Genomic DNA, 576,716 nt, shown 5'->3' with positions numbered 1-576,716 from the left:
TTACAACTACCAGGTCTGCATATAATTTTATACGAATAGTGTCAAGACAATGGTAAAGATGGCCTATGACTTAAGCTTTATTGAATGAATAATCAAAAACATGGCGAAATGTATGCCTGATTGATACATCATACTCAAACTATTGAATACACTATTTAAATTTAAATGAAAATGAAATTTGTCAAGTTTTCATAAATTTGGTGTAAATGTCTTATGTTTAACATAATCGGTATACAAAAAATTACCCAATTGTGTTTCCGTGAGAATTAATACGACAGCTTCGATGATATTTTATGATTTATTAAAAGTACAAAAGATTTCCAAATTGTAACGATGTAATGTTAAGCTAGACAAGGGAATGCTCTGAGACCTGTAACCAAAGCGCTTGGCCGCTTTTATAGTACTAGGGTTATAATATTAACACCACTTAGAAGTATGTATTAAGTAAGATTTACATCATAATGTATGTTTAACTCGGTGGATTTTAATCCGCTTAATTCAATGGTATCCTTGTTTGTAGACCAAGGCCGCCAAAATTTTCAGAAATGTGTACTTACAGTTTTAATTTTTAACATTAGCTATTATAGAATAGCATTAGAAAATGAGTTACGCATGCAATTTCTGAAGAAAAATGAAATATCTGAGACACATTGTGAGGTACTGATAGGAAAATTTCTCTTTTTTCTGATGCCTTTTTGCAAAGTGCAGCTAATCAGGTCATCTTTCTGTCCGCTTCAAAAACGCTCCAACCGTGAAGAATAGTATTATCTCGGGAACCATGGTCATAGAGCGACGTTTTTTTTAAATTGGGGTAGCTTATTAAAATAATAACATTCAACACAATTTCAGCTTTTCAAAAATTAGTGCCAAATATTTGTTTAATAATTAATGTTTTTTAAGGTGGCTCATCACACATGTACTATCTAATTGCGTGACATGAGACCATCAGACCTACAAACATCCAGTCATAACTCTGCCATAGTACAAGTTAGCTGTGTCCTTTCATGTATAATCACCTTTTCGACAGCCAATGCCAAAATATTACCTGGTACACCCAAATTTTTTCGATATCATTGAGAAGCTTATGATTTCTACTTTCAATTTCTCATTTTATACAAAGAGTTAAGGTATATTTTGGAAAATATCGTAACATTTTCAATCAATATTGTATGGCCTTTCATAAGACTCTAAGTTAAACATGAATTTTTAAGAGATTTGTTAAAAAAATTTCCTGGCAACACAGCTTTAAATTTTTAGAGGTGATTCGGTTCATAGTTAAGTATAATTTCTCCAAGTTTAGTTGATACCTAAGGTATTTCGATTCCATAATAAGCCACCCTTAATTAACGCAGGCATAATTTTTTTCATAGGTTGTGGAGAAAGTACCTCTGTGAATTTTGACATGTGATTTTTCACTGCTTAATGCTCCTCGTGAAAAAAGTGGGTGACCTTCTCGTAGCAAAATTTTTAATCCCCTTTCGGTATGACGTGAGACGACCACTGAGAAGAAGGGCGTCGTAGCTACTCGTACTTCTCAGGGCTGATATTCTTGGCTTGTATTTGTAGTAAAAAATTCTCTGACAGCACCAGGCCGGATAGTTGAACGGCCACAAGACTCTGAAGTGTTGGAGCAGGTTGTGCTCTAGGAGGCGCGTCTCCTGGTATTCCACTGGAGACGTTATCGTTTAGAACATTTTTTTATTGGTGGTACTCGTCCATCCTAGTGGTTCAGGGTGAAATTAGACATAGGTTGCTTGCCCGTTGGAGCAGAGTGTCAGGGGTAGCTGGGATAACCAGCTGCATGACCAACGACTCTATTTTTGATGTACTGCTGGTAGACGCCAATGGTAATTGTTGAGACCCTTGGGCGTATTATAACTACACTTATTTAATTCTATTGCTGGTAGCCTAGATTTAACGTATACGCCACCCAGCGGATCTTACTGAACTAACATAAAAAGCTAGCGTATTTTTGCAAAACTTTGAGCTTATTAATTACTATGGTTAATAATTTTTTCAAGATAAAAACGATACTAAACCATCTAGGAAGTGTCAATAATCAGTATGCAAAATTTCAGCTTAAGTATCGATTAAGTAGTTTTCGCGGTTAGCGATTATAACGATTTTAGGGACTTTGCTTTAAAGTGGAATCGAATTAAGTTTTCGGCAATGGAAATTCAGACTAGCTCGAAAAAAATATGTAGTAGAGAACTAAAGAATACCAATCGATTGTAATAAAATTGAACAAAAAATATTTTCCGCTAAGCGATGGATACAATTGTACACACATGTAGCGAAATTGTACAGCAAACGTTCTAACCTCTTTGTACAAATACAAATTTTTCTTTGTAATTTAACTATAATAAGAAAGAAAATAAAGCAATTTTCAGCATTAATTAGCAAAAAAATGCAAAAGTATCGTTCTTCAAAAATTGCTAAAATTAGTGAAGACAATGAAAGATCTTTTAACGGTGATATTTTTCGGAGCAATAACAGCTGTATATAATAAAGTGATGTGTTTACTTTTATATTGTTAAATCTTAGTAAAAATAATTGTGAAGAACTTTACGAGAGAAAACCAATACAAAAAATCTTAACTATTTAACAAAGAAATTTCTGATGTAACAAATTTATTATACTTGTCTGTTTTGCCATTTATTCATCCATTTTATTAGTAAAATTAATTATTTTTTTTTATGAATTGATGTTTTCTTCTCGTACTTCCCAAAAACTCCTGCAAATCGCATAAAAAAATCATTGAACACACACGACTATCATGTATACATTAGGCAAATTAGGATGCCAAGCTAAGGTCAAGCTCTTCCCCCGTAACATCACACCATCTAACCCAATGCATGTGTCACACTAAGATCAACGTAGATTAGCTAGGGTGCCAATGCAGGACCGAGCTACTGGCAAGTTTCGATATCTGATTAGGATGTTTGCTTCGTTTTCATCAAATTTTTGTCAAAATGTGCTACCCTACATTACTATATCTCATAAACTATGAAGCTAGGCCTTCTGAAATTTGGAACAGTGATTTCTAATACAGTCAGCTTCGATATGTTAGTTTTTTACAAAAATCTATAAAAAATCAAATGTGTTGTATAAGAAAACGTATCTTTGACAGCAAGCATGGGATGGCATTTCCAGAAGAGCCCGTAATAACAGAAAGCCTGTCTTTAACAGAAAAACTTTGAGATATGTTTCTCGAAAACAATGAAACTAGTCCCTCTGAAATTTCAATATTATGTGTAGTAATAAAGTGCCTCATAATTTTTTAAAGAAATGCTGTCAAATAATTTATCATGATAACCCCCAAGGGGGTTAGAGCGAAAAACAAATTTTTTACGACAGTCTCCAAAAAATTATAATGTGTTTGTTTTCATTACGTTAACAACATATTAAAATTCCAAGAATCATAGCATCACAGTTTTTGAGAAAAAAATAGCAAACTTAGGATTTTATTCACAGGCGTTTATGCATACGTTGTTGGGAAACTTACATTTTCACTAATAATTTTATCACAAATCTTTTAAAAAACTAGTATGTTTTTGTAAATAACAATTAGAATAACATATCAAAATTTCAAGAAGCCTGATGTCGCGGTTTAAAAAACAATTAAATTAAAAGTTTGAACAAAATACTATTGGTATATCTATACAGCATGATATGTAACGGTGGCATTTCCCGAGAACCGCGTGTAGAGCGATTTTTTCTGACGCGAACCCCGTTGGAATTAATTTTTTAGGGCAAATAGCTTTTAAATGGGAGCCGATTAAAAATACGTTCCAAACTACCCCTAAATGGGGTTGGGAAGCTATAGCGCGCCCGCATAAACTCGCGACGTTGCCACATTGTTATTGGAGCTTAGTCGGTAAGCAGTGAGAACTATATCCATGTGCGCACGCAAGAGCGTCAGCTACTGCTGGTAACTTGAAGGTTGAATGTAAAAATTTTTACCTTAAGGTAAATATTGTCTGCTCCTTATGTTGTCAGTTGTTTATCCATCACGCGCTTACTGTCTTTCTCACTCTCATGTTGGACAAAAGCATCTTTAAATTTTATACTTAAGTAATGTTACCTCGAATGAAAGTAAAATACCATATCAGTAGGAATTTGTCCACTCTACACGATAGTATTTTTGCAAAAATAGTCGAGCTCTTTGTCAAAAATATTGTTGTTAGGTATGTCTTGCTTACGTTCCCGGGTATGTCGTCTGTACACGATTTAGAACGAGTCCATTAATAAATTGCAATAATCAAGTACCCGGGAAGTACCCGGCAAATGCGCGGGAAGTACCCGAGAAGTACCCGAGGAAGTGCCCGGGAAGTACCCGGGAAGTGCCCAGGAAGTACCCGACAAGTGCCTCGGAAGTACCCGCCAAGTACCCGGGAAGTGCCCGTGAAGTACCCGCCAAGTGCCCGGGACGTGCCCGGGAAGTACAGTGCCCGCCAAGTGCCCGGGAAGTACCCGGGAAGTACCCGAGGAAGTGCCCGGGAAGTACCCACCAAGTGCCCGGGAAGTACCCGCCAAGTACCCAGGAAGTACCCGAGGAAGTACCCGCCAAGTGCCCAGGAAGTACCCGAGGAAGTACCCGCCAAGTGCCCGGGAAGTACCCGAGGAAGTACCCGCCAAGTGCCCGGGAAGTACCCGCCAAGTACCTGGGAAGAGCACGGGAAGTACCCGAGGAAGTGCCCGGGAAGTACCCAAGGAAGTGCCCGCCAAGTACCCGGGAAGTACCCGACTGTATTGTACTAGGCGGGGACTTCCGGGGCACTTGGCGGGTACTTCCCGGGCACTTGGCGGGGACTTGGCGGGCACTTTCTCGGGCACTTCCTAGGTACTTGGCGGGCACTTGGCGGGTACTTCCCGGGCACTTCCTCGGGTAGTTGGTGGGTACTTCCCGCGCACTTGCCGGGTACTTCCCGGGTACTTGATTATTGCAATTTATTAATGGACTCGTTCTAAATCGTGTACAGACGACATACCCGGGAACGTAAGCAAGACATACCTAACAACAATATTTTTGACAAAGAGCTCGACTATTTTTGCAAAAATACTATCGTGTAGAGTGGACAAATTCCTACTGATATGGTATTTTACTTTCATTCGAGGTAACATTACTTAAGTACAAAATTTAAAGATGCTTTTGTCCAACATGAGAGTGAGAAAGACAGTAAGCGCGTGATGGATAAACAACTGACAACATAAGGAGCAGACAATATTTACCTTAAGGTAAAAATTTTTACATTCAACCTTCAAGTTACCAGCAGTAGCTGACGCTCTTGCGTGCGCACATGGATATAGTTCTCACTGCTTACCGACTAAGCTCCAATAACAATGTGGCAACGTCGCGAGTTTATGCGGGCGCGCTATAGCTTTCCAACCCCATTTAGGGGTAGTTTGGAACGTATTTTCAATCGGCTCCCATTTAAAAGCTATTTGCCCTAAAAAATTAATTCCAACGGGGTTCGCGTCAGAAAAAATCGCTCTACACGCGGTTCTCGGGAAATGCCACCGTTACATATCATGCTGTATACAGCAGGTAAGAAACAAAATATTACGCATACATTTAACTTTGAAGTATTAATTTTTTATTTTCCCACTTATTAGTAATCTTCTACTGTACAATATCAAATAACTCGTACAATTCATTAAGAATAATGTTAAAATTCATTAATTTTCAATCCAAACTAACTTGAGGTTGACTGTGCTACTCTAACCCCCTTTTAATACATCCACTCTCGGTGGCGGTCATGGCTCAGTGGTTAGCGTAAATTCTCGCGAATTCTTAATTGATGTAATAATCCAGCAACATTTATTCATCTAATATACTAGAATAACTGGCCCCTTGTGTGAACGAGAATCTTCGGAGCTTCTTCCGTTACAGAAGATCTTCAATTGGTAACAGCACGGTGGGATGTTGTATGGGATACTGACTCAGACGGTCAAGTGGGTTAATTCAGAAAAATTAGCACAGATATACGCCGGACACGTCCATCAAAAAATCAGAAAGAAATTTGCGTTACCTCTAATGGCCGATAAGAACTACGTTTCCTGGTCAGTAAATATTGGTGATGCTACTTTGTCTAGGAACAATATCGATGTGAGAAGAAAACTCCAAAGCAGTCCAACAGAAAAAAAAGATGCATAGAGAACAAATCCGTTGATGGACGCCAAGACGTATATGAGAAGACAATATGGAGTTGTCAAATACAGAAATACCCAGCAGGTAATGTAGTAAGCAGAGTCATCGGGGACAATGACATATCAACCTAGGGAGTTTAGCATACCAGCACACAAATGACGAAACAGTAGTGCAATCATTACAGCCACTCTCAGTAGTGGTCGTGGCTCAGCGGTAGCATAAAGTCTCATCAATCCTTTGTTAATCCAATCGAGCTCCTGCTCCACTTTTTTGGTGGAGCTACTCACTATAATCGTTCGATAACTTCAATTCACTTGATATACCAGAATAACCTGCTTCCCATCCGTAGGAGATTTTCTAAAGCTTTGTCAATTACAATAAATATTTGCCCCTTGAAAATAGCTTTTAACAAAACTAAAATGTTAGGTAAGTTTGATGTATTGAGTTTATATTTAGTAAGGAATTCCCAAACCTTTATACAACCTGGCAATAAATAGTATTCTTTCTAATGAATCTGTAGCCTTAAAAAATTCTGAAAACAAAATATAAAAACGATAAATTTTTTTTTTTAGTGCAGCATACATTTTGTATGACATTTGTAGTGTAATAATGTTTAGTACCTGTACTTTAAAAAAATCAAACTAAGTAATATTGACTTCTGCCCTAACATTTTTATACACTTTTGACATAGCAAGGCATGAATGTGTTTGATGTGAGATTAGCATAAAATACCAGTGAAAAGTGAATATTACTTAGTTTCATTTTGTTAAAGTACTAGTACTAAACAGTATTACACTACGAATGTCATACAAAATGTATGCTGCACCAAAAAAAAAACTTTACCGTTTTTATAATTTAATTTCAGAACTTTTCAGGGCTACAGATTCATTAAGGACGTTCATCACACACAGGGTTTTCTGTACAATCTTCCTGAAATTTCAACAGGATGCTCGTAATGATGTGAGAAATTCACATGTAAAATATGAGATCGTTTCTTAACACCGTTTTTTAATTATTGAATGTTGAGAAAACTTCAATTTAACACGTAACCTCATGGAGGAGTCACATAAAAATGGAATTTATAAAAAAATGGTATGTAAAATTTTTCAAATTTTTTTTTGCATGACGCAATCCCATAATACTTGTATTATTCTCAATTTTCAGAGAGATCGACAAGTTACTTTTGCAATTAAACAAAAAAAATAGTGTCAGACGTCTATATACAAGTATATACAAATGCAATCGAAACAGTTGCAGGCGCTGCCGTGTGCTCGCTCCCCCCTCACTGTACTCTCTACATTTTCTCTCTAACTGTGATGAAAGTCCTTAAGAAGAATACTATTTATTGCCAGTGTGTATAAAGTTTCAGAAACTTCTTACAAAATATGAACTCAATACATCAATCTTACCTAATATTTTAGTTTTGTTAAAAGCTATTTTTAAGGGAATATCATACCGTTTTAGGATATTATCATTTTTAAATGTTTAATTTAAAAAACTTAATAACATCAAATATCGTTTATATTAGAAAATACTGGATAGAAGGGAAGTTTGTACAACATAGCTACATTGATCTATAACGGTCCCACTAAAGTTATACTTAAATTTGCTCATTTAAAGATGTTTTGAATGTATAAATGAGTGCAGAGGTTATTTTTACAAATAGTTTATAAATTCACCAAATGAAATAAATTGTCTTAAAAAATACAACTTCAGGTTCTTTATCTAAAATGCTTTTTTGTATTTCTTTTTTTTATTAAACTACTTTATTATATAATTCTCAGCAATTTTTCTTCAAGCCAACTACATAAATTCAATTACTCCTTTCAACAAAATTTTGAGATAAAATACATAGTAAATATACGCATCAAAAATCCTAAATTTGTCATTTATTCAACTAGCTTTTATCATTGCATTTTTTTTATCTATTAATGAAATCCAAATATTCCAAATTTAATACCTAAGGATTTCTCACAATAAAAAATTATTTATTACGAAAATCGTAAAAGTAATGTATAAGTTACTAAAACAGTTGTTTTTATGAAATGATTTCCTATTTTACTACTGCTTCAAAAATTGATTATCAATGTATGATTATTCACTACTCAAATCACTGAGTTAAATAAGGCTTAGGTTTACATGCAGCTTGTTATTCAGGGAACTCCAGGAAATAGTTAGAGTTTCTTATCTAATTGATCAGATTATTTTGATACTGTTACAGATGTGTTACACGATTTATTTTACATAACCAAAAAAAGTATACTAAAAATAAGATAAAATTTATTGCTGGTGATTAGTTTATTTATTACGAATTTTTATTTAGATACTGAAATTAATGTGCTTACGTTTAAGGCATACGAAACCCAGAGTAAAGACAATTGAATATTAAAGTATTCTAAATATCTAAATTTTTATTTATATTTAAAATTTGCCACCGAGTAAGTATCCTACCTTAACACCATTACATCTTGTATGTCGTTGTTTGAATGTCTGGGTACATTTTACATGCTTATAAGTGCACATGCTTATACATACACATTTGACTTCAAATTGCCACATATATTTTAGTATTTGTATTATTAATCATTTAGCGGACGATTTTACTGTAAGAGTCATATCCACCTGTGAGGCATCGTTGTTTCTTACTATTAACTGTATATCTGTATGCTACGGAAAAATGCTACATACCAGTAGACTATTAATATGATATCTTAGTGATTAGCTCATATTAATAACACAACCTAGTTACGCGGGAGGAAGTGACGGAGTGGAGTCTCAAACCCGAACCCTCAAGGCAGGAAACAAGCGCTCTACCATCTTAGCCATTATGAGAGCTCCCAATGCTGCACGATATCTTCTGTGAAATTAGGAAGTACATACAGCCAATATTACACTGTTAGCAGCTCTGCTTGAATTCAAGAACACGCCTATTCCAAGATACACAGAAAAAATTTGGTTTGCAGCTAACTTAACGATAAGATCATTTCTCGGAGCCTGAGCCTGAAAAAATCTTGTTTTGAGCATTTAGAGATACACATGTTTCATTTTCATTATCTAACGATTTTTTGACCCATATTTTTCGGTGAAGCTGTGAAGTAGGATTAAAGAGACTGAATAAAACCAAAATACACCAGGCACACCGGCAAAAATACTTATTTTCGGTATTTGAAAATTCGAGTATGCCAATTTGAAGTAAGTAGTAACGTGGTCCCCGAGGGTTCGTCTGCTTTCTCAAACTTACCTTGTCACGCTCCCACGTAACTTGATTAAAAAAAAGCGGTTCCGAGAGTAAGTGTTGATCGAATATTATACGTGGTGCAACGACAAAAAATTCTGCCTACAGGCTTTGAAGAGATGTATCCATTTAAGTAAGTGTACTAAAATTAAAAAACTTTAAATATAGAGTGTTGAATTTACATTCATAAATGTAAATGAAGAATTGCTTTGCAAATTTTTCACGGAAAAATTATTTTGCTACGGAATTTCGTGCATATTTATTTTATAAACATTTCAATACAATCATACATAAGTTGACTGTACACACATTTACTCACATCTACATACGTACGACGACATAATTCTTGCATCAAAATGTTTATCTCAACATACATTTTTATTTATACGACCTTTATTAGAATGATTTGTTTACTGTAAATTATCTAAGACATTATTCATTCACTTTAAATTATTTTATTTTGACGAGTGATTTCTCACATATCTCTACTCTTCCTCACATATAAGTACATTATTACTGTCTTGGGTCAGAGTTTACACAATTCAAAATTATTGACATTGCTCTAGTACTACAATATATATGCTGTAAGTAGTTCTAAAAGTAACAGTTCTGAAGACAATGAAATTCATTGAAGCACACTTTAAACACTCTAAATAAGACTAGTTAATGTTTGGAGATTGTTATCTCTAAAATTACGTAAGAAACTTAGAATGCAGGAGTTTTTCAATATAATCTAAGTTTTTATTATCAGTGCATATATATATGTACCATCAAATATTAAAAAACTTGGGAGGAGGGTACGTTACAAGACTTCTACACTAGGTAGAGCTTATCACATCACGCCCTTAATTAATACAATCTCTAACTACACATCAAATAACGGAAAAAGTCAGTACTTTGGGATTTGCTCATTGAGTAGCATGGAAGCAGATAGGTACTCGTAAGTTAAAAAAATAGGTAAAGTATCGGTGACCGTGTTACCATTAACTTGAGATTTACATATTAAAATTTCAAAATAGAAGCGTTCGAATTTTCAAAAAGAAATGCTGGCTTATTATTTATGAATGTGGTCTAATCATTAAGTTTGCTACAAGTCAAATTTTTTAAGTATGCTATAGATAGGTGTATTCTCAAAATGAAGTAGTGCTGCCATCACTGTGTAACATTGGCTACAGATATTTCCAGGCCCACACTGTTGACCACAGAGAGAACATGAGAGCTCTCAGTAGCTAAATAGCAAAGCAATTGCTTTCCATCTGGAGGATTCAGGTTCAAGATCCCACTTAACCACTTTCAAGGGTACATCTATAGTATATTCCGTTTATCCAACTTACTTTGATAATATAATGCTTATCATGCCATGATGACAGTAAAAAGTATTGATATCCTGGAGGAGGATATTGGGTAGACCCTCTGGTAGGAAAATCTCCTCGTAAGTAAAGGTAATTCTACTGTTAGGCAGTGACAGTGTACTTATATTACAAAATGATTATTCTTCACACTTCTCGAAATGAGAAACTACTTATTAAAGAAATTTTTGTTGGAAAGCAATGCACTTTAATTGGTCAAATAATGAGCTGTAAAAAATGAAAAAAAATAATGATGCTGAAAAGTACCGTTTGCTCCTAACGTCATAAAGTTGCTGTTGGCCTTGAAGGGCTGTTAATTTGTACTTTCTCACGTTATAATAAACGCAAAGATCTATTTGTTGAATTTGCAAAGATTAAACATTGACAAAAAAATATAATCAAGAATCTTTTTTTCCTAATTTCACATCTCAATAACCAGAGAAACAAAGTCTTGGAGCTTCATCTCTCAATTTTTTATTACCACAATGAATACAAATACATTTTATTCCAACTATTTAAAACTCTATAAGATTTAAATGATATTACTGTCAGGATTCTAATGAAAAGCTTATCACTCACTCAATGAATTCTTCATTCATCGACTTTAACGCTGCGTTGCTAGTTCGATCTCGATAAAAGTTCTACGTCAGTTTTTTGACACCTAAAATTTTATACGCAGAGACCATTTAATGTTTTTCTTCCAACTCACACTCTTGTGACTATAGTCATGGTTAGAACTTTTGTTAGCCTTTCGTGCTGTTTTTTTGATAACTTTGTTAGGTTTTAATATATTAGTTTGCAAGATAGTTCAATGTTCGATGACTCTAAAAAAGACCAGTGAGCTAACCTCTTTCTTGACTAAGGTTTCTAGCCAACGTGACTGCCTGTATACCTCGAAGTCATCTTTTTTGGCCTGCTCTTTTAGAACCAGATTTATCAAGAGGAAAACTACAACGTCTAAAGCGTTGGAGCTAGTTGTAGAGCTCCTTCCCAACGTTTCCAAGTGTTATGCTCGAGACATTGATGTCTTTAGGTTTTCTTTCTGGCAAAGCTCAGTCGTTTTTGTGATTAAAGGTGGTATAATTGGTTTGTGATGCTTGCCTGTTGGAGACTGTTTCGTTTGCTCAAGTTTATTTTTCCTTTATAGCTTCGCTGATTATGCAGGGTTGTTGGTAGTTGGGATATCCAGCCTCGCGGTATAAAACTCTGCTCGTGACGTCTGCCAGTGAATGACTGACTTAGTTCAATAGTTACAGGCTTTGAGCCTTTTAGTGGACGAATCGTTGCCAGAAATGATAGTAAAAGTGTATTTGTTGGCAAGGTAGTGGTTTAACATTGTATGACCCTAAAAAAAATCGATATGATTGATGGTTAGTTAGGGAACGTAAGTACTTATGATGGTCTTAAAAAGGGCCAGTGGTGGTACTTTTAGCCATTCCTTATTATTACTGTCGATAATGGACAGCCAGCTGCAGGTAGCTTGACTCTCACCCTCAGAATCTCTGCATACGGATACCATGTTAGAGTGAGGTACACCACTGGCCGAAGAATATCTCATTTTCGGGCCATCCCCCGGGTAACCAACCGTTTACCGTAAATTGGGGTAGTGGGCCTGGATAATATCTTATCTGTGGGTATATCGTTGGGACTAAGTCCTAAGGAGGAGGCCGCTGTGACTGCTTGAACTCCTCAAAGTCAGAGTTATTTTTTCTGCCTTGCTGTTAAGGCAAAATCTTCCCTGGTAGCACCAAGTCGATTTGAAGAACGGCCACGAAACCCCGAATTATTAGAACAGATTGTGATCTGGCCAAACGTCTCTTGGTATTCGCTCCGTGCATCAGGTTGGAGGGGATAAAAAAAACCACTGCAGCGCTGTAGGTGAGCAAAGTTGGCGAACCCGTACCCCCATGAATCGTACAGTAAGCGTTGTCTTATATGAGAAAAGATATTATTTCATTTAAAGTAATTAGTTGAGAAATCGAAGGAGGAAAAAAAATGTTATTTAGCCAAACCGGGTCTACAATACTGATAAATAATTTTGCTAGGCACTTCAAATCACCCGAAATTTTAAATAATGGGTTATTAAATATCATCTGTCATATAGTACACAACACACATACTTATCTGTAATGTTGTATACGTGAGAGCAAGAACTCCATGCAGTCGACATAGGCTGCCGCTAGCTGTATAATCTGAATCAGTGTTTACGTTTACAAAGTAACGAAATGCGTACGAGACAGTGCTGCGTTGTTAATTGCAACAAGAAAGAAAAGCAGGGGGTGGTGCTGTATAAATTCCCAAGTAGACCCCATGAAACAAAACAGAAGGAGCTGTGGATTAGGGCAGTTAGGAGAAAAAAGTTCGTACCTAACCTACGGAATTTTTTTTATTATTATTATTGCTAATTTTTTAGCTTTGTTCAGCGTTTCATTATTAAAAACAATGTTGCAACTTATACTTTTAAAGCCTGTTTGGATAATCATATCCATTTTTTAGGGTGCTGATGTTTACGCGATAGCAGTATGTACGTCTTATTCAATAAATAATACTTTCTCCTATAAGAGACAGTGTTACGATTTAATCATACGGGGGTACGGTATTGCACGATTCTGACACCGAGGGCGGCGCTGCGTGTCATGCACGGAGCGAATAACGTCAGAGAAATTGGCGTTTAGAACGCTTTTCATTCGTGGCACTCGTTAATCTTGGTGGTTTGAAATAGAATTCGACGTAAGTGGCTTATCAATTGAACAAGAGTGTCATTGATAGCCAGGATACCCAGCTGCACGACTCACAACTCTATTCTTTATGCACTGCCGGTGAACAACCATAGTATTCGGCAATTTTCTCGGAGATATTATAAAAAGATCCACTTAATTATGTTGCAGGTAACTTCAACTTTACTTCTAGGCTACCTTGCGGATCCTCCTAAACTAAAGTAAAAATCCATCGTATTTTTTCAAAACTTTAAGCTTATTCACTGCTATTGTAATTTGTTATTTAAGATAAAAACTGTACAAAAATCATATAGGAAGTGTCAAGAATCAGTGTGCAAAATTTTAGCTTAATTGGTAGAGTAATTTTCATGGTTAGTGATGACAACGGTTTTTGGGAGTCTGCTTTATATATCAGTAAGATAAGGTACTTGGAATATATGCTTAAAATTTCGTTACAATTGCTATGGTAGTTTTTGAATCTTGCAATTCCCAACAAATGATTTTAAAATTAATCGTGGCCATGGTAGCATAGTGACTTAGGCTGCAATTCTTGTAGTTCGGAAGCTTGGTAACACATGCTCACGAGTTCAAGACGGAGCCATTTATCACTTAGCTTGCACCTCTGAAAAACTTATTTCTAAAGTATGTACTCTTAACTGTGATCCGATGTTTTGGAAACCTTGTCAAATAAAGATCTCTTTATTGCTGCGCAAGTGACTGATATCACAGTAATATCCATTTCGTGGTTGCAGACGTCTACCTGAGGCCTGCATGGTTAAAGAAAAGTTATTAAACACTAGTTAAAAATTGATTTTATTTATTTTCAAAACAACAACCTTAAATTTTACATTATGACAGAGAGACAGTCTTTTCATTACTCTATCACAAGAGTCAATACGACGCAAGACTCAAACATATAGTCGCAAATAATAACATAAATTAAAATGCTATCACAGCAACAATAATAAACAATCACTGATAATAATAATAGGCTTAAATCAGGTACAAACCTTATCTGACAACTATATCTACTTGACTTAGACAGAGACGCCGTGGATTATGGAACTCTAAGGTTGAAATGATTTCTTAATTTATAGCATCGAACTCCAGGATTTGTTCTGTAATAATACGGATAAATGAACATAGCGTGTGACGAAAGGTTATGAGTATTAATGTACACACTATTGATTACCTCGTTACACTTGACCACGCGATCACCCTGTCGAAAGCGACCGGTCAACAATCAAGACGTTTATGCCACTCGGTGGCCTCTGTAAATTGTAGCATGGTGGCTTCTTAGAAGCACGTAACCAGATGCGTAAGGCGTGTGTAATTGTGTTTGGCGTGTGGTGATGATGCACCTCTCGGAGGTGATGGCCCGTCGTTGAGCCTCTCGAAATGTGAAATGTCGTTCGATTTTGTGGGGCAGCCTTTAAACAGCTGACACACCATGAGCGCAAATTAGGCAATGTCTGAACGAAAGACTCGATTTAGCGAGTGATAATAAGAGACAGTGTGGAATCGTAGCAACTTCTTACCAAGCTTGATCGACATCTGAAATCCGCCCTCGTGCTAATGATTCACCTTCTACTAAAACACCAGCCTTCCGTTCTCAATTCTTTTCTTCCTTGTTCTGTGCCACCTTTTGTACTAGCCACCTGACTACTACTGTTCGCGCCCGTTTGCGAGCCAACAACCTAGCCTTCACTCACGAGTACACACACACTTACGCATATACGTACCCATACATTGACACGAGCCCGTCCACATTCGTGTTTACAACGCAACAATATCTGAGTATATAAAGAGATTTTTTTTTTTTTAAATAGATTGAATGGCTTATTGAGAAACATTATTTAAGTTATTAATTTTGTTGAATCGAAGTAGTAATTGAAATAAAAAGTTAGTTTACGTTGTGACAATTATCTAGAGCTACAAACTATTCTATTTGTTTGTACTATTAAATTCAGTTGTTACTTTTAGAATTAGTGGTATCTAAAATTAAAAAATTGTTGATACAATTATTAACTTGAAGAATGTATTCGAACAATAGATAGCAAGAAAATTAATTTTTCTGACTTTTGACATGGCAGGATTGTAGGAAAATTATTTTGTTCGGTTGTACGCCAAAATTGAATAACAAAATAGAAAATATTCGTAAATATAAATGAACTCAAATAACAAAATAATTAAAGCGTGCGAGGCACGACTTATATACCTCGTAAAAAAAAAGTTAACAAAAAAAAAAAAAAAAAATTTCATTTAATGCCAGAGCTACAAATTTGACCTAACATTAGTTTTAATTTTTTTTCATTTAGTCTGGAACTAAATCACTCTGAAGGACAATTCCTCAGAAAAATCAGCCGCGAAACAGCCAAGGTTTCATACAAACTTTTTCCGATGAAAATTTTTTTTTTTTAATCTGCATTCACCAGTAATCAAACCCACGACTCCTAGAACCTAGAACGGTGTTGTATCAGTACGAATCGCGCTTACCACTGAGCTAACATCACTCTCTAATGTCACGCTACTTGTCAAGTGAGAAATCACGTAAAATATCGTGTGGTTTATCATACGATGAATCGCATAATTTTCGTAAGCAGGGATAAGTTTATATGCTTTGTCTAAGACTATATAGGGCTGAATGACCCAATTCGTGTGCATTAAAATTTTGCACTTGAATTAAAATATGCGATTAAAACGATGAACTTTTTCCTGTTCTTTTACAAATTTTTTTAAAAGTTGTTTTACTCTGGATATCACTTGATAGCGTTACTGCGCACGGTTATAAAATCAGCACTAGTTAATGCCCCCCCTCCCCCTAATACTATGTGGGTATCTGCCGTAAGATTCTCATGTAAAAGCCTAGGCCCAACTACTAACCACCCATTACTGCGAACGACTACAAAGTTGTGTATGTTAGATTTGTTAAAAGTCATTTAGTTAAATCATTATGAATGTCATAACGTAAATCATGACTCTGGATTAAACGTTTTTTATGTCTGAACGTGTTACAATGTCTGGAGCACACGAATTTTTGAGTCTGTTTTACTTATTTTGTACTACCATTAAGTGCATAGTAATTGGGTCACTTACCCCTAGCCTAGATGGTGAAGCGTGAAAATCGTTAAAAATAAATTCATCTTCTGTAGACGAGATTATTAATAAAATCGTTTGTTTGTTTTAGGGTGTAGTTGATCATTTTAAGGGTGCTCAAATTTGTGTGACACTAGACTTTACTATTAACAATTAGTGAAAAAAGCCTTTCTTTCTGTTACATTAAATATCTCGTTTCCTGCTCTAATCAATGATCAAGGGACCTCTATCAAGGGATGTTACGAAGATTTTAATTTTTTGAAAATAAACTATTTTTAATTTATTACTTATCCAACTTTTTACTTTATTTTACTTTACTTGATTCATTATCGACTTTACTATTTTTTAAACAATTAACAAACACTAAAACTAATTCTTATTATCAAAGAAATATTGAAGACTATAAAAGTAACACAAAAAGATTTTGAAATGTTCCACAAATGTTTAATTTAATTTAAAAAATCGTTTGAATTTAAATTAATCATTACAGAAAAACAGAATGTTGAAAACAAGCGGTCTTGTACTTCCGTTAAGTATAATACTCATCAAGTAATAAATGCATGTGATTCTATTGTATAAATCTATCAACTTATCATGCCGTGATAATATACATTTTACGAATACTAAAGTTTACGTTACTTCACTAGGAATAGTCAAAAATTTTACTGACAAGATTTTTTTCACGGTTAGCTAAATAATTTTATTTGACTCATACTTTTAAGGCCATAAAATTTGTATATACTATTATAATTCTAACATTCAACTACAGACAGTCATGCACCTGCGTGTGCATGTATATGTATTCGTACATATATATGTATTTCTTCATCAAGCTTTAAGTAAAGCAGTTTTTTTAAAAGACTTCGTTACTTTTACAAAACATATTGCTTTAACCTTTAAGAAGTAAAGAGAGCGTTCTATAAAGTGTACAAATTTTTTTTATCAAATTCGTACAAAATAGTAAAATTGAAGATGTGCACCTACACGAAACTTACTTTTATTAGTTGATTGATCACAATTTAACTTGAAAACAATAAATAATGTATAAATGAATGGTAAAAACATGAGCTTTTAAAAAAATGTATGTTAGTCTCATAAAAATAACAATAAAGTTAAATGTAATCAAGACTATTTGTAAACGCTTAGTGTACTTACTTTAACCATTCGTCTGGAAGGCTTTATTTACTTACAGTAAATAAGTAATATTCGCAGCCTATTAAGAGTTCAAAGAAAAGAAAATGATTGTACACCTTAAATTTTTTAGCTTTAACAGGTTTGTAACTTAGTAAGTAAACTTTTGTTAAGCTGCTTTTTTTTGAAAAAATTATCAGAACAAATATCTATTATTAATTGAAATCACTTGGCCTATGATTAACTGGTCTCTTAAGTATAAGAAAACTTCAAAATTTGAGTTATATGCTTGGCTGTAGTAAAAACTAACCGTTCTCCTCATTCTCAGAATGACTATTCTTGGGAACTAATACAAATAAAACTTGATGGTGGTAAATGTCCAGTTTCAGTGGCTGATACAATACCTGCGTACCAATGCAAACGGTACGACAGGATAGTTGACCACTGTAACTATTGTAATACCTACAAGGCTAAGGATTCAATGCATAGTCAAAGGTAAAATAGAAGGTGACCTGATATTTAAAAATTTTCACGTTTTTTTTCTCAGTGTAAAACATTTTTTAATCTCGAAATTGAAGTTCTTCTGAAATCAATACAACTGATGATTGAGAATGATAAGTGATAAAAATTTCTTACAAATTCATGATTAGTTATAGTTACATAATCGATGTACTGCATATTTAAATAACATTAAAGTAAAGTGTTCTCGAATACTTATATGCTCACTAAGCTTTATTAAACTTGAGTGGAATTTTCTATGTACAAATATACACTGTAAAGAATATATTTTTAAGTGTTATGTACAAAAATGATAAAATGAGAGAAAAATAGCTTTTAAATAGGTTCCTATGTTAAAGACAGATTTAAAAGTAACTAATTTAACAGAATCAAGACACTTATTAAGAATCTTCAGATGATGATGAATTAGGCATCAATGTGTTTGAGTACAATTTTTATAATTGAATGTCAGCATAAAATTACCGTGAGAAGACTCAGTACAATAGTGCGGTATCAAGGAGCCATGGAGGGGGAAGAGTTAGTTTAACGTTAATTTAATTATAAAAAATCATTTTTATAAGACACTTGTAATTATGTACATTTTCAAAACAACAGACAAACCGTAATTAATATGGTGACACAGTGTGTTTACTGCGGGTCAATGCAGATACACTTATTTACGTTTTTAATCTTTCGGCTAATAAACTCACTTGATCATCTGTACGTTATAATTTTGGATATTAGTCTATAAGTTTAGCCAATCTGTCACCCATCGCAGTCGTAATTGTACAATACCGTTTGACGTAGTTGGTTCAAAAATCGACCTATTACAAACTGTGGAATACTTTAGATATCATTCCTTCATATCACTATATGCATATCTGTTTAAAATTTTACAACTATTGCCTATGCCATTTTTAAAATATAAAGCTCCAACTTTTAACATTCCAACATAGGAAGTAATAGCTAACCCCATACAAAAATGACTTCACCAGAAAAATCACTTGACCGATATTTTTGTAAAATAAACATTTAAAGGATGAAACCGTAACAATTACAACAACAAACAAGTTTGTAAGCTTACCATAGTGTTTTAGAGTAAATTCAAAATAAAATTAAGATACACCGTCACGAATGGTTATATCAACTATAAAAAAAGTAAAGCAAAACAACAACAGCACATGCAGAGAAAACATATATACTACGGTTCAGGGAGTACTGTCGAATATTGACTGACCTACAAGATTTTAATAAAATCAAACATATTAGATTATGAGTGCCCAAAAATAATCTAGTTCAATTTTTGTAGACCAAGAGGGTGCGTCCAAAGATATAATGAGCATTTTACTACTTATCAGTTTAACATGCAATGTTACGGAAGATGGCAGTTTATTTTGTACTCAAAAAAACTGACCAACAAGATATTGATAAACACTTTTTTAAGAAGATGCTGGAAACATAAATGAGATTTTGGTTACTTCAAAGTATTTATATAGTGTTCGTGAGATCTTTAATAAGCGATTGAATGAATAAAATTAAGAAGTTAAGCACAGGTATTACATCTATATATACAATACAAATGGATATACTAGCGCATTGCCATTGAGATAAAATATGTCTTTAATTGGTGTGGTATCGACAGTACTATCTTATTGTCTGGTAATCTATCACCTTGATTAAAAATTAAAAGCTTAGATTTGACTGAAAGATAGCTAAGTTATTAAACGGCAGAAATTTTTTAATTTATCTAAAACAACAAATTTTATAACTATAATACTTTTATAATATATATAACTTTGATAAAACTATCAAAATGTGTGGGAATACCAAAGTAGTAAGATAAAAAATAAGTTTTTTTTAAGTAGCTACGTATTAAATTAGCTACAGCCTTTCTTCTCCAAATTTCTTTTGAAATTATATCTTAATATCGCATTCTTTTTGAGACTTCATTCATTTTATTTCTGTCGAATATTACTTATGCAATCTTACAATTCGAGGTGGGCCCCGTGGCTAAGATTTTAGTTCCAGTTATTGGCCATTACCGCTTGATGCTTTTTTAAATAATAGAATGGTGCTAAATTTTAGCGCTATTCCTTTGAACACGTGAAATGGTTAAGGTTTTAATTTCAACTTTAGCCACTTCATTCACTTTTGTACGAGTTCTTCGGCGCTAGTAGTCACTTCTCGGCTCGAATCAATAATTAATCAACAATTTTTCTAAATAGACATACTTTGTTAATTTTTTTTGGATTGGAACATCAAACAATATGTCGTGGAAATTTTTTAGATTTTGAAATCCTTACAGGAAAATAATTAAAAAAAATTAAAATATCTCTTGAATTACAAAAAATTTGTTTTACAGTATCAAAATATATTTTACGTACTATTCAATGGAAATAATTCATTTAAGTTATAAAACGTAACATTTCTTCAAAAGTTATTTACAAAGATTAAAGAAATTTATTAATACTGCCTTAATTTCAAAAAATCATTTGTCAATATTGTTTATTGAATTAAATTAAGCACTCATTCAAAATTATAGATCATACTATTAAATATGAAAGTTTGTAGGAATTATTAGGTATGGAAAATTTGCGTTGAATCGTAAAATATCAGTAACTGATGCTCGACTACTCTAAAAAAATTGTATTAAAAAAGTATTACAACTGTGATAAAAATTACTATTTTTTTTAAAAATGTTGAGACATACTTGCCATGTTATAAATATTACTATGCTACGTAGTAAAACCAGAATATATGAAAATTTTGCAATTAAAAATAGTAATTTTTACTTTGTTATATATTTACATCCATATTTACATCCATATTATTTATGCCCAAAGAATATGTAACTAACTTACAGAAGATAAGGATATCGTTTTTATTTATATAGATATTTTTTTCCTTAAGACTATAGACATACAAGCATTTTTAAAAAACTTTTAATTTTGAAAAGATCTGCTCTAACCGAGAATCAAAACTCCGTCTTTCGTCATTCAAGTCAGGCTCCGTAGCTACCAGTGGTGGGTAAATACAGTAAATGTGTATTTATTACATGACATGTCATAAGTGTAATTAATGTAATAATTAGTAATGAATGTAATTAATGTAAGAATGCAGACGACTGATGTCTGAAATGCATTAGATGCTTTAATAAGACAATTGAAGACAAATATTATATGACACAAATAAATACTAAGCTTATTTAAAAATTAACAAGAAATTTACTTCAAACTTTGGACACATAAAAAAATTAAGTTAAGTTATTTCGAAACCAAATATAGTTTGTTTATACATCCAGATACCAATTTGTTATGTATTTTAATTGTTTCTGTTAAATAAATGTTAAAATTAAAGATTCTCTGATTAATTACTGATAAAATTAGTTACAATTTGAACAAAAATAAATGCTTAGGATAAACTTTATTTAGTTAGCAGATTTTATGTAAAAAATAATGAATGAATAAAATTAGTAATGCATTTTTAAATTACACAAATAAAATTTATTCGTCAAGTTTTTCTGTCAATTCATACATTTCCTCCAAAACTGGATCGTACAGACGCATTTCGTAGTACAAAGATACTAGCTTTGATGATCTTTCTGGCGTTAAACGGTTTCTTTTCACGGAATGAACATAAGCCCATTCTGAGAACAGTCTCTCCAATTGACCAGTGGAAGTACATAAATTATTGAGTTTTAAAGATAGAAGAGCCAAATTTGGATAATATATACTTGCTGATCTCCAAAAAACGTAGCACGAAAAATTTTTTTGGGGTAAACCCTCCAAAAAATTTTCCTTGTTTCTGTACTCCTCAAGTTTGCGCAGTCCTTCTTCGTTTAAATTTTAATTTCAAAATTCATTAACTAAATTGATGTACTCGACGTCATTTCTAAACCGTCTTCCCTGATACTCTGGGTGCAGAAAGTTTGCTGCCAAACCATAATTATTAATAGCCTTTTTTACTCTTTCTTGAATTATTCGTTGTTGATCATCGTTATCAGCTGGAGTCTCTAATTTAAGCCAAAGCTCAGTTGCAGTCGCTATATTGCAGTCAGATTTTTCGCAAGTATTTATTAGTTCACATATTGGATCAAGTATTAAAATATAATCCATTAGTTGCATTTCAAAAGTTGGATTGAACAATAACTCTTCAGATTCTTGTGATATGCTGGTAGGATTTTGATTTGCAACTTCACGCATTACTTCCAAATTTCTGAGACATCGTCGAAATGCGTCCCTATGACTACACCATCTAGTCTCGCCAATAAAAACCATACGATTCCCTCTGGCTGCTACAATTTGACTCTCCAAGTTAGGAGATTTAAACTCTTTTAGAAGTTTATTTACTTTTTTAGAGAGTGAATCGTTAATCAGAGATTTACAAAATAAATTAGCACTATGGCTATTGCAAGTTACGTGCCAAATATTAACTAATTTACCCATACGTATTATATTTGATGCATTGTCTGTTATTACTGCATATATGGTCAAATTATATTACTCTTGAGCAATATTTATGCACTCGTTTACAACTTCACTTAGCGCCTGCCTAGTTTCACTTAAATTTCCAAAATTCCAAGACGTTAAATAAATATATCTTTTATTCCATAGACGTAGCATTGCTACAACATTTTTTGTGTTTGATGCTGAATTTTTCCATCCATCTAAAAATAGTACAGCTTCTTTGGGCTCAATGTTAAGAACAGTTTCTTAAAATTCAGTAAATCTGATGTTGAGAATAGAATTTGATAAAGTTTTCCTCGTCAGTGTTTGGTATAAAGGGTTGAGTGCATGGACAAATCTCTTGAAATAAATTGATTCCACGATTCTAAATGGAATGTTACACCCAAAAAACAAATCAGCGAGTAATTTATCCAATTCTTGAAAATCTATAATTTGATATTGAACGAGATGCAATACATAAATTAAATAATGAACTTTGCTTTGTACTTATTTTAAAGATAACCTACGAAAAAAAACTTACCAGCCATAATTCTGATTCCCGTGCTATTATGTACGAAAAATTTTTTACAATAAAATCATAACAATAATTAAAAACATGGAATCTATGCTTTACTACAAGAAATAATTTTTGAAGGTTAATTAATTACCAGCCAATTAAAGAACAATGATAAGATTTTATTTACCTATCGAAGAAGATTAAATGTCACGTGCATGATTAAAGCTTTTTTACTTTATTGGTGTGATTGGTTAATAGATATATTACTCGCATTAAGTACATTTGGCACGTTTTTATAGAAATGAATGGCATGAAACTATAGAAATAGTTAAAATAAAATGAGATTTTAACAGATACATTATATAGAGTGACATTAATTAATTACTTTGTCTTTTTAAAATTAATGTCTAGATAAAAACTATTTCATTAAAGTTAATGTAAAATAACAAATTTACTTAATGTATTTTTTTGTTATTTTGAAATATTTATATTTTTATTGAAACGATTTTTTATTTAAATGATGAAATATGAAGTTTAATTTAAAAACCTTATGTAATATTCGATTGAATTGTTATATGATAAAACGCACTTAAAATAGTATTTTTGAAGAAAATTATTATTTGTTTTAAGCTTAGTACAAATATTTGTATTATACAGATTACATGTCGTTGTCAAAATTAACAAATTTTAAATTCGTAATCTATAAACATTTACTTAATTATACGTGAGATCATTATTTTTTAATCACAGGATACAATTATCTTTATTTAATAGTAAAGTTACACATAGTCTTGAATTTTTTAAACAATTTAATATAAATACTTATTTTGAAATTACATACACCAATATAAAGAATTTTTCATGATTCTGAACTAGTTCAAACAAAAACGGCAAAAAGTAATAAATAATTATTGATAAACATTAACTATTTAAATTAAGTAAATAATACAATTCACTAGCTTTTTCTTGTTCCGAAGTAATTGAATTATTCTGGAACTCTTCAACATCAATTATACAACAAAAAGCTGGAATTTTAAAAATTTTTAAAGCAAGCTCAGCTAACTCTGGGTGTCTTGTTTTACAGGACCGCCAAAATAATATAGGTGAATTCAATTTACACGTGCTGAACACTCCAACGTTGTCAAAGAAATCAAAGTGACTTCTCATTCCTTCATCACGAAAATGTGAGACATTAAAATCAATAATTTTTTGCATCAACTCGTTGTTTTCTTTAATTATTTCACCTCTATACAATGGGTGTAAATTATTTGCTAACAATGTTATGGCATCACTTAGCTGGTCTATTTCATCTTTAACACAACAAATTACTGCGTTGTCAGTTGTAGTTTTTAGAAGCAGCAGCCAATCTTGTAATTCGCAGGCTCTTGTGTAGCTTATATTATCTTTTTTACGCATTTTTTCAACGATAAAGTCTAATATTTTTATTTGAAGACATAGCTTAGACTCAATATGTCAATTATATAAAAAATCCATAGTTGTTTCACTTAGCTCGTTATTAATAGAGCTTAAAGTTTGCCGAATAGGTTTTAACTTTTTTGTATAAATTGAAACGTTTCTAAATAACCTAAATAGTCATTTTTATCGCAGTTGATTAGTTTTTTAGCCCCGCAATCAAGAAATGTTTTTCCATTTTCAAGCTAAAAATAACGGAAATCAAACTTTTTATTTGACTTTTTAAATTCAAATCGAAAGTTTTTTTATGAAACGATTGGAGTCTTAAGGACATACATTGAAAATCCCAAACATCTTCTATATAAAATACAAAATTTCTATCAAAAACAACAGCATACACTGATGTTTCAAATTTTACTTTCGATTCAGCAATTGAATCTTTAATAAAATTTTCAGTATCGTATGAAGAATTTGAAATTTTAATGAATAATCTATTCTCGGCTTGATTAAAAGTATAACTGATTAAACGACTTTCTCTATTACTAATAAAAATAACGCCTGATGATTTCAGCTCTACTCCTTTCAAGCATTTCTCATGAACACTAGGTATTAAGGGGGCTCTTTCACGAAAGTTCCCAAACAGAGATATATTATTTCTTGTAAATAAAAGTCTACTGAATTTAATGGTGGTCTAAATTATATTTCGAATGGGTCAAAATTTTGAGAAATCCGAGCTCAAAGTTGTAACTATTAGCACGTGCTCCTATGGGGCAGCGTGAAAAACAATTTGTTTTCGTTTATAATAAACCTAAATTAAATGTCCCAGCAGACTGAATATATACGTTTTGTAGATGAAGTCTTCCTCTGTAATATGCTGTATTGAAAATTGTGGATAAAGGACCATTTTAGCGAGATATTTGTGATGGAAACAAATAAATAGTGTCCGGGAGGTCAGTAGCAGACGTAATTGTTCACGACATATATATACCATATACCTATATATTACATCACTATACTACACCAACACAGGTGGTCTGGTCTGGTGGTGTACCCTCGTATGCACTAGACTGGTCAAAACAATAATTAATTTTTCGTACAAAGTTAAACCACACACATAAATATCATTTTTCCCACTTCATACGTTATTAAAAATATCATAATGATTTTCAGACAAATTTGTTTATTGAAAACAAAACTTTATTTTTTGTTTGTCTTTGACCTCAGCAGTAGTCGTAGGAGCCCCCTTAAATCCTGCAGCTCGGTATTTGTTGGTAAACAATAAGATGGGCGTAACATTTTGAATAAATCTTGAAAGAGCGTAGAATTGAAACAGTTTAAATTCATTTTGTTGGCTAACATAACTTTTAGTAGAGTTTCATCAATTTTGACTTTTGTATTCTCATCCATTTCATCCAAATAAGACGTAATGCTTTGATTTTTTTTGAAATTTTTGTTTTTGTAGTACTTATCAGATTGGTTGTCTTCTAAAAATAATTTTCCATTTTATAATTCAAGATTATATATGTGTATACGTTACAATATGTATATATTATTTAAGACACCGTTACCAATAAAAGCGGCGACTTATTTCTATTGATCCTCATTTGTTCATTGTTTAATGGTATTTTCAAGCTTACATGACTATCATTCTGACTGTACTGTAAACTATCAGTAGCCTTGCGCTTACTAATTATGCTTTCATCGATATCATTAACAGTGCTTGAGGAAATCATGCTCAAATTGTTTTGTTTATTTAAATCCAAAACATTATTAGTTTTAACTTTACAAGATTTTCTAAAAAATATATAAGATTTTAAAAATGTTAGTGGATAACTAAAATAATTTTAGTATAATCGAAATTCATATTACCTATGTGTCTCTAGTCTTTGGGTGGCTGTATTACTTAATTCACAATTATATACAGTGCAAAGAGCAATAAACACTCCTTTTTCATTTTGTTTACGTTTAAATTGCAACTATTCATACGAATCATGCGTCTTACTACCTCGACCCATATTTATACAGAAACCACTTTCACTGATAATATAAATTATTCAGTAAATAATACAATAAACTCTCAATCACAGCTTATCTTGTTATGCACGAGGGTATAATACAAAGTTTAAGGTTATCATTGCTTCCAAATTCTCAAATTTGTAAAAAAAAATAGCTCTGAGAATTAATTACATTCATTACACGCCGTGTTATGAATACACATTATCTTACATACATTAATTACATGTGATAAATGTATTAATTACACGGTGTAAGATACATACCCACCACTGGTAGCTACTAGACTACAGTGTGCTAAGTTTACATTAGCATCGATAGAGAACATGTGGAAACGTGTACTGTTTATGATACACGTAATAAAGTTAAAAATCATAGGGTTTACTGTTGACCACGAATAATTAGTTGATTCAAAATTACTTTTTGACACGCCGTGCGCGGAGACCTCGATTATAAGCCTTTTGTTGTGGCTCTAAGGACCGCGATTTACACACACGACTCACAACTCGTGCTGCGCACTCGTGCGAGTGGGTGTGCACGTCGAGATCTTTGCAGAGCCATATTAGATGGCTCATAATATATCTCGTTCCCCGCGCACGATGTGTCGAAAAGTTGTATACACCACACGTGTGAGAGGTTGGGTGATTGACACGCGTGCGTCAATCGTCTTCCTCGAGCACTAGTATCGTAATGTACTATTTACATATTAATTTTTAACCCTTATAAATTAAAAAATGTGTGTCTCATAATATTGACATTAGTATAATCTCAAATTTGAAACTCAATAGGGGTGATAGGTGATCCACCATCTCACCCAATCGATGACAACGTTGTATAAAATTACTTTCGAACATAGTAATTCTTGGTGTACTGAATAGCAATGTAGTGGAATTAGAAATTCTACTATGTCAAATAGCAAATTCTACTATCAAGTGTGGGACATTTTTAAATGGTAACAATAAAATTTACTGTGTTGTATATTAAAAATTATCCCATCCCGATTTTTACCATGTTAGACGTAGTAATTTTTATTATGCTGTGTAAAAATTTTTGTAGGGCTGCTATACATAATAATAATTATTTAAAATAAAATAAAAATTACTATTAATGTAATAATTCACGTATTTAGGTAAGAATGTCTCAGCATTCCTAAAAATAACGTACTTTTTAGTATAGTTATAATACTTCTTTAACTCTACTTTCCTCAGTGTATTGAAAAATAATAAATACATTTTCATTTTGCGTCTTTGCAAATTTATTTTCTGTAAGAAGGTATTTTTAACAAAACAGCTCCTTATCAATGTATTTTTTAACATTGTAAAGTTGTTGTATATGTTTCTTAAGTTAAATTTTGAGCTAATCCCACGATCAAATTCTTGACATAACAACATTTAGTTGACCATGACGAAAATTATCTCTTTATGAATCAATAACTTTTTTGAGAAACATTTGACCTTCAGATTTTTAAATCGTTTTTGCAAAAGCTAATTGAACAGGAAATTGCCTTCTTTTAAATACAAAAGGATACTCGTTTTCACTACACAACAAACTGTGATTTAAAAATACGTCTTTGAAACGCCCCTGCAGAGCTGTACTTCCCTTTGAAAGAAGAATAAAAACGATTCTATTAAAGTAACTATTAATTTTTATAACCTATGGTACATTAGAACTTGTAGTCAAACTACTGTCAAAATCAAGGAAAAATTAGCTCACTAATTTTTAGGATGTTTGTATTCGATAAAGTGTAAAGATCGTTCCTAAATCCTTATAAGAAGGTGATTTTTATCTTAAAGTTTCTAAGCATATTTTCAAAATTCTTTTACAACTAAACAACTGATTCTGCTGTCATCATTATCTACAATAATACGATAATGTATTCTTCTTCCTTACAAAATAGTATTCATCATTTATTAGGTTGTATTCAGTGTCTATTTCCATTGACTTATCACTTTCAAAGAAATTTTTTATGCAAATATGATTTTCTTAATGCGGTTTACTTTCTTAATTAGGTGGTATATTTTCTCAAGATTTTGAACGGAAAATTGTCTTTTCTTTAAAGCCATAAGTAGCAGTTTTCTTAGTCTTTGGAGGTTACATAGTCACAAGATAATAACTAAATAATTTCTACAAGTTCATGTTAGTACCCTCAACGTGCTATTTTAAAATATTATTAATATCTATATATATATATAGATATCAAACACGGGATGAATAATGAATTCATGTTTGTATATCGACCAACTTCTTTATATTCATACGTCTTGATGTTATCGTTATTTTTTTGAAAACCAATATAACATTTATTTTTTACCTATCTGCCCTTCTTCTTGACAAACGTCGAATTTTTATGGCTTGTTTTTTTCTTGCCCACGAACACTAATACATGTTGTCCAACATGTTGGATGTTCCGTAACCGTATTTTGATTTGTGCCATGCCAAATTTAGGTTTAATGTGGTTGTAACACAGCAATTTATTTCTACGTGTATGTAAGGAAAAGCAAAGCAAAATATCACTTTATTACAAAAACACCACCAACCTACTTTTCGATTAGTTTTTTTTGCACCTTTTATGATGAGTGTATATAATAGATCCATGCGATATAATAGATCTATGCTCTTTTAGAGAGACGATAAAGAACAACAAAAAAGATCTCTATTTTCACCAAGTTTTACTATTTCAAAGAGGTTGACGTATCTTACTAATATACAAAACAAAGTCGCAAAAACCATTGTAATCGCTAACCACGAGAGCTACTCAACCGATCTTGCTGAAATTTTGCATACTGATTCTTAATACTTCCTAGATGGTTTAAGTATAGTTTTTATCTTAGTCGTAAACTGGCAGCACATGAAGCATAGAGCTTGGAATCGTGCTGCTGAGTATCCCGGCTACCTACAACACTATTCTCTAATAGATAAGCGACTTGCGTTTAACTCCATCACAGACCACGAAGATAAATGAGTGCCACCAATAAATAGTTCAGACCGCGAATGTCTCCGGCGTTATTTCAGGAGACATCAAGCTACAGTACAATCTGCTCTAGCAATTTGGGATTTAAAAGTCATTCTTTCAATCGACCTGGCACAACCAGAGCAGATTGAGGTACATCAGCAAGCCAGGAAAAACAACCCTTAAGGAATTTGGGCAGCCACAACGGCCTCCTATAGTTCTCAGTATTTCGTCCCAACGGCATACCCATAGAGGAAGTATTCTCCAGGTCCACTTTCCCGACTAACGATGAGTGGTTAGTTATCTCGGGAATGACCCAAAGACGAGATATTCTTCGGCCAGTGGCGTACCTCCCTTCAGTACGATCTGCGTACTGGTTCTTTTTAGAGCCATCATAAGTATTAACGTTCCATACTTAACCATCAATCTCATTGGATTTTTTAAGGGCCGCCTGAGGTTAAACTACCTTGCCAACAAATACATTCTTACTACCGTTTCCGGCTACAATTCGTCGACTAAAAGACTATATAAAGCCAGCCATTATTAAACCAAGTCAGTCATTTACTGGCAGACGTCACGAGCGGAGTTGTTCATCGCAAGGCTGGGAACCTTGGCGACCACCATTCTATATTACCCTCTCGGCTCTAAGCATTCAATCAGGAATCCCTGATCCTCTCCAAGGTCTGCACTGAGCGAACCTAACAGTGAAGCTATGAAGGAAAAATATACCTGTGCAAATGGGACAATCTGCAACAGGCAAGTATCACGAATCAATCTTTCCACCTTAGATCACTAACGTGTCCAGCGTAACACCAGGAGACGTTGAGAGAGAGCTCCTCGAATAGCTGTAGCGCTTCTGACGTTGTAGGTTTCCTTCTAATTAGTCTGGTACTATAACAGCAGGCTAGAGAAGATCATCCGGAGGTTTCTAGGCAGTCACATTTGCTGAGACCTTCAGTCAAGAAACAGTTTACTTAAGACGCTGACTATCAGACTTTAAGGCCATTGGACGTCGAACTACATTGCCAAAAATCATATTAGAACTTAAGAAAGTTGACAAAAAATAGCTGTTAAGACTCAAAAAAATCTTAACTATGCCAAAAGTCGCAAAAGGGCGAACTAGAAGAAAAACTTCAAATTCATCTAATGAATACAATTTTAGGCATAAAGAAAAGGACGCTGAACATTTATCAAGATTAAAGCAGCATAAAAATCAAGAAATAAAGAATTTTTGAAGTGGGAGATAAGCTTTTTACTATAACCCTCACAGTAACCTCTTAAATCTTTCAGATTTTTAAATAGGTGGAATATGTATTTGGCTTTTTGTGGCGATAAAAAATCTAAATATTAAACTGTAGGATTTCGTTGCTCTGGTAACAAAGTTGTGAGATAAAAGAAAAAAAATTTTTAATTTAAAAATAGTCTTTTTCGTAGATCATACGGGAGACTGCAAATCAACGGCCCTTTAGGGCCAACGATTATTTTATGGAATAAGGAACGTACGGTTTCTCTGACGGTACTTTTCAGCATAATTATATTTTTTTTACTGTTTACAGCTTATTATTTGACCAAATAAATTGTATGGATTCCAAACAAGCATGTTTTTAATTAGAAGATTTTTGTTCTGAGAAGTGTCAGGAATCGATGTAAAATTTTTTACAGAAAACATTTCACATTACATGTCAACATACTGTGGTGTTCCATTTGGTGAGTCTCAGGCGAAGCCAAGACGGGGGGCCGTATTTTTACTTGATACTGTAAATAACGTTGCATCTATACCTTAAAAACAAAACAAAAATTACAAGCAATATTATAGCTTTGATATAAACTATTAACTAAGTGATGTTGTTTAACCTATATTAACAAACATTTCTGTTTCTGGAGAAAACAGAGAACTTTTTCTCTAGTGATTAATATGTTTTTAAATAGAGTTTTGAGAGAACGCTTAAAAAATTCAATGCTTAGTTACATATTACTCAATTTTGTTTAAGAGTATCTTTTGTTAATTTATTGTATTAATACTATAAATATTAGCAAATCAGTGGATCAACATTATCACTAACCTTCTCTGTATGTACGTTTAACAATAATTTTTCATTACTTCTAACCCTAAGTTTTTCTAAAGAAATTAGTGGACTAGAAGGAGAATTCCAATTAGTAGAATAAAAATTAAAACTTAGCGATAAATCCATCAATTTTAGTGTATCTTGTTATTTCATAATACACTATTACTGAACCTTTTATTTAACATTAAAAGAGTTGAATTTTAGGACTCTCGATGACTTTATGGATAAAAATTTTGGAAGATTTTACTACAATCAAATACTCACAACCACAAAATATATTAATAGATGGCAGTTTAATAAATAAAATGTAAATAATACGATTAATTTACACATAAGGAATTGAAATAAGAAATAAATAAGGGAAAAGCATTAGAAATAGATTGATAAGAAGCTGTGTAAAGTACTACGTAAAATAACGTACAAAGATATTTTTACTCTGTACGACCAATGACATCGTGATATCAGTATTTAAAGTTAATAGCTATTTTCATACTTTCTAAAGTCTTTTTTTTTTTTTTTTTTTTATTTTCGATACATTTTTTACTTAATTTTCAGTACACATATGAACGTATGTACAATACAGTATTAATTGTAAGATGATTACTGCCACCATCAGTTTAAATGTATAAATCTGATTAAAAAATCTGATCAAAACTACTTTTGTATCCACTGAATTGAGTATTAATATTTGACTGTCTATATTTGGTACTGGTCACTTGCTTGATATAATTGAAAATAAATTGATAATTTGTAATAGCATTAAATCAATACACAAATATTTGAGGTCCTGAGAATTTTGTTTTTGATTTGAAAATTTATGCTGAAACAGTGACAAGTTTTAGGATAGAGAAAACAAATTATGCAAAACAGAATTTTGTTTGAAAACACTTTTAAAGATAATTAAAAATTTTCATCAATGACAGAAAACTTTCTGCAACTTAACAATAACAAATAAAAGCTTTAATTTTAGCTTTTTTTAATACGGAAGCTTTTTTTACATGGAATTTATGATAGCGTACAGTGATTTGAAGCAGATTGTTGAAACTTGTTATTATACTTTAAAAACTCAGCATAATCAGTGATTGATGGTCAAGAAGTACATTTTTTCACTAATCGCATTCCAAATCTACAATTACACTCTAGCTGATATTTATCAATGTGGCTTGCTAGTGATCTGGCTACATTTGAACTAGACTGCGATTGTAGTGGCGATACGTAGTGGCTGGAAAGAAAACTAAATTGATTTTCCAATGTGCAGAGTACTTAAACTTTGGTAATAAAAACCTATTACTATACAAGACATTAGCTTCGTTTAATCATCATCAAATTTATTTATTATTTGAAAGATGTATTGCTGAAAAGCATAACACAGACAGCCATAGAGTAATAAAAACTAGAGATGAGTTTATTATCAACGTAACCCATAAAAAAATCAGATTAACAATAAAACATAAAATAAACTTAGACATTATAGAAATATTATAGCTAACTCCAAGCTTAAATTTTTTAATGAATTATTTCATTTCAATTCCAAGCATTTAAAACTTAGTAAATGATTGAATATACTGGAATTTTTCACCTGTTTATTGTTATATGGCTTAATTTCATCTTATACATTTAATACATAACTTAAAAATTTCACACTTTTTTATACATTATCTCAATCAGATCTCTGTGAGTTATGGTATACATGATTAAAACTTTTTTTGGTGTACTAAAATCCTAAATTTTGTCATTGCTTTTGAATAGTTTTACATACAATTACTCGTTTTAGTTTTTGTACCACATTTTCAGTATTATTAGTTTCTTTATTTAACTTTTTAACTATTTGTTCATACAAAATTTAATCTGTATTTATAATTTTTCCTTTGAATCATAATTTTTTTTTTTATTTCTGTTTTTTTTTCAGTCTATATCCCTGTGTTACTGACCTAATACATCAGGACAAATCCTTCTCTTTTTAAGGCACTTCTGGTTATAGCATCTCTTCGGTAATAAGAACTGTACCTCATTGCTAATCATTTGATTTTCGATCATATTCCTTTATTCTAGATTGGTATTTGTTTAAAAGTCTGCCTATTTCTTCGTTTGTATTATGATTTTACCTTTGTGTTTCTACATTATTTTCTTCTAGTCTTTACTTTCATGAAGATCTTGATTACCCATTTTTTATAAACCATACATGTTTGTACACAAGACTATGTTTATGTATTAAATGATTCATGTTTACTTGACATTTCAAGGAAATTTTAGGAGGGGAGTCCGAAATAACGATAGTTCATTCAAGTTTGTCGTAAAACTATGAATGCTTATTCCAGCGACGTATATTTCGACGACAGCGATAGCTCAGGACAACGGCTGTTCATTATTTCATTATATTTAGTTCATTACACGTCACTGGAAAAAGCATTCACAGTTTTACTACAAAATTAAAGTTTGGACTATCGTTACTTCCAATCCCCCCCCTTTTAGTAAGGTTTTATCTCAAAAATCACAATTCATGAAATTTCTTAGAGGTCATTGAAGATTTCTAATATGTCTGTTGCATCTACATTAGAAATACTCTTAGATATGAATGAATCTCATAGTGATTTGATCAATAATGATGTACTGTACTGTTAAAATTAATACTGTGGAGGACTGTACAGTAAGTATCGGAAACTGACTTGCTGCTTTTTCTGTCGTTTCATTTTCAAGCTATTTTCTGCTTGTTTATGAATCCTCCCAAAAATTTACTTTAAAATTAATTTTTTGTCTGTTTTTTAAGAAAAGCTAGTGTATAAGTAACTCCAAGGCTTCTACAGCATATTGGAAATTCTTGTTACCTTCATGTAGCTTTTATGATACTTAAGGGGGCTCCTACGACTACTGCTGAGGTCAAAGACAAACAAAAAATAAAGTTTTGTTTTTCACTAAACAAATGTGTCTGAAAATCATTATAATATTTTTAATAACGTTTGAAGTGGGAAAAATGATATTTATGTGTGTAGTTTAATTTTGTACGAAAAATTAATTATTGTTTTGACCAGTCTAGTGCATACGAGGGTGTACCACCAGACCAGACCACCTGTGTTGGTGTAGTATAGCGATGTAATATATAGGTATATGGTATATATATGTCGTGAACAATTACGTCTGCTACTGACCTCCCGGACACTATTTATTTGTTTCCATCACAAATATCTCGCTAAAATGGTCCTTTATCCACAATTTTTAATACAGCACATTACAGAGGAAGACTTCATCTACAAAACGTATATATTCAGTCTGCTGGGACATTTAATTTAGGTTAATTATAAACGAAAACAAATTGTTTTTTACGCTGCCCCATAGGAACACGTGCTAATAGTTACAACTTTGAGCTCGGATTTCTCAAAATTTTGACCCATTCGAAATATAATTTAGACCACCATTAAATTCAAAGGACTTTTATTTACAAGAAATAATATATCTCTGTTTGGGGACTTTCGTGAAGGAGCCCCCTTAAATATTCACCATCAATATATTTATTACATTCATCACGAATATGCTAACATGTATTTTCTTTCTCCAACTTATGAGATGCTCTATTGTCTTTTTTCTGTACCGATTAAAAAATGTTTTTTATATTTTGTATGAATGCGCATGACATTTACACATGCACATGACATTTACATAGCACTTGTGTTCAATTAAGAAGAACTTACTATACGGTACAATCATTGGGTTATACATCACAATGTATGCCTTCAAATATCTTATTCTGCACGTATTATTATCACAGACATTATTTTTTACGATGAAAAAGAACAAATGATAACTAAGAAAAATTGGATACAAGTTTTTATTTCGAAAATAACATTTATCATTAAAAACAACGTACACTAAGAGAGAAAAATTATAAAAATTACTGTGCTAGAATAATATTCAAGGTCTGATCGGTAGTCAAAAGACTTTTTACTATTTGAAAAGTTATTTTTAATGTTTGGAACAGTAATTTTTATAAGTAATTTTTACTATTTGTACAATAGAAATTACTGCCCAAAATGGTAAAAATGAGGTTGGCCACAGTAAATAGTCCCTAGATGGGAAGATGACACCAAATTACAATTCTAGCACAGTTACTTTTATTACATTTTTCTCTCAGTGTATGAAGTTATACTTCTATGAAATTATATAGACAATAATATAACTATAAATATAAATGACTAGCAGCCCCCCGTCTCGGCTTCGCCCGAGACTTACTAAATAAAACACCATAGTGTGTTGACATATTGTAATGTGAAACATTTTTAGTTAGAAAATTTTACACATATTTCCGATACATCTTAGAACAAAAATCTTCTTATTAAAAACACATTTTTTCGGAATCCAAATAGTTTATTTGGTCAAATAATGTGTAAAAATTCAAAAAAATAATAATGCTGAAAAGTACCGTGCGTTCTTTATGCCATAAAATAATCAATGGCTATAAGAAGTTGTTGATTTACAGTTTCTTCTGTGTACTTCACGAAAAGGGCTATTTTTTAAAGCTGTTAAGATTTTAAACCCCCAAAAAATTTATAGTAAAAAAAAATTTTTTTTCTCATATCTCACAATTTTATTACCAGAGCAACAAAGTCCTGAACCTTAAACCCTACAATTTTATTGCCACAAAAACACAAATACATTTTCTACTCATTAAAAAATCTGAAGTAGGATCTTAAAAGATTTCAGAGATTGCTGTGAGGGTACAATGAAAAGCTGATCTCTCACGTAAAGGATTCTTAACTTGTCGATTTTGACGCTGCTGTTTTAATCTCGATACATTTTCTGCGCCAGTTTCTTGACGCCTCAAATTGTATTTATTAGATACATTTGAAGTTTTCTTTCCAATATACCCTTTTGCGACTATTGGCATGCTTACGACTTTTATGACCCCTAAAGGCTATTTTCAGTCAACTTTGTTAATTTTAATACATTTGTTGGCTAAGTAGTTCGACGTCCGATGTCCCTAAAAAAGACCAGTGAGCTTCTTAAGTTAACTCTTTCTTGACTGCAGTTAACAGCAATTGTGACTGCCTGGATACCTCAGGGTAATCTTCTCTGGCCTGCTGTTGAAAACCCAGACTGATTGGGAGAAAAATTACAAAGTCCGAAGCTTTGGGGCTAGTTGTAGTGCTCTTTCCCAACGTCTCCCGGTTCAACGTCGAAGACGTTGGTGTCTAAAGCACCTTTTTTATTTGCAGATTTAGTTGTTTTGGTGATCTTAGACGGGGAGATTGGTTAGTGATACTTGTCCAGTGGAGGCTGTCCGGTTGGCTCAAGTTTTTTATTCTTTATAGCTGTTATAGGTTTGCCCAGCGCAGACCTTGGAGAGGATCAGTGGTTTCCGGTTGAATGCTAGAGTCGTCGGTCACCGGGTTTTCCAGCCTTGCGAAGAACAACTCTGCAGGTGACGTCTGCCAGTAAATAGCTGACTTGGTTTAATAGTGCCCGTCTTTAGTTAATATAGTCTTTTAGTCGACGAATCGCTTTCGGAAATGGTAATAAAAATGTATTTGTTGGCAAGGTAGTTTACACTTAGGTGGACCCTAAAAAGAACCGATGATATTGATGGTTAAGTAGGGAACGTAAATACTTATAATGGCCCTAAAAAGCGCCAGTGGTGAAACTTCCAAGCTATTCTTTATTATTATTCCTGATGATGAAGAGCTGGCTACGGGTTGCTTGATTCTTATTCTGAAAGTTTCGATGTACGGAGACTGTAATGGAGGGAGGTACGCCGCTGACCAAAGAATATCTCGTCTCGGGTCGTTCCCCGGATAACCAACCGCTCATCGTTAGACGGAAGCATGTGGGTAAGTGCGTTGGGGACGCGACGATTAAGAAGGTAGCCGTTGTTGCTGCCCGGGCCCCTCAGAGCTGTTTTCCCTTGCTTATATTTGTAGCCACAAAATTTCTATCTGCACCAGATGGGATGGTGGGACTGTCAAACAACTATGAGGAGTTGGTGCAGATTGTGCTCTGGCTTGAAATGTCTCCGAGTATTGTGGCTAAGACGGCATCGGTTGGAATTTTTTTTTTTTTTTTTTGATCGCACTCGTCGAGATTTAGGGTGAAGGGACACCTAGGTCCCTTCCCTTTTAGAGAAGAGTGGCGTCCGTAACCAGGATACCCAGTTGCGGGACAATCACCAGCATTCTCTGTACAGCTTGTTGAGCTGCCGAAGCTCGACTATACCACTATCGATACGCTCCGGCCTATTATAACAACACTTATTTAATTATGTTGCAGGTAGCTTCGATTTTATGTCGACGCCACCTAGCGGATTTTACTGAACTAAAGTGAAAAGCTGGCGTATTTTTGCAAAACTTTGAGCTCATTTATTGCTATTGTTATTAAATTTTTTACGATAAAAACTATACTAAAACCATCTAGGAAGTATTATGAATCAGTGTGCAAAATTTCAACCAAATCGGTTCAGTAGTTTTCGCGGTTAGCGATTACAACGGTTTTAGCGCTTTTGCTTTATATATTAGTAAGAAAGGTAAATGTACTGATGCTTGGCCGTCGAAAAATTGGTCTCAAAGACTAGCCACAATCACAATTTTACAATTCGCACGAATTTCTGCAGCTGTAAAAAATATTTTTATAAAAATTCACGCTTAAAAATTACATTAATTTCATTATTAATAGTTATCTTGATAATACTTTCCCTACTGAAAATATTTAGGTGACTTTTTATGTTATTTGTCAGGTGATATGTCAGGTGAAAAGTCATGTCAATTTACCATACAGAAGTGTCATGTTGAATTGTCATGTGGACTTTTATAAGCTAGATTTTCGGCGATTCGAAAATAAAAAAGTAAAACTTGTACTACTAACTGCTTAAAAACTTTAACTGATTAGACACTTGGGACAGAATTTACGTCCTTATGAAGTACATCTGAAACTAATGTTTATTGTATCATTTCGTGAATAACATTTACCGCCTTAAATACTTAATTGATAATTATCTTTCTGTAAATGTACATTTTACACTGTTTCGTGTCTCTTAATACGTTCGTCAACAGTAAATTTGGTAATTGATTTTACAACTACTTTTCGTTCACGGATTTTACTTAAACTTTACATATACTATTTATTCCAAAGAAAAATAGTCTATTTATGAAAGTGTAATAAATTTGTTGTAATTACTACAACAAAGATGTGGAATACCTGTTACTCTTTAATACTTTAATGTGCGTATCGAATACAAGCAAAAAAAATAATTTTTCACTCATTTGTACAGTACTCAGATAAATTATATAAATTCCTGCAACGTAAGCTTATACATAATATAAGGATTTTTTGAAAACTATTAGATTTAAACAAAAATTTGGAAAATGTTATCTATCTAGAATTGGAGATTGCATTATTTTAAAGACATTTCTGCTGGTATTCGATATGCATATTAAAGTATTAAAGAGAAAAAGGTAATCTACATCTTTGTTGTAGCAGTTCAAACAAATTTATAACATTTTTAACAGTAGACTTTTTTCTCTTAGAACGTAAAGTATCTGTAAAGATAAAGAAATGTTAAAATAAACTTTAGTTTCAGATGTACCTCATAAGCACGTAAATTCTATCCCGAGTGTCTAATCCACTCTGGGCAAGTGGTAAAGACACTCGACTACCAATGATCCAGACCAGATTCAAATCCCTTTAATAGAGCTAAGGGATGCTTTTTTTTTACTATTTATATAAGCTATTCTTACAGCTTTTAAGCAGTTAGAAGTAAAAGTTATATTTTTTATTTTTCAATTGCCGAAGATCTAGCTTATAAAAATCCACATGACAATTCTACATGACACTTCTATATGATAAATTGGCATGACTTTTTACCTGACAATTCACCTAACAAATAACATGAAAAGTCGCCTAAATATTTTCAGTCGGAATTAACAAGGAAATTAGAAAAAAGTGTTTTTATAATTTGATTCTGGTCGGCTGGCCAGGCTTTGAGACATCTGTCAACGTAACCTCACTTCTAGTGTGTCCTAATAACTGGCCAATGTTAATTGCGTACAATTCATACGATTGGCCAGTTATTGGGACTTGAAGTTTCGGCCTCAGGGACAAGTTTTTTCTACAGTGGCCAAGAATTGGGACATTCCATCATGTCAAATAATAAATAAAAGCTTTTTTTCTGTGTATGCAAAAAATCATTTCTTTTTGGTGCAGCTTAAAATAGTGTTATAACTATGAAATAAAATTAGGACTTTAAATTTTACTTTTTTTTTATATTTATGGAGTACTTTCGAAATTGATCCACTAAGATAGCCAACGTTTGGTACATTTACCTTACCTTCTATAAAACAATACTATGTACAAAGGTGGTGCAATTATTGTTAGGATTAGTATATTTATGTTGATTGGGTGTGGTTTCAACAAATTTTTTAATATTTAGTAAATGAACGATTATAAGCAAACAGTTATGGTACAATACAATTGTATGTCTTCGATTGTAATGCCATATTTGAGGGAGATGTGACTACTACAGCGCCGAAGTGCCTGTACAATTAAATGAAGTGGCCAAAGTTGATACTAAAACCTATCCCCCGCATCAATCTCGAAGTGAGACATGAATATATATAGATATAGACATACGTATGAATAAACATGTACGTCAATTGATGAATAATTACCTATTCAGTCAGTTTTTTCTGTGTTAATATTAACGAATTGTACGTTTGGTCACGGAACAACTGGAATAAAAAAATTGAAATAAGAAATATATATTGTTTTACGAGTTTCTTAATGTTATTATGCTTTATATTTTAAAAGCTTTTAGAATTCGCAGACAGACATGGCGGCGCGATGAAAGCGTTCATGATTGGTCAATCAAAATGGATGCGCAACACCACACCTTGTATTTTTACATCATGGAAATAACCGTAATTTGACCGTAAAAGCGACTGTAAAAGTGTAATACTGCGGCATTCACTACACTTTTTACGGTAGTTTAGGGGTAATTTTTATTCTAGTAAGATTTGCCTTGAACAGACTATAATTTTTACCGAGACGCAATTGTAATTTTTATTTAGCTGGCAAGGTAAAGCTAGGGTCACGTGGTACAGAGGAGAAGCTAGGACAGAGCAGACGTCTGCTGCAGTTGCTTAACCTACAAATTGTCACTTTTTATGTTGGTATTTAAAAGCAGTGTTAATAATTAAAAATTTGAGAAAAACTTTACAGCACGTTCGTACCATTCATTTATGTGTTAAGCTGTTGTAATGAAAATGTTTTAATGAAAATATTTCTCTTAAATTTCTATAAATGACTAATTGATACTGAGATTAAAATGCACTAGTGAAATGTCTTATTTATTAATAGAAATTGCTTTTCTTTTCATATTAAATGTTTACGCTGTAATTGTTCGATAAAAAGTATAGTGACTGTCGCAGTGTCACACTTTTACAGTTGCTCTAACGGTAACATTTAATTTTTTCTCCATGTATGAATTTAACGATGGAATCAATGATGCTAAGAGATATTCAAAAGAATTTTATGGTTTTTTATACATAAAAAAACCAGGTGTCGATCTTGGGACCCCCAGCAGAAGTGAAACTTCCAACTAGTGAGTTATTGTGCTTGGTATTTTCGAAATCGTACAGTGTTAGGTATACTTTTTATAAATTTTGTGATTTAAACAGTATGCATTAAAAAAAAAACCTGACAAATAAATCACTTTCATTTTTTAAATTTATTTTATATGTAGTCACGCTGTCATAATTACATTTGTTAGAGGCTGACGGCGAGAAATGTGAATTCGAAACGTAAACGCGCCGTGGTCCTTCAATTTACTTTATCATTATATGATTTTTACTTGGGAATAAATGTCATAAAATAATATAAATTCAAATTTTGCGGTTGACGATTGAAGCCAAGGCGTGCATACCTTGACATCCTTTTAGTATCAATTGCCATTACAAAAAAAAAAAAAAAAAAAAAAAGTAACGTACGCTTAACGTGTTTCTCAAATGATAATATTTTTAATACAACTTTTTATCGTAGAGTCCTATTTTATTTATACTTATTACATACAATTAAATTTTTAATAACAAAAGCTATGCTCTTTTTAGGTATTTCCGAACTCACGTCCTTAATACACATATTTTTAAATAAAAATGAAATTAAAAAATACCTTAAAATGCCTTAATTCCAAAGCCATTGGACTTGTTACAAACGAAATAATATTTTTTTATTCTAGATTACAACATATATATTTTTCCAAGAGCTGCTTTGAATTTTTTATTTTTATAGTTATTTGTGATTATCTCTATTGATTTTTTTCCCATTTATTACATGTAGTTTTATTTACGGTGACAAAAGCTATGCTTTTACCAGGTATTTTGAAACTCGTGTTTTTATGTTCATATTTTTATTCCCAAAAATTTAATTAAAAAACACCCTGTGAATTCCTGAATTCTGTATCCACAGCTTTCTTAACGCATTAAAAAATAGTAAAGGAAAAAATGTAAATATATTTATTTCTTTTTTACTACATTTCCTAACTTCATAATTAAATTTATTATTTACAAACTTTGTGACATTTAATTACACTAATTTATGCACCTGCGTAATCTGTGAGTGAGGAGGAATCGAATCGTATAGGTAGAATTAAATTTTAGTCCAAAATAGTACTTAAAACGAAGGTTTTTATATTTTAGCGCCACAAATTTCTTTTTTAACTTTTAATTTTGCAAATATTTCGCAAACTATTGATCTGCAAATGATAATTCAGGTGGAGAATAAATCCGCAAGTAAGGAGGAATCGTTCAAGCTCCGAGTGGTTGCAAAATAATAATATTTAATATTTACAGGTGCCAGCCTCACAAGTCTTCTATACAGAGAGAGTTTCTACGTGCATGCACAGATACAAACACACGCTCCGGCTTTCTGCTATATAATATATTGGCTTATAAATAAGTATATACCTATATCTGTAGGCGTGTGCGCTTGCTCTTTCTCTCTCCCCGTCACATATTTACTCTGATGCGCATGCACGTTACTCCTGTTCCCCGCTCCCCACTCTCCCCTCACCACGAAGAACCGGATGGACACGTTTGTGTTGCATCAGCCAGTTTTACTCACCACTAGATTTCCAATACGCGGCTATAGAAGTTTCGCTTCAAAAATGATAAAGAATTACTATAACTAACTGGCGTGTCTATCCTAGTATTTCAGTTGCTTTTGACAAGAGTTGATATCTTATTTCGAGAGAAAGTTAAAAGACAAATTTATAATGACCTCTAGTTCTTTTTATTCATGATGAAAATGAAAAATGAAGTGACGTTTTCTGCTCTTGCTATGTTATTTGACATGCACATAAAAACAGCATCAACAGGTTGAGCGGCGTTGGCTCAGTGGTAAGATTGCTTATTACTGATACAACACTGTTCCAGGGGTCGTGGGTTCGATTCTCGATGAATGCAGATTTTTTCAAAAACTGTTTTCATCGGGAATAGTTCCTATGTAACCCCTGCTGTTTCGGAGCGGGTTTTTCCGAGGAATTTTTCTTCAGAGTAATTCCAGGATTTTTTCCTTGCCCCACAGGTCTTCAAGCCTCGGTGAATGCGAAACAGCGTTAGGGCTATTGGTAAAGATTAGTGGATCCAGTGCCAGGCCTGAGCCAGACACAGATCGACGGCCTTACCGGTGAGAAGTGGTTCCTGAAACATTGGGCTTCTCCGGGGATGCTAATTAGCCTGGATCCGATGCTTCGGCAGAGAGCACCGGCTTAACCGGCGAGGAGTGGACGTCCTGAAGTACGGAGTCCTCTCCGGGGAAAGGCTACATAGTGGTGAGTGGACCCGATCCATCGTTGGTGCAGAGAGTGTCAGCTTAACTGGCAAGGTGTTTCACCGGAGATACTCGCACTGTGCTCATGGATTAGGTATAACATCACTAAAAAGGGTTGGAAAATGGGTGCGGCAATACACCTCCACACATAGGTGGTGAGTAGGTGGCCCCAGCGACTTTGGCCTAAGAGCTGTCACGGTAACCCAGTAAAAAAAAAGCATCAACATACTGTATTTCGTTATATTTTAAAGTACCTTGTAATAAAGTGTTAGAAAATATTTAAAAAAACCAATATTTTAAATCTGAAGAAGAGGACCAGACGTTTTCAGTAGCAAAAGTCAAAGTTCATGTACGGAAAATCATGCAAATGACCAGAACGAACAAAATAGTCTATAAATTCACCATTAAAATGTTACATCACGTTCATAATATTCCTTATCTTTAATAAAGACATATTAAAAGATGTCATAGATGACATGTCAAGGAAGTCACAAAAGACGTCTTCAAAGATGTCTCAGATAACATCACCAAAGACGTAGCGAACAACGTAAGGTAAATGTCCCTATTCGTGGAATACGTCCCTATTCATGGAATATGAAAATTTACGTATTTGTCATACAACTTACTTGATAAAAAAATTGTGGTAGTTGTATATTTTACGTATCTTTCTGAACTCACAAGACAAATTTTATTTTACAAACAATAAATGACTAATTTTAAAGATAATTCCGTAAATAGGGACAAAGTAGTACGTAACCTATCTTTTAAACTGTACGTATTATGGCACCAAACTTCACCAAGGAATTTATATACTTCTAGTAAAAAAATAAACGATATAATTATTTTTATTAAATAAAATAGTGTCATGCTAGTGATAAAGCTTCCATTGTCTTAAAATATTATACTGAATTTACGTTTTTTTAAAAGTTTTATAAATAGAGACATAATATGAAACAATAGGTACAACGTTTCATAATTATGTACATTTTGGTCTTATAATCTTTTTATAAAATAAAGTATTTTAACAATGGAGAACCGTATTTAAAAATTATAATAATAATGGTAAATTTATAGTGCACCAGCTAATACCAGAATTTCTACTGTTAAAGCTCACAGTTAAGAAAAAAAAATCAAAGAGCAAACATGATGAAATTCATGGTCATAAAAGGGACATTTACCTTAGCTATCGATGTCTCTGGTAGGTTGTTATTTTACAGAGAATGGTTTGAAAGTATTTATTAGACTTAAAGTGTTATCATTGAGATGGTTACACCATAACATGGGAATTAAAATGGTGTTTGGATTCAGAAAATTTTCATTTCTTAATATTCTTACCAACACACTTCATTTGCATATCCTGAAATAAACGTTACAGTCGTTTAATAAAAACTCATACATCAAAAGTTGACACTAAGTATCCACTATGTTCGCACCAACCTCAGCGCTGCAGGTGGCCAAAAGACGAAGCGCTATAGGCAGGATAAACACAACTGATCGCTTTGTAGAATGCATTGTGATCGTAGTATTTTTATTATTTGTATCACAAGTAATTAATATTAGGCAATAATGAATCCAGAAAATTGTTATGTAGGATTTGATAAAATAGTAAAATATATTGCCAATGGTGTTAGGCCGTATGAAGAAGGTCAGCGTGTGTATAAAGCAGGGCATATAATTTACTGCGTTATCAGTTAAAAAGCTCCTGAAACTAACCTAAAGGCACAGCTTTGTACATTTGTTTTGTGACGTTTTTGAGCTGTCCTCACTGTTGCTTGGTGTCAGTACACGATAATACTTCGAACATATTCGATGGAGCTGTAGGTACAAGAAAAAAATTTACTATCCTAATTGTATCAATGAAATGTAATATAAATAAATGTATTTATTTACATTTACTTGTAAAGATGAATCAACACAGCCACACAGTGCTTACATTTCCCTAAAGTGCATGAGCACTTACACCAAATGACCTAGCATTTCTTTACTTTAACTTGTTATTCGTGTGGAGTAAGTATCGTGAAGTGCAGATGTTTGTAGCATAACGCAAAAAACTTAATCAAATTATCAGGAGCTTCTTTACTGATACTGCAGTAAATTATATGCCCTGCTTTATACACTCGCTGACCTTCTTCATACGGCCTAACTACATCGCCAATATATTTCACTATTTCATCGAATCCTACTTAACAATTTTCTGGATCCATTACTGCGCACTGTTAATTACTTGTGATACAAATAATGATAACAATACTACTATCACAATGCATTCTACACAGCGATCAGTTGTGTTTATCCTGCCAATAGCGCTTCGTCTTTTGGCCACCTGCGGCGCTGAGGTTAGTGCAAACATAGCGGATAATATTGGTGAGATGACAGTTAATACAAATTTTTATAGTATAATTAAATATTTTCGTGGCATCGTTAAAAGTAGGTTCATTAAAGCAGCTAAAAAAACACTTGACTTTTAGAAATTTAACAATGCGATCATTCTTAATAGCAAGTCCGTCAGAACTTATACATAGCCGTAGTTGTGGAGGTACAACAATAAATAATTCAACGAATTCCACGTTCTGACTACAGCTCTTTGCATATTCAGAAATAGTAACTTTTTCAGAATATAGACTATATTCAATAGATTGCACGTTTAGTTTGTTCGTGGATTTCAGAAAATCGTTGGTCAGTTCTAGTGCTAATGTCTTAATGGCTTTTAATTTCCTCAGATTCTAAACTGACACTGATCGTTTCAAATCTCTTTCCGATTTCTTGCCAAACATCAGTTGCGCATTGGTAGGCTTTCCACACTCCAGTTAGAGTGATGTTTTTGATAGATTTTTGTTAGTATTGCTGTAATGTAATGTATCAGAGCACTTATATGCTTACATTTTTTAACTGCAGGTGTTAAATTAGTGCATGATGCAACAGTTACTAATCTATCATGATCTAACTGTACAATTAACGTATTATTAAAAAATGTATTAGTTACATATAGCTCAATTTTAGAAAGAAAAATAGTACCACCAGTCTAATTTTGTATGAATGCTCAGTTATATTTGTGATTATAATAACACTGCCCCTGAATGATCGATGATTCTTTATTTACGTAATCTACTATCTTTTGTACTCGTTGAACGTGTAATTCTTCTAACAATTTTCCTTCACTTTTCTTTTGTGGCTCAAATCGACTACAGGCTCGATGGAAGCAAAACTAGTTGTCTTATATCGACTTCCGTATTCAATAAATCTGATATCTACAAATAGCAGTAAGCAAACTAGAAAAAATTTGATAAAAAGGAAGTCTAGTCATATATTTATCACTATTACAAATATCTTTTTAAACGTGGGATATTTTCACGTTTAGTTTATTATTTTTGGGCAATGTTTTTTATCAGCAGTTTATTTACTTGCAAAGTTTTAAAGTAAAGAACATTTGACAGTTTTTGGCTGCGAATTGTGCATAGCACACTTCCAATTCAGCGCATACAGCAAACAGTCACCCAGGCAAACTCACCAAGTTATTTCAGAAAATTTTTGCCTGATAAATAAAATCTTTGATAGTAGTTGATTGATTTCCGTCGTTCGATTCTGTTTGCATGGAATCAGTGTTACACTTCTTATATTTTCTTTGATCTCTTAGTGAGGACACCTTTTATATAAAATAGTTTTTATTAGTTTTCACAAAGTAATAATGTTCCATGATGTAAATATATATACCAAATGAAATCGTATTAGAAATGATATATAGATGTAAATGGCCTCTCATGACATCACGATGTATTTTTATAAAAATTGCATGATACCTGAACTGAAAAAAAGCATGAGTACGATACCGAAATATTGGAATTAAATTATCGAAATAAGATCATGCTCCAAATGCATTTTTTACGCTTTATAATATATTAGTTTAGAAAACTCGTTAAACTCTTTTCTACTCAAATAAAATACACTAGGTAACTACCGCCGACAACGACATCAGTTGTCAAAATGCCTTAATAGGGGGGTGAGAAAAGCTAAACAGGTATGTGATAAGCATGAACGAAGAGTTACTTTGTTTTCAAATTTTATGTGATTATGGGATGCTGAAGGGGGTATAAATGTTGGTGATGGTTGAATTTAGTATCCGAGTAGTAAAAGCAAGTTTGTTTTTACAAAACAATTAATCTACGAAGCTGAAATCTTATCAAATAAACTGACTGTACGGAATTAATTTAAGCATATAAGAGCAAAAGAAAGGTCAGGTCTGCTCGTCTCTTTCTCTTGCTCTCACGTGCTTAAATAGATCCTCACAGCCCATAAAATTCTGACTTCCTAGAAAAACTGTCTTCTTAAAATGCTCTCGTTTTGAATTTCTCGATGACTTATTTCACTATCATTTCTACATCTTGCAACGTTCTATAACTACGTAAAACTCATTAACAAAATTGCTCTATTTACATGGTTATCAAATACCTATTCAGCTTCTCTCATTTCTCTATTGAAAAATACATCCATGAGATCGCACGGGCGTTTCACACCATAGGTACTGACCTAGCGTATCGTCTTAAATAATCGAAAAACTCACATAGTACTTCAAGAATATTAAGTCACAAGCTTACTACTTTCATCCAACTACTGTACCAATGATGCATATTCTTAATTAACAAATAAAATAATATGTCAATCAGATCAATCCATGTACAGACTCTATCGCAATAAACAGTATAACTATCCACAAAATATTTTTAACTATAGCTTAACTACGGATAAAGTTCACATTTATCAAACTTTAGCCAGATATCAGTAACGAGATGATTCTGAACTTAAGTTTTTGCTTAACAAATTTTTAATTAGGTTTAGCAAATATTTATTTTTACTTTATAGTACAAATTTCTACAGTTTTTCTTGATTCTTGTATTAATAAATGATAATTTAATAGTTATTAACAAAACGTTTCTAAACTTATTGTTGATGGCATTCACAAGTTAATTGAGTATAGAATGCTTTCCAAAACTAATCAGACGAGTAGACTTGACTGTGGTGACCTCAGTCACCCAGAATCAACATACAACACAAGCTCGAACATAACACAAGCACGTTGAACCACTCAGCTGATTGTAAGAAAAGGTTTACATTTCTTACAAATATATATACATATATATATATATAATTTACTAAAAATATTAAAGTGACTTGTCATATTATTTGTTATGTGACATGTAAGGTCACAAGTCGTGCTAATTTACCATATAGAAGTGTCATGTAGAATTGTCATGTGAAAGTGTCATGTGGATTTTTATAAGCTAGATTTTCGGTGATTCAACAATGAAAAAGTAAAACTTGTACTTCTAACTGCTTAAAAGCTGTGAGAATAGCTAATATAAATAGTAAAAAAAAGCATCCCTTAGCTCCAGTAAAGGGATTTGAACCTGGTCCGAATCATTGGTAGTTGAGTGTCTTTACCACTTGGCCAGAATGGATTAGACACTTGGGACAGAATTTATGTCCTTATCAGGTACATCTAAAACTAATATTTATTTTATGATTTTATGAATAACATTTACCGACATCGTTACCTAATTGATTATTAACTTTTTGTAAATGTACATTTTACATTGTTTCGTGTCTCTTAATACGTTCGTCAACGGTAAATCTAGTAATTGATTTTACAACTACTTTTCGTTCACAGATTTTACTTAAACTTTATAAATACTTCACTTTCCAAGAGAAAAGAGTCAATTTTTAAAAATGTTGTAAATTTGTTTTAACTGCTACAAAAAAGTTGTGTATTGCCTTTTCCTCTTTAATACTCTAATCTGCGTATAGAATACCAACTGAAATATCTTTAACATAATGCTTTTTACAATTTCCAATTCTAGTTGAAATAAAAATTTCCAAATTTTTGTTTGAATCTAATAGTTTTCGAAAAATCCTTATTTTATCTACAAGCTTACGTTGCAGGAATTTATATAATTTATCTGAGTATTGTACAAATGAGTTAAAAATTTTTTTTTTTCTTGTATTCGATACGCACATTGAAGTATTAAAGAGAAACAGGTATTCCACATCTTTGTTGTAGCAATTACAACAAATTTATAACACTTTTATAAATAGACTATTTTCCTTTGGAACAAATAGTATATGTAAAGTTGAAGTAAATCCGTGAACGAAAAGTAGTTGTAAAATCAATTACCAAATTTACTGTTGACGAATGTATAAAAAGATACGAAACAATGTAAAATGTACATTTACAAAAAGTTAATTATCAATTAGGTAACTAAGGTGGTAAATGATATTCACGAAATCATAAAATAAACATTAGTTTTAGATGTACGTAATAAGGACGTAAATTCTGTCCCCAAGTGTCTAATCCATTCTGGCCAAGTGGTAAAGACACTCGACTACCAATAATCTGACCAGGTTTTAATCCCTTTACTAGATGCTTTTTTTTACTCTTTATATTTGCTATTCTAACAACTTTTAAGCAGTAAGAAGTACTAGTTTTAATTTTTCATTTTTGAATCGCCGAAAATCTAGCTTATAAAAATCCACATGATACTTTCACATGGCAATTCTACATGATACTTCTACGAGATGTGATCAAAAAGTAAGGTGACTTTTTGAACTGCGCGTGCTCTTTACACTCTAAGTTAAAAGTTTTTTTTTTTTATGTTGATATACTAGTCACCATCATATGTTCATAGTTTTGACTATGTAGCATGTGTTGTTTTTATGTGAGAGACTTAAAGGTTAGACTCGTGTTTGCGTACTCGGCGATTTTTTTTTGTTAAAAATAATGGGGGAAAGAGTTTGTATTAAATTTTGTATAAAAAATAGTATTAAGTGCTCAAAAACTCTTGGAATAATGACAGTGGCTTACGGTGAATCAACTATGAGCAAAAAAATGTTTTTAAGTGGTATAAGTTATTCCAAGAGGGCCGAGAAAATGTTAATGATGAACCTCGCTCTGGGCGACCCAGCACGTCAAACACCGACGAAAATGTTCAGAAAGTGAAAGAAATGGTGCTAAAAGATCGTCGAATCACGATTAGAGAAATAGCTGATGATCTTGACATATCGTTTGGCTCATGCCAATCAATTTTGACGGATGTTTTGGGTATGAGACGTGTATCCGCGAACACCACGATAATGTACCTGCGCACAAGTCGTTATTAGTTAGTAGTTTTTTTGGCCAAAAACAGTACTTCCATCATGCCTCAGCTACCATATTCACCAGACTTGGCCCCCAGCGACTTTTTCCTCTTCCCAAAATTGAAAAAGCCCATGAAAGGACGAAGATTTGCCACGATTGAGGAGATTAAGGCTACATCGCTGGAGGAGCTCAAAACAATACCCAAAATAGCATTTCAGAAGTGTTTTGACGACTGGAAAAAGCGTTGGCACAAGTTCATTGTATCTGAGGGGGATTATTTTGAAGGGGAAAACATAGTTTTGGATGAATAAATAAATATTTTTTCATAAAAATGAAAAGTCACCTTACTTTTTGATCACACCTCGTATACGGTAAATTGGCACGACGTTTGACCTGATATGTCACCTGACAAATAACATGACAAGTCACCTGAATCTTTTTAGTAGGGTAATTCATTTTTGTGGACAGAATTTTTTTTTTAATTCACTGTTATAAGGATTTAAGTCTTCTAAAAGCTGTTTTACTCAAATTTATTTTAAATTATACTATTCAAAAATTATTTTAATATTATTTTGTTGTTCGAAATCCTTTCCTTGATAATTTAAAGATTTAAAAATCGAATGAAAAAAATAACTTCACACATATATACCAAGCATTTCATGAATGTATTTATAGTAAGAAAAGCAGTAAATTTTAAATAAGCAATAAAAAAATGGATTGGCACAAAGCGTTTTAAGTACAGCAAAACTTTTTAATAAATGGGTCAAAACTTGTAAATTAGGACATCTGAATTTCATATCCAAATAATTTAATGCCATCAACTACAATCGAAGGATTTCCCCGTATCACGTGTAAAGCCAGTGATACTTACGTATGGGTATGTGTATACTCCCATGTATACGTCCATAAACTTTCATACATAAAAAAAAACTTTTTTATTTTAATATGTTACTTTATAGATTAATTGCGTACATGTTAGGCGCTTATATTAAATGTGTGTCACAAATAAATAAAAGTTATTCTAACCCAAAATAGGCTACTACAATAATAAAAATAAAAGTTAAAAAAATTACAAATTAAAAAAAAAATAATAAATAAATTTACAAAAAAAAATTAAATTAAAATTAGAAACAAGTTATCCAAAAAAAATTTAATTTTATTCGGTGGTAATGAAAACTTTAAAATAAAGAAAATTTACCAACGAAGATAATCAAGCCCTGATTGATCAAAGTCAGTCTAAAAATTCACAAGATGACAACTTCCATACATAAACACGTATACACCCACACTTACACACAAAAATATTGCTTGTTTTTGATCTTGAGAAGTCCTCCTATAACTCTTTGGTAAACGTTTGTGGCAGTCTTTATGACTTATCTCGTAAAAAATTGCATGGTACATACAAATACATACGTGTGTATTTTGGTATATTATATAGTTGTTTGTGTAGGACATTCTACATAACCTCCTACAGACCCCTACTAACCCCCATAAAATAAGGTGAATTCCGTTTTTTTTCTCCGTCATTTCAACTAAGAATATTTTTTATCCAGGTCCCCCAACACCTCCACAGCCCCCCTATGGAAACCACACTATTTTCGTAGAATTTTACTGAAACCCTGCTAATCTTCACAGATCCCCACACACTTGCACACGCACGCGCTCACACGTTTAGACATATGCACACCACGTATACGTTTTCGCAATAGCTCTAATAAGTTGTTTCTATTGCTAACAGTCTATTACGGAGCTCCGTAACGTACCATAGAACTGCGCCCTTACACTAATTAAGAGAAGAAAAAAGATAATAGATTATATTGATAAGATTGTACACGATTAACCTAAAATAATCGCGTTACAGTTAAGAATACGATTGTTATACGAGTGGGATATGAGTACGGTTCATTCAAACGCAACCAGTTTTGAAAATACTAAAATTGAAAACCATGTGGATTTGACAAACTAGTTTAGTGTAGATGAATAAACTTTTACGAAAATAAAAAAAATGTAATCCACGTACATTCCATAAGCAATAGGTTTAAGTAAATTTTACATTTAAAATTACTCTCACCGCTTAAGTACGTCGGAACACATTTGTGATCATAGTAATCTCAAATGTATTAGGATCTTAGCTCTGGTAGTACATACAACCGTGGAGAATGTAAAAATCTGGGAAAGGAGGCTGTCATCAACTCGTCAATGCATAGTATTAGGTTCGTTTAAACATTTATTATAAAAAATAGGTATTGAATTATATTAAGGAAGTTCATTACAGTAAGAGGAGAAATATAGAGAGTTCAGTGAGGGGAGAGTGAGCATGTGGCAGCGCTGGAAACTGTTTTGCATGCCTTTGTCAATTCATCAAAATATAAGCTAAACAAGATTTTAAATCACATATACTGAAATAAGTTATCATTTGTATACCCAATGGTTTATCACTCAGTTTTCTCTTAGGATATCTGGGTTAGACCACAACACTTCAAAAAGTCATGAGTATGATAAACATATTTTGATTCAGACTTGTTGTAAGCAACTTTTGTACTACTAAAAATTAAAGAAAATTTGAACTAACAATATATATTTATAACAATTTAACACAACTTATTTGTCTCTAAAATCTATCTTTGTATTACACTTTGTACCGCAAAGTCTTGTCTACTATTACTGAGGCTTTATTTTTAGAATCCTGGGGGCCTCATCCTGAATTATCAAAACAACTTCTTTCTGGATTTCATCTCTAAAAATACAATACACTTTCTGTATCATTCAAGTCAGAAAGTAAACAAAAGATTCTATTACTAATAGCGCAATTGAAAGTGTCTAATAAAAACTGATGAAAGTTTATTTTGTCTGTTTCTAGTCGGTTTTTGCACTTGGAAAACCACATAAAACACAATAACATTCAAAATTTAAGGTTTCTTATATTTATTTCTATACCAGCATAAGATTAAACGTAAGTCAATTGTCCAATTACGTACTACCATCTGGATGGCAGCACCAAAACAGGGGGATTCAAGTATTTTACATGGAATTTAAAAAAATGAAAAATAAACTTTTTAATACGATTCCACGGAAAATATACTTGAACCCCCCTGTTTTGGTGTTGCCATCCAGATAACAGGTCTTAATTCATCAATTTACTTATGTTTAATCTTGTGTTGGTAAAGAAATAAATATAAGAAGCGTCAAATTTTGAACGTTGTTGTGTTTTATGTGGTTTTTCAAGTGCAAAAACCGACTGAAAACACGAAAAAAAAATTTTTATCAGTTTTTATTAGACACTTTCAATTGGGAGTTTTATTTTAACGCAATCCGTTACGATGAAAGTCCAAGCCACTGACACAAATTTTTAATCTTGATATATAAAGTGATTAATTAATGTTTTATAAAAATTAGTTCATCCTCGTCCTCCTGATTATTATTCAACTTAAAATACGTTAAATTAATCATATGCTTATAAAATGTGAATTCCTTAGCAATTTCATTTTAGTTAAATTTTTTTAGGATAAATAAATTTAATGATAAGCATGATTTATCATTAGATTGTAAAATTTGATTTACGTGTAAAAGAGCATGGTTGTTTCAGGGATAAAGAAAATCTTTCATGAAACTAGTTTTAAATTTTTCCCATCAATTTTTTCTATCAATGTTTTGTGAAATTAAAAACCACCCAAAAAGTAGTCCTTATTACATAGGAAGTATAAAATTACTAGCTAAATTGAAAGTTACATCGATTTTGAGTATTATTATTTGAACCTATACTGATTTTAGTATCTTTACGCACTTTCCATGAACTATTATGAAGTATTTTCAAGTATTTAGGTAATGTTGCTTTTTATTCAATAATACTTCTCATTTAATGATAAATTTCATAAAAATTTTTTATATTTTTCAGGAGCTGTTGTATTCCATCTTTTTTGTGGTTTCTTTTGCGTTTTTTTTTTCTTAAATCTTTAAGTTATTTGTAGAAAACAGTTTTCTAAAACATGCATGTATTCTAATAATTTTAGAAAATCATCGATTTCATTCGATCAAAACCAAGCTGTGAACGGTGATAGCCATTTTTTATCGTATCCCGTAACAAAATTTCTGTGCGATATCGTGCAAGATATCCTACACGATATTTTACAAGATACCCTACACGAAATGTTATAGGATATCGTGTTAGATTTCTTGCACAATAGTCTACACGATATCCTACACCATATTAAGCAAGATTTTCGGCAACAAAAAAATAAAAAAGTATAAATTGTAACCCATGTAGTTTTAAATTTTTTCTGCTCAAAAGCTAATGTATGTAGTAAAAAAAAAAGCACCTGTTGGCTCCAGTTAGGGGATTCGAACCTGGTCCACAGGAATCGTAGTCGAGTGTCTTACCCACTTGGCCAGAGTCGATTAGACACTCGGAAAAGAATTTGCTTCCTTATGAGGTACATCTAAAACTAATGTTTATTATTTCATCATTTCGTAAATAACATTTACTACCTTGGTTACCAAATTGATAATTAACTCCTTACAAATGTACATTTTATATTGTTTCGTGTCTCTTAACACGTTCGTCAACAATAATTCTAGTAATTGATTTTACCACTACTTTTCGTTCACAGATTTTACTTATACTTTACATATACTTTTTATTTCAAGGGAAAATTAAATTGAATTAATATTTTAATGTGTAATAAATTTATTCTTACTGTCACAACAAAGTTGAAGATAACCTTTCCCTCTTTCATACTTTAATCTGGGTATCAAATACCAGCAGGAAAAACAATTTTCACTTATTTATACAGTACTCAGATAAATTATATTAATTTTTACAACATAAAATTAGACATTAAATAAAGTATTCTTAAAAACTATTAGATTTGAACAAAAATTAGAAAAATTTTTTCTCAACTATAATGAGAGACTGTAAAAAAGCAGTATCCTTAAGACGTAATAACATTATTAAATGTTATTTTCTATAGTTTTGTTAAATTTATTAAGATATTGTTCTTAAAACTGTTCGATCAACACAAGAAAATTGATATTTTTGTAACTGTTCTCAAAGCCTGTCAAAATGATTTCGTAAGAACATCGAAACTTTATTAAATGTTGTTTCATGTAAAACTTAATTCAAGTAATTTTATTTTTCTTAAATTTAATCATAATAATTCTGTTTACATGGTTTAGTAAAAATAAAATATTAAAATTGTAAAGACAGATCATATTCATTTTGTTTTACATTTTTAATAATAAAAATTAAGTTTTAACAGCATAACAAAATTTTTTTGAAATAATTATGAAAGTTTATTCAGTGCTACAGTTTTGCTGCGTTGCAAAAAGCAAATAATTCACAGCTTTAGTACGAAAGATTAAATTTCAATACGTTTAAATAATATGTGTCAAACAAAAGTTTCAATTTCACCGATAATATATGATACGTTTGACTACAAAAGTTAAATAATCAATCTCAAATAATTAAAAAACATAAAGAGTATACGGAACTTTTTATGCAGCTAACGCTATAAGATCACAAGTCTAGCACCGTCAGCTAAACTATTAGTTTTAGACCCAGATTTATCAGGCTTTAGACACAGATATTTCCATTTTTTTTTTAATTAACTGACTTATTCAATTATTAGTTTCTATTTCTTGGAACATTTTATACTTTTATAATTGACTCAAAATTTTTTGTTTAATGTACGATGGCTTGAAAAGGTGTACATATGGTCAAAATATCATTCCTCTGCTTTTTCAAGGAAAACTTGTGAATGTGAGATTATTTAAAATAAAACAGGAATATCATTTTCTTTAAGAATCTAAAAATGTATGAGACAAATATTTTGATTTTTATTCTTATTAAAAGCAGTATAACAACATTTTTAGGGCAGAATAGTGATGTGCAAACTATCTTTAATAAATATGTTATATGCACCACACAACTTTAACCGCTTGCACTTCCTACGAATATTCACCGTTTCCATTAATGAAATTAATTTGTATGATTTTACAAACAGGCGTGATTAAAAAAAGTAGTAAAGCAGGTACCTATAATGTTTTAAGTAAAAACAATTTAAAAATTTGAGTCTGAGAACAAAAACACAGTAATGGATCGATGCTTCTTGAAAATTATTATTGTCGCTGTCATGAGTCTTGTACCTTTATGAACCCTTAAAATTGTTAAATATGTGTATAAATGTGTATGTATTTACTTTGTGTAGTAGTATTAAAAAGATCTCAATCCCATTACATTTCAGCATACTAAAGTGAGACAACTTACACAATTTTTAAATAATATAAATAAGTTTTGTGTTTTTAAAAGTATAGAACTAAATAAACTTTACATGAATATTTTCAAAACTTTCTAATGCAACATGCATTAATAAGAATGCAAAGTAAACCCTACATGATACTTCTCCACCATATTTCACAATTTCTTTCTTTAACAAAACGATAAAAAAAAAAATTATTATTATTTAAACTATAAAATATACAATAAATTAAACAAAACTGCATAAAATAACATTTGATGATGTTATTATGTCATAAAGATGATGCTTTTTTACAGTTTCTAATTTGAGTTGAGAAAAAATTTTCTAATTTTTGTTTGAATCTAATAGTTTTTAAAAAACCTTATTTCATGTATAAACTCATGTTGTAAGAATTAATGTAATGTATCTGAGTACTGTATAAATAAGTGAAAAATATTATATTTCCTGCTGTATTTGATACCCAGATTGATGTGTTAAAGAGGAATCCAATGACCCAATAACCCAATAAAAAATCCATATGGATCGATATGGGTTTTGTTTTAAAACGACAAATCCATGTAAAATTATATCTATGTATATCGTATATATAGATATAATTTCATATGGATATGGCGTTTTGGAACAAAATCCATTTCGATCCATATGGATTTTTTTAGTGGGGAGTTTTTATCTTTCTTGCTTAGCCTACAGTAAATTCAACTAAAATCATTTTTGAATAATAAGAATAATGTGTGTCAATCCATCTGTTTGCGTAAAAATGCGCTTAATTGATTAATTATAGTACGAGAAATTTACTAGTAAACTACCGGTGGGTAGAAACTTAATACATCTAATGTAAACTTATCGAAAGAATCTGCGAGAAGTAGTGGGATTTCATAATTAGGTTTTTTTTAAAACAACATATTTACATAAAAAAATTTTTGCACACTTTTCATTTTCTGAAGAATGAGTAAAAACTGATTTTAGGAACGAAAGACAAAAAATAGATAATCAATTCTGGATTTTTCGTCTTTCTCTTATAATTCTAACTTAATTCCCTTAAGTTTGAACTTGAATTATTCTTAGGAATATCAAAAATGTGCATCAACTCTTCTTTTCCTGATTTCTAGCAAGTTGCTTGGTAAATATTGTTATAAAGCTATAAAATCAAATCTTATCCATGAGGTAGAAAATTTTAGTTTTCTCGTAACTTTCCTGTCAAGTTTTTTACCTTATTTATAATGTTACTTCGGTTGTATATAGCTTTACAACGTTATTTATTTTACTGAAAAAACAAGAGTAGATGCTCATTTTCAACATTTTAGAAAAAAAAGTCAATCATGAACTTAAAAAAATTGATTGAGAATATAAGGTGAAAAGTGAAAAATCAGATGTCAGGCTGATTAGGTAAAAATCTGATTTCTTACTCTCTTTCTCCATTTTTAGTGAATCTTGCCAAAATTAAATTTTGTTTACACCTTGTTAATTGAAGAACGGGCAACAACTATAATTTTTTTTCTGAATATCACGTAGAAAATGTTGTTGACATAGATAATGTAACTTAATAAGACAAGCAAAAATAGTTTCCCTGATTAACTTCGATCTTCCCTCTACAGATCAACAGCTTTATTGTTTGATTTAAAATGATTACACTCGAAGAAATTTTTTATAAATTTTATTGTAAATGCCCATAAAAATTACCGTGCGGAATGGTAAACGTGGGACTAGGTCGTCAATCTAGACTTTTTACCTAACCTTAACAATTTTTACCGTTACGCCCATAGACATATAAGAAATATAGACTACTCGTTCTTATGTACGGCGCAGCGCTGAAGCACAAGTAGGAGACGCAACATCGAACATGGATCTATCTCTCTCACACATTACCGAAGGTAGGAATGTACGAGAGAGACGGATACCCACATTCGATGTTGTGTCTCCTTCTACTTGTGCTTCAAGTTCAGCGCCGTACATAAGAACGAGCAGTCTACATTTCTTATATATCTATGGTTACGCCCAGTACAAATCATCGGGCGCTCAACAAAAATTCCCTTCATGACTCACGAGCCAAAATTCACAGTAGGTAAAACAGAGACCACAGTTAACGTATTTGTTGTCAGTATAATGTCAGCCAAAAAACGTTTTTTTTAAACTACTTGATTGTAGTTCACTATCACTACACTCATTTTAAAATTTTTTTTTTTTTTTTTTTTTTTTTAATTCATGTAACCGGTTGGATATTGTACCATTTTAAATAAGTATTTATGTAAAATAATTAAAATGTATCGATTAAATTTATTACAATACTTGTAACCTAAGCTGATTTGACATTGCAAGCGGACTGTCCGATATATACATGATATTGATAGAATGTATATACTATGATGAAGAATATATAATACTACAATAAAGAATGTATAATACTACAATAATTTTATTGCTTCAAATACAATGCAATTTAACTACGGTCTCTGTTTTACCTACAGTAAACATTCACTCGTGAGTCGTGAGGGGAATTTTTGTTGGGCGCCCAATGATTATTACTGGGCGTAACGGTAAAAATTGTTAAGGTTAGGTTGAAAGTCCGATGTGACGACCTATATATAGTCCCACGTTTACCGTTCTGCACGGTAATATTTATGGGTGTAATTAATTTGCAACATTGACACATTAAAAAAAGAGTGGACGCACAATGCAGACTTTCCAAAAAATAAAAAAAACTTGAATTCAGCGAGATTCATTGAAACATAAAGAAAAAAGTGAAAAATCAGATCGTACCTTATAAGTGGGACATCTAATCTTTTACTTTTCGCCTTTAATTCTTAACCAATTTTGGACTTATAATTTTCCTTTCAAGAGTCAAAAGGATGCGTCATTTTTTTTTTTTTTTTTTTTTTGTAAAATAGCTAGTTGTGGAATAAACAATGTTCTAAATATATACAACCAAAGTGATCCTATCGTTGAGATAGGAAACTTTAATTATCTCTGAACCCTTAACCAACTGGACTTTAACTGTTTGCTATTACGGCTAACACTGCAGACTATTTCCGTTCACCACTTGATGACACTGTGTGCATCCCTATCCCAAGTTAAGACGTCATAAAAGACGTTATTATAGACGTCTCTAAAAACATCATTAATGACGTCAACAAAAACGTCTCTGAGACGTCTTTGGTGACGTATTTAATGACGTTATTCAATATGTCCTTTACGAAGTATTTAAAGACGTCTTATAGTCTTCATAGATGTCTTTGCAGGGATCGTCTTTGGTGAGGTTTTTTGTTACACATAAACGTCTCTAGATATATCTTTAAATACGTCTTCAGAGACGTCTTTAATTACATCTCTAGATACGTCTTGAATAATGTCTTTAAATACGTCATTAATGACGTCTTAACTTGGAATAGGGTTGGCTTTAATTTTGTTTGCATTCACCGGGGGGGGGGGGTGAAATAACGAAAGTACACTTAAGTTTTGGAGAGATAGACATTTCTCCCAACAGTCAACTTAACAATTTTTTGTGCCAATAAGCTCAATAGGTTAGTTTTAATTGAATAAGCTTAGTGTACAAAATAATTTTAACAAGATGATCTTATTTTAATTGATATTAACAAAATTTTGTTGGAATAATGTTGTAATGTAATTGTTGTTATTGTGAATACCAATCTTGAAAAAACTACACAGTTTTTAAGAGTATTTTTTATTGATATAAAGAAAATAAAAATAATCAAATGTATGCATAAATCATTATTTCACTACTAACATTAAAATATTTTTGGGGGAATAAGAAGTATATGTTAGTTGGATGTTGGATTTTAAAAGCTCAGATAAAAAGATTTGCTGCACAAAAGTGTCTTTAAAACAGCAGCCCGGTTTCTTAGTGGGTTTTAAGGTAATGCGGGAATTTCGAGAATGCGTTGCTTAAGGTAAAATGGGCTATAGTGGGACACTTTTTTAAGCAAAAAATATTTATTTCTTATTGTTGAAGTTCCACGAATGCTAACTCACCTAAATTTTTTTTTTTAATTGAAAATATAGGTCTTTACTTAAAGAAACAATATTTATTGACTGTGCTTATCATTATCTGTTTAATTAAATAATTTTTTAAATAAGCCGTGAAATCTGCGGTAGTGGGACATAGTCTTTAAGGATTACGATAGTAGGAGGACACTGTATGTGGTAGTAGTGGGACAGTATATGACAATGTTATTTGCATATGTAAGAAGACAATTTTTTTTTTATAAGAGGTGAATTATCACTTTTGAGAGTATATACATATTAAAAATAATAGATTAATGGGGATTTCTTTTTTATATATATTTTTTTTCAACGATATCACAAAATCCCTACTTACTATGTCCATTAATAATAAAGGAAAAAATATTGTCTAATACAATATAAACTAAATAATATAATTGTTAATAATACAAACTACGAAAATAATAATAATGAACACAAGTTCAAAATAAGTATTAGTTTCTAAGGTCTTAAAATTTTTCTTTTTTTCTTTTTATTTTTCACTGCAATAAATGAACTTCACACGCACTTACAGCTTTTTCATTGTCTTCTAGTTTAGATAAACATTTTTTTATTTCCTGTACTATTGAGTCATTATTTGCATTCCAGTTTTCTTATTTAAAAATTTTTTTTTAATTTTTAATTTTCAAGTTGATTTCTTTTTTTGTTCCTAACAGTTTTTTTACTGTTTTGAAACTTCTTGTTTAAATTTTTTTCGTACTCCTTAGCGTTTTTATTTCTTGTTTTTCTTGTTTACCAACTAATCCTACTGCTTTTTGACTGTTTTCTCTTTTTTTTTTTTTTTTTTTTTTTTTTTTTAAGTAATACATCGAATTATTAACAACCGCCACGGGTTGGTTTTTCTTAGCTGCTTTCTTTTTGATCTTAAAATTAAGATTGGTTACAGAAAATATACATTGTAAAGGAGAATTATTTGATTCTTCAGTGGAGATAAGAAGCAAGTCTTAAAGGCTGAAATACTAAACGAAAATATAATGTGAGTAAACTAATACCTGTATTTTTCTGCTTACAATTTTCAGAGGTATTGATTTTGTTTAGCTTTTTTTTTCAATATCAGCATGATGAAAATTAATTATTGAAAATATATGTCATTTTCTGCAAAGTTGATTTTTTTGCATTGGGTAGGATGAATTAATACAGATTGCATTGAGGTTAGGTTTCGCATTATGTCTATTTACCAGGTAACAATGCTCTCATTCACTCAACTACTAATCCTACAAACAAATTTGAGTTTAATTTTACTATTAAAGATTAGACTGATGACACTTGCAGGATTACTACAGTAAAAAGCATGAAATCCCAGTTGTTAAAAATAGAATTTGGTCTTGTCAAGTACTTGTCCCACTACTACTTAGTTTTTTAAAAAAAGGATGCAGTAGTGGGACAGCAATGATAAGCCTCGTCCCACTTCTACATGGTGTTTGCAGAAAATAAGGGTATACTAGGACAGGCTATATTTTATGACGAAGTAACGATTTTTAAGATCTAATTAATAAAACTTGTTCTTGAGTGTCATATTATTACGTAAAAATAGTTTAAATGTATGAAAAAAATTTTATTTTCGGTATATCATCTTGATAATCAACTTTAGTGTCAGATCTAAAATGAGCGAAATGCCTCGTTTAAGACGCATGCATCAAACAAGTGCTTGGACAGCTCGATGAAATTTTTTTTTTTCCTTCTCCCTTGAACGTTTACCACAATTAATTTTGGGAGTCTTATCTAGCTAAAAGATAAAGGAATGTCAGGAAATTTTTTTAAGGATATTTTTTGACAAATGAATTTACCAGTTATAATTTTCTCCTCCTGTCCCACTATACCCTGCAATTTCTGCGTTGTCCCACTATACCCCATTTTACCTTAGAGGATTTGTCCCCCAAGCTAAAACGATAAAAATGTTATCAAAAATATCGGAGTCCATTCATTTAGTTGTTGCAAATGTTGTCTTAAATTTTCAGATCAATCTACCAACATAGCTTTTGAGAAAGTTAAGGCAAAAGTTAATTTTTTAAACATAAGTTTTCACGGAAAAGGCCAGAAATTTCGCAGGGAAAGTTCGATATATTTCCGGATAGCAATAAAAACTGTCTAAAAAACATATTAATTTAAATTTATTCAATAACAAAACTATTTATAAAAAATCCGACAAATTTTATAACATACTTTTGGGGATACTTATACTAATGTTCACAAAGTCATGAGACACTCTTATGCTATATGCATAGGGGTCAAACGAAGGTCGTTTGCTACCACCTGGCCTTTTTTATGTGGCACGATGGCATCTTTTAAAACCCCTTCCAGAAGGCATTTGCCTTAGAGTTACGACTTTAATAAGGTGTTTTAGTTTAATGCTTTGCCATTGAAATTTGCATTTTTTAATCTTTATAACCTTTTTACTAAAAGAAGATCACATTAGCCAGGCTGTTAATATGATACTTTTTGTCTGGTATTTGCTATGTGCTGTAATCTGGAACAGTGCCACCTGCATGGTAAAAAGAAGGCGATGCTAAATAACACGATTACACGCCTGTTATGGGCTGCAAATTTTGTCAACTGTTTTTTGTAGTTTTAATACATTTTTGATACTCAAAGTATCGATTTTCAGCATCAAGTATTTGTTTTATACAGATAACAACAATTATTTTACAGTTAAAAATAATAGATAAGTAAATAATGTAAGAAAAACTTGCTTTCTGTGTCTAATACAAATTCTGAACACTCATTCTTTAAGTATCAAAAATGAATTAAAGCTACAAAAAACAATTAACAAAGTTTGCAGTCCATAATAGACCATGCATTCATGTGATGCAGCATCACCTCCTTGTACTGCAGGTGGCGCTATTTTAGATTACTGCACACAGCAAACGAGGAAATTGTTTACATCACTTGATTTTATCAACAGAAAATTAGATGCCTAAGGGTATATTATGTAATTTTTGTAAAAACATGTGGATATTTCGTCGAGTGATGTAACGGACCCAATACTCGACCAGGCACCAATAGTCGCTCAACCATGTATTTTGTACTACTATACATGTAGGTTGGATTTTTAATGCATAAGGGCAGGACTGATCAACTATTGGTGCCTGGTCGAGTATTGGGTCCTTTACCTTACCAGTAAGGTAGCGAGTTACGTAAGAATGCATTTTCCGTAATCAAGTTAAAAAATATTTTTAGGAAGGTTAGTGAGCATACTTACTCCCCTCCTCCACAGAACCGGACGGACCTTCTTAGTCAAGCTGTCCTAACGATATTACCTAAAAACGGCTGTCCACTCTTTTGTAGGAAATCCGGTTGTGTTTCACTCAATCATCAGTATTCACTATGCGCCTATGTCAGGTGGCGCCCTAGAGTAAGAGAAATTTTCCCTTGCTAAGATCACTAGAATGCACGGAGCCTTATAGGAACATGGTTTTAATAAATTTAAAAAAAAAGGTTATTAAGAGTGAATTTACCGAATGAATCAGTGATTTGAGCGTGTATTATGTTAGTGTACAGTAATAAATTTTGTTTGGTGTTGTCATGTGTACTACATGATTGGAAAAAATAAAAACATGGATTGCGACCGTAATAACACAGTATAAATGAGTGCATATACATGCTTGCACTTGTGTGCAGCTTAAGAAACACAAGTACTGCTTACATTTATTCATTTGTCACAACACGGTGTTCAATAAACATACATACTAATGACAGATTAGGTTAACTTTTATACATTTATAATACGTTTTTGTGAATTACTTGTGCCCTTTAAGCTTTAAATAAGTGTAAGCATGTATATGCACTAATATACGCTGTGTTATCACAGTTGCAATCCATGTTTTTATTTTTTCCAATCTTGTAGTACACATGACAACACCAAACAAAATTTATTACTGTACACTAACATAATACACGCTCAAATCACTGATTCATTTGGTAAATTCACTCTTAATGGAACTTTTTTTAAATTTATTAAAAAATGTTTCTATAAGGCTCCGTGCATTCTAGTGATCTTAGCAAGGGACAATTTCTCTCACTCGAGGGCGCCACCTGACATAGGCACATAGCGAATAGACTTTTGATAAGATAGTTGTGGATACAAATCATTGACGATTTCCTTGAGTTTTGTAGTTAAACTACAAATGATTTTAACATACTTTTTAACGCATCAGCGCAATGGCAGCTCCAGCAAAGACTACTCATTATTTCGACAATCATGACAGTCAATCACTATGTAATTCACTTTAACTTTCCATTTCTAACGACTTGTGCTAAGTTTCAGGTACTGATGTATAGTTAAACAAGTACTAAAAACATTTTGGACGCGTCATATCAAAGTAATAAAGCCAGCCAACAGTACATGACGCTCGCTCATCTCTTACGTGGTTACAAGTATAAGAGCATTTCGTAACTTTGTTGAAATTTGATTCAACTGCTTGATAAATTGGGTGACTGTTTTAATTTTTTTTTTTTTTTCTCGTCACAAGTAACGTAATATCAAATAGTACGAAAAAACTGATCATTTCTATCAAAAATTATGATTATCTTAAGATCATAGTTTATAATAAATTATTATTCATTATTTAAAACTTTGGAGCAAGTATTAAAAGTTGCATTGAGTCATTATTTATTGTTTGTAAAAACCATTTGCTGCCATGATTAAATAAGGGAATGAAACTAAGTTTTTACATACAACTTTTACAGAAAAAGTAAAAAAATAGTAACTGACATTATTGATCAGAAAGCTAATTATTAGTATATAGCCTCAGACTTGACTTTATCTCTTGTAATTATTAGTTTTTATTACTCATTTTTTTTTTAACAAACAATTTAATAGTCAAGATAACTTAAACTTGGACTACAATGGTAGATGTTTTGCCAAATGCATTTATGTACCTAACATACAGTATTATAACTAATTTTTTATTCAATTTTCTGATAAGGTTGGCTATTCTATCAAAAGTGAAGACGTATTGAAAGACGTCGTAAATAACGTCCTAAAAAATATCATAGAAGACACCTTAGATAACGTTACTAAAAACGTAGCTGATAACATGGCAATGGACATCTCTGGTAAGTTATTTTTATAAAATATTCTTGTAACAATATTTATAAGCTTTAACAGATATACCATGGATAGTAAATACTATAATAGGAGGGCTTACGTATGTTTCAACAGTTATGAAAAAAAATTAATTTTACCAAAAAATACTTTGTAACAATAACAACCCACCAGACGTCGATAACTACGACTTTGGTGACGTTGTCTGACACATCTCTGAAACACCTTTGGTGACGTCTTTCACGTCTTTGGAGACATAATTAATGACGTCTTTATTTTTGACAGAGTAAATTCTGACGAAACGCTGTACATAAAATAAGTCAAAAATAAGAATGCTTTGTCATTGATTTTTTTATTTGTAATGTTTCTTAATAATAACGAGCAAGACAAAGTAAATGTCTTTTACGGTCTTTAAAGTTACTTTTAGTTTATTACACTATTTTAAAATTTGTATGAGGTACTATTAGATCCAAAAGTTGCAGTGAAAATTTATTATTCAAAATAATTAAAGGTAAATAACAAATGGTAGTAAACTCTAACAAAACGAAGAATTCACTTCTAAGCTCAATGCAATTGTAATGACTTGTACCTTATATTAAGTACGATTTGCGACAAATAAAAAAAAGTCCAGCCAAACAAATACCCAATGTTTGCCTGTGCGGTTATCGCAGATAAGCTTTGTTGTCATTTCTACACATCATTGCATTTTGCGTCATACAAAATTAAAGTAACAATGCGGTTTCCCAAAACTATTTAATCTAACATTAAAATATTTATAACGCTGATTTTCATTTACAAAAATTGTAAACTATAACTGAGAATCTCTGACATAACATTTCATTCACTGACTTATAATTTCAATATTTCAAAGAAGTATGATTGATTAAACGGAAAATATTTTATTCCTGAACGTCTTCAAAGGCTTTAAAAAAAAGTAAAAATAATTGGTTATTTAAAAAATCAATTTTTCAATATATATAGTGCATACTTTTTTTTCTCAATAATAATACAACAAGAACCTCTGACAGGAGAAAGCTCTTATTGCTGTTTTCCTGGATCTACGATTTTGAGTAAAAAAAGTACGAAAAAACAAATTATTTCTGCTGCAATTAAATAATCAGTAACAAGTAATAATTATGACAAGTAATAATTAATAACACTATCATTCAATCATCAATCATTCCGATGTAAATGCTGATTTATACTTATTAAATAATGAAAAAATTTTTTAAATCATGATTGAATATTATACATTTTGATGTATCTTATAAATTTACGTGATTATCACATACAAAGACATTTTTTTAATTGATATCGAATCAAATAACTTTGTAAACGTTATATTTTCCTGCTTGGGATAAACAATAATTTAAATTCTTATATAAGCTTGAATTTTTAATTTTGAACTAAATACTAAAACTCATTTTATGTATTCTACGTTTTTCAAGGTTTTCCACAATGATTCCTTTAATCCAGCAAACGAGACATTAAATTTTTGCGGAGCAAATCTTTTTAAATTTTTTTTTAATTGATGGAGTAAGGAGAAATTATTTTTTTGTCATTTTTATAAAATATTCACACACAAATATATTCATGCACACATAACTATTCATACACATAAATGCTTATATACACACATACACATACATTCATACAAATGCACACACACACATACATAATTATACACAGTATGTGTCAGATTGTGTGTGTATAAATTGACTTATTACAATTATTAATTAATACGTTGCATGATTGACAATGAATAAGCATTTAATACGTGACCATACGATCATAATTATAAATGTGTATGTATTTATGTATATATATATATATATATATATATATATATATTTATTTTTATAATCATCAATACAAATATTGAACAAAATTTCCGAAACTCACTAATTTCAAAAAAGCTCCACATATCACTTATTGATGTGTGACTATTTCTTTTAATTCCATGATGTTTACACGCACTTAATTAACATAGGTTTATTGTCACTCTTTTGTGATGCAATTTAACTTATTGAGATTTTGAGAGGAGCACAAGATGCATAAGTCGTTCGTACACAGACTTTGGACATCACTTGTAATAAACAACGTTGTAAGGAGGTTAGGTTGACGAAACGTTGTGTTAATTGTTCGATGTATTGCTGACTCAGATGGAGCCTAAATTTGAACTAAAAGTAATTGTATATATCACAAAGCCATTTCATTTATTTTTAACGATAATTTTATAAAATGTAAAGCTTTTATTACTTATTATACTGTAAAGAGTCTATAAGAATTATAACATACAAATATTTTATAAAAATAATTATAAAAATCATAGTAATAACTATTATTATTAGTATTATGATCGTTTTTAATATTATTGTTATTATTGGTATAATTATAATACAAGTAATAAAAATGATAACAACCACAATTTTTTAACACATTCTACGAAATTCGTAGTGCACATAGCCTGCTTTTGCACACAAATAACGTAACTCTTTTTTAACAACTATTTAATAGGCTTACGAAATATTTTTTTGCACTACAATTTAAGACCTATATGTATAGCTTAATTTAATTGAAATAATACTCTTAAGAATAACGTTTTGATTTACTAAAAATTTAATGAATTAAAATTTATAGGCTTAAAAAATACGTAAATAATAATGAATTTTATAATTGTGACCAAGAAATTCTTATTGCTTAAAATAGTGTGTAACATAATGGAAACTCACAGTTTTGTGGGATTATTTTAAATACTATTCAGATTTAGAAGAATTTCAAGCACGAGTCAAATTAGAACAACAATTTGCTGACTTTTGAAAGTATCAATCTGAAGATTTTTAATTTTATTTTACTTTAAAAATGTACATTAATCATGACTATTTTTTGTACATAGAGTGTGCTGTTATTCATATGTCTGATACGTGCTTAAAGGTGCAACATCCAAAATAATTTAAGAGTTGATTTAATTTGAAAAAACACCTGCTTAACCAGTTTCGTATCGATGCATTTTCTTTAGACATTTATCTTTTTATAAATTTTCATACATGTTACAAGTTGTTTCACTAAATTGATTATTACTTCGTTTGTTATTACGTCACACAAATTTTAATGGTAATGTTATTATACAAAACAAGCAGTTATTCAACTTGTTTGAAATGGTCCATTTTTGCAAACTTCAAAATTGATTTAGATCTTTTTATGTCGAATAATTGTGTAAGTGTGTACACTTAAGAGCTTAGGTTAAAATTTAATATTTTTATTTATTTTGCAAAGAAATATTGTTTAAAACATTAATTTTTCTCTACCTTTTTAATGTATTAAAAAATTATTTTTCTAAAGTATTTCAAAATATTCCACTAATTATTCCCTTAGTACAGGAAAGGTCTTTTTCACAAGCTAACTCTATAAACATTGAAATGAAGAAAAAAGCTTAGAAAACAGTTTAAATTTGATCGTAAGTATGGCAATAAAAGACTTACAGACGTTGTATAAAATAAGAAATTGCTTTAATCTGCTTTATAAATAGTAAAAAAACTTATTTAAGACATCACAGTAATTATTACGATTAAAATTTTCTTATTTCTTCTACAAAATTTATCAGTCAAATTATTTTCTGATGTTATTAAAAGTTAAAAAATACATAAATGATAAATATTTAAAAACAGTGGTATTAGTGGTAATTATTTAATTTAAGTAAAAAAATTAAAATTATTTTCATGGTAGGGTTTTAATTACTTTCTCACCAGTTTAAATCACTGAGTGATTTCAACGCTCGCGCTGTCCGTCGGTCTTCAAATTACCAGTTTCGTATTGTAACTGTTTCTTGAGCCCATTAAACTCTCCAGCTCAGAAAAAGTATGGATCTAAATGTTTTTAAGCAATATAGCTTCAACTATTTTTGTCTATACCTTGATTAAATTATGGGTAAGAATCTAATAGTGATGAGAATTGACTTTATACGTACACATACTTCTCTAATTATTTTTTTGGCGTACTATAAGAAATAAATTTTTTGATGCATTCTAATGATTTTTCAAAAAGTAATGCTTCATTGATGTAATCACTGTTTTACATGAATAATACTTTTTATATTTCTATTACCTCAAACTGTTGATGCAAAGTTCATTCTTCAGGAATCGAGAGCTTGAATTCATTATTTTAAACTTATAAAACAGCGAATACTTGTATTTCCATACGTATAATAAACTCAATTGCTTGCACTAATACAACATAATAAAAAAAAATGATCACAGCACAGCTTTTACTCCACAGAACTTTAAATTATACAACTTTAGCTCAAAAATAATAATAAGTTAGTAAAATAAGTTATAAATAATTAATAGGACTCTTAATTTTTATCTGGCACTTCGACTATCACATTCAGCAAAGCGCGTTCAGGAACAATATTAATCACCAACGTAATGTAAGATTTATCGCTTTAATTTTAACACTGTGGAACCTTAAGCACTGTGTAAATTCATTTATACTTGCACTCAATTAAAAGAAAATACTGCTTTCGTTTTTACAAAAGATGTTTATTGTACTCAAAACTTCTTTTCAATTTCTTCTACGTGGCGTCACAATAAAAATTGTTTCTGCTTAGTTTGCACATCATAAGTATTTGAAAAGTTTTAAAAGCACTAATATTTTTTGAGTACATCTATATTACATCATGATTTCGACGTTTCTATTGAAGTAGACCACCAGTATTCTTAGTAAAGATAAAATTTGTGCACACATTAACTCACTTGCGTAGTCATTTAAGTTATTTTTATATTTATGTAACGTATATGTATGTACATGTGTATTTTTGTAAATATATAAACGTATGTTAAACTATTGTAACGTATGTAGATAAACATACACATGTATGTAAATACTCATGCAAAGTTAATTACAACTACACTGCTAGGAACATTCACTGCTTCACTGCACCGTCTACATTGAAAAATATTTACCTAATATTCATTTCTACTTTAATATTAACTTGCTTAATCACTCGTGAACATATATAAATTATCTAAAAACAGACAGGTACTTAAAACATTTATAAAGCGAATGCGTATCGATGTTGTATACGCTGGAAAAATAAGTAATATTTTAATAATCAAATGCCGGACAGCGAAGTGCCCACGTCGGGTCGCGCTGCCGAACTGCTTCTTCCCCGCCCCTCCGAATGTAACTGTCGCCCCTCCAAAATCAAAGAGGCTTGCGTCCTCCCTTCTCCACTTGATGATTCTTCTATCTGAGAGGTGCAAGCTTACCAGTAGGGGAATATCTGGGTGGAGCATTGGTGCGTCTGCAAGGCGTGGCTTCAAAACTCTAGTCTCTTCGCCCTTCCACAACCTCAAGCAGATAGGGGAGAGCACCTCACGCCTTTGTTCCCCACTTAGGAATACCTATAGCAACATTCATAAAGGACAGATAGTCAGCCACAGTATAGGAAAGCTGTGGAAGGATTTTGCTTGCGACATCACATTTACTTAAAAATTTTTCTAAATATCTCTTTTGCAATGCTTATTTCAAATGATTTTAGAATCATTGAAGTTTAAACCAGTAGAATAAAATTTTGTCTTTTGTGTTACATAGCATATCATCTTCACATTTTTTAAAACTGAGTTTCTTGTATTATTAACAACTACTATTACGATATGTCTTACAATAATTATGATTACCAATATACCTTACTAATCAATACATGATTTGTAAAAATGTTTACTTACAATCATAATTAGTTTTTTCTTTTTAGATAAACAATGGAACACTTATTGTTTTTTGCAACTGTGTAAGCTACGCCAATCAAATAAAAAGTTTTTCTGTTAGAAATTTTTAAAATAAAAAACCAAACCTCATGCCTGTCAAAATAAAAGCATTTTAAGAAATAGACTGCTTTATAAGTACTTTCTAGAGTTTCGTAAAACTACGAAATGAAAGAATATATATTAGCATATACTAGTAAATAAGCTTTTTGTTTGTCAGTAAGGCATTTTTCAATACCGATATTTTTTAACATTGTAACATAAAGCTAAAATTCAGTGGCCATGATTATTACTTATTAATAGAATATAACATTGTTTTATAAAAATAAAAAAATAAGCTTACAGCTTAAGAGTTTTTTCCAAAAAAAAAGAAAAAAAGGCAGTTTAAGAGTTTATTTCTTAGTATTGAATATCTTATAATGCATTTGGCTGATAGTGATCTATGAAACATACATATTATATGAATCTAATACTAAGTCAACATGAATCATTCATAAAATTGGACTACTTTTAACCAATCATACGTAATGTACTCTCTAAATTTGAAATAGTGATAAGTATACAACTTTTTAAAAATAGTGCATATACACTATTTTAGTAGTAAAAGGGATGATTTCACTATTTCAAAGTTGTATACTTATAACTTATTTGAACTAGTGAATATTCACTGTAAAATACTGAGTATTTACTATTTCTACCAAGTTAAACTTCCACTATTTAAATTAGTTGATTAACTTGTTGTTGGTATCACTTGAAATAATGTGTGTGGGTTGTACAATTAATTTTATTTGAATCAAGATGGCTAGTTTGATTACAAATGAATAATTAGAATTAAAATTTGTATCGACTAGGTACAAATCAGCAACCCTGATTTTTTACTATTTCGTCAGTGAAAATGTTGTTCACTTTCGCAAATAGTGAAATTTTCACTATTTCAAATTAAGACAGTACGTAATGACTTTGAAACTATCACTGAGTGTAAATTATTCAAAAGATTTTTAAAATACCCAATGAGTCTATCTTTTTTTTAATTAGAAGCCATTCAATTTTAACAATCATCATATGTGCCTTAAACACAGAATGAAAATTAAGGAGTATACTCTACATTTGAAATAGCGAATAACCACTATTTTAAAGTGAATATTCACTATTTCAAAAAGTTATAAGTATACAACTTTGAAATAGTGAATATTCCATATCAAATAGTGAAACTATATTCACTATTTCAACCAGTGAATATAAACTGCATATTATAGTTAATATTCACTTTTAAACCAGTGAATAGTTTCAATTCACTATTTCAAACAGTGAAATGAATATTATCTTACTCTATGAAGAAAATAAAAATAAAAATGATGTTAACACAACAGCGTCCGTAAGTTGAAGAGAGTCGTCTTTCTCTCTCTTTAACTCTAACTGTTTATGGATAATACAATGTTTACATTTACATTTACTGTGTTATTGAACAGTTTATCAGTGTATGTAAGTTAAAACACATTTCCACTACAACAGAATTCCTTTACACTTTCTGAATATGTTTCTACAAGCTTATTAAGGACGTTCATCACAGTTAGAGCGTTTCACTATTTGATATAGTGAATATTGACTATTTCGAAGTTGTATACTTATAACTTTTTGAAATAGTGAATATTCACTTTAAAATAGTGGTTATTCACTGTTTCAAATTTAGAGAGAAAACAACATCAAAACAATCCTTAGAAAACACTCGTGAACAGATTTCATACGGATTTCCGAAAAAAATTAATTTAACATGTAACATCTTATTTTCTATAAAACTTTTCGTTTAGAGTTTTCTTATAAATTCCATATTATGTTAAAAAGTTTATAACATCATTCCTTGCAAAATTTAGTGTGTCCCGAAAATTTGCACGACTCGATTAAAAAAATAAATAACATAAGCTAAAGGAAACGGAGATTCGTTGTCTTATTAAGTAATCCGAAATTCACTGCATGATTTGTGTTTTGAATACCTTTTTCTTCCTCTTTAATTAATTTGTCTTATAATAGATGGATACTTTTGTTGTACTGAGAGAAAAAATAATAAAAATCATAGAGAAATTCCAGCAAAAATCTACATTTCCCACAGTAAATTGGATACAAGCTGGTAAAAAAGGAAGAAGTTATCGTTTTTAACAGTAAAGATTATTGTATGAACACTTAAAATTATAGTTTGAATCGTAAAAGTTATGGTGAGAACAGTAAAAATTACTATTTGAGAAAGTAGAATTTATTAACCGATCCTATTAAGGTTTACTGTTCCAGCATAGTAATTTGTATTTTTCTAGCCATAATTTTTACTATTCAAACTATAATTTTTACTCTTAAGCCAATGACCTTTATTGTTAAAAATGATAACTTTTCCCGTTTTTTTCAGCTTGCATCAAATTTACTATAGGACACGGTAATTCTTCTGGATTTTCTCTATAATTTTTAAAATTTTTTTCTCTCAGTGTAGATACACCAAAAAAAAGAACGTACAGATTATGAAAGAAACAAAATACTAAAACAATACGTAGATAACTCAGATAGTAGCGTACACAAAACCAGACATTAGTCGAATATTCAAATCCCTTCCTCAGTATGTTATTATGCACCTATATACTTACTTATAAAATTTAAAAGTTCTTGTATTTTTGTCTTTGTTTTTATGTAATATATAGTAATACTTGCTAATTTAATACTGTAAGAAAAATAGTTGTAACTAATTTGAAAAAAAAAAAACTGTGTCATAATCTTTTTTTTTTTTTTTGTTAGTTTTAACATTGAAAAGCACATGGAAACGTATCAATTTTTGGTATATTGCACTAAAAAGAAATAACAATCCAGAAATTTGAAATTTGAAAAAATTCTGTTACATCTTACTCTGTCGTTTGAGCTGTCTCATTACAACAACCATGACGTGGGTAGTAAAAGTAAAAATAAAGCAAATTCAAATACGTATTATATATTCGATTTTGTCATGTTTCCACCAATAATCTTTGAAAGACAAAAAACGCCACATCATTAAAACTAGATAACGTTGTGCTATAGTGACCTTTTAAAACTTTGACGGGACAATTAACTGATACTTTTTCATTTTGAATCGTCATTTTTTATTATACCTTATGAACCCTCATTTAAGAACAAAAAGTATAGAATCATTAAAAATAAAGGTTAATTTTAAAGAGTCACAATTTAAGTAGGTTTTAGCATTGTACAACTGACACTAAAAAATTGTTTCACATATAACCCAGTATTATAATTTTCATACTTAACATTCATTTTATGAAATTACTTTCGTACATGCGATTTTAAGCATGGAATATAACTAAGTATATTTTCATTTTGTTTTCGTAACTAAAATTTATAAAGTAACGAACTTTACCCGTAACATCAATGTAACAATGTTAATTTTTCACGTAACATAACCAAAATTCACTATAAATAACAATTTTATCACCACATCGCCTAGCAACAAATTTACTACATGGTGCGCTTATGCAGCATGGAAATATCTTGGAAAAATGAGAAATTGGGACAAGCCAAAAACGGTTATGATAAGTTGTTTCGATAGGAATAGCAAGATGCAAGTTGTGGTTGTTAATAGGTTGACGTATGTTCTGTTGATTATCATTAGAGGGTGCGAAGCACTTTTTATTCGTTAACTTTGCATGGAATTATTAGGGAAAATTAAATGTAACTCATTACACAGGACCTCGAAACTTCATATGATTATTTTTACAATCATCTCACCAAAGATCCTTAAAACCTAATACTGAACTTCAACCCATCCTGGTACAGCCATACATAAGTTTTTATACCTAGGGCCGAGCTAGATAATTAGAATCCAGCACCACATATACAGAGCTGATTTCCCAAAGTTCTTTACTCGATTCAAGAAAGAAGAAAAAATCTGACAAGTAAAATTCAGAATTATTGAAGTTTTGAAAAATATTCTAGTTTTTTTTTTGTTAAGTTTAAAACTACTTTCTTTATATTTCAAATAAACTTAAATAATCCTTAAATACTTTTTACTTTCCTTGAATGCAATTATTTTTATTTTTTATTGTTGAAAATTTTTTAAAATTGATGATGGTATAAATAATTCAACATTGGTCAGTTTTTTCATGTAAGAAATTAAAATGATTCAATCATTACAGTAATTATTACCATTTTTACCAAACAGAGCCAGAGTAAAAAAAGGGGTGCCATATTGGGTCCACTAATAATCCTGTAATCTAGTCATTCAAAATTATAGCCAATCACCTATGATTCCTTTTTAGTTGCTCACCCAGAGAATAGTAAGGTCATAATTAAATTACTCACTTGTTACACACTTCATGTAAAAATACTTTGTAAGACTTTTTTTTTAATTACTTTTGTTTTTGAAGTTTTCAAGGGAACCGATTTGTTTTTTACTCAAGAGTTGTCATTGTATTTTTTTTATCAATGCATTTTGAAATATTTGTTAATAACTTTAAGTTATTCTATTTAGTGGTAGTTTTAAATTGTAAAGTATGCATTTATATATAATAAGTCTATTTGGTAATTCTCAGAGATAATTGAAAACAGTAAGAGATAGTATTTTGACTACTGACTGTTTATTGACGTATATATTTCCACGTGTAGATATATTATACAACTTATAAATTTGCAGTTTCCATTGCAATCAGCATCTCTCTGTGCTATTAAAATAACTTAACAGTGAGTAGAATCAAAAAAGTTTTATCTTGCAGTGTAACCTTTATTAACTTTTAGCACCAAAAAATTAAAAACATTTATTCAAGCGTCAAAGCCACACCAGCAACTTTTAAAAAATTGCTATGGCGATGCAAAGTATGTAAATCATGTAGTTCAACAGATGCAGTTGACTAAAAAAATTAAAGTACATGATACTCAGAATTTTTATCTGCAATTGTGAGTGAACAATATGAAATTATACAATTTGAAAGTTATCACAAGAGCACGTTAAAATTCGACAAATAGAAATTTTCTGCTTTGTAAATATAGAGTCATAAAAAGTAATAACGTTAATTTTGTCTATTAAAGAAAAACGATGAAGTATTATAGTTTTATACACATTATATTTATATTTTGAATACAATTTAATGACAAGAAATGTGTACAGCTTTAACATCGTTAGACACAGGTAGTCATTAGGTCAGCGGCTAAGGCAACAAATTTTAGTACGGTAGGTTAGGGATTTGATTTTTTTCAAGGGAAAAATTTTAAAACAATTATTCAGTTTCAAAAATTATGAACACACATTTCATTACATTTACTGTGCTATTAAACAGTTTATCAGTGTATGTAAATTAAAACACATTTCCACTACAACAGAATTCCTTTGCACTTTCTGAATATGTTTCTACAAGCTTATTAAGGACGATCATTACAGTTAGAGGGGAAATATAGAGCATGCGGCAGCACCTACAACTGTTTTGGATGCATTTGTATACTTATATATAGGCGCCTGACAGTGTTTTTTTTATTTAACTGCAAAAGTAACTAATCGATCTTTTTGAAAATTGAGGATAATACCAGTATTATGGGATTGCGTCATGCAAAAAAAAAATTGGAAAAATTTTACGTACCATTTTTGTATACATTCCATTTTTATGTGACTCCTCCATAAGATTACGTGTTAAATTGAAGTTTTTCCAACATTCAATGTTTAAAAAACGGTGTTGTGTAACGATCTCAAATTTTACATATGACTTTCTTACATCATTACGAGCACCCTGTTGAAATTTCAGGAAGATTGTACAGAAAACGCTGTGTGTGACGAACGTCCTTAAAAAAAAAGATGTTAAAAAAAGTATTTTAAATGTTGCTTCACTCACTTCTACACTTTTGAAGAGTGTAAGTATAATTAACAAATTGATAACAAAAGTATAAGCATGTATTACAACGTTCAGATATAACTTCGTTCATTATTACATAAATTCTTACTTGTTTTAAAATTAAGATTAACATAGTAAAGAGACATCTAACGACTTCATGATAATATTACAAGTTTCTCATTTTATAATCTGTTACGGATATGGCTTGGCTCGGTCAAGCCAGCGCCCGTATATTTGCACACCGGCGTACAACTGACGATACAATAAAATGCATCTATAAAAGTGCAATTATTACAGTAGCACTCGGCGGCGGTCACGTCTGAAGGGTCCGTGTAAAGTTTCGCAAATCCTTAGATGATGGGTTCAAGCACCTGCTCCGCCTTTTTGGAGGAGCATTTCACTACAATATTAGTTCAGCCTTTCTAATCTATTTATTTAATAAAAAAAATGTATATACCCGTGCAAAAAAGGAAGTAGCTGGACGTCGTGTGTGAGGTGACGACCGTGGCTTCAAAAAAAAAACTTTTTTTATTTCCCATTCAGGGCACTGCTTGTTTTAGTAAAGTATCATAAAAACTTGTGAAATTATATCATTTGACACCTATTCCAATACGCAATTTACCACAACAGATAAACATTAACACAATAACACATCGCATACAAGAAGCACAACGAGAAACGCAAAAACTCAAGAGAAGTCGACTGCAGCAAGCTCTAGAATCACTGGCAACAATAATGCACAACTGCACAGCTACTTACAGCAAACAAAATAGCTAGCGGAGGTGCAGATGAAAGACGATCCAACGAAATGCGATAAGACGAACTACGTGAATGACGCCGATGTCACACGCCACAGCTACTCATGCCAAATGACTTTTTTTCTCTCTGTGCGATAAGACAATGTGTGTGTCACATGCAAGAAGCAAAAAGCGAGACAGCAGAGATGTAGCAGGAGTAACTTCAGAAAAAAATAAGTCGAACGCTACGACACAAAATGATGACTACTGCAATTTGCTCATCTGGAGAGAAAGAAAATTCCTTTGCATTGTCGCTTTTCACCGTAATCTAAATCAAGTAAAGAGCGATCAAACTCACAAAACCACAGACATTTCACATGACATTTTCCTTTCATCACTTTCCCGCATTCCCTTATTGGTACTGGCAGTGCGATGTATGGAGCTGAATGTCACAATCAGTGTAACGTAATCAATCGTATATACTGTCAAAATATATGCATGACGCATCGCCGCACATCACTCCTGATACATAAGCATTTGGATAGCGCTACCGATCTTAACACAATATTTCATTGCAGGAAAACCACATGCATATTCATATAATAAACAAGATAAAAATAACGAAAAAAAACAATAAAACAAAAAAAACATATGCTGAAATCAGTATTGAAGTATAATAAATAAGATTATGTGTGATAATATAACATAGTCAGCGGCCTGGGAATAAAATAACTTTTTTTCAAAAATATATACATATTTAAAGACTGTGTATAGGATTGTGTATCAGACTGTAACATAGGCAGCGGCCTATGAATGACGCAACTTTTTCTAAACAAAAATTAGTACTTATCTATTACAATATTATCAGAATATAACACGGGTACCTATAAATACAATAAATTTTTCTCCGGCATTGGGCGTTTAGGGGGTCTTCGGGGACCAGAACCTGCGGCCTTAAGACGTATTACGGACGTCAGCTAGCTTTAGCTCGAAACATCAATGTTCTCAGACGCGCGCCGAAAGGTGCAAACTCAGGTAGTCATCGGCACCACGTTACTACGAATCGCTCCTCAATACCCTTAGACGATTGCAATAATACTGTATCAGCTCTATTAAACGCGGAACCCCTACTTACATGAAATTCCACAGGGGTCATCACTACTTCCAACACAATGGTAGTGAAAAGCTACATAAAGAGGAGAACAATGCCTAATTAGGCAGTTGACAAACAATCTAAAGTGTAACTACACGTAAGCCTTTAATAAAGAATACACGCGACGGGATATTGTCTCCTTACCTTACTCACCTAAACGGCGGAGAAGAACCCTAACATGGATATTAGGGATGTAAGTTTCCTATACTTATGTTCGTAACAAATCATACGTATAAATTTGCAATAAAATAAAAATTTTTAACTGTCCTTAAAGTATTACGTAACACTTATCCCTAGTATTCTACCACACTCTGTTCCATACCTCAAATCAGATTCACTATGTATTAATAAGTGTTTTCTTTGCGTACTTAATACACTTGCCTTTAGTTTGGTTGTATGACTGGCTCAGGAGACTTTGATTTTAGCACTGAAAATATAAAATATTTTTTGTCTAGAAAAACGTACGTTTGACAAGCATTTCGAACTTAAGTTGATACAATTCTCCCATGCAATATTCCGCAACTTGCTTAATACTTAGGGTTAAAGGTACTATCTTCTATGCAGTTAATGATTTTAATATTGACTTGTAAAAACAGTATAAATTAGGTGACTGAAAATCAAGAAACAGTCATCGTAAAATTAAGTGATACGAGTACAATAGTTAAAATAAAAAAATGTTACTGCTTCTATCATTGAATACTCATTGTTGTTGGATGGAATTTTGGTGTGATTGTTAGTAAAAAATACAAGTATTAAACCATTAAATGTAAGGTATTTTTACTTATACAAATATACAAGAGCTGCATATTACGCAAGGAATCACTGGAGAACAAAACATGTATAACAAACAAAACCGAATTTGTTTGACAAGGAATCACGAAGACACAACGACAGCGAAAAAATATCTTATTTGGGTTTGAGAATATTGCATTGGGAGCGTTTGGAAAAACTTTGAAAAAATTAAATTAAAAATAACTTTAGACAAACGAAAATTTCAATGCAAACTTGATTGCGTATTCCATTTATGAAAAATTAGTAATTAATATTTTCAATTTAGGGAAATTTTTATCAGTTCCGAAAGCAAAATTTTGTAAGAATTCATATCGTGTAGCAAAATTTCTAGTCAATAATTATGAGACAAAGTTGACCTTGATGAGACTAGTGGATAGAAGCTCAACGTAATGCAAAGGCACACGTGAAAGAGATCATATCTTAGATGCAGTTTTAATAAATTATTTTAATAATATGACAAACTCAAGTATACAATATGGTTACTACGGTGGCTAGTTCGTTCATTCAAAATGAAACAAATACATATGTAGACGATGCAAGGTAAATAGTAGAGAGTACTTGGTTGTCACTACCATAATTATTAAGAAGAAGTCACTGCTGTAGAAGAGAGCTCAGTAGATGAAGCACCTCAGGGTTTTTAAAAATAGCGCTAGATGACTTTACTTGTTTATTACATAAGGAGCCTCTATATATAATGTACACTGCACCCACATCGCGCTTCGATGATCTTCCACTAGGCATCTAGGCCAACATTTCTAGCTAACCTGTGAGAGACAAAATTTCTTCATGGTTGGTACATAAGGACGCTCAAAATCAGCTCAAATATTCCACTGTGCTAGATGTCTAAGGCAGGAGCTATTAGATATCAATTACTGATAAGTTCACCAACAACTCTAGGACGAAACACATGGCCGATATTTTCAGTCACCTAGATCCCTATACCTCAGATCAACACAAAGCTTGTTTTCTCAGATTTCTCCTTTTTGCATTGATCGTAGTAATGTCATCTGAAATCCAACTTAACTCTGATTAGTTTCACTCTTATATTCACAGTTCAATCTGCGTTTGTTCTTCAGCGATATCATTTTCTTAAATTTTGTCTGTTTGGTTAACCACCTGAATTCAAAATAAATAATCAAAGTTATATCTTCTAAAGTTAGTTTATACATCTTTTGTGTTGTATATCTTATTTCTGAAATAAAGTTTACTGTTCATAAGAATGCGGAGGCTTAGTCATCATGTCTGCTTTTTGATGTGAAACATCTTGCGGCAGGAAGTGAACAGCCACGTGAGAGGAAATATGCAACGAAAAGTCTGATCCACTCCTCTTGTTGCTGTTCACTCCCCGATTGCGGTACTCCCTCTCTCTCTCTCTCTGTATATTTATAATCATACTATAATTAAGTATGACACATCTATTTATACATACAACGTATGTACGTATATAACATACAAATATATGTTAAAAGAAAATTTAAAATTTTTGTGACTCCAAAAATCGAACCCCTAACCTTCGGATCGGTAGTCGATGACCTTATTAACTGTGCTACGCAGTACGCCAAACTGGTATCTGCTCTCATTTCTTACATGGATACCAACCGACAAACTACCTAATCAGAAAAGCACTTTTACTTTTATTTTGACAAGCGCAAAATGTTGAGAAAAAATGAAAAAGGTACTGTGGCAGTATCTCTAAGAGGAAGTGATATAGAGAGAACTATTGATCGTCTGCTGTCGTGCTCGCTCTAACCATCATATTTTTACAGGTAGGCCTTTTTCATTGCTTTTCTAATATTTTGCACTTGTAGAAAATTATAAATTAATATAAGAATTAGGATTATTTATTTATCATTTTTTTTAAATTTTTCTCGTTTCGAACAGGATTATTTTAAAATGTAAAAATATTTTAAGCATTTGAAAGATACAATGATAAATGATCCCAAACAATCAATCACTTAATTTGGTACTACTATTAATAGAGTATTTTGTAGATTTTTAAATAATATTTAATCGATTGTATATATTTAATAATTTTCTTGTGATAAGCCGATTCTTACTATGATAGAAAAAAGATTAGAAGATTCTACAGTTTCAATTGTTGAAGTTGATGATAATTAATAAATTTTAAAAATTTTATTTTGTTGTCTTTCTATTACTTTAATGTACAGTTGTACAAAAAAGACCGATGTATTCCAAATCACGTTTTAAATTTTTATGTAATTGCTATTCATAATATATTTTTAATACGTGAATGAATAAAGAAAATATAAACCTGATTGCATATTTACTTTTTTCTAATCTATAATATTAACTGATAAAAATACTTACTGGTAAGAAATGGTCTCTTTAATATAAAAATATGAAACAAAGATTATTTAGGGTGAAAAAAATTAATACTTTTTGATCATAGACAATCGAAAACCATCAAGTTTAATAACGTTTTCTTCAATATTTCACATCTGTTAGGGATCTCAAGACCCACACCTGGTTTTTTTCTCTGATATGGTTATCCATCTAACAATTACTTTCTCATGCTGTACACACAATTTTATGTGGTCTTCGTGTGCTAACTTTCTGGTGCCGTAAGGGAGAGGAGCGTGGTTCTTGGAAATATGGAAATATATATCTGACACGCTTATATGATTACATTTTCTATAAAATATTGAGCCAGACATATAGCTTCTTCCCCCGTAATAATAAATAAGTAAAATTTAAATAATGAGCTAAAGGAGGAATTGTGTCAAACTTGGTTGAAAAATATTGTACCTTGTGAATAATGCAGTAGATTTTTAATGAAAAACAATAAGAAGACGTATAAAGCTAATACGTCAAAGGATAAATGAAGCTTGAAATTATTGCCATCAGCTAAAAATTGATAAAGAAAACTTGCATCTCAGGACTATCAAAATGAAATTTAGTAATGATGGTTAGTTTAAAAAAATTCAGTATATCATGTAGAGTTCTTACTTTACTGGCTCCTCCATCTTTTAATAAATTTTCATTATTCATTCATCCCACAACTATTTCCACGTAAAATAACGAGTTGACTCAAGAAGTAGGTATTTTGAAAAACTTAGAAAGCCCAAATATGTTGTAAATGATGTGAATCAAAAAAATGCGTTTCCTGATTATTAAGAGAGTTTGGTCACTCCCGCGGGGAGGTGAAGGGGAGCACGTGTATGTGCATAAGGTATGTCTGCTGTACTAAACTACCCTAAAAACGTTCGCTCTTTCGATTACGAAAAATGCATTTGTGTTCAACTCGCCAGTATTCGTTAATATTTAAATAATATATTTTTAAAAAATTACAGAATGTTCTTCAACGTATCTAGTTTTTTGTGGTATTATTTAAGTAGCCTAAATACTTTTTTCACGGGAGAAAAAAATTAAGGAGTAAACAGCATGGTCAATCTGATCTTCTTTTAATAAAAGTGTGCTATTAATTTTCAAAATCAAAGATTTTAATGATAATTTTGAGTAAAACAGATTCTAGAAGTGATTTTGTCAAAAGATATCATGCCACGTAAAAAATCAAGCTGACGGCATACAGTGTACTAAGTCGTCTTTGTCTCCCGTATAAATGTAGCATACGAGCTGGAAACAAATTTGTTTTCGTTTGTGTAAATATCTCCATAACTGCAGACGCGATTTCGTTGAAACTTTGCATGTGTATCAATGAAGATGTTATAAACAACATTTTAGTTTCTCGAAACATTCTCATCGCTACGTCAAGCCTAATAAGTATTTTTCTATAACTTTTATGACAACTTACATTTGAGCCCATGTTAAAGACAACGAAAAAGGAAAACTTCATGAATTTTTTTCTCGAAATCTGTAGACGCGATTGTGTTCAAATTTGGTGACGAAATCTATATAACGTTTCTTTACAAAAAATGTTTTTTTTATAGCGTTTTTATCAATAAGTAAATTGTGCCCCAACTCCCTTAATTGTAGTACATGGAAAAATGATCACAAAACGCAATTTTTCTTTATTAATTTGCAGCTAATTGCAACAAGTTTGGGATTAATTAATCTCTCTACTGCCCTAAGGCCTATACTCTAAACCACACACACATACACTGCCAGTAGATAAATTATGAGGATCCCAGTCCACTCTTTCTCCGTGGTGAGCAGCCCCTTTTTTTGTGTAGCCAATGGGAAAGCAGGAGCTGTGGCTTTTCGCACTCCTTCAGCGTGCACTGCTTAAGGTTGCGAGCGCCACCTGCAGCCCTGATTGAGTTTGAACGCGCTGTTTGAGTTTATGCGGGCTGCAATGTGCGTTAGTTGTCTGCAGCACCATGTGCACCACCTACTTATCATCAACGCTCATTGAGTTTGTGCAAGATCAAATGTTCTTAAGTCGTTTGCTCCACTGGTTTACGCATACTGTTTAAATATGTGAAATTGTGTGCAGCTTGCGCACGTAGTAGTTGTATGTATATAAAATTGTTTTTGTGTAAGCAAGCACGTTGCATGATGATGTATGATAAGTAGCGGTAGGAGAATAACTGTTGAATATTTTTTATTTTATTTTGTTCAAAACTTTCATGTGAAGAAAATAAAAATAACATATACAAAACTAGACCCGCAAAAAGCACATAACTTACAAAACGATTTTTTGCACATCTTATTCTTAAAAAATACATAAAGTAATGTAATACTATTAATTTTATCATATGCTACATTTATCCTACCATGTCGTAGCCACTCATGCACGTATGCTGTTGCTTTTGTCGTCTGAGGCGTTCATATGCTACATAACATGAATTGCTTTCATACTTAGATTACTTGATTTTCTGCTAGGAAAGCTGTGGATCCAGTTCAGGATGCTGCTATGCAAAGCGACACTTTCTTCTAAAGAGGCAAGCTCCTCCCGGGTCTGGTTGCTAAATACTGACACGTTGCTGTCCTCGGTGTCGTTAGTGCATATACTCGACAGGCTTCCTCTTCGTCCTTAATTTTTTTTTTTTTTTGTGGAGGAAGGGGAAATGCATTAAGGCACACCGCAGGGACAGCGGTAGTGTGGGACTCGGTGGATTTTTTTTATAAGACCACCCATACCCACTAAAACCCCCCCCCTTGCCACGTGGCTTTTAATCCACCCCGGAACCGCGTTAGGATAACTTCAGGGTGGAGCAACCAGGGAGACCATCGCGTCTCACATTATTAACGAGCTAGCTCGCCACCATTTGCTAGAGGTGCTGATGCTCTCGAGTCCTGAAAAGGACTCAGGGTCCCTAAGGACCAGCACCTTGTCTAGCGCTTCATAATAGGCCGCCTACTTAGCCAGCACCACTATAAGCTTAATGCTTTCCCTTGCTGATAGGTAAGAAGTAACCAGTGCAGCGTGGGTCCACATAAGCCTGTCTTTCAACTTAAGGCCTTTCTGCCTTATTTTGATCCTGCTTGGGCCTTATCCCTGGCCTCTTTTAGGGCTCTTCTAAATAGAGGGCAGCTTCCGCTGCCTGCTTCATGCTTGTTGTCCGTTGTTGGGCAAAGGAAGCACCGTGCTGGACCTAGGCACTCTTTCTTCCGGTGGTTTGTGCTTCCACACCGGAAGCAAAGCTTGGATCTGTTTTCTTCGTCCTTAGTAGAAGTAGTTTTTTGTTTTTTTGTTTTTTTTTTTGTGGAGGGAGGGGAAATGCATTGAGGCACACCGAAGGGACAGCGGTAGTGTGGGACTCGGTGGATTTTTTTTATTAGACCACCCATACCCACTAAACCCCCCCCATGCCGCGTGGCTTTTGATCCGCCCCGGAACCGCGTTAGCATTACTTCAGGGTGGAGCCACCAGGGAGACCATCGCGTCTTACAGCATTAACAAGCAAGCTCGCCACCAGTTGCTAGAGGTGCCAGTCCTCTCGAGTCCTGAAAAGGACTCGGGGTCCCTAAGGACCGGCACCCGTCTTCTAGCGCTTTAATGATGCTTCAACCTGCTGATGAGTATAAATACTCATCGCAGCCTGAGTCCACATCCTTTACTCAGGAGCCTCCGCTACCTGCACGGCGGCTCTCTCCTCTTCTTTCTTCTGCCGGAGGACTGACCCGACGAAGCCATCCACTGCCGTCCACCCCTCTTCGCTGCTGAGCATCTCAGAGATGATGGTTTCGGGAGCGGGTGCCAAGCCGATCTTGTCCACCAGCCGCAGGCGCTCACGGTGCCATCTCTCACACACGAAAAACGTATGTTCGACGGTATCATCCAACGCAGGGCAGTAAGAACATCTAGGAGATGCCTTCACCGCCATGCGGTGGAGACAGGCATCGAACTGACCATGCCCCGAGAGGAACTGGGTGAGGTCCTTAGTTTTTTTTTTTTTTTTTTTTTTTGTGGAGGGAGGGGAAATGCATTGAGGCACACCGCAGGGACAGCGGTAGTGTGGGACTCGGTGGATTTTTTTTATTAGACCATCCATACCCACTAAAACCCCCCCCATGCCGCGTGGCTTTTGATCCACCCCGGAACCGCGTTAGCATTACTTCGGGGTGGAGCCACCAGGGAGACCATCGCATCTCACAGCATTAACGAGCTAACTCGCCACCATTTGCTAGAGGTGCTGATGCTCTCGAGTCCTGAAAAGGACTCGGGGTCCCTGAGGACCAGCACCCTGTCTAGCGCTTCATAGTAGGCCGCCTACTCAGCCAGCACCACTATAAGCTTAATGCTTTCCCTTGCTGATAGGTAAAAAGTACCCAGCGCAGCGTGGGTCCACATAAGCCTGTCTTTCCACTGAAGGCCTTTCTGCCTTATTTTAAACCTGCTTGGGCCTTATCCCTGGCCTCTTTCAGGGCTCTTCTAAATAAAGGGCAGCTTCCGCTGCCTGCTTCGTGCTTGTTGTCCGTTGTTGGGCAAAGGAAGCACCGTGCTGGACCTAGGCCCTCTTTCTTCCGGTGGTTTGAGCTTCCACACCGGAAGCAAAGCTTGGATCTGTTTTCTTCCCTACAGTTGCCCGAGACGTAACCATATCCCAGGCATTTAAAACATCTTGTTACTTCGATTCTTCTTCGAATTCGGCAGCTTACAAAGCCAACTCGTAACCTGCCTTCCTTTTCTACTTGTCTGGCAGTTGTTTCGTCCACCTTGATTAAAGCCAGCCTCTGTCCTCTGGCATTTGGCTTTAAGAGAGCAACTTCTAGCTCCTGGCTCTGATGTCCAAAAGTCCTAGCGAAAGCCTCTTTGACCTCATCTTCCTCTAAAATGGCATCCAGGTCTCGGACCTCTAATGTCACTTTTCTGTCGCTCATTTTCACGGTACCCTGTCCGGCTACCGACATTTCAATTTGCTGTGAGAATGCAGTAGCATTCTCTACACCTTTGGCTTTAATAAGTATGTCTCCTTTTTTTGTAGTGACAACACTTTGGACTGCCACTTTAGCCTTATCGGGGTCAAAGTTCGCCTTCACAGTCTTCAGCACCGTTGCAAAGGTCTGCCCTTCAGCCATCTTTACTACTACTGTTGTTGTGGGGTCCACTTTTTTCTTCTGGCTTGTTTTGTCATTCAGGGGAATTTCCTCTTGTTTGCCACTACCTGTCTTCTTTTTCTTTAAAGACATAGTATGCTGGCGTTTTTCAGGGCTGTCCGATGGGCTCCTGTTTCTCTTACTTCGTTCTATTTCCTTTAAGGCAGTGTTCAGGGTTCGTTTCTGTACATGCCGACGGAAATTATCTCGCCTTTTTTCCCTCCACTGCAGGGATTCAAATGACGACTTCCAAGCGTTCATGTACAAATCTTCTTCAGTAAGACAGCGTTCTCTTAGCACCTCTGCCTCCTGAAGATGCTTAAGCGCCGCTTTGAGCCCATTTTTAACAGCGTTCGCTGTGTTGCCGTACTTATCATTAATCAGTTTTAGCGTCTCTGTAATGTCATTCGTTGCTGATTGGACTTTATCAGCAACTTGCTGTCGCTTTTTTCCGAGCCTAGTGGCACTTTCTTCTAAAGAGGCAAGCTCTTCCTGGGTCTGGTTGCTAAATACCGACACCTTGCTAACCTCGGTGTCGTTAGTGCCTATACTCGACAGGCTTCCTCGTCGTCCTTTGTCTGAAAAGAAAGGCCATGGAACATTTAGCAGTCCCTGTTGGCCATGAGACACGTCTTTGTGGCCCCCCCCCAGAATCCGTGGGGCCTGCGTCAGTCACCCGGGCTTTCACCGGATCGGAACTGACGGCGGATTCCCTCAGAGAGGTTACCGCCTGGGGTACCTGTTTTACATCGACGTTTTTCATTTTGGCATCTTTTTAGTTTCGTACTGACCCGCGAAGGCCAGCACTACCCTTTTTTTCCTAAAAATAAGCATTTGGAAAGGGTTAAAACCAGGGCAGCAGCCCTCTCTGTTACCAGAGAGAGATGCTACTTGCTCGGGCCGGCCGGGAGTCGCCACTCTCCCTCAGTCCCACCCGCGGAGACTGCCCTGGCGTTGAGTAACCAGTGTAAGAAGGGTGTTCGTGTGTAATGTATGTATTTGTTGGTACACAACGATCATCCCAGCGAGACGAGCGGCAGGCGTACAGTCCCGAGACCACGCAGACAACCCAACAAAACGGGCTGGCGTAAGGCACTAAGGTGCCGCCATATAGCCTCCTCAGTGGTAGTAAGCCTAGATTAGTCGGCCCACCACGTCTTTTTTGTTCATGAGGCGTACAGCCATATCAGATGTGGTTACCCAGACTTACCCGGGCCTCATCATCCGGCTTCACCCGTGGCCGGGCCCCCAACGCAAGCCCGGAAAAGGACCCGCCACACGCAACCCAGAACAATCCGTAAGTGTCCCTGTGTTTGTTTAGTAAGAGTGTGTGATGCATGTATCTGAGAAGAATGTTTTAACCGCCGCTTACTTCTATACACGACGGGTGCTAGTTTTTGTTGGCCCGCATCAAGCAATGGAGTGCCACCCACGGAAGCAGCAAAAAGCGAAGAACAAGGAGCACAAGCAGAGCCGGCCCATACATCCACACCGATGGAGGCATGGGGCACTAGTCCCCCGCCCACACCGCCGCAGATACACACGCCAGCGCCACACACGCCCCCCGATCCACGCCCCCGACCACCACCATAGAGAGCCACCTCAGCTGCCCATCGTCACCTCTTATTTCAAGAGGATGCCCCTATCCGCCACCCGGGGAAGCGCCCGGTATGGAGAAACTAGCGAAAACCCCACCCGGGGGGTGAGGTCCTTAGTAGAAGTAGTAGTAGTAGTAGTAGTAGTAGTAGTAGTAGTAGTAGTAGTAGTAGTAGTAGTAGTAGTAGTAGTAGTAGTAGTAATAGTAGTAGTAGTAGTAGTAGTAGTAGTAGTAGTAGTAGTAGTAGAAGTAGTAGTAGTAGTAGTAGTAGTAGTAGTAGTAGTGGTAGTAGTAGTAGTAGTAGTAGTAGTAGTATTAGTAGTAGTAGTAGTAGTAGTAGTAGTAGTAGCATTAGTAGTACTAGTAGTAGTAGTAGTAGTAGTAGTAGTAGTAGTAGTAGTAGTAGTAGTAGTAGTAGTAGTAGTAGTAGTAGTAGTAGTAGTAGTAGTAGTAGTAGTAGTAGTAGTAGTAGTAGTAGTAGTAGTAGTAGTAGTAGTAGTAGTAGTTGTAGTAGAAGGAGTACTCGTGGAATTGTATGCCTGCCGTTCGACTCGCTGGGATGACTGTATTGTAGCAACATATACATAAACTTTACATCATCACAACTTTAACACTTCTTACACAACGCCAGGGCAGTCTTCGTGGGTAGGACTGAGGGAAAGTGACGACTCCCGGCCAGCCCAAGCAAGAACCACATATTTTTATCAACGAAGTGGGCTGCTGCACCAGTTTCAACCCTTTTTAAATACTTATTTTCGGAAAGAAGAAGAGTGTTGACTTCCACCTATTAACATGATCTCAAAAAAAATAAAAAATATAGAACGTCAATGTCAAACTAGCACTTCATGCGGTAACCTGTTTGAGTAAATCCACCAGCAGTTCCAATCCTGTGCAAGCAAAGGTGACTGGCGCTGGCCCCACGAATTCTAGAAGGGCCACAAAGAAGTGTCTCATGGCGAACAGGGACTGTTAAATGTTCCATAGCCTATTCTTACAGGTGCAGAACGAAGAAGTGGCTTTTCAGCATTGGCAGTAACATCAGCACGGACAGCAACGTGTCGCTTTTCAGTAATCAGACCCAAGAGGAGCTTACGTCTTCAGAAAACAAATGTGATGAGCTAAGAGTAAAGTGACAGCAACAAATTAAGCAAGTTCAATCGGCAACAAAAGTAATCCAACGGACGCTGGAAGTAATTAATGATAAGACAAAAACACAGCAAACACCGCCAATAGTTGTCTCAAAGCTTCTCTTAAACACCGTAAAAAAGCAGAGCTAATTAGACAAGGCTTCGATAAAAAAAAAAAGTGTTAAAAAAAGTTTACAGGAGTTCTTTGAATCCCTGAAGTACAGGTAGCAAAAGCAAGATGATTTCCGACGGCATGTACATAAAAAAACCCTAAATACTGCCCTAAAGGAAATAGAATGAAGTATAAGAAACAAAAGCCGATCGGACAGCCCTGAAAAACGCCAGCAAACCATGTCTTCAAAGAAAAAGAAGACAGGCAGTGGCAAACAAGAAGAGATTTTTCTGAATGACGAAACAAACCAGAAGAGGAAAGCGGACGCGACAACAACAGTAGTAGTAAAAATGGCCGAAGGGCAGACCTTTGCAGAGGTGCCAAAGACGATGAAGGCGCACTTTGACCCTGATAAGGCTAATGTGGCAAACCAAAGTGTTGTCACTACAAAAAAAGGAGACATACTTATTAAGGCCAAAGGTGAAGATAATGCTATTGCATTCTCACAGCATATTAAAAAGCCGGTAGCCGGACAGGGTACTGTCAAAATAAGCAACATTAAAGTGACTTTAGAGGTCCGAGACCTTGATGCCATTGTACAAAAAGATGAGGTAAAAGAGGCTTTCGCTAGGAATTTTGAACTTAGGGGCCAGGAGCCAGGAGTAGCTCTCTTAAAACCAAATGCCAGAGGACAGAGGCTGGCGTTGATAAAGGTGGACGAAGCAACTACCAAACAAGTGGAAGAGGAAGGCAGGTTACAGTTGGCTTCGTAAATTGCTAAATTCAAAGAAGAATTGAAGTAACAAGATGTTACAAAAGCCAGGGATATGGACACGTCTCAGGAAACTGTAAGAACGAAAACAGATCAAAGCTTTGCTTCCGGTGTGGAAGCTCAAATCACCGGAAGAAAGAGTGTGTAGGCCCAGCACGGTTCTTCCTTTGCCCAACAACGGACAACAAGCACGATGCAGGCAGTGGGAGCTGCCCTTTATTAAGAAGAGCCCTAGAGAAGCCAGAAAAAAGGCCCAAGCGGTCAGCTAGGTCAGCGGTCTACTTTAAAGCGCTAGACAGGGTGCTGGTCCTCAGGGACTCTGAGTCCTTTCTAGAACTCGAGAGGATCAGCACCTCTAGCAATTGGTGGCGAGTTAGCTTGTTAATGCTGTAAGACGCGATGGTCTCCCTGGTGACTCCATCCTGGAGTAATGCTAACACGGTTCCGGGTTGGATCAAAAAACACGCGGCATGGGGGGGTTTTAGTGGGTATAGGTGGTTTAATAAAAAAAAATCCACCGAGTCCCACACTACCGCTGTCCCTGCGGTGTGCCTTAATACATTTCCTCTCCCTCCAAGAAAAAAAAAAAAAAACAAAAACAAAAAAAAAACTACCACTACCACTACCAATACCACTCCAGGGTGGTGTTTTCGCTAGTTTCTCCATACCGGGCACTTCCTCGGGTGGCGGATAGGGGCATCCTCTAAAGACATGAGGTGACGATGGGCAGCTAGGGTTGCTCTCTGTGGTGGTAATCGGGGGCGTGGATCGAAGGGCGTGTGTGGCGTTGGCATGTGTATCTGTGGTGGTGTGGACGGGAGACTAGTGCCCCTTGTCTTCACTGGTGTGGATGCATGGGCCGGCTCTGCTTGTGCTCCTTGTTCTTCGCTTACTGCTGCCACCTTGGGTGGCACTCCATTGCTTGATGCAGGCGAACAAAAACTAGCACCCGTCGTGTATAGAAGTAAGCAGCGGTTAAAACCTTCTTCTCAGATACATGCACCACACTCACTAAACAAACACAGGGATACTTACGGATTGTTCCAGGTTGCGTGCGGTGGGTCCTTTCCTGGGCTTCCGTTGGAGGCCTGGCGGCGGGTGAAGCCGGACGATGAGGCCCAGGTAAGTCTGGGTAACCACATCTGCTATGGCTGTACGCCTCATAAACAAAAAAGACGTAGTGGGCCGACTAATCTAGGCTTACTACCACTAAGGAGGCTATATGGCGGCACCTTAGTGCCTTACGCCAGTCCGTTTTGTTGGGTTGTCTGCGCGGTCGTGGGACTGTACACCTGCCGCTCGTCTCGCTGGGATGACCGTTGTGTACCAACAAATACATACATTACACACAAACACCCTTCTCACACTTGTTACTCAACGCCAGGGCAGTCTCCGCGGGTGGGACTGAGGGAGAGTGGCAACTCCCTGCCGGCCCGAGCAAGTAGCGGTCTTCTCTGGTGACAGAGAGGGCTGCTGCCCTGGTTTTAGCCCTTTCCAAATACTCATTTCTAGAAAAAAGGGTAGTGCTGGCCTTCGCGGGTCAGTACGACACTAAAAAGATGCTAAAATGAAAAACGTCGTTGTAAAACAGGTACCCCAGGCGGTTACCTCTCTGAGGGAATCCGCCGTCAGTTCCGATCCAGTGAAAGCCCGGGTGACTGACGCAGGCCCCACGGATTCTGGGGGGGGGGGCCACAAAGATGTGTCTCATGGCCAACAGGGACTGCTAAATGTTCCATGGCCTTTTCTAACGGACAAAGGACGAAGAGGAAGCCTGTCGAGTATAGGCAATAACTACACCGAGGACAGCAACGTGTCAGTATTCAGCAACCAGACAAGGGAGGAGCTTGCCTCTTTTGAAGAAGATGGTGCTAAGCTTAGAGTTAAGCGACAGCAATTGGCTGATAAAGTCCAATCAGCAACGAAAGATATAACAGAGACGCTACAATTAATTAACGATAAGTACGGCAACACAGCGAACGCTGTTAAGAATGGGCTAAAAGCCGCGCTAGAACACCTTTAAGAGGCAGAGGTGCTAAGAAAAGGCTTTCTTTACGAAGAAGAAAGGTACGTTAACGCTTGGAAGTCGTCATCTGAATCCCTGCAGTGGAGGAAACAAAGGCGAGATAATTTTCGACGGCATGTTCAGAAGAAGACCCTGAACACTGCCCTAAAACAAATAGAACGTAGTAAAAGAAACAGGAGCCCATCGGACAGCCCTGAAAAACGCCAGCATATTATGTCTTTAAAGAAAAAGAAAACAGTTAGTAGCAAACAAGAAGAAATTCCCCTGAATGACAAAACAAGCCAGAAGAAAAAAGTAGACGCCACAACAACAGTAGTGGTGAAGATGGCTGGAGGACAGACCTTTGCAACGGTGCCAAAGACGATGAAGGCGCACTTTGACCCTGATAAGGCTAATGTGTCAATGCAAAGTGTTGTCACTACAAAAAAAGGAGACATACTTATTAAGGCCAAAGGTGTAGAGAATGCTACTGCATTCTCACAGCAAATTGAAAAGTCGGTAGCCGGACAAGGTACTGTCAAAATAAGCAGCAGAAAAGTGACTTTAGAGGTCCGAGACCTGGATGTTGAGGAAGACGAGGTCAAAAAGGCTTTCGCTAGGACTTTTGGACTTAAGAGCCAGGAGCCAGAAATAACTCTCTTAAAGCCAAATGCCAGAGGACAGAGACTGGCTTTAATCAAGGTGGACGAAACAACCGCCAGACAAGTAGAAGAGGAAGGCAGGTTACGAGTTGGCTTTGTAAGCTGCCGAATTTGAAGAAGAATCGAAGTAACAAGATGTTTTAAATGCCTGGGATATGGACACGTCTCGGGCAACTGTAAGGAAGAAAACAGATCCAAGCTGTGCTTCCGGTGTGGAAGCACAAACCACCAGAAGAAAGAGTGCCTAGGTCCAGCACGGTGCTTCCTTTGCCCAACAACGGACAACAAGCACGAAGCAGGCAGCGGAAGCTGCCCTCTATTTAGAAGAGCCCTAAAAGAGGCCAGGGATAAGGCCCAAGCAGGATCAAAATATGGCAGAAAGGCCTTAAGTTGAAAGACAGGCTTATGTGGACCCACGCTGCACTGGGTACTTCTTACCTATCAGCAAGGGGAAGCATTAAGCTTATAGTGGTGCTGGCTGAGTAGGCGGCCTACTATGAAGCGCTAGACAAGGTGCTGGTCCTCAGGGACCCCGAGTCTTTTTCAGGACTCGAGAGCATCAGCACCTCTAGCAAATGGTGGCGAGTTAGCTCGTTAATGCTGTGAGACGCGATGGTCTCCCTGGTGGCTTCACCCTGAAGTAATGCTAACGCGGTTCCGGGGTGGATCAAAAGCCACGCGGCATGGGGGGGGGGGTTTTAGTGGGTTTGGGTGGTCTAATAAAAAAAATCCACCGAGTCCCACACTACCGCTGTCCCTGCGGTGTGCCTTAATGCATTTCCCCTCCCTCCACAAAAAAAAAAAAAAAAAAAAAAAACTACTTCTACTACTACTACTACTACTACTACTACTACTACTACTACTACTACTACTACTACTACTACTACTACTTCTACTACTACTACTACTACTACTACTACTACTACTACTACTACTACTACTACTACTACTACTACTACTACTACTACTACTACTACTTCTACTCCTTACTCTCTAGGTGCTACAAGACCTTGTCGCTGGTGAGGGTGCCTGGCTTGGGATGGGGTAGGCTCTCAAGGAATAGGTGATCATTCGTCATGAGAGTATAATTGGTGTATGTGTGTAGGGACTAGAGCTTGTAGAGAGCTGTCTGGATCCCCGAATGAAATCAAGCCAACTTGGAGGGCCGGCAGGGGCTGACCCTTCATCCAAGCCACTAAGAATCAGCCTGCTGTCTTGGTGTGGTGGCAACTTTGACAGGTCTTAACCAATCTCCACTCTGTCGTGTATAGAAGTAAGCGCTGGTTTCAACATTTTTCTCAGATACATGCATCTCACTCTCACTAAAAAAACACAGGTATACTAAATGGTCGTTCCGGCTTGCGGGCGTCGGGGTCATTCCTGGCTGGCGTGGGGAGCCTGGCGGCGGGTGAGGCCGGACGATGAGGTCCGGGTGAGTCTGGGTAACCACATCTGATATGGCTGCACGCCTCATTAACAAAAAAGACGTGGTGGGCTGACTAATCTAGGCTTGCTACCACTGAGGAGGCTACATGGCAGCACGCCATGGGTGGGACTGAGGAAGAGTGGCGACTCCTGGCCGGCCCAATTAAGTAGCGGTTCTTTCTGGTAACAAAGAGGGCCGCTGCCCTGGTTCTAACCCTTTTCAATTACTTATTTCTAGAAAAAAGGGTAGTACTGGCCTTCACGAGTCAGTACGACATTAAAAAAGATGCCAACATGAAAAACATCGATGCAAAACTTGTACTCCAGGCGGTAACCTCTCTGAGGGAATCCGCTGGCAGTTCCGATCCGGTAAAAGCCCAGGTGACTGTCGCAGGCCCCACTGATTCTGGGGGGGGGGGGGCATTAAGACGTGTCTCATGGCCAACAGGGACTGCTAAATGTTCCATGGCCCTTTCTTATGGACTAAGGACCAAGAGGAAGCCTGTCGAGTATAGGCACTAACGACACCGAGGTTAGCAAGGTGTCGGTATTTAGCAACCAGACCCAGGAGGAGCTTGCCTTTCTAAAAGAAGAAGGTACTAAGCTCAGACTGAAGCGACAGCAAGTGACTGATAAAATACAATTAGCAACAAAATATTTTACAGAGACGCTACAAGCAATTACTGATAAGTATGGTAACACAGCAAATGCTATTAAAAATGAGCTCAAAGCCGCGCTTAAACACCTTGGAGAGGCAAAGATGATAAGAAAAGGCTTTCTTTATGAAAAAAAGGTGTTTGCAAACTCTTGGAAGGCGTCATTCGAATCCCTGAAGTGCCGGGAATGAAGGCGAGAGAATTTCCGATGGTATGTTCAGAAAAAACCCTGAACACTGCCCTAAAGGAAATAGAACGAAGTAAAAGAAACAAGAGCCCATCGGACAGCTCTGAGAAACGCCAGCAAACCATGTCTTTGAAAAAAAAAAAAAAAACAGGCAGTGGCAAGCAAGAAAAGATTCTTCTGAATGACAAAACAAGCCAGAAGAAAAAAGTGAACGCGACAACAACAGTAGTAGTGAAGATGGCCGAAGGACAGATATACTATGTGAGTTGCTACATTTTCTTAACATTCTGATTAATTTTTTAAGAGGGCGGCATGCTAAACTCGAGGATGCTGTTCGCGTGTGTGGGAAATACGGTAACGTAGTCCTGTCCGGCGACTTCAACTGCAAGGCCATCTCTTGAAGGGAGCCGAGAACCGACTCCAGGGGGCAGGCGGTGCTGGAGATAGCCGCAAGGCTAGATCTCATCGTCATGAACTCTGGTACTTCAGCAAAGTTCAGGTGGCCGGGTAACCAGGGTATGATTATCGATCTTAAGCTGGTGTTGTCACAAATAGCAGCACGGGTGTTTGACTGGCAAGTCCTGGAGGACTATACGGCTAGTTATTACCAGTATGTCAGCTTCGTGTTAAACGAGAACTGTTGAGAAAGCTCGCGAGAAGTAATCCGTAGTAGTAGAAGTTGTAGTTGTAGTAGTGATAGTAGAAGTAGTATGGTAGTGGCAGTGGTAGTGGTAGTGGTAGTGGTAGTGGTGGTGGTAGTGGTAGTTTTTATTTTTTATATTTTTTTTTTTATTTTTTTTATTTTTTTTGTGGAGGGATGGAAAATGCATTGAGGTACACCGCAGGGACAGCGGTAGTGTGGGACTCGGTAGATTTTTTTTATTAGACCACCCATACCCACTTAAACCCCCCCCCCCCCATGCCGCGTGGCTTTTGATCCACCCCGGAACCGCGTTAAAAAAGCTAAAATTAAATAAAATTACCAAAAAATATAAAGTTGTTAAAGTAGTGCAAGCAACAATAACATTTTGCTGTTATATTTCAAAATATTAAAAAGGTACTAAACCTTTTAAGAAACACTGAAGAATAATTGTGGGGCTATGATGTACTGCATGATAATTAAATTTAAGAGTACTGGTCACGCCACTCACGAATTGAAGCTACATTTTACTGATACAAACCAGCAGACGAAAGTTAAGGCAAAATATTCATTATTTTATTATTTTGTCTCAAATTAGACAACAAATTTTTAAGCCAACATATATATATGTCATTCTTTAGAACGCTAATTTTTTTTTTATATCTAGTTAGCTTATTAATTGTTTTATTGAACAGAAATAAGAATATTATATGGTAAAATTATACTTTAAACAATTAACAAGCTTACGGAATTTTTATACACTGGACTTCCAAGCTTACGGAATCTTTATGTACTGGACTTCACCAATATCTTCATTTACCTCGACAAGACAAATATTATCTTTTCCGTTTTATTGAAATATGACGGTTACTTTAATCAACTTTAACCTTTTGTGTTTAACTTTAGACTTGTTAGTTGCTATGAAAAATGCTAAAATTATACAAAATTATTTTCTGTTTAAGATAATTGGTAAAGAAGGTAAATTTTTTGTATTTATAGTCATTTATAGAATTAAAAACTTTTGCTCTGATTTTTTCTGTGTATAATTTTTAATAGATTTATAAAAAAAACTAAGGCATAGAATCAAAGAGTGGAACGTTATTTAGATCAAAAAACAATTTGTGGTTAGTGAAAATCATTTAGTCAAATATACGTTATAATTTCTTGTATAGGACACTAATTTTTTGAATTAGCTTGTATTAAGAAAAAGTATAAGAATTTTATTTCAAAATACAGAAATAAATCTAACGAAATAATGATTTAAAAGTACCTTTTATGATTATGTTTTGATAATACTTAATCTTTAAAATACTCAGCAGCTTTTTTTTTGTCTTACAGAGGAAAAACCTTGCCATGCTACTACCCTATATTCTTTTTTTTGGTGGATCGAGTTTCAGCACTTAAAGAATAGCTTTGGCCTATGTTTTTCTTTGCAATCTGATAAAACAGGGCCATAACCTTAACTTATAAAATACCTTGTCACGATAACTTTTTTTCTTACTTGGCAGAATACTAGTCTTAGTTTAATTCGACTTATTTTTTCTAACAAATTTTGCATCTGTTTCCCTCAGAACAACCAACAACATTCTTTGTCCTTTTGTTTTCGGTATGAAGAATTGGATCTCTAAGTTTTGGCTTTGCTGTTGAATTACTTTGCTACTCGTTCTTCATTTTTCTTCCTTAACAATTAGGTTAAAATCCTAAATTTTCAGTCTAATATTTCGTTCGTCTGTACCAACTTTTCCTAGGCTAGGAGCAAACTCTTAAAACTTTAAAAAAAATGTCACTACGTCTTTTACACCTTCAGCTTTTGTATTGCCTTTTTTTGTCGTGACAACATCCTGCATTATCGTTAAATTTATATCTTTATTTGTAACCTTTCTGTAATAAAAACGTTCCTTTTTTGTATCTTGTTGTATATCTCCGTGGTACTTACCTAAAAAAACTAATCTGACTCCAGTGTTTCTTACAAAAAAACTAAGAGAATAAAAGCTAATTTATTTAACATACTTTATTGTTGTGTACTCATTGTATTTTATCTAACTTTTATGGTCAGTTTTGAACAATTATGAATTTGACAAAACAAGAATAAGACAATGAAACGACAAAATTATTATTTCTAAATAAAATTTAAAAACTTGCAAAATAATACGGAGAAGGATGAATGTATTTTCACATAATTTAAAAAAAATGACTTAATTTATTATAAATAAGTATGAATTTTTCAGAGCTGATAATGTAACAAATGTGTTTATATATATATATACATCGTTGTACACCGATTTGTGTATTCATGTGTACATGAATGTATACGTAAATGAGTCAATCATTAATTTTTTGTTTGTATTAAGCTTAGTTTCAATCCACTACATTGTTTACCAATTAGCGAGACTTCACAAATATTACAAGCCAAGTTTTTAAATTGCACTTGATAGCTAACATTACAAAACGGGCACTTTACTTCAGGTTTTCCTCGATAAATTGGTGTAAATGATATAGCACAAATTGTAAATGGATTGTGTTCATCATAGTCTAACGAGTGTTCATCGACAGGATTTTTATCGCAAACCTGAAAATAAAAGAAGAATGTAAATTTTTATCATGTCATGTAAGTATCAAGTTAAATTTTATAAAATGATTTTTTATAGCTATGAAAGAGGTCTCCGCTAGTTTAAATGATGTGATTCACCGTATACTATAGCTGAAAAAATCTTGACACGTATCACAAGTTTTTCCGTTTCTTGATCGTGTGTATAAGATCAGAAAATTCTGTGCTACGTATCAGAAATTTGCTGTTGCTATAGGTGAAAAACATACATCAGATGATGCTGATTAAACTAGTGGAAACAATTTTAGAAAATTTTGAAATTTAATTTTATAGATGATTTTACATTGCGTTGCATTAAATTCAATTATCTTATTTAATTGTACACAAGCTAATATAGCTTATTTATAATTATATTGAGTGAAAAATCACTGTACTATTAGTAAGAAGTTAATATTAAACGCGACATTTTAGTAGTTTAGAATAATAGAAATACTAGAATACTTGTAAATAAAGTTCAAAGTAAAAGATAGGAAGGGAGAAATACAAGTTCTCTGATAAAATAAGGCAATCTAGAAAACAGAGATGTTTTTTCCTATGAGTGTGCTGTCTTAGAGATTTTTATTAACGTTTCCAGAAGTTCCTTAGTATTAAAATTCATAACTAAATGAGGTACTGTATAACAATAGTAGTACACTGTCTCCAGGACGTCGAAAAATATGTTGAGGAGTGTTTAAATGTTAATCATGACTACCGCAGAACGTGCTATGGTAAGATATAACTGTGCTTCCTCCATGACATCCATAAATGTGTCCTGGAGTTCCTGAAGGAAACAGACAATGATCTGAGGGCGTACTGCGGGAAGACATGAGTGTATTACTTCAAGAATGTTAACGAATGTGTTCAGGGTTTTCGCAGCGTGACAGAAGATGACTTAAGAGGGTTCTGCGAAAAGGCATGCGTGTGCGGCATCGAGTACATCAACACACGTGTTCAGGAGTGTGCAAGTATTACATATGACTATCACAAGGGTTACTACAGATAGTTATAAATGTGCTACTCCAAGAACATCGACATAAATGTTTAAGAGTATTATAGATAATTATCAGAGCGGGTACTGTACGTAGATATAAGTTAGAGAGGGTACAAATGGGAAAGTGGCTGAAGTGTCCGACAGTCACCAATTTACTATATCATTTTTGGGACTAACTGGGAAAATAACAAGCCAAGCAGTGATATGTATGAGTGTGAATCTGTTTTTCTCTCCACCGCTTATATCACGCCTGTAGTCCTGAGAATGTCGTCTTCAGCCACACTCCACTTTATACCCTCTTTATTATAAAAGCGCTACCTCAAAGATGTAAACATAAGTGTGCTATTTAATATGAGTGAGTTACGTCGACGACATCGACAAGCATGTCCTGAAGTCCCTGAGCGTAGCAATAGATAACCTGAGAGGGTGATGCAGGAAGACATTAGCGTGTTACCTTAAGAACAAACACAAATATAGTCAGGGTTTCCTGAGCGTAACGAAAGATGACTGGAGGAGATACTACGAAAAAAATGAGTGTACTGCCTCAAGGACATCGACACGACAGATGTGTTTAGAAGGGTCTGAGTGTTACAGATGACCATCACAGGGTAGGTAGGCATACATGTGCCACCTCAAGAACGCTGACAAATATGTCTAGAAGTGTCTGAGTGTTTTAGACAATTGCTTAAGAAGGCATTGCAGGTAAAACAAGAGTGCGCAGTCTTAATAATGCCTCAATATTGTCGTTTTTAGAAGTTTCGGAGTGTAACAGTTGACAACTAAAGGTGACTAATATGAGTAACTAATATAGGTGAGTAGTGACTTACAGGTAATACAGGCCAATATTAACTAATATAAGTGACTTTCACAGAGGGCTTTGTGGTTAGATATAAGTGTACTACTTTGAGGGTGTCAACAAATGTGTCCTAGAGTTACTAAGCATAACCAAGATAATTAGAGGGGACACTACAGAGAATCATAAGTGCGATGTTGTAAGGATACGTCTTAAAAATATGTTGACAGAAAATTGCTTAAGATCTCGCGTGTTACTGTTGACGACCAAAAGGAAATTGAAAATAGATTTTATAAGTAAGCAAGTCCAAACTGTTTCCAATCCCAAAAATTAAGTTATATAAAACACAATTTTGTTATTTTTTTTTAACTTCAACTATATAATCGCAATAAATTTATCATTAATTCCTATTAAATAAAATGAATAGTTTACATAAGGATTTGTAACATGTCAAACTTGCTTACTCTAAGACTGTTATTAAAGGTAGTTTTTATGAGAGAAATAGATATTACAAGAGTAATCCTGTAAAACATGAGTTACAAAATGTGGATTTGTTGCTAACAGTATATAAAATTAAAAAGAAATTGATATGAAAACAGAAAAAAAACACAAAAGTATAATCAGTAAACAAAATATAAGTAATTCACTGAATATATTGATGCCAAAGCGATGTAGACATCAAAACATTTAAATGTAAGTGAAGATGCTGAAAAAACGTCGATCAATTTCCTGAAATTTGTCTCTAAAGAAAGTTTAGTTCTTGCTAACTATTGAAACATTCGTAAGGCCAAAGATTAAAGTAGGTATTTTAATGTTTGAGTAAATGGGTTCTAGATCCAAAGGTTAGTAGTGTCATAAAAAAATGAGCAAATATACACTAAAATAAGTTGATTTGGAGCAAATGTCAAGAAAAAAATAGATGGACAGATAAAAATGTATTCATTCTTTTCTGTTGCAAAATCGCAAAAAACTGTTTTTACAGTATATTATGTATGTTATTTTTATTCCAAATTTTAGCCAGTTAGTGAAAAGAATGTCATATATTTAATATACTCTTACATTCATTAAGAAAACAGGGTCTAACAAACAGCGGTGAGATTTACATAAGCTACCTATTTTGTAAGTTACTCTAAAAATTAACCGTTTTGTATTTTTTACCTCTAAAAATAGGGCAAATCCTAGTACCTTGAATCATACATTTATTATATTTTACGTGGAAATTGTCTTCGGAAAAAGTCATTTTTATGGTGAAATAAAAAATTTGTTTTTGTTGTACTCAAAAAATAAATTTATAGAACAAAGACGTGGTCCTTCTTAGAAGCAGCAATATAAATCGTAAATGAAGTATAAAAATTTGACTTTTACAAAAGATTAGTAAATGCATTGAATATATTTTTGCAAACTTAACATGTAAGCTTCAAGGTGATTATACTTTTTCAAATGTATGTTTCAATTTTATTTTGTAACATTATACTGTATGCTGAAAAATTTAATTTTCAATGAAAATTTGTTTAAGTAATAAAGACAGTTAACATGGGCGATGAGAGTGCACTACTATAATTTCAGAAGCAGAAGTAGTAGAAATTTGTTAGGAACAAATTCTAAGACCGCATCAAAAAATACATCGCATGATAAAAATTTGAGTAGTGTAAATTGTATTCTAAAAATAACTTAGCCATGTAAGACTCCAACTAGTATGCTTATCCTATATAGCATATAACTTTCTTACTATAATAACTTAATTATACAATCATTGGAAGGGTCTTTAAATAAATTTGTTTTGTGTCATGCTGTTGCGTGGAAAATTTCGTCATGGATCGATGACATATGGAAAGGAGGCGTGGTTATGTCACCGATTTCTCTATTGGTATGAGATTGGTCGCGTATCACGGCGGAATCGGCGAACACGGTTACGCGGGTGAGGGATGGGGATCGGAAAGAAAAAGTCGAGGTGTGCTTCGAGAAAGAGACAAGGAAGAGTGTCAGTTTTTGATTTTGGTTAATAAAGGAAAGGACTGAAAAGGAGATTGAGGTGAGCAAATTACTTTATAGCTTGAAGGGGCGTAAGTCGCAAGACTTTTAAGAATAAGGACATAAAACCATCAATTGTTTAATATACCAATCAAAGGGTGGTCCTGATTTCGTCCATCAGATATCTGGGGTACGTTTGTTCACAGCAGTACTTAAAGTCTTGCCCGTATTCCCATCTAGTTTCTTTTTGTTAATTTGATCGCTTAGCACGTTGGTCTTTTGTGGTCCTGGTCCTTCCCCCTCCAACATCGGTGATTATTTGTTTTGTTTTTGAATTTGTTCACTAGCGGCCTTTCGCGATTAGTAGAATAAGTTTTATTGTTATGGATTATGTTAAAATTTTTCCCTCAGCCTCGTGTCCTTTTTTTGTTAAAATTAAGTTATACTTCTTAGTTTGGTTTATTGTAAAAAGTGAAGAATTGCCCAACAATTTCGTCGTTAGTTGTCACGTATGACTCCAGGGATTTATCTTGAAGTGCAGTAAATGAGAGTGATCGATAAAATAAACTTTTTATTTCATAGTAAGGTAAGAATTAAAGACATTCTACAATCGGATTTGCGAGACAGTTGCGCCATAGTTAAGTTTATTGAAAAAGAACTTTGTCGGCTACATATTTGCACACATAAATACTGTTTAGTTTAAACGTTATATTTATTGCGCTACATTTACATCAACATTCTTTCTCTTACAATAGTAACGCTTTTCTTATCTCTACTATCTCTTTACATGCAAAATCAAAACGAAGACTTTCATCTGTATTAAGCTTATGTTTATCTTTTCTTAACCGCTAGCTATTTTCACTCTATTATTTCAAAGTATAAGCCTAAAATGCTTGAGACATTCAAATTCACTGTTCTGCGCAATAGTCAGTCAGTTCACGGCCGCTGTTGAGAACGCTTCTCTCACAGCAATCATTTATGAGTAATTTTCTGTTAATAAATTCGTACATAGTTTTTAAGGAACGTGATGATTTATTAGCCCGGTGAACCTGATTTCTACTCGCGACAGTTGTCATCCCAGCATTACTTCCCGGTGCAAACAAATACTATTATTATTAACATAAGACAAGTATTAAGGGAGCGATACTTTCATTATCGACTATAAGATTGCAACAGAGCATATTCATTTCTGTTTTTTATGATTTTTAATTCATGGTCAACTTTTGAATTTATACACATGTATATTTTTGTATGCATTTTTGTGTATCGTATCGCTCTGAAATATTTTAAAAATTATACGGTATGTTTTAGAGTTGAGCAATTTATTCGAGGCGTTCATATTCTTTATTATAATTTTCCACTTATTACACTATTGTAAGTGGTACTGGTAACTAATACATTATAATGATTTACAATTTAGTTAAAAATAAATTAAATATCATAAAAATTAAATACTAAAACTTATGTTTTACAATAGTTTGCTTGAATAAAAATTTTTATTTTACAGTGTGAAGAGGCAATTTCTTTTACAAAATACAGTTATAAGGTTAATATGTATAAAAGTTTTAAGAAATGATATAAAACATATTGAATTTTCGTTACTTTAAAAATAATTTTTGAAAAATCTATACCCTTTTACTTTTTTTTGCTTTTGCTTTCAACTTCCAAGACTAAAAAATTTATTACAAAAAACATGTATTAGAAAAAAAATGAACTATGCAAGATCTTCATGTATACGCAATTACTAAAAACATCAGAGCACAACACGTTACCAAGTACCATTTTTATTAATATATGTGACTAATAGCATGGCTGAAATTTCATTCAAATTAATAACTCTATCATTAAAGCTATTACGTTCAACAATGTATGCATCAGTCTTCTCATCTAAAATAATGTCATTATATGGCTTAATGAAAATCTCTACGTATTTTTGCATTTTTCGTTTCTTTTTTACAACTTTTTTTCGGGTTCTGTAACTTTCTTAATACTTTTCATCCAGATGAATTCAATTTCACTATTTTTCAAGCTAATAACATCATACATGCCAACTCTAAAACAAGCACCGTGAACAGTTACAGCGTTAAAATAGTCAATACAAGATATAAGTAAGTTATCTACAAGATATTATAGATAACTTGTGTCGTGGACATATATTCTACCACAAACTTTTCAGTGAATTGTTAGATTTTGTTTAAATTCTTTATATTAATTATTGAGATACGCTCAGTTTTCCAAGTTTTTTACATCCAAAAATAGTGATGTATTATAACAATCTGAATAATCATTGATTTATAACTGACTTATTTATATCCTAATGAAAGTTAAACCTTAATATTCAAGATAAGATTTTATTATGTTGTGTATAAGATAACTGCATGAATCTAGTGACGAAGAGTATTTTTAAACGCGCGTGATAAGTGACTCCCGTGCCAGCTGTGCCTACAATGTATATTCTCCCATCTTTGGTCAGAATCCTATCATCAAAGCTCAAATGATAATTTCATTATACTCATACAAGCATACATGTCACATCTACAACGAGAATGTTACCAAAAGGCACTCACACTTATAAGCGCTCATATGACACGATCAATATTTCAACCGATGCTCCAGAATCGTAGAGCATACGCAGTAGAAGCAGCTACTACAATTATTTGATCTGCCGATGCGTAGGGCACCGAAAGACTATCCTAGCTCACGAAGATACTTAGACGAATATTCTACGAAAGTATGGTTATGGCATTATATAAGCCTCCTTATCGAGTGTACTGCTGCTGGACCACTAATTAAGTAATTAATATCTGCCTTCTCGTATCTCAAGTATTCGACGTTATATGGTACAGCTCAATCCAACACAAACTGTTTTCCGGGTATTTGTGTCCTTCTGTAATCGATTGCTAGTCTATTCTCTTACGATGTATATTAAAGTGACCATATTTATGTGTGGGTACAATGAGGCATTACTTTTACTTCTGTTTGCTTCGTAATCATTAAATATAGAATTTCGTATAGAACAGTCGTAGCTCAGTTGACTAAGGCGCAAGTCTTCGTCAGCGGAGACACGGCTGCTCGAATGGGGAACGGGTTTAAATCCCAGTCGGTGCAATTCTAAGGAAAGTTTTTAGAGTTGTTTCCATCCGATATTTATTCCCAAGCCTTGTGACTGGTCCCACGACATAGGGCGATGCCCCCGCAGACCTCACGTACGTCCATGGTAGGTGCAAGACAAGTAAGGAAAGTGAGGCGTCATAGCAATGGAAAGAGGGCAGGACGCTACGACGAGGCGATCCGGAGATAGGCTCTGTGGGCATCTTGAATGAGTGCGGACCTTGGGGAAAAATTGCGGGGACGAGGGGTCAAAAAAAAGGGAGTAGAAGAAGTAAAAATGGGAAAAAAGGAGGATAAAGGGTTACGAAACAGTTAGGTACTGGGGGCTGAGGACTTAGAATCAACACCCTCTACTGTAGTAGACGGTGCCCGTAAAAATCAACTTGAGTGGCGGACGGGTGTTATATTTATACTAGTGGGGCTACGCTCTCTTGCACGCTTCGTGTGCCAACCCCCAACAACATTCAAAACTTGAAAATTTAATAACAACATATGATTTAAATTTAATATCTACAAAATAATGGACTTGTTAGATAAATGATCAAATATTGTTCAGTTTTCTTACTTTTCTTAATGATGTCTCTCACATTCCAGTATACTTAAAATATACGTACAACATATAGTTTGGTATCACAATATTTTTTTATATGATAAATACAACTTATATTTGGAGTTAAGGTATTCAGAGATAAAAATTTTATTAGAAAAGCTTATTTGTAAAAGAAAAATATACATATCTGTATCATCGTATGAATTGAAACATTAATTAATCAATATTTATTGACATTCGAACACAGCAGCAAAATAGTATTTGGCACAAAAAATAAAAGTATGAAATTTATATAATTATGAAATCGGCGATTAAAAATATACGACGATTTTTGTCATTGCAGAATTTCTAGTTCGAATTTAAAGGCTGTCCTGTCCTTCAATTTTCTGAGATAAATTTTTGACCAAAATTCAAAAATTTTCAAAATAAATGTCAAAGTTATAATATGCATGAAAAGTTTTGTAATGTGAGCATTTCTATTTTTTTTTTTATTTAAGAATTTAAAATACAGTATCTTACTACATTAGTTTTTTTTATCCTTTCACTTATTAAAATGCTAATTTTCAAGATGCATTATATATCTTAAAAAACTCACTTTCTTAGAGAAAAATAAAAAATTATAAGGAATAAGCTTTTGTTTGCTTGGTTCTCCGAATTATTTTGTACAAATATATTCTCAGGATTTTTACATCTTGATAACAATATGTATAGTTTACCATGAGAAAACAAAGGTCTTTTGTAGTAAAATCCTAATTTATCATAACTATGACCTTGCGACTTATTGATTATCATGAAAAAAGCTAGAACTATTGAAAATTGTTTTCTGTATATAATAAACGGTAGAGATAAATTGAAACCGGTATCTACCTTAATTATTGGAATGAAAACTTTATCAGCAGATTTTTCACCGGTTATTATTTCTGCTTCTAAATTATATTTAGATAATTTTGTTATACGTTATCTAGTGCCATTCCACAACCCATCAAATATATTCGAGTTTCTTATCCACATAACAATAGCATCTACTTTAAAATTTAAAACATGTGGCTGTAATCCTTAATGAATATTATTTACAGTTTCTATAGAAAAATTTATGTTTAAATTTTCATCTGTGCGATAATTCAATTTATATTTTGCATAATCTGTGCTGTAATAAGTATGTTCTTTACCTTTAATGAAACTCAAAATTTTATTATTTAAAATCTATGGAAGTTCGTTATGAATTGTTACAATTACTTTGTATAAGCAGCTATTTACACCATCCCTTTAATTTTTCTTAAAAACATCATCAGTTTCCCATCCCTGTGGAATTTCAAAAGACTTTATTGCTCCATTTCCAATGTCCATTAACAATTATGAAAATTGTACATCAGCACACCGCATATTACTTTTCAATTTCATAATTTTACAGTGTTTCCATAGAAATGAATACCTAATAGTTTCACGAATTACAAAACTGTCACACGCATGCTTTATTATCGGAAGTATTTGTCAAAAATCGCCTTTTGTAATAAATAATTTTCCACCGAATGAAATATCATTATCACATGAATCTTTAAAAGTTTTATCTACTATTTCCAAAGCTTTTTAGGGCTTATGAAAGTTTCGTCCCAAATAATGACATTTACTTCTCGTAATTTTTTTTAATCAGCTTGTATTCTAAGAAAGAAGTTTTAATGTTATTGACATCTAATGGGAATCAAAATGTTCTTTGACTTGTCATTTCTTTAGGTAATAAAATTTAAGCAATTCCAGTCCAAGCGATAGATATAACTTTTTTTCTTTTTAAACAAAAAAAGAATTTATGTTTTGTATAAAAGTGTTTTTCCAGAACTTCCTGGACCATCAATAAAATATATATTTGTGTCACTGTTCATATTTCTATTAAAAATTATTTTTTTGTCACTATTTAGGTTAGCAAATAAATCCTTAAAATTTTTTACTACATCAGTAAAAGTTTTATTGTTCTCAATATTTTCAAATTTTACTGATTCATTTGGTTCTGGTTATCCATAATTTTTACATGAATTTCTCTTAAATTTGGAGATTTCGCTTAAATGTAATAAAGCATTATTTTATTTATCATCTTTTGAATTTTCAATAAAAAAAAAATTTTTTGGAATGATTCCCAAATTGACTTACCGCAAACGTCTTCAGATATTAAAAACCATGCGAAAAGTTTTCTCAGTTGATATGGCAGCATAAAGGTACAAACTTTATGAAATATTTCATGTATTTTAGAGTCATGTTTAACGTAACTTTAAGCAATGGCATTATATTTAAACGTACTAAAATGTATGTCATAAAATGTTCTTGAACTTAAAAAAGATTAAGCTTCACCCACCCAATTTGAAATTGATTTAAAAAAAAAAACGCTCAAGCCCTTAGGTGACACTATGTTTAGGCGCCCTATTGTTAACATACGTCTAACTCTTTTTTTCTAACCGAAGTTTTTACTGTGGAATTAAGACAGTTATTTTTTGGAATATTCACGTATCTAATTTTTTTGCGAAACTATCTATTTTATACAATTGAAACCAAGCCGTTAATGCCGTTTCAGAGTTTTCTATTGCTTTAAACGTATCATTTTCTTGAAAAACTATTTTCTGCATAGTTTCGATTTCCGGCCAGTGCGACTTTTTCAGGCAGGTATCTCTGTGAATTTTCTTATGTGCTTTTGCACCCAGGCAATGCACCTTGAGGAGGATTTAGGCGACCTTCACAGCAAAATTACCTAATTTCCCTCTACCCCCTCTCAGTAATGGGAGGCCTCCAATCCCTTTTTCCTTCCTTCTCTTAAGTGCTAAGTGCCCTGAGCATTGCCCTTTAAAAGAGCTGGACGTGAAGCACTATAACATGTATATATACATTAGTGGGGCTCCACCCCTTTGCACGATTAACACGCCAATTCCCTATTAGTATATACCTGAAGTTTCAAACGTTGGAATCCAACGAAAATCTAAAGTTATTTTATTTGGTTTAACAACTAATTAATTACCAAAAATACATTATACAAATATAAAATATAGTAATTAATCATAAAAACTGCCAAAAAAAAATTTTAAAGTCCGAAAAACGATATACAAATTTAACATATAACACGTATACATGAGGTGCAAGTAGAGATATTCAAATACATCTTCCTATTGGCTTGTAATAATGGAATAACATTTTAATTATTGGCAATGTACTCTACAATAACTATACATAAGTTAAAAGTAACAACAAACATAACCTCAATCATTTGCAAGGCATTTGACATATGGAATGTATTTTAAACAGCACTTTTTCGGCAGTATTTCTCCAGTCGCCAGTGCTAAAATTACAAAAAAAAGTTTATTATACTCTCAATACACTAATACAACTAGATTGTAAGTATAAGAGCCCGCAATCGTAACCTCTATTAGTTATAAGCACTTAGATACCCAGATAGTTAGAAAAATAGCACTTTTTCAACGATATCTTTCCATTCGCCAGTGTTAAAATTACAAAAAAAATTTATTTTACTCTTAATACACTAATACAACTAGACTGTAAGTATAAGAGCCCGCAATCATAACCTCCATTAGTTATAAGCACTTAGATACCCAGATATTTAAAAAAGTAGCATTTTTTCAGCGATATCTTTCTATTGGCTAGAGTTAAAATTACAAAGAAAAAAAAAAAAAATTAATTATACTCTCTATAGACTGATACAACAAAACTGAAAGTATTAAAGCCCGCAATTATAACCTTTATCAGTTATATCCTCATCAATACTCAATACATTCGAAAAAAACAGCACTTTTTCAGCGATATCTTTCCATTCGCTGGTGGTACAATTCCAAAAAATTTTTTACTATACTCTCTATACACTAATACAACTAAAATGTAAGTAAAAGAGCCCGCAATTATAACCTCTATTAGTTATGAGCACTTTGATTCCCAGATAATTAAAAAATAGCACTTTTTCAGCAATATCTTTCCATTTGACAGTGCTAAAATTACAAAAATAATTTGATTATACTCTCTACACACTAATACAACGAAACTGTAACTATTAAAGCCCGCAATCATAACCTCTATTATTTATGAGCACTTAGATTCCCAGATAAATAAAAAATAGCACTTTCTCAGCGATATTTTTTCATTCGTCAGTGCTAAAATTACAACAAAAAAAAATTGTAAACCTTAACATCAGGTTTGAGGTAGGAGGCAACAGGGTTAAAATGAAAAAGAAATTTTTTGATTTAAAACACATAAATTTAGTAAGTAATAATATTAATTACATAAAAACTATAATAAACACGTTTCAGGTAAGTTAATTCTGGTTGTCATAAAAGCTTTAGTGGGTCTGTGGTAAATATTAAAAAGTGGTTTATAATAGACGTAAATGAAATATGATTATTCAACTTCCAAAAAAAAATGAATTCCAGCATAGTACTGAAAATATTGTTGTAATAAATATTGTTATTTAATAATTATTTATTGTAAATCAGTTCTATCTGTTGTTGATTTTGTTTCTTATTTTCATAGATACTTTAATATTGATGGGTACATATTGACCTTTGATTTTTATTTAAAATAGTTCAATCTGTACTCTGTTCGAAGTAAGAAAGTTATGTATCAAATATTACTATCATGATTGATAGTTATTCACATACTATTAGAATTTTTGAATTACTTTTTTATAGACTTAATTGTAATGCTTTTTTAATTCATCTTTTTTTGAAAATTCTCTTCCACAATGTTTACGAATTTCATTGGTTTCGGGCTATGTATATTTAAATAAGACCGTCAAAGTGTTGCTCTTATAAATTTTTGGTCACAGATGGAACAAAATATAATTTTACCGTACTTTGATATTCAATATCAATCACCGTACGATTTATTCAATATTTATTATTGCTTTTTTAAACTACTTCGAATCAATACAGAAAATAATTAGAAACCATGGCTTATATGCTACTATAGCCAGTAATAGTTTACCGCAGAAGTTATCTGTAAGGTAACTTGGTGTTAAAAAAATAATGATGCCAGCACTACAATGAACATTGTATAAAACTTGATGTTGATAAAAAATGAAGCAACAGGAACTGATTTCAATAGATTAATTTTTTTTTAATTATAAGATGGCGTTAGGGTTTTATAAGCCAGGTTCTTATACTGCTAGTGCAGTTTTTTATTTTGCACTTAAATGGTTGCACCATAAGCAACCATATATGTATACATGATTGCCTTAGACAGAGATTAGTAGTTTTAAATACACAATTAGGTATATAACTACGTATTAATTTTATCCTACAAAAATAATAATAAAACAAACATTTCGATCAATAATCATATTATATAGTCAAATTATAAAAAAAAATTCACGCAAACAATGGAAGTGCATTGAAACAGTTAAAAAATCGTATGGGGGGTAATGGGGCAAGAAAAATTGTGTGGAGGGGCGGTGGGAGGCAGTGGAGGGGTTGCGGGGGGTCTTTTTGGGGGAGGTGGGGGACAGTGGGGGGTTATGTTGAATGATCCACACATTTAACTATATAATATAGAAGGATATATATAAAATTTCGTGTATCTTTCTATACAAGCAAATTTTTAGCACTTAATTTTAATAAAAGTTTTTGGTATATGCAATGATATAAGCAAAGTTACATAGATTGTAATACAGTTAAGAACTATTTAATAAATTAACTGAATGTATTATTATGGCTGTTAATAATTTTATCATTTTTTAGTATAGAGTGTATAAGATTTATTTATTGATATGATTTACTTACACGATATTTTGTATTAAGTATTTATTTTAACTCTAAAGAAATAACAATGAGCAAAGAAACTTTAAAATACAAAATTAGTTGTGGGTCTCGAGATTCCTGGTAGAAGTGACACTTCCAACTCGTATGTTATTGAACTTGGTAAAATAGAAACTCAAATAATCAGAGTACACCTAATTTTAGTACGTCTTAAAAAATCAGATATTTAAATGGTACAAATTTCATTATTCCGTATTTGTGCACATAAGCAAAAATATACATACTTTAATATACTACTTATGTTACACGTGGTTCACGAATTCTACGAACTTTTATGTTTGCTATAATATATGTACACAAAACTATACTAATTTTTGGTCATGCAATGCAGAACAAAACAAATTTTTTATATGTATAATGATAAGAGTATACCCGAACAGAAATAAAAGTCAGTTGCCTCTCTAGTTCGTGAGGCCCTACTTAGGCAGCCTACAGAGGGCACAAGTAGGCGCATCAGGGGGCGTGCGTGAGGTACTCATTAGGCAGCCTACAAAACCTACCTTTATCTTACGTCTCGAATAGTATATACAGTTGTATCAGCTACAGTTGCAGTGTAAACTGTAGCGTAAAATTATACACAGGTACACAAGTTACAAGTGTCTTTCATTGAGTCCTATACAAATAATTAATGAGTATTCTTATACAAATGAGACTGACAAAATCAATCGACATTAAATTCGTTGTCAACTAAACAAAGTTTCTCAAAGTACTGAATTAGAAATAATAATTGTTGCTCCAAAAAATTTCAATAAAAACTATTTACAAAACGATACTAAGATTATGAAATTGAACATTCAACAGCTTGTACACTGTCATTTAGATGTCCACCATCAAATCAAGTTCATCTGTCATTTAATTGAATCAATATGTTTTTGTATGAAAGAAAAGTTAACTGCAGTGAGAGCATTTAATTTGTATTAATTTCTTGGTGATTATTTCATAGTTCCTCAGAATTAACTCACGAATCACATGTTCATATTGTAAACTTGATATCAATTGTGAATAAGAGATATTTTCAAGATGACATTTATATCTTCATTTATATAAAATTTCTATTCATTTTAGGGTTATATTTTTGTAACTACACGTGATCAACAATGCCGTGATGAAAAATTTTCATGGAGAAATTCAATATGATTCGTTTGAAATGAAGCATGACTTTTGTTCAATTATAATACAATGTGTATTTTTATATGCACATATCTATATTTATCAACTGAAAGGTGGTTATGTTACGTCAATGGAGGCAGCCTACTTAGGGCCTACCAAACGCCACCTGACGCTGACAACGTAGGACTTCAGTTGGCAAAAGAGGCAGCCTAAGTAGGCCCTACTGATCGCCTACTTACAATTTCCGTTCAGGTAACCTTTTTGTCACAAATAACAAATAGATGGATTGTTTGGACTTTGTTGATCTTATAAAGCGAAATAAAACTTGAAACTTGCTATGCCTGTGAAGAACGGTTACGTAGTAGACTAGATCCATTTATCACAAGATACATATTAATAGAAAGATCCGATGTAAAACACAAGGATACAGAAAACATTGCACAACTGTTAAAATTGTCAATGCAGTCAATAAATACAATAAATACATATATAACAATAAACAATAAGACTATAAAATTATTAGACACGAGAGTGGAGCTCTTTGGATAATAGGTATATATTGGATTTTAGTACGTATTTGGGGAAACAACGATCACACACACACCGTAATGACTAGGTAATACATGATTTTGAAAGTAAAATTTTCAACGGCAAGCGGTAAAATTCTAATTTATGTGCGGTTATTAGAGTGTTTACCAATTTTGTATAGAATTTTTGTGTATACATTACTGAGGTTTTTGATTCCTTTTGTTTGTTGATACTGCTGCTGTTTAAATTAATACAGACTATTTCAAAAATAGTTCTTTTTTTAAAATTATTTTCTACATCTAGAATTTTTATGTTGTATTTGCTAAATGCATGTTGTGATATCCTTATGTGTGCAGATACCACCAAGTTACCCATTAAGCAAATATATTTCTTGAATTTTATTTTTAGTAGACGTTTGGTTTAACCTACCTAATGAGTGTTACAGTTATCGCATTTTAAGTGTTGTATAGTATTTACTTTGTCCAACATATTAGTCTTGTCTTCACCCAGACGAACTAAGGGGCTAAGTATATTATTAATTTTAGGTATAAGCGAAAAATTTCTTCTTTCCATGATGTTTTGAATTTATTATACAAGTTATCATTAAAAAAAGGAAAAATAAGGAAACGAGAAGAATTAAAAGTGTTATCTTAAGATGGGCTATTACTATTTTGGCTGTTTTGAATATTGGATTTGTATTTGTATCAACGTTGTTTAATTATGGAATCATAAAATTCTTTTGGATCATTATTATGGCTTAGTAGAGATTAAGCTTTTCTTAATTTGTTTTTGTAAAATTTTTGATGTGAAACTAAAATTGCTTTATCGTGTAAATTAAAAATCATGTTTTTCTTTAAAGAGATAGGATGATTTGATTGCAAATTTAGGAATCTGTCTGATGACGTAGGTTTGGAGAACCAATTTGTGGTGATTGCGTTGTTAATGTCTATTATAATTGTGGTATCTTAAAAGTTAATGGATTCGTTATTTTGCATTTTATGGGTGAATTAGAGTTTTTCATGAAAGCTATTGAAAACATTTAAGATTGTGTGGATAGAATCAGACGGTACACATAAGATTCTTCTCTTGTAAATGATGCTTAGCAAAGTAGGTCTTGAACTACAAAATTTCAAGGTATTCTATTGAAAATTGATCGAGCTATTTTACATCCACAGATTAGCCTATGCTGCTTTGCACCAGTGATACCAACTATATCTGAGTTTGCAAGTAAATTTATGATGTATGACATGGGTTGGTATCTCTATAAGAGGGAACCTCCTGATGTTATTGAGTTACAAAATTTTTAGTTTACTGCCGGTATCATGATTTGTAATTCACTTCAACTGGAAATTTAAGGTTATTAATCCACGACACAACATGCTTATATGCTCGTATCACTAATTTAAAATGTATAGTCGTCTTCAAGTAGTATAAAATACATCGCACACTATTAAGGTCTACTTTGCTGTGTAAGTGTTTGGTGTCACAGTTAAGGAGGTTCGGTCGTTTTTCCCGGCGGGGTGAGCGGGTGTACGACACCGTGTTAAAGTGAGTTGTACTAACCATGCATGAAAACGTACGCCTACTACATCACGGTTAATTTAACTGTGTTCAACTCATCAGTGCTCAAAAGTCAAACCATTAAATGTTATGAACAAATTACGGTACACTTAAAAGCAGCTTGTTTCCGATAGTTCAAGTAAAAAAACTTGAAAACACGTTGTTTGCATGATAAAAAATAACGTAAAAAAAGTAAGAAGGGACTTAACTTTCGACAACAAACGTCCGTTATGAATTTTCAAAAAACAAATTTTTTTTTGCTGAGCCCTATAGTTTGAAGCCTTAAAAATGGTTAGGCCAAGTTTCAGATCATGATTTCCAATTTAACAAATTCTAGAAGCAATTTTGTAAAGACGTCTCGCTCCGTGTAAAAAGACCAGCTGACAGCAGACAATGCTCGGTTTTCTCTCACGCACTTAGCATAAGACCTGCTCGTGACTTTGTTTACGTTTGCACACATATTTCTTCTAAATGCCTAATAAGGTGCACATTTTTTAATCCAAGACATTTCCTAAGAAGTTAAGCTATTCATTTGAACTTTTTTCTCATCATGAATAAATCTTTAGCCACGAAATTTGTGCAACAAAGGCTGAATAATCGCTCTCTCCCATAAGAGCAATGTTAAATCATGCAATTTCGGCAATTTTTTTCTTGAAAATTCGGCTGGTAAAAAATATTGAAAAAATTTATATGTACTTCCAGCATGTTAAAGTACAACATTTATTTTTTTCAGCGAGTGAATAAATCTCCTCAAAAACAGCCGAACACTAAGTTAATGACGATAGCATATACATGCATATACAAGCCATAAGGCTGCATCCATAGTAGACTTCATGCGTGGTCGTCAATGTATAGATTGATACAGATACTTGAGATACCAACTGTAAATGGCTAAAACTTACTCTTACACGAGGTCAAGTAGTATATAGTGCCACGCTCTAAGGCGTATCTCAGTGTACTGGTTCTGATAGCATATCCAGTGTGAAAGTGATATACATAGGATTTGAAAATCTGTCACGTATTATTTGTTGAGTCACATTTTATTAATATAAAAACAAGCGTGAGTATAACTTCGTATACAGAAATAATTCTTGCATGTCAGGTAAACAGTGTTAACGGTTATGAATACTCTGTAGGTGAATATACACGATCACTGCCGCTGTCATCGCCACCGTTTGTGTAGGATTCTCATACCCTTCTCCGCCACTTCCTCGAGGAGAACTTCTGTTATACAGTGAACTCTGCAGCTTCATCACGATTCGCACATCATCACTAAAATGTGCTTTTAGTTGTCATGCAAGTTTGATTGATTAAGAATTTTTCTTAAACACGTGAAGATGGTGCTATGGAGCTCTCACATTACGTCTACCTTTGAGTTATACAGTATACGGAATAAAATACGGAATAAAAGTAGGTAAAAATTTTTGGAAGCATCCTTCAACCAGCGGTAATTTTGGCGTTTATCAAAAAAGTAAGTAACACCTTATTATATTTGTCCACTTGTTTATACAGTAATAGTAATAGTATAATAGGTACACAGTGATCAAGACCACTATGTAAAAAATATTTAATGAAAAATTTTACTTTTGTACTGCTTGTAATGCGTTTTTTAATCATGTCTGGTTTTGTCTCATACAAATTTTACACAATACTACTGGTATTGATGAAAATGAATATGAATAATAAATAACACTATTTTCAATGTATTTTAATTTTCTGAACTATATTTTTTGCATTTTAATTTATCTTAATTTATTTTTCGATATGCCTAGATGATTCCTTCTGCTTCCAATAATCCAGATCAAGTAAATTATACGACGTTAACTCCCGTGTCGTTGATGACCTATCTGGGAGTTCAGACTGGTGGGAACACAATGCAAAATCGAGGTGCTAAAAATTTACTTGTGTTGAACGCATCCAGTACATTGCTTGCTCTCCTGTGACAACATAACCTTTTGTAGATTTTACCTCAGTTGTTAGTTAATTTCTTCTATCACTAGTACGCTCAAGATGATTAATAAAACGAAATACGATTATTATATATTTTTTTATCATTGATAAAATTTTCATCTAAAGTTCAGTGTTAATAAGCGAGGTAAATGCAATATAAGCGCTTAAAAAGACGGCAGCCCATAAGCCTACATGTCAAAATAAAATCAATATGAATATTAATTACTCGGCTTCTAGAAACCTTCGTGCCTTCAAATTTTGACCGTGTCATTTTTATGACTTTATTCATTTGTACACAAATTTTCATCTAATTCTCATTATTAATTCGTTTACCGATAAAACTCCCTTAAAACACCTCATCTAAGCGTATTGGTTATTCAAGATTACTCTGAAATCCATCGCTTATTTACAAATTCTCAATCATTTTCATCAAATTTTCCTATACCCTATGGTTCTGAGCGTGTCACTCAATCGAATATAGAAATCGTAGATAGTGAGTCAACACCGCAAGATATGGATGCTGGTTTGAGTTGTGTAGAGCAAGGTTGGTCTTCATGCATAATTATTTGTAAAGTTTCTGGATAAAGTTTAAAATCATTGTTTGATAAGTGACATTATTATATCCCAGTATTAGCTTATTCTTGTTTATGTCTGGAATTGTTTTTTTTTTTTTTTTTTTTTTTTTTTCATTGTGTTCTTATCCGTACAAATAATGAGGAAAACGATAAATTTTCAAATACTATATGCCACCTTTTTCTTCAATTTTATTATGGAGAGTTACTCTCAGAATGCTATGAAAATGATCAGAAAAAAATACAAGAGGCCAAGGCATCCCAAAATAATACCAATGTGAAAGAAACGTTCCACCGTTATCTACTAGCCAGCTTGATAATAAAAAATTAATTTTTTAAGAAGAGATAGTATGAGTAAGAATGCTGATATTTTTAATAACCTTTCAATTTTTTCGTGTATAATGCTATTTTTTTCTTAAATATAGATTTTATGCAAATTTTATATGCTCGACTTGCTGTTTATAAGGATTGCAAACTCGTCTCGAGCGCTATAATATTGCTACAAACATTTTAAGTTATTTGAATGGCCCACTCTAAAAAAAGTAACATGATCAGCATGCATCAAAACAGCAAAATATGATGAACTTTTTCTTTATGCAGTAATAAAAAACTTACCTTCTAGATAATAGACTAAATGCACGCCGTCTTCTGCACCTTCTCGCAGCTGAACACCTAAAATATCGCGATGAAATGATTCGTCAGATATAATGAAGCAGCACTGTTGACCATCAGATAATTTTTATTTTTATTAATAAAAAATATTTTAAAGAGTTAATAGTTTATTTAAAAACCTTTGTTAGTCCTGCTGTGAGATGAATTTTTCTTTGTGCATAAAAATATTGCAATGGAAAACGGAAAATAATTTATCATAATGTATAGTGTGGAAAATTGATATTTCCTACATTGTTTCAAGTATGCAAAATGAGATTTCCTAAACTGGTGTGGCAAAATATTTCACACTTGTTGCATAATAACTATTTTACTTCATCTGCGTGTCTTTGTTACAATTTCTAGTCAACGGGCGGTCATCGACCAGTTATTGAGATCAGTGCAACACCATGGTCAATAAAATAGGCAAATAGCATCTGCATAGCAGATGAGAAACTGTCTCGTGGATAACCAGCTAAAGAGTTGAACGATTATTTTCACCTATAATATTTTTATTCGCAAAGAAAAATTTATCGCACAGCAGGACTGACAAAGGTTCCTAGATAAATTAACTCTTCAGAATACGTGTCATTAATTAAAAAAAAAAAAAAAATTATTTCTAGTGGTCAACGGGGCTACTTCGTTATATCTTACCAATGATTTTATAGCCATGTCTTAGGTGCTAAGCTGCAAGAGTTTTTCGTTATATTTTCAATGTATTTTTTCGGACGTATCTTTACAGTTAATATTTAATGATTTTTAGCATTGTCCATGACCGATTCATTTTTCTTACGCAAAGTATAACTGAGCTGTTTCCAACTGAAATACCACGTTATTGGCATTCAGGAAGTTCTCGAGATGCAAAAAGACCCAAAAGTACTACGGGAGTTGTATATTATATTTTGAATTCAAAAATCTACGCGATAAAGCAAGATAACTTGGGAGCGGTACTGGCGGAAAAAGAAACCGCAGAAAAGTTAGCGATATCGGTGATTTCGTGGTGTTAAAAATTTACTATGTATGAATTACAATCTACAGCACCGTATTTCATACATCGTATTTACTTTAGTTCCTCTCAAAAAAGTAGATGAATTCAACAGCAGCTTTGTCAGTGTAGTTGATGATTTGAAACAAAGTGGATAAAATCGTTGATTGAGAGAAAAAAGATTTGTCAAAAATTGGCTACTTATCAAATTGTTGAGAAATTCATTTCAGTTTCTACTACAGATAGACATGAACTGGTAAATATTTCCTTTTTTATTTTTCAAACGCTTTACTCGTCTATCAATTATTACAAGTATGAATATTATACTACTTAAACATATTTTACAGCTCCAACTTGATAACCAGCAGTTATACCCTAAAACAGTTGACAATTTATTGAATTAATGGCCTACCTTGGCACCAAAAATCATCTAAATTAGACGGAAAAACTTTAAAAACTCAGCTGTATTAAACATTATTAGCAATCATGAGGGTGCTTCAAGTCCCATAAGCGCAGGTATATTCAGCAGATTGGAAGTTATACAGATTACTTATTAGTTTAAGGTGGCCCACGTGTTTTTTCAAAGTTAAATGTGTTACTGAAAGAAAAATTATAATTTTCAGGTGCAGGCAACATAATAATTTAAATAACAAAAACACTTTTTAATTTTTTTTTTTCAGTATAGTTAGTTTATTCTGCACGGTAATCTTTGACATTCTCATTTTAGTATTAGGTTAACAATATTCTAAAAGTCACACATCACACATTGATTAAGGTAGTAAAATGATTTCTTTTGGTTTTATCGCAATATAAAATGTTTTAGTACGTATAAGCCCCCTTCATGTTTATTTTTTATTTTTTCTTGATAAAAAATTTCTGTACGATTGTAACATAAATGCATTCATATATATATTTTTTTTTTTAATACACGAACATTGTTGCTCTTTTGTTACTGCCAATACTGCTCAGTATTTTCACCAAGATAAAACAAAATATTGTAGAGTAAGAAATATACGGTTTTGATAAAAACTCACAGATACTAGAGGAAAAAAGATTTCTTCATACACAACAAACCTAGACTTTTAAATACCTATCTTCCGGAACAACTTATTATGAGTGCAAGATTGTTAAAAAAATTCAGAAAGTTGCAAGAATCACTGTTTTCGATATCGCGTAAGAATTGTGGATCATACGAAAAAGTGATGACGTCACAACCACTCTCTTGCTGTGCGTGGAATTTGTTCTATCCGCTTCAGAATGGCACCGGCCGAAAAATTTAGCAATATCTCGGAAACCATAGGTCGTACAGCGACGTATTTGAAGTTATAATTGTATAGGCGCGTTCTACCCTACGGAGTAAATCAACGATTTCCGATTTTTCTTGATTCTCCCCCTTCGCCTCGCCTTTCTTGACGTACTTCCGGTCTCCCTACACCACCCAACATCATCACACCACACCAACTTACACATTTTGAATTTTACTTTTTTTTTCTTTCAACCAATTTCTAAAAAACAAAAAAAAAAAAAAAACAGTTTCCAAAAAGATTTGAACCCCCGTCTTCTTGCACATTGAGTGAGCCCCATACCCACTATGCTATGAGCGGGCCCAACAATATAAAACCGATTACTTCATTTTATCTTACAGTTCGTAATTTATTTTTAATGTATATTAAATTCAATGTAAATTTTTATTTACTTTGTATTTATTCATTTGGTTCCATTTTACATTTAATGAATAAACTATTTAATAAAATATATTTTTTTGGTACATGTTTTTTCAAATAATTGAGACATTCATTTATTTATTGTTAATTTGTTACTTTTAAAATGAATAAATTATTGTTAGTAAAATTTTTCTACATTTTTTTAGAATTTTTATAAATAAAAAAAAAAAATTTCCGCACTTTATAAATACAATAATTGATTCTTATTGCATTTTTTTCTTTCACAGTTTTGTCTGTGTGATTAAGAACAAAACTCAGAGAGGTGAAAGGAGCGCAAATATATCCTGCAACGCTGGAAATTATTTTTCTTATAAGGATGAACTTACATACATGGTTTTACGCATACTTGACCCTTTTTTTGTGTTATTAAAAAAAAAAAAAGGTTTAGTCGTATTTGAAAATGAAACAGGTTTATCTCATAGTAATCTTTTGTACAAACAAAAATGGGTACTTTATCAAGATCTTATTAAACCGATTTAAAGTGATTTTTCCATAAGGTTACATGTTTAATTGCAAATTTTTTGAATTAAACATGTAAAAAAGAGTACAGTTAAACGATCTCCTATTTTATAAGGGTATTTCTGATTTTCTAAGGCAGTTGTTTTGAAACCTTGAGAGGATTCTATGAAAGAGCACAGTCTTTTAGAGGCCAGCCGCCAAATTGTTTATATTGAATTGTGCCATAAAATATCGTGTATTATTGTTCTGTTCTTAGATATTAAAATTTTCATCGAAACCCCACCCAACTAACGTAGGTATACTTATTTCAACGATAACTGCACCACCTTTGTACATAATTTCGTTTCACACGAGGCGTACTTATATTTACAATTATACTATTTGCCATATAATTTTATAAAAGTATAACTATTTACTTGGGTACCCAAGCACTAACTGTCCACTGGTTTATACTTTAGTATACGCTGCGTATTAGTTAATTATTTTAATTTGGGATAGCTCTTCAAATAATAATATTGGACGTAACGCCGACGTTCAAAAATTTTTAGCAAATTATTTATTTAGCATTTAATGTTTGTCAAAGACCACGAGCATCGTTTTTCTCGCTTTAAACTTGTCGGAAAATTAAAATTGTGCTAAAAAAATTTTTTTTTTGTGTTAAATGTATACCTGTGCTACTTTGTCTGGTAATATTTAGGCGATTAAATAGATATCTACGTTCTCCTGCTCTTTTGCACAGACCGCACTTCGGTTACCTTATACTTCATACCTAGAACAATATACAGATCTATGGAATAAATTTGTTGGTATAAGTATGTATATGTGTGTGCTGTACTTCTGTGTATAGTATAGAGCTTGAAGAGGTGTGAGCTAGGGGAACTCTGCAAGAAGAAGGAGAAAAAATAGGAGGATGTGTAAGAAGAAGTGCTCAATTAATTTTTTTTATTTTACATAACATTTATTTCATTAATGACAGCGATGTATGAATATATATATTACAAATATAGAGAGTAAATAGCATGCATGTGGATCTGTATTGTTTGTACGCCGTACTTACCATTTTACAAAAACTATTACAACAACAGATTACAGCTGTATGTGCTTAATACAACAGTAACAATGTGCGGCAAAACACTAATATAAAGAATTTTTTTGCACAATTTTAATTGTCAGACAAGTTTAATGCGAGAAAAATGATGCTCGCGTTCTTTGACAAACGTTAATTGTTAAATAAATAATTAGCAATAAAATTTTGAGCGTCAACATTACGTTCAATATTATTATTTTGACAAGCTATCGCAAATTTAAAAAAAATCGCTCTACGACCTACGGTTTCCGAGATATTCCTAGATTTTTCAGCCAGTGCCGTTTTGAAGCGGATAGAACAATATCTGCACGATGTAAGAGTGTGGTTGTGACGTCACCACTCACGAATCTGCCGTAATCGATTGAAAAACCATTACTACTATTACTACTAATTAGGCCGTCATGCAACAACGGCCGGGTATTTGATTTAATATTTAAGTATCACAAAGATAAGCAGTCGAAGCATGCACTGTGCAAATTTCAAAGAAAAACATTTCAGCTCCTACAATACGTAGAGTGACCTTTATTTTTAAAAAATTTGTAGAAAAATAGTACCTGCAATATGAGTTTACTCCCGTAGTCATATAACTAAAAATTCTAAAGTTATTACATTTATTTATACCGTTAAAACGTACCTATTTTTCAGAAGCGTCTTACAACAATTAGGTTTGCGAAAATGAACAAAATCAACATTGAACTTGATAAAGTACCTCCTCAAAAAGAGAATCTAGTCAAAATCAATGGTGTAAGTTGTTTAAAAAAAATTGAGAGCGATTTTTCAAAAGCATCTTTTTAATAAACAAATCTTGTTTTACAATAACTATTAATTATATCGATTCAAAATTTTCAGAGTTCATTAACACCATTAAGGCATATAATTTTCAATTATTTTAAGAAAATTTGTACTAAGCGGTTGTTTGTTATTAACGATGAAAAAAAAACGCTATTTTTAGTAATTATTTTAACTTTGCGGGCGAACGGAATGACCAATATCATCCATTTTTTATTTTGCAGATTTTTTCAAGAGCTACTTTCTTCATACTATTTACTTTTCTGTATGATCTACAGTTTCTAAGCAATATCGAAAACAGTGATTCTTGTAACTTTCCAGATTTTTAAAACAATATTTCACTAAAAATTAGCTGTTTCTGAAGACGGGTATTTAAAAGTTTAGGTTTCTTGGGTATGAAGAAATTTTGTTTCCTGTAGTATCCGTGAGTTTTAAAAATGGGGTATGCAACAGGTAGATTAGAAGATCTCTTACACTATCGGCCCTTCAAACTGAAAGCCTATTCAAGAAGACGTAGGAAATAATTTTGTATTGCTTACAGAGGTGTGTAATATTCAATGAACTAGTTAAAATACTTATATTTCTAACATTTTACTTACAATATCAAATAGTTATATAACAGCTTGGTGAATAAATACATTTTATACTAGAAAATTAAATTTGAGATTAAAAACAGAAGTAATGGCATGGTAATGAATAATCACGTGAAACAATGTTTGCAGAATAAATCAGCGTTGGAAACTCATGTCACTGCACGAAAAAAATTAATTAGTATCCCACAATATTTCGGTACAACCATACGTCATCGTTTGCAGAGCTTCAAGTGCAATAAAAAACACATACGGTGTTATGGGTTGAAAATCTTATAAAGTGAAAACACCGATTGTCGCGGTCGATGCATGCTACAAAACAGTCAAAGTTTCGGAATCGTCTCACTCTTAAGTGTGCCCTGGTGTCTAGAAATTCATCGAAGAGTACATTTATAAAAATACTTGTACTACGGTTAATTTACGTGTTAGCAATTTGATTACGGAGCTTAATAAGGTGTAAGTAGTACAGTTGAGTGACATAATTTGAAATTATAAAGCACCATTAGTGCTTCCTTCAGATATGTTACATAGGTTATACAGTTCGATTGATTCTTGTTAATAAAGTAATTTTTATTTTGGAAAATTATTGGCCCTGCATAGCGCGACTTTTTTCAATTATTACTTTCCTTTAAAAAATATAATACACAAGTAACTTTAAGTTCGGTGAAAAAATCCATCGATCAATGTTAGAAAAGGAAAAATTGAAATTCATGATATTTCTGTATAAAATAAGAAATCAGCGTGAATCTGAACAAGTTGTAATTGATGAAATTGACTTATTTACATCTGCAATTTTTGTTTCCTTCTTAAATTCTGAGATGAGAAAACAAATTATTTATAAAAACAGTTTAACATTAATCTCTAAAATATTAGAAGAAAATAGAAAACAGTTTACTAATTATAATACAGAGTATAGCGGATTGGAGGTGTTAAAAAAAAGCGTTTATGTGGATCCCATCGAATTTAAAATTGGTGATATTAACGTAAAACCAGAGTGTGGAACTCGAAGTCCTGCGGTAAGAACGACGTTCTCACATGCATGTGGAAATCGCATGTATACTGTAAAGTACAAGGTTCGTAAATACATGTGAGTTAATATGAATTTTTCTTGCGGGTTACGGCGGTATATGTCTTCCCTGTACATTTGTCATCTATAAAGGGCTTGAAAATTTTTTAAAATAATTTTTAATACTATTGTTGGGCAAGAAACGAGAAATGTATCCTACGTATTTGTAATAATTTTTCAAGTATGCTATAATTTTTCCATAAATTTTCCTTCTTGATTTTATAGACCAAAATCAAAAATACTGAGAAATGAGGTCATGTCTTCACATAACTCAACACCTCTCTTTTCGTATGCCACGATATTTTTATTCTCCATAGAGAACCCGTAAAACTCGTTATTTTTGCTCTATCTTGTTTCCTTTTAAAGATATGGCATATTTTTAATATTTGAAGGTTATGTGCACGCATGACCATGGAAATCCATTTCTACATTATAATTATCCTGTACTTAACGTAATATAACTTTTCCTATGATTTTTCCTCTTTATTTTATGAAGGTACATCGAAAACATAAAAAATTGTGGTTATGTTTTTTCATAACTCAACGCCTCTGTTTTTTTACGTTACAATGTTTACAATATCTCTAGAAAACCCGTAAAATTCGTTAATTTTTTTCTATATCGCTTCCTTTTAATAATATGGCGTATTTTGTAATATTTCAAGACTATACCATATTATAAATACCCGTTTAATCAAAACTGGCTATCTGCATCGATCTGCCATACATGCAAAAACTATTTGTTAATGTACTTTATAAAAATAATACTATTAACTAGTGCATATAGTATTAACGTTAATTACTACATTCTATACACATTCGTACAGGCAAACATATACACACTTGCACAATAAAAAAGGAAAGAACACACACACACACTTATTATACATGCACACTTTCATGGTTACATCCATAATTCTGTAAAGAAGTTACACTCACATACATTTGTACATGTATACATTGTATATGAGGACACTGCACACAGTAACACACTACAACACGACAATAGGAATTTACCTAACACTACACTTGGCATGCACATACATGCTTGCTCTGTCTATTTATTTTATTGATTTTAATCAAATTAACCACCAATTTTCTACTGGTCATGTGATTGTGGCGCCTGAGCTTAGATGTGTGAGAGTCACGTGTATGCATGTCAACCAAAAAAGTGCTTCCATTTATTTAAATAACATCCGTTTGCAAAAATTCTTTGTGCAGTCAACTCATAATTAAATTCTCTTCAATTTGTTTTTTTTTTTCCCAGCCATAGTGGGAGTGCACGCTTTTTGTTACGCTTTATGGCTGATGGGTCCCTTTACTGGCTGGCTCCCCCCACCCTCTCTCTCTCTCTCTCTCTCTGTGTGTGTCAACACTACTGCTCTGTTTCCCCTCTCTCTACAAGCGCTCGCTTTTTCCTTACGATTTCTGGCTGATGGGTTCCTGCGGTGGCTGGCTAGCTCTCTCCCCCTTTCTCTCTCTGTGTTACCACTGCTGCTCTGTAACCCCCTAAAAGTGCACGCTTTTTTCCTACACTTTCTGGCTGATGGGTTCCCGTTCCAAACCGTCCTTATACACGGGGAGTATATACATTCTATCGTAACCCACGATAAAGAACTTCATTCTAAGAAATAAAAAAAAATATCATGTTTGATATAGCACAAGAACGATCTATTGTCATTACGAAACCAATAATTGGTGTAAAAATTCCAGTAGTACACACGTTAAAAACTTTTATAGAAATTTCTGTTATGTATCAAGCTATAACTAAGTATGTATCTTAGCTTACGGAAGAAAAAGTTATCATATCGAAAATCATGCAGGAAGGATTATGGACAAATAAGTACAGAAACTTTGAAAAAGAACTAATTTTTCCTATAACTTTTTTTTACGATGATTTTGAATGTGGTAATGGACTGGGTTCGCACGCAGGCGAGCGAAAATTCGGTGGTGGTTACTTATCTTTTCCGTATTTTTCTCCGCAAGTTCCAAGCAATGTCGACCATATTTTTCTAACGTCAATTTTTTTATTCTAAAGACAGGCAAAAATTCGGTAATTTATCAGTTCTTAACAATTTAATTTACGAGTTTAATAATCTTTTTGTAAATGGTATTTCGGTTGATTAAGAAGGTGTTGAAAAAAAAATTCGCTTTTAATGTGTATTAACGACCAGGGATAATTTGGGACTGAATTGCATTTGTGGGGTTTCTTGTAGTTTCACAGCTTAGTATTATTGTAGGATATGTATAGCTTCTGCAGACGAGTTTAAATATTTAACGAAAGAATTAGAGCATGAAGTTAGAACGAAAAAAAGCTATGAAAATGAATTAACAAGCGCGTGTTGTACCTCAGTCGTTTAAGAGTGTGTATTTAACTGAAAACCTAATTTTCACATTGCAGAAAATCAATCAGTCGATGCTATGCATGACATCGGAGTTCGGGTAGAAAGAGACAGAGAGAACACTCGGCAACCATCGCTGTATTCAGCTTCTAGCGCACTCTATCCTTATATCTCTATGGTTAGTAATGTTTTACATGCTCTCATTTTTAAGGATAAATTATTGACTTTAAGTACACTTAATGATAAGATTCAAAATTTTACGTTTGATGACTTGGAACTATGTAAACCACTATTAATCTCTGTTGAACGCTGTAAGGATAGTAAAAATCAGGAAAAAACTACAAAGTTTTGCTTAAAAAAGTCAGCAACTGAATTGAATTCTTTAATAACTTACTTATCATAATTGGCGATATGATACCCAAAAACAATGTTTATTGGGAATTATTTTTAGCTTTTCGTGAGTCATTTGGAATTATTATGTTACGAAGAATAGTTCAGGGCGAAGCGTATATGTTTAAAGAATAAATTCATAAGCAACTCTCTCTACATTCAACTCTTCGGCGAACTCAAGCCTGAGATACATTTTTTGACGCACTACGCTCGATTACTCTTGGAAAATGGATCATCAGTGCACTAAGAGGGTATGCCATTAGAAGGTAAAAATCACGCACTAAAAGAAATAGCTGATGCAGTAGAATCTCATAAAAACGTACCTTTGACGATAGCCATACAAAATGAGCTGAATTTATGTTACACTAAAGAGTTCATGGAAAAATTAGATTTAGATTATGAGGCAGGATTAATTGACAAAGAAAACGTAGATGATGAAATTCATGCTTTGAATCCAAAAATAATAGAAAATTGTCAATCAAAAATTCTGAAATGCATAAAAATTTTGGGTAAGAAATTTAAAAAATGAACAGTTTTTCTTATAGATATAAATGGCGTTGATTATCCTATTTTTGGTATGGTAGAAAAGATTTATGAAATACGTAACAATTTGTATATACTTACGTCTGTGTACAATGTTGAAAATTTTGACGGTCATTTGTATGCATATGAAGTTTCAGAACTTTTGAACGATGAGGACAAACAACAAAAAATTTTGATACACATAGCTAAAATACCAAGAACAGCACCACTATCATTTATCGAGAAAAATTTCAAGTATTATATAATACCCCATCAAAATTTATGAGTTTCATATTTTTTTGTTTATATACCTTACGTGAATAGACTTTGCGCGAATTGGATTGAAAATATTGCTCAATAAAAAAAAAAAAAAAAAAAAAATGCATACGTTCACCATGGAAAATTTCTTAACATACGAATAAGATATTTATTGTACACAGACGTAACACAATCGCAAAAAAATGTATACTTTCTAATTTAATTTTTCAAGAAATCTGGTAAAATAAAATTTATACATATATTCATTACATATATACACACGTAAATAGCTTATGTAACAGAAGTGAGTGTGACCTTGTATATGTAATCAGCCTAGACGGTTAGAAGTTGTTTTTAAATCATAAGAAGATTTGATGGAAGCACAGTCTTGTACTGGCCAGCTTACATATTGTTTATTTTGTATTGTGCCATAATACATTGTTTATAGTTGTTTAATACTTAAATATTTATTGAAACCATAACCAATTAACGTATATTTATTCATTTCACTGATAATTTCAGCACCTTTGTACACAATATCGTTTCATAGAAGGTATATTTATTTATATAATTATGTAATCTGCCATATAATTTCATAGAAGTATAACTTCTTACTTTGGTACTCAAGCATCCACTGCCCACTGGTTTTCAATTCAAACCATAAGAATTTTTTAAATTTTATCCACAAAACTAACAAGTAACCTTGGTCTCATTGGACAGACAAATATTAAATTACAAACGCCCCCCCCCCCCGTCACCGAGACTTACTGAATGGAACACTTATTGAAAATATTTGTGTTCAGAATCCATGAAATTTATTTGGTCAAATAATAAGCTGTAGAAAGTAGAAGAAAAAAAAAAATAATAATAATGCTGAAAAGTACTGTGCGTTCCTAACGCTATAAAATGATTTTTGGCTCTGAAAGGCCAATAATTTGCAATTCCTCACGTTTTAATGAATAAAAAGGGCTATTTGTTAAAACTGTAAAGATTTAAAACTGACAAAAAATATATCATCAAAAATTTTTATTTTCTATTCCCAAAATTTTATCACCAGAGCAAAAAAGTCTAGAAGCCTAATCTCTCGCCACAATGAATACAAATAATTATTCTACCTTTTTCAAAAGTTGAAAGATTAAAGTAATAATTTTCGGGATTATATCATGGAAAGTTGATCTCTCCCTTACGCCCTTACGGATTTTTTATCCGTCGATCTTGACGCTGCTGTTTCGATCTCGATAATTGTTCTGCGTCAGTTTCTTGCTACCTAAAATTGTATACGTTTGAATCTTTTGAAGTTTTCCTTCCAATTTAAACTTTTGTCAGCCCTGAAGGCTGTTTTTTAACAACTATGTTAAGTTTTCATGTATTAGTTGGCAAGGTAGTTCGACGTTTAATGGTCCTAGAAGAACCGGTGAGCTACACACTTTTTTTGAATGAAGCTTCCAGCAAACGTGACTGCCGGACTACTTCAGGGTAATCTTCTCTGGCCTGCTGTTGTAGCACCAGACTGATAGGGAAGAAAACTACTACATCTAAGGCGTTGGAGCTACTTGTGGAGCTCTTTTCCAATGTCTACTAGTGTTACGCTAGAGACGCTGGTGTTTAAAACACCTTCTTTTTTTGCAGCGCTCAGTCGTTTTGGTGATCTAAGGTAGGGAGATTAGTTTGTGATGCTTAACTATTGGAGACTGTCCCGTTTTCTTAAATTATTTTTCCTTTGTGGCTTTACTGTAAGATTTACCCAGCGCTGACCTCAGAGGGGATCGATGATTCCTGGTTGAATACTTCCAAATCAAGAGGGTAATGCAGGGTCATCGTTGGCCAGGGTTCTTAGCCTTGTGACGATCAACTCTGCTTATGACGTCTGCCAGTGAATGACCGACTTGTTTTAATAGTGGCCGGTTTTACATAGTCTATTAATGAACGAATTGTTGCCAGAAAGGTAGTAAAAATGTATTTGTTGTCAAAGTAGCATAACGTTAGATAGCCCTAAAAAGAACTGATAAGATTGATGATAAATTAGGGAACGTAAATACTTATAATGGCCCTGGAAAGGACCTGTGGTGATACTTTTAATCATTTCTCATTATGATTCTCGATGATGAACAGCTAGTTGCGGGTAGTTTGACTTTTACCCACGGAGTCTCTGCGTACGGAGATCAAGGTAAATTCATGTTATTCGGAACACGAAAAATGTTGAAGGTAACTCAGGACAGCGTCGAAAACAGTGTCATACAAATTATTATTTGAAACAAAGAATTTCTCTTTATTCTACTAGACCTTTTATAAGAAAAACAACAAAAAAATGTACGAGTTGAAGTAATAAATTAACTAAAACTAATTATTCTTATGTAGTAATCAAATCATATGTGTCCCACTTTACCATAAAAGTTAAATCACTTTAGCTTTAGCGGGACAGAATTAAGTACGTACTTTTTTCGAATAATTTCACAAATATGAACGTTTTCTTGTACTTTCTAATATTACTGGAGTTATCACAAATATTAAAGTTTGGTAGAATTGTCAATCCAAGTCATCTATAAATACGGAGAATTTAAATCATAACCTCAAATTTTTCGGGCGCGATTGTCGTCCATGCGGTGGCAGAGAAAATATGGATTTGTAACATAAAAACTATTTAAAGAATTGAATCTTACATTTTTCGACTACCTATCACTAAAATTTGGAACGTGACAATATGTAACCTAAGTGAGGATACTCTCCATTTCAAACATTTTTTTATCAGTTAGTAGGCTAAAATAAGTTCCAGTTCTTTTTGTTTTATCTATAAATAGTTAATTTATCTAGGAATAATCACTGTAATAGCAATATGGAATGGATTACATGTAATTAAATTGGATATTGGGCGTTTGTCCAGAATTAGCTTAACCGATGTCACGAATCACCTTAATACAAATTAAGTGTGTCCCGTTACAGCTGAAATAGACATAAGTTTAAAAATTTGATTTCTGAACACTTATACAGGAACAAATCAATAATTTTTTTTTTTTTAATTGATACAAAAAACGTGTGCTAACGGTTGAAAACAATTTTACGTACTATTGTGATATAGTTTTTGAAAAACGGAGGATAATAATTTTACACCGTCAAAAATGTCCCGATACACCTCAATTTACCTTGTGCTGGAGGAAGGTATACTACTGGCCGAAGAATATCTCGTATTCAGGTCGTTCCCTGTATAAATAACTGTTCACTGTTGGTCGGGAAAGTGGGGCTGAAGAGTTTTTCTCTGTGCGTATGCCGTTGGAACTAATCACTGAAGAAGATGCTGATGAAATTGACAGCTGATGTGGTTGCCTTAACCCCGTTAGGGTTGTTTCCCCTGGATGGCTGTGGTAGAAAAATCTGCTCTAGTAGTACCAGACCAGTTGGAAGACCAACCACGAAACACCACATTGTTAGAGCAGATTGTGCTCAGGCTAGACGTCTCCTGGTATTACGCTGAAGATGATGGCGTTCAAAATGCCTTTTATTCCGGGAACACGTTTTAGTGGCTCGTGAGAAAATTTGACATAAGTCTATCGTTTTATGGACAAGAGTATTGTCGGTAACCGGGATACCCAGCTGCACGACTCACAACCCTATAGTTGATGCACTACCGGTGAACGATTGTGGTATTCGGCAATTTGCTCGAGGCGTGAAAAGTGAAAAGCTAGCGTATTTTTGAACATCTTTGAGCTTATTAATTAATACTGTTATTAATTTTTTGAAGATAAAAGCCAAAACCATCTAGAAAGTGTCAAGAATCAGTATGAAAAATTTCGGCTAAATCAGGTGAGTAGTTTTCGTGGTTGGCGATTGCAACGGTTTTTGCGACTTTACTTTATACATTAGTAATATTTTTTTGTCGTCCCTTTGATTCCATGTATTATTTTTCAGTTTTACTGCAGTGTAATTATTATTTTGCGTTTTTTAAAATCATTTTTCAGTTTATTTTTTCAACCGATAGCACACGATGTGCTTTTATCCAAAAATTATTAACAACGCGTTTTGCCAAGAATTATTATAAGGTTATTATTGTATGCACAAATGTGACCACTTGCACCATACTATCCGACCAAAGAGCAATGCAACTAGCTAGCATTCGAACAAGGTTACTAATTTAGACCGACTAGTATTTTCTGCCAATTTCCTAAGGAAGAGGAGGATGTACTACACAAAACGCAAACATATACACAACACCATCTTACACATCCGTTCTGACAGGATACTTCACTATAACCAGACGCTTACCTTCAAGGTCTGCGACAACGCAAGATAGAGTCAAGGTTTGTGAAGGAGAATTCGCCTCGAAAATCAACGTTACAGTAATAACACATGATTTAGCAGACAAAAAGAGAGGTGGTGCGATACTCTACAGCCCTTTCTTATCCCATACCAACGTACTCCGTGCATCTAATAGTTGAAAGTGCGCAACAGCTTATATTCTTGCACACTAACACATATACGTACCTAGGGCACTAAAGCAACAAATATATGTGAAACAGCAAGAGATATTTTCAAGCACTTTTGTCTGCGTAAAATGTAGAAGTGTTGTGCTGGACGATCCCGTAAAAAAAGGCGTGTGCGTGCGAAAGCAAGTATGTCAGCAACAACCACTACAATTACCTGTGCCACATCGTCACTCGAGACTGCTACGTCCAAGCCCCCGACTGACTGTCGGATCTCCCAGTGCCCGTTCCTACTACAACGCCAGTTCAGCAAGGTCACGTCAGCAAGGTAGGCTTACTTTTCTTCATACCCCTTACGCTTGGAGTGTCGTGCCATTTGACACGATCAGCTTTATAACATAACAATGTAAGATGTATAGAATAACTTTACCAATGGCCTTCATTCAGAAATTCGGTCGTTTCCATGGAGCCTAATTAATTGTTAAAACTATAACAATATATTAATGGAGTAAGTTTTTGCACATAATTAATAAACAATGTTTCTTACAATTTACAGTTAAAATTTTTTAAACTACAAACAGTAGTTTACATGTCTACATTATTACTGTTATTACGATAATTATCATTATTTTTATTACTATTATGATTATTATTGTTGTTATCATTATTATTTTTATTATTATTGTTGTTGTTATTATTGTTAGTATTATTGTCATAATAATAATAATAATAATAATTATTATTATTATTATTATTATTATTATTATTATTACTATTATTATTGTACATATGGTTATAACTATTATGGCTGAGGAGAGCGTTAGTAGCTCAGAGTACTAGTCACTAAGATAACAGTGAAATAACTGATTTTTCTTCTCATTTAGATGAGTAATAGAAAGATTTAAACAAACTACAGTTGTTTACAAATTTTTTTTAAGGTAAACTAACGAATATGTTTTTAGAAAAAAGAAGCTTGGTCTGATTTCCTACTCAGATTAGGAGTGATCAAACGACTTTTAAGGGTATATTTTTAATGATTGTTCAATTGTGATGAGAAATTACAGTAAGGACAGAAAAACATAAGGCTTACAAAAGTTTTCTGTAATTTCTCGCTTCTTTTTTTTATTGACTACAAATATTGAAGGCATTGAAGTAACAAGAGTTCAAAATTTTATTTTATCACATTCGATTTTATAATTATAGGCAAAACTGTTTAAAAGCATATTTTTTTAATAAAGGCCTGCATTATAACAAGGAATAATATAACACAATGTTTATTAAACTACAACTACAACTGTCACGAGCTCAAAATTAAAATCATTTATCTGATCCTTTTAATAGTAAAAACCCCAGACAATCGTCTTTCTGAAGCAAAAAAAACTTGAGGGCACAATGAGTACGTCTGGAGTAATGAGTAACGCTAATTTAAATTAAACTACAGAATTCCACAGTACTTTATCAGTCTCTTAATTATTTAGAGTGAATTTTATCAAAGCTTGAGATAAAAAATATAAATCGAGTTGTTTTTTTTCTGGCCACAGGGGTTTGATTTTTTATCGATAGCTTTTGTAGTTGATACAAGGAGCATTTTCCCTCTACCAGACTGAAACGCCTGGAACAGTAGGAAACTGCAACTGCAAGGTATTGCTACTAGAAGGCTGACACGGGTCCGTCTCTTCTAAGAACTGCATAACTTTCGGTTGTTCCGTATCAGCTTTGATGTCAGTGTCCACTAAATTTAATAAAAACATTAATGGGGATTAGAGATTTAACACCTCCTCGGTCAGCATCGATACTTGCTTTTCCAAGTAATTACTTTTTTCCATCAACGACGTAACGAAGTCTTTTCGCAGAATGTTGTTATTTTCTTCCGCTTTCTTGACTGAATTTTCTGCTTTTGTAATATTTACTGCTTTTGGCGTACAATGCTTCAAATACAATTCCTTAAAGTTAGCGACATTCCAATACTATAACTTTTTGAACTGATGGATCAACTAACCCATTATTGCTAATACTCCACTTATTTCTAGCGCTTCCATTCTGAAAATGTAAAGTGATGTGAGGGCACTAACATTATTGTTAAAAGTAAATGAGCCTGGGGAAAATATTGTTAAAAACAAATCTTTTATAATATACTTGAATTTATTATTATTAATATTCCATATCGAACATGAGGCACCTTGCCTCAGCAACGGTTACCTATTCACTGAATGTACGTATCGTCATCAAACATGTATTAATCACGCGACTTGAGAGCTTCTACGTATGCTCATGGCTTAGCGTCCCAGCGCCACGCACGTAATTTCAAATTTCCTTATGTTCTAATAATTACAGTTGGCTAAAAGTGACTGTCTAGTCAAACGCTGGAGACTAGCTTGGGGTAGACGCTGCTGTGCACGTGAACTTTTTGCCTACCCAGGCATTAGGTGAGTGCAATTGAACTCATGTTCCTATCTTACTAATATATAAAGCAAAGTCGCTAAAACCGTTGTTATTGCTAACCGCGAAAACTACTGAACCGATTTTTCTGAAATTTTGCACACTAATTCATGATACTTCCTAGATGGTTTTAGTATAGTTTTTATATTGAAAAATTTAATAACAATAGCAATAAATGAGCTCAAAGTTTTGCAAAAATATGCCAGCTTTTCACTTTAGTTCAGTAAGATCCGCTAGGTGGCGTCGACATAAAATCGAGGCTACCTGCAACAGAATTAAATAAGTGTGGTTATAATAAGCCGGAGCGTCTCAATATCCGTGCAATTGTATTCTAGCAGTTCAACGAGCTGCACAGGGCATGCTGATGATAGTCTTGCAGCTGGGTATCCCGGTTACGGATGACACTTTTCTGTGAGGGAGAAGGGACCCAAGTGTCCATTCACCCTGAATCTCGACGAGAGCGATCAAAAAAAAAAAATTAATTCCAACCGATGACGTCTTTGGCATAATATCAAGAGACATATCTAGCCAGAGCACAATCTACACCAACTCTTCAGAGTTGTGTGGCAGTCCCACCATCCCACCTGGTGCAGTAAGAGAATTTTTGACTACAAATGTAAACCAGGGAAAAACAGCTCTGAGAGGCACGGGCAGCCACAACGGCTACCTTCTTGGTCGTCGCGTCCCCAACGCGCTTACCCACATGTTCCCGTCTAACGATGAGCGGTTGGTTATCCGGGGAACGACCCGAAGACAAGATATTCTTTGGTCAGCGGCGTACCTCCCTCCATCATAGTCTCCGTACATCGAGAAGCAAGAATCAAGCAACCCGTAGCCAGCTCTTTATCATCAGGAATAATATAATAAAGAATAGCCTGGAAGTTTCATCACTGGCGCTTTTTAGGGCCATTATAAGTATTTAAGTTCCCTTCTTAACCATCAATTTCATCGGTTCTTTTTAGGATCCACCTAAGTGTAAACTACCTTGCCAATAAATACATTTTTACTACCATTTCCGGAAGCGATTCGTCGACTAAAAGACTATATTAACTAAAGACGGGCACTATTAAACAAAGTCAGTCATTCACTGTCAGACGTCACAAGCGGAGTTGTTCGCCGCAAGGCTGGGAACCCCAGTGACCGTCGACCCTATATAACCCTCTTGACTCTAAGCATTTAACCAGGAATCACTGATCCTCTCCAAGGTCTGCGCTGGGAAAAGCTATAACAGCTATGAAGGAAAAAAAACTTGAGCCAACGGGACAGCCTCCACTGAACAAGTATCACTAACCAATCTCCCCATCTAAGATCACCAAAACAACTGAATCTGCAAATAAAAAAGGTGCTTTAGACACCAACGTCTTCGACGTTATACCAGGAGACGTTGGGAAAGAGCACCACAACTAGCCCCAAAGCTTCGGACTTTGTAATTTTTCTCCCAATCTGTCTGGGTCTTCAACAGCAAGTCAGAGAAGATCACCCTGAGGTATCCAGGCAGTCACAATTGCTGTTAACTGCAGTCAAGAAAGAGTTAACTTAAGAAGCTCACCGGTCTTTTTTAGGGCCATCGGACGTCAAACTACCTTGCTAACAAATTTATTAGAACTTAACAAAGTTGACAGAAAACAGCCTTTAGGGGTCACAAAAATTTTAAGCATACCAAAAGTCGCAAGAGGGTGGATTGGAAGAAAAACTTCAAATGTGTCTAATAAATACAATTTTACTTAGGCGTCAAGAAACTGACGGAGAAAATTTATCGAGATTGAAACAGCAGCGTCAAAATCGACAGCTAAAGAGTCCATTACGTGAGAGATCAGCTTTTCAATGTACCCTCACAGCAATCTCTGAAATCTTTAAAGATCCTACTTCAGATTTTTTAATGAGTAGATAATGTATTTGTGTTTTTGTGGCGATAAAAATGTAGGGTTTAAGGTCCAGGACTTTGTAGCTCAGGTAATAAAGTTGTGAGATATGAGAAAAAAAATTTTTTTTCAATAAAAATTTTTTGGGGGTTTAAAATCTTAATAGCTTTAAAAAATAGCCCTTTTCGTGAATTACACGGGAGAAACTGTAAATCAACGGCTTCTTATGGCCACCGATTATCTTATGGCATAAAGAACGCACGGTACTCTTCAGCATGATTATTTTTTTGAATTTTTACACCTTATTATTTGACGAAACAAACTATATGGATTCCGAAAAAATATGTTTTTAATAAGAAGATTTTTGTTCTAAGATGTATCAGGAATATGTGTAAAATTTCTAACTAAAAATGTTTCACATTACATGTCAACACACTTCGGTGTTTTATTTAGTAAGTCTCGGGCGAAGCCGAGACGGGGGGCTGCTAGTTTATAATAAGTTAAGCTTGTATAAAAAAGGCAAAAATTTTTTAATGAAATATTGGCACTTCACAGCAACGCCCACTAGTTTGTATGGTTTGTATAATATGTTTGTATAGTACAAAACTCGATGTTTCACGCTTGTTTGGTATGTGCCTTTATAAACACAGCTACCAACACCAAAGCGCTTTACAGTACTTACGAATCAAGAAAGAAAACCGTATATATAAAGACAAGCACACGTATGCGTACGTATAGTTTTCGAAGCACTCCAATTATAACATGTACAGTTAGCCTATCATTAAAATCAAATTATTTTTTAATATGGCGTGTATCCCATTAATTTATTACTTTGTATTACGAATAAGAACCGTTTTGTCAATGGCCTGGACTAGCATTGCATTGCTACTGTACCCGACAGGAATAACTAGGCTTACCTTGAGATGTTAATAACATGAAAAGTGCATTTTTCGAATTTAAGTCTAAAAAAAAAAAATTACTCCAAGTCGATTTGATAGTTTGAAATAAGGCTTTTATAATTAAAAAAATAGCTTCATAGGTAGTAGACAGGACTTTACTTGATCAATACACTATATACTTACATTTTAGGAACACATTAATGATGTCAGAAGGTGATTTTATACACAGCAACAATTTTAGAAACTAAAGTATTATTTTGCTCACACATTTGGAAAACACTACTGTACTTACTATAAGACCAAGCTATTATGTTACTTTAAGTGGCAATGAAAGAAAACTATTTAGATAAAAAGTGAACAAAAGAAGTTTTAACGCTTTTTCGGAAAATTTTTAGTTAAATGGTGATAATTATAACTATACATAAAGATGACCACGGTACTGCAGTGATTCAGGCTGCGGTTTTTATTATTCGGGGACTTGGTAATACATGTTTAGGAGTTTGGTAATACACGTTCAGGAGTTTGAGACTCAGCCTTTACTCTCGAGGCTTTTACGTGGTTTTTATTTCTGGAATTAATTTGGTAAACAACTTTGTAAGGTAAAATATAAAAATACTGTCACCACGAACGTCACAGTAAGATGATTAAATATTTTCTCCTTCTTCGTATCTATATTGTAAAACTACTACTTCTCAATGAAAATAAATTTAGTGATAGAGCACAAGAAAAATGTTATAACTTTTTTGCCTCTTTTTAATTATAATAAAATGAAGCTTTCTATTAATAATTAAAACATTTATAAAATCTTGCTAACAGTGCATAAGAGCTTTGAACATGGTCTACATTTTTATTGTGTATTAAATATTTGTAAAAGTTTTAGCAAAATATTATTGTTATCATATTTATATAAAATCAAACACCTTACATGAAAATTATATGCATTACCTGTAACACTTGTCTAACTTGTTGAGCTACATCTGGTCTTGGACCCAGTTCCAATAATCTCCTGGCAAATGACCTAGCTGTCTTATAGTTTTTATATTTAAATAATGTATTTACAGCTGTCCTTAACGTAAGAATTTGATGAACTGGTTGTAAGTGACAATGTGTAAAGTAAGCTACCATTTCACAAATTCTTTTTTGGTTATCCGAACTTGTTTTTAAAATGTTTTTTCTTTCACATTCTATTTTTAAAACTAATATATACTCTCGACATATTTGAACAAGTTGTTGAGCTTCAGCAATATCTTGCCTTGAATCTAAAGCTAGTAATGGTATACTAAGAAGAATTGACTGCAGCTTGTCGATGGCTTCACTAAATTTTCCAGCTGTAGTTAAATGATAACTTACTTGTAAATGTTGAACAAGGTCAGAAAGATGTAATGCTATAGCTGGAAAACCTAACTTTAAATGATTTTCCTTAAAGCTTCTTAATAAAAAATTGTGTAGTGAAGGTAGACTTGTCAGTAACGATATAGATGCTTTTGAACAAGAATATAAACTCGTAAAGATTGGTTTAAATTTATTAAAATTTACCACGCCTATTTGTTCATGTAGCAATCTAAACGCAGATTCATAAGATCCAGCTAAGACATGATCGACAGCTAATTGCGAATTATTAATCCAATTTTGTACCACTGGTATTCCTTTAACTGGACAGGCGAAATAATTATCATTAGATTGTGGTGTGTTAAATGATTCTAATTCAGTTGGTAAATCAACGTCTTCAACATCCCAACCAATATATTCACTCCGATCATTATTATTTTTTGTCATATCATTAATTGGCTCTTTATCATTTGTTATAACTTCATCTTCTTCACTTCCCCAACCTTCAGCAATCAGAATATTTTCTTGGGGAGTCAAAGAGGAACTTATCTGATTTTTGTTTCTTGCAGTCACTGTTGTATCAAAAAACCCTTTAGATACAGTAAGCAAGGGCCAGTTACAATCTGTTTGACTGACAGGTATAGGAGGGCTCATATAAAATGATTCTGTACCAAGATCAGCACATAAATCCTCTGCGTTATTATTCTCCTCGGAATCATTTTGGCAGCCTAATTTGTATGTCTTACTTGCAACATCAGCTAAAATAAACTGACCAGAATTCTGAAAGAAAAAACATTCCTAAATACACATTTTTCAACTTTCATAATATTTAAAAAAAAGAATAATACATTAAAGAAATTTAACTATCCTCAGAAAAGCTTAAGGAAAATATTTATTTATGCACAAACAATTCCCGTTTTTTATTTTCATAGAAATGCATTTTTAACGTTTCAATGACTTAGACAAGTACTTGTGTAACTTTTTCAAGATAAAATAGTATAGTACGTCACAAGGCAGGGGAGTAGTACATTCCCGTCAGCGTGTATATTGCCACCTAAGGAGAAGCCGAGGGTGGCAAATACGCGGACGGTGATGTGCTATTTTCTTACCGAGTGACGTATACGACTTTTCTTCATACCCGGCGGGAAGTTTGCGACCCAAAAAAAGTTATTTGTTGCTTAATTTAATTTAAAATCAACATGCAGTCGTTCCATCGTTCAATGTGAACGCTCATGCGTTTGTTGATCTAGGGACTCTAGGGAAATAAAGATCAAGCGAGATAGAAAACAATATATAGCGACTGCGGTACTGTATGCAGCAGCCACGCTCGTAGAAGTCGTTCAATTACATATAAAATTCAATTACACACAAAATTTGTATTAAAATCTGTTATACTGGCACTATGGGAATTATATTGGTATATTATGCTCCTGTGACGGTTGTTTTCTTACATGAAAAATTTACTTGGAATTAATATGTAAGCTTTGTTCATATATACTCACACAATCACTTTCAGTACTCAGACGTATAGAGACTGAGTTCCTAATTATTTTTAATTGTTGAGTATAACACTACACACTGGCTAATCATTATTCTAACACTGCAATCTGAATATTCGCACGGCATAAGTATTGAGGTTACGATCCGAGCGTTTTGGTTTTCGTCAGCTGAGTGTAGTACATTATCGACTATAGCTGTATACACATGAGTAGCTGACGACTGACATAAGAAAATAACTAGGAGAGAGCTGCGCAGTACGTTAGTGCGCATCACAAAAATTCCCGTCCTGGTCAGAAATGCATAACTTCCCGGCCTGAAATCAGGACGGGAATTCGAACTTCCCGTCAGGGTATGATGAAAAATCTTTTTTTGGATAGTCCTACACTATAAGTAACTTAATTATATATTAAAAATAAACCACAGTAAAAAGTAGTAAATAGATATTTGTGCATTCTTAAACAAAACCTCTCAGATTCTATAGGAATCTAAATTTTTGTTTGCTTGACCTAAATTTTTAGAATAACAGTATCGTACAAGCCTCAAGTAATATAAAACGCTGTAAAAGTTAAAATTTTAATAAAAAAATAATATAAATGTTACATTATAATCATTATTTATAAGGATCGTAAAATAAGGACAGGAAAAAATGATCAAGAAAGGTACTTTGAAACGTACAACTATAAAAATTTAGACTTAAACGTTCCAAAATCGAATCTTTAGTAGAACACTTTAACATATCAATATTTATCTACAGTGATACAAATCAAGTGATGATTATATTGATATCTGGACCGATAGTCAAACTATCAGTTATAAGCAAAATAATAAAAATTTGAAGACAACTTAAAATAAAGACAGCTGGTTTGTTAAAAATGACAAAATAATCAATAGCCATACGAATATGTTAAGAAAAATTGGTCAATCAAATTTCAAACGAAGATAAAAGATTCCTCGGAGAAATAAGTACTTTTATATTGGAACTTTTCACGCATTTAGAATTAAAAAAACGATGATGAAACATCGGAAAATGAATTTTATTTTTGAGTAGTTTAAAAATGTTACGCAAACAATCAGATACAGCTGCCAAAAAAGGAATGCATCATGCAATGAAACAATACCTTACACGAGCTAACTACTAATTTAAATAATACTAAATTAACAATATAGTAATACTTGCGATGAATTACAAACATAAATGAAAACAGACAACATAATGGAAAAAGAAGCATTACGATAAAATGGTACATGAATGACACTAAATTGCGTCAGATCAATCAAACAACGCATGATTTTTTTCTCGATTTTAACATAGGTCAATCGCTTATGGGTCAAAATATCAACAATCTTAAAAAATATTTGAGAATTCTTGCTTAACTGAATGTCAAAGATAAAAATTTAAAAAAAAAGACTGTTTATGTTTGTAAGTTACAATACTAATCAAACAATTACAGCAACAACTTCTACATTACATAGCAGAAACCAATTGGTTTTTTTACAAACAACGCTTAAAGATCCAATGATAATAATTTCCTGAAAAATTCAAGCAAATCATCATAGCAATGATCTTTAATGTTCGATTATAGCATTACTTTTAAGAACAATTGATTACGTACATCCATAATCAAAATTATTTATCACAAAATCACATGGATCAAAACGATATACGACGAAGTAATTGTATGATGTAAGCTGCTAAAGCTAACTCAACAACAATCGACCTAAGAAAATCTTTGACAATAGAAGGTACAGATGAATGCACAACAGAAATTCGAGTATCAAGCATCAATAGTTAAAAATAATTATTTCCAAGCACTGCCTTTCAGCATAAACGTTGTACCTGACTTACTAAAATTTTCTAGTTATGAATTAAGTTAATAACGTATTTTAGATTACCTTCGAAAATTAATAAATAAGGAATTTTAGAATTACAAAAAATTTTAAAGTTCTTACTTTAAGTCTGAAAAAATTTACAGCAGTTAAAGTTGAACATATAATTACGCTTATTAACTCTAGAAGCGACATAATATGTACATCACAACAGTTCTAATATGATCAATTAGAAAAATTAAGAACACATAAAACGTGACCAATAAACAAGAAAACAATCAAAGATGCAGTAAGTTTCCGATAAAGTAGTAGGTTTAAAATCTAGCGATTAAAGGCTAAAAATTAGAGCAAGCATGAGAGTGAGAGATTCTGTACTCTAGTTTATACATTCAACTTAACTTATCAATAAGCAAAAGATTTATATCAATAAGATGCAAGAATAACAAAAATGCAGCGACGTTTGAATTAGACACACCTCACAGACTGCTAAACCACCTGTATTTTTTGCTGTTAGACGTGTAAGTTCCACAACCACTTACACATCTACGTATAATATGCCATTTTTTATTTTATTTATTTATTTATTTATTTATAACCAGAGTGTATAAGAAATACAGAGAAATAGAAACATATGAATTTCCTTGCAACCCATATGCAAATGCAACAGGCATATGCAAATACCTATTTGCAGGCTGGTTTATCTTAACTTTAATTACAATATAAAAAGATATAAAAACATATAACCTAATTACTATACACCAAAGTACTAGTTAGGCTTACACCCAAACAAAATAATAGAATGCTCTTTGGAAGAGTTAGTAAAAATTTCATATAATATAATTAGTGATCTCAGTACTATATAAGTCTAAACTAGTATACTTCTAAAAGCTTATTAGTGCATATCCATTTTCTTATTTTATCTAAATCTTGTTTTTTCGTAATATCTAATAGTTATTTGTTGATTCACCAAATAATTTTGAAGCACATTTATAACTGTTTTTATAACTTGGAGGTTTTTGTTATTTTTGATAATTGTATGAATTTATTTCTAGTTATACTATTAGAAATCTAACATTGTTTTTGTAATTTACTGTAATAAAATCGAGTAGACTCAAAATCATAAGGTTGTCTTGCAGATAAAGGATTCAGCCTCTAACCCCCCTCCAACCCCCTTAAAACACCTTGTTATTCGTTCGTTTTCATGCTGTTTTGTCTATTTAATTACATCTTCCTCCATCTCCCACGCATCCCTGTAATAATAAAAAAAAAAAACTATTTATGTACCAAAATAATAATTTATTTCGAAAACATTGTTTATTATGAATTAATAAATTGTGAATTTTCATTTGTCTCTTAAAGTTTTCTAGCTTTGAAAATCCTTTTCCACATTTTGTACAAAATTTGTTGAATTTTTCATTTACTCTGAATTTTTATATGTCCATTTGAATGTGTTGATCTCTCAAATTTTTTATTACAATACATTCATGTAATTATTTTTTCTAAACTGTGTTCCTTTTGATGTCTAACATAATTCTGTTTTAAAGTAAATACAATTTTACAAGTATCACAAGCGTATAATAATTTTCAATACATCTTTTTTTGTTCTATTAACTTTTCAGGGTTCAAAAATTTTGTTTTATATACATTGCAGATGAATAAACCTGTTAAACTATAAGATAATTTTTTATTACAAGTTTTATTTAATCAATTGCGTAAGTTCAATGATATATTTTTACCTCAACTGCATTGTGTGACCTAAAATAAGTAAAAAATTTAAATTTTCAATTGATAATGTCAATTCATGGTAATTTTTTTTTCATTTACTTTTATTACGTTTTCAAAGAACCTGAAAAATATTTAAGTACATATGAGAAACAGATAATTACTTTTTTCTGAATTTTTTATTTTTCAAAATAAAATTTACAAAATTTGCAAGTTTACAAATTACGGATAGCATTATAAAATATAGAACATTCGTAAGTGGATCAAAATTTTTTCACCCTTAAAATTTTTTTAAACATTTCTCAATGTAGGTAATGTGGATAGATGAGTATCTAATTTTTTTTTAATTATAGATAAATTTTGGACCAAACAATATTTTGTACTTCAAATTGATTTTCAGCTTCAAATTAAATGAAGATATTACTTGGATTTTTACATCTCGAAAGGGCAACATATAACTGTCCATGAGAAAAAATAAAGGTTTTTAACATATAATCCTACAGAATCAAAACTTTGACCTTAAGATTTGTTAATAGTTATCGAAAACGCCAATATAAAGGGAAATTGTTTTCAGTACAAAATAAAAGAAAGTAATGATGAACTACTTGTACTTGATATTATTTTCAGAATAAAAACTTTACATCCTTATTTGTCACCTGTAATTATTTCTGTTTCTATGTTATATTCAAATAATTTTGTTATTTTTCACCTTGTACCATTACAAAGGCCACCGGAAATACTTAAGTTTCTTATGAACATAACTGAAAATATTAATTTTTGAATTTAATTTGTGTGGAGGAAGTCCTTCTCGAATATTATTTAAAAATTCTATTGGAAAGTTAATGTGAATATTATCGCCTGTTTTATCATATCTTTTATGAGTAGCATGGTCTATGCTATCATAAGTTACTTTTTCTCCTTCCATGTTTTCTAAAATTTTATTGTTCAAAAAATAACTGTATTCATCATGGAACTTCAATATCACATTATTTATTAAAGAACTAATAACATTGCCGAAAATTTTCGACCATACATCGTTTGTTTTCTATTGTTCAGGTATTTTTAAACAATCTGTTTTTCTATTACCAATATCCAATTATAATGACAAAATTTTTTTGTCTATTAATCTAATATTTGTTTTCAAATGTAAAATTTAAATTATATTTAAAATTTTTGAGTATTTAATAGTCTCTTATAATATGTTAAGTTTATTACTATATTTAACTACAGGTAGAGTTTGACGAAAAACATCTCCTAAAATTATTAATTTGTTTCTAAACGGTGTGTTTGTATTACACAAATCTCTTAGAGTTCTGCCAACTATTTCTAAGGCTTTTTTTGGTATCATAGAAGCTTCGTTCCAAATTACGACATCAACTTCACGTAATTTTTTTTTATTGGATGCTTATTCTAAAAAAGCACTTTCGATTGAATTTAAATTCAATGGTAATCTAAAAGTTCTGTGGTTCGTCATTCCTTTTGGTAATAAAATCGAAGCTATACCTATCCAAGCCATAGATAAAGCTTTTCTTCTTATCCTATCCTAAAAAAACGATAGGTCACGTGATGAAGCCTGTTTATTCGTCGTGTGATTGGCTGAGACTGATCAAACGCGGGTAGATTAGAAAATGAGATTTTGAAAAATCAGTGAAAGTCATTTTAATTTGTAAGTTAATAAATATTACAATGTTACGTTTTACGACAAAGATATAATTATCGTAGTTTTCTTTAAAAATATAGAAAATAAATGTTTGATTAAATTTTGAGGGTTGGCGTGCGGAGCGCGCAGGGGGTGCAGCTCCCTAGTTGAAATAAAATAATGTATCATCGTTTTATATAATAAAAGTTTTACCAGAACTACTCGGACCGTCAATAAAGAAAATTTTGTTTTTATACTTGGTAACTTTTAAAAAAATAATTTTTCGATCACTATTTAACTTTAAAAACATATCATGAAATTTTGCTTTGTTAATTTCACTTTCAATTGTATCATTGACAGAATTTTCTCCTGTGTGTGTGTGTGATTGGTTTTGGTAAACCGAAGTCCATGCAAGATTTCTCATTAGAATCAAAAATTTCATTTGAATGTAAAAGAGCTGTATTTTTACTATCTTTACAATCTACAATAGCCAAATGGTATTTCCTTGAAAATTTTCGGATACAAAAAACCATGCAAAAAATTACGTAATTAAAATGGTAACATCACATTTCTAGCTTCTTCAAAAATATTGTCAATTTGTCAATCATTTTTTACTAATCCCATAGTAATAGCTGTTTTTTAAATGTATCACAAACAATATTATCAATAGTTTTTAAATCAGAAAATCATGTTTTACCTCTAACTTGGTTTAGTATTAATTTCAAGTAAAATTTTTCTTGATGTTTTGAAGAAACAACATTTATTCTACCTATGGTAATATTTTTTTGTAAATATTTTTGTCTTTTTTATTCTTTTACTTTATTATAGAATATGTAATATTCTGAAATATTAACGTACTTTATAGATATTACTAAATCATTTTTTTTGTTTAAATCAAACCATGCCGTCAAAGGAGTTTTCCAATTATAAATTAAGTTACTTCATACAAATCTCTGTTAATGGTAAGAACGCAAATAGGGCACAAAGACCACCTTAAAATAAGTAGTTAATTTGTCAAAAGTATTTCTAATTTTTCGTGTTTTTAATTACCTGATTAACTTCTAAATCACAAAAATTATCATACTTATATATTTTATCTTGAAATTTAATATGCTAATATTTTTTATTAGGGTACTTTTCTATAAAAGATTGTATAAAAAAAACAAAAAATAAGAACCTTTTTCATTTTACTAATTAATTTTAAACTAGAAATGTGGGGTTGGCACGCAGAGCATGCAAGGAGGCGAAGCCCCGCTAGTATGTATATATATTCTTATTTACAATTTTGACAAGTCTGTTTTGTATTTTCTGTAGCACATTAATCTAAGTAATACATGCACCATCCAAAGCCCTTCTATGATTCTAATATTTTATGGAATACAAATACTTAAAACTTCCCTTTTTTAACAATATTTTCAGTGTGTTTGTCTCATTTCTAATTAAAATCAAAGATTAACCTCAAATACTTTTAATATTAAACCCTTCATTATTCTTCCATCCATAATGGTAATATTTAATACCCACAGTACGCACAGTGGGGCAGAATCCTAATAAGCTGGCCAAAAATCGTAAAGTGTTGTAAATGATCTTAAATTTCTGTTTTCGGGAGTTTTCGGGGTCTCTGAAAATATGTTTTTTATCAGAATTATGATTTTCAAAATGGCGCACATACTTTAACCAATTAGTACAAAATTCAGTAGAAAATACACAATCGTATTTTTAAGGATTTTTAGAATCGCTGATTGCAAATTTGTAATTGTAATGTTAATTTTTTAAATAGCAGACGTCAAATATGGATGATTCGGCAAAAAAATTTTAATTTTTTAATTTATTTGAATAGAAAATATTTTATAATATTTTTAGGTTTAAGTAAGTACAAAATCTCTTGAGCGATGTTTTTAGAAGAATTTATTAAGTAAAAATTTGCTATAAATTCAATATCTGTTATTTACTTCTAGTAACAAAAATCTTGAATGTCATCTTCAATGTTCAAATCATTTGATTTGGATTCTTATGTTGACCTATTTGTATCTAAATCGGGATTGTTTCTTGTCTCTTGTATGGTACTTCAGGTTGTTTAAGCAATTGTATAGCTTCTTTATTAAGAGATTTTGCCGGTCTTTGGGGCAATTTCCTGATGTTTGAGACAAATGGATCTGATGAAACTAAGAGCCTATTTAAAATGTCTCTCATATTCGATTCTCTAGAGCATTTTTTTGAATGATGTAATCGGTAGTTCTTAATGTCTTTTATGCGTGACTCTTGGGTCTCTTCAGAAAGTTGTCCAATCGGTAACATGGCATATTTGACAATTTCTGCTCCGTGCATCAACGCTTTGTGTACAGATTTTGGCATATAATAGCATGGATATGAGACAACGAATAAACGGGCAGTATTTACACAATAGTCATTGAATTTTTCTTCGTCTATATCATACCCACTAGAAATTACCTGCAAAATAACATGAAATCGGTGAATTACATTTTTATCGACTTTTGTTATTTCAGCAGATATGGTAGCATTTTCGAAAAAGTGGCGGGCTGTATTTCCATCGTTTGAGCTACCATATCCTGGCTTTGGTCGATCAACGATAAGCCCCAGTTTTATCTTAAATTGAGTCTGTATGTCTTCTTTGCGTATTTTCACAATCTTTTTTACTTGTTCTTCACGAGCTTCCCACTTTTGAGTTGTGAGCTTATACGACAAATGCAAACAGCACTCGAAAAAAAAAATCTACAAATGCAATATAGATGTGCCAAATCTTAAATTACCTGTAGTAATGTCCATTTTTATAATTTTGTCAATGTTATTTAAATCTTTAGAGGTGGCTTTGCACAGGAAGCAGATGTGGGAAACACAGTTCTATTTACTAAAAGTTCTTGGAGGAATATTTTATAGAATTTTGAGACTATTATAAAACAGAACGTGAGTAACTTGTAAGGTATACATAAGAAATTACATTTAAAACAATAAATTATTGTTTTAAAATATAATTACTGTCATCAATTGATGTTAATTCACTGTTAATCTATGTTGATAGACAGCAAAAAATAGCAACGCACTGTAACGCAATAATCAATGCATTACATTCATGCATCCGTTAATGTCGTGCCACGTATTTCTCCCTAAAAATTAGTCTGACTATTTTTTGAGCACTCCTGAGCAGCCATTTTTTTACTATGTTATATTTAATACTATACGCTATCAGTTTTTTGTTGAAACAAGGTCGAGACTCAAGAAGACATTTTTAAAACCACTTTAGAAAATCGATTTTAGAAAAAAAATGTACAATTTTATATGTTTACTTGTAGCAAAATTTTAATATTTTAAACATGAAATAAGTAATAACTATATATTCTGCATGCCTCTAGAAAGTGATTTCATTTTGCAGAATTCAAATTGAGATAGTTTTGTCCGTTTTACAGCACTTTGAAACAAGCAAGAATTTTTCGACACGTACACTTGTTTAGTGCACACTGAACGACGGCTGAATGTCAACTGATGTCGAGGCAACCTTAGAGCAAGTATATACCTGTCTGGTCTGGAATTTCATTCTAGGAGTATCCATAAACAAAATCTGAACGCATACAGAAGAATATATACAACTCAAAAATTTGATTTTTGGCCAGCTTTTTGGGATTCTGCCCCACTGTAGTGCGCTATAACGGTAGTTTTCAAATGTCATACATACTGTTTTATCTATACTAAGTGAAAATTCATAAAGAGCCAGCCAATTAGCTGCCTGTGATGAACTTTTGTTAACATAACTTTCAATTTTACTCCAAGAATCTCCAACACATGTAATTGTAGCATGGTCTGCATAAGACATGATACAATTATTAGGTAAAGCCGTTCAAAAATCATCAACAAATCTTTTAAACAATAAAAGACCGAATATTGTCCCTTGCGGTATGCCAATATTAATTTTTTTTATATCACTTCGATCATGTTCCATTCTTACACACTGAAACCTACTGTCAATGCAGCTTTTGATTAGGTCGAACGCATTACCTCTTATACCATAGTTATATAGATTGTCAAGCAATATAGTATAACTCACAGAATAGAAAGCTTTTGCTAAATCAATAGAAGTTATCGCAATTGGCCTACTGTTGTCTAAGTTATCATATGATATTTTAGTTATACAACTCCTTAGATCCTTTTTCTTTGATAAAACCATATCGATTTTAAGCAATGATATTATTGTGAAGTATACAATTTCGCTGTGTCTATTCGCACCTTATATCCACGTATACGCATGCGAATCGCTCGCTTCGCTCGCTCGAAAAAAAAAACTTGGACCCTATAAATACCGGACAGTAGAGTTGCCTACCGCGCATGTGTATCCACTATATCTACGTAATTACGTGGATATACGGTGCGACTAGACACTACGATAAAATTTATAAGCCGGTTGTGAATTAATTTTAATATTTTTTCTATGTAAGATGTAAGCAATATAGGACGGTAGTTTGGCATTTTTATTTGTTTCCAAACTTATTTATATTTATATATATATATCACATTAGCAATTTTTAGTGCATCAGGCCAGATCGATTCATCAATGCACATGTTAAAATACTAGTACATTACTTATATTCTCAGATAATAACTATCGGAGGTATGGCATGAAATTCCAGGGCACGAACTTAATTGAATTTTTACAGAAGAGAGCATTAACTCTTTAACTCTATTTATTTAATACAATATGAAACCACACGACCTCTCTACAGTGCCACTCTATAGGTTTGGTATTCAGATTTATATAATGACGGAACGGTGTTGAAGGTAGCATGGGTGCTGCAGAACTGACTTAGCTGAACTGCGCGTCTCACCACAAGCCCGTGCGACCACCGCGTGCAACGGCTGAGAGAGAGGCAAAAGGGGAAACAATCTGAGAAGTACTGGCAGCGTTGATGGAAAAGCTATTTAACTCGACACTTTCTCTCTTTGCCACTCTATCATTGCCACCTATCAGCTCTAGTCGTCTAGTTTTCACCACCTGTAAACACAATGAAATTGAATATTAATATCCTCCTTTCAGATACAAACCTCTAAATTAACCGTCTAACTTAATTGAGTTGATCCAAATTTATAATTTTATCTTTAAGTGCTTTATGTGTCTCCAATCGTAATAGTTTGGTCATAATATCAGCAACATTCTCTTTTGTGTGTATCCAAAGAACTTTCACCTTTTCTTGATCCACACATTGCTTTATATAGTCTCCATGCGTTACTGACATATGTACTCTAACTCCTGATTTTTCTCTCTTCAGTAGGTTGTTCGTTATTCCCTCTAAATCTTCGCCAATAGTCTCAAGTTTATGACAACCATCCATCATAGTACACTTGATAGCCAACATGTTGTCACACCGAATTGTAACAGGCATCCCTATCTTATTAACTCGTCTAGTAACGTTAACTCTTGACAAGCATCGCTCATCGTCAAGTATTTGGCTTGACAAGTAGACAGTGTGACGTATGTCTGCTTATGACTTCTCTATGCAATTGTATCTCCAACCAGCCTAATTACATAGCCTCCCGTGGAGGTAGAGTCTTCAAAATCTTTAAAACTTGCATCTGTTGACGCCTCTAGTATTTCAGCTCTGCCTCCAAAAATTATGCCTACATATGAACTTCCTCTTATATATCTAAAAATTCTTTTTATCTCCAGCCAATTATCTTCTGATGGATTCAGTTGATTTCGAGATAAATCGTTTAATGCAAAAGCTATATCTGGTCATGTAGCATTAGCTAAATACATTAGACTTGCTATAGCTTGTCTATATAGTACTCTTTTGATTTCATCTTTAACTGTGGTATTCTAGTTCTTTTTCTTCCAGTTTATATCTTTTGGATCTGTTACTCACTTGTCTAATTACCATGGGTGTATTCTGTGATTAACACTCTTTTATATTGAATAAATCTAAGATTTTGTCAGTTCTATTTCTCTCTATACTCATGCCCAGAAAAACTCTAGGTTCACCCAAGTTTTTGTGTCGAACACTTTGCTCAAACTCTTTATAATTTCATATATTTTGTCTTGAGCGTTCCCTGATTTCAGCAAATCATCTACGTATGTTACTACAAAGATTAATTTTCCTTTTTCCCTCCAAAAGAACAAGCATGGTTCATGAAGATCAATTCAAGAAGCTCCAAGCCTAACTTTAGCATCTCTACACAAAATGTTTTGTTCCATCTCTTTGGACTTATTTTTAATCCATACAGAGCTTTTTTTAATTCGCAAACTTTTCTTAATTTAGTGGTTTCGTCCACTTCTAAACCGTCTAGGATCTTTATGTATATTTCTTCTTTAATTTCTCCGTTTAAAAAAAGCAGTTTTTACGTCCATTTGAATAACGTCTAAGTAGTATTTGTTCACAATTGCTATAACTGCTCTAACCACAGCCAGTCCAGAGACTGGAGAGTAAGTTTCTTTTAGATCGTATACATTCTTGTCTTTAAATCCTCTAATGACACTTTGCTCTAACCTTCGTTAATCCATCGTTTTCTATTTTTCTCTTGAACACCCACTTAGAGTCTATTATGTTGGGTTTTCTCTTGTCAATTCTAGCCTTTCGTATTTCTACCGGATCCCACACTTCATTTGCCTTCATTGACTTTAACTCTTGTTCAACTGCTCTCTTCCAGTTTTTTCTCTCACTAGTTTTAATGGCCTCTTTATATGACATGAGATCTCTGTTAAGGGATGCGAGGAAAACACATCTAAAGTCTTGTGTCAGTAGGTCTTCTTTATAATTTTTATTAACAAATCTCGCAAACTTTATGTCCTCTACATGCTTTACAGCATTTGCTCTTAGTGTCTGCTCTTTTGGTTTGGTTGAACTACGTCATAAAAGTGGCAGTTGTACATGAAAGTACAAATACTACTGAGTAATTAAGAAAACCATAACGATCCGTAAAGATTTGGGCTGTCTGTAGATTTTTAAACAAAAAAAGTCATTTTTTTCCACTGTGCGACGCCACGCCACGCAACCTCCTGCAGCTGTCAATTCTGCTGGCTTTATCTCTTCGTCTGTCGATTATGAAGATTGTGATGTATGTATTAACAATACCTTGCGTAATCTTTATTTTGACCTTGCTCTATTATTTATACTTCAAATGGTGCCTTGTATATGTATATTCAGCTAGAGAATTTTTTTTTTCAATGAATGACCATGCTATTAAATATATTTTAATAGAGCTAATACTTAACATATTCTGAGTAATAATTAATTAATTAAGGTTCAGTAATGTTTGAAGCTTAGTTTGATCTTTGAATTTCCAAATCGTAATTGGATGACTTTACTCCAGCATACTTTTTTTCAATTTTATAGCCATTCTGACGAACGGTGCGTATAACAACTCTGCATTGCTGTGTTATTCTATAAATATATACTGTCTTGATATATTAAAAAACTGCTTAGGATTTTATTGTGATATTGATTACTTACGCAGAAATGAGGTCATTTTTATTTCCCATATTTTTCGAACCATCGGACTACAGTTAAGGGTTCTATGTCTGATGCGGCTTAGGGTAAATTTGATTTAGTTTAGGGTAATTTTGAAGATTATTTTTTCTTTTTTAGTGATCCAAATGATCCACGTCAATCTACGTTTATTTCTGATTCTTATGATACTTCTTACTACCACTCATAGAATTTTCTTACTTTTCTGATGACTTCTCGATGTGGAAAAATTTTCGTGATGCATATAGGGCTGTGGTACATAGGAAACACGAAATTGCAAATATATTCAAGTATCAGCATTCGAGGACACACTTGAAGGGTGAGACCTTGGACCTTATAAAAAATATATCAAAAGTCTTCTTGTTAATACATACATCTCAGCTATACTAAATGGTCAGCCCATAAAAAATAACACTTGAACTGAAACCAAACGTGTCTCTAAGGAGATGTTTGGTTCTTTAGATTCGACTGTATCTATAAAACGAAATATTCCACACGATGATCAAATTACGAAAGTTTATTTTGTTTTAAATTTTCACGTTAGTCTCAACTTGAAAATCTTCGTGTTAGCGTTATCTTATAAGCAAAGTAAACTAGCTCCTATTTCTTACCAAACTGTTTTTTTTAATAAGCCCAGTACTTCTAACGTCCCGCCTAAAAAGATAAAATGTAAGTTTTGTCATCAAGAACATAGTTTCCCTCTTCGTACCTTCTTAAAGACTCTGGACTGACTATGATCTCTGTGTTTACTGTTTTGGAAATCACAGCAATAAATATTGCATTTCTCAGTCTAGATGTCAAAACTGTCATTGACAGCGTCATACTGTCATGCAGAAAGGTAATAAGTCCCTTTCTCCACCCCATGCCAGGCCACCTAACTCAATAAGTAAGTCTCTGGTCTAGCAAGGAGTTTGAAAATGCACAACCGATTTTTGGCTTTGCAACAGGGACATGCCATCACTGCTTCGACCACTAGATGAGTTCACACAGTGCATAAGCGACTGGCATACTTGAACCGAGTCTACCGGCATAAACTTAAAAGCGTCCCAGAAGTTAGGCACTGAGGGAAGTATTTCACCGAGCTTCTGCGAAGAACATGAGGGGATCGCACTTGCCACCAATTAGTAATAATCCAATAGTAACAGGGGTGGTAATGTTGTCAAAGGCGATTGTTGCGTAACAAGCGGAAATTCCAAAATGACTCAAAACTCTCCAACACCTGGACTTATCTCGCTCTCCGGTTAGTTTATCCTTGAAGTAAGAATCACGAGCACTCTTAATATCAACCTTGATCTTCCTCCGCAATCTCTTGTACTCTGTCATATCTCGGGTGTCCCGCAACCTCTTAGTCCTTCAATGTATACTATTACGCCTTTTGCATTCAGCTTTAATCTCATCCGTTATTCATGGCGCAAAAGTCTAAAATCTCGTGAACATAACACCCTATTCACTCGAGCTACTATAGTATAAGCATAATCAACGTAAATATAGTCATGTCCACAGATAGAAGAGGCCGAATATTGGTAAGCTAATCTTATTTTATCAGCTAAATTAGCAATAATAGCATCCAGCCGTGTATGTGAGCTTCCTCTGTAATGCATTGCCTCAAACGGCGCCAAATAAAGCAAGTGTTCCGCAATTAAACATTTCAGATGTTGAGCGTAAAAATCATTAACAAGGAGGTCACTATTTAGATTACCTAAAATAATAAAATCGGAATAAGAGTTGACAAAACGGTAAAAAGCATTAGAAAATCGCGTAAGGACCTCCTCTTTTGGGCACCTGTAAACTGACGTAAGAAGTAATTTTTGGCCTGAGGCATTGAAAACTTCTAATATCATGAATCCAGTTTCATTGGCATGCGTTATTTGTGACTTTTCGACTATTTTATGTCAGAGATTATTTTTCAGATAGCAAGCCACTCTCCACCCTGCATATACCAACAAATTCCTGTTCTAGAAGGCAACCTTCCATCATTTCGCAAAAGGCTGTATTCAGGAACATCATAAAGCGTCGAACTATAGTCTGGGGTGAGCCATGGCTCAAAAATACCCAGTATATCGAATCTATGTTCAATTAAGAAGTCTATTGATACCAGTCACTCTTACTTCTAGTTGAGGCTTCTCTGAGCCACGACTCTTCCATTCCTCAAACTCATCTTGCAGTAGCGCATTTTCCTCCTCAAGTAACTCTACATGCTGTATTTGTAAAGAAGCCTGGTTAGCAATCTCATCAAGCCACAAATTATTTAGTTCTAGCAGACGAAAGAGAGACTCAAAGCGCTAATTATCGTCAAAACTTCACCATTCATTTGGCATTTCAAGGCCATCACGTTTTTATTCCAACCAGCGTGTCAATCCTCGAGTAGTCGGTCATAATTCCAACCCTGCATGGTTTTTTGGTGCGACAAAGAATGCTGATTTGGCGGAAGTTACAAGGCCCTGGTCGGAAGCCCTATTTGTTGAAATCCAGCGGTCAAAAATGGTGACAGGCCTGCCTGCTGGTAATTCGAAACACAGTCGTTAGATATTTGCAAACCAAATGTTTCGGAAGCTAAGCCTCGCAATGTATCAAAATTATTTGAACGAGAAAATGACCAACTGCAACCCACGCAGAAGTCCACCCCACCTTGGCGCCCTGTTTTTATTTCACAATGATAAGAACGAGCAAAACAGTCAATATTTCTGCGAGACTCAGAACGTGCCAAAATGCAATTAGTGTCAAAATTACTGCGGCAATTGGTACACTTCCAGACGACAGTGGCTATATGGCCGTTACACTCTGTACATTTATATTTCATGCCTGCTAAAATAACGAAAGGAATCCACTACGTGATAGTTAATACTTAGGATTCGAGATTCCTTTGCAAGAGTATTTCTTAGATGCTAAACTAATAGTGATAGCATAAAATTGTTGTCGTAAACTTGATACTATGCTATATTCGCTATACTCTAAGGAAGCATTTGAATATAAATAAAAAGCCCAACACTTTTTCTACTAACATAAAAATAAACACATAAGTTTACAAAAAATTTTAACGAAAGCTTACACTAACAAAAAAATCTAGTGTACAAACACAAGACAAATACAATATCCTAATTATTAAATATATTTTATCGTTTGCATGCATCAACGTATATGAGTAAATAATTAAAATTAATAAAACCAAACGAAAGAACAGATCTCAAAGAACAATCTCTCTCTCACATTAGTACGCTAGTAAGTACTGTAGCCCATGTAACAATGTATAGAAAGCTGTTTACTAAGTAGCATCGTTAAGCAACACCATTCACACTCCTTCCACTACTATCCACGTCCAGTGCAGAAACCGTGCTTATTCACAGCAAACTAGTTTCATATCAGCCGTCAGTGATGAAGTACACGACTTCTAGGAGAAGGACCAGGGACCCCTGGTGAACTCCAACACTGGACGTAACTCTTTGGACCGTCGTTTATAGGAGCATGAGAGATACAACAGCACCACTTGGTCATCAAGGCCCGTCAGTACACTTTCATATAGAGACCCCAAGCCCATACCACACTCCGTACTCACGGCACAATCAACAACCAGGATCCAGCTCAGGTAGTGATCTCAGTGGACAGCAGACCCCGAGGTCGAAGTGTAACAGGCACCCAGAACTCATCTGGTATCCGAAAAGGATTCACTTGTAAATTAACTTCACCAAGAGGTATCAGCAAAAATTCTAGTACATTAAAACAGAGGAGCGCTAAAAAGACGTTCAATCAATGGTACCCAATAGAGAGAGAAAGACATCACGAAGAATTAGTTTTCCTGGTTCCTATTTTCTAGACAGGAGCCACTGTTTTCCAAACAAGTAACTAGCAACTGGAACCTCCTTTTGAAAAAGAGAGAGAGAGAAGACAAAGAGAGTAAGTACAATAAATTTTTGTGTAAAAGAGGTATCAGGGCCGCCACCATTGGTAGCGTTGATTTTCTTCTTATTATGGTGTGTAGGCGTATGAGGATGGATGAGCATGAGTAAATCTACGAAATAGCGCCAAAGGTAGTAACGATTCTTGTGAGGTTTATAATATGTAAATAAATAAAGGAGTAATCTGGAAGCAAATTATGTGTTTAAAAGTATTTTTTTCTATGAGTATGATGTGTGTGTCCCGGACATTTGCCTTCAGAACTGAAGGATTCAGAGAATGTATTGGGTCAGAGTATATTGGCGTTATAAGTGGCATTTGTGTTTCAAAAGTGTTTTAGTGCTTTCCATTTGTAACGATTTCACGTCAGCATGAAAACGTCAACAGGGCTGGAATATGCAAAGTCACAGTTTATTATGCTACCTCGAGATAAAATACTCATATTTAGTAATCAAATAGAAGTGAAGAATTGTGACTATTACTCTACTTTGTATATTTATATTGTACACACTTGAAGTTTTTGTACATACACTTGCTAGTAAAATAAATCTGTGAAAACTGTGACAATGCACAGTGGTATTGATGGCGAAACTTTGGATGATATTATTTTGGGCCAGTTACCTGAACGAATGATAGTTTACTTCATTAACAATGAACTTCTACTAGCGTTGACACTATTAGTTCATGTAATTTTAATCATTTTTATGTAAATGTTGTCTGTTTGTACATTAATAGCGCTTAAATTCCTTCTAAACCATTGTAGTTGGACTTTAAATCAAATAATTTGTGCATTTATACTTACACCTTGTTTTTTGGTACTGGTATTCACTTTCTTAACGAGGGAAACCACATTGATCGGGAATTTTATCATAACACTTAGTGCCTTTGTGTTTTTGATTTAACTCCAAATTTAATGGCCAACGGATGTTGTTATTAGAAGGTGATTAAATATCACAGTGTTTGGTTGCACGTTTGATTCCTTGACACCCTAGTTTTGACTGTTGACTGTGTAGGGATTGCCTAGCATGAGAATATTTTCGAAATCGATGCGGATGCGTCGTGTCAAATCATGATTAACTTTAGTGGCTAGACGAAACTCACACTAACTGCTTGGATACTTCAGTCTTTTTACTTAGTTACTGTTGATACACTTAACCATTCATAAGACGCAATGGGTATTCTAAAAGACATTTAGTATTCCAAAGTGAAAAAAGACGTAACGCTGCCGAAAGAAGTTGCTATCGTTGCTTTGAACAACGGTTTTCCACGGATTAAGGGATAACACCGTTCTGTCAGTCAAGAAAATTAAGAGGCATAAGACAAAATAATTGGTTGTCCAGGCATAATTATGGACTTGACAACTTTTAGGACAAAGTACCTTCGAAATCAATTTTCAAAATTTTAAATGGTCTTAGAAGAAGTGCGAAAAAATTTTAAGTGAGAGTTTGTGAAAAGTTGTAATACTTACACAAAATAGCTATTTGTTAAGTAATAAAATCAGAATACAAAAATGACTATACGCTTTAAAAGATTTATCATTGGAAGTATATTCTATGTATCACGTATTGGACACACAACAATGCATCATTTCACACAAACGCACTTACAGAAGCTATAAATACTAAAATAAACTGATAAACCTACTTATTTCGATAGTTACTCGCCCCCAAATTTATACCAAATGCTTATTCATCACATTTATATGAATATCATTGAAGAGCAAAATTTTGAATAATAATTCCTTGTAGGGATCTTTTTTATTGCAGAAAGCTATAGCTATAAGCCGTAAAAATGAATACCCCACTAAGAAAGAAAAGTAATTTTATCCACCATGAACTAATACTGTAGAAGAGCTTCCCTCTCTACATGTTAAGTTGAAAGAAGAAGCCCTCAGCTAAAGGGCAATGTTACCCAGCCTTCGCATGTCTTACCTTAGTTCGTCATAGAATCTCCTATCCAGGTGGTAAAAAACGGATGCAATACTATCTTGTACTTAGATTCTTGAAGCCTCTACCCCTAAAAAATAAATAATCAAATCAGAGGGCAGCACTTTTGGAGAGCTGGCTCAAGGGTACATTGAACAATCCTCGAGCTGCTCAAAAGACCACGTGCGTAACAGTGTAGTAGTAGATCGTGAGACCAATCAGTTTTTTTGGGCCATTCATGCATTGCTTACGACACTGCCAGTGCTTTCAGAGAGCTCGCGCAAAGACAATTCTCGCAATATAAAAGTTAATTCAGCGATTTGTTAAAAAACAGTAAGCCATTGTATGAGCTATGACTATCTAGTCTATATATTTTTATACAATAACTCTATGAATAGCTTCTACAATCCAACGAACTTTAGTCATAAATCCAGATTCATTTAATTCCTTAGTAGGAAGTTATTATCTTTTACCTTTTAAGAATTGCTTCGGTAACTTCAAACCGCTCTCCAAATAATTTACAACATCTTTAAATCCACGGTAAAAAATAAAACATGTCCTTCTCTTATAATACTATTAAGTTAATTTTGACCTTGTAGTATGTGTTTAAGAATTTCAGCGTCATAGAGAATTGTCTTTCAAATGGTCTTGCAACGTTAATAACTAATTTATTTGTTGCACAAACAGTTGAAAGCAAACATAAAAGAACTTTTTTTCCCTGAAAATGACCTCTGTCGGTAAACATTGTTTGCACTCTTTGCTGTCGTAAGTAATCGCCATAACGAATGATAAATAAGATATTGTCAAGCTTATAATAATGATTTAGCAGTTTAAGACTGTCGGTGTTAATAACAATTTTTTGGGTAACCTCTAGAACTGCAGCTATTAATGCATCAGAATTGCTTGACTTTAATTTGATAAAAATATTACAAGAGCTTTAACAATGATTATATTACAAAAACTTTCAAGTCTAAAGAACTTTTCAACATAAGAACAGTATTCTACAACTGTCCAGTAAGAGGCTGTAAGACGTTCTTTTAACGGAAAATATAGAATAAATAAATAAGATCTATAAATATCTGCAGTATCTGCAATCGACAAGTTAAGAGATCTAGATTAACAAAATGTAGTAGGCCGCTACTAGTAGCATTATCATGTGTTACATATGCGAATTCCTATTCCAGAATTCAGCATTCAGCAATAGAATTACACGAGCGTAGTGTCAGTTCATGTGCATGTTTGCGAAAAAATTGGAGTTTCTGTAATAATAAATTCTTATACCAATCAATTATGGCATATAGAAAAAAAAGTTGCACATGCCGCTTAATTATTAAAAAAATATTGTATTTGTAGTCAGAACTTCTTAAGGTGCGCCTCAGTTGGAGACCAAAACGGCAAAACGAATATACGATCATACATACCTATATATATATAACAACTGCGATAGGCTTCGAAGCCGAATTATTGTCATACTAAAATATTTTGTATAACTCAATATTAGCCAATTTTCGAAAAAAATACGTCCGCTTCTAATGCGTGTAGCTAAGCTGCTTGTGTAGTTGAAGTGTTCTAACCCAAATATAATTAAAGCTAGGATTAAACTCTATCGAGTGAAAGAAAATTCTGTTCCATTTAGTGCCTCCGTTTAAAAGTTATAGCTGTTTAAAGAGGAGCGATAAAAATGGCTAAAAATCAGATATCGTACATTTTTGCCGGAAATTAGTGATTAAAAAAAAAATTCTCTATAACTATGCATTGGTGGCACCAAATTCAACAAATTTTTTTGTAATCAATAAAGCTTCCTTTCAGCAGTTACTTGAGCTTATTTTGGACTACCTAAAATAGTGTACTCCTTCGCTTCTATTGTTGGAGGTGGACTCAGTATTAACCTATGTATCTCACAAAAAAAAGCCAATAAAACCAAACGCTGATACACATGTTCTACTTTTCAGTCCATTAATGCTAGAAAAAAGTTTCTTCAAGCTCAAATGCAAGATGGCTAGAAAAAAATGGGTATGGAGATGACAGGTACGGAAGTGACATTTCGGGCTTTAAAGTACTGTTGCAGTTCGTGGAGTTAACAAAAACGATTTTTAACTTTCAAAACATCTGTCGTCAATAAATAACACGAGAAAAATTTTTTTACTTCAATGTGTGAATAAAATATTACTTGTGACAGGGGTCGATGTAAGTAGCAAAAATTTTTGTACATACGAAAATTAAAAATAAAATTAACGTTATTAAGTCATAAATTTAACACAAAATGTTGATACTTGGAAATGTATGTGCAAGAACATGGCAGAAAATCTTTTTTTTTCCTAGGAGGAGCTTTAAGGTGCAAAATTGATATCGCGACAGGGTACGAAAATGACATTTTGATTACATTTATTAATTACCTTATTGAGAAGTCAATGTATCAGCTTAAAAGATTTTTTCCAAAAAAGTTTGAGACTTTTAACATAACTCAACGCAATTTAAACATTCAATTTTAGTTTTTTGTAGTGGCATGAGCTCTGGAAACAAAGTTGGCCACTTCAGAATCACCAAGGAATCACCAATCGGAAGGATCACCAATATAAATATCAGATACTGCCATATACATAAACTTTTATACATATGTTTCTATTTGTATACATATATGAACATTCACACCTATACATACTGCAACTCCAAACTTGAACATTGTGTAAAGCAGGTCAATAAGTGGATTGAGAATTGTTTGAATCTAATCGTTCGCTTTAAGGTACTGCCATATACATGGAAATTGTAAAATATTACGTATACCATATATAAAGTGTGTATGTGCCAGTGTACGCACGCGCGACCGCATACGTTTATACATGTATAAAAGTGTGTAGTGTTTTGCGAATGTGTAAGTATAAAAAAAACATGAAACTAGTTACTTTTTTCATTTAGATACAGTAAACGACTACCAACACCTTTATTCATGCCCAGAAAATCGATATAGCCACCATTATTTAATAAACGGGTTTTTCTTTCGACCAAGCCTCAAAATATTTTAAAAAAATACCTTATATGGAAAAAAAAATACAGAAAAAATAACAACTTCTAGAGGTTTGAACTTAAGGAATGAACTTAAGAATACCCAGTAAATTTATATTTTTACCACATAAGGTAAATAAAGGTGTATCAAGACACGGAAAATCCTTAAGGTAAATAGGGACACCGTCAAATGCAGTGTTCAACAGATTATTTATTACAACAAAAAACTTCTATTTATTCTACAAGACATTTTGTATAGAAAACCACGAAAAAATCTATGAGTTAAAGTTAAGAATTAACAAAAAACCAGCTTTATCGAGACAGAATTAGATATGTCTTTTTTTTCAAATAACTTAAGAAATTTCAGCATTTTCTTATACTTTCTAATGTTACTGAAGTAAGAGATGTCACAAATAATGTATTCTAGTATGATTGTTAATCCAAGTTATTTTTTATACAGAAAATTTAAATCATAACCTCAAATTTTTTGTGAACGATTGTACTCGATGCAATGGCTGATAACATATAGATTTGTAAAGTTAAAACAAATAAGAAAGTTGAATCTCACATTTTCTGACTGCATATAACTATAATTTGGATTCACAACGTGACAATGCTTAACGTAACTAGGGAGAAGCTCCCCATTTTTAATCACTATTATCAGTTATTAGGATTTGATAAGCTTCAATTATTATTGTTTAATCTGATTGAAGTGAATTTATCGATGGATAATCAACGTAATGGTAATGTGCAATCAGTTATGTATGAGTAAAATAAAAATTGGTCGTTTGTACAGAATTAACTAAAGCGATGTCCCGAATTACCTGAATACAAATTAAGTTTGTCCCGTTACAGTTGAATTAAACATAAGTTTCCAAGTTTAATTTATAAACACTTGAAAGGAAAAAATCATTAATTTTTTTGTAATTAATAGAAAAAAATGTGCCCCAACGGTTGAAAACGATTATACATACCACTGTGATATAATTTATGAAAAACCTAGAACAATAATTTCCCACCGTCAAAAGTGTCCCGATACACCTTAATTTACCTTGTTCTTTGAGAAACTAATTGTTCATTATTGACAAGAGACAGACAATATTTTACTATAATAATTTACTGTGTATAGTTAAAATTTTTCATGTTACTTAGTATTCCTAGTATTTTCTGATCAATCTCATAAAAACCAGGGTCATTTTTGTTTCTCACTGATAAACTGACAGTAGATCCCGTGTTTGTCTTGAGTTGAGATCTGACTTCTCTTTTTCAGTAATATCTACTGCATACCACAATTTCAATCTTAGAAAATTGTGTGGAAGTATGAACGTTGTATGAACGTTATTCAATAATTTTGGTTTTTTTTATTTTACTTTTAATGGAATTTTTGAAGCAAAGCTCCTTATGTAGGGCCCTCACTTTACGAAAATAGGGGAAAGAGTCACAATTTTCCTTGCTCTCTCTTTTTATTTCTCTCAGGATCGCCAAACGGCTCGAAAATTTAAAAGTGGAACTAGATAAGAAACTCGAAAATAAAGCAGGTTAAGTAAAAATTTTTAAGATAACATATGAACCAGAAAAATATTGAAAAACCCCAATTAGAAATTTTCTACGTAAGCACACTAGCTAGCATACGTTGGTCCTCGTGTAGCAAAAGCGTGACGTTAAATGGTGGAGTGATATTACGAGGTAAGAGCTCGGCCCTACCTAGACATCCTAGTTTGTCTACATATATGTACATATATCTTTTTATATTATGTAGTTATCTCGGTGGGGCGTTCCACTCAGCCTTCTACAGCCCCCCCATAAACCTCCACTCACCCATCCACTACCTCCCACAAAATAGGGTAAAAACCTGTTATTTTCTCCCTTATTTTGACACATCGCAGTTTTTTCCAACTCAGCCCCCGCAGACCTTCCACGCATTTTTTCATGACTCCCCACCGCTCCCCACGACCCCCACACTAATTATGGGGAACACAACAGGGATCATACAGTCTTTCTCAGACCATGATGTGTATACAGACGTGTACGTGTCGTATATATATTAATCTATTATTTTTAATCTGCTTCATTATTAAATTACTTTAAAACAAAATTTATAGGGGGTCGTTGCGCAGAGCGTCATTATAATTATATATCAAATTCTAAATTTATCTGTTATGTCATATAGTTAGCTGTGTGAAGCATTCCAAAAAACTTTTCACCGTATAAAACCATTTATATTGGCAGTTGAAAGATTATTTATTCATTTATGTTTTACTCAAACTCTTTTAATGAAAATATAATTAAATACATCATCAAAATAATATGTCATACATATTTTTGTACTGTAAAATTGTATACTTATGAAGAATGTTAACTAATAAGAACATAGTTTTTTTTTTTACAATAAACAATTTTTTTCACTTAACTGTACGAGAAAAATAATCTTAAAAAGTTTTCCGTAGTGCATATCGTCTATCAAATTGTGTCTCTCTATTTTGTCAATTTCAAACTTCTTGTACAAATTCCTGCAGTACGATCGCTTTTTCGACTTTAGTGGGGTCGCCACTGATATTATCTATCTTTATTTTTATGGACTATGGTGACAAACCTGCAAGGCGGTTGAAAAATTTAAAAACTCTTTTTTGAGACAGTCTTTTTTTTTGTGCACTTGAAAAAATAATGACATCGGTCATTACCGTAACTGGCTATATCTTATCATCAACGTGTATGTACATATTTTAAGTGGTGATAACTCAAACTCGATGGTAAATACAAGTTATAAATGCGCGGAAAATATTTTAAAAGAATTGTTTAGTTTAAAAATCCATTTTTTAAGACAACTTGTCATTACCATAACTTCAAAAAATGAATTTCACTGTTAATTATTTAAACATATATATTTTTTCGCGTAGGTAACCAATTTAGAGATTTAGCATGGCCCCGGTTTTGAGAAAAAAATATTCAAAGTTCCGTAAAATTGAAAAATTTCGACATTAATGAAGAAATAGAAGCGAAAGTAAAAAAAAGTGAAACATTCAACTGATAGAAGAGATAAAAAAAAATTTCACAGAAAAAAATTTAATATTAGCTAAAAATAGAGACAAAGTAAAAAACGAGCGTTATTATCTTAAAGAAAATTCTGAAAAACATTAAAATTATCTTATCTTTAAAAAAGTGCGTTGTTACTGTAAGTACTAAAAATCTAAAATTTGTACGTATTTAGAGATGCTTACGTATGTAGGAGGTGCCACTACTTTTTTCTCTTAGTTTTTACCTTACAAATCGTAGTAGAGCGACAAAAAGTGATTATAAGATTGATTTGGTCTAGGGTCAAAATGACTCTTTAGTTTAATTGCCCAAGTTTGTTGACAATGATCCATGTATGTATGTGTATATATATATATCTTCCTATATTATATAGTTAACTCACTGGGGCATTCCACATAAACCCCCACCGCCCCCCACCAACCCCCCACAAAATAAGGTAAAAATCCGTTATTTTCTTGCTTATTTTGACATAATGTAGTTTTTCTCAAAACCCCCCACTGCCCCCCCCACCGACCCCCCACACATTTTTTTATGGCCCCCCACCGACCCCCCACAAAATATTATATGAATAGTATAGAAGTATGGTATAAGTCTTTATTCAAGCCAGTATGGCTTCATGGGATAATAACAATATATGTTTTAATATTTAATCAAATAGTTACAGATTACTGCACAATACTATAATCAGCTAAACTTAAATACAATCAATTGTATTTCGATTTACTGTATCCCTTGGTTTCTTTGTAAGCATAAAGTTTTTGGTGGGCTGACTTTTTTTGTTAGCATTTTGTAACGTTGCATTTTTCCAGCCCTGTCAATGTGTTAAAGTCTATTACCACATTCCTACCAAACCACATGGAAATATTGTATAGCATTTTTTCTCAAAACATCCCACATCCCCCCACCTACCCCCTATGGCGCTCCCACTGACCCCCATGAATTTTTTCATGGCTCCCACTGCCTCCCCACACCACTTTTTTGGAACCTGACCGTGATCATACCGTCTTTACCTATCTTTGGACAAAACTGTCTTATTGCCATGATTTATTTCATTGTCAAGAAGAAATTTAAAGTCATAAATTGATTCATAGGGGGTTGTTGCGCAAAACATCATCATTTATACAACTAAGTACGTTTAAAAACCAATTTATCGTTTATGACACAATTCTTATTCGGAAGTTGGGGGGTTGGCGCGCAGTGCGCGCAGGGGGGCGTGAGCCCCACTAGTACATATATATATAAATATATATATAACTTTGGTCATTTTGGAAAATATCTACTTCAGAAGCACCTAATATGTCCCCATTAGCTCTAGTAATTTTTAAAGCACGATATACCTATGCATTTTTTTGCTACTTAAGGATGTAATAACAGAATCATACGAAAATTGAGAATAGTAATATTTAGACTATTCTGAATCCTCTCATATTTTTTTAGCATGTGCTATAATATCAGATGTTGAGAAATAACATGATGAAAAATCGTGGTTAACATGGGCTCTTATGGGATGGCTGCTGAATCAGCATTATAATCTATGATAGAAATAACACATGTCAACAAAACTTACAGGACTGAAACAAAACTATTTAAGGAGTAATCGTGCAAGGTTTTGACCCATGTTATAATACTTATTACAGAGTTAAACATCAATATAATTAAAAGCTCTTCGAAAATCACTTATAAATTTTATTGAAGGTATCGGTAATGTTGTTATCTAGAAAAAAAGACATTATCTAAGGACGTTGCCCTGTTTATGCAAATAATAAAAAAACTACTTGAAACTTTAAAGTATGGTAGATTAGACTATTCTGCAGTTATTTCTAGATAACAAATTTTTGTTTTTGTTTCAATTTTTAATCCCATATGTTTTTCCATATGGCATAACATATGGCATCCTCGATCCTTTCGGAAAGCCATATGTAAAACCACATAAAATGCCGTATGGCTTTCCTGAAGTAATTACACATGGAATTCTGTCATCCATTTTTTAGATTGGTAGCCTAGTTGAAATTTCCGATCGGGAATATGCGTAAACGTGACGTTCACAAACGGCGTAAAAATCTGAAAGTATATAATACAAGACGGCAAAAGTCAGCGCGATGAATTTTTGTAAATATTAAATAATAAACATTAAGAAATTTTGTAATTTTTAAATACAATTATCTTAAATTGACGAAAATTATGTAATTCATAAGAAAAGTTTTCTCATGAAAACCTTATCGAAGCTTTGCTCCTTTCATGTGTCCCGGGACCCATTGTTTTTTTTTTCTTTTACTTAACACTTAGAACATAATTGCATGCACAGAAACTTGAAAAATTTCTGAATAAGCCCGTGACAACAAACACGAAATGATTCTTCATTTCAATAACATAGGCTGTATAGTATACTACGTCACAACGAATAAAAGTATAGAATTTTCTCTCTCGGGTGTGTGATTACCTGGCAAGCACCCCAGAGTTGATGTTGTACTTTTGGCCCGTGTAGATTGTGCGACTTTTAACTTTTCCCTGTTAAAAAATGACGGTTTTTACACAATTTCAGAGTGGATAAATTTCATTCTAGTAAGTTTTGATTTTTTTTTAAACTTGACATGCTTGTAATGCTTGTAACTGTTACATCTTAGACTGAATGAAGATTTTATCTTATTTTAACCAGAGTATTGACAGGAAGTTGTTTTTATCGGCGTAAATGTATTTATACATCTTTATTGAGTTGGTGTACTGAGTACCTTCAAAAACCTACCACAACAATGTATGTTGACCAATAATAGCGGCCCAGAAAAGGAGATGTTTAGAATGATTTGTTGGTTAGGCCCTCCGTAGTAATAAAGCTGGCAAAGACATCTGTTTTACATAGAAGCGCTACGATGTAAGAATTATGCTGCAGTGTATCTGTCAGCGAATTGACGTTGTTCTTGTAATAGAGACAAGATTAAAAATTACTGAAAAACTTAAGAATAATTATTGTTGGATATGTAGTAAAAGGAGGATTAAAAGGTTAGAACTGAACTTGGAAAATAATGGAGTGGAAAATTTGAGGAAAGTGGCCTTATTGTCAACGCTATTGGAAAAAAATGTCTATTTTTTGTTGAGGAACTAGTGCACCCCGGTCAAAGCGTCAATAAATGACTATAAAACGTTAGTGAATTTAATAAAAATGTATCTGCAGCTCATGCCTAGTGCAATAACACATCGTTTTAAATTTAAAAAGTGCATACTAAGTGACAGTAAGAGCGTTCGTGAGTTTAGCTTACAGTTACATGGCTAAACATTGTAATTTTTTTAATTAACTCAACAGTAATTTGCGTAATCAGTTCGTGTGGGAAATTGGCTATGACGCTACGAAAAAGTTATTATCACGCAAATAAAAATTTGACTTATGATACAGCAGTGAAGAAAGCCCTGGCCATGAAATCAGTAACAAGGAAAGAGGTAGACATACTCGTGGGGTGAGAAAGCTCAATACATTCCGTCAAAAACAATAATCACACGAAAATAATGTAAACCGTACATAGAAGAGTTCAAAGAATTTAGAAAGTAAAGCAAGTTTTTGTTGTGGGTATGCAAACCATATAGCAAAAAATTTTTGGTACAGAGACTATATATAAAGTATGTAATAAGAGAGGATACTTCGCGTGTATATTCGCTATAATAATGAGCCTGGAGGGGATAAAACGATATGCGCCAGCGCCCATGGTGAGGAAACAGTGAAACTTGGGGGAAAGCGAGTTACTGCAATAACATACATACTATGCAAAATCAATTAATACCTCTGTAATTATACGTTTTACATGATTACATGAATTGTAAAAGTTGTAGCATAGGAAAAAATCGATACATAGATTTTTATCCCATGTGAATCGGTGCAAGAATTTTTATGATACCATTGTTGAATACAATAATATTTTTTATCTCTGCAATCTGCATGTATACATACTGTTTTCAAGCGTCTGCTATCATTTTTGGTTACGAGGACGCCAAGCAGATGGTTACTCATTCGTGTTTACGCACTCAGTGAAAAGTAGATCATTCTGTGTCCTTCAGGTGGCGCGGCTGAACTACCACAACAATGGATCAGTAGGCACATACGAGTGGATCGTGAATTGAGCCAGAAGTCTAGAACTTATTACGGACCACAGAGTGGTAGGCTAAACGTACACGTACTGTGGGTTGCACGTTTAACTTTTTATGTATTATATACATATCAACCAACAGTTTATAACTTAATTCTTACATATACGTGTATATTATATTACGCTATTCATAGCGGATTCAAGTCAACTCAAATGGTATAATGGATTCGATGGATTGAAAAGAAAACTACTTTGAATATACTTTTGAGTAATTATACTCTTGATGCAAAGAGACAATTTATAGAAAAGATTTATTTTATTATTATTATTTGAAACAGAATTATCGATCGTATTAGATCAAACTTGTTTTAATAAAATATTGACTTTAATGATTTTTGATTAAGATTTTTCCTGTATTTTTGTGACATTGACCTAAATCCGAATTCATATACATGTATTTATCAAAATGTTATAAATATGTATTTGCATACATATTTCTCAGATGTATAGGGAAAAGGATTAAGGTGCGAATAATAATAATCTTGGTACTTTGAATACCACGTCGTTACTTGTACGCCATATTTTATTACAATTGATACAACTTCAAATCTTATAATTCATATCTCATTACAATAAACTGTTTATCAAATTTATTTATATATGTACATGACGGCATCAAAGGTATTTCACTTAAGGAAATAGTTCAATCATCTGAACTGTTTCATTCAACTAAGTATGCATCCGTCTTTTTACAAAAAATAATCTCATTATAAGACTCAAAATAAAATTCGACGCTTTCTTTCATCTTTTTTTTTTCTTATTTTTAAATTATCATTTAGCTGTATTACGCTTATAATACATAGTTTCCCAAATTCTATTTCACTCTTTTTTAAACTTATAACGTAATATATTCCAACTCTAAAACAAGCTCCACTAATTGTAACATCGTTGAAATAATGTTGGCAATGAGACAGTTGGGGGCCCCAGATAATATCCCTTTCCTCTGACAGCACGTCTATTGAATGACATAATTGTAAACCTTGTTTCATCGCGATGATTTTTAAAAGATTAACACGAGAGATAGTTGCTAAAGCAATTTGTTCAATATTTCCATATAGAGACTCGGGCCTCATAGCCATGAAGTGAGAAGGTGGTCTAAAGTCTAATAAAATGTTGAAATAATGGATTAAAATATGAAATTTTGGTTTCAGAGGCCTAACCAACTTAAAGTATAGCTCATTTAATTCTTTTATTAATCGCGAGACTGTTTTTATTTTTTCTACGGCCAGATATGGGCACATGAGTATGGCAATAATTTTCTTCAAAGTTAAGTACATACGCCAATATTCATTTTGTGTACCAGTTGGAATTGAAGTATTGATCATGATGCCTAAATATCTCATCAAACAAAATAATGCTGAAGCTGAAAATTTCAAGTTTAATTTATCTTTTTTATTATTTTTCGTGATTCCAGGTGGTTTATTTGTATCTTCAAACGTATAGGGAAAGTTTTTAATAATAATATTAAGTTTCTGTAACGTAAAAAATTTTTAAACGTAGATAAAATTATAAAGTACAGCTCTTAAATCGTAAACAGACACGCCTTTTAAGACGTCGTGCATAAAATCAACGCTCTTGTTGATAGAAACGATAAAATTGTATACGCTGTTGAACACGCATGCATCTTTAATGTTTGTCTCTCTCGAATTCAAATATTTGCAATCTGTATTATAATTTGCAATGTTTCATAGCACTTTTTTATTTTCCACGGAAATTTTTGAACATTCCTCAGAAACAGCGCTACAAATTTGGCAGTATACCAAACCTTGGAATGATTCTATGAAGCTGCAAATTTCATTTAGAGCTAGTTTAAAGCTTATCACCTATTATTAGTACAAGCTGAAATTGTTCTCTAATTATTTCAGCATTCACCATTATTACAATCTCTTCATTTCGTAAAAAGTTCAACTCATTAATTACATTTCTGAAAACTTGCTCATTATTGCTTTTTTTTTATCTTGTACATTAATTATTAACAAAAAAAAAAAAAATTTTAATGCAACGCTGTATGTGAAAAAAGGCATGCAATTATAGCATAAACGACTCCAAACTTATTTACTCCAGCGTGACTGTCTAAGGCATTGCCTACTTCTATTTCATCGTTATAAATAAATAAGGGAAACAAGTTTTCGTTATTAACGTTATTGGTTACATATAATAGCCAAAACTTTCCTTGCATCAAATTAGATATAATTTTTTTTTCTTTTGCTAAAAGACTAGTGTATTCTTTAATTTTATTGAATAAGCCAGGTATTTCCAAGAATAGTTTCAATGGGTCTTTTAAAGGTATACTCATTATGTGCAAAGCTTTTTGAACATATTTTGTCCCAGTCTCGCACTCCATCTCCTTAAACATCTTACCGATTTCATATTTACTAGGTATTATAAAGCCTTTTGTTTTAAGAACATTAAATCGGTTGGTTTCAGATAAAATTTTTTTAAAACATTGCTGTGAACATCAAAACTGTTGTTAATCACAGTTAAAATTTTGTTTTTATCTTCGCAAGATTGTATAATTTGAATAATTTCTTTTTTTAAAGAGGGCAAAAATAAATCTTTTATAAAATTATATATAAAGTTGATAAGTAAATCCACAACAATTCTTGGAAAGGTATGCTCCGCATACAAATGTAAAATGAAACTGAGAACAAACTGTTTTATTTTTTCCACATCCATTTTTAAAACATTTAGATCATAATCATCAATAATAATAATTAAAGTTTTTAACTTTAAAATCTGTTTACTTACTAAATTAGAAGCATTCAATAACCGGCAAACTTATCTATCAAAACTCATAATTCTATTAGCTCTATTCATGTGATTCAATTTTTTTTAAAACTTATGTACATTATTGTAATTTTTAATTATAAAAGCTGATGAAACGTTGGGATTTAAATTAAATATGTGTAACTAGATGAATGACCATACATAATCACGTATTGACGACCACGTATGCAGAGCTGAACAGACCTTGAAACAATCTTGTGTTGCAGCTAACAGACACTCATATTCGTGTTGTCGTTTCCCAATAACTAAAAAGTTTTTGGTGGGCTTTCGCAAGTTCCGCAAAAAATAATAAAAGGATAAATAACTAATTCTAATTCAGACAATCTTTGAATAAAACGGACTCGTTGTACGTCAACCTCCGCAACACTCTAAGTGGCACAAAAAACGTTTCAAAATAATCACACATCAGATATATTCATTCCCAACGAATGGAACTGTAATCAAAATTAGGCTTACCTTCACACGATTAATAAAATGCGTTGATATTTCTTTTTTATCTATTGTAACAGTCCCCTTTTCAATGTTTTTCACAACTTTTTGTACATTTATTAAAAATGGTAATACAAGAAGAGCTTAAATATTAGTTGCATCTGAAGAAAATTTATATTTTATTTTTGTTCATTTATACAAAACTATAATTAAAAGTGTAAATAGTACCTTCCGACAGTTCTATTTCTTGTTTAGGCACAAGTTCTTTAACGTCTTTTACCTGTGACAATGAGATAATTTGCAAATGAGATAATTGCCTTAGCTACTTTGGGCCATTTCAATGAAAAATCTGTGTCGATGGTGTTACTGAGAGTGTCCGGGATGTGTTTTATCTTTTTCTAGCTGTGCAACGGATTTTTTAAAATCAATTTTTAGCTAAAAAGGGAATTGCTCAATTAATTATAAAAAGTTAATCATTTCACGTTTTCAAATGTAAGAATTATTAATTTACTGACAAGTGAAACTGCAATTGGATCATGTAGACATCTCAAGCTATTTCTGTATGATTCAGATTCAATTACTTTTTTTTTGTTTAGTGATTGTATTAGCATTTTTAGTCGTTCTTCAAATTTCGACTCCCAAGTTGTTGAAACATCAATAATATCATATTTATGTCTTTCGTCCTACGTTAAACAATCTAAGGTACAGGTTGATGACGCTGAAAATTAATTAATATTGTCAATGTATTGGATACTTTCAAGTCTGTCGCAAGTTGATAAATAAACAGTATTACACATGAACGATGTACATAACTACGAAATTTATTATTTGAAAATAGACAAAGGAAAGAAGTATTTTAACTGTCTGCGATGTGATAAGGTTGTTGTGCGATTGATTTTCTTTCACCCGTTTTTCACCGAAAATCCCAGCACAACAGAGTTCAAGTCGTTTGCGTTTATAACCACGATACAGAGTGCCAAAAGCTGTAACCGCGTTGCCCAACTGATTCTTATGATATTCTGTATACCATTCGCTTGTACTTGTAGTGGAAAAAATTTTGGTCAATAATAGAGCAATTGCTTTGAACTGAGAACTGTCAACTCTTTAAATAAAAAAAAAAAAAAAAGAAAATCAAAACAATAAAACGAATATAATTTTAGAAAGCATTTTAACGTTTACTCAAGTTGTAATATTGTATCACGTTAATGATGTGTGGAAAAAAATTTGTTTCACGTGAATAAACGTCGTCATAAGCTATTGGGTTATTCGGTTGAAAATGTAAAATTTTTTATAACTGGCAGAATTAACTGCGTAACTTTGTAATAAACGTCTTGGGTATAGGTATATCTCTAGACGCTAGAGCCACTATCATTCGGTTATTATCAAATCGTACCAAAAAGTACATAGCGCCAGCTATTTTGCCATATATAAAGATACAAATGTAAAGTGAATATTTACTCTCAATTCAGAAATTTGAAAAAACTTTGGGGAACATTAAAATTTTTTTATAAATGAATACATTGCGTTACGACCTACTTACTTGTACGTTAAAGTATCTTCTGAAAGTAATTTCTCAATATAAAATCTTTTACGTATTTTTCTTTTAGTACTTTTGACTTTTTATGTAAACCTAATGCGATGCGTCCATTTAGGTCTTCCTCCATCTCATAGTACAATGCAGTTTTATTAAATGAAAAGTCATCTGCAAGGTTTTCAAAAAGTGACACGTTTTAAGACATGTAATCAGCATTTAACCAGTATTATTTGAGAAAATAAAAAAAAATTTGATAACTTAGAAATAAAAAATCCTACTATCCGTCGAAGTTTGTGAGTAATACTAATAGACAAGAATATCAGAATCAAAAAATTTTAGAAATTGTGTAATATATCAGTTATAACTTATTATTAACCTCGCAAATTATTATGGTATGTCTTATCGACAATTGTTTCTTCCTCGATCTCCGGTAATTGCAGAACTTCATTGTTTTCTTCATTATCAACCACATCTGCATTTTTAACCGATTCTATATCATAACTATTTTCTAAATCAATAAATGCTACATTTTTCAAGAGATCTTCATTATTTAAACTAAAATGTTTATTTTCGCACGAGGTTTTATCAAGTAAACTCGGCACAGTTTTTTTTGTGGATCTTTGATGACGAATTAATTGTACAGTTTGTTCAATGTCAACCTGCAGAAGCCGTTTTGTCGTATTGCTAGCTATGGAGATAAATTCTTCTTCCGTCAAATTATCTACTTTGAAAATAAAATTTTAAGTATATCAATTTATACATACAAGTTTATATAGTTGCAACTGTATACCTTTAAAATTGTTGAATATGCCACTACTAGTAGATCAGAGAAAAAAAATATCTAAGTAAATGATTCACACCAACCAAATTGAAAATTTTTTCTTCCAATTAAGAGCTTTCAAGCAATGGATATTTAGGTGCCTAGTGTCAATCTTAGTCACTATATTTTTTAAATTTTTTTTTAGGAAGCTTAGAAAAACAGTAAGCATAAAAAAGGAGTACACGTGGTATCCGAAGCAAAAAATTTAAATCAAAAATACTTGTGGTACCTTTTTGTCTGAGTCAAGTAGAAAATTATAAAAAAGAGCGTTGTTTTTTAGGTTTCAATCTTGCACCAGAGTATCAAATCTGTAAGGGCTTAAAATGAAAATTAAAAAGGTTTAAAGTAAGGCAGTCAGTATCATTTGATTGAATTTATAGTTTTGTAAATCCTTCAGTGACAATATTCTCCCAGGTATTAGAAGAAAATTATTATTACATTCTCCACTTACGATGTATGAAATACACTGAAAATCAGTCTATTAAAGCCTCCTTGTTTTAAGTAATTAGAGAAAAAGTTAGCTTTTGTCGGTAATCACCGCTTGGCTTGAAACTAGATTTTTAAATACTGCAAGTGCTCATATCTCCTAAACTTCTAAAGAAAACTTATTAAAATTTTCCTACACAAGTTTATTTATATACAATAAATATGTGTACAAATTTTTAATAAGTTTCCTTGAGAAGTTTGGAAGATATAAGTACTTGTAGTAGTGAAAAATCTAATTTCAAGCCATACGGTGACCACTGATGAAAGCAAACTTTTTCTCTAATTACTTGAGGTATTTTAAGATTATATATCTTACTGTAAAATGAAATCCTAAGCAACTTTGTGCTCTTGTATTTTTTTCTACAGAGCTTAGAAAAAAAGTTATGGTAGATGTCACTGTTTCTGATTATGACAAAATGAGGTGTAGTTTCTTCATAGACCATAGTTTTTAAAAGCTAAAATAATAAAGAATAAACGTTTCTGAACTTTCTTGAATTAATAATGTCCATTAACACTCCATTCAAAGCTATGTTATACAAGTATCTCAAGCAATTGATATTAATTAGATATTAAACATCTAAAATTTTATAGTATCTTATTTATAGCCACTAAGTACCTCAAACCTTACCATAGTCATTACTTAATATATACTAAGCTTTTTCGTAGTGGTTACCAAAGCTATCTGATTAACTCTACTGTATATTAAAACTCCATCACTAAAGTTACATAAACAATACTACTAGAGACTTTTGTAGACTTTACTAGATTTTTTTCCGTGTACACCAGTTGCTGGACTTTATAAAAGCTAAAAATCACAACATAATCTTTACAAGCTTTAATGCAATCAGTAAAGAAAGAATCTTATCAAACATACAGATTTGAGAATTTTTCCTTTCAATCAAATACTTTGACAAAATGTATATTTTAGTACCCAATGTCAATCTAAGTCACTAATTTTCTTTATTTTTATTCTAGGAAGCTCAAAAACAAATTTACATCACAAGTATGGTGATTTACCTAGAACCCAAAGTGAGAACTTTTAAATCAAAACTAACATCTATGATAACTTTTTTTTCTGAGCCTTCTGAGCCTTCTAGCTCAATCTTACATTGACTTTGAGCATCAAAACAATTTCAATTTGATGAATGTGTACCATTTACTTAGAGTTTAAGTTGTGTATATTTTTGAGTGCTAATATTCTCCAAGGTATTAAAGATTCATGGTTGTAACTTTACCGGTTTGTTCTGTAAAAACTCCAAAATTAATGGACTTGAAAAAACTACAGCATCACTTTTGCAGGTTTTGTTTGACTAGTTAAAAAACAAGCTATTTATTTCTTATGATACTCTACTGTTAAACTGTTGAATCAAATTTGAGTGCTAAGTACTATTTTACAGTCAATTTTAGAGTAGCAAAGCAATGAATAATTATATTGTGTAGCCCTAACCATGACGTAAACATAACCTCTACTTCTTACTCCTTTAAAAATATGATAAACACTGAAAATAGCATCAATTATTGCATGCTTAAGCTTTTGAAAATCAGTACTCAAGAAAATACACCTATATGCAGTCACACATGTACATAGACATTATAATTTATGAAACTATGAAGTTTATTAATAGTTAATAATAAACTTACCACGGCATCACTTCTCAAAGGTACTTGAGTACGATGTGTGTGTGTGTATTGAGAAAAGTGTCCATCGTTAAACTAAGGGTCACTTGAAATACTGTGTATAACTAACTCTAATCTCTATAATGCATATTTCTGATATTATACTAATGTACGATTTATATATATACAACTTACACTAAAGAAAGTTTTAAGTTTTAAGTAGATATTTATTGGCTTTTGTGATTTACATATCGCCATTTACACATATCGGTATAATACATATCAGATTGGTAGAATTCAAAGTTATTATAATAACTATATAAATATTAACTTACGTATATATATTATAAACAGCGCAAAATTTGAATATTTTTCAGATTTACAAGATCGCAATCGGTACTATCCACTTAATCCAGTAATAGAATAAGTCACACAATGTGAAATTTTTCTTTTTACTCAGATTTTTATCTGAGTTGCGTCTATGTACGTTTCTAGAGCTTTCAGAGTTGAAATTGTCAGGTTACATATAAGGCTATGTATGCTATAGGGACCTATCAGCTTTTGTTCATTTAATGAGTTCACAAGGTTGTTCCTTTCTTTATCATATTTTATACATTTAAAAAAGATATGGTCCACTGTTTCAGGTTCCCTACCGCATGCACACATATCGTCATTTACAATCTTGTATTTTATTAGATTGCTTTTTAGTATAGTGTGGTCACATCTTAATCTATCAACACCTACTATTATTTTTCTTGATAATTTAAATTTACTGTACCATGGTTTGGCGTTACTAGTCGTATAATGATTTTTAAAATAAAATCTGTCTTTGGTTTTTGTTACATTGGTCAGTTTTTCAAAAGGCCTTGTCAGTATTAAAAACTTCCTCAAACATTAAAGAAGGACTGGCAGATTTTTCAATTTTAGTTCCCAAAGCTATACTACAATCTACATTAGAGAAGAGGGACTCATAAGTCGTTAAGTATTTATAGTAGCTATTGTGTCTCATGATAATACTCTCTCTAAACCAGACTAGGTCATAGCATCTAACTAGTCGTGATTTTTGCATGTTCATGCTATGTATCGGATGTTTGCTCAAGTCAAATGTTTTTTGAATACCGTCAATAACAGGGTTGTTATTATACGATAAGTTTTTCAAAAGGTATTTGAACGCTAAGAATTAGAATCTGCTTGACAGGTACATGACTTTTGACTCAGCCACTATTACATTTATGGGAGTTGTCGTTTGAAAACCTAGAGCTAATCTAATGAAATTGTTTTGAATAATTTGCAGGATATTTAAGTGATTCTCTTTGCAGGGGAATATTAAAAAAGCCCCATACTCTACTCTCGATCTTATCATAGCCTTATAGAGCGAGAGGAGGATGTCTGGATCGGCACCCCACCAAACCCTTCTGAGGCTCCTGAGAATCATCATCGGAAAGGCACACTTGTATTTAACATTTTTTATGTGAAGAAGCCAGCTCAATTGATTATCCAGAGTCATGCCGAGAAATTTTACTGTCCGACAGGGTTTCAACCGTATCCCATCTACTTAAATTATTATATTCTTTGGATTTCTCTGATTCCTGCTAAAAATGACAAAGCTTGATTTATCGGGAGCTAAAATGAGGTTCCTTTCTTTCAACAGCCACCAAAGCTCTTCGACTGCTAATTCCAGAGCCTCGACTGCTATCCGAATATTTTCATTTACTGTATATATGACTATATCATCGGCGAAAAGTATTATTTTGATATTATTTGTATTAAGTTTAGAAATAAAGCTAGTGTAAATCGAGTACAGCATAGGGCTTGAGCTACAACCCTAGGGCAGGCCCACCTCCGCACATGCCTCTGTGTCGCCAGTTTTAAAATTGACCGGGATCAGTTTCCTTTTGTATATAAGATTTTTTAAAAATTGTAGATAATCATTTGATAATTCTAACTTCTCCAAATCTCTTAGTAGTATATCGACGGCTCGGTAAAGGACAGAGCCAACTCAGATACTTGGTGAAAAAGGAGCTAACTTGAAATTCAGGTTGAAAAAGCAGTCAACTTAAATGTGGCTTGAAAAAGGAGCCAACTCAGGTTTGGGTTAAAGAAGCAGCCAACTTGGGAGTAATTTTTTTCATCAAGTTTTATCGTGGTAGCGCTGACATTCAGAATAAAGGTATACCTATGTAAACGAACAAAGATTTTTCAATAATCCAATGTTTTAGAAATATAATTTATGTTATTGTAACAGAGCATACTATATTTATTTAATTAGGTGCTTTACTATTCTGCTATGATCATAGGGGAAAGAGAAAACGTTAAATAAATATGACTATAATGTTGTATGCGAATGTACATATACACACATATTCTTACGAAAATATGGAATTTTTGTGTATGATACTTTATTTTTTTTGTACAAGAATATCACAGTTTTGATAAAAACATTATTAAATAGGATGTCGCGTTGACATAGAATTTATGTGTTTAATAATTAGGAAAAAATTAAAAAATACAATAATTATTTATACTAAAGTTTAAACAAAAAGATTTTATTTGTGTTTGAAATAAGTTGTGTTTTTAAGACGATGTTTCAAAACAAAAAAAATTAGTTAAACATTTTTAAATAACATTCAAAATGCATTATGTCCACAGTCTTATCATAGAATTACGTCTAATTGCAGTAAAACATCGGATTATCGAAAAATCTTTGTTCGTTTATATAAGTATATCTTTATTATAAATGTCACTGCTACCACTACAAAACTTCATGAAAAAAAATTACTACCAAGTTGGCTGCTTTTTCAACCCAAACCTGAGTTGGCTCCTTTTTCCAGCCAAATTTGGATTGACTGCTTTTTCAACCCAAATTTCGAGTTGGCTCCTTTTTTACCAAGTATCTGAGTTGGCTCTGTCTTTTACCGAGCCATCGATGTCTGGTATTACGTAGTCGAAGGCCCCCTTGACGTCTAGAGACAGAGCGGTCAGTGTTTTTTTTTTTCAAGGAACGCTTGATGAATATCATTAGTTATGATAGTTTAATGGGCACGCGGGAATTTTTTAGTTGCTCTCGAGGTGCCATGTGAGCCTAGAGCTTATCATTTTTTCCAAAAGTTTTAACAGGCATGATGCCATGGCTATCGGTTGTGCTTTAGTACTGTTATTTTTTGTTAACTAAGATTTTAGGCTATAAAAGCTATTAAATAGCTTTCCCATTCTTTTGGGAACTTTCCGAGAGTTAGGACATCATTATAAATGTCAAGTAGAGTGCGTTGATAAGGTTCCGAGATAAATTTTAATTTTACGGACGTTATTTTAGCCACACCTGGAGAGGTGTTGTTTTTACACGAGGTCAGAGCGCATTTAAATTCTGCGAAAGATAGAGGGAGTTCGAAGAGGCTTAAGCCCCAGTTAGAACGTAAGTTTTTATCATCGATTTTGAAGGTATCAAAGTTTTTTGATTTTGGTTTGCATAGTGCTTTTAAGCATTTTTGTGCGTTGTCTTGAAAACGTTCGTTTCCGGTAGACGACTTGCTTTTGGAGCACCCATTTTTAAATAATTTTACTTTCTCCCAAACTTTCGACAGTGGAGTGTGAGAGTTTATAGACTCGGCAAAAGGTTTAAAGGACGCTTCCTTTGTTTTCTTTAATAAAGCAATAGTTTCGGCTGCCATCTTTTTATACTTACTGTATTTTTCTAGTGTTATTTCATACTTCAAAGACTTATACATAGCTTTTCTATTTCTGACCGCTTTGCTGCATTCTTCATTCCACTATACTTTTTTCTTTTTCGAATTAAATAAATTGTTACTAACATTTTAAGTTTCTTGATTTTTTTTGTTTTGTAACTGTTAATAATTAATTTTTCTAGGAGAGTTACGAAGTTTTAGTACCTTGTTAATGCATCTGAATTTATAAAACTTAGTTGGTTTAGTTCGAACACGTTTTATTCCAGGGCACCGGACAGCCTGTCAAGCGACATACAATCTGTCCCAGTCAATATTTTTAACATTATAACGGTGACTTACTCTAAATGTTTTTTCTGGGTCTACTTTTAGTTCCATTGTTGTGGGGAAATGGTCACTACCCCACGGGTCGTCCGAAACGGTTCAGTTCAATCTTATTGCTACAATGTCGATATATGAGTATTTTATAATGTTCGGGTCGTTGTAATCCAGATAAAAATGAGTATAGTCGGGGTTGTTAAAGAGAAAAAATTCGTCACTGTCTAAGACTTTCACCAAGATCTCACCATTACAACAAGAATCCTCACTTCCTCAATAAGGGTGGTAACTATATAAGTCTCCCAACAGCAAAAATTCGTCATGTTTATTTATTTCCAATTTAATTGCTTTTAATGCCTCCTCAGTAAAATTATTTCCCACAGATGGTGACCTATAACATGCCACTATGCACAACTCACCCCTGGCAGTGCGAACGGTGATGGAACCGATTTCCAGACTTGGTAACTCCAGATTCCAGTCGCACACGTCATACACCAGCTTATGATTTACGAATATCGCGATTCCTCCTCTTCCCTTGTCAGATTCTCTGTCAAATCAAGCTGCGCTAGAATTTCTAATTTAAAAATTGTATTTCTCTTTAAACCATGTTTCTATGATGATTACAACATCGTATTCTTGTGCTTGTTCATGTATATCGAGCTTATTTCTCAGACTTCTAGCGTTCCGTTGTAAAATCTTCAATTCATGATTATTGACTTTATTGTTTTGATTCATTTTTATTCTTATTTTTTTTTTTATTATTGATGTATTTTAATGAATTCGATGTTGTATTCATTTTTTTTCTCTTTTTAATTTAATAAATAACGTATACTGTTAAAATTTACTATAAAGTGTACAAAATATAAAATGTGAAATATAAAATGTAAAATATAAAGTATGTAACTTGACTAGAATTTATTTGACGTGGTTTTGGTATCACTGGCTCTCTTCTCCCATGGTTCATCTTGTTGCGAGTTATCTTTGTCACGAAGCTTTTTTTGTAGCCTGCTGGTTATTTCTCCAAGCCTGGATTGACTCGTATTAATCTTGAACGTTGAGTTTCTCTAAGATATATTTGTGGCGGTTTCCGCTAGCCAAAGCACAAAATAAAAAACGCGCAGGAAACAACAGCTCATCCCACGAGCACAATGGTAGAGCGCGCAACCTTCAGGAAGAAAAGCTCTATGGAGCGCCCACCTTTAGGTGGCGAGTGCGGCCCGCGTCACTCACTCGCGGATCTCGCCTCGACCAGCATAGACCACGGCACGCGCCAGTCTGCTGTGATCCAAGCCACGACCGTTTCTCGAAAATTCTTTTTCTTTGTTTAAGTAAACATTGCTGTATTCAATAAAACTAAAGTCTTTTAGTCACTGTCTCGTCATTGTGTTCACCTGCTTCGCACCTCTGTCATCCTTGAGCCCAGGGTAAGCTCATAGTGTCACAATCCCCAAAGTGGCGATCCTGCCAGGATACTCATCACGAGGTAAGCAGTGCAGTGCCTTTGTTCAGTGAAAAAAAAAGTGAAATACTTAGCGTTGCGAACAAACAAAAGGCAAGTGGCCACGACCAAGTTAGCTCGCCGGCTCCTTGTGTTCAATCTTTATTCTCTCGTGCTACCCACGACCTGCCGTCCAGGTCAATTTGCCCTCGGCCGTCGAGTTCGCGCTTGAGCACGCTGCCCTTCCGGGTCGGCAATTTGCTCGAGAGCCTCGATCGCATTAGGTGACGTGCGCGCACCTGCATACCCCCCCTCCCACGAGTGACTGCGGGTTTATTCCTGGTCGCACGACGTGGAGCGTCTCCACGGCAGACTCTACGGTGCACCACGAGGCTGGCAACATAACCTCGCAAGAGCATCTTAACGACTTTCTCCCTCTCTCTTTCTCTCATGCTCTCCGTGTGCGACAGTGTAGCGCGAGTGCTTTGTATATGTGCGCGGGCACGAATGTAAGAGTTTTCCCGCCCGTTTGCGTACGCTGTACACCTCACGCTGCAGTGACACAAATTCTCGCCACGCTTTCCAACGAGTGCGATTAATTTGCATCCGCACTGCTCTGTAGAAGCGCACGTTGCTGCAGTAGGTGGGTCGGCTTTTTCCACCCTGGACGACGCCGGCGAGGAAACATCGTCAACGCGCGAAGAACGTCACGCGCGCCAACTCCAACAGAAGGAGGAGGCGTGGCTTCAGCAAGACCTACGCGCCACACAACTACAGCAGACCGCGCCCACGCCCGCAAACAGTGTGCAGCCGCCGTCAACCCAGGACACATCGACACCAACAGTCGCTGGTCAACAACAAGCACGCACCATGACGACTCCCAGGCCCCAGCTTCCTCGTTTTTGGGCCAAGTCACCGGTCGCATGGTTTGTACAAATCGAGGCGGTTTTCGAAGCCAACGACATAACCTCCAACTGAGCCAAGTACCTCGCAGTCGTCACGGCCTTGGAGGGCCCAGCCGTGTCCAAACTGAGCGACGTGCTCACGAATCCGCCTGCAGATAATCAGTACACTGGTTTGAAAACGGCCATCCTTACCCGTTTTGCCGACTTGGCTGACGCTCAGCTTCGTAAACTTTTCGGGGGTCTGCAGCTCGCTGACTTGAAACCCTCACAAGTTCTGCGTCAAATGAAAACCCTCGCTGGAAATAAGGTTACCGAAGAAATATTGAAAATTAGGTGGTTCGATCTTTTGCCTCAACAGATAACTTGCATGCTCTGGATAATGAAGACGGCTGCGCTCGATGACTTGAGCGCCATGGCGGACGAGTTGACCGAAAACCTGCCCCAGGTGCATGCGGTCACCAGCCGCCCTCCATCGACGCCGTCCCCGTCCCCCTTGGAATTCGGCCACAGTTCGGAGTCGGCCGCAGGGAGTAGCCTGGCGCAGGAGATGGCCGAGTTGAGGAAGCTGCTCAACCAGTTGGTGAGCAACAAGCAGCAACCTCGACTACAGCAGAGAGGTCGTTCCAGGTCGCGAGGCAGGGGCCAACGCAGTCGGTCTCAGACGCCAGCAGATCACCCTGATTGGTGCTGGTACCATCAGAGGTTCGGGACCGACGCACGAGCATGTCGCTCTCCCTGTTCTTTCGTTTCAACGTCGGGAAACCGGTAAAGCCCCCTCCGTTTCAAACGCTGGAGGTGGGCAATCTAGGTCCCTCGGAAAACCGCCTGCATGTGTACGACCGCCAGACCCGCACACGTTTTCTCATCGACTCCGGATCCATCGTCTCCCTCTTACCGAAGGCCCTGGTAAAAGGCCGAGAGCGTCTGCGCCAGCCACTAACTTTGACGGCAGCCAACGCCTCGCCCACTGCCACCTACGGGACTCACACGCTAACGCTCAACCTAGGCATTCATCGGCCGGCCACGTGGACCTTCATCGTCGCCGACACGGACGTCACCATCATAGGGGCTGATTTCTTGTCCCACCATGGCTACCTTGTGGACGTCAAGAAACAGCAACTCGTGGATCCTGTCAAGAATTTTTCCACGCACAGACCTCTGACGCCTGCAGCGATACACTCAGTGTCAGTACTCCGGCACGCAAACCAGTTGGCACCATGGGTCAGCATTACCAAACCTTGATAGCAGAATTCGCAGACATCTGCTCACCGGAGACCACCACAGCCGCTCTTCCCGATCTACCAGTCTACCACACCATCCACACGACGAGCCCTCCCGTTTTCGAGCGCCCCCGTCGTCTGGTTGGGCCGCACTTACTCGCTGCCAAGGAAGAAGTTCGCCGTCTGATAGAACAGGGCGTCATGCGACCATCATCTAGCCCCTGGGCGAGCCCGCTACACCTAGTCGAGAAGGCCCAAGGAGGCTGGAGAGTAACCGGCGACTACAGGCGCCTGAATGTCTGTACCAAACCGGATCGGTACCCACTTCCAGTCATCGAGGAACTCCTGCAGGAGGTGACAGGAAAGGTTTTTTCCGTCATTGACCTGAGGAAAGCGTTCTACCAAGTGGAGATCACTAAGGGAGACGTCCCGAAGACTGCGATAACCACGCCATTTGGCCTGTACGAGTTCACACGGACATCTATGGGTTTGCGCAACTCCGCACAGTCTCTGCAAGGCACCATGGATCACGTCCTGCGCGAGCTTCCGTCCGTTCGGTGTTACTTGGATGATATTTTGGTTTCCTCCGAGTCATGAGAAACACCTGGAGCACTTGCGCCAACATCTTCAATGTCCTACGTCAGAGGAGGCTACGAATCAACCCATCGAAGAGCGTCCTTGGTCAAGACGAAGTGGATTACCTGGGATTCGTCGTCTCAGCAGACGGCGTCCACCCCCCAGAACACAAAGTCAAGGCCATGGAGGATTTTCCGAAGCCTAACGACTCATCCGAGCTCCGCCGTTTCCTGGGAATGGTTAACTTCTATAGGCGTTGCATCCCTGGGACGGCTAACATACTGGCACCTCTCAACGATCTACTACAGGACCTTCCGCCAAAGAAAAAAAAGGCCCCGCTGTCTTGGACTCCAGAAGCTGACGCAGCTTTCCAGCTTAGCAAACAAGCCTTGGCCAAGGCAGCCACGACGACTTTCCTCAGATTGGACACTGCCATCGCTCTAAGGACTGATGGCTCGGACACGGCGATCGGCGCAGCCTTAGAGCAGGATCATCCAAAAGGTGTCTGGAGGCCACTTGGTTTTTTTTCAAGGAAACTCACTAAGGCCGAACAAAATTACGCCGCATACGACAAGGAGCTCTTGAGGATATACGCAGCCATCAAAGCTTTCGAGCGGATCTTAGAAGGACGCACGTTTACGGTCTTCACAGACCATAAGCCGCTTGTCTACGCCGCCCGACAGCCCTAAAACAAGGCTTCACCCAGGCAGATCCGGCATTTCGATTATATCCTTCAACACCAGGTTACCCTCTGCCATGTCAAAGGTGAAGACAACGTGGTGGCTGACGCACTCTCACGCGTAAACACGATAGCTATGCCTTCAGTCATCGACCCAGAGACCGTCTCTAAAGCCCAAGCCAAAGACCAAGAGCTCGAGCACCTCCTCTCAGACCCGCGCCTCGATCTTCAGCCTCTCACCATCAATGGTCACCTCATCTACTGCGACACCTCCACGGGAGTGGTACGCCCCTACCTGCCTGAGACGCTTATCAGGACGGCTTTCAAGGTACTCCACAACCTTGCGCACCCCAGCATCAGAGCCACTGCACGCCTGGTGGCGCAAAAATTCATGTGGCCCAAGATGTGGAAAGACGCAAGGCGCTGGGCGCAACAGTGTGAGCCGTGCCAAAAGTCCAAGGTCCATCGACACAACCAGTCGGCCCTCGGTGATTTCGACACACCCGAAGGACGTTTTGACCACATCCACGTCGATCTCTTCAAGCTGCCACTGACAGCGGGACAACAATACTGTTTAACGATCATCGATCACTTCAGCAGATGGCCTGTCGCAGTTCCAATTCCAGATCAACAAGCCTCTACTGTCGCAAAGGCCCTAGTCGACAGTTGGATCACGAATTTCGGAACGCCGCTGACGCTCACCTCCGATCAGGGCGCACAGTTCGAATCGGCGCTCTTCACAGAGCTCAATAAGATGCTCGATACTAACCGCATCCGAAAAACACCGTACCACCCACAGTCGAACGGAATGGTGGAGCGAGTGCACCGAACGCTCAAGGCCGGTTTAATGTGCAATGAGGATATTCCCTGGCCTGACGCCCTGCCACTGGTTTTGCTAGGATTGCGCACGTCTTTTAAAGAGGACCTACAAGCCTCCCCAGCCGAGATGCTCTACGGAACAACGCTCCGAGTGCCTGGAGAGTTTTTCACAACCACCAGCCACCCGAATGCCGACCCGCCGTCTTTCATTCAAGGCCTTCGCCAGCTGCAGCAATCCATCAAGCCAGTCTAAGCTTCTAGGCACGACACCCCGCACAAGCCTTTTATTTTCCGCGACTTGCAGACGTGCACGCACGTCTTCAAGCGCGTCGACGCAATAAGAAAGCCGTTGGACCCACCTTACACAGGACCACACAAGGTGATCCAACGAATCGACAACCGGAATTTCACCATTGAAGTCAACGGACGCCCCCGCACCTGCTCTACGGACACCCTGAAGCCAGCATATCTGGAGCGCTCGGACATGCCAGTCTCCGGCCAAGCCGAGACAGCATTACCCTCGCCTGCCTCCAGACCAAATCCAGATCCGCCAACGCCACCACCAGCCCCACGTCTATGCCGCAGCCAACACCTGAGCCACCCAAGGCGGCCAAGGCCAACAAACGGGTATCGTTCAGCCTGCCAACGGCCGACTGCACTAAGCGGGGAGCCACTGTGGCGGTTTCCGCTAGCCAAAGCGCAAAACAAAAAACGCGCAGGAAACAACAGCTCATCCCGCGAGCACAATGGTAGAGCGCGCCATCTTTAGGAAGAAAAGCTCTATGGAGCGCCCACCTTTAGGTGGCGAGTGCGGCCCACGTCACTCACTCGCGGATCTCGCCACGACCAGCATAGACCACGGCACGCGCCAGTCTGCTGTGATCCAAGCCACGACCGTTTCTCAAAAATTCTTTTTCTTTGTTCATTTGTTCAAGTAAACATTGCTGTATTCAATAAAACTAAAGTCTTCTAGTCACTGTCTCGTCATTGTGTTCACCTGCTTCGCACCTCTGTCATCCTTGAGCCCGGGGTAAGCTCATAGTATCACAATCCCCAAATATTTGCTGCCTTTTCTCTCTGACTGTTTTCGAATGATTCTGGAAGTTGCGCGCTTCCTGTTGTTGTGGGGTAAAGTCTTTTTCTATGTGTTGTTGGCTCTGTTGACTGGTATAATTCATTTCTTGACTAAATGTTTCGTCTGATAAAATATCAAACCTGTTATAATTTATTATTTTCCTTGGCTCCACTCTTGTGTTTTGTTGTGCGTTGCCTCTTGCTTTGTTGTTCTTTCTATTGGCGATTGTCTGATCGATTTGTGTGGGGTACTCTTTTAATACCTGGCTGTAATACTTGATATTCGGATTAGTGTACAATACAGGGAAATTTTCTTCTGTATTTAAGGCAACTTTTAGAATATAGGGTATGAGTATATTTCTTGCCTCCCAAAATGATAGGTTTCGAAATGCCATGATCGTATTAATTTTTTTGTTTTCTTCATACACTGTACATGATCTATCATTGCTTTTATGTTGCCACCTGGCAATTAACGCACATAGGTTTGCCCTTTGAAGGGCAAGCTTCTTCTTCTTTGTGTTCCAAACCGCCGCATTCTAAGCATATCTTTTTCCCTTTGCAAGCCCGAACTGAGTGTCCAAGTATGAAGCACTTAAAGCATTGCATCGGGTTTGACACGGAGGGTCTTACTTCGACAGCAAAACCGAGGACAATAATGCTTGTTGGTAGGGACTGCCCCGCAAAAGCAACTATGACTGAGCTTGTAGGTATAAACTTATCTTCTTCAAAGGTACAATTGGGATTTCTTCGATGGATTCACATTTAAAAGGTACACTTTGAGCTTGCCTATCTGCACATTTACTCTCTTGGGGGTAATTATTGACGTCGTGCTTGTTTGTTTCATTTGTTGCGGCAACAAAGTCGAATGGCTCAGGTACCTTTAAATTAAAATTTGAATTCCAATTTGGTTGTTGTAAGTTGCGTGTATCAAGCATAGGTGTATGCGCAGATACGGGTAGAACTTTCTGTTGAGTTTTATTTCGTCTTTTGTTCTTCGATTCATTCAATGGATTATTATTGTTGCTGCTTATATTTAGCGAGAGTGCTTCTTTAGGTAGATCTTCAAGAGAACTAGAATATTTCTGATCGGAGAGCTTTCTTTTGGAGCTTTGTAGATCAATGTCCATCAACTCAGCCTCTTTAGGGACCTTTTTTTTACTGTTGACTCCGCCATGACGGAGGATTTTTATCAAAATCACAATTTAACGTCTAAATACAGGCACTAAAAAACTTAGAAAAGTCGCACAACCACTAAAAACTCATAAACTAAAACGGGAAATTCCAGGCACTGTAGAATCGCACACCAGAGCACGTCAGTCACCTTCGAACTTTCGAGGGTGAATCACACTAAAGAAAGAGACGAGTAAACGTACCGCGCCACATAGTGGATAACCTAACGTACCATATAATAACTCAGCTACTGTGCCGCATGACTGGCACTACTGCTGTACTACAGTGGACTCTGTAGCTTCCACCAGTGGGTCGCCAGCTGGCCCACTACCGTGGGCCGTTCATTGTACATCACATCGGCGCTCTATACGGTCGTACGAAGCCACATAATAGTCCACTTTCCTCTGAGTGCATAATAACAGAGTGCAAAAATGAATAATCGCAATTGTTGTGTAAAAATATGCAAAAATCAAGTAGCAATAGTTTGTAAAAGTTTTTTAAGTTTCTGAGTTAAAATTATAAGTTGACACAAAGAGTACAGTGGATAGCTGCTGTTAAAAAGGAAAGTAAATAAAATAAACTGTCAACAATTTTTTTCACTCTCAATGTGCTGCAATATTAATCAATTTTAATTTTTGTTAATTTTGATAGCTCATGGGCACTGAGTTTGTTGCACACTATCTATAGTTCTTATTTTTTTGGAAATGTGTGTGGAAATATAGAATTAAGTCACCAATCTAAAATAAATAGGTACATCGAGTAATTACTTATTTTAATAAAAATTATGAAAATAATGATTTTCTTTGTATACAGGCATAAACGTTTTGTGAAAAGGTTGACGGGAAAAATAAAGGAAAGTTAAGTTACACGGGTTGGAAATCTACACCAACTCCAATCAGATGCAAGTTCTGAATTACCTCGAACTGACTGTGTTGCTAAACAAAACGTGGATAAAAGTTGTTAAGCTGAAATAATATTGTTGGATGATTGTATTAAGTCAGAAAAAATACTAGCGTGTAATAGATTTATTTATGAATATAGACGTAACGAAGCGGAAATTCAGACGGACTTGGCAAATAAGGGCTCTACTGTACTTATAACATCAAAAAGAACAAAGAAGAAAAAATTTAGAAGTGTCAAGATTGGTACAGTGAAAAAAGTGTCTGTTGATATAGCAGTTGGCTCTGAAATCGACCAAGCGAGGGAAACAAAAAAAAATTTTGAAGGCTTTACTTCCGTAAAAAGTAGCAATCAACTCGTTGATGTTGCAGGAGTATCGATGGAAAATTTGTATTTTTATTGTAAGAATGGACAGAAATCTTTCAAGCGATAGGCGTAAAGTATTTATAGAGGATAGGCTCTTGATTTTTTTGATTACAATAAAAACTGGCATGACTTTTAAAGCAATTAGTCTATTTTTTGGATTGCATCGGACAACAATTTTCAATATATTTTTTTCTACTTTGCAACATCTTTCTAGTACAACATCAAACCTCGTATTTTGGCCAGATCAGGACACTGTCCGAAATACAATGCCATCTACTTCCACCCAGAGTTTAGTAATACTAGAGTCATCGTTGATTTTATGTAGTGCAGAATAGATGTACCTGTAGGAGTGGGCCACCGCGTACTTATTTATTCACAATATAAGAAGGGTTTTACAGCAAAGTTTTTAATAGGTATTACACCATCTGGATTCATAAGTTTTAAATCCGAAGTGGCAGGTGGCAGAAAAAGTGATTGCCAAATTACCATTGAATCAGGTTTGATAGAAAAACTCGAAGATGATGATGTAATATTAGCCGAAGGCTTTCTTGACATTTAAAAAGTTACGGATGCAAGGGGAAATAAAATTTTATTATTCATACCCCTTTCTTGAAAAGAAGACATAACTTTCAAGAAAGGAGACCACACAAACTTACAAGATAGCTAAAGTGAGAATTCATGTGGAAAGAATCATGCAACGATTAAGAACGTACAATATTTTAAAAAAAAATTCCTATTTATTTATTCAACTCAATTGATGACGTTGTACACATGTGTTACGTACTAGTAAATTTAAAACCACTAATCTTTTCAGAAAATTTGAATGAACAGAAAGAGGATTAAACACATCCACTTTGCCGTTGAAATGTGTATGAATAAAAAACTTTTAATTAAGCAGTATGTTTCATTGAATTTTGTATTTAATAAATTTCATTCCAAATTTTATGTCTGCACAATCAAAGGTAACAAATATTGTGTCCAAGGGATTATGTGAAAAATTTAATTTTTAATTATATTTTTAACATCCACATCAGTGAACTTTGGTACGACAGTCTTATTGAACTTGTTCGTACTACATTTAGTAATATTTAACGCAGGCAAAAAATAAGAAAAATAAAAAATTTCCCATTTTACGATAACATTTAAAAAAAATGTTATCTCTTAATACTTCTGCTACATAACTTCCGTTTGGGACTAGAGAATAAATAAATAAGTCACACTAGCTTCAATGTGAATATGATTTTCAGATTTCTTCAGTTCTCTCACTTTTTGAATATGTTCAGCTCTAACCAACGATTTTCCTTTTTCAAAAGTTTGAGGTTGAAAATCTATATTATGAGAGACTGCTTCGAAGCCTGTTTCAAGAACGACATCCATCACTCAATTTATCACTGGGAACAAAATATTCAATAATATACTTTTTGATGGTACATACAATTTTTAGGTTAAAAAAATTTACAGATCATGAAACGCCTTACGAATAACTTTATATGACACAAAAGCACTGACTAATCATTATAAGTACGGCAGTAGACAACAGCTGAGTATCTTTAATTCACAAGATGTAATATCGATCAACAATTAGCTTACGTTTTAAGTCTAAAATAATAATAATCAGAGTCAGTATGTATGATTTGATAAGTCGTCAGGAGCTTCGACTAGGCACCGACTGACTGTACCAAGGAGACATAAACAACAACAAGCAGCTGACGCACTTCGGACCCACTATGTACTATATATATAATATATCTTTAGAGGCACTCTAGACTTTCTTTACTTTCAACAGCAGTAACATCAAAATGCCTCCTTGAATTCACATCAGATAAAAAGGCATATACTAATAATTAAATTTACCACAACTTTTCCGCTTCATGTATCATCCTACACAGCTTACTTTTTTAGATATTCAATGATATCTACTGACTACATGGGTTTGATGTCACTGGCCTCCCCCCAGGTTTCCTTCTTGTGCCACGGGCTGGGGTGCTACATGTCATTCTCATAGCGAATACAATAAACGTTCGGATTGTAGCTACAGCTACAATGTGAAATTGTGTAAAGATTGTAACAGAGGAAAAATCATTTTCTTGATGATAAATTAGACGCAAGTAGTATTCGTAGCAACGGTTTAGAGAAAATATTATTAGTTTCGGAAAAGCTGAAAGAAGTAAAATTTTAGATTTACTGGTTGACATCGATACAGGTTCAAGTATTTTAGTCATATCAGAACAATTTTATTCTAAGAATTTTAATAATATAAAATTAGTATCGACAACTCGTAACTTTGGATGTTAAATACATTAAAGTCTGATACTTTTGAAAATTATGTATGTTTTGGTTTCTTATGAGGGGCATGTATTTAATCTTGAGCTGTGCGTTTTTCCAGGAAATAGTGCTCCTATCATGGGTAAGGATTAATTATGGTAATTAGGCGTCATTAAACGTGACGTCAATTTTGAAAATATATAAATTAACAAAATAAATGGAATTGTTAAAAAAAAAAAAAAAAATTAAAGGTTTTTACAAATAATTAAGGCTTGTCTAACGTTAAAAAATGTATAGTCAATTTAAATACAAAAGTTAAAACTATTTTTCTGTAAACGTCAGAATTAGTTTTGGACAATGGTTGTTTGCTATGTGATCATCGGCTAATTATTCCAGAATCTTTGAAAGAACGCGTTTTTAAGTAACTGCATCAGGGCCATATGGGCATTGTGAAAATAAAAACCCCAGTCAGATTGTATGTGTAGTGGCCAAATATTGATGCTAATATCGAACGTATAGTAAAAAAGTGTGAACATTGTTTGCTTTGACGTGACAGTCATGACCCACCTAGGGCAGCGTTCCACGCATGGAACTTGCTCGAGGCTCCAAATATTAGTATTTATGCAGACTTTTAGAGTCTCATTGAGGGCAAAATGTACTTAAATACTACTAATGCGCACTATAAATAAGTTGATGTAAAAATTGTGAAAAACATAAATGCGACTTCGACTAATGATACATTTATGGACTATTTCGTGACTTAAGGCGTACCGGTACATGCAGCAACAGATGATGATCCTGCTTATATCTGCAGAATTTCTCAACTTTTTAAAAAAGAGTAATGTTAACTATCTTTTGACGACCCGGTATCATCCTGCAAGCAATGGAGCACACATTTTCGAAAAAAAGAATGATTGAATTTGGTCAAAACAATTTAATAATGGCTAAAGATTTTAAAAACAATTTTTGGAAGATAGAAAAAAATTTTAATAAGACAGGTCCTCTTACATAATACGATGTTGTTACATAAGATAATTTAGTTTTGAAGATTTACTGTAGTAAGAGAGGAGTTAACCTACGATGGATGTAGTGTAAATTGACAAGAGCTTGTTAAAAGAGAAAATAAAAGCCTGACTTGCCCGGAAAACTCGAGTTAGGTTCCAGACGATTTATCTTATCAGTAGTATGCTCGAGTTCAGTCCCGGTCATTAAATCTAGTCCTCGAGTTGAGTCCCATACACATAGATAATAAACTTCCCCTTTAATTGAACAAATTGAGAAAAAAACAAGAAAGCTAACGGTATGTAAATATTATTGTTGTGACCATGTATGACGAATACTTTAGTGGAAAACTTCGGGCAGCTGTAGAATGGTCCGTCAATAAAAATCTCGTCCAATGAGGACAACATTTTCAAGTTACTTACAGTTGAAAATAATATTATATTCGATTTCGAATCATTGAATAGAAGTAGGTTTTTATTTTTATTGCTAATCGGTTGCAATTTGTCTATTGCTTCGTGGCATTTATCGATAGTTCTCGGTAAATTCAAGAATTTTCTACGTCTGGTTGCACCGACATTTTGTTGAATCCGATCTGCGTCCTACATATTTAACGTTGGGATATTGGTATAAGCGGTATAATTTATTAGTAATAATGATAAGTAATAATAAGTAATAATAATCAGCGTTTTACCTTTTTCACTAGTAAAAAATTTCATTGCTGACTGCGATTATGCCAAAAAAAAAAATTGTCGTCAGGAGGCTGTCACGTTACAAATTAAAAATTATGAAATATCTTGAACGATAGACGATAAGAATGTACCTGGCGAAACGACGACGACGATAACACAGTACGCAGCTTAGAATGAAAATGAGTAATAAAATCAACAACAACCACGTAGCTACAACGAAAGCCACTGATACATCGAAATTACTACATATGTATGGGACTCAACTAGAGTATTAAACTTATTGACCAGGACTGGATTTAAGTATGATATTCAAATAGCGGGACTGAATTCGATACTTTTATACGTCATGGGACTGAACTCGATATCAGCCGACTTGCCATCTATTAAAAATATCGTCAATAATGAGATTAATGATTCTGACAAGAGTATACTTTTCCAATAAACATTTGAACCAACGCACTTAACAGCTTTAATTTTCTTTTTTAATAACCTGTCGTCAATTTGCACTATCTTTATCGTCAAGTAACTCCTCTGAATAAACCAACTTGTTAGAAACATTTAAAAACTTGAGACGAAGAACTCCGTGCTCTTGATTATACCTGCCTTGACACAACTCACATAATGACTGTGGCTTTTTTGTTTGGGTACTCTTAAATAAAGCAGACTGTTTAAAATGAACTCCAAAAAGAGTCTCCTATTCAAGTCTTTTAACAGCGTATGATTCGAAAAATACGCGGTACTTCGAAAAGAATATTTCATAAGAAATTAGGGAAGGATCGTTACCTTACAAAATTCAAGTAAAAGAAATAAAAGAAAAATCACATCTCTTGAAGTGACATTACTTCACAGTTTTAATTCGACTGTTGACATCGTGTGTTACACTTAGCTTTTTTATTTGTGTTGATGTCTTCAGTCAGTAAAATTTCCCTACATAATGTAAAAAAGTCCCTTAAGAAGGTTCTATCCCTCGCTATAGTCCAGGCAACGATTTTTTTTTTAATTTAATCTTTTTCGTGTTTAACGATTCTACTTTCATCTTTTGATAATTAACTTCTTGAATCATTAGACTAAAGACCATAGAGCATGTCGCAGCAACGTCCAATAGAAAGCCTTTGAATGATGAAAAGATAACACTCTACAGAGTGATAATGAGTACAAATACACAGTATATTAGTACATGTAAACAGCTATACGCGTGACGTATATTATTTCGTACATTGCCACCCAGCCTATTTCCAACAAAAAGTGCGAGTTTAGACATAGAGAATAACTAATACTAATGTATATGCGCGTTCAAGTAGCATACTAGCTCCTCCTTGCACTCTAGTTATTTTTCATAATCTTTAACGTACGAAGAGCGTCATCTTGTGTCTACGAGGTAATGGGTGCTGCCTACATATATTTCTACTATTGTCCCCACTAAACCGTGATCTCTTGACAGAAAAACTCTCGCAAACCGTGGACTCTCGAATCCACCAAAGACTACTCAGCCGTCTTAATGTACTAGTGACGTTATTCATTTAATCTCGGTACATGAGGAACTATAACACTAGGAGTGGGTCAATCAAACGAATGCCATTCTCTATGTTTCTGTTTACTTTCACCTAATAAGTCATGTTACTTTTACATCAACATACGATTATCATTAAAAAAACGCCAAAATTACTGTAGTAATTAGTACAAACTGATTTAAGTTTCCAGCTTACGACACATGTATTTTATCGTGTAAATCCTCCCAACACACTGTATTAATCTTACAGACGCATAATAAGTGAGCGTGTAAAGAGCAAGTATTAGTCATGTTCATCTACAGTTAAGATTACTAGCGCGCCCCACTCATGAGTTCAGCTAGTGGTCGAGAATGAAACTAGTTCAATTCCTTTTTTTTAATTCCTTCCCTTTTTTCCTAATTTTCTAATACATGTACACGATAAGGTGTTACATACATGCGTGCATAATATTTTATGTATGAAAGTGTAGTTAATCTATATTCTGTAAGATAAACTTCTAATATGTTGACATTTTAAGAACATAAAAAGAAGGGGTAACAAGATTATTTCGTTGTATATTACATCGTCATTGATTGTACCAATACATGCGCACGATAAGGTGTAGTACACAATCTTACTAATATATAAAGCAGAAGCGCTAAAACCGTTGTAATCGCTAACCGCGAAAACTACTAAACCGATTTTGTTGAAATTTTGCACACTGATTCATAATACTTCCTAGATGGTTTTAGTATAGTTTTTATCTTGAAAAATTTAATAACAGTAGCAATAAATGAGCTCAAAGTTTTGCAAAAATATGCCAGCTTTTTACTTTAGTTCAGTAAAATCCGCTAGGTGGCGTCGACATAAAATCGAAGCTACCTGAAACACAATTGAATAAGTGTGGTTATAATAGGCTGGAGCGTCTCCATAGTGTTGTAGTAGAGATTAGGCAATTCAACGAGTTCTATTGAGAATGCTCATAATAGTCTTGCAGCTGGGTATCCCGGTTACGGACAATACGGACGACACTCTTCTCTAAGGGGAAAGGGACCTAGGTGTCCATTCACCCTGAATCTCGACGAGTGCGATCAAAAAAAAAATTATTTCCAACTGATGCCGTCTCTGCCACAATACCAGGAGACATATCTAGCTAGAGCACAATCTGCACCAACTCTTCATAGTTGTGTGGCAGTCCCACCATCCCACCTGGTGTAGTTAGAGAATTTTTGGCTACAAATACAAGCCAGGGAAAACAGCTCTGAGGGGCACGGGAAGCCACAACGGCTACCTTCTTGGTCGTCGCGTCCCAAATGCGCTTACCCACATGTTCCCGTCTAACGATGAGCGGTTGGTTATCCGGGGAACGACCCGAGACGAGATGTTCTTTGGTCAGCAGCTCACCTCCCTCTATCACAGTCTCCGTATATCGAGACTCTCAGGGTAAGAATCAAGCAACCGTAGCCAGCTCTTCATCATCAGGAATAAGAATAGCCTGGAAGTTTTACCACTGGCGCTTTTTAGGGCCATTAGACGTATTTACGTTCCCTACTTAACCATCAATTTCATCGGTTCTTTTTAGGGGCCACCTAAGTGTAAACTACCTTGCCAACAAATACATTTTTACTACTACTTCCGGAAGCGATTCCTCGACTAAAAGACTATATTAACTAAAGACGGGCACTATTAAACCAAGTCAACCATTCACTAGCAGACGCACAACGTCACCTGCGGAGTTGTTCTTCGCGAGGCTGGAAAACCCGGGGACCGACGACCCTATACTACCCTCTCGACTCTAAGCATTCAACCAGGAATCACTGATCCTCTCCAGAGTCTGCGTTGGGCAAACCTATAACAGCTATTTAGGAAAAAAAACTTGAGCCAACGGGACAGCCTCCACTGGACAAGTATCACTAACCAATCTCCTCATCTAAGATCACCGAAACAACTGAATCTGCAAATAAAAAAGGTGCTTTAGACACCAACGTCTTTGACGTTATACCGGGAGACGTTGGGAAAGAGCACTACAACTAGCCCCAAAGCTTTGGACTTTTTAATTTTTCTCCCGATCAGTCTGGGTTTTCAACAGCAGGCCAGAGAAGATCTCCTTGAGGTATCCAGGCAGTCACAATTGCTGTTAACTGCAGTCAAGAAAGAGTTAACTTAAAAAGCTCACCGGTCTTTTTTAGGGCCATCGGACGTCGAACTACCTTGCCAACAAATGTATAAGAACTTAACAAAGTTGACAGAAAACACACTTTAGGGGTCACACAAATTTTAAGCATGCCAAAAGTCGCAAGAGGGTGAATCGGAAGAAAAACTTCAAGTGTATCTAATAAATACAATTTTACTTAGGCGTCAAGAAACTGACGCAGAAAATTTATCGAGATTGAAACAGCAGCGTCAAAATTGACAACTAAAGAGTCCATAACGTGAAAGATTAGCTTTTCATTGTACCCTCACAGCAATCTCTAAAATCTTTAAAGATCCTACTTAAGATTTTTTAATGAGTAGAAAATGTATTTGTGTTTTTGTGGCAATAAAAATGTAGGTTTTAAGGTTCAGGACTTTGTTGCTCTGGTAATAAAGTTGTGAGATATGAGAAAAAAAATTTTTTTTTAATATAAATTTTTTGGGGGTTTAAAATCTTAACAGCTTTATAAAATAGCCGTTTTCGTGAATTACACGGGGGAAACTGTAAATCAACGGCTTTTTATGGCCACCGATTATTTTATGGTATAAAGAACGCACGGTACTTTTCAGCATAATAATTTTTTCGAATTTTTACACCTCATTATTTAACCAAATAAACTATAAGAATTTCGAAAAAATATGTTTTTAATAAGAAGATTTTTGTTCTTAGATGTATCAGGAATATGTGTAAAATTTATAACTGAAAATGTTTCACATTACATGTCAACACACTACGGTGTTTTATTTAGTAAGTCTCGGGCGAAGCCGAGACGGGGGGCTGCTAGTACAGTATAAATTAGTAGGAAAATTTTAAAACGATAATAAGGAGAAATTTATATAGTTATGTCCTACACTGCTTAGATTAATCTATAAACAAATTTTTACAGAAACATTGAGCATTGACATCTACTTTTTTTGTTAATTTACGTTATGAAAATTTCCAGGTTTTTAATAACAAGTACGTATAACTGAAAGGTATAACGAGATTATTAAATTTTGCCTTCCTTTAAATATCATCATACAATACTCAAACGTTAACCCAATTGACTTCTTGAAAATTGATCTATTTTTATGGGGTGAATGGTATTTTTACAAAAAATTATACGATGATCTGAAATTTTAATATAGCGGTGTGAAATGGAGGTGTGGTTTAGCTGCGAATAATAGTGTGCCCCTAACATGTCTCACTTTATCATTTTTTATTTAGACATCGCATAGAAAAATTTAGTTTTATAAGGCAAATACTGTTTTTGATCCGAGTTGAAATGTTTGCACAATGAAATTTTGGCATAGGAAAGCAAAAATACCAGCTAAACTTTGCTTTGTAATATAATTGGGTTTAAATAAGTTATGAAACCAAAAATTTTTGCCTTGCAAGTGTGAAAATCAACGCTTCAATTTTAGTTCTATATGCTGGTACGAGTTTTGACAAAACTGTAACGTTTACTTTATATTCGGAAGCAAAAGAAAATTCGCAAAACGTTATTTTAACAGAATAATCTTTGCCATGCGTCTATCCAGTATTGATGATGTGTATCCATTATGAAAAATCAAAGCCACCAAGCGTCAATTTTTAATGCACTCACTCCAATTTATATGCATTCTAACATTTTAATTTGAGTAAGTGTTCTTGTTTTTGTTGATAAGTTTCACATGTTAACGTATTTATTTAATAGATTACGTGAGCTTTAATTCTAAAAAGTACGAAAGGATTTTAGGTCTAGTAAAAAGTTACGATGACGCTTGATACTTAAGATTTAGAGAAATGAAAAAATTAAGTAGTCGAATGCAAAAGGGTGAATTGGAGATATTAAGTAAGTCTTATCAATCCCAAACTTTAGTCGTAGCAGAAATAGCACATAGAATCATATTATTTGTATCATTAATGAAACTCATGTTTACAAAAAATGTTTCTACAAAAATTAATAAGAAAAAAATTATTACCTTTAATATTTTTGATTGTTCTTCAATGTCACCTATTAATAAACATCCTTGGTAACATCCTGAAAAATCTTTTCGAATTTCTGCTATTTTTGTCATTTTTTTTAACTTTTCCAAGTTACCAGTAATAAGATAGAGAAAAGCTAACTTCTCAAAATTTTTTGTTCTTTGGTAGCACATTTCAACAACTTGATGATTTCCTTCCAACAAAGCAGCATTCGCTAAGCTTTCCCAACAAAATTTTTGGTCTAATATTCGAGCTGCTTCTAATGCTATTTCAATATTACTACATTCTAACGCTAAGCTAAATCTAGTTTTTTCATCTTTGACAAAATGTAGTGCTACTTCTGGATAACCTTTCTGTTGTAAATATGATATAATTGATTGACCAACAAGATTAGATGAGCGAACCATCCGTAAAACCTCCTCATATTTTCGATCAATTAAAGATAATTTAAATTTAAATTCTGTCGTATCGATTCTAAAAATTCTTGGTTTGCACTCGCGGTCCAGACAATATACTTGATCACCTTTTATTTTAGTAATATAAATAGGAAGATCTAAGGTACGTATAATTCCGTAGTCACCATTACTAATTGCATATTTTATATGGTTACTTGTAGTATAAATAAATACATTTGAATCATCCCATGCCCCTGATTTGATTCTTGTGTTTTCCTGCACTGTACATAAATGCTCTAATCTTCGATTGCATATCACAACGGAATGTTTAGATAAAAGTGCAACATAAATCATATCATTTGACCAAATAACGTACCGACATTTTGGAATTTTGACTTCAGCTAAAGTTTTTTTCTGTTGAATGTCGAACAGCACTATTTGGTCTGAATCACGCAGTAAAATCATTCCAGTACCAGCATAAAATATTTCGTCGTAATTTGGAATAGGAATTTTTTTTGAAATCTCGTTTTTAAGATTTTTTATAACAAGCTGAAAAAAGATAAGACATGTATTAGTACACGAAATTTTTGATAAACATAAATCTAAAGACAGCAAATTGTTACAAAAACGAGATGTAAATGCATATGTTTTAATAATAAAAACTGCAACCCTCTATAAAAAAAAGTTCCTAAAAAAAAAATATTCTTGTAGTCAAACAACAAGTAGTCCAAAAATTTTAGGCATGGTTAATTGTCAGATTTTTCGTTATGGTAAGGAGAAAAAAATATCATCTCTGTACTTTAAGAAAAATACGCAACCAGTATACAAGTGCAGCGTATCGTGATTTGAATCGATAAAAGTCTTGTAAGGAGTTTTTTTAAATTTGAATTTCGTAAATCAACAATAGAAGTACGCGATTTTTATTTAAAATTTAGGGTAGAAAACATACTAGACACAATTTAATAATATTGTGCCAGACCGTCATGGTGGTACCAACTGTTACCCCTTTGTATTTTTACAGAAAATCTTTGAAATATCTGGTTGACCCAAGCCTTTTAATGTAAACTTGTTTAGAATTGCAAAAGCTTTGATTACATTTAATGTTTGTCGAGAAAACAGTTATTTTTTTAAAAGCTAACAAAAAAAATATGTACCAAAATCTACAGCTAAGAGAATACTCTCGTCTTATTCACCGTGATTTACTGATCTTATTTTAAACTAGAATCGTTCACACATTTTCTGGCAAATAGCACAATTATCTAACAAAATACGCTATAAGGACTTTTTTCATGAATACACAAAAATCATGTCAGCTCGAGTTTTAGATTTTACAAAAATACGACACACATTAACGATTATTGCTTACCTATCATATCTAAAGGAAAATCTTTTTTTTTTAACAAAACGAATTATTATAATTTATCATTTAAAGCTACGAGCTCGTCAAGCATCCAAGCTCGATTTATACTTGCACACGTACACCTGCGAGTAATAGTGGGATCAAATTAAGTTTTTGGCAATGAAAATTTAGATAAGCTCAAAAAAAAATATGTTGTAGAAAATTAAGTGATACCAATCGATTGTAACAAAATCGAACAAAAAATATTTTCTACTAAGGCTTCAAAATAAATGGCAAAAATAGTGAAATGGGGAACGAATAACTAACTTCCACACCACAAAAAATTCGATACTGTGGTAAGTTGTAGAGTAAGTATTAAAAAATATTATCCCGCAGAAAAATTGCATCTAACGTTATAAACAACTATTTTTAGGCCGTTTTACCAAAGCACCTTTTCTTTCACTTAGCTGCGGTTTGCAAAAACTATCTATTCGATCTTGTTGAAATTTTGTGTGGTTATTAAAGATTACGAAAGCTATAACTCTGTCAAATTTTAGCCTTTAATGTTTATGCAAAAGAGAGTTATTAATTTTTTAATATTTGCTCAAAATATGAGGTTCTCTGCATTTTGCTCGGAAACCACTGGACAAATCGGGATCAATCAGTGCTTATATATATCAACATGTTCATTATCTTTTCTCTTTATGTGGTTAAGTCTAATTTTTCTGTATCCTATCAATTGTTGCGGACATCAGTGGTTATGTAGAATTTTTTAATAATCTTTTAGCTTTTAAATTGTAATTTTTTTGATAAAGAATTAAATGGTTTCATAATAAACAGTGTTATGAGGGTGCACACGATGAGAATAAACGAGGCGGAAGCTTTGACTTCGACCAAGCTTGTGTTGCTAGATATCCTCGGCAACACTCCCTGTTATATTATTTACGCTGGTCTTGTCTGTCAAGACATCGCTGGGACTAGAGATCGCTGGCCACTATCTCGTTGCCACCTCTTGTGACAGTTGGAACTCAACACAGGTGGGAGTAGGACAAATTTAAATCAGCCCTCACGAGTAATATTTGAGTGATCGAATCAGCTGAAATGTCAATATTTTTTGTGAAATTCAGACTAGCTCAAAAAAAATATTTTAAAGAGATTTAAACAATGCCAATTGATCGTAATAAAATCGAACAATAAATATTTTTCGCTAAGGCTTCAAAAAAAACAAAACAAAAAAAAAATAGCAAAAATGGTAAAGCACAGTTTTGAGCGTTAAAAACCAACAATAATCTATATATATAATATATATTTCTATAACTATATATATAACAAAAAACTATTGACATTTCAGCTGATTCGATCACACTCTAAACATTGTATTTGTCTTTTATTTCTCGAATGTATTTCTATTGTCTCAAATATTACTCGCGAGTGCTGATTTAAATGTGTCTTACTCCCACCTGTGTCAAATTCCAACTGTCACAAGAGGCGGCAACGAGATAGCGGCCAGCGATCTCTAGTCCCAGCGGTGTCTCGACAGACGAGACCAGCGTAAATAATATAACAGAGAGTGTTGCTGAGTATATCTAGCAACACAAGCTTGGTCGAAGTCAAAGCTTCCGCCTCGTTTATTCTCATCTTGTGCACCCCCATAACACTGTTTATTATGAAATTATTTGATTCTTTATCAAAAAAATTACAATGTAAAAGCTAAAAGATTATTTAAAAATTCTACATGACCACTGATGTACGCAACAATTAATAGGATACAGAAAAATTAGACTTGACCACATAAAGAGAAAAGATTATGAACACGTTGATATTATTTCAACATGTTGGAACAAAGTGAGAATTGTATTAAGTTAGTTTTCAAACGTGTAGTTTCTCTTGTGTTTTTGCTGTAGTAATTTAAGTCTCCAATAATACTCATAGATAAACAGAGTAAGCCTAGTGAGGTAAAAATGAAGACAAAGTATTGCTCAAGATAACATCTAACATCTTAAAGTTTCCATTCCCACTCCTTGATGAGCTTTTAACCGAACGTGTATCCATGCACTGATTTTACAAATTTACATTAATAAAATTCCCTGGTTTCTTTCTTGATTTAATTAAATCATTAAAGAAATTTTTCAACTTACTTAACATGAAATTAAACCTAGCTTGTATAAATAAATAACACATCTTGGACATTAAATAGAGATAAAATGAATAAAACACATCACATGAATAGAGCGTATAGCAATTCTTGTAATAATAGATCATCTACCTATATGGGTAAAACAAAAAAACTATTTTAATACTAAATATAAGAATCTTCAACTCACGGTACAGTTTCGTAGTTTGAGTCGCAGTTTCAAAAATACCTAGTCTCTTACCTATGTTTATAAACGTTTCGTATATGCATCGCAAAATAAGAATCTTTATTATCAATCAAATATTGACTGTTGATGGTTACTTACATTGAAATACAGTTGACAAATGTTCTTGATAACGTGAATAACATGTATTAATGAATTTTTTATGAAAACTTTTTAAATAAATTTTAAATGTATAAGTACAAATTGCGGGCTAGACGATGATTGTTTACTAGTTCGCTATCAGTTTTGTATGTGTTTTCTACTAAACTGAAGCCATTTAGAAACTCGTGTACGTAAAATACGCCACGCCCAAAAAGCATCTAAGCACTTCCTATTTAAATTGTCAAACATAAACAAAAGAAAAAAAAGGGGGAAAAAAACTAATATCTCACTGTAGTTTTACAGCAGCAGAGGTCATTCATCTTAGCAGCAGCAGCTATTGCTGCATTATTTAGAAGACTGGCCAAGGTAAAATTTTATTCGACAGCTTACGAGTGAGTTTATGTCAGCAAGTTAGTTTTTCAGTAACTTTTATGAAAGTAGAATGGCAGTTCACATTAGTGACCCAATATCCGCCATACTTTGTATTTCTAGTGCATCATAAAAGAGACGCTAATTACTTTCAAGGAGATGTCCACACTTGTTACTTAAATTTAATGACGCCTAAATTCTAGACTTGCAAGAAATAGTAGTCTCAAATATAACGATAACAAGGATCTGGTTAGTTTGATAATGATTGATGGTGAACTTTTCACCATCACAGTTAACGCTGTTGTTTCACCTTTGAAGTTTTTTTATTTATTTTACATGGCATTTCAAAACCTCTTATTCCAGGTAAAATTTATTACTGCTAATAAAAAAATATTCGTGATACAGATAAATGCAAATGTATTAAGGATATTTCTATGAACAATGAAATCGTATAGGTTTTATTGCTATTTTAAGTGAAAAGCATATTTTATAAAGTAGCTCTTCGCTTTTAAATGATTCATAAGTTGCAATGTGCAAACACTTCCAGGGACTAATTGACTTAATCAGCACAACCATCTATAAACTCTAATAAAAATTTAAAAAACTAATATTATTACCCATTGTGTTGATGAACTTATACAATAACCGATTACAATACAGAGCAAAGTTAGTGAAACAGCTCATAAGTCAATTTACTACACCACGCTGATAAATGACTTTATCTTTCGAGCTGTGCAGAAACTGTTACCAATTTCAGGGAGGAAAAGGTAAAGACAAAAATTACGACTTAGAACAAAGAAAAGGATATAGTAAGTGACTTTTCAATATCTAACATCGTCATGTCGATAATTAGAAATAATAATTCTTGGAAAGCAGAAAAAAGTCATTTTGTTGGTGTAACAAATGTATAACTTATAAATTATGAACAACTTACTAATATTAAAGCATTTTTATACGGATTTTAATAAGGTGGTTACCTCAGTGATAATGTCTAAAGTACTTTACGATAACTCCAATTAAAAATATATTTTTTAATATACACACAATCTTTGAAACAATTGTTAATGTATATCTTGATACAAAATAATAACCACCATGTTACTTTTTCAAGAGAAAAGGTGTATGGAAATCTTAAAAGTGCTCTAAATTGGTTAAAAATAAGAGCACGGCCCCTTATAGTGAACCTGAGTTTAAACTATGTGTTTGAACAAAAAAAAAGTAGCAGAAGTAAGTAAGTAGAAATACACCATCCAGCGTTAATTGTATATGCGTTTCCATGTCGGTAAATGAGTTAGCAAATCATTTAGAGTGCAAAGTTGGCAATCATGCACTTATTTCGCGAAATGAGAGTAACAGTACGTCTGTGTATATAATAGTTCGTCAGCTGATTGTACACGACGTAATTGTGCAAAATTTAATTAATCATTTCTCTACTTAAAAGTTGTGTAATTTATGTATTTATAACAATATAACTGTGATTATTAATTGTTAGTTTAATAAGCACAAATTCAAATATACAAATATAAACAAAAATCTTGTAATTTATAACTAGTTCCATAATAATAATAATTATTTGCCTTATCTGATTTGTTATTATTGAAAAAAAAATTTTGCGCAAGTATTCTGCATACCTATGTGCGTAATTCAATTTGAATGTGGTGCAGAAGATACATGTTGCCAACTGCGTTTCGCCAAATTATTTCGCGACAAAAGTAACCTCTAATTTTCGTTGTTTGCTACTTTAAAACTCAAATTACTAATAGAAGTAAACGTACAAAATTTGTATTCAATTGACTAAAACATTTCTGGAACTTACAACTATGTGGTGATGGTGTTTAATCAAAGACAACTAATTTATTTTCCGAGTAATCTACAAAACAGAGCAGTGAGTCAACAGCCGTTGCCATAAGACACCGTGAGTTAGACAAAGAGATGCACACGAATATGTCGAACTTTGAAATTGTTTTACGCAAAGACTAAACGTACAATTTTTCTCAAATTTTCAGAAAATGTGTATTACTACGTTATCTAGCAATAAACAAAGTTTCAAGCACAAATATAATAGTTCATTTTTCGGGAGAAGCACCTTAAAATACTGGTGGAGAAACTCTTTTTTCTTCTCACTGTGACGTTCCGCTAGGCATTTCCGTCCCATGTAACCGCAGTGTTACAACGAATACTGCTTTGTCATTTGAAAATTTAAAATATCCATGAAAATAATATTTTACCAGTTTCTAAGACAACAATACTTTTATGGCTATTTTTAATGAATGAAAGATTTTCACAAAAATTCCCTTCTAAAATAATAAACTCCTTTCCGAAACATATTTTCGTATTACGTAAATCTCTTGAATATTTGTCAACCATTTCTAAGGCTTTTTTTAGTCATTAAAGCTCCATCCTAAATAATTATATCATCTTCTCGTCATTTATTGTTATTGTTTTTAAATTCAAAATCACGCTTTCTATATTGTTTCAGTCAAACGGAAGTCTGAAAGTTTCATGACTAGGCATAACTTCTAAAAGCAATATTAATGCTGTGCCAGTCCAAGCTATTGACAAATTTTTACGTAGATAAATATAATAATCACATAATGTTTCATATGAATATGTTTCTCTCGAATCTTTAGAGCCATTAAGAATAAAAATTTTATCATTTTTTTCGCAAATTGTATGAAGTATTTTTTTTTAATCATTATTTGAATTCATATTCAATGAGTCAAACATTTCTTTACTACAAGATATTTCTTTATTCGTAAGATTTAGTGTATCTGTAATTTGTTTTAGTATTGATAGGTTAAAACATTTACATGATTTATCTTCTTATTTTAAAATTAAGATAATACACAAAAAAGTGCAATTACTTTTAATATTAATGAAATCTTCTCTAGAATTTTTTTACATTCATTTTGTATTTCATTGCCTTGAATATTTTCCATAATAGAAAAACACGCAAAAAATTGTATAATCAATTTGAAAATCTAAAAGTAATAGCTTTATTGAAAGTATTATCGATTAAAGAATCACGATCGATTAAACCCATTGCGGTTGTAGTGTCTTTGGAACGTCTGGTATTTAATTTCTTTATATGTTGCAATGTCTTCGAAGAATGTTGCACCACTTATTCTACTTAAAATAAGTTAAAAAAACCGTTCATGATCCTTTGTAGATATTTTGTTCATTCTACCTACTGCTATATTTTTTATAACTTTTTTTGTTTTTACCTCAATTTATTATTTGTTATTAAAAATGTAATATTCTGAAATGTTCATTTACTTCACTGATTTTGAAAAATAATGATGTTTGTTTTATTACATCTAAGCTGTTGGTTGCGTTTGATAGTTCTATGCTATTTTCAAATTTATTTTTATTGAATATAAGTTTTTGTTTATTTCCAGGGTGGACACCTAAATTTAAAACTGTTTTATTTCTACCACAAATTAAAAATTCTTGTAGTCCCCAAGCTGCTTTCATTCAACCATCGTATCTAGCATCAATGTCACTACTTATTTCATTACATATTTTAATTCCTTCGTCTTTTAACTCTTAAATTTTAATGTATGCTACGTCAATCCCTCTATGAATGTAGTCATAAATATATATATAATGCTTTAGATCGATGCACAATATTTATTTTTAATATTACATTTATATTTTATCAATAAAAAATTGTTATAAGATGCAACCATTCAATTATCTTGAAAAATTGTATCTTTTGTCAAAGTTCTGTAAATATGTCTTTTAAATTTTAAATATGTTATTTGTTCTTTTATAGTGAGGGTAACCGTTTATTTTAATTAACCATACAAAGACTGTGTTCTGTATAGGGTAGCATGTGTTAAATGGACTGGAATCGGAAAGCGAACCAGACAGAGCAAACCTCGAGGAAAAAGTAGTATCGAACCTTTCAGGGCTCAAGAGGTACAGAGTGTGCAGAACATGGTTTTCACATGAAAAACTACCGTGATTACCGCAGAAGAATTTAAATATACACACTGTAAAAAATGCTGTAGTAAAATCACTAGCGGATAGTAACTTTTTTTACTATCCTGAGCACAGTGATTATAATATCTGAGCATCGTAATTTCACTAGCAATGTATTGATATTACTATCCGCTATTAAAATTAATATGCTCAGCATAGGTAACAGTGAGACCTATGCTCAGCGTATCAATTTTACTAGCTGCATGATAAATACAATCGGCTATTAAAATTACAAGACAATGGAGATTCTACGTTCCGATAGTGAAAATACGTTTAACATCCCTTGGAAAAATACGAGATGATAGTAATATTGCGCTCCAATGGTAAAAGTACATTGATCCAAATTACACGAGATAGTAAAAATAATATCTAGTATTAAAGTTACATGCAGCTATTACTCTTGATGGGGGTAAGGGAATCTCGCATTGACTACATTAATGTACATGTATATTTCTACCTAATTTACGGTTCTTGCTTCGCGCTCTCGCATTATAATCAATAATTGTGATAAGGATTACAAGTGAATTTATCATCAGTGCTCTTACAAATTCGTAATCAGTAAGTAATAGGGATATTGTATATATAGCGAAAGCATTCTGGAAAGTGAACACTTTTCAGGTTATGTATCATTCCATGACATCGTGGGTATACACCTTAGTAGACCAACAGCTAACTATTTCGGATCTCTAAAAATCATCACGTTTCTCAATTGTGTTTGAAGATGTGTCTGTAATGTGAAGAAATAATAACATAACCCTTTTAGTGAAAATGGAACTATGAACAGTACGATAGTGCTTTTCATATCCAAGATATGACTTTTACGCTTGGGAAAGTAAAATTACTCCGCGATCGCAAAAAATTTCTGAAGATTTCGGCTTTGCTGAAAATTACTATCTTGACATTTAATTTTACGAACCGATAGTAAAATCCCTATGCTGAACATAGGTCTTTACGTTACCTATGCTGAGCATAGTGATTTTACTACAGCATTTTTTACAGTGCAGCTATTTTAGAGAATGCATACGGCAAAAGTTCAGAAATTCCATTATTTAGAAAGCTAATGTATATTAAATCGCATTTTGAAGATACCACGCTAAAATCGAATATTAGTAACTGCATCACGTCACTTAAGGCACTCGTAATGATTATTAAAATAAAACCGATAGGCGTAATACGCAACTTGGAAATACTTAACATGAGCCAATGAATCTACTTCGTGAGGCAATTTGAGAAAATTTTCAAGAGGCTCAAGGTCACAGCGACCTTTTACATCAATACCTTAGTCGTAGCATCAGTGGATCAAAGATGTGAAGTTATTAAGAAATACTACGAATCAACAATCTGGAATCATACAGGAATGAACAAAACCTACAATAAGATAGCGAGAGACTATTAGTGGAGGAACATGAGGGCCGACGTCAGGCAATTTATACTTGGATGCAGGTCATGTCAGACTAAGAAATTGGAGTGTATAAAAACAAACCAAGCTATGCTCGTTACATGCACGCTCAGCAGACCATTTATAAAAATTTCGATTGACTGTTACAGGCCAATTAATAAGCCTTCAACAAACGGCTATACACATATCCTGTCAATACAGGATTGGCTGACCAAGTTTATTGTATTAATACCAGTACAAAGAGCAACAGCTAAAGATGTGTAAACAGGAGGTTGTGTGTTCGATCCGCACCCGGGAAGGATATTTATCTTATTCTCATTAATTTCTTAAGGAATTTTCTTGAAAAAAAAACTATGTGTTAGAGTATTATGAGTCTTAAGTATATTGGATATTGAGAAAAGGGCATGTATGGAGGATATAGTGTGCTTGTATTGAAAGTGCCGCCATCTATACATATCCACCTCTTGATACAATGATTTAGATGTATAAACATTCGCTTGTATACTATTGGTCGTATTAATTTCTAATTTACCGACAAACATTAGAGTCACATAACTACTATATCGAGCTTAGGTGAAAGACAGCTCTAAAAGTTAAGAATGAGAAACTTATCTAAATTTACGGTGTGAGTGAATGTACAGCTCCTCGGTAGCTTAAGTGGTAGAGCAACTGTCTAGTAAACAGGAGGTTGTGTGTTTGATCCGCACCCGGGGAGGATATTTTTTTCATTTTAATTTATTTCTTAAGAAATTTTCTTGAAAAAGAAACTATGTGGTTTAGTATTATGAGTCTTAAGAATATTGGATATTGAGAAAAGGGTATGTATAGAGGATAAAGTGTGCTTGTATTGAAAGTGCCACCATCTATGCATATGCACCTTTTGATACAATGATTTAGATGTATCAACATTCACTTGTATACTACCGGTTATATTATTGTTCAACTTAAACAATTGTCTGATTTGCGATCACAAATAAAAAGTTATAATTGCGCAATTGGTCATTATATTAAACTGAAGAGTTATCAAAGAATTACAACTACTGAGATTTTTGTAGAAAATTCGTTTTATACAATGAGACTGGAATAAACCAAAAGAAAAGACAAATATGTACACATACATATGTATCTGTACAGAAAAAAACCGTACTCAAGAAAGCAGTAAATCTGTCTCATAAATGAAATCAGAACAACCTCAGCAGATTCACCTGTGGTATGATTCCTAAAAATCTACAACAGTCATAATTCAAAAAAGGTGCCAAACATATACTTTTTATCCAAAATAAAAACTAAGAACCAACAAATTTTTCTAGCAAAAAAAAAAGAAAAAAAACAAATGTGAATAAACCACTTACACACCTAAGACATATTTTATGGTCTACTAAAGCCAGTAACGTAAATAATGACGTTACAATGACATGTAATGGGAAAACTTATGTAAGCGTTGTGAGAAGTCCGTGATACTAAAATAAGAATTTAATATATACGTAAAGCGAAAGTATGTCCAAAAGTGGTAAAAAAATACAATTATTTAATGAAAGATATTTATTAATATTATATGTAATTAACAGATCATGTTCACTCTGAGATGTTGAGTGTAAAAATTCAGTATAGTTACTCCACACACCTTCTCTTTCTTCATTACAGAGTTTCATATCAAGGTGTCTTTCTAAAATGGGGGGTCACGATGATACTTAATTCGTCTATAATGTTTGCAGAAAGAAAATCAGAAACAACTTTGCAAGAAACGAAAATGCAATGAATCCTATGGCGCTGCAACCAATACTTTTTCAAGTACAAGGTGATCAGCGACAGGAAGGTCAACCAGCCAATAGTAACAAACAACGATCTTAATACATCAAAATACTCCAGCTAAGTTAAATGCAAGACCTTATTACCTAAGTATAAATAATGTTTATGTAAAAAAAAAAAAAAAAAAGGAACAGTGTCTTTCTCAAAAAAACATACATAGGCGTGTAGGGAAATAAATAAATTAAAAGATAGATGAAAACCTAGTAAGTAGATACGTAAATAAGAATGTCTGGTATACTGACTGATTGTTAGGTGATGCATGAAATGAATAAGTACTTAAAGAAGAACACATAGGTAATAATAACGAAAGAAAAGGAAAATATTATTAGTACAGCAGCTAGGAGAGTTTTCGTAGCCGACTGACTTCCACTAGAACGAATAAGCATTGTCGACGTATTTTTTCCCTCAGAATCCGAATCTAAAACTCATTTTTTCGTAAAATTTTTCAAAAAATTGTTATTAACAATTTAAATGCTTAAAACTCGATCAAAAACAGTAGGGATCGTGTTTAGGTATAATAACTAAACAGTTTGATAGCTAAACTCACCAGAAATGTACCCGATCAAGAATAAAAAAAAAATGTTGATTAGAGCTAGAGATCTTGCAAATTCAGTGCAAAAAACTTGAAGAACGGCGGTTTTGAAAGCCTTTTTGCTCATAACTCGGCTTCTCTCTAAGATATGAGGCTTCAACACCTCTCATTTTAAAGCTGAAAATCTAAGCTTTAAAGTAAGTTACAGTAGTAGCCCTAAATGACGTTTAGAAAAATGTTGAAACACTTTGAAGTAATATCTTTTCATGAAAATGAGCTAAGTAATTTATTTATAAGCATTTTAACCATAGATACATAAAAAATATTACTATAATTGTTTTTCACAGTTACAGTACGATTAAAAACGAGCATTTTGCAACTTTAAGGATTTATTTAACTTAATTTTCCTCGGAGATGGAATAATTTTAAGGCATGCGTATGGTGCTTACGCAGTAGCTACTCTACAGGCTTACAGGCTCAAGAGGGCGGCAAACTGAGAATTGAATAATGAAAGATCATTTTTTGACATATTTTGTAGTTTTTAATCATCACGGTAAACATTTATTATTTATACTTACGTATTTGGCCATTAAATTCAATATATAGCATTTTAAAAAATAGTCAGAGACATTTTCAGCGAGCCGACCTCTCGAGCCTGTAAGCACGAGGAACAGCTACTGCGTGCGCACCATACACACGCCTTAAAAGTGCTACATCTCCGAGGAAAATTAAGTTAAACACATCCTTAAAGTCGCAAAATGTACATTTTTAATAGTAGTACAACTGTATAAAACAATTATAGTAATATTTTTTATGTATCTATGGTAAAGTGCTTCTAAATAAATTACTAAGCTCATTTTCATGAAAAAATATTACTTCAAAGTGATTCAACATTTTTCGAAACGTCATTTGGGGCTACTACTACAACTTATTTCAAAGCTTAAATTTTCAGCTTTAAAATGAGAGGTGTTAAAGCTTTGTATCCTAAGGATCTCAAGAGAAATGAGAAAAAAGGCTTTGAAAGCCGCCGTTCTCCAAATTTTTTGCATTAAATTTTTAATATCTCTGGCTGTAATAAGCATTTTTTTTCAAATTCCTAATCGGGCTCATTTCTGATAAGTTTAGTTATCAAACTGTTTAGTTATTATATTTAAACATGCTCCCTACTGTTTTTAATTAAAATATAAACATTTAAACTGTTAATAACAATTTTTTGTACAATTTTACGAAAAAAACGAGTTTCAGATTCGGATTTTGTGGGTTGAAATACATCGAAAATGCTTACTCGTTTTCTCGAAAGTCAATCGGCTACGAAAAACTCCCTACCTGTCGTACTATATTATGTAGTATAAAATTCGTAAAATTCAATGAACAGGGTAGTATAAAACAGTAAAATGAAAAAGTGAAAAAATGTACGAATGTACAAAACAATGATTGAAGTTTAAATAAAACCGAAAAAATAAAATGACAATAATCATTATAATAAAAATCAATGTGTAATAAACAATTTAGAAAGCAACATGTAAGTAAGTATAAAGTTAGAATAAGAGCAATAAATAGTAGTCACATAATTATAAATGAAAGTTAAGACCCGCAAGGGCATATTTATTAAGTTTATGTAAGAAGGAAGGGCGCAAACATAAGAAATATATCACATAACACACATAAACAAGCAGAAAACGAATGAGAACCTGTAAAAGAAGAAGAAGTGAGGATGTACATGAAAACTCCTCATTTTTTTGAGATAATTAGTATACATATACAACACAAACAGCATGATACAGACACTACATAAACAATCATCTCCAAGGTGGTAGAGAAAAGAACGCCGTCGAGGACGACGATGTAGCGGCCACGGACGTGTCACGTACAGTATCGGACATACTGCATGGGATGGGCTACAGCTATTAGTAGAAGTAAAGATTATACAGCCATTAAATTATATTTTTGATTAAAAAATTTCTTCAGCGCCATGAAAATTCTGCGTTTAGAATTTTTTTTATAGTAGGAAACAATTTTTAATGGTCTACCAATCTTTCAAAAAATTTTATTATTATTACAAATACACCACAAGGGACAAAAATACGACATTTTCTAGGACTTATAATTACCCGGAGCCAAGGTGAAAAAGGCAAATACCCTGGAGTTGATGCGATGAATTCGTGTAATGTAGTGTATAAGTACAATTTTTTACCGTTGAATTGTTTTTAAGGAATTACGTTATTTGTTGAACATGTAGTTCTGCTCTTAGTTATTTCCACAATTTCTTGAGAGTCGGTGTATAAGCACACGATAAGTAAGAAATAATCTAGGAATAAGAATAAAAACCGTACAGTACAGTAAGGACTGTAACGATCGTCATTACGATATAAACTAAGCCTAATGAGGTTGGCATTAAGACCAACGAAACGTTGCTCAAACCAACATCCAATATTTTTAGAGTTATTATCCTCACTCCTAGATTAACTCTTACTTATCGTGTGCTTATGGACGGACCCTCAAGAAATTTTTTACAAGAGCCTTACGTAATTTAGGTTTCGTTCGCAAGCTAAAAACCGACTTAAGTAACAGCTTATTAATAGTAAAACGTTGATGAAAAAAATTTCTTAAGTTAAAAAAATCAGTTTTTTAACAATAGTTCAGAAACTATTGTATTTAAAAAAATATTTATTATAAAAAATAATGCTTGTAAAATGACCTTAAAAATGCTGCAAAAAATTTTAAAATTGGATAATTCGTTGATCCATGGAGTTAAAAAAAATCTCAAAAAAATTTTTTCAATTATTAATAACTAAACCCTTGTTTTTAAACATTGCCAAACCAAGTGTAAACTGTTCCTCTTTATAGTGCTAACAGATGCTCCAAATTTTAATTTGATCACTTCAATAGTTTTCGCAAAAAGTTAACTATTCATTAAAAAGGTCTCTTTGTTTATAGGCTGTCATTTTTTTTGTAGGCAACTAAGAATGATAAATAATTTAGACAGGATTAATTTTTTCAAGAAGTGTCTTTTTAGGTGAGGTTTGTACTTCATAAATTTTCGCCAATTTAATTGTTGAAAAATATATCACAGGAATTTCTGGACGTTATATATAAGTGAAATAACTTTTTCATTCTTGATAATACAGCTTTGTGATTAGGTTTATCGTAAAGCTGTGATTGTTTAATTGATCGTCGTATTGTAAAAAAACAACATTTTTTTACCAAATCTGTACAGTCAATCAATCATTTTTTTATTTACAAAATGAAGAAATAGTAATGTTAACTTAACAAACCGTTGTCTAGTACTGTTGAAAAGTAGCAACCTTATTTTGTTCGCGATCGATAAGTAATGCGTGATGACGTCATTGACCGTACTCGGCTGCTTGTTGGTTTGAATCTCTGGCTCTTTAAATTACATCCAATGAAAAAAATGTATTATTTTAGCAAATATAAGACGTAGAACAACTATTTGTTTCATTTAGGGTAATTTGCAAACATAATAAGATTGAATATATTTTCAACTTTCACAAAGTTATTCAATGCAACATGATCAGCTAGAAAAAGAAAATACTTTTAAATATTTTTTAATAAAAAATAAATATAAAAAATGAAGACATGGAGAGAAATAAATTAATTATTATTAGGAATTGAAAAAGAGGAGCATTTAATTTTATAATTGCGACACTGTTTGTAGCTTATACATAGTTCAACGCAGTAAAAATTCAATCCAATAATTTTCTTATTAAAAACTTGACATGATAACTGTCAAACGCCGTTGCAGACATTAATCTTCACTCACTAATATTCAAAATCTTTTTCTCCATCGAGCATCACCACCTTTCACTTTGTGTTTCCATGAAAATTTCCGTCACTTCCAGTTCCGCTTCCTATGTACTCAATCGAATTAAATTTAAACTTAATCAAACTATGTACAATCTACAAAGAATGTCACGATTGTAAAAATAAATAATTTCTTCTGAAAATTTTTAATGTATATTCATACATTATTTTCCATGTTTACGGTTTTGATGTTCAATTTTTATTTTAAATTATTTCAAAGTATTTTGTGTCTCTTTCACAACTCATTCGCTTCTCGTAGTTTACATGTCTATCGATTACTATGAGTGTATATATATGTATATCTTCTTATATTAAGTAGTAATTTTAGAGGGTCGTTTCACACATACTCCCCTCCTCCCATGGTGAGACAAAATCAAACTTTTGGTGACAAACTTCTACCTCTCCACCACATTTCAACTAAAAAGAAAATATGCCTATACTCCTCAAGATATATAAAGTAATATCTGATTGCCAAAATTTGTGACTACGTGACTGAACAAAATGGCGGACCTAAAATGTCAGATTACCAAAAAACTGTGAAAAAGGAAATTTTTTTATGCTACAAAAAATATAATTTTCAGATTTTTTAGGTTAGTGATTATGAATATAGAGTCAGAAAGTGGAAATTCAAAATGTCGAATCCAATATGGCAAACGATGAAATTAAGAACCTTGGATTCTTCAATAAAACTATACATACAGGGGTTTTTGGGGTCACTGGTTACGAATAAATATATACAGTGCGAAAAAATAACTGCGAAATGGCGAATCCAACTCTTGTTTATTCACTACACGTCGTTACTTTAGTACAATTGTTACATCCCGAGTTGATACAAAATATATACTATAACTAAAAACTATCCGTCCATCAAAATTCAAATAAGACGTATTGTGAATATGACAAGAGGAGCTTGTATGTCGTTTATGTGTGCGCATGTGTGTATTAGCTTTAAGGTGAATGCTTCATAATATGCTGACATAAAATACGGCCAGCCTCATTGTAAAAATGCATGTATGTATGAATGAATAGTTACTTGCTCATTAATTGTTTAATTTTGATAATGTATACTAATTATAAATTTGTAACTCACACATTACTTCATTATATTCGAAACTGATTGTAAAATCCTCAGAAGGATGAATTTCAAAATTATAAACTTACTGTTACAATTGAACTTGTATTTGACGTTTTTATATTACTGATACGAGCTTTGATTATCACTGACCCAAAAACTCAATCGCACTTGTCAGAAAATGCGATTGGTACTGTTGTATTGTTATTTCCTAATATGTAAAATCATAACATGTAACATCATCATGCAACTGTCAACGCAGTCTGCAAGAACATCGCTCATTGGTTGACCTAATTCAACCAAAAGCCTCTTTTACTCGCTCTGATGCTAAAAACGCACAATCGAGAGGAAAAAGTGCTCTCTTTACGTCTGTCACCTGTCCTCTAAAGTTTTAGTCAACTCTTGACCCTCGCGACTTGTGAGTGCCTTAAACACGTAAAACATAACGTGTTGGCTGAGGCAACTCAAGTGCGTATCGAGAACATCAAAAGTATCGGACTACGCTAAGGAGCGAGGTACCGCAAACGAGGCCCGCTGAAAGTAATTCCGGCGATAGCAGCAGAAGCAGAAATCGCAACATCCTACTGGCCACGAACTCGTTCGTGTAGTTCAAGGAAATACTGACAATTACAGCACGAAGCATTAGGAATTTCCGAAGCAGCAGTAAAATAGTCAGTGATAGATGTAAGTAAAATATCAGTAATAAAATTTACGTTGAACCTTGTTATAGTGACCCAATTAAATTGTATTTGAAAGAAAAAATTATTATTAAATTGCTTTAATAAGGAAGTACATTAATTAACTATATTATTTAATTAAAGATCATTATTCAATAAAAAAATAAAAGAACAAATAAAGCTCACGAGCTGAATTCTAAGAACCCCACGAATGACACTTAAATAAAATAGTTAAGACCTTACTCTGAATAAGACTGGTCATGACACAATTATCAACGTCAATAACTTTTGAGATGCTTTTTTTTTAATTAAGTGTTATCATAAAAATAACAGCATATTGTTTACCTATATTAGACGTCAACATTATCAATGTAATTAAAGACATGTCTTTAAATTCATATATATATTCCTATATATTACATGATCCTCTTTTATTTCAATAACTTTTAAGATGCTTTTTTTTTTAACTAAGTGTAATCATAAAAATAACAGCATATTGTTTACCTATATTAGACGACAACATTGTCAATGTATTTAAAGACATGTCTTTAAATACATATATATTCCTTTGTATTATATATTCCTCTTTTATTTCAATAAGTTTTGAAATGCTTTTTTTTCAACTAAGTGTAATCATAAAACTAAAAGCATAATGTTTATCTATATCAGACGCCAACATTGTAAATGTATTTAAAGACATGTCTTTAAATACATGTATATTCTTATATATTATATATTTCCCTTTTATGTATACATATATATCTCCCTATATTATATAGTTATTTGTGTGGGGCATTGCACATATCCTTCCCTACAGCCCCCCCCGCAAACCCTCCATACCCCCCCACAGCCCCCCACAAATGAGCTGAAGTTCGACCGTTTTCGTCGCTGATTTGACATTCTCTAACTTTTTCTTAGACCCCCCCAGCCCCCCCACACAATTTTGCCTGTCCCTCTACAGACCCCCCACAGCCCCTTATACCATTTTTCTTACATTATGTAATGTATACTTGTTAAATGATGAAATATTAATAAGTGACTTTCAATTTATTACCATAAATATAGCCGATTTATCTATAAAAATCATCAAGTAAAGTCAATAAATTATGTACAAATCTCTTTCGAACAATATTTTTTATTTCTGTATTATTTTGCCTTCTACTTCGATAGATAAATTATTTTCATTTTTGCATCTTGATAAAGCCACAGATAATTGACCATGAGAAAATAAGGTTTTTTTTAAATACAAACCAACATTATCAAAACTTTGACATTGGGATTTGTTAATTGTCAAAGCAAATGCCACGACAATTGGAAATTGTTTACGATACAAAATAAACGGTAATGTTGAGGAGTTTTCTGTGTCTCAAGTTATTCTTGAAATGAAGACTCTATTTCCAATTTTCTCTCTAGTTATTATTTCTCCTTCTATATTATACTGTAATAATTTTGTGATTCGTAAGTGTGTTTCATTACAGAGTCTATCTGATATACTTAAATTTCTCAGTAACATCACTATTGTACCAATTTTTAGATTTAGATCATAAGGTTGTAATCCTTCATAAATATTGTTTAACATTTGCACCAGAAAATTTAAATAAATGATGTTGTCTGATTTATCAACACCTTTATAAGTTGCGTTATCTATACTGTGGTAAGTTTTAATTTCTTCAGTTAATTTTTTAAGAATTTTAGTATTCAAAAAAGAGGTGTTCTCGTTATGCGATGTACGTATAACACTATTCATCGAACAATTGTAGATGTTAGAAAACATTTGAGAACATTCATCATTTGAGATCCAATTTTTAGGAGTGTTTAAAGTTTTTATTTCCTCTTCCCTAATTTATAAAAATAATTTTGAAAATCCTTTATCGTTAGAACGAATATTGATTTCTAATTTTAAAATCTGGAATGAGTTTCATAAAATGAAGATTTAATAGTTTGTTCAACTATAATTTTTCTCTGATCGTTTCTTATTACTGGGAGAATCTGACGAAAATCACCTCCTAAAATAATTAATTTACTACCAAAATATTTTTCAGTAATACATAAATCTCTAAACGTTCTGTCTACTATTTCCAATGCTTTTTTTAAGATCATTAAAGACTTATCCCAAAAAATTAAATCAACTTCTCTTAATTTTTTTTTATTGGATTCGAATTCTAAGAATGCACTCTCTATATTGTTAAGATGTAAAGGAAGTCTAAAAGTTCTATGACTGGTCATCCCCTTTGGAAGTAAAATTGATGCTATGCCAGTCTATGCCATTGACATGATTTTTTTATTTTGAGAAATAAAAAAATAAATTAACGTTTTATGTAAATACGTTTTTCTTGACCCTCCAGGACCATCTATAAAGAAAATATTATTTTTTTGTTCGTAAATAACATGAAATATATTTTTCTAGTCATTATTCAAACTTTTATACAGCGAGTTAAACATATCTTTGCTAAAACGTATTTCCTCATCTATATTTTTTTTTTACTCTCCATTTTTTTGGTGTAGGTAAATTAAAGCACCCAGATGATTTATCTTCTGATTCTAAAATTTGGTAATTATGTAAAAGAGCTAATTTATTTTTATTATTAAGCAAACCCCGTGTGAAAAATTCTTTGTATTTATTCCATATTTTATCACCTTGAACGTTTTCTGAAATTAAAAACCAAGCAAAAAATTGTCCTAATTGATATGAAAACATAACAGCAATTTCTTCTTTAAAATATCATCGATTTTTTCATCATTGTCTATTAAACCCATTGCAATTGTAGTATCTTTAAAAGTTTCGTAAGTTATTTTTTTTTATGTTCTAATGTCTTTGAACGATGTCGAACCAGTTACTTTATTTAATACAGGTTTAAAAAAATCTTTCATGATCTTTTGGAGATACAATGTTAAATCTACCAATTGCAATATTTTTCATTATATTTTTCCTTTAAGATTAATTTTAAGTATAAGATTACTATTTAAATTTCCATATGTTCGAATATCGTTGTTCGAGAAATTAACTATAACGTGAACGTGTAATAAATCTGAGAAGCTTCTAATTTCAATACTTGTACCATAAGTCCCATTTTTTGACATTATGTTAATATATTTATCACTACTTTTTACATTTTGATAATAATTGTTTCCTACTATAAACCCATAATGATTTTGCCATTTATTTACAAAATTATTGATTACTAAAGAACTAGATCTCATGGGGAAATCTTCGTCACTATACCGAAAATAAGAAAAAGTTCTGTATAAACAATTTTCGTCCCTTTTTACGCTAACTTTTATATTGTTTATATCTAAAATTTTTGAAAATATTTAGTTTGCTTTTAAATTAAATTTTAATAGTACAAAGTACAAAAAACTTTTCCAATTTACAGTGTGGAACACTGTGAAGGAATTATTTCTATATTTGTCATTGAATCTGAAAATGAAAAATTCTTACTAACCACTTGTATTAATTAATAAAATATAGAATGCATAATAGTAACAAAAATAATATAAAAGTATATGTTATATAAAATGTAATTAATTTATATGTGATTGAAGTGATTAAAACTTTTTGTTGTTTAGAACTTAATTATTAAAAAAAATAATGTATATTTTGTTTCTCTAAACAAAACGAAAAGTTCTAAAAAAAACTCTCAACGTACCACAACAGTACCATCTGGGTGGTGTGGAAATTTACTGATGAATATATAACTAATGCTTAACGATGTATATCAAAAACTTTTCTTTCTCATGAAATTCTGGGCACTAACCTCTCCCCACTAACATATGAAATTTAAAGACTCTTTTTTTAAGATAGAACAGTAGGGGGTTGGCGCGCGGAGCGCTAGCGTGTATATATATATATATATATATATATATATATATATATATATATATATATATATGTGTGTGTGCGTGTGTGTGTGTGTGTGTGTGGGTGGGTGGGTGTGCGCGTGTGCGTTCGTGGGCGTACGAGTGTGTGTGTATTTCAATATTATATAGTTATTTGTGTGGGGCATTCGACATATCCCCCCTACAGCCTGCTCACATATAACCCCCCCAGGCAATTCACAGACCACAAATAAGCTTAAATTTAACCGTTTTCATAGTTGAACTGATATTTCTCACTTTTTTCTAAAATCCTCCACAACTCTATCACAGCCCCTTCACACAATTTCTCTTGTTCCCCTACAGAGCCGCCACACCATTATTCTTGTCCCCCTACAGTTTTTACACACCATTTTTCTGGTCCTCTCACAATTTCTTCTATGAAGTGTAAGTCACGCATATTTACAATATATTTAATTATACTTAGTTTCAAAAACAATTATTTTCATTTATTTTTCCACGCTACCAAGGAGGAAAAAAGATGGACTTCATACGTATTGATGAAATATATAATTCATATCTAATTATGTGATAACAAAAATTAATGATTAATTAAAAATCATAATATAGTGATCATCAAATTGTTTTAATACACTTATAAGTATAAAGTTCTTAGTGCGTTCAACTTTCTTTGTGTTACTATTATTTTAAAATAATGCAACATTTATTATTTCTTATATTTATATCTTACTAATGTATAAAGCAAAGTCACAAAAACCGTTGTAATCGCTAACCACAAAAACTACTGAACCGATTTAGCTAAAATTTTAAATACCGATTCTTGACACTTCCTAGATGGTTAAAGTATGGTTTTTATCTTGAAAAATTTAATAACAATAGCAATTAATAAGCTTAAAATTTTGAAAAAATACGCCAGCTTTTTACTTTAGTTCAGTAGAATCCGTTAGGTGGTGTCGACATAAAATCGAAGCTACCTGCAACAGAATTAAATAAGTGTGGTTTTAATAGGCCAGAGCGTCACGGAAATTTCTGCAATCGTCTATTGGCAGTTCATCGAGCTGCATCGAGAATGTAGATGATAGTCGTGCATCTGGGTATCCCGGTTACCAATGACGCTCTTCTCCAATGGGCAAGTGATTTAGGTCTACTTTCACCCTGAACCTCCAGAATTGACGAGTGCCCCCTATAAAAAATTTATTTTAACCGATGACCTCACCGGCGGAATACCATTAGGAGACGTGTCTAGCCAGAGCACATCCTGCTCCAACACTTCAGAGTTATATGGCCATACCACCTTCTGGCCTGGTGCCGTCAGAGAATTTTTTTACTACAAATGTAAGCCAGGGAAGACAGCCCTAAAAAGTACGGGCAGCCACAACTACCAACTTCTTGGTGGTCGTTTCAACAGCATACCTACAAAGAAGGTATTCTCCAGGCCCACTTTCCCGACTAACGATGAGCGGTTGGTTATCCGGGGAACGACCTGAAGACGAGATATATTTTGGTCAGCGGCGTATCTCCCTCATGTACGGTTTCCGTACACAGACTTCGAGAGTAAGAGTAAGGCTATCAACAGCTGGCTCTCCATCATCAAAAATAATAACAAGGAATAACTAGAAATTTCACCACTGGCCTTTTTCAGGGCCAATGTAAGTATTTACGTTCATTACTTAACCTTCAATCTCATCGGTTCTTTTATGGCCTACCTGAGTTTAAACTACTTTGCCAACAAATACATTTTTACTACCATTTCCGGAAACATTATTCGTCAACTAAAGGACTACGTAAAGCCGGCCACTTTTGACCCAAGTCAGTCATTCATTGGCAGACGTCACGAGCAGAGTTCTTCGTCACAAGGCTGGGAACCCCGGTGTCCGAAGACCCTATATTACCCTCTCGACTCTAGGCATCCAACCAGGAATCACCGATCCTCTTCAAGGTCTACGCTAGGCGAACCTAACAGCTATGAAGGAAAAAAAAACTTGAGTCAACAGGAGTCATCAATGGACAAGCATCACGAACCAATCTCTACTAATCTCTCCACCTTAGATCATCAAAACAACTGAGTCTGCAAATAAAAGGTGCTTTAGACACCAACAACTTCAACGTTATACCAGGAGACGTAGGGAAAGAGCACTACAACTAGCCCCAAAGCTTCGGACTTTGTAATTTTTATCCCAATCAGTCTGGGTCTTCAACAGCAGGCCAGAGAAGATCACCCTAAGGTATCCAGGCAGTCACAATTGCTGTAAACTTAAGTCAAGAGAGAGTTTATTTAAGAACTCACCGGTCTTTTTTAGGGCAATCGGACGTCGAACTACCTTGCCAACAAATATATTAGAACTCACCAAAGTTGACAGAAAACAGCCATTCGGGATCACAAAAGTCTTAAGCATGCTAAGAGTCGCAAGAGGGTGAATTGGAAGAAAAACTTTAAATGTATCTAATGAATACAATTGATGGCGTCAAGAAACTGACACAGAAAACTTATTGAGATTGGAACAGCAGCCTTAAAATCGACAAATTAAGAATCCATTACGCGAGAGATCAGCTTTTTATTTTACCCTCACAGTAATCTTTTAAATCTTTGACAATCTAATTTTAGGTTCTTTAAATAAGAAGAAAATATATTTGTATTTTTGTGGCAATAAAAAAAGGAGAGATTAAGCTCCAGAACTTTGTTGCTCTGGTAATAAAGTTGTGAGATAAGAGAAAAAAAATTTTTTTTAATACATACTTTTGGGAGTTTAAAATCTCAACATCTTTAAAAAATAGCCCTTTTCATAAATTACACGAAAAAAACTGCAAATCAACCGCTTCTTATGACCAACGATTATCTTATGGCAAAAGGAACGCACGGTACTTTTCAATATAATTATTTTTTTTTTTAATTTTTACAGCTTATTATTTGACCAAATAAACTGTATGGATTGCGAACAAATATGTTTGTAGTAAAAAGATTTTTGTTCTGAGAAGTGTCTGGAACAAATGTAAAATTTTTAACTGAAAACGTTTCACATTACATGTCAACACACTAAGGTGTTCCTTTTAGTAAGTCTCGGGCGAAGCCGAGACGGGGGGCTGCTAGTATACACATGTATGACATGATACAACTACATATACAAATTCAAACGTTCCATAATTATTAAATAATAACCGCAAAAGTATCACCTACTTTGAAAAGAGCAAGTAAATAAATAACCTATCAAATTATGCTATATAATAACCACGGAAAGACAAAGCTCTCTGTACCCAATTTGAAATCAGGATAATATTGAATACAATACATTGATACATGTACACAATACATACATATACATTAATATATTATGAATGTTGAGTTATGCAATTTTTTTGTGAAAGAGTTATTATGAGGACAAAATAATAATGGTATTGACCACCATGGTATTAGCCAGGTTCATGTCATACAGCGCCATCCTTGGTGTCAAAACCGTTTAACCGCGGGTACACACATTATACGTCAACAACATACACCGATGCACACTTTTAGGAATAATTAATTATTTATCAAAAAATTAGTGTATTTATTTATCTCATAATGGATGTTCTCCTAAAAACAGGCTTTAGGAATATCACATACTAGATTTGCTTTAACTCTGAAGCCTTAAAAAAAGGTAAACAGTTGGTTGAAAGAAGTCATGTAAGCGATGTTACAGAATTTTAAAGTGATGGAGTTAGTAATTTAAAAAGTACCGTCGTAATAAGGCCGACCTCGGTAACTTCAGCTCCCTACAACTACAAAGTTAACGTGCATGTACGTTTTATTGAGAATATTTTGAAAACTGTCTAATTTGTAATGCACATGGAAATAACCTTTATTGACAGTTGGATAATCATCAAAATTTATGTAATTTTACTTCATCTGTCTTTACGTTACTGTTACCCTGAACAACGCAGCACTTTCTTACACCCATTTTTCATAAACGTTTAAATAATAGAAATCACAATGATCATGTCTGATTTCGCGTAATTATCTTTCTTTTTGCCGTCTGCTTCTGAGAGTGTGCTCTGGATCGAAAACTAGCAAGGCTTCATTAATATATTGTTACATTTAAACATTTTACAACTGTTCTTGGCACCACATAGTTCATTTTTTTACATTTGTGTAACTGCAATTTTATCATATTAATACTATTTATGCATACGTGATGATAACATCTGTAAATTTGATGAAATATTATTATTCTCCTTAATTAAACAAAAATTACAGTAATTTGGTACTCCAGGTTTTCTGTTTTCGCCACTGCGCACGCTGGCATCAACTCATCTATCCCCTTCCATCACTTGTACCTGACCAATTAGTATATAACCTAAAGGCACGTAAAGTCCGCATAAGTCACTTTCACTTAATATATATATATATATTTACTTGTTTCATGTATAATATCAATATATAGATTTTTTAATATATTCATAATTTATGTGTACATTTATACATGTATTATCTTTATTAAAAGACCCCGACTGTCTCTTAGCTATTCTTTTGACGTATATGTGTTGGATATAAATAATTATGTTAGTATTTTAATTTTGTACAATAATAAATTAAAATTTGATTGTATCACTGCAATTAAAAATATAAATGATAATAAAACTAACCAAGTTTTTACAAACAGTTATAATGATTTTTTATAACATATATACTAAGCTATTATATTATACTTAATTTTGTTAGAAAAATTAAAGATTTTTCTTCCTGAACATTTTAAAATCAAATTTTTTTAACAAAAAAGTATCACAAAAAAAATTATACTGTAATAATTAAACACATTATACTGTAATAATTTCGTGATTCGTAAGCGTGTTCCGTTACACAATACATCTGATATACTTAAATTTTTGAGTAACATGACTATTGTACTAATTTGTAGATTTAGTTTACGCGATGGTAATCCTTTACGAATATTGTTTAATATTTCCGTCGAAAAATTTAAATAAATATTATTGTCCGATTTATCAACTCCTTTATAAGTTGCGTTATCTATACTACAGTAAAATTTACTTCCTCCAGTTTATTTTTGAGGATTATATTATTTAAAAAACGGGTGTAATCGGTGTGTGATGTTAGTATAACACTATTCATCGAACAATTAATTGTAGATATTAGAAAATATTTAAAAACATACATTATTTTATATCCAATTTTAAGGAATGTTAAAAGTTTCTATTTCCGCTTCCCCAATTTTACAATAATAATTTTGAAAATCCTTTATCGTTAGAACTATTATTTATTTCTAGTTATAAAATTTAAATTCAGTTCCATTTAAATCAAAATTTAATAGTTTGTTCAATTATAATTTTTCTATTACTGTTTTTTATTACTGGGAGAATCTGACAAAAATCACCTTCTAAAAGAGTTGATTTATTTCCAAAAGATTTTTGAGTATTACAAAAATCTCTTAACGTTCTGTCAACTATTTCCAATGCTTTTTTTTGGATTATTGAAGCCTCATCACAAATAATTGAATCAACTTCTCTTTATTTTTTTTTCATTTGACTTGAATTCTAAGAAGGTACTCTATATATTATTGAGGTTTCTAGAAAGTCTAAGAGTTCTATGATATCTCATCCTCTTTGAATTCGAAATTGATGCCACGCCAGTCCATGCCACTGACATACTTTTTTTTATTTTGAAAAATAAAAAAATAAATTAACGTTTTACATAAATAACGTTTCCCTAACCATCCCAGATGGGTGGATCATATTTAAAAAAAATATAATCTCTTTTTTCACACATAATATAAAATATATTTTTCTCATCATCATTAAAACTTTTATACATCGAGTTAAACATTTTTTTACTCAAACGTATTTCCTTATCTATATCTTCTCTTTTATGTCTCAATTTTTTTTGGTGCAGGTGAATTGAAGCATTTACATAATTTATCTCCTTATTTTGAAATTTGTTAAATATGTAAGAGAGCTAAACTTTTTTTTTTATCAGGCGAATACCCCGTAAAAAATTCTTTGTATTTATTCTACATTTCATGACCTTGAACGTTATCTGGAATTATAAACCAAGCAAAAAAATTGTCGTAATTGAAATGGGAACATAACAGCGATGGCTTCTTTGAAAATATCATCTATTTTTTCATCATTATCTATTGAACTTAATGAAATTGCAGTATCTTTTTCAAAGTTTTAGATGTTATTTCTTTGTATGTCCTAATATCATTAAATGATGTTGAACGAGTTATTCTATTTAATACAAGTTTCAGAAAAAACCTTTCATGATCTTTTGGAGATACATCGTTTAATTTACTTATTGCAGTATTTTTTATTACATTTTTCTTTTTTTCTAAATTTTTAAATTATTGTTAAAAATGTAATATTCTGGAATGTTCACATACTCAATAGATTTTGCAAAGTCATCATGTTAATTCAATTTGAACCAAGCTGTTAACTAAGTCTCGTAGTTTTCTACTACAGATTCAATATTATTTTTTTCAAATACCATTTATTGTTTGTTTTAAAGGTGAAGAGCTTAATTTACAACTTTAAGAATTCTATTGCCAATTGGAAATTCTTGTAATCTCCAAGCTGCTTTCATTGGACCTACATATCTAGCATCAACGTAACTATTAATTTCATCTAATATTTATTCATCTTTATCTTTTAATTTTTAAATTTTAATGTATGCTCTGTCACTACCTTTATGTATATATTTATAAGTATATTTTACGATTTGAATAGATGCACAGAATTCAACGTTATTATAACATTTATATTTCATTAACAAAAATTTACTATCCGGTACGACCATTGAATTATCTACTAAAATTTCATCTTTTCTCTAAAGTTTATAAACATATTGTTCGGAAGTTTTATTTTTTCTTCTATATTTAGGGTTACCATTCGTTTAAAATGAAGTTACGTTTGTACAAGACTTTGGAAAATTGTTTGTACATTTTTTATCAATCATACAAAGACTTTGTTCAGTATAAGGTCTATAAAGCATGTAGTTAATCACCAATTTTGTAAGTTTTGTATTACCAAAAGAAATTTTAGCTAAAATAATTGTATCAATTTGTTCAGGTGTAACAATTTTTTTATTAGGATGCAAAGTTATCAAAATGTGTCTATGAGGTAGACCACCTCTTTGGGAATTTGATGGTATAGACTTATGCTAATACTTTACCGAATATATTGTTTTAATAATATTATCGAAAATTTACATTAATTTCAACTAAAATAGTCTTACAGTGATGTTTAGAATATCATTTGGTGTCGTATTTTTAGAAAAATTTCATAAAATTAACTTCTATAGTTTAGATTTAGAATAACGTGTAACTGTTATAAATAAATCTGGTCTACCACATATTCTCATTTGTGACATTGCATCTTGATAATGTTTCTGCATATATCTTGAACGTCCAATGTATGTAGATGGAAGTATAAAAAAGATTCTAATTTTTTTCTTTGGCTCGAAATTTTTAGAAATGTTGGGTGCACTATTAACAATTGTGTCTAATAAACCTTGATAACATTCGATTCTTTAATTTTTTCGATTATATGTTGAATAATTTAAATGTTTATATTCAATGACGATATCCAAATAAAAAAGAAACTATAATATAAGACGTCCAATGACAAATAGTTAATGATTAAAATAACGTCCAATGGTGGTACTGTGAAATTTTGTATATATTAAAAAAAAACGACGTTTTGGCCGTTTAGACAATGTTCCAGCCCTTATCACGTACAAAAATCTATGAGTAATAAGAAATTCTTTACAATAAAAATTTTAATAAATACAATAAACGCAAATTAAGTAAAGTGTATAATATACCTCTGGCACTTACAAAGAGCATGTAAGATCGTAATGTAGTCAGAGTTTCAAGTTTTGTTGCTTTTATACCCTGCACATATACAAATGACACAATATACGCACACAATACAATCAAATCAGAATCGCAAGCAATTCCTTGTGAGACATACGTAAACAAATCATGTTTTCCTAATACTATAAATGAAAGGGGCCCTCAAATCATAAACATAGAGTTAGCCTCCTTTCTTAATTGACTTAACGAGAGACTTGTAACAATTTTTTAATTTTCCTGTAACTTGTTGTCTATTAATATTATTATTAAAATAATGTATATTTAACATTTCGGAAATCAGGCGTTTTTTATAATTTTGTTCTGTGTTTAAAATTTTTATTTCATCGAAATTAAAGTTGTGTGTAAATTCAATGCTGTGTTGTGATAGTACAGATGTATCCTTTTTTTTCTCTATGTCTTTTTTATGTTCTGCCGCTCTTAATTTTAAAGCTCTTGATGTTTGATCGACATAACAGCAGTTGCAATTTGGACATGGTATGTGATAAACGACATTATTTTTATCGAGTGGCTCGGTTACATCTTTTCCAAGTGAAAAGATCAAATTCAATTTATTGTTTAAACTGTATTCAAGACCGATGTAAAGCTTCTTACAAAAATATTTGATAGGACCGTGCAAGTGGGAAATATACGGTAATGATAAGATTACTTGATAATTATTATTGTTTCTATTGCAAATGTCAATCATGTTAGTGTTTTTTAAGGTAGTTATTCTTTTGGCTCTCCAATGGGCAGTCCCTGTAGTCCAGTTCTGTGTTAATGCGTTTACTTCAAATTTCATGCGTAGAGAAGTTATGTTTTGATGTTCCACTGTGTGTGCGGTATGTTAATGATATTCTCATATGTGTTCCTACTAAATATATATACTATACTAAAAACATTTTTTAAAGCTATTGTCCGGAATTACAATTCACTGTTGAGACATGCAACAACAGCATTAGTTTCTTGGATTAAAAAATTATTATTCAACAAAATAACACAGTGCTCACTAATTGGAACCAAAAACCGACACATTCAGGCCGATACTTGAATTTTCTTTCCCACCATCCAATACAACTAGGTATCATTTACACATTAGTAGACATCCAACAAAATAGGTATAATTTACACATTAGTAGACTTTTCCATTAAGTTAGCAGATACTAAATTTCATAACGATAATTTAAAATTAATCAATAAATTTTCACTAGCTAACAACTATCCTCAAAAATTTATTGATAAATTTCCAAACAAAAGAATAAATACTTTGAAAAACATGAACATAATTGACAATTGCAATAGAAACAATAATAATTATAAACTAATCTTATTATTACCGTAAATTCTCCACTTGCACGGTCCTATAAAATATTTTTGTAAGAAACTTCACATTGGTCTTGTATACAGTTTAAACAATAAATTGAATTTGATCTTTCCACTTGGAAAAGATGTAACCGAGCCACTCGATAAAAATAATGTCATATACCACATACCATGTGCGAATTGCAACTGCTGTTATGTCGATCAAACATTGAGAGCTTTAAAATTAAGAATGGCAGAACATAAAAGAGATATAGAGAAAAAAAAGGATACATCTGTACTATCACAACACAGCATTGAATTTACACACAACTTTAATTTCAATAAAATAAAAATTTTAGACACAGAACAAAATTATAAAAAACGCCTGTTTTCCGAAATGTTAAATATACATTATTTCAATAATAATATTAATAGACAACAAGATACAGGAAAATTAAAAAATTGTTACAAGTCTCTCGTTAAGTCAATTAAGAAAGGAGGCTAACTCTATGTTTATGATTTGAGGGCCCCTTTCATTTATGGTATTAGGAAAACATGATCTGTTTACGTATTGTCTCACAAAAAATTGCTTGCGATTCTTATTTGATTGTATTGTGTGCGTATATTGTGTCATTTGTATGTGTGCAGGGTATAAAAGCAACAAAACTTGAAACTCTGACTATATTACGATCTTACATGCTCTTCGTAAGAGTCAGAGGTATATTATACACTATACTTAATTTGCGTTTATTGTATTTATCAAAATTTTGACTGTAAAGAATTCCTCATTACTCATAGATTTGTGTACTTGATGAGGGCCGGGACATTGTCTAAACGGCCAAAACGTCATTTTGTTTTTTAATAAATCCAAAATTTGACAGTACCATTATTGGACGATATTTTAATAAATAATGAATTAAAAACTGGTGTGTTAGCCATTGACCTTATAATAGTGGATAAAAATGTACTTTGTTTGGTCTCTAAGACAGTCTGTAGGAATAATATAATAGTTAGTCTTTTACTCTTATTTGAGTAATTTTTAAAATAACCAGTACTCTGTACTAATTCTTCCAAAGGCATAAATGACAGAAACACTATGGGATCAATAAAATAAGATAGTTGATTTAAAAATGTTTTTAAAGGATAATTATCAGGTAATTTTTTTGGATATACACATGGATTCGAGCTTCGTAGAATTCCAGAGTTTGAAACTATAATAGCACCACATTCTGAGGTCAAAGCTTTATTGTATGCATGTTTTTGCTGGCCGGTTTTAAAAAAAAAAATCATTTTGTAATTCGGCAGCTTTTCTAAATTTGCAATTTGATGTGAACAGTTGAACTATTTTGCAGCTGGATTTTCCTTTACAGATTTTGTTCAAGTTTTGATATGTTTTTTAAGAATCTTACTACTATTTACAGATTTTAACCTTAGATCAACCGAAATTTCATCATTATCACCATCACCATCACCATCACCATCACCATCACCATCATCATCATCATCATCATCATCATCATCATCATCATCATCACCACCACCACCACCACCACCACCACCACCACCATCACCATCACCATCACCATCACCATCACCATTACCATCACCATCACCATCATCATTATCATCATCATCATCATCATCATCATCATCATCATCATCATCATCATCATCATCATCATCATCATCATCATCATCATCATCATCATCATTATCATCATCATCATCATCATCATCATCATGATCTTCGTATGTATATATCTATGTATTTATATATATACATGTACACACACAGTTGACTATTTTTTATTTTACTATCAGGATTAGAAATGTGCTTTGCGCAACATGAAAAATTCGTCCTTGAATTTTAATATTTTATGTACCTGTTCCTTTTTGTTTTTTTTTCTCTCCTTATTTAAGATATAAAACTGAATACATTATTGTAGTACCTGATAAGTATTCTAAAATTTTTATCATGAAGTAAAAATTCTTTTAATTCAAAATTATATTTACTTAACGGACTAAGACGAACTTCTCCATTGTGAAAATACGTTGACTCTTTTCTTTCTTCTGGGCCAAACTACTGCTGAACAACACATACACTTATAACACATTTTACAAAAAAAGCAGAATTTACTAATAAATCATTATTTTTATTTGGAGAACTATTGAAAATTTGATTTAAGTTATTATTATTAAATAAATTAATCATTTTTTTAAACTGAGATTTTTTTCTTGTTTTAGATTTAATATATAGAAGATTAAGTAGTTTTCTTTCAATACTACTATTTTGATAACACATTAACTTTAATATACCTGAATCCACAGTTCCTAAGAATTGAATATTCAAGTTTAAATCATTTGAACAATCACTAAAATATAACACGTTCATAAAATTTTGAATACTAATTGTAATGTATAGATTTATTATATCCCCAAAACTTTGTACATTAATTGACGTGCCATAAGTTCCTGATTTATTCTTTATTTCCAAATAATTTTCAGAATTTTAACGATTTTGAAATATTTATTCCTAATAATGAAATTGACATAAAAGTTTTAATTTTTCACGATATTTTTAACTATTATTAATCTTGTTTTAGAATAAAAATAGTCTTTACCATACAAAAAAACAGAAATTTTTTTTTATAATTCATTCTTGCCTCCATGATATAAACTATTATCTTGGTTTAAATTTATATTTTTTTGAATACTTTCATCGTTATTACGACAGATTTCTTTTTGTTTTCCGAATGATTTTGACAAGCTATTATAAATTAAATTTTTTAATACATTTTAAAAATATTATCTATCATAATGACTAGAATCAATGTTTCCATGAAAAAATATATTAAATTTGAGATAACTATTTGAATTTTTAATTGTTTGAATCTTGTTATTTTAGTCATTATCTATAACGTGAACATCAAGCTCATCTGAGAAGCTTTTGATTTCAATACTTTTTTATTAGTCCCATTTTTTAAGATTATGTTAATACAATGTATTCAAGAATGTTAATTGAAGTGTATTTTGAAGAAAAATAACACTATGAGCAGATTTCATATTTTATTAAAAATGTTAATAAAATATAACATGTACATAAGATTTTATAATATTCATTTTTATACTTAGTAAGGAATACTAAAACAAAAGAATTTTTACATTTGCGGTTTTTCAATACTCTAAAAGAATGCAATAAAATTAATATAAATGAATTGTAAGTAATTCAAGATGTACGAAAATAAACTTTCAACTTTTCACACCAGGGGTTGGCGCGCGAAGCGCGAAGGGGGGCGAAGCACCACTAGTATATAACAAATCTTGTATATTATATAGTTCTTTTTAAGATACCCTTAGATATACTTCCCCATCCTTGCCTACGCTTTCTCACCCTTCTTCTCCTTTCCCTAAGATTAATGTTATTTTTGTTTTAATCTGACTGTGAAAAACTTTCCTACGCTGCCCCACCCTTCCCCATGCTTCCCCTCCCTTCATCATGCTACCCTAACCCTTCCCCACACTGTTCCACCTCTTTCCTACACCTTCCCTTCACTACTTCACACTTTTTTCCTTAGCCGAATCCCTTATCCACCCCTTCTTTATCTTATACATTACACACATTTCTAAAATAACAAAATTTTTGTAATACGTTAAAAACTCCCTATTATTTTGAAACAATATTTTAAACCAGTGAGCAATAGGTGCTTTAGTAACTAAGGTAGAACTCATACTTTTATAAAATTATATGGCAGATAATATCATTATAAACATAAATATACAATGTATAAAACGACATTGTAAACAAAGAAAGAGCAATTATTGTTGGAATGTCTATATCTACGTTAGTTGGGTGTGGTTTCCATAAATATTTCAATATTCATTAATTTAACAATTATAAGTAAGCCAACCAGTATAAGTTTTCAAGTTTTTAGCCAAATTTAGTTTCATCAAATATTCTGACGATTTAAAAACAACTTCCTACCACCTACACTGATCATATCTGTAACGTCAAGCTCACATCTGTCACTTACACCAGTAAATGTCCCTTCAGGACGTTCATCACACATAAATTTTTTGATATGTATTTATTCAAACATCAAACGTATTTTTAAAATAGCATAAAAAATGCAACAAAAAGAATTTTTAACTCGTTTAACTATACCCTTTCCCACATGTTTAATTTTAAAAATTTGCAATTTAACATGTAACCTTATAGAAGAATCAAGCAAAATCCACTTTCGTTAAACTTTTTTCAAAGCCACTAATCTGAAATCGTTTATTTTCTTCAGAATCATTCTAGACAAAGCCAAAATCAATGAAAATTGTTTTCTATGTAAAATAAACGGTAAACAAGAATTATCTCTGGCACTTAAAGTGATTCGAGGTCTTATTACTTATTGTCGTTTGTTTTCACCTGTAATGATTTCAGCTGTAATACTATACTTAAATAATGTTAGTATGCGTAAGCGAGTTCCATTACAAAATTTGTTTATTATACTTAAATTTATTATCAATATTACTACTAAGTGTATTTTTAATTTTATCTCATGAGGTAGAGAGCCTCCATAAATCGCATTTGAAACTTTAACTTGTAAAATAAACTTCACATTTTCGTCAGATTCATTTGTTCTTTGTAACGTTGCATAATCAATACTGTAGTAGGATGTAGCAAATCCCTTCGTACTGTTAAGTATTTTATTGTTTGATGACTTAGTGTACTCGATGTATGATGTTAAAATAACTAGGTTTATGGAAAAATTATTTGTTAATCAAAAATTCTACTGCAAAAATCTTCAATTTACATGCATATGGTGTTGTAAATAAAGTAATTTTTTCGTCTTGTAGTTCGAATGAAAACGAAGAAAAATTTTTATTCAGTGATCTCTGTTTTTTTTCAATTCAAAAACATTTTAGTGTTTCCATAGTAGAAAGTACTATATTTTTCATCCTATAATAGCAAACTTAAAGTTTTTTTTCCCCCCGGTAAAAATTGTCTGAAATCTGCGCCATATATTATAGGTTTTTCTCAAAAATATTTCATAAAATTCACGTTATAAAAAAGCTGATTTAATGTTTTTTAAATTGCAAGGTAGTCTAAGAATACTGCAACTAGCCATACCTCTTAGTAACAAAAAAGAAGCGACTCCCCACTGAGGTTCCACTTTTTTTTTGAAAAATCTACAGGCCCCCCACTACCTCACACAATTTTTAGAGAAACCCATCTGTACGCCCCTTACTAACCCCTTACATAATCAGATAATATATTCCCTTATTATAATAAGGTCTTAATTTTTAAAAACCTTCCAATGCCCTACACAATCGGTAGAAACTTTCGTTTAAAAATTTGTTATGTTTCTCCGTTACCTCAAATAAAATAATCATGTACAATTTTGGTGACTGTTAATTAGATTTCCAATAAGTATATTAATCATATTATTGAGCAAATATGATTTTACTTCGTGATAAAATTATACTAATGCAATATGCAATTGTAAAACCATTTGAATAACTAAATCTTAGTTCTCGTCGTTAGTCCTACTTTTCACGAAAAGGCAACTTAAATAATTCAGTAAAGTTTACTGAATTATTTTTTTTCTTTTGTTTTTCTTAAGCAGTGCATATAACCAAAAAAATTTTTTAAAGTAGTTAATTATGAGTCTAAAATTTTTACTTGTAACAGGAAATTTTTTTTTTTTACATTTCTATCTTGATAATATTGTTAGCAAAACTTGAAGATGAAATTATTCAGTAAAATTTTTTTATTGAATACAATTTGATTGAATAAAAAGAAATTCTTTCTAAACCATATTTTTCATTTCTAATTTATCATCACGATTAATTTAAATTACGATGGCTTTAATTTTTAAATTTTGCTCATGAGGTAGCAAACCTTCAAAAATTTTATTTTAAACTTCAACTAAAAAATTTATGAAAATATCGTCGTCAGACTAATCAATTCCTTTATAAGTTCTATAATAAATGCTATAGTAAGTGTTCATGTCTCCTGGTGAATGATTTAGAATTTTATTCGAAAATTGAGTGTATTCATTATGGGAAGTGAGAATAACATTATATATTGAACAATTTATATATTTTTTTAAAATTATTAAGCATACATTATCAGTTGTCCATGTTTCACAAACTTCGAATGATTTTATTTGTCCTTCTCTGATTTCTAACAATAACTATCAAAATTTTAAGATATTACACCAAATATTATTACTTTGCTTATTTCATCGTATAAAAATATGACCAACAATAAGATGATTTAATACTTTCAGATATAATCATACTTCTATTGCTCTCTTTAAAAACTCTCAGAATTTGACGAAAATCTCCACCTAAAACTATTCATTGGTTTCCAAAATGTATGTCTGTATAACACAAATCATGCAAAGTTCTGTCAACTATTTCTAATGCTTTTTTTTGGATTCTTGAAGCCTTATCCTAAATAATGAAATCTATTTTTTAAAATTCTTTTTCTTTCTGATTTCGATCGAGAAATGAACGGTCAGCATTATTCAAATTTAATGGTAAACGAAAAGTTCTGTGACTGGTCATTCCTTTAGGAAGTAATATTGAGGCAACACGAATCCATGCCATCGTTAAAATTTATTTAACAAGAGAAATAATGGAGTATATTAAGGTTTTGTATAGAAATATTTTTCGTCAACCACAAGGACCATAAAAAGAGAAATCTATTTTTTCCTTCACATATCGTTTTGGAAATTTTATTTGATTTGAATTTCCTCTACCGTGAATATATTTGAACATTTTTGCACAAAATGCAATTTTATTAAGATCATCATTTTCTTCTAAATATTTAAAGGAATCGGTAAACTGACCGATTTACAAGAATTATCCTCCAATTATAAAATTCTGTTTATGTGTAAAAGAGCACAATTATATTTATTAACGATAAGATCTTCACCAAAGTGGTCTTTATATTTTTCTCAAATCTTATCAACTAGGATATTCTTCGAAGTTAAAAATCAAGAAAAAATTTTCTGAATCTATACGGTATTATGAAAGGACTAGCTTCTTTAAATATATCATCTATTTGTAAATTATAATAAATTGATCTCATGGTTGAACATTTTTTGCCCTTGCAAGTAGAGTGATAATAAGAACTAGTGCTTAATTATATTTCAGGGGTCTGATACCTACTCTTTGATGTATCGCGCATTGCTGTGAGTTTGCTGTGAATCATGACATAAAAAAAACCTACAGGTAAATCTTACAGGATGATTGACTATTATAAGCTTACTTTTGTTTAATTATTAGTTTATAAGGCCTTTGTAGTGGACATCGTCCGTTCCGCGATTTAGCAAAGCAAGTCTACTTTTCCGTTTTGGAACCAAGAATGCTAATGCACTCTACAGAAATATAGTCAACTTGAATGTCCGAGTACACCTACTGAATAAATCATGTAAACAGACACCAACACAGATTTGACCAAGTAAATACTAAAAAAACGAAGAAGTATTTCGAAGTACAGCCTTTATTTTGACAATTTTTCTATTGTATGCAAGCTCCAATATTATTATTGGCAATTTATTGACAACAATGATGACTTTTGTGTTTATCTTCGATACAAATTTTTGCTTACCATGAAAACCACCTGGTTTTTTTTAACGAGAGTTTACTCCTAATATGACTGCTATGTTACATTGTTTTTATTTTGTTTTTTTTTATAATTACTACAACAATTGAAACTGTGATTTTAACGCAACATTAATAAGTTAGTATTCAGTGATTGTAATTTAGTTAATTCAATGATTTGTTATGAAAAATATTAAGTTGCTTCTGAAGGTATATTTCAAGAACTAAGAACGTACGCGGTATGACATACATAAATGTACATAATACAAAATCGTTTTTAATTTTTGCGTCCACAATATTAGATTTACCGTTTTAATCATTTTTGTTTTTTTTCATAATCAATTCGTAATCAGCGATCCCAAAAACCCTTCTATGTACAGTTGTGTTACAGAATTCGAGATTTCCAAATTTAGCATCCGCCATACTAGATCCACCATTCTGAATTTTTCATTTTGATTCAATATTCATCGACCCCAAAAATCCCTCTGTGTACATTTTTGTTAAAAAATTCTAGATTTTTAATTTTAGCGTCCACCATATTGGGATCCAACATTCTGAATTTTTACTTTCTGACTCCATATTTATACTCACCAATCTTAAAAACATGTAAATTATAATTATTGCAAAACAATTTTTTATTTCCCAGTTTTTCAGTAATCTGACATTTCTAGTCTACCATTTCGTTTAGTCACGTGGCAACCAAATTTTCGCAGCGGGACATAATTGTATATATCTTCCGGAGTACAGGCGTATAATTACTACTTTTTTTTTTTTTTTGCTTAAATTTAGCAGAGAGGTAGAATTTCGTCACCAAAAAGTCGATTTTGTCCCACTGTGCGGGCTTCAAACCACCCTCAGCCAACCCCTTCTAAATAAGGTAATATTATATTAATACAACGTCATTTTTATGGAGTAAAATTGTTGTGTGCCCCACCTCAAACTCATCTCAGCTTAACCTTACAATTTAAAAAAATCCTCTCAACCACCACATAGGCCACTTCGAAATAAGGTAAAATTATATCAGTTCTCCGATTATTTTTATCAGGTTCAATTTGTATCTGCCCCTACCTCAACACTCCCCCCCTTCCATACAGCCACCACACAATTTTCAAAAACCCACTTTCTTGAACCCCCCTCTAAATAAAGTATAATTCTGTTCGTTTTCACATTTTTTAAATTAAATTTTAGTGTGCACCCCCCCCCCTCAGACTCATCAAGAAACCTCTATCAACCATCTTACAGTTTACTAACACATTTTCTAAGCAGCCCTTCTAATCTCTTTCAAAATTTATTAGTACCTTTTCTTATCCTTTCTCAGCACCATATTAGCCTATTTTTGTGCAAGGTTAAATTGTTTTAATTCTCATGTTATTCTTATGAAATTAAATATTTGTTTTAACCCTTCTCAGCTACCTTCCACTAGATCTTAACTCTACGTTATGATTTCTTATTCAAATGTGATAATTATTGTGTCCGCATGATTTGTTAGCACATTTCCACACCTCTATTGAGGTAGTGCTATGGGGTACAGTTTATTTTTTCTTTAATTCTCAATGAGTTTCTTTATTGCAATCATCAATATGTACAAGAACATGACATGATATTTTTATTCTTAATCAAGAAACAACGAATAAACTTATAAAACATTTGAACCGTGTTTACGTTGGCACGACAAATTATTTGGTACTAAGCTTGAGCTTAATAACCCGGGACGTACACAGGGCACGTAGGTGGGACGCAGGGCTAAGAAATCGTCAAGAATAAGGGGAAAGACATCCGAACTAAAAGTCGTGGTTACTTCTGTCAACTAGAGCGAAAGGGAGCACGAACACCTTCGAGCCGGAAGTTGAGTTTTTAACTGTTTGAAGAGATTGCTCTGCAGACTAGCAGTGCACATTCCAGGATTATGTTCAACCACTCGCAAAGAGACTAGAATTTATCGCTACTATCTGGAGTGACAGTATACACTCTAGTAGATAACAAAAGGTATTTTAATTTACGATCTAGAGGCTATCACTAACGTCACGAGTAATAGTGCATGCCCTAGAGATTATATTCCCGTTGAAAAGAAGAAAAGCTAGTCAATTAATAATAGTGAAACAAACTTACTTCTAATCTGAATCTTAAGGTGGTGCATGCAAAGAATTAACGGCAGGTGTTTAAGGTAGACTTCTACCTGAAGCAAAAATAAACCACACTCGTGGAGGACTGTATGGTAGTAGAGACGAACTCTAACCACCCAATCAACTGTTCGAGGGTCAAAGTAAAAACTGTGAACTTGCCTCGTAGAGGCCTGTGAGTTAGCAGAAACGGATTAAAACTGCCTAGTCCACCGTTCGAGGGGTGACTAGTAACTGTTTCTTTGGGGGAGGGGGGCTCTGGGCCTTCTTATGAGGAAGTAGCGGACCTCGGTCACGCACTGGCCTAAAATTCAAGTAGGAAAGTGTGCCGGGAGAAAATCTTAAGGAAAAGACAGAAGCTAACAATCAAACTGGCTAAAGCTGATATAGTTTATCCAATAAAAAATTGGTACTTCCTAATTTTCCTTTCCTCTATCTTTTTGTACGAGTAATTTGGAATAAATCAATTTAAAACTAGTCGAAGAAAGTGGAAGCTATTTAAACTGTTAACCCAATTCACCCGAAGGTGCTAGACCAAAGAAAGGTACGTTAACTCGTGTATTTTACAAAACTTTATCTCTATTTTTTTATGTAAACGAATAAAAAGTTGGACTGTCTGCTGGACCTGCAGCCAATAACCCAATAACCCCTAATACATAAGTAAATCGTATAATTTGTAATCTTGTACCATGACATAACCTGTCAGCTACACCTAAATTTTGTATCAACAGAATAATTGTTCCGGTTTTAAAATTGAGCTCATGCAGGCATAAGCCTTCACAAATACTGTGTAACATTTCAGTTAGAAAATTTATATAAATATAACTATCAGATTTATTAACACTCTGTTAATAGCATGATCTATGCTGCAATATAATTTCATTTCTTCTTTTAGAAGATTAAGAATTACATTATTTAAAAAGTAAATACATCTTATTTTAGAATCAAGTGTAACGCTATTTGTTGAAAACTCAATATCCTTGCTAAAAATTAACACAGCAAACATCAGTTGTTTTCTATTTATTAAGCACTGAAATGATTTGATTCTTCTTTCTCTAATTTTTAATAATAGTTTTGAAAATTTTATTCAGTTTTAGAATACGAAACAATGACCAAAGATACGATGATTTAATACTCACTTGTTTAATAATACTTCTATTACTTATTTTTGAAACTAAAAGAATCTTTGTAAAATCGCCTCTTAAAATAATTAATTTATTACTTAAATGAATATTTGTACTACATAAATAGCGCAATGTTCTTTTAACTATTTTTAAGGCTATTTTTGGGTGCTTAAAATCTTTATTTATTATAATCAAATCTACTTCTTTCAAATTCTTTCTTCAGATTCAAATTTTAAAAACAAACTTTCTACATGGCTTAAGTCTTTTGGTAAACGCAATGTTCTATGACTAGTCATTTCATTCACACGTAATATTGATGCTATACCATCTAAAAAAAAATTTCTTTTTTCGTCCAAATATAACTTTCAAAATTATGATCTAATCTTTATTAAATTTTTCATAAATCAATTCAACTCTTTGAGCAAATGGAAAATGCATAAGGTTTATGATTTTCTCTTACATGAATTTATGTTGATGTGGATAACCAAAAATTTTCACATTATTTGTTTTTAACTTTAAAACGTTCTACAATATTAACAAATGTCAAGGTAGTGTATTAGAAAGCAAATCATTTTCGGTGATAAAAAAAAAGTTAAGATCAATGAACATTGAAAAAAAATGTTTTTTAATTCAAAAAGCCACTGAATTTATACTACTTCTATTTTGATTTTTACCTACTTAACAAAAATTTTTATATTTTTTTTTATTAAAAAAATTATTTATAGTTAAACAAGTTGCTTGGAATAATTTCGTTGGGGTTACAAATATTTTACGTCTTTTTATTTTTGTGGGCTACCTTAAATAAAACAGTCGTTTCATAACACTTATTTGCAGATATAACATATTTTTCTAATTATTGTGGTTTCAAGGGCCAAAGATCGAAACTAAGGAGCAACCGAGTACGACCGATGACGTCATCACGCGTTAATTATCAGTCGCGAACAAAAAAACATTTCTACTTTTCGAAATCAGTACTTAACAACGGTTTGATAAGTTGACATCACGAATTGCACATTTATTAGATAAATAAATGATAAATCAGCTGTGCAACTTCGGCAAAAAATATTGGTTTTTACCAAAACATCGGTTAATTAAAAGAAATAATTTTTTTAATGTTGAAAAACCTAGAGCAACTGTTTTTTTTTTTTCTTAATTGTAGAAAAATTGTAACTTTACGATGAACCTAATTACTAAGCTTTCAATGAGATAGTTATTTTATTTATTACATTTCAAGGTACCAGTTTTTCAAAGGTATTTTTAAACAATTTAGTTTGCAAAAATCGATAAGGTACAAATTATACCTGATACTATAACTTTTAAGCAAGATTATCGCATTTAAATCTTCTTTTTAAGATGCCTACAAAAAATGACAGCGTATGAAAAAAAACACCTATTTGATAAATAATTGACTTAATGCAAAAACTAGTAAGGTGACAAAAGAGAAATTTCACGCGTTCATTAGCACTATAAAGACACACAGTTTACGCTTGGTTTGGCAAAATTTGGAAAAAAAGGGTTATTCGTTATTAATAATTTAAAAAATGCCGTATTTTCAGAGATTTTCAAAAATATTTTGAACAAATAAACGATTATATTTTAAAAGTTTTAATGAAATTTTGTAGGACTTTTTACGAGCTAAATTTACTACTACAAAGTATTTTTTAAGAAATCTATCATTTTTGAAAAGTTGTTGCCAAACTGATTTTTTTAAAGTTTAACTATTTTAAATATTTTTTAAATACCTAGATGTTGCCTACAACGATTTTTCAATCGTCTACTTATCATCTGTCCAAAGTTGTCTATTTTCCTAGAATTTTTGAGTTTCTATAACAGAGTTCTCAGGTGAGATTTCTCTCTCTCAATTTATATATAGTGAGGCCACTAACCTATCTTTGTGTCATGCTACATTATTTTAATCACTTTATTTTATTGCATTTTCTTTCTCTCTTTTTTCAGTTTCAATAAAAAACGTATTAACTTGCTAACATAACTATCCTTGCATATTTTAAGGATGCTTTATAACTTTCCAATCTCTCGTACTATTTCTTTCCCTCCATTTTCTGGATAACATTTACGTTGATGTGCGATAGTCTACGGTGTATAATTTCAATATTAATGCTTATTTTAGAATTTGTAAAAACCATACATCTTGCATTGAATATAGTATGTAATTAATTTAGTATTACTAAATTTACACGTATAAGGCAAATTTTTAAAGAAACTGGGCTTTGTTTTATGCAGTGGTACACTTTGCACGGTGACACATTTTAAGGTACCATTTTTTAATACGAAACAATGCACTGTCCATGGAATTAAGAAAAAAAAAAAAAATCTAAAAATACAACTATTAAAAGCAAGCATAAGTTTGCATCTTGTGAGTAAGCTGTCCACTTTATCATTTACCTAAGTAAAAAGTTGTTCTACAATACTTGTATATTACATATGTGCCTTCTAATTTTATTAAAATTATACGTTTTAATCATGATATGTTACACATAGAGTTACGCATAAAGTAAGAACAATGACTTTTATTCGTATTTTTGTTGTAACTCCATGAAACGTAAGTGTTAGTATTTTAATTAAAATAAAAGTTCATACATGAATTTGACTTTTTTTCTCCATTCACTACATTTTATTAATTATAGTCTACTTAAAATATCAGCATGTTACTTTTCCTAATTTGAGAGGAATATCGTTTCGACAACAACCATAGCGACACCAACCTACATTTTGAAACAAGCTGCACTTCCCAAATAACAGAGTGGTGGTGATAACTAGGAGGTAAAGTAGCCCAGAATTTTAAGGTTAGCAGTCAGCCGCAAACTTTTTTAGTGTATTAGCCACTTTACACCATTACGTCACAAAGTGTAATAAATGGCGTTTTTTTAAAACAAAAGTCTTGTATCGCACGAAATTTGTCAAAACAAAAAAAAAGATATCATTACTTCTAAGAGTGTACACAACAATGTGTCACTGATGTAATTTTGATATAACCTAACCTACAAAATAATGGATCAAAAACTTCGAATAAAATGTGTCTTACAAAACTTTTTTTTTTTTTTTTTTTTTTTTTTTTTTTTTTTTTTTTTTTTTTTTTTTTTTTTTTTTTTTTAAATCAGTACACAATTGTTTGTAAGGTTTTTAACCAGAAATCTGGTCTCTTAATTACAAAATTAGGAATAATCGATTCGAAATAGCAGACCTGACAATAAAAATTTTATGTTTATTACATTAAAAATTTATAATAATTTTTAAGTCGCTCAAGACGTATTTAGTGTCTTAACAGGATAATACGAAATGACGGAAAAAAAATTGGTGGACACAAAAATAATAAAATGTACATCTAATACTTAAAAACATAAGTATAAGGGTATTTAGAGTTGCTAATAACGAATCAGATAAAAAAATATCAAAATTTGCGACTGGCAACTAAACTGTTTTTTTGAAATAGTTAGTTAAAAAAATTATTTTCAGGCAAGCGAGTATCAGCGATTAGTGAACCAACTGTTTTTAAGTATGAATTATTTATAAAATATGCCCTAAGGCATTCAAGAATCGGCAATTCTCGATCCAACTGTTTTTGTAGTATTATTTATTAATAAAATGTGCTCATGTAAGCAAGCAAGCATCACATAATACAATTTATTCATCAAGTAAAGAAGCTCCCTCGTGCAGAAATGCCAACCCACGTTGTAGGTCACAAATTTGCTCGCAAACTCAAGTATAGTTGGCATCACTGACACAAGAGAACATAGACTAACCTAAGGAAATACAATGACTTGATCAATTTTTATTAGAATATCTCGAAATTTTCGGGGGTAACACTTACTTTTCTAGGCGTCATTCGAAAGAGGAGGTTTTATTCTACGAAACGCGTGCGCTCTCATTACGGGAACTATTGATTTATTCGAGTTTTTAAGTTGTTTTCATCGCGTGTGCGAGCTCCACCTTAAGAATACGTGTTAAAAAGCGCTACATTAAATTAATAACATTTCAAAATTCCGCAGGGTAAGCGATATAAATAATTATATCATTGAATTCAGTAGATTTTCAACTATTAAATTCATTTTGTTTTGGTTTGGGAACTGTCACAAGGGAGCCTCCTTAAGATATCAAATGGATATGTTTTTCATTGCTAGTGCTTGCCTGTCAAAAGATATATTTTTATTAAGGATGCATTTAATTAGTGAATAATCCTAGAAAAAAAAAATATTTGCATTGTATTGAATTTATTTATTTTCTTGTATAGATTTACATTTTTTACATTCATATACCCCACGCACGACATGCCGTGCAATTACAACTCACTCTTAGATCTAACTTACTCGCTTCTTTCCCTTTACTTTACCCTTTCTGCCCTTCTTATTTCGTAAAAAAAAAAAATTTCTATTTGTCCCCATAATAAACTTTAGCATTTGATCTAGCCAATTTCTTAATTTCCATTAAATACTTGTATACTACCTCAACTGGATCCCCTTTCAAAAGTCTGACTAACTTTAATCTTATCATCTCTTTTGTCCCTTTCAGCCCCATTTTTTCTAACGCTCTGAGCCATTTTTTATTGATTTTTTTTTTGCTGACTGGTAAGCAATAATACGCTAAATATTTTCCTTCTTTCTCATGCACACCGTACAAATGCTATCTTCTAACCCTTCTTCCCCGCCTTTCCTATGCTCCCACATCTGATCCTCGTACATTGCTCCTTTGCACTTTCTCCCCACCACTTTTTTCCCAGTAGTCTTCCACTCCTAACTTTAGTTTGATGTATTTGTAATAATCACAATACTCCGAATTCTTAATACTCTTCAATCCAGCTGTACCTTCTGATTTTCCTTTATTTTTAGCCCCTCTGTCATTCTTGTTACTAAATCCCATCTCTCCAGAGTATCAAACACGCCTTCTAGATCTACCCCATCTCCTTTTTCTTTAAAGGCTTTCTTTGCTAGTTTCTCCCAAGTTGACGCATTTTTATTTCCAAGCCCCCTTATTTCCTCTTTTAAGCATATTTTAGGCGATCTGTTGTTCTTCATCTCTGCTATTTTTATGAAGTAATCACCTGCCTTTCTCCTTGTTTCAATTTATAGACTTTTCCTGTCCATTTTCCTTCTCCAAATGTCCCTTCTCACATTGACTCCAATGCCATTTTAAATAATTTTCCCTGTATTTTCTTGATCTGCTCCCATCTTTTCCACCCCCACACTTCCATTTTATATAAACAGCCAGCCATCACTGTTGTTCTCACTATTGTATATTTCCCCCTCGTAGATTGTTTGCCACTTCCCTATACGCGCATTTAAGTCCCCTGCTATTATTACTTGCTCGCCCCTTGCAATTCTTTTTTCCACTACCCCTTTTAATTAGGCTTTCAGTCTATTAATATTAAAATTACAGTAAACAAAAATTAAACACAGTTTCTTATCGCTTCTTATGAATTATACCTGAAATCACCACTTCATACTCCCATTCTTTGATTTTTGTCTTTCTAATAGACTTTTTCATTCCCACCAGGACCCCTCGTTTTGCTCTCCCTTTTCTATAATCTCTTTCGGCTGCGCACGCTTTCCACTCATAACTTTAATCTATTCCACCCAACCACCCTGACTCGTAGCATTTCTATATCCATACTTCTTGAAGTGCTATTATATAAAACTTGTACAGGTACTTTTTAATTAAAATAATTTTCTTTATATCAGCTATGTTCCAACATATCAGTGAAAGATTCCACTTGTCTTTACCCCTCCCTTCATTGACGAAATGGCAGCATATTTTTTCTCTCACTTTTTACTAGCGTCCCCTTCACCTCATTCCAATCTGACCAAATCCCTTGAATTATTATTAAATACCCCACTTGAATTTCTCTCCCTTTTTCCCTCTCCTGTCTGACCACTTCCCTAATCCAACCCTGCACCATGATGTAAGTAAATAAGGTGTGTGACGCAACCGATTCAAATTGAGACTGTTCCTGCGGACATCCGTAATTCCGCCATGTTGGAATTGTGTAGTCTGCTTTGTTTACTTTAAGATAAACAGGCACTCATGACACTTACTTGAGAACTCGAGTGGTGTAATAAGTTAATATTTACAATATGCCATCGTGTTCACTTATATATAAATGTTTTTACACGAATGAATAAACAGTCAAACATTTTTCTATCGTAGGTAGGGTATGCTCTGTACATTTCACTCAAGACAACGAGAAAAAGCTAGAACACTTAATCGTCCCTGGTGATACAAATATATTTGTTTTATCCAAATCAGCTGTTCTAACAATAAAATTAGACTCCATATACGTACAGGAGACACTGTATTTTTTTACAGGATTTTTTTTATCGAAGCAATAATTTAATCTTATGTAGTAATCTCAGATGTGCAACTAAAAGAAAAGTACAGCTTGAAGCCTCACTAAATACAGCAGCCCTTAAAACATTGAAAGCTCTGTGATTTTTTCACTATTTTTGTACATAAGTAATGATCCCTTTAAAATATTATCTAATAGTAGAGTTAATTTGTTATCAATTTTTAAATTTTTATTTATTTTTGTTATTGCATTGCGGGCTGTTTATATTTTTTAACCGGATGAGAACAATCACAATCAACCAAAATTCATTCATTAATTCAAAAAAAATTATGATATAATTATTGATGATTTTTTTACCATAAATGCGTACATGACTTACTTCAAGTAATTTCTTTCTTAAATCCGGCAATAATTAATTTTTATTGTCTCATCACTATTCAAAATAACTGTTAAATGATGTTTTCTCGTTTTTAGCAACAATTTTTAAGCATTACTTTTAACATTGTAATGTAAGCTAAAACCTTATTGAAACTATTGACAATCATATATTTTTTAAATACCACTACATTCGGATTGGCTCAAATCCCAAAATGGACGATGTGCGGATGAGGCACGCTATTGGAGAAACTCGGACTTATCGGAAAGTTGCGCCATCACACACCTTATCTACTTACATCATGCCCTGCACCTCCCTCTCTCTCTCTTCGTATAATCGTCATTAATCCATATATCGATCTCCTATTGTCTACGCTTATTCTTTATAATCAGTGTTTTATTTCTTATCAATCTAAAACCAATTACTAGTGCACCTTCTATTGCCCTAATTCTCCTGATTCCCACTTTAACATTGAAATCGCTCCACATTATACTTTTTATTCCACCCTCTATACCTTTACCAACTGTTCTCATTCCCCTTATCACTATACTACGTTTCCTTTTTTGTCTCTCTGTTAACTCACTGTTTAATCGAAACGACTAAAATTCGTAGGCCACCTCGTGAGCGGTGGAGGATCAACCTCGCAGCACGCCGAAAATGGCAGCACACCGAGTTCACAGAAAATTCATCACATACTCACACATGCAAGCGCCGGTCAATTTCTTTCTGATCTTCATCTTTTTTCTCCTTTTGTTCCAGTCAGTACATTTAATTGCTCTCGCGCCAACTCATAATCTAATCTAATCTCTATTCTCTCATTAGCTAGACATTTCTCTCCTTCTCTATCATGCACCTACATCTCCATCTCGTTTGTTCTTATTAAGTGTCCTCAGGTCATAGGTCGCTCCCCCTCTCTTGATTTCTTACATCATTATCTCTCTTTCTTTCATGGCTTTTCGCGTAAGGTGTAAGAGATTGACGGGTCCTTACGACTGCAGCGGGTGGGAGAATTAAAAGGGAAGGGGGGTCTTGCGACAACTTTGGGTGGGCGCGCCGGGTAAGTTCTGAACTATCTGTCTATACAGAGCAGTCTACAGTTATCAACTGAGATCTCGAGTATCTGGCATAGTTGGGTATTATAATCGTGCTATTGGCTAGTACATCTTTTCTCATCATTATCATCACGCACACAGAAATCTGGGTGTCACTTTTTTGAGGTTGATTTCTCTCACGCTTTCATTCACTCAATCATCATCGTCATCTGCATTTTCTTCGAAGAGCTTGGCGTGCTGCGAGTAAAGCACGGCGAAAATCCGCTTCACGGACCGTGCGACATTTGTCGGTTCGTGAGTTTTTCGAGACACGTGCGGATGCGCATGTATACGTTTTTTACACACATAAACACGTACACACTCTTCATTGCAGGACATTATATCTCAAAATTATAGTTTAACCTCGTTCATTTGTACTTTCGTTAATTTTTCTTCTCTTGGGTTTTTCTCTTCGGAGTTTTTCCCTTGAGCCACGAAATATATCTTCATTCGTGGCTCATAATCAGTGCATTTAAATTTATTTTACCCAGTTCATTCCCATCCTGCGCTGAGATAAATTTAGCAAAATTGTTTTTTTATGTGGGTTTTAATTAATTTTTTATCAATTGAGTAGTTTTTTTTTGTGCCACAATCCCTCGTAAATTTATAAGTAACAAATTAGTTGACTTCGTCAAAATAGACGCAGCCGACAGGGCAGCAATACTCTTGCTACGATTCACTCATACTTTAGTTCGCATCACATTGATGCATCCGGTCTGTTTGGCCCCTACACTCCGGATAATTGGCCGCTCTCGCATATCTGTTCATCGTTGCTTGCTTTCGATGCGCTCGAAACACTCGGTAAGCTCGTCTGCTTTACACCTATTTCACTTTCTTTGTCGATTCTCCCTCCTTCCACCTCCCTCCCTCTCCACCATCACGCCCCGTCTACATTTTTTTTGTTAGCCTTCTGCTTATTATTAAGATTAGTGATCTCTTTCTTTAAAAGCTACACTTCACGTCCCAGGTTACTCATCATATTCCCTTCTCTTTTCCTCTGCTTTTTCAGCCACGCAATGTCCTCTAACAACATTTCTCGCTCCTTAAACTCCATCTCAAACCCTGCCCTCATACTTTTTAACTCTGCACTCATTCTATTTTTCTCCCTATTTATCTTCTCCAAGCTTTCTTCTAAACCTACAACCCACCGCAATAACGCACTCATCGCACTATCATACCCCCGCATTTTCTCATCCTCCAGCTGCCTCTTTGCCATGTCCCTCTGTTATTGCCTTTTCCCTTCTTCTTCTGCTCCACACCCACTGTTATCCTTCCTGCTACCTTCAGTAGTTCTACTGTCAAATTAGTTTCAGACGTTGTCAATACTACAAAGTCCTTATCCACTTCACAAGTAAACTTCTGTACCATCTGTCTCTTACTGTCAGTAATCCAGTTCCTTGTTTCTTTCACTTCCGCCATTTTTCTTTGTTCATCTTCATTCCCTTTAACTTGTGATAGCTTATCTTCCTTCCTGTCCTCCTTGCATCTCTGCCATGCACTTGACACCGTTGATTTTTCACCTTCCTCGTCCTCCTTCTTTGCTTCACTTTGATGGGGATTCTCCTGCGTTTTAATGTCCCCTCTCGCATCATTTTTCACTGGTAAGTGTTCTACTCTCTTCCTTCCACTCGCTGCTACTACAAACCTTGTGCTTCCGCACTTCAAGAAGTTTAACATATTACTCCTTTCCTCGGACTCTATCTTTTCCACAACGTCTTTTCTCGGACGAACCCTGCCTCTCTTCTCTTTCTCATCTGTCAACGTTGATTTTCCTTTGTTCCCTGCTCCTCCCTCAACTGATTTGTCCGCCATTTTCATTACTAGCAGTACCACTTTTGTACCTTTTTGACTTTCACTCTCCTCCTGAATTACGAGCGTATTTACTTTAGATAACACTTATTGTAAGAGAATGCCTCTCACACTAACTCTTTTCACTTTCTTTTCCCTTTTTTCCTCTTTTAAACCGTTCCTAAAATACTTTTGTGCAGAGAAACTCTAACACACATGTTACCTCTACGATCGCGCAACCCAACCTCCGAAAAAAAGATAAGTATTTATAGCCAATAATATATCACCTAATGGTACATTTTAAAAAAAAATAACACCAAAAAATGATTTCTGTATGGTGAATATCTTCAAGTTTTTCTTTCAATTTAAGTATCTAATTCTTTTTTATCTATTAAGTAAGTATGTAAAATTCTACAATAGTTGAGGATCTGTATACTGCTCCTACAATATGTGAGTGCTTTCTGATCACATTTTTTTGATTCTGACAATTTTTAAATCTTGTGTATTTTTTTGATTTGTAGAAGTTTCATAATCAGGAATACACTCATCTTTAAAATAATTACTAGAAAATTTTATCTGAAATCTGTTACATAACTGAGTATAAGGCTAATAACCACTGGTCAAATAATCTTTTTTACTCCCCAATACACTTTCAAATTCAAAAGCAGTAATACTGCTTAAGCAGCAGTCCATACTTTTTATGTCACTGACAACGTAAACAAGGTTGTGTACATTTGAAACAAGGGACTGTTTGCCATACAATTTTTCAAAGGTGTCAACAAATTTTTGTACAGACAAGTCTGCATGATCTGCATATTTATCAACAAGCTACAGAAAATTCTGAATGCTACGTGGTACAGCAAAAAATGATTATAGATATCATCAGGGATGAAATTTTCTAAAATAAATATTGAGCTGTAAAGATAGAAGAATCAATACTCGTTGCCTTACCACTTTTGAAAATCTCCTAAAGATCTAGTAGAACGTTAAAATTCTAACAAAATTTGGTCAGGCTTGAGATATTTTCATTAAAATGTCTCTTGAGAATTTGAAATTTTTTGAAGACATCCAAAGATCACTCAAGAACTTTTTTGTTACACCAAACAAACAAGATGCATGAAATCCAAGACAAAATTATTAATTGTATCAATTTGGTCAATGTCAATAAAAGGTGACATAATACTCGAATGATGCTCTGGATATTCTCGAATCCTAAATACAATCTAAGTTTTCTTCTGACAATCTGTTGGTTTGAATACTACGCATTCTTTTCAGTATTCACCTGTCACTTTGCATTTTTCAAAATATGAGTATCCAGTGTAACGCTTGATACACTTAACAAATGACCTGTCAGGTCTATCACAGATTATACAATGAATCATGATTTTATAATCATTGACAGCAGTAACTACTCCATTGCTGAATAAATGTTTCAGTTCCTGAATGAAATACTGTTAATTTTTTTTTAACGTATCTAGATTTACCATGACCACAATACACAGCTATTACAAACGGCTTACATGCACCATCATTTTTTATATAAACTTTACTCAAAATTGGCCAAAACTCTGTTGTACGAGAATTAAAAATGGATAAGCCATCAATGTTAAACTGCAAATTAATACTTCCGTTTGAGTGCTTCTCTAACTGAAAAATTATAACCCCCCCACACTATTTTAGTGGAACATAACTGAAATCCTACGAAGCATCACGGACACTGACACCTACCTACACACTTGTCAAAAAGTGCACGGAGGCTGGGCCCTACTAGTATATTTTTATATTATAAAGTTGTAGAAACTAATTCAGTTACAAACTCTCCCTCTCGCCTTCTCCCTCACCACCCTTAAACTTTTAAATTTTTCTCTTAGCTTCCCTTAAAATTCAGAAAAAACTTAATACTTCTCCGTTACATAAATCCTATAAAATCATCCTACAAAAATGAGTATTTTCTCCTTACATGTTAAGTGCCCTCCCCTTCAGCCCCATTCCTGGCCTTGCTCCAATAGTCTTCATTTTAGTTTTTAAAATCAAATTGTTAATCATTATTTATAACTACAAGATGAAAGCACCAAACAATACACAGTAAAACTAGTGGACAGTGGGTATTTAAATATTCAAGTATAAAGTTGTACTTCTATAAAATTACATAGCAAACAATATAAATATCAGTATAAAAATACTTTGTATAAAACAATATTCTGTACGAAGGTGTTGCAATTTTCGCATGAATGAAAATACCTACGTTGATTGGGTATGGTTTCCATTAATATTTTAATACTTAATAAATTAACAATGATAAACCAGCAAAATACTATATAAACCATATATAGGCTGGCCAATACAAGACTATGCACTTTCTTCGAATCTTCCAATAATTTAAAAACAACTGCCTACTACCTAGGCTGATTACATTTCTAACGTCACGCTCACATCGATTACATACCACACACTCATTTCTAATCCATATTTAATACATCTTACTAATATATAAAGCAAAGTCACTAAAACCGTTGTAATCGCTAACCGCGAAAACTACTGAACCGATTTTGCTGAAATTTTGCACACTGATTCATGATACTCCCTAGATGGTTTTAGTAAAATTTTTATCATAAAAAATTAAATAACAATAGCAATAAATGAACTCAAAGTTTTGCAAAAATACGCCAGCTTTTCACTTTAGTTCAGTGAAATCCACTAGGTGGCGTCGACATAAAATCGAGGCTACCTGCAACATAATTAAAAAAGTGTGGTTATAATAAGCCGGAGCGTCTCGATATCAATGCAGATGTACTCAGGCAGTTCAACGAACTGTACAGGGCATGCTGATGAAAGTCTTGCAGCTGGGTATCCCGGTTACGGACGACACTCTTCTGTAAGGGGGAAGAGACCTGGGTGTCCATTCACCCTGAATCTCGACGAGTGCGATCAGAAAAAAAATTAATTCCAACCACTGACGTCTCTGGCATAATACCAGGAGAAATATCTAGCCAGAGCACGATCTGCACCAAGCACCAACTCTTCAGAGTTCTGTGGCAGTCCCACCATCCCACCTGATGCAGTAAGAGCATTTTTGACTACAAATGTAAGCCAGGGAAAAACAGCTCTAAGGGGCATGGGCAGCCACAACGGCTACCTTCTTGGTCGTCACGTCCCTAACGCGCTTACCCACATGTTCCCGTCTAACGATGAGCGGTTGGTTATCTGGGGAACGACCCGAAGACGAGATATTCTTTGGTCAGCGGCGTACCTCCCTCTATCACAGTCTCCGTACATCGAGACTCCCTGGGTAAGAATCAAGCAACCCGTAGCCAGCTCTTTATCATCAGGAATAATAATAAAGAATAGCCTGGAAGTTTTACCACTGGCGCTTTTTAGGGCCATTGTAAATATTTACGTTCCCTCCTTAACCATCAATTTCATCGGTTCTTTTTAGGATCCACCTAAGTGTAAACTACCTTGCCAACAAATACATTTTTACTACCATTTCCGGAAGCGATTCGTCGACTAAAAGACCATATTAACTGAAGACGGGCACTATTGAACAAAGTCAGTCATTCACTGTCAGATGTCACAAGCGGAGTTGTTCGCCGCAAGGCTAGGAACCCCAGTGACCGTCGACCCTATATTACCCTCTCGACTCTAAGCATTCAACCAGGAATCACTGATCCTCTCTAAGGTCTGCGCTGGGAAAACCTACAACAGCTATCAAGGAAAAAGAACTTGAGCCAACGGGACAGCCTCCACTACACGAGTATCACTAACCAATCTCCCCGTCCAAGATCACCAAAACAACTGAATCTGCAAATAAAAAAGGTACTTTAGACACCAACGTCTTCGACGTTATACTGGGAGACGTTGGGAAAGAGCACTACAACTAGCCCCAAAGCTTCGGACTTTGTAATTTTTCTCCCGAAGAAAGAGTTAACTTAAGAAGCTCACCAGTCTTTTTTAGGGCCATCGGACGTTGAACTACCTTGCCAACAAATATAGTAGAACTTAACAAAGTTGACAGAAAACAGCTTTTAGTGGTTACAAAAATTTAAGCATGCCAAAAGTCGCAAGAGGGTGAATTGGAAGAAAAACTTCAAGTGTATCTAATAAATACAATTTTACTTAGGCGTCAAGAAACTGACGCAGAAATTTTATCGAGATTAAAATAGCAGCGTCAAAATCGACAACTAAAGAGTCCATTACGTGAGAGATCAGCTTTTTATTGTAGCCTCACAGCAATCTCTGAAATCTTTAAAGATCTTACTTCAGATTTTTTAATGAGTAGAAAATGTATTTGTGTTTTTGTGGCAATAAAAATGTAGGGTTTAAGGTCCAGGACTTTGTTGCTCTGGTAATAAAGTTGTGAGATATGAGAAAAAAAATTTTTTTAATATAAATTTTTTGGGGGTTTAAAATCTTAACAGCTTAAAAAAATAGCCCTTTTCGTGAATTACACGGGAGAAACTGTAGATCAACGGCTTCTTATGGCCACCGATTATTGTATGGCATAAAAAACGCACGGTACTTTTCAGCATAATTATTTTTTTGAATTTTTACACCTTATTGTTTGACCAAATAAACTATATGGATTCCCAAAAATTATGTTTTTATAAGAAGATTTTTGTTCTGAGATGTATCAGGAATATATGTAAAATTTCTAACTGAAAATGCTTCACATTACATGTCAACACACTACAGTGTTTTATTTAGTAAGTCTCGGGCGAAGTCGAGACGGGGGGCTGCTAGTTAAATATAATTGTATCTAAAAAATTAAGAAAAATAATCCTATAGTACTGCTTTCTACAGTATGGTAGGATTACGGAGCGCATTGGCTCAGTGGTAAGCGTGCTTGTTACTGATACAACGCAATTCTAGGGGTCGTGAGTTCGATTCCCGGTAAATGCAGATTTTTTCAAAAACTGTTTTCATCGGGTAAAGTTCCTATGTAACCCCGGCTGTTTCGGGGCGGGTTTTTCCGTGGAATTTTCCTTTAGAGTAATTCCAGGGTTTTTTCCTTGCCCCAAAGGTTTTCAGGCCTGGGTGAATGCGAAACAGTGTTAGGGCTGTAGGTAGGGATTAGAGGACCCGATGCCAGGCGTCGGGAAGGGATCGCCGGCCTTACCGGCGAGAAGTGGCCCCTGAAACACGGGGCATCTCCGGGGATGCTAATTAGCCTGGATCCGATGCTTCGGCAGAGAGCACTGGCTTAACCGGCGAGGAGTGGACGTCCTGAAGTACGGAGTCCTCTCCGGGGAAAGGCTACACAGTGGTGAGTGGACCCGATGCACCATCGGTGCAGAGAGTGTCAGCTTAACTGGCAAGGTGTTCCACCGGAGATACTCACACTGTGCCCATGGATTCAGGTAGGATGCGAGGAAAAAGGTTTAGAGATGGGTGTGGCAGTACACCCCCACACATAGGTGGTGAGTGGGTGGCCCCCGCGACTAGGCCAAGTAGGCTGTCATGGTAACCGGGTATAAAAAAAAAAAAAAAAAAAAAAAAAAATATGGTAGTATTACATGCCAGTGGATATACCTTCAAGACGTTCATCACACATAAGTTTTGTGGACAGGTATTATTCACATCAACATGTATCCGAAATAGTATAAAGAATACCCAAAAAAAATTACAGATCTTTTAACTGTACCTTTTTCTATATGTTCAATCTTAAAAAAATAGCAATTTTACATGTAACCTTATGGAAATATCATGTAAAATTGCATTTATATAATCTGTAGAAATCTCCCAATTCATGTTTAAATGAAATTTTCAAATAGATCCGCAAGTTGGTTTTTAAAAAAACTTAGAAAGAGGGGATCAAATATGCGTAAAAGCATGTATGTAAGTACATCCACATAAGAAAAGCAATTGCCAGTGTTTCTTTATATATTTACGCTCCTCTCACGTCTCTGAACTTTATCCCCAGTAACTACGTGAAGAACGTCCTTAAGTAAAAAAATCACTTTAATCACGAATGAAAAAATTCTTCAATAATAAAACACAATAACATTCAGTGATTGTATTCGTATAGTACAAACAATTAAATAATAAAATAGCTAAAATATACTAATTTCTATGTTTTCCAGAACAAAAAAACATCTAACTAAAAAAGTTAGTTTATTAAATAAATTATAGACGGTAAATAAACATTTACATGAAAAATAAGTAACGAATTACACGATCAAATGCAGTAATCGAATTATCTCGTCACACAGTGGGTAAAGGCCTCGGCTAGTGTGTAGGAGTTTGGGGGTGCAAAACCATTTGAAAAATGTTTTTTTTTTTTGGCGTAAGGAACCGGATGAACATCGAGAGGGGAAAGGCGAAGAGGGAGTGACATGCCAAATCCACTTCCGTCACACTTTTATTCAAGGTCACCAGTCTGAAATCATTAGTTTACTCTCACGAATAACGCATCCATAGAAAAATATCTTTAATCATTATTTAAGTAATCACTTTGTTACCTTGATACATTTGTCTCAATTCTAGAAATTGACTAAGTATTAAATTATTTTCCTTCGAATTAAAAAATTGAATTTAGCTGTAATAAAGCATTATTTTCTTAACTTTTTAAAAAATGTTTACCAGAAAATCGTTTAAACTTTTCCCATAAATTTTCGCCACGAATATCTTTAGACATTAAAAACTACGCAAAATGATTCCTCAATTTACATGGCATTATAGCATTACGTGCTACTTCGAAAATATTATAAATTTGGAAACCGTGTTTTACTAAACCTAAAGCAATAGCAGTATCTGTAAATGTACTATGAAGTGTTTCGTCAACTGATTCCACATTTTAAAAAATTCTGCTCCATTAATACTATCAAAAATTAGTTTAAGAAAAAATAGACTCTTTGAGAGATATTATGTTAGGGCGAGAGGGGTCCACTTCTACACCCAGAAACTCTACATAGTTCGGTTTACACAAAAAAATGTTAAACAACACAGGAAAAAAAATCGTACACACCAATTTTTTTTTGTGCAAATTCTATTTACTTACTGCACAAGTGTAGAACCCAAAGTGTAAGTATGATATTTCAACACAATGCTTTCTACACAGAGATTTGTACACAAACCTTGTTCAACACATTAATTTCTAACACAGAACAATAGAGTAAAAAAGGGGATGAGTTGAACACGTATGTAGCACCTAGGGTAGTGTATAATATATTTGTGTAGGCACGGTATGACAGTCGTTATATGCATACTCTACACAAACTTATAAAACGTACATTCATTCAACACAAGTGTAGTAGTCTTTTTTTTTTTTTTTTGTGGAGGGAGGCGAAATGCATTAGACACACCGCAGGGACAGCGGTAGTGCGGGACTTGGTGGATTTTCGTTATTAGACCACCCATACCCACTAACCCCCCCCCCCATGCCGCGTGGCTTTTAATCCACCCCGGAACCACGTTAGCATTACTTCAGGGTGGAGTCACCAGGGAGACCATCGCGTCTTACAGCATTAACGAGCTAACTCGCCACTATTTGCTAGGAGTGCTAATGCTCTCGAGTCCTAAAAAGGACTCGGGGTCCCTGAGGACCAGCACCTTGTCTAGCGCTTCATAGAAGGCCGCCTACTTAGCCAGCACCACTATAAACTTAATGCTTTCCCTTGCTTATAAGTAAAAAGTACCCAGCGCAGCGTGGGTCCACATTAGCCTGTCTTTTAACTCAAAGCCTTTTTGCCTTATTTTCGTCCTGCTTGGGCCTTACCCCTGGCCTCTTCTAGTGCTTTTTTAAATAAAGGGCAGCTCCCACTGCCTGCTTCGTGCTTGTTGTCCGTCGTTGGGCAAAGGAAGCACCGTGCTGGGCCTGGACACTCTTTCTTCCGGTGGTTCGAGCTTCCACACCGGAAGCGAAGCTTGGATCTGTTTTCGTTTTTACAGTTGTCTGAGACGTGTCCATATCCCAGGCATTTGTAACATCTTGTTACTTCAATTCTTCTTCGAATTCGGCAGCTTACAAAGCCAACTCGTAACCTGATTTCCTTTTCTACTTGTCTGGCAGATGCTTCGTCAACCATTATTAGAGCCAGCCTCTGTCCTCTGGCATTTGGCTTTAAGAGAGCTACTTCTGGCTCCTGGCTCTAATGTCCAAAAGTCCTAGCGAAAGCTTCTTTGACCTCATCTTCCTCTACAATGGCATCCAGGTCTCGGATCTCTAATGTCACCTTTCTGTTGCTCATTTTGACAGTACCCTGTCTAGCTACCGACTTTTCAATTTGCTGTGAGAATGCAGTAGCATTTTCTACACCTTTGGCCTTGATAAGTATGTCTCCTTTTTTTGTAGTGACAACACTTTCGACTGCCACGTTAGCCTTATCGTGGTCAAAGTTCACCTTCATCGTCTTTAGCACCGTTGCAAAGGTCTGTCCTTCAGCCATCTTCACTACTACTGTTGTTGTGGCGTCCACTTTTTTCTTCTGGCTTGTTTTGTCATTCAGGGGAATTTCTTCTTGTTTGCCACTGCCTGTTTTCTTTTTCTTTGAAGACATAGTCTGCTGGCGTTTCTCAAGGCTGTCCGATGGGCTCCTGTTTCTTTTACTTCGTTCTATTTCTTTTAGGGCAGTATTCAGGGTTTTTTTCTGTACATGTCGTCAAAAATTATCTCGCTTTTGTTTCCTCCACTGCAGGGATTAAAATGACGACTTCCAAGTGTTGGTATACACATCTTCTTTAGTAAGACAACCTTTTTTCAGCACCTCTGCCTCTTGAAGATGCTTAAGCGCGGCTTTGAGCCCATTTTTAACAGCGTTTGCTGTGTTGCCGTACTTATCGTTAATTATTTGTAGCGTCTCTGTAATGTCTTTCGTTGCTAATTGGACTTTAACAGCAACTTGCTGTCGCTTTACTCTGAGCATAGCGACACTTTCTTCTAAAAAGGCAAGCTCCTCCCGGGTCTGGTTGCTAAATACTGACACGTTGCTGTCCTCGGTGTAGTTAGTGCCTATACTCGACAGGCTTCCTCTTCGTCCTTTGTCTGTGAGAAAAGGCCATGGAACATTTAGCAGTCCCTGTTGGCCATGAGACACGTCTTTGTGCCCCCCCCCCCCAGAATGCGTGGGGCCTGCGACAGTCACCCGGGCTTTTACCGGATCGGAATTGCCGGCGGATTTCCTCAGAGAGGTTACCGCCTAGGGTACTAGTTTTGAATCGACATTTTTAATTATGGCATCTTTTTGAGCAAAGGACTAACCCGCAAAGGCCAGCACTACCCTTTTATTCTAGAAATAGAATTTCTATTTTGTTTTAAATTAATGCTGAAATTGGTACAATAGATGAACACGATATACATTCATGATATGTATCATTAATTAATAAATTTTACCTATGCATATAAAAATAATAATTAAATCATGTTATGAATATTAGATACATTATTATATTTAAAAATTTCTTTTCAAACTATATTTTCAATCTCTAAACTGTTTTCTCTATCGACTTAAACAAAAATTCCATTTTTATTTTTGCACCTTGATAAAGCCACGTATAATTGACCATGAGAAAATAAAGGTTTTTTTAAGTATAATCCCACATTATCAAAACAAAAATTGTTTTTTATGTAAAATAAAAGGTAATGATGAAGTATTTCCTGTATTCAATGTAATTCTTGGAATGAAAACTTTATTACCAATTTTTTCTCCCGTTACTATTTTGCCTTCTACGTTATACTTCAGTAATTTAGTAATTCGCAATTGTGTACCGTTTCATAATCCGTCTGATATACTCAAATTTCGAATTAATATTACTATTGTACCTATTTTTAATTCAAGTTTATGAGGTGGCAAGCCTTTACGAATGTTGTTTAATATTTCTACGGGAAAATTTATATAAACATTATCATCTGATTTATCAACACCTTTATATGTTGCAGTATCGATGCTGTAATAAGTTTTGGTTTCCCCATGTAATTTACTAAAAATCTTACTGTTTAAAAAAAATTTATATTCATTATGTGAAGTTAGTATCACGTTATTGTCAAAACAGTTGCTGTAATTACCAAATATTTTGGTACAGACATCATCTGTTATCTAGGATTTAGGAATGTTAAATGTTTCTATGTCCCCTTCTCCAAATCTTAACAATAATTTTGAAAATTGGTTATTACTAGAACGGATATTATTTTGTAGTCTTAAAATTTTGAAGGAGTTCCATAAAAATAATGATTTAATAGTTTCTTCTATTATTATAGTTCTATTACCATTTTTTATAACTGGAAGAATTTGTCGAACATCTTCTCCTAATACTATTAATTTATCACCAAAGCAAAGTTTTGTATTACACAAGTCTCTCAACGTTTTATCAACGATTTTTAGAGCTTTTTTCGGAATCATAGAAGCCTCGTCCCATATTATTAAATTAACTTCCCTTGATTTTTTTTAAAGAGAAAGTACCACAGTCAATAGAAAGTGAAGGAAAACAAAGAGAAATGCTGATTAAAGAAGAAACGGAGTTTGATTACTGGCTGTAAGGAACAGACAGTACAGGAGATCGAGGTAGAAAAAAGAAGCCAAGTGTCGATAAGGACGAAAACTACAGATGTTAATCCGATAAAAAAGCACGAGAGGACATTAGATGAGATGGTATCCGATCGGTAGCAAGAGCAGAAAGAGATGCAACAACAGAGAGATACGTTCTTAAAACAGCTGAGCGATGAAGATATGATAGTGAAGCAGTGACAGAAAGTAAGCTAATAATGCGTGTTATGGACTTAGAAGCAAGCTTAGCAATGGTAATCAAAGAGGAGGACAACAAGCATAAAGATGCTGAAGATACACAAAGAAATAGGGGAGGGGGAAAACGAGAAAAATGACGGAGGGGATAAGCTGAGTGCAAAATAGATGAGTTCACAGGGACAGACAAAGTAAAGCGGATTAATGAATACGATAAATTAACTGGAAAAGATTACTGGCCAAGTAGCCTAGACGCGTCATCACGAAGCGAGTTAAAATATGAGTTGATAAAGAGACTGAGAAGGAAGAATAATAAAATGATAAGGTGAATTAGAACAGTAGGTAAAGGCATAGGAAACGAAATAATAAATTTTTTTTATTTTATATTTTGAATGTTGAAGCGGGAATTAAAAGAATTCATGCGGTAGAAGGAGCGCTAGTAGTTCGTTTGGGATTTTTGCAAAATAAAACACAGATTATGAAGAGATAAAAAAGATTCAAGGGTATTAATTTATGGATTCATCATGATTATACACAGAAATAGATAGAGAGAAGGAGTGAGAGAGAGATATTGAGATAGAGAAGAAAGTATAGAGATGGGTCGATGAGGTGGTCAGGCAGGAGGGTGAGAGGGGAAGGAAATTTTAAGTTGGGTACTTAAAAAATAAAATTTTCAAGGAATATGGTATGAATGAGATGAAGAGAGGGGAAGACGAGTAAAAAGCGCGAAAGAAAAAACGCAGACATTTTGTCAATAAACAGAGCGGCAAAGAAAAAAGGGACATCAGAATGTTATCTTGGAACATAGTGAGTATAAAAAAGATTACATCGATTAATAAATACTTGGACAAATTTAATATTGTAGCATAACAAGCAGCATAGTTAAAAAAATGGTATGCACCAGGCTGGCTTGGAAGATTAGACAAAAACTATGAGTGGATAGTGTGTGTAGCCACAAGGGATAGTAAAAAAGGGAAAGCAAAAGAAGGTGTACTAGTAGGAGTTGACGAATTTATAAAAAAAAGAGGAACTTGTGGAACGGAATTATGGAGTAGTGATTACAGCTGTAGTTTTAAGAGGCGACAAAAGAGTGTGTATAAGTTTTGTTTTCAATAATGTCAATATGAATACGATGATACATAAATTGTAGAGATAGTTGAGGAGAGAATTGAATAAAGGGAGAAAGAGAGAAAAGTAGAAACTCCAGTGACAAAGTACCAAACAGGAAAGTGAAAAAGGTTTTGAATATGTACGAGGAGATGGATTTATCTATAATAAACGGAGCAACAGATGGAGATTAAGGGGAAAGATAACGTTTGTGGGAGACGAAGGAAGTTCAGTGCTTAATCTGGTATTGAAGCTTGAAAGCAATCAAGGTAGTTTAGTAAAATAACTTAAAGTGGATATAAAAATGAAATCGGATCACCTTCCAATAGAGGTCAAATGCAAGGGAGGGGGAATTAATGAAGTGGGGGTGGTTAAAAAGGGGAAAGATACGAAAACATTAAAAAGGTAATCCAAGAAAAAGGATAAATACAAACAAAAAATGGCACATAGGGGGGATAAATTTGAGGTTGGAGAGAAAAGCGTGCAAGAAATATAGGATGCATTGGGCAGAGCAAGTTGAGAGGTTGGGGTAAAGAAGGGCAAGAGGGAAATATGTGAATGGTCAGTCAATTGGGACAAGGAGATGTAAAGGTATAAAAAAAAGGTTCGGAGGGCTTAAAAAATTAGCTGAAATCCAAGAATGATGGGGATAAGGAGAAATTAAAAGAGAGAGGAGGTGGTAAGGGACCAAAAAAAGGAAAGGTAGAAGAGGAGAGACAGATAAAATGGAAATTAGTAGATGAAAGCAGCAAACTGGCAAAATTTTTGCAAGCAACAGCTCAGTTTAGGCCAAGGAAAAAAATTAAGGTGGTGTGTAAAAGAGTAAAAGTAGATTGAGCATTTCAGAAAGATCTTAAGAGCAGATATACGAAGGTGAAGGAAATAGCGAGAGGTGGGGGAACATTGTAGCAGAATGAGAGGAAGGCGTTAAAAAAAAAGAAAAAGAAGAAACGGCAGGACAGGACGCGCTGACTGCGGAATTTCTAAGAGAACTACCAGAAGTTTGGTTAAAAAAATTAACATGGATTTTAAATAGGGTTTTTGTAGAAGCCGTAACGACTCAGGGTTGGGAGATAGCGAGAATTTTCCTAATTCACAAGATGAGAGATGAAAAAGATACTAAAATCTGTAAAGTAATAGCGTTATTACAAATGGGATTCAAATTGCTAACTAACATACTGGCGAATATATTAAAGAGAAGTCTTGAATGCAGGGATATTATCTATGAAGGTCAAGCAGAATTTAGGAAAAGAAGAAGCACTTGAGACCACATATTTTTGTTTAAAAGCATGATGACTAATAGTTTAAAGAAAGAAATAGGTAAGGTTTTTATATGTTTTATTGACTTTGAAACGGAATTTGATAAAATTGATAGGGAAACATTGATTAAGAAAATGTGGGAGCTAGGATTCTAAGAAAAGTTTTTAGAGCAGGTAAAAAACATACACAACAAGACAATGTTCGAAGTTATTACAAATGAAGGGATATCGAAAAAAATCAAGACAAATATAGGTGTGAGACAGGAGTGTCCTTTGAGTCCATTCTTAATTAATATATACATTAATAATGATATCAAAGATAAATAACAAGCAAAAAATGAAGGAGGGATTGTCATTAGATCAGAAATTAATTTTCAGTTCGAAATTTGCAGATGACGTAGCTGTGTAGGAAAGGCTTACAAAGCATGTTGAGTGATCTACAAAAGTATGAAAAGAAAAATAGGATTGAAGTAAACACATATAAACGCACATAAATAACAAAAACAGATATAAAAATATCAGAGTATTTGAATAATCGTTATTTCAGCACTATAGAAGCAGCATGGAAGTTGCAGAAATTTCCTTTGTTTGGATGAAGTCATTCAGTATTTAACTTACCCGTACATTTCGGAAATAAACAAAAAATAGTACTTGAAGAAAATAATATAATCAAAACTGTAGAAAACTCAGAGAAAGCTTTGACGGCTTGGTTTCAAATAAAATAAACAGCTTTGCCAGAAGAATTCACTATGTTAATAATCAAAAATACGACTATTTTAATTGAGTAACAAAACTTGGATAAAACTGAAAAGAGATTAAAGGAATTTAACATAAGGTCGCCTTAACGAGAGGGGTCCACTTCTACACCCAGAAACTCTACATAGTACGGTTTACACAAAAAAATGTTAAACAACACAGGAAAAAAAAATCGTACACACCAATTTTTTTTGTGCAAATTCTATTTACTTACTGCACAAGTGTAGAACCCACAGTGTAAGTATGATATTTCAACACAATGCTTTCTACACAAAGAGTTGTACACAAACCTTGTTTAACACATTAATTAATAACACAGAACAATAGAGTAAAAAAGGGGATGAGTTGAACACGTATGTCGGACCTAGGGTAGTGTATAATATATTTGTATAGGCACGGTATGAAAGTCATTATATGCATACTCTACACAAACTTATAAAACGTACATTCATCCTACAGAAGTGGTCTTTTTCTCTTGATTCATAGAATATGTAATACTAAAGATAATGTCAGGTAGTTAATACGTTCACATGTTTTATCACAAAATGTGTTCATTTCAAAAATAGTGCATATTTTTGGCCCTAGAGTACCAAGTGCAACATAAGCGCCTGAAGATCACAATTTTTGTATTAATGACATGTGTGAAAAACTGAGATTTTCTTATAAAAAGCGCAGAGTGTGGGTTGCACCCGTATGCACACTTTTAGCCTGCCAACTACTTTGTGCCCCCAGTACTCTGGGATAGGTCGGCCAAAGTAATAGATCTTGTACCATAAACGAAAAGTACAACTTAAATGCCTGAAACGCGCGGTTATTGTGTGCTCGTACCAAAGTTTTGAACGACCTTCGAGGTAGAAAATAGAACATTAAGTCACTAGAGCGCAAAGTTCAAACTTCAGCTCCCCAAAAGCGCGGTTGGTTTACGGTTAGACATTTTTATATAAATAAGTATTTTTGTACCAGGTGCATGGTACTAAATCAAGCAACACTCCTTGTGTTTTTGCAGAATGTACACCAGGTGCGAAGAGAATTTTCCCTACTAAGGGCGCAGTAAGCGTCCAAACGTAATAAAATAACCCAAAGCAATAAAACGTACTTTACCGACCTCGGGCCTTTTTCGGAATCCACGAACGTTTACATAAATATGTATACATAACATCGGTAGCAATAGCGCATCTATAATGGAGACTACTTCTGTGTGCATCCATCAGTTACTATGTATTATAGTAGGAGGAGGAGGAGATAGAGGAGGAGTAGCAGCAGCAGCAGCAGTGAGGCACTCCCGGATATATCTTCTCGCTAGCGCATCTGCCCACACCTCCGCGCCGTACAGCAGGATCGAGTTTGAGACCGACGCAAGAAGCCGTCTTTTGGCTTCCCACGGGCCCCCAACGCTTGGCATTAACCGTAAAAGCGCCCCAGAAACCCTAGAGGCTTTGTCGGCTGCTCTCCTGATGTGCTCCCAGAAGATGAGCTATGAATCGATTCACACTCCTAGGTAGCGCACTACCGGACTCGCGCAGATTACCTCACCCGCAACGTTCAGGTGGAAGTCCCCCCGAACCATCTCTGCCTGGTGAGAACGACTATCTCCGTCTTTTCAATTTCCAGCTCGTTACCGTGATCCCGAAGCCACTCCGACACTATCGCGACCGCCCATCGTATTTTGCGCTCGGCCTCCTCTCGGGATCTTGCTATGACGTGCAGTGCTATGTCATCAGAAAAGCCCGTCAGCTTGACCCCTGGAGGCATTACAAGATGCAAAAGTTCATCATAGACTAAGTTCCAGAGGTCAGGTCCAAGGGCAGATCCCTGCGTGACCCCCGACGTCAGCCACCTCTCTCTTGGTCCGTCTTTTGTATCGTACCGGAGTACTCGATCCTAGAGATAACTGTCCAGGATCTTTCTCAGGCAGACCGGTACATTCTGGTGCCTTAATGCCCTCATTATGTCAGACCATTTTGCCGAGTTAAAGGCATTCTTGACGTTGAGCGTCGCCAGAACACAGACGCTCCTCGTCTTATGAGAGGGTTTCTATGCCTCCTTAGCCGACTCAAGAACCTCAGCCACAGCCATAACGGTCGAACGTCTCTTTCTGATAATGTAGGTGCGTTATCTTTATCGGTCATTTTATCTTGTTCTAGAGAATCTGTAGTTGGGATAAAGTATATTAAGCGTCTGTTTTTGGGTGGATTTGAAGAATCAATAGAGGAAGATTCGCGAAGGCTTTTAACTGTTTTAGTGCGTGTAGCATTGGCAGTTGAAAGATAGAAGGACGAGTTCGTAAGAGCCGTAAGGTTAGGCGCTGTGTGTCGTGAGATAGTTTTGATCGAGCAACAGGTGAATAGCGATTCGGATTTACAACGATACTAGGAAAGATGTACGCATTTAACATGAAATGGCTTCAGACATACGGAGCAGAGCACCCGCTTATTATTACCAGCTAAAAACTTCGCACAACAGACGAAACATGATTTATTCGTCATATCAGGTACACATCTCTACGCAGTAATGTAGGTGCGTGAGTAAGCACGAATAGAGATAGCCGATGATATGATACTTCTACTTAAGACGTTATGACGTATAGAAGCCTACAGAAAGTAAACAAATCACGAGACACAAGGTATGAAGAGAGAATGTATGTGTAGTAATCAAAAGAGTGTTGACATCGGGAGATCGAATTTGAAGATCAAAAATAGATTGAAAAAATGGAATAGAAAAGAATTAAACTATTGATGATTAATGAATCGATACAAAATATAAAATTTTTGAAAATGCCAGTAATTTTAAGAACAGACAAAACACAATTAATAACTGGCCTGTAACACAGCGCTGAGATATTTAAGTCCACGCGAAATTTGTCGTCTCCCTGACTGTCTTCATAAGAGGTGGTGTAGTCCTGAGGGCGAATCAGCAATAGACAGTAGTTTGGCACAGGATCACAATCCCATGAGTAAAAGCCGCACCCTCAGTAAAGAAAAGATCAGTTGAAGTCAAGTCTCCACCAGGGCTGGCCAGTTTCAGGAGTGATAAGTGATTATTATTTGCAGGCGAACACAGACTCATAGGCTCGACAGGAGAGCAACCGTGATTTATGCTCTCAGAAAGCTAGAGCCACGTGGAGCCCGAATGCCTGCAACAATTTAGAAAACCTCCAAGAGGTTCAACAACAAAATTTGAGAACTATGCGACACACATGGAGGGACAACAAAATAGATAACGTAAACACGTCTGCGCGGTCTCACCTCTTGACGATGACTGGGTAGTAGCTGTTTCTGGTCCGGTGAAGCATAGCTTGTCAGCTGCAGAGAAAGTAGATAATTAGTCTAATGACTCTTAGCCAAATTAAGGTTACTACATATGAAAAATTTGCAGAAGGAATATTAATTCATAAGTGACTCAATATGGTCACAAAGTTCAGTGTGAGCCGTTAGTGCAGAGTTTTGCGCAATGTGAAAATAAAGTCCAACGTAGCACTACGTATACGTGTACGTACTCGATATCTATTTCTAAAAACATTCAATAAAATGGAATGCTTTAGTCTATTGCTACTAAGACACCGATCTGAATTTTTTCAACTGAATGCCTATCTTGTCCATAGATATTGTAACTTGGCAGAGGCAGTTGGAGCCCAAAGTATGTGGTTTCAGCTAATTTCAGTGAAAATCATCATACTTGGAGTTCTAGTAAGTAAAAGTAAAGTCAATTATATTGCAGAGAGCTAATTATGTAGAGATCTGATATTTTTGTAATATACGAATATACTGTCACTGTTACTACTATTGAGGGTTTGTGTTTGATTAAAAGGAAGGTTAATCATTAATAATAGTCAAAGTGCCTTGAATGTATTTTATCTAATATCGCTTCTCCTCATCCACTAGTTCAGAAAGATGCGCTTTTCCCTGGTTTTATCAGAGGTGACACTGACACCTTGAGGTAACTTAGAGCATTAGAGATTAAATACATAAGATATCTCCTACTGCAGAGAATGATCAGAAGAAGTTATGGTTTGGCTGCAAAGAGAAACTTGACCAGACGAGCTAACTGGTTAATATTGGTAGTTCTAAAATTTAGTTAATGGTTCCAAGACAGCAATATATTTGAAGACAATATATATATCAAGTCTCTCCTCCATGGCTGCTGCAAAGCTGTCTAGAGCGGCTGCATTAGAAAGGAAAAAGCGGTTCTCAACTGCGCTAAGTTCGTCTTAAACGTCTTCGAAATTCTAAGCAGCAGGAGAAGATTGCTCCAGGGTCTCAAGCCTTCTATTCACATCCAACACAGAGGCTGGTAAAGACTCCAAAGTTTTTATACTTTCATTAAGTTCATCAACTTAAGTCTTAATGGAGGTATTGCTTGTATTAACCTTGTTTCCCAGCTAAGTAATTTTCAAAAGGAAAGAGGTCATAAAGCTCTTTATGTCGTCAATCTTAGAGCCTTCTATAGCATCTGTTCAATACAGAATGTTAGTAGAAGCAGATAATTTGTTGTTTAGATTTTAATGAGCGTCAATTAGATTTGTGTCCTCGTGTATCTTACGTGTAGTTATATACACATACAAAAGTATAGTATGCCATGTGGCGTCTCTATACACAGTATGTGTCTGATTCTCGCGCATATGAAACTCTATTCCCTTATGTTGAGTGACATACCTGTATATGTTGATGCATTCTGTTTAATTCTCTCCTTCGTACTGATTTGCAGTAGTTCAATAAATACTTCTCTTTCATACAATCATCGAGTAATTCTAAATTTTATTTGCTCTGCTAATTATACCTCATCAGGTTATGGGCCGGAGTGAACGTTTTCAACAGTAAATTTTGTTTTCTGTGTCTCTTTGTCAAAAAAAGGAAGATTCGTGTGTATTTAGAAGAATGAAAACATTCGAGGCGAACGAAAATAGTAAGACGCCTAGTAATGTTAGTGGTACGGTCGCAGTGGGAAAGCAGTCTTTTTAACCCTAAAGCATGCTCAAAATAACGAAGCACCAGGGTTAAACATTATTATTCAATCATATTTTTTATATATACATATATATGTGTATATATATATATATATATATATATATATATATATATATATATATATATATATATAAAAATAACAAAATAGTTATTCCCAAAACTCAAAAATTAATACTTTTTAGTAGCTGCTTTTCTGTACATTAATAAATGTTTACTTAATTTTTAATAATTTATTACTTTTTAAATATTAGTCTTTATTTATAATATTTAAACTATTTTGAGGTAGGTTATAATTTTTTTCATGTTTTTTCTGGTAATGGTTTATTCAAACAAGGTTCTATTTGTACATTCATTGATTTGTATTCCGTTTTATTGTTCCACAATCTTTCATGCTGGACTAACATGACTTTTTTACTTGAGGACGACGACTCGATGTTTATTACAGTTAGTACGGTAAATATTCAGAGAGGTGAGAGAAGCGCAAGTATGCAGAAACTCTAGCAATTACTTTCGACATATAGACGTACTTATACATACCCTTTTACGCATACTCAACCCCTTCTTTCTTATTGTATGAAAATAACCGCTTATAGATCCATTCGGAAACTCAATTAGTTTTTTTTGGAGTCATCTACAATACAACAAAAAGCTTGGAAATTTTCTACCAATAATTTTCTTATGAATGCAACTTTGTGTTCTTGAGTGATTTTTTCATAAGGTTACATGTTAAATTAAGATTCTTTCAAACCAAATGTGAAAAAAACGGTAAAGATCAACGATCTGCAATTTTTTGTGGATATTTTTTACGTAACGACAAATTTAAGTTAGATGTTTTAATAATATCTATCAAAAATCTATGTATAACAAACAACTTGAAGCAACATTCACTGCCATGTAATATTATGCTATTGAAAAGAAAGTGGTACCACAAGATACTTTTGCTAAAACTTTTATATAAATGTATAAAAGTGTCTGCCTACTATGGGGAATACATCTCTGTTTATTAGCATACATCCCTGCGGGGCAGCTCGAAGCGGCTGTGGGATGACGAGGGGTGAGGCAGAGTGGCTTTTATTTTATTTTTATTTTTTCTTAATCCCCAAGGAAACAAGCTCAATTTTACACGTTTTTGTACAAGGAGCTAGTGGGGCGGTGAGGGGGGTGCGTGGAGCTTAGTCACAGTTTACACAGTTGCGATACTCCATGCTAAATAATTGTCCGCCAGGTGCCATGTTCCTGGTAGTACAGTCCACGAAAACTTAAATGCTAACGTACATTAATATACGAAATTGTAACTGTTTTCATTAGTACTTTTTAAGCTAAATATTGAGTACATAACACATTCATAACGAAATTAGCTTTATACACTTATTCATCAGTCAAGGAGCCCTTCCACAACCCCACAGCCTCCTACAGTTTCCCTGCATATAAGGTGCAATTCAACCGTTTTTACTGATAATTTGATAGTTATAATTTTTTCCTGGAACCTCTTACAAGCCTGCCCCACAGTCCCTCATTCCCTTTTTCTTTGTCCAATGACAGCCCCCCACACACCAAGTATCAACAATTCCTATTTTCAATGCATACATTTATACTTAATTAAAAAGATAATTCTTTTAATTCATTTTTTAACACCACCAGAGGTAAATAGATGGACTTCATACATATTCATAAACTATGTAATTGGTGTTCACTAATCAAATAATATCAATATTTAACGTATTTACAATCATAATTTGATACTTATCAAATTGTTTTAACTCTTTCATAAGTATAAAGTTCTTGATGCATTCAACTTTTTAGATGAGCTAGAATTGGTTATTAAGGATCTAACTGCCTTTAGGTATTATTGAATAATAAAATCTGCCCTTTGTTGAGCAGATATTGGTAATTAAAAAACCAAATCATAATAGTACTAAATAATAAAATATGTTTTTAGGCAAGTAAATTTTGACAACTAGCAACTTAACTGTTTTATACTGTTACTTATTATTTAAATATGCATTGACACAGGCAAGCACTAACGATTAGCAATTGAACTTTGTTTTTGTATAGTTAATTAGAAAAAAATTTTTTTAGAACAACGTACCCGTAGGTAAGCAAGCTTCTGCCACAAGAAATCCAATTGCTTTTTAGTACAATTTACTAATAAAATGACCCTACGTGAGTAATCATAAGTTTTAAGCGTCTCTACTATTTTTTAGTACGGCAAATTAAAAAGATGCTTTATAGAGTAAGCAATTATTAGTGAAGTACAACGAAGCTTCCAAGAAACGTCAAGATTCTCGTGATTAAATGCCTGCGCGTGTTTGTCTAAACTTACCGAATCAACCTTGAAACACGAACATTAATACTTAAACACAAATATGTAATGTTTATAAAGCAAGTACTTACATGAAACCAACGAACAGATCGGAAGACAAGCTCGTAAAATCTCCCTTGGCGAGTGAAATAAAAATATACACGGCACACAAAAAAATGGAAAACGACAAAAGATCCGCTTAATCGGCTCGCTCACCTCTCTGACTCTCTTGTTTGCTATCTAGTCACACCCGCTTGCCAAAATCAAAAATCGCGATGTGCCTTAGTAGGTCTTAAAAAAAAAAAATTTTTTAACGTTTAATAATGAATACAATAAATGTGTACCAATACATTATTTTAGACAAAATCAGAAACAGGTTGTAGCAGAATTTAGTAGAAAAAAATTTAAATATAAAAGTTGAAAATGTTACCATTTGATGATTAAAAAGAATATTAAAACAGAGAAATTCACAATTTTATATAATTTAAACGTGTTCAATTTTTCACATGTCCACCGTATGTGCATGAATCAAATGGTATGACAGAAAGGTACAATTCATTAGCAATGAAAATCAGTAGTTGTTCAATAAAAGCGGCAAACATAAATATGAAATAGTAGATAGTAATAATAAAAATTGTAGCTTGTTTAAAAAATCAAACTATAGCTATAAAATATTTTTTTGGTGAGAAACCTAATGTAAATCCTTAAAAATTCACGGTGGTCGAGTATTTGTAGGAAAACCAAAAGTCAAACAACACAATGAACAAGATAAAGCACAGTTGAGGATAATAATTAGTTATGCTAAATGTAGCTGTAAAATACTTGTTTAAAATAAAATAATAATTGTAAAAAATGTTAGAGTAAGAGAAGATAAAATGAAAGAAATAATAAAATTAAGAAGAATTTAATTATACAAGCTAAAGTGAATCTAAAAGTTATAAATTTGAAAATTTCGAATCTAATTGTTATGAATTTGAAAATGATAAGGTCGAAAATAATGAAAGTGAAGCCGAATGATGTTACAAAATTTGATTTCTAAGATAAATAAAATCCATCTGCTGTCAACGAAATCCGAAAAAAAGACAAGTACAGTTATAAGATACGATCATCTAACCACATATCTAACTAATATATAAAGCAAGTACGCTAAAACCGTTGTAATCGCTAACCGCGAAAACTACGGAACCGATTTTGTTGAAATTTTGCACACTGATTCATGATACTTCCTAGATGGTTTTAGTATAGTTTTTATCGTAAAAAATTTAATAACAATAGCAATAAATGAGCTCAAAGTTTTACAAAAATACGCCAGCTTTTCACTTTAGTTCAGTAAAATCTGCTAGGTGGCGTCGACATTAAATCGAGGCTACCTGCAACAAAATTAAATAAATGTGGTTATAATAGGCCAGAGCGTCTTGATAGGGATGTAGTTGAGCTTCGGAAGTACAACGAGCTGTATAGAGAATGCTGATGACAGTCTTGCAGCTGGGTATCCCGGTTACGGACGACACTCTTATCCAAGGGGGAAGGGACCTAGGTGTCTGTTCACCCTGAATCTCGACGAGTGCGATAAAAAAAAAAAAATTATTCCAACCGATGCCGTCTCTGCCACAATACCAGGAGACATATCTAGCCAGAGCACAATCTGCACCAACTCTTCAGAGTTGTGTGGCAGTCCCACCATCCCACCTGGTACAGTCAGAGAATTTTTGGCTACAAGTGTAAGCCAGGAAAAACAGCTCTGAGGAGCACGGGTAGCCACAACTGCTACCTTCTTAGTCGTCGCGTCCCTAACGCGCTTACCCACATGTTCCCGTCTAACGATGAGCGGTTGGTTATCCGAGAAACGACCCGAGACGAGATATTCTTTGGTCAGCGGCGTACCTCCTTTCATCACAGACTCCGTAAATCGAGACTCCTAGGGTAAGAATCAAGCAACCCGTAGCCAGCTCTTCATCATCAGGAACAATAATAAAGAATAGCCTGGAAGTTTCACCACTGGCGCTTTTTAGGGCCATTATAAGTATTGGCGTTCCCTACTTAACCATCAATTTCATCGGTTCTTTTTAGGATCCACTTAAGTGTAAACTACCTTGCTAACAAATACATTTTTATTACCATTTTTGGAAGCGATTCGTCGACTAAAAGACTATATTAACTGAAGACGGGCACTATTAAACCAAGTCAGCTATTCACTGGCAGACGTCACCTGCGGAGTTGTTCTTCGCAAGGCTGGAAAACCCGGTGACCGACAACCATATATTACCCTTTCGACTCTAAGCATTTAACCAGAAATCACTGATGCTCTCCAAGGTCTGCGCTGGGCAAACCTTTAACAGCTATGAAGGAAAACAAAACTTGAGCCAACGGGACAGCCTCCACTGAACAAGTATCACTAACCAATCTCCCCATCCAAGATCACCAAAACAACTGAATCTGCAAAATAAAAAAGGTGCACAAGTATCACTAACCAATCTCCCCATCTAAGATCACCAAAAAACTGAATCTGCAAAATAAAAAAGGTGCTTTAGACACCAACGTCTTCGACGTTATACCGGGAGACATTGGGAAAGAGCACTACAACGAGCCCCAAAGCTTCGGACTTTGTAATTTTTCTCCCGAGTAGTCTGGGTTTTCAACATCAGGCCAGAGAAGATCACCTTGAGGTATCCAGGCAGTCACAATTGCTGTTAACTGAAGACTGAAAGAGTTTACTTAATAAGTTCACCGGTCTTTTTTAGGGCCATCGGACGTCGAACTACCTTGCCAACAAATATATTAGAACTTAACAAAGTTGACAGAAAACACACTTTAGGGGTCACACAAATTTTAAGCATGCCAAAAGTTGCAAGAGGGTGAATTGGAAGAAAAACTTCAAATGTATCTAATAAATACAATTTTGCTTAGGCGTCAAGAAACTGACGCAGAAAATTTATCGAGATTGAAACAGCAGCGTCAAAATCGACAAATAAAGAGTCCATTACGTGAGAGATAAAATTTTCATTGTACCCTCACAGCAATCTCTGAAATCTTTAAAGATCCTACTTCAGATTTTTAAATAAGTAGAAAATGTTTTTGTGTTTTTGTGGCAATAAAAATGTGGGGTTTAAGGTCCAGGACTTTGTTGCTCTGGTAATAAAGTTGTGAGATATAAGAAAAAAAAATTTTTTTAATATAAATTTTTTGGGGGGTTTAAAATCTTAACAGCTTAAAAAAATAGCCCTTTTCGTGAATTATACGGGAGAAACTGTAAATCAACGGCTTCTTATGGCCACTGATTATTTTATGGCATAAAGAATGCACGGTACTTTTTAGCATAATTATTTTTTTTGAATTTTGACAAGTAAAATCAAAAATTTACATTAATAAACATAAAGGCTAGCAAACAAGCAAAAATTAAATCTGTAAGTTAAACAAGTCAAAGTATGGTAGAAAAAAATCCGAGGATTTGGTAAGATACTTTTTATAAATTGTTAAGTTATCGAAATTTCGTTGTAAGTAATTACGATTTTTGTTTATATACTGATAAGGATCGAATCCAATATACGTTATAATACTATTAGAAACTTATTGATGTATAGTTAAAATGTCAATAGAATAAAAAAAATTAAAACAAAACTTTAAAAAAATGTATAATAAAAACTCAAAAAATGTTTAAAATTATGTTGGTATTAAAATTGATTACAAAAAGTAGAATGAATAGAAGTTAAAATAAGTAGTCATATAACTCAAAAATAAATATTACAGCCCTGATTCAATAAATATTACACAAATATTAACAAATCATCTGCACAAGCATTTTAAGTAAGAATATAGTAGATGGGTGTTTAATGTAATTGCTCACTGGATTATGCCAATGATTCAAGGTGCTTTGTTTTACGACTACTTCTTAAAAACATAACGTATGACAAATCAAAGAATATGGGGTAGCGTTATTACATATACTGATGAGCTATCTTACCAGGCTCTATTTATCAAGTTTTTAGGCTACAAATAAACTGAATTTTGTGTATAATGCGCTACAGAAATTATTCATCCCTGAAGGCTTCATTGAATAAGCAGTAATGAGGTTATCATACGTAAAATTTAATAGTACACTCGTTGTCAAATTTTTACTTTTTTTAATATGATCCTAGGAACTATAAACTATTTAGCAGGAGTCATAAGCCATTAGTTATATACTCTAAAGGTATCGGTAATGTGAGCTGTGAATTAAATGAAACCGTTGGTAGTCTTTCACTTTGCTCTTATTGATGGTTGTAATTGTGGGATTTGATTATTTAAATCGGAAATAGTATGTAAGATGGGTTATAAAAACAATATTGTTTTTAAAAAAAGAAGGCAAATGTAAACTATATGACAAAATTGATAGCTCTCTTTTATTAAATACACAAGAGTTATCTAAATAAACGAGAAATATTTTAACGTACAAAATAGTTATGTGCTGTAATGTCAATAGAGAAGGTATTGATGACAACTTCTGCATGTGTAAAAGTTCAAAGTATAAATTCACAAAAATTAAAAAATACAGCTAGGCAAGTTATATCATGGTATATGTAATAAAGCTATTGCATATCCTTTAATTTAACATCAAGTTACAATTTGTTCTCTTTGCAGAAGTCATGATTAGTTGCAAAAGTATAGTAGTTAAGTCTTACTGTTCTCATCATTTCAAACTGTTTTCGTTTTTCATTGTGTAACGGTAACAGTTAATACGAAAAGCTGTTGCAAAAACTATTAACGAATGGACATTGTGATTTTACATTATTGATGTGTCAACAATTTGTCATTTATTCATACAATGTTTTTTACATTATGACAAATATAAATGCTCAGTAATATTTATAATTTTTATTAAAAGACGACACAAGTGCAGAACAGAATAAGGCACAGTTAAATTAACAAACGTTATTTAATTTTTTTTTATCTCCAAGTACATAATCAAAAAAAATTTCTTGTTAACTACTATTAAGGGCAATACAGTTTTGTTAAAAATTCTTAACTTATCGATACGGCTACATTGATTGTACACCTTTATAACATTATTTATGACTTCACTGGATGAGCTGGATGAGTGCTGGATTTTCTTCGAAAAAGGAGCCACTGGAAGTCCACACATTACCAGAAAAAATCTTCTATTCGTTTTAAAAAACGGATAAGTGGTGTTTTGGCATCCAGGGTACTCATCGCATCGAAAAAGTCCGAGAAAAATTCTGGATAATTTTAGATGAGATTCAAACCTACGACCCCTGTAGTTTCTCGGGATAGGAGGCTAGCATGCTAACCTCTAAGAAATCAAATATCCTACTTTATAACAGCATATGATAAAACTCCACATGATCTTTGAATGATATACTCAACTAATGACGAGCGTTCTTATGATTGTCTCCTTACTCCCTCGAAGCCCACTAGAAAGCCTTTTTCTACATCACCTTCTCAGCTACATTTGCCAAGTTGTCTCACTTGTCAGGGGCCCAATTCACTAACTTTGGCTGCCTTCTTAGTTTCTCTCTCAAGAAGATGCTTTTTCACGTGTAAGATTGCCGAATCAGAAAGTTTCGACAGATCAAAGTTCAGCCCTATGTCAGTCTTTCTATTGAACTGAGACGGCTGTTAAAGTTGGAGAATTAGGCTTCAGCCCCAACGTTTAATACTTCAAATAATTTTTTGATAAATTTTTTAAAGCATTTTTATGCTATGGAAGCTCCTAATTACCACTTTTACGCGCATAGCGCATGTATTTCGACAAAAGCTGGGGCCTAAAAGTCGTAAAAATGAATACTAGTTGCAACTCTCACAGGAATTGAGAAAACTTATGATTCGTAAAAATCCAAAATATTTTCGTCATATTTTATTCTGGTAAAGAGTTTTGTTAGTATTTAAAAAGTATCATGTGGTGAATACTGCATTCGGTCCATGTAGCAATTTAAAACAGCACCGCCTACACGCGTAAAAACGGCAGTACTCACTCATAAGATAACATAGCTTCTTATGAGCCATGACGCTTGAAATATTCTTTTGAGGCATTTACAAATCTCTTATAACTAAAGTCGAGTTTTTTTAGTGTGGTTTACAAGTTTCGGACCAATGATAATTTTTTCACGGCTTTATACTGAAAACAAACTTTTCCATAAGAAGTACATGTGCTTCAATAAGTTAGTGCGACCTATTTCTCATGTTGGTAGCACTGTTTCAAGGTGTTGCACACAGTAAATACGAGCCACAACTTGAGCCAATACATAGAAAATGAAAAATTGGCTCACAAGTGCCATTTGCAGTAAGATTAAGATGATCTACCCAAAATTGACCTCCAAAAAAATGGACATCCTTATCTTATCTGTACTTATTTAACATGAGAGTAAAATTCACGTTACATAAGTGGTGCAGTTTGCAAGCTCCAACAAAGAAAAGGTAACTTACTTCCTTACAAGTATAAAGTGACTATTTGACATTTTACATACCTTCCAAATTGGCATTAAGGCATAACACCAATTAAAACTTGTACCTACCAAGTAAGTAAAAATAAGCAGGGGATCTTTTAGCACCATCTAAACTTCATAACATTAACGGTTCAAAAAATACATACCAAAAATCAATGGAAAATAAATTTTTGGTTAGAATACGTTGCGAGTTTGGATTCTCCGGTGTTTGAAACGTGTTAATATACGATGTAAGGTAAGTCATAAGCAGATTCTTTCAAATAAATAAATGTCTAAAATAGTAAATTTTTTTATCTACCGGCTTACACATTCCCATTAGTGACTTGGCATTCCATGATCACGTAAGTTAACTTCTGTCATGTGAATGGAATACGACTTATCAACGCACCTCAAAATGTCGTAAAAATTGATACAGGTTAATATATCAGAAAAACAATCTACTCAGTCCAAACTTCTTGCGCAGCAAAAGCCGATATTTTTTTTAAACTCGACTCAAGGTTCAACGCCAAAATTCGCCATGAAATGTATCGAAGATAGCGTGAATTAAACGACAGCTCTTGCAGCTAAATTATCTGAGGTGCTCTGTTTACGCACGAGAATTGTATCAAGAGAAGCACTAACGCCTACTTGACCAGTGACGCTCTTTTTTCTCGAGATTAGATGTTAAACGAAATTGCTAAGTATGAAAGGACCGAAGAAAATTTTTTTTATGAAATCAGTGAATTGGTACATTACAAATAACTAAATTACCTGCGGTGCTCATTGCTTTTGTAGGTACAAACTGAAAGCACCATTCATTAAGCAACTATCAACGCCTTGATTTTTATTTCAGAAGTTTTGTACTCAGTTATCTCAAAATTTTCGGCGCAATATTTATTTGCGAATAGGTGAAATATAAATAAATAATACTTTGTAAAAAAAATACATTCGAGTATGTTCTTATGATCGAAAATACACCGGATTCGTTTCTACAGCAACGAATCGTGTAAAAAATGTTTGCAAAAAAACCAGTAACGTCATTGTTATCTTTTGCTCGCGTCCGAAATGGTTAGCTCTGAGGTAACTTGGCTTAGACTTTGCTCAGGAGAGTACGCTGGCAAATTCATCAAGCTACGAAGAAATTTACCTAAGCGCAGCCGATCAGTAGGTATTTGGACTAGTGATTCCAAATAGGGGAGACAAGTCGTGCGGCTGGCTTACGACAAGTCGATCGCCCAGATTAAGGTACTGGAACGTTAGCTTTAAGAAGTTTCAAGATCGTCGTCACACAGAATCACAACAACATTACGGATACGACGTTGGACCTACTGATCCGACATTACAATAAAAATATTCTAGCTTCAGAGTGGAGTTTTGCGTAGGTACTATGTATAAGTAACCTAATAAAAATGTTTATCAAACATTGAATTTCATATTTCAGAGTTTTATCACCACTTATACCTTATACAACGTGCGTAAGCCCTGACCAGCATACGTCAACCAAAATTTTTAATATTTTGCGTAACGATGGAGAGCACCAAATACCCATTTATGAATGAAAATCTATAAAAAATATGAGCTCTTATAGTAACAACAAAGTAAAGTATGTAAGACGGTTGTTGACGTTAGCCAAAAAGGACGAAGAGATTTTCACTCAGTACGTCAAAAAGTATTATAAGGATGCTTCCGATGCATGGAAGATGATGCAACTAGATGATTAAAAAATATCATGTAAGTATGCATTTTCTAATAAAAAGTATTCATAGCATACGTGCATACACCTTCGTGCACATTTTATTGCATTTTTATATTTTTACAGTCATGTCAAAGAGGATATGACGTCAAACAGGGTGCCAATAAAGAAATCATGCCAGTTCATTCAAACATGGCAGTTCATTAATGATAGTCGATACTGATGAAATTTCAAACGAAGAAGCGTTTTCTAAAGAAATTCATCTTGATAAACTTGAAGATATTTCAGCAAAGCGCATTGCACAGTCCCGGTGAAGGTGTGTTAAATGTGGAGTAACATGCCAGTCGTGCAACCCAAGGCAGCAAAGCGATCACCGACCATGCGTCTCCTTCGGCTTGTCTTAGAGATCACCAGCACCTGCCAGGCCGTCTTACCGACCACGTGCCTCTTCCAGCTCGTCTCGCCAATCGCACGCCTCTTCCAGCTCGTCTCGGAGATCACCAGCGCCTACCAGCCCGTCTCGACAACCACGTACCTTCTCTGGCTCCTCCGGGGGATCACCAGCACCTGCCAACTTGTCTAGCTGATTGCACACCTCCTGAGGCTTCACAAAACAAGCGCAAGCACCCACCGACGCGTGTCTAGGTTCACAAGCCTCCTCTGGCACCCCTTTACGAGTACAAATGCCCGCTCACCCATCTCGCCGACTGTGATCCTTCTCAAGCTCATCTCAAGGACCGTGGGCCTCCCGCAACTCGCTTCAACGAGCGCAAACGTCCGTCGGCCTGTCTCACCAATCACACGCTTTGGGTTTGTGTAGATTGTTGCCAAGACCTACTAGCCCGTCTCAACAATCGCGTGCCTCCAACTCACCTAATGAATTAGATTTGCCGCCTATTGTATCGCGAACTAAATCTTGGTGTTATCAATTTAGCATGGGCTCATATCTTATGGCTACGACTGAAGTATTTGCTTTTGGCTGAAAATTATATCTTATACATAAAAAAATATGATCAAGACTCGATTATTTTCTCTTTCAAAAAACGACGTTGCATTTGTAATAGAAGTTAAAAAAAATGTACATATTTCAGAAAAATGCAAAAAGTTTGACTATTTAAAACACGTCAAGCAGAAATACAAATAAAATTTATACAGGCGTGTAAAAAATTAGAAAAACATGATGTACAACATAAAAAAAATAATTGGTTAAGAAATACATCCTTATAAATATTGTAATTTAATGCTGTTGATTTCAATATAAAACAAAAAATAATGTAGAAGCTTCTACTATCGTGCATCTGTAGATTTTTGCAGTGACCGGCTAATATCTCATTGATGTTAGTATTAATTCATTTGGTTTAAATATACATTAAATAAATGAATAGTTCATTTAATGAAGTATATTTTTTGGTACATATTTTATTAAAAAATATAAAAATTAGTATTTATTAGCAGAGCAGCTTTCATATGTATTAATAAACATTTATTTACTTATCATTAAACTGTTACTTTGAACATAATTAAACAATTGTTTATACAATTTCTCACATTTTTTCATAATTTTCATATTTAAAAAAAATAAAAATTTCAGTACTGTGTAAATACAATAATACATTTTAATTGCGTTTTCTTCTTTCACAATTTTTCTTTTGTGATTAAGGTGATTTTTTGACTCAAGAACGTTTATCGCATAGTTAGTGGAGAAAAAGTTTAGCTCAAAATTCAGAGAGATTGGAGGAGTGCAAATTCATGCAGCAACGCTGAAAATTATTTTTTTTTATGGATGAACCTACATACACGCTTTTACGCATACTTGACCCCTTCTTTCTTGTGTTATTGAAAAAAAAAAAAAAAATCAATAAATTATAGATCTATTTGAAAATGAAATAGGTTTACCTAAGAGTAATCTTTCATACAAACTAAAATCGAGTCATTCATACACATCTTATAAATGCAATTTTAACTGATTTTTCCATAAGTTTAATAAGAAAAGTTTTTTTTCCTTATATATTTTGTGAGTCGGAAATTGTGGGTCGGTACACGAGAGGCCTCGGCTTTGATTCCCGAGTAGTGAAACTTTTTCAAAGAAGTAGAGCTGTGAATTTTTTTACATGTGATTTTTAACCACACAATACTCCTCGTGAAGGGGATGGGCGACCTTCTCGCAGTGTAATTGCCTATTTAAACCATATTCTCCTCTCTGCAATTGGGTTCTCATCCCTCTTACCATCACTCTCCCGAATCCTCAAATCACAGAGTAGTGCTCTTAATAGAAGCCAACCATAAGTGTAACAAAAAAAAATAATTGTTATCAATATAATGGTGTGACAAATAACTTAACAAACGTTTGACGAGTCGGACAGTACACGTTTGAAAATTTTTTTCGGTGCAGTCGGACTGCTGCCATACAATTGTTCACGCCGTTTTCTCGGGTCGGGTGCATATTTGTAAAAATTAATCCAAACTTCGAGGATTTTGTTTTTACGTTTCGAATAAGTATCAATCTCTAGAATGAATTAAAAATTTTTACATTTATGCGCTAAATAGCCGATACAACAAAGTACAGCAAAAGAAACGTTCGTTAATATTATCATACTAATTGCTTAATATTAAATGCAAAAAAGCCCAGATTATTAAGTATAAAGCATTTGGCGCTATCCTCGTTAAACCATCTATCTTCAAAGATGTAAGGTGCGGGGGGTCATATAGTTTGTTGGCACATTTGACAATTAGTCGCTTATTAGAACAAAAATAGCCTTTGCTCCTTTCATGGTTAGCAAATTTTTTTCGAACCTGCTCTGGAAAATAGAGAGCACTACACAGAATATTTCAACATAAGCACATACACAATTGTGTCTTTGATCCAAAAGTCATTCTTACAAAAGATACGAGTAGGGCACTTAAACGTATGATTGCCAGTGTTATCGACCAGAAAAACTGTATCAAAAGATTAACAATCGGCAAACTTTCACGTTGAGACTCAAGTCTAGTGTTTTAGAACTATCAGCTCCTCCTCCCAAAAATTCAGCGACACATAAAGTCAACTCGGCATGTCTTCCATAAAGAAACATGTTATCGGAGATTCCCGCATGGTAAACTTTGACTTTGGCCCACAAGTTTAGGTTCCCAGGGTCAATGGCAGAGCTTGGCTAAAAATCCTATTTTTAAATGTTGTACGCACATGAGAAGTCTATCTAACGATTCCCGTTTGGAAAATTTTAGTGTTGAGCCTCGATTCTCGCATTTATCGAAAGTTCCTGCACGGAAAATTTCAACTTTGGACTACGAGTCTAGCTTTTCAGGGTCGTCAGCAGTGCTCTTCTAAAAATCCTATTTTTTAGTGTTGTACGCGCAGGAAAAGTCCATCGTGCAATTCCCGTTTGGCAACTTTAGCGTTGAGCCTCGAGTCTAGCATTTATTAAAGATTCCCGCGCGAAAAACTTTGACTTTGGCCCACGAGTCTAGCTTTCCAGGGTCGTTGGCAGTACTCTGCTGAAAAACTTATTTTCCAGTGTTGTAGTACAGGAAAAGTCTATTGGACGGTTCCTGTCTGGAAAATTTTGGCATTGAGCCTCGAATCAAGTTTAAAAAAATTATCTGCTTCTGCTGCGCAGAATTTCTGCACCGAGTACAGTTGCCTAACCGTGTTACTCGCAATGAAACATGTTATAATAGATTACAGCACGGGAAACTTTGACTTTGGACCTTGTGTCAATCTTATCAGAAACAATAACTGGGAACCACTTTGGCTGAAATCGACTCCTGATGCCGATGTTGCCAAGAAGTTAAAAAAAAAAAACTGGGAACCACTGGGATTTCAGCTTGACAGCCTCTAGCTAAGTTTATTAAACGATTACCTTTTGATATAAGCTATAGATCTGCTTACATTTTGAACAAACTAGAGTTAACTTACTGTGCTTCTTACACAGCATCACATTATTAAGGATCTTTGCGTGAGAGACTTTGATAAAGTTGAGCTCTTCGGGGATGATGTTGGGGTGAAGCTGGTAAAGCATTGTCTAAAATAAAATCTTTTTTCTGTTACTCCAGCCCAAAAGTATTTTATAGCATCATTTTATACAGCAGGTTCAGTAATCATTTTGCTGACATATTAACCTGTATCAATTTTTACGACATTTTGAGGTGTGTTCATAAGTCGTATTCCATTCGTATAAAAGAAGTTAACTTCCGTGATCATGGAATGCCAAGTCACTAAGTGGAACGTGTAAGCCGGTAGATCAAAAAATTAACTATTTTAGATATTTATTTACTTTAAAGAATCTGTTTATGACTTACCTTACATAGTGTGTTAACACGTGTTAAGCACTGGAGAATCAAAATTCGCAACCTACTCTAACCAAAAATTTATTTTTCATTCATTTTCGGTATGTATCTTTTGAACCGTTAATGTTACAAAAGTTTGGATAGTGTTCAAAGATTACCCGATGATTTTTGCTTACTTGGTATCAGTTTCAATTGGTTTTATGCCTTGATGATAATTTGAAGGGGGTGTAAAATGTTAAATGGTCTCTTTGAAATCTGAAAATTACCACAACTTTGGTATAATATGGATTATTGAAGAAAAATAATTGGTAAAGTTGCAGCAGGTATCGTTTTTGTGTGGAGGATTTTTTTTTCAACACCTTCGGGCCTTAGCTTTTAGTCTAAGATGACGCAGGGGTTTAACATCTGATCACCATCTTCTGACACAGCCTGACACTACTAAGAAAAATTTTTATTTCATGTTGGCAAAGGCTTATATAGAGGTAGACAGTTTTTTTTTTTACCTTAACAATACAGAAAGATTTACATAAAGTGTTTAAGTTAATAGATTGATTTTTATAAATAATTTTGCATTGGATATTTCATTTACTTAAATTCTAAATCTTAAAAAAAACGTGTTTAATAACAATATTGTTCGACTGTTGGAAGTACAAGTTGACAAGAGATTCAGTTGTTAATTTTTTACTTGAGATTGTACTTAGTGTATAATTTACTTAATTACTAGCTGGTACCCAAAGTTCAACCCGCTTTTTAAAAAGGATTTTGTTCAAGATTAGTCTAACAATATGATTAAAAACTTATACTTTGTATCTAAGTAGTGTACAATCAAATTATTTCCCATACGCCCGTCTGCGGCATCTGCCACTGGTTCCGCCGCCGTCTACTAGGCGATGACAGTCACAGTATTTTAACACTGATTTCCTCAGACATGTTTGCGTTTTTAGACTATGTATCGGTGTTCCCGAAAAATTTTAAAATGAAAGTAAAATCTGTCTTAACATAGGATGTCAGCTACTTCTATAATAAATTTGATAGTAATTGGATCAGCCGTTTGACCGTCAAAAGGTAACAAACATACACTTACATAAAAACTTTTATCTTAAAAATCTTAGTAGGATGATGATTATTCATCCTTGTATAAACTTTTTGTTTTCAATAAAAAATGCTTTTAAATAATCAGTTATTGATAAATTCTCTGTTAACAATAAACTCCAAATAGTTAAACGAATCTATAACCAATGTTTCTCCAAAACTTCTGCAACATTATTGTAACATTCTGAGAGTCATAACAAAATATTTTAGTAAGCTAATAAGATTCAGTTGTTAGTTTCAAGCTTTATGAATTTATTATAAAGTAATTTTTACGTCTATCAAGATAATTTAATATTATTTAAAAAACTTTACAATTTATATTTTATATTTACAATTTAAGTGGATAAAATTTCCAGTGCCAAATGATTTATTAAAACCAACTTATTCACTTCAACCCTTAATATAAACTTTTTTTATCTATGACTTTAAAGAAACTGTCCACCCTCGTGTAAGATTTTACAAAAGAATTTGCTGACTTACGATGAACAAATTATTTTTTTTATTTTCCATCACAAAATACTCTGTTGATGTCAAAAAGTATTAACAATAGTTGACTAAGTACGTATATTTAATTTAGTAGTTGGCCACTGGTTAAGGTGTTTATTACATTTAAGAATAAATATAACCTATAATTTAAAAACTTATGACATTTAATTCTCGTTTCACGTAATGTCTCATCTCTAAATAGAAGAAACATTCGTTTTGATTTATAAAATGATGTATGGCACTGACAACAGTTTGTTTATGCCAATCTCATGCCTTCATTTGATAGGCAACTTACTTACCATGCCAGTCTATCCATATATACATGGAATTGTACTGATAATACTCAAAAACCAGCATGCAAACGCTGCATTCATAAGTAGTGGCTATTATATTTATAGCAGTAAATCCATCCATAAAACATTAGAATTCAGTTAATGTACCTACAACTAACATAACACTGTTAACAGCAATTTGTGTTTTGAAGAGTTCGCCTATCTGTATACTTGAAAGGAATGACGTGGCTTGCAGCTAACTTAAGGGTAAAACCACTTTTGGTTACAGTTATAAGACGATTTTTTCATTAAAATTTTTCAGTAAAGCTGTTGTTAAGAATAAAAGAGGTTAAGTTAACCCAAAATTTATGATGTTTTCCTTTTTGTGCATCACCTGCAGGGGTACAATACCGATACTAACTAACAATAAAATCCACAAATATCTTAATTACAAGCCTTAATTTTAACAATAATGTATCTTTAACAACTATAATAAGTTTTTTCAGTCCCAAAAGTCCCAAGTACAATGTTAATAACAAAAAAAGGCTTTGTTTTATAACTTCATAAAGAAAAAAGTGCATTTTTTATATGAAATGCATATAATGTGCGATTGAACATATAAAATATTACTTTTTAATAAGTTCACTTAAAAGTACTCTACGAAATGAATTGATATGTAAGGAAAATCGCCATACTCACTTGCGAAGTACAAACACGTGAGAATAAAAACATTTTTTTAATTGAAGCACTTTTAAATGTATTTTTCAGCTCGAAAGTATACTCAACGCCCAAAAAAATTACGTCAGCTGTTAAAGATGCATAATTATTGATACAAACACTTGTAATGGATAATTGCCTATTTCTGTATATTTTTATTAGTTAGTATTAACTTCTTTTTCCCTGCAGGTAGCATTATTTTAGATTGATGCAAGAAGCAAATATCGATAAAAAACATGTTTTTTCGCTGTTCGAAAAGTTGAGTATACGATTCTTGAGTAAATAGTAACACATTTGCCAAAGTCTGCTTCACAAACTTGCCTCGTTGCGCTTCTGCATGACTTGACTAATATATAGTTATTCTCAAAAGGGTGAGATGTTGGACTAAATAGAAGATTCTGACCAAGCCGGTGATAATAAAAATAGCAAGTCGGCGACAGGATACGTAATAAGATTGCATAATAAAATAATTTTTTGGAAAATGCATGAACAAAATATGTAACAAAATGTTTAATATTTGCAGGGTATATAGCTTTTTTAGAAGCTGTGACTGAAATCCTGTTAATAAGAGGTTTCTTGAGAGAAACTTTTAAAACAGAATTATGAAAACCAGTAATTATTTATGTAAACAACTTAGGGGTACTTCCTATTTTTGAGTATGGAAATTTTACGAAAACTTCAAAATACACTGAATAATAATAATATTATAATGTAAACGAAGACTATCAAATTGGATATATAAATATTTTAAAAGTTATTTCCATAAATAATTGAGCTGCTATGTTGACTACAAGTCTAAATAAGAAACAGTTTATGTTAAATTGAAAAATCTTCAATAAAAAATGTTAAGATAAAAAAAAGCAAATAGAAAGATTAGGGATTGATATTAGTAAAATTTAAATTACTTGATACGTCACTCCCTTTAAAAATTTTAATCTCAACAAATAAAAATATGAAAAGGCAAGAAAAAAAACAGATCGTGATGGATTTTGTTTAAATGCAATTGAACAAAAAGAATATTTTACAAGCTAGAAATTTACATATATATTTACAAACTAAAGAAGAACGGTGTAAATTTCATGTATGTAGAGTTTACAGAAAAAAATCTGACACGGTCAAGAGTTCCATTTACATGTTTCTGATTTTTATACTCAACAAAGTTCTTTATGTTTGCAGATAATCTCAATATTTCTGATTTAATAGGTTAAACACCACAAATAAACTAACATTAAAAGTGATCAAAAATAGATTATTTAATTGCAATAATACTTACAGAGTAGGAACCAACATGCTTATCAAGAACGGCAAATCGATTCCTGGCTACCCAAAGAGCTGTAATTCCTGAAGCTCGTTTCGTTTCTGGTTCGGTATTATCATCTGAAGGTAGAATATACAAGTCGTAAGTACCATTTTCAATATTGGCATAAGATCTTGTACAAATTAGTACAGCATTTTCAGCTTGATTGTAAGAAATACTGTAGGCAGGAATTTTACCACCCCCTCTTACTTGCATGACTGATGTATCCTTTGAAGTGCTAAAATCAAGCTTACGTAAGAAACGATCTTTAATATAGTATAATAAATTATTATGAACGGTATATGCTGGTCTCTCTCTTTCTAGTTTAAAAATAAGCATTCCTGAATCGTGCCCAGCGGCAAACAAGTTTAATGTTGGATGTGCTGCTAGTACCCAAAACCGTTCATGTTCTCGTCTAAAAGTGTGCAAACATGTCCGTTTTGTCATGTCCCAAATGCGAATGCTCTTATCTTCAGAGTTAGATAAAATTATATCCTGTCTTGGGTGAAATAACACACAAGATACGTTGTTGTAATGACCACGACATGTATCAACTTCCCATGCCTTAGCATCATTTGTTCGCCACATTTTTATTTGACGATCGTCAGCACCAGATACAATTAGTGGTAAATTAGAGTGAAAACATGCCCAATTTACTCCCCGATCATGTCCTTCTAACACATGCTTTACTAAAGCATCGGCTTGTCCAAACAAATCTGTAGAGCCCGGACTTTTCAAGTGATCATCTAGCCCACTTGGACCAGGAGCTACATTTTTTTTTCTAAGTCCTGAAATATCCCATATTCTGACTGTTTGATCAAGAGAAGCTGAAACTATAATATCTTCTGATGGATGAAACTGAGCACACATAACGTAATGATTATGCCCAGTTAAAACACAAATACATGTTCGACTCTGCCAATTCCACACTCTAATTGTTTGATCGTCTGATGCACTTAAAATCCAAGGATATTCATGATGAAAAACAGTTGTTCTGATATAGTCTAAGTGTCCAAGTAAAGTAAAAATACATCTTCGTAGCTTATAGTTCCAAACTTTGATTTTATAATCATCTCCTCCAGACACAAACAAAGGTTGCTGAGTGTGAAAACATATTCCGCGCACAGGACCATCATGTTCATCAAATTTATCAAGCAACGTGCACATTCTGTAATCCCATAACTGTATGACTCCATTGTGCAGGCTAAGAAAATTAGTGGATTTTCAATTATCAAATAGTTGATAAACAAATTTAATTATTATTATTAAATTTAACAACCTTTTTTTAAACTAGATATTTCTCTGACTTAATGTATAAAAAAATACTGAAACAATAACAATAAAATATTCCAATATTGAGTTAAAAAAATGTTAGTTACTCCAGCCCACAAAAAAAAGGTCTAAACACGTTTTCTTACGTATTTTTTAGTGCTGACTCTGAATCTGAAGTCAAAATAAGGGGTTGAAAGGGAAGATTTTGCTTGTTTACGTATCTTCTTATTCTCAAAAGATCTACGTAAAGGATGCCTCTTATGTTTTTAATTTCTATTCTCATTTGTCTCGCTTATTATTGTCAAGTAAAATTTCTCCGTCATATTCCATCGTCCTTGATAACATATCTCCATCTTTTCAACATCCTGAAGGAATGTTCTTGCTTTTCGCAAAAAATTCCAAGATTTTCTGAGAAAGACTCAAGGTCAGAATCTTGGAAATGTAGTCTGAGATCCATAAGACACCCTGATTCTAGGAAACTCTCTATCATGTTCTTCATAATTTTTCATATCGTTCACTCTTGGTGTTTCCAAGAAAATTTTCCAGAATATCTTTAGAAGCAATCCATCCTACCTTCTCAGTATCATTCATAGTAGTTATAAAAGTTCCATCTCTCAATAGCGTATGGATCTGAGAATTATCAAATACACCTTATTGGACTTTAGCATCTGACAACTTTGGAAATGCGCGCCTGATGTATCCAAAACATTGTCCTTCCTTGTACAGAGCCAGAAGAAATTGCTTTATCAACTTTAATTTAAAATGTAAAGAAGACAGAAGAATTTTACTTGGCTTAATTAATGGCTGCCTTACAATATTCTTTAAGCCAGGCTGTAAAGACGTTTTGGGTATCCATTCTTTTTTAATACAACGGTTTTGTCAATCTCGGCTATCACATTTACAAATGAAACGTGGATGCTTCATAAATCCGGACTGCTGACCTAAAATCATTGACAAAACTTTCAAATCCTAACAAACCAACCAATTGTGCTTGTCATAATTGTGTTTTTTGAAACTATTCCTGTGTTTGTAGATTATGTTGAATTAGTTTGAATTAGAGTCTTGGTGAAGAAATTTTTGTTCTCTTCATCTCCGTCTTGATAAAATGTTACTTAGCTTGTCTGGGTCAACATATTTTTGATTTCATACATGAGGCAAGTAATTCAGCTGCTTCTTTGGATAAACTCGACCTTCTTATTTAATCGTTGAGTTGTTTTTGAGAATACTTCTATACTTTTTTTCTAGGTCTTTAGTCGTATATAATAAATTGTTTCTCTGAATCATTTTTTTCGTTACTTTCTTCATCTCTATCCTTTTTTTTAATCCCCTTTGTCATGTCCATTTTTATGTTTTTCGACATTATTATCAACATTTTATTTTCTATATTAGTAACAAGCTTTTTAGTTATGTAGTAGCACTTTTCTCTGATGCATGTATGTAGCTTTCAATATTTGGGAGTCTTATTCGCAAGTTGTTCCAAGCTTGTATTCGACTAATATAGACGGTTAGTGAAAATCTGAGTAATCGTTCAATAGCTCAACAAAAACCTTCATTTAATAATAATACAAATCAATGTTTATAAGATTGTATGCAGCATGTATAAGGTTCAAAGCTGATCTGTTGTTTTTGTTGTTACTGTGATAAGTGGTTGCTACGATGCGTCGTTACTGATTGTTTCCAACAATTGGATGAGGTGGTTAAAGGTGCCATAAATAAATGGCGTAACTAACCACTGATTAGGCAGACTTCAATAAAACATTACGTCATATAGACCTACGATCTATCGACATCTACAATAAATAGTTGCAAATCAATCTTGCTACCACATTAGATAACGGAAGCGACGACAACTGCTTTGAGCGAGAATGTGTGGAATAATGTGCCTTCTATTCCGTCGTGGTAACGAAGTTAGTTAAGGCACGTTGTCCAGAATCAGGGTGTTAGAATAATACCAAGTGTGTCCGACAACAAGTTGACACTATCTTCGTTAAAGTCATAAAGCCCTCATATTTAGACGTGGTGAGGTATGAGGGTTATCATCTCCAGTCACCTGCGATCGGAACCGGATCCCTAACTTGCGGGTAGTTATAATATTCATGGATACAAAAAACATTATCTTTTTAGAACACATGGCGAAACACAAATGCAGCGATACTCTAAAAAATTGTGTTTTCTCTGTAGCGTATGAAGTTTCAAATAAACTGAAAAAATTGACAAACACAATAAAGACTTTGTATGAGTCTTACAACATAAAAAGCTAAACAGCCCGGCTAATTAATACTTCTGTAACACGGATATTAGTAAAATAAGATTAATTAGAGCTAAACTTATAATTTCTTCTTAAAATTCGACAGTGTCAAGAGCTATACTTGCATCAGAGAAAAGTACTAGTCACAACTAAAGAGCTTGTCTCTAATATGGAAAATTGAATGTTGATAACAATGTCTAAAGGAGTAAGAATTCTTATGACAAAGATGACTAAAAATCTAGAAAAAAAGTATAGAAGTATTCTCAAAAACAACTCAACGATTAAATAAGAAGGTCGAGTTTATCCAAAGAAGCAGCTGAATTACTTGCCTCATACATAAAATCAAAAATATGTTGACCCAAACAAGCTAAGTGACATTTTATCAAGACGAAGATGAAGAGAACAAAAATTTCTTTACCAAGACTCTAATTCAAACTAATTCAACATAATCTACAAACACAGGAATAGTTTCAAAAAACACAATTATGACAAGCACAATTGGTTGGTTTGTTAGGATTTGAAAGTTTTGTCAATGATTTTAGGTCAGCAGTCCGGATTTATGAAGCATCCACGTTTCATTTGTAAATGTGATAGCCGAGATTGACAAAACCGTTGTATTAAAAAAGAATGGATACCCAAAACGTCTTTACAGCCTGGCTTAAAGAATATTGTAAGGCAGCCATTAATTAAGCCAAGTAAAATTCTTCTGTCTTCTTTACATTTTAAATTAAAGTTGATAAAGCAATTTCTTCTGGCTCTGTACAAGGAAGGACAATGTTTTGGATACATCAGGCGCGCATTTCCAAAGTTGTCAGATGCTAAAGTCCAATAAGGTGTATTTGATAATTCTCAGATCCATACGCTATTGAGAGATGGAACTTTTATAACTACTATGAATGATACTGAGAAGGTAGGATGGATTGCTTCTAAAGATATTCTGGAAAATTTTCTTGGAAACACCAAGAGTGAACGATATGAAAAATTATGAAGAACATGATAGAGAGTTTCCTAGAATCAGGGTGTCTTATGGATCTCAGACTACATTTCCAAGATTCTGACCTTGAGTCTTTCTCAGAAAATCTTGGAATTTTTTGCGAAAAGCAAGAACATTCCTTCAGGATGTTGAAAAGATGGAGATATGTTATCAAGGACGATGGAATATGACGGAGAAATTTTACTTGACAATAATAAGCGAGACAAATGAGAATAGAAATTAAAAACATAAGAGGCATCCTTTACGTAGCTGTTTTGAGACATTTGTTTAAACAAAAAATTTGCTGCTCATACATGAGTAAAAAGTTACCTTAAGCTGTATTATTCTGCTTTTAATTTTGAACAACTGTTTAAAATTTAGTTTTTGGTGCGGTTTTTTAACATTCTCTGTTCATTTAAATAGTAAATTTACTGTTAGCTAATAAAATTTTCTTTTTATTTTGTGGAAACTGCTTAGAAGATCTATTATTTTAGAGAATCTATACCACGTGTTATTTTATTTTTTTTTTTCCCATGGTTATTTTACAATCTGGCAATGGGATTCATGATTTTTTTATGAATTTAATACATCGTTTGATATACCATTGTAGCCTGTAATTTCTAGAATCTGGTAATCCGTTTTAGAGACATAATTTTTTCTCCCCAAAAAATGTCGTTATTTTGTAAATAAAAACTGACCAAATCAAGTAACTAAGACCCTCAAAAATGGTAAACAAGGTATACTATTTATTATTAAATTCAATTATTCTAAGTTTCGCATGAAAAATTGTTGACACTTATTTTAACGAATAACCAATTTTTTACCATTAAAAATTAACATTTTTACCATTACAACGTACAGATCTAAACTTTTTCTTTCTGTGACCATACGGATTGCAACATAAAAATTTTAGGCCCTAGAATATTAAAAGTAGTTGTGCGGTTTCTGAGATATGACTGATCACACACATACACGCATACTTTTTCTAAAAATTAGGTTTTTAAATTTAGACACTATACAAAACACTTCTAAAATATTTTCACAAAAACTTTATTTTTTTACCGATACAAAGCTTTCTCTATGAAAAATCGAAGGTGCTCAGTTGAGATTCGAAGGAAATACGAGCAAAAATATGAGGTCCATTTATTTTTACGGTTATTTTTTAAGTACGGCTGCATTGCACTAACGTGAAGTATGAGTTGTTATGGAAGAATAAGGTACAGCAGGCGGGGGGGGGGGATGGAGTGAAGAAGCTACACTAAGAAAATATCAAAGTAGCCACAACGTGATAGGCAGTGTGTCTGTTATGCCCCACGATCAGAGCGGCTGTAGTACCAAACCCGTGCATTGAGTGAGTGCACAGGTGCCTTGAAGTAATAAGATGGTAGTGGTGCGTAGTCAGCCGTATGTATAGTTGAAGTAATGAGCTGCTACATAAAACAGAAGGCCTTGTGAAAAAAATTTGTTTTTTATGTTTGAGTGTACACAATATTACGTTCACGCTGGAATATGTGTATTTACAAATGTACAGCATATGAGTGTTTTAACAGAAATTCATTAGTTCTGACACAAAAATATTCTAGAATCTTATAATTTCAAAGACGTTAAATGAACACAGAAATAACTTAGTTTTTTACTACTATATGATATATAATTACATGAAGAAAATTGTGATTTATTTAATTTCAGTCAATAATTTTATCAAGATATACGTTTTTTTACATCTGTAAGAACAATGTTATTTTCATAATTTTCTTGTAAATAAATAAATAAAAGAAAAAAAAAGAAGTATATTGGAAATGCTTGAGTAATTCACCGAAGTCATATTAATTCTTTATTCTTCAAGGCAAATACGCAATTATATTTAGGGCCACATCAAAAAAATTTTGTTAAATGTGCAAAAGTACTGTGATATCCTATACCTAAATCATAGTTTTTGTGTAAATCTGAGTATTCATTAGTGCTAAATTGTTCATAGTACGGAATATAATTTTATGGATATTTTGCGCTTTAATTTAATAGCTAAGTGCTGGTTTGCAGTGGTGAATACACTTAAGGCTCACTAATCACTTTTTGCTCATAGTCGCAAAAGCTTTGGGGGAAAAATAGCATTTTTCAGCCTCCCATACATTACTTGTTTCACTCCAAATATCAGGATGACAAAAAAATGTACAGCAGAAAAGTAATTTTTGTTCCATTATATACTACAGCAAAAGTATGAGATGGAAGTGTTTATTACAATTATATTAACTTAAACAGTTTTATTCAATATATTTCAATGTTTTGCCAGGAAAATGTACTTTAAAATGTACTGTAAGAAAGCTGCAAAAATTGTTTGTTTGATTTAAATGTGTGTTGCGTGTATTACAAACACTACAAATAATACCAAACTATATCTATCAATAAATACAGTATTAATACAGTAAAATTATAAGAAAATGATTGTGATAAAATAATAACAAAAGATACTTAAACTGAAGAACTGCGTGTTTTATTTTGTTCTTGGATGACAATTAACAATTATATTGAGGGAAGTATGGAGAGTAACATTATTTTTTCTGTTTGATTGTATCGTTCAACAATTTAAACATTTTCGTAATTATCGAATTCTACCTCTTTATAAATTTTAACTACCGAGAAAAACGTCTTACACATTTTATTTTTTATTATTTTCTTCGCACTTTGCAGCTAGTTGCACATCTTTTTATATCAAAAATTTTTCAAACTATTTTGACATATAATGTATCAGTAATTATAAAAGATTGAACTATGTATTCAAGTTCGCTTAAGATCACGCATTTAAAAGATTCAGTATCATTTGAGTTATTACTCACATCCAAAACAAGATATTTCTTGTATTTCATAGAATCTAGATAGTTTCAACATTTTTTAACTAGCTATTAATTTTTTTAGGTTTTTTTCTGAAGCTATAGCGACAGCACTGCTTTTTATTTTTTTATATTTTGCCTCATAATACAAACTTATATAATATTTAAAAGGTACAAATTATAATGATAAACGAGCATTGTTGCAGAGAAAGTAAAACTTTGATTTTAGTAACACAACTAATTCCAAATACTTTTTTTTATCTGCATAGCGAGGATCAAAATTCTTGATAACATAAGAGCTATCAAGTTGACACTTTTTGCAATGTTGCAAGTAGATGATGGTGTTCATCGCTTTGGTCATCGCATCGATAAACCAACTGGTCAATCATAACTCCTAGATAACGTACAAGATAGAGCACTTCTACAGCAGATATTTTAATATCAAGTCTGGGTTTCAGTCAGTTCTTTGAGATAGGAGGCGGCTTGTTTAAATATTATGAATATTAAGAATTTTCAAGTTTTCGGTTTAACTATTCCAAAGAAAAGTAATTTTTTTATAGAAGTACAATAATACAAAGCTTCCGCACAAAATACACGTATGTTAACAAAAAATGAACGACACATTTTTGATTTGTCTGAAACTTTTTTAAAGTGGTTTGCCAGTGGGTTTGTTTGTAGTAGTAGTATCGCAGCCTCGCGCTGTCTCTTTCGCTGTAGTGCGCATCAGACTCTGTATAACGTCTGCTATATGCAATAGCCTTAGCTGAACATCTATATATGGTGTCCATATTTACAATAAAATCATGAACAGTCACCTTCTCCGTTGAATATCTGAATCAAATACACGCTAACCCTCCACTTATTCAGTACGAGGAGTAAGCTTGCAATCTTAGCTACAAACCTGTTATTTTTTTTTACTGCTGTGATCGTAATTAAGGTTATATTTATGTGGTTTCGGTAGGAATTCATAACCTTTCTATTCTCGATCAGCCTGTAAGCATAATTTCCCTATAGCTTTTTTGCAAAATTTGACAAGCTAAGGGGTATGAAATTTCGAGATTAAGTACTTTACGACTTCAATAACAACCTCTCACAATTTAATCAAGTTCGTGAGACTTTTTAGTTTACTGGCAAACAAGTAACAAGTTCAATATTACAAAAAAAAAAAAGAATTCGGGAGTTTAGTTGGAAAAAAAATTTTTTTTCAAGTGAAGGGAATTTAAATTTTGAAATTTCGTAATTTTTGACTGGGAAACTATCTTTCAAAATACATAACTCCGGTTCAATTAGAACTTGAAAATGGTTTTGGTTTTTTTTTTTTTTTTTCAGTGCTAAAAAATTAAGCTTTATTATAAAAGTTGTTTTACTAAAAATAAAAATTTTTAGTTGATTTAAAACGATTTTTTACGTTTAGAGTTAAAATAAAATTTTATTGGAGGAATCATACCAAAAACTTGTTTTTCTTAAGAACTGCATTTAAGATTTTTATTGTTTCATTCCGAAATGCTGATTAACATTAACGATCCAAACTTATACTGCAGAGTGATTTTTAAAAATAACAGCAATCTAGTACGTGCGTTTCAAAATCATCGCGTATTTAACGTAGGGTCGAACAAAACCGAGAGACTACAACAGTAGCAGGATGTATGTTATCAGTATCCATCACTGCTTAGCACACTGACTAAGTACAGTTATTCGGGTTCTTGTCTAAAATACTGCGATAGTGGGTTCTTGCCTAAAATAGTGAGATAGCAGGTTCTTGCTTAAAATAATGAGATAGCGGGTTATTGCCTCAAATACTGAGATAGCGGGTTCTTGCCTGAAATACTGAGATAGCGGGTTCTTGCCTAAAATACTGAGATAGCGGGTTCTTTCATTAGGCCAACGACATGTGGCCTGATAACTTCACGTAAATAATTTGATGGCAGTAAAATAATTTGAAGACTTTATTACATTCTAGGCAGAAAAGAGAGGTTACTAAAGCCAAAAACAAAGATTCACTTTGTTAAAATAGTTGATAGGTAGTGTTAACAAGTTTAATGCGATCAATTTTAAGTAACAAACTTTGAATCACAAAATTATACATCTAATCCATCAATAGTTTTAACACAAGTTGTAGCTGTAGTTGTAGTTGTAGTTAAGAAATGAATTCCAAGTACTTTTTAAATAACAGGAATCTCGTTTTACTGTCTTCAAATCATCTTCAGTTGAAGTGATCAGATGACAACTCAGGGCATGAGGGCATAAGTAACATGTGGACAAGTAGTATTGGCTGAATACAACAGGCTGCCAACAGCTTCTTGGTAAAATACATTCACTAGTAAATTAGTAATTTTTAGAACATCTTTATCTGTTGTTTCTTCTTGATCTCTTAACGGTCTGAATGCTACCTGATTTGTAATCATTGACCATCTTTGTAAGTGAGAATTCTGAAGTCCAAATTTTTCTACAACTATACCTATATACTCTACACGCTGATATTACACATTGATATTTAATTGTCATTTATATTAAGGAATGTTTAAGCTTCACCTAAATCAGTCGTTTTTAACTCGATCATTAATTTTTCTTTGACTTCCTTTAGTTTGCTAACGTCGTTATTGGCTACTATCATGTCAAGCATAAAGCAATAGAATCAACATTTTGTCATTCTTTTTTGAAGCAAACAAGCATGGCTTGTCTATATCAGAAGTCAAACAAAATTTTTCTGTTGCTTGATTGAATTTCCTATTCTATCTTTTAGGACCCATCTCGAATCCGTAGAGAGAGCGATTCCATTTACAGACCTTTTGCTTTTGAACTTCAGCTAAACAATTTTCTCCTGGTACTTTTATGTATGTGTGTTACAATTTACTTTTAATGTCTTTACATTAAGTTGACTAGTGTCCAAGTCGAACTTAGTAATAATAACTAGAACGGCTCGAGCCAAGGCTAACCTGGATGCTGGACTATGAGTTTTGATTAAGTCGTATTTATTTTTGATCTTTCAAACCTCTGATCACTTATCGGGCTTCATACTTTAATGCTCCTTTATGTCCTGTTTTCTTTTCCAATACCTATCTGGAATCAATTACGTTTGGTTTAGTTTTACTTTCTGAAGACTGAGGTCGATTAAATCAGTCCTAAACTTCATTCTTTTTTTATGAATTGCAATTCAATTTGTATTACCTGGAACCCAAAACCCGTTTGTTTAGTCTTCATAGCTTCAGAGAAAGATGTAGGATCATTATTAATACCAGTCAGTAACACAAAAAAAAATTTCGCTGTAAGGTTCAAACTCGATCTCAGTGAAGCTGGCATTATTGACGATATTTTCAGGTAATTAAAATTTACGTGGTCTGCCTCTTTTCCTCCTTTCTCCCTTCATTTTTGGGGAGAAAATGTTTTAGTTTTTTCATTTTTGAACTTAAATTTTTTTTTCTTAACGAGATCAATCACGGTTTCTCAGTTAGCTATGCTATTTTTTTTTTAATTTAAATCTTTACAAAATCTTAATAATTAATTTTTTTACTAAATAAACATCTATACTTTCATAATATTTAGACTCTTTCGGTTTAAAGAAAACAAATACAGTCTAGGTGTAACCAATCAAAACAACTCTTGACAAATGCAGTTAAACCAATCTTTTGATTTGTTTAACATCATAACTGTAGTCGGGTAGGCAATTTTATAAGCAAGGCGATTACATCATTCGAACGGCAAAGTGTTTTGTTATAAGCATAGATTGCTGCGCTAAGAGCCAAACGTCACAAATTTTAATGCAGTCCTGAATCGTACATCAGAGCTCAAATTATACCTTGAATAGAACGATTGATTCTTTTAAAGGTACCGTTGCACTCTGGAGTGTCTAGACAAGCATATTTTAGCTCCGGAAATCTCCACGACTTTGATCATACGCCCTCCTGTGAATTATGTGTTCTGATCCAATCTAATAAAACAAATTTTAGCGTCGTGAACTGAAAAATTTTGAGCAGACCTATCAAATAGTTCCAAACAGTCTCTATTTTTACTATTATTTTTTATCAGACAGGTTATACCTAGTAGAAAAAAATCATCCACAAACATGGCAATAAATTTGTAACCCTTTAGATAAGACTTCAGACTAATTACTCCCATCAAAGCTGAATAAATAATTAACTATAGTTTCTATGCACTAGTTCGAACACTTGAAAAAGGCTATTTAGTAAATTTTAAAAGCAAACAAACCTTACATTTTTTAATTAAGTCATTAAAATATTTATTGCAATTGTTTATCTCTAAGATACTTCCTTTGAAAAGTCTTTAAATATTCTAGAGAAGCATGTTCGAATCTACAACTCCGCAGAAATGTCTGGTCTTTGATTTTATGTTAATGTTGTGTTTTTTCATAAGTTTGTTGAGTAGCTCCATCTCTTTGAATAGTTTATTTATGGCATCAATTTTTCGGTGACAAACAGTTGCTTCAAAGTTGGAAGTGTTAAAGTTAGTTAGTCTTGCTGAATACTTATACCATCTCATTTTATCTAAATCATTGTTATTTATCATCGCTATTGCTTTTCAAGTTAACTATCTGGGCTGACCTTTTTCTGAAAATTTTGTCGAGAATGCAATGATATGTTTAACAAAGTTTGTTTTACCATCTTCTGTGGGTTTATCAACCTCGAACTCGATCAACCAATAAGGTTGTTTGTACACACTAGTTATCACAGAATCATTCGGTCTTAAATCACTGATATCTATATTTTCACTGTCTAAATAAATCACAAATCCTATCTCTATAAATTCAAGCAAGGACAGAAGATTCTCAGACAGATCTTTTATAAAAATTAAATTATTTAGAGCAACACGTTTACCGCCATTATTCACAACAATCGTTTTTACTCCATCCAATTCTAAGTTCGTTTCTGAGTTGCTGTTAGCACATTTAGATAGGGGCTTGATAAGAGAGGGTAAGGGGGAGTCAATCCATTAAGTTGGCGCCACTGCTGAAAGGTGCCAGACAAGTACGAGCGAAGAAGTAATGTTAGCTACGTTAGTTACCGTCTGCACATCAAACGAACTAGGCATTCATGTTGCCCTGTGTAAAACGTGGCCAGAGCACCTTAACTAAGGAATAAAGTATGCCGCTCGGTTTTCCTTTAGATTAAAATCAACGATAATTACTATAAGCTTCCTAGTCAATGATTTTATAAACCATCATTTCTTCTCCTCTCAAACTTTTCGCCGCAAGCTAAGTAGAAAGTGTGATTTTCAACAGTGAAGGTTAAAGTGATTAATCGGTAAGTCGTACGAAAAAATTAAAACAACGCGAGAAATGTTGATTGAAGTTTACTTCTTTGTATAACACGCAGATTTGCTTGAATGGTGTAATAAAGAAGAAAATCTTGTAATTAGAATTATCAAGAGAATCAGCAAAGGTATTAACTTTTCTTTCCTTCTTCCTGGTAATCCAGCGCTCAGCTACACCATACAGTCTATTAAATCGACACTTCGAGAATGACAAACAGATAACTCGCCATCCCAGCAACATTAAATAGTGCCTGAATAAGTTTCACCAATAAGTTTCTGCCTAATTATAGTCGGGGTAACATTTGTCTCGCAGTTTTTCATTTTATAATAAGTACATTAGAAATACAAAAAAAAATCGAGTATTACAGCTAGTATACATAAATACTTGTCATTTTGATGCAGAGGCTATTAAGTATGAGCATGATCTGAGCACTTGGACAACTTTTGTTTACGTTTCAGTTTTGGTTCAGCCGGTACTCGGCACTCTTAGTACTATTACGCTGTGATAACGTACGTGTTCGATGACGTTCAATAAATCTAACGATCTCGATTCAGATTAAAAATAATCATTGTAATGATTAAAACGTATTTAAGAATATTTGTTTGTACAATTTACATTCGAGACTGAAATTTTCTTCGAGACCACACACTTCCACTTTGATTGTGTAATTTGTTTTGGAAAAAGTCACTTTAGTCGAACTATTATATACACTTCCACGTTATTCCAACACAGTTTTACTACTATTTTAAACTTTGTCAGTACTATTAATATTAAAGATACTTGTGGGGTTAGCAAAAACTTTGAAATTCAACGATCTACTAACCATACTTCTATCTATATTTTTACCCCATTTTTCATCGCAAATAGATTGATCTAATGACATTTAGGATGCGTCAATAACATCGTTGATGTCTTGAGCGAACTTTGCCTTTTTCGATTTTTTTCGATCAACCAATCGAAGCCAGCACAAGTTCTATACATTTGATCTTCAAACTTTGAGACAATATCTTTCAATTTTCGCACGGTTACATTATAACTTTTTCTGAGTTCACATAACGGAACGTTCACCTGTTTTCCATAAAGTTAGCTTGTTGCTTATAAAGATCCAAGACTATTAGTATTGTCAACAAATGTCTTATGATCCCAACTGATGTTTATTCATATTGATCTTCAAGTCCGTAGAGCGTCTAAACGTGCTTGGACTTTAATATTGAAGATTGGAAAACTAACTGTAATATTAAAAATATTTTGATTCAAAATATCAACAATTTACTTTGAAAAACATGATGATTTGATATCCAAGCAAGTACCTTAGTTAGTTGGATATGGTTTCAATAAATATTTTAGAATTTCATAACTGAACAATTAAAAGCAATATACAATGGCACAATACAATATTGACAATATGTAGGCTAGCCAGTACGAGACTATACGCTTTCATCGAACCATCCGATTGTTTAAAAACAACTTTCTACTGCCGACGCTAATTACATCTCTAACGTCACGCTCACACAGTTATTTCTAGTCTACATTGAATACTTAAAATATAAGTGTATCTAAAAAAATACAAAAAACTATTGTGTAGAACCACTCTCTTCAATAGCATAGTATTAATGCCAGTGAATGTCCCTTTAAGACGTTCATCACACATAGTTTTTCTTGACAAATATTATTTAAACATCAAACATATATCCAAAATCGCATAAGAAATACACCAAAAAAAAATTGCGGATAATTCAACTGTACCCTCTTTCACATGTTTAATTTTAAAAATTTGCAATTCAACATGTAACCTTAAGGAAAAATCACTGAAAATTGCATTTATAACGATCATAAACCATAGACTATGGCAGAATACAATATAAACAATGTGTAGGTAGGTGGGCCAGTATAAGACTAAGCAGTTTTATCGAATCTTCTGATAATTTAAAAACAACTTCCTACCACCTACGCTAAATACATTTCGAACGTCATGATCACACATTTATTCCTACTCCAGACTTAATACATAAAATATAATTATATCTAAAAAAACTAGGTCAAACCATTCTGTAGTGCCACTGACTTCAAGAACATAACATTACATGCTAGTGGGTGTCCCTTCAGGACGTTTATCCCACATAAGTTTTTTGGGTAGGTATTATTCACATCAAACATATATCCAAAATAATATAAAAAATATTTTTAAAAAATTGCACATCTGTTAACTGTACCCTTTTCTATTTGTTTAATTTTAAGAAATTGCAATGTGACATGTAACCTTATAGAAAAATTACGTAAAATTGCATTAATATGAGCTGTAGAAATCTCCTAATTTTTTTAGAACGAAAAATTACCTTTAGATGAAATTATCATATTTTCAAATAGATCAACAAGTTGGTTTTTAAATAAATGTAGAAAAAGGGGGTCTAGTATGAATAAAAGCATGTATGTAAGTACATCCATATGAGAAAAATAATTTCCAGCGTTGCTGCACATAATTGCGCTCCTTCCACCTCTCTGAGTTTTCAGCTGAACTTTTCCTCTATAGAAATAAAAAACAAGATGGTGGACTCTATATTACAAAAATTTAATAACTCAGTCCATTATATTTGATTGGTCACGTTGAATTTTTCAAAGTGCCATGTAAATTTTGAAAGCGTATGCGTTTCAAAATATTTTGAGCCCTTGCACAATTTTTTTTAAACATGTCAATTAGTTCCCACCGGGCCAACTCCGGTAGTGCAAATTGTAAAACTTTAAAAAATCGAGCGAGATGTTTGTTTTAAAAAGCTCATTTAAACTTTAAATGGTATTTTAAGAATTTTTCAAATGGTACCTTGAAAATGTTTAGAAATATGTGATAATTCTTAATAATTAAACATAAAAGTAATTTAGAATGACATATGGCTTTCACATAATCGTGTGATTTTCAACATGGCTGTTGAAATTGTCAATACTAAATTATCGTATCTTAAGAGGAATGGTACGAAAAAATGAATGACAAATTATAATTAGTATTACAAGCCAAATTATTTATTGAAGGATTGAACCTTTAAAGCTCTGATTTTACGTAAGTTTTTTTACAAATAATTTTTGTTTAACTAATATATAATGAATTCAGTGAATTAGATTGTTGATATCGAAACTTTCAATAAATCATATTAATATTGTATAATAGTTATAGGGCTCACAGCATCTAAATATCTTTTAACTACTAATAATTTTTCTGCGTTTATGGAAAACGCGTGACCTTTATGGATATTCGTGACCAGTGGAGCAACTGACACCACACTATTAGATATTTGAAATGTAAGATAAGCGTAAGAGTGGAATAATTTTTTTCTTCTTAACAACCAGACACCTAAACCGACACCACGCTAGTAGGATTTCATTAGGTATCGAATTGAAGTATTAATATATGTTTGTATCTTTACTGATAACTGCAACTATTGTAGCTTTTATTATACATAAATTGTGATCGAATAGTCCTATATAAGTTAAATAATATACTTTACAGTTTTCAACAATATGTAAGTGAGAAATAATATTTATCTAGCATACGTAGTTTACTTCTTTGATTGGTTTTGCAATATACGTTAAAAGAATTTTAATAACAATAAGACTAATTTTATTTACATTATTTAATGTCCAATGTGTTTCAATTGAACGGCGTATTATGTCTACTCCTTGAGAAAATGTTGCAAAAAGCCTACATTCAGATAGATGTGCTAATCCTTACAGAATCAGTAGTCACAAAGGAAAAAATTGGAGAAATATGACTAAGAGTATGTTGGAATTTTTTCTACATTGCTCAAAGTTTTCCAAAGTTTGTATGGATTGTCTAAAACTTCATTATAAAAATAGTAAACTTCTGTCAGATAGTGCAGTTTCTCCGGATGAAGATAACTCTTTAGAAAACAGTTATATGTCTGAAAGTGATGTTGATTGTTCTCCAGCAAAAAAATCATGCTTTTATCGAGAAGACGAATTGGAACAATTATTAAATAGACTCAAAAAACGATTCAGAAGTTTGCCACCTAACGATCCTTTATGCGTAGCAATACTTACAACAGCTCCTGATTGTTGGTCAACACGAAAAGTAGCTAAAGAATTTGAAACTTCAAGAAGGATGGCTAAAAAAGCAAGAATTAAAAAAAAACGAAGGGTGTTTTAGCAATGCCATCTTTGAGAGCTGGTAAAACTTGATCGTCCGATACAATTGCAAAGATTGTGAACTTTTATGAGTCAGATGAAAATAATCGGATTATGGCGAACAAAAAGGATGCTGTTATTGTAAGAAAGGACGGGGAAAAACATAAAGCACAGAAACGTTTACTTCTCTCAGATGTATGTGTTTTATATGAAGATTTTATAAAATTCAATACAAAAAATCCAGTGAGTTTGAGCAAGTTTGCTGAGCTCAGACCGAAGTGGTGTATACTTGCTGGAGATAAGTGTATGTGTATGTCCAGTACATGAGAATTTCAAAAATATGCTTGATGCTTCCGATTAACAAAACATGACAAAAAATTTACAAAATAAAATACAAAACTACAACGACTGCTTGAAATTTACATTGTGCGAAAATCCACAGCCTGATTGTTTTTTGAATGAGTGTCAATCATGTCCAAAATTTGAAATATTGAAAGATTACGTATCTAATATTTTCGAATCACAGGGTATGGAAGAAATAATTTTTAGTATGTGAAAATCTGCAGATAGATGCACATTAAAGAAAGAATGTCTCCCAGTTGATGACTTTGTGGAAGTTTTTATTAATAAATTGGAAGAATTCATACCCCATCACTTTATTTTAAAAAGTCAGCAAGCATACGTGTCTAATCGTACGAAAAATCTAAGTGAAAATGAAGTACTCGTTCAACTGGACTTTTCTGAAAATTTTGCTTTTGTCGTACGAGACGCGGTACAAGCCTTCCACTAAAATAATAATTAATGTACTATTTTACCAGTTACTTGTTATTACAAGTCTGGACAAGATATAGAGCATGGTAGTTTTGTCCTCCTATCTGACAGTATGAGCCATGATACAGCTGCTGTATACGTAATGCAACAAAAAATTATACCAGAATTTAAAAACATGTGTCCAAATGTGACAAAATTGATATTCGTTTCTGATGGAGCTAAACAACACTTCAAAAACCGCTTTCAAATGTGTAATTTAGTTCCTCATTATAAAGATTTTTCTATTTTGGCTGAGTGGCACTGTCATGCCACCGCTCATGGAAAGTGTGTTTGTGATGGCTTAGGTGCTATTTTCAAAAGGGAAGCCACAAGAGCAAGACTTCAGACTAAGCCAAATGAAGCCATCTTGACACCTGAAGCTCTGTATACATGGGGAAAAAAAAGTTTCCTTACATGAAAATAATGTATTATAGTAAAAATCTCCACAAAAAAACGCCAAAGCACCTTTCACGTCGATTTTTTAGTGCTCCACCTGTCACGAATATCCATAAAGACGCATTTTCCATAAACGTAGAAAAATTATTAGTAGTTAAAAGATATTCAGATGCTGTGAGCCCTATAACTAGTATACAATATTAATATGATTTATTTAAAGTTTCGATATCGACAATCTAATTCACTGAATTCATTATATATTAGTTAACCAAAAAGTTGTTTGTAAAAGAACTAATGTAAAATCAGAGCTTAAAATGTTCAATCCTCAAATAAATAACATGGCTTGTAATACTAATTATAATTTGTCATTCATTCTTTCGCACCATTCCTCTTAAGATACGATAATTTAGTACTGACAATTTCAACAGCCATTTTGAGAATCACACAATTATGTGAAAGCCACATGTCATTCTAAAACACTTTTTTGTTCAATTATTAAGAATTATCACATATTTCTAAACATTTTCAAGGTACCATTTAAAAAATTCTTGAAATACCATTTAAAGTTTAAATGAGCTTTTCAAAACAAACATCTTGCTCGATTTTTTAAAGCTTTACAATTTGCACTCCCAGAATTAGCCCGGTGGGAGCTAATTGACGTGTTTAAAAAAAATCGTGCAAAGGCTCAAAATATTTTGAAACACAGAAGCTTTCAAAATCTACATGGTACTTTGAAAAATTCAATGTGACCAATCAAATATAATGGACTGAGTTATTAAATTTTTGTAATATAGAGTCCACCATCTTTACTTTTTGAAGTCTGTCTTTTGGTTCGTAATCAACGGCGTCAAAATCACCCTTTTACCAAATTTTGTACACATCGGTTGATTTTCGATAATTTCGTCCATCATCTTGTATCAGCCATTTTGAATTTGGCAAATCTGACCTTAAATTCGTGATCAGTGACCTATGAAGCACCCGTATACCGAATTTGGTGTAAATCGATTGATTTTTAAAAATTCGGCAACCATATTGGATGTTAGACCTCCATATTGAATCCGCCATTGTTGATTTTGTCTACCAACCACACAAGTTCTTGAGGGGCATCTATTAGGTACAATTTTGGCCATAAAACTACCTGGTCCGTTGCGAATTTTAATTTTTACAACCTTTTTTTGCTGGACTCATGATTCTTCTACGGCTTCCGGCCACCATATTGGACCAGCCACATTGAATTTATCAATATGCCACTCGACATACTCGACATGTGAAGGAGGTTCTCAATACAAACATTTTTAGCCCTAGCACGATTTTTGAAAGCTTTACAATTTTTGTTCCCAGCGGTGGCCCGGTTGACGTGGACCGTCCCATATATATATATATATATATATATATATATATATATATATATATATATATATATATATATATATATATATATATATATATATATATATATATATATATATATTATATCTTGCTTCTGGAGTTCTCTGTCTTTATCTTTTCTCTTATAGACAAGGATTCATGTATTGTACATCTTTCTTTCTTCTATATGGTGGTGGGGATAGTGTGATACGGCGTCAATAGTGGAGGGGGACACCTGTACTATGAGACGAGCTCTACTATTAGATTTTATACTATTAAACGATGAAACAGTGAGACGCTTTTTATATTTTTCTTGCTCCTTGAGGAGAGAAATCATGTGATCTACTTTTCATGTATACCCTAAAGTGGCAAATGGAAAGCGTGTCCTCTTGAAATGTTAGATGACCTATCAGATCTCTAATGCCACAGCGGTAGGTAGGCTAGGCTGTTTCTAGCTCAAACTTTGTGGAGCGCATACTAGGCACGTGATTATTTTTTTTTTTTTTTAGAAAAATGAAAGAAAGTGTGGAAATATTTCTTTCTTTCTCTCTCTGCACGCTGCTTGCGTTGACGAATCGATAGCGCATGCTTGGTTTCGTATGCGAGTCTAGATTTTTTTTTTTTCCTTCAGAAAATCATATCTTGCTTCGCATGCGGTCGGGATGCTGACTGCTCCCATTTCACGAACTATGCAGCGAATAGTCTTTTAGCGGCAATAACCAGAGTATTAAGAGGCTGTGTCATCATCATAACATACTAGGCGTTCTCCTAGTTTTTGCTGGAAATTATTTCTCTGTGAAAATATGTGGAAGGTTGTATACTATCAACAGCAACAGTGTTTGCCTATTCATTATCTGCGTATATGCCAAATTTTGGATGAATGCTACAGGTACATTAACAATCAGACACACTGCACATGAATTATTACAAGTTTTTCAATTTGCAAATAAATATCTCATCTACTTGTAACAACAAAAATTCAAATCAATAAAGTCGCAGATTACCATTAGCGATTCAGTTATATACCAAATGTTATCGCATAAAATTAGGTCATCAACACCCCAGACGTCCCGACCTGCTGCAGGAATGGCTGTATCTCTATTAAACAATAAGTTTTTTAGTCTTATTTTTATTTTTACTTTATTTATTTTTTGTTTCTTTTTTCAATTTTAATTTGATGGTAAACAAGTGAGAAAAAATTTTTTTTTCTCTAACAATATTAAATTGAATTTCTTGTCTTCAATTTTATGCATGTATATGATGACACAAAAAATCTGCATTTATGTTCACCACAATATCTGGACCCCATACATGTGGGTGAAAAAAAAAACTTCGACTCCTTATTGTCAAATATTTTTACTAAATTTTAGTAATACATAATTATTTATTATTTACAGAATCAACATAAGTGGAATTGTTAGACTCAATTCCACTGGACCAACCATTCCACTCACCAATCGATGAAGCACCAGACTTGTTAGAGGAATTCGAGTTGATGCATGCAAAGGTGCTGCCACAAAATTTAACAGCAGCAGAAGCAACAACAGCAGCAACGCTACCACCATCTCCAGCAGCAACGTTACCAGCAGTAGTAGCAGCAACACTACCACCACCAGCATCAGCGCTATCAACAGCAGCAGCAACGCTAGCACTAACAGCGGTAACGCTAGCACAAACAGCAGCAACGCTACTAACAACAGCTGCAGCAGAAGCGCAAACAGCAGCAACGCTACCAACAACAGCTGCAAAAACGCTATCTCCTATAGCAGCAGCAGCAACAGCAGCAGCATCTTGTGTACCAAATGTAGCGGATATACCTTTACCTAGCAGAAACTCTATTATACGGTGGAAGATGCAAAAATCACCACCACCACCACCCCCACTACTATCAACACCGCTAAAAACACCATCACCACCTCCACCACCAGTATCATTACTATCTAAGCTCACTCCAACACCAGCAACAGCACACACAATGCCGCCAAAGCCAATACCACGATTGCGAGTGGTAAAGTATGAAGTAATCAGCAAAGGAAGAAGATTTAGAATAAAATCACTTTTTTTGAAAAATAATGTGGTAAATCAACAAGTGAAAGGAAAAATAAAAGAAGAAGAAAAAATGAAGAAGAAAAAGAAAAATTAAAGAAGAAAAAATAAGGAAGAAAAAAATAAAAAAAAAGAAGAAATAAGTAATTATAGAAAACCAGTAGTAATAGTAAGTGAGGAGAAGGAACAAAAAGTTGAGATTCGTACTCAACTTCAACTTAGAATCATGGAAAATAGGATAAGGTCCAAGGAAAGGGAATGAATAAAAAAAAAAAAATTCAACAGGAAGAAAAATCAGACTCGAAAAAAAAGACCGTAAGGCTGCAGTCAAAAAGGAGCGCTTGAAAGAAGAAAGGCTCTAAAGACAGCTTAACAAGGTATCAATCAAAAGAAAGCAAGTTTTGAAAGATGCTAGTAGCTCTTCTGTATTACAGAGGTTTCATTTGGAGTAGAGCTTCTTTCGAAGCTGACTATGTAATATAGCTATGAAAAATATTTTATAATTTAGGTAATAACAATTTCTATAAAAATGTGAATATTTTGTAACGTTAATTACTGTAAAAAATGTATCCTCATAAAGTTGTATGTACAATAAAGAATACAAATTCAAATTGAAATTATTACAATTTTTGGTTTAGCATGCTCCTTCATGTACAAAAAAAAAAATCGCTTGCTGTTTTATTGACAACGAGTGTTTTTTGTTATTTTGTTTGAGGGCGCTAGGTACAATTCTATACAAGGCTCATAGTACTCCACCACTATGCAAAACTCTCCTATATTAACCAATCATGTCTTTCAATTTTCCTCCTTATCCCTGTTACTATGTACCTAATGTAACCGTATATATAGTCCTTCAATCTCACTTTCCTATTACTTAACCTCCTAAGTGGTTCGAGAACAAACTTAACCATGTCTCCAGCGCAGTACTTTAAAGATGCAGCTGAGAAAATTTGGTATTGTCAAAAAAATTTTAAGAAACAAAAAATAAGACGCTAGTGAAAAAACTGATGGACATGAGGAACACACTTCTCAAACGAGCTGAAAGTTTCAGTCAACTACGTGATTTAACTACGTCTGATAAACAGAAATTACAAGCCGCAATAGTTTTGATACAAACGTAGGGATCTACAATTTAGATTCATTCAAAAATAAATGAAACACTATTGAAACAGTCAAGGCACAGGAATAGAAGCTACAGTATCCAACAACAGAAAAAATTCTAGAATTAAAAGTAAATGGAATTCTGATAAGAACTTATTTCTTGGTTGGAAATACGTTAATAATGCTTTTAAAAATCGAATAAGGACTGCACTCATTACGAACTTCAAACACTTAGACCTTAAAAAACTTTAAAAGATGTTGAATTCAGTTCTTAAAGAATATTCAAGAAATTTTGAAAGATCATGAAAGTTTAAAAGTGAACAGAGTACTAGCTGCTAAATTTTTAATTATAAAAGATGATGTAGAAAGTTTTGACATTAAATATTTTTACACAAAATCTCATGCAATTCATCAAACAATAGATTTAAGTAAGTGGTTTAATGAAAATGTACGACAGTCAAAAGACAAAGATAAAGATAAAGAAACAGTTGTCAGAAACATAATTATAGAACGTATATATGTGATCGCCACCGTCACTACTTTTGCACCGAGCAAAAATTAAATGCGCCCAAAGTTAATTGTAGAAATGTCAATAAATGTGAAATAATACTTCCCGATAAAATCAAAAATGAGCATTTACTAGAATTTAAAAACTTTATGTACAAGAACTATGCACCTTTCGTTGTGTATGCAGATTTCGAGTGTTTACTAGAATCTGTTAAAACTAATCGTGCATATCAACATCATAAACAGCATTTAGCATTGGTTATTATATTAAATGTAGCTATGACGACTTTAAGTCGATGTATAACAGATATGGACAAAGTAAAGAAGATGATGAAACGTCTGCTACATGGTTCGTAATAAAGCTGTATTTTCTAGCTGTAGAATTTGAGAAAATTTACAAAAATCTATTGGAAATGATAAATCTCACCTTTAACGAACAAGCTGAATTTGAAAGTGTGACTCAATGTCCTATCTGTAACAGATCTTTCAATTCAATTGATACAGAAGTGAGAGATCACTGTCATCTAACAGGAACGTATGTATGATTGTATGTTTCTTACTATTTTTAATATTATCTATTTTACAAAAACAAAGATTTTTTTGTCACTATAGATATCGAGGCGCTGCACAAAGATAATACAACAATAATTATCAAGATTCAAGAGTTATACCAGTCATATTGCACAATTTGAGTAGGTATGATTCTCATTTATTCATAAAAGAACTCTCAACATGCTTTCCCGGTAGAGAACAGCTTTTACCACAAACCAAGGAAAAATATATTTCGTTTACAAAATATATCGAAGGAACTGATATTAATCTTCAATTCATCAACTCCTTTGAGTTCATGGCTTCTTCCCTCAACAAGTTGTCATCTTATCTAGAGAAATTCGACACGCTGGGAAAAATGTATTTAGACGACGATAAATATACAGTAGAACAGATAAACTTATCAACAAGAAAAGGAGTATTTCCATATGATTATGTCTCCTCTTTCGAAAAACTCAAACAAGCCAGTAAACCTTCGAAAGACAATTTTTACAGCAGCTTATATCAAGCCCATTATATCTGATAAAGAGTACGAACATGGAAAAAAAGATTGGAGTGCATTTAATATCGAAATGCTTAGACAATACTCCGATTTGTGCTTGAAAACAGTTGTATTGCTTCTTGCTGAAACATTTAAAAACTTCCGACAAAACTGTCTTACAGCATATAAACTAGAACCTGCACATTATTGTACGACACCTGGTCTAACTTAGGACGCAATGCTATAACATACGAAGGTAATTTATATCATTTACGAAAAAAAAGAATAATAAATAAAATAAAATAAAAATTTATCTACGATATTTATGTAACAAGTGACATAAGAATTGTTAACTGACATCGATATGCTTATATTTGTTGAACAAGGTGTACGGTATGGAATTAGTCAGTGTTGCAATCGATATGCAGAAACAAACAATTGGTACATGAAAGAAGGCTATCAACGAAGTGAAAACGAAAAATACATTATGTATTACGACGCACAGTGGGAAATTCCGACTTTTCTTTCATAAAAACCTAATATCTCTCGAACGAAAATAGCTAGACCGATGATTTTTTTTGGAAAATAAAGGTTTGTGTATGCGTTACACAGGAAAATTATAGAGAACATTGTCAGAACTTTACATAACCTAAAAAAAGCACTGTAAACCGTAAAATTCCATCATAAAAATCAAAAAATGTTTAATATAACTACATTATCATGTGTGTCACGCTAGCAGATCACATACTTAATCCCCACATCTTAGTAGGCTAACATTTTGTAGCTAATTTGTAGTAAATTTGTAGTGAAAAAATTAATTATGTAGAGCCTAACGATCTCGAGAAAACAGGTGATCTGCTAGCGTGATCACACGCATATTTTCGTCGATCGCGGGTTCAGAAAAAATTCTAATTGGTAGTATATTTTGTAGCTAATTTGTAGTAAATAAGTAGTGAAAAAAGTAATTTTGTAGAACATACCGATCTCGAGATAATCGATGGATCGGCCGATCCGAGTGCCAGTGATGACTTAAAACTTGACTCCTTGCCAATTGAGGACCTACTACTGCATTATATATTGCCCTTTTAATATATAGGTAAGTTTAAAAATCATTATCTAATTTGTAGGACGTACCGATTTTACGATCAACAAATTTGTCTGGGTGTTGATATCCCACCAGCAGATCACAAGCACGTTTTTGTTAATCACGGGCTTGAAAAAAATGTAAACCTTAGGTGGTATATGACTTCTACAATTTTTGTAGTATTTTACGTAATAATGGCTTAAAAAAATAATTCGTGGAATGCAAAAAAGATTTTTTTTGTCATAGCAGCTCAATAAGCCGTTTAAGAGTTACGAGTTTTCAAATAAAAAAAATTTTTTTTCCTGTGTTATTTAAAAGCAAAAGGTAAATAGAAATTGGCGATGTGTGAGCTTTAAATATTAATATTCAAGGCTTTATTTTTTACAAGCGTCTTATTACACCTCCTCGGAAATTTTTTTTGGGGATTTCGGTAGAAAAATCAGTCGTTTTGTTTGAGTCAGCCTTATATATATACTAGGTGTATTATATGTGAGGCAGGGTTCAATAAATGACGTGTACACTCAAGGAGCTGTGAGGATAGACTGCCTTTATTTCAGGCGCTGTAATACATATATACATATAGCAAAGCGTTCAAAGCGAGGCTAACATATACGCAGGATCACATACACTACATCCTTCCCCTTTTATTTAATTTTTAATGCTTAGAAAGATTTCAAACTTTATTTAGATATGTACATTATTTACAGATCTAACGTTAGCGCAGTAACGTTGAACAGCTTTAGACTGACGCGTTGAACGTCGTACATATAAAGGGTTTTGCTCGTTGCTCAAGTCGCAGTTTTCAGTCGAGCTTTTGTCGATCACCGCTTTAACATTTTCTTGTGATTTTTGTTCGCCCCAAGCCCTTAACTGATTACCATGACGCTTATGCACACCTTCCCCCTCTTTGAATTTTATTAAATAGTTATGTGGTGATAAAACTTTTACAATTACTGCTTCCGACATTTTATCGTGGTATTTACGAAAATCTCTCGCTATTATTATGTCACCAACGTTAAATTTATCAGTTCTGTTACCAATATAATTTTTAACTTGCATTTCTTGCTTGGCAGTGACAATGTCGTTTATATCTGGACGCAATAATTGGAGAGGTGTTCGTAATTCGCGATTGAATAGTAATTTTGCCGGTGACTCACCAGTAATAGTATGCTTTGAGCTTCTGTATGCAAATAAAAATCTTTCAATCGCCGTTTCAACACTAACGTTTTCGCTGTTGACCATCGCTTTAATTTTGCGTTTAAATGTTTTTACTAGATTTTCTGCGGCTCCGTTAGTTGCCGGCTGATATGGTGCTGTGAATATGTGTTTAATTCCTAATTGTTTGAAAAAAGTTTGGCATTCTTCGCTATCGAATTGTCTGCCGTTGTCAGTAACTATAGTTTTAGGTAATCCGTGAGTTGCGAAAATATTTTTAAATATTCTTATTGTTGCGTTTGCTGATGTCTTTGTCATTGTATAAATTTCCGGCCATTTTGAAAATGCGTCTATTAATAAGAAATAATTGTAACCTAAAAAAGGTCCTGCGAAGTCTACATGAAGTCTCTGCCAAGGCCGATCAGGTCGCGGCCACGGAGTTAATGTCATTTTTTTAGGGTTATCTGCTACTTGAGCGCAGTGCCTACATAACTTTGCTTTTTCTTCTAACATTTTATCGATGTTAGGCCACCACACGACCGACCTTGCCAAAGCTTTCATTCTTACAATACCAAAGTGAGTCTCGTGTAATTTATCTATTACATAGTTTTGTAACTTAGAGGGAATTACAACTCGTTGTCCCCACATCAGACAGCCACGTTCGAGATTTAACTCGTCTTTACGTAAAGCAGAAGGTTTGAGTTCATCGCTCCGGTTTTTATTTTTGGTTTCAATCCAACCTTCTTCGACAAATCGCTTCACAATAGACAGAAGTTTATCGTTTACCGTTTCGTGCGCTACTGTTTTGTAATTAAAATTTACAATATTAGTGTGTACAGCACAGTGTAGATAAGTGCATTTATGATTTAAATCAGAAAATTTATTAATGTTTTTATCATCGGCGATATTTTCACTGGGCAATCTCGAGAGGACATCAGCAACTACATTATCGTTTGTGCGTATACATTCAATTTTGTAATTGAATGCGCTTAGAAAATATGCCCAATTTTGCAATCGGCTTGCCGCCATACGAGGAATACCTTTTTCTGGGCCAAAAATTCTGGACAAAGGTTTGTTATCCGTTCTCAATGTAAATTCTCTCGCGTATAAGTAATCATAAAACCTATTTACACCAAATATAATTGCTGCTGCCTCCCGATCAATTTGTGAGTAATTTTCTTGAGCTTTTGTTAAGCGCCTCGAAGCAAATGCAATCGGTTTGTCACCATCGCTATATGGTTGACTGATGAAAGCTGCTAGACCTTGTGGTGACGCGTCGCAGGTTAATATGAGTGGTAAATTCGGGTCGTAATTTACAACGCTTTGTTTCAATGCCAGTTTTACTTGTTCAAAAGCTATTTTACACGCTTCGTTCCAAACAAATTCATCGTTATTATTGCAGTCGTATAATGGCGCTAAAATTTCTGCACGTTTTTTAAATAATCTATTGTAATAGTTAATTTTTCCCAGTAATAATTGTACGTCTTTTTTACATGTAGGTGTTTTCATTTCGACAATAGCTTGATATTTCTTTGAATCGATTCCAATTCTTTTTTGACTAATTTCGTATCCCAGATACGTTACTTTATCTTTATAGAAATCACATTTTTCCGCGCGAGCTTTAAGACCGCATTTTGTTAAAATCGTTAATACTCCATCAAGAATTTCTAAGTGTTCTTTCGGCGTATCACCGGTGACTACTATGTCGTCTGCTACTATCGCTACTTTAGGTATATTTTTTAGTGCTTCTTCCATAAATTTTTGAAAAATACCTGGGGCTGAGCTAATACCAAAAACTAAATATTTATAACGGTACAGGCCTTTATGTGTGTTAATTGTTAACAATTTTTGCGATTCTTCGTCGACCGGTACCTGCAAATATGCGTCTGCACAATCAATTTTCGTATATTTAGCCCCACCTTGCAATTTAGCAATGGCATGATCAAAGTTAGGTGCTGGATATCGCATAGTTACTAGTTGGGGATTTACAGTTACTTTAAAGTCCGCGCACATTCGTAATTTGCCATTTGGTTTCAAAATGGGTACAATAGGCGTAGCCCACTCGCTATTATCCACCGGAACTAATTTCCCAAGTCCAACTAATCTATCTATTTCATTTTCTACATCCTTTTTCAATGCTAATGGGATAGTGCGCGGAAGCATATGTATTGGCTTACTACCTTCTTTTAATTCGAGTTTAGCCGTACCTTTCGTAAATGAACCGTGCCCGGGTGAGAAAAATGCTTCATGTTTACGTAAAATTGCCTTTAATTTTTCCGTAATACTTGCTTCTGTTTCCATTGAATTTATTTTTAAATTTTTGTATAACGGCCACATTCCCAAAGCTTTTAACCATGGGCGACCTATGATAGCTGGGCCTTTTGATTTAGTAACGTAAACATCAGTCCAAATTGTATTGCCATTTGCTTCTACTTTAACGCACTTTAGCATACCTACGGGTTCGTACAGAGACTCATCGTGATTCATCAAAGTGATATCAGCTTTAAACATTTCAATATTAGCAAAATATTTATCTTTAAGATCTAACGTGATAATTGACATTGCCGCTCCCGAATCAATTTCCATCGAAATGACTTTATCCATAATCCTAACTTGTAAATATTGCGGCTCTACACGGGTTTTACCGGGAATATAAAGGTTCGAATAATGGAACATTCGCGACTCTGCTGGAGTATGTAATTTTAAGTAATGTGCGTCGCGCTTTTCGGAAGAAAACATTTTACGTATCTCTGAGTTGACGCTGCTATCACTATCGCTATTTTCCTCATTCGCACTAAGAAAACCTACACGCGTGCTTTTGCGATCGTTTGATTTGTGTGGTCTTTGCTCGAAGCATACGCGGCTCAGATGACCCGTTCGTTTACAAATATTACATGTAGCCTTTCTATAATGACATTCTCGCGCGTAATGACCTGGCTTACCACAACAATAGCAATCCGTCGTATACCCTGGATGTGTAGCTGGTTTCGACGCAGGCCTCTGCATTGCTCCTGATGATGTTTGTCCGCTCTGATGTTGATATTGCTGTCCTTGTTCTCTACTCTCGCCTCGATACTGTCTGTTATCTCTGCCTTGCCCGCGTCCGCCTCTGTTGCCACGGGAATTTTTCGACGCCATATTTAACTTGTGGAATTCATCATTAAATTTCTTGCTGCTGGCTTCTTGCAATTTTTCGGCTCCTTTGTTTGCTGCTTCTGTGGCTAATGCTTTTTTTAGAGCTACTTCTAGTGTTGGTTCATCTATTTTTAGCAGCTCGGCTACTACACTTTTATTCTTCAAACCACTTATTAATTGATCTAATACTTGATCTTCCAAATTATCGAATTTGCAATCGTTCGCTAAATCTTTTAACTCAGCCACGTAATCACTTATACTTTCGTTATCTTTTTGCACTCGTTGGCGGAAATTGGAGCGGTATACCAGATGAGATGCTTGCGGCTTTAAATGTTTCTTTACCAGTTTAATAATTTCGTCGTAACTTTTAGCACCTGGCTTATGTGGCTTACATACTTTGGCAATGACGTCATACATTTCTGCTCCAACTTTACTTAAAAGGATTGCCCGTTGCTTACTCGTGTCTGTTACGTCGTTTGCTATGAAAAATTGTTCCATTCTATCTACGTACTGCTCCCAATCGTCTTTTTTGATATCAAAATCCAAGTTGCCGGTTACTTCCATTTTCTTTATTACACTTATCGCACCGTTTTTACTTTGTACCTCACTTGTATTTGTTCCGGTTATATTTTCATTACCTTGAGTCTTTTTTAATCCTTTTATTGTAGCGGTATTATTTTGATCTAATTTATTTTTAACGAATTCGCGTAATAATGCTCGTAACTCGTCTACTTTATCTGATGACGATTCGATATCGTTTTCTATGCAGAGTGCGACAAGTTGGTCTTTATTTAAACCTTGTATCCACGTCGTTCCTTTTACTTGAATTTCTTGACTCATTTGCCCGAAAAATCGATTGCGACGTTTGAAATTACGTGGCGCTTTTCATGCGTATATCCGTGTACTTTAAGAAAAAAATTACCGTATACTTAAATTTTGGTTGAGCAATTTTAATTATTTACTGCTTTTTACTGCTTTACTTGTTCCGTGCACGTGTTTCTGTTCCTATATCCTCGTCGCCATTGTATTATATGTGAGGCAGGGTTCAATAAATGACGTGTACACTCAAGGAGCTGTGAGGATAGACTGCCTTTATTTCAGGCGCTGTAATGCATATATACATATAGCAAAGCGTTCAAAGCGAGGTTAACATATACGCAGGATCACATACACTACACTAGGCATGTGCGATACCGACTTAGAGACGAGACGAGATCGTATCGGTAAAAAATACCGAGACCGAGACCAAACGAGACGAGACCTCCCAAAGTCTCGTCTCGTCTCGGTCTCGTCTCGAAGTCTCGAAAAAAATTTCGAGACCTACGAAACTTTTGTGAGTCTCGAAGGTCGCGAAGAAAATTTTCGAGACTTTTGGAGAGTCTCGGTAGTCTCGAGGAAGATTTTTGAGATTTTCGAATTTCTCCAGTAATTAGCGGAAAGCTTGAACTGTGTTTACAAATGTGTACGTGGATTGCGAAAAAGCTCACGCGATACAGTTACGTGGGTTTAAGCTTTTTTGGTACGCATTGCATGTACATTTCACAATTTTGTGGCCGCAGTATTAGGCCGCGTTCTGACGGAGCGGCAATGGATGGGAAGTTTAAAAATGTGAGAGGGAGTGAGATAAGCACGGCAAAAGTGGTAAGCCATGGGTTACATGGTGCATCATTGCGTTACTAAGTTGCGTAAAACTCATATAAAACCGTCAGAGTGAGAAAAAGGTCAGAGGATTTAGTATTTTACGCACCTTTTTCTCGCTTCCAAATGTCTCATGGGCTTTACGCACGACGTAGCGACGCATTGACGCACCATGTATCTAACCCGCAGCCTATCACCTTTACTGAGCACATTTTACTCCCTCTCACAGGTTTAACCGAGTTTAACCATCCCGTCGATTGCCACTCTATCAAAACGTGGCCTAAGACTGCGGCCACAAAATTGTGAAATGTACATGTAATGCCTACCAAAAAGCTTAAACCTCGTATAACTGTATCGTGTCAGCTTTTTAGCAATCTGTGTACACATATGTGAACACAGTTCAAGCTTTCCACTAATTATAGAAACTCAAGAAACTTGAAAACCTCAAAAATCTTCCTCGAGACAAACGAGACTCTCCAAAAGTCTCGAAGGTCTCGGAAATTTTCTTCGAGACCTTCGAGACTCACAAAAATAGAGACTTCAAGACGAGACCGAGACTTTAAAAAAATTTCGAGACCGAGACCCGAAAATTTCGTGACGAGACGAGAAAGTCTCGGTATTGCACATGCCTAATATATACATATAATTTTTTTTTTTTTGCATGCCTAACGCTTTACCAGTGTTTAGTTATGCTACTTTGATATAAGAACTTACGCTCAATAATAATGATAATATTTTTTCAAATATTTTGAAGGATTGCATATAAGGATTGAACAAGATACTTTATGAATGAAGTTAATAATGTAGTTATCTCTGATACGGTGGCATAGCAGTAGAATTGCAGCTTTGTAGATTAGTGAAGATAAACAGCAATTAGCGCGGTTGTTACCTGGATAGATGACCGTTTAAATCTCGCACTCTCGCCGTTTATATTTGCCGTTAATTTCGAAAGTCGATTATCTCTTCATCATTTCAACAAAGTGAGCGGAATGTGTGAATAAGTTCAGTCCTTGTGTCTGTATAGATACATAGACACCACATGACCCATCTGAACTTAGGCAATGCCCTGCGCGGTTCCAGGATAGGCTTTTCATGAGTAGTGTCCCCACCCACAGGACTTTGTCCTATCACATGCGGAGTGGGCATCTCCCACACCTCCTATATCCATCCCTATCCCTTTCTAAGCCCAAAGCGCCGAGTGCACAGAGTATAACATTGTGCACTATAATATATACATACATATCTTTGACAATGTTGGAAGCAATTTTGATTTCTTGAAAAACAACTCTGTGCGGGCTTGCTTGGCTGTTTGGAACATAACAAGCCACGACCTGCGAATATGCGATCTGGTAGCGGCAGCATCACTACGGTGGTGGCAACGTGTCAGTATGTCGTCAGTGCATTCAGTTTACAATTTAGCATTGAGTATAACGTGTTGTTGTACAAATCGTTCATTGCGGCAGTCAATAACTGAAGTGATAAAAAGTGCTGAAGTTATTAGTTTTGTGCTTGTATTTTTATCGAGTTTTTTTTTAGTGATTGTGAGTAAAGGTTTACTAAAATAACATAGTGCATTCTTTACAGGAAATAAGTGAAGCGTTTCGATCATTACGCGATACAGTCAAATTTTGTTTGTCTTTTGTGAAAATGCAGTACGCGTTGCCTTGATGTTATCTGATTTTTAATTATTTTTACCTAAACTGCAGCAAAATCATGCCTCGAGGAAGGCCGGGGTTATTTTCCGTGCAAGAAGTTGAGGACGCATTAACGCTATACGCTCATAAAATTGTGTTAAATGAAAACAATGTGTTTAGTGTAGCTTTAGAAAGTGACCCCATATGGGATGAAATTAACAACAGACATTTCGATGGTAAATTTAAAAGCAAATCACTGCACATTATGGTTATAAGCAACCGCCATGATCTTTTGAAAAAGCTAAAAAATCAGCAATTTCCTCCAGAAAATGAAAATTTTTTTGACTCAACATTATCCACCAGTAACAATGATACCAACAATTCAAGTCTCGAAGACTCAGCTTATAACACAAAATGTCTACCATTTACAAGTGTTATAACGAAAGAAACATTTGCAGAGTTAACTCATTCAGTAGAATACGCCAATAATACCCGCAAAGGTAGTAACTTGAAGAGAAATTACCTTAAATTTCGTCCAGGTGTTTGGGAATCTTATTTCAGTGAAGTTATATATAAAAATACGCGCTTACCTTGCGCATTCAAATATAAAAACCATCATTTGACTGTGACTGGATCAGCTGGTAACTTTGAAGGTATATTTTCGAATTGTATTAATAATTGTTCTTATTACTGTATGACTGACTTACACTCGCAGCTGGTGCTGATAACTCGTGCCCTTTTTATCGAGCTGTTTATCTACGTTTAACTCCCATTACGTATTCATATCCTCAGCTGACACGCGTCCCCAGGAACTTCGGCCATTCGTAAGAGACAATCATCACTTGTGCAGGAATTCACCTTTTTTACGTAAATCACTTTTTTCTACTTCGGCCGTTTTTCTAGATTTTTGTTGCACCCTCGATAAGAAAAGCATGACTCGCACATCGATTCGCACCTTTTGCGCATCTGACCAGGACGATCATAACATAGTTTTTTGAGTGTTTCTTTGCAAGCTCACTGAGGCCCACTAATCATCCTGGTAACCTTGCGCCATAGGTACAACATCTAACATTGCATGATTAATTTTTTTTTTTTTTTATGTAAATACTGTACTGCAATAAGGATCTTAAAAAACTACAATGTGTGAAGTCGCTTTGTAAGAAATTTGACACGTAGGGAATTTAGCCTTCTGAGTGCTGAAGTCTCTTTCCATTGGCCATTAGTGGATTAAAAGAGGCTGCAGCACTCAGAATGATGAAAAAACGCGACTTTTTATATCTTGAGCTTCTTATATTTTTTAGCAATTTAAAAAAATTTACGGCTGATCTTGCTAAAACACAGAATGCACATAAAGAACTACAAATCCTAAATTTATTCCAACTGCCGCTCATCATGTTATACAAAACGCAAGAATGTATTTTTTTTGAATATGAGAAAAAAAGTATTTTTGTAATTTAATACAATTATTACAAAACTGACAATAATTCACAAAAACGTATTATTTTTATCGCATATTTTTTACACAAGAGTACCTCCTTCGTATTATTGCCAAACACAAGGCACCATGTTTTTTAATTTTTTACAATTTTTAAACAGCTTCCTAGACAATTTACCCACGTTTAAAGAGGCTCTCCACCTTTTGCCAAATATGGGCCATGTCACTAAAATTGAAACCTGTAATAAAGTACGATTTAGTAAATCTGTATCCAAAATTTGAGGTACTTTGGCAGATGAAAATCTAACAATAAACGTCATTAAAGTTCAGAGTTTTAACACGGGCCTTAGAGGGAAATGCGATGTCAACCACGTATATTATTGCTTTTCTCCATGAAAAAATGAGCCACAATGGTCAAAAAAACGTGGTCAAATAGTTAAAATCGTCCTCTTTAAAATAAAATTCAGGAAATTATAGGTAAGCAAACTAAAAAAAAAAATATTGGTCGTGGGAAAAAAATATCGCAGGTTACGTATGCTATTGAAAGCGCGTGAAATTCAAATATCCATTGTTCAAAGAAACGCAGTTCTAAAGATGATATATTTTAGTAATTCTTATTTTTTTCTTCAAAGATAAGACGTATAAAATAGCTCTTTAAAATCTTTAAATAACGAGGTATGATATTTAAACAATCAAATAAATAAAACAAATTTTCGAAAAATATTTTTATTGAGATATTCTTACGCTCTGCATTATAACTTCAGTCTTCATTTTCGTTAAAGCTTATTTAAAATTATCAATTCAATATTAGAGTTTTGCAATTACGTTAACTAACTATTTAAAACAGCTAACACTGATACAGCTATGGTATTCAGGCGCTTAGCAGACAGCAACTGACAAAAACTAAACGGCAATTTGTAATGAAACACGAGACACGTAATATATTACGCGCGTATAATATCTCGGGTAGCAAAGGTGGAGAGCTTCCTCAAACAATACAGGTGATTTGCTTTTATAGGCGTGAGTAAATCTATTAGGGTGTAAAGGGTAGCTTCACTTTAATTATATATCACTCAGAGACACTTGGAAATCAACCAGTAATCGTAGTTTTTGTCGTTATTATTATTTTCATTAGTTCCACTTAACTTGGGGCTATCTTAAAATCTTATAAGAGACTCGTAAATGACTCCGAGTACATTGCGCGCGAATAAAAAATTTAATTTTTCTTACCATGGATCTAAACGCCCAGGACACGCAGTGTTTGACACTCGGATTCTGCTTTTTAGGTTTTTGTTGCCCTTATATTTTCCTGGTACACATAACGTATCACAAACGAAAAACACTATTTTTTTTAGACTATGTCTAACTATGTCAACTTGATAGCAATATTTTTATCGGTTGAAATAAACAGTATAAACAGTACATCGAGCTTTAGGTTAAAGAAACAGTTAATTGCATTTTTGGTCATAGAAACAGCTAGTTACAACTTCAATTAAAAAGTATGTAAAAAATTAATATTTGTTTGAAAATTTATTTATAGATATTTTATCCCGTATTTTATGTACAAAATAATCGAAATTAGAGGACTCAGACTAATTATTCAATCGCACCTAATGTAATTTGAAAAAAAAACTTAAAATTATACAAAAATGTTATCACTATGCAACAGAATTGCAGTTGACTAGCGTGTGAACCGCCTTAGCGTACGGACGTCACGTCTACAGTGTCCGTGCTAAGGGCCGAGGTTTTTGTGGTTGCTGACACTAAAAGATAACTTACTGAGTTGGAGACTATGAAAGGGAGACCAGCGAAGTGTAATTTGTTGAAAGGAGGCGAGAAGGGTCCAAGGATCTGCAAAAAGTGTCGCTCAAAGTAATATAGGTAATTGGAGGTTAGAAAGGTGCACGCGGCGCTGGTGTGAGTCTACACATTGTGCTGTGAAAAATGAGCGGCAAACAGGGAGAGAGTGCTCTTGAGACCCGCAATACGAGAAACAAAGGGCTAACAGAAGTGAAGAACTCTGAAAAAAAGGAGGCAAAGGTAACGATAAGACAGTCTGGTACAGAGAAAATGGCGGGGAAAAGCGTGGCAGTCTACTCTCGATAACCAAATTACAACGGATAGAAGAGCAAAGAACGTGGATTTCGAGTTTGATTGGAGAGAGGAGACATGTTTGTGCCGCGCCGTGAGATTGGAGAGCGAGAAAGTAAGAAATGCATGCAGGGAGGAGCTGGAGAAAGTACGACAAGAGAGGATAAAGATAGAGAAAGCAATAATTGATCTAAAAGAGCTGGAGATACAGGTAAACAAGCGGCTGAAGGACTGTGAGAAGAGAATAGAACATTGGGAGAACATCGAAGTGGCAAACAGCGAAGATGGCACGTCGAACGGTTCGAGTATGAAGCGGTCGGCTGGTTTGCAGTCATGCAGGGGCAGCTGCAAAGGTGGTTCAACTTGGAGCATAACAACGGGTATGAGTGGCGTCAGCTTGTCTGATAGAGAGGTATTTAAAATGAAAAAACTTGTATACGAAAGGGAATGGGCAGATAGAAGAAATAATATTATTGTTAAAGGGGCAGCGGGGTTGGGGCATGATGTAAAAAGCAGGGTAGAAAATTTTTTGTCAAAAGTAACGAATGGACGTGTACAAAAAGTTGTGAGTGTACGCATGAGTGGTTCAGTCATTGTTGTTAAGCTTGACAGTGTGGAAGAGAAAATGATTGTTATGAAAAATAAGTCCAGCCTAAAGGGAACTAGTATATACATAGAAAATGATATGTCACACGACGACAGAAAGAAACAGGAAATGATTGTAAAATGGGCAAAAGATAAAAAAGACAAAGGCTGGGAAGTAAAAGTGGGGCAAGGTAGGGTACTTGTTGGAGGGGTATGGAACAGGTGGGAGGATGTTGTAAAGTCAGAAGCCACAAAAGCTGAAAATATTAATAATATTGGTGTTACACAGGGGGAAGGAGGTGATAAAGCGAAAGCGAACAGCAGACCAGGAGAGAAAAATGATTCTGTAAACGCGGCGAATATTGAGATAGTTGAAAGTAGCGGATTGGAGGATAGCAATAGAGAGGCACGGGATCTCAATAAGAATAATAAATTGACTATTCAACGAGGCTCTGAGCTTTCTGGCGACAAAACGATTTTAAATCTAAATAAAAATAAAAATAAGAATTTTTTAGAGTAGGGCAGAGGCGGGGAAGCGGATGTAAGATTAGTGTAGGGGATAAAGGCTGTGTTGATTTAAATTCGGTATTGTTCTGGAATATTGCCGGTTTTCATAATAAAGATAGAGACTTCTGGAACTTTATAGAGGGGGCCGATTTTGTGAGTCTGTCCGAAACTTGGTTGGAAAATAAGGACTGGAAAATTGTAAAACATAGGCTCTCTGCAGAGTTTACATGGAAAGCAGTACATGCTATCAGAGAAAAGAAAAAAGGAAGGGCTAAAGGGGGTTTCTTAATTGGAGTTAGGAATAGGTGTTTAAGTGCAGGAAGCAAAATTGTGGAGATTCTAAAAGAGGGGCTGGTGAAGTCTACAATAATAAATGGGAGGAAAAATGTCTCGTGGCGAGAGAGTCGCAGGTGACTCGCTCGCCTAGTTGAAAAATAAGGAAAAGGAAAACAAATAAAGACACTGCGTTTTTTGAGGGGAAAAAACCTTGCGGTAAAAAAAACCCCTTTTATTAAAGAACACAACTAAATTTACATACACTTGACTCGACTACGAATTAAAACACGCACGCACGCACGAGAGCCGCGAATTACAGCTGTTCGGGTTTAAGACGCTATCGGATACACAACAAATTGACTACACTAATACTATGTCGACGAGTGCACTCGCGAGAAACGCCGGTAAAGGCCCAGAGAGCTATGATTGCCGTGTCAGGGCGAATTGAGTGTGTTATTGCCGTGTCAGGGCGAATTGAATATGATTTAGGTATTGCCGTGTCAGGGCGAATTGAGTGTGTTATTGCCGTGTCAGGGCGAATTGAATATGATTTAGGTATTGCCGTGTCAGGGCGAATTGAGTATGATTTGTATTTAAGGCAACGGAGCTCCGCACGCATTGAGGTGTCTCAACAGACTGGCTCAGCCATGCACGCAGGCACGCGAGCGTAACGACCTAAGATGGCGGCGGCGCACAAGCGTGCGCGCCGTGAATATGTATATATGCTTGTAAGCTGACGAAGCAATGACGGGTCATCGCGTCGTCAGCCTTATGAAGGCATGTACGACTGTACATACTCCAGGCGAGAGCTGCGAAATGAAGTTAAATATAACTTAATATGAGCAAAATGTTACTATTAACATATTTGAATTTGCATTGGCTTTACATTGAATGGTAATGAATGTGAGTTAACAATTCGACATAAATAAACTCAGTCTCTCGCTCGAAGTATCTTTGATTTATTTGAATTGTTTGATTTAAAACATAAGACTAATGAATAACTAAACAGGCTAATTTTAAAGCGCTCTAATCTAATCTATTTAAAGTCTTTGATTTAGAATTATTGTGATCAACATTAAGCTTTGAGCAAAACATGAATAAAATAAATGAATGGAGATGAATTATAAAAATATTGACTAGTTCGATCAACTAGAACGCATTTACAAGTTAAGTTGTACTAAATCTACAAATTACAATCAATCTTAGTAAGTCTATGACTAATCTTGACAATCGGTCGAGTTTCCTTTGGAGTGACTAGAACCAGTGATTAAATTGAAAAATGAACAGTAATTGAAACAACGACTAAGTTAAAATTATTAATGGAACTAATTCGCTTCGCAAACTTTATCTCATACGTAATATGCAAGTTAAATTTAGGAAATCGGTAATAAACATAAACTAGTAATATTGCGTTTATAAACGCCCGTCGTGGTTTTGACTTGAGCTACTCGCGCGATGCCGTCGTTCCCAGGACACACCTCAAGAACCACACCCAGCGGCCACCGCCCATGTGGAATTGTCTTTTCGATGAGAATAGCGACCGTACCAGGTTTGATTTCGCCAGTAGATTTATGCCATTTTTGACGGATATTGAACTCATTGAGATAGTCAGTATGCCAACGATTCCAAAAGTCCTGTCGAGCCTTAGTTATAAAGTTCCAGGTGGATAGACGATTATCAGGAACTGAAACAAGATTTTTCTCGGGTAATGTTTTGAAAACCCTTCCTATAAGTATGTGAGCAGGTGTTAATGCTAGAGGGTCATTGGGATCCGCGGAAAGAGTGCATATTGGTCTTGAATTTAGAATAGCCTCAATTTCAATGAGTAAAGTTTGCAATTGTTCATATGTGAGAGTCTGATTTTTCAGAATGCGTTTTAAATGGTGTTTAAAACTCTTTACCGCAGCTTCCCAAAGACCGCCAAAGTGAGGTGATAAAGGCGGGTTGAAATGCCAAGTTATGCGATTAGAAAGTGCGTAATTTTTGATTTGGTTTTCATATTCGGGTGTTTTAAATAAGTCATAAATTTCTCTCAATTCATTATTGGCTCCTACAAAATTTGTCCCATTATCTGAATATACGTGTTCGGGTATTCCCCTACGACTAATAAACCTACGAAAGGCGGCTAAAAAACCTTCCGTAGAGAGATCATGTGCTAGTTCAATGTAAACCGCTTTGGACATCATGCATACAAAAACACATCCATACACCTTAAGGGATGTTCTACTTCTAAACTGTTTTTCCTTAATATAAAGAGGTCCAAAGAAGTCCACACCAACGTGACTAAATGCTGGGGCTTCAATTACGCGAGCTGCGGGTAAATCAGCCATTTGGGCCTGTAAGGGTTTAGGTTTGGTACGAATACAATCCACACAGTGTCTGATAATTTTTCTAACTTGATCTCTACCATTAACTATCCAAAAGCGTTCTCTGATTGAGTAAAGAGTGGATTGTATTCCTCCATGTAAATTAGATTGATGGTATTGTCGAATAATTAAATCGGTTACGTGATGTTTGCTTGGCAGCAAAACTGGATGTTTTTGATTGTAAGCAAGTTGTGCATTTTTCAATCGAAAGTTTTTCTAGCAGATGTAGTTGTTCTGCAACAGTGGCCCATCTGGTATGAATTTCCTGGGGCAGGGACTCATCCCATGTGATTTTAGATTTTCAGCAATCTTGAATTAAAACTCTGGCATATAACGACACTGGGCCTACCAATCCAAGCGGGTCAAAAATTTTAGAAATTTCAGATATGAGTTTACGTTTAGTGCAAGTGTCTTTAGGATCAATTACTTGAACCTTGTATTGAAGTTTGTCATGTTGAGAATTCCAAATGATTCCCAGCGTTTTTTGAACAGGATTTTCCTTTATCAAACAGTCTAAATTAAAGAATTTCTTATCAATGTTGTTACGAGCAGCTTCGTGATTAGAGGCCCATTGTCGTATCGTAAATCCGCCTCGACTCAACAGCTCAATCACTTCATCACGTATCTGAATAATCTCACCGAGAGTGTCAGCTCCAGTAATGAGATCATCCACATACAAATCTCTGAGGAGTATTTTACTAGCTCGTGGTGAATTTGATGCTTCGTCGTTGGCGAGCTGCTGAATCGTGCGTATGGCTAAAAATAGGGCTGATGAAACGCCAAATGTTACGGTATTAAGTTCATAGGTTCTGATTTGGTGGTTATGGTACCATAGTACACGCTGATATTTTCAATCATCGGGATGTACGATAATCTGCCTATACATTCGGGCTATGTCGGCTGTAATGACGTATTTGTGGGCTCGGAATTTAATTACTTGTTCAAATATTTTGTCTTGAATGGTGGGACCTACTAGTAAAACTTCATTAAGTGAAATTCCTGTGGAAGTCTTTGCCGAAGCATCAAAAACTACTCTAAGCTTGGTGGTCTCGCTAGATGGTTTTATTATGGCATGATGAGGAAGATAATAACCTCCTACAGTGCCGTTAGCTCGTGACATATGATTAAGGTCGATATATTCTTGCATCACCTTTTCATACTCTACTTTAAAATTGGGATTTACCTTAAATTTTCTTTCAAGTGAATAAAAACGATTTAATGCTTGAGAACGAGATTCTCCTAACTCAAATTTATTGCAACGAAAAGGTAGCCGCACGATGTATCGACCTTTAGGGTCTCTTCGAGTATTATTGACAAAATGTTTTTCACAAGCTATCTTATCGCGAGATTTTGAGGGTTCGGTGTCTATCTCTTCGACTAGCCAGAATCTTTCTATCATGGTATCTAATTTTACTACATTACAAGACGCCTTTCTTGAGGTTGATATGTTGTCTGAGCCTCCTGCCACTATCCAACCTAAACTAGTTTTCTGTAATATTATGTTAGTCGTATTATGAGTGATATTTAATTGTCCTACAGCTAATACTGCTAAGGGTAGTGCCTGAGGACAATAATATGTCAACTGCTTGAGGTATGTGAAATTTAGGATCTACTAGTTGTATATTTTTTGGAATGTGATATAACTCACGAGGGAAAATTTCATCTGGCACGAGGTTAGTGATTTTTGGGACAATAAGGAATTCTAACTCTTTTCCAAACTTGGTGTGATTGGATTGAAATTTAAGCTTAATGCATTTTTTGGAAATAGTGCAAAAGTCATCAACAGCTCCTATTGCTAGCTGATGGTGTTGAAAACTCCTGCTCTATTGCTTTGAGGTTAAAAATGTTGGTTTCTACAAATTTATAAAATTCATCCAACGTTGGGAACTTGTCTAAAGCTAGGGTTTCCTGCCATCTCCTACGAGTTGTTATGGGGATACATTTAACTAAACTTCTCACTATAAATTCATGATGGATGTTAACGCCTAGCTGTTCTAAAATGCTCAAGTGTTGTTTAGCATCATCTATTAATTTGGATAAATCTGCTGCTGTTGCCTTACCAACAGGGGGGAGACTCATAACGGCATCGATATGTCTTTCTAATAAAAGCCTTTTCTGATCATAAAACTCATTTAAAACCTTCCATGCCTGTGTGTAGTTTTCTGCAGAAATGTGAAAAACTGCTACCTTGCTCAGTGCCTCTCCCCTCAGTGAACCTTTCAGATGAGCAAGTTTTACCATATCACTAATGTCAGTGCGTGAATGAATTAAGTCAGTAAAAGAGTTTTTGAAAGACATCCAATCTTCATGGCTGCCACTGAAAGGCGGGACACTGATCGTTGGAAGCTTAGGGGCTTCATGTCTCTCAATGATGGTGGTATTGGTGATGCTACTGTTAAGATCAGGTTGATTCATTTGTTTGATTTTGGAAGCTACCGTGTAATACGTCATTTCAGCCGAGAAAAACTCATCAAAACAAGGGTGCTTAGGTTGATTGAGTGTCAATTCATCGCAATATCGGACGCAATCCTGGTGTATTTTTTGTAGGTCTGCGAGCCGCAGGCCCGCATTGACGGAGTCGACAGAAGAGCTATTTAAAAGGTCATTTAAATTTTGCACTTTGAAAGAAAACGTTTGCAGCTTCTGCACGAGGTATTCAATGCATGCCGCAGACTTTCGGGACATGATGCTGAAATTTAATTAACACTTAGGGTGTACAAAAATTAAATGTGATTACCAGAATGCTAAGATAAAATTAAGTCAATTTTAGGACGTCACGCGTTGATCGGCGTACACACCATGACTGCCTGCGGCTCACCACATTACATGGAAAAAGGTACAGACAGGAGGAGGGCTCAAACACGAGGCACCGGCCGGCCAGGTTCGGCACACAGTGCGCCGTGCCGGGAACACCAACAATCAACACGCAACTCTATACGCAATTCGCGCCAGGGAGAACGAGAGAGAGAGAGAGAGAGAGAGAGAAAGAGAGAGAAGGACAGAAACAATTAACGTAAGTGTCCTCTGCTGAAACGCATGTGCAGGAGACAAAGGGAACAGAAATAGCAAATTCACTTATCTGACTGTGTGCGACGAGCGGCAGCTGGGCGGTGGTGTGTCCGGGCACGGGAACGGCGGCGTCGATGATGTTGACGGTGATGATGATCCTCGCGTGGCCAGCGGGATATGCTGCGCCCACGCGGGCGACTCTCGTCGTGCACGGCGACTGCGTGTACGCGTGCGATTTCGTCCGCGAAAGAGAGAGCTATAAGAAATCGCGGCTCGCGCGCGCACGTGCGTGCAAGGATCACTCCCGGGTTTCGGCACCAAAATGTCTCGTGGCGAGAGAGTCGCAGGTGACTCGCTCGCCTAGTTGAAAAATAAGGAAAAGGAAAACAAATAAAGACACTGCGTTTTTTGAGGGGAAAAAACCTTGCGGTAAAAAAAAACCCTTTTATTGAAGAACACAACTAAATTTACATACACTTGACTCGACTACGAATTAAAACACGCACGCACGCACGAGAGCCGCGAATTACAGCTGTTCGGGTTTAAGACGCTATCGGATACACAACAAATTGACTACACTAATACTATGTCGACGAGTGCACTCGCGAGAAACGCCGGTAAAGGCCCAGAGAGCTATGATTGCCGTGTCAGGGCGAATTGAGTGTGTTATTGCCGTGTCAGGGCGAATTGAATATGATTTAGGTATTGCCGTGTCAGGGCGAATTGAGTGTGTTATTGCCGTGTCAGGGCGAATTGAATATGATTTAGGTATTGCCGTGTCAGGGCGAATTGAGTATGATTTGTATTTAAGGCAACGGAGCTCCGCACGCATTGAGGTGTCTCAACAGACTGGCTCAGCCATGCACGCAGGCACGCGAGCGTAACGACCTAAGATGGCGGCGGCGCACAAGCGTGCGCGCCGTGAATATGTATATATGCTTGTAAGCTGACGAAGCAATGACGGGTCATCGCGTCGTCAGCCTTATGAAGGCATGTACGACTGTACAAAAAATATTAATATTCTTTCAGTTTACAATACGGGTAATTTGGCTGAGCTTATTGAGGCACTAGAAAGCACGAATTTTTTAGATGAAAACTTAATAATTGGGGGGGATTTTAATATTAGAATAGGCGACTTAGATGTGGGGGCAGGGAGGGAGGATGATGGAGCCGACATAGGTAGAAAAAGCAAAGATAAAGTAATTAGCAGAGAAGGGCATAAGTTAATAGATTTAATAAACAACAAGGGATGGTATCTGTTGAACGGGAAATGGGAGGGTGACGAAGAGGGAGAATACACTTCTATAGGAGCAAGGGGCAACTCCGTCATTGACTACGTGTTAGTAGGGTGTTTCTGGACTGATGAAATAGAAAAGTTTTTGATAGAGAGTAGAATAGATTCTGATCACTTGCCGCTCAGGTTAAATTTGGTGGGTAATGTTATAGAGACAAAGAAGGTTCACAAACAAGAGGAAGTAAAGAAAAATATTTATTTGTGGAATGATAAAAGTATATTGGAATATAAAAAGAATACAGAAAAATTAGAAAACACTGCTGGGATAGATTTAAAGGCTAAAGATATCTGGGAGTTAATAACAGACAAAGTGTGTGGAGCTATGATTAAAAAAGAAATGAGGATAAAAAAATAAGAGATTAGGGGAGAAACTTTGGTGGGACAGAGAGTGTGGAAAAATGAAAAGAGAGGTCAAAAAAGCCTTGATTGCATGGAGGAGGGGGGAAAACAATAAGGATAGTTACTTAAATATAAGAAAAGAATGGATAAATCTATGCATTGGAAAAGAAAAGGAAGATAGAGAACGGGAAGAATTGGAGCTGAGAAGCATTAAAAATGTAAGTGAAGCATGGAAGTTCTTCAATAAATTCAGGAATAAAAGAGAGGCCGTAGAAAATAATATAAGCTTGGAAGGGTGGAAAAGTCACTTTAGAGTAATGTTAGAGGGTGAAGAAAAAAGGGTATTGGGGGTTAATGATATTTTAATGGACGATGAGAACGAAGTAGTGGGTATCAATGAAATGGAAATTAATAGAGCAATAGGAAAGCTGAAAAAAAAGAAGGCGGCAGGAATAGACAAGATCCCAAATGAAGCCTGGGTACATGCGGGTAAAGAGGTGAGGGACGCTTTGTGTGCAGTTTTATTTAAGGTATGGGAGGGGGACGAAATACCAGAAGATTGGAAGACGGCGATTATTGTACTTCTGTTTAAGAAAGGAGACAAAGACAAACCGGAAAACTACAGAGTAATTTCGCTTTTGCCAACTGCATACAAAGTGTACACTGAGGTGTTGAGGGGAAGATTGGAGAGGGAAATAAATGAAAAAGGGATTTTACCGGATGGACAGGCTGGATTTAAAAAAGGTTGGTCGACTATTGACAATATATTTATTTTAAATTATGTGATACAGAAAGCCAAAGAGGGTAAAGGAAAAGTATACGCCCTGTTCGTTGATTACAAAGCAGCCTTTGACACTGTAGATAGGGATAAACTGTGGGAAATCATGGAAAAAAAAGGGATCAGCAAGTATATAGTCAGCCGAATAAAAAACCTGTATGAAGAAACGAAGGTCAGGATCAGAGTAGGGGAAAAACTAACGGACGAATTCTGGGTGACAAAAGGTTTAAGACAGGGGTGTTTACTGAGTCCTATTTTATTTTGTATATACATTGCGGATTTGGAAGATGATTTCAGGGATAGGAACGTGGGGGGTGTAACGATTGGGAGGAATAGAATATGGTCATTAGTGTATGCAGATGATAAGGTATTACTTGCAACTAACAGAGAGGCTATGATTGATATGATGGGTACATTAAAAAGGTTCGCAAAGAAAAGGAAGCGAGTAAGGATAAGAGTGATCGTAAGCGAGGAAAAATCAAAAATATTAGTATTTAATAAAGCTAATAATGGCAAGAAAGAAGTGTGGAAATGGGACAAAGGGGAACTGGAAGAAGTAAAAAAGTTTAAGTACCTGGGTTTTAACTTTAATAAAGTAGGAAATTATAAAGATCATATAAATGAATTAAAAAGAAAAGGGATGGTGGCTGCAAAGAAAACACGGAGTTTGGGGGAAAGAAAATGCAAGGAAGATTTTGGGAGAAGGGCAATGCTTTATGAATATTTAGTTAAGAGTACTATGAGTGACGGGGCAGAAATTTTTGGATGGAAAGGGGCAAAAGAATTAGAAAAGGTACAGATGGATTATTTTAGGTGGGTTCTTAAACTAGACTTCTGCACTTCAAGGTACATAATAATGAGGGAATTGGACAGGAATTCATTGGGTTTGCAGTGGAGCATGAGAGCTTTAAATTATGAAGAAAAGATTTTCAATCAGAGTGAAGACAGACTTACAAAATTGTGCCTGGTAGAGGGGTTGAAAAAGGATAGAAAATTAAAAACGAGTATTGAAAGAGAACAATTCTTGAATAGTTTGGGACCAAGCGGGGTGGAGATAGAATGATTAAGAGATAAAGGGGAGAATGTCAATAGGATAGAATTGCAAAGACAAAAGGATATCGAAATGCAAATGATTGACAGTAAAATATATGCTTCCAATTACAATAAGTTCTATAAAAAAGTTGAGCCGGTGGGATTACCGTTATATTTAAAGAGGTACCAAAAACAAACATATATTAGTGTAATTACAAGGGCACGATGTAGCAATTTAGAAACAGGGAATAAGTATTTGCAAGAAAAAATTTACTGGCTATTAAATGAAAATATAAACAATGCGGCGTTTAAGATTTTAAAAGCAATAACTAAAGCGTTCGATTTAGAAAAGAGGGGTAAAGAGGGAGGAGGGGGGAGAAATGTGAATAAAATTAAGTATGTAAACATCGAAAGGCGGCGAGCAAAAGTGTATGATATGTCATATAAGTATAAGGGGTAGGTTCAGAAATAAGTCTAACTATGAAGGTAAGAACATAAGGTTATGCGTGTGCATGTCAATATGAGATGTAAAAGTTACCAAAGCTTATAGAGTTAAGTGTTATTAATACTAAAAGAGATGTAATGTAAAAGTATGGAGAATAGGATTAAGTGTAACAATGCAGTTTGTAGTCTTAAGATGATTTTGTGAAATTGATATTGTAATTGTAATTATTACACAGATATGTATGAGAGTCCGTTTTCTAGGCCTAAATAATGGCTGAAAACTAATAAATAAATAAAAATAAATAAAGAGAATTGCAGTTTTTTTTTAAATGATAGTAAATAATTAAAAAACCACTGGTTCCATAATAATTTTCAGTGCAGTATAATTAAAAAGTGGCTTGTTTTTTATGCACTCACTTATCGTGTAAATAAAATACCACTACTGCCACTTTAAAGTTAAAAAGAAAAAAAGTAATTTTTGACTTAGCGGCTTTTTTTACCAACTCGTCGATTTTTGCTTTCATGCAATTACCGTGTCTTTGCTATAGGATAGGGTATATTTACCACGATTTAAAAAAATTTCTCACATAAATTAACATACACGTACAGATGGTTTAATCATATTTTTTAATGATGAAATTACAGTCATAACATATATTACTATTTCAGCTTCATGTAACTGTGGCTCTCAAATAAAGTGTTTGTTAGCCAAAGAAGATGATACAAGTGTTTCAGCTTCATTTAAAGTACTTCCCGGATCAGGAGAAAAGTGCGGCGTAAGACCTTTGAGAGCAGAAGAGCGAGATAAAGTTTGCGAGGAAGTTAGAAAAGCTGGGTCAGTTGATCAGTATCGATCTCAAACTGCGAATAATTTAATGAAAAGTGGTCATAAAAAACCTTCCGTCTTATACAGTAATCACGTACTGCACAATGCAATGTCTAAGAACAAAAAGAGTAAACAATATGATACTGATCCTATTAGAGCTTTGGACTCAATGAAAAATTCTATTCATTCCAGTGGTATTCATGATATTAGAATGAATCCATTTTGTGTGCATGTATGGACAAACGAGCAAATTATCTCCTATAAAAAAGTTGCCAAACTAAGTGGAGTCACAAGGTGTGTTGATTCGACCGGACTGAAATTGCAAAAAATTAGAAGGCTGAACAGTAAAATTGAGCACTCCTTGTTTTTGTACGCTATTGTATAAGTTTTTATCTTATTACAAATATTTTGTCTATATATAATATAAATACACTACAGAGAAAAAAAATTACTTTATTGGCATTGTAAACCTGTGTCATTTTGTTGTCTAGGTTTTTTCTATTGTTTACGCAGTGATTTTTACTATTTGTTTGTAATTTTTACCATAGGTATGATCATTTTTACCACTTGTACATGGTGAAAGAATTATGTTGAAAAAAGTTAAAAGCTGCTAGATGATGAATTGACAGTTTTTTACAGAGCTAGTTTCACCGAGTTTTTATAATTTTTTTTTCTCAGTGTATAGTTCTTAAATCAAGAAAAAATAATAGATAATAATTGTACTTACACTTTTTTCAGCATACAATGTGAAATTTGTCAATTCACCGTGGCACAGTGGTCCCAAACGCTGAAAAAATTATCAAAATTCGTGCTTCACACGAATTTTCAATCAATTTCATCAATTTTGGGCTTATTTTACTCCTAAGGCCATAACCTTCAAGAATCCGTTTCCCTCCGTCCTGTGACGACTTTGTATATGTATGATTTTTATGTATATATATAGCGAATTTCGATAGTCACATTACTGTGTATACATAAAAACGTTGTTAAAATCAACCAATTTGTACCAAACTTAGTGTACGGGGGTTTTTGGGGTCACTGATTACGAATCTGTAGTTGGATTTGCGAAATTCAAAATGGCGGATCCAAGATGGCCGACAAAGTTTTCAAAAATCAACCGATTCGCACCAAATTTGGTGTACGGGTGTTTTTGGGGTCGCTGATTACGAATCTGTAGTTAGATTTGCCAAATTCAAAATGGCGGATCCAAGATGGCCGACAAAATTTTCAAAAATCAACCGATTCGCACCAAATTTGGTGTACGGGTGTTTTTGGGGTCGCTGATCACGAATTCGCACACTGGGAGAAGGATTTATTAACTGTTAACATTTACGTATATTGGAAGAAAATTAGTTGGCATATTCATAACTACCATGATATATTTTTTATCTGAATAGCCAACTGTTACTTTACAAATTTTCAAACTGTAATGGTAAACAGACGGTATCTTAATATTTAATACACCAAAGTTGAGTTGCACCTGGATCACGCTAGGTACGGTACGCGAGGCAGCAGAAAACTGGCTACAGTGATTCAGGAAGCCGAAAAAATTATCAAAATTCGCGCTTCCTGTGATTTTTCACTCAATCAATACGAATTTGGGCTTATTTTGTTCGTAAGATCATAGGTTACAAGGATCCGATTTCCTCCGAAGTGTCATCCATCATTATATATATGTAATCAAGGTATATATATAACAAATTATAACAATTCGCATTATTTATTGTAATAAAACAATGAAAAAGTATAAAAACGACCAAACACATGAGTTTCATTCTGTATATCGATGAAAACATCCCAAATTATGACTTAAGCGGGCTACATATACATATGTATGTAATAATGGACACACACACACTTACATACATATATGGGACGTTCTTTGTGAAACGGAACAAAGATCTGCCCAAAATTCTATAAGTCGTAAGAAATGTTTTATGGGCGCAAACTGTAGCTTAGTTAGGAGGCTTTCTTTTGCCGTCTGGCTTTTTTCCAAAATTAAAAATGGCGGACCAATATGGCAGCTGCAATTAGTCAAAATCACTCTAAGGTAGCTGTTTTACTTGATTTAAAATAATTTTGGACTTTCAAAAATCCAAATTAAGGCTTAATCATATGTATTTTTCATCGCTGATTACAAATTTATACTTATTTTTGATCGAGCACATCACTAATTCTTCCTAACCTCAATAAACTTCGAAAAAAAGTAGTTTTGCGTAGTTTTTCAACGTTTTGAACGTTAAAAAATTCTTAAAAAATGATTATCATGCGTATTTTTTATACCAAAACATGAATTAATACTCTTTGTTTGTCTACCTTATTGCTGAATTTTCCTAACCTCAAAAAACTTCGAAAAATGTCGTTTTGCGTAGTTTTTCAACGTTTTGAACGTTAAAAAATAATTATCATGTGTATTTCTTATACCAAAACATGAATCGACACTTTACTTTAGTCTAACATATCGCTGAATCTTCCTCTGAATCCCCTTTCAGTCACTATACATATACCATGCATATGTATTCATTTGACACATTCAGGGTCGTTTGCGCCAAACGGGACTATCATATTCGTAATCAGCATCCCAAAAAACATAAATACACAAATTTTCAGCTCGATTGGTGCCTGACCGTGTTCGGAAGTACAGCCATTTTTTTTTTTTTTTTATTGAATGATATTCACACTATTCGTTTGTCAATAGGATCGCAACAAATACGGACATTTTCCAGAGGCTTATGATACACTCAGATCCGTTCTTTTCCATGTGTCGATCAAGTTCGAAAAAAAGCCATAAACATTTAACAGAAGAAATGCTTTCCTTGCTAAATTTTGAAAAGGTAACAGCAAATGAATCTTCAAGGGGAAAAGTGAATAATGATTTGTTGATTGGAAAAAAAAACATAGGGAATGTGTCAGACGATCGAAGCGATAATGATTTTAATTATGAAGGGAATAGTAATGATGATGATGATGATGATGATGATGATGATGATGATGATGATGATGATGATGATGATGATGATGATGATGATGATGATGATGATGATGATGATGATGATGATGATGATGATGATGATGATGATAATGATGTTTAGAACAAAAATAAGATGTAAATTAGATAAAATATTTATACAGTGGAATTTTTTATAAAAATACCAGAAATATAATTCATAATAAAAATGGTGTGAAAGCTTCAGATAAAAAATATATCATGGTAGTTATGAATATGCCAACTAATTTTCTTCCAATATTCGTAAATGTTAACAGTTAATAAATCCTTCTCCCAGTGTGCGAATTCGTGATCAGCGACCCCAAAAACACCCGTACACCAAATTTGGTGCGAATCGGTTGATTTTTGAAAATTTTGTCGGCCATCTTGGATCCGCCATTTTGAATTTGGCAAATCTAACTACAGATTCGTAATCAGCGACCCCAAAAACACCCGTACACCAAATTTGGTGCGAATCGGTTGATTTTTGAAAACTTTGTCGGCCATCTTGGATCCGCCATTTTGAATTTCGCAAATCCAACTACAGATTCGTAATCAGTGACCCCAAAAACCCCCGTACACTAAGTTTGGTACAAATTGGTTGATTTTAACAACGTTTTTATGTATACACAGTAATGTGACTATCGAAATTCGCTATATATATACATAAAAATCATACATATACAAAGTCGTCACAGGACGGAGGGAAACGGATTCTTGAAGGTTATGGCCTTAGGAGTAAAATAAGCCCAAAATTGATGAAATTGATTGAAAATTCGTGTGAAGCACGAATTTTGATAATTTTTTCAGCGTTTGGGACCACTGTGCGTGGCCTTGCAAGTTGCAGAAAGACAGGGAACTTAGGGTGTTATGATTTTTTTCATAAAATTTCACTTTTATGGCCACGTTCCATTTCCTCGAGAATTCGTATGCGATGGTTGGCGTGCGTTATTGAATGCAGCAGTTTCTGTGTATACACCAATTTATTCTAACATAGATGAATATGCTGATGTATTAGAAGATGTGGATGTAAAAACAAGAATACGTCAAGATGTTGCACATTTCATGAACGTGTACAGAAAATTATTGAATAATTTACCAAGACAAGTTATAACGCAGTATATGGCGGCTGTCGGAGCACTTCTAAAGTGCACTAGCATGAAACATGCAGAAAATATAATTAAATCAATTTTTTCGCTGTCTGAATATGAAACGGAAGGGGAACTTATTAATGGAGAACTGACCGAATGCTGCAGAAGTAAAAAATGGATTATCTCTTATGTAACAGGTATTGGATTACATTAATTTTGTACAAAAAAAACCTCCCCTGTTAAAATATTATTTAGAACCCTTATGAATTATAATTTAAATTTAATACTTCTTTTGTTAGTGGTTTAATTTTTTTTTTTTTCTAGTTCGAGTGGTGTTGGCTCAGCAGTTGGTGTGGGCACCGACTGTTTAGAAAAAATTTTTTCCAAATGAAAGGTAATAGATAAGGTAGGATGGATATTCCTATTAAACTTCTGAACAATTTTTGCCTGTACCTCAACCGAAATTAATATTATAATTAAATAGTAATGATAACGGAAATAATTGAACATACATAAAAAACTAGCCATGTTTTATTTTAAAAATTTATTTATACAAATATTTTTATGCAGACTGTTGAACGTAGAGTAGTATCTGACCTTTGTAAATAGCTTTCAAACTTACAGATTAAGTTAACTTTGTCTCGGAAAGGCCATTAAAAAAAATATATTGACTAGAATTTAGTAAGCATAGTGATGTGTGAGTTAGATCTTATACTTAAACAATCTAAAACCTGTCGAAATGTTTAATTCTACTCATCTTATTTTCTTTTCTATTTTAAATAAATAAATAACAAGTAGTTATTACATAACCCTAGCTCATTTGTAACAGTATTTTATTTTTTTATTTTAATTTCTCCCCATGTAAAGGACGTACTATGAGTAGGAAAGGTATTATTTTTGAATGATCAATGTAAGTTATTGAATTTTAACATTACAACCATGAGCAGGATACGAGTATGCCTTGATACATTTTTTTTCAAATCCTTTGGCTAAAACTATTTTTCTAAAAAAAGTTAAATGAATTCTTTATTCTTGACTAGATTCAGAGACAAAATATATTTACAACTGTTAAGTAGATTTCTTGATTAGTGAAGAAATAAAAACGCGAATTGTAGTTAAAATGACTTTATTAGAACCTCTTATTTATAAGGGTAGTAACGCATGTCTTGCAATCCCGCGGGTATGGTTCACTTGCTCGCGTGTTTCTAGATAATCTCCCTGAGTGTCCCTTGTTTCGCTCTTCTTCTCCTATAGTCTTCTTTTCTGTATTCCCTTACCTTTGAGGGGCCAATCTAAAAGAGGTGCACAGACGCATAGCTACATGCTATCGTATGTAACAGCACTAACAGTAACACAAAATATTGTCTCAAGTTTGTATGCTAATGAATATGTGATCCATCGCACCCATTTTTTACAGTTTTTATCTCCCGTTGACCATATGTTTCTTTACTTGATATCCTTATTGTTATAACATACAAGAATACATGTAATTATTGCTTACTATATTTTGTACTATTTCATGTACAAAACTGTACCTACATGTTTAAAATTTTTCAGTTGGAAAAAGCTTATCAATCAAACATCTTAAAATTTTTTTTTTTTTTTTTTGTAGCATGTTTTAATTTTAAAACAATTTTATGGAGTGGCAGACATTTTTTAAAATTAGGACAAAGAAAATATTGTATAGGTAAATTATTGTAGACATTTTTTATATTAATTATTGAATGCGTACATTTTTTTTACAAAATACTAAGACCTTTTTCTCCTACAAATGATGATAACGATTATTATTACGTAGAAGTAGAGGATAAGAAACTTTCTCATAGTTTGAAAAAAAAAAACGTTTGAAATTTATTCATTATTTATAAATCTCGTTTTTTCTAGATAACAATCTCGGAGATGAAGATGATAAAGAAATGGAAATTGAATCGGGTTTCATAGACGAATCGAATACCATTGAATGTAATCGATGGGGTAGATGGGGAAAACAACTATATAACTCGGTGTCCCTGTTTTTTAATCAGCAAGGTTCTGACGTGAATGCATACTACTTACACGGAGTCAATATTTCACAACAGTTATTGAAAGATTTAAATTTAATACCTATTTGGGGTAATATTTTAAGCTACAAATATGATTTCGAACGTATTCCTGCTACAAGCGCTCCAGTGGAAGGAGAGATAAACAAGTTTAAATTGAGATTCGACAAGACATTTGGACACTCGGCACGTGTAGACGAATTCATATCTGATGCAATCTATTTTTTACACGGCAAAGCTCTCATCGATAATGCAGATATTGAAAAGGCGCTAAAAGAAAAAGATGCTGAAGTAGAAAATGTACTTTGTAGTGGTTGCTCAAAAGAGCAAGATGTTAATAATTGCGTTGAATGCACCATGTGTTGTTGTAAATAACACGATAACGATAAGTGCTTAAAAAAGTTTAGTACTAACAAAGTTTAAATTGTATAGAAAACCAAAGTGTTAAAAAAATTATTGGTCTTGAAGAATTCGAAAATTGGAGAGGAAAAGGACTTCCTACTAAAAAAAAAAAAAAATAGCACTGACAGTTCAAAGAAGTGATATTGATATAACTCCAGTAAGTAGTTGTGTTGCTTGTTCTATGGATAATTTACCTACTGAAAATAGAAGGTGTTTCACATGTGGAAAGGGTATCCATCATTTAGAGGGATGCTCCGTAGCCCTTCCTGGTGAAGAAGAAGGTTACAGTGAGAAACGACAGTGCATAGATTGCTTTAATAAAACATCTGAATATTGTAATGCGTCAGCTGGACAAAACTTGGATGAAGCTAGAGCTACAGAAGGACCTTCTCGAAACTTAAAACGCTGTTCTTCTATGATGGATGATCCATCAAGTGAAACTGAATGAGGACGTACAGAGAAGTGCTTAAAGATAGAGAAAAACAAATTAAATTACAGAAAACCTGCAAAATACCTAGGTGAGAGAAAAAGCGATGTGCACGACTCTTTAGGATGGAAAAAAAACAAATGTGTTCCTGTCATTAAAAATGGAAATGATAGTTCCTTATCCTCAGTAAAATTGGAAGGCAAAGACGTACCATTAAGGAATACGTGCGCATTTGATAGCATATTTCACATAATCATGCTAGCAGTGGAGGATTTCCAGCACTTGAAAGAAAAAGTAAGTTTTTTTTAAAGTGTAATTGTAGATTCTACCTACTTAAGTTGATATAAAATAAATTCGTCAGTGGCTCTCGTGATAGCAGATAATTATTATGAAGAAGTAATGACTCTCTTGGTGATGCTATCAAAATCGTTTATTGCTGTAAACAACGTTTCGGCCCGTACAGTAAACCACGTTACAAGGCCCTCATCAGGTACAACTTTATAGCCATGACAATAGCGACTATAGGTATCACGATAGATGGTAGATCGAAAAATACTTATTCGATCTACCATCAAAAAATATTTTTCGATCTACCATCTATCGTGATACCTATAGTCGCTATTGTCGTGGCTATAAAGTTGTACCTGGTGAGGGCCTTGTAACGTGGTTTACTGTACGAGCCGAAACGTTGTTCACAGCAATAAACGATTTTGATAGCATCACCAAGAGAGTCATTATTTCTTCATGATATAAAATAAAGTCTATTAGTTTACTTTTCTAATATTACAATTACATATACGGGTCATTCTGCAAAAACCAAAATATTTTAAGAGCCCGAATAGACAAGCACTTAAATGGATTTATAATTTTTCAAATATCTTTTTCGTATTCTCCATGATCAAAATAAGCTGAAACTTTTTTTGCCCTGCTAGATCTGCACGAGAAAAATTTTTACTACGACTTTCTTATTTTATTAAAGAAAGGTAGGAGCACTACGGGCTCTTCTAAAATCTTATTATAATCGAAAAAACGGCAGTTTTAAGGAAAATTCGACTTTGTTCTTACATTTATATGATGTACTTACTATTCACGTTTGTACAAGTCATTATCTGAGTCGAAAACCCAACATTAAACGGAGATACAAAGCATTACGAGACAGCGTTACGGGCTCTTAGGAAAAAAAAGGAACATTAAGGGCTCTTATGATTTCATCGAAAAATCGATATTGTAATGCACCAAATGAAAATCAAACTTAGCCATTGCTCTTATATCATATATACTACAGCTTTATTTGAACCCGACCCCTTCCAAGTCGATAATCGAACACCTCACTAAGATAAATGGCATTCTTAGTTTTTTTTACTTTGGAGAGACTAAATTTACAAATTCGCGAGCCTATAGCACTGGTTTATTGTCATCGGAAAAATCGCAAAAAATTCATCCAACATCCTTAACCTCAATAAAATACAAAACGTTTAAATTGGAATGTCTAAATTCAATTAGGTGCATTAATGAGAACATTTTCCGTAGAAATAATTAATTTGTCAGACTTTGGTCGCGCAACTTAAACACCTGCCAAATCTAAGATACAATTTTTTTTAATTCTCTAAAATGCATGAAAATGTTGCTTACGTTAATGACTTTGAGACCCCATGACGTAGAAAAATTTAAAAATCAGCATTTTGATTCCAGGCGACGTCAAAATTGTAAATTTACAAGTAAGACACAAGCCCGTAACACTTATTTAGCCCCTTTTTCGTATCTTAAACTAAAGCAATGGTTTTTTATGATCTGAATTCTGTTGTAACTACAGCAAAAAATATCCCTTGATTATTTAAAAAAGTTTTCTGCTCGATATTTCCTTACACGACGTTGTAATCGACTGGGACATAGAATAAACGGTTTTCGGTAGAATGACAAATATACGACTTTAAGTGTTAAACTATCAATATGTATTGAATTAATTAATTAGACAAAAAATATTGATGTCATTATGTAATGATAAAGCTGAAATTAACTTCACTCAAAATTATTCCAAGGGAAGAATTTTATCTGCAAGAGCACTTATAAAAAATTTTGTGAAAATTTTTTTTATAAGCTTTCATTTAACTCGCTTAGTCTGTCTGTCAATGGCGGGATGGGCGAAATTTTCTAAATGATTTTTAAAATTCTTTTCGAATATCTAAAACTTTTTTCGTATACAACTATTTAGCATCGATGACAATAAAGTTCTCTTGTAACAACATTCCACACATTTAATATTTTTTTAACGAAAGTAAGTAAATTGGAGTAAAGTACGTTATAATGATGATATATATAGAACTTGTAAGTTGTAATAACGTTTCGGAGAAATTTTAAAATGCTCTATCTTTGTTAGTTTTTGTTTATGTGAAAAAAAGAAGTGTTTAATATTTTTTCATTGTCTATGTGACGGACTTTGTCGGATTAAAAAAAATTTCATGCAACTATAAAATTATTTTTTAAATCCATATTTTCTCTAAAGAAAATAAATTTCATTTTTGTTAAGTAGTTAGATTTTTATTATAAATTTGTTTGGGTGCACTTCTCAGAGAAATAAAAAACTAGAGGTTTGACACGTAGGCACAAAAAAGGTAGAAATTAATATTTTGTTTAATGTAGTAATGAAGCGTTAATTTTCTATATAATTATGTTTCAGATCATGCAGTTACCTGATCCTTTTTTTTAAATGATCACCAATACACTATACAAAGGTCTTAGAGCTCATACTTATTTTTTGAGAGCATTAGTCCTGAAAGATTATTTTGAAATTAAAAAGTCACACTTTTACCCTGGCATATACATATTGAATGGGGAAGCAGTTTGTGGGAAACTAGCTTCCTCGCTTTTACAAAAAACACCCAGTTTTAAGGAAGAAGCAAAGTGTCAGCTGTGCAAAAAAGTAAAAGTTACCAACTTAAATCGTGTATCTGTGGAAGACATTTTCTTAGAAATCAATACTCCAGAAGATTTTGTTGAAAATGCTTGTAAAATGAAAATCAGCAAATGTGTAAAGTGTGGTAGTGACAACGTAACATACACATTAGTTGATATAGGTAAAGATTCTGATAAAAATTAATCTCAAGGAGGTTCCGGCAAAAACTAAAAAATGTAAGATGACGCTGAAATAAAATTATGTTCTTCTTAAGAACATAATATGTGCGTATGAATTTTTTCAATACTTTTTTCAGACGTAGTTTTAAGTAAAAAATAATTTAATTACAAAATTCAACATAGACTCTTATAGGGGTCAGTAATTAAATTGTATTCAAACTATCATTTAAATAAATCAAAACTTTAAAAAAAAAATTCTCTTAGTTAAAATGAATTTAATTAAAAATATGCTGTCTTATCAAAAAGAATACATGAATAAAACACAAAATCACACGAAAAATCTTCAAAAAAGTTACATTTAATAAAATTTAATTAGGGACCCCCATAAGAGTCTATGTTAAATTGTGGAATTAAGTGATTTTTTTTTCTTGAAAATACGTCTGCAGCACAATTTTGAAAAATTCATACGCACATAATATAATGTTCTTAAGAACGTAATTTTTTTTCAGCGTTATCCAAAATTTTTTAGTTTTTGTCAGAACCTTCTTAATAAGAATTTCATTACATTATATGATAGTAAATAAAATGCACAAGAAGGGTGCCACGTGCACACTAAGGAATGAAGTTAAAACTAGCATCAGGCCAAAGTAGCCTCACCAGTCCCTTACCAGGGACGGATCAGGACTGAAAGGCCTTGAAACTTAAATTTTTTTTATTGCCTTATTCCATCTTAAAAACAATAGATATCCTTGCAATTCAATACATCGAACGTTTCTGTACATATTTAGAGCACACACACGTCGCCAGGATTGGAAAATACAGAGTTTTCCAAAGATACGTATACAAGTATCTGCGTATGATTGACAAAGTCTTTATTTCCCAAGCCCAGCGGAACTATGTGTTTAAAAAAACTATTCGAAATACTAGCATTGTGTTACAACAACAAATTACACTAATATTTAAAGTGGCATAAAGCTGTTAAGAAAAGCTCAAAGGATTTTTTATCGATTATCTGATTTACGCGTATTTGCGTATGATCGGAAAACTTTTTGTTTTTCAAGCCCGGCGGGTCTATGTGTTCAAAAAATCTATTCAACATCTTAGTATAATATCATAACAGTGAACTGCTCTAAGATTTGAGGTGGCACAAAGCTTTTACACAAAGTTGTAAATATTTTTCGTCTACTATTCGATTTACGTTTATCTGCGTATGATCGAAAAACTCTATTTTTCAAGCCTGGCGGGTCTAGATGCACCTCGAAAGACGTTTACAATTTAGAACTATGTATTGGAAATAAGTTACTTTTTTTTTTTAGGTGACACAAAGCTTTTACAAAGAGCTGTGAAGATTTTATATCGATTACCCGATGTACGCGTATCTGCGTATAATCCAAAAACTCTTTATTTACCAAGCCTCGCAGTCTTTCTGGGTTGGAAAAACCCATAGAAGTCGTGTGTGGGAATGATAGAAAAGTATTTAAAAAAGCTATACATTTTTTTCTCATTTTTTTTGTATGTGCGTATAAACGTATTTATGGAAAACTCCATATTTTTCAAGCCTGGCGGACTTAGTGTGCTCTAAATATGCATAGACACGTTCGATGTATTGAACTGCAAGGATATCTATTATTTTAAATCTGGAATAAGGCAATATACAAATTTTAAGTTTCAGGGCCCTTCAGGCCTGAATCATCCCTGGTGAGGCTATGTTCAGGTGAGGCTAATTTAAGCTTAATTTCTTCACTTATCTGCTTTTTTAATAATACTAGAAAAAATAACAAGTCTTTTGCAGGGTTCAATAACATGCAATAAACCTGTTTGAATCATCAAAAATAGAACTCAATCATTATTGTAATTCTATTTCAATTAAGGATCAAACGTAATTGTTAATATAATTTGTTTCAATTAAGAATTACATTTATTTTTTTATAAAATTATTTTTTGAGTACGAATTAAACATAATTGTCACTTAATGGGTTATTAAAAAACAATTTATATAAACTATTTGAAACGCTGCCCTATACTTGAAAAAGAATTTTCTATACTTAAGAAAAAAACCGTACATTTTCATAAAAGTGTGCAAAATAATTATATATTCATAGTACAGTGAGCTTCGAACTTGCTTTTTGTAGGTGATATAGTTGTCTTCGACATTTTCAACGCTGATGAAGTAAATAAAACATTTTGATTAGATTCTTTTTACAAAAAAATATCTAATCCTGTGAATGCCAAAGAAGAGTTATTATCCGTTGGTGTAATAGCTTACTACGGAGTTGGAGGGCTCAAGCGACGCAGTACAGACGGAGCAGCTCATTACACAGCTTTTGTGTTTCGCCGAGGTAATACGGGATGGATGCAGTTCGACGACCTCAAGAAAAAATCTAGTTTTAGACCATTCAGCTATCAAATTGTGCCTCGTTTAATGATTCACATTAAAACTAGCGAAAAAAATGATAAAACTTTTTTTTAAATATTAAACTTTTTAATTAACTAACCAACTAATTTTACATTTACAATTATAAGATTATCATACTATTTTCCAAATCTGAAATCGTAATAACCTTAACATATCTGCTAGTATAATACAAAGTCAGCCAGTCAGTCAATTACAAACAAATTTAATATTTACTTTTAGTAAAGATGCAAACTAGGTATAATAGAAATTGTTCGTAAATTCAAATCTCAGACAAATCTTCCCATTTATTACCTTGAGATCGGTATGTTCTACAAAATTACTTTTTTCACTACTTATTTACTACAAATTAGCTACAAAATATACTACCAATTAAAATTTTTTCCGAGCCCGCAATCGACGAAAATATGCGTGTGATCTGCTGGCGTGATATCACGCTAGCAGATCATCTGTTTTCTCGAGATCATTAGGCTCTACAAAATTAATTTTTTCACTACAAATTGACTACAAATTTACTACAAATTAGCTACAAAATATACTACCAATTAGAATTTTTTCTGAGCCCACGATCGACGAAAATATGCGTATGATCTGCTGGTGTGATGCCGATACACCAAAAAATTTGATGATCGTAAGATAGGCAAGCCCTACAAAATGGATTACTGTTTTAATCTTACCTATATGTCGAACAGACAATATATAATCCAGTAGTAGGTCCTCAATTGACAAGGAATCAAGTTTTATGTCATCACTCGATTATCTCGAGATCGGTATGTTCTACAAAATTACTTTTTTCACTACTTATTTACTACAAATTAGCTACAAAATATACTACCAATAAAAATTTTTTCCGAGCCCGCAATCGACGAAAATATGCGCGTGATATCACGCTAGCAGATCACCTGTTTTCTCGAGATCGTTAGGCTCTACAAAATTAATTTTTTCACGACAAATTTACTACAAATTAGCTACAAAATATTAGCTTACTAAGATGTGAGGGTTCAGTATGTGATCTGCTAGCGTGACATACATTACATTATCATGGCAAAGTGTGCAACAAAGTATAAACTGACATGCATGAGACTACATATCCACTTTGATGATGCTTTAAGACCGTATAAATGTCAACCTAACCTCAAAAATGGCTAAAAGTAGTAAACTCTAAATTTTTTTCATATAAACCTTATATGTCTCGAACAAAAATAGCTAGACCGATGATTTTTTTTGGAAAATAAAGGTATGTTAATGCGTTACAGTGGAAAATTATAGAGAACATTGTCAGAACTTGACATAACCTAAAAAAAGCAATGTAAACCGTCAAATTCCATCATAAAAATAAAAAAAATGTTTAATATAACTACATTTTAACTACATTGTAACTACAATATAACTACATTATCATGGTTCATGCAACCGTTTATGAAATATAATAGTGTAAGTATTGAATTATATCGAATACAAACGTTTGAAAAATGAACAATCATTTGCAATATGCATTAGTTCTTATGTATTTTTAAAAAATCAACACAATTTTTTCATATATATGGATACATACATACTTGTGGATTTTATCAAAGCCCTGCCACTAAACAAAAACTTTATTTCCTCGTCTTCGGAGAATTTTTTCAACAAGGTGAGTATCTGGATACTTGATCTTCTGTAGTTCTTGCTCATAAATGCCCCCAGCGATCAGCTGCTTTCAATAACCTTTTAATAGTTAAGTTGCTGGTCTGAAACAAGCCACTCTTGTGATCATAAATATATTTTCCTACTTTTGGGATTTTTTATAATAGTTGGACTTTTGGGATTTTTTATAATAGTTGGACGTTTAGTGTACCCTCAGTAGAAAAAAAAGGTCATCTGGTGCACATCTAACCAGGGCAAGCTCAAGGAGTCTCTCAGGTCTTGTTTCGCAGATCCCTTGAGCCTAGTGCTTGCCTTGGCAACATGTGCCACCAGGTACAAGAACTACCATTTCGTCCCTTGGACGCAATGCTTTGCGCTCTAGGAAACACTTTCCGCCTGCTTATTACTTTCCACCATAAGACAGGAACAAACTTTGGACCCAGTACAGTTTTGCATGCGTTTATTTAACTTTTGATAAAACAAAGGATATAGACTCCTAAAATGTAATATTTGTCTTGTTTTTTTGTAATGATTTCTTAAAGAGGATCAGTGATTGGTTATTAAATTTCACTGATAGCTTAGATAGAATTTAATTTTTCATTTTTAACAATCTATGGTTATGCCTGATAGTTTCTCTCGACTTTTAAATCTGTTGAAGAACCTTTCACTTACGATGAAAGTCAGACATATTGACTGTTTGCTGAACATCAAAAGACTGCAATAGATTGAAGATCTGTGTGATATATTTATAGCGAAACAATCAAACCCTTTCATACATCTACCCTTCTCAACATTTTTTTCCTTATCTAACACAATTTACGTATGTCTTTCGTCTTTTCAACATTTTAAGCTTAAGTATTTAAATTTTGCAAAAGTCATGTCTGTATTAACATAATCGTGGTAAACGTGTATTGAATTTATATCATCCTGTCACAAGATTGCTAACAGGTTAAGATTATTTCAAACCAAATGGTTAGGAACTTGTGCCTTAGATTGGCATTGATTGAAATAATAGTCGGTTTTGTATCTCTCCATACAAAACAATGCTCTAACATTGTTTTGCTTTTCATAACGCTGTATCACCAAAAATCATAATAGAATTGGAAAGTGCTTTGTCTTGCGCTATTACGACTTCGTGCTCACTAACAGAAAAAACCTGAATATCATTGATACGCTCCAAAAGCTCCTTTAAAAACTTGTATTTTAGCTGATTTAGTGATTTTGAGTAAACGCGTAAATTTTCAAATCTTAACCCAATAGGATCAGTTAAGAAGCTGAGTAAGCTATTTGTCTATCCACAGTTGTAAGGGCCAAAAAATAGCCCTTATAGTGTCAGAGAGTATATATCCATGTTTTATTTTTTAATCTTGTTCAACAAATGTGTCAACATTCTGAGCGGATTTTATTTTTTGCTTAATAAAACTCATTTTACTGCGCAACGAATCATGTACAACTAATTATTCAAGTTATAAATAGAGTGTTCTTATGACTTCAACATCATTTGCAATTCAGCTCTTAAACAGTGACAATTATTCACTAGAAAAAAAAAGATCGTGGAATGATTAACAAACTAATCAATAATTTACCATTGTTATCAACACTGTGGACCAGAAACCAACTTGTCTAAAAGACTTGCTCTTGGTGATCCTAGAATCAATCTTCTGGATAAAACTTGTAAGCAGCATAATATAGCGTATTCGCAAAATCTTGAAAATATTACAACCAATAACGTAGCAGACAAGATTCTTGCAGAAAGTGCTTGTTAGAATTTTAAAGCAAAAACTTCCAGTTTTGGTGAAAATACTGCCACTTTTGCTGTAACTAGTGCGATGAAAGCAAAATCAAAAGCTGGAATAGGCTTATTAAAGAATAAAATGAAAAAAATATTTCGAAGATAAAAGCTGGAAAGATAATTACTGTCAGAAAATCAATTCGAAGTGTTAAAAAGTCTATGGTACAAGGTAAACGTGCTCACAAAGTTGTTAATTCAGCTTTAAAGGGGACAAGTAAAGCTGAAAATCATGCATTTTCGAGATGTGTACATCAAGAATGATATGCCATCTAGTGGTTTACTCAAGAATAGATAAGCTGTTGTTAATCTAGATGATAAAGACGGTACAGGCACTTACTAGATTTTTCTACAGAAAACGAGAGAACGATGTTACATATTTTGATAGTTAGGTGATATTCAACCCCTTTTACATTTAATTTTATATCTTAAAGTTAATTATGTTAGGTATAATGACGAAAGATATCGAGAGTTAAATACATATAACTGTGGTCACCTATGTCTCAGATTTTCATCCAAGCACCTTAACCAAAAACCTATACGAGCAACAAATATGCTTCAAATTACCATTTTCTGTTAACCGTGATGGGAGAATTTACTTTATGTTTGACTGGCTCATTGCCTGTGTTTAAAGCACAAAATAAAACGATAAATGGGTTTATGAAATGTTATCTTGAAATTCTTCAAAAAAAAAAAAAAAAAAAAGCAGGTGGACAACAAAAAGAAGAAATTTTTGTCAAAAAAAAAAATTTCTTAATTTGAATAGTGTCATCACTCCCTTAAAAAAAAAAGAAAATGGCTGCTTTAAGTATTTTCAGGTGCCTAATGAACTTTTAAATATTTATCAACACGGAAAATTTTTTTATTTATTATTATTAAATTAAAAAATGCTGATTTATGCATCCCACTTTTTTGATTCCAATATATTTGATTAATGCTTATTAAAATGAGATTTATTACAATACAAGTGACAAAAAAATATTATTCATGTATGTAAGCAATAAATAAAGTGTATACTGTATGCATGAGTGTGTGTACAAAAGGTTGGCATAAACTGAGCAGAGCTAAATTATATGCTTAGGCTATTGTACAGCAGAGCAATTCCATTGAGATCTGTCCTGGCATATCAAGCTAGCTGGCCAAAACCTCATGACGCACTAGGCATAAAGTCTACAATAAGTCGTTAATTTGTTGCTAATTTGTTACGTCAAAACCGTATCCCTTTTTAAATAACGATGAAAGCTTTAGCTTGATATCAAGCTAGCTGGCCACACGTGCGTATCTCCGACTAGGAGGCAGATAGCTCCACAGGATTTGCGCGATAATTTGTCGCTGAAAGATCAGCCTATTTCCAATTTTGTTGCCGATCTTGACACGAGCCAAAACGCGATTTCTACCATTTGGCATATGAAGCTAGCTGGCCACACGTGCGTATCTCTGACTAATTTTAAATTTGTATAAAATTAACTTTTACTGGCATAAAAGTATTACTTTTGACCCAATGTAAAAGTAAAGTAGGCAATTTATCCAAAAAAGAGACTATAACTATCGCAAACTTAACAGTAGTTATAATACAGTTGATCTTCACATAAACCGTGAAATAAAGTGGCTGTCTGTTATCATGGTGTCGTGTGAGCTCAGAGCTTATTTAAAGCTTTTTAACACAATGTATGAATCGAGTTTGTTTATATATTTATAAATTTGAAATACTAATGTGATTTGAGCACTGACAGGTATTACCATTAAGCCCCGCAGGATCAAAGCTTTTCTCACTATCAACTTTTAGTTTCTATGGAATTAACCCCATATTTTAGGATTAACTAAAAATATTTGTTCAGCTCAAGAACAAATTTGAACATTCTTCTTCAATATAAGAATATGTCAGACAAAATATAACTCCCAGCACCAGGAATACATCACCACTGCCTTTTATTTTATGCATATAGCAATTTATGGGCGAATTATATTTTTTAGACGTTTTCAGATTCTGATTGAGAAAGTATCGTAAATACATGTTTATTAACGTTATTAGGTGCTTTCTTAGAAAAATTGAGGACAATGACTGCAAAATTATAAAAACAAAGCTGAAGAAAAGCTGTCGGGAAGAAAGAGGTGGTATAAGGAAGTAAGATTGGACGACGTTTGCATCAGTGTGATGTAATTTTGTTAAAATTAACAAAAAAACTACAAAATAACTTCATTTTTTAATAGGAAGCTAAGGGGGCTGCGAGGTTGAGCGGTGGGAGCGACGGGCAGCGAGAGAAGGTACATTACGACTTTACCCCAAAAACTATATAATATGGCAAGATATATCTTTCCATGTGATGAAGTAACTTTGGAGGGTCATGCAACCCTCCTCCACACTGCCACCCCCCCCCACTTTAAGGTCCACCACTTCTCTCACCCCCTCCCCCAATAGTAAGAAAATATTTGCTCTGCTTCTCAACTATTTTAACGAAAGAAAATTTTGAGGAGTTGAAGATAATCTCCCCTCAGACCCCCCTTGCAGTTTTTTGCACCGCTTTGCTACCCCATCCGATTGTATCATAATCGCGTCAACTAATAAGGTCCAATTCGTTTGTCTTGATATAGTGATTTTGGAGTCTTGCAACACCTTACCCTTTCACTTTTTTTCAATTTTTTTATAACTTGATTAATTTACATTTTATGGAATAAATGACATGATAAATTTATTATATTTTATGGTAAGTAATTTAACCAATTCGGTGGTAACTGGAAAAATAAAGGCAGAAAACAAAATTATACCTGAGAATTTACTGTTCAATCTTTGTTTAAGTATCCATCAAAAAAGGTTTGCAAGTGTATGTCTCCTGATTTTTATTGACTTTTAAAAATATTTCTAATGTATTGAATTTTCTAGGTTGTAACATGAAAAATCCTCATAAATACAAAATTACGTTTGTCAATTGTATTGTTAAAAACGAATAACATACCAATACATCATACTAAAACACAAAAAAACAGTATATAATTATGTTAAGTATTCAAACGGTGGTCCTCGCCAGTAGTCCTACGTACCACGAGTAGACAAAAATCTACTGTCTAACTACACTGTCTCTAACCTAGAGAGTGCATAATGTACACTGAAAAAAAAAAATATGATTTATAAACGTTTACGAAACTGAAGAGCTCAACTTCAAGTTTATTTTCATAATACAAATTTTAAAATTTTTACATTATTGCTTTGAGGGCTGTCGAAACAACATTAAAAATGATTAATATTAGGAGACAAATATCTAATGTTAAATAATTGTTAATAAAAAAACACGTACAGAAAAACAAGAACTATAGAGTGCAGCTAAAAATTATTTTTATAATATAACTTTTGAAACTTTTCTATTAATACCAATAACGCTGTTGAAACCAAATTCGATAAAACGAATTGAAGGAGAGAAATATTTAACATCAAATTATTTAAAATTAAGAAAAACGTTAAAGAATGATAATGTAACACATCAGAGTATAATTTTTTTTCAGAGAATCTAATATGATTCGTATGAATATTAAAATATTTATAAAATTGTGTTACACCGACATAAGCCAAAATTAAGATAAGTATATCTATGATTCTTGTTTAAAACTTGAAAATTCAATAACTACTGTCACGGCGCAGCCGCGAAGGGTTCGCGGGAGCGGGGAGGGGAGACAGGAGAAGAGTAGCGAAGTGACGGAGAAGAGAGAAAAGAGGGAGACTAGCTTGGGAACCGTTGCGAGGCGGAGCGGAACGCGAAGTGTGTGCGCGCGAACAAGAGAGGTTAGGTGTACGAGAAGGGTAGCCGAACGAGAGAGAGAGACTCAAGGTCGACGTCACCCGAGTATCTGGTAGATTCAGGCAGCGAATACTCAGAGATTACGCCAGAGATCGCTGCGAAAAGCAAGTAAGTCGAGGCGAGTGTTTTTGCGCGCGTTCGGTTCCTTCAACTCGCGAGGTCTGCCCATCGTATAGGAAGTAACTTGTGCGAGAGAGGCAGCGGTCTCAACTTGTTGTTATTGCTCAAGCGAGTTTCCGTTATGATAACTACACACCCACGTAGATTTAGACAACTACTTGTAATTTTTTCTTTATAATGTATTTTCTATTTTCTATTTAAATTGCAATTGTTCATGTACTGAATTATTTAACTCGTATATGTGTGTATTATATCTAACCCGAGAATCACGTGTCCCATACCTGTGCATACTATTAGATTTCCAGTGTGGCCTCCCGTTCAAGGTGTACCGGCTCTGCGGGATCAGCGACGCGATCCCGAGACGCTTGAGTGTAATGATTCAGGGACGGAGGCGAGAAAGCGGGTAAATTGATCTGCGAATTGAACGAGGAGTATCGACGAGGGTTTTCGAGCCTAGCCGCCCGATCGAAATATAACTTGGCAGGACGTGAGGTCAAGTCCTGTTCCTGGTAACAAATCCCCCCCGCGCACCCTGCAACACTTCATATGATTTTAATTCATTATCTACAAAATGATGAACTTGTTAAATAAATAATTAACTGTTACTCGGTTCGTTTACTTTTCTTAATGATGTTTTTAATATTCCAATATACTTATAATATACATACAACATTTAGTTTCGTATCACAATATTTTATTATTTAATAAATACAACTTCTATTTGAAATAAAAGTATTCAGAAATGGAAATTTTATTACAAAGGCTTATTTGTAAAAGAAAGCTATACATATCTGTGTAATCGCATGAATTAAAATATTTATTAATCAATATTTAATATTACTATAACATAGCAGCGATATGATATTTGGCACAAAAAATAAAAGTATGAAATTTTTATTATTATGAAATCAGCGTTTGAAAATATACGACGATTTCGGTAATTGTAAAATTTCTAGTACAAAATTCAAAGTTGTCCTGTCCTTCAATTTTGTAAAATTAATTTTTCATCAAAATTTAAAATTTTCAAGATGAATGTCAAAGTTATAATATGCATAAAAAATTTTATAATGTGAGCACTTCTATTTTTTCATGTAAGAACTCAAAAGTACAGTGTCTTAATAAACTTTTACAAACAAATAATAAAATTGCTATAGGTTCAAAAATATACCTTGATATTTTGCATAATCTATGCTGTAATGAGTATGTTCTTTTCCCTTAATAAAATTAAAAATTTCATTATATAAATTGTACGAAAGTTTGTTATAAGTTGTTAGAGTTACTTTGTTTAGGCAGCTATTTATACCATCTCCATAAATTTGTTTACAAACATCATCAGTTTTCCATCCTTGTGGAATTTCGAAAGATTTTATTCTTTGGTTCCTATGTCTATGAACAATCATAAAGCTTTATAAATTCACTATTTATTAAACTTTTACACTCATGCCTTATCACTAGAAGTGGTTGTCTCAAAGTGCCTCCTAAAATAAATAGTTTTTCACTAAATATAATACTATTATCACACAAATCTTTTAAAGTCTTATCCACTAATTCCAAAACTTTTATAGGGATCATTGAAGCTTCATCCCAAATAATAACATTTAAACCTCGTAAAACTTTTTTTTCAATTTCGTATTTAAAAAAAAAACTCTTAATGTTATTAAAATCTAACGATGATCAAAATGTTGTATGAGTTGTCATTTCTTCAGGTAAAAAAATTAAAGCAATTCCTGTCCAAGCCATAGACATAACCTTCTTCTTTTTAAACAAAAAATAAAAAATAAATGTTTTGTATAAAAATGTTTTAACAGAACCTCCTGGACTATTAATAATATATAATTTTATATCACTGTTAATGATTTCATTAAAAATTATTTTTATAATTACTATTAAGGTGAACAATTGAATCCTTACAATTTATTACTAAATCAATAACAGTTTTATTGTCCTCAATATTTTTAGATTTTACTGTTTTATTTGGTTCTCGCAATCCATAATCTTAACATGATTTTCTTTCAAATTTCAAGATTTCATTTAAATGCAATAAAGCATTATTTTGGTTATCGTCTTTTGAATCTTAAATGAAATTTTTTGGAGTGATTCCAAAATAGACTTACAACAAACGTCGTCAGATATTAAAAACTATGCGAAAAATTTTCTCAGTTGATATGATAGCATAACGTTACAAGATTCTTTAAATATTTTATATATCTGAGAGTCATGTTCAACTTAACCTAAAGCAATAGCAGTATCTCTAAACGAATGGTAATGTATGTTATCAACTGTTTTTAAACTTTCGAAAGATTCAGCTCCACTAGCCCGATTTAAAATTAATTTAAAAAAAAAACGCTTAGAGTCCTTAGGTGACACTATATTTAGTCGCCCTATTGTTAAATTACGTCTAACTCTTACTCTTCTGACCCAAGTGTTTACCATCAAATTGAAACAGTAATATTTTGGAATATTCACATATCTAATTTTTTTACGAAACTATCCAAGGTAAAATGCCCAATACTTGGACAAAACTAAAATTCAGACTGATAATTGGACAGTAAAAAATCAGTCATTGTAGCAAATAAAAAAGAGATATTTTAAAAAACGTAATAGATTATTAGTGCTATGATTATTATTGATGATAAACTTGAATTTTTTAATAAGTTTTGGCAAAATTTAATACAGCGAATGATTCTAAATTTTACCTTAGGCGCCATAAGAGTGCAATAATTTTTCTCCGTTTTCTATGATTTTGATAATAGCTAATGCTCGTTAAAATTAATCCAATGCATTTGTATGCATGCCGTATGGTATTATTTTACAACTTTTACATTAATTAACAATATTTCTAATGTAATCGAGAACAAACAAAAATTTTATAATTTAAAATTAGCTGTGAAAGTACTCCTCACGATTTCGTAGTAGTTGGACAAACGTGGAGCTCTTGTCCAACTTCAGGTCATAGGCACAAAAACGTCGTAGCCAGTACATGGACATACAATCAAAGTTGTTTATCTTTTAATGTAGTTAATCTTTTACGCGAATTTTTTAAACAAAAGTGTATAAAAAGTGCAGTACTTTGTAGAAAAATAACACTGTACTAATCAGTTTTGTTGTTAAGGGGTGCACCGATTTAAGAAAATTGTTTTTTCAACATTTTGAAAAGTTAACCTCGAATTTACTGTAAATAAAGATGAAGTATGGATTCTGAAAAGAGGAAAAATGTTTAAAAAAAGAGTAAAAGAATGAAAAAGAACAAAAGTGAAGGTCATACAATAAAAACAAAAAAGAGAAGTAAGAAAAATTCTGATCTTATTAAAAATAAATCTTAAATAACGAAACTAAAAAAATCAGTAAAATTGGTTTTACACTATCTCACTGATAGAACAATTGAAAAAACTGAGTGAGAACCGAGGTGAGAACTTAATTGAGTTGGATAATTCGTTTGCGATTGAAGATATGCAGTTCCTGCAAAAGAAAATTCAAATCAAGAAGGAGAAGTGTGATTCCACACAATTAAAAATTTTGAAAATCAAAATACACCCTGGAGGATTTATCTTGTATTTAATAAGTTATTTTTGGAAAAAAGATTAAAAATTTTATTTACGAATTTCAAGTAATAAATTTGTTATTATTCATCACCTTCGTTAATTTTTTTTCATTATAAGGTATTTATCTAAATACATACTCTAGTTTTAATAAGTACTAGCGCCTTATCATGATTTATACAACTGTAAAATTGTTTAAATTAGTATTGTCCAAGTTGTGCTTTCCAACTTGTCCAAGTATTGCAGCATTGTCCAACTTTTGGCTTTTAAGGTTGTCCAACTACTACGATAGTCGAGAATGATTGTCCAACTACTCCGATAAGTTGACTTGTTTTAAAATGTACGATAACTATCATTTAAGAGATCTTTCAAAACATTTTATGTGTGTTATATAACCCTAAGGCATCCTAATTACAAGTTAATATTTAAAAAATATAAAAGTATTGCTCATTAACTTCGAAGTATGAGCGTTAAAATTAGTTTCGAAAAATCTGTCCAAGTATTTATTTCATTCAAACCAAGCCATGAGTGCTGTTTCGGAGTTTTCTGTAGCTTTAAAAATTATTTTCTTAAAAAACTATTTTTCGTTTATTTTCAATATGTACTGGTAAATTAAATACAAAACGACTACGTCTAGAAAAAAAACATGTTCTTATTAGTTAACATTCTTTACAAATGAACAGTTTTACAGTACAAAAATATGTATGACATTATTTTTATGACGTATTGAATAATATTGTTCTTAAAAGACTTTGAGTAAAAAACGAATTATTAAATAATCTTTTAACAACCAAGATAAATAGTTTTATATAGTGGAACGTCACTTGAAATGCCCCACACAGTTAAATATGTAATGTAACAGTTAACTATATGTATATAATTATATTAACGCTTTGCGCAACGATCCTCTATAAATCAATTATGACTTTAAATTTTTTCTCGACTAAGAGATAAATCATAGCGATAAGAAAGTTTTGTCTTGAAGTTATCTAATAATAATGCAGATTAAAAATACGAGATTAATACATATACGATACGTACACGTCTGCACACACATCAAGGTCCGAGAAAGACGGTATGATCCCTGTCAGGTTCCCCGAAAGTAGTGTGAGGGGCGGTGGGGGTCACGAAAAAATACTTGGGGGGGTTGTCTGGAAAAACTGCGATGTGTTAAAGTAAGGGAAAAAATGAAGAGTTTTCACCCTATTTTGTGGGGGGGAGGGGCAGTAGGGGTTAATAAGGGTTTGTGGGGAGGGGGGCTATGGGGGTTGTGTGGAATGCCCCACCTGATTGTTCCAAACATATAATAATAACTTAATTTTATAATTTGTAGCAGATTTTTTACATTTTTCACGAAAATTCAAGTAGTGTTCTAATTTAAAGATTAAAGATTTGGTTGAAAAAGCTTTTGAAATTAGCTCTACGTAACCACGAAAAGACAGAACTCCTCTCTCTCAACTTTTTTGAAAATTAACAGTAATAAGCATTAATAAAGATGTTATTATTGTTATTTAAAAAAAAAAACCCTGTACTTTACTAATCTCATGGATTTGTACGTAGTAAAAACAATTAAAAAGAATACTGAATTTTTCAAAACATGCACAAAATTTTTACAACACTCTAGTTGTAGTACTTCGAAACTTTATAGATATCATTATATTAACAAACAATTTAATTAAAAATTCATTTGCAAATAATTGTTTTTAATACGTGTGATAAGAATTCATATAAAATTCAAATTTCGTTAAAAGTAAATAACTTATTGCACGATTTTTGTCATAAACAAAAATTATAACATTTTTATTTTCTAACAAGAAAAATTAATTTACTTTTACCAATTGAGCTTTTTCAATTCCAAACCGTCAAGATGAATCATTATTTTTTAATACACTAAGTTAATTTACTTAACAAAACTGTGCTATTTTACAATTAGTATATTTACTATTATAAAATATGGGAATTATGCAGGCCTCCCCCATGATATTAGTATATAACCTAAAACCACGTAAGGTCCACATAAGTCACTTTCACTAAACATCTATGTATGTATATATATATATATATATATTATAATTACACAAGCTATACACGGGCGCACACACACACACAGACACACACCTAAACAATAAAAAACACAAAAATGTCTGACCACATCGATCTTCCCATCGATCGTAAATTCTGAACGGTGATAGTTTTTGCAGAAGGCTTCTATATGTTTAATGTCACAGTAATATCGTAGCATTAGGTAGATACATAATTGACTGAATAGCCGTGAACAGTGAAAAACCCGTCAAGCTATATCTGCATTCTAACTAGAGATACGATATTTGGCTGTTTTTTGAGCGACAAAAAAACGACAAATTCTAGAATCAATATCGTCTCTCTATCTGCCTTCTAGTCAGAGATACGCACGTGTGGCCAGCTAGCTTGATATGCCAATCGGCAGAAATGGCGTTTTCGCTCGTTTCAAAAATAGCAACAAAATCGGCAATTGGATAATCTTTCAGTGACAAATTAGCGACAAATTATAGTGCAAATCCCGTGAAGCTATCTGCCTCCTAGTTAAAGATACGCATGTGTGACCAGCTAGCTTGATATTAAGCTAACGTTTTCGTCGTTACTTAAAAAAGGGAATGAGCGACAAAATCGGTTTTGACGTAACAAATTAGCAACAAATTAGCGACAAATTGTAGACCTAATTCCTAGTGTGGCATGAGGTTTTGGCTAGCTAGCTTGATATACCTGGTCTGTCTACTAGGCACGAATGGCACAATTTTCCAGTGGAGGACGCTCTGTTCAACTTGCTCTCAGAAGAAGACAAGGTACTAAAAAAAATATGAAAATAGGTAAATCGATAGATTTGGACCTGCTCTTTCTAATCGTGCAGTTAGTTTTAAGATTAAAAATTTTTTTCATCAAGAATATCACGATTTAAGTTCAAAATGTTACTGTGGAAAAATGCTTTTTTTTGCCCCGTTCGAAAGAGCAAGTCTTGAACTACAGTTCCTTTAATTTTCAAGTTGGGAGGTTAAAAGGCAAACGAGTGGTAAACAATCAAAGACTGTAGCGCGTGCAGTCAAATATCACCTCACGCTACAAGATGCCCGGTTCCACCGTTGGTAAACTTCGCTGCATGCGTATACCTACTATTACATACACTATGTTATACTTGATATTTTTCTTACTATGGTTTCTGTTTAAAAAATTTGTAACACAGCAATATTGTAAAAATTTTAATTTTTTGTTTCTTAGAGCTGTATTCACAAATAAACTTATAGATCAACTATTATGTGCTTTTAATATATTTCGTTGATTTGCTACCAAATTGTTATTTTTTTGCTTTAATTAAGAATTGGTAGACATAGCGTTTATCTTTTAGTATTTTTATTAAATTTAGAAGAATTCATACACATTGTTTTTCTTGCCTTACCTATCGTTGGCAATATTTGAAATGACTCTGAAGCTGAAAATTATCCTAATTCTAATTGCTTAGATTTTACAATAAGATTTATGCAATGAAACGATAATGAACTCAGAATCGACTACGGCAGAGTACGACTAAAACTATACCTTTTGCTCATAAAGCAGCTAACACCCCGTAAAAGTACCCAGTACATGGCACGAGATGGCGTTCGACCGCACGCACTATTATCTTTGATTGTTTACCACTCGTTTGCCTTTTACTCTTCACAACTTTAAAATTTTAGGAATTGTAGTTTAAGACTTGTTTTTCGAATGTGGCAAAAAAAAGCATTTTTCCACAGTAACATTTTGAACTTAAATCGTGATTTTCTTTCTGAAAAAGATTTTTAATTTTAAAATCGAATGGAAAGAGCAGGTCCAAATCTATCAATTAAACTATTTTTATAATTTTTTTTAGTACCTTGTCTTTATTAGTAGTTGAGCGTTGGTCGTCGTGCACAGACGTTCGTACCATTAAAATATTCTTTGGAGCTACGATGTTTGTTGGCAAAAGAGACGTCTCAAACTGCTTTGCTTTATTACGTAGCTTTATCCGCTTAGCAAAAGCCTGTATACATAAATGTCAAGTAGAATTTAGTATAAGTATGTGAGTGCATATTAAAAACCGATCATTATAACTATTAAATAAAAGATTAAATAATTATTAAAATTACGTTCCTTTATAGCTACTTGAATGCAGATTGAGTAAATAAATTTCATGAATGTAAGAAAACTGGAGTTTGGACAGAATATGTTGAATTTTTGGCATTGTTCAAATGTTGGTTAAAATTAAAAAAAAAAATTTGGTAAAAATATTAGCTGTTTGATTTAACAATTTTTTTTTATTTTATACGATTTTAAAAAACTTTATATAGTTTAATCTGAAGTGAGTAAGTAACAAAAATAGATTGAGATTTGCAATTTTTTTTTTTTTTCTTTCTATACAAATCTTATACTAACAGTTTTTTGGATATTGTACGTACATTATTTAATAACCACAATTTTTATTAAACCCATATAGTTTTTAACATTCTGTCATTTCATTTTATTAATTTATTTTTTATGTTTGAAATGCGATTACTTATGAAACAAACATAATGGTATCTAATGATTTAGATAATTCAAAGCCTATTGTTGAAAATATTGAGATATTAACCGCTAGTTCTATGACAACCTTACCAGAATCTCGTCTTGAGAAATCCCAAGGCACTGAAGCAAGATCAGTGCAGTTAGAGATTTCAGAGCATTTAATTGATATTCTGCACCAAGATCAGAGTAAAGCATCATTCAAAGATTGTTCGAATAAGACGGATATCATAAAGTCCTTAAATCACATTCAAGACAATGTATCATTAATTACAGAAACTTGCTGAGAGAGTATATTATCGAATACAAATGCATTCATCATAGATTTGATAAATATACCAATGAAATTTTTACCAGATGAACCAGCACAGTAGTCACACACCAGTATCAAACGTTTGATTAAAGAGAGAACAGGTTTATATTGTTTAAATAAATTGGATCACTACGTTTATCCTCATAAAAAATAAATACTAAATTTTAAAACTTAACTAATCTAAAACTCTTAAATAAAAGAAAACTCAGTTGATGAGTATGTTACTGTAAATTTAACACTTAAAAAAAAACAAGACCAATTATTTCTTAGTTTTCCATGTTTTTCTTAAAATCGTGAAGTATTTAAACTAGTTTTCTGTATTTATGTGCCTACTACTACTACTTAATCCTTAAATCCTTAAAAGTTATTTTAGTATTATAAAATTATAGAATGGCCTTTCTAACAAAAAGTATCAAAGTAACAACATTTATTTTCATGTATCCGACAAAAAATGTTGACTACACACACATATATGTTTAAACGAAACATAAATGAAAGAAATGAAAACAAAATACTAAATTGAACGAAAAAAAAAAAATCTGCCATGATGTCGAATTGAACCCTAGATTGCAAAACAATCCACAAAGCGGCATAAGCCTTTTCCATCTTAGCTATCCAGAGGATACGGAGATTCACTTTTAAAGTCACATATGTTCATAGATATCCTCCGGAGCTTGTCATACAGTTTACAGCAGTTATGATGTGTAACATTAATCAATTAGTGGTTATAATTGGACTAACAACCTTCAAAAATAGTTGAAGCTGTATATTTTTCAAAAACATTAATGGATTTCAGAATGTTAAAAGTACGGGAGAATTAAAAAATAATGTGTTGAAATCAAAAGTCTGTACATATAATTATAAGTATTTAATTTCACGACCTTATTTTTGAAATCATATGACTAGTCTCTCTTAAATTTTCATGTTCTAAAGAATTTTAAAAGAAAATAATATGATTTTTGTTTTTAACATCTGCCGAAACTTTTTGTTTACAATTGACTTATGTTCCCTGAATTCTAAAATGTTGAATCATAAGATTAAAGTAAGTCTGTCGATAAATATATTATAATTACTTATACTTCTGTAGTAAAAGTGATATAGCACGGAAGACTCGACGCAGTCATCGTCGCTTGCTTTTGTTTTTTGATCAGCTATACAGCTATATAGCCGACATTCCCACTCCTATCTTCGTAGGCGGACATCCGGTGTACCACTTCCACGCGTCTCCAAAATGTGCACCTATATGGATATTTCTACGCAAATCCACTCTTCTCTTCGTACGCACGGTGTGTGCCACCGTACCATGCTTCTCAAATAAAAAAAATGTGAGCCTGGTCCAGTGCTTGGCCACGACAAGGCGCACCAGTGGAAAAAAGTGGGCACACTCCATAGAATTGCAATCAGCAATCTCCTTACTAATCTCTGCCATAGCTGACAAGAGCGACGAACACGGTAGTGAAATAAGTGATCGACGAGCATTTGAGCCATACCCATTTCCCTAACGTTGATTGAGATCCACGCGAGAATTCGTTATAAAAAAACATTGAATTTTCCGCCATAGTGCAGGCCGTGTTGAAGAGACACTCGTAGCCCGCGTGGTGTGCGCAATCGATTTTGTTATACTTCAAAATATTGTGTTTGAATATAATAACGCAACGGTAGGGAGCGTGATGGGTGCGCCGTCTGCTAAAGTTTTTTTAAGAGTATCCAAGATTGATACTCTTTTTGGCTGCACTACTAAGTGTAATAATTTAAAAAGTGCATATTTCAATCAATCGTGCTGCAGTCGACGTATCTTGTGCTTCTCTGACGTACGCATTTATAGTAATTATTTATACTCCAATCCTCCTACTCCGCTGCCGTAATTTCTAGCAGCAGCGTGATATATTTATTGCCAATAGCTCCACATGAGTTATCTCCTCTGAAGCAAAGTATGAATTTTCATATTTTTTATTATTTTGTTACCCATATCAAATTAAAATTATTTATACTTTTTTTTTTTTAACTAATTGTTTTTAAGGAGCATCTGAATGCTTTAAAAAATATTTACTTTCAAATTTTGAAAGAAACTCAAAAAAACTGTGAAAAATAAACACTTTTTAGCCAGAACTAATCATGCATGGTTTAATAAAGTGGTCGAAAAAGAAAAGAAGGAACAAGAAAAAGTGGCCAAGAGAAAAAAATTGCAAGCTGCAAAAAAGAGCTGGAGGATAAAAAATGGCAATTACAAGACGAAATCAAACAGTTAAAAAAAAAATTAAAGAGGAAACTTGTAATTCAATACCATTTGTATCAAAATATTCGTTGTTAAATTTTATGTATTTATTTAATGCATTTTCATTACTGTTTATTACCCACGGTTTACATTACAAAATACACTTGATTTCATAAAAAAAAAAATTATAGGGATTAAACTTGCGATGAGACATAGGTGCCACCAAGAATCTGGTGACTCATAATAGGAGACATACGATTTATAACTTTTTAATTAATACAATAAAACTAACAGACTTTATTATTATTTTAAATATTGAGAATCGTTTTTCAAAGCCCACTCCTTTTTTGCTTATGTGTATATACTTACTATTGAACAAGTCAAAACTTTGTAACGTCGTTTAGAAAAAAAATTTGTTCAAAAGCTGCCCCATAAGAGATGACTTTACCTTATTTCTCTACTGAATACAATAATCATAATAACAAAGAGATTGATTTTTATGTGTACTGCTACATTTGAAGTTTTTTTTCCTTGTTATTGTATGTAACAAAGTCAACTTTTTATCATTTTTATATTTTATTTAAATGTGAATTCCCACCTCATATCAATGAACTCGTCACTTGTATGAAAGAACGCAAAGCCTTAAGGAGGTCCTTTCGTGACTCCCGAGTCAAAGGTGCGACTATCAAGTTGATATTTATTAATACTGCTCAAATTGAAAACAATTATTTGTAAATATTGTTTATTAAGTCAAATTAAGAACTGATTCAGAATTTTAGATCATGACATCCGAAATAAAAGTTTGTAGGAATGATTATGTAAAATTTACGCTTAACCTTAAAATACCAGCAATCGATGCTTGTCTATGCTTCCAACGTAGAACACGAAAATGTATGCCTCGTGAACATATATTGTGACACCTCTTTTCTCTCAGTGTAATCGCGGTGTATAGAACTGACGACTGATATATGTTAGATGCCGCGAAAACTAAGGAATTAAGGTCCAACACGTAGTTGTTGACGTCAACTACCTGTCAGAGGGCAGGTTCGTTATCCAGCGCAGTTTTGATTTTAGTTGTCTTTTAATTTATAAGAAATAATAAAAGAAATTTCTAATTTTGTCGAATAATTTCGAAATTCCTGCAATTGATACAGCAATTCTCCAAGATTATTGCTTTATTGAATAATGAGAATATTTATTTAATAATAGGATGAAATTTTGTGTACCTCTTTAAGTTTGCATTCTTAGCCGTCAGTTCAAATCAATATACTTAAATTAGTAACTTAATTATCTTATTATTTTCAATCGAATTTTTTGATCAATTAAAAATTTTAAGTATATAAATGACTCGCAATTACCTGAAAAGGGGAAGGTTATTTCGAAAGGAACGCTCACAAAATTTAAATTTATATGAAATATTTATTCAAGAATATGGAAATCCTTTTCAATCTACATAGCACTAAAAATAATTTGTCCTTAATTAATTCTCAACGACTTTTAAGTTTGAATTTTCGCGCTTCGACAAAATGGATGCTCCTATGTTCAACGATAGACAGCACAAGGAGAAAGCAACTTGAGTCAACTCTTGATAGATGTCGCTTATTTAGGTTCCTGGGGGTTCGTAAGCGCACCTTACGATAGCTCTCCCAGATTAATTTCACCCTATTTATAAGCGTAGTCTATCTACAAGAGTCGCTCGACTACTGAGGTATACATAGAAGTATTAATCTCCCAGTAGGAACCATAAAATTTAATACCTTTTAAATTTTTAGTTCCAAACTCGTAATTCTTTTGACCCGTTTGCTTGATGCTCGATCGCCCTTGTCCAGGTTACGCCACTCAACGGGTCCTAGGCAAGAGGTAAGGTGTGACGCTGTCATGCTCTCTCGAGTTAGTATCTCTTGACTAGGTAGCACCGCTAGACGGGTCCTAGCAGAGAGGTGAACTGCCTTTCGGAGATCCTTTAGGGCATTTTATCCCCTTGTTCTTTCTTTTGTGTAGTGGGTTTGCTGCTTTTTGAGTGAACGCGCTCTAATGTTTGCATAGCGTACTATGAGCACATTCCCCGCGCGCGGCGTTCAAATTTGAATTTCTTATGTTTTGAGTAAGGACGTGTTTTAAAAAAAAAAAAGAAATATATATACATAAAATTATTTAAAATGTCTACCCTTTCAATGTGTTTCGAGATGGCAGTATGTTTAGTATTGCGTAAGCTTATTCTGTCAGTTTTTACTTAATTACGTTCACTAAATAAATAACTAGGCTACAACTTTAGTAAAGAAATGCTGAGTTGCCGTAAGAACTCATGTTTACAATTTACTTTTTATTTACCATTTTCTTGCGTTAACATTCGTCAGCGAACGCTAAAATTTTGAGGGGTAGTGTATTGTATCTTAATAAATGATTTCTTGAGGTTTCACGTTATTATGTTCATAATTATTTCATGAATAAACCACCCTAACCTGCACACTTCAGAAGTTTCGCCAAAACACTAAGCTTTGAAGCACACGCATTTAAAGTTGTTTGACTTTCGTTTTTAAACTGTCTACCCTGTCCACAAACTTTGAAGAAATGGATGGCGTCATAAAATTTTGAACCTAGCGTATCAGAAGAAGTTATTAGAAATGTAGCAACTGTAAGACAGGTAAGATGCAATGGAAAAAATCTAGATTTTAATATTACATTTGATGAGATGCACATTAAAAAAATGAGTGAATGGGACAAAAATACTTATAAGTGTAAGGGCCTGGTTGATGCAGGTGGTCAGCTGGAAGAAACGAATGATAAAGGTGAATAAAAGCAAGCTGGAAAGTCATTGGTTTTTATGCTAGTTCAATATCAGTCAAAATTTTAAAGTACTTGTAGCTCACTACTTAATTATTTCCTTAAATTAAATCAAAAAATCTATACTGTTCAGAGACTTACTTGTTACATGCGACAACTGTGTGTAGTATTATGTTTGACGGTAACAGTTACCATAAGACCACCTACAAATTGTTAGGTGCAAATTTAAATTACAATGATAAAAGTAGTTTTAAGCTCTACTTTTTGCATCCATCTTCATCTAAGCCTGTTTACATTTTTTATGACCCGTGTGATTCTTTGAAGTTGGTAAGTAATTATTTCGCATTGTAAGGACCATTTACATGAGGTTCATACACTAGACTGTAATTACATCTGCTCGTTAACCGAAAAGCAAGAAAACGAAAAAGTACATTTAGCTTGCAAAATTCACAGCAGGCATGTTGATTTTACCAATGAAAAAAGATGAAGGTATTCTTGGCAACGTAAGTTTTGAGCACAAGTACCGCAACAGCTTCACAATTGCTTGAATTTCACTTGAAGGATCCTAATTTTGAAGGTGCAGCGACTACTGCTATTTTTTGTAAAAATATTGATGTTACGTTTGATTTATTATCATATATTTGATTTATAGCAGCGTACATCAAACTATAACGAGGTCAGTAGTCCGTTGTAAATTTGTCAGCATCGATTTTGTTGGTTCCATAATTAATTTGCAATTCTCTATCTAAATAGTTACTTGAAAACGGTTACATCAAATTTTTTTTAAGCTTCAAACTCTCTTCAGACTATGTGCAAATGTTTTTTCTTGCATCAGACAAACATATGGATTTAATAATAATCCTACAATCACACAGTCCATTATTGTCCATCTATGCATAGCACTTCATTTTTATCAACAGAAGTCCTTCGGGGTGACCCCGGGCGGTCGAATGAGGAAACGCATGTTTGTCTGTCTGCCTGCGGCAGCAGCGGATCGGGGCGGCCCCGATTCACCCAAGATCGCTCTGAACGATCGGTCAAACAGATCTCACGAAAGCTTGCGAACGGGTGTGAGCTCATAATCAGCGCATATGCATAAGTTCTCTTATTGTGTGTACTTTTTATTCTTAGATATAAATATGGACGTACGCTCGCACACAAGGATGAAAATCAGTAGTTGATCGATAATAAGATGACTTCGTGGTCGCCGGTCCAAGTGATATGCGTAAGTAGTGAAAGGATTTTTTTAATGAAAAAGAGAAGATTGAAATTCAAGTGACTTTCAGTGCCAAAATCGTGCTCTCAGCTTAGTCTGCATACAAGTTTTCAGCTCACTCAACAAGTGCCTATATTTTGAGCATTCTTGCAATTTCATCAATCTTCAGCTACGATAACCGTGCAGATGGAGGTCCTCGGTCATCTGTGTAGTTTTGCATATCGAAAGTAAATTTATTTTATTTATGAACAGAGTACTATCAATATATGTGTTACAAAGCAAACTAGTGGCTTACCTCCGATTCGGGAGGGTAATTATTTCGAATAAGCTGTTGACAACGAAAAGTTCGAAATTGGAGACAATCCTCCTGCTCCTATTAACCCGGAGGAAAAGAACCTACAACAAGTGACTTGTCAAGAAGACGTAGGTACAAACAAAGCTTTTAATGACGAAGCTGCCAAGATTGCAGGCAATATTATCATTATAAATCATTATAAATCATTATGGCATTATAAATCATTCTTGTGAATGTTGCTTATTAAAGTCCAAACAATTCTTTAAATTACTTTTTATAAGAAAAATATTAGTAAAATTAATTAAAAAAAAAAAAATTTTAAAGTCTAGAAAATATATTTTGCAGATTTACAGTTCTTTATTTCCAGTAACTATGGAAGAAATACCTGACGACTTCTTTTTTTTTTTACTGACATAATCATTTTCTGCCATAAATTATTTAATGTATATCTCAAAAACTACAGAATTACTTTTTATAAGAAAGTTATTATAAAAAGGTAAATAAATTGAAATATTTTAGTACAAATATACGCTCTCTTTGTAGTTTTTCCGGGCTTCAGACCGGCGTATTAAACGTGGTTACATTACATGCGCGTTTTTTTATTTAATTTTATGTTAAATTATTAAAAACAAAGTATTTAGCGAATTTATTGAAAACATTACTTCAAAAAGTAAGAAAATCTAATAATGTAACTCATTAAAAAAGTTTTACATAAAATAATAAAATACACAAAAAATGAGTTTTTACAACAATTTATGTAAAAAAAAAATTAATTTGACAAAAAACGATCCAAACGTTCATACGAATACTGACCTCTAAAAGCATTAAAAAAGTTTTATATGCATATTTACAGTTTTTATTGTGGTGACGATGGAAGAGATACCTTAGAAGATGTTCTTGTTTTTACTAACACAAACATTAGATGGCCTTAAATGATTTAACATGTTGTTTAGAAGCTTCAAAATTGACGTAATTAAGAACTGTGACACTACTATAACTTTTTATTAATAAATAAGCATGTGTAGGGGTGTTCCCATTGCTGATTTTTTTATAGATTATTATTTTGGGTGTTTTCAACAAGTGGCAATCGCACTAACTTTTGGATAGTTTAGTAAATAATATGATTTATTTCATATAATTGTTTCAAATTATTGCTCAATGTTTTCTTTCTTTTACTTGAGCAAATGTTTAAATTAAAAATGCGTTCATAATGAGTTAATTTTCGGTATACGGGTCTCCAGACTAAAAACAACGAGAGAGAGGGACCGTGCGTTTATAAAAATTATCATATGTGAGGAAGTTTAGGTATGTGTTTCAAGTTGAATGTTAATAAAAAAGTTGTAGATGTGATTAGCTGCATTGTAAGGAATGAACATAAATTTTTTAATCATTGTTACCGAAAGTTTGTACGAAAAAAAGCACAAGTACAATTTTCTCGTTTAAAATAAAATTGAAACATTTTAGTTATGCTTTTTTTCGTACACATTGTCGAACTTTAATATGAAAGATATTAATAGAAATATGAACAAACAATTTATTGTATTTACGAGATTGATTAAAATAATACAGTTTTCGTTACTGGTGCGTATACCTTTCGGATGCGTTCGAATAGCGAACGATATTTTTTTTTTATCGAGGTTAAAATAAACATCTAAATGTTAAAACGCTTGTGGTAGACAATTTTTTTTGAATTATGTTTTTACGAAATTTTGCGAATACATTTACGGATTCTTAACTTGTAATAATAAATTGAGGTCGTATAATTATTGAAAATTTTCTACTGAGTTCTCTCACCCTTTTTATTCCCTATGATAAGGTTACAACTATTAATACATAACAGTTTTACAGATTTTTTAGTCTTTCTAAGTTATTCCGCTGAATTTCAATAAATTTGATTGCCATCGCTTGTTTTTCAATGATTTTATCAGGACAACACTCAATTGACAATGCCGTTAGGTAAGAGAGTTTTACCACATTTACAAGCATTGATAGAAAATTCTTTTTCAGTTGTCAGTGATGTTGAAGTTATAAAAAACAAGCAAGGAAATAATACGTATGTATGCTTATTATTTATTATTAAGTTAATGCAGTGCCAGAGGTATTATCTCCTTAAATTCTGTAGTTTTTGAAAAATACATTAAATAATTTATGGCAGAAAATGATTATGTCAGTAAAAAAAAAAAGAGAAGTCGTCAGGTATTTCTTCCATAGTTACTGGAAATAAAGACTGCAAATCTGCAAAATATATTTTCTAGACTTTTAAATTTTTTTTTTTTTTAATTAATTTTACTATTACTTTTCGTATAAAAAGTAATTTAAAGAATTGTTTGGACTTTAATAAGCAACATTCACAAGAATGATTTATAATGTAAAGTACTTATACTTACTGTAGTGTATGTAAAAAAATTATTATTTATAATCATTGGTTAATAGGTTAATAGTAATTTATAACAAACAAGAGAAAAAAAAAAAAAAAAAAAAAAAAAAAAGAATTTGACATCGGCGAGAATCGATAACCTGGCTAGTTAGCCCTGCAGGAACAAAAGGTTTAGTCCACTCGACCATCGACGCTCGTAGCTGCAATGTATAAGAACTCGTATTTAAGTTGCAGGAAGTGGGCGGGGCTTAAGTTAAAGTATAGGTATAGAGGGAGCTCCCCACTCGGTCTACTTGAGAGAGGAGAGGGTGACTGCGCACTGCACATGCGTCGAACTCCCAAAAATCTGGGAGCCTTGCTAGCAGCTGCTGTGTTCTCCCAGGACGACGAGGTCTTCAGGTCGAGGACTATGGAAGCCGCTGAGATAAGAAGAAGAGGGTAAGAGAGAGGGAGAGAGAGAGAAGAGAAAGGGTAACGCCGGAGGACGAACGACCCGCTCGAGGACACCGGACGGCATCGCGCCGGGTTGGACTTGCGGACGTTTGACCAGGAGGTGAGGCTAGAGAGAGAGAAAGAGTGTAGCGTAAACAGTGCGAGAGAGAGAGAGAGAGAAGTAGTGTGTGGGTTGATGAGACGAGGTGAACAAGAGACCGGGAGGTGCGTCTTGGGAGTACCGCCATTGTTCACGTGTTTTGTCGTGTGTGAAGGTAGAGAGCAGTATTGAAAGAGAGAGAGAGAGAGAGAGAGAGAGTGTAAAAAGCCAGAGCGAGCTGAGCAAAGAGAGAGAGAGAATATAGTAGAGTCGAGGATTGTGGATGGAGTGTGTGTGTGTACGGTAGCGTGGGTCTAGGACGAGCAAAAGCCCCTCCTGGTCCAGGACAAGAAGGACGTGGTGGACGAGCGCTCGCGGCTCGCGGGGTGCGAGGCGAAGTCGTTGCAGTGCAGTTCAGAGGACGAGAAGAAGCATTGTATCGTGTACTGTGAAGAGAGATACTGTATATAAGTGTATTAGTGATTGAATAAAGAGTAGTTAAAGTTATTCTTTTCTGTTAATTTAATAGTTCTCCCCGTAGAACAGGAGAACTCCCGCGCCAATCCCCCTTTTTTAGGAGCAGAAACCCATAAGGTAAGAGGGACAAAGGTGACGTACGTGATCGTCATTTGGCAACGCTACGTCAGCACCTCTTTTTACTTTTAGGTCAAGAAGCAGTGTTACAATACGATTGACACTCAATGCAAAGTTGCGATAATCATCGTGTTCTAAGGCTTTTTTTTCATCCCATGGGAATGTGTACATTTCTTTACCAACCCTATACCAAACAGTACCAACTTTTTACAGTGTTGTAATAACAGTAATATATTATCTCGTATCAGTCGTGCCTTAAATGCAAAAACGCGGTTGCTCCGGTGCTCACCTACCGTACTCTGCTGGCCTTGGTTTGGCAGCAGACTGGCTTAAGACTGAAGAACTCATCTTCTCAAATTTGCAGACAAGCATACACCCACACAAGAAGCTATTGACTATGAGCACTTTTCAGGTGGCGCCACAAATGCCGGAGTTCAGTACCAAATTCTCCAGCATGAAAGCATTGGATCTTACGAGAACGGTTCTATTTTAATTAACTACAATTTAATTTTCATGTGGCAGTTTAAGGAACTGGTACTTATTATGAGACATTTAAATTATACGTGGAAAAAAAAAAATTATTTTAGAAAAAATATATCAGTAGATGAACAAGAAATAAATAGTCACGTCTGATGAGCTGACTTAACTTGCCTGGCTAGTATGGAATTAATTTTAACTATGTAATGTCGTCTAAGAAGTACTAATTCTCCAAATTACCACATGAAAATAAAATTGTTGTTAATTAAAATAGAACCGTTCTTATAAGATCCCATGCTCACATGCTGGAAAGTTTGGTACTGTACTCCGGCATTGGTGGCGCCACTTAAAATGTGCTCGTTGTCAATAGCTATTCCAAAAAAATTTTGATGCAATAAACAAAAATTTTAAAAATTAATGGAAATGGACTCTCCTTTGTATTTCAAAGCGAATCTTTTTCAAATTGCTTGAATTCTCCAAGTCACTGTAACGAAATCAATCTGCCTTGCTTTGCCACGAATAATTTATCAGTCCAAATACTTACAATAACGAAATGCGCGTGAGTGCATTGTATCAAAGGGGTCGACATATACGTTGACTAAGAATATAGACAGTCTCCCGGGAAAGAAAGACAAAAGAACCTCGCAACTTAAGTACGTAAATGGTTGAAAATCTTCACGGGCTGTTAAAAGTACCTACTTGGGAATAATTTGGCCAGTTTTGGTTTCTGCTTTAATCGAAAAAGTTAGACGCTGCATAGGAGTAGTGACGAATGTTGACACAAACGTGCACTCTAATGTTTATCTTTGCCGATGTGAGATGCTTTCTTTTTCTTTCTCTAGCGCAGTTCTTATAGGTGTACGGATATTCAACGAGTTGGGCAAGATAATGTGTCATGATCAAGCGAGGACTTGAATTTGCTACTTACAAGCAAAACGGTTTAAGCAACCTTTACGAGCTCCTACTTTAGCTCGGATTGAAGATTTATATACATATACACAGCCCGCATAAGTCCCCTTTACCATTTTTTCAAGTCCCTTGTCATACTTCATCTCCGTGGCACTTATTTTACCGGTGTACGCGCTGAAAATGACGAACGAATCTTGCACTTTCAAGTGCCCTGCGATTGGGTGACTATGCCCTCATCGTTATTTTTGCTTCAAACTCTAATACTATTTTCGCTATTTTTTTGATATTCTAGAAGTTTGCGCAGCTTGTAACTATACTAATTCACATCAACGGGCAAAATTTGGTTTTTATACCGATAAAAAATGCAAGCAAAGAGGCGCAAAAAGGTTCCGGAATGGTTTGCACCCAAGGCCAGAATAAAATGGATGCCAGAAACCATAGAGATTGCGAAGGAGAGAATCAGAACTCAACTACGTACCAAACATGAGAGAATAAACGCGGTTGCAGATACACGCGCTAAGGTAGAGGAGGGTAAGTTCGGACACTTAAAAATTGGAGGGTACAGCCTGACAGCTATAAAGTTTAGTTCAATCCACAATAATTGAGGTAAGTAACAGAAGACGACGATATATTTGAAGTCAGCAGATCAATGTTTAAGTAAATGATGGAAATTTTTAGTGTAAAACTAAATTATTATCAAATAAATAAATGATTTAGTATGTCGCTTTTCGTCATTTAAACTTCTGAACCATCCGAGTTTACCCTCCAGTGTGTAACATTAAAATTTGTATTAGGCAGTAGTTGGACATACTGAAAGTACATAATACACGGGTCCTTTTACAGAATTATGACATAAAAAGTTCACAGGTACTTAAACTGAATTAAAAGTGGTCAATATACGTAACTTCTGCAATGATATCTTGCAGAAGTCATTTTATTAATCAAGTTACAAGCAGCGTAACTATCTTTAAAGCGTCCATAACCTCATAAAGGTGATTTCCCCATTTGATTAACATTACTGTCCAAGTAATGCTTTCCCGTGTCTGACTACTACCTCTTCTCCTATGATTCCTTATCATAGGTGTCCGACTTCAGCCACAAACGACGTTAAGTTTTAAAATTAATTATTTAATTATTTTCGAGCAGAAACAATAATTTTTTTATTCAATCTACAAAAAAAAAGTTGTTTCATAGTAAAAACGATTTTTTTATTGTAAGAATGTGATATTTTGTCGTAGACAAAGGATATTACTTTTTCTTCTAAGAACTGTCCGGATATTGGGATTATGCCTCTACCACGTGACCTCAGTATATATATGACTAATATAGATGCGAAATAACACAGGTCTTATGGGAGGAATCTTGTTTTTATTTTTTTTTTCGCACTTAAAAAGATATTGAGCTTTAAAAAGTTGTTAATTCCATGTTACTGACATAATGAGAGTTACGTAGTTATTTTTTTCCTTTGGTGAATTCGTTCATGAAGGTTGAAAAAGCGTTTAGAACGTATACGGAGTGCCGTTAACCCCACTTTGAGCTGTTTGTTTACCTCTGAGCATCAGCAGCAGTGGCGCAGCAGCAGCAACAGCTGAAACAAACAGCTCAAAGTAGGGTTAAACGGCACTCCGTATACGTTCAAAACGCTGTTTCAACCTTCATGAACGAATTCATCAAAGGAAAAAAATAACTACGTAACTCTCATTATGTCAGTAACATGGAATTAACAATCTTTTTAAGCTCAATATCTTTTTAAGTGCGAAAAAAAAATAAAAACAAGATTCCTCCCATAAGACCTGTGTTATTTCGCATCTATATTAGTCATATATATATACTGAGGTCACGTGGTAGAGGCATAATCCCAATACCTTACTTTACCTTTGTTGAAATGCGGCGAAAGCAGCGAGGGGAAAAAGCCGCACGTGCGGCGTCTTTCGTTTACTCGAACCTTTCAGACCTTCGAACATATCATCCAGTGGCCGTATATGAGTAGAATTTCTTGTATACCATTTACTCTACAATGTCTGGTAACAACCGTTCACGGGGAGAGCACCCAAAGTATTGCATCCCAGCGAGCGCCCGTAAAATCTCGCCCCACAATAGCTGCTCTGCCGTTCCAGTGGAAAAAAGTGTAATTGCAGTGAATGTCAAATGGAAAAAATCAACGAAAAGTATTTTTATTCATTAAATTATGAGTATAGTGTTTTTTACTTATAAATGTCTGATTTGAAGGTATAAGAGGTACGATCTTTCAATTTACCGCAAAATAAACTTGATTTTTCCACGGAAAATAGGAAAATGTACGCTTCCGATTTCCATCAGGCGTACTTTTTCTTGGAAAAAAGCCATGTATGCATTTTCACGTATTCTTGTAAGACTTACAGATTTTTAACGTTAGATTGTGTGGCCACGCTCATTAACTTTACCCAATAAAAAGCGTAAGTGTACTTACGGCTTTTTTTCTCTGAATCCCAGGCCAAATTACAAAATTTTTGTTACGGCTTTTCTTGCTTTTTTCATGAAAAGGCAGACTTTTGTTGAAGTGTAATTAATCATTACTAATACGCGAAACTAAGTATCAAATTTTTAAAAACGTTTTCAAACGAGGAATGTTCTGACGAATTAATCGGTATAAATAACTCATTTTCGATAAAATTGTCACTTAATGTAACATACCTAATACCTGGACAAAGTTAATTTTGATACCAATATCGGGACAAAAATAAGCAAATTCATTTTACAATAAAAAGCTGCTACGCCGAAAAAAAAAAATTTCCTTATAATCTATTACACTTTGGATAAACAAAAAAAATTCGTTTGGATTGAAGTTAAATTAAAATGAAGAATAAATAATAAAAAATGCTCTTCACCTACTGCTTTATGATTTGACAAATTTCTGTACATCGTGCATGAATGGAAGTAATCTCTTGTAGCTTTGTAAGATTTTGTTTTCGAGAATATATATATGTATATATGTGTGTGTGTGTGTGTGTGTGTGTGTGTGTGTGTGTGTGTAAATTTATGTAATCAAGTGATATATTGTACCTGGATAGTATTTACTGCAAAAGTAGCAATAAAAATAATTTATTCAATTAAAAAATACATTTCCTGATTAACCTCCCAGTTTGAATGTGGTACACCCAATACTGGGACGAGATGGCGACGCCTGTTCAAGTATACCTTTCTATTTATTGTCATGAGAGGTGTAGCTGGACACACTCAAGTGCTGTAATCGTTTTTATGTTGATCGTACTGTTTAACAAGAAAATAATTGTATTGGGTCGTTATTCATAATGGGAAGAGGGATAAACTCTCTGTTTGCTTCATTACGTGTGCGGAAGAAGATAGAATTATGGTTACTGTGCCGAACCGCGTTAGTGTATTTTCTAACCCCTAACCGACAGTTGTAAACATAGCATCGGATATTTCATTACTTGTTTTATTCTTACGCATAAAATAAGTAAGATTTTCGTAAAAAGAGTTGTAATTTGGTGTAAGGTAAATGTCCCGATTGTGAGAACCGTCCCAATTAATGGGATGTTTTGAAATTAATTAACATTTAAATAATGGAGAATATATAGGATTGTAAAAAATTTCGTCAAATTATACGTAAAAACTTTTATCGTATATCTTATTTTTAGGGCGATAGTACGCATAGACTATTACCAAAAAAAATGTTTATTGCAACTCTGCCATAGTAGCACTATGAAGCATATGATTCTGCGCCTATTTTGAGTTTCACTTTACTGAGTTTTTTCTTAATTAGATTGAATTCTTTGTCAAAATATTTTTTTTATTTATGAATTTAGGTATTTTTTTATATATTTCAAAACAAAGATCAGTATTTTTAATACGGATTTTTTATTCATAACCATGTCTCAATGTACGTACATCTAGAATTTGGAGGTCCCGGATAATAATACAGCATAGTGCATGTACCATATTAACGTACACTTCATCTTTATGCCTTTGGCCTGATAGGTGAGACACAGCAAATTAGTATTGTTTTTACTTGCAAATCATTTATTCTGTTATGTTCAAGTGAATACAGTGTATATTAATCAATTTTGAACTTATTGTAATTGATATCCAGCTTCACCTAATGACCCGGAGCGCTTACTGGCCACTAAAATAATTAATAAAATCTCAAATAATACAAGTGCCTATGACCCGATGACTCGGGGCGCTTACTAGTAATTCTAATAAATAGTGAAATCCTAAATAATAACACAAGCGCGTATCACCTAATGACCTGGGGCGCTTTCTGGCCACTAAAATAATTAATAAAATTTTAAATAATACAAGTGCCTATGACCCGATGACCCGGGACGCTTACTGGCCACTCTGTTGATTAAAAAACGTTAATGTATAACACAAGCGCCTACCACCTGATATCCGAGGGCTCTATTTACAATTAAAGAAAAACAATTTTCAGACGAGTATGTAGTTGAACAAAATAAATAATAAACTACTAATAAACACGAAAGCTCTCATTAGTTTATCATATAGAAAGATATTAGTAAGGGCGATAGTCCACTATTTATTAATAATATTCATTATTAGAAACGCAACGACTCATGATGCAACGTATAATAACGATTAAGAAATCTTAAATAGATTTTGAAATTTATTAGTCATTAATTAGTAGGCCTTAATAACACTGGAACAATTATATGGTACATCCCTTAAGGGGGCTTCTACGACTACTGCTGAGGTCAAAGACAAACAAAAAATAAAGTTTTGTTTTTCACTAAACAAATGTGTCTGAAAATCATTATGATATTTTTAATAACGTATGAAGTGGGAAAAATAATATTTATGTGTGCAGTTTAACTTTGTACGAAAAATTAATTATTGTTTTGACCAGTTTAGTGCATACGAGGGTACACCACCAGACCAGACCACCTGTGTTGGTGTAGTATAGCGATGTGATATATAGGTATATGGTATATATATATCGTGAACAAGTACGTCTGCTACCCACGTGACCTCCTGACCTCCCGGACCCTATTTATTTAATTCCATCACAAATATCTAGCTAAAATGGTCCTTTATCCACAATTTTTAATACAGCATATTACAGAGGAAGACTTCATCAACAAAACGTATATATTCAGTCAGCTGGGACTTTTAATTTAGGTTTATTATAAACGAAAACAAATTGTTTTTCACGCTGCCCCATAGAAACACGTGCTAATAGTTACAACTTTGAGCTCGGATTTAGACAATACAATTTAGACCACCATTAAATTCAATAGACTTTTATTTACAAGAAATAATATATATCTGTTTGGGGACTTTCGCGAAGGAGCCCCCTTAAAACACTTTTTCTTTGTACTGATATATGGAAATGTGGCGTCCAAAAGGTACCATTTTATAGGGTTGCGACGTCATCAATTTAATATTTCAATTCATTGTGAAATTTGACAAGGATCTTTGGTAATAGACGCTCGTGTTATTAGTTAGTGATTTATTATTTAATAGTGCGGCCAGTCAACGCCCCGGGTTATTGGGTGATAAATGCTAGTGTTATTATTTAGAATTTTACTATTTATTAGAGTTGCCAGTAAGCACCCTTAGTCATCGGGTCAGAGGCGCTTGTATAATTTAAGATTTTATTAGTTATTTACGTGGCCAGTAACAGAGATGAGTAGAGAGATTGCTAACGCCAATGCTACGGCGTGATACAACTTTTTTCCACTGATCGGGGCGACCCGCCGCGGCCAGCCGTCGAACCAAGGCGCACATTTTTCGAGAGTGCGAGACTCGTATCGAAGAGCGTGCGCCTACAAGAAGAGAAGTGGATTCGCGTGGAAATGAGCATATAGGCGCACATTTTGGCGACACGTATAGAAGTAATAGAAGGGGTATACCGAATGTGTGCCTACGAGGAGAGGAGTGGAAATGTTGACTATAGCTATATATCTGAGCGCAGGCAAAGCAAGCGACGACATGAGTTTTTTTCTTTTGACTGCAACCGAGTATATGCTATATATATTTAACTGACTCTTACTCTCTCGCTCTTGCTTGAATGATATCTATCAATCTTACATTCGATTAAATCGTGAATCTAAATGCTCATATAATTATATGCACAGAATTTGATATCAAAACATTTTTTTTTTCCGTACGTTAATACTTAATTTGAAATCTAGTATTATTTTGAAAAAATGATCAGCTTAATTTTTTTAAGGATAACAGTTCAGCTATAACCACTGGTTAATTATTTTTCCTCATCATAATTGTTATGAACTGTAGGACAAGCCCCGAAGGTTATCGATGAACATATGTGACTTTATGATCTCCCACCCTCAAAGTTTCGATAGCTAAGGTAGTAAGGGCTTATGCCACTACTATTCTCGTTTTGCTATCTGAGGATCGATTCCAACTGTCGCAAATTTTTTTTTTTAACGTGATTCATCATTCTAGTTTATTTTCTTTTTATTTATGTTTTATTTATGTTTTATAAATAATATTAACAAACCCTTTTTTCCCTATACATCGAAATACATTTTTTTAATACTAATTATATTAAATAATTTCATAAGCTGATACTTATTGTTAGCATGGCCATTTCGGAATTTCATATAAATTCTTATAAATTATCGAAAATTATGTTCAAGGTTAAACTTTTACTTTTTTGAAATTCATAATGTAAGTGACAAGTGGTTGTAACTACCAGGTAAAAATTTTAAGTAACGTAACAGTTAACTTGATATATAAGATCTGTTTTTCATTACTGTTCAGATTTTTGTTGCATAATTTTCAAAGGTATTAAGTTTTGATACTTACATACGCTAATTAAAAGTTTGGTCCAGAACCAACATTATGTAATTCAAATTGAAATTACATATTTAATCAACACAATAAGTATAGCTGCTATACCTAAAATTTTTTTACAACAAAAGACGGAAAATAAATGTTTAGGGAGTTTTATGAAAGTTTTCTTGTGCCCATGAAGATTATGATTATTGTATAGATAGATAAAAATATCGATCAGAACAGCTTAATCATTTCTTGGAAAAAAAAAAAAAAAAATTAATGAAAATTATGTATAAGGATTTTTTCTCTCTAACTTTCTTTGGAGTTTTTAATTGTAAGAATTATACTCATATCCTAAGAAATTATTTTGTTATTATGAAATTCATAAATGGCCATGCTAACGATAAGTATCAGCTTATGAAATTATTTAATATAATTAGTATTAAAAAAATGTATTTCGATGTATAGGGAAAAAAGGGTTTGTTAATATTATTTATAAAACATAAATAAAACATAAATAAAAAGAAAATAAACAAGAATGATGAATCACGTTAAAAAAAAAAAATTTTCCGACAGTTGGAATCGATCCTCAGATAGCAAAACGAGAATAGTAGTGGCATAAGCCCTTACTACCTTAGCTATCGAAACTTCGAGGGTAGGAGATCTTAAAGTCACATATGTTCATCGATAACCTCCGGGGCTTGTCCTACAGTTCATAACAATTATGATGAGGAAAAATAATTAACCAGTGGTTATAGCTGAACTGTTATCCTTAAAAAAATTAAGCTGATCATTTTTTCAAAATAATACTAGATTTCAAATTAAGTATTAACTTACGGAAAAAAAAAAAATGTTTTGATATCAAATTCTGTGCATATAATTATATGAGCATTTAGTTTCACGATTTAATCGAATGTAAGATTGATAGATATCTTTCAAGCAAGAGCGAGAGAGTAAGAGTCAGTTAAATATATATAGCATATACTCGGTTGCAGTCAAAAGAGAAAAACTCATGTCGTCGCTTGCTTTGGCTGTGCGCTCAGATATATAGCTATAGTCAACATTTCCACTCCTCTCCTCGTAGGCACACATTCGGTATACCCCTTCTATTACTTCTATACGTGTCGCCAAAATGTGCGCCTATATGCTCATTTCCACGCAAATCCACTTCTCTTCTTGTAGGCGCACGCTCTTCGATACGAGTCTCGCACTCTCGAAAAATGTGCGCCTTGGTTCGACGGCTGGCCGCGGCGGGTCGCCCCGATCAGTGGAAAAAAGTTGTCTCACGCCGTAGCATTGGCGTTAGCAATCTCTCTACTCATCTCTGCCAGTAAGCGCCCCGGGGCATTGGGTGTTAGGCACTTGTGTTATTAGGTAACATTTTGTTATTTTGTAATGTGGCCAGTAAGCGCCTTGGGTTATTGAGTGATAGGAGCTTGTGTTATAAGTTAACATTTTATTATTTTTTAATGTGTCCAGTAAGAGCCCTCGGTCACTTGGTGATAGGCCCTTGGGTTATTAATTAACATTTTTTGAAGTGAAAACTTCTTATGGCGCGTTGGGCACTTTTGTGGGTGAGCATTTCCAGCCGTTCTCGCGACAGACGAGATTTTACACAGATATATTCCGCGTGTATTCTTATAATATATGTATACTGTACGCGCTCTTTGCATGGACATTCGTTCGTGCTCTCGCGACAGACGAGGTTACATACCTATATGTATACTCGGAGTGTATAGGTATGCGAGAGCGCTGCATGCTATACGCAGCAGCGTTGGTCTGAGCATTATTCCTTATTCCACACTCACAGTTCATGCTTGATCGTACATAGCGCCGCTACCTGGATCTCACTGCGAACTACTTGGCGCGAGAATTAAAATTCAAAATCGTATGATTTTTTCAGCAGACAGTAGGCGCAGAAATTCAAATTTGAAAGAAATCTTTGTATGTATTGGCTAATTAATGCCTAAAAATATTGGATAATGTTGTATGATTATAGAAATCAAGAGGTCATCTATAAGAGAGAAAAAAGGTGTTTCGTCCCGAGAGCACGCCAGGACTCATCAGTAAGGCTGATGACGTGCTCCCTGCCTTAGACACAGAAGAGGAGTGGGCTTAGAGTGACTCGATCACGCTTATATATGAATCGTGCGAGAATTTCGCTGCTTGACGGGAGCGCATAAACTTTGCCACCTGGCGAGTAGAGCCTGAAGCGCGAGAGTTGTGAGATGCCACATGATTACATACATAAATAGTATACCAAGAATTCTTTCGAATTTGAATTCCCACGCCTACTGTCTGTTGAAAAAATCATACGATTTTGAATTCGAATTCTCGCGCGAAGTAGTTCTCGGTGGGATCCAGTCAGCGGCGCTATGTGCGATCAAGCATGAACTGTGAGCGTGGAATAATGCTCAGACCAACGCTGATACGCAGTCTTTGCATGGGCATTCATTCGTGCCCTCGCGGCAGACGAGATTGAGTTTTTTATATTTTTTTTATAAATGAATATTAATCGGAAAATTTATTTATTTAAATATTTTATTTGACTTGTGTTGCTGCTATGGTATTGTGTTAAAAAAATTGATAAATTTCGTATTTACTATTTACTAATATTTACTCATTTAAATAAAACCACTTCCTTCGAATATAGTTTCCATATTATTATACTCCATGTCCATTCAAAAAGTGCCCTTATTGCTTTGATAAACTTGATTTTTTGTGTACAATTTCTCATGTCGCGAGTGCACCTAAAAATGCTCACCCAATAAAGTGCCCAACGCGCCATAAGTTCAAGTTTTCACTTCTGCCTGCACTCCCGGAGTGCTACTTGTACTTGGTTTAATCTATAGAGTGGCCAGTAAGCGCCCGGGGTCACGAGTCATCGGGTCTCCGGTGATAGGCGCTGGTAGATATATACATCATATGTATACATCAGCGATAGTTCACAGCTTGGCTGGCGATGGCGCTGATAAAGAAGCGCTCTGAAGGTTGCGGTCGGCAGCAAACTTTTGACGATCGTGGCCAACGCTGATACTTTTCAAAAATAGGCACATGGTGGCTCTGTCGATAGTGTGCCTGCCTACAGATCTTAATGACCAGGTTTCAAATCCCACTTTGGACAAAAATTTTCATTAAAAATGAGGTTTTTTCTGAATGGGATTTGAGCATCAAAATCCCACCGATTTACCTACCGGTTTACTTACTATTAATTAACAAACGTAAAGCTAGACTATCTGGTGTCAAAATAGCCATGTCTGAGCCCTTTAGGGGAAACGATAAGTTAAAAAAAAAAAAAAAAACCTCACAATGGTAAAACTTTCAATTTATTTTTCTGAACTAAAACACATGAAATTTGTAGTTTAATAAGGACACTTGAGATTGTATGTCCATATAACAGAGATTCCTTTCCCCAAACCTGGCTTTGTTGAATTATCTAAATGATCTTATGTTTATTCTATATTTTTCAAGACAAACAGCTTAAGTGTTACATCATATAGATAACAGTTGATATCCTACTTTAAACCTAAAGTAAAAGTGTAGTGTCTAAAACTTTAGCACTTGATGAGTGTAAGCGTCTCTTCAAATCTTTATGCAAATGTCTTACACTCTTTTGAAAGAATTTAGAAGTGACCTTTTTTAGATATTTACATAAATAAACTTACGTAAAATTGCATGATTGTGTATAAAACAGTAAACTTGACTTTGTATGTAAAAAATTCGGTATGGTACATCATGTACTTGTACTGTTTTACAAACATTTTCTCTGCTTGAAGTGAGCTACAAAAGCTACAAAATATTTAAAATCAATTGACAAAAAATAGTCAAATCACCTAAACTTGATACAAACTAAATGGGACAGTACTTTTTTTTTTTAAAGTAGTGAATTAATAAAATAAGACTTGAAAAATTAAAACTTTTGACAAATATCCTGAGAATCAGTTTTATTGTTGCAAGTACTTAAATATTATTATTGGTAAAATATTTACTTTTACACCTTTAGTACTATCGAGCAAAAAATACAGGTTGAAGAAATAAGGATTTTACAATATTATTAAACATCTAGTTTGCTCGTTTATACATTGTTAGATGGGAGAGACTGACTTAAAATTTGTGTAAAAACTAATCAAGTTGACAATGATAAAACACAACAAAATTCTCATACAATGGGTATTACGTTACATGAAATAAGAATAAGCAGACGTGTTGATAAAAAAGTTGAACAACTCAAAGCGAGTATTACAATTAACAAATGAAAATATAACAGAAAAACGTCGCCTTTATGGTATATACAAATTATTTTTGCTTTTATTGATTTCAAAAATTTTAAATAATTATGTCACAGTTATTAAATTTTTAAGCTCTCAATATAATGCTAATCATGAAGAGTACAAAAATTTGTCACCTAGCTAGAATCCAGGGTCGTTTGGAATGAAATGAGAGGCCTTTTACTCGAGCTGATTTGGTTTCAAATTTCGTCAACATCTCGCCACTATATTAAATATAAATATAGAACACAAATTTTGAAAATTTTTGTTCACGTCACTACCTAGACTTTTAACGGTTCTTTTTTGTCTAATTATAATGACAGATTGGAATTACACACGTGCAACCGCTGGCAATATCGAAATTACACGTCACAACTCACGGCCTCAATGCAACCATAGACATAAAAAATATAGAGTGCTCATTCTCTTCTATTCATTTCGGCAGGGGTAGCTTTAGGTTATCAGCTGATATGTCAGATGTCATCTCACATGACATATCAACTGACGTTTATTAAAAGGGATATAAGTATAGCGCATCTCGTTAAGTATGTACTTAGTATACTTCACGCAGTGAAATTGGCAAACGGCATCAAACTGTTTACGTTCGCGGCCAACGTTAAAACCAAATTTTTCAGCATAAAAGCATTGGATCTTATCAGAACCCAGCTAAAAAAAAACAAGAAATTAGCGTTTCTCGTGAATTTCAAATAAATTATTTTATAAATCTAGACCCCTCATTTGTATCATAAATTTTTTTCCTAGAATTCTTTGATACCATTTTCATTACAAGAATAGTTGTGATGCTTAAAATTGGAAAAAAGGAAAGGCTTTTTATGTATTCGTTACGAAGGTCTTAGGCAACAGAAAGCGTTTTGGGGTCAACGGGATACTATTCAATTTTTGCATCTTCAGTAACTATTTTTGTGATAAAAATGGCATCAAAAAACTGTGTGAAAAAAAATTACAACAGAAATCAGGAGTCTAGATTCAGAAAATATTTAATACTGAAATTCATGAGAAATTCTGATTCTACGTGTAATTGCGTCAGGAAACAGGAAAGCCGTGCGGCATTACATGTGGTTTACGGTATAGCCTTACGGAAGAGGTTGTGGATTGTTTATGCCGTGTAGATTTTCCTACAGAAAAACACAGAAGTACATGTTAGAAGAGAGAAAAACTTTTGGTATCTAGAAATAACTGCAGAGTAACGTAACGCATTATTTACTATTATCAAGTAGTGCAACCATCCAGATGATAATTCCAAAACAAGGGGGTTCACGTACTATTTCAAAAATTACAAAAAAAAAATTGAAATTTTTTTTTTATATTGAAGAAAAAAAAATCAGCTGAACCCCCTTGTTTTAAAGTTATCATCTGGGTGGTCCCTACTGGAAAGTCACGTGATTTCTAACGTGATCGTCTCAATTGGGGTTACCATCCGTATGACAACACCAAAACTTGGGGATTAAAGTGTTTTATGTTTAATTTGGAACATTGAAAAAAATATTTTATTTTTCTAAATTTCATATAAATCACTTCAGTCCCCCAGTTTTAGTGTTGTCATACGGATGGTAACATATATAGTCAATAAATTCGGGTTAAATTATATTTCAGGCAATTATTTTTCAAAATAAAATTTTTTCGTTAAATCATGTGAGAATTTGACGTCAGATCTCACGTGAGAAACCACGCTTCAAGGTACTTTAGTTATTTCTAGATTACGAAATTTTTTTTTTTTTTCTTTTCGTAGATCTTTTTTTTCCCAAATAAAATTACTTATACAACATTACCACTCCAAAACCCCTTATGTAAAGTCATATGTAATACCACATATGTCGTACGGTTTTTCTGAAGCAAATCACGTATAGAATTTTGTCATCCTTTTTTAGGTGGGAACCCTGTTAAATGGTTCCGGTACAACATGATAAAACCTGATATAAATTTCTTTGAGTATACTGGACATAAAATTGCGAGGTATAATATTTTATCAGTAAATTTTTTGTCTTCCCAATGTATTGGTGTATATGATGTAAAAATATTTACCATGATTTGGAACGAAATATACCTATATGTGGATAACAAGTACACATGGTAATTTACAAAATAGTTGTACATATTATTTTATATAGGTTATTTTCTGATGGTTGCGTATGGCAAACTTTAATGTTTATTTACAATTTTTCGACTTGTTTGTATTACGCGTTCAGAATTAAATATCCCTATTTAATGACGCCAACTTTATGACATAGGTTTTTCTTGATACACTTCTGATAAGTTTATATAAGAAAATTCTTTATACATTTGTATTATGTCTTACAAGCAAATAACTGTGCATAAACTATATAGGATCATATACATTTAACTTCATGTATATTATTTTTTTCTTAGTATTTTAATGTATTCTCGGTATATAAGGTCTTATAAAATATGTCAGGTGCAAATACACATATTATATTCTTATAATTTTAGTCTTTAAATGGTGTCATATGATGTTATTATATGATTCTCGTCTAATTTCTACTGGTTTGGTATTCAATGCGGATATGACTATGACAATGTCAACATTAAACTTCTTGTCTTAGGGCCCACGGAGCTAAGCTTGCCAAAATATTGTGTAAATATTAAACAAACAACTACAATTGTGAAATACACGTTCTGAGGTGTGCTTCAGTTTAACGGATTCACAAAATATCAATGGATTCCCACGTGACGTAGGTACATTTATATCAGTTAAACGATTTATATCAGTTTTTCTTCATTCGAATCCAATGTTGCCATAGCTCAGCGGTAACACGTCGGATTCAAATACATGTGGACTCCGGTTCGATTCAAACTCACGGTAAAGTCTTTCAAATTTAATTTTCAGGGTGGTAATTATTATAAAGTTAGGTAAGTACGTGATAAATAATAATAATTGTCAGACTAAAATTTATAAACTATATTACATTAAATAAATACTTAGTAATTGAGATATGCTCTATATTGAGGCTCTTAAGTACGTAAAAACACATAAGATATATGTAAAGATAGTCTAGTCATAGGCAAGCCGCGAAGAAAGGCACGTTTAATACGTTTTTTATTTTTACAAATGATTATTTTAAATTTCAATAAAGTATTTTTAGACTGAAAACATATGTTTGAATGTTAAAATAGTGTATTAATCGAATTTCCCAAAAGATTTGAGTTCTAGTCAGACATCTCAACTCATTTTTTAAAAAATATTAAATTTTCAGTCACGTATATTAATTAGCTGACCGTATAATTACAGGTAAAATATTTGAGTATGATCATGCGCGTGAAACATAATAAGCACGTTATAACATCATATTACACGTATCATAATAATTTAGTGGATCCTGATAAATAATTTGGTAATGTAATTAATCTTATACGACATGAAACAATTTTGTGTCAGCTCTATACTCTCCTTAAAAAAACCTATAAACAATTGTAAGTCGTATGTTTGAATCGGAAAAAATTTATATATTTTACAATACCGTTTAAAACTTGTATGATCCTATAAAGTTGATATAATTATCCTGGGATATTCATACGAAAACACTGATCAATATATCAGGTTTTGGTGCAAAGACACACATCTATCCTGGTATAATTTTTTTTTATCGTGTTTTAACGGAACCATTCAACAGGGAATGGTTTTATCTTAATGAATTACAATTCTACTTTCATGTTGCAGTTTATTAAACTGGTACGTATTACAAGATGTTGGAATAGTTTAACGGAATAAATTATTTTAGAGAAAACAAATTAGCAAGAAAATGACAGCACTCATATATGGCACATCTAACGAGCTGACTAACCTTACGTAGCCAGTATAGCATTAATTTTGATTATGTAAAAAAGAATATGTAGTAATATTACTGAAAAATAATTCGAATTCGATAAAGTATACCAAAATCGTATAGAAAGTACTAATTCCATAAATTACCGCATAAAAATAGGATTGAGGTGATTTCGATTAGATCTGCTTCTATAAGATACAATAAATCCAATGTTTTCATGATAGAAAATTTGGTCCTAAATCTGCATCTAATTTTTATTCAATTTTACGACATTCGATTTAAAAAATATAAAAAACTTAAGGGTTCATTATTTGTCAATTTTTTCCAGTACTCAGTGATTCAAATTACACTATCAATTACCTTTAAAGTCTAAGGGAGGTTTTTTTTAAATTCTGATCCTCGATATCTTTAAATGCGGGGCAAAAGTGGTTAGTTTCCCCGTAAGAGGTCAACAAATCGTATATACTTTACAGGAATAAATAAGAAATGCTCAGATCACACATTTGTAACCCTGCAGGCTTAACCTCAATTTGCAATACACGTGCAACCTACAACATTCATAAATTTTCCTCTATAAATACACACTGAGAGAAAAAAAACTATAAATTTTACCGTGATCGTCCCTACAAAAATTACCGCGCGGACGGTAATCGTGGGACAAAGCGACATTACAAAACTTTTTACCTAACTTAGTCAATTTTTATCGTAACGCACAGTAAAAATCGTCGGGCACTCAACAAAATCTCCCCCCACCACTCACATGCATAAGTAGATTATTGCAATGTAGCATCAAGTGTTCAACTCGTCCGTACTCGGAGATGAAAATATGAAGTGATTTGAAAAAAAGTACATACGTTCCTCATAGTGTCTATGTAACAACAGTATCCATACGATAATCCAAAACATTATCATTAATGCAAAAATAATTCTTACCTTAAAACATACAATTCGCTCGTTTGAACGAATTTTAGAACAGTTTTTAAGAAACTCGAAATATTGCTTAAGATTTTTTTTTTTTTTTCTATTGATTCAAAAATACTTCAGGCCCCCAGTTTTTATGTAATCATACTGATGATAGCACTAGCATTGTATGATAAACCTTCTAAAAATCCGATTTTAAACCAACTTTTCTGCAAAATCTGAGCAAAATTCATAGCTATAACTAATAGCGATAGTTATACCTGTAAATAAACGTTTACGTACACCTTATTCATACACCTGATTATAGCTATAATATAGGTAGTTATAGCTGTACGTACAGCTTTCAAAACATGTGTTTGTAATAGCTATATTTACAGCTATACATTTTTGTCCGGGAAACCTTGAGGAATATTTTTTTGATGGTCGATATCTGAAAATAAGAAGGGTTAGGCTGCAGTCACATGGAGCACAATAGAGCGAGCAGGATAGGAATTTCTCCTTGAGCGGCTGTGTTAAGTCTATTGCGCTGCAGGATAGCCCTATTGTGCGGTGCAATAGACTTAAGGACGATCTCCGGGTATAGTAGTTTTCGTAAGAATTTGCTGAAATTGAAATACGTGTGAAAAGAAAGTGTTATTAACACGTGTGCAAAATTTCAACAGGTGTTTCCTTACTAAATTGCGAACTATTCAGTTTTAAAGATTGTCGATTTAACACTGCAGTATATCTATAGCTATAATCTTGGCGAAAAAAAACGCACACTTTCGAGCATAACTTAACGAATTTTCGCAATATTTTTCCCAAAAAATTTTATGTAATAAATAAATTCCTAAGGAAACAAAAGAGTACAAGTCTTATAAGCCTTTCCATATTAATTATTGAGTAACAATAATTTTAATAACACCTCATCTGGCCTCCACCGAGAGAGAAGCAGACGCCCAAAGCAACTTGACAACACTGCAACATCCAGTTACTTACTGAGTACAGAACAGTCAGACGACGGTCACGAAAAAAAGCCCAACTCAAATTTGCCCGAGTAAACTGTCATAGTTCGATAAGCTTTAGCGTTTTCAATTTCAACTTTGTTCTTCACAAATCTACCGTTTTTTAAATTTCTTACTTTATTCGGCATTTCTGTTGTCGTATACATACCCTGATTGTAAATGTAAACACACGCAGAAAGTCTCTATACTCGCCTCGCAGCACCTAACCCTAACGGCCAGAGTACATATATATACATAGTAAGATCGGTGGCGATATGTTGCAGTGCCGTATATCGTCCTCATCATAGAGATATAAGGATAGAGTGCGCTAGAGTCTGAATACAGCGATATATGCGGTGAAAGAAAGAGATGGTTGCCAAGTGTCCTCTCTGTCTCTTTCTACCCGAGCGCTGTGATTGGCTGATGCTCAAGATGCAATAACCTATGTCAGTAATTGCCGCTGACGGCCAGAATACCCCCTTGAGCAGCAGCCAATCACAGCACTCAGCTAGAAAGAGATGGAGAGGACACTCGGTGACAATATATCTATTTCTTTTACCGTATCGCTCCCCCTTACGTACATTAGTGTAATTAGCGCACTCTATCCTTATATCTCTATGTTACTAACGCCGCCATGTCTGTCTGCAAATTTCAAAAGCTTTTAAAATACAAAGCATATTAACATCCAGAAACTAGTGAAACAATATATATTTTTTATTTCAATATTTTCATTCCAGTTGTTTCAGTGATCAAGCGTACAATTCATGAATATCTCCACATAAAAAACAGACTAAATAGGTAATTATTCATCAATTGACGTACATGTATATTCATATGTATGTCTATATCTATATATGTGTCTCACTTCGAGGTAGATGCGGGGGATAGATTTTAGTTTCAACTTTGGCCACTTGGTTTCATTGTACAGGCTCTTCGGCGCTATAGTAGTCACATCTTCCTCAAATATGGCGTCGTTATGGAAGGCGCAGAATGGAGCTACTCACATAGACATTTTTTGCTTATTTCATTGTAAACGTTCATATTGAAAAGGGGGTTCCACTGTTCCGCTAAACTCAAAAAGAGTGAACAGACTGAACAGACCTGTACCTCTTTTTCCATCAGGCAACAAAGCCTGAAGTCGCAAGTGTCGCAACTAACGCAACTAAGAACACAGCATAGGTCTGCTCAGTCTGTTCACTCAATTTGAGTTTAGCGGAATAGTGGAACCCCCTTTTTAACATGAACGTTCACAATGAAATAAGCAAAAAATGTCTATGTGAATAGCTCCAATGGCACGAAAATAAGACCTCAGAACTCGAAACGCCACACCTTATTTTCTTACATCATGATCATCCTTAACACAGCTGCTTATGGAGAAATTCCTATTCTGCTCGCTCTATTGCGCTCCATGTGTTTGCAGCCTTAGTATATATTAAACTATTTTTTCCGTAATCAGCAATCTATAGACCAAGAGCTGAGGCCGAAGGGGGTCAAAATTTTAACCAGCCGCCACTCTCACCAAAATTGAGAAACCTTATCATTCGTAATAATCCGAAATATTTCGGTCATTTTTTATAGTGGTGAGGAGTTATGTGATAATTATAATAGTCCCGCACAGTCTTGTTTACTAACTAGCCGCAACTGATACCAACAGATAGAAAATAAAAAGTTGTTATTTAAAACTGCCATATACAGCAAAGTTACAATGCATCTTGTACCCGAAAATCGACCTCCAAAAATATAGAAATTGTATACTAATCTATAATGTTATTTACAATGCATTGTGTATTAACTTAGATGAGTATTATGGAAAAGATCGGGAAGAGGATCTATTTTATTGAAGGTCGATTTTCGGGTACAAGATGCATTCTAATCTTGCCACAAATGGTACTTTCATTTAAGGTGGCTCCTCACTAAATCAAAACACTGGAGTATTAAATGATGTTTTAAAGGATGATTCTTGAAGGTGCAAGGAGTCTTTTCCCAAAATTTTAGACCTCGTCACCACCAAAATTGTTGAAAAAAACTAACTGGAAAATAGACTCTGTAACATGGCCTCTTATGGAGGGTCGTCAAATTGGTGGCGCAGGTTGTATGATATCTCAGCAAAGATACTGTAGTTCTTAATAGAAAACTATGTAGCAGATAGAAGAAATCAGAATCTTTCCAACGACATTCAGGTACTTGGACATTACCATGGGTTTTATAGGATATTTTGTGAAAATAGTAGATAACTGTGCAAGTCATGGAACAGATGAAAAGTGTGGGGCGTCTTCTACACCGAAGAGCGGTAGCCCGCGTAGTTTGAATTGGTCAGAAAGTTGTACGTTAAATGAATAGGAGTTGTGGGGAATCGTAATTATAATAAAAATAAATGAGACGCTAAACTAAAAGAAAATAATTTAATGCGGGGCTGACTTATGTACTTTTTTGACTAATAGATAAAATTAATAGAATATGTCACGATAAAGTTAGGACACGGTTGTATTTACTCGTCACTAATAAATAACTTGTAGATTTTTTCTAAAGTTTTTTTGTCTTTGGTCACCCGTGGCTTATTATTAAGTACTTATCGTCAGCTTAGTATTATTTACATACAAGGGTTGTGTTGTCAGATTTGTATACCTACGTCTGCTCGGGTCACTGGATTGTACGATATAGGTCAACAGTGTAGATGTGACTAAACTTTTTTTGAAGAAACTATAGGTACCTATCCATTTTTAGTCAAGAACCTCCACAGCCAATGAAAAGCTGTGTTGCAGTATGCTTACTCTTCTTGTGGGATTTATAGTGAGGAGCCACCTTAACAACTCATTATTTTCTATCAATTGGTGTAAGCATAGAGGTAAAAGAATAGAGGAGAAAAGGGGGCGTGATATGCGACAGCAGAATTCACTACGTAACGGGGCATCTGTCTTTGTCTTGCAGTTACGTTATTGGTCGAGTCCTACATGAGATTGAATCAACTGTAGGATTCAGGACGAAGAAGTAGCCAATAACGTGGCTTTGGCAACAAGGACAGATGGCCGCGGCCGTTATACTTAATTATGCTGTCGCTGCCACTAGTGGGCTAGTATACATAGAGATAAAATCTCTATGGTGATCACTGATCAGGCGCAGCGCTACTACTGCTCCGCCGTTGGAGGAAGTAGGACGGAAACTTTGTCGTCCGCTCAGAAGAGCTCCCTTGGCGCCAACTCCTGCTTACGCTGACGGCGTATTAAAGGTGGACCTGGTCGTGTTGCCACATACGAAGCAAGAAGCAAATCACTAAATAACTCAATTTCATGCACAGTAACTTAATAAACTAATCCCAAACTATTTAACCCAATAATCCAACGGGCCAATAAGCAGCCTCATGAGTTTAAATGAGTAATAAAATTTATTAATTGACAATGCAAGCGCCAATCCCCACACAACCCGGGGTAGTTTACTGGTCGCTTACTTAATTGATAATAAATAAAGTAATAACGCAAGCACTTATCCCCTTACAACCCAGGGTGCTTGCTGGCCCCTTACTTAATTTATAATAAATAAAATAATAACGCAAGTGCCAATCCCCACACAACCGGGGATGCTTACTAGCCACTTACTTAATTTATGATTAATAAAATAATGACGCAAGTGCCAATTCCCACACAACCAGGGGCACTTACTAACTGCTTTAATTATAAATAAAATAAAAGAATAACGCAAGCGCCTATCCCCACACATATTGGGGTGCTTACTGGTCGCTTTGATTATTTACAATAAATAGTATAATGCGAACGCTAATCCCCACACGACCTGAGAGGCTTGCATTATCCTATTGATTTTAAATAATTTAAGTGACCAGTAAGCGCCCCTGATTAAGTGGGGATTGACGCTTGCGTTACTATTCTATTGATCATAAATAATCAAAGCGACCAGTGAGCGCCCTGGTTGTGTGGGGATTAGCGCTTGCGATATTATTTTATTAATCACAAATAACACAGCTTCACAAAAAAAATCGAAAGTCTTAGTGCAGAGACCTGACATACCCTTCTATGTGTAATCGACCACGCTGAATTCGAATCCGAAGTCAATTTTACTCTATCACGTCAGGATTTTTCATAACCTCAAAATTTAAGCCCAAAAACCCCATAACACATAAACCATTTAATGCCCGAGTATCTTAACCCAAGTAACGCTATAACCTTAAAATTCGATCATCCCTAAACTCCATTAACCCCAAAACCCTAAAACCCAATGACCCCATAACCTCTAAACCAGATGAGTAACAGAGGTTTGAGTCTCTAGTGCTGAGATGTCTAGGTCAATGTTGTGTTTTTCCACGTATAGCGAATCTCCTAATTTGTCAGGCCCCTTTACTACATAATTGCTTAAAACATTAACTGTATGACCGTATTACCTCATAACTAACTAGCCCATTAACCCTAAAACGTGATTACCATAAACCCTAAAAACCAAAAAAATTTGCCCAATAACTCCTAAATCCGTAAGTCGTCAGTCCCCCTAACCTTATCACTTATTAAAATATAAACTGTACATCCCCATAACCCTATATAACCCAGTATCTCTGTTACCCTACAACCTTATAACCCTAAAACCCCAAAACTAGTGAAAAAGAGGCTTATGCACTTTCTAGAAGAGAAAATGAAGTTTCAAACTATTATATCGCCAAATCACACTGTCATTAGAGCTTAAGAATCAATAACTCTGAAACCCCTTTACTTAATAAATTCTATAGCCCTATACCTCTGTAACGCCATAGATTAGGAGTTGGACGGATCTTTTGTATCACTGAAAAAAAAATTTTCTTTTTCAACATTGACCTAGACATCTCAGCACTAGAGACTCAAACCTCTGTTACTCATCTGGTTTAGAGGTTATGGCGTCATTGGGTTTTAGGGTTTTGGGTTTAATGGAGTTTAGGGATGATCGAATCATAAGGTTATAGCGTTACTTGGGTTAAGATACTCGGGCATTAAATGGTTTATGTGTTATGGGGTTTTTGGGCTTAAATTTTGAGGTTATGAAAAATCCTGACGTGATAGAGTAAAATTGACTTCGGATTCGAATTCAGCGTGGTCGATTACATATGGAAGGGTATGTCAGGTCTCTGCACTAAGACTTTCGATTTTTTTTGTGGAGCTGTGTAATCAAAGTGACCAGTAAGTGCCCCGGGTCGTGAGGGGATAAGTGCTTGCGTTATTTTATCTATTATAAATTAAGTAAGCGACCAGTAAGCGCCCCGGGTTGTGAGGGGATAAGTGCTTGCGTTATTATTTTATTTTATCAATAATTAAATCAGCCAGTAAGCATCCCCGGTTGTGTGGGGATTGGCACTTGCGTTATTATTTTATTTATTATAAATTAAGTAAGGGGCCAGCAAGCACCCTGGGTTGTAAGGGGATAAGTGCTTGCGTTATTACTTTATTTATTATCAATTAAGTAAGCGACCAGTAAACTACCCCGGGTTGTGTGGGGATTGGCGCTTGCATTGTCAATTAATAAATTTTATTACTCATTTAAACTCATGAGGCTGCTTATTGGCCCGTTGGGTTATTGGGTTAAATAGCTTGGGATTAGTTCATTAAGTTATTGTGAATAAAATTGTGTCGAGTTATTTGGGGATTTGCATCTGGCTCTATATAGCCAATTTGAATTCGCCGCAAGTCTGCCAGTCACATTTGGGAAGAACCACTGGCTTCCTCCCTCCTCCTATTCAGCTTTTGTATTTTTCTCATTAGGATCTGTAGCTATATTTAGGTCCTAGTGACAAAAGTGCGAAATCACATCCACCTCACCCAACACTAATCAAAGAGGAAAACGCTTAACCTGCTCAGTATTTTGATTGTAACTTTTTTACATCGAAATAGCTCTTCAGTTCTTTGATCTTTTACACTATTTTTAAGTGGAAAAGAGTAACGTATTTTTTACGTTACACCATTAAATTATCTACTCAAAAGTGCACAATTTTATAAGAAAGGAGTTGAAAATATGGACAGTAAATGTGAGTAATTTATATTATAGTAAAAAACAAAGTCAACAAAAACATAAACCAATCAGTTCGTATTTTGTCTACGATTTTGCTTTAGATTCATACACATACTGTATGATTGTATACGTGCCGATAGATATGATGCTATTAAATATCCGATAATTGCAGACACTCGGGAATACATGGCAATCAGGTTGATGCCATGGAAAGAGAGATAAGATTAACTGCGTTTCATCCCGAGAGCACGCCAGGACTCATCAGTAAGGCTGATGACGTGCTCCCTGGAGCCGTACCATATAACTTTTTTTAGCTTCGCGGGCCTATGTTATAACATGGGCCTGCAAAGCAAAAAAAAGTTATATGGTACTGACCCTGCCTTAGACACCTATATCGGTGGGGATACCTGAGCTCATCTTAAACGCCATTACATGGTAAGGAACATGGAATCCAGACACTTGCGAGAAGGTTAGTATTAATGGTTACACACCTACCGGATCGTTGAGGAAGGCGAAGGACGGAAAGCAGTAGTGTACATGCGTGTGCAGTGCTCTCAGATGTGACTGGCAAACTTAAGGGAAATTCAAATTGGCTATATGGAGCAAGACGCAAAACCCCAGATAACTCGACAACATTTCATACACCATAACTTAATAAATTAATCCTAAGCTATTTAACCCAATAACCCAAAGCGCCTAAAAACAGTATCACAAGCTTTACTAATTAATAAAATACAATAAACAATAACGCAAGCGCCAATCCCCACACAACCCGGGGCGCTTACTGGCCGCTTTGTTTATTAATTGAATAAATAAAATAACACAAGCGCCAATCACCACACAACCCGGGGCGCTTACTGGCCGCTTTGTTTGTTAATTGAATAAATAAAATAACACAAGCGCCAATCACCACACAACCCGGAACGCTTACTAGCCACTTTGTTTTTTATTATAATAAATAAAATAACCTACAAGCGCCAATCCCCACACAACACAGAGCGCTTACTGACCGCTTTGTTTTTTAAAATAATAAATAAAATAACACAAGCGCCAATCACCACACAACCCAAGGCGCTTACTGGCCGCTTTGATAATTAATTGAATAAACAAAATAACAAGCGCCAATCACCACACAACCCAGGGCGCTTACTGGCCGCTTTGTTTATTAATTGAATAAATAAAATAACACAAGCGCCAATCACCACACAACCCGGGGCGCTTACTGGCCACTTTGTTTTCTATTATAATAAATAAAATAACACAATCGCCAATCACCACACAACCCAAGGCGCTTACTGGCCGCTTTGATAATTAATTGAATAAATAAAATAACAAGCGCCAATCACCACACAACCCAGGGCGCTTACTGGCCGCTTTGATAATTAATTGAATGAATAAAATAACAAGCGCCAATCACCACACAACCCGGAGCACTTACTGGCCACTTTGTTGTTTAATATGATAAATAAAATAACACAAGCACCAATCACCACACAACCCGGGGCGCTTACTGGCCGCTATGATAATTCATTGAATAAATAAAATAACACAAGCACCAATCACCACACAACCCGGGGTGCTTACTGGCCGCTTTGTTTATTAATTGAGTAAATAAAATAACACAAGCGCCAATCACCACACAACCCGGGGCGCTTACTGGTTGCATTATTTGTTTGAAGAAAGCATAAAATGATGAAAAAACTCAAGCGCAACTAGAAAGTGCTCTTTATAGTTTGGTGATGTGCATTCGTGTTATTACTTTTTAAATTTTATTAATTTTCAAAATCATCATCTAGCGCTCCGGAATGTGTGGTGATTGGCACTTGCGTTAATTATTATTTTAAGTAATAAACAGAGTGGCCAGTAAGCAGCCCGGGTTGTGTGGTGATTGGCGCTTGTGTTGTTTTATTTCTTATATTAAAAAACAAAGTGGCCAGTAAGTGCTCCGGGTTGTGTGGTGATTGGCGCTTGTCTTATTTAATTTATTATATTAAAAAACAAAGCGGCCAGTAAGCACCCAAGGTTGTGTGGTGATTGGCGCTTGTGTTATTTTATTTATTTTATTAATAAACAAAGCGGCCAGTAAGCGCCCCGTGTTGTGTGGTGATTGGCGCTTGTGTTATTTTATTTATTATATTAAAAAACAAAGTGGCCAGTAAGTGCTCCGGGTTGTGTGGTGATTGGCACTTGTGTTATTTTATTTATTATATTAAAAAACAAAGTTGCCAGTAAGTGCCCCGGGTTGTGTGGTGATTGGCGCTTGTGTCATTTTATTTATTCAATTAATAAACAAAGCGGCCAGTAAGCGCCCTGGGTTGTGTGGTGATTGGCGCTTGTTATTTTGTTTATTCGATTAATTATCAAAGCGGCCAGTAAGCACCCCAGGTTGTGTGGTGATTGGCGCTTGTGTTATTTTATTTATTTTATTAATAAACAAAGCGGCCAGTAAGCGCCCCGTGTTGTGTGGTGATTGGCGCTTGTGTTATTTTATTTATTTTATTAATAAACAAAGCGGCCAGTAAGCGCCCCGTGTTGTGTGGTGATTGGCGCTTGTGTTATTTTATTTATTATATTAAAAAACAAAGTGGCCAGTAAGTGCTCCGGGTTGTGTGGTGATTGGCGCTTGTGTTATTTTATTTATTCAATTAATAAACAAAGCGGCCAGTAAGTGCCCCGGGTTGTGAGGTGGTTGGTGCTTGTTATTTTATTTATTCAATCAATAAACAAAGCGGCCAGTAAGCGCCCCGGGTTGTGTGGTGATTGGCGCTTGTGTTATTTTATTTATTATATTAAAAAACAAAGTGGCCAGTAAGTGCTCCGGGTTGTGTGGTGATTGGCACTTGTGTTATTTTATTTATTATATTAAAAAACAAAGTTGCCAGTAAGTGCCCCGGGTTGTGTGGTGATTGGCGCTTGTGTCATTTTGTTTATTCAATTAATAAACAAAGCGGCCAGTAAGCGCCCTGGGTTGTGTGGTGATTGGCGCTTGTTATTTTGTTTATTCGATTAATTATCAAAGCGGCCAGTAAGCGCCTTGGGTTGTGTGGTGATTGGCGCTTGTGTTATTTTATTTATTATTTTAAAAAACAAAGCGGTCAGTAAGCGCTCTGTGTTGTGTGGGGATTGGCGCTTGTAGGTTATTTTATTTATTATAATAAAAAACAAAGTGGCTAGTAAGCGCCCCGGGTTGTGTGGTGATTGGCGCTTGTGTTATTTTATTTAATCAATTAATAAACAAAGTGGCCAGTAAGCACCCTGGGTTGTGTGGTGATTGGCGCTTGTTTTATTTTTTTTATTATATTAAAAAACAAAGCGGCCAGTAAGCTTCCCGGGTTGTGTGGTGATTGGCGCTTGTGTTATTTTATTTTTTATATTAAAAAACGAAGCGGCCAGTAAGTGCCCCGGGTTGTGTGGTGATTGGTGCTTGTGTTATTTTATTTATTCAATTAATAAACAAAGCGGCCAGTAAGCGCCCCGGGTTGTGTGGTGATTGGTGCTTGTGTTATTAAAAATTATTGATTTAACAGAGTGGCCAGTAAGCGCCTTGGGTTGTGTGGTGATTGGCGCTTGTGTTATTTTAATAATTATTTATTTAACAGAGTGGCCAGTTAGCGCCCCGGGTCATCAGGTGATAGGCGCTTGTGTTATTTTAATAGTTAATTATTTAAAAGAGTGGCCAGTAAGCGCTCCAAGTCACTGAGTGATAGGCACTTGTGTTATTTATATTACAATTTTGAATTTCCGCGTGTCTTTGGCAATGCCCCTTCACTGCTGTGCTGTCTGCTCGACGGAACATTCTCCCTAGATCGTATAGCTATATATACGATCTAGGGAAAAAGTTCCGATATTGAATCCGCCTAACCCAACGCTGATCACTGCATGAAACATTTCAGATGTTTCCTACAATTCAAAGTGAGCTATATACTGTCATTAGGGTCCCATTACAGTACTCCATTTTAGTGACACATTAGAAGAAACATAGACGTACAAAGGATAGACTGCTTATTGATAAACCCAAACTAGTGAAGTATATGTATCAGTGTTGACCCTGTTGTACATATGCATTTGTGGCTTCACTTTGATAACCATGATTTCGTTTTTTTTTTTCGTATGCTTGCCTTTACAGTTCTAATGATGTTTTCGACGAATTAGACAGAAAATAAATACGTGGCTCTATTAGTGTAACTTATCATTTTTCACTAAAAGATTGATTAGTTTCAATATGCATACGTTTTTAACTCGAGGAAATGCTATTCTAGCATATTCTTTAAGTGTATCAGCCTGCCTTACTTTTACTTGTTTCTTATCAACTGTATTTAACAATTATGAAACAAACGTTTCATTAAACACAGTTAAAATTGTTGTGTAAGTGATGCATTGGATAATTTTTTTATTTCTCCTCATTAACCTCTGTTATTTTATACGTTATTAAAAAATAATTGCTTTCGACTTTTAATACACAGGAAAATAACAGTGTATTGATGAGTAAAATATCGTATTATTACTAATCAGTATTTTGTACAGGATTTTAATTACATTAATTATCACATAGGGTAGTTGTTTTTGAAGTATTGATATGATAACCTTTATATTGTTTTATTCCAAATTTTTTTTTGTAAAATTTTGATTAGGTTTTCTTTCTTCTATGTTTTGTAGTTTTTTTATGGTTATTTTTTTTTCAAAAATGTCTATCTGTCCTCTTCAAATTATGCTCAGTATGCACTTACTGTCTGATTATGAGGGTATTGGGTTTTTTTTTATTTAATTTATTTTTTGGCGTCGTATTGAATATACATATGCCAGGAGGGTATTGGGATGTACCACATAGCGCTCACGCCATCTGCAGGCAAGCTCGCAATTACTGAATTACGGAGAGAAGGTTTTTCTTCAGACAACTAAAGTGTTGTGTACAAAGTTGATTGATTATTTATTGCGGTACTTTCAAGATAATAATTGCCTTTAGCATAAGGTACGCAAAAGTAAACGTATAATTTCGTATTAATATTTTTATTTATTAAGTTGAATCATTCATTTTTTGTTCTTTGAATATTTTTCAATTATATCTTCTGTCTTTTCACAATTGAATACTTGTTTTTTTTTGGAAATATGTAAAAACTCGAATGCTCATGTGTGCAACCTCAGTTTCTGCATGAGAAAATGCTACAAAAAACTGTTTCTCTTTGGATTGTCCATTTTTCATGACAATTAACCTGAAATTTCAAAATAAACATTAGAGAATAATAAAAAAATAATAAACAAAAATAAAAATAAGGAAAAAAAACATCGGGAGAGCTTGCGTTATTTACAAATCCTAGTTAATATCAGTGTAATGCTCCAATATATATTGTTCAACCACATGTAATTGCCATGAAAAATGAACAATCCCAAGAAAAACAAGGTTTTTTGTAGCATTTTTTCTGCACACATGAGCATTTGAAAGCATAGCCACATCCTCTTCGCTGCTTTCCTCGCTGTTTTCAACAACTTGTCTCGGAGGTTTCTCAGTTTTTCTTTTCATAACTTTTCTCGCAACTTATACATTGGGGCAACGTTTTGTGTAGAGAAGTCTTCTACATGAAACGCATACATACTAATTATAAACACTAGTGAATTCGACTTTACTCTTGTCAGTTATACGACTTCTATTTTTGCGGTAGCAACTAAGCGATTTTCTCCCGAAAGGATTGTAACACTTTGTTGGAGGAGTCATATCAACAAATAACCTTATTCTATACACGAATTGTTTTGCTATCAAGGAATCGATTCCAACTTTCTGCATATTTTTTTTTTTTTCAAAGCAGTTTATCGTTCTGGTCAAAATTCTTTTATTTATGTTTTATTCAAATTTATAAATAATGTTGCCAACTTTTTTTTTTCGACACGTTGAAATAAATATATTTTTTATACTTAATCTGTTCAATAATTTAGTAGGTTGATACTTCTCGTTGGCAAGGCCATTTCGCAATTTCAAAATAATAAAATTAATTTCTTAAGATATAAGTATAATTTATACATCTTAAAACTTACAAGAAATTATAAACATCTAATGTAAGAGTTAACAATTAATAATTAGAAAAAAAAATTTTTTTATGTTTTTAAGGCATAACAAATTTTTCAAAATATATTATTAATTTGTTGAAAAAAAAAGAAACTATAACTTATTAGGGTAATACAGAATAATAAAGATTTTATTTTTTAAATTAAGGCGTTAAGAGCGGTTTTTGTTGTTATTACGTATTTTAAACGATATTTATGAATAATTAATTATCGTATAAAATATTATTGATCGGAACAGCTTAATCATTTCCTTAAAAAAAAACACACACACACTTTAAATTAATTAATTAAATAACAAGTAGTTGTTACCACGAGGCATAAATTGTGAGGAACGTGAAAATTTTGCTGGTAATAATCATATTAGATGCTACTGTAATAAAAGTGAGTTTTTTTGTGCCTTTAGATTTGTTCTGTTATTTGTTAATTGCATGTTTTTACTGATTAAAATTTAAACCTGCAGTAATTGCACTAGATGGGCGCTGATATGATTTTTTACATTTTACAACAAAATACGCAAATCAAAATGTTTGGGCAGTTTTGTATAAGTTTTCTTTTGCCTTAAGATTTTTTCTCTCTTAATATATTAGATGTTTATAATTTCTTGTAAGTAGTGAGATGTATGAATTATACTTATATCTTAAGAACATAACTTTATTATTATGAAATTGCGAAATGGTTTTGCCAACGAGAAGTATCAACCTACTAAATTATTGAATAGATTTAGTATAAAAAATATATCTATTTGAACGTATCGAAAAAAAAAATAAAAAGTTGGCAACATTATTAATAAATTCAAATAAAACATAAATAAAAGAATTTTGACCAGATTGATGAACTGCATTAAAAAAAAAATAATATGCAGAAAGTAGGAATCGATCCCTTGATAGCAAAACAATTCGAGCGGCGGCATAAACATCGATCAACTTAGCTACCGAAACTTCGATGGTCAGAAATCTGAAAGCCAGTTATGTTCATCAATAACCTCCAGAGCTTGTCCTACAGTTCATAACAATTACGAGAAAAAATAATAAATTAAGGATTATAACCAAACTGTCATCTTTAAAAAAATAGCTGAATTTTTTTTTCAAAATAAAAAAAAAGATAAAAATAAAGAAAAAAGAGCGAGAGCAAAATTTAGTTAAATATATATAGCATATACTCGGTTGCAGTCAAAAGAGAAAAACTCGTATCGTCGCTTGCTTTGGCTCTGCGCTCAGATATATATCTATAGTCAACGTATCCACTCATCTCCTCGTACACGCATTCGGTATACTCCTTCCACGTCTCTCCAAAATGTGCGCCCATATGATCATTTCCACGCGAATCCACTCCTCTTCTCGTAGGCGCACGCTGTTTGATACAAGTACCAAGATGTGCACCCGGTTCGACGGCTGGCCGCGTCGGGGCGCTCCGATCAGTGCCAAAAAGTCGTCTCGCATCGTAGCATTGGCGTTAGCAATCTCTCTACTCATGTCTACTTGCTATATTAGTAAGATGTTGCGAACAAATCAGGATTATAATAATATACACATACTGCACGAGTTCATAAAAATCGGTAGATCATACTAAGGTAGATACTATTAATATAAGTACTTATCATATTATAATTATTATCCAGTACCTTAGGACAAACAGGACAATAATGGATTTAAAACTACCAAAACAATGTATTCAGACAGTAAAGATACGCTCGACGCCAAATCTTGCAATACGCGGAACGAGAGAGATCACCGCCTTTGCAAGGCTGTTTTTACAAAAATTTTCGCAACTGTGTAAACTGTTCTCTATTTGCTTGTTGTGGATTTGAATTGCATAGCATTTTTTTTAGTACATCAGCCAACAATAAAACATATGCTTATAAGCTAAAATTAATTTACGCAAATTGCTTCGTGTAGAAATGTGAAACAACGCCACCTGCAGGAAAAAAGATGTCAATGCTAATTAACAAGAATACACAGTATCTGATAAACAATGATAAATTACAAATGTTTATTTCAACAAACTTAAATAAGTTTTTTCAGTCCCAAGTAGCATGTTAAAAGTGAATAATACTTTTTCTTGATTTCATGAAAAAAAGTAAATTTCTAATATGAAATAGATATAATATATTAGTAAGCGTAATAAATATTACTTTTTAATGTGCTGATTTAAAAGTGCTTTACAAAATAAATTGATATTAAAGAAAAATCCGAGGAAGATACACGCCAGGTGTGGACTCTATTTTTCTTACTGAGGGGGAAGGGGGCAGTAATCGTCATGGCAGCAAAGCGGTAGAGTTACAGCTTTAAAGATCAGCAAAGTTAAGCAGCATTTGGCATGGTTCAAAAATAGATATGATGGCCACACGCAAAAAAATTTTGTGTTGAAAGAGTACACGTTACTTGGGGTAGAAACTTCCAAGTAGGTACCGAACTAATACAGCTCAACTAACCGGGCGCCATCTAGTTCAAAACGTTTTACTCATACAGCTCAAGGCAGTGTTGAACTCTATGAGTCCATGGAGGGGGTACTGTACGAGCCCAACGGGTTGGACTATTTGAGTGCAACCTCTCGAACTCCTGGCTTCAGCTCTATGTACATACATATACATATACATGTATATACATATACATGTACATATACATATACATATATATACATATACATATACAAATGGCTGAAGCCAAGAGCTCGAGAGGTTGCACTCAAATGGTCCAACCCGTTGGGCTCGTACAGTACCCCCTCCACGGACTCATAGAGTTAAACACTGCCTTGAGCTGTATGAGTACAACGTTTTGAACTAGATGGCGCCCAGTTAGTTGAGCTGTATAAGTTCGGTACCAACTTGGAAGCAGTGTTGGGTGAGGAGGATATGATTTTGCATTTTTATCACTAGGACCTATATATAGCTACAGATCCTAGTGATATAAATGCAAAAGCTGAATAGGAGGGGGGTGGAGGCCACTGATTCTCCATAAATGTGACTGGCAAACTTGTGGGAAATTCAAATATGCAATGTATTGCAAGAATCAAATACCCAGATAACTCGACACAATTACATGCACAAAAACTTAATAAACTAATCCCAAGCCATTTAACTCAATAACCCAATGGGCCAACAAGCAGCCTTATGAGTTTGAATAAATAATCAAATTTATTAATTAACAAAGCAAGCGCCCATCCCCACACATCTCAAGGCGCTAATTGGTTGCTTTAATTATTTATGATTAATAAAATAATAACGCAAGCGCCTTTCCCTATACAACCAGAGGAACTTACTGGTTGCTTTCATTATTTATTATTAATAAAATAATACCGCAAGCGCCTATCCCCACACGACCCAAAGCACTTACTGGTAGCTTTGATTATTTATGACTAGCAGCCCCCCGTCTCGGCTTTGCCCGAGACTTACTAAATAAAACACCGTAGTGTGTTGACATGTAATGTGAAACATTTTCAGTTAGAAATTTTACACATATTCCTGATACATCTGAGAACAAAAATCTTCTTATTAAAAACATATTTTTTAGGAATCCATATAGTTTATTTGGTTAAATAATTAGGTGTAAAAATTCAAAAAAATTATTATGCTGAAAAGTGCCGTGCATTCTTTATGCCATAAGATAATCGGTGGCCATAAGAAGCTGTTGATTTACAGTTTCTCCCGTGTTATTCACGAAAACAGCTATTTTTTAAAGCTGTTAAGATTTCAAACCCCCAAAAAATTAATATTAAAAAAAATTTTTTTTCTTATATCTCACAACTTCATTATTAGAGCAACAAAGTCCTAGGACCTTAAACCCTACATTTTTATTGCCACAAAAATACAAAAACATTTTCTACTTATTTAAAAATCTGAAGTAGGATCTTTAAAGATTTTAGAGATTGCTGTGAGGGTACAATGAAAAGCTGATCTTTCACGTAATGGACTCTTTAGTTGTTAATTTTGACGCTGCTGTTTCAATCTCGATAAATTTTCTGCGTCAGTTTCTTGACGCCTAAGTAAAATCGTATTTATTAGATACACTTGAAGTTTTTCTTCCGATTCACCCTCTTGCGACTTTTGGCATGCTTAAAATTTGTGTGACCCCTAAAGTGTGTTTTCTGTCAACTTTGTTAAGTTCTAATATATTTGTTGGCAAGGTAGTTCGACGTCCGATGGCCCTAAAAAAGACCGGTGAGCTTAGTAAGTTAACTCTTTCTTGACTGCAGTTAACAGCAATTGTGACTGCCTGGATACCCCAGTCAGGGTGATCTTCTCTGGCTTGCTGTTAAAGATACAGACTGATTGGGAGAAAAACTACAAAGTCCGAAGCTTTGGGGCTAGTTGTAGTGCTCTTTCCCAACGTCTCCCGGTATAACGTCGAAGACGTTGGTGTCTAAAAAACCTTTTTTATTTGCAGATTCAGTTGTTTTGGTGATCTTAGATGGGGAGATTGGTTAGTGACACTTGTCCAGTGGAGGCTGTCCCGTTGGCTCAAGTTTTTTTTCCTACATAGCTGTTATAGGTTTGCCCAACGCAGACTTTGGAGAGGATTAGTGATTCCTGGTTGAATTCTTGGAGTCGAGAGGGTGATATAGGGTCGTCGGTCACCGGGTTTTCCAACCTTGCGAAGAACAACTCCGCAGGTGACGTCTGCTAGTGAATGGATGACTTGGTTTAATAATGCCCGTCTTTAGTTAATATAGTCTTTTAGTCGACGAATCGCTTCCGGAAATAGTAATAAAAATGTATTTGTTGGCAAGGTAATTTACACTTAGGTGGATGCTAAAAAAAAACCGATGAAATTGATGGTTAAGTAGGGAACGTAAATACTTATAATGGCCCTAAAAAGCGCCAGTGGTGAAACTTCCAGGCTATTCTCATTCCTGATGATGAAGAGCTGGCTATGGTTGCTTGATTCTTACCCTGGGAGTCTCGATATACGGAGACTGTGATAGAGGGAAATACGCTGCTGACCAAAGAATATCTCGTCTCGGGTCGTTCCCCGGATAACCAACTGCTTACCGTTAGCCGGGAACATGTGGGTAAGCGCATTGAGGACGCGACGACCAAGAAGGTAGCCGTTGTGGCTGCCCATACTTCTCAGAGCTCAGAGCTGTTTTCTTCCCTTGCTTACATTTGTAGCCACAAATTCTCTAACTGCACCAAGAGGGATGGTGGAACTCCCTCACAACTCTGATGAGTTGGAGCAGATTGTGCTCTGGCTAGATATGTCACCTGGTATTGTGGCAGAGACGGAATCGGTTGGAATTAATTTTTTTCTTTTTTTGATCGCACTCGTCGAGATTCAGGGTGTATGGACACTTAGGTCCCTTTCCCCTTAGAGAAGAGTGTCGTCTGTAACCGGGATACCCAGCTGCAAGACTATTATCAGCATTCTCAATACAGCTCGTTGAGTTGCCGAAGTTCGCATTATGGAGACGCTCCAGCCTATTATAACCACACTTATTTAATTATGTTGCAGGTAGCTTCGATTTTATGTCGAAGCCACCTAGCGGATTTTACTGAACTAAAGTGAAAAGCTTGCATATTTTTGCAAAACTTTGAGCTCATTCATTGCTATTGTTATTAAATTTTTTAAGATAAAAACTATACTAAAACCATCTAGGAAGTATCATGAATCAGTGTGCAAAATTTCAACAAAATCGGTTCATTAGTTTTCGCAGTTAGCGATTACAACGGTTTTAGCACTTCTGCTTTATATATTTGTAAGATAAATAATCAAAGCTACCAGTAAGTGCCTTGGGTCGTGTGGGGATAGGTGTTTGCGGTATTATTCTATTAATCATAAATAATTAAAGCAACCAGTAAGCTTCCCTCGTTGTGTAGGGATAGGTGCTTGCGGTATTATTCTATTAAATATAAATAATTAAAGCAACCAGTTAGCTCCTCTGGTTGTGTGGGGATAGGCACTTGCGTTATTATTTTATTAATCATAATAAATTTAAGCAACCAGTAAGCTTCCCTCGTTGTGTAGGGATAGGTGCTTGCGGTATTATTCTATTAATCATAAATAATTAAAGCAACCAGTAAGCTTCCCTCGTTGTGTAGGGATAGGTGCTTGCGGTATTATTCTATTAATTATAAATAATTAAAGCAACCAGTTAGCTCCTCTGGTTGTGTGGGGATAGGCGCTTGCGTTATTATTTTATTAATCATAATAAATTTAAGCAACCAGTTAGCGCCTTGGGTCGTGTGGGGATTGGCGCTTGCTTTGTTAATTAATAAATTTTATTATTTATTCAAACTCATGAGGCTGCTTATTGGCCCATTGGGTTCCTGGGTTAAATGGCTTGGGAATAGTTTATTAAGTTTTTGTGCATGTAATTGTGTCGAGTTATCTGGGTATTTGATTCTTGCAATACATTGCATATTTGAATTTCCCACAAGTTTGCCAGTCACATTTGGGGAGAACCACTGGCCTCCACCCCCCTCCTATTCAGCTTTTGCATTTTTCTCACTAGAATCTGTAGCTATGTATAGGTCCTGGTTATAAAAATGCAAAATCATATCCTCCTCACCCACTGCTTGGAAGTTCCTACCCTAAGTAACGTATACTCTTTCAACACAAAATTTTTTTGCGTGCATGCGGATCGTGCGTGACCAGCGAGATAGATATAAGATGTAAGTAAATGTCAAGAAGACATGTAATGACAGCAAAAATAAGAGAAAATTGTACAACAATTTTATGAAATAATATGTAAAAGACAATATAAGCACAGTTTAAACAGTTGTGACACTCAATGCAAAAGTAACGTACACCAGACAATCACCGGTTGCCATATTATTAATAGGATAACTCAATTACTTCCCAAGAACGTTAAAACAGATAGCAATGTTTTTGATAGGATGTGACTATATACATGGAGTCAAAAACTTAGTACGCTTTTTCAGGCAATGTTGCAACTATATGAACTGTGATACAGACGTTCAATTAAAAATGACAGTGTACGTACCCACAGTAGACCAGCACTCTAGAATGTATAAATACTTCATGGCTATTATTACACTCACTCTTATTCATAATCGCTCTTACGTTCAGAAGTGGCTTTTTTTTAACACAAGAATAGTGTTTTTTAAGTGCCATCAGTGCCAACCTGAATTATGATTAGATGTTCATACGTATAAACACCAGGACCAAGTTAATCACTCATATGATTACGTTGATGAAGCGGAAGAGAAACAGTAACTCGACATTCGAAAATCATTTGCACGAGCAAAACGGTGAGACACTGGAACGATCACCCATCCAAGCACTAACAGCGCCAAATGCTGCTTAAACTCGGCGATTGACAGAACTGCAACTTTACCACGGCCAAGTGTATATATAGTTGTCATAAGTCAAAACTATAAATGTATTATTCAAGAAAGTTACGGCTGCTTACACAGCGTTGCGTTCAAAAATAAACAAAATAATTTTGCAAAATCGGGACATTTCCATTTCTCTACAATACAAATAGATGCTATTCGGTTACTTTTCTCCGATATCCCGGTCGTGCCACCAAACTCTTCAACGGAGCCTACGAGGGTATATCACAAATCAGATGGCACGACCGTGCCTTAGTGAAAATGCCGTCGTTCACATGTAACAGTATGCGTATATATAACTCTAACTTGTGTGCCTGTCCTATACATATTATATATATAGGTTACACGTTTGTATCAGTATACTATTACACGTGAACGATGTCATTTTCTCTAAGACACGGTTGCGCCATCTGATAAATAAGCTTTATGCGATATGGGGATGTACCACATGGCGCTCACGCCATATGTGGGTGAGCTAGGAACTACGGAGAGAAGACTCTTTATCAGACTGAAATTGAAGTGTTATGTTGTATACCAAGTGGATTAATTATTTTATTTAGGTCCTGTCACGATTATAATAGCTTTAGTATCGAAGTTCGTCTTGAGGGAGTTCTATCAGTAATAAAAATAACAATGAAGAATTGATGAAAATTTGTTTACAAATGAATAAAGTCATAAAAATGGCGCTGTCAAAATTTGAAGGCATGAGTGTTCCTAGGAGCTGAGTAATTAATATTCATATTCAGCTAATTTTTACATGAAGACTTATGTGCTGTCGTCCTTTAAAGCCCTTTTATTGCATTTACCTCGCTTATTAACGAATTATTTTTGATACAAATTTTATCAATGATAAAAAATAATGACACTAAAGTTCGGAACGTTCCGGGAACGAAATTTGATAACTAAATTAATCACTTTAAAATAGAGCGAAAATGAAACAGAACAACTAAAAACAGCATAAGACACTGCCAATCATATATATATAAGTCGTAAAAATAATAATTTTCCATGATTATACCCGGACCAAAAAATATTATAAATGTGCCTATGCTAACTTCCAACTCATTCAAACTTCTGAATTTCGTAACTCAAAATCCAGAACAAAGGCCCTCCAAAAAATGATACACATTGTTCATTATGACATAAACAACGTATAAAAAATTTTATATTACAAAAACAACGAAGGTGCAAGAAAGTTTTCGGCGATTTTTCACTTCACGCGTATATCGCGTACTTCTTAGCATAATTATATTTTTTTAGTTTTTATAGCTTTTTACTGGATCAAATAAACTGTATGCATTCCGAACAAATATTTTTTTAATAAAAAGTGTTTTGTTTTGAGAAGTGTCAGAAATAAATGTAAAATTTTTAACTGAAAACGTTTAACATTACATGTCAACAAACTATGGTGTTACATTTAGTGAGTCTCAGGCGAAGCTGGGATGGGGGGACTGCTAGTGTGTATATATATATATATATATATATATATATGGTGACTGATGCGGAAAACCAAATGCATGGGGAAATAATTATATATCCCCCTATATTTTATAGTTGTATCGACGAAAGTGAGTCTCAGCCCCCCCCCTGCTAGCCCTCAGCTCCCCCCCGATTTATGTAGTTATTTGATCGTTTTAACGTCATTTTTAATCAAATTCTATTTATGTGAGCTCCCCCTTGCTCCCCCCCATAAAATACTTATTTATCAAATGTTTTACCGTCATAAATGCTAAAAAATATACTTAATTTAGTACCCAAGTCACACCTCGTTTTTAGGGTTTTTTAGGTCGTCTTCCTCTGTCTCTTCGCTTTCCCTTCTCACAATATGTCTCTAAAGTACCATTATTTGTTTAACTTGATTAAACTTTCACACTTCAAATCTCTTTCTGGTGCATGTCTACTTTACCCAAATATAAAATTCTTGATTTCCTTAGGACTTTATTAACAAAAAGACAGAATTCAGACGGAGGTATAATTAAGTAGACAAACACGATTAAGCTTTTGAAACAATAATTTATTCTGTTAGCTTAATGTTGTGACATTTTATGTGTCGTTTTAACCCATCTGTTCTTTTAAAACCCTTTCCACATTTTTCACATATTTGTTTTTCATGGTTTTTATGAATTAACATACGTCTGTTTAAATGTGACGATCTTTCAAGTTACATATTTTTAAATAACTAAAAAATTTCTAGCTTAACAATATTTTTAATTTCTAATTTATTCTCGGATGCAATTTGAATAAAAATTCTTATTGGATTCTTACATCTTAATAAAGCAACGTATAATTGTCCGTAAGAGAATAAAGGTTTTTTAATACATAATCCTAAAGAATCAAATCTCTGTTCTTCTGATTTGTTAATAAATATAGAACATGCTCATACAAAGGGAAACTGTTTTCTATAGAAGACAAAATGTAATAATAATAAGATGCCACAATTTAATGTCATTCTAGGAATATAAACTTTGCTTTTTTTTCTTCCACAATTATTTCTGCTTCTATATTATACTTAAATAATTTTGTTATTTTTAATCTTGTGCCTCTACAGAGACCGTCTGATATACTTGAAGTTCTTATTAACACTACTATAGCATTTATTTTTAATTTCAATTCGTGTGGTAGAAGACCCTCTCTAATATGATTTTAAAATACTATTGGAAAATTCATATTTGTGTTAATTTAATTATGTTGAGTTAATTATATGTTTTATCAACTCCTTTGTGAGTCACTTATTCTGCTGTTGTGAACTATTTTTCAGCCTGCATTGATAAATACACGAGTAATGTCGTTATTTTGTTTACTCAATCTGTAAGTAGGGGGTTAGCGCGCGGAGTGCGCAGGGGGGCGCTAGCTCTACTAATATATATATATAAATCTTCCTATATTATATAGTCGTAAAAGTTAAAGCTAGGTTTTGCTCCCCCCACTTTCCTCCCCGCTTCCCCCCAAATAAGGTAGTTTTTCTTTCATTTTCTTGCATTTTTTGAGTAATCCTACTTTTTTGCTAGCTCCCCCCACTCCCCTCCACCTCTCCTCCAGCTCCCCTCATACTCACCCGGCTCTTCCCTAGCTTTCCCATATGTAATCTGAATAAATCCGTAAAGCCTTATATATTAACTGTTACAAATGGTCTTATTTTTACATATAATTTTATTTGACCATAACAAAAAATTTTGTTACAATTATCTTACTTACGATGTTTATTTTAATTACATACTCTAGAATGTCCTTTAAGGTGCTCTTCTTTAACATAACCTTTCGCACAATTCTGACAAAAATCTTTTTTAACGTTTTTTTCATGACTTTTCAAATGTCTCTGTAAGTGATTATGTCTTTTGAAACACTTTCTGCATTTAATACACTCAAAATTTTTCTTCATGTTTTGGCATTCCTTTGTGTGACGTAAATAGTTTTTCTTGTCTAATATTATAATGCTACACAGATCACATACAAACAATTTTTTTTTGTAAATTTTTTCGTGCGATGATAGACACTCTTGATTTGAAAATTTTGAGTTACATTTGTCACACTGATAAAATTTTGCATCCATGATGGTATATCTGAAAACATATAACATAAAAAGGATTGTTTATGATTTCATAAATCTAAGTACTAGATGGTACTGAAATTTGTTTTTTTTAATGAAAGAAAAAATTTGCAAGAAAGTATGAAAATAGTAATGAACTATGAAATATTTTTTTTATTACTTAAAAAACATATTTTCAAATTCAAATTTGTTTTCTGATTTAATTTAGATAAAATTTTTTTTGGGTTTGTACATCTAGACAATGCAACATATAATTGCCACTTAGAAAATAATGGTTTTCTAAGGTATAAACCTAAGGCATCAAATCTTTGACTTTAAGATTTATTGATAGTCATAGAAAAAGCTAAGGTAAATGAGAATTGTTTTCTGTACAATATAAATGGTAGCGAAAAAGAATTGTTTGTATTTAGTGTTATTTTTGGAATAAAGACCTTATTTCATTTTTTCACCCGTGATTATTTCAGCTTCCATGTTGTATTTAAATAATTTTGTAATACTACTTAAATATTCTGTAGGAAAATTAATATAAACATTATCGTCTGAATTATCTACTCCTTTGAGAGTTGTTTTATCAATACTATAATACGTAACTAATGTTCCTACCACATTATTTAAAAAGTTTTTGTTTAAAAAATGTGTGTATTTATTGTGAGATGTTAAAATAGCTTTAATTATAAAAGAATCATCATTATTAAAAATTTTAGAACATATATCATTTGTTTTCCATGTCTGAGAAATTATAAAAGTTTTAATTTTGCCTTCTCCTATTTCCAGTAACAATGAAGAAAATGATTTATCAATCGAACGTATATTAATTTTTAAATAAAAAATATTAAACAAAGGCCAAAAATTAGAAAATTTTATGGTTTCTTGAACAATAGTAATTTTGCTTCCATGTTTTACTACTCGGAGAATTTGATGAAAGTCTCCGCCTAAAATCATTATTTTATTTCCAAAAGGTTTGTTATTACTAGATGAATCTTTTAAAGTCCTATCAACGATTTTTTACTCTTTTTTTAGTATCATAAAAGCTTCATTTCAAATAATTACTTTTACACTACGTAATTTTTGTTTATTTGGCTTAAACTGGAAGAACGCACCTTCTATAGTGCTGAATAATAATTTTGAAAATCCTTTATTGTTAGAATGAATATTGATTTCTAATTTTAAAATCTGGAATAAGTTTCATAAAAATGAATATATAATAGTGTGTTCAAATATAATTTTTCCATTACCGTTTCTTATAACTGGGAGAATCTGACGAAAATCACCTCCTAAAATAATTAATTTACTACCAAAATATTTTTCAGTATTACATAAATCTCTGAATGTTCAGTTTACTATTTCCAATGCTCTTTTTGAAATTCTTAAAGCCTCATCCCAAATAATTAAATCAACTTCTATTAATTTTTTTTATTGGATTCGAATTCTTAAAATGCACTCTCTATATTATTAAGATGTAAAGGAAGTCTAAAAGTTTTATGACTGGTCATCCCCTTTGGAAGCAAAATTGATGCTATGCCAGTCCATGCCATTGACATGATTTTTTTATTTTGAGAAATAAAAAAATAAATTAACGTTTTATATAAATAAGTTTTTCCTGACCCTTCAGGACCATCTATAAAAAAAATAATATTTTTTTGTTCGAAATAAAATGAAATATATTTTTCTAGTCATTATTCAAACTTTTATACAGCGAGTGAAACATTTCTTTGCTGAAACGTATTTCATTATCTATATCTTTTTTTTTACTCTCCATTTTTTTGGTGTAGGTAATTTAAAGCATCCACATGATTCATCTTATGAATCGAAAATTTGGTTAATATGAAAAAGAGCTAAATTATCTTTATTATTAGGCAAACACTTCGTAAAATTATCTTGGTATTCATTCTATATTTTATCACCTTAAACGTTTTCTGAAACTAAAAACCAAGCGAAAAATTGTCCTAATTAATATGGAAACATAACAGCAATTGCTTCTTTCAAAAAACCATCGATTTTTTCATTATTGTCTATCAAACTCATTGCTGTTGCAGTATCTTTAAAAGTTTTGTAAGTTATTCCTTTATATGTTCTAATGTCTTTGAAAGATGTCGAACCACTCACTTTATTTAATACAAGTTTAAAAAAAAAATCTTTTATGATGTTTTGGAGATACAATATTTAATCGACCAATTGCAATATTTTTTTAAATATTTTTCCTTTAAGATGAATTTTTAGTTTAAGATTACTATTCGAATTTCTATATATTTAAATATCGTTGCTCAAGAAATTGAGTATAACGTGAACATTAAATAAATCTGAGAAGCTTTTAATTTTAATACTTGTACCATAAGTCCCATTTTTTGACATTATGTTAATATATTTATCACTACTTTTTACATTTTAATCATAATCGTTTCCTACTATAAATTTATAATAATTTTGCCATTTATTCACAACATTAGTGATAACTAAAGAACGAGCTCTTGTTTGGAAATCTTCGTCACCATACAGAAAATAAGAAAAAGTTCTGAAATAAACAATTTCCCTCCCCTTTTACGCTATTTTTCATATTGTTCATTTAAAAAATTTAAAAATATTTAGTTTGATTTTAAATTAAATTTTAATAATACAAAGTACAAACGATTTTCCTAATTTTCAGTGTGGAATACTGTGAAGAAATTATTTCCATATTTGTCATTGAATCTGAAAATGAAAAATTTTTTCTAACCACTTATATCAATTGATAAAATATTGAATGCATTATAGTAACAAAAATAATATAAAGTATATGCTATATGAAATTTAAATAATTTATATGTGATTAAAGTAACTGAAACTTTTCGTTGTTTAGAATTCAATCAATAAAAAAATAATGTATACCTTTTTTCTCTAAACATAATGGAGAGTTCTAAAAAAAATTCTCAACGTACCACAATAGTACCTTCTGGGAGGTGTGGAAATTTACTCATTAATATATGACTAATGCTTAACGATGTAGATTAAAAACTTTCTTCCTCACGAAATTCTGGGCACCAACCTCCCCACTAACAGATGAAATTTAAAGTCTCTCCTTTTAAGTTAGAATAATAGAAGGTTGGCGTGTGGAGCGTGCAGGGGGGCGAAGTGGGGGCTGATACATCTACACTTGTGGGGCTTGGCCTCCCTCCATTGTTGTGTTATAAGTCTTATTTTTTCAAAATAAGCATTGCATTAATATTTTTTATATATATCTTCATATAAGGTGACTTATGAGGACTTAACGTGCTTTTAGAATACGTACTAATAACATTGAAATGTTACGAGTACAGTCCGCATGAGTACGATTTTGTCCTCATAATAACTTTTTTTTACATAATAATATCCGCATAAGTTACCATTTATAAAGATATATTTGTGTGTGTGTGTGTGTGTGTTTGTGTGTGTGTGTGAGAGAGAGAGAGAGACTGTTAACTGAAATATTGAGTAGATAAATAGTAATTATTACTTCTCGATACTTAGATATTAGAAAATCGCTTATTTTCTTGCTCCCTTGTCATAATCCAACAGAATATAATAAAAATATTAAAAATCGGGAGAATGTGTATTTAACATTTAACCCAATGTTTTATTGTCATGCTAATACCATATTTAGAAAAGTGTAGAAAATATTATAACATGCTCTAACTGAATGTACTATTACAGTAATTAATGTAGATATTATTGTGTGCACCTTCAAATGGAACTGTTGACTGACCCTTGAGTTTTACTTTATCACCTAAATTAACCAAGAGGACATCGAACCACGTATGGGTCTTATGGCGTATAGCCTCGAACTAAACCAGGTGCATTTAATATTATGTACTTATTTTGTCCATATTATTAGCATGGTTTTTAAGAGCCAGAAGATTTTATTATAGATTTTGTGCTACAAAAATATTGTGATACTAACTACAACCTAGTTCATTACTTCTGAGAATTGAGTTTGTATATCACTCTTTTTATTAGGTAATTCTTTATCTCCGTAGATAAAAATTCTGTTTCATTCAGATACCGTGTTAAGAATGTATTAAAACGTTAACAATCAATTCTTTATGCTTATAATATTGTGTACCTTTCTCTGCATATATCTTCTTCAACACGTTTTTGAGCAGTCTCTATTATTTCTAACAAAATTAGATCCAGGCAAGTGGTAAGTCAATGTATCGTAGTCTCGGCCAAGCCAGGTCTCAAAAACACAGAGAACATTAAAGACATGGTTCTCAATAAAGTTATGAAGCTGCTGGTTATGCGCCGACATAAAATTGGCACTTTCATAGATGATACCAATAAATTTTTTGTTATCAAACGACTTTAGTCTTGCAAACCTTTATAGGCAGTCAGACGTTTTTGAAAAATCTGAGTCTTATAAAATAACTATTGCTGAGCCGTCCTGTTTACGTACATGGATCTCAATATCGGGATACCAAACGTATTTAAAGACATATTGCTTATTTTTTTCGACTCTTGTGCATTATTTAGATTAACTTACCCATTGACTCGCCATTAAAAAGCGCTATGTTTCTTGGATTGTTCTCTTCTGTATTAACGTATTTTTTGTTTTCTGATTACAATTCTGTCATCTTTTTTGTAGATTGACTGGACTATTTCCATAACTCTGCGTAGCCTCTAGTACATAATCTCGGATATAAAGTGACTTAAACTGCACAACAAACTTACCCTCCTATCTACTCAGATACACTAGATTCATGGCTCCTTCCAATTTGCTTTTTTCATCTCGATATTCCAAAAAATTTTGGATCTTATCTTTCAGACGCAACAGATTGATAACCTTTAAGATCGTAATAAAAACGTTAGCATTTTGGATTGATGAACTCACCAAAATGCTTGAGACTTTTAACACAAATCGCGACCTTACCTTATACGCGGCTTTCTAAGCTGATGAGAATCCGCTCTAAGTGCACTTATTTCAGTATCTTGCTCCTAATGCTAGCCTATTACGCTATTTACAGTTTTGTTAGTTTCCCTCATCACCTGGAACAAAGCAGAAAACTGCTAATTTTCGTTGCAGCTTTATGATCCTACTGTCATATTCGATTTTATCCTGTTAGCCAAATCAGAAAGATTCTCTAGGCCCCTACATCGACCGGCCTGTTTTTGCGGCCATCTTGACAAACTTCAATGGTTAATTAATTACTATTTTTTTATTTAGAACATTTATTTTTTCGTTGGATTTTGCTACGATTAGCTATGTTTAACTCGTTTACAGTATCTCTTAATCAGTTTTTATTTACCTTCCTTTCTCCTGTACTACATTTTCTTAGTTTTCTACTCTTTCGATCAGATTTTTTTCTACGACTGTCTGCAAATTTTAGCTATATGTCTACTCAGTTGACTTTCTTTCTGTGCTTCCTATTTTTAAACTAATCTATAAGTCATTTTAGTAGATTTACTGTCTCTAAGTTATGACCTATAACTACTACATGAATAAAGACATTACATAAATAAGCTGACAACAGGTAATAATTTTATGTAAGAAGCTTTTATTTAATTTAAGTTAAATGAATAGACAAAAAAAATCTTTTATTTTGAGTCTCGGAAGTGTTCAGTTACCAAATAGATGTCAACAAACTATAAAATTTGTTAACTTTAAGATAAAAAATATATTTATTACAATTTTTATTTTTTGATGAAAAAAATTATATTAAATGTAAATAATGTTATTAACTTATGTTTCAGAAAAAACGTACCTGATTACAGTGCATCCAGAGAAAGAAATGACCTAGGCTTTGTGACATTTGATATACAGACTGATATCCTTTTTCATACTATTCCCTTTTAATTATTACAATGTATCACGTTATCATTGTAATAATACTCATAATTCTTGTATTCATTATACTAATTAAATAATAATTAGAGCGCTCATTCAGAAAAATTTTTGAATAATTTTTTTTCTGTTGTCTATTTTTTTATTTTGTAAGATCCCACCACTTTAACTATTAGTTTGAATTCTTATTTTCTGATGAGAAAAGGCTTTATTTATATATCAGTGTTAAAAATCGTGCATAGCTTACGTTGCATTTATATACAGTCTTTTGAATAATTGATACATCGTCTATATATAAATACTGACACCCGTGGCCCAATAATGAATTTTGTTGCTACTTTTGCCCTCTTAATAATAATTTCACAGTAAAAATGTACGTCAAAAAAGTTTTTTTCACATATCTTTATTATTTATAGATCATTCGATACAAACCATATCGCAAATATATTATATACTCTGTAAGTTTGATCCTCACAAGGGATGCCGATTTTTTATGACCATGCTTTTGTAAGTATGGTATTCAGTTATATAAATGAAAAATGCTGTTTGTAAGTTTTCAAAACATTTTCCGAGAGCCTATTTTATTATTTTTTTTTTTTGGTAGATGTGTAGTACAAGTAATTTTTTGCGTTATTAATGAAGTTCAATCTTAATAGTAGAAATGAAGTATTACATTTTTTTTCATTAAATAAAAATATTTCTTTCAGCAAAAAGTTTTATCGTCACAAAGTTTACAATAGTGTTTTTTAGTCTTGCTTTTACTCGTTCTATTATTATAGTGTTTGCTATTATTCACATGTATAATTATTCATTATTTTATTAGACTTTTTATTGACCTCCGTGGATAATGTACTCGTAGAACGTGAAAGTCAAGAGTTGGCTGCAACTTCGGAGGGCACGTGTCAGTCAAAAAAAGAGCAATTTTTCCTCTTCGTAAGGTGTTTTTATATTCTTCCGTAACGAAAAAGAGAGGGGTCTTAAGTCACGGAGTAACACACGGTCAACTTTCTGCTTACTAATCGATGTTTATTGGCCAGGTGCAAGTGATGGGAGAGGATAGATAAGTCGACGCCAGCGTGCGTAGTGGCAAAAACAGGAAACCTGGGGTACCAAATTACTGTCAGTTTTGCTCAATTATGGAAGAATAACAGTATTTCGTCAAATTCACGTAGATATTATTATCAAGTATGCATAAATAGTATCAATATTATGAAATTGCAGTTGCACAAATGTAAAAAAAATGAACTATGTGGTGCCAAGAACGGTTGTAAAATGTTTGAATGTAACAATATATTAATGAAGCCTCGTTAGTTTTCGATCCAGAGCATACTCTCAGAAGCATACGGCAAAAAGAAAGATAAATACGTGAAATCAGACATGATTATTGTGATTCCTATTATTTAAACGTTTATGAAATATAGGTGTAAGAAAGTGCTGTGTTATTCAGTGTAACAGTAGTGCAAAGACAGATGGAGTAAAATTACACAAATTTCGGTGATTATCTAACTGTAAATAAAGGTACTTTTCATGTGCATTGCAACTTAGAGAATTTTCAAAATAATCTGAATAAAATGTACATGCAGGTTAACTTTGTACGGAGCTGAAGTTACCGAGGTCTGCCTTATTACGACGGCACTTGTCAAATTGCTAACTTCATCACTTTGAAATTCTGTAACATTGCACACATGACTGCTTTCAACCTAGTGTTTACCTTTTTTTAAGGCTTCAACAACTTTAAAACAAATCCAGTGTGTGATATTCCTAAAGCCTATTTTTATGATAACATCCATTATCAGATGAATTAATATACTAATTTTTTGCTAATTAATTGATTATTACTAAAACTGTGCATCGGTGTATGCTGTTGACGTATAATGTGGGTACCCGCGGTTGCATGATTTTGACACCAAGAGTGGCGCTGCATGACATACACCTGGCCAATAGTAGAAATTGCAAACAGGGATGATGATTGCCCAGATTTTCATCGTGAAGCTTTTTGTTGTAATTTGTACATTAAGTAATACAATATAACAGTACCAGGTATTTCAGCTGACTTAAAAATTCAGATTAACGATGATACAAGTTATAATAATAACGCAAGTGATTTTTAATTTTTTAGTATGATTACACAATTGTTAGTTTCATGGTGTATCAATAAAACAATATCAATCATAAAAATGCAAATTGATTGATGCTTATGTACATTAACAGATGTATATATAATATATAAACTATATAAAATAAAACACATAAAAAACTATGAATCGGTTGTTGCTTCAAATAGGGTAGATAACCCTAATATTAAGCTTGCCCTAATTATAATAGGACCGAGCTGTATTTACAGAATCTAAAAGAGTCTAACAAAAGCCCATCTAAAGTAGCTGTTCTATGCATACCATCAGCTACCAAGCCTGCTCAAGAGAACTGGCACCCTGGGCCCAATTCAACGCTACCCTATAGCAGGTACAAGTTTCTTGTACCCCAGTAAAAGTACTTTATGTGAACACAAATACGTGTTGGCTCTTGAAATTTCGAGAATTACGGAACAAACACCTTATTTAATCATGAGTAACATTACGAAATCGATCTATTTAGTATAAAAATCTAAAAATTTAGTATGTGACGTTCTCGTTATTATTTACGGCTAATTACCGAGGAGAAAATCACGTTGTTGACTATAAAGGAGTCGTGGGTTCACGGTACTTACCTAGACCATAACATTCTATTTAATGCATGAAATAAAACTAAGAATTATCTCCAGCCCTTCTAATGCCCCATGTAGAGATGAAAAGATAGGAACTATGGAAAATTTAGATGTTTATCAATACTCAATATATTACGAGTATATCAAACATCTAAAGGAAAGGTAATAAGATCCTTTACCCGCAAACCTATAAATTATCTTATGGTGGCTAACGTTACAACTTCGTGAAAGGTGTCATAGTACATATAAATGATAATGTAACTATCATTACCACTCTTTTACAATCTGGTGATTAAGCGCTTAATGAAAAATGAATCAAAACCATCCTATCAATTTAATGATCTCAACATACACTGTATATGGACTATAAGTTGCTTCTTTCCTTTCGTTCTTTTACAATTTTTTTTTCTCACTCCATCTGACACCTCTTTAGTCGGCTCAGTCTCTTTGATAGCTTGTGTCGACCTCGGCTTCGCTTCTGTGACTGTCTCATCTTTGGCCTCTTTAAAGGTATGCCTAGCATTGGCGTCTCCTTTATCATTAGATTTTTACAGCTACTGCTTTTTGGAGCTGTCTCCAAGCATTTTTTTTGGTCCATCGTTTAATCTTTGCAAGATTGCACAATATTTCACAGTATCAAATACTGTAAAAGGTGCCGATATACTGTTATATGTATGCGTGTGTAAGATCTAGTGGGTGAAAATAAAAATTTAATTTTCATTAAACTTACAATATTTATTTGATTACAAGATATCTTAGTATCTTCCCTATCTTTATCAATCTTGAACAATCTTTCCCATCGTAACAAACTCGTACAAATAAAACAATACGGCTTTTTTTCAAAATCAAGAGTTTATTTCATGTAAGTAAATTGGTATAGTCTAATCCAAGTGCACATACACATGTAAATAATAACCATAAATAGTACGCGCACCACCAAGTCATACAGATAGTTAAACCCTGGCTTTTGTTGTAAGCAGTCTCTCTTTTATTCTTAAGGTCACAATGTATAGTGGACAATAAGCTTACTTCTTAATATTTTCAATACTATACTGTCAACACTACATGTCATTATTTCCAACACATTGCAACGGTATCAGACGTACTGTGACAAAATTGAAGCAGAGAGTCAACTACAGGAACCCGACAAACAGCGCGGTTTTAAACATTTCTGATTTCAAAATGAGTACCAAGTGACAAACTTAAATCTCATGGATATCAATATAACGAAATCTCGAGAAATAACAATTGTAGATGACAAAATTTAGTAGCGTTTCAAAATTGTGGAAACATATTTGTTACACATTTTCTGGTTTAATTGATTCAAATAATAAAAAATAAATGAGTGCATTGGTTGTGCATTTTTTAATGTTTTTAATTGGATGATAATTAGACATCTATTTAACATTACAAGTAAAATTTAAGCTAGAAAATCAAATTCTAGGTATGTCTCTATGTAGTCATAAATAATTGAATTTTTATATTTTGTTGAACGGTATAAAGTGCAAATCTCATCTAGTTTTTAATGTGGTGGATTTACAATGTGTCTGGACACGTTAGATATACCAGTGTACTCGGTGGTGGTACGGCAAACGAAAACTATCTAAAGTGATATGACCACTAATAGTACAAAGTAAATAATGTGGCGTATAGTCCGCCAACGCACCGAGACAAGGACTAGAGTTGCCAAGTGTTGATATTTATGTAAGAGAGAGCCTTAACAAGTATCTACGTTGTCATAAAGTACACTTCAATATGGTTACTTGCGTTCCAGTGCTCCAGAAATAGATAGTTGCTGTCTTCTGCAACTGTTACTAGAAACATTGCAGCAGTAGGTGTTATCGGTAGGTATAACCATGCTGTGTATTGTCTAAGTGTTCTTTACATCAGTCATTCCCATTTCCTACCCTCTAATACAGTTGACTCGAGACAAAGACCCTTTTCGTACTTGGTGAATTCAAAAATATTTGACATATACTTTCTAATCCATGGACTCAAGTAGTTTTTTAGTGGCTGTTACTTGCTTCGATTTTTATGATTTTTATCATAATGCACAATACAATAACTTGAGGCAGAAAAGTTTCAATGCATGCTTATATTAGAGTATCGAGTTGCTGATAGTCAGAAATAAAACTTCAACAATCCTGCGTTGAAAATTTTTTGCTTTTGCTCGAATTATTTCTTAAAGTACCAGTTTTGTGTCTCTTTTTATTATTGTGTGTAAAAATAGCTGTAAAGTTATTCATCACCGTAAATAAGTTAAAGTAAATCTGTCTTTCAAATATAAACTTTTGCTAATACACGGAATGTATTGAAGCGTAAACATATAAATTACTAAAAATGATATTTAATTTTTTTCAATACAATAATACCTTAAATTTTTTGAAATTATTTATTATTCTGCTCTTTTTCTAATTATGATTTTATGTTATCAACAGATCTTTAGCTTTGTCCATTTCTAGTAAAGTGTGTTAAAACATATATTTGTATATATAAGAGAAGTGTTATCAGTATACTCTGCTAAATCATAAACGCGATGCCACATCATATAGTACATCGACGCCTCCTAACAAAAATCAAAACTATTTTAATTTGTTGATGTTGTCTTGAATAAGAGAATTCCATGAGAGGTATCGATAAGCACTATGAAAGTGCAAGTGATAAAGTGGATGTGTACAATAAGGTATGGACCGAGAAAGGTGTTACTGAATAATCAGTTTTTACTTTTAATAAGTGTAAATTGCCGACTAATGCTATTCACTTACTAGGTTTTACTATTCCTTCTTTTTTTGCTACTGATTTCTATACGTCTAACAATTTAAATACAATATATTAAAAAAATTTATTTTTAAGTTTTAAAAAATTTAAAAAAAATCAAGATCATGTAGTACACAACATGCAGTCTAAAAATATTTAAATGATCCCATTTTATAATATGCTGACTGACTGTAAAACAAAAATTTCAAATTGAAGTTTTGCTTACAACTAAAAAAAAAAAATGTGTAGCATTATCTCTATCGAAAACTTTATGTGATACCGTCTACGTATTTTAAACAATATTATTCTATATTATTTTCGTAATGTGTATCATTCTAGTTAAAAGATGATAAGAGTGTAAAACATCACGTGAATCATGATTAATCAATAAACATAATTTTCTTAACACAAACACATTTAACCTCTTTGTTTAATTGGAATGTAAAGCAGTTATTCATATATTTGGTAGCAGAATACAAAACGCACCACAATAATGTAAACCAGGTAAGTACATACGATTAAAGTTTTACGTTAATAGTATTTGAGTTATGTTATTTTTATTTATTATTTAACGTATGCCGTCAATTGAACAGAGCAAAATTTTTCCTTCATTTAAAACGCATCATAGTAAAACTTTTAATTTAGCATCTCCTTTCTGTTTTGATAGGATACAGCTATTTTTATTTGCTCTTTAAAAGCAAGTACGTTCAACGAAACAAATTAATATTAGGCCTCCTCACTGTAACAGGCTAGTTTATTTCATAAGTCTTTCAACAGATTTCTTATGACTGTGAATGGTATTTACTCTTTATTTGTTTGTATATTTTTTACATGCACAGATTTACATCTTTTTACTTTAAGATACCCTTGTTACACCCTGCGTTAATGCAGACGAACCCTACTATAAAATTAAGCAAATTTTATAAGTCACATTCATCCAAGATATTAATAAGAATGTATACAAGCTTATAAAGCAAGTGGATCTTACATGAGTACGTTGTGCTTCTATACATACGTATTTGATATGTAATTAAGGGAAATAAGAAAATCGATTGAAACTCTTGTAGTAGAGTATATGTACGTTTTTGGAGGATAAATGAATCTATTGATTACCTTTGAATGTTATCCGTTCAGTCTCGTAAGTCATTGCCGTAGAGACATAGCTATATGCCAAATGACCTCTCAAATGACAAACATGACCTTTTTTGAGGGTGCCACTTATCATTATCATAGTAAATATTAGCTTTAAGGTGATCTTTTGTGTGCACACTCACTCACAAAACCGTACATATCATAATCATATTCAATTGGATAACAACGCCTCTACTGGAAATAAGAGTTGCATCCTATTATGCTGCTTGTGATGTAGTCAGCCTCAATGTAAGAACACATGTACGTACGTTATAAGTATGTATGTACATGAATGTGTGTGTGTATGTATAAATAGATGAATAGAACTACTTGCCTCTTGACTGTCAAATCCAAAAAGTGCATACCGACATTATTATTGTTACTAACAAACTCTTTCATTACATCTAAAATGTATTTGTAAAATTCCTTGAATTAATTGACTGCAGAAATTTTAAACTTACTAAATTTACAGGTAAGACTTTTAACTCACACTTAGTATTGTGTATTGTATTGTATTTTTTTTGTTTTCAACCAAATGGTCCAAAAAACGAACTCTTAACCAGAGATGAGTAGAGAGATTGCTAACGCCAATGCTATGATGCGAGACGACTTTTTGGCACTGATCGGAGCGCCCCGCCGCGGCCAGCCGTTGAACCGGGCGCACATCTTACTACACGTATCAAACAGCGTGCGCCTACGAAAAGAAAAGTGGATTCGCGTGGAAACGATTATATAGGCGCACATTTTGAAGAGACGTGGAAGGGGTACACCAAATGTGTGCCTACAAGGAGAGGAGTGGAAATGATGACTATAGCTATAAAGCTGAGAGCGCGCAGCCAAAGCAAGCGAAAACACGAGTTTTTCTCTTTTGACTGTAACCGAGTATATCCTATATATATTGAACTGACTTTAGCTCCCGCTCTTTTTTCTTTTTCTCCTTCTTTTAATACTTATTTTGAAATTCAGTATTATTTTTAAAAAAAATTTCAGCTATTTTTTTAAAGATGGCAGTTCAGTTATAATCCCTTATTTATTTTTTTTCCTCATAATTGTTATGAACTGTAGGACAAGTTCCGTAGGTTATTAATGAACATAAGTGACTTTAAGATTGCCGAGGACCGAAGTTTTGATAGCTAAGTTGATCGATGCTTATGCCGCCGTTTGAATTGTCTTGCTATCACGGGATTGGAAGTTCATCATTCTGGTTAAATTTCTTTTAGTTATGTTTTATTTAAATTTATAAATAATGTTGCCAACTTTTTTTTTTGATACGTTGAAATAAATATATTTTGTATTCTAAAACTACTTAATAATTTAGTTAGTTGATACTTCTTGTTGGCAAGGCCATTTCGCGATTTCATAATAATAAAATAAATTTCTTAGGATGTAAGTATAATTCGTACATTTTAAAACTCACAAGATATTATAAACATCTAATGTAAGAGGCAATCTTAAAGTCACTTATGTTCATTAATAACTTACGGAGCTTGTCCTACAGTTCATAACAATTATGAGGAAAAAAAATAAATTAGGGATTATAACTGAACTGCCATCTTTAAAAAAATAGCTGAAATTTTTTAAAAAAATAATACTGAATTTCAAAATAAGTATTAAAAGTAGGAGAAAAAGAAAAAAGAGCGGGAGCTAACGTCAGTTCAATATATATAGGATATACTTGGTTACAGTCAAAAGAGAAAAACTCGTGTCGTCGCTTGCTTTGGCTTCGCGCTCTCAGCTTTATAGCTATAGTCATCATTTCCACTCCTCTTCTCGTAGGCATACATTTGGTGTACCCCTTCCATGTCTCTTCAAAATGTGCGCCTATATAATCGTTTCCACGCGAATCCACTCCTCTTTTCGTAGGCTCACGCTGTTTGATACGCGTAGTAAGATGTGCGCCTGGTTCGATGGCTGGCCGCGGCGGGGCGCTCCGATCAGTGCCAAAAAGTCGTCTCGCATCGTAGTATTGGCGTTAGCAATCTCTCTACTCATCTCTGTCTTTACAGTGATGGTTGTCTTAGTACTAAATAGTTATTCTAGTTTTTTTATACGCATGGGTATTACAAAAATTTACATTGGTTTCGGTTATCTTACATGCTAATATTGTTAAATTATTTGGTTCTTACATTACATTGCTTCACCTTACTATTTACTGCACGCTTACCTACAAAGAAAAAAGAAAATACTGGACGATTTTTTAACTTATAATTAAACTGTTTAACAATTTTATTCCATTTTTATTTCATTCAAACATTAAATTATTTCAATGCAACATCACATTACATCCATGTTAACTAATAATCATCACGATCAGAAGGACTATTATTTATCTCTTCATTTCAGCGTCGTATAATCTGTCTATTTTTTTCAAATTTTCGCATTTTTATAAGAGCATCTTTTAAAGTTTTTATAATGTCTAGTTTTCTATCAGTGGTCTCCCTTAACATTTTTTCTTGAACTATCACACACTCGTTTAATAGATGTTCTAGCCTTCCCTCCTTTTTTCTTAATAGTTTGCACATTCGTTTCTCGATGCTTAACCAATATTTGTTTCCACTTTCCAAATTACCGCAACGTGCTCTCGCTACATGACATATATTCACCCCGTTATAGTGTTAGTTTACATATTTAGCCCTGTACACAGGTCTTAACTCCTTGTATGTACTATTACATTTAGATTCTTTTATTTTGCTTCTACAATCCGGTTATCTATTTCCTTCTACGCCTATATATCTTGCCCATTGAATCTATACCCCTTATTATTCCCTATGAGGATGAATCATGAGCAAGCTCAACCGCCAGAGGGCAGCAGGACAAGATACTACCAAGAGATACATAGATATATTATTTGAATATGGTTTATTTACATTGTTTCATAAAAAAATTCATAAAAATTATTTACATTTTTGCTTTTAGCAGTTTCTTGAAATGACTTAAAGTATCATAATAGTCCTCTATGGAAATTTGCTCATTCATCCTTTAAATTAAAAATCTCCCGCTCTCTCACATACAAGTAACAGTGAAAGTGTGTTGGTGAGAAGCTATATGATAGACCGTGTTCAAATAATGTATCTATATCTCTAGGTAGAATCTTGTCCTGCTGCCCTCTGGCGGTTGAGCTTGCTCATGATCAGCGTTGGCCGCGATGGTCAAAAGTTTACTGCCGACCACAACCTTTGGAGAGCTTCTTTATCAGCGCAACCAACGGCCAAGCTGTCAACTATCGCTGTGAACTGTATATAGATATATACAAATGTGTACATCAGCGATAGTTCACAGCCGGGCCGGTAGTGGCGCTGATAAAAAAGCGCTCTGTAGGTTGTGGTTGGCAGTAAACTTTAGACCATCACGGCCAACGCTGCTCATGATTCATCCTCATACCCCTTGATATTCTTCTTATCTAAGTACGCATTCACTTCTGATTCCTCCTTGAAGGCCTTATTGTAGCATAACCTTGTGAGCCTGTCCTCCCTCTGCCTAGCAATTTTATGATCGAACTTTAAAGCTCTTAAACGAAAGTGTACCCCCATTTTTAAATTCCAGTTTTTTTTATAATTATATACTTTGGTGTGCAGAAGTCTAGCCTTAAGGGAGTTTCCGCCTTATGTATAATAATGTCAAGATTTTTGTGGTATTTGAAATGTAGGTAAAGAGTGTCAAGACAAAGCTCCAGTTAAAATTTCAAGACTGTTCACAGCTTTGGAAGCGAGTGATTGATGAAAATGTATCTTTCAATTTGACATGGCATCTAATGGGTGTATGCATTTTTTGCCATCTATAAATATCTCAATAAATAACGTCAAGATTAAGTTCATTTTGTTTTATAAAAAGAAAAATGAATGTAAAATTAATAATATAAGAAGAAAACAAGAAAAAAAGCTAGGTTACAACTCATATATACATGATGTACACAACGCATTGAAATCTATGCTGGTACTACAGTTTTCTACAGCGAATCTGGTCAGTAAAGGGGATATTTCCTTAATACCCAGAGCAGGAAAATCATTTAAATTTTCTCAAAATCTTTTATTTTATTCTATCCGAAAATCTCTGCCCCATAACTCATTACGCTTTTAACCAGATAATTAAATAACATTAACCTTCTTATTAAATCCTATTTGCACTTTTTTTCACCTGGACCCCACGTTTTCCTAACTGTGATTATTCCTTTTTTTAAATTCTTAAATGTGGTGTGAATAGTCTCTCTTTCTGTTAAACGTAAAACTAATATATTTATAGGTCTCAACTTCTTAAATATTACCTTCCTTAAAAATCCAACTTTCCCTGTTTCGTTTACCTTTATTATTAATAATCAGATAATCAGAATCTAAGTCTTCTCAAAGTTTATAAGTAATCCTTTTTTTTGCAACATCTTCTCAAAGTATCTATCATAATTATCATGAACTCCCTATTTAAAGCTAACAGCACTATGTCGTCTGCAAATGCTAGTGACCATATCCTAATACTGTTAATTTATACCTCTCTAATGTTTGTTTTCTTCAGTTCCTTCTCCAATTCTGCAACGTAAATACCCGAAGAGAGCCGGACTCAGCAAGCAACCTTGTCTTAAGCCCTTGGTAATGCACCATTCCTCAGAAAGACTATTTTCATCCCTGATCCTAACCTTAGTTTCTACGTACAACTCTTTTATTTCATTAATTAAATTTAGACTAAAGCTCTTTTAATCATGATATACCACAGAGTTTCCCTATTGACCGTATCCAATGCAGCAGAAAAGTCTACAAATTGAGCATACATTTTCTCACCCCTAACTTTTTCTCTCTAAATCACATTGTTGAATACAAAACTTTATCCATCGTAGACCTATGATTCCTAAAACCTGCTTGGCCTTCTGGTAGTACCTTTTTTTCCATTTTCCTCTCTAGTTTACTTATAAGAATCTCTGTATGGATCTTATATGATGATAGTAAAAGCGAAATTCCCCTGTAATTCTTTGGATTGTCTATATCTCCTTTTTTATGTAACGATACCATTTAGCCGTTTTTTCATCTTCTGGTATCCTTTCTTCCTCCCATACTTTTATAACCATTTCTGTTAATTTTTAAAAACTTCTCCTCCTGGAAACTACACTGCTTTATTTGGAATTCTATCATACCCCGCTGCTTTCTTTTTTTTTAGCTGACTAACAACTAATCGACCTCTTTTTCGCTTAAAAGCATTTTTTTACCCTCATCTACATATTATGTACCTTCTCATGATCCTATTGATTTAACTTTTACCTCTTCCAGTAACTCTTTAAAGTATTTTTCCCATTGCTTCATGCTAATTTTATTATTTACCATTTCCCTTTTCTTCCTACACTTATTAAAAATTTCCAGCCGTCCCCTTTATGTCTAATACTGCTTAATTCCTCTGCTTCTCTTATTTAAAATGTACTTTTACCTGTACAATATTCGTGAACAATTCTACAATCTATTCCTTTATGTTTTGTGCGCTTATTTGCCCCCCTCTTATCATAACATTGTTCGCTCTTTCCTCTCTTGCTCTTTCTTGGACTAATTTTTAACTTGTAATACTTGCCTTACCGACAATCGGCTCCTACCACTCTCATCTGATATTACACTACACGCTATCGACCTTCCTTTGCTGCTACCTCCTCCTAATGTTGAACCTGCCTATCTCGATGCTGTGTCCTCAGCCACTACCTCTGTGTTCTTCTTTACCTAAAATTTTTTATCCAGCAACTTCACCAGCCTTTCCAGTTTGTCTGAAGTTCTAAGCTCCCTCTTTTTTATGTAAACTGCTTCTTTTTCCAGCCTTATGACGTTTTGCTTCATCTTGTTGATAGCTTTCAAGCACTCCAGCTTAGCTTTCATATACTATTCTCTTTCTACTTGCATGTTTTAATCTCTTCTTCTAATACGTACAGCTGCCTGTTTATTACTTTCTCTCTCTTCTTCTGTCGTGTTAGGCCTTGCCTTCTCTGTTTTTTTATCCTTTAACGATACCTTCTTAAATCTCGCATCAAGTGTTGTTTGCTTCGTATCAACTGGTTTTTCTCTACCTTTCTCGTACTCCTTAGCACTGTCACTTTTTAATCTTGTGACTTTTTCTTTCATGCTCTCCCTTTTCTGCGATGGTTTCTTGCTTTCCACCTTTGATTGACCATCCTTTTCGTCTACCCCGTTCTTGGATTTGAGCAGAGTTTCACCTTCTTCTCTCTCCTTCTCCTTATTAGCGTTTATTTTTGGTGCCATCTTGTAAATTCACTTTGCTAGCAGCTCGACCACTTGTGGTTTATTCAAACCAACCTTGAACCTAACCACACTTTCACTTACACCTCTTGTTCTCCTTCCTTAACTTTTTCACTACAAGATCTTTGAGTCAATTTCTTCCCCTATACACTTTCTTTTCGTCTCGATTACTATTCCTTTATATTAAAGATCGATTGCTAAGACAGAACTTATAAAAAATCATTGCTCAGCACGGATACTGTTGACGCTACGTTCGTACGCTGAGGCAGTCTCCTACCGAGTCCAATTTATACTTAGTATTTTGTTTATTTTTTATGCTGACTTGTATTTTTATTGTACCAAAATCTTAATTACACTTGCCAGCGAATAACGGATAGTTCTGTTACATTGTTATTTCTTAATGTGTACAATAAAAATATTGAACGTCATCGTTCTAACCCACTGTTTTTGCAGTCTCACAAGAAGATTACTTATCGGTTGACCTAATGCAATCAAAGACTTTTCTTACTCGCTTCGATGTTATAAAAACGCCTTATGAAGAGGAAAAAAGCTGCTATTTGACCATCTGTTACTTATTCTTTAAAGTTTTAGTCGACTCTTGACACCGGCTTTCTGAGATTACATTATACACTTCAGGCATAACATATTGGCTAAAGCAATTTGGGTGTATTTTACGGACATAAATAGTCTTGGACTACGCCAAAGAGTGAAGTACAGTAAAAAAGACTTACCAAAAATGGTTCTGGCAACAGCAGAGGACAGAACTTGCAACAACTTCTTTTCAGGCCACAAATTCATTCGGAAACGTGTTTTTTTGGCATAAAATTTGGAAAAATTTATCTATCGTTGTAAACGTTAATGTTGATATAGTTTTGAGATTAAATTTTTGTATGTATAAATCGTATATTTACAAATCTCCTTATTTATTTCTGAATTGACAATATCGTTATACATTTGCATAGCGTTTACGCTTACGAAAAATCTAACCTCAAAACTATGTCGACATTAACCTTCAGAGCATAGGATGAATTTTTCTAAATTTTATGAACATTGACAAACGGCAAACAAAAGTACACATTTTCGGTTAGAATTATTTCTCTTTTAATTAAAACTTATTTACACAATACTAACATGCACACTTACTACATACATTATAATATACTTTTTTTCTAACTGTCAGCGCAAAAGTAAGTACAGCACAATCGGCAGTGATACTAAATTGATGAAGCAGTTGTAACGTACTCGGTAGTGTTGTACTGTCAATACGGCTTTACATATTTTTCAGTGAACAGCGATGGAGGCTCCCTGAAAGTGATTTTGGTGACACTAGAGAAAAACACCGCATTCACCTTTTTCTCAGGCTACAAATACATTCGTGCAGTTTGAGGAGCGTTAGTGTGACGTGATGAGTTCTGTTTGGTCTAATAAATTATTTTAATTGGAGGAATCAGTAATAATCAGAATAATATTCATATAATAATAAAGATAGTCATAATAATAATAATTTAAAAAAAATAATAATAATTTCAATAATAATAGTTATAATAATATTGACTATGGAAGAGACATAAATAAATAGAAATGCTTGGATATAATGCAAAATACATGTTCGTAGGTAAATCTACTTTACAAAATTTTTTTAATGTTTCACCAGGATTGAACGCTACTATCTTATTAATATATGTAAAAGGACTATCACGGCATCTACCTTATTGTAGCCAATACTCGATTTTTTAAAAGAATTTTACAGGACGTCAAAAATGGACAAACTTTAATGATAGCCACTCAAGAACCTGTATTTTTTCGCCCAGTCATTTGTAGGCTTAGAGGAATCTCTAGAAAGTTTATAATACATACGTATAGAATGGTGAAGTTACACGAAATTTAAGTGAGACGTATAGTGTAGGAATTAGTAATAATAGCGGTTGCCAATAACAATTTTTTGAATATATTGAAAGTATGAATTCTAAAGAATAGTATTACCTTTTTCTTAACAAAGAATTTTAAACTGTATAACTCCTGTGTTCTTATAAATAAACAAATAAGTGTGTGTGTATGTGTGCGTGTGATTAAGAATACATAGTAAAACGATCTTCAAATATACCTTAATTTCAAAGTAGCATTGTACTTACGGTAATACTTCAGTTAGGTATATCGTGTGACATACTACACTATAGAGTATGCATAGGTTATGCGGCCTTTACTATACAGCTGCCATTGTCCCTCTCATGCAACTACACGATAGTTTTTAACTTTAAAAAGCTAAAATACAAAAACTGTACGGCTAGGCTTCTTGAGACTTGGTGTTTAGTTATTTATAATATCAATTATAACATATCGTTTTTTTGAAAGGATTGATCGTTTCGTTTAGGAGTTATGAATAATTTCGTTTAGAATCCCACCCCAAACCAGGCGCTCTCGTATCTCTCACGTGTTGAACGATCAACAGTAAAACTCTTCGAAACTACACGGCTAGGCATCTCCAAATTTGGACTCGTGATTAACTATAGCAAACTTAAGCCACACGCAAAATTTTAGAAAAATTTATCGTCTAGTCGTTTTACTGAACTACTACCTTAAATGTAATTAATTAAAGAAAATATATTGTTACCTATTTTGAGATTTTTTTAATATTTGGACGTTTAGTGTGCCCTCAGTCGGAAAAATAAAGTTCGCACCTGGTGTGCATCCAACCAGGGCAAGCACAAGGAATCTGATACTTGCCCTTTCGACATGCGATACCAAATAAGAAAACTACTATTGTTGTACTTATCGTTATGTTGCCATAATTAAGATAAGAAAATCTGATAGATTGTATGAGTGTGTGTTAGTGTAAATGTGTTTATGTATTTTAAAAGTTACATCTCATAGTTTCTTTTACCAATTTTGATAACAGGGGTCATTTTTATCTCTTTCTAGGTTAATATCGTCTTTAAAAGTAATACTTTATATTTTGCTGTCTAATTTTCTTTCATTTTTAACTAATCGATTTATAAAAATTAGTTGATTGGAAAATTTTTTTTTCTATAGATTTTCTTGTTATTTGTTGTCGTTTGTTGTTATTTGAGCATGTTGTAAGCAAGATAATAGAAAGGGTAAGGAAATTTAGTACCAAGTTACGTATTTTGATCAAAATAAAAAATATGCATAATTGTAAAAGTATTTTCATACAGTAAAAGTTGTACGCAAATAGGCATGTGCGATACTGAGAAATTTGATGAAACGTGGATTGTGAAAAAGCTCACGGTACAGTTGTACGAGTTTAAAAAACCTTTTTTGGTACGCATTACATGTACATTTGTAACCGTAGTCTTTGGTCGCATTTTAATGGAGTAGGAATGGACATGCGATTAAACCTGTGAAAGCGAGTAAGACGTACATGGCAAATATTGAAAGCCAAGGGCTGTAATTAAGCATCTCGTTCATTGTCGCTTCGTCAGAACGTGGCCAAAGACTGTGGCCACAAAAATTGTGAAATGTATGTACGCGTTATGCTAAGCCTGTATAACTGTACCGTGTGAGCTTTTTAACAATCCACGTAGAGACTTGTGACCACAGTCCAAAGACTTCGCTGATCACTTGAGAAACTCGAAAATCTCAAACATCGTCCTCGTGACCCCCGAGACTCCCGAAAAGTCTCGAAAATTTTTTTCGAGACCTTCGAGACTTACATAAGTAGATCTTCGGTTTTTTTTCGAGACTTCGAGGCTTCCAAATATTGAAAAATTTGAACAAACGTATCTATCTGACCTTTTGTCGAGATTTATCAACACCTTCGTACGTGGCAAGATCTATGCTGTTATAAGGTGTCGTAGTAGATCCCTTTATTGGATTGAAAATTTTATTTTTAAAAAAAGTATATTCATTCTAAAAAGTCAGAATTATACTTTTCAACAGAGACTTGTTCTTTTAACTTGATATTTTTAAACGTACATCATTAACTTTTCATTTTTCAGGTATGTTAAGTGATTTTATTCTCTTCTTCTTGAGTTATAACAGAAATTTTTATGAAACGTACGATATTTGTATTTAATTTTGAAATATAAAAAGATTTAAAAAAAAAAATGATTTCTTTATTGTTTTGGACATCAAGATTATCAATTTACTCACAAAGTGTGTTTTGCATAGATCACACAAAGGACTGTCTGTTACTCATAAGCGTTTTTTGTAATTGTAGAACCTTACTCCTAAATTATTCAATCGACTTCACATTTTTTTCAGTTTGGATACTTTAAAACTGTATTTTTAATATTATTTAAATCCAAAAGTAAGAAGTTTAATGACTAGTCATTCTATTTAGTAGTGTTAGGCAATGCCAGTCCAGGCCGTTGGCAAACATTTTTTTTTTGTCATATAAAGTAGTAATGCAATTTCTTACGTAATAAGATTTCCGCTGATTCTCTAGTACCAGCTTTACATTAAATTTTGTTAACATTTCAACATGTAGTTTTCAACACTTTTTATTTTAGTATTAGGATGAGAATACATTTAATCGAACAAATGCTTACGGAATGCAATTTCCTCTGTATTCATCATTTCCTCTTAAGTCAACTTTATTTCTTAGAGGTAAATTAAGTGACTAACATAAAGTATCTCTAAATCCAAAAATTTTGAACGTTGGTCAGATTTTTACATGTTAAAAAAGATACGTAATATATTTCATGCAGGAGTAACGGTTCGTTTTAAAAAAAAAAAAAAGAAAAAAATTAAGAATATGTTACATTTCATTCTAATAAAGTTATGCGTACCAAATTCTCTTTTTTTCCACTTTTTCATCAGTTATTATTTTTGCTCCCGCATTATTTGTAAATAATACTTTTATTTTTAAACTCGATTTGAAGAGCCCTGAAAGGCGCCAATGCACTTGCGCTCGGTTACTTCCTCCACCCAAGCCAAAGCCTAGTGGATATAAGGGAATATCCAAGATCCCATCAGCATCCAGCCCACCACCGTGAATAGCTCTGCCACCCACGCCGCGCGCTGTCTACTCCAATCTCAGGCAGCCCCAAAGTGTCGATAAGGCGCCCAAGAGAAGGGCCTCAAACCTACGTTTCCCAGCGACCGTAGACGTTAGGGAGTCAGGGGGACCGGCAGGAAGACGGATCCCGACTCGACCGAGTATTCAACCTCCCCCGGTGCGCCGTCCCTGCGCTGAAACACCTTTGGGTAATGATAGGAAGAGATGCCAGGAGCTGAGGAATTCCCGATGGCTCAGTCCGATAAAGTGACGTCTTTTCCGCTCAACAAGGCCTGACTCCTTCCCTGAAAGGTCTTCATCATGTCAGAGGTACCTCACACATCGGTCCTCACACATTTTTTAATGGTAGAAAGAGTTTTTCAAAAATCAGCAAACAATTTCTTTAAAGAAGACTTTTTTAGAAATTGTTAACTTAATTCATTGTTAACATAGCTGTTAGAAGTTTTTGCAGTTATGTATGAATTGTTTTGATTATCTAACTTTAAAGATAATTTTTTTAATATTTTTAAAATGAACTAGTCAGTTACTAGCTCCATGACTTCTACCACACAACAATATTTTGTGTTATGTCCATGCTACTTCTATAGAACTAAAATATTTACCATTATTGTATTCTGACTTATCTTACTAATATATAAAGCAAAGTCGCTTAAACCGTTGTAATCGCTAACTGCGAAAACTACTGAACCGATTTCACTAAAATTTTTCTTACTGATTCTTGATAATTCCGAGATGGTTTTTGCATAGTTTCTGTCTTGAAAAACTTAACAACAATAGCAATAAATAAGCTCAAAGTTTTGCTTAAGTAAGCTAGCTTTTCACTTAAGTTCAGTAGGATCTGCTAAGTGGCATCTAGGTAAAATTAAAGCCACCTGCAATCAAAGATAGTGAAGAGTAGTTATAAGATGCCCCATCAAGTTTTCGATTATCGTAGTCGTTCATCGGCAGTACACCAAGAACAGAGTTATAAGTCGTGAAGCTGGGCATCCCGGCAACCGATGACACTCTTCTTTCATGGGCAAGCGAAATCAATCGGTTTTAACCCCGGGTTGCCAAAATAACCGAGTGCCACAGAAAAATAGGCGTTCGGAACGTCAACGTCTCCGGTTGAATACCAGAAAACGTTTCTATCCAGAGCACAATCTGCTCCAGCTTTTCAGAGCTTTGTAACCGTCCAACCATCAAACCTGGTGCCACCAGAGAATTTTCTACTCTAAATGCAAGCCAGGAAAGACAACCCTGAAGAATACGGGCAGCAACAACGGCCTCCTTCTTGGTGGTCATCCCAACGGCATACCTACAGAGAAAGGATTCTCCAGGCCCACGTACCTGACTAACGATGAACGGTTGGTAATCCGGGGAACGATCTGAAGACGAGATATTCTTTGGGTCAGCGGCAAACAGTAGGCAAAAATGCCGTTTTTTGTGTCAAAATAAAATAGCAGCCGCTGTAATAAGCCGATCAAGATGATTATTTTAAGACCTTGAAGCTCAAACACCCCAGAGTATAGAAAAAGTGGTCCCAAGTGGAAAAAAAATTAGAGGTTAAAAACTACCCCTAAACGCACCCATAATCACTATATCTTGATTATATCATAATCATATTCAATCAGACAAACACACATTTTTTACTAAAAACTATTACCCTATAGATTTCTTGAGTCGCTGATAACGAATATGACGTCAGAATTTCGAAATTCAAAATGGCGAATCTAATATGGTGGCTGAAAACGTCCAAATGCTTTAAGAATTTGAGAAATTTTGGTCGAAGGGGTTTTTTAGGTCGCTTAATGTGAATCTGGTATCAGAATTACATAATTCAAAATGGCGGATCCAATATGGTGTCCAGCAAGCTGATACTTGTTACAAACTAACAAGTTTTCGGCTATAGCAGCTTCTTAGGTCGCTGAACACGCATCTGGTATAATAATTGTATTATAATTATAAAATTTAAAATGGTGGATTCATTATGGCGTCCAAAAAAGTTGACACCTGTTCAAAACCAACAGAATATTAGCCCTGGTGGTTTGTTAGGTTGCTGAACATGAATCTTGAATAATATTTAGATTAAAAATGGCATATAATATATCTTGGTTAAAAAAAAACGTTAAAATGTTAAAAATCTGTCGAAAAAAATTTTTGAGGTCGCTAAACACGAATCTGAAATTTTAATGTTTAACAAAAGAATACAGGATTTTATATGATTATTAATATATTAATTAAAATTCACACAGAGTCTATAACGTGATAAAACAATATAGAAAGATTTCTACTATTAAATAAGAACAATTACTTACGTACCTATGTATTTGTATTCTAACAAATATTGCTTGATAGAACTAGATTACGGATTAGCTAAGCAACTCTACAAGTTTAGAACGTAAAATGATAGATATGTAGCAGATTTATGTCAAAAACTTGTAACATTTTCACTTAAATATTCTAATTGTATGTATATTTACATAAGATTCAAAAATTCTGATTTGAAGCAATAAGTTCTAATTATTTACAGCTACGTCATAATATCTTTTCTTACAAAGTTAGGTTCTACTCTTTTGCTTCAATGAACAGTATTTTTTTTCTTATAACTAAATAACAGTCACATGTTTAGATTAATGTTGAGAGACTGATTTTCGTTCATTCAATTTCCTCGTAGTCATTCTCAGTTTCTGCTAACTCATCTTCCATCTCATAGTGATTGGAATTCTCTCTACAGCCAAAAAATATTGCCATATCAAGTGATAGATGTGATAGAGTGAAATGAATAACTTATTAGCTCAAAACGTTTTATTTTAGAAATTTTTTTTGCAATATCTGAATTTTTCACTTAGATAAATAGAGTGAATTTTCTCATAGATTCCAAAAACAAAACTATAAGTTAGTATTGGCGTTATAATAAAACAAACGTGACAGCAAGTAAGTACATGTACATCTTTAATTTGTGATAAATGACTTAAAGTACTTTTGCAGTCATATTTTTGAAAGGATTTTGCAAACTTACGATAAAGCAGAGTTTATTTCTCTTACAGAAACAGTTTTGTTAGATTTTCTACCACTTTTAGAACTGCATTAATTTTATTTTGATCGCATGATAGTAGCTATATATGTAATTCGAATTTAAAAATTCGTGTTTATTTTTGAAATTTTACAAATGGTTGGACTGAAATATTTTAAACTACATGTACATATACGACATAACATTAAAAAAACTTACGTTCCCACTTAGGACTTTTCTGTTTTCGTCAACATCGAGTTACCTCACAGAGTCGAGTGTCTGTACTATGACTTATGACTCTGTTAAGATTCTTGAAAGCTACTTTTAGGCACAACTGTTCCACGTAATTGCCTTATATTTTCCCCTACTTAGTAATCTCAGGTAAGATCTCAGGTGATTTCTCATTTCAAAATCTCAACCTAGAAATTATCGAATGTAGTTGTTTTTCCTGCATTTTTTGATATGTTTTAGCAAAAGTGTCGTATTTTGGACTTAAAAAATTTGTTGTCTAATTGTTAAAAAATTCACTAAGTTAAAAAATTTGGAAAATTTTCTCAGTCTAAAATTTATTTATCATGCTTACAAAGGCTGAAAAATTCCGAAAAAACACAAATCTTAGAAAAATATCTCAGGGGAGATTTTCACACAATACATCATCTGAGATCTCACCTGATAATACTAGGTAGGGTCGCCAGAGAAAATAGTGTAACTATGCCTAAATCCTTTTGTTTTTGGTGTGAAAAGAACTTTATACATGATATAGTGGGGATCCGAATAATATTCATTGAGTGTAATAATCGTGAAATAAACTTTTATAAATGCATTAATCTTATAGCCAGTCCTCCATTTTCAAACTCATGACTGACATTCTAGATGTGTGTTTGGCGACCACATAGACTCTTAAGGACGTTCGGTAGTGTTAGCGGGGGGAAACATTTGCGCGGTGAGGGGAAACCAGCGATGAATGAAGATTTGGCAACGTCGTACGGGTCTTCATGTACACGCATCAGGTGTCTCTGCACACTCTACACTGTCTGCTCGTCTGCTGCGTGCTGCGTCGGTTACGACAGCGTTCGTGTATCAATGTTTTTGTGATAAAGCTGTAAGTATTTGTTACTGATTTATCATAAAAGTGTAGTGAAAATGAATAAATGAGTAATTAGAAAGACTTGTAATAAATGGGCAAAGCCCTTTAATCAAAAGAGCTACCAGTGTAAATAAAATACTTGAATTTTTAAATGACTTGACATGTCTCATACAGCATGGGACGTCAGATAAGTAGGATGATTTCTAAGATGAGTGATTCAAACTATGAGCATGTGATTTTGTAATGTGCAAAAAAATTGTATCTTAAGAAGAAATAATAAATTTGAAATTAAAAAAAAAAATAAATAGCGTGTTATTAACATTTATTGTTTTTTATGGGAAGGGGTGGGCGTTCTGTACATACACTCACGCACACACGTAAGCTTGTATTTTATGCGTGAATGCATAAATATCTACAATAATATTGAGATATTTACTGATCAACATCCTGGAACATTTTGAATTTCCCGCCACTTGCGACGTTGCCGTTGCGTTTCGGTCGAGCTTTTATTTAATTTTTTATTTATAAACGAATCAGACGATCGTCGCAAAACTTGGTATACATCAAATTAATAACATTGTCTGTAACATATAAAAAAATTGGCCAAATTCACTGGCCCAATTTGCTTAAAACTGTGATTCAGTCAGTTCTCCCATAAGCGACAGTGTTAAAATGACTTAACTTTGAAATTCAATATCTCGAAAACGAAACAGAGGAACCTCTTTAAATTTTGACTGGTTTATTGTAACAACAATAAAAACGTCTGGTCAAAATTTCAGAAAAATTCGTTGGAAAATTCAATCACTACCGAACGTCCTTAATGACAGATCTCTTTACATTTAAAATATATATATATATATTTTTTTTCACTATGATACGGTATCCGACGTTGTCAATGTTGTAATTGTAATGTTAAATTTCTGGTCAGTGACAGAAGAAACATTTGTCTTAACGTTTTTCACCGCTATAATGGCTTGGCTAATTAAAATTTAGTAATTCTAATGCTAAAATTGTGTTGTAAAATCTACAAAAATATGTAAGGCTAGATTTCTTTACTTTTTGACGAGTTTAAACTGTTAGGGCTGCCATATTGGATCCGCCATTTTTAATTTTGTAATTATAAAGCAGTTCTGACGCCAAATTCGTGTACAGCAACAAACCACCAGGGCTATATTCTGTTGGTTTTGAACAGGTATCAACTTTTTTAGATGCTATATTGTATCCACCATTTTTAATTCTATAATTACAATACAATTCAAATTCCAGATGCGTCTTCAGCGACCTAAAAAACTCTTATAGCCGAGAACTTGTTAGTTTTTAACAAGTATCAGTTTTCTGGCCGCCATATTAGACACGCCATGTTGAATTATGTAATTTTGATACCAGATTCGGATTAAGCGACCTAAAAAAACCCTACGGTCAAAGTTTCTTAAATTCTTAAAGCATTTCGACTTTTTCGGCCACCATATTGGATCCGCTATTTTGAATTTCGTTATTTTGATACCAGATTCATGTTAAGCAACCTAAAAAAACCCCCAATGGCCACATTTTCTCGAATTTTTAAAGCCTTTTAACGTTTTTGGCTGCCATGTTGGATCCGCCTCTTTGAATTTCGAAATTCTGACGTTGTATTCGTTATCAGCGACCCAAAAAATCTATAGGTTTATATTTTTTTGTAAAAAATGAGTGTTAGTCTGATTGAATGATTATGATATTATAAAGATATAGTGATTAAGGGTGCGTTTAGGGGTAGTTTTTAACTTCTGAATATTTTTTTTCCACTTCGTACCACTTTTTCTATACTCTGAGGTATTTGAGCTTCAAGCTCCGAAAAGAATCGTCTTGATCAGCCTATCCCAGCGGCTGCTATTCTATTTCGACACAAAAAACGGCATTTTTGCCCACTGTGCAGCGTGCCTTCATTTCTGTATGGTCCCCGTACACAGAGACTAAACGGATAAGAGTCAAGCTACCCGCAGCTGGCTCTTAATCTTCAAGAATAATAATAAGCATTAACTGGAAATTTCACCACTGGCCTTTTTCAGGACCATTATAAATATTTACGTTCCTTACTTGACCATCAATCTCATCGGTTCTTTTAAGGGCCAACGTCATTTTTACTACCATTTCCGGAAACGATTCGTCATTAGATAAAAGACTATGGAAAGCCGGCCACTATTAAATGAAGTCAGTCATTCACTGGCAGACGTCACGAGCGGAGTTGTTCGTCGCAAAGCTAGGAAACTAGGAATCATCGATTCTCTTCAAAGTGTGCGCTGGGAAAACCGAACAGCTATAAAAGAAGAATAAACTTTAGCCAATGAGACAGACTTCAAAGGGTAAGCAATACTAACCAATCTCTCCACCTAAGATCACCAAAACAACTGAGTCTGCAAAAAAATAAGGTGCTTTAGACACCAACGTCTTCGACGTTATACCAGGAAACGCTGGAAATTAGCTCCACAACAAGCTTCAAAGCTTTAAACGTTGTAGTTTTCTTCCCGATCAGTGTGGTGCGAAAATAACAGGCCAGAGAAGATCTTGCTGAGGTATAGAGGCAATCACGTTTGCTGGAAACTTCAGTCAAGAAAGAGTATACTTAAGAAGCCCATAAGTCATTTTCAGGGTCATCGGACGTCGAACTACAAATTGTCAACTAATATAATACAGCCTAAAAAAGTTTTAAAAAGTAGCCTTTAGGGCTCACAAAAGTCTTAACTATGCCAAAAGTCGCAAGAAGTCGAATAAGAAGGAAAACCCTAAATGCCTTTAATGAATACAATTTAAGGCGTCAAGAAAATGACGCTGAATATTTATCGAGATTAAAGCAGCATCAAAATCGATAAATAAAGAATTTATTAACTGAGAGACAAGCTTTTTACTAGAACCCTCATAGTAATTTTTTGAATCTTCCAGATTTTTAAATTGGTAGAAAATGTATTTGTATTTTTTTGACGATAAAAATGTAAAGATTAAGCTCTAGGACTTAGTTGCTGTGGTAATAAAGTTGTGAGATTAGAGTAAAATTCTTGTCTTGATTACATATTTTTTGTGAGTTCTAAATCTTTACAGTTTCGAAAAACCAGCCCTGTTCATAGATTTTACGGGAAAAACTGTAAATCAACGGCCTTTTAGGGCCCATGATTATTTTATGGCATCAGGAATGCACGGTACTTTTTATCATATTTTTTTTTTTTTTATTACTTTTTAGAGCTTTTTACTTCACCTAATAAACAGTATGGATTCTGAACAAACATTTTTTTATAACTTTATAGATCCATAGAATAACTTTCCAGAATTTACAGAATTATTTTCATTATTGTTTGCATTGCTTGAGATTTACTAATTAAGAACCTAAAAAAAAGCCAAAAACCAAAGCCCTCGAATAATTCGTATTTTATTAAATATACACTGACTACCGCTGTAAGTCTTATAAGTTGACTTAGCCATAGGATTGTCGTTCATTTAGTTTGAGAAGCCAGAAACTCTTTAAAAGGACACTAAAAAGAGGGAAACGCTAAACTACAAGTATACTCGAGTCACTTCTTCAATAAATTTCACAGTGCTCCAACGTTATTTCAACCCAATAAAATAATATCCAAAGCCCACTAAGTCCCCCACCCCCCACCCCTCTCGTACGATTTTCAGAGCTTTCCACGACCCCTCGCTGTCCCGGCTGCTGCCTCGCAAGTATGGAAAATTTTCTGTTGATTTGTCTATTATTTTAACCCAATAAAACTTTCCGTTACTTTTTGTGTGACTCACCCGTGCCGCCTGCCATCCCCGCAAATTTTAAGCAGTCCCTCCACCACCCCACACTATGTTGGAAACACATAATATCATTTAAACTTTTTTTACAATATGAGGGAGAATTCTACTGATTAGTCCGTTATTTTAACCTTATAAGGTTTTTCTGTAATTGTTCTTCTTTCACCCTCTGCAATATATTTTAAGCCACTGTTATCCTAATGGATAGTTAATAGTGAGCAAATATAGCTGTCACTGGCTATAGAGACGCAGAAGATGGTTGTAAGAAGAAGTGGATAGCCGCAGTTTTATGTGTATAGACGCGTCCAAGCCAAGTAGAACACGCAGCGTGCGCAGCGTCTCTTTCGTATCAGAAGCGTTCTTTTCAACTCGTTTATAACAAATGGGAAATAATTATAAAAAAAAGGTAAAGACATGAATCGATAGATTTTGACGTGCTTTTTTAGATAGTAGTCAGTTTTTGTGTAAAAGGTTACTTTCTTGCTTGAATTCATTTCCAAACTTAGACTGTTTTTTCTGAAAGTAGGTATTTTTTATTTTTTTATTTTTTATTTTTTTCCTTGCATTACTCGAAAGCTGAGCTCTTGAACTACAGACATGCAAATTTCCTAGTTGGGGCCTATAAAGCTTCACAAATGACATGCACTTGAAGATAGTGGGTCGTAGTCTAGCGCTGGAACCCACGTCTCTCGATGAGCGCCAGGTTTCACAACTTGATCATAATCCAAGAGAAGTTGCTAAAGAAATAAATGAAAATGCAAAAATTGACAGATTTTAATGTGTTATTTTTTATTCCGCAGGGAATTTTTCATTAAAACTTGGATTTAATATTGAAAAATAAGCATATTTTTGCAGAAGTTGGCGTATTAGCGAATAGTTATATTTTTTATGAAATATATACATATACTGTGACCGACTAGTCTCTCTCATTAATTTATGATAATGGGTGAAACGATATGTGATTCGTGGACTTCATTTATATCTTTTTTTTATAGGTAGAAATATTTTTGTTCTCATTTTATGTCGATAGCTAACGTTGTGCTTGCTACTAGTTCTGTTTTAAATAGGTGCACGCAAGGCGAAGAGCAGGTAGATCGCCGCGCGCAGCGCAATGCTTGCGGGGCTTCAATGCATGGCCCATTACCGCAAGCTACCAATCGGCTCATAGGAAATGGGTTTCGGCAGCGCCTACCACAAGCGGTCTGACAGCACCACCCGGGCATGGCAAGCGCACGACGAAGGGCATTATTCCTTTGGTACTGGCTTGGTCGAGAAAACTTGATCTTTCTGGTGCCAACAGGAAATCCGCCATACATTCGTGTCGCGCTTCAATGCACCAAGGCACTTAGCTTCAATGCTTGATTTAGAGTAGCTTAAATGCACCGCTGTTATTTGCTTCAATGCATCGCGTTGGTTATTATTTCAAATACATTATAATTTTGGCTTAAGCGCATATTTGTTATCGCTTAAGCGCTTACTTTTCCTTTCTTTGCTATTCGCTTACTTTTGTACGCCTTTATTTAAATATCATGTTTTGGTTGATTTAGTGATTTGTATGCATTATTGAAAGATATGTATTGTTAAGTTCGCTACATTAAAGCCTTGGTACTTAAACGAAATCCCGCCTCGCTTGTTTCTTTGAATGTGGTGTCTTTGTATGCAAGTATCATTTCATTTTCAGCTTTCGTCGAACGTCTAGAAAAGCATCAGATGACGGTGGAGCTCTCTCTCTCTCTCGCTTGTTCCGGTTCTGCAATAACGCCAAGGTTGTAAGTACGAGGATGGGAATTTCATATCATTCCGGGCCTCCTCGATCTATGGCTTAGCCACAGTGACGAGTGTCTGTTCCTCATCCTTTATCCTCCCTAATCATTCAGTGTTCCATTTGGCTAAGGAGAAGGATATCCGCACAATGCGTGCGAGTATTTTTTAAATACATAGATAATTCAAAATATATGTAATTACGACACCCATTGCTTCATTGCACGCATGTAGAGAAATTTTTCTCCCTCGTCATCTTGACTCTCCCTTCCAGGCAAAGTCCCACATTATTTGTTTCATTCGTTCTCAAAGAACATCGTGACGCGAAAAGGACCGTCACAATACGTATATATTTATTTGTTTATTTAATGATTCATTTGAAAAATAAAGAGGCAAGAGTCCTTTACAATATATAACAAAATTGAGTGGTAACACAAGGTTAACACGATCTACTATACACGCTTACAAATAACGATCACGTCTATCACTGCCCCACACACTGCAACATCCGCCTCTTAAAGTGCAATAATATTACTCGCCTTTTTTATTTCAGTAGGAAGGGAGTTCCATGCTCTCCTTACATAATTGCACTTTGTTTTGGTTTTTAGCAAAGATCTTACATTTCTTTAAGTATAATTATAATCTCGAGGTACGAATAATGAAGTGACTGATACACAATTAACATTTCGTGCAAGTAGTCCAAACATAAAACAACAGTCGATATAGATATGAAGCTAACAAACATCTAACAGGCCAGTCTGACTGAACACGCGAATGATCGTGATTGATTGGTGACATAGGGAACCCATTTCTGAACTACATAAATCTCAAAAATCTATGCTGTATTTTTTGAATCTCATATATCGCTTGCTGCAAACATGGCCTTCAGACTTGGGAGCAACACAGTAGGTAAGGCAATACAAGGGTTTTATACAGATCAACCAGTGTACACACATTAGTAAAATCCCTGCAGCTTTTCATAGAAAATTCCAAGACCTTGTATGCCGCCGACAAGACAGAGCTAATTTGTTTGTCAAAAGTGGTAAAATCTTCGAAAAGGACTAGATCAGGAATTTTAGTAAGTCTTGTCAGCGATGAGGGACCCAGAGCATAGTCATTAAGTACGACCTCACAAGACCTAGAGAACAAAATCACAGCACGTTTCTTTACATTATCTCGAAGATTGTTAGTTTTGCTCCAATTGACAACCGCATTAAGATCATTCTGCAATATTCAACAATCAGAATCTTTGTATATACATTTATATAACTTCACGTCATCAGCAAACAAAAGAATTTAAGGTCCATGTATAACATCCTTAATATCATTGTAAATAAGAAATAAAAGTGGCCCCAAGTGCGACTCTTGAGAGACTCCTGATTCAACAACTACACCATCAGATACAGCCCTATTCAAAACAACAACCTGTTCACGCTCAGTAAGGTATGAAATAAACCACTTCAGCAGAGATCCCCCAAGACCAACGCTATGTCATAATTTTTGGACTAGCACCTTATGGTTTATCGAATCAAATGCCTTTTCATAATAAATATAATTCGAATGAACCTGTGCATTCACATTCGAAACCTCTTCAATACTATCGTAATACATTAGCAGGTTAGTGACAGTAGAATGCCTATGTCGAACCCATTCTGCTCGTCAACCAATGTATGACTTAAACGTATCACTTACTCTTAGAAAAACAAGCTTATCAAACAACTTAGCCACAGTGCCAAGGATTGAAATAGGTCTATAATTTTTAACACAAGCCTCTTTACCCTTTTTAAATACAGGAACGACTTAAGACAATCTCCAACACTGCGGCATGCAACCAGTTGCCAACGATTGGTTTAAGAGAAATATAAGAGGCTCTGAGAACACAGAATTGCAAGCCTTTATAAAGGATCCAGATTATCACTAAAAACAGAACCAAAAGTAATCAGAAAACAAATTCGCCCCATGAACGGCAACCAGGGCAGCACGCCCTCTATAGGTGATGGCAGTAGGCACATGATCTTTTAACGTTTTCTTATCAGGTAAAAATAAATGAAACGATACTGATGCGCAAAATTCTTTCACCTCTAAATAATTTAATATTTTAAGTAGTCAACTTTCTAAACTTGATATTTAATCATCGTAAAAAAATTTAAAAATTGTTAATTCACTGTGTAAAAGAAAAACACATCAAAATCTGTCAATTTGTGCATTTTTATTTATTTTATTGCTACTTGCGTTGGATTATAATCGAGTTGTGAAACAGTATCTCATCTGAAATTTTCTGTGGAATAAAAAAGAACTCATTGAATTTTGTCCATTTAAGCATTTTTATTTATTTTTTTTAGCTATTTGTCGCGTATTATGAGCGAGTTGTAAATCAGTATCTCACCTGGCGCTCATTGAAGTACGTGGGTTTCAGCGCTAGACTACACCCCACTATCTTCAAGTGCATGTCATTTGTGAAGCTCTATAGGCTCCAACTAGTAAATTTACATGTCTAGTTGAAGAGTTTAGCTTTTGACTAATGCAAGTTGAAAAAAAAAAAAAATCTACGTACTTTGAGAAAAAACAGTCTAAGCGTGGAAATGAATTCAAGCAAGAAAAAAAACCTTTTACATAAAAACTGACTGCACTATCTAAAAGAACAGGTCAAAATCTATCGATTCATATCTTTAACTTTTTTTTCTAACTATTTTCCATTTCTTTTTAACGAGTTGGAAAGAACGCTTTTGATGCGAAAAAGGTGCTGCACACGTCGCGTGCTCCACTTGGCTTTGATGCACCCATATACGCCCTAGGAATTCAAAAATTTTATTATCTGCGGATATCCAAAGTGATTTTCTTATATTCTATTTCTATGTAACGTTTTGTTAGTATAGAAAAAACGCTACCAATAGTGAACTTCTTGGGGGGGGGGGGTTGTAACACAACCTATTAATTGTTGCTTAGTTCCACTGATGTAAACGCACTCTCACCCTGCATTGATAATTCTATATGTATTGTTGTTATTCTTCTCCGTTTCTTTGTACTAGTAAACCCAAGCTACAATTGTGAGTAACGATACCGGCACCTTTAACTTGTTTTAAAAAGCTTACTATTGCAAGCTTACTATTCAAAATGCAAAAATTGAACTGTAACTACAGGTAAGACTTTAGTTTACTGAATTTCATCCCTATGTATTACAAACAATAAGGCAATATCTACGTCATTATATTTTAATTTAATTTGACCCATAAACAGCACATAAAGCACAGAAGAGTTGTAGTCACTTAACAAAATAGTTGTAGGAGTGTCCATGGACATACAAAGGATAGATTGCTCATTGCAAGGAGAGAACTGATCCGTCTTTCTGCATAAGCTTCACGGCCTTTATTTGAAACATCCTTTTTCTCATGAACGAAGCCCCATTGTTTTTTCCAGCATCCTTCGTAGAACATCGTTTTTAGAGAACTTTCGAGAAATGCCATAGTCTTTCAAATCTGGTGTGGTTTAATTTACTATTTTTTTTTTTTTTGCCTACTTAACAATAAATTGTATAATTTTTTAAAGCTTACTAAAATAACAATGCAAAACTAATGTAGAAAATAATATACTTATAGGATCGTCTAATAGTAGAGGTTAGCGAGCAAGGGGGTGTAGCTCGAAATATTTCGAAAATTATGTGATTTATCACAAAACAGAAAAAAAAGGTAAACCAACAGAGAACACAATCAATATTATTAGATCGTTAGGTTTGTAAACCTCTACTAAACCATAACACCTATTTTACGTACAATTATCTTTCATACTCGAAAACCTTTTTTATTGTCACCAAATAAATTTATAAAATTGGGTGTGATGCGCTTCATTTGATCAATTTACATACTGCATCATTGATCGTGTGATCGAATTAAGTTTTCGGCAATGGAAATTCAGACTACGACAAAAAAATATATTGTAGAGAATTCAACAAAGCCAATCGATTGTAATAAAATCGAACAAAAAATATTTTCCTTTCATGCCTCTAAAAAATAACAGAAGTGGTAAAACACAGTTTTTAGCGTCGGAAAGAAACGGTGTGCCTTAAAAAGAAAATATATATAGAAGTATGCATCGTCAAAAGTTGAACAAAATAAGCTCCGGTTGATCCCAATTTGTCCAGTGGTTCTTCACAAAATGCAAAAAATCTCGTTTTTTAAGCAAATATTCAAAAATTAATAACTCTCTTGCATGAAAATTCAGAGCTAAAATTTGGCAGAGTTATAGCTTTAGTAATTTTCAATAACTATACTAAATTTCAGCATGATCGGATAGATAGTTTTTGCAAACCGCAGCTAAATGCAAAAAAAGATACTGACAATACGGCCTATAAAAAGTTGTTTACAACGTGTGATCAAATTTTTTTTGTGGAATCGTATTCTTAAATACTTACTTTACAATTTACTAAAGTATTAAATTTTTTTGTACTTATTGAATACGTCTTAATAATCCGATAATACTGGAAAAAAAGTTTTAATCGCAGTCCATTCTGTCTACTATCTGACAATCTGAAAAACTTAAAAAAAGAAGTTCTAGTTAAAGAGAAATATATTGTACAACTTTATATATTTAAGCGTCTTAAAATGTATATATTTAAGCTTCTTAAAAATAATACTCGTAGTTGTTGTTGGGGAATTATAAAGGAAAATTAACATGTACAGGGCCTAGGGGAAAATCAGTAATTGATTATGTGTCAACTAATAAGGATGTTTAGGATTAAACCAATTTCCACTGTACATAGTGTTTTCTTTTATCTAATTTTACTTGTATTGTAATGTTCAAAGCATTTTCTAGTAAATCAGTGTTATTATAATTGAAGTTACATTTCAATTTCTAGGCTTAATTCCTGTGCTAAATTTTATAATACGGAAGAACGCGTTCTTGCTTAGTTCGAGGAATCCTTAGCTTTAATTTGCTTGATTATAACATTACTTTGCGGAGATAAACTAATACCTGTAATTCTACCTTTATGATTGCTTCTACATTATATTACACGTATAACTTATACTGCTGAAATAAACATTGTTCCTTTGCTTATCTGGCTTGCGAGGCAGCTTTATCAATATTATTATTCAGTCTTCGCACAACTACCTTTGCGAACGCTTCTCGAACCCATATATTATTGCTTACATTTATTGAAGTTTTGCTTATTGCAATGTTAAAAAGTTGAGTGTTTCTTGTTAATTTCCCCATGTTATGATATATGATTTGACACGAGTAGCTCTGCTCATCTGGTGCCCTCTTTTTACTCGAACAGTCCACTCAATACTGAACAGAGGAAATGTTTGAGTTCATTCAGAGATTTAAAGTAGGTAATAGGATAGAGTCAGACCATATGTGATTGGAAGTATTATTAGGGAATGACAGAAAAAAAGACGTAAAAAAAGTGGCATTTACGTAGATGGAAGAAACCATTGAATCATTGAAGATTCGTACAGAAGGTTTAGGTTGTAGTGCAGGAGGGATGGAAGAAGCCTGGGGAATACTGAATAAACACGTGTTCTGTGCTATAATTAAAAAAGAGATAAAAATCAAGGCGAAATCAATAGGTTTTAAGGGTTGGTGGGATAGAGACTTTAAAAACAAAAAAAAGAAGGCAAAGAAGATGTTAAGGTGGCAGAAAGGGTGGGGGGACAAGCTGGAGTACTTAAAGGCCAGGAAAGATTGGAAGGAAACCTGTTGGGAAAAAAAAGACAATTGAAGGAAAGGCAAGTGGAAGAGCTTAGTAACATGAAGCACGAAAGTGATGTATGGAAGTATCTTAATAAATACAAAAAAATAAGAGAGAACTTAAACAATCACATAAGTTCACACGAGTGGGTAAATCATTTTAGAGAACTATTCGGAGGTAAAAGTATGAAATACGTAGGTACATAAGAATAAAAATGAGATGATAGGGACGAAAGAGAAAGTACAAGTGAGGTCAAAGTTGAAGCAGCAATTAGAAAATCCAATAGAAAAAAGGCAGCAGCGTACGACGGAATACCAAACGAGCCTTGGATCTATGCCGGGACAGGAGTCAGAGATAAGTTAATGGAGATAATAAATAAGGTATGGGTGGGAGAAGGGGTACCGGGAATGTGGAAAACAGCGGTAATAGTGCCCCTGCATAAAAAGGGTGATAGAAATAACCCACAAAATTACAGAGGAATATATTTGCTTACTACAAACTACAAGTTATATACTGAAATTTAAAAAGACACTGTAGTCAGAAATAAAAAAGACAGTGTTACCGGAGGATTAGGCACGATTCAAGAGAAGTAAATCGACCTTAGATAATATTTTGATTTTGAACCATACAGTGCAAAGGAAAAAAATGAAAAAGAAAAGGGTAAAGTAATTGCGCTTTTTGTAGATTTTAAAGCTGCATTTGACATAGTAAATAGGAAACAACCTTAGGATACATTGAGTAAACTAAGATTTAGTAGATATTTAATCGAAAGAATGAAAGAATTATATACTGAAACAAAGATACTGATTCAGGGAAATGAGGTGTTACCAGATGAATTTTGTAGTTTAAAAAGATTAAGACAGAGTTGTGTGCTGAGCCCAGCTCTTTTTTTGTATATATATCGCCAAATTAGAGGAGGTATTAAAAGTGATTAATAAAGTAAGATTGTGGTTCCTTGCATAAGCAGATAACGGTTCTTTTGGCTTTGAATAAGGAGGCTTTAGTGGATATGACTGATACGTCAAGAAAATTTAGTAGAAAAAAGGATTTATGAACGAATTTTGAGAAATCAAAGGTATTGGTATTAAACAGTAAGGAGGAAACAAATGATGAAAGATGGATATGTAACAACAGGGTAGTTAAAGAAGTTAGAAGCTTTAAATACTTGAGATTCACATTTAACAAAAAAGGGGACTCCTCAGACCACATAAACGAATGAAAAACGAAGGGAATTGTTGCTGCTAGGAAAACTTAGGGACTAGGGGAGAAAATGTATAAAGAGAATTTCAAGAGGAGGTGGATGATGTTCAACTATTTAGTTAGGAGCACAATGAGTTATGAGACGAAAATCTTCGGCTGGAAAGAGATAAAACTCTTGGAAAAATTCAAATGGACTATTTTCTTTGGGTATTAAGGTTGGATTTTTGCTCGCCTACATAGATTATTCTGAAAGAGACAGGTTTAGGTAAGTTAAGGGTACATTCTAGAAAAGTGGCGATAAGGTTCAATTAAAAAACCAGTGAAAATACAGGTTCACAAGAATGTGCTATAAAGAAGCTTACGAAAGTGATGTAAAAAAAAAATCAAAAGACGAAAGAAAAACATTTCTAAATACTGTAGGGAATAGTCAATGTACACTGGAGGTGTGGAGAAGTCAAAACATACTAGCAGAGGATAGGATAGGTGAGCGTATGTGTAATTTAAACAATCAAGTAATGAAAGCTAAAATTAAGAACTCAAAGTATAACTCTCTATATGAAGGAAATATTATGGGAATAGGAAGGGCGGAGTGCTTCAATAAAATCAATTGAAAGATATTTGTATAAGTCATGGGGCAAGAGTGCATTAATCTAGATGGTGGAAACAGATATTGGTTGGAAGTAGATAAAAGATTATGTGAATTTTGTAATTGTAAGGAAGAAAGTTTAGAACATTAACCAAATAAGTGTGTAATTGTAGAAAAAAATTAAATATGCAGAGAATTAAATTGTTTTCTAGATGTAAATAAAATGTTAAAGGAGGTTCACTCGTGTGAAAACGCAAAAATATGGAGTAGGCTAAATAACATGTATGAGAAAAGGAGGTATGAAATACTCATACATATTTTTGTCACAGTATCAACAATGTTACAATTTTTCAATCATCTACACCCTGTGTTTTAAATTATTCTTTCTACATATTGATTTCAAAAATTGACAAAAAAATAGTCTACGAACAGCTTTATGGCTTTTCTATTATTTACGTGTTCTAATAAATGTGTGACGGATTTTTTTTCATAAAGTGTAATTTTCTCATTACTATATGAATTGAAAAAGAATTTGCTAAATTTATTATAATAATAGTATGGCACTTGAAAATTAACTATAAATGACTCTTGGTCTTAGTAATATTTAATGCCTAGTGAAAATAAAAAAAATGTTCAAAATGAATGAGTAAAACTTTATTTGCCTAGAGTAAAATAAGTACTTTTTTGTTTATTCTAATGACAAATAATTAAACATCGTTTTCAAGTGTGTGACATCCCATGTCATTTACTTAATATTTATTACTTTAATACGCAAAGTTTTGTTATTAAATTATAAAAAGCAAAAGCTCAGCGATCTCGAACTTTCGAGCAGTATACCTGCTTCTGCTATCTTGTGACATATAACTTACTTCTTTTGAAACAAGCTACCGTCATAAAACTCGAACTATGCGTACAACCTCAAACAATCTTATAAAACGCTTATCTTACAAAATCAGTTCGCACAAGTACACCAAATAATGTGATTAATCAATAATTTTAACATACTGTACTGTGGATGTACACGAGAAATATCATATAAAATTTCAACAGCAACTTGTACTTAATGTTGAATCCGAGAGATCAGCAGTTTAACCATCAATTACTGCGTAATTACTGCACCACGACTGTGCTTGTGTCAGTCGAGGGTAATAAGGTTAAGCTCTGATTGGTCGTTCAGATCCCCAACTTGACGCGTCCTCCTTAAACGCAAGAGTATAAAAACTCCTCGCGCATAACAATATTTGCCTTTTGTCTTTCATCAAGTGCTCCAAAGTAACTATCAAGGTTGGAGAGTGAGTTCTGTTGCGTGTTTTAAGCGGATGTAAGACTTAGTTCGATGATTCAGCTACGTGTTAAAAGCGTGCATTTCAAGCAAATGTAAGACTTAGTTCGGTGACTAAGCTGTGTGAGAAAAGCTTGAGCAAACCAGGCCATTGTAAACTTGCCTAAAAAGTGAATCAAGGAGGAACAAGAAAGAAAGGACCGTCAATTTGGGTTCCGACGTTAAAAGCAGAAGCCTAATTGTTGACATCGCCACGAGTGCTCTTGTGTAGGATTAAGAACACCGTTGTGGTCAACCTTGTAAGATCTTACGACTGCGTGCGCGCAAGCAGCGGCTAACCAACGATCATAGAAGTAAGTCAAGTTAAGGAAACTATAAATTGTACAACATTGTAAATGCGAATCTGAAACTTTATTATTCATACTATTTGTAAAATTAAATATTTCTGGCTTTTCTAAACTTATTAAATCATCAGATAAGACATAACTTAATTGTCAATTAAATTAAATTTCTTAAGGAGGCTCCATCGCCTACTGCGGTTGTCAATTCAGTGACGATCGATGAGATGTTACTAGACGAAAGCTTCCTTTTATACTAGTAGTATGTTGGTAATGAAGTTTGTTTTATTTTCAACTGAATCCACCTGCTATTATATATAGTTTACTACATATTTATACAGTCAGCTGTCGAATAATTTAATATTAATGATTGACATAATTTACTGCGTTATTACCCAACAAATAAAAATTGAAAAATTATTTTAAAAGTTTTCATGTTGTTTTACAAATTCAAATTTTTCATTGTGCACGCTCCCTAGACCAATATGGCCGGCAGTGTTTGTCACTGCACTCATCGAACGTAACTGCTGACCAAAATAGTATTTTAGCTATTTTATCAATTTTTTCATCGCCAACGCTTATAAAGTCACCCGGTTTCTTAAAGATTAGAGTGTTAAGGTTACGGTAAGTATATTTTTTTTCCTTGTACATTCCATTTTAGTAGTTCAGTTGATAGTCAAAAGTTTGCTTCAGGTCTTCGGCCATAAGAGACTGTGTTAAGCGAGCTCGAAAAGTGCTGACATTGAATTGAATCATCTCCGAATTTTGATCGCCAACCCATCAAAATAAAGATACCATTGGATTCAGCGTGATCTCAACTTTAATAATATATTAGTCAAAGTTCTTGTACATTCCGTGATGGAGCTTCCTTAATTCAAAAACATTTCAGTTACTAAATTATATAAAACATTTCAAGATACTAATAATTTTTATTGATTGACGCATAATTCTTACCTTAATAAATGAATTAAATATGGAGGAAAAAAGGCACTGTATGACAAAGATCTTTACAATGACGCGAGATAAAAAGATGAATGAGATACGCTACTACCGTATTACATAAGAAATAAACTCTAACAATAAGTCAATGCCAGCTCAGCGTACACCACTCCATACATATTGTTCGGTTTTGAAGAAAAGATGGTTGGCTGAAAGGAAAAAATAAATAGATACACATTTTCTTGATACGTCGTAAGTTCGAGTGAGGAGAAGAGGAATAATTTTTTCTTTCACTTATTTTCGCAATCTTGATACTTTGAACTATATGTAAAATTTATCACGAAATAATTTTAAAGTATTTTCATCATTTCATTTTTACTTATTGAATGTAAACCATTACGATATATTAAGCCCCTCCTTGCATTTTACTTATGCTGTCACTCACGGTCCTTCTACAGCTCTCCATGATAATAAGTGCAAAATGTGTCACTTAGTACTTGGTACTAATTTGTTTTACTTCGTCACAGTCTACCAAATTTTTAATGTAGTCTCCTGTGTCTCCTTTCGCCCCCTTAAAAATATATTGCTGGAAGTAACGTTGCGTAGCTCCCATAGATATTCAACATCCAAAACTACGCCTTGAATAAGTCTTCTTTCCTCTTAGTCCCCTGAATTTTTTAGTGTAATTAAATACCTTCCTACGTTTTTCCCCTTAAAATCATGTTACTAAAAGTAACGTTGAATAGCTCTCATGGATTCCTTACGTCTAAAAGTACGGCTTGAAAAATTATCGTTCGTAGAATAAAAATTTATTACATACATTTTATATTATTATGAAAAAGCAGCTATAATAGATACATAGAAATACACACACACATTCAGATAATTATGATGTTGCACATTAACAGTTTACAATAGACAGTAATGGTTTAATGTTGATTTAAAATACTCTTCAGTGAAATAAAATAAATCTAAAAAAGTGCTGTAGTTTAAATAAAAATACTCGTGGGGCTTTGCCCCCTGTGCGCTTCGCGCGCCAACCCCCCAAGAATTATTGAAAACTTGAGATTTGAAAAACTACATATCTACAAAATGATGGATTTATTAGATAAATAATCAAGTGTTACTCAGTTTGTTCTACTTCTCTTAATGATGTTTCTAATATTCCAATATACTTGAAATATACATACTACATACAGTTTCGTATAACAATATTTTTTAAAATCATGAATACAACTTGTACTTGGAATTTAAGTATTCAGAAATGGAAATTTTATTGTAAAGGCAAATGTACATGTCTCTATAATAGTATGAATTAAAATATTCATTATGCAATATTATTATTACATAGCAGCGATATAGTATTTGGCACAAAAATATAAATTATGAAATTTTTATAATTATGAAATTGGCGTTTAAATATATCCGACGATTTTTGTAATCGTAAATTTTTAGTACGAAATTAAAGACTGTCTTGTTCTTTAATTTTGTAAAACTAATTTTTTACCAAAATTCAACATTATCAAGATAAAGGTCAAAGTTATCATATGCATGAACAATTTTGTATTGTGAATATTTCTATTTTTTTCAATGTAAGGATTTGAAAATACGGTGTCTAAATATATAAATAAGTTTTTTTCATGTTTTCACTCGCTAAAAGTCTAATTTTTAAGATGCATTTTATATGATTCAAAAACTTAATTTCTTAGAAAGAAATAAAAAACAAGAAAGAATAAATTTTGACAAACAAATAATAAAATTGTTAATGATCCAAAATTTCTTACCATACAACGTTTTCAATGTTTGCTTGGTTGTCCGAATCATTTTGTATACATATTTTCTCAGGATTCTTACATCTTAATACCAATACATATAGTTGACCATGAGAAAACAAAGGTCTTTTGTAGTAAAATTCTAATTTATCAAAACTTTGACCTTGCGATTTATCGATTGTCATGAAAAAAGCTAAAACTATTGAAAAATATTTTTCCGTATACAATGAACGGTAGGGATGAAATATTACTGGTATTTAACGTGATTCTTGGAATAAAAACTTTATTACCAGATTTTTCATCAATTATTATTACTGCTTCTAAATTATATTTGAAAAATCTAATTTTATGTAGTCTAGTGCCATTCCACGATCCATCAAATGAACTTAAGTTTTTTATCAACATAATAATAGCATATACTTCTAAATTAAAAACATGTGGCGGTAATCCTTCATGTATATTATTTAGAGTTCCTACGAAAAAATTTATGTTCATATTTTGATCAGTGCGATTACTACCTTTATATTTTGCATATTGTATGCTGTGATACGTATGTCCCTTTTTTTAAGAAAATTCAAAACGTTATTATTTAAAACTAGCGGCCCCCCTGTCTCGGCCTTGCCCGAAACTCACTAATTGGGACACCGTAGTGTATTGACGTGTAATGTGAAATATTTTTTGTTGAAAATTTTACATTTATTTCTGACTTTTTTCAGAACAAAAATCTTCTTATTAAAAATTTATTTGTTTGAAATCCATACCGTTTCTTGGGTGAAGTAAAAAGCTGTAAAAAGTGAAAAAAAAAAAAAAATGAAAAGTACCGTGCGTTTCTTATGCTATGAAATAATCATGGGCCCTGAAAGGCTGTTGATTAACAGTTTCTCCCGTATAATCTATGAAGAGGGCTGGTTTTTCAAAACTGTAGAGATTTAAAACTCACAAAAAATATGTAATTAAGACAAGAATTTTATTTTAATCTCACAACTTTATTACCACAGTAACTAAGACCTGGAGTTTAATCTTTACATTTTTATCCAAAAAAATACAAATACATATTCTACCTATTTAAAAATCTGGAAGATTAAAAAAATTACTATGAGAATTGTAGTAAAAAGCTTGTCTCTCAGTTAAGAAATTCTTTATTTATCGATTTTGATGCTGCTTTAATCTCGATAAATATTCAGCGTCATTTTCTTGACGCCTAAAATTGTATTCATTAAATGCATTTAGGGCTTTTCTTCTTATTCGACTTCTTGCGACTTTTGGCATAGTTAAGACTTTTGTGAGCCCTAAAGGCTACTTTTTAAAACTTTTTTAGGTTGTAATATATTAGTTGACAATTTGTAGTTCGACGTCCGATGACCATGAAAATGACTTATGGGCTTCCTAAGTATACTCTTTCTTGACTGAAGTTTCCAGCAAACGTGATTGCCTCTATACCTCAGCATGATCTTCTCTGGCCTGTTATTATAGCACCACACTGATCGGAAAGAAAATTACCACGTTTAAAGCTTTGAAGCTTGTTGTAGAGCTTATTTTCAACGTTTCCTGGTATAACGTCCAAGACGTTGGTGTCTAAAGTACCTAATTTTTATTGCAGACTCAGTTGTTTTGGTGATCTTAGGTGGAGAGATTAGTTCGTGATGCTTGTTCATTGGAGACTGTTTCGTTGGCTCAAGTTTATTTTTCCTTTATAGCTGTTCGGTTCTCTCAGCGCAGACCTTGGAGAGGATCAGTGATTCCTGGTTAAATTCTTTGAGTCGAGAGGGTAATATAGGATCGTCGGTCACCGGAATTTCTAGCCTTGCGACAAACAACTCCGCTCTTGAAATCTGCCAGTGAATGCTTAACTTGGTTTAATAGTGGCCGGCTTCACATAATCTTTTAGTCGTTTACATAATCGTTTCCGAAAAATAGTAGTAAAAATTTATTTGTTGGCAAAGTAGTTTGAACTTAAGTGGTCCTTAAAAAAAACGATGGGATTGATGGTTAAGTAGAGATTGTAAATACTTTTAATTGCCCCAAAAGGGCCAGTAGTGAAAGTTCCAGTTATTCCTTATTATTATTCTTGATGATGGAGAGCCGGTTGCTGGTAGCTTGACTATTACCTCTGAAGTCTCTGGGTACGGAGACCGTTCTGGAGGGTGGTACGCTGCTGACGAAAGAATAGTTTGTCTTCAGATCGTTCCCCGCATAACCAACCGCTCATCGTTAGTCGCGAAAGTGGGCCTGAAGAATACCTTCTCTGTAGGTATGCTGTTGGAACGACTACTAAAAAAGAGGCCATTGCGGCTATCCGTACTCTTTAGGACTGTCTTGCCTGGCTTGCATTTGAAGTAAAAAATTGTCTGTCGGCTCCAGGCAGGATAGTTGAACAGCCACGTGTTGGAGCAGGTTGCCTATTTCTCCGTGGCACTCGGTTATCTTGGCAACCTGGGGTTAAAACTGATTGATTTCGCTTGACCATTTAAGAAGAGTGTCATTGGTTGCCGGGATGCCCAGCTTCACGACTTATAACTCTGTTCTTGGTGTACTGCCGAAGAACGACTACGATAATCGAGAACTCGATGGGACATCTTATTACCACTCTTTACCATCTTTGATTGCGGGTGGCTTTAATTGTACCTTGACACCACCTATGGGATCCTACTGAACTTAAGCGCAAAGCCAGCTTATTTTAGCAAAACTTTAAGCTTATTTATCGCTATTTTTATAATTTTTTTAAGAAAAAAACTATGCTACAACTATCTCGGAACATGAAAAATCAGTATGAAAAATTGTAGCAAAATCGGTTAAGTAGTTTTTGCGGTTAGCAATTACAATGGTTGTAGCGACTTTTGTTTATATATTAGTAAGATGTTCAAAAGTTCATCAAGAGCTGTTAGAATTACTTTGCTAAGGCAGCTGTTCATACCATCTCTATAAATTTGTTTATAAACGTCATTAGTTTTCCATCCCTGTAGAATTTCAAAAGTTTTATTTTTAATGTCCGTTAAGAATAATGAAAATATTTAATCTGTACACCGCATATTATTTTTGAGTTTCACAATTTTGAAATATTTTTTTATCAGTTTCGTATTCTAAAAAAAAGTTTTCAATGCTATTTAAATCTTATGGTAATCGAAATGTTCTATGACTTGTCATTTTTTTAGGTAATAAAACGGAAGTATCCGTGCTCAAGCCATAGATAGAGCCTTTTTTTAACAAAAAATAAAAATGAATGCTTTGTATAAAAATTTTTTCTAGAACCTCCTGGACCTTTAATAAAATATTATTTTGTATCGCCACTAACAATTTCATTAAAAAATCTTACTGTTTACTATTTAGTTTAACAAATAAATCCTGAAAATTTGTTTCTGAGATATTGTCCTCAATATTTATAGATTTTTCTGTTTCATTTGGTTCTGGTAATCCATAATCTTTACATGATTTATTTTCAAATTTAAAGTTTTCATTTTAATGTAAGAAAGCATTATATTAAAAAGCATGTTAAATCTTTAATGAAAAATTTTTGGAATGATACCCATATAGTCTTACCACAAACGTCTTCAGATATTAAAAACCATGCAAAAAAATATATATTTGAGAGTCGTGTTCAGCTAAACCTAAAGCATTAGCAGTAGTATTTAACATACTGTAATGTATGTTATCAACTGTCTTTAAACTTTTGAAAGACTTAGCTCTACTTATCTGATTTTAAATTTGAAAAAAAACGCTCAAAGTCCGTAGGTGTCACTATGGTTAGTTGCCCTATTGTCAAATTGCGTCCATTTTTTTCTCTTCTTATACAAGTTTTTATTGCCCAATTAAAACAGTAATATTCTAGAATACGTATTTAATTTTTTTTGTGAGACCATTTATTTTATTTTATTTAAACCAAGCCGTCAATACTGTTTCGGAGTTTTCTATAGCTTTAAACATAGTACTATATAGAAAAACTATTTTTTGTTTATTTTCAATATGTACTGGTAAGTTAAATACAGAATGACTAAGTCCACACAAAGCAAACTCTTGCAATCGCCATGCTGCTTCCATGGTGCTTAAATAGCGGCCATCTACAAACTCCGATATTTCATCAAAAATTTTTTAAATATTAACTTGTAATTAGGATGCCTTAGGGTTATACAACACACATAAAATAATTTACATTTTAAAACATGTCAACTTATCGGAGTAGTTGGACAATCATTCTCGACTGTCGTAGTAGTTGGACAAGCGTGAAAACCAAAAGTTTGACAATGCTGCAATACTTGGACAAGTTGGAAAGCAGTACTTGGACAATACTTACTTAAACAATTTGACAGTTGTATAAATTATAATAAGGCGCTAGTACTTATTAAAACTGAAGTATGTATTTAAATAAATACCTTATAACGAAAAAAGATTAACTAAGGTGATAAATAATAACAAATTTATTACTTAAAATTCGTAAATAAAATTTTTAATCTTTTTTCCAAAAATAATTTATAAAATACAAGATAAATCCTTCAGGGTGCATTTTGATTTTCAACAGTTTTAATTGTGTGGAATCACACTTCTCCTTCTTGATTTGAATTTTCTTTTGCAGGAACTGCATCTCTTCAATTGCAAACGAATTATCCAACTCAATTAAGTTCTTACCTCGGTTCTCACTCAGTTTTTTTAATTGTTTTATCAGTGAGATAGTGTAAAACCAATTTAACTGATTTTTATAGTTTCGTTATTTAAGACTTATTTTTAATAAGATCAGAATTTTTCTTACTTCTCTTTTTTGTTTTTATTGTATGACCTCCACTTTTGCTTTTTTTCATTCTTTTACTCTTTTTTTAAACATTTTTTCTTTTTTCAGAATCCATACTTCATATTTATTTACAGTAAATTGGAGGTTAACTTTTCAAAATGTTGAAAAACAATTTTCTTAAATCGGTGCACGCCTTAACAACAAAACTGATTAGTACAGTGTTTTTTTTCTACAAAGTACTGCACTTTTTACACACTTTTGTTTAAAAAATTCGCGTAAAAGATTAACTACTTTAAAAGATAAACAACTTTGATTGTGTGTCAATGTACTGGCTACGACGTTTTTGTGCCTATGACCTGAAGTTAGACAAGAGCTCCACGTACGTCCAACTACTACGAAATCATTAGGTGTACTTGGACAGCTAATTCAAAATTATAAAAAATTTTTTTTGTTCTCGATTACAGTAGAATATTGTTAATTAATGTAAAAGTTGTGAAATAATACCATACGGCATGCATACAAATGCATTGGATTAATTTTAACGAGCATTACCTATTATCACAATCTTAGAAAACGGAGAAAAGTTATCGCACTTTTATGGCGCCTAAGGTGAATACTGCTAAAATTCATTAAAAAATTCAAGTACATCATAAATAATAATCATAGCACTACTAATCTATTTTGTTTTTTAAAATATCTCTTTTATTGCTACAATGACTGATTTTTCACTGTCCAAGTATCGGTCTGAATTTAAGTTTTGTAGTCTAAATTTAATTTTGTCCTAACTATCGGGCATTTTACCTTATCGTCTTTTTTATCACTCGTATCTGTTTTCGTTAATTAATATAATGCTGTATCTTCTCCTCTATGAATACATCGCTTTGCCCTCTAAATAGTATCCAGTAGGACGGATTATATTACTATCATTGATTTACGGACTAAAATTTTTTTTTTACTATATTTTTTTTACATTTATTATTATTACATCTATTGTAACTCATTATGTAAGTGTGTAAATTATATGTGTAAAACTAAATAAATACAAACAAATATATAAATATAAGATTTGTTGAATGATAGTGGTTAGCCTGAGCCGGACTCGAGGGGGGACTGAAAAATTATGAGGAGGGTGGGGTGAAGGTGGGTCGGAAAAAATAGGATATTTTTTTTTGGGTTACAATAAGGAAGAAATATAAGGATTTTTTGCCTTATTTGAAGTGGGGGCTCAAAAGATTTTCCAAAATTTTGAGGGGTAGTGAGGGATGATTGGTGAATAAATTTGGTCTATCAGATATATATCTTCCTATATTATATAGTCGTAAGAGTTAGAGCAAGGTTTTGCTCCCCCCGCTCCCCTCACTTCCCCCCGCTCCCCCCCAAATAAGGTAGTTATTCTTTCATTTTCTTGCATTTTTCGAGTAATCCTACTTTTTTGCTAGCTCCCCCTCACTCCCCTTACCTTCCCTCCCCACTACCCCCAGCTTTCCCAAAAATAATGTGAATGTATTCGTAAAACCTTATATTTATTTATTTATTTATTTCATACTTCGACCCTTTCGGGTTTGGAGGGCTTCCGTTTCATTTCTTATCGTTATCTTTGCACATTACTTTTACATATGTTTTACATTTTCATTTATGATTTTCAAGTTACATAACCTATACTTATGAGTAAGTTAACGAATACATATAATAAATAAAAAATAAAAACTTTTTAAAGATAATTTGCTTCGAATCTAAAATTCATATTAATATTTATATTTAAATTTAACTATAAATGAAATTAAATGAAATTTATTTATAATACTGAAACAATTAGTCACTTTTTCTTTTATATAATATCAGAAACTTGAAAAAATACTGTCCATATAACCACTGCAATTAAATAAATAAATCTTAAATACTACAGTCTTTTTGAAGGTATATTTACACTTCACTTTACACATTACACTGTTTTTCTTGATCCTTTCTCTTCTTTCTTCTCTCTTCTCATATCCTTTCCTTCTGCCTTCTTGATTTCTTCATCCTATTTCTCTTGGCACTCTCAGGAACTCTCCCCTTCTTTTCTTTTTCTAACTACTCTTCTCAATATTTCTATTCTTTTGCGCTCTTATCAAGTATATCTTCCATTAATTTTTCGCTCCTTGTTTTTTCGCATCTCTTCAGTATGTGTGTATGATTTTCCTTCTCTTCCTTGCATAATCTACATTTTCTTTCTTCTTCTTCCTTCCAATGTTCTCTGCTTCTACATTCATTACCACATCTAAATCTTGCCATTAATTTTCTATCCATATTTTTTCATTTCCTATTCTGCATCCTCCTACTTGCCCTTTTCTCATTTCCTCTTCTAGATCCGCTAGGTACACATTAAATAATGTCGGGCTTAATGGACACCCTTACCTTACTCCTCTCTCTGTCCAAATTTCATTTAATATTTCATCTCCTACCTTCACTATATTTATAGTTTTTTTGTATGTATCCATAATTCTACTTATCAATATTTTACTCACCTCCATATCTTGCAATCTTTCCTTTAAAACCGTTCTATCTACTCTGTCAAATGCCTCTTTTAGATCAATGAAGCATGCGAATATTTTTCTTTTCTGTTTACTTAATTTGTCTTCCACTCTGTGCTTCAGCGTATAAATTGCTTCCATCACTCCTCTTTCTTCTCTGAATCCAAATTGACTTTCTGCTAATTTTTGTTCGATCTCTTTTTTCAATAATTCATTTAACATACTCGCGTATATTTTATATGCCGTGCATGTCAAAGTTACCCCTCTAAAATTATCCAGCTCCTTCTTATCACCTCCTTTATAAATTGTGCATATAACTCCTCTTCTCCATTGTACTGGAATCCTTTCTTCTTCCCATACTTTCTTCATCAATTCCCATAGCGCTGCATCAACCTCTTTTGGCATATATTTCCATATTTTGTTTTCTTGTTTGTCATCTCCTGGTGCCTTCCTCAGTTTTAACCTATTTATTAACCTCTTAAACTCTTCTTTGCTTAATTCTTCTTGATCCTGTGTACTTTTCTCTATTCTTGCATTCACTTCTTCCACCTCTTCTATCATCATAGCATTTTCATCCGTACCGCCTAGTTTCCTCATAGAATGCCTTCTCCATTCTTCAATTTCTGTCTTATTATTAATGCCTGCTTTCTTCTTTCTATATCTATTTATATAATTCCAAATTTCCCTTTCTGATTTTGCAACCCTTATATTTTTTTCCTCCGTTATTTCATACCTTTTTCTTTTCGCCTCGCACCAATTTCTATACGCTCTCTTTTTGTTAATTAGATAGTTTCTATCCACTTTTTTTTTCCTCCATAGCTTCAGTATTTTTCTCAGCTCCTTCTTTTTTGCTTTCCATTCTTTGTCATACCACTTTCTTTCTCCCAACCTCCATACCTTAGACTGTTTTTTAGTTTTTGGTACTGCTGCTTCTATTGCTTCTTTTATCTCTTCCCATCTTCTTTCTACTTGTATCTCTTTCCAATTCCATCCTTCGCACCTCTTCTGGTATTGGTCTATCAATTCTTGCGTCCATTCTCTTCTTGAAATTTCCTTTTCTTCCTTTCCCCTATCTTCTACCATTTCTATTTCATTTTCTAAGTATATTTCTAGTGGCATGTGATCTGACTCTGTTCTTTGTTCTATTTTTAATTCTTTTATCTGATCTAATGCTTCTTGATTACTTATAACATAATCTATTACTGACTCACCTCTGCTGCCAACGTACGTGTAGTTTCCTTCTTCTTCTTTTTGTCCGTTAACTATACCCCATCCTTCTTCTGTTATTTCCTTAATTAACCTTCTTCCTTCCTCGTTGATTGTTTCATCTTTTGATTTCCTATTACTAACTTCCTTGCTTCCAATCTCCATCTCACTGACCCATCCACCTTCCCTGCCTATCCTCGCATTCCAATCTCCTGCCTGTATAATACCACCTTTTTCCTGCGTTCCTATTTTTTCTTTTATAATTTCCATTGTCTTTGCCACGTCTTGGCAGTATACTCCTACGAATGTCTGCTCTTATTCGCCATATTTAATCTCTTATTTTACTATGTTATCACTCAATTCCTCGTAATTTTCAATTTCTAACTTTTTATTAATACCTGTAATTATTCCTCCTTTCGCTCTACCGTTTTTATGTTCTCTTTTTGCTGCAACAAATTTCCATTCATAATTTTTCGACATCTTACTTTCTATATCTTCCCATTTATTTTTCTCTAACCATGTTTCTACTAACATTACAATATCAAAATTATTTAAATATTCCCATACTTCCACGTCCTTATTTAACACTCCTGCTATGTTCCAAACGCGTATATTTACACTTTTTTTCTTCTCCTCCTCCAACTCCCTCTCCTCCTTCCCTTCTTGTCCTCTTCATTCTTGCGATCTTCCTATTATCTTCCCCTGTATCCTTCTTCTTTCTTCTAGGAAATTTTCCTTCCATTTGTTGTATCTATACCACTTATCATCAATCATCAATTTCATATAGCCAATTTTTGTGGTTTTTCCTTCGTTTCTTTGTTCCTTTGATTTATCTAATATCATTCTTTGTATTTCTCTTTCTTTTCGTGTCAAATCATTTTCAATATATATTCCTTTTTCAAGCTTCTTCTTGTTCATCATGATACTGTCTTTCATTTCCTTGCTTTCCAATTTTACTACTACCATTTTCATATCACTTTTTCCTTTCTTTACCACTATTTCAGTAGTATTTTTCACCTTTACATTGACATTAATTTTCTGTTCCACAAACTCTTCCACCTTCTTTTTCATATTTTCTTTTTCTATAATTGCACCTTTAATGACAATGTTCTGTCTTCTCTTCTCCCTTTTATTTTTTTCTAATTCCCATTCTAATCTGTTGATCCTTTCTTCAATAGTTTTCTTCTCTTCTATCCACTCTAGTCTCTCTTTTAACCACCTGCTTCTCTCCTCTCTCCATTCTTCTTCTCTTTTTTCTAATCTTTCCATCAACTCAAATATACTATCTAATCTCTTTTCTATCCTACTCATCTTATCATTTTGTTCTTTAACATGCTGACTTTCATCCTTTTTCTCTTTTTCTCTCTGGAAATTCAGAGTGGATTGTTCTTTGATTTTTGGATTTGTGTTTATATTACTTCTCGTGTTAATTTTTGCGTTTTTTCCTGATACCTTCCTTACTGACTCTGTCAATTCTGGTAATTAAAGAATTCTTTTTATCTACTGCCCGTAACCAGGTGGTCAAAGACTTCTTTATCTACTGTCGATATAAAAATATCCTTCTTTTTCTTTTAAAAATTTAGGATTCCTTCTTTATCGACCATGTAACTACCGTAGGAAAATTTGGTATCTTTCTTATCTACTTTCTCTGTCGCTAACCGATAAAAAGAAATCACCTTTCCCTGCCCGTGCCCTTCCCTCTTACTGGGTTTCCTAACCTCACTTTTCCTATACCCCTGTTTGTCCACTTTTTCACTATTCACTGTTCACTTTTCTTTAATTTTTATCACTTCTTTCTTTTTCCCTTTTCCTTCGTATACCACTTTTTCCTTTGTTAATCCGATTGCACTATTCTTTTGCGACTTGCATGGACGTCTTGTTCATCTCTCACGCTCTCTGTCCTACCTATTTTTCAATCCTTTATAATCCTTCTGTTTCACTTTCTTTTTCACTTTTTGTCACTGTTTATTATGTCCTCATGTATTTCACCACTTTTTTAAGACTTAATTACAGCTATCTACCCTTGCTTTTTCTTCTATTTATTGCTTTATTCAGGAGCTCACTTTTACACGTCCACTCTCCTACGTGTCCACAACGGAAGTCTCCCGTAAAGCCTTATATATAAACTGTTACAAATGGTCTAATTTTTACATATAATTTTATTTGACCATAACAAAAAATTTTGTTACAATTATCTTACTTACGATGTTCATTTTGATAACATACTCTAAAATGTCTCTTAAGGTGCTCTTCTCTTACATAACCTTTTGCACAATTCTCACAAATGTTTTTTTTAACGTTTTTTTCATGACTTTTCAAATGTCTCTGTATGTGATTATGTCTTTTGAAACACTTCCTACATTTAATACACTCAAAAATTTTTTAAATGTTTTGGCATTTCTTTGTGTGACGCAAATAGTTTTTCTTGTCTAATATTATAATGCTACACAGATCACGTACAAAAAATTTTTTTTTGTGAATTTTTTCGTGCGATGATAGACACTCTTGGTTTTAAAATTTTGAGTTGCATTTGTCACACTGATAAAATTTTGCATCCATGATGGTGTATCTGAAAACATATTACAAAAAACGGATTGTTTATGATTACATAAATCTGGGTACTAGACGGTACTGAAATTTGCTTTTTCGATGAAAGAGAAAATTTGCAAGAAAGTATAAAAATAGTAATGAACTATTAAATAGTTTTTTTGTTACTCTAAAATTTCATTCCAAACAATATTTTTAATTTTAAATTTGTTTTCTGATTCAATTTAAACAAAAATTTTTTTTGGGTTTCTACATCTAGACAATGCAACATATAATTGCCCATGAGAAAATAATGGTTTTCTAAGGTATAATCCTAAGGCATCGAAACTTTGACCTTGAGATTTATTGATAGTCATAGAAAAAGCTAAGGTAAATGGAAATTGTTTTCTGTACAATATAAATGGTAGCGAAAAAGAATTGTTTGTTTGTAGTGTTATTCTTGGAATAAAGACTTTATTTCCTTTTCTTTAACCTGTAATTATTTTAGCTTCTATGTTGTATTTAAATAATTTTGTAATTCGTCATCTTGTACCGTTGCAAAGTTCTTCAGATATGTTTAAGTTTCGTATCAACATAACATTAGCGTTAATTTTCAAATTTTATTCATGTGGAGGAGGGCCTTCTCCAATATTATTTAAATATTATGTAGGGAAATAAATATGAATATTATCGTCTGATTTATCTACTCCTTTGTGAGTTGCTTTATCAATACTGTAGTACGTTACTAATGTTCCTATCATATTATTTAAATTTTATTGTTCAAAAAATGAGTGTATTCATTGTGAGATGTTAATATAGCTTTACATATAAAAGAATCATCATCATTATTAAAATTTTTAGAACAAACATCATTTGTTTTCCATGTCTGAGGAATTATGAAAGTTTTAATTTTGCCTTCTTCTATATCCAGTAGCAATAAAGAAAATTTTTCATGAATTGAACGTATATTATTTTTTAAATGAAAAATCTTAAATAAAGGCCAAAAATTGGAAAATTTTATGGTTTCTTAAACAATAGTAATTTTGCTTCCGTTTTTTACTACTGGGAGAATTCGACGAAAGTCTTTACCTAAAATTATTATTTTATTTCCAAAACATTTATTGTTCAAAATTGAACTCAGTAAGATAGTGGACTGTATATTTTTTATATTGCACGCTGGATTTGGGGGAGCGTGAAAAAGGATGTAATAAAAGGACACAATAATAAATACTTAACACACTTCTAAACACTTTAGCCGTTTATTATAAAAAACAATCTCTCTATTTAATTTTACTTTAACAAGTCATAATACTTGCTTACATGCAAGATAAAAAAAGGCAGAACTAATTTTTGAGTCAGACGGAGAAATTACGTGTCAATCGAAATTGTGAATCGTTTTCGTTACAATAATCTTACATAGAACGATACACGTGAAAAATTATAAACACGAGCGCAAAGCGACTTACCAAAAAGGGCGTTTGAGGCTGACTAACGATAACCGCACCAGCAGCAAGCTGCTGGACAAAGGTAAGTATAAACTACGGAAGCTTGTAGGTGCCATCACTTACGCATGCTGAGAGGGTGCTAGTGAGAGAAAAAACTCGCACGATCGCAGTGCTCGCACGCTCGCACGATAGCACTGCGATCGTGAGCGTAATCGCGGGTGGTCGGATTGAAAATTGGTACTGCGGTGGTTCGATTGCAGTAAAGAACTCGTGCGACCTGCAGCTCTGGCGTATACTGCACTACATTTGCTGCAAATAAGGACGTGGATATAGGATACACCTTCTCTGAGGCAGGGTCTTAGTGTACCTCCATCTTCACTGACAACGTGGCGCACCATAACCTGCACCATAACCTCAATTAAGTGAAAGAAATTAATTTTTCATCATTATAGTGGAACAGTGTACAGCAAGTGTTATGTAAACTGTAAGCAACAAATCGACCTTACGGAAGTAATTGTTGAGAAACTATATAAATATTTATTTTTTTGTCAGATGGATACAACTTCTTACATTCGAGTCAGCAATGGTGTGAAGCATTTATTTTTTAAAGTTACAAATGGGCTGTTTAGATTAGCGATTCTAACAGCATATTTTGTGGGAGCTGTCGGATTAGGTTATAAGTATGCAACGAAAATTATTAATGTAACACTAAACCATCATGGAATGTTACAGTTAGTACCAGGTATAAATTCGTACGTAGTCTTGATGAAATCAGGTATTTATAAACTTATACACACCGATGCATGCCATAGAATACTAGAAGACTCAACATATACTTTTGTGCTGTAATTATAAACGTAAACTGGCAGTTATTTTCATTAAAATTGTATTGAAGACTATACGCAAAAGCATGACTTAAAATATTTTATTAACCTTATTCACAGTTTAAAATAAAGTAATTGAGTCTCTCACCTTAATAATAAATATTTTAATATTTTTTTATTTTATTAAAAATTAATTATTGCAGACGAAAATGCGCAGGATAAAACGAAAAAGATTATTTATAAATATTTTATGAGCAATTATCCGTACAAATATATATGCTCTATGCTGAAGAAGAAGCATAACTGCAACATTTCAGTAAGAACTTTGAAGAGAATACTTAAATCAATGAAATTACGAAGGAAAAACGTAATTGAGAGTCCGGAAATAAAAATTTGTTCTGCAATATTTTCAGAGCTTGAAAGTAGTGGATATAATTTGGGGTATAGAGTTTTGTGGCTGCGCTTACATAAACAGTACAGATTGACCGTTAAACAAGATACAGTATTGAGACTTCTCAGAATTATGGACCCTGACGGAGTAGACAGAAGAAAAAGAAATAAATTACATAGAAGAACCTACAAAGTCAAAGGACCCAATTTTGTTTGGCATATCGACGGATATGATAAAATAAAAAGGTTCGGTTTTGCAATACATGGGAGCATAGATGGATTTTCTAAGAAGATTCTTTGGTTAGAAGTTGCCAATACAAATAACGATCCTGAAGTTATTTCTTACTACTATTTGAATACAGTTAAACAATTAAATTGTGTTCCAACCTTAATCAGGTCAGACAAAGGCACAGAAAATTCGTTGGTTAAATGTATGCAACAATGCCTACGTTTTGATCATAAAGATGAATTGTCAGGTAAAAAAAGTTTTATTAAAGGAAAGAGCACGTCAAATCAGAGGATAGAGTCAAGTTGGTGTCAATTAAGAAAAATGGTTACTGGTTTTTACATTATTCTTTTCAAACAAATGGAAAATGACGACATTTTAGATGTTAGTAACTGGCTTCATGTTGAATCTCTTAGATATTGTTTTGGTCCTTTAATCACAAAGGACCTACACAATTACAGAAAGACATGAAATGCCCACCGGATTAGACGTCAAAACAATAGAAATATATTTGGAGGTCAACCAAACTTAATGTATAATGTGCCTCAACATTATAATGCGCAAGACTGCAGAAAACCAGTATGCAAAGAGCATATTCAAGTACTTATGAATAATTATGCTCAAAAACCTTTGCTAATTAATAAAAATTTTGAAGCCATTGTAAAACAAAAGTTTGAAGTTACACCTGATTCTATCGAAGAAGCTTTTCAATTATATTTGCAAATTATTGATAGTGTTGATGCTTCTCAATTTTAAAGACTGTAAGTTTTACTTTTTATAATTTATTACTTTTTACAAATCAAAGTAATAATTCAGGAAATACTTATTTATTCAGTCTGCACTACAATTTTTATTCTACTTAGCAAGAAATAAACTTACTCAAATTTTAATGATATTTTGTACGTCTGCAAAATCAAGAGACAGTTTTAGCATGAAGGTTGTGATAGCGATTTTAATGTGACAAACGATGCTACTCTTTGTACTTTGCACAATTAAAAAAAAAAAAATTGGATTTCTCTTGCGGTAAGTGCTATTATTCATCAGTTAATAACTATCTATTTTTAATATGAATATTCACTAAACATTATTGCTGGAAATATGGGTTACAGGTTTGAATAAAAAAATTTTTTGACACTCCGTTCCTGGGCACTCAGATACATTTCCATCAAGTTTTATTACATGAAAAAGAATATATTTATAAAACAGTCAAATCAAGTTAATTTCAAATTGTCGATGAGGTAATACATGTGCACGGATCAAAAACAAGGGACGAGGTATATATTAGTTGTTAACAACTCAACCTGCGAAAATTTGGTGTATTAAGCATACTTAGTATACTTCGTGTTACTGATACAGCTTGCTAAGTTGCTATTGTGTTCAGTCTCTCGTCGACACTTACGAAATTTACATCAAGGAAAAAGCTTTCTTAGTTATCGATAAAAGTGATATCCAAATGCGGCAACAGACCAATGCTTTTTTGCACCTACACCAAAATTACTCGCAGTTACTAGCACCATGTTAGTGGTATCCTGGTGTAAGGACACTAACCTATGAACTATTTTCTCAACCTCATAGATGTCTTGGGTCTCTGTGCATGTAAAGTAAATTAGCTGAAGAGTGCTAACATTCGGTATGGAAATTATCTCAGTAGGAAGCCCACGCCTCACTAATGCAACTTCAATTTACTGTGGCACAAGGTATTCAGTTGACTTTTTTCAGTTGGTAGGTAAGAAGTACACAATAAGCTGACCAAGCCCGTGTATTTTGCTAATACGTCAAAGCAAAAGTTTTAAAGCCAATCGTTTCATATGTAATATTAACACAACACAACAGTTAAAAGCAGAAATACTTTTGTGAAAGGTAAGGTTAGACGTGTTGTTTGTGTGTGTACCAGAGATAAATTTAATTTATTAACAGTGCACTGCACTGTTACAGATGTGGTTACTTATCAAGCTACAATCTCTTTTCAAAATAGCAAATGGACAGTGATAAGTACCGAGACCGAGATTCCGAGTGGTGCTGGCCTGCCTACCTGTACGCTTGCGGAATACACGAGCCGACCAGAGCCAACTCAACCACAATCGTATCCCAACCAATCAACTGCCCATTGCTGTAGGTACCTCTGCTGGCTCTGCTGCTACTGGTGCTGGTGCCATTGTGCTGTATAGAAGATGGAGATTAATTCATCACATACTTCAGCACCGTGTGCTACTGCGACCGGCAACAAGGAACATCCTCTCTGGCGCAGTCAGGCTAATTTTCCACCCACACATGTGTGCGTTGCGTTCTCGAGACATCCATTGAATTAAGGTGAGTGACGAGACAGTGGCGATAAAGCCCACACCTAAATCTCGACAAACAATTATTCAAGAATATTTCGACAGTTGACAGATTCCCATCATGGAGAGAAAATTGAAGTCAACCAAGATCAGGAAGCGCGTGACAGCGTACGCCTTCTTCGTTAATATCTGCCATCAGGAACACAAGAATCATTCGTATGAGGACATTGTCTTCCAGGAATTCTTCAAAAAATACGCTGTCAAGTGGAAAAACGTAAGTGATATGGAAAAGAAGCGGTAGAGATGGCCGAGAAATACAAGAAAAGATACGACATCGAGATGCGGAGCTACCTTTTACCTAAGGATAAGAAGATGAGTGGCCGAAGCAAGAGGCGTAGGCAAGGCAAATGAAGGATCCAAATGCACCTACGTGATCTCTGTAAGTGATAAAACCAAATAAAATTAAGATGTTTTCCTTACCGTGGATGCAGAATGCAATAGAGCCTTTGCGCCTTTCAATTACTGTAGGCCCTAGGAAGGTAGTTGTGATTTTCGGTAATGGTAGCCTTGGGGATTGCTTCTCAATGACCCTCGAGTCTAGTAATCACCCTGGAGGATTTAGCACAAACACTACCACAATCGCAATGGCCCTGGGGCTCGAAGTAATTGTAAGCGCAAAATAGTACCTGGCGCCCTTTGCACAGAAAATTTCGTACCTCGAGCAGAAACATACAAAAGCCAAATTGTTCTTTGTGCCATTAGCATGAAATACACTAAATCGTTGTTTATGTTATTTTTTTTAAAAGTAATTTTGTTTTCCCTTTCCCCTACCCAGGTCACAATTTTTCTGGAGTACAGTGATGAACGCGGAAAGGTGAAAATGCTAAATTGTAAATATAGAGTTGGTGAAATTGCCAAGGAGTTATCAAGAGATGATCCGATATCGCTCCCGAAGTTGAAAGCAAATACGAAGCTACGGCTAAAATGTAGAAGGCCTAAACGAAAGAGAAATGAGTGCGTACATAGAGAAGTTGAAGGATGGTACTGTGGTTGGCGTATCTGAAGTGCCCAAGAAAGAAGCAAGCGACGAAAAATAGGAAGAGGGATAACAAGGAGGATAACAGAAAATGGACGCAAGTCAAAAATTTCATCTATCACCCCGTATCCTTGATCCTGATGCATACCTCACCTACCGTACATACCATAGGTCTTAGCATGAGCGTACCCACTATTAAAACAAATAACTAACCACGAGCCCCGCCGACTGTTCACAATAATAATTGAAGAAAAAAAGGCGGTTACAATAATTATTCTCAAGAAACAAATCGTATGTGTGTGGGAATCACCTGACAGTTCGTATTAGTGACATTTGTATCTTCATGTACTGATAGTAAACATGTAAAGTGGCATACTTCTCAGGCTTGGATATCGATTTTTCGAATAAATCGCGCAGGGGGAGTGATCGTGGTGTTACTTCTTCGAAATATTTTTTACTTAATGTTTTAATTACATTTCTGTTGTTTGAAAAAAAAATTGACGTGTGCCGCCGTTGTGTGTATAGCTGCACCTTGCTGTACCTGTGTAATTTGTAATCGATGTTGCAATACCACTGAGATAAACAAAACGAGGCCAATCAAAAACTCTTCGATATTAATCACTCGCATCACAAGCAGCAAGCGATCTCTCAGATTTGTTGATCAAATAAATATACATAGAGCATTGACGACTGTACGTTCACTTACAAAAATTTGGTAAGCATTGCACACAATCTACTCTTGTCCACATACATTAAAAGTACATTGAGTAGTTCATAAAAAACTTTTTTATTTTTAACAGGTAGCAGAAAAATTCCATTAAAATATGTCTCATACATATCAGATCCAGATCATCTGAGCCAATTCATACGTGGACACTTTGGCATGGATAATCAACCCAGTGATAAAGTAAATACGTCCATTTTGCGGGTACAACTTTAATAGTTAGCTGTGACAGCTGTGTATTAAAGTTCTTGATCACAAGCAACGAAGAAGATCATAGTACGCATCTGCAAGATTTAATCTCTTCAGGGCCTTGCGTCAGTTTCATAGATATTTGTTTAAATAAGAAAAGGGCATTGCTGTGCTCATCATAAACCTGCATTTGGCATCAAAATGGGATACATTCTTCCTCTATCACATATTTATTTTTTTCATTATGTGTACATACATACATACATACACTGCTCAATTTTTTTTTTACTGATAAGGTTCTACAAAAATCTACTAAATTTGTTTGCAGTAAAAGCCTCGATCAAGCCACAATATTTCCAACTTTGTACGTACCCTTACTTTGATTGAAATGAAGACGAAAAAATGAACTGTAAGACAATTTAAAAAAAAAACTTGTTAAGCATTGGTGTTTGATGTTACCGGAACCGAAAAAAAGGACACTTAAGACATAACTCATAATAGGTTTGATGATGTTGGATTTTCTTTTTTTATATGTTATTTCCTGCATTTCCTGCAGCACGCATTCTTGTAGTATACACATGTGTATATGGTAATTGAAGCTGGACACTCATAGAACAAAAATAACAAGTGAAATTTTTCTGAATAAGTTTTCTATCAAAAATGAAAATACTTATTTTTTTTTCTATGCACTTCAATTTAATTTATTAACTTAGAGTACAAACATAATTTTAACAAATTAAAAAAATAAAAGTAACACAAAAAGTTGTGTGCTTTATCACAATTGAAGGAAGTTAAAGTATGCTTATTATTATTTTTAATAAAAGCTGAAAATATGTATTGAGACCAGATACGTATGTACAGCAGTTTATTTCTTGAATATAGATGTACGAAAGAACAAGAATTTTATTAGAGTGCGAATATCAACGTATAAACTTTTATCAAACAAAATAAAATTCATAACCCTAAATACTAGGAATATTTGTCATGCAAGCGTAACTGCATATGCGTAACTGGAACTTACTGTATATTTTAAATAAAATTAGTCATTAAAACATTGACCTTAACGTTATACTTTCTTTATCATGTTAAAAGTAACTTAATTTTTAAAATAAGTATACAACTCGGACATTGTAATTCTTTTTTCCTTTTCGTACTCAAAGCAACCTTTAACACCAGATTGTAAACCATCGGGTAATTTCGTTATATTTGGTGGTATATTCCTGTTCTTGAATTTTTCTTTTATGTCCTCAAGTATACTGAAACGTCGTAAAATCCATGCTGCTTTACCGCTATAGAGCTCTACGAGAGTTACACCGACTGCCCAAACATCAGATTGTATTGATGGTGACTCTTCATTTAGTAATAGTTCTGGTGACATAAATGTCAAAGTACCTCGTAGGGTACCTACTACTGTACTTAGCAAGTCAGTTTTCAAATCTTCACTTTTAGACAGTCCTAGGTCGCAAATCTTCACCTGCAGGTTACTATTAACCATAATGTTCGAAGGCTTGATATGGCGATGAATAATAGGTGGATTCAAGCAATGGATATACTTCATTGCAGTCACTATTTGCTTGGCAATTTTATACTTTTTAACCAAGTTTAAGGTGTATTGTTTGTTTTGTTTAGTAAATATTATGTCTTGTAGATCTTTCCCTTCAAAAAATTCCATGACAATGTGAAAGCATGAAGGTCCTTCACAAGCTCCCATTATGTTCATAAATGAAGCGTGCCGTATTTTTTCCATCATCTTAACTTCATGTAGCGTTAGTTTGTCTTTTGCTTTTGCCGGTATTGTTTTGACAGCAACTGTAGTCCCGTGTAACTGAGCTATTCTTACTATCCCTTGAGCTCCACTCCCCAAAACAGTTGATGAAAATACTAAATCTTTTTCAGTTAGTATAGGCAAGTGTAGATCTAAACTTTGCAAAGTGTTTTTTTGGTTTTTTGGCTCAGTAAAAATAGTCACTTCCGTCTGTTTTTTTAGAGACGAGCATGAAGGTAGTTTAAATATAGAAGATGAGCTTACATTCTCCATTTTTTTATCACCGGGTCTTACAACTTTTAGTGAAGAAGGTAGATCACTATTATTATTACTCATCTTCGTTATAGACTTAGAACTGCCTTTACTAAGATTAAGACTTTTCAGATGTTTTGAAGCTTGGCTTGAGGAACACTGTAAAAATTCGTTGTTTGTACAATCTGTACTTTTATTGCCGTTATTATGAGTACTCACATGCTTGAGGCTAGAATCATTCTTTCCTTCTATTTGTGCTAATTCAGTAGGGACATCCTTTAGTGACTGAGATTTGAATTGAGAAATAGATGAACTTTCCTTACGTGACGGTCCTATAGATTTAAGATCTGATTCAGAAAGCACTTCATGTGATTGTGAAAAAGTTTTGTTTACAGTAGATAATAAAAATATATTCACACGGCCCCCGTTATCCTTTATTATGTTAGAAAAAGTCCAAAAGTCACACTTTTCTCCAGTTACATCAAAAAAATCATCAATGATTTTTAGGTTTTTTTCATTGCCGTAACCAAGTGCATGGTTGGATTGATTAATTATCGCTTTAACCGTCAATTCATGCATACTGTCGACTATTACTCTTTTTAAATCTGCAACACTATAATCCTGAAGACCATTTAATTCAATCTTAAATTTAGGGCATAAAAAAGTCATATTTTTGAAGTTGGTAGCGCTATTATCTCTGTGTTTCCACTGAATGTAAATAATTCGCTTTTTTACTTTTTCTTCTAACAGACATTCAGAGTCGCTGTCCTCAAATTTACCTTTCTTTATAGGCACAGGCGCGTTGACTTTAGGAGAGCGAGCTTTTTTTGAATTTATACTGCTTTCTTTAATGGCTATCATCATCTTCTCAAAACGAATATCCTTGGATGATTTATCAGAAGACTTAACATCTGTTCCTACTTAAATAATACGTGAAACTTAGACTATTGAGAAATAATAATTATTGATTTTGTACAATACGCACCTGGCGATGTAACGTGCACGTTATAATCCAGCACGTCTGGATCAATTTCCATCCTATCATCGTCGACGAATGTAACTGCAACGACACCTTCCTTGACGTCGTACGTTAATCCAGAAGCTAATGGGAAGTACCGTTTAACTTCTCGAAAGCTTACACAGCCATTAACTACTTTTATGAACAACTCTTGTTCCTCATGCTTGACTTTGACGTATGTCAAGCTACTTGCCAGTTTGCTTAACATCTATAAGCAGAGTTGATGAAATTAATTTTGCATCAAAGGTCTGATAAAAATAAACAAATCGTTTGACATAACAAGTGTATATGAATATTTATGTAATTTTTACCGCTCTCCAGAAAAACGATGAAAAATTAATTTCTTTCACTTAATTGAGGTTATGGTGCAGGTTATGGTGCGCCACGTTGTCAGTGAAGATGGAGGTACACTAAGACCCTGCCTCAGAGAAGGTGTATCCTATATCCACGTCCTTATTTGCAGCAAATGTAGTGCAGTATACGCCAGAGCTGCAGGTCGCACGAGTTCTTTACTGCAATCGAACCACCGCAGTACCAATTTTCAATCCGACCACCCGCGATTACGCTCACGATCGCAGTGCTATCGTGCGAGCGTGCGAGCACTGCGATCGTGCGAGTTTTTTCTCTCACTAGCGCCCTCTCAGCATGCGTAAGTGATGGCACCTACAAGCTTCCGTAATAAACAGAGTCTATTGGTGTATTAATAGACGCGCGCACGCTTATGATTGGCCCTTATAGGTAAGAGAATATCCTTAAGCGCGAGATTTCAAATCTCATTTCTATTTACATTAGTACAATGTTACTGATGTTGCTCATAGTCCCAAGGTTGATAGACAGAAGTGTAACGAATGTATATCAATAACAAGTCTTAGAAGGACAAAAGGGTGGATCGCATTCCACTTACAAAAATTCGAAATAATGAAAGTTTTTTTTTTTTAATATAATGACATTCAGCCGGTAACAATCAGTAATACGGATGTTTTACATAGTCCCAAGGTTGATAGACAGGCGGATGGAATAATATACAATTAAGTACCGTTTGAATAAAGCAGTGAAACGCTTTCCACTTACAATAGCAAATAATTCGAAAAATAAAATAAAAAAAACAAAATAAACAAATTACTGATATTTTTATATGTATTTTCGCAAGGTTTGGGACTTTTAGATACGAGATTTAATAATCATAATAGTAAATGAAAAAAAAATAAATTGATCTAAATAAGACTAATTATTATTGTGTCCTGACTCAAGTTCAGATACGGTACGCAATAATATAAGTTTGTGTATTGGCCTTACAAAACTAGATGAAACGGTTCTAATCTTGGCGACTCTGACGAGAGACTTGGTATCCTTATAGGCTTCAACAACCATGCCTAAAGGCCATTTACCAGGTAGAGAAGACTCGTTTTTTATGAGCACGAGATCACCAGGCTTAACCGAGTTTTGAGGATTTAACCACTTGCAACGACTTTGTAAAGTGGAAAGGTATTCAAGTGACCACCTTTTCCAGAAGATTTGGAGAGATTGTGTCACTAGCTTCTAGCGTTTAAGTGGTGATATCTTTTCAGAAAAAATATCGGGTTCTGGCACAAAAAATGAAGACCTCATGATTAAAAAATGAGCAGGAGTAAGAGGATCAAGCTCAGAGGAATCATCATTCAGTAAGGCTCTACTCTATCTGATGCGGATAAACTAGACACAGTCTAGCACAATCAATTTCTGATGTTGAAAGGTGAATCGAGTCAACTTCAATAAAAGAATACAAGTCAATAAACTGCAAAATAGCCTGTAAAGGGGGCTTAAGATTTCCAGCTATAGGTAAAAATGAATTCCTTTGTTTAACTTTATGTAAACAACAGTATGTAAAACGAAGGCAATATGCTGTTACTCTTAGCAACCGTTCCCACTTGGAACAACGAGTTAATAGAGTCACATAAAAAGACTCAGAACTATTTACAAGACTATTTACAGAGGGCATTGAACTATTTACATTTATAGAGACTTTACAACCATAATATTTGATTTTTGTGACAAGTTGGATCCTGAACCAAAGGGCATCTGACCCGATAACAACCAACCAATTTGCGAAGCAGAGGCAATTGGGTAGTCAGGGGCTAATTTGCAAACTTCCTGACCGATAATAATTGCATGGACAGATGTATCTAACAAAATATCAATTTTACCTAAACTGTTAAATTCTGAATCTGCTAGAATTACATCCTTCCTGTAATCTCAATTTGCCAAACGACTACCTAGAGGTGGTTCGTAGGAAGAAATTTTTGGCACGACTAACGCATCAACAAAGTGCTCAAAACCAGACTCAAAATGAGGCCTAAATTTGAAAGCAACTAATTTACTAGCGTCCATGGAAATCAGTCCATCCACTCCAGACAGAGTCGTACTCACTGATCTCGGTTTCAAATGCAGCATATCACAGAGAGATTTAGTAATAAGACAACTGTGTGAGCACTGATCAATGAGAGCTCGTACCAAATGCAAGATCCATCAGTGGCATACACGAAAACACGAGCAGTAGCTAAAAGCACCTTGGGTGAGACGATTTTATAACTACTACATGACTGTACATTCACACTAGACTCTGAAGAAATCTGAGCTTGGTTTTGTACAGTAAAAGAGTTCGTCAAGTTATTAACAGATTTTGTTTGCTTATTTTTAGCAGAGATAAATGTAGAGCTGGACTTATCCCCTCTGTGCATAATGGTGTGATGCTTTTGGTTGCAGTGTGAACACTTATTATTAACAGAGCACTCCCGGTTGAGGTGAAGACCAAAACAATTAACACAGAGACGATGGGACTTGAGAAATTTCCATTTAATGCTCCACTCCTGTGATTTAAATGAATCACAAGAGACAAGATGATGTTTTTGATTACAAAATTGGCAAACAATGGAATCTGAAACAACTGTCTGATTTGCAGTAACACCAAATATAGGCTTACTACTAGAAGATCCCATATTTTTAAACGGAGTAGTTGCGCGAATATTTACAATCTTATTTACAGGTTTACAAGGAAACGATTCCATTGTAATGATTTGTGCCGAAATGAAGTCTCGTAGTTGACGTAAAGTAGGAGGATTACTACTACTACCGAACATTTTTTGCCAATCCTTGTTCGTTTGAAAATCAAATCCACTTACTACAAAAGCGATAAATATGGCAGCATCTCCTACTGCTCTCTCTAAAGATATTAAGGAATCAACAGAACTTATTATCTCCTTAGATATGCGCCTCATTTCAGAGCAAGAACTGCCTCTCATAGCTTGACAACTGAGAATAGTAGTTGTATACGTATTAATGAGACGACGTTTATTATTATAATACCGGGTTATGGTATCCCAGGCCTATATATAACTCTCTTCAGACAATGGAATATTTTTAATGAGGTCTAAAGCTTCACCCTTTAGATGCGCCCTAAGATGTTGATATTTAGTAATAGCTGGTAATTCTTGCCTCCTATGGCCTATAGCCCTATAAACATCGCGAAAATTCTCCCAGTTAGCAAAATCACCATCAAAGGATGGCAAGTCTTTTAGAGGTAAAGAAGAAAAACTCTAAAACGAACTACCATTGGCATTAGTAGGAGGTAAGGTGCCTGTTAGATTCGAATGATCATTAAGCGAATTGAAAAAATCGTTAAAATCACCCTGAACTGAATAAAAAGTATCCTGTCCCACTTCAAAGCACTCGTTTTTAAAATAATCATAAGTTGTGGGTAAAGGTTTTATATTCATAATATCATCATGAGTAGATTTTAACTGTTCAAAAGTTGTTGTTGAAGCCTAGAGTCAGCCTGACCCCTGGTCATTTTTACCTGGCCAAGTTTCTTAAAGTTTGTAAAGGAACCTTTAATTTTGTTAAACAGTTTAACTTGTACCTCATAAAGGTTATCCATTTTGACAAGGTAAATTTCAATTCAATTTACAAATGTTTAGTAAATAAATACAAACCACGCACCGTAGCCAAACTTGAGTCAGACAAAGGCTAACTTATTCAACAATAACGCTAAACGACGGTAGTGTTCTTAATTTTTACTAGTGCTTACATACAGTTAAGTTCGCAAAAATATATTCAAGTCAATCGGTAAACAAAAAAACGAAAAACTATAAGGAACTGATGTTACAAACCAAAAATATACAATTTTACAAACCGTGTAAACAGGACCAAGTATTCGTAGTTATGTTGAGTTCGAAAGACCTGCAGGACTTGACAGCAGCGGTGCCGACTTAATAGCCTGCAGAGACAGGCAGCAGCACACGCTGACGACGAAAGGACCCGTGAAGCCAGCAGCAGCAGCGGTCTTGTCACAATAGCCTGCAGAGGCAGGCAGCAGCACACGCTGACGACGAAAGGACCCGTGAAGCCAGCAGCAGCAGCGGTGTTGGCACAATAGCCTGCAGAGACAGGCAGCAACTCACGCTGACGACGAAAGGACCCGTGGAGCCAGCAGCAGCAGCGGTGTTTGCACAATAGCCTGCAGAGGCAGGCAGCAGCACACGCTGAAGACGACCACAGCACGAGCAGCAGCAGCGGTGTTGTCACAATAGCCTGCAGAGACAGGCAGCAGCACACGCTGACGACGAAAGGACCCGTGGAGCCAGCAGCAGCAGCGGTATTGGCACAATAGCCTGCAGAGACAGGCAGCAGCACACGCTGACGATGACCAAAGCACGAGCAGTAGCAGCGGTGTTGTCACAATAGCCTGCAGAGACAGGCAGCAGCACACGCCGACGACGTAAGGACCCGTGGAGCCAGCAGCAGCAGCAGTGTTGTCTCAATAGCCTGCAGAGGCAGGCAGCAGCACACGCTGACGACGACCAAAGCACGAGCAGCAGTGAGTCCCCAAAATAAACAATGGACTCGCTCGCACCCGACAACAAACGAATAAAGAAAAGAGAGAAAGAGATGTGGCTATTAGTGTGTGTGTGTGTGCGTACGGACTACGCGCCGGCGCGTTGACCGCGTCAGCCTCGTCGCCCAAGAAGAACGTGAAAAGAAGCCAAAATGGCCGATAAAACGACCACGTGTCTTACACAAAAGGAAAATGTCCTACACCTATATTTCACCTCCCCACATCCGGCTCGAAGGATAATGTTCGAAATCGAACCCAGTAAGATAGTGGACTGTATATTTTTTATATCGCACGCCGGATTTGGGGGAGCGTGAAAAAGGATGTAATAAAAGGATACAATAATAAATGCACAACACACTTTTAAACACTTAAGCCGTTTATTATAAAAAAACAATCTCTCTATTTAATTTTACTTTCACAAGTCATAATACTTGTCTACATGCAAGATAAAAAAGGGCAGAACTAATTTTTGAGTCAGATGGAGAAATTACGTGTCAATCGAAATTGTGAATCGTTTTCGTTACAATAATCTTACATAGAACGATACACGTAAAAAATTATAAACACGAGCGCAAAGCGACTTACCAAAAAGGGCGTTTGAGGCTGACTAACGATAACCGCAGCAGCAGCAAGCTGCTGGACAAAGATAAGTATAAACAGAGTCTATTGGTGTATTAATAGACGCGCGCACGCTTATGATTGGCCCTTATAGGTAAGAGAATATCCTAAAGCGCGAGATTTCAAATCTAATAAATTAAATTTTTTATTTACATCAGTACAATGTTACTGATGTTGCACATTTATTACTACTAGGTAAATCTTTTAAAGTCCTATCAACGATTTCTAACGCTTTTTTCGGTATCATAGAAGCTTTATCCTAAATAATTACTTCTACATTACGTAATTTTTTTTTATCTGGCTCAAACTGGAAGAATGCACTTTCTATAGTGCTTAAGTCTCAATGAAGTCTGAAAGTTCTGTGAGTGGTCATTCCCTTTGAGAGCAGAATAGAAGCAATACCTTTGGGCCAAAATTTTGGTTATGAAAAATTAAAAGAAAAAAAACAATTAAGTAACGATACTGTTAAAGCAAAATCAATTTGTGATTCTAACAATATCGTAATTTTGTAATTTTTGTCGATATTTAAAATCTTTCAATACGTTGTCGTTTCATGTTTATAAAAATTAGGCATTAGTCTCGGAAAATAAAAAGTGATTGTTAAAAATTCATGTAATTAATTATGATCAATATACATTTGTTACATACATAAATTTTAAGTAACAATTAATATAATTCGGGTATTTTTCCATAGTTCGTAAATCTAATTTGCTATTACGGGGGTTGCTGCGCAGAGCGCGCAGGGGGCAGATATAGTTATAAGAGCTTAGAAATATCTATTGACATATACAGGATAGACAGCTCATTTAAAAAAGGGAGCCACTAGAAGAAATAATAAAGCTCACCAACAAAAAGTCAAGGGCACATCTCTCTGTCTATATAAACTTTACCACTTTTATTTGAAATTAGCAGCTTGTTCTTCATATTTTCTTAAAATCAGAACAGTAATTATTCCCCAGCGTAGAAAATTTGTTCCTGAGTATTTTTGAAAAATGCCATAGTCTTCCGAATTCTGTAAAATATACTTCAACATATTATTTTCATACTGACAATTAATTTCATCATTTTATAAAATATTATTACAAACCTTATTTTGAAAAAATTACACTTATAACACAATAAAAAGGAGGGTTGGCGCGCGGAGCGCGCAGGGGGGTGGAGCCCAACTAGTATATATATATATATATATATATATATATATATATATATATATATATATATATATATATATATATCGTGTGTGTTTGCACGCTCGCGCATCTTACCTAACACATTAATACATTTTTGATAACAGTCAAAGTCTTTCAAAGATATTCAGAGAATAACACTGGTTTATTTTATTCTCGAAGACTTCTACAGTGTTTCTTAGTCTTTTGAAGAATTATCTGTAAGAAACTTAAGTGTTATGTAAGTTTGAGAGTTCTTTATGACAACGAACTTCTTTTATTCATGCAATAATTGTTTTTCTACCTTTCGTGCAAGTAAGTATATAGTACTAAGTAATTTCATTATAGCCTTTTTTTTACGCAGTTTACATACTTACATCAATATTGAAAAAACTTCCAGTAATATGGGGTCAGCTTTTGGTCTTTACTATGCGTGCTATTAAAAGTGTTAAAATTTCATAAATATACTGTTTCAATCTTGAACTATTGTTAAAGGATCAGTTTTTTAATTTGGCTTTTGCATCTTTATAACACTTTTGCTTAGACATACTTGCTTGTTTGAACATTGTCAGTCAAAAACTACAAAACTTGCAATACTTTTTCATATAGATTTATTCAGAAGAGTTTATTACATGTAATACTTGAATATGAAAGAATTTATCATTTCAATTAATTTTGTTTCAATTTACTCGTAAGTATATAACTCCTGGTGCGCTAAGAATTATTCTATTGTTTTTCTTGTTAAATTATGTGGAAAACTTTGAGTCTTACATGCCTTTTAGGACATGATACTAATACATGTATAAATTTTAATTATTATTTCTAATGTAATAATAGAAGCCAAGTATCGCTCTATCATTTTTATAACATACCCCTCTTAAACTACAAAGAGAGAAAACTCCTGTATTCTTTCTTTAAATTAAATTCATAACATTCAGTTAACGCTTAACTTTTAACTATTAACTAACCAACATATTTATTTTTCTGTATTTTTTATCCTGAAATTTAGCTATTTTTTTGACTTACACGTGTCAAATGAATTGAAATTTTTTTCGTTAAACAAACAAGTGTTTGTTTTACTATAATCTTAAAACTAGAAATATATTTTATTTATCAAAGTGTTGTTAAAAACATATTTGAGTTGCATATCTTACACATGGAGGAAATTAATCTTAATAAACATAGAAGAATCACCTAATTTTATTCAAATATTTATTCGCTTATTTTTTCCAAAAAACAAATAAGGCTCCTGGTTAAACTTGTACTATCAATATGTTTTTGTACAATGTAAATTATAAATAATTTTTACAAAAACACAGTTTCAACTTACAAAAATATTTAATTTTTTTTAATAGGCGTCTTACAAAGAGGTCATATTAAGCGCGGGCGCTATAGTCAATTTTAGATTTATCATACGTTTATAAGAATAAATACGTAGTTAGTGCTTAATATTATGTTTTCTTGAGTTTATAATATTGCATTTATCATGCATAAGCGAAAATTTTTTGAAAAACTATGTCATTGATAAAATGTGCTTTCTACATTTGTACCTTTCAAATTCGATGTACCTACGGCTTAAATAGTTAATGCTCTTTATCTTGTATTTTTACCAAACGACCTTTGACTTTGAAAATGTCGTTATAAAGTGGAATATTTTAACTGTATATCTTAAATTTCTGTCACATGTGGCGCACAGTTAGCCAAAAACTTCTGGTACAGAATTTTAATTTTCTCATAAGACGTATGTGAAAATTTCAATTTGAAAAAGAGTTTCTGTTTATTCTACTAAGCAACGTCCCCTGGTATTCAAACTATACATTTGTCGAGTCTTATTTTAACATAAGTGTTAACCTGAATCCAATGGCTCAGCTTTTAAAATAGTGATGGAACAGACCAGACGATAAAGATTAACAAAATATGAAAAAGTATGATTTTACCTGTGTAATTTTAGATGTTTAGTTATAGTAAAGAAATATTTTAACTTTTTTTGAATCCAAATCAATTTTTTGAAATCCAAGCAAAATTTTTACTTTGGAAATATGCGATACTGTTTCTCATTTATCTGTGTACACAAGATACTTTTCTTTCTTATTAAGCTTTATGTATAAACAATTTCTTCGTTAATTGTCGTATGTTATTTCTAGCATGACTTACAGTTGACATTTGACTGTTTATATATTTATAAGAATTATACATAACACCACTTATGATAGCGCATTTTTATTAATCTTACGTAGTCTTCCTTAAGTGCAACATATTTCTATCTATTTTTTTCAACGTTTTTAGTAAATCAATGAGAAAGAGTATGACAAGTTGATAAATACTAACAAAAAAAACTATGTATAATTCATATGAATCAATTTAAGTTGCTCAAAATCTATGAGTAAGACTTTTTTATTGGCACCTGGAGGTTAGCACGCAAAATTCGCAGATAGCAGAGCCCTACTAGTAGGTATCATACACAAGTGTCTGTAGGTCTGTAAGACAATCAAGCTTACTAGACCTAACTCTATGACTGTCTTTATGTATAGCTATTCTATGCATCGTTGCTCATCATCAAGGCAAGCATCAAAAAACAAGTTTATGCTTATGATGTTGAGAGTAACCGCAGTTTGACATACTTTTTAACACAGATACACATGTTAATAGCACAAGCCATATATTTTTATATTCATAGGTGATCAACACAAATGAACTGTAGGTAATGTTTTTTTTTTTTTTTTAATATAAATTATGAAAAAATAATAATGGATAATCCAAAGATAGTAACAGTTTTCTACATTAATAAACAATGAAACCATTTTCATTGTCCAGCTAGATGACCAAATTAATTAAATAAATTGCTATTTTATTATTAAAATTAGTATTAATTCATAGCATAAATAGTACGTATTGAAAGATATTGACAAAAAATTAGTTAAAAAATGAAGAAATAGCGTTTTATACTGGAAGTTCTTTGACTGTATTTTTGATAAAAATCAATTAAGTCAGTCATAATTATGAACTATTTGTACAAATTATTTCAGCACCCGTTCCGTTTTGTAAATGACTATATATAAGTAACTTTTTTATAAATTTTGTGGCACATAAACTATTATTGAACTAACAATTATGAAAGTTATTATAGATTAATTAATTAAATTATTTGGAACAAATATAAAGAAATGGTATTTTGCACTACAGTTATGAAATTCCTATGAAAATACATCCAAAAAAAATTCCAAGGTTAGGTAGGTTTGATGTGTTGAATTAATTTTTTCTCATAAATTTCTGAAGCCTTTTTATAGTAGCAATAAACACTATTCTTTTTAATAAATTTTTAGCCTTACAATAATCTGAAATTGAAATGTGAAAACAGTCAATTTTTTCCGTTTTTTAGTGCAGCTTACTTTAGTGCAAATTTTAACAGCAACTACATTAATGCTTTACTATCTTGTAAGTCACTGGACATGTTAGGGCATTATTTTAGTATGTTTAATGTAAGGTTTTTATGTAATACCAGTCAAAAGTCGATATTACTTAGTTTGATTTTTTTCATGTATAAAACAGTATAATACTTCGACTGTTGTACAAAAATTAAGCTGCATCAAAAAACGAAAAAAAACTTGATCTTTTTTAGATTTTGATGAACTTTGCAAGGCTGATGATTTAGTAAAAAGAATACTATTGATTGCTACTGTATAAAGGCTTCAAAAAATTCATCAAACAATATTAACTCGACACATTAGAGTTACCTAACCTTTAAGAATTTTTAAAAAGTATTTTTTTAATGTTCTTGAGACATTTTACAGGGTTTTTATTATTGTCATTATTTTTGCCACGCTGCTTTATTAGTTACTATGGCCGTCATTATAATCTGTTAATGTAAGTTAAACTGTCGTACCTCATCACAAAACCGTTTGACAAGCATAAATCAAGTAGAAATATTAAGATTAATCATTTGTCAATTTTATTTATTAGTATTTCTTACTTGTGTTTATAATTTAAGTCGATTTTAGTAGTACTTACTCATTTAGCTACTCACTTATAAATCCTTATTGCTGTTCGCTACGTTCTTACATTTGTGTTTTTATGCCAGTTGCATGTTCTGTGAATACTACTATGCAACATTTGAACAAAGACTTTCTCTAACATTAAAATCAATGTTTATCTTTTATCAAGTTCCCTTCTCAACTCTTACATTGATCTATATCAACTTCACTTGTATATTTACTTCTTCTAATACAAACACATACATCTAGTTGTGTGCTGCTCTTCGAAATAGCTTTGTATCAGTCTGCTTACAGTGCGTACAGTTAAAGAAACTAGATGTACACATTTTCCGCAATATGTAAAGAGGCTTGACACTCGATGCCTTTTATTATAGCTGCACTCTTACATTTGCAAAATATTCTTTAAATGAACAGTTCGTTACTTTCTTATCCATCTAAAAGTCCGTGCCATTTGTTGCTGCTGCTTCGTATACTTTCAGGTGCATGGAGAACATTTATTCACGATTGCACGTTAAAAAAACAAAGAGAGTGAGCCTTGAATAAACAAAATTGCATCAGTGGATTGTTAGCAAAGTGTTGAAAACCCCTTTTTGTTTGCAAAAATTATTTATTAAACAACTAGCATTAAAAAAGAATAAGAGAGCTGAAATTTACATATGTTATCAGTATTGCGATTCTGAAACTACAATTGAATTTTTAGATCGAAATGTTGTGATATTTGTGCAAACTGTCGGCATTTGCAAAAAGTGAACTTTTTGTAATGTGACTAGAAAAGATCAAAACTTTTTAAAAAAAGGTTATAATTTCTGTTCCTATGTGTTAAGGAAAAATTAAACTAATAATTCATCAATCATTTGACAAATTCACTTTTGTTTAATCAGTTATTAAAGAACAAGAACTTTTTGCACGAACGGCAGTAGCGTAAAATCACCATAGGCCAACGGCCTGTCAACGGAGCACGAATGGGATCACTAACTACGAAAAAAGTAACTTAAAATTTTTCGAATTGGCTAGACAATGTTGAATTAGTTCTTATGACTTTACTTTATCTGTATCTCGTTGATGGTAGCAAGTATAGTAAACACAAAAGTACCAGTGAGTAGTGTGGGCAATTACACTAAAATTATGACGTGTATTAAGTTAATTACACCAATAACAGTTTTCATATTATTATTTACAAATCATTTGTGTGTATTGGAACAATAAAAAAGCAAGTTTGTCAGCAATCGTCCACCTTACGCACTGGTACTTTTGTATTTATTATAACTGTTTTATAACTGTTACCGTCAAAAAAATAAACTTATAAAACTATATTAACATTGTCCGACCAATTAAAAAAAATTGTTGTTATTTTTCCTGTCAATAATCAGTTATTGATCAGCGACCCAAGTTACGTACACCATCAAAAAAAACATCCGTTAACCATCAATTATATTTCAGAGCTCCGTCGACTACCTCAGGGTGACCTTGCGTTGCCACTGATCACAAAAAAATACCCGTTCTTCAATTATTTATAAAAAAAAAAATGAATTTGTCAAACGATCTGAAAATCTAGTGATTGGCAGTTCAACTCTTCCTGAACACACAGGAACCAAAATTATTATATTTTTCTTAAACTTGAACCTTCTCCCAGTTTAAAAGGGGCATTGTTTGCAAATTTTGGCAGTTTGTCAAAAGTTAACTATATTTTATTCAAAAAATTTAAATGTAGTTTCAGAATCGCAATACCTACAACATATTAAAATTTCAGCCTTTTAGTTTTAGTATAATGCGAGTTATTCAATTTTTGCAAAAAAAAAGGTGATTTTTTGCGATCTGCCAGCAATTTACTGGTCCAATTTCATTTATTAAAGGCTCATTCTTTTTGTCATGCACATTTTTTATATCATGTCTTTTTTTGTAAGAGCTGTATTTGTCGCAGTAGACGAAAAAACTGGTTTTATTTATTTTAACGTTGTTTAAGCACTTGAATGGAGAAAATTAAGCTATTTATTACAAGTATTTCAATCTGAGATCTTCCAAAACAAATTTCTCCGTGCCAATAGAAGTTCTCAACAATTTTCACGTTTTTTCATCTAATTTGACCTGTCTAAGAGCAAGAAGGGGGGAGTCTAGGAATGGCACATCTAGTGCACCTGTAGCTAATTAGGTCACTAGCTTTAGTCCTTTCTATTGGATTTTATCTTGATAAATTTTCCTGCATCCCGTGAGACAGAAAGTGATCAAGGCCCTCGTTTAAGTGATAAAAAGGACTTCAGGCCGTGGAAGATAGTCAGTTTTTATTTTTGTCCTGAATAGATGACTTGGTAAATACACGCAAAAAAGGCACAGAGCGGCGTTGGCTAAGTAGTAAATGTCTTGTTACTGATACGACGCTGTTCTAGTGGCCGTGGGTTCGATTCCCGGTGAATGCAAATTTTTTCAAAAACTGTTTTCATCGGGAAAAGTTCCTATGTAACCTCGGCTGCATCAGGGCTAGTTTTTCCGTGGAATTTTCCTTCACAGCAATTTCAGGATTTTTTCCTTGCCTCACAGGTCTTCAGGCTTTGGTGAATGCGAAACAGTGTTAGGGATATATAGATAGAGATTAGCGGATCCAATGCGCTAGGCCGGGATCGCCGGCCTTACTGGCGAGGAGTGGTCCCCGAAATATGGGACTTTCCTGGGGATGCTAATTAGCCTGGATCCGATGCTTTGGCAGAGAGCACTGACTTAACTGGCTAGAAGTGGACGTCCAGAAATAATGGAGTCTTCTCCGCAAAAAGGCTTCACAGTTGCGAGTGGACCCGACGCACCATTGGTGCAGAGAGGGTCAGCTTAACTGGCAAGGTGTTTCACTGGAGATACTCGCACTGTGCCCATGGATTACGTATGATATTAGTAAAAGCGTTAAAAATGGGTGTGGCCATACACCCCCACACATGGGTGGTGAGTGGGTGGCCCCGGTGACTATAGGCCAGTTGGCTGTCACCCATTAAAAAAAATATATATATCTTAAAGTCACTGTTGTACCTACTTCGACACGTCTTGGTCTGAATTACGTGCTGCTCGCAACAAAAACAGACTGTAATAAAGCAAACAGCCGCAGCACTCGTGTCGACAATGGTAAAACCACTGTTCAACGCGCAGGTGAGCTGTGCAGTGTCAAGAGTGGGGACACTGAGACTCAAACTTTGGAACGTCAAAGGTCGAACCTTGGGCTAGCGAGAGACAAGTATAGCTTGAACTCTTGAGCATCAAATGTTAACTACAGTAAAGTTAAAAAGTATATTACACTCGTGAGTTGTAAGTATGCATAGCGTGATTTTGGAGGGACATTCCACATAACCCCCCCCCCTACACCCCTCCTCAGCCCCCTCTTAGCTCCCCCTCTAAATAAGGTAAAATTTTAACAGTTTTTACTCAATTTTTATTGGGTTGATTTTTTCATAAGCCCCACTCCGACCCCCCTCATAATTTTATAACCCAATAACCGGATAACCTCATAAGCCTTTCTTGCAATTGAAAAGAAGTCTTTCATCAGCAACATCTCTAAACGAAATTATATCAGTAATCATGTCATTTTTAGTTCATACAGTTGACATGTTTTTTAAACATTTGTGTTTGATTTTAAGTGGACTGTATGTATAAAATAAAGGCGCCGGATGAGCCGAGCCACTAGTGTCAATTCATAGATTAGGATATAGGGAAAGTAACAAGAAACACTCAACTTTTTAACATTGTAATAAGCAAAACTTTAATTAATGTAAGCAATAATATATGGGTTCGAGAAGCGTTCGCAAAGCTAGTTGTGCGTGGACTGAATAATAATATCGATAAAGCTGCCTCACAGAGCAAATAAGCAAAGGTACAATGTTTATATTAGTCGTATAAGTAATACGTGTAATATTATGTAGAAGCAATCATAAAGGTAGAGTTATAGGTCATAGTTAATCTCCGCAAAGTAATGTTATCATCGAGCAAATAAAAGCTAAGGATTCCTCAAACTAAGAAAGAACGTGTCCTTCCGTATCATAACATTTAGCGCGGGAATTTAGCCTTAAAATTAAAATGTAACTACAGGTATAATAGTACGGAATTGCTAGAAAACGTTTTGATTTTTACAATGCAAGTGAAATTTCATAAAATAAAACACTGTGTACAATTAAAATTAGTTTAATCCTGAACAATATGAAAGCGTTGATATTTGGTGATTAAATCGTGTACAAGACTTTTAAATTCGTTTGCAACAGATTTTTAACAATTGAGTAACATGACTGTAAACTAGTTCTTTAAGTATTTAAAACACTTTATCATCAAAAAATTGTAAAATCTAACCAACATTCCTAACCAAACATTTTAGATGAATTTTTAATAACTTTTATAAAAGAACAACTGCTTTTGCAATACTTTTCAACGTGTACAGACAACTTTCATTAACTATAACATAAGTATACTTAACATTACTTATAGGCCCAAAAATTACGATGTTTGGTTATATTTCAGTCTCTGTACTTTTATTCTTAATTTTCTATAAATATTTTTTAACTCATTTTATGTCAGATTCTTGGCTTAAATAATCTTTTCTCTGAAAAAAACGATTAAATTAAAATTAGAAAAAAAAATTTATCTTGTGAAATAAACAAAAAGTGTACCTCTAGTTGGAAAATAAAACAATTAGAAAGATTTTATTTCATAAGTTTCTCTCCCATATGCAACTTAAAGTACTTGTTGGAAGTGACAACAAAAAAGGAAACAAAAAAAGCTAAAATCTCATTAGACTCTAAATATATATTTGTTTATTGCAATTATACTAAATCCAGAGACATTGTATTTTTAATTTGCAACTAAACGATTAAAGTTATTTAAGGTCAAACCTATTAAAAAACTCTATTAAAGATCAGTCGATCGAAATACTTATTTTAAGCAAACATAATTGCTAGAACTTCGATCTTTAGACTTAAATGACTTGTACGTACTCTTATTATTTATTGGAAAATCTACGATTGCTGGTGCAATAGTGGGCCAATTTTCAATCAAATAATCAGATTTGTCTGCATAAGTTACGTTTAAATCTTCCTAAATCTGTATAAGGTGTGTGCTTCAAGATTTTTCCGTCATACAAAAGAAAAGTACACCCTTCTTCGGAAATTAAAATATTGCACACTTACTCTTACTAGCCTTCTAAGAATTTGCGATCGATTACTATACTTCATACTTTTCTAGTATATGTGTCCAATCAATTGTATTTTTGTGGTTTTTAAATATCGAGCTTCTAAGCTGCGAGAGCACATCTACTTCTTGTTGTTTTTCTTAACGTAAATTAAATAAAGTTGCAATTTCTCTAGAAATCATGTAATGCCGTCAAATACGTGCCGATAACTATAACAAAAATGTAAAGGAGGCGTTTGAGTTACATGTTTATTATAAAAAACTATAATTTTTTGATTGCTCTTCGCATGGAAGCACCAAAACTACTTATTATCTACTTTGAATTCAACTAACGTAGAGGAACCAAGCAAATATGTGGTTCAGTACTTAAGCTACGAGTCACATGCATACGTTTTTTCCTTTTCTGAACCACAACTACTATATTTCTTACCTCATTCGAGTAAAAAAAGGAGTAATTTCAACGGGCTATAAGTCTAAAAAACTTTTGAGTAAGCTTTTAATTTTTTCCTACAACTACTCGTGCGCCCCCGCCTCCCCCTTTCGGCTCAAGAAACAAATATCATCTTAAATAGCACGAAACCGAAAATTATTTACCAATTCATCGAAGATTAAATATGAGTTACTAGCAAAAATCAATGACTTACCTGTTTCAGATAATGCGTTTTCTTTCCTTGTACTATATGTAGATATGTTTGATAAATTATTAAAACCGCATATTTTTATAGGGCTCACACTCATGGATGTATTTTAAGTGTTGCTGTTCTTAGGAGAAAAATAATTCTTAGTCTCATCTTTTGAAATACTACTGCAATTTAATGTATCATTATGTTGTGAATTCTGAACTAGTAATACTGGTTATGTGTCTCTTATATCTGTATAATTGTAGAAGGAATGTTAGTACAGTATGTATTAACACAAAACTATTTGTCAGATGAAATATTCTATTTTTAATATTGATTATCAATATCTCAAAAATGAAACTGTTGATCACAATTTATTATTGCCTCATGTTGATGTAAAAATTAAACCTGGTGGAGTTAATACAGTGTCCCTCTCTATGCTATATTCAGATGTATTTGATAAATCATTAAGTCTCAGTCTTTTTGAAAGGGTCTCGCTTATGTACGTACATTAAGTGTTGCTACTATCATTGTCAATAAAATAATGTAGAGCTCCATTTCTTAAAAGTTCGTTGTAATTAAATGTACCATTTGATTGTGAATGCTGAACTTGAAAGATAGGTAATGTGTGTCTTTTATCTGTATAATTGTAGAAGGAATTATTCACCGCAGGTTGTTGTGTGATGCAAAAACCTGGATTTAAACTTTGACCAAATACACCATAAAAACTTTATTTTGTTGATTATCATTAATTGTTTGCACTTAATCTTGCAACTTACGGTAAGGCACGTTGCAGATTTGAAAAAACATTTCCACTTGCAAGATTAAAATATTTATAAAAAATATTGATTATACCATTCACTCCAGTGGTTCGTAAAAAAAACGTCAAATGATCATCAAAATCATTCAGGGTTATCAAAATAACTTTGATAAGTGAGGGACTCATGATTTTATCAGGTGTTTTGGTATTGGTAGGGGTGGAGGAACAATCAACTTGAAAATAACTCATTTTGGCCTATCTTGCTGATCGATAATTAAATTATTTGGTATTGACCGTGAGGCAGACTAATACATAACTATTTTAAAGAAAAGCGCACAACCAGATGTATTTCTGTGTATTAAGAAAAGTAAATGTATACATGAAGTTAATACAAAGTAATATAAGAATTGAGGAAAGTAAAGAAAACATAAACAATGCTTTTAACGTTGGAGGAAGCCTTTGTTTCCATTTAGTATAGTAATAATCAAAAATGCCATTCAATTTAATAAAAATAATTTCTGCATTAAATTGATACTTCAGACTATAATATTAAACTACAATCTTGATATACAATTTTGAAACAAAACATTAAGAAATTTCTTAGTGTTTTAAAAAAGGCAATGCATAGTAACGGTCTTCGTGAGCTAACCCACACCTAGTAAAGGTGATGGTTTAGTATAAGCAGGAACTTGTATCCTTTCCACTAAGCTATAAAGTTCCACCAGATACCTTTCCATTAAGGACGTTTGGGAGAAAAGTTTAAAATGGAGAAACGTGCCAAAAAAAATGTATGTTATATTTGAGCATTTTAGGAGTACACATGAATTTTTCCAGATTTTTCACCAGGGGAAATTTTCGAGAAAAAAATTATAAAATATTGACAGTTTAACACGGTCTCTTATGAGAGAGCAAGGTTAGGTTTGCCTTTCAATTCAAATTAAGGTATATTCTAAATTTGTTGAAATTAAAAAAAATTTTTTCATAGATAATTTGGTACAAAAGGAAGATGCTCGACAAAAAAAATCAAGCCTTGCCAGGCATTTTTCAAAAATATTTGCAGTTACAGTCGTACAGTTTCAAGTTTGTAGAGTGCAAGAGGAGGTGCGCGATAAAGGGGTCCCAGATGCGTGGGCAGGGGGGACTCCCCGTTCCTGAATGATACTCCCAAACCTCCTTAAAGAGCGGGCTCTCTCACTCGCTGGCTAATTCGTGTGTACCTTTTTTAAACTCTTGAATAAAGTTAAGTTTCTTATATTTTAAATTTCCAAATTTCCCGTTTTTTAAGTACAAACTTCTCTAACGCTCTTAATAGCTGAAGTACATAAAAAATAATTATGACGCAGACGTAAACTTTTGGACGTGCCCCACCGCTTGAGACGGCAGAGGTAGCCTGTAGACGCATAGCGAGTTGGAGACATTTTTTTCCTGTTTTCTCCACATAAAGGCTAGAGTATGCACCGCTGCTAAGGACAACAGTGGTAGACTCTAAGCCACTCTGGAACAGCTACAAAACTTGCACCCTCGTCTTAAAGGTAGTTGTATACCCTTCCTCAGAACCGCAAGGGTAACAACTTATCACTTTAAAATACGAGGAGACACTTTGCCGCGAGCCCTCCACAGTTCCCTTGCGCTATGATTCATCTGCATGGCCCGTATGGATTCTGGGTTATTAAGCGCAAGCTTATACACAAAAAATACCTCTTGCTGATGTAACACTATTTCTCAAGACTATTAAATAATTTTATTGTATCATGTTTAATATTTAAGAACAAAGTAAATTTATAATTTATGACAAGCTTGTTATTTTCTAATTCTAAATTTCCAAAGATTTTCCATAAGAATGAGCATTATAAAGTAAATTGTGGAGGTCTTACACCTATGCTAGACCACTCGAAGTATTTGCCCGAAGCTACCTCCTTAATTAAACCGGGTGGCTACTCGTCAGGAAAAACTGGATAGTCAGGGAATTGTCAAAAGTCATGGAAAGTCAGAGAATTTGCGTTGTTTTCTAAAAAGACAGAAATTTCATTGTTACTATGAGTTTAGAAAAAAACATCAAACATCTCTGTCGGTAATTAGGCAAACTATACCAGTTAAGCTTAATCAAGCTGCCAATCCGCGTGTAAGTATTCGTATATGTACATAGATGACTTTTATGAAGAAAAGCTTAACTCAAATTTTTCAATGTTATTTTAAACGGGAACTTCTTAGCTAAGCTTTTCTTCGTCCGACTCGTGCCACTCGTGGATTGGCCTCTCAATCGAGCTTAATGTATACATAGCTATAATAGCTGACATCGTGTAGCGCCGACAATATTCGGCGGGAGTTGAAAAAGTGAGGTCTGCGCCAGCCGACAGTTGACATTTGGGACTTTGAAAGAATACAGAATCAAAACAAAACACGCGTGAAATAAAGCTTACCTATATACACAGGAGTGAACTTGACAAGTATAGACATGTTGTGGTATTACATATCAGTTCTTGTATGAAAATGTATTTATGTAAGTAAGTGCCATCATCTGTATAGTGAATTGCAGTGTAATATCAACTACCAACGATTCAACTGTATTCATGTTTTACTTCATGAATAAATGTCGTTAAAAATTATGCTTCAACTCACTTTAATATGTACAGATAAATTCTCCACCGCTTCATGAAAATAACGAAAAAAAATTTTCAGTGACGTATGTACCTAATAAATTTACAAATTATAGAGTTTTTAAATTATTTTTCATAGTTTAAGTATTTAGTCATAATCCAACCGAATTCTGAAAAAAAATAAACAAAAATCAGATAAGCATATTTATTTTTCCTTACATGGAATAAAACTATTAAAGCAAATTTAGATAAAAATCTAACTCACATTAAAATAAAATGATGGAATATTTTCATTAATTAATCGTGCGAGATTTCGATATTCATATAGTAATATAATTTTGACTCTAATTTTGATACATATTTATATTTGTGGATGAAATTCTTAACCGAGAAAATTTATTCTTAAGACGTAAGTAATTATTTTTATTGAATTGTAAGTGTAAAAGAAATCGGTGATCCGTTTACGGCGAGGTATAGAAAAATTTAATTCAACAATATATCTTATTTTTCTCTGTGTTGACTTTCTTTGTAACGTTTTTCTGACTATTTGTGCCAGCTATATCATATCATATAAATAGTGCAGTAAAGCAGTTTGAAGAAGTTTGTTAAAAAGATAATTTTTATTTGTAAAAAGTCAAAAGATCTTTTAGATAATTTATGGAATGAAAAATTAATCAATTCAAATGATAAAAAAGAATTGTGTGATATTTCGCAACTGTTTTTCACGTTATCTAGTAAATAAAGAGACTGTAATTGAAAATCTCGACGAAGACTTTTTAATTGCACAAAGAATTGTGTACGATTGTGTTAATTTTTATGAAAGAATGCAAAGTATTGAAGTTTCAAAAAGTTTGATTTTAAGTTACAGAAGTTCATATTCTTTGTACACACAAGCTCTAGAAAGAAGGAAAAAAAAATCAAACTGAAGAAGAAACCAAAAAATCTGAAAAATTGCGAAAAATCAATTTGAAAGAATTGGCAAATAAAAAGAAAAAAGTGCTAAAAAAATGCAACAAGAAGCAGCTATATTTGATGCTGAGATAGAAGAAATTAAAATAAAAAAGAAAAAGTCATCTTTAAATTTGATTCTTTATTAGAGTTATGTTGTATAGTTTTAAATTCTAATTTATAATATTTTAAGACTTCTAAAAGTTTTTAAACATTGTACCTGTTATTGAATTATACATAATGTAAAAAATGTTCAAAAATTGTATGATTATTTGTTTAAATAAGTGAAATAGAAGTATACGATGAAATTTTTATTTCGTGCTTACGGTTTAAATAAAAATGCTTTGTATTTTTAAAAAACTATGAAGTTCTTATTTTTATTTAATAATCTTTAAATTTTCCAATATTTTTTTACTGGTATGGTTGAAAATAATGTCAGGGAGTACTACAAATTTGTCATAGAAAAAGTCAAAAAAAGTTAGAGAATTTCGATTTGAAAATTCAGTGGCCAATCTGATTAAATAATTTACAACCAAATGACAAATCCATATTACTTAAGTTTTTTAATGTTTTGTCGACGATTTAATTATATAAAATATCAATTGATATGTTCTGTGACTTTTTATGGGTAATAACATTGAAGCTAATGAAGTCCAAGTCATGAAAATAACTTATTTAAAAAAAAAAAAAAATGATATATTAACGTTTTATGCAAAAAGGTTTTTTCAGAACTCACGAAACCATTAATAAAACAAAATTTTGTGTTACTTTCAATTATTTCGTTAAAAATTTAATTTTGAGTTTGACAAAAATATCTTAAAAATGTGTTTATAAATTATTATCTTTAAAATTATTGATAAAGTTGGTTTTTATAATGCTTAAACTTTGCATGACTTTTTTCCAAGTTTGGAAATGAAATTTAACGATTTTTTAAGATTATCGATTTTATTATATTCAATTTAAGCTGTAAACAGTTACAACCATCTTCGATATCTTTTCAATTTTGTTTTAAGAAAAATACAGTATACATAAACTTATCAATTTTTATGTAATGAATTATCGTAAAAATCTAATGAAATTTTGTTTTGTTATTTTAGTAGTGTATTATTTATAATTGTTAAAGAAAAAAACACTGCAATAGAAGTAAATAAAGTAATTGAAGTCTAGAAAGGAAAATTTCTAAAAAAGTTCACCTGAAGTCGTATTTCTTTCTGGGGAGCTGGCGTGACAAGCATGCAGAAAGGTTAAGGCTCACTAGTGTGTGTGTGTGTGCGCGTGTGTTAATGGAAAGGTGACTTATATGGACAGTTATATGTAGGGGAAAGTGATTATACGGAAAAAAAGAGATATGGACATCTGCATAATTTTTTCATTAACATTCATATTAAAAGCACGTAAAGTCTGCATGAGTCAAATTTTCTAAACATACTTACATTTATGTTATCTCATACATACGTATGGATCACTATGAAATACTTGAGTTGTACAATAGTATGCTGCCAGAGAAAATGCAGTACGATGGAGTAGGAAGTAACGGTAGTATAGAAAACCGTGCCACGTTTACTTGTGAGTCATAACACGATGGTATGTGGCTGAACTAAATGCAGTACGGTAATTTATTGTACTGCGTTAGCTCTTGAGTAGAGTGGCTGTAATATTTATACAGGCTATGTTTGTAAATAGTCAGCCGAGCTAGCGTTGAACGATGCGCATGCATACAATACTTGCTCTGGAGTTCTCTTTGTGTATCAAAAAGCTGAAGAAATTTAGTTTCTATCGGAGGTCCACAGACCCCTCGTGACCGATTTTTTCTCTAGTTTCTAAAGTCCCTTAACAGAACCGGGCTACTATACTTTGTCGCTAAGGTATAAATGTTAACTTTTTATTTTTTTCGGATTTAGAGACTTTCAACATATGAGTGCAACTATTTGTGGCCTCGCTAATGTTAACAATTTTAATATCATAACTTTGGACTACGAGTATTCAACGTTTCAATCGGCTACTCAATGTCTGGCATGTAAATAAATAAGTTATAGCATAATAACCAGTTTTTAATAGATCCCGAGCTCTAAGTAAAAACGAGTAAAAACCTTTCTAGTGCCCGGACTATTGTCAGAATTTCCAATTTGATGGTAAAATAATTTTTGAAATTATACTTCTAGAAGCACATTCTGCACTACAGAGTACATCAACGATTTTAGATTGGTGACGCTGAGAAAAAGTGTAATGAAAGTGGATTTTGCTTGATTCTCTCCCTGCACCCCAGCCTCTTGATGTACTTTTGGTCCCTTGTAAACCACATCACCACATAACGCCATGACACTACACATTTTTAATTTTATGAATTGTATTTAATTTTCTTTTAACCAATTTAAAAAAAAAAACAAAAAAAAACGGTTTTTAAAGAGAGTAACACCCCTGACCTGCCCGATGTAGAGAAGTCGATTGCTTCTTATTATATCGTGTGGTTAATAACTTATTTTTAGTGTTAATTTTAATTAACTGTTTATTAATTATTTTGGCTGTATTATAAATGGCGGTGATAAATAAACGATTTATTTAATGAAATAAATTTTTTTTGGTTTATTATTTTTTCCGAAAATTAGTATATTCTAGCATAGGCTTTCATGTATATTAATAAACATTTAGTATCGTATATGTACAATAATTCATTTTTATTGCATTTTCTCTTTCAGAAAATTTCCTTCGTAATTAAGGTGCACTTTTTATCTAAGGCCGTTCATCACATAGTTAGTAGGGGAAAAGTTCAGCTTAAAGTTCAGAGAGTTGGGAGGAACGCAATTATATGCAGCAACGCTGGAAATTATTTTTCTCATATGGATGTACTTACATACACGCTTTTACGAATGTTTGACCCCTTCTTTTTTGTGTTACAAAAATATAAAAAATCATAGATTTATTTGAAAATGAAACAGGTTTACCTCAAAGTAATCTTTGATATGAACCAAAATTTGGAGTCTTATACAGACCTTCTAAATGCAATTTCAAGTGATTTTTTCATAAGGTTACATGTTAAAGTGAAACTTTTTAAAATTAACGTGTGAAAAAGGGTACAGTGAAACGATATGCAATTATTTTTTGGGTACTTCTAATGCTACTTGGAGTATACTTTTGATATTTGAATACTATCTGTCAAAAAATCCATATGTGATGAACGTCCTGAAGGGACATTCTCTGGCATGTAATACCATGTTCTTGAAAAAAATGGTACTACCGGATGGTTTGTCTTAATTTTTTAGATACAATTACATTTTACGTATTAGTGTGTGAACATGACGTTAGAGACGTAGTCAACGTAGGTGGTAGGAAGTTGTTTTTAAATCATCGGAAGATTCGATGAAACTGCATAGTCTTATACTGGCTCGCCTACATATTGTTTATACTGTATTATCTCATAATATACTGTTTATAATTGTTCAGTTATTAAATATTGAAATATTTATTGAAACCTCACCTTACTAACGTGACTATACTCATTCCAACGATAATTGCACAATCTTTATGCACAATATCGTTTTTTTTGTACCGTATAACTTAAAAGTACATAAAATTTCTTTAGGTCAAGGGTTCAGCTTCCGTTAGATTACACTTAGATTTTGGTAAAAGTCTTAAAATTTTTAAAAATTTTAGTGACAGAATATTAATAAGTTGGTGAGGTAGAAATATATCACGCCTAATTTTTGCTAGTCTGGATTAACTGAGAAGAAATTGCTGCATAGTAAGAATCCATCCCTTGGGCGTGAAGCTTTTTGCCTTAGGTTACACTTTCCGCCCGCTTATTACTTTTCATTTCATCTATGGGTGGGAAGAAATGTCGTTCTCACCTCGGGCACGAACTTACAACAACCGCGCCCTTCGGGTGCGCAAGTTGTACTTTCTGCCCTAAGTAAGGAAAACACTTTTTTTTTTTTTTTTAATAAAATAACATCTTTTTAAAAAAGTTTTTAGAACTTGCACGTAATGTTATATAACAGAAAAATGATGGAAAACCTTATAAGAGATTATAATATATTAATTTTTGAAACATGTATTGTATTTAAGATACACACGATGTACATGGGGTACTAAAAGATTAATTTAAAAAAAGCTAGATTATACAACTTAGAAACAGTGGATGAAGAATCGTAGAGAAAATTCATCCTAAACTTTTTTTTTTGTATTTCAATCGCGTTTAAATAGCTTGCAGTTTTGCTAGATACAAATTGTAATCAACGCATCAACATTACGTAATAAGTGAAGGGTATTTCATACCTCTCAAAGCCATTGTGATGTTATGATTTCTCTATTCATGCTAAGAGATACTGGCAATTACTAGCTGAGAGAAAAATACAGAAGTAATGGCAAGAGAATGCAAACAGTAGTATAGACTTGAAAAAAATAAGAGTGACAAAAACAGAAATTCACAAACGATATATTAAATTCAGTCAAGAAGGATTATAAGATAATGTTATAAAAATAATTGGTTTATATGAAAGGAAAAAAATAAGAAAAACGAATAAATAAGGCGCATAAGTCGAAGAAGAGTAAAGGGAATTTCAATAACAGAAATAAGAGTTTCAAATAGAAAGGGAAGAATAGTGGCAATAATGAAGTATGTGTGTTAGGAAACAACCAACGCAGAAACGTACTTCCAGTTTTGAAGGCACATTCGTATACCTCTCATTTTGAGACTTAGAATAGTAGGTACGTGAAAAAATGTGTAAAAAATGTAAAAAAAAATCTGATATACAATCCAAAAGCAGGAAATAGAAAATAATATGTTATTAAAAGCTTATTAATTTAGTGATTCACCAGAAGGTGCACATTAAAAAAGAACAACGTTTACAGATTTAAGAAAATAACTTAAGCATATCTATTAACAAATGCGAAACAAAATTACAGGAGATTCTAAAGGGATATGACACCAGAAAGGTTACAAAAATGATCGATTCGTATTATCAGAAAACTAGACTAAAATACATAAGCTTATTGAAAGTTACCCGGTTTATTAAATAATAACAGAACCTCAAGTAGTCTCATGCTAGCACTGACACTGAGGTTCATTGATGGAGAAATAAAGATGGACCATTCATACAAAGACCAACAGAGACAGGGCTAGTTAAACAGCAACAATAATACAAGGGTTATTATTTAAAATGAAGAGATGAAAACAGATACAAAGTCGAGTGTATTAAAATGTATACCAAGTGAAAAATGCACAGACTAAGATTGAAATTCTTAGTAATGTAAAGTTTTTAAAAGCTGAAATCCAAAATATATTAAAAATCAAGATAGCAATAAAAAATGTAAAAAATTTGTATTTAAAATATGGAGAAATGAAGAAAGTAAAAATGATTTTAAAATATAGGAACACGAACTGTTTCATAAGAAAAAAAATCTCCAACGAAAAACTGAGTTCACAAAAGGCATAATAATTGAAAAAAAAGAAGCATAGGTATTGCATTTATTTTTTTGTTAAGAGGCATGCATTAAAGAAATATGCACACATACATTTGTAAAAATAAAAACATGAAATCAAGTATTAAATAAAAATCGTATGGATTAGCAAAGGTAGAGTTTTACGGACTTGGTGATCAGTAACTATTAACGTTAGGTAGATGTTTTAGTAATAACATCAATTTATATGAGTTAGAAAATTCTGAATCTAATAAATGTTACTCTCTATTTAAATGTATTTTTTTCCTGTACTTTTGTACGGTATGTATAAAGTTGGCCTTAATTTAATAACTTCCATTTTTGTTTTTTATGCCGGGATTTAATACTTGCTTGGTTCATCATTCGTTTTTTTACTTACTATCCACAATTTTTGTGAATTTTATTTTGTACTTGAATTCTTCTATTTGCTTTACTAACCTTATTACTTTGTCTCAACTTATATGTTTTTCCTGTGTTCTGGCTATTAGTTTAGGCGCCAGGTGTCTCCGTAGCTCTTTTATCCTATATCGTTGTAAATTTATTTAATGTGCTTTTGGTTTATGTTAATTTATATACTTAAGTTAGTTTTTTTTTGTCATAGATTAATACTTCCGTTTTTCTATAATTTAATTGTTGCAGTAGAGTATTTTTTACCCAGTATCATGAGTTTTTTTATTTGTTTGTATTTTTCTTTATTTTTTATAAGCTTCACTGTTTTTTTAATCATAAGATTATGTTACTTTAACTAAGTTGAATTTCTGTTGTACATCTTCTTTTACTCTTAATATTTTTTCTAATTGTATCGGTACGGAAATTTCTAAGAGTTAAAATCGAGATTTTTCAATTTTGCCTTCTTTATTTCAAAACACTGTTATTTTTTTCTGTATAATTTTTAAATTTTTTTACTGTAATTTGACCTGTTTTTTTAGTATTGTCGTTCAAAATTTACAATTACTAAGAGTTAGACTCTTAATCTACCTGGTTTAAGTCTTCATCCTTGATACCTTAAACATCTGTTTTTATCATATCTATTTTTTTATTTTTTTTTTGAGTTATTGTATATTTCGAAAATTGTAAATTTGTATCCTTACGTCGTACCTTCGTTTAGCAGTATTTTTTGTGATCTTTCGTTCTAGTAGCGATCTTAATTATTATTTTTCTTATATCTTTCTCTGTTTGATTAATACTTTTGATTTTTAATTTTTGTCTTATCATTTTTGTCAATAAACATGATTTTATTGTTATAATTTTTTTTGTAACTAACTGTTTGCTCGTGCTAAGCTTCTAGAAAAAACTTTTTGAATATATATTTATACATTTTTTTTTTCGACAATAATGTATTTATCGTAACTGTTCCCTGTTTCCAGTGGCTCCATCAGATTAATTAGTAGTTCTAAGGCTACTGTGTTCATAAATTACTAGATGATGCAAAATGATGAGACACAAGAAAACCTCTTGGTTCAACAACAACAAAAAAAGTACTTTGTTCAATACAGAGTTACATGTACCGAGTGTGCATTAGCTACATCTAGCCCTGAAATCATTGGTACGATTGGCTGTACAATACTATTGCTGAATTCTAGCTGCTCGCTGGCACAAGAGAGCTGAGCGTCAAGAGAAAAGTGACTCCTAGTCTCGTTAGGTGGAAAGAGCAGCTCTATTACGTGGAACTGCACCCTTACGATTTTAATTTACATTTAAGGAATAATACCATAAAAATTTAATCTTCAGTTCAGAATCAATTTTTTCACTAAAGTATAGGAATGTGTTCAAATATTCGTGGAATAAAAGTGGTTGTATCACTAATGAACCGAAGAAATTTAAAAATCCAGTTGAGCTTTCCTTTGAAGATTCTTGTAATCTACGTTGCGAAATAAAAGGATGCAACAACATTGGTATTATAAGATGAAGGTGATGGATGAAGACGTTGTGTTTCAAACACTTTTTTAAAGAGAACTGCAGTCGAAAAATTAAAGAATGAGACACTGTTACTCAATTGTGAAAAGCAGGAAAAGATTAATTCATGTATCTTAAAAAATATACAAATATACAAGTCTAATGTAACAATACAAGTAGTACATTTCACTATTTCACTAAATATTGGTATTTCAGAAAAAAACAAAAAGTGTCTTCATTATTCAACGTGAAATACGTCTCGAGAAAAAAAAATTTTTTTTTATTATTTACATGCTTTATATAAATTTTTATCTGTTACTTCATGGCATAGTTTACAGTATTTTGAGATGGTTATTCCAATAGTAGTGAAAGACGTCAACTGAAATATTTGGTATAGTGAATGCAAATGTTAAAAAAAAAATTTTTTTTTTCGTCCATACATTGGTTTTTGTGTGAAAAAGCATTAACATTAATTTAAAAAAAAAAAAATAAACTAAGGATAGCAACACCTTAGATCGTTAGTACCTTCATTATTACAAATATTTTGCACTTGGTTTTTTGAAAAATATTTATTAGATGCCAAGATATGATAAAAAAATCATTTTCGTAAATAAAATATTAAAGAGTGATTCTCTCCCATTCAAAGTGGACATCAGCACAAGGGAAATAACATGTGTCTCTTATTTTTTTAGTATACTGCAACATGTCTTAAAACCATTGAATTTGGCGAGGTAAGCTTAGAGAGGTTTTCTTGTGGGAGGTATTTTGATAACCAAACGGCATAAAAACGTACGAAAAAATTGTGAAGGGTGTGGCTACAATCGTTTTAATAACAATTGAAGGAGCAACAGAGATTTTATTGTTAGCTTTGTATTTAAGTAACGTAGAGTGAAACTTTTTACCAATAAATTCAAAAAGTAGTAATGTACATATAAGCTGAAAAACGTTTTTTTTTCCTGACCATATGAATTGCACTGGCTTAGGGTTCATTTAAATACCTACTGGTGCCAACTTTTTAAACTCTGCTTGAGCTGCCTTACACTTCTCTGGATCGAGTTGTCTAGTGTGTTCTGCGACTGGAGTATCCGTAGTCTCAGTATGATTACTTTAGCAGTGACAAGTTACGAAAGTTTTTCACAAGTGACCTCTAGAAAATCTATAAGAAGTTTAGAGAAAAAAAAATGGGACAGACCATATTGAACGGTGAAAGACAGTCGCTCGTTTAGGTAAACAATAAACAAGGTATGGATCAATGATCTGGCATCTTCGAACGCTTTGACACTCCTTAGCAAAATGGCCAATCTTCAAACACTCATAGCATCACAGTATAGACACATGATTGTCTACTCGACAAGATAACCAATTGATAAAGACACAAGCTTTTCTGCATAAGGATTTATGATATTCTGGCGAGACCTCTATAATATATGACCAAAAATTCTTACCGTCACACGGCGGATATATGTAAACTACCTTGACAAGATCTTTATCACACTCGGGTAGATTTTGATTTATTATGCATCCAATGATATCAGAGTCCTTTAATTCGATAGAAACACCGCGTACAACAAGCCGAGGGTTTTTAAATGCATTATAATGACTGCATCGATTCCAAGTGCAAATATTTATGTTCTATTTATGATTAAAAAAAAAATGACAGTAAGATTGACAAAAGAAGATAAAGATTGCACAGCAGCAAACTATGGGTATCTCTATACTCAAAATTGTGAAAGAGAAAAATTTTAAGTACTCAAGGAAAATTAGAGAATTATGATAAATAAAACTATTTTAGAGGTATTTCGATAGTGAGGAAAAATTGACAAAAATCTAGAAACCCAATCAGAAAACTAAGTACGACCTCAAAATGTATACGGATGGAACTATATCGGGCTGTGGAGCTTATTGAAAAGAAAAAAGAGCTTTTGGTCATCAGAAGGAAAATGAAAAAGTTTTTTCCATTAATTAATAGAATTAACGGCAGCTTTACTTTTGCCAACCTTGTAGAAAACTATCAAATTCTTTTTCACATTGAAAGTACTACTGCCATCTCATGAATAAGCCAAATGGAAGGTATTAAATTCAAAAAATATGGTAAGGTGATCAGGTATGCATGGCAATAGTTACTTTTGCTATGCGTTCCCTTTATGCTCAGTAATTCAAAAAACTTTGCGAAAAATAAAAAACATAAGGTATTATGGTTGTACTAGACTGGCTGACCGAGCCTTGGTACCCTCTTTTCTACTCAATTCTGGACTCCCAACCATTGCAACTAAAAACTGAAAATAATTTTGTTATTCTTATACTTAAGCGGCTTCAATTTGGAAAAAAACTACCCTCATAGCCGCAATCTTATTAATACAGCATTTAGATTGAGAAATTTTTTTATCTTTACTAATAGATTAATCTTTAAAACAATATTCCAACTACTTGAAAAAGTGGTAGGTTATCTGTGCAGAAAGTAACATCAATCCATTCAGCAAAGTATTTTAGATTTTTTAACAAAAATATTTTAAAAGGAAGCAGTATCCAGCTCTTTAATAGGAGTTTACAGATCAGCAATAAGTTTACTTATCGGTCCTTAAGTCGGCCAAGATAACAGACCAAAACGGTTTTAAGGGTGTAAATCATTTAGGACCAGTTAAGTAGAAATATGGCTCAATTTGGAACCCCAAAACTGTGTTGGACTTCTACTGGTCTCAAGAAAAAAATGAGATATCAATGAGGTAGCACGACAATTAATCGTGTTGCTAGCGTTAACTACAGGTCACCGGATGCAAACTTTCGCTCTTTCAAGAACCGAAAAAATAAAAAAAATAAAAAAGACAGCGTCGAGATTTAAATTTCAGATATAATTAAAATGTCAGGAATAAACAGAAAGCTACCAACGCTACTGTTACAACCTTACATTAAGAAAGACACGAAAGTATGCAACAACCTTAATAAATTATTTAGAAGCCACGTCAGTGTTGGAAGGTGTCACAAAAGGTCTCTTTATATCAAGTAAAAAACCGTTTACAGCAGTAACCATGCAATCATTAACATCCTAGATAAAGAAAACTGTAGAACTCTGTGGTAGAAAATTTTTTTAACACATTTATTACATAAAAAAGTGCACTCTTCTGTGTCAAAAATACTCAATACAACCTCAGAAATACCCGATATATCACCGAACAGACCTATACTGCTAACTACCTTTTCCACTGCCCTATACCCCGCCTCAGACGTTTGTTTAACACCATTACCCAAAATCGGCCTGAAACTGATAGCGTAAACACTTTCCAGAACAATTTCCATCAAATCTTGTTCTCAAAGCAATTACTCGTTTCGTCCTACACTATCACTCCGGCCTTTTTATTATTCTTCGCTGACATGGAACTTATAATACTATTTCCTTAGTTACTAATTTACTTGTTAACAAGTCTGCATACTTAACTAAGGTTGCACTATTTAATTTTAATTAACAGTCACTTGATATCAAAATAAACAAACAGGTAAAAAAGTATAACTATTATTAAAAATCAAATTTTTAGGCAACAATTTTTCGTGTTTTAAAATTGCCTTCTTCGGCTCTTCAGTTTGTATCACTGGGTATGGTTTAGAATGTAATCTCAAGAAATGCTTGAATTTCCATTAAAAGAATAATAATATTTTAAAAATTAACCCCAGTCCTTAAAAAAAAAAAATCTCTCAATCGAGGTTATCACATAAAAACTTTTTTAACACGCTGTCTAATTTTTACGACCATGTTACACAGAGAATATTTTTTTACCTCGAAAATATTAATTCAATATCACAGAGTAAAAAAAAAATTTTAAACGTGACTTTAAATATAAAAAATCCATAAATTCTATGTAAAATTTGTTTCCAATTAGTTACTTTTAAACAAGTCAGATATAATAATTTAGGCTCAGATAATGAGCATGCCGCACTCTAAAGATTAACAATGAAATGACGTCCAACCCTTATATTTTTTATTGTTTCTTTTTTTTCTTATATTTTTTCAAAAGCTGCCAAATGAACTGTATGGCTAGGCGCAAATTAAACTTAGCATGGGATTACGTACACATATGAAGATATAAGTCACATCCTTGCATAACGTATAATTAAATTTTTGCTCCGTGTCGAATAATTTTATTATGATTTCTAGTACCATAAACACTATAGTGAGTCACGTAAAAACCATTCTGTATACCTATAGTTAGTAAAATAAGTCTGATAACCGACTCAAGTATACATTATTTTATAAAAAAGTACAGATCCTTGTTACACCTTTCGATATGCTGTATCAGCCTTGCAGATACACAAGTATTACGTGTATAAGTATAAAGTATAAGTCTTAATTGTCTGTGGCTATAAGCACTAGAATGTCTCACTGATAAATTCCTCAAGCGATCAAAATCAAAACTATGTTGAACTATTTTGTTTTGAATCTTTAGTTTTTATTCCTGTATTTTTCAAAACCTGCCATGTTCGATATTAGGTAAATTGCAAATTTATCTTAGAAAGTGATTGCGTATACGTACAACCTATGAAAAATTGTTTTGATTTATACAGAATAGTTGTATTCTGATTCTTACAAATCTAGTTCCAAAAAAGTCAAGTAAAACTTATTTCGTACAACTGCTATAATTTAAGGTGGCTCCTTACCCTTATACAGCACGTATTTGGAATATTTTATTAAAATTTTTACTGAAAGTTATAACAAGTGTCAGTTAGTCTGACAATATTATAGCTAGTGCTGAACATCATGCGATTTTTTTCATAAAATTTTGTTGATAAATTTCTTAGATACCGAAACTTGGAAAAAATTGACAAATTACTGTAATCTTTTTCAATTTTCATCTAATATTTATTTTTTGCGTTCATTCTCTTCCTTGAACAAATTTATCGGGAGTCACCACGGACGAAATTGCAATAACTTGGATAGGTTTCCCACAAAGTTCAGTTGTTTATATGAGAATACGAAGAATAAGTAAACAAATTAAATTTATGGGAAACCTATCTAAGTTATTGCAATTTTGTCAGTGGTAACTCCCAATGATTTTGTTCAAGGAAGAGAATGAGCCCATAAAATTAAATATTAGATGTAAATTAAAAAAACGTTACAGTAATTTGTTGAATTTTTTCCAAGTTTTTGTATCTCAGAAATTTATCAACAAAATTTTATGAAAAAAATCGCATAATGTTTAGCCTAGCTATAATATTGTCAGGCTAAATGACACTTGTTATAACTTTCAATAAACATTTTAATAAAATATTATAAATACGTGCTGTATAGGGGTGAGGAGCCACCTTAATAGATACGTTTCTAGATTTATCAAATGGATGGTAGAGTTTAATTGAAAGACTAGCTTGACTATTTGTAACATTTAACAGTTTACCATCTCATTTAACATTTTTATGTAAATTACACCTGACACATTGCCATTACATTTCAGCTGACATATCAGATGATATCTCAGATGACATACTAACTGGCGTTCGTCAGAGAGTCGGTCATATTTATAACGTTAAGCCTAAAAGAATTTTCGTAAATATACAAGGAAGTTATAAAATAAAACCTTCATTATTTTTAAGTATTGATAAACATATTTCCCAAAACAATAAATCTTTACTTTACTTTTCAGATTATTTTGTGGGACAAAATAATTTTACGTGGAGAAAATTCAGTACTGGATTTAAAGAATATGAACACGAAGTATTATTTTTGGGATGATGGAAATGGCTTACGGTAATTTTTTATATACTTCATAATTCCTTAATCACAGCATTTCTGTACGTAAACATTTGACAAAAATAATCTAATTTGATGTAAGTATAATTGTGAATATTGGCTTCTTACGAATGTGTTAACCAATCCATCAATTTATCTTTCTACAAAATTAGAATAAAAATTTATCTTACAAAGTTACAAAATTAAAATCTTGTTCATAAACGTCATCCAGCAAAGGGATTTTGAAGTTTACTGTTTCTACTTGCAAGTATCACATCCAATGTGTCAATACTCCGTTTTAGGGTTACCAGACGGGCAAAGCGAGAAACCAGGATACTTATTTACTTGAAGTACAAGATATAAATTAAATAATTTTTTTTTTATCATGCACACTCATCATACGTACCAGACATACAATAAGTCTGTTTGTACAAGTTATAACTGCTATGCTTTTTGAATAAATAATTTAATAATTCACTATTACTAAGAAAATTTATTGTTAATACATAGTTAATAATCAACTAGGTCATTGATACGAACGATACTCTCATTGGCTTTGCTACATATCCACTCAAAATTTATTTATCTCCCTTTCTCTGTCTTCCCCCCTCCCCCCTCTTTCACGATACCTTGCCCATTATCTTCCTGTTTCTCTCTTTCTCCCTCTCTCTCTCTCTCTCTTTCTCGCATACAAGCAGTGTATTTCTCGATAATAACTCGTCTACCCATGATCCTCATACAATCACATGCATCCACTATTGGTAACAGTGACCCACCTTAGTACAACGTCAAGCAGCTCCCGGCATTTCAGAAAAGTTCTCCTTTTTCTAACCACTTGGCTTTCCTCCCAACTCTTGTATTATGGTGTCCTGAAAAGTTGATCTCTTTGTTCTAAGGTCAGGTTTCCTCTCGACATCATACTTGGAACATCAGGGTTTGGTTATACACTGTCTATACTTGAATTTTTCAGGTAGGGCTCACATTTGACAAATGCCCTTTCTGTTGACAGTTGTAGCGCTCGAGATCTGGGCACTTCGATATCCTATGTCTTACTTTTTTATATGTATTACACAATATTATGTACGCTGGTTTAGTGACTCTGGCATTTGGTGAAGCCTGCTTCTTTGGTAGCTAAAAACCTACGGGCTCATTCGTTGATTTTAATGGTCCCCTACTAATAGCCTAAGATAACTTCTTTTACATCAAAGCCAACATGGCGTAGACTGTCACTGTCTCTGGGGACACTATCTGTGCTCTAGCCCCATAAATTTCTGTAAGCTGTGGTGCGACTGAACTCGACTTCAAATTTTTGTTTTGTTTTTTCTGTCTGCCCTTTATGCTTTTCTCAATTCTCCTTTCATTCTGTTTTGATTTATGTACCACTTCATATGTTTTTTTAATTTCGACTACTATACTTAAATTGTGATAACTGTACACGTGGCTCTTGAAACTCACATCTTTTTGGGAGGTGACGGAGATGCGTAGGACTTCCCAAGTCTTTCTGACACACCCAGTGCAAGTCAAAATCTTCGGAGTCCTCAAGACTACCAATAATCTGGTACATATCTTTCTTGTACTTGGGTAAAAAAATTTTGTATGATAGTTCAAATCATTTTTAGAGTAATGATGGCTCAACAACCTAGAGACGATGTATCTAAATTTGTATAGAAAGATAGACATTTTTTTCCCGTATCTGCTGGTGTCAATCATCAAACAGATTATTATAATTGTATTAGTCTGTGAGCAGTCGCTTGTAACAACATGTTGCTTGTCACGATTAAAGTCGCCCCAAATTTGAAATTCATGATACAATCATCTGGCTATTTTTCTAAAAATATAAGGTAGCATACTCATCAGTTTGACATCTGATAGTGCATCGCCTCCTCAATAGTTACCCAACAATTTTAAAAACTCTTGAAAATCTTTTGTTCGGTCTTTGTAGCAAAATGAAGACCCCAGCTCCTCAACGACTTAACAGCTTGTACCTGTCATTTGTTAAAAGTGTTCTCGTGTCGCAAGGTCTGTGAAAACAGTCTTCTAGGCTTTTTAGGTCATCTGCACTGTGAAAATCTCCTCTGTAATGGCTACTCTTGACCTTTTTCAGCAGACTGATCCCAAAACCAGTTGACGCAGTCTTCTTTATTGAAGATTGTCTAGCTTGATGTTCCCTCGGTGATGAGAGCCAGAGTGTTACGCAACATCTTCGTCGTTTACTTGAATTTTTCTATTAGGAACGACTACTGCGCTTGGTAACTTAATGATAAAGATAAGTTTAAATAAAGTAATTGACATGAAAAAAAAATACTAAAAATATCAATCTCGTCTGACTTTAAAAAGAATAATTATTAACTTATGATAAAAAAAAAAAAAAAAAGATACACACGCATATTTTCATACAGATATTTAGTTCTTAGAACATTCACCTTCATTTTCTTCATTATGTGCCTAAGCTTTTTTGTATGACTCAACAACATTGATTCATAATCAGTGTTTTTTGTAATTTCTATAACCAACATGGTATTATTAATACAACGAGTTATCTCTTAAATCATTTAAAACTTATGAGCAATTTTTCGAACATTTATTAAAGACGTAATTTTTTTTACCACAATTTTATCAACAAGTCTTTAAAGTAGAAAAAAGAAATGTTATATGTCCTTAAAATCTTAGTAGTATTATCAAATTTAATTATTTTGGTGTCTATTTCTTGATGATAATCTTTTAAATAAAACTTAGATAAAAATGTAATACTTTTTGTAATGTAAGTTTTATTTTATATGGTAATAAAAACTCTACGTTTCTTACAAAATTATCTCTTAATACGCACATTGTGCACACAACGGCACAAGTATAATTTTGCTACAAGCGTTAAATTTATACTTGGCACTTATTAATAGAGGTGAAAGAAAAGGAGAATTCAAAGGAAAAAAGGATTGGAAACGAACTCGTTACATTCTCAACCACTAGCTGAACTCTTCAATAAGGCGTCCTAGTGATCTTAGCCGTGGACGAACACGACTGATACTTGCACTACAAAAATTAATTCTATAATAAATGTTTGCCAAGTTGCATTTAATGTTTTTGCATAATTACCTTTTTAATATGTAAGACTTTTGGGTACCTAATGGGCCTTTTGCCTAAATAGTTAAATAATAAAAAAAGTAAGAGTTTAAGTTTAAGTTTAAATAATAAGTTAAAAAAATAATAATTTTACAGAATGTAATAATAATCAGCACTCAAAATCATTTCTTACTCCTGGTAGGTGGTGCAGAATGGTTCTTACTTGCTGCTAATTATGTAAAAATATCTGGATAGCTGCAAAGTGTGAGCATAGATCAAATCAACTTTTCGAAAGATCACAAAATATGCAAACATAAAAATGATTTCTTATACCTGGATCATGATGATACGTAATTCTTACACGTGTTTAAAAGTAAACATCATCTTAGTATCGTACCGCGTATTGACCACGCTCGTCAGCGTTCATTTTTTCGTTTGCTCCTAGAAAAGTAATGTTATGTTATAAATAATTAAATACATCTATTGAAAAGTTTTATGTAATATTTTCATTGAAAATTTAGTGAATTAATGTTTTCTTTAACGCTTAGTACAAACTTATCAGAATCCTCAGAATCGCTAGTGTACAAGAAATTCTCTTTGTTATATTTGACTATGTGTTTTTTAAATTTGTTACCCTGAAAACAAAAAGTTAGTATACAATAAACACTAATTAACTAATGATTATATAATAGATAATAATAGTAAAGGGCGTACCTTCATTTTTCCTGCTATCAGCTTCAACTGTGATCTTGTCAACGGTGACTGGTAACTAACCACCTGTGAACCACTGGAAGCAGCGTTACTTATCTTGTGCAGGCCAGCTGAAAAATTACTAAAGTATAGTAAGAGCTTTGATTTTATGGACACTCCTCGAAATATTTAAAATGTAAATTGCACGCATTAATGTTGCGTCAGTTCGTCTTTGCATGGAGGGGAGAGACCAGCCCCATAAAAGTTTTTAATCTTCATGAGCAAAGTGCTGTTACTGTCATTTGTTGGATAAATTTTAATCAATTTGCCAATCCAGCAATGTTTATCTCATTAATAAAATCAAGCACGGAAATTTTACAAATCAGTTTCTCTACAACATCGATTACGTGCGTGACGGTCATATAAGCAAAACCATTTAAAATTACTGCATTTTTTCTTTAAAAAGTCCAAGGCCTCTTTTTGATCCTTTTGATCCTTGAAAAGCAGGTCGAGCTACTATCACAGCTCGTCAGAGCATGAAGGGCCAAGCAAATATTGCTTCTGAGAGTAGCGTACAATTCGTGTAGAGACGTAACATTGTTGTTGTATTCCTACTTTAACCAGTATCTGAATTTTAACCTGGTCTTATACATGACACATACTCCTTAATAGAATAATCATAATATCAGCGTCTGAGTATCTCATGATAATGTTATTATTATGAGTAACTTCATATGCGTCAAACACAATTTATATATCTGCTTTTTCATAAATGGAGCATAATAGCTCCTCGTCATTCGTTACATAAATTTTGTCATCTCGTACTTGGTATTTGTAAAGTTTTTACAAAGTTTACGTAGACTGTTTTATTGGTAACAAAAGGTACAATGCTGTTAGACTTCCACTTGTCTATTCGAAATCGTGTGAGCGCTTCTTGAAAATACGCGTTAGTCAACACTAAAAAAAATTTGAACTTAAGCTTTTGTTCTCTACTGCAGTTAACAAAAAGTTGTTTTCTGGCAATACTTTTAATTGCGGGCATATAATCTTTCATAGGTGCTGAAAAGTATTGATCAAACGTTTTAATAGTAGTATCGGCTGTCGTACAACAAGAAATTTTCAAGTTCAATGCTAACATTCGTGAATAAAACAAAGATTTTTGTAATTTAATGTAGAACAAAGAAACCACCATATTTAATAACATCTGTCGACTTCCGTGGATCGCATTTAGTTTTACATTCTAACAGTCCCATCAAAGCTGAATTCTCTGTCTTGCATGTAGAACTGTCTAAATGGCGAATAACCTATGAAACGGGTGTACGAAGGATTCGCAATACTTTATAAAGAATAAGTATTTTTTTCTAAGGAAGTGCATAATATTTTACCAAATAAATTGCGCTGTAACTTAATCTACATTTTTTTTTGTATCTATTCCCTTAGCTTTTTTTTAAATATCTATATCAGCAAATGTATAAACTTTCAATCGAGATTTGTGACGTTCAAAGCGATTTTCATTAATAGTACACTCGATAATAAATGCTTAATTCAGCAGTTCCTTTCTTTTTTGAACATTGAACAAGAAATCCGCAATTTGATAGGTATCGGCAGCTCTCATATAAATATGAAAGTGCATATTTTTATTAATATGACTTGCAAAAGGGTTTATAATTCGCTTATAGTAGTGACCTTATATAATTGTTGTTGTAAGATATTTTATACTGTGTTAAATCATCGGTAACATTCTGATTTTTTTCTTAACCCGCATTCATTAAATATGTGGCTTATGATTTTTGTGTGCATACTAAAAGTGTGAGCCCAATGCTGTCTTATCAAAGTTGTTCAATTAATTTAATACTCCTGCTAACTTGTAGGCATAGTCCACATTAATTTTACATTCAAGAGAGAGGTCTACATGTTGCCTGGATAATGCTTTCCCCGTTTTTTTTCATAGCAAATGTACTATTTCATAAGTTTCTTTGTAAACCAAGATAAGTCTCATCAATTTTCAATAGACAATCTAAATACTTCAAAAAATGTCGAAAATAATTTTGCTGAAATTGACTGTTGAGTGAGTTTATTATTTTGTATAGTAAAAAATAAAATAGTTAAGAAATAGTGGTAAAATGTATATCGACAGCCTGTATGTAAATCGCACATAATTAGATGCCTTACCACTGTGACCTGTTAGTATTTTTTACTTATAATGATTGTACTTCTGTAAAAATTTTAATAACCACGAGCTCATAGTCTTAGATTGACAGATCTCTTTTTTTTTAAAGTCAGAGATACACTACTTAACATCCACAGACACTTCCTCGTTGCTATCTGACAAGAAATGCTCTAAATCCACAAATTTTATCGCAATATGTAACAATTGATGCAAGGACTTGCATCTTTTAAAATTCTTGCCATTGATGAAACCGTTAACCGATCTGCTTACAAGAAGGTCACAATTAACCAACATGCTAGCAATAATGCAGAGATCAACGTATACGCCTATAGTTTTGTGAAATGTGTCAACTCAATCAGAAATTTACCTTGGTGTGTTAAAATGTTGTAAATGACTGTAAGAACTTAAACATAAAACAATTACGCTGCTTTATGACAAGCTCTGTAACAAATTATGCGACAATATTTAACACATTCTTATTTCCTTACGAACATAAAAGCACTTATTTTACTCCATACTACTTAACTTTATTGATCTTGAGCTAGGATAAGCGGTTTTTTCGACATCCCAGGTAACTCATTCCATCGAAAAAAAGCTAAGAAAACTATGTTCACAGTTTTAACAATATTTTAACCCACAATCACTTGAGATTCCCTAACTAAGAGGCTAGCACTCTAACCACTAAGCCACCGAAGCTCTAAAGTCAAAGTGTAACATTTACCATTAATATATCGCATTTTCTATTCATTTAATACAAGCATCGTATGCTTGAACTGACTCCTCCAGAGTTATAAAAACAAACGAGTGAATATTTTATAGAAATTTGAATTGTGTATTGCCGTAAGCGGTGCAGCAACGTATTCCAGGTATAAGAAATAATCATTTGTTGTGAATTATTTGTATATAATATGCTGTGAAAATTTTATAGGAGTTTACATGTCAAAGTTGAACTGTAATTTTAATACCGTTATCGTGCAAATAGGCACATATGCTCAGCTCTCGGACACGTGCCAATGTTTAATTTTTTTGTCAATCCACTATGTGACATAAGATTCCGTGGGATCCCAGACCATGTACTTGCATTAATAAGTCACTATCTGACGCAAAAGCGCCTGACTGAGCGGAAAAAAGTTACACGTCACTTCCAAGTGCTTCTCCCTAGTGTAATTCACCCGTATGCCTAGTTTCCTTATTTCGTCATCTAACAAACTCTAGCCCCCACTTTCATTGAGGCTTAAGTACCGAGTGCTCCTGCTCTTGTCCAAGATGGTGCTGATCCTGAAAAGTTGTCTGACGTTTGTTGTCTCGAGTTTGGTCCTATAAATTTCTTCTGGCCATACTGACGTCGTAATTGTGAAGGAGTGGGCATGGAAAACCAGGTAAACTGACAACCCATTATTTTTAATTTTGTTACTGAAGTAAAAATACAACAAAATAATTTTTTTGTTGATCATCAAGAAGACTAAGGTGTTTTGAATGAATACAGTACCTTTTGGATGAGACTGTCTCATTAGAATAAGGTAATAATAACTATAACGATAACTAGATTTATACATATTGTTTATTTTTAAAATATTTATGAATTAATGGCCCTATAACGTAATTTATTTAAATTTATTTTGTTTGTGTCAATTGAGCGAACCTGATACTATCAAGCGTTTTGGAGTTCCCGTTTTTTCTCCTACATTAGCTCTTCACTGATAGAGTGCTTATGGACTAACTCAACTGTTTATATGATTGTAAATAGTGATGATAAATAACTTAGATAATCCTAAAGGTTATAGTCGCACTTCCACTTATTTGCAAGAAAAAACTTTAGCATGCTATATTAAAGAAGTAAATGGTAAATTTATGGGTTTGACATTACCTTATGTGAGGAAATTACCGTTTAACTTAGCTGTGGATGTAAATTTTTCTCGCAGGTTCTATAGTAAGATCAGTATTTATTGCAAAATACAAAAATACATTCTACTTTATTAAATTCTTTCCAATCCCTTACAACTTAAGACTCGTTGGCAACAATTGGTTTGTAGGTTTTCTGAAAAAGCATACTTTCTCTTACCGCAAAGTACAACATACTTTAGCTGCTAGGAGTTATAGTATAAATGAACCAGCTGTAGATTATTTTTTCAAACTATTATCATCTTTATTCAATAACAAACAAGTTTCCAGCAGAAAATAAATATAACCAGACATATCAATTGTACCGAAAATAACCCAAAACTTATAGCAAAAGAAGATGTACACAAGTTATAAATCTGACAGCTGCATTACATGGTAGAATAGTAGCTTCAGCTCTCTTTGCACTTGTAGCTAGCAGAGAAATACCACAATTTTTTTCTCTCCATGTTCGAGGAAATAAAGAGCTTTGAAAAGATGCACCCCAGAAACTGTAATAGAATATCACAAATCTGGATGCATACAATCAGATCGATTTCTCATTTAATTCAAATATGTCACTACATTTGCTGCACCAATTTCTGAAAAATCAGACCTTCTTCTGAATGGTTATACAACACACATACAAAATACAGCTGTTATAGATGAGCTAAGGCACGTAATATTGTCATTTTGTGTTTTCCTCCTGATTGTACGCATTGCATGCAACCCTTGGATGTTGATTAAATAGGACTGATGAATGCATATTAGAAGAATGAAACTGTTGCTCTTTATTGTCAAGGTACTTGCGTAACCTTAAAAGTTTATCTGGTATTTTTGATACGCACTTATCCAAGCTGCAAAAATGGACACTGCTACAAATTGAAAAAAAAAGTTTGGTATTGTACCTTTCGATCCCACTGTTCTTTTTTTGTGTACTTCTCGTAACAATTTATTAGATTCAAAGTCTTCTGATTTATTTATCGATTTATCAGAATCAAGGAGCTCAGAACTAAGCCACTTCATCAGAGAAATAGAAAGTCTATAGCCTATAGACAAATCCATCCTCACGCTCTCATGCACTCACTAACGTGTCAGACTCAGTCAATGAACCAAGTACATTTGATACAGAAAATAAAGCTAAATCAACTTATCCTTAGCAGTTTTTAGAGATTTTTGTTAAGAAATCTTTGGGGCATGGATAATAGCAATCAGTTCGCATTTTTTATTCCGATTACGTTCAGATTCTAAATCTGCCTCATGTAAAAGGACCAAAAAAAAGAAGTGTCTGTCAAGTAACGAACGATAAATATTTCTCAAATTTAAGAGCTCTAAAATAAGAAACTTTGAAAATATCAGAAATCCAAGCCAATTTTTATGTCTAATGAAAGTGCATCTCGGACTATAATATGAATCCTGCACCTGCTAATCGAAATAAAACTGCTGTACCGAGTATAACAAAGAAAAAAAAGTCAGCAGAAGAAGAGGAGAAGTTTTCCTGAGAGCAAATTTAACTACAAAGTCAAAAGATCCTATGGAAAATAGATAATACTCAAGCATCCATTTAAGCTTCGATACTCTTTCAACTGAAGACCACATAAATTCAACTTAAAAATATAACCTTTTAACCAAACAATACCGTTTTTAATGTTTTAAACTAAACTTAGAGAGTGAGAGGGAGTGGAAAACATTTCAAGTGTATGATTTCAAATGATTTATAATAAAAGCATTGATGGGCTAGTCTTAAGTCATATAGTATAAAACTAAGGAAATTCAAAAATTAGTAGAACTACTGATTTAGATTTTGTGATATGAATGACAGACATATATAAATTTTAATTGTAATGATACAATTTTATACTGAAAAATATGTATTTCTTTTGACCGAAATAAAAAAATTTCTAGTGTTTCTAAATCATTTTGACGTTGTGAAATTTAGATAATTTATCGAGTTCACGCTGTATTGCTAAAATAAATGAATTAAACGATGGTAAAAAAGATTCAAAGTTGATTGTAATCTTACTAATATGTAAAGCAAAGTCGCTAAAATCGTTGTAATCACTAACCGCTAAAACTACTCACCCGATTTTCTGAAAAGTTGCATACTGATTTTTGATACTTCCTAGACGATTTTAGTATGGGTTTATCTTCAAAAAGTTAACAACATTAGTTATCAATAAGCTCAAAGTTTTTCAAAAATACGCTAGCTTTTTCTCTTAGTTAAGTAGGATCCACTAGGTAGCGTAGAATAGAAGTAAAATCGAAGCTACCTGCAATAGAATTAAGTAAGTCTGGTTATAATATCCCCGAGCAAATTACCAAATATCACAGTCGTTCACCAGCAGTGCACGAAGTACAGAACTGGGAGTCGTGCAGCTGGGTACAACAATCGACTTACGTCGAACTCAATCCTGAACCACCATGATTGACGAGTGTCATCCATGCAAAGGCGTTCTGAATGCTAATGTCTCCGGTGAAATACCAGGAGACGTCTAGCCAGAGCACAATCTGCTGTAGTAGTTTGGGGTTTAATGGCCATTCTTCCAATCGACTTGGTGCTACCAGAGCAAATTTTGCTACAAGAGCAAGCCAAAAAAAACAACTCTAAGTTCGGAAAGCCACAACGACCTCCTCAGTGGTTTGTTAAAACGGCATACCTACAGATAAGGTTCTCTCCAGGCCTACTTTTCCGACTACTGATGAGCGGTTGGTTATCCAGGAATCGACCCAAAGACGAAATATTTTTTTAATCAGCGTCATGACTTCCTCCAGCACGGTCTCCATACGTAAGGACTCCGAGAGTAAGAGTCAAGCTACCTGCAGCCAGCTCTCCATTATCAAGAATAATAATAAGGAATGGGTAAAAGTATCGCCACTGGCCCTTTTCAGGACCATTATAAGTATGTACTTCCCGTACTCAAACATCAATCTCATCGGTTCTTCTAAGGGCCACCTAACGTTAATTTCCTTGCCAACAAATACAATTTTACTACCACCTTCAGCAACGATTCTTCCACAAAAAAACTTTATAAAGGCGGCCACTATTAAACCAAGTCACTCATTTACTCGCAGATGTCACGAGCTGCGTTGTTCGTCGCAAGGCTGGGAACCGAGTTTAGCTCAGTGGTTCTTTTTAAGGCCATCGGACGTCGAACTCCCGTGGGAACAAGTATAGTACAACTTTACAAAATTAAGAAAAATAGCCTTTAGGGACCACAAAAGTTTTAACCATGCCTGTAGTTGCAAGAGGTTGAATTGGAAGGAAAACTTCAAATGCTTTAAATGTATACAATTTTAGGCGTCAAGAAACTGACGCAGAACATTTATCGAGATTTAAACACCAGCGTCAAAATTGACAAATAAACAGTCTATCTTGTGAGAGATCAGCTTTCCATTATAATCCTTGCAATAATCACTTAAATTTTCCAGATTTTTAATTTATTTGTATCCATTGTGGCATAAAAAAAAAAGTCGTAAGATTAAAAAAAAACAACAATTTTTCAATCATATATTTTTTGTCAGTTTTAAATATTTATAGTTTTAACAAATAGCCCTTTTTATTTATTATAACGTAAGAAAGTGAAAATCAAGGGTGCTTTAGGAGTGGGCAATTATTTTATGGGTGGCAATTATTTTATGGTGCAAGGAACGCACGGTACTTCTCAGAATGATTATATTTATTTCATTTTCGACAGCGTATTACTTGACAAAATAAGCTGCATGGATTTTTAACTAATATGTTCTTAATGAGATGATTTTTGTTTTGAGAAGCGTTAGAAATAGATTAAAAATTTTTAACAGAAAACGTTTTACATTGCGTGTGAACACACTGTGATATTTTATTCAGTGAGTCTCGGGCGAAGTCGAGACGGGGGGCTGCTAGTTAGATATAAACTCAAATATGCACTTAATTTAATAAAGTTTTGAAACGACTCTTTTCCCTAGAAGTCTAACTGAATAATCGTGCAAATAAAGAATTGGAAATTTATCAGGGATTGTGTATTAATTAGGATGACGGTAGTCACTACATACTCTCCAAGAGCCATCTTTTTTCTGGACTATATGTGTAGGAATGGCTCAAGGACTCTTAAAGTATCTGAAGGGACACTAATTAGCAATTTTTTTAATGCCTTCTGCGCTGCTTTATATTTTTCAGAGTCTGGGCGTTAGGCGTGCTTTATAACAAAAAAACTATTGGTCCTAACGTTTTGTAAAATGCCATTGGCAGTTAAGAGACGTGGTGGCTGTTTGCTAGTTATTTCTAAAAACTTTGAACAATTAAAAAAAAATTTATTCTGTAACTAACTGACTATTTATTAAAAGAGAATCATCAAATTTGAGAGAGCTAACGGAAAAAGTATTCGAGTTATGAGTGATGATGGTATTACGTGACGCATCAATGAAGAAACAAAAAAACATTAAAAGTCAGTGCCTAAAATCGAGGTAAAAATTTGAGCTTGATAAAACTTCTAAGGTAAACGATTTTTCAGACAAAGATTTAGAATCAAGTTTTCCTTGACAAAACTCTTAATGACAAAATTGTTGGCTGTGAAAAGCTTGAAGCTTTCAGGCTTAACAACAGTGTTGAAGTTAATGAGCATTAAAATATTTGTATGTCCACAAAAAAGAGAAGACCAAATTGAATGTTACAAATATACTAGCGCTTCAATTTTTTCCTCTAAATGGAGCTGCTTCGTCAAAGAAAAAAGTTGGTTTTTGAAAGGATTAGGAGATCACAAAAGGCCATGAGAAGTTGCTTCTGTAGGCTTTTGTGTTAAACTTTGCCTGCAGATCAAAAGATCGGCCATTATTGTTTTTGTACTCTTTGCTCTTACTTCGGTTTTGGTTATGGTTATTACAGCTTGGTGATCGAGATCGATTGGGATAGGGTGTATTGTTACTCATCATCTTATCAAGGATTTTCTTAAGATAATTCAACTTGAAAGAAAGCTGTTTTAGTTTTTTGAATGCCTTGTCCTCCGTAAAGGAGATTTGAGCTTCAATCGTTGAAACTTCCGACTAAACGGCAGAAAAATGGAGGTTTATTGAAAAAGCTTGAGGATTAACATACGAGATAAAAAAATCATTTAGATGTAGACAATCGTACAAACTTTCTGCGACTTCAGCTAAGTCAGAGAGAAAGCATTCAGTTTTATTACCAGAGAAAGCTGTGCAACTGGTAGGTGGGAATTGATTTGCAACAATCACATGGAGAACATCTTGACCACAGCCAGTCTGCAAATATTCCAAACGATTTTAAATTAAAAAAGACTAATCCCCTAGCGAGACCTTATTTTGCAAAAGTCTTTCGTAGAACTCCTCTTATAAACCGCTGAATATAACGAACAGACATGCAGATTTTCATTAATTTGAGTAAATTGGTCGATATAGGCATTCTTTTAAGGAGTTCGAGAACGCATAGTATTGCATCACTCTTGATCGTATCTGCTCTGAAATTTCCTTGGCCGATAGGAATAACAATTTTTGCATTTTGAAAGGCGATTTTTGCGTAAGTAAGCTATTTATGTAGGTTTAATCGATTGAACATCGTGATTATGGGTGCATAATAAGCAATGACCTTAGACTGAAAATTACTGCAAGCATGTTGCGCTAGAAATTTAAGGGGAGTTATTTTAGAAGTCACAGCCTCAATGACATTTTTTAGTCTAATGATTTTATGATGAGAAGCTTTCTCCATTAAACGGAATAAACATAAATAAATGGCAGTTATAAGATTGAGATAAGAAAACTCGCACTAGGAGGTCAGTAGAGTAAAATTTTAAGATCGGGATCTAAATGAATACGCAATAAAAACCAAAAAGAAGGATATAGGTTTTAAGTGTTTCTTGACGCAAAAAAAAAAAAATTAACATTAAGATACAAAAAAAAATAATAATAGTTTTGTGCTGGCAGTAAAAGCCACACGTGCATTAAATTAATTTAAAAAATAAAATATTTAAATTATGATCTGTTGCAAAAAATTGTGTTGTCTAATACTAAAGCATGCAGTAACATTCGTTTCTCATTTTATAAAAAAAAAGAGACTGATCGATTGATAATGGTAATTATTCGTACCGAGGGTACATGGTGGGTCCGTATGATAAATTATGTGCTTACATTATTTACAGCAACGCTTACAAAACTTATTATAATTTAAAAAAATAACAATAAGTAATTGATACGTAGGAGCAGTGAAGGCTTAGTGATAAGCTTGCTTGGTACTCATACATCACCGTTCTAGGAGTTGTCGGTTCAACTCCTGGTAAATACCGATTTTTTCAAAATCTGTTTTCATCGGAAAAAGTCCCTATGAAACTCCAGCTGTTTCAAGGTGGGGTTTTCTGTGGAATTTTCCTTCAGGTGCCAGGGAGGGATCGCTAGCCTTATCTGTGAGGAGTCGTACCTGAAGTATGAAGCTTCTACGGGGATGCTAATTAGCTTGGATCCGATTCTTCAGCTGAGAGCGCTAGTTTAACCAGTGAGGAGTAGACATCCCTTCTCGGAAAAGGCTACACAATGACGAATGGATCCAATGTTATCATTAGTAAACGGGTGTGACAATACACCACCACGCATAGGTGGTGAGTGGGTAGCTCTGATGACTTTTCTCGCCACAATAAAAACAAACACATGTCATTCTACCTACTTTAAAGTCTCGAAGATTTAAGTAATTACGATCAGGGTTATAATGAAAAGCTGATCTTTCACTTTACGGATTCTTCATTTGTCAATTTCGACGCTACTGTTTAAATCTTGATAAATTATCTGCGTCAGCCCCTTAAGTCCTAAAATTGTATACATTTCAAACTTTTAAAGTTTCCTTCGAATGTGCCCTTTTGCGACTATAGTCATAGTTAACTTTTTTAAGTCCTAAGGGCTGTTTTTTGGCAATTTAATTAAGTTGTAATATATTTGTTTGAAAAACAGACGTCCAATGGCCCTGAAAAGGACAGGTAGGCTTAATTTTTTTTTGACTAAAGTTTCCAGTAAACGTGGCTGCTCAGATATCTCACGGTGATCTTTTCTAGCCAGCTGCTGTAGCACCAGACTTATCGGAAGGAAAACTACAACATCTGAAGCGTCGGAGATAGTTGTATAGCTCTTTCCCAACTTCTCCTAGTGTTACGCTGGAGACATTGGAGTCCAGAGCATTTTTTTTACAGAGCTCAGTCGTTTTGGTGATCTAAGGCGGGGGGATTGGTTCGGAATTCTTGCTTGTCGGAGACGGTCCCGTTTGCTCAAGCTTATTTTTCCTTTACAGCTGTTAGGTTCGCCCAGCGCAAACCTTGATGAGTATCGGTGATTCCTGGTTCAATGCTTAATTAGGTTGCAGAGAAATGGTAGTAGAAATGTATGTGTTAGCAAGGTAGTTGAACTTTAGATAGTTGAAAAAATGGACCTAGAGAATACCTTCTCCGTGGATATTTTGTTAAACTACTGAGGAGGTGGCTGATAAAATTTCTAGCTGATATAGCTGCTCGAACTCCTCAGGATTTTTTTCACTGGCTTGCTGTTGTAGCAAAATCTGCTCTGGTAGCACCAGATAAGTTGAAAGAACCACTACGTAACTCCAAATTGTTAGAGCAGATTTTGCTTTTGCTAGATGTCTGCTAGTATTACGCTGGAGACGTTGGCGTTAAGAATGCCTTTTATTCGTCACTTGCCCGTTGAAGAATAGTGTCTTTGGTATACGGGATACCCAGCTGCACGACTCGCAACTCTATTCTAGATGCATTGCCGGTGAATTAATATGATATTTGGCAACTTGTTTAGGGATATTATAACTAGACTCACTTCTACTGCAGGTAGCTATGATTCTACTTATACGCCACCTAGTGGATCCTACTGAACTAAAGTAAAAAGCTATCGTATTTTTCAAAACATTGGAACTTATTTTTTGCTATTATTGTTAATTTTTTCAAGATTAAAACTATACGTGAACCATCTAGGAAGGGTCAAGAATCAGTTTGCAAAATTTGAGCAGGATCGGTTAAGTAGTTGTTGGGGGTAGCGATTACAATGGTTTTTGTTACTTTGCTTTTGATATTACTAAGATTGGTGACTAGGAAAAAAAACATATTACTTATGGAAAAAAAATCGGTGTTTTAGCTTTTTTTTCCAGCACCTTAATTGAGTTACATACGTGTCTAACATTAAGTATTATATACGTGGGACGATATCTGCACTGATTTTTTTTTTTTTACCGGGTCACCGCGACAGCCTACTGGCCTAGTCGTGGGGGCCACCCACTTACCACCTATGTGTGAAGATGTATTGCTGCACCCATTTCCAACTCTTTTACTGATATCATACCTAATCCATGAGCATAGTGCGAGTATGTCCAGTGCAACATCTTGCTAGTTAAGCTGACACTCTACACTCTATGGACCAATGGTGCATCGGGTCCACTTACCCAGTAGAACCATTTCTTTATACGAAAGAAGATATAAACAATAGATTACCATTACTAAGAGTTATGATGATAGGTCGAAAGAAAATAGAGAAAAAGAAGAAAACAGAATTACGAAATCACAGAAAAGGAATAGTAAGAACATCTAATTTAACGACGATCAAACCTTGAGCATTGCTTACAATCTGGAAGGAGAAAGTAGAAGTAACAAAACCTTAAAACATGACCAAATCAGAATTAAATGTACCTAAATTGGCCAGAGGCCCTAGACGACCCCTTAGATCAAAAACAAACAAGGAACGGCCAAGGTTAGATCACAGTGTGATTGCTCAAAGAACTCGAACGAAAACGTTTCCACAACCACAGACATCATCTACATCTCGACCGAGTATATCAAGAAATGCCACGAAAATATATCAAAAGATTCTAGCTCATTAAAAGTAAATTTTTCGAAATCAATAGCCTCAACATTACACGCTAGCGATACGAATACAGAAACCACCGGAATGAATCCTAGTAGTTCCACAAATGAGGAAATGCCACAGTTACCAGTCAGAGATATAATTAACCTTAATGCATCGTCAAGGACAAGTATGTTTTTCGAAAATGATCCAAGTGATACAGAAGAATCGTCAGGAGAAGATACACAACCACCAGTATATGACCCTAGACGAAGTGGATTAGGACAAAAATTGACCGGAACGGAAGTAGACACAGATACTGACTCAGACTCAGACGCAAAAAATACTGAAATCTCCGTTACACCCATTTCACTTAGTGAAGGTTCAAACGACGACGTTTTTGAAGACCAACCTAAAACTACGACAAGTAATGTTGATAAGGTTACTTATTAAGAAATGCATAAATTGACAAAAAAATTTAACCAAAGTCTTCAAGAATATTTAGACAAGTCTAACAATGATAGTGAACCCGAGCAAGCTGATACAGATTTTTTATCAGTAACTAGATTTTCTGATGGAGATAAGCCAGCTCCTGAAGTTCAGAACATATTAATCGAAATGGACACCTATGATCCCGATAATTTGATGATTCTGCATTAGACAAAAAAATTGCAGATTTTTTAAGAAGTACAGCGGACTTTAAACCCCTATTTGACAAAGATGACATTTTAAGAATGTAGATGATAAGTGGAAAATTATCAATCACCCCTCGTATTCGAGAAAATACACCCTTAAGTTCTAGTACACCAACGCACACGAGTACTTCTATTATTGCACAGAATAGACGGTTACCGGTAAATCACCGGACTTGGAACTAATCACAGAAGCAACCCCAGATAACTTGAATGAAAACAATAAACAAATAAACTACAATGCAAAAAAATCAATAAATCAAAGTATTGCACCTGATTTCGTGCTATTATCGGAGTTATACACTTTCTCACCGATCAATCGATACAAACAACAGTCTGGAAAGGTGTATGCAAGTCTTAGTGATAGTAGCAGTAGTACTGACAATTATAAAAACGCAAATAGAGCCAAGCTAATAAACAATGTTATTACCACCAGATATTGTCTTACGTACAAAAGAGACAATATAGTTCATTTTATTAGCAAAGATTGTCAGCCAGTCTCATCTGTGTCAAGACTGCACTGGACTTTAGTTATTTGAAATCACAGAAACCAAAAGTTGGCCAAATATTAACAACACTTTATGGATGACATAATATACTGTAAATCGTTATTAATGAAACGTCTACCAATTAAGTCACTTCAGAAAATCTTACAAAATCTTTTAAATCACTTGAAAAAATATTGTTGAGACAAAATCTTAAAACTTTCCGAATTTCAAAATGGAGAGATCTTACAGACAAATTAGAACCTGGATTGATAACAGAAACCAAACTTATCGGAAAATAAGAGAACGATCTTATTAGCCTGGAATGAGAAATGATATTCTCAATTATGTTCGCAAATGCAGCAAATGTCAAGAGAAAAAAATTGAATGAATCAAAACAAGAGAACCCTTGGTGCTTACAGATATACCTATTAAAGCTTTTGATAAAGTTTCCATTGACACCTTCGGTAAATTAAGAATAACACCAAATGGTAACTGCCATTTGCTAACCATATAGTGTAATGTGACTAAGTACATTATATTTGTCCTTATACCTGACCTAAGATCAAGCACGCTTGCCGATGCACTCGTACAGAATCTAATATTAGTTTACGGTGAGCCTAGAGTAATTCTATCAGACAGACATGCTACATTTATGTCTAATATATTGGAACAACTCATAAGAACCCTAAAGACCAATCATTAACTACATCAGCATATCATCCTCAAACAAACGGATCTCTAGAGCGAAGTCATGCTGCCCTAGCCGACTTTATGAGAACTTACTCTGAAACTTATGATGACTGGGACGACTTAGCATAATTTGCAGCTTTTACGTATATTACAAGTGTACATGCAGCAACAAATTTTACGCCTTATGAACTAGTATTTGGGAGAGTAGCAAGGTTGCCCTTGAAGATACCTAAAGATAAAAAGTTACGAACCTATCCATTGTATTTACAAGATCTTATCAAGCAACTTCAAGAAATGCAAATTTCAGCAGGAAATCAACAAATAAAGATAAAAATACACGCATAAACAAGATATGATAAAAAATTAAATCCTCTAAATGTTAAACCAGGAGATAACGTTTGGGTAAAGAAGGAAGTGCGTTCCCATAAATTTGATCGCTTTTACAATAAACCCGTAAAGGTTAAAACAGTTTGAGAGAAAAATAATGTATTACTTGAAAAAACCAATAATGAAATCATACGGAAACACACAGATAAATTAAAACCAGTTCCCAGATAATAATATCTCTGTAAAAAATATATTCTACATGTATTCCAGAGAAAGAAAAAAAAACACAACGATGCGGATTGTATTGGCCATCTTTATGACAGTAGTGCTTGAGGGTTGTGAAGATTTAAACTATGCTAATCATGGCAACTATAGCATAGAACCACTTGAAACAAACCCTGGAATATACTAAAAACAAATTGGTATAACAAAAATTAAGAAAGCTGATTGGAAAATTGTGATATGGTTGGATATTATTAAATTCGTATTGGAACAAACACCTACTCAAGGATTAAATTAAACTTTTCGATATTGTACTGTACAGTTTGGTTATCCTAATTGTACCCACTATATAAAATTGGACCTCTTGAATTTTAAGATAAAGCGATTGACAAACCTCAAAGAAACACTATTGAACATAATAAATACTGTGGGAACCCATGCGAAAGATAACATTATTCTACCACCCAGCATATGAACAGAAAGACTGATACCTATTGGAATTATAAACAATAAAATAAAACGTCCAATGGCAGTTGGTTAACAATTAAAATAACGTCCAATAGTGGTACTGTCAAATTTTATATTTATTAAAAAACTAAACGACGTTTCGGCCGTTTCAACAATATCCTGGCCCTCATCAGATACAAAAATCTATGAGTAATAAAAAAAAATTCCTTTCAATACAAATTTTGGTAAATAAAATAAACTCAAATTAAGTAAAGTGTATAATATACCTCTGACTCTAACGAAAGGAATGTAAAATCGTAATGTAGTCAGAGTTTCAAGTTTAATTGCTTTTATACCCTGCACATATACAAATGACACAATATACGCACACAATACAATCAAATAAGAATCGCAAGCAATTCCTTGTGAGACATACGTAAACAGATCATGTTTTCCTAATACCATAAATGAAAGGGGCCCTCAAATCATGTACATAGAGTTAGCCTCCTTTCTTAATTGACTTAACGAGAGACTTGTAACAATTTTTTAATTTTCCTGTATCTTGTTGTCTATTAATATTATTATTGAAATAATGTGTACTTAACATTTCGGAAATCAGGTGTTTTTTATAATTTTGTTCTGTGTCTAAAATTTTTATTTTTTTGAAATTAAAGTTGTGTGTAAATTCAATGCTGTGTTGTGATAGTACAAATGTATCCTTTTTTTTCTCTATGTCTTTTTTATGTTCTGCCATTCTTAATTTTACAGCTCTCGATGTTTGGCCGACATAACAATAGTTGCAATTCGCACATGGTATGTGGTAAACGAAATTATTTTTATCGAGTGGCTCGGTTACATCTTTTCCAAGTGAAATGATCGAATACAATTTATTGTTTAAACTGTATACAAGACCAATGTGAAGCTCTTTACAAAAATATTTAATAAGACCGTGCAAGTGGGGGAATATACGGTAATGATAAGATTAGTTTATAATTATTCTTGTTTCTATTGCAATTTTCAATCATGTTTATTTTTTTTAAGGTATTTGTTCTTTTGTTTAAAAATTTATCAATAAACTTTTGAGGATAGTCCACCGTATGTGCGTTATATGGATGATATTCTCATATTTGTGCCTACGAAATATATTAACTACACTAAAAACACTTTTAATAGCTATTGTCCCGAATTACAATTCATTGTTGAGACATTGAACAACAACAGCATTAGTTTCTTGGATTTATCAATTATTATTCAACAAAATAACACAGTTCTAACTAATTGGTACCAAAAACTCACACATACCGGCCAATACTAGAATTTTCTCTCCCACCATCCAATACAACATAATATACGTATCATTTACACATAAGTAGACTTTTCCATTAAATTAGCAGACACTTAATTTTTTAACGATAATTTAAAATTAATCAATAAACTTTTACTAGCTAACAGCTATCCTTAAAAGTTTATTGATAAATTGTTTAACAAAAGAGTAAATACCTTAAAAAACATGAACATCATTGACAATTGCAATAGAAACAATAATAATTATAAACTAATCTTATTATTACCGTATATTCCCCACTTGCACGGTCCTATTAAATATTTTTGTAAAAAGCTTCACATTGGTCTTGTAAACTGTTTAAAAAATAAAATGAATTCGATCGTTTCACTTGGAAAAGAGTTAACCGAGCCTCTCGATAAAAATAATGTCGTTTACCACATACCATGTGTGAATTGCAACTACTGTTATGTCGGTCAAACATCGAGAGCTGTATAATTAAGAATGGTAGAACATAAAAGAGACATAGAGTAAAAAAAGGTTACATCTGTACTATCGCAACATAGCATTGAATTTACACGCAACTTCAATTTTGATAAAACAAAAATTTTAGACATAGAGCAAAATTACAAAAAGCCTTTTTTATAGAATGTTAAATGTACTTTATTTCAATCATAATATTTATAATAAATTACAAGATACAAAAAAATTGAAAAATTTATATAAGTCTCTCGTTAAGTCAATTAAGAAAGGAGACTAACTTGATGTACATGATTTGAGGGCCCCTTTTATTTATAGTATTAGGAAAACATGATTTGTTCACGTGTGTCTCACAAAAAACTGATTTCGATTCTTATTTGATTGTATTGTATGCGTATACTTTTTCCATTTGTGTATGTGAAGGGTATAAAAGCAATTAAACTTGAAACTCTGACTACATTACGATTTTACATTCCTTTCGTTAGAGTCAGAGGTATATTATACACTTTACTTAATTTAAGTTTGTTGTATTTACCAAAATTTGTATTGTAAGGAGTTTTTTTTATTACTCATAGATTTTTGTACCCGATGAGGGCCGGGACATTGTAGAAACGTCTGAAACGTCGTTTAGTTTTTTAATAACTACAAAATTTGACAGTACCATCATTGGACGTTATTTGAACCTTTTGGAATTATGGGAAACATTGTTAAAGGACTTTTTGGCTTAGTCACAGAAGACGATATCAACGTTATGAACACTAACATCAGCAATCTGCATACTGATAAAAAAAAATATATTAAATTGTATGAACGAAATAGCCATATGTATGCAGCTGCTTTCAGAGAACCATATAATACTACGAAATGCCATGAGCAAATTCCTAAACAAGTTGCTGATAAATTGACTTCAGGACAAGATTTTACTCTCGACAGATATCTGATTCATTTATAAGCTTACCTTAAAAGAACTGAAGGTACCTTAAATCACATTATTCGTTCCCATGAAGATCTGATTGACATCATGCTTGATTTACGAAGAAGTCAAGCACATCCAAAGCTGTTTTCTCTAAATATATTTAGAACTATAGCCCGGGATGTAAAGAACCTGGCAGGAAATCTGGAATTTGTAGCACCAATAGAGAATCTTTATACTGGTAAAATAAGCACTCCAAGCAAATTAGATGTTGTGCATCAAGGAAATATAACCATGGTAATATCACATTTGCCACTCGTAGATCGAACCCCTTGTTATCTTTACACACTCCATCCAGTCATAATACCCTAATCTGAACAAAATTGATCTGCCTATATAAAACCACCGTACCCTTACTTAGCAGTAGTATCAGACCATAATTCGTATTTATGATTTAACGAAATTACATTTAACCAACTTGATAAAACGGTGCATGGATGTACATGCTTGGCTATGGAACCATTGAAAGAACCCTATTCTATAAACGAAAGTGAAATTCTTATGTTATTACGACTTGGAACAGAAGTATTTAAATACTGTGAAATTATGTTTACACCAAAAACCGACAGTCAATAGATTCACTTACCAGCTGATAGTTCATGGTTATTCTCAAAACCTTATGAAGAACAATTAAACATTATCTGTCCCAATAAAATGGATCAACAAGAAAGAGTAAAGGTATAGGTCTTTTACAAATGAATGATGGATGTACGGGAAAAACTCGTAAATTGACCTTAACCAGTAAACATAAGATTATCACTTAAAGACAACACATCTATCAAGTAAAAGTGAACTTAAACCTAACTGTACTACATAAACCCTTAAAAGACACTGATGACTTTCATGATGCTATAAAATCGATTCGAGAATTAAACTGTAATGAACAAGCTTGTTACACAATAGTTTATTGTATAACTCAGGAGCCAAAAAGTGTAAGCACTGTAAAAGGGCCTAACGCCATTGACAACACAACAACAAACACAACTACAACGAGTACCATGCTAGTTGTAGACACTTCCGGCAGCACGACTGAAAAGTTACCACCAAGGCTAATGATGAAAGTACTGGTCGTGATCACGACCGATGAGTGGACCAAATATCTGATGACTTTTGGCCCACTCAATGATATCAGTTATATGAAACTCAATGCCACAAGGGATGATGGAAAGAATTTATACATGGCATTTGTTACGTATTACACCAAAGGATCAAACATCAGGGCGTATAACGAACTTCAAAATCATGGAGTTCGGTATGCCAACAATGAAAGGACTTACAACCAAGAGCAAGACACAACAATACGTACAACATGCGGAAATGTTGCATACAAATGCGATTTACAATTACATATTATATTGTGTGATATCCAAATTAAAATGGAGGTGAAATGTCATATTTGTACTAAAACTGCTAGTCTCGTCAAGTATGACTGGCACCACGATCTGTGTTGTAGAACAGGGCACGACACCAACCTTAAACGTTTGCGCAGACTAACGTTAAAAGGTAACTTGATTAAGAGCACATAAAAAAAAAAGAGAAGACAGTCAACAAAGCTGGAAAATAAAAAAAAGGAATCAAACCTTCCTTTCTACGAAAGTAAAAACAAGAATTGAAAAAAAAAAAAAACTTTAACTATAAACTAATTAACCATCATCAAACCTGTTGCCATCATTTCCCTACCCAATGCCCAAATCATTCACTTAATGCGAATCATATTTTTAACAACTAAAAAAAAAAAAAAGATGAACATATGAACACACATAATTATTGTAATATATTTTTTTTTATAATGCTTCAATACGTTAACGATTATTGCCGACAAATTTTATTTATATGGTTAAAATAACTTTAAGAAAAAGAAAAGGGTAAAAAATGGAAAATTTTTTTTCTTTTTCCTTCAGGTATTTAGTTTACCATAATCCACTTCTTACCTTAAATCACATTATTTTAACATATATATTCAACGAGGACGGTGATAGTTTGAAGAAGGAGAGGCTGTTAAATGACTACTTACGTAAATAAATAAATTTTCTATTTTTATTCCGTTTTGTATTATGTTTGTTCCCTCCACCATAAAATTTTAAGAGTCGTAAAAAGAGTCCACGTGGAACTACGATCTGCTATCAATTTTTGTTAAATGATGAATCGTAATTATTTAACTTTCTCATCCAGTGAAAGCTATATGTTTGTGGACTTGAGTCTCACGCTCCCTGACGGGCCGCTGGACCAGCAGTATGTCCATTTATTCGGTTGTTAACTTTTCTTAGTGTAATGTGATTTTTTATTTTTTTATATGTATGTGTGTGTATTAGAATAATAAAAGATCGAATACCTAGTTTTATTCTCCTTGGTTGTATTATACTTCGTTGCTGCCAATTCGTCGTCCGGTGGTTCTTTTCTCTATTTATTAATAGCCACTTCAGGTAAATCAGTTTAATAATTTAAATCGCTTTCACTTTATTCGATTTGTTGTCAATTGATTTATTTCTATTTAATTCAGATACAAATTGATCATACAAAGTGATGAAGAAAAAAAAACGTCAGTCGCTTTTTAACAAAAAAGTTTAGCAAGCTACCTGTTTAATGAAATACTGCACTCGAAGTTTTAGTTTAAATATCTTTGTCTTACTTTTTATGGGGCCGGTACTTGTTGACTTCATGTTTTTAGGCTTCGTGGTTCGCTTCGGTTATCACTTGACACTTCAAAGAGCCACGAAGTACACACTCAGCTTTGTTAGGTGACGACTTTCGTTAAGTACGACTCTTTTTAAGAGTCTTAAAATTTTATCATGAAGGGAATACATATAATATAAAACGGAATAAAAATGGAAAATTTATTTATTTACGCAAGTCGTCACTTAACAACTTTTTTTTTACTCAGTTGTACACAAAATTTTTAATTTTTTATTTTTTTTATTTTACTCTTTAATTTATATACTGTAATTTTTTATAATCTTTTTGGTACACACTTAAAAATTAAGTAATTTTCTTTATTATGTCATTTTTTAAAGTACACGTAAAATAATTTCAAACACTGAAAGCTGGTACACTGTAGCTGTGAGAGTTCAAAGTATGTTGAACTGTGATAGCACGTCAGTATGCGCTGCTATAGTTCAATGCATTGTGTATGTACAGTTCAACGTAGTATTGAGCTGCATGAGCCCGAAGATTGTGCTCTCACAGCACAATCTCTAGGCTTGAGACAACACCGGGCTCGTACAGTTCAATACTACGTTGAACTGTACATACACAATGCATTGAACTATAGCAGTGCATACTGACGTGCTATCACAGTTCAACATACTTTGAACTCTCACAGCCACAGTGTACCAGCTTTCAGTGTTCAAAATTATTTTACGTGTATTGGTAAAGGTTTTGGTTTCTTTAAACATTTAAAGCATTATTACTAATTCATTTCATAAACACCGACAGTATTGCTTCTATTAATAAAAGAAGACGTTCCAAAATCATTGAATTACGTCAATAACTTTTAAAATTATATTTTGAATAAAAAATTGGAAACTGTTTTTTTTTAATTTGTAAAAAAATCCAAACAAATAAAACGTATTATTTTAAAAATCATAAGCGTTTTTTCTTAATTACAGAAAACTGAGTTTTAAGAGCAACATTTGAAAAATTAGAGGATACATATTCAATATTACTTACGAACTTTTTGTGAGAACTACAGTGGGTTAGTGAAAAATATTCGTTATTTTAATTATATTTTCAAAATGGCTCGTGCCGTAACGCTCATTTCTTAGTTAAGACAGTTTTTGGCTTTGATTTTTGTTGAACCAATTCTAAAAAATTGTTTAAGAGGATACAAATCTAATTTTTAAATCAGAAAATAAATTTTGTCACTCATTTAACGTATCAATGCCCAAAAAATTCGGTATGGAAACATTAAAACACTAAAAGTATGTCATTCTAAATGAACAAAAAAAGTAAGCAAAAAAATATTTTAAAAATTACTTCCAAACAGAATGACAAAACTTCGATTATAGATGGTCCTGGATAATGAGGCATAACATTTTTATATAAAACATAAACTTAAAAAAATATATCTATGGTTTGGACTGTTATTGCATCCGTTTAGCTTTCAAAAAGTGTGATGAGCCATATAACTTTTTGTTAACTTTAAGATTTAACGAATAGTAAAGCCGTTTTATAAGGATAAGAATTAGAATAAAAAGAATAATTAGAACTGGATTTAAATATTTAAAGCCTCTATGAGTCGCGTTAAGAATATTTACTAAATGTATTTTTCTGTAAATGTTTAACGAAAATGCATTTTCATGAATCCTAAAACAGTACCTTGATTTTATGCGGTAAATAGATCTGAAAAAACTTTTTTTCAAGTTATCTACTTTGTTTTTCGAATAAATAAAGCATTAAAATACATAGATCATTGTCTTAAAAAATCGAATTGAACCTCATGTTTTAATATATTTTACGTATTTTTATTTTATTATATATTTAATAACTTCTCTTCTATTAAATATATTTAAATGAATATTTTTTATTAAATGGCACTTGATTTTTTAGTTAATTAATCATGTTTATCTTGTGGTAAAGCTGGTATGTACATAAGTCACGTTTGACAAATAGAGATTCGTAGTATTTAATACAAAAATAATTTAATATTTCTAATAAACCTAAATGGTGATGACGATGATGATGATGATGATGATGATGATCTAGGCTGAGTACAGTCCAGCAAAATAAGACCGTTGAAATATTTGAACGTGACAGGATCTTGGTAACCGTAGGGGACAGAAACAGATTTTACCTACTTAATCCACCATTTAAGAGAAGTATAGAAACTATATCGTCATAGATTGTGAGATAGTACCGGTGGTCTCTGATTATGAATCCTACTATTTAAAAGGTAACTGCCTTTTTTCCGGCCCTTATGGCTTTTTTATTATAAGTTATATACTTTGATCAAGCACTGGCTTTAAATGATCATGAAAAGTTGTCAGGAGAAGATCCTAAAAAAAATACCATGGCCAAGGGCTTAAGTGGCTAAAGCTGCTCTAGTTTCGACACTTAAAATTTAGCACCTTTCACATCCAGCCTGTTCTTCTACGTGTGTCAAGAAAAGGATAGGTAATTCAGCTACTCAAGCTGTTCCTTTTTCTGTTACGTTTTAGATCTTACTAATATTTTCAATAACGTAATATTATCGGTACAGTAGAAGATTGCTAATATTTACTAACGTTGAGTACTATTTGTTAATTCAACCAAGCTTGCTGTAATAAGAGCAATAATAATTACTCAATATTTTAACTATCTAGTTGGTTGAATAAACGGCTAGTCTACTATGACACAATGACATTTTACTACAAAAAAAAAAACAAAAAAATGGGTTGGCCAAATGGCGGTAGTGATGGCTGTAGCTACCGTAGTTATGTTATAATAATAGTAATATTAATGACGTTATTATTATTATTATTATTATTATTTTTATTGTTATTTTTACAAACATTATTATTATTGTCCTTGTTATTATTACAAATACTATTATTATTTTCTTTAATATTTTATTATTTTTTATTATTATTATTTTTTTTTTTTTTATAATAATGACAGTAAAAATTAAAATAACGATAGCCTGGTGCCTATCGAGAGCTGGCGACTTTTCTTCATTGTTAACCTAATTTGATTTAAGGTCAATTTTGGTCGAACGTATTGTCGTGAAAATGATTCTGAATTTTAGTCACATTTTGGCCAACTTGCTTTTTGCTGTTAATCGTTAAAGAAGGTGATTTGAAAATTCAGTTATCTGTGTTAAGGGCAACAGTATGGACTCCCTTACTTTCTCTATCGACGTTTCTAAGTCAGAAAAGTGGAAAAAGGTGATGGTTGTTTTTTCTTTCCCGTGTAGAAGCTGATTCATCATGCATCCGTAAAAATGAATCGTAAGAATTGTAACTCATTATATAATGAACCTTACTTTTACTAATCACTATAAGTGGTGACGAGAATAAAGCATAAAAAGAAAATTTATCAGTTCATGGGAGATGAAAAAGACAGTGAAGTAGATAAAAATGCAGGCGTACAATCTTGTGTGTAGACGTTTTTAAAAGATGCTTTAATCAAATATCTCAATGAGTACATAAGTATCAAAGTGTTTGACTTTTTGACTTTAGACGATTTTTTAAAATTAATAATAAAAGCTTTAGATTCTCGTATCAGAAAAATTGTACAGACCGATAAACGCAAAAACAGTGAAAGTGAAGAGCACGAAAGTTACAACAAAATTAAAATGTCGGGAAAAGAAGGTAGCTGTGTTAAATACTCTTCCAAAATGAATCTTTTCAATATGAGAATATCAATTAGAACTCTCTTGAAAAATTTTCTTACTCCTCTCACTGTTGGATTTTCACTTTTTAACTCTTTGGTCTTTTACGTACGCGTGCTTAGTAACAAATATTCAATAACAAAAATAAGAATAAGTTAAAATTAAAGAATTTTCTTTTACTGTGCTAAGAGAGACTCTGCGACAGCGTGCGTACAAAGCAACGGCCACATTCAATCTCTACAACTGAATCACTATACCAAGTACACATATGCGTATCTTTCTGCATTTATTGTGTTTAAGCCTTACAGGAAATTTTGTTAGTTATTCAACGAATACAAATTTACTCATATTCTAACACGCCTCCCTTATTTTATATTACATTCTCATATTCTAACACGCTTCCTTAAATTTATATTGCGTTCAACATTTTTCTGGATGATTTAAACTTATTATATCCTATTAATTTTGTCAGAATATCTACAACATTTTCAGTCAAGTTCACTTTTACAATAGTTATAAAACCTTTCACATAACTCTCGTTTAGAAAATCTTAATGTGTCTCGATATACTAAGAATTCTTCGTAAAATGACTGTGATTTGCCATACTTATTACAGTACTATTTTCTTCATAAATTTTTATAAGTTCTTTAAATTCAATTTTAAAATGAGGTAAAATGTTCTTAATCACTTTCAGTTCACTTTTTCTCTCAGATAACGAAATATATTCAGCTTTAGTTAACAATTAAGTAGCATTGTTTTGTTTTTTTCGTTTTCTGAAAATTAAATTTACTTATAAAAATTACTTGTCGTAAATTTTCTATTAACGATATCATCGGCCCAATCAAAATAAACATAACCATCGCTAAGATCACCTATATTATCGCTTTCACAAACTAATTTTACATCTTTCGTCAAAAACAAATATTTTAAAATTCTTTGCGCATACTTAAAATGTGTCTTATAACTATTTTAGAATCCACTTACATAATTAACTCAAAAAATAATATCAGGTCTTGTCTCTGAATTTAAGCTAATGTAACTAAATTTCTGTTTGGGTAAACAATTTTGGACATGTTATCTGTAAGAACAATTTAATTAATTTGATTTACTTTTCTATAATTCATTAAATTTTTTTTCATCGCTTTTATGTAAACAACAAATCTCATAGTATTTACTTTATTTTTTCCATGAATATTAAATTTTTGTTTTATATTACCGACTTTCGTTGTTTTAAAAAAATAAACATTGCCTACTTTTACATTTATAGGCTTTTTTAATTCGAAAAATTTATCAAAATATTCATAATCATTTACAACATGATCTGAGCAACCGCTATCGGTTACTAGCACAGCTTTTTATTTCAACGCGCCACTCGTTAGGCTTTTCCTTAAATTCTGCTGTAAAATTTCTTACTTTATTATCTTCGTATCCATGCCATTAATTATTGTGCTACCACCTGCCTCCTCGATGATGTAGACTAGAGGCTCTACCAGCTCTACGACCGTGGCCTAAGCCGCCGCCCGTTCCACCTTGATGCTGCCACTGCTGTTGTTGTCGTTATTGTTGTTGTTGTTGTCATCGTTGTTGTTGTTGTTGTTGTTGTTGTTGTTGTTGTTGTTGTCACCTGCCTCGTTCTCGTGCATTGTGCCTTAAAGTTTCCATATTTTCCGTACTTAAATCATGCACCACCTATTTTTCTTTAAGTTTTTAACATGGTTAAACTCTTTTTTATTTTATCTTCCTTTTTTTTAATTAAAAGATTTTTACTTTACTTTCCACGTACTCAACTGTCTCATCGCGTTCTTTTAACACATCAATTAAATAACAAATATAACTTAACTAACATACAAGCATTTTTACCATGTAGTTAAGGTTTTTTTAGCCACATTTAGACCAGCACTCTTTAACTCATTAATTAATATTTCTAACTTCGTAAAATACACACTTCCGTTTTGAAAGTCTTTTAGTTTTAATTTTTTCAATTTGTTTTTCACGCAAATTTGTAGTGTAGTAAAATCTTTTACGTACATTTTATAGAATTTTATTTATTATTCTGTACACAGTTTCTTTGTCCTCCATAAACTGTAATTGATCATCCGAAATTTCACTATATATTACATTAATTACGTTTAAGTCCTTTTTTATCCATTCTTCTTCATCCGTCGTTGCCCTGGCTCAAGTCGAAAATCCGTCGCACTTCTTTAATTTTATTATCATAGTGATTCTCCTTTTCCAACTCTTATAATGTTTTCCATCAACACTGCAATTTTTACTTCATCCGCTGTTTTTGCTTCTTTTAAAACACTTTTCTTTGTCTTAAAAAATGAATCTTTTCAATATGAGAATATTAATTAAAATTCTCTTAAAAACTTTTCTTACTTCTCTTACTGATGGATTTTCACTTTAAAATTCTTTGGTCTTTGCTATGCGCGTGCTAATTAATAAAGGCAACGCGCTGGAAAAAGCACGTGAAAATAAAAAATAAAAAACACGCTATGCTACCACGTAAAATATATTGACTACGAGATAGTAGATCGATAATGCTACACTTATTAACACTCGAGACAATGTATTTAATAACAAAAATAAGAATAACTTAAAAGTATTTATTCAATCTTCGTAACTGAATCACTGTACAAAGTACATATACATATCATCCTGCACTTATAGTGTATATGCTGTACATTAGATGTCGCTAGTTACACAATTAGTAAAACTCATACTCATGCAGAAACAATTATGAAAGTTGGTCTGGATATGTATTTACCAATACAACGACTGTATGTACCAATGAACCCTAAGGAATAGCAGTTTTTTGATATGGTAAAATTGGTTAAAGAGCATCCTAATCCTAAGTGTAACGAAGCAATGGAGAAATGTAAGTTTCAACAAGGAAGGAAAGCTCCAGCATTAAGCATTGCCAATCACATTGCTAGATTAAAAGAATCAGTGTTGTATTGCAACATCACGGACCTTCACATGGCTCCCAGAGATTAATTGGTATGTGGAATGTACGATAAGGATTCAAAAATAACATCATTCAGCGAGAAAACTTTAATATTTGAGAAGGTAGTAAAGTAACTCACTTCAAGAGAAGCAGCATTTAGATACTCAGCTAGCCCAGAGAAGAAAACGTTTAATTTAACAGGAGAAGACTCTACCCATTACGAAAAGTCACAAAAACCTACATGTAAACAAGCGCCTGATACGTAAAAAAATAAATAAAACGTGTCTGACAGCAGTACGACCGAAAGTAAAAGAAGTATTTGTAGTGATATCAAAGAAAGCGAAACAAAATCAAAATATATTTGTTTCTGTTGCAGTAAGCGTATGTATAAATTTCACGAAAAAGAATATAGTTTTTGCGAATAAAATAGGGCATTTAGAAATAGTTTGTTTTCAGAAAGACGGTAAACGTAATGTAGTTCATTTTCATTTAAACAAAAGTAGAATTAATATAAACAGCGTTTAGTCAGAAGCTGAAACAAGTGCAAAGAGCGGGGTACTGAAAAAATAGAACACTTTGTATGACATTTATCCTATTTTTACAATATGTAATTTTATAAACTTTGCTAAAACTAACTCGTGTGTAAGTACCAATAAAGCTGATCCATTTTCAGTAAACGTTAAGATAGAAGAAATTTATTTTTTTATGAAAATAGATACAGAGATAAGTAGAGATTGCTAAGGTCAATGCTACGATGCGAGATGACTTCTGGCACTGATTGGGGTGACCTGCTGCGGCCAGCCATCGAACCAAGTGCACATTTTTCGAAAGTGCGAAAATCGTATCAAAGAGCCTGCACCTAAAAGAAGAGGAGTGGATTCGCGTGGAAATGAGCATGTAGGCGCACATTTTGGAGACAGTAGAAGAGGCTTACCGAATGTGCACTTACTATTCAACTGACTCTTGCTCTTGCTCTTGCTTAATGTTATCTATCAATCTTATTTAATTATATCGTGGAACTAAAAACTCATAATCATATGTATAGACTATTGATTTCAGGACATTTCTTTTTAATTTTTTCCGTACTTTAATACTTATTTGGAAATCCAGTAATATTTTGAAAAAATATTCAGCTTTTTTCAGGATGGCAGTTCAGCTATAACCACTAATTTATTATTTTTCCTCATCATAATTGCTATAAACTGTAGGACAACCTGCGGAGGTTGTCAATGAATATATGTGACTTCAAGATCTCTCTTGTCCAAAGTTCCGATAGCTAAGATGGTTAAGGTTTATAACGCTGCTCAAATCGTTTTGCAATCTTAGGATCGATTCTTTAGGAATTTATGTTATTAGGGTGTTAGTGGATAATCAAATTTAATTGGTAATCATTCATGTTTGAGAGCTGCGCTGCAGGAAAAATATATGCGTCGCTGACATTTAATTTAAAAAAAACTGGTTAATCATATTTCTGTGTTTTTCTCTAAAGGTCAGGGAGAATGTAACGGACGAAAAATCACTTTAACATTTAAAGACAATTTTAAACCCAGTCAACTTTGCCGTAACAAGTACCTTTTGCTCTAACTAGTGAAATCCTAAACTAAACCAATCGATTAATCAAGGCAGAAAATTCAGAACCTGTGACAGTTAGTAAATGGGCCACGCCTATCGTGTCTGTACTTTAAAAGAATAGAAAAGTAAGAATTTGTGGTAACTTAAAGGTGACTGTAAATCTGCAGTTAATAATAAAAAGAGATCCAATTCTTAATAAAGAAAAAAATGTTAAGTCTTTTAACGTAGGTACTACTTGGTTGCAGATAGATTTAAGGCACGCATTCGTGCAATTCATCCTGGATGAAAAGTCTAGAGACGCGTTGATTATCATAATAGAAGACGGTTTGTTGAGATACACCAAGTTGCTGGAAGGTGTTGCATCTAGTCCTGCGGAATGTCAATATATTTTGGAAGACATATTTTAAGGAATCCCTTATACGGAAAGTTGTGTCAATAATATTTATCGTACTGAAAATGCAGTAGGTAAACATGTTGGCATATTGCGTCAGGTATTCCGCAGATTAAAAAATGCAAAATTAAAGGTAAATATGTAATTTTTTTAAAGAACAGATCGAAGTACTAGGCTTTATTACAAATAAACAGGGCTCACAGCCATCACCAAATAAAATTACGGCAAATCAAAATGCTCCAATACCCTCATGTAAAAAATAATTAGAACCGTTTTTTAGACTTGATCAATTTTTATGGAAGATTATTACTTAACAAAGCTGATCACATAAAACCGTCATGTGACTTAAAGAATATCAATGTTTGGTATCGGCTAAAAGAGTGTCAAAAACATTTTAACCGGATGAAGTAATAAATAACATTAAAGAAAGTTTTGACATTGTATGATCCAAGAAAACTATTAGTATTAGCGTACGACACAAATCAATAAAATTTGTCCGCAGTGCTCTTGCATTATTTCGACACGAAGAGGCCTATAGCGTTTGCGTCGAAGAAAATATCCAAAAACGAACTTCATAGAGCGATCTTAGATAAAGAGATGAGTGCTATAATTTTTGGCTTCAAGAATTTTTACCAGTACTTAGTAGGAAATCAAGTAATATTGAAAGCAAATCATAAACCTCTGAAGTTCATTTTAGTTTAAAACAAAAATTTATCTATATTAATTCAAAGCCGTCTGCAAAGACGGGCTTACCTTCTTTCGATATTTAGATATGATAAAGAAGTAGTTAAGTCCACGGTGGACGATACTGGCGACGCTTTGTCTAGGTTACCTATCGATGATGACACACATGTATCTGAATCTTAGCTCACAAATATTAACTACGTATCAGAAGGTTTATAAGGTGGTTATTTCAAATAGTTACGAATAGAAACAATAGAAGATCTACTGTTAAAAAAAATAATTATGTATCTAAAAAAACTAATAACCGTCAAAAATAAATTCTTTACCTGATTCAGAAAAAGTTTTTTCACAATCATTCGAAACAAGACTCTAAAAATAACTACTTAGTAAGAGGTTACAGAGTAGTAATACCGAGATTGTTTCAAAGTATTTTGCTGAAGAAATTACACGCTATACACTTAGGCGTAGTAAAAATGAAAAAACCGCACGCAATTATATGTGGTGAACTAAGTTAGATCAAAATATTAATATGTCAGACATATAAAAAATATGTCTAGAATCGCTATCAGAGCCAAATGTAATTTCGCTTACTCCTTGGCAATGGCCGAACAAGCCTTGGTATAGTTTGCTAACAGACTTTCTAGGTCCTTTCTACGATATTATCTTTTTAGTCATTATCGATGCACACTTAAAGTGGTCAGAGATAATTAATACGAAAAAATACTCAGTCAAGTACACTAATTACCTTTTTCAAAAGTCTTTTTGGTCGCTTCAGGTTACCAGAACAATGGCCCGCAATTCGGAAGTGTAGAATTTTGCGAATTTTCAAGAAGGAACGGCATGAAGTAATCATTTTATCTGCCTTACCATCCAGTGACTAACGATGCAGCCGAGAATTTTGTCCAAACCTACAAAGAATACGTAAGCATAATTGTATGCAATAATAAATCTGTAGGTGAGGCCATAAACTTACTTTTATTTTACTGTAGATCAGTAGATTATTGTACAACAAGTAAATTACCAGTGTATCTTACGTATAAAAAAGAACTTTGTAATAGTTTTCATTTACTGAAATCTTACCTGCAAACTGTGATAGAAAATAAATTATTTTCCCAGGAGGTTTACAAGTCTGGTAAACATAAATAGTTGTTCACTCCATGAGAAATTGTTAATGATAACGATTATTCACGTGATTTCAAAGATAGTTCAAAACACTTGTGTTAAAGCAGATCACTCATGGTAAGATTTATAAAAAACATGCGAATCAATTAAGCAAGACACGATTAAACAGTGTTTTAATAGGAGGGGATATTCAGAAATCTCAGCCAATTAATTTATAACGCTTACTAAGGTTAAAAGATATTTTTTTGCGATGGATAATAATTTTTCCTATTTGTACCTAGTCATTTACATTAAATAATTATTTTTAAATAGAATATTGGATTATTGTTTAAAAATAAATTTGAAGCTTAAAGAAAAGAAGTTGCAATGTCTGGTACGGTAGTATTGATTGAGCGTGGTTCAAGTGTCTAAAGTAGTATTATAATAGGCATCTCTTTTATAAATTCATGCGAAGCCCGGTCGACTGTATGTGCCAAGACCATGTAAAGATCTCCTTTCTACTATACTAAATAAACATAAACTTTGAATTTAATATTATTGAGTGTAATTCATTCTATAATCAACCTTACTTTCTCTAAACATTACAATTTACTGTATTGCCATAGTACCTTACTTTCGTGGACTAGGTTTCATGGACTTTGCTTGTGCTTGCTTTGAAATCTAATTTTATTTTATCGCCCTTTTAATTTTATTTTAGTGTGTATATCTTACTCTAGATTATTTGTAGTGTTAATTAATCGATCAGCGTGATTAAAAAAATTAATACATATATTCTACGTCAGTTAGGTAAAAGAACGTTCTATTTCAAAAACTTATTTGTAAAACGTCCTATTTTAAAATAATATAAAATAACGTCCCATCTCAAAAATACAATAAAAAAATATTCTATCTCAAAACAATATTGAAGAACGTCCTATCTCGAAATAGCATTTAAAAATATCCTATCTCGGAATAATATGAAAGAACGTTCCACCTTGAAATAATGCCGAAGAATGCCTTGTGTGCAAATAAAATAAAATTTAACCTTAGAGCAATATAATTAAATAAACCACAACTTCAAAGTACAAATAAATTAGGAAGCCCTTTTTTTTAATTTTTATTATTAAACTTATATCTTTTGCATTCATCAATATTAAAAAAATCTTAGTTTTTTCTACAAAATAAATAAAAATAACTTAATTCGATTCTTGCTTAAGTCTTTTATTCCTAATGAAATTCATAAAGCCCGTGATTCAAGTACCAAGCAACTGAAAATGAAAATTAATCACTCTTAAACTCCAAAAAAAAGGTCAAATGTAATAAACCGATAAAATTAATAAATGAGCAGCCAAAAATACATGATTAACAACAAGTTAAAAAATATGTATAAAAAGAAAAAAAAATTTTCACTGTTTGTAGTCCATTATATTGAGATGGATGCATGTATTTGTATGATTGAAAATAGAAATCAATGGTAATTTGAACTGTCAAACATTAAATTTGATATGTAACTTTTATAAAATTAAGAAATAAAGTACTATAAAAATCATAGATAAAACATGATAATTCATTATTTACTTTGTAATCGTGTAACATCTGTGACTGTCTTTCCTAAAGATATTTTTCACGGTAAAAAATAAGATGATTTAAAAAAACATTTTTTATTACATTACATTACAAGTAACTCAATGTTATGGCCTAAACTCGTAAGTCTCAAAGTCAAGTATCTGAACGGTGGTTCTAGTTTTGTATATCATTTAAATTAAGTTTGAATTAAGTGACTGCAAGAATTTAATAGCACAACTATTTCTGAGAATTTTTCTTAACCAATTCTTAGGCTTGTGAGTGCCAGCGATAATTAGTCGAACTGTTTCTTACTTTTATATAATAATTACGTAGATATTTAGGTAAACAATGTTTCTTATTTTAAACAACAATAAAATTGATTGAGCATTAGGCGTACTCTAATAGCAGTGGATAGATTAATAAATAATCAGTGAGCTCAAATGGTTACAATACTAACTTCTGTTTATTATTGAACGACGTTTCGACCCGTACAGAAACAAGTTTCAAGGCCCTCATTAAGTTCAAATAAAATCTACACAAGAATTACAATTAACTATTAGTATTAATAAATTATGCAATAAAATTTCACTTCGGCGCTAAATTAAAACTTACAATTGACCGCTCTAACGGGTCGCGTCAGGCAACGCGCTAGATGTTATTATTGCGAATACAAATATGTAAAATTCGCAAGCGCTTATAAAGCTTAAATTGTCTATGTATTAGAATGTGAATATACGTTGTGATAGTTAATACAAATGCTGTCCCTATCTATAAGTCAATAAGTGTGGCTACTAAGATATCGAAATACTAAACGCGAGAAGTACAAGCATAAGTCAATAATTTTAAATTATTATCAATGAACAGTTTATAACAATTTTTTAAATTATTAGTATCGAACATTCTATTAACATTATTATTATTAATCTGTATGTGTAACATTTCTGAGAATAATCTTTTGAATCTGTTATTCTCAACGTCCAAAATTTTAACATTATCAAAATCAAAGGATTGCGATGTTTCTTTCATATATTCTACCAGTGCCGATTTGTCTCTTAGGTATTTGCAATCACTTCTATGTTCATTAACTTTTAATTCGAGACGTCTGGAAGACTGCCCCACATAACGTCTCAGTTAGTCAAATGCAGAGCATGCGATTTAATTCCAAGCCATATAGGCAACAGTTTAATTAAATTTAAAAAAGTTTAAATTTAATAGTAAACATGCAATAAACAAAATTGAAATTATTTTTAAAAAATTAAAAATAGCTGTGCTTATTAACGAGATAGCTGATATTAATATTTATATTAAATTCATTAATAAATCAATCTTTCGAACAACCAAGTTATTGAAAGAAAAAGTTGATGACCATAAAATTATTTTAGAATTCATAAAATTTATTGATAGTAAGATATCAATCCAATCTCGGGAAATCGATCGAAAGTTAAAAGAAGAATTCGACGATTTATTTGCCAGAACATATAAATATCATCCATATGACCAAATTTCTGTTGACAATAATGTACAAACTATAGATAGAATTTACGTTGATAATAATAATACACAAGACACAGATAAGAGTGCGAGTCAATGTGACACCGTAATATTATCTAATAACAATAGCAATGACTGTAATAGAAATGTAAAGTGGCTTCATAATCTTTCAAATATTTCTATTCCTGATCATGTTTTTAATATTTTAAAATTAGGGGAAACTTTTAATTTTACATACACTATTAACTCTCGGTTCTGTTTTTAATTTTTTAAAATGCTAGAATAGGGTTTATTGAATAATAAAGGTGCGAATACTGACAAAATAAGAAATCAAATTTTAAAATCGTTTGAATGATTCTTGAAAGCAACTAAGAAAACTGACTTTCTTTCTAAGCAAATAAAAAATAATATTGCATCAACCAATAAATTTTTAAATAATAATGGAAATTTGTTGGTCACAAAGGCTGACAAAGGTAATGCAACAGTCATTTTGGAAAAACAATCGTACATTGATGGCGTTGAAAATCAATTGAATAATAACAAATATTATAAGCTGTTGCAAAAAAATCCACTCAATGAAGTTATCAAAGAAACTTTAAAAATAGTGGAACGTTGGCAGAATTGGGGAATATTCGAAGATTGTGGGTTTCATGTGGATGTTTCAGAAATAAAAAATTCGTATCTACCAAGGTGTTACGAACTGGTTAAGGTGCACAACATAGGATTTCCCATCCGCATTATAGTTTCAGCTATTAATTCCCCCACTTACGCTTTTTCAAAATTTTTAACTACATTCCTTAACAATAACATCCCCAAAACTAAATCATACATAAAAAATAGTTTAGAACTCAAAGAGAAAATAAATTCGTTTATAATGCCGTCTGGCTACACACTGATAAGTCTAGATGTTGTCAGTTGGTTTACCAATACTAGTGAAAACATCATTCTAAAGGCTATTGAAGCCAACTTGAAATATCTACGCAATAAAATTAATTTTTCTTTTGCGGAGTTTTGTGAAGGTGTCTTGTTGGTGTTGAATTCGACTTCCTTCCAATTCAATTATAAATTTTATAACCAAACGTTTGGCTCTGCTATGGGCAGCCCAGTTAGTCCTGTCTTGTGCGACTTAGCCATGAGACGTTTGGAGGAGAGTTGCTTTGAAAAACTAAATTTTGCTGTACCATTATATATTAGGTTCGTCGATGATATCTTAGCTTGTGTTCCTACATCCTCAATTGATCAAGTATTACAAATATTCAATGGGTTTGATAAAGATTTACAATTTACAGTTGAAATTACCAAAGACAATGAAATTAATTTTCTCGATTTGAAACTAATAATTCAGAATAACAATTCAATTATTACGAATTGGTATAGAAAACCTACACATTCAGGACGTTATTTGAATTATCATTCCCACCACCCCTTATCTCAAAAAATTGCAATAGTATACACATTAGTTGATTATAGTATAAAACTGTCTGACTCTGAATTCCATCAACAAAATCTTGAAATCTCAAAGAAGTTCCTCCTAATAAATAATTACCCTATCAATTTTATTAATAAATACTTTAATAAAAGATTGGCTAAAATGAAAAATTCTACGAATAAAATAGTTTCAAATCGAGAAAATATTAATAACAACAAGTTAATAGTTTTTCCTTTTTACAATAAATTTGCTCCAATGCTTAAAAAAATTTTTCACAAAAATAAAACTACAGTAATTTTTAAATGCACAGATGAGTTTTCTACATTCATAAAATTAGGCAAAGACCAATTTGATGTCAGCGAGAAAAGTAATATTGTATATAAAATAAATTCAAGTAATGGTGAGGCTTGTTATGTGGGGCAGTCTTCCAGACGTCTCAAATTAAAAGTTAATGAACATAGAAGTGATTGCAAATACCTAAGAGACAAATCGGCACTGGTAGAATATATGAAAGAAACATCGCAATTCTTTGATTTTGATAATGTTAAAATTTTGGACGTTAAGAATAACAGATTCAAAAGATTATTCTCAGAAATGTTACACATACAGATTAATAATAATAATGTTAATAGAATGTTCGATACTAATAATTTAAAAAATTGTAATAAACTGTTCATTGATAATAATTTAAAATTATTGACTTATGCTTGTACTTCTCGCGTTTAGTATTTCGATATCTTAGTAGCCACACTTATTGACTTATAGATAGGGACAGCATTTGTATTAACTATCACAACGTATATTCACATTCTAATACATAGACAATTTAAGCTTTATAAGCGCTTGCGAATTTTACATATATGTATTCGCAATAATAACATCTAGCGCGTTGCCTGACGCGACCCGTTAGAGCGGTCAATTGTAAGTTTTAATTTAGCGCCGAAGTGAAATTTTATTGTATAATTTATTAATACTAATAGTTAATTGTAATTCTTGTGTAGATTTTATTGGAACTTAATGAGGGCCTTGAAACTTGTTTCTGTACGGGCCGAAACGTCGTTCAATAATAAACAGAAGTTAGCAGTATAACCATTTGAGTTCACTGATTATTTAATAAAATTGATTATCAAACGAGCTATTGCCGGCGAAAAAAAAAAATAAATTCTAAATTTTGTTTGATAAAGACACTCATCCATAGACAAGTAATCTTTGGCAATGTTAGATAATCCGAACTTTTTTTTCTATTTAAAGAGTTACAAAATTAATTTTTGGGATGGTAAGTACTAGTGATAATTAGTCTGACTTTTTTTGACTTTCTTAAGGTAATGAAATGAATTTGTTCAATAAATATACTATAAGGTAGTGGATCAATAATATAACACTCGTTAACACTAAAATTATTATATTTTACCACAGAATTAAAAATTAAACAAGATTACAAGTTCTCCTCTCATAATACCGAGAGAATCTACGAGAGCGTGCATGCGCGGCCACGGCCATGTTCTGTCTCTCCCAACTGCATCACTGTACAAACTACAAAGTACACACACCCATCATCCAGCACTCACAGTGCCCATGCCGCGTAACAGATGTTACTACTTACGCATCTAATATAAAATTACTTATATTCCAACACGCCTTCTCAAATTGATACTACAATCTTAATTTTAGTATCTTATACTACTTTACATTCAATAAATTTCTAAATCTTTCGCACTTTTTCTGCCTAAAGTTTTGGTAAAAATATCTGCTATATTTTCTTCTGAATCAACTTTTACAATATCAATTTCGTGTTTCGCAATGCTTTCGTTTACAAAGTGATAATAAATTTCAATGTATTTTAATTTTTTAGTAAGATTTCAAAATTTAGCTATGCATATCGCACCAGATTACATTCTTCATTAAATATTAATTTTACTTCGACCATAAACAATAAACTTGTGCCTCATATTACCAACTATTGTTGCTTCTAAAGAACGACCATCACCTACTTTTACATTTAGAGGCTTTTTTAATTCAACAGTTTCATAAAAATATTGATCATCATTTGCATTATGATCTGAGCAACCGCTATCGAGTAACCACTTAACCTTACTAGCGCAGCTGGTTATTTTAACACGCGACTCATTAATTCTTTCCTCGAATTCCGCATTAAAACTACTCACATTACCGTCTTCATTTTGATGTACTTGATTATTTTGCTGCCAACCGCCTCCTTGACGATATTGACTAGAGCCTTTTCCAGCTCCACGACCTTGGCCTCAGCTGCCGCAATGTTGCCACTACTGTTGTTATTGTCGCCCGTCTTGTTGCTGCTGTTCACCACCTTTGTCTCGTTCTCGTACATTGTGCCTTGAAGTGTTCATATTTTCCGCACTTGAATCATGCTCCATCTTTTTTTTCTTTCAGTTTAAAATGCACTTGAACTGTTTTTACTTCCATCTTCCTTTTCTTTTGTAGTTGTCTTTTGTCTAATTATTTTACTTTAGGATGAATTTTTATTTCATTTTGAGATAAAATTTTCACTAGCATTATTTTAAGGTGAGTTGTTCTTTCTTATTTTTTCGAGATAGGATATTTTAAATACTATTTTGAGATAGGCCACTTTTTGATACTTTTTTGAGATAGGACGTTTGTCAATATGATTTTTCGATAGGATATTTTTAAAATACACATTTGAGATAGGACGTTCTGTTACATTATTTTGAGATAGAATGTTTTACACTTCAACACGTACTTAAGATACATATTTAAGGTAGCAGGTTTCCCAGGTACATTTTTGAGATAGGGCATCATTTTACTCAATGAATGAATAATATTGTTCTCTAACATTATAGTATACATTGTTATAAGTCCTTTTTCATCTTAAAGTACACATTTATAGTTAGAGCTTTTTACTAAAAAACTAAGGGGTTAAGTTGTGTACATCCCAAATAGGTTTTCGTTTAAAATATGCCAAGCATATAAAAAGTTTTATTGAGCTAAAATTAAATTTTTTTCTATTTGTGCATAACAGTTGTTCATTGGTGTTTCCTTAGCCATAATAATTGTTACTAGCAATTAATTTACAACAAATTTAGTCAAGCACCTTCGTTTACAACATTTAGGGGGTCAAAATGCATGGAACTGAAAAAGATGTTTCTATGGACCTCGATTAACTACGGACACCTATTAGCAAAACCTAACTATAATAGACAGGAGCTTTTACGATCAACAGTACAAATTATACAGTGTAATTGCACACTTACACTTAAAAACAGACATCGTACATACACATAAGGACTTGCAAGAACATTATATAAATATGCGCGTGTGTATTCATGATGTATTGTAATTTTTATGATGGACAACTTAGACAGGCATTCTACCAATCTAATATAACAATCCATTTGAACACTTTTACTTGTAATATAAATTTTGTTAAATCAATAATTATTTATATTATGACACAGAGCAAAATTAAAAAAAATTGTGACCTTAAAAAAGGTGATCCTAAATGGGTTTCCAGCACATTTTTCTAGATATAAACATTGTAAAATCGGTTCCTGGTTAATTAGGATACATAGTGGGACTGGTTTTCGGCCATTAAAAAGCAATTAAGAGATATGATACGTATAAATAAGTAATAAAGTGTCTTTCATACTAATATGTTCAATATTTTTTCCCCGTCACACTTCGTTCAACCTTTGGACTGACAGTCGTTTTGACGCTAGTGTGTTCAAAAAATTTCGACGACCACGAACGCCAATGTGAAATTATCAAATTATGAACAATGTAAACGGGTAAAAACTTTTTGAGACTATTAGTACAAATTGAAAACAAGATAAAGATCCGGTTTTTAACAATAGCTTTCACCAATTTTCATCGGCTTCGTCGATTTGTGTTTGTGTTTGTGTTATTTACTGGATGTTTCAACAATTTTATTGGTTTTATTAACTTTTATGCAGCACTTACATGATCTGAATGTGCACGTTCAACGTTATAGGCCGTTTTTCAAATTTTTTTAGATACAAAGTTGTAATCCATGGACACCCAAAACCGCTTTTCCTCTTTCACTCAAATTTACGTCCACTTTATACAATAACATGATTACACATACATTTATAGAATACTACGGCTGCTTCTTTTTGTGCTAAAACAAAATCAGTACTTCTATACATTACAGTAAAATACAAAGTTATATGAGACAAGCAGAATGACAAGAAACTTACATTGAAAATAATAAGAGTAAACACTTGTTGACAGCGTCGTGAGCCCAGTATAGAATATGATGAGATATTTAACCATGATGATATTGATGATTATGATTATGAGATCCTTGTTTTTGCGAGAATTTAATTATTTGTCTATACGATTCAATGTATCAAGAACTACTTTCACTATGCCTGTCAAATATCCGGGAACCAATTCCAATTTGCATCCTAATGAGGCGGAAACCAATTTTATTATTCATATAACTTTAGCATCAAATTCCATAATAGCACCCGAAAAACCTGTAGAAACAATTTATTATTACATTTTTCGCCATTTGGATCCATCATTTTGTATTTCACGCATCTGACATCATACTTATAATCATCAATCATAAATATAGCCTTGTTAGACAACTTGGTGATTTTAGTGTTTTCATGTCCTAAGACAGTATACAAAAAATATTTAACACAATTGTCGTTTGATTTTTGTACGTTAGTTCTAATAAATTTTTTTAGAATTTTATTTAATTTAATATCTTCTTAGCTGAAACCTTCTACTTGTATGGTCTAACGAAACTATTTATAATTTGATGCTCGTGCAAACAAAATAACATGTTGAAATTAAGTTTCAAGACTAATTTGTAACGTTTATTTTTGTTTTTCCGACAGGGGGAATAAAAACATTTCTTTACATTTATCATGGAACGTAATACCAAACGCAGGACTATTACCCAGTACCAATGGAATTGGACATCATGAATTTGGATTTCCAGCAGACTACACAACATCACGGGTGTGAGCCTTTAAAACAAGATGTTGATTAATTCTTCGACAAAAAAAAAAATCATCATGATTTTTATGATGTATTTGTACAAAATATGTATTTTAAGGAAATGCATTTTATTTTGTTTTCAAAATTTTTTTTTGTTTTGCAATTAAAAATTGTCTGACAAAATTTTAAATATGCATGCAACACCTTTTATTCTACAAGAACCCATTTTTCATGATTACTTGAAACTTAAAAATTGTATATGTTTGTGTATGTTTTTGTTATAACTTAACAGGTATGCTCACAAAAATTTAAAAAGATCAAATTGGTTATAAAAATAGCCAAAGTGCACCCATGTATTCTCACAAAAAATGCATAAAAATTAACTCCTCCACGCACATGTAAATTTTATATCATACTCATCGTACGGTAGATAAAATGCCTGTATTTAAATATGCGTTCTTACATTTCGATAGTAGGCTTTAATCAATCTTTCATTTTATATTCATAATTATTCTTAGTTTTTCAAATTTTTCTTCATATAGTGCTTTGATAAATATGGACAAAACATTTTCATTTGAATGTATTTTACTAATAAATAAAGCTAAGTCCCAAAAAACATTGTAATCTCTAACCGTAAAAACGCACTTCCCAAATAGTTTTTGCATAGTTTTTTCTAGCTTGCTTTGCGCTTTAGTTTAGTAGGATCTGCTAGGTGGCATCTTGCACCTGGAATCGAAGTCAATAAGTCTGGTGATAATAGTTTTGAGCAAAATATCTATTACTATAGTCGATCACTGACAGAATTTAAGAACAAAATAGTTCATCGAGCAGTGGGGTACTCTGGTTACCGACAACCCTCCATTACCATCTCGACTCTGACAAATAAATTTTTTGCAACAACTTTTGGGAAATATCATTACCCATATTTGAAAGCCAATTCTGACAACTATTGATCTATCAACAGACTATATAAAGTCGGCTACATTCAAACTAAGTTACTAGCAGACGTCTTGAGCGGAGCTGTTTGTTGCGAAGTTAGGAACCCCAGCCACCAAAGATCCTTCCATTTAATCAGGAATCACCGATCCTTTCCGAGGTCTGCGCTTGGTGAACATAATAGCGAAGCTGTAAAATAAAAATAAACTTATTACTGTCTACAAGCTACTATTATTAAAACTACTGTTAATACCACAACGCACCGAACGATTATTCAATCAAAACTTAAACCAAATATTGAGCGATTTTCACCGCTCTTTTTACAACAACTTCGATTGAATAAATAAACAGTGTTTAGCATTAGTAAAAATTAATAATAATATTTTTTAATGTTGATATTAAGCCAAGATCAGAACCTGTTACATTTTGATGTAAAGAAGAAAGGAAGGGCATGAGTAAGTGAATCACTTTTCCTTTCTTGACGCATGTAGGAAAGCAAGCCGCATGTGGGAAGTGCCAATTTTTGAGTGGCTGAACTAGAGCAGCTCTAACCAATTAGATTTTTAGGCTATTGTCTTTTCTCCAAGATTTCCCCTGGTAAGTTTTCCTGCGTCGTTTTAGAGCCAGCGCGTGACTGAGATCCGCTACTCCCTATAAAAAGGCCCAGAGGCCCCGAGAACTCTCTCTTAATTATCACCCCTAGGGTAGACTGAGTAGTTAGAGTCCACCTCTGCTACCTTCCAGTCTACCTCGAGGCGAGGACACGGTTTATTTTTACCCTCGAACGGTCGAGTGAGTAGCTATAGTCTGCCTCTGCTACCATATGGTCCTTCACAAGTGCGGCTTAATTTTGGTTTAAAAACCCTCGGAACCCTAGGAAATAAATAGTCGACTGTTTTACACGTAAATATAGAACAAACACGGTTCCTCGTGATGGGATTGGTGGCTTCTATACTGGTCGCGAATTAAACCACAATTTGCCCATTTACGTAAATTCTAGAACGACACCTTCACTCATGACCGTACTGGTAGTTTCTATATCGCAAACGGGACATCTTCAGTACGCCGCTTCGAATAATATTGACAACTCTTAGACGCACCGCGAGTTAGTGCATAGGGATACAGCACAACAATTGCGTCGGGTCATTACAATTTAATTTCCTTTACTCGAAAACATTCATACCACCTTTTCGAATACCGTACCGCGTAGTTCAACTATCCTCTAGCCCCGCGTCCCACCTACGCCCAGTGTGAGTCCCAAGTTATTCAAGTTTTATATAAAAGGATAAAATAACAAAATAAAAAATATTGTTCTATTAAAATTTATGTAACTTGTTATTTATAATAATCATTAAAATAATATAATTGTAGTTAGTAAGATACTTAAAAATCAAAAAAGAACCTTTCTATAAAAAGTTTTAAACTTGAAGTTGCAATCTATTTTTTGGGAGGGGGGGTTGGCAAGCGAAGCACGAAGGAAGGTAAAGCCTTACTTATGTATACATATGTAAGTTTGTGTTCATCAAAGGTGAATTATGTGGACATTATTGAATAAAAAAAGGTCAGTCGGTCCGCATCAGTGCGATTTTTTCCTCACAATAACCTTTTTTTACTCAATAATATCCGCATAAGTCACCTTTGATAAACACACCCCCCACCCCCACACACACACAAAGTGATATGTCAATGTTGGACTATTTTATTACTCATTAAAAATCAAAATTATAATAAATGGATGTGGTTGACTTTGTTTTGGAATAATTTAAGGCTGTATTACTAGAAATCATTAAGTTTTCTTCAAAAAAATCGACTTTCCAAAGCCTTTTTGGTTGGTCCTTTATACTCATGCAGACTAGTTCCTGCTCGGGGACAAGAGATTAGGTATTGAAGTTGCTGCAACTAAGCCGATAAAACCGGTTCAGTTAGCCTATATTTGCCTGGGCAACGTGACGTCTTTGGAGAAGGAGCAAGTCCGTCAGTTGTCGGGAGTTCAATGAACGACAAAACTCCTTTTGGCTGTACTTTATGGGTTGAGCATCATATTACTCTTACTACGAAAAAGCCGATCAAGCAACGCTATTATCTGGTGTTCAAAAACCTGTAAAAGGAAATACATTAGCAGGTAGATGAAATACTACGCAACGGAGTTATTGAGCCATTGGACAGTGACAGGTGGAGCCATGTCTCAATGATAAAGAAGTCAAATGGCCAACACCGCTTCTGCTTCCACGAGAAAAGTAAATGCCGTGCCAGAGCTTGATGTGTATTTCTTAACGTACATGAACATGATCTCTCGTGAGCTCCATAAAGCTCATTTTATCTTGACACTAGATGTAAGCAGCGCATATCATCAAATACCCCTGTCTCAGTGTGCGCGCAAGTCCACCGCCTTTAATATGCCTGAACAGAGACTGTTTTACTTTTGCTGTGTGCCGTACGGCTTGCACTTAGCCTCTATTACGTTTCAGCGGTTAATACGTAGCACAGCAACACAAAAAAATGTTATCTGAGTTTAAGACAAGACCCATATACTTATAGGTTTTTGGGTGCGCTGAATCCAAATCTGAGGTCAGATTTAGTCCATCACTTTCAGCTTTTTCCCTAGCTAAGGAGAAACCTTAGGTAATTGCGTAATCCACATTTACTCTCATGATCTCGGAGTACCAGGTACTCAGATGTCAATCTTCTTATTATCTGGGATCTGGTTTAGAGATGAGGCAACCTCAGAGCTACGAAAATAACTTATTCATGCTATTAGTAAGGTTCTTCTTTATCTAGTGGTAAACCTGAGGGCGATGGACTAAATATGACCTCAGATTCCGATTCAGCGCACTCAAAAACTTGAAGACCAGGGTTGCGTCCAGAATTGAAAAATTAATAAATTCTTGGACATCTAGGGGTTTTTTCGTTTTGAGGTTATGTTCTCAGTATTACTTATGATGAGTATATCTCGTTTTACATGAACTCAGTGTAAGCCCCTGAGTTAGTCAACGTCCGAGTACCTGGTTCTCCGAGATCATGAGAGTAAATGTGGATTACGCAATTACCTAGGGTTTATCCCTAGCTAGGGGTCCCTATTTGCCATAAACTCAAGGCCTTCGCCGACACTTATCTCGATAACATTATACTCATCAAGACTTCGAAGAAGTATCTAAAGTGGCTCGTATACATGCTGAAAAGAACTAAGATAGCCGGACTTACTATCAATAAGGGAAAGAGTGAGTTCTGTCGCGAGGGGGCTTGCTACCTTGGTATTCTTGTCAACCATAAATGTCTTTGCTCTAACCCCTCAAAGATTGAGCCGATAGTGACTTACCAACTGCCTTAAAATCTCTAAGAGCTGTGCTGCTTTTTTGGCATGGCCTCGTGGTATCACAAGTTCTTGCTGGATTACGCCACTACAATCTACTCGTTCCCTTAATGTCTGAAGAACAGGTGGAAACTTTGATACCTCCCGCACCAAAGTGACAGATGCCCCTCAAAGATGCGTCTTTCATTATTTAAACAGATGCTAGCGACATAAGACTAGGAGCAGTCATCACCCAAGACAAAGAAGGTTAAGAGCGGGTGCTTGAGTACAGAAGTCGTGGGTTAACAACAGTGGAAAAAAATTATAGCATCACAGCGAAGGAATGCCTCGGGCCATTTAAAAAAAAGCCTGGACGTAGAGAGCATCCACTTTAAGGTCGTTGCAAGCCACAGTAGCCTGCGTTGGCTGTGCAACATGCACAATCCTACCGGGCGACTATCACGTTAAGACCTTAAACTACAAAACTTTGACTTCGAGATAGAGCACCAGAAAGGCGCCCTGAATTACGTGCCCAATGCGCTTTTGTGACTATAATAGTGAAGAAGAGGTGCTCCTTCTCGAAGCAGTAACTCCTACAAGGGACACGCGAGATATTTGGTACTTGGATTAATATGTCAAGATTTTTTGCGTGCCTGCCGACTTTTCACGCTAAAAAGTCATCAGTAACTAGCTTTATGTTAACCAACCAGACCTAAAAGTCAATGATACCTCAGATGACAGCTACACGTGGAGGCTAGTCGTCTTTAAGAATAAGAGGAAACACGTGCTCCGTGATTGTCATGACGAACCATATGTAAGCTACCTTGGCTGTAAAAAGACGTTTGCGTGCTTCACCCATCATCACTGCTAGCGTAAATATCATTAAGAGGCTGCCAAGCACATACGGAGGTTCCAGGTCTGCAAGCAGCAGAAGGTTGAACAAATTATGCTGGCGGGACTTATGGGTAGACGTCCAATACTCGGGCCATGGCAAGCTGTTGTAGCCCACATTATGGACCCCCTACCACCTAGTCAATACGGGTATGGGTACATCCTAATTTTTTAAGACCGTTTTAGGCCATAGGTTTAGTGCGTATTCTTAGGAAAAGCCAATGCGAGGGCTGTACTACATGTGTGCGAAGAGTGAGTTGTGTGGAGAATTCGCGCGCCCTCATTATCGTTAATGGATAACGGCACCGAATTCAAGAATCACGCAATTGATAACTACTTAAAGCAGCAAAACATTGCGCACTATTTAACACTTGCATGTCACTCCTGGGCAAAACCTGTCAAACGAGTCAATCGAGTGATTGAGAGTATGATTAAGTCATATCTTAAGAAAAATTATAGTACTTAGGAAAGAATTCTGCTGAATTCATACTTGCCTATAATACTAGTAAGCACTAATTGATTAGTGCAAGCCTGGCAATAATAAATTACGAGCCTTTGGCGACCAAACTTCTTTAAGATAAATGTAGATCAAATCGCTGCGGGCTGTCTTGACCAACTAGCAATTGACGAATAGAGAGATCGCCTCCCATTTGCCCTCGCTATACGAGAAAGCTAAGGAGAACGTACAATCAGCCCAATAGTATCAGGCTAAGTATTTATATCCTACGCCAGTGGGAAGTCCAATTTCAAGTAGACGACAAGGTATGGGAAAAAATTCGTGTTCTGTTATCAGCTATCAAAATCTTCGTGGTAAAACTCACTTCCAATGTAAAGGGCCGTAGACCATCCTCAAGAATATGGGTTCCAACTGGCACGAGATCCTGAGCCTGGACGGCAAGAGAGAAGTTTGAATTAACGTGCAGCAGCTGAAGGCCTACGGAACTCATGAGAGTATTGTCCCTTCCACGGGTGAAAAAGAAAAGACCGTTGATGTGCGTCCCACCGGATTCGTGCGATAAAGCAGTCGTAAGTTGTGCCAGTGGGCCTACAAAAGCATAGCTGCAGTGGATGTATTATTTTTTGGCAAAGGTGGCTTTAACCCCGGACACTGACTTTCGAAGGTATGTAGACCCGCTATCAGAACCTCTTTACCACACTACAACACCCCCTCCGGAAAGCGAGAGCGAAGAAGACTCCAGGCAGCCTATATCAGGCCATCCTCTACCATTGGCCCTGGCACTGTCTCCTTAAGAGAGCAGCTTGACGCAACTTGATGAGTGGAATGCCTAAGCTTACTTGCGTTGGGCACGGATAGAGATGACGTAAGCCAAGTCCTACGTGTACGTTCACTGTCACCCACTGTAATTCGATACTTACGCGGATGCTGTGGTAATTCACCAAACATCACAGCAATGAACCAAGTTCAGGCTAAATACCGATCAAAGTATTACTATGACCGCCAACTGAATACAAGATATTTCTTAGAGGGAGAAATGGTTTATGTGCTGAAAGAGCCATCAAAAGGCAAATATGATTCGCAATACGAGGGCCCGTATGAAATAACAGGCATCGATTATATCAACAAAAACGTAAAACTACAGAGAAGTAACGAAATAAGAGTATCCCACGCAGATAAAATCAAAAAAGCATGTATGGTAAAGGCGCCGCCAGAGAATGCCAACAGGGTAAGGGACACGAAGAGACAGACTTGAACATTCGACTTCACTTAAAATTTTCGCAGCCCCCGGACGCAGTGCGAAAATATAACAGAAAGGAGGGATCAATTAAATTTACGATAAAATTTTCGTGGCCTCTGGACGCGCGCGAGAATACAAGTAGAAAATGGGGAAGAGGTAGAAAGAACCATAGGAAAAGAGAGACAGGGGTTAGATCATCAAATAGTACAGGCAATGATAAGAGCAATATTATCGGAAAAACGGTAAACGAATAAAATAGGACTTTAATATGTCAAATTACTTAAGCTACACAAAAGTGGGGCGTATATAGCGCTACCTCATTCAAGTAATTTGTTAATCTAAAGGAGGAAAAGCGGACGCTAGGATAATAAATACGGTGACTAGCAAAAAAATACACGGTAACACCACGAAAAGGTGTATCCCCTGATATACTTAGAGGGTCATCTGCATAGTAGCGCATTTCGTATCCACATACAGAAAAAAAGAGAATCCTTTTTAACTGTTTTTTTTTTTCTGGACACACACTAGCGCGATATTATATACATATTAAAAAATGTACAACGTGAAATTAGAAATATGCTAACAAACTAAAGCGAGCGTCTTATTAAGGTTAGTGTATAAGTTATCATAATTTAAATAGAACTAAGTGTTCTTTTCTCAAAACCGAAAGAAAAGTTATATAACAGAACGGCGCACAAGGATAAAGCGGAGGGGTGGTACAATAAAACTTGAGAGCCGTTGGTTTCGGTTAATTAAAAAAAAATTTTTTTATTTATTTAAACAAAAGGATTAATTTTTTTTCTTTTACATATACACGCGACTTCTATCTTTAAAATTTTTTATTTATTTATTATTTTTTTGTTTTTTTTCTTCTCTCTTTTTTGTACTTGCCCATTCAAGCATCTTGCCGTCTTCGTCGCCGCCCCTGGGATTGACGCGTGACGGCTGCCCCCGACATTCCTTCCATAGGCTGGACGTAGCCCAGTTCGGGCACCGAGGATACCGTGGCAGCTCACGCAAGATGGGGGCGCCGCAGCCTCTCGACTTACAACGAATAGCCCACCATTAACGGGCTGGACCTACACAAAAAGAGGAAAATCCAAGAACAAACAGTCAAATCAACAAAAAAAAAAAAAAAAGAGAAACTCGGTACTCACGCGGATGCAGGGCTGCCCTTTCAAGGGGAATCCGCTGGGATCTTCTGCCAATACATCGACTACCAGGGCAAGGAAGGTGCCATGGCACACACAGCCCAACGTGATGGCATAGGACGTCCCGGACTCCAGGATGTCACATCGGATTTGGACGACCCGGTCCGAAGAAGGCAGAGGGGGACCCCGGTGGCAGTCCTGTAATACCACCACAAATGACTGCCCGGACGGGCAGTAGACATCACAGCACGTGACGCCCCCACGGTATTTATACCTCTGCATCGGCAGAGGCAGGGCGTCGGACGGCCATCCAGGCTGACGAAGGGGACGAGGGAGGCCGAAAAACTCATAAGGGTCGACGACCAACCGCGTCCCCAACTGTAATACAAAAACCAGGAAGATCACGAGATGCACACATAAAGGAAAAAAGGGATAAATGAATAAGTAGATGTATTTAACAGGACACCTAACTAGGATAATCGGTGCTATCGCCGTCTCCCCACTTGATGACCACAAGCTGGGCACCTCGGGGACGTCCGACGGATGGCACCCACCGACAGATATACAGCACAATGGACTTAAGAAGAAAGGCAAAGAATTTACAGACAGTTACATATAGGAACTAATTAATACAAAGAAATTTCAGCAGTACTTACATGGGTACATTCGCGGCACAGCAACGCCTCCTTCATCATGGCGCTGTCCAAGACAGCGCATACGCTGCCATCTCCAACCACGAACCTGGGATTGCGCGTATTATCGTGAGGCAAGCTCACGAAGTCTCGAAGTCGACTCACAAAACTGGACATGTTTGAAAAAAAGGATGACATAATATATAAAAGAGAGAAATAATAAAAGGAAAGTAACGTTTAAAGGAAAAAGTGTGTCGAACGGAATAAGCAAGGGCCGAAACCAACGGACACCGAATACTTGACGAGCAAAAGAACCAAAGGGCACTGGAAAGAAATCCAGAGAACGCAACTTGACAGGGCCAGGGCAAGAAAAGAGAAAGAAACTTAGAAGGGAAGGGGGTAAGACAAAAAATTCCGCAGCACAACATGCGCTTTTCTGTCATGAAGGACACACAGCGTCATAGGATACGACAGAGCGAAGTAGATTCAACAATCTGCTCGCCTTACCCATAAATGTCAACACACGCGTACACTTCCTTCGAACACGTTTGCATGGATGTTGAACAGCGTGCATAAGGGAATGATGACTAGGCTAGTATTTTATGTATTTACTGCGAGCTGTAGCTATTTAAGAGAGAAAGAAGTAGTATTCAATACGTTTTCTCGGAAGAACGGTAAAAAAATAAATTTTTCTTTCTCTTCTCTTTTTTTTCCTTCTCCGCAAAAGCTTTATAAAAATATTGAATGCGAACAGCTCTGTATGATCGTTATCAACTAGCACTTATTTGTTCTTTGTTTTCAGCACTACAATGATGTAATAAATATTTCATCACATAACATACAGTTTTTAAGCAGTGCATAAGCACCACGATATGTAAAGGTAGAGCTATACTCCCGACTTGACATGCGATATACAACCTTCTAGTGTAGTAAAAATAGTGCTTCGGCTATTGTCACTGCTTGAACGAAATATTAGGCTTCAAAAGGGTAATTAGGAGCCGCGCATAGGGCACGCTCTCGGGTGAATTTCTTTTTCTCTCCTTTCTGTCTCTTTAAATGGTTTATGAAATAGTTTGCAAAGAGGCGGAACGTAAGAATCATAATGAGAAGTATCCTTTTTTTTGTTGTTGTGAGTTTTAGGGCTTTTTCCGCACGGGAAAAATAACTTGAATACTTACATGAACAAAAATAATAAATAGGCAATAATATTAGTACAAAAGAAAAGCAAATAAGAAAAAAAAAGTTTGCTATCGTATACCTTCCATGTAAGGAGAGAGACACACTCGTAGCTCAACGCTGACCGAATAAAGGGGAAATATGAGAGAAAGGATAAGGGACATACGATAATACACTTAAATAAATAAATATCGAGGGGATACACATAGTGTTAGGACAAGTATTTTTCACAGAAACTTAAGCACGGGCCCGTAGTGCGCAATGTATAGCTAACAGCTTTATTTATTGCAGGGCACAATTGGTGGTACCAGAACAGCTACAGTGGTCGATTACACAAATACAAAATAATTCAGGATTAATCGCGGGAAAGATTTCCCCGTTGGCTACAACCAGCACGAATTGAAAAATCGTACAAAAAAAAGACTTATCATTCCACCTCTCGCTGGGACCCAAATTAAAATTGATATGCAGACAATTGTGGAAAAAAAGTGAACAACTAGCGCCTAAAGCCGCTCAGAAATCCAGACTACAAACAATAGGAGATGAAACAACGCAAGCAATGGAGTACTACAAGCGATTAACAAATCTGCTACAGGGAATAAACAACCGCCATAAAAGAGCAATGATGCCCTGGGGGGGGGGGAGAAGTATTTTTTAATTTCTATTTGGAACAGTTGGACAGTAACATATCATGAAGCATTTACAGATGCGCTCGACGTGAATAAGAACGGTATACATAATATAGCAAAACTTTTGGCCACACAAACAGAACTAATGTCTAACAGAGTAAGTGATGTAGAGGACAGGGTGCAAGAAATAGAAGCAAATATAAAGAAATTGGAAAACATGAACGACTTGCAGAAAATAGATAATTCAACAATTGCAGCTATAAATACACTGGATGGAAGCGTGAAGCAATACGTGGCAGACTGCGACTCTATAATAAATGCAGTCCTCTTTGCGGCAAAAGGACTAGTACATCCGAGGCTCATATCACCTGCGATTTTTGATAACTCCAGAATACAGGCAAAGCTAGCCAGACCTGAGCTAATTTTTCCGGGAGCAGGATCTCAGATAAGTCTGCTTGAAGTAATAGATATATCTAGGTTAATAATTTTGATGCAAAACAATCAGTTAATATACCACATAAGCATCCCGCTGTTAGATAAAGACTACGCCGATTTATACAGAATTTTGCCCCTACCGATAAAGCAGGAAGGCCTAGTCAGTCCAAATACTTATGCCTATTATATGGCCGGAGCACGAATACATGGCCATGAATAAAAGAATCAATACATACATTGCAATAGAAAGAATTTTCTTTTTTCCGAATTACGTAATGACAGTCAAGTATGATAAGTTTAATTATATACAAACCATACTACCATCGACCACAACACATGAAGTAAATCAATAAGAAAATAAGTAGATATGAGCGCCAAAAGTCGCTCGACTGTATTGGGAGGCGCAGTCCATAGGACAAAGACAAGAATAAATTTTCTTTTCTCGTTAAAACTAATGGTAAGAAATTTGTAGGGAAACTTTTATTTTGCAAAATTAACAAACGATAAATAAGTGTATGGGAAATGATAAAATAGAAGCTCCGTGCAATATAATGTAATGTATTATTCCAAATTTATTATTTTGTATGTGAAACAACTATAAATATAAAGTAGTCTTAAGCAGATGCCCAATTTGCGGCAATTTCAAACATAATTGTAATATAAGGCAAAGCGCATACAAAATCAATATTGTCATACACTTGACACACAATGAGAGAAGACTGAATGATTAGAAGAGCGAAAGTATTAATGTAAAGGGAACAGCGGTTCTCTACAACGAAATGAAAGGATGAGTGTGAAATACTAAATTACATAAGCAACATAGACAACAGAACACAGCACAGCACACACACAAACAATCGTAAGCAAGTCTACAGGACTCAACTCTGGATAAATTGAAAGGTCAGCGTCGTCAAGGGTGACGACGTCGCGGCCTCGGACGTGTAACGTACGATATGCAAGGCATATCATACTGACTCTCCCTAGTAACAGCGAGGCTTCTTTATCAAGAAGGCATCGACAGGTGGGGAACAAGCTAATATAAGGCCCAGCGAGCCTCAAATCACGGTACTCGGGCAGTCAACCAGTCAGAAAGTCAAGCAGTCAAGGAGTTAAGTAGAGTCGGACAATCGCATTCGTGCATTCGGGAATTAAAAGTACACGACTAGCCCTAGAGGGAAATACACGCGCTACTTTGCCTATGATTACGGTGACTTGAATAAAGGTCTTCTAAATAACAAGTGTCGGTCATTCTCGCGACGCACCTCCTTACCAATCTCTTTCCCACGTAACAACTATGATATTATCGATAAAAAAAAATAAGAATATCAAAAAATTAATTGAAGAAAAGGTAAACGAAAAATACATTCTAAAAAAAAAAAATTTAACAAAAATGCGAATGATGGATTACAAATAAAAACATTTTCAAAAAATATGTATGATATCGATATAAATCATAACTCAGTTAAGAATACAAAGAATAAAATGTGTTTTTTTTTGAGAAATGACGATAATATGCCCTCATTGCTTCGCTATAATTTTGAAAGAAAAAAGATATAAATTTAATTGTTGTCAAAATGGAAAAGTAATTTGACCACAATTAAATAAATATAATAAAAAATTAAAACAGTTGTTACTACACGACTTTAATTTTAGACGTTTGATACGATATTATCACAGCTTTTGTTTCGCTACCCTTATCGCAAACGTTTTTAATGAAAAGAAAAAGGCTAAATATAATTTAAAAATACGAGGACAAAATTTTCATATTATACTAAATACGCTAAAATACAAAAAACCAGTCCCTTTTGAATGTGGAGCCATTATCGGTTAAAAATCCGGTATTCCAGAACCATTTGACCTATGTGTTTATCCGAATTATTTACCTAATGATGTGTCAACACACACATATCGAAACAAATTATCGCAACACGTTGATCCTATGGTATTTCGTATATTATTTCCATCAGGGGATTTAGGCTGGAGCATTGGTATAAACAAAAAACCTCACAATATTGATGGTAAAAGATTAACAATTCTACAATATTATTTGTACAAATTATCTTACAGATTAAATAATAACGTATCCTTTGTTATTCGTGGGAAAGTTAACTTAACAATTTTTTTTTACACGTATACATTATGATAGAAAATAATCGACTGATTTTTTTAGAAATAATCAAAAGCAGTTACGAATAGAGTGTTACCAAGGATAATTAGATCATATTTATAACAATGAATTGAATATTTCAAGAAATTTTGAAGATAAACGGAAAATAGGAAATCTTTTTATTTTACCAGAAACTTACTTAGGTGATCCTCGATATATGCAACAACATTATCAAGATGCAATGGCTACAATGGGAAAATGTGGAAAACCAGATTTATTTATAACAGTAACTTGTAATCCAAAATGAAAAGAGATAAAGATTGTTTTACAAAATTTTCTGAAAGGAACAACTCCAAATGCTTTACCAAACATTATTCATAGATTATTTTATTCAAAATTGCAATTAATTTTAAATGAAATACATAAAAAAAAATTTTTGGTAACCATTGCATATATTTATACAATAACATTTCAAAAAAGAGGTTTGCCACATGCTCACATTATAGTAACGCTTCATCCAAACAACAAATTATATACTCCTGAAAACGGAGATCAATAAATCTCTGCTGAAATACCAACGCATGACAAAATTTTTGAAAAAACTTGTGATTAAACATATGCTACATGGTTCTCACACTGCGAAAAGTCTTTGTTTTAAAAAAAATTCAGATATTTGTAAAAAAGGCTTTTAATGATGATACTACATTTGCGATTAATGGTTATCCACTTAACAAAAGACGAAATAAGTTCAGATAAAATATTTTTCTAAATTAAAAACTGCAATAGGAAAATTTCAGTAGACAATTGTATGGTAAGTCCATACAGCATAAATTTGTTTAAAAAAATGTTAAAGTCACAAAAATGTTGAATACTGTGCTTAAATTAACAGCATAAAGTATATTTATGATTATGTACATAAAGGCAGCGATAAAGCATTAGTAAAAATGAAAAAAAATGATTCAAATAATAATGATTGATATAATAAAATTTTTGATGATATTACACAATTTTTTGATGGTAGATATTTTCCAATGAAAGCAGCATGGCAAATACGATAGTTTTCAATTACTGGCAGGAGTCATACTGTAATAAGATTACCAGTTCACACTGAAAATCAACAAAAAATAATTTTTGAAAAAAATAATATTGACCAAGCAGTTTTAAGCTGGAAGATAACACATACCGCTTGGTTTGATTTGAATAAGAAAGATGAATTTGCAAAAACTATTAAATTCGTTAACATTCCACAATATTACATTTTTGATAATCAAACTAAATGATGGAAGAAACGTAAAAATAATAAAACAAATGTTGCTATAGGAAGACTGATTATTGTATCTCCAAAAGATCAGGAATGTTTTTTTAAACTAATTTTAAATCGTGTTAAAGGTGCAACATCGTTTAAAGATTTGCAAAATTTTAGAGAAATTTTCTATAATAACTACAATGATACAGCAATCAACATGGGATTAATAGAACACAACACCCAAATTTTTTAAATTTTTGATAAAGCCTGAAAAATTATGTTACCTTTGCAATTAAGAAAATTTTTTGCGTGGTTTTTTTTCAGAAAATATCCAAGGTAACGATATATAGGATACATTAAAAAAAATTTTTGTCGAAGACTTTTCCGAAAACGAGTTAACTTAGCTCTCTTGGAATTAAATATTTTTTCTTCCGAAGATAAAGTTCACAAAGATTTTAGCTTACCAGAACATGAAATAATCGAAACGGCTATTGATCCCAAGTACAATCAATATGACGAAAAACTGATTTAATTGAGTAGAAAAATGTTGAATATTCTATATAATCAACTGAATAGCGACCAAATATATGATTTTGAAACAATTTGTCTAAATTCCAAACAAATAATTTTCATAGATAATCCAGGAAGTTCTGGTGAAACGTCTTTTATAAAACCATTTATTATTTCTGTACGTTTCAGAAAAAACGGATAATTTCTATGGCTTGGACTGGAATTGCTTCTATTTTGTTACCAAGAGGTATGATAAGTCACTTAACTTTTAGACTACCTTTGGATTTAAATAACAATGAAACAGCATTTTTAGAACGCAAATCTTATTGTTATTATTGTAGATAGAACAATACAATACTCATACTTATGGAAACATTTTAATGTTTTCAAATTTAAAAAAAATCAAAGATTACTGGATAAAAAATTTTCTTTGTTTTTGTTAGGAATTGATTTATTAAAAATTTACCAAAAATTGATTCGTTTACAATACCGTATGAATGGAAAACGAAAGACATTTGTAGTAATATTTTTGATAAACAAAATATTTTTTCCACAACCGAGTTGTTTTCACATTAGATAATGAATACACTCAATTATTAAACAATAAAATACTTAACAGTATGGAAGGAACTACCACGTCATACTACAGTATTGATTATGCAACAGCAAAAGGAATAGATGAAACTGACGAAAACAAAGTTAAATTTTCAAGTAGAAGTTTTACGTGCAATTTATGAAGGCTAACTACCTCATTGGCTTAGATAAAAAATAAATTCAGTAGTAACGTTGATAAGAAATTTAAGTATAATAGACGGATTATGTAATGGAACTCGTTTACGCACAACAAAGTTATTTACGTATAATATTAAAGCTGAAATTATTACAGGTGAAAACAAAGTACAAATAGTATTTCTACTTAAAATCACTCTAAATACTGGGGACCATTCTTGTTTGCCGTTTATTTTACATAGAAAACAATTTCCATTGATTTTGGCTTTTTCTATGACAATAAATATATCACAGGGCCAAAGTTTGGATTCTGTAGAATTATATTTTAAAAAACCTTTATTTTACCATGGTCAGTGTTATGTAGCTTCATTCCAATGCACAAATCCAAAAAATATTTTCATTCAAAATGATTCTGAAGATGAACTGAAAATAAAAGGTACTGTCTGGCAGGAAATTTTTTAAATCTAACAATATGTTCGTGATAAATTCCGACGTCATCATCATATCTCCGTAGTAAACATCAATCAATTCAAAAAAGTATTATCGACAAAAATATGTATTACAAAATACATTACATCTTTAAAATATTTAAAACTGTTTGATTTTCAGAAATCAAGATTTTAAAAGTAATTATTGCATTTTAAGATTTACAGATTAATTTTTAGTAACCTAACATAAGAAAATTCATACAAAAGAAATTTATGCATGTCACCATTGCAGAAAAATAGTCAAACATAGAAAAAATTTTACGAAACACTTAAATAAGCTCAAATTTGGAAAAATCTATTCATGTGACACCTGTAACAA

At 33.4% G+C, this 576,716-nt stretch overlaps 3 protein-coding genes across 3 annotated transcripts; 2 read left to right on the top strand and 1 right to left on the bottom strand.

Moving 5' to 3' along the window:
- Positions 1–98,915: 98,915 nt before the first annotated feature.
- alphaCOP (coatomer subunit alpha) lies at positions 98,916–387,715 on the bottom strand. Its single transcript, XM_014363177.2, has 5 exons — positions 387,508–387,715; positions 289,155–290,382; positions 200,624–201,571; positions 139,697–140,860; positions 98,916–99,327 (listed from the first exon to the last, which is right to left on the bottom strand). Exons 1-5 carry the CDS (start codon positions 387,585–387,587, stop codon positions 99,088–99,090), a joined length of 3,660 nt encoding a protein of 1,219 aa, XP_014218663.2. The 5' UTR covers positions 387,588–387,715; the 3' UTR covers positions 98,916–99,087.
- A 15,488-nt stretch (positions 387,716–403,203) lies between these two features.
- On the top strand, positions 403,204–560,670 carry Spase22-23 (Signal peptidase complex subunit Spase22-23). The gene is made up of 5 exons (XM_089590025.1): positions 403,204–403,421; positions 421,652–421,725; positions 427,619–427,707; positions 515,736–515,839; positions 560,379–560,670. Exons 1-5 carry the CDS (start codon positions 403,279–403,281, stop codon positions 560,506–560,508), a joined length of 540 nt encoding a protein of 179 aa, XP_089446151.1. The 5' UTR covers positions 403,204–403,278; the 3' UTR covers positions 560,509–560,670.
- Positions 474,522–475,279, top strand: LOC149375142 (uncharacterized). Its single transcript, XM_089590048.1, has one exon. It carries the CDS (start codon positions 474,522–474,524, stop codon positions 475,260–475,262), a length of 741 nt encoding a protein of 246 aa, XP_089446174.1. The 3' UTR covers positions 475,263–475,279.
- Positions 560,671–576,716: the final 16,046 nt, after the last annotated feature.

Source organism: Copidosoma floridanum, unplaced genomic scaffold (genome assembly GCF_036245765.1).
Source record: "Copidosoma floridanum isolate Cflo_tuat_1 unplaced genomic scaffold, Cflo_Japanese_pri ptg000011l, whole genome shotgun sequence".
Taxonomy (NCBI): domain Eukaryota; kingdom Metazoa; phylum Arthropoda; class Insecta; order Hymenoptera; family Encyrtidae; genus Copidosoma; species Copidosoma floridanum.
The sequence above is the reverse complement of the archived record's forward strand: the minus strand, read 5'-3'. Positions and strand labels throughout refer to the sequence as shown.

Bases quoted from the DNA above. Each gene is read 5' to 3' on its own strand.
- Spase22-23 (XM_089590025.1), top strand. From the start codon at position 403,279: ATGCATACGTTTTTAACTCGAGGAAATGCTATTCTAGCATATTCTTTA. The intron at 421,726-427,618 runs ATATCCTTTTTC...TAACACAAACAC, and splicing joins GACATTTGATATACAGACTG to ATTTAACCTCTTTGTTTAAT. The intron at 515,840-560,378 runs GTAATTTTTTAT...TTTTTCCGACAG, and splicing joins GATGATGGAAATGGCTTACG to GGGGAATAAAAACATTTCTT.
- LOC149375142 (XM_089590048.1), top strand. From the start codon at position 474,522: ATGAAATTACGAAGGAAAAACGTAATTGAGAGTCCGGAAATAAAAATT.
- alphaCOP (XM_014363177.2), bottom strand. From the start codon at position 387,587: ATGTTGACGAAATTTGAAACCAAATCAGCTCGAGTAAAAGGCCTCTCA. The intron at 290,383-387,507 runs GTGACAAATTTT...TAATTTTCTTAG, and splicing joins CGACCCTGGATTCTAGCTAG to CCTGCACAATGGAGTCATAC. The intron at 140,861-200,623 runs GTAATAATTTTT...TTTTTCTTTCAG, and splicing joins AACAATCAAAAATATTAAAG to AATTCTGGTCAGTTTATTTT.